This window comes from Astyanax mexicanus, chromosome 23 (genome assembly GCF_023375975.1).
Source record: "Astyanax mexicanus isolate ESR-SI-001 chromosome 23, AstMex3_surface, whole genome shotgun sequence".
Taxonomy (NCBI): domain Eukaryota; kingdom Metazoa; phylum Chordata; class Actinopteri; order Characiformes; family Acestrorhamphidae; genus Astyanax; species Astyanax mexicanus.
Window position 1 is genome coordinate 19,510,835 of NC_064430.1, and position 509,797 is coordinate 20,020,631.

General features: G+C 40.0%; 19 protein-coding genes and 1 long non-coding RNA gene across 42 annotated transcripts; 11 read left to right on the forward strand and 9 right to left on the reverse strand.

The window, feature by feature from the left end:
- The first annotated feature begins 5,041 nt into the window (after positions 1-5,041).
- cacna1ab (calcium channel, voltage-dependent, P/Q type, alpha 1A subunit, b) lies at positions 5,042-100,421 on the forward strand. 9 transcript variants are annotated; one of them, XM_049471055.1, is made up of 47 exons: positions 5,042-5,888; positions 6,119-6,258; positions 17,836-17,936; positions 18,029-18,181; positions 18,732-18,916; positions 19,545-19,648; positions 19,749-19,864; positions 20,625-20,663; positions 20,877-20,963; positions 21,148-21,345; positions 22,163-22,275; positions 22,408-22,520; positions 23,485-23,616; positions 23,785-23,857; positions 25,065-25,182; positions 26,794-26,861; positions 27,717-27,823; positions 29,338-29,467; positions 29,577-29,953; positions 30,370-30,650; positions 32,344-32,479; positions 33,000-33,129; positions 33,269-33,328; positions 34,460-34,566; positions 41,681-41,780; positions 42,946-43,106; positions 43,492-43,632; positions 43,840-44,041; positions 45,512-45,676; positions 46,171-46,281; positions 47,159-47,242; positions 52,522-52,638; positions 53,064-53,129; positions 53,231-53,325; positions 54,231-54,381; positions 54,712-54,839; positions 58,454-58,550; positions 68,809-68,914; positions 69,141-69,248; positions 72,599-72,702; positions 76,701-76,807; positions 77,888-78,026; positions 80,456-80,575; positions 83,457-83,492; positions 86,950-87,160; positions 88,928-89,172; positions 90,598-100,421. In XM_049471055.1, the coding sequence occupies exons 1-47, from the start codon at positions 5,796-5,798 to the stop codon at positions 91,216-91,218; spliced, it is 6,576 nt and encodes a 2,191-aa protein (XP_049327012.1). In that variant the 5' UTR covers positions 5,042-5,795; the 3' UTR covers positions 91,219-100,421. The 9 variants fall into 9 exon arrangements, with proteins under 9 accessions (XP_049327012.1, XP_049327016.1, XP_049327013.1 ...); XM_049471059.1 differs by having other exon boundaries at positions 76,725-76,807; XM_049471056.1 differs by lacking the exon at positions 58,454-58,550 and adding an exon at positions 61,331-61,427.
- Positions 100,422-101,967: 1,546 nt separating this feature from the next.
- Positions 101,968-107,168, forward strand: LOC103033841 (syntaxin-10). Its single transcript, XM_007229997.3, has 8 exons — positions 101,968-102,075; positions 103,910-104,079; positions 104,296-104,390; positions 105,023-105,085; positions 105,243-105,344; positions 105,420-105,526; positions 105,715-105,809; positions 106,509-107,168. Exons 1-8 carry the CDS (start codon positions 102,041-102,043, stop codon positions 106,583-106,585), a joined length of 744 nt encoding a protein of 247 aa, XP_007230059.1. The 5' UTR covers positions 101,968-102,040; the 3' UTR covers positions 106,586-107,168.
- A 3,948-nt stretch (positions 107,169-111,116) lies between these two features.
- Positions 111,117-126,559, reverse strand: nacc1b (nucleus accumbens associated 1, BEN and BTB (POZ) domain containing b). The gene is made up of 7 exons (XM_049471350.1): positions 126,432-126,559; positions 119,880-120,029; positions 118,851-119,757; positions 117,792-118,077; positions 117,017-117,114; positions 116,588-116,891; positions 111,117-112,061 (listed from the first exon to the last, which is right to left on the reverse strand). The coding sequence occupies exons 2-7, from the start codon at positions 120,003-120,005 to the stop codon at positions 112,052-112,054; spliced, it is 1,731 nt and encodes a 576-aa protein (XP_049327307.1). The 5' UTR covers positions 120,006-120,029; positions 126,432-126,559; the 3' UTR covers positions 111,117-112,051.
- A 3,767-nt stretch (positions 126,560-130,326) lies between these two features.
- Positions 130,327-140,329, forward strand: trmt1 (tRNA methyltransferase 1). The gene is made up of 16 exons (XM_007229994.4): positions 130,327-130,485; positions 131,252-131,630; positions 132,397-132,604; positions 132,731-132,918; positions 133,556-133,671; positions 134,399-134,511; positions 134,650-134,798; positions 134,962-135,045; positions 135,234-135,303; positions 135,720-135,854; positions 135,987-136,072; positions 137,034-137,142; positions 137,953-138,029; positions 138,189-138,308; positions 138,657-138,771; positions 139,940-140,329. Exons 2-16 carry the CDS (start codon positions 131,278-131,280, stop codon positions 140,018-140,020), a joined length of 2,004 nt encoding a protein of 667 aa, XP_007230056.3. The 5' UTR covers positions 130,327-130,485; positions 131,252-131,277; the 3' UTR covers positions 140,021-140,329.
- A 95-nt stretch (positions 140,330-140,424) lies between these two features.
- On the reverse strand, positions 140,425-158,943 carry man2b1 (mannosidase, alpha, class 2B, member 1). Its single transcript, XM_007229995.4, has 23 exons — positions 158,803-158,943; positions 157,324-157,426; positions 155,763-155,936; positions 154,634-154,827; positions 153,790-153,922; positions 153,186-153,331; positions 152,803-153,002; positions 151,998-152,118; positions 151,815-151,893; positions 151,608-151,717; positions 150,115-150,222; positions 149,767-149,883; positions 149,493-149,675; positions 148,444-148,541; positions 146,928-147,045; positions 146,414-146,532; positions 146,224-146,325; positions 145,284-145,371; positions 145,099-145,179; positions 144,689-144,904; positions 144,333-144,482; positions 144,139-144,235; positions 140,425-143,084 (listed from the first exon to the last, which is right to left on the reverse strand). The coding sequence occupies exons 1-23, from the start codon at positions 158,920-158,922 to the stop codon at positions 142,975-142,977; spliced, it is 2,967 nt and encodes a 988-aa protein (XP_007230057.3). The 5' UTR covers positions 158,923-158,943; the 3' UTR covers positions 140,425-142,974.
- A 2,623-nt stretch (positions 158,944-161,566) lies between these two features.
- On the reverse strand, positions 161,567-173,000 carry slc22a7a (solute carrier family 22 member 7a). The gene is made up of 10 exons (XM_049471166.1): positions 172,097-173,000; positions 170,575-170,678; positions 168,079-168,233; positions 167,265-167,433; positions 165,330-165,444; positions 165,096-165,205; positions 164,438-164,652; positions 164,236-164,344; positions 163,540-163,746; positions 161,567-162,703 (listed from the first exon to the last, which is right to left on the reverse strand). The coding sequence occupies exons 1-10, from the start codon at positions 172,451-172,453 to the stop codon at positions 162,631-162,633; spliced, it is 1,614 nt and encodes a 537-aa protein (XP_049327123.1). The 5' UTR covers positions 172,454-173,000; the 3' UTR covers positions 161,567-162,630.
- Positions 173,001-173,152: 152 nt separating this feature from the next.
- ttbk1a (tau tubulin kinase 1a) lies at positions 173,153-220,717 on the reverse strand. 3 transcript variants are annotated; one of them, XM_049471163.1, is made up of 16 exons: positions 220,417-220,717; positions 206,578-206,730; positions 205,885-205,935; positions 205,247-205,394; positions 204,046-204,119; positions 203,292-203,432; positions 203,024-203,128; positions 198,617-198,682; positions 198,369-198,461; positions 197,884-198,009; positions 197,583-197,731; positions 195,194-195,389; positions 194,975-195,072; positions 194,284-194,815; positions 179,366-180,927; positions 173,153-178,416 (listed from the first exon to the last, which is right to left on the reverse strand). In XM_049471163.1, exons 2-16 carry the CDS (start codon positions 206,644-206,646, stop codon positions 178,008-178,010), a joined length of 3,819 nt encoding a protein of 1,272 aa, XP_049327120.1. In that variant the 5' UTR covers positions 206,647-206,730; positions 220,417-220,717; the 3' UTR covers positions 173,153-178,007. The 3 variants fall into 3 exon arrangements, with proteins under 3 accessions (XP_049327120.1, XP_049327121.1, XP_049327122.1); XM_049471164.1 differs by lacking the exon at positions 205,885-205,935 and having other exon boundaries at positions 220,417-220,715; XM_049471165.1 differs by lacking the exons at positions 203,292-203,432; positions 204,046-204,119; positions 205,247-205,394; ... (1 more) ...; positions 206,578-206,730; positions 220,417-220,717 and adding an exon at positions 198,955-199,026.
- Positions 220,718-222,858: 2,141 nt separating this feature from the next.
- On the reverse strand, positions 222,859-238,372 carry tpcn3 (two pore segment channel 3). Of its 2 annotated transcripts, XM_049471356.1 has the most exons (20): positions 237,990-238,372; positions 235,747-235,829; positions 235,537-235,651; positions 234,383-234,511; positions 231,949-232,065; positions 231,698-231,816; positions 230,533-230,634; positions 230,321-230,447; positions 229,976-230,219; positions 229,708-229,852; positions 229,307-229,492; positions 229,109-229,173; positions 227,427-227,600; positions 226,974-227,061; positions 226,797-226,866; positions 226,474-226,693; positions 224,713-224,803; positions 224,502-224,615; positions 223,886-223,998; positions 222,859-223,416 (listed from the first exon to the last, which is right to left on the reverse strand). In XM_049471356.1, exons 1-20 carry the CDS (start codon positions 238,107-238,109, stop codon positions 223,292-223,294), a joined length of 2,547 nt encoding a protein of 848 aa, XP_049327313.1. In that variant the 5' UTR covers positions 238,110-238,372; the 3' UTR covers positions 222,859-223,291. The 2 variants fall into 2 exon arrangements, with proteins under 2 accessions (XP_049327313.1, XP_007230049.3); XM_007229987.4 differs by lacking the exon at positions 227,427-227,600 and having other exon boundaries at positions 237,990-238,369.
- Positions 238,373-239,376: 1,004 nt separating this feature from the next.
- pgap4 (post-GPI attachment to proteins GalNAc transferase 4) lies at positions 239,377-245,825 on the reverse strand. Its single transcript, XM_007229986.4, has 2 exons — positions 245,754-245,825; positions 239,377-244,231 (listed from the first exon to the last, which is right to left on the reverse strand). Exon 2 carries the CDS (start codon positions 244,138-244,140, stop codon positions 242,890-242,892), a length of 1,251 nt encoding a protein of 416 aa, XP_007230048.3. The 5' UTR covers positions 244,141-244,231; positions 245,754-245,825; the 3' UTR covers positions 239,377-242,889.
- A 2,939-nt stretch (positions 245,826-248,764) lies between these two features.
- Positions 248,765-252,788, forward strand: mala.2 (mal, T cell differentiation protein a, tandem duplicate 2). The gene is made up of 4 exons (XM_007229985.4): positions 248,765-248,936; positions 250,374-250,541; positions 250,964-251,083; positions 252,133-252,788. The coding sequence occupies exons 1-4, from the start codon at positions 248,853-248,855 to the stop codon at positions 252,205-252,207; spliced, it is 447 nt and encodes a 148-aa protein (XP_007230047.3). The 5' UTR covers positions 248,765-248,852; the 3' UTR covers positions 252,208-252,788.
- A 2,290-nt stretch (positions 252,789-255,078) lies between these two features.
- slc8a1a (solute carrier family 8 member 1a) lies at positions 255,079-282,082 on the forward strand. Of its 6 annotated transcripts, none has more exons than XM_022668135.2 (12): positions 255,161-255,254; positions 259,631-259,815; positions 260,178-262,023; positions 271,633-271,739; positions 272,967-272,987; positions 273,416-273,433; positions 273,535-273,549; positions 278,142-278,210; positions 278,719-278,837; positions 278,977-279,076; positions 279,892-280,164; positions 280,671-282,082. In XM_022668135.2, exons 2-12 carry the CDS (start codon positions 259,785-259,787, stop codon positions 281,045-281,047), a joined length of 2,976 nt encoding a protein of 991 aa, XP_022523856.2. In that variant the 5' UTR covers positions 255,161-255,254; positions 259,631-259,784; the 3' UTR covers positions 281,048-282,082. The 6 variants fall into 6 exon arrangements, with proteins under 6 accessions (XP_049326979.1, XP_049326981.1, XP_007230046.3 ...); XM_022668136.2 differs by having other exon boundaries at positions 259,631-259,803; XM_049471022.1 differs by lacking the exon at positions 259,631-259,815 and having other exon boundaries at positions 255,079-255,254; positions 278,722-278,837.
- A 2,527-nt stretch (positions 282,083-284,609) lies between these two features.
- tmem178a (transmembrane protein 178a) lies at positions 284,610-297,885 on the reverse strand. 2 transcript variants are annotated; one of them, XM_007229981.4, is made up of 4 exons: positions 296,743-297,885; positions 287,727-287,840; positions 287,048-287,181; positions 284,610-286,144 (listed from the first exon to the last, which is right to left on the reverse strand). In XM_007229981.4, exons 1-4 carry the CDS (start codon positions 297,167-297,169, stop codon positions 285,995-285,997), a joined length of 825 nt encoding a protein of 274 aa, XP_007230043.3. In that variant the 5' UTR covers positions 297,170-297,885; the 3' UTR covers positions 284,610-285,994. The 2 variants fall into 2 exon arrangements, with proteins under 2 accessions (XP_007230043.3, XP_007230042.1); XM_007229980.4 differs by having other exon boundaries at positions 287,044-287,181; positions 296,743-297,878.
- A 10,441-nt stretch (positions 297,886-308,326) lies between these two features.
- On the forward strand, positions 308,327-356,893 carry map4k3a (mitogen-activated protein kinase kinase kinase kinase 3a). Of its 3 annotated transcripts, none has more exons than XM_007229977.4 (34): positions 308,327-308,592; positions 318,179-318,236; positions 331,314-331,404; positions 332,828-332,892; positions 334,157-334,212; positions 334,303-334,350; positions 334,889-334,931; positions 335,098-335,170; positions 335,410-335,541; positions 335,631-335,693; positions 336,752-336,833; positions 337,030-337,146; positions 339,063-339,141; positions 339,507-339,565; positions 341,111-341,173; positions 342,868-342,926; positions 344,904-344,942; positions 345,194-345,238; positions 346,752-346,803; positions 346,895-347,180; positions 347,919-348,028; positions 348,462-348,503; positions 348,621-348,705; positions 349,319-349,398; positions 349,622-349,682; positions 349,774-349,885; positions 350,290-350,348; positions 350,730-350,833; positions 351,800-351,971; positions 353,180-353,248; positions 353,337-353,429; positions 353,533-353,603; positions 354,738-354,793; positions 355,712-356,893. In XM_007229977.4, the coding sequence occupies exons 1-34, from the start codon at positions 308,497-308,499 to the stop codon at positions 355,797-355,799; spliced, it is 2,808 nt and encodes a 935-aa protein (XP_007230039.3). In that variant the 5' UTR covers positions 308,327-308,496; the 3' UTR covers positions 355,800-356,893. The 3 variants fall into 3 exon arrangements, with proteins under 3 accessions (XP_007230039.3, XP_007230041.3, XP_007230040.3); XM_007229979.4 differs by having other exon boundaries at positions 346,895-347,048; XM_007229978.4 differs by lacking the exon at positions 341,111-341,173.
- A 2,683-nt stretch (positions 356,894-359,576) lies between these two features.
- pecr (peroxisomal trans-2-enoyl-CoA reductase) lies at positions 359,577-364,355 on the forward strand. Its single transcript, XM_022668166.2, has 8 exons — positions 359,577-359,776; positions 360,885-361,021; positions 361,459-361,624; positions 361,875-361,956; positions 362,558-362,654; positions 362,866-362,976; positions 363,120-363,231; positions 363,371-364,355. The coding sequence occupies exons 1-8, from the start codon at positions 359,665-359,667 to the stop codon at positions 363,454-363,456; spliced, it is 903 nt and encodes a 300-aa protein (XP_022523887.1). The 5' UTR covers positions 359,577-359,664; the 3' UTR covers positions 363,457-364,355.
- A 2,374-nt stretch (positions 364,356-366,729) lies between these two features.
- tmem169a (transmembrane protein 169a) lies at positions 366,730-375,238 on the forward strand. 2 transcript variants are annotated; one of them, XM_049471054.1, is made up of 3 exons: positions 366,730-366,915; positions 370,571-370,800; positions 372,000-375,238. In XM_049471054.1, exons 1-3 carry the CDS (start codon positions 366,815-366,817, stop codon positions 372,617-372,619), a joined length of 951 nt encoding a protein of 316 aa, XP_049327011.1. In that variant the 5' UTR covers positions 366,730-366,814; the 3' UTR covers positions 372,620-375,238. The 2 variants fall into 2 exon arrangements, with proteins under 2 accessions (XP_049327011.1, XP_015461379.2); XM_015605893.3 differs by having other exon boundaries at positions 366,732-366,915; positions 370,568-370,800.
- Positions 375,239-376,879: 1,641 nt separating this feature from the next.
- On the forward strand, positions 376,880-387,676 carry cflara (CASP8 and FADD-like apoptosis regulator a). The gene is made up of 10 exons (XM_022668234.2): positions 376,880-377,663; positions 377,750-378,144; positions 378,754-378,859; positions 380,539-380,671; positions 380,743-380,798; positions 380,907-380,958; positions 381,040-381,101; positions 383,127-383,205; positions 383,427-383,937; positions 385,391-387,676. The coding sequence occupies exons 2-10, from the start codon at positions 377,819-377,821 to the stop codon at positions 385,515-385,517; spliced, it is 1,452 nt and encodes a 483-aa protein (XP_022523955.2). The 5' UTR covers positions 376,880-377,663; positions 377,750-377,818; the 3' UTR covers positions 385,518-387,676.
- Positions 387,677-387,793: 117 nt separating this feature from the next.
- Positions 387,794-407,910, reverse strand: LOC103027829 (UDP-glucuronosyltransferase 1A1). Of its 3 annotated transcripts, none has more exons than XM_022668232.2 (5): positions 406,840-407,910; positions 391,829-391,960; positions 390,595-390,682; positions 389,572-389,791; positions 387,794-388,406 (listed from the first exon to the last, which is right to left on the reverse strand). In XM_022668232.2, the coding sequence occupies exons 1-5, from the start codon at positions 407,869-407,871 to the stop codon at positions 388,127-388,129; spliced, it is 1,752 nt and encodes a 583-aa protein (XP_022523953.2). In that variant the 5' UTR covers positions 407,872-407,910; the 3' UTR covers positions 387,794-388,126. The 3 variants fall into 3 exon arrangements, with proteins under 3 accessions (XP_022523953.2, XP_022523954.2, XP_007230037.3); XM_022668233.2 differs by lacking the exon at positions 406,840-407,910 and adding an exon at positions 404,877-405,921; XM_007229975.4 differs by lacking the exon at positions 406,840-407,910 and adding an exon at positions 397,094-398,003.
- On the forward strand, positions 401,716-423,519 carry LOC111191963 (uncharacterized). Its single transcript, XR_007429125.1, has 10 exons — positions 401,716-401,816; positions 403,207-403,299; positions 403,935-404,004; positions 416,745-416,794; positions 417,691-417,780; positions 419,951-419,987; positions 420,091-420,165; positions 420,406-420,471; positions 420,716-420,865; positions 422,412-423,519. It is a non-coding gene; the product is annotated as an uncharacterized LOC111191963 (long non-coding RNA).
- A 39,010-nt stretch (positions 423,520-462,529) lies between these two features.
- On the forward strand, positions 462,530-463,203 carry LOC125787289 (hatching enzyme 1.2-like). The gene is made up of 2 exons (XM_049471311.1): positions 462,530-462,743; positions 462,870-463,203. Exons 1-2 carry the CDS (start codon positions 462,610-462,612, stop codon positions 463,186-463,188), a joined length of 453 nt encoding a protein of 150 aa, XP_049327268.1. The 5' UTR covers positions 462,530-462,609; the 3' UTR covers positions 463,189-463,203.
- A 20,930-nt stretch (positions 463,204-484,133) lies between these two features.
- LOC103032717 (ADP-ribosylation factor-like protein 4C) lies at positions 484,134-488,000 on the reverse strand. The gene is made up of 2 exons (XM_007238295.4): positions 487,591-488,000; positions 484,134-485,486 (listed from the first exon to the last, which is right to left on the reverse strand). Exon 2 carries the CDS (start codon positions 485,451-485,453, stop codon positions 484,884-484,886), a length of 570 nt encoding a protein of 189 aa, XP_007238357.1. The 5' UTR covers positions 485,454-485,486; positions 487,591-488,000; the 3' UTR covers positions 484,134-484,883.
- Between the last annotated feature and the right edge of the window lie 21,797 nt (positions 488,001-509,797).

A 509,797-nucleotide genomic window follows, 5' to 3' on the forward strand; every position in this document is an offset into this window, starting at 1 on the left:
GGGTAGTGGTAAAATTATAGGGTAATAGCACAGTTAGGGTAATGTGGAGAATGTGGAGCAATGGCTGGAGGTGGAGTGTAAGGTAAAAGATAGAGCTGTAGTACAGGGTTATAGGTGGAGGTACAGTGTAGATAATGGCTGGAGGTGTAGTGTGGGGTAAAGGGTGGAGGTGCAGCATGGAATTATGATGTATGCAGTACGAATTATGCAGTATTAAGTAATTGGCATAGGTATAATGGGTGGAGGTGCTATGTGAAGTAATGGGTAAAATGTTTCTGTGAGATAATGGATGGCGGTGCAGTATGGATTAATGGGCGTAGGTAAAGTGTGAAGTAATGTGTGGATGTGCAATAAGAAGTAACAGGCAGGCATATAGCATGGGTAATGGGTGAAGGTGCAGTGTGGAGTAATGCGTGGATGTGTAATAAGAAGTAACAGGCAAGCGTATACCATGGATAATTAATAGAGGTGCTGTTTATAGTAAAAGGTGTAGTTATTGTATAGGTAAAGGGTGGAGAAGTGTGAAGTAATGGGTGGGTAAAGGGTGTATAGGTAAAGGGTGGAGAAGTGTGAAGTAATGGGTGGGGTTGTGGTGTGGGATAAAGGGTAGATGTGTTGTTTGGATTAATGAGCAGAGCTATAGTGTGGGTAATGAATGGGGACACAGTGTGGAGTAATGGGTATAGGTATACTGTGAGCAGGGGTGTAGCATGGTTAATGAGTAGAGGTGCAGTATAGGTGGAGGTATAGTGGGTGGAAGTGCAATGTGTAGTAATGAGTGGAGGTGTGTTGTGAATTAATAATAAGTAATGGGTGCATGTGCAAAGTAAAGTAATGGGTGCAGGTGTGATTATGGGTTCTAGGTGGTGTTAGAGTGTGAGTAATAAGTGGAGGTGCAGTACAGAGTTATTGGCATGGGTATAGCATGGGTTATGAGTGAAGGTGCACTATAGGGTTGTGATTGGAGGCGTAGTGTACAGTAATGGGTGGAGTAGTGTTGTGGGGCACAGGGTGGAGGTGTTGTGTGAAGTAACCAGTGGAGGTGTGATGTGGGGTACTCTGCGAGTAATGATTGAAGCTGTGGTTTGTGGGGTAATACGTGGAGGTGCAGTATTGAGTAATGAGTGGTGTGAAGATTCAGTGTGAAGACATGTGGGGGGTGTGGTGTGGGGCATTAGGTGGATAGTGTATAGCTATAGGATAGGTATAGTGTAAGTAGTGCATTATTATGGAGTAATGGGTGGGGTAAAGGTGGAGGTGCAGTGTAGGTTCAGTTTCAGTGCTGAAGTTTCACATGCTCGGAGCAGAGCTCATGGGGTTGCCATGGTTACCTCATTAAGCCTCACAGTGTGCTAACCAAGCACTAACGGAGTGATACTACCCTCACCGCACAAGAGCATTGTGTGTGTGTGCATGTGTGTGTGTGTGTGTGTGTGTGTGTGTGCATGCCTGTGTTTGTTTTAGTATTTTACAAACATGTTGAATTTTAAGAACTAGCAAGTTTTGTTTGGGATGGACACAAATTATTGTTATAGTGAATAGTGATTATCATGTACAGTAATGATTGTTATGTTCAGTAGTGACTGTTATGTTAACTAGTCTTTGAGATATTCACTAGTGAGTGTTATCCTGTGTTTGGGATAGCCACAAGTGATTGTTATGTTCACTACTGAGGGGAATAGTCACTAGTGATTGTTATGTTCACTACTGAGTGGGATAGTCACTAAGGATTGTTATGTTCACTACTGAGTGGGATAGTCACTAGTGATTGTTATGTTCACTACTGAGTGGGATAGTCACTAAGGATTGTTATGTTCACTACTGAGTGGGATAGTCACTAGTGATTGTTATGTTCACTAGAGTTTAGGGTACTTACTAGTGATTGTTATGTTTACTAGAGTTTAGGGTACTTACTAGTGATGTTTACTTGTGTTTGGGTTAGCTACTAGTAATTAGTAATTAGTTCATTAGTGAGTTAAATAGTCACTAGGGATTGTTATGCTCACTAGTGTTTAGCATAGTTACTAGTAATTGTAATATTTACAAGAGTTTGGGATTACCACTGGCGATTGTTATATTCACTAGTGAGTGGCATAGTCACTAGTGATTGTTAAGTTTACTAGTGTTTTTAATAATAGTCACTAGTGATTGCTCTGTTTAATAGCGTTTGGGATTGTCACCAACAGTCATGTCTAATTGTAATTATTGTGTTCAAGAGTGACTATTTGGCAGTTGTTATGTTCTCTAATGATTAGAATAGAGTTTGGAATAGTCATTACTAATTGTTATGTCCAATACTGATATTGTTCACTAGCATTTGGGATTATGTTATGTAATTGTTAAGTTCAAATGTTTAGTGATTATTTTGTGCAGATGTGATTATGTTCACTAGTGATTAGGATAGTAACTAGTAATTGTTATGTTCAATAGTTCAATATGTTTAATAGTGATTATTATATGTAACAGGGGTTGCTATGTCAGTAATGTTTGGGATAGTCACTAGTGATCATTACTGGTGTGTTTTTGATTACTAATAGAGATGTTTTGTATGTTTACTAGTGTTTGGGATAATCACTCGTGATTGTTATGTTCACTAGAGTTTGGAATAGTCACTATTAATTGTTATGTCCAATACTAATTTTGTTCACTAGCATTTGGGATTGAGTTTGGAATAGTTACATAATGGTTATATTTAAATGTTCATATTTCTAGTGACTATTGTCTGAAATTGTGATTTCTAAGTAAGCTTGTGATTGGAATAGTCATTAGTATTTGTCATGTTTAATATCATTTTGTTTAATAGTGATTTTTATGATCAGTAGTGATTGTTACGATTAGTGATGTTAGGGATTTTTATCTTCATATAGAGTTTAAGATGTATATAGACAGAGGTTATGTTCAATTGTAATTATTGTGCGCAATAGTGATGATTATGTTTAAGAGTTATGTTCAATAGAGTTTAGTAGGAGAGTGTGTTTGCGAGAGAGAAAGAGAGTGTGTGTGTGTGTTTGTGTGAGACGTGGGTGTGTATGTGTGTGTGTGAGAGAGAGAGAGACACTGTGTGTGTGTGTGTAAAACCACAGCAGCTCCTGCTTGGATATAGGATGACAGCAGTAGTGATGGACACCATGAGTATGTCAAAACACATGACAGATCAAGTGTGTGAATGTGTGTGAGAGTGTGTGAGTGTGTGTGTGTGTTTGTAAGGGAGTAGCCGTTGGTAAACAGGCGTGCTCTAAAAGGATAACGAGCGCTCTATTATAGCGACTGAATCTGTCTACAACTATCAGCTCAACATAGCCCTGCAGGTCTGTGTGTGTGTGTGTGTGTGAGTGTGTTAGTGTTAATAGGAACATAGTGCTGCATCCACACATTACTCACATGTCTTTCCATGCTATGAGTGTGTGTGTATCCTCCTAAGGAGATAAAATGCTTTAAATGTATTAAATTGTTTCTTTAGGGTTTTGTTTATTGTTGTTATTACAGTGTTATTGCTGACTGAGTTACTGCTGCAGCTTTACAGCCTCTCACTAGCCCAAGAGTGGTCACAAGGAATCACTTTTATAAAGAATTTTGCCTGTGCACTTTTCTATTTTACAGCAAATTGTGCTGTATAGTGAGATAGAGTAGATGGTGGATGAGAATTGATGATTGTGTGGGGCAGACAGTGAGATGTTCAAATCTTTTTGAGGATATTTTGTGTTGATCATTATATTAGTGTTCAGAATATTTTGTGTTCCTGATGTTCACTACTATATAGTTTGGGATGTTTCATAGATAATAATAATTTTACTTATATTAATTTACTTGTATTCATTGTTCGTATTTGTGCTGTCCGCAAGTGTTTAGAATGTTTACGCGTTTAAAGTGTGCGCTTTTCACTATTGTTTACTATGTTACTGTTTACTATGAATGTTTTGTGTTTTTGATGCTCACTACCGTTTGAAATGTTTTATATTGGCTGTGGTGTTCACTTGTGTTTCAGTACCATATTATTTGTGATGTGCACAAGTGTAAAGTGTCATAGTGCTCAAAGTGTCATGTTCACTGTTGTTGTTTTTTTTTTAAGACATTTAGTGTTTGTGTTCTCCATAGTGTCTTTTTTGAGTTTCTAATGTTCACTACTGTTTGAAATGCTCAGTATTGGCTGTGCTGTTCCTTAGTGTTTAAAATGTTCATGTGTTAAGAACGTTTTATAATGTTTGTGATGTTTACTTGTGTCTATGATGTTTAAAGTTTGATCTTTTCACTACTGTTTATTATATTCATCAGGATGTTTTTTGTTTCTGACGCTCACTACTGTTTGCAATGTTTTATGTTGTTTGGAGTTCAGTGTTTGTGTTATACATTAGTGTCTAGGATGTATAGTGGTTGTCTTATTCACTAGTGTTTAGCATTTGAAGTGTTTTGTATTATCCACTAGTGCCTAGGATGTTTAGTCTTTGTGTTATCCATTAGTGTCTAGGATGTTTAGTCTATGTACTGTGTGTGCTTTTCACTTGTGTGTAAGATGTACACTAGGGTTTAGAATGTTTAGTAGTGTTTGTTCTGGTCACTAGTGTTTAGGATGCTCTTCAGAGTTTAAATTGTTTTCTTGTCTTTGTGATGTTCAGTGTTTAGATTGTTGCCGACATTTTGTTCACTAGTAACTAGGATGTTTTTGCAGTGTTTGTGATGTTTAATAGTGTTTAGGATGTTTACTAGGAGTGTGTGTGCAATAGTATTTAATATTTGTCCATGTTATAGTTATGTTATGTGATATTCACTAATGTTCTCTGAAGATTAACTGATGATAAAATGTTTCCTAGTGTTTTATTGGTTCCTTGAGTTTTGTAGGCTGTTTTAAATAATCTGTGCTATTCATTAGTGTTTGTGATGTTCACTAGTTTTTAAAATGTTTACTGGTATGTAGGAAGTTTAGAGTTGGATGTTAAGTGTTAAGTGTTAGGATGTTTCATGAAGATGTATTTTTTTACTAGTTTAGGATGTTTACCGTTTTTTTTGTTTAGGTTATTTTATTGCAGAGATGAAACCAGGACAGATAAAATGAAGAGGCTTTATTAGAAAAGTACAATAAAATAGTGTGGTCAGAAAACAAGCATGGTCAAAACCAAAATAATAAAAAACATAAAGTAACAAACATACCAATGGGAGTGAGACAGTCCACGTCAAAACACGACAAGGCAGTATCATAGGGCATAGAAGTCAGAAAGCATAGAAAGGTAATAAAAATAGCCATACACAGAAACATACAAACAAAACACTGGTTAGAGAACTGCTTTATATGGACGGAACCAATCATATACTTGGCAGTGAGTGAGTGAGTGACTGAGTGAAGTGCACGGGTATATATAGTGAGGTGAACAGGTGAAATCAAAACTCAGGTGATTGTGTTCTGGGAGGTGTTATATGATCAGTCGTGTAAGGAAGTGAATGAGTTATATCAGAGTGTGGTGCATTCTGGGAATTGGAGTTCAGAGATCACTGTTAGACACAGGTGCACAGGTGTGACAGTGATGTTCACTATTTTTCACAATGTTTACCAGCCTTTGGGATTGCTTTTAATGTGTGCTGCATGGTTTTGCCACGTTGATGTGTTTGAAATGTTGCATACAGATTTGAATAATCAGAAGTGTTCGTGATGTCCTGTAGTGTATGAAATACTCACTAGGTCGTTGGAAATGATTGGGAGAAAGGGAGTGTGATTTGTTCAAAGTGAGAAAGTGTGCATGACTGACTTGTGATATAGTGAATTTGATTTGACCTTAACTGTGTTCCTCACTCCGTTTGAGTGGATGATTTTAACCACCATCATCGCCAACTGCATCGTTTTGGCCCTCGAGCAGCATCTACCAGATGGGGACAAAACACCACTTTCAGAGCGACTGGTGAGAACACACACACACTCAAACAAATACACACAAACACACACACACAAGCACAAAGAATTGCACATAAAATCTGTGCATCCACATCAATCAACAAAATGCTCTCATCATTTCCTAGGAAGCTACAAAGCTGTAAATGAGAAGTGTTAGTCCAGATGAAGAGCAGAACTGATCATGATGTACAACCCTCACTCTCTGTCACTCTTTCTCTTTCTCTCTCTCTTTTTTAGGAGGACACTGAGCCGTATTTTATAGCGATATTCTGTTTCGAGTCTGGGATTAAAATTCTCGCTCTGGGATTCGCCTTACACAAAGACTCGTATCTGCGCAATGGCTGGAACGTCATGGACTTTGTGGTGGTTCTCACAGGGTAAGGAGCTCCACCCATTCAGCCTACCACAGTTTCGCTCCACGCGTTTAGCCTAGAGAGGTTTAACTCCACCCTTTTATCGTACAGGAGTCTATTTTAGACTCACCCATTCATTCAGCCTACAGCAGCTTAGACTCACCCATTCATTCAGTCTACAGCAGTTTAGACTCACCCATTCATTCAGTCTACAGCAGTTTAGACTCACCCATTCATTCAGTCTACAGCAGTTTAGACTCACCCATTCAGCCTACATCAGTTTAGACTCACCCATTCTTCAGTCTACAGCAGCTTAGACTCACCCATTCAGTCTACAGCAGTTTAGACTCCCCCATTCATTCATCCTACAGCAGTTTAGACTCACCCATTCAGTCTAAAGCACTTTAGACTCACTTATGCAGCAAACAGCAGATTAGCCCAACCTGATTTAACATAACTCATCGAAATATAATGGTTTTAACAATAAAGTGTGTGTGTGTGTGCGCACGAGACCCTGTGTTTTATGCCATTTCACTCCTGCACCAATACACTACTGATCTCTTAACCAATCAATACTCACTAAAAAGACACTCTAAATGTAAGTGTGTGTGTGCGTGTGAGAGAGAGTGTGTGTGCACGCATGTGTGTAGGTCTGGGTCTGTGTGCCATACAGGAGTACGCAGTAGGGGTCCAGTTTCAAACAGCTCCCTCCTTGCCCTAATGAAACACACACACACACACACACACACACACACACACTGGGTCGAACACAGCTTAGATCACAACAGCACTGTAGGGGGCAGCGGTGAGGAAAATGTCAGATAGAGAAAAACAGAGAGAGGTATATAAAGAAAGAGTGAGAGAGAAAGAGCATATAGAAAGAAGTGTTACTTTGAATATTAATAACACTCTAAATGTAGGTATTGTGATATACACTGAGGGAGGCAGAGCTACAGTCTATTATTAGGGTGAATATATATTTACAGCTCTGGAAAAAATTAAGAGACCACTTCAGTTTCTGAATCAGTTTCTCTGATTTTGCTATTTATAGGTATATGTTTGAATAAAAAGAACATTGTTGTTTTATTCTAAAAAACTACGGACATTTTTTCCAAAATTCCAAATTAAAATATTGGGATTTAAAGCATTTATTTGCAGAAAGTTTGAAATTCCAGAAATATCAAAATACATGCAGAGCTTTCAGACCTCAAATAATGCAAAGAAAACAAGTTCATATTCATAAAGTTTTGAGAGTTCAGAAATCAATATTTGGTGGAATAACCCCGTTTTTTAATCCCAGTTTTCATGCATCTTGGAATGTTCTCCTCCACCAGTCTTACACACTGCTTTTGGATAACTTTATGCCTTTACTCCTGGTGAAAAATACAATCAGTTCAGCTTGGTTTGATGGCTTGTGATCATCTATCTTCCTCTTGATTATATTCCAGAGGTTTTCAATTTGGTAAAATCAAGGAAACTTATCATTTTTAAGTTGTTTTTTATTTTTTTCTAGAGCTGTATGTTAATAATTCTCTAAATGTAGGTATTGTGATATACATTACGGGAGGTGATGCTACAGTCTCTCATTAGGGTAAATATAGTGTATATATTAACTCTATAAATGTAGGTATTGTGATATATACACCGAGGGAGGCGGAGCTACAGTCTCTTATTACAGTTAATATTACCGTACAGTAGCTGTAGGAGAACATGCTAGATCTACAAGTGTGTGGAGTCTACACACTTCTCCTGGTACTAAAGAGAAGAAGTAAAGATAGATCCTCACTTGAGAGAAGTAGAAAGAGAGAGAGGGGTGAAAGCTGGAAACAGGAAGATGATGACTGAGTAGCTGAGTGAAGGGGGATGGGAAAAGAGCAAATGAGAGCAAGTGTGTGTGTGTATGTGTGTGTGTGTGTGTGTGTGTGTGTGTGTGTGTGTGTGTGTGTGTGTGTATTTGTGTGTGAGCTGCTGCAGTAACCTGGATTTCACTGCTGCAGATTATCAATCTCTTACCAGTGACTCAACACACACTGTGTGTCCCAGTTAACAACAGCTATTTGCATGGACTTGCATGGAGTTAAAGATTAAATGTATTTTTCAATGTTAGTTTTATTTTATACAATTAGTACAAAAGCAAAAGTATGGGGACCCTTGGAGATTTAGGCACTCAGATAAATTTAACTGAGGTCTCAGACCTTAATTAGCCTGTTATTTGGGTTATTACTGATTCACAATCATTGTTAGGAAAGGCAAGGGGATGTGAATTTCAAAGCTTTATAAGTACCCAGACTCCTCTAACAGCAGCCACGGTTTCTTCTAAGCAGCTGCCTATGGTTAAGGCCCACAAAGCAGAAGAAGGCTGTAAGAAGAGAAAAAAGTGTTTGCAGGTTGCCATTTCCTTAGTTTAAAATGTATTTGGAAAACCAATAGAAGTTTCAGAGGCAGCGGCTCATAGGATTCCAAGAAAGGCAAACAACAATTGAAAGACCCTTGGATGGCCACAAAAAGCCTTTACAAAATGCAATACTCATTATAGACTGATACCCTGTTCACATCAGCATAGACTGATTACCTCTAACTGGTATCAGTTCAGTACTCAGTATAGAATGATACCCTGTTTAGATATTAGATCAGTACTCAGTATAGACCGATACTTTGTTCCCATATCAGATCAGTAGTCAGTATAGACTGATACTCGTTTAGATATCCGATCAGTAATCAGTACAGACTGATACCTTGTTCAGATATCAGATCAGTACTCAGTATAGACTGATACTCTGTTCACATATCTGATCAGTACTCAGTACAGACTGATTCCCTGTTTCGATATCAGATCAGTACTCAGTATAGACTAATACCCTGTTCACATATCAGATCAGTACTCAGTGTAGACTAATACCCTGTTAAAATATCAGTTCAGTATTTGAGATAGACTGATACTCTGTTCACATATCAGATCAGTACTCAGTATAGACTGATACCCTGTTCAGATATCAGATCAGTACTCATCATAGACTGATACCCTGTTCAGATATCAGATCAGTACTCATTATAGACTGATATATCAGATCTGTACTTATATTAAACTGGTACCCTGTTCAGATATCAGATCAGTGCTCAGTATAGACTGATACTTTGTTCACATATCAGATCAGTATTCGGTATAGACTGATACTCTGTTCACATATCAGATCAGTACTCATCATAGACTGATACGCTGTTCAAATATCAGATCGGTACTCATTATAGACTGATATATCAGATCAGTACTTATATTAAACTGGTACCCTGTTCAGGTATCATCAGATCAGTACTGGTTTTGAACTGATACTCTGTTTAGATGTCAGATCAGTACTTTGATTAGTACTCTGAAACACTCAATACTGATATAATTCCATTAGTTTGTATATTGAGAGACCATAAGGGGACAGTCTCAAATCTTAAGGTGTGTGTGTGTGTGTGTGTGTGTCTGGCAGCTCTTTGAGTCGTGACTGTTCCAGCCGGACTTACTTCACTGTTGGCACAGAGCAAGAAAGAGAGAGAGATACAGAGAAAGAAAGAGAGGCAGAGAGAGAGAGAGGCAAAGAGGGAGAGAGAGAGAGAGAGGCATAGAGGGAGAGAGGGAGAGAGAGAGCAGAAGGAGCAGGAGAGGGAGATTACAGGTATTTGAGTGAAGTCAGTTATATAAGTTCAGCTCTATAAAGAGAGAAATCTATCCTTCTCATTTCAGACGCACGACACACCCCTACACACACACACACACACACACTCGCACACATACACACGCACACTCGCACACATACACACGCACACACACACACACCTCAATACGGCCATGCTTTCCTGTTTCCATAGCAATGTTATGTAATGACAGAGAAAGCGGTGCTGAAGCCCAGACAAGACACTGCTGTTTGTTGCACACACACACACACACACACATCCTTGCGGTGGTGGTACAGCAGACTTCCAGTTACTGCAGCTGTATTAGTGCATACTGGGTTAAAAGCATAGTACACTCCTTGAGTGTGTGTGTGTGTGTGTGTTTCTCTAAATGACTGCGACGCTCCAGCAGCAATATTGGTAATGGATGTGATGGCAGTGATACAATATTCACACAGGTACAACCCCTACACACTCACACACACACACTGTGACGTCTTTGCTGTAATTTGATTGGCTGTGAGCAGCGTATGTGTAACAACAGGGCGATGATCACCATTACAGCAGCAGCTGTGTGAAACAGTGTCTGCTTGTGGCTACAGCAGGAACTACAGTTGCTGACCATGCAGACATTAAAGGGCTCCTACTCTAGAAATTCACAGTTTTAGAGCAGAAAAACATTCATGGTACTGCTTTTGACCGCTGATTGGTTGGATTTCTAACTGATTTACTAATTGGTGAACGGCTGGCAATCTAGATAAAGAGTGCTGATAAGCTGGATTTGTGGCTACCTAGTTCTTATTGGTTAAAATTGTGCCTACTTAGGCTGGCATAATGGGTAATGAGTGCTGACAGAGAGCTGATTGGATGCCAATGGCTACTGACTGACTTTACAGATTTGTATCTTCTGTGTATTGATTGGCTGGCACTGTGGCTTCTGAGGGGTGATTGGCTGGCAATTTGGATAATGTCTGGTAATAAGTGCTAATTGGTTGGCATTGTGGCTACTTATTAATTGTGGCAACTGATGATTTGCTGGCATTCTGGCTAATGAGTGCCGATATTTTGAATTTGTGGCTTATTAGTGCTGATTGGCTGGAATTTAGTTACTGGCAGCTGATTGGTTGGTTTTCTGTCTACTAATTTATGATGCATTGCCATTCTGGCTATTGAGTATTGTAACAAGTAGTAATAGGCTAGCATTCTGGCTAACAAGTGCTGATAGGCTAGCATTCTGGCTAATGTGTGCTGACAGGCTGGATTTGTTGCTGCTAAATACCGATTGGCTGAAATTCTATTTACTGACTGCCGATTAGTTGGCATTTTGGCTACTACTTTTTGATTGGTTGCCATTCTGGCAATTGAGTACTGATAAACTAGCATTCATAACCCACTAGTTACTGATTGCTGATTGGTTGGCATTCTGGCTACTTATTTGTGACTAGTTGCCATTCTGGCTATTGAGTATTGATAAGCTAGCATTGTGGCTAACAAGTGCTGATATGCTAATATTCTGGCTAATGGGTGCTAATAGGCTAGAATTCTGGCTAATAAGTGCTGATAGGCTAGCATTCTGGCTAATGGATGCTAATAGGTTAGCATTCTGGCTAATGGGTGCTGATTAGGCCAGCATTCTGGCTAATAAATGCTGATCGGCTAGCATTCTGGCTAACAAGTGCTGATAGGCCAGCATTCTGGCTTTTAAGTACTGATAAACTAGCAGTCTAGGCTAATACATGCTAATAGGCTAGCATTTTGGCTAATAAATGCTGATAGGCTAGCGTTCTCACTAACAAGTGCTGATAGGCTAGCGTTCTGGCTACTGACTGCTGATGAGCTAGCATTATGGCTACTGAGGGCTGATTGGAGGGTTCTCTGGCCATTCTGGTTAATGTGTTCTAATAAGATGGATTTATGCTGGTTGGCTGGCATTCTGGCGGTTTAGAGTTGATTGGCTGGATATGTGGCCACCGAATGCTGACAGGCTGTCATTCTGGCTACAGTATGCTGATTTGCTTGTATTCTGGCAACTGAATGCTGATTGCTGGAATAGAGAGTGCTGATTGGCTGGCATTGTCTGTCTGTGAATATGTGTTTGATGTTGGCAATTGTTGAAAAGGCATTGAGAATTCAGGTGTTCACACTGAGACAGCACATGCTACACACAAACACAAACATATTGCTAACATTTTACAAAAAGGCTTGTAACTTAGGTGATAAGTGCTGTGCCAGCATAGCAACCAGTATGTGCACGTGGTATAAAGTGTCTCTGTGGTGTTCAGTATTGTTGTGGTTTCATTGTTTCTGTAGTTTCAGTGTTTATGTGGTATCCAGTGTTGTTGTGATATCTCATGTTTCTGTGGTATCTGTGTTTCTGTAGTATCAGTGTTTATGTGTTATCCAGTGTTGTGATATATCATGTATCTGTGGTATCTGTGTTTCTGTAGTATCAGTGTTTATGTGGTATCCAGTGTTGTTGTGATATCTCATGTTTCTGTGGTATCTGTGTTTCTGTAGTATCAGTGTTTATGTGGTATACATATGTGGTATCCAATAAGGGTAGGAATCACAGGGTATCTCACAATACATTGCCCACAATAATGATAATATCACCATATTGTGATTCTACAATACTTTATTTATCACAAGATAATTCTCTATGATACTTTGCAGCATCTGTGTTGTGGAAGAGGGAAAAAAAACTTGTAAATAAGCAAATACCATGAATTATGGATTTATTGGTATTCTATTGGTATTCTTCACCATAGGTTTACCCTGTTCACTTGATTAGTGCCACCATATGGAGTAATGAAGCAATCTTGGGGAGTTCAGGACACCTAAGTTTCCAATGGAAATATTGATATTTGACATCATGTAGTGATAATATATCGCAAACGAAAATTATACAGTATATTGTGATATCGATTTTTTGTCCCACCCCTATAATCCAGTATGTCTGTGGTATCCAGCATTTTTGCGGTATCCTATATTTTGTTGCTAACTGTGTGTCATGCCTTCTGCGTCTTATATAGATTATAGTATACAGCTCTGGAGAAAATTAAGAGACCACTTCAGTTTCTGAATCAGTTTGTCTGATTTTCTATTTATAGGTTTATGTTTGAGTAAAATTAACACTGTTGTTTTATTCTATAAACTACGGACAACATTTCTCCAAAATTCCAAATAAAAATATTGTCATTTAGAGCATTTATTTGCAGAAAATGAGAAATGGCTAAAATAACTAAAATGATGCAGAACTTTCAGACCTCAAATAATGTAAAGAAAACAAGTATTTGAAAATCAGTATTTGGTGGATTAAACCTGTTTTTTTTATCACAGTTTTCATGCATATTGGTATGTTCTCCTCCACCAGTCTTACACACTGCTTTTGAATAATTTTATGTCTGTCCTAAAATTCTCAGTTTCCCACCTGTAAATACATCACTAAATACAACAACATTGTAAAAAGTATTTGTTGACACAGAATAAAGGGAACTTGCTCTTACATCCTACAACACTGAAGCGTGACAGCTACTCTATATATAAAGACAAATGCACACTTAAAAGAAGGTTGCTTTGGGGGAGATGGCAACACACTGATGGTGAAATCTCAGTGCATGCAAAGTTTATTAAAAGTTAAAACCCCCTGTTTTGTTTGTTCAACAATCTTTTTAAGTTTTCTCGAGAGGAAGTTCCTTGAACTAATTTTATTGAGTTGTTCAATCTGTTAGATGTACTCAGAACACAGAATGACTTTTTAGAGTGTGATTTACAAGTGTCGAAACAGTTGTTTCTAGTTTATATTACTTAATTGGTTATAATTCCTGATGCTTACTAACCAATTAACTAAGATGTTAGTAATGGGTAATAAATCATCTTTTAAATAAAAGATTTACAGCATGATGAATAATTACTTTAGACTAAACACACACACACACATACACTTACACAAACACACATATACATACACCAGGGGCCTAAGACGTGTGCATGATATGTGTGTGAATCTGTATGCAGAGGTGTGTTCATCATATAAGAAAGGAAACCCTCCCTCTCTCTCTCTCTCTCTCTCTCTCTCTCTCTCTCTCCCTCTCTTTCTGTCCTGGCCTGGTTGCCGCGGAGATTCCATCAATGACAGAGGGCTTGTTGCTGTGGCAACGGTTATGAATGAGAGGAGGTCGGTAACCGTGGAGACTTTGCGAAAAAGAGGAATCGCCCGTTGCCATGGTGACACGCTGAACGGGGAGAGACCTGGTGGAGAGACTCCCACCTTCATCATCCTCACCTTCATCATCATCGTTATTTTACTCAGCCTCATCCTCATATTATCTCTATCATCATCCTCAATTTCATCATCACCCTCACTTTCATCATCATCGTTATAATATTCAACCTCATCCTCATAACTTAATTATACCATCATCCTCAAATTCATCATCATCTTTACCTTCATCATCATCATCGTTATAATATTTAGCCTCATCCTCATATTATCTCTATCATCATCCTCACCTTCATCATCATCGTTATTTTATTCAGCCTCATCCTCATTATCTTTATCATCATCCTCAAATTCATCATCACCCTCACCTTCATCATCATCGTTATTTTACTCAGCCTCATCCTCATATTATCTCTATCATCATCCTCAAATTCATCATCACCCTCACCTTTATCATCATCGTTATTTTACTCAGCCTCATCCTCATATTATCTCTATCATCATCCTCAAATTCATCACCCTCACCTTCATCATCATCGTTATAATATTCAGCCTCATCCTCATATTATCTCTATCATCATCCTCACCTTCATCATCATCGTTATTATACTCAGCCTCATCTTTGTATTATCTCCATCATCACCCTTAAATTCATCACCCTCACCTTCATCATTATTATAATATTTAACCTCATCCTCATATTATCTCTATCATTATCCTCACCTTCATCAACATCGTTATTATACTCAGCCTCATCCTCATATTATTTCTATCATCATCCTCAAATTCATCATCATCCTCACCTTTATCATCATCGTTATAATATTCAACCTCATCCTCATAACTTATTTTTACCATCATCCTCAAATTCATCATCTTTTCCTTCATCATCATCATCGTTATAATATTCAGCCTCATCCTCATATTATCTCTATCATCATCATCCTCAAATTCATCATCGTTATTATACTCAGCCTCATCCTCATATTATCTCTATCATCATTCTCAAATTCATCATCTTTACCTTCATCATCATCATCATCATCATCGTTATAATATTCAGCCTCATCCTCATATTATCTCTATCATCATCCTCAAATTCATAATCATCTTTACCTTCATCATCATCATCATCATCATCATCGTCATCGTCATCATCGTTATTATACTCAGCCTCATCCTAATAGTATCTCTATCATCCCCCTTAAATTCATCATCATCCTTACCGTCATCATCATCATTAATATACTCAGCTTTATTTTATTTATATCATTAACATCAGTTTCATCATCATCACCTTCAACATTGCTATCATACTTGTCCTCATATTATTTCTATCATCATCGTCAATTTAATCATCACACTCACCTTACTCATTATTATCATACTCAGTCTGAATTATATATACCATCAAAATTAGTTTCATCATTATCATCATTCATCATACTCAACCCTTATCCTCATATTATCTCTTTCATCATTCTAATCTTCAACACCATCACCTTCATCATCATCATTATTATCCTCAGCCTCATCATCAAACGATCTCTATCATCATCCGCACCTTCATGATCATCCTACCTTTCATCATCATCATCATCATCATCATCATCATCATCATCGTTATTATACTCATCCTCAAATTATCTCTATCATCATCCTCACCTTCATCATCATCATCCTCACTTTCATCCTCATCATCCTCACTTTCATCCTCATCATTATTATACTCAACCTCATCCGCATATTATCTCTACCATCCTAACTTCAACTCCATCACCATCATCATCATCATACTCAGCCTCATCTTTAAATTATCTCTATCATCATCCGCACCCTTATCATCATCATCCTTGTTATTATACTCAACCTTATCCCCATATAAAGTCTACCATCTTCCTCAGTTGTATCATCCTCACCTTTATTATTCTTATATGACCTTCATGACCTTTACCCTTAAAATCTCACCTCCCTCATGTTGTTTTTCATCATCCTTATTTTCATCTTTTTCATTATGTTGACCCTCACCATTTTCATGATATTCTATTTTGAAAAAATGTTAAATAGCAGAAAAATGGCTTTTAAATACTGAGGTTAAGGTTAGGTTTAGGGTAAGGTTATGGTGTAGCATTACTCGGCTACCTTAGTCTGAACCAATGGCAGGCCTCACAAATATAGTAAAACCAATATGTGTGTGTGCTGTTAGTGATTGTCAGGTGTTTCCCCGGCAGACTGAAGCCTGTTCCACACCTTCTCCCTCTGTTAATCCCTCGTTCTCTCCCTCTGTCTCACACTGTCATTCTCTTCTCCCTGGATATAAACCTCCCGAGTCTCCCTCTCTCTGTTTTCTGTTGCTCTGTCGTTCTCAAGGCTAACTGCCTCTGTCAGTGTGAGCTGTGCGGAATCACAGAGCTTTCCCTTCTCAGGGAGCTCCAGTTCTGACCGGTCACTGACCACTCACTGATCAGATTTGCTTACATTTGTGAAAATAAAAAAAATCTGTCCAATCAGCATTATTCTCTCAGTTGTATCAGGGCAGTTTACACTAAAGCTGCTCAGCCATTGGTCGGGACTTCACTGGTAGAACTGAAGACTGTCAGATACACAGATTGAGCAGAAGTTTAAGCAGAATGAAAACCTCTCTATTCCTTCTGGAGGTTCTAGATAGGCTGTATATGTGAGTAGTAATGTGACTGGTAAAAGCATCCGTCCAGTCCTTTTGGACGTACCACATAGGCTCTTAATGTGAGTCATATTGTGAGCGGTAAAAGCATCACTCCAGTCTTTCTGGAGGATCTAGATAGGCTTTTAATGTGTGAGCGGTAAAAGCATTACTCCAGCTCTTCTGGAGGTTCTAGATGGGCTGTAAATGTGAGTGGTATTGAGAGCAGTAAAAGCATCACTCTAATCCTTTTAGGGGTTCTAGATAGACTGTAAATGTGAGTGGTGTTATGAGCAGTAAAAACATCACAGTAGATGTGAGTGGTATTGTAAGTAATAAAACATCACTCAAGTCTTTTTTGGAGGTTCTAGATAGGTTGTAAATGTAAGTGTATTGTGAGCGGCACAATCTTCACTTCAGACCCTCTGGAGGTTCTAGATAGACTGTAAATGTGGGTGGTATTGTGAGAGTTAAAAGCATCACTCCAGTCCTTCTGGAGGTTCTAGACAGGCTCTAAATATGTGCGGTGAGTGGTAAAAGAATCACTCTAGTCCTTTTTGAGGTTCTAGATAAACTGTAAATGTGAGTGGTATTGTTATCAGAAAAGTGTCACTCTTCCTTTTGGAGGTTCTAGATAAACACTTTTTGCCATGCATCACTCTAGTTTTTCTGATGGTTCTAGATAGGCTGCAAATGTGAGTGGTAAACGCATCACTCTAGTCCTTCTGGAGGTTCTAGATAGGCTGTAAATGTGAGTGGTATCATGAGCAGTAAAAGCTGGAGGATGGATTTCACCAATGCTTTTTAAAGTAGTCTATTTGACAACTGCTTTAAAAACATAGCAGCCTATTACCATCATATTATTTACTGTATTGTTATTATTGCTGTGATGTGATAAAAATGACAAGTGTACTGTATTTTACTATAACTTTTTCATATTGTATCACAATAATTCTTTAAGTTGTCATTATTATACATAAACCCATTTTCTTTCCAAAGAAAAACATTGAAAAACATACCATCTCTCTCTCTCTCTCTCTCTCTCTCTCTCTCTCAGTATTTTATCCACTATACCCAACCTTGGTCCTGAACTTGATTTCCGGACATTGCGAGCTGTCAGAGTGCTGCGGCCGCTCAAACTGGTCTCAGGAATTCCAAGTAAGTGCATTAGTGTGAGTATGAATATATTTGTGGGTGTGTCTGTGTGCGCGAGTGTGTTTGACTCATTGTGGTTGGTGTTACTCCTCCAGGCCTTCAGGTGGTGCTGAAGTCTATAATGAAGGCCATGATTCCGCTGCTGCAGATTGGAGTGCTGCTCTTTGTGGCCATTCTTATGTTCGCCATTATCGGTCTCGAGTTCTACTCTGGAAAGTTCCACAGAACCTGCGTCACTAACTCTACAGGTAAGCCCAATCTTTGCCACTCACCAGTTAAACTCCACAAAAATGATGGATGATCATGACCATCTTGACCATGATAGTTGCTTTCCATGGCTAGCTCATCTGAGCTGTTTCATCACTATGACCAACTTGACCAAGATGATGAATCACCGAATCCAGCTTGACTAACCTAAGTTGATCAACCATTATGACCAATTTGACTGAGCTGATAAACCACAATAGGCAATTTTCTGGGAATGGAGCTGAGCCACATTGAGCAAAAAATCATATTTGAGTCACTTTAGCCTGGTAATGTGAACGTAGTCTGTGACCAACTTGACCAAGCTGTTTGCTCCCCATGTTAAGCTTGACTGGACTGATTGATCACCATGATGTTTGCAAGAGCTGTTTTTACCACCATTACCACCATTGCTCATCCAATGAATGAAAGTGTCCTGAAGATGTCTTGAACACAATCAGTACTGGCACAGTAATGTTCCTGTAGCTTGTAATCAAAGTATGTGTACTTAGACACCTGTGTGTGTGTGTGTTTGTGTGTGTGTGTGTGTTTTAGGTGAAATTGATGAACAGCTGTGCGGTGAGGACTTACCAGCTCGTGTATGTCCTGAAGGGTCATACTGTAATGACAATTGGATTGGCCCCAACTACGGTATCACTCAGTTTGACAACATCCTGTTTGCCGTCCTTACCGTCTTCCAGTGTATCACCATGGAGGGCTGGACAGATATGCTGTACGATGTGAGAAACGAACACTCTCTCTTTCTTGCACACAAACGTACAAACACAAATATAGGATTAGTGTGTGATATAATGTCAGTATAGAAATGGAAATAGAGTCAGAATTTTATTGCATGTGAAATCAGCTGGTTGACCACCATGACAAACGTGACTATGGTAGTTGACCACCATGACAAACGTGACTATGGTAGTTGACCACCATGACCAATTTTATTAAGCTAGTTGACCACCATGACCAATTTAACTGAGCTAGTTGACCACCATGACCAACTTAACTGAGATAGTTGACCACCATGACCAATTTTATTGACCTAGTTAACCACCATGACCAACTTTATTGAGCTAGTTGATCACCATGACCAACATTATTGAGCTAGTTGACCACCATGACCAACTTAACTGAGATAGTTGACCACCATGACCAATTTTATTGACCTAGTTAACCACCATGACCAACTTAATTAAGCTAGTTGACCACCATGACCAAATTAACTGAGCTACTTGACCACCATGACCAACTTAACTGAGCTAGTTGACCACCATGACCAAATGTATTGATCTAGTTGACCACCATGACCAACTGATCACCATGCATGATCAACATATGTGTGTGTGTGTGTGTTTGCAGAGTAATAAAGCATTAGGCAGTGCGTGGAACTGGCTGTACTACGTCCCCCTCATCATCATCGGCTCCTTCTTCATGCTCAACCTGGTGTTGGGTGTACTCTCTGGGTAAGTGTGTGTGTATTTGTGAGGTGTGTTTGTGCAATGGACATAGTGGGTATCTTGCCGTTTCACTGTCTTGTGTGTGTGTGTGTTTTTTCCTCCACAGTGAGTTTGCGAAGGAAAGAGAGAAAGTGGAGAACCGTAACGAGTTTCTGAAGCTGAGACGGCAGCAGCAGATCGAGAGGGAACTCAATGGATATTTGGAGTGGATCTGTAAAGCCGGTACACACACATACACCACACACTCACACACACACACTCGCAGACACTTTTCTCTTCACTAATTTGCACGTCCATTTCTGGGTCTGATCATGAATGCTGTGCTTCCATAAAATACCCACCGTTGGTTTGTGATTGTTAATTTTAACATGTGTATTATTGGGTTTAATTAGTAGGATAATTGTTTCATCATCGTTGCAATGGGACCACATGAGATCCTAGCAACCATTATATAATATAAAAAAAATGAGCAGATCCCTACTAACCATCAAAAAAAACATATGGGGCATAATAATACCTGCATAGCAGCCACCTAACAACCACAGCAACCTATTTGAAACTGCACAGCAACAACATAGAGTTTATTTGATTTTACCAAATTGAAAATCTCTGAAATATAATCAAGAGGAAGATGGATGACCACAAGCCATCAAACCAAGATAAACTGCTTGAATTTTTGCACCAGGAGTAAAGGCATAAAGTTATCCAAAAACAGTGTGTAAGACTGGTGGAGGAGAACATGCCAAGATGCATGAAAACTGTGATTAAAACCAGGGTTATTCCACCAAATATTGATTTCTGAACTCTTAACACTTTATGAATATGAACTTGTTTTATTTTCTTTGCATTACTTGAGATCTGAAAGCTCTGCATCTTTTTTGTTATTTCAGCCATTTCTTATTTATGTATATATGTATATATACATATGTATATATTCTATCTTTTTTCTTTTCTCACTCTCTCTCTCTCTCTCTATGTGCAGAAGAAGTCATTCTGGCTGAAGATGACAACACTGGTGACCGTAAGAATTGTTTTTTTTATTTAATTTATTTTATTGAATAGACAGAAAACAAATAGGTACATGTATTTGGTATGTTAAAAATCACAACTAACAGAAAAAAACAATATCAAACTTGTCTGTTACATTAGTTCCTGTGATATATATATATATATATCTTTTTACATTATCTATTGATAATACAACTACTAATAATAGTAATAATAATTTGTTCAGGCTCCCGCCGCAGACCCACTATTAAGAAGAATAAGACAGATCTTTTGAATCCTGAAGAAGGAGAGGACCATGTAGGGGACGCTGTGGGTAAGAGAACCAAACAAAAATCACCAAATTATTTGTTTTCCAAATTCATGAAGTAGTCAAAAGAAGTTATGAGGGACAAAACTTTGGTGACGACCCCTTAAGTGAAAAAAAAAAAAAAAAAAAAAAAGAAAGAATGATGGCTTTTTTAATTTGACTGGTATGTGTGTATATTGTATTTCCTCAGGTTCTCCTTTCGCTCGTGGAAGCATTAAAGGTGATAACTCCAGCTTCAGTAAAAAGGAGCGGAGGTTCCGGATCCTGGTGCGGAAGATGGTGAAGACTCAAGCGTTCTATTGGACGGTTCTCAGTCTGGTGGGACTGAACACACTTTGCGTGGCGGTGGTTCACTATGATCAGCCGGAAATGCTCTCTGACTTTCTCTGTGAGAACGTTACCAGCTCATTTGTGTGCGTGTGTGTGTGTGTGTGTGTGTGTGTGTGTGTGAAACCAGAGAGATATTTAAGGAGCTGTCAAACTAAAATGTTCTATAGGCATCCAACAAGAACATTTTTAGAGTCTTTATCACTGGAAAATATAGATTTTATTAATTAACTGTACATTTCTAAGATAATTAAAAGGTCATGAGTTTAATCATTGATTATTGTTTATCAGGATTTATTAGTGTGCTTAAGTATTGACCTTAAACCTTGATTATTAACATTAATTATTGAGATTGATCAGTGAGCTTAATAACTGATATTGGGTTAGCGTCGTAAGTTACCTATTAGTTTTTCTTGCGTTTTTATATATATACTTTTAATAGTATGGTTAACCATTGATTACTAATTATCATTAAGCTCATTTATTGATTCTTGTGTTGTATTATTTTGGTAAAAAATTACTGTAGAGTTTTAATTATTGATTGTTGGGTTTTATAAGTTGTGTTATTGTTTGATTTGTCATTTAGCTTAATTATGCATTCTTGATTTGAAAAAAAGTTGATATTTGATTGTTGAGTTTGATAACAAAGCTTAATGATTGATTACTGGGTGGTGAATCTTAAGTATACTTGTTGTTAATTGGGTTTGATTAGTAAGGTAATTATTAATTTTTGAGTTTGTTTTTTTTAAGCTTAATTATTGATGATTCATAATTATTATACATAATTATTGTTTAGTTGTTTTGCTTATTGTTATTGTAATATTAGTTATTAATATTCTAATATTAGTTCTAATTATGATGTTTGTCTCCACCCACAGTCTATGCGGAGTTCATTTTCCTGGGCCTGTTTATGTGTGAGATGTTAATAAAGATGTACGGATTGGGCACCCAGCCTTACTTCCACTCCTCCTTCAACTGCTTCGACTGTGCGGTTAGTGCCCTACTTTCTTTTTCTTTTTCTCTTTCTTCGTCTGACCTTCACAGGTCTTTGGCCTACATTAGACTTTGGACACTTCTTTAGAGTGTTCTGTTGTTTTGGGATTTAAATATGTGTGTGTTTCAGGTCATCGTTGGCAGCATATTTGAGGTAGTCTGGGCTGTGATTAAACCAGGAACTTCCTTTGGGATCAGTGTACTGCGAGCTCTCCGACTGCTCCGGATCTTCAAAGTTACTAAGTGAGTTTCCTGCAGGTTTTTCTGGCAGTGATCCCACTGAAGGACCCAGTCTTAACTTGCTTATTGGATTCCTGTGAGGTTTACTGGGTTCTACAAAAGTCCTGTAAGGTTGACTAGGTTAAACAAAAGTCCTCTGGGGTTTACTGGGTTACACAGAAGTCTTGTGGGGTTTACTGGGCTCAACAAAGGGGTTGTGGGGTTGACTGGGTTCAATAAAAGTCCTGTGGACTTGACTAAGTGTTACAGAAGACACTTGGGGTTGACTAGGCTCAACAAATGTCATGTGGGGTATACTGGGTTCCACAAAAGTCCTCAGGGATTAACTGAGTTCTACAAAAGTCATTTGGGTTTTTCTTGGGTTTAATAAAAATCCCTTGGGGTTAACTGGGTTTCACAAAAGTCCCTTGGAGTTGAATGGGTTCAACAAAAGTCTTGTGGGGTTGGCTGGGTCCATAAAAGTCCTGTTGGGTTGACCGGGTTCTACAAAAGTCCTGTGGGGTTAACTGGGTTCTACAAAAATCCTGTAGATTTGACTAGGTTCAACAAAATTCTTGTAGAGTTGACTGGGTTGAACAAAAGTCCTGTAGAGTTGACTGGGCTGAACAAAAGTCTTGTAATTTTAACTGGGTTCAACAAAATTCCTGTAGAGTTGACTGGGTTGAACAAATGTCCTGTAGATTTGACTTGGTTTAACAAAATTCATGGGGGGTTCATTGGGTTCCACAGAAGTCCTGTAGAGTTGACTGGGTTTCACAGAAGTCCCTTGAGGTTAACTGGGTTCCAAAAAAGTCCTGTAGAGTTGACTGGGCTGAACAAAAGTCCTGTAGATTAGACATAGTTCAACCCAAGTCCTGAGGGGGTTGATTGGGTTCAACAAAAGTCATATAGACTCTGGGATTAACCGAGTTCCACAGAACACTCCCTCCCAGTTGAATTTGAGATTGGTTCTCTCTTTCTCTTTCAGGTACTGGGCGTCTTTGCGGAACCTGGTGGTGTCTCTGTTGAACTCCATGAAGTCCATCATCAGCTTGCTGTTTCTCCTCTTCCTCTTCATCGTGGTCTTCGCTCTGCTCGGGATGCAGCTTTTTGGGGGACAGTCAGTATTCACCACAGCAGCTTATATTAAAGATAGTTAGATAATTCAGCAAAAATAACAAACTGTTCAGTTGGGAGGTAAAGAAGATTACCCCAAACTGTCCACAGTGAAACAATGATCTGACTGTTGCTGATGATGTTGTTGCTGTTGTTTTGTCGTTGTTGTCAGGTTTAATTTTGAGACGGGAACTCCTCCTACAAACTTCGACACATTTCCTGCAGCAATCATGACTGTTTTCCAGGTGAGCTGTTAATCCCACCTGATCACTTCCTTGATTTTATGTATTAGTAATATTAATAGGATAGGTTTCTCAGGGGAACCTGGGGTAATTTTCTCTTTTATTGGGGTCCTCTGTGATTTTTTTTCCCCATCCAGAATGACCATGTATGTGTTTTCTCAGATGTCTGTCCTCTGAGACAATAACAGGCTAAATTACCTATTGTTTTTCGCTGAACTCCAGGGTTCTAAGGTTTGTGCCAGGTATTCCTGCCTGGATTCACATCTCTGAGATTAGTCACCTCGCGTTCCTACGCACCGTAATTACGCTTTCCAAGTAGATCCACGTAAACACAACAGCGAGTGGAAATGGAGGAGCTACTGAATGCGATGTCATGTGACCGAGAAAGTAAAAATCTCACTGATCCTCCTGTTTTTTCAGTTGCAGTCCAGATGCAAGAGTTTTAAGAAACTAATCCTGTGATATTTTCACATTTAACTTAAACAGAAAATAATGCACCAGAAAATATTGAATAAAATGGAATTAAACAAAATGGGCCCTATTTTAGCGATCTTTAGCGCGCCAATCAATTGCGGATCACACAGCTTGATTAAGGGCGTGTCAGTGTTTCTTTGGTATTGTGAGGGTGCAAAAGGGGCAAAGAAGGCAGGGTACTAATTCTCCTAATTAATAGTTTTGTGTGTAACATAAAATAAACCAATCATAAACCAACCGCATTTACAATGCACATAAAGTCAAATCAAATGCATTTAAGCTTAAATGCCGCCCAATAGTGCAAGACTGAGGAACCCTTAGTGTTCCGGTAAGCCAGGGCACTATCATCTAGCGGTTCGTCTCACATAGCTTGTTTTAACACAGCAAACAGCAAATACTCTGAATGGCGAAAGAGCTAGCCTTACGATTAGCAGCTAATGCTAATGCTGCTGCACCCAGCCTTAGTGCTGGAGTAACTTCATTAAAAACTCACCTTTGTATCAGTGTACTTCAGCAGAGTGGATTTACCTCTCCTTAAAGCTGACTGGTAAAATTCATACCAAAGGTGCAGATGATTGTCAATGTTTTGGAAAATTAAAGGATTTTAAGTGCGCCTTATAGTCAAAAAATACAGTACACATACCACTACATCTTTATAATTCTATGTATCAGAAAAAATGTACCGAAGTGTATTCTGTTTTTTTTTTTTGTGTGTGTGTGCTTCTGTGTGTGTTAGATCCTGACAGGTGAAGACTGGAATGCTGTGATGTACGATGGGATTAAATCTCTGGGAGGAGTTAAAAGGGGGATGATCTCTTCTGTGTTTTTCATCGTCCTCACACTGTTTGGCAACTGTATCCTTTATTGACTTAGTCCTAGTACTAGTATAAGCATTAATATTAGTATTAGAACAGTTTTGATACAATAGACCGCACTGTTCTCCTAGAAAGATTAAAGAACATGGTCACAGAAATAACCCTGTTGTGGTTCATGACAAAGCAAACTAAACGTTATCAGATTGTGAACATAAATGTTAAACCTCCCAGTCATACAAAAGTGAGATGGCGACTCCATTAATTAGCAAAGAATTAGCATTAAACAAGTCAACTGTTTTCTTCACAGACTCAGCGGTAGAACTGGTGTTAGCATTACTTTCAGTATCACTATTTGTATTAGTGTTAGCAATATTTAGTATTTTTTTTAGAACTGGCATAAAACAACCACATTCTTCACTAACTCAGTACTAACACTAGTATTAGTGTAAATGTTAGTATCTGTATTACTATCACTATTAGTATTAGTATTAGTGTTCGTGTTAGCATTAGCATCAGTATCAATATCACAACTAATATTAATAAAAGTATTTGCATTGGAATTACCGACTAAGTATTAGTCATCGTAATATTACTTTTAGCATCATGTCAGTATTACTATAAACTTTAGCATTAGAATAATTATTACTATTAGCTTTAGCAGTAGTATCAGTATTACTATTAGCTTTAGCATTAGTATCAGTATTACTATTAGCTTTAGTATTAGAGCTTTACCATTAGTATCACTATTACTATTAGCTTTAGCATAAGTATAAGTATTACATTTAGATTTAGCATTAGTGTCAGTATTACTATTAGCTTTAGCATCAGTTTCAGTATTACTATTAGCTTTAGCATTAGTATCAGTATTACTGTTTGCTTTAGTATTAGTATAAGTATTCCTATGCAGTTAAGAATTAAAATGATTATTACTATTAGCTTTAGCTTTAAATAAGCCGTATTCTTCACAAACTCAGTGCTGGAACTGGTAATAGCATTACTATCAGTATCAGTTTTATTATTAGTATTAGTGATAGCTATAGCAAGAGTATTAATATCATAAATAGTTTTGGTATTTGTAGGAGTATTTGTGTTAGAATTGGCATCAAACATGCATTAGCATCACTAGTATTCCGCTAGCATTAGCATTGGTATCAGTATCTAGTATTAGTAAAATAGTTTGGATTAGAATTATAATTAGACTCAGTATTAGTTAGTGTACTATTACTGTTAGCATTAGTATCAGGGTTACTATTAGCATTAGTATTAGTATGTACATTAGAATTAGCATTAGACTCAGTATTAGTCAGTGTAGTATTACTGTTAGCATTAGTATCAGTATTACTATTAGCTTTAGCATTAGTGTTAGTATTTGCATTAGAATTAGACTCAGTATTAGTCAGTGTAGTATTACTGTTAGTATTAGTATTACTATTAGCTTTAGCATTAGTATTAGTATTTGCATTAGACTTAGCATTAAACAAGTATTCCTTAGACTTAGTACTAGAACTACTTTTAGTAATAATACTAGTAATACTTTGTTCCATCTTGAATGAACCAGCAAACTAGCATCATTCTAGCAACACCATTGCTTCCACCCAATAAAACACACTCACTGTTTGTGATTAGAGCTCTTTGACCCTCTGGTTTTAGACACACTGCTTAATGTATTCTTGGCCATCGCTGTGGATAACCTGGCCAATGCTCAGGAACTCACTAAGGTAAATGTTATTTAAAAATATATTGTATTTACTGTGTTTTAACTGTTATATTGTAAATTTAAATCTATGAAAGTGTCAGGATTTCATGTGAAAAACTGCCAAACTTAATCTAATCATGTCTGATTCAAATACTTTAAAAAATACGTTTCCTTTTTGCTTTAACTACATTTTGAAATGGGTACTTGTATTCTTTTACTTAAGTAAAAAAAGACAGCTTTTTAATATACCATGAGATTTGGGTACTTCTGCCACCTTCATTGAACACAGCAAGTCCACAGCTGACAAATAGCGCCTCCTGGTGGTCTCTACCAAGAGCTCAAATATAGGTACACTAACATATAAAATCATGGCACAGCAGTATTTAATTGCTCATTAAGTGTTACTTCATGGGATGGCTTGGGAATGCCCAGAAGGCATTTCAGGCATCAGATATTAAGGTATTGTACTGAGTTTAAACACTGGCAGCTCTTTTCAGCGAAGGCTTTTTTTGTAATCTGTGTGGGTTGTGGCCTCCAAATCTGCTCACCCTCAATCCTCCAGTCCCATTCTATTTGTCTGCTGAACAGGTAATCACTGAGATTCAGTAAGGTTGCTAACTATATTTATCACCACCATTAGTATACTGGAGACGGACATTCTGTGTGTCAATCTGGCAACCTGTGTGAGCTTCGCATCTGGGGAAAAGTGTGTGGGGCAGAAAAATATCTTTATAAAGTCTTTGGAAATTGGACTGCTGTAGCCATTATACAAATTTGCGCACATTTTACATAGTGCACGTGTCGTGTGTACCAGTATTACAGCACAGAAAGCATCACCGTGTGTGTGTGTGTGTGTGTGTGTGTGTGTGTGTTTAAGGATGAGCAAGAGGAGGAAGCGGCAACCTCACAGAAACTAGCTTTGCAGAAAGCCAAAGAGGTTGCAGAGGTCAGCCCACTTTCTGCCACCAACCTGTCCATTGCTGCGTAAGTCTTTCTCTCTCTCTCTCTCTCTCTCTCTCTCTCTCTCTCTCACAAACACACACAGACTTTAAATACTTATTTAGGTCTTCAATTTAAAATACACATTTAATAGACCTGAATCTTGTCAAATGCATAACTTATCACACACACACACACTTACAGAAACAGGTGCGCACAGAAACCACAGAGTGAAAGTGCTTGAATATTCATTAGCAGAAGTGAATGGACATGCTCACTTACAAGACACCTCTGACACCCAGGTCTTCATGAATATGCGTTCATATGCAAATGAGCCCCCACCTAATAGCAGAAGGTAGAAGAATGGTTTATCCAAATGATCTAACACTGCCAGCACTAGTTTGCACTGGTTTTTAGAGGGTGGGGCACGATTCCCAGTTCGATCTGAAGCAAGAGTAAGTTAGATTAATGCATTAAGCTCAGTTTAGTATTGGGCGTGAGCATGTAGGTAAAATCCAAATAGAGATGCCTCTGGTGTGATTGATGTGGCGCAGTGGATAACACCACTGCATGCCAGTGAGCTACCGCATCATGTGGAAGAATGGGGTTCAATTCAGTGATATAACAGTGGATCAACACCAGCAGATGACACTTCTCTCCAAACTATCACTGATTGTGGAAACTTCACACTAGACCTCAAGCAGCTTGGACTGTGTGTCTCTCCACTCTTCCTCCAGACTCTGCTCCCTTGATTTACTAATTAAATGCAAAATTTACTGATGATCAGTGATGGTTTGGAGAGACATGTCATCTGCTGGTGTTGATCCACTGTGTTTTATCAAGTCTAAAGTCAGGGCAGTGTTTTCCCAGAAAATCTTACAGCACTTCATATTTCCGTCTGCTGACAACTTTTGTGGAGGTGCGGATTTTATTTTCCAGCAGGACTTGGCACAATGCTCTCACTGCCAAAAGTACCAATTTGTCTTGTATAATATTTAAATTTCTGAGATACTGTTTTTTTTAATAAGCTGTAAGTCATCAACAATAAAAGAAATAAACACTTAAAATAGATTACTCTGTGTGAAATACATCCATATAATAGATGAGTTTCACATTGTGAACTGAATTTAACAGTTTAATATCACTTTTCAGTGATATTCGAACTTTTGGGATGCACTAGTATATGCAGATTTATTTTTCAAATGAACATTTTAATGTAACATTATAGCTTTTGCAAAAATGTGTTCTGAGAAGGGGGTGTAGAGCACTATAGTCCCCTAAGGTGCTTTTTAAGATTTTGTCCTGAATAGTATTACTTCTCCTTACATTACTTTAACTTGTATACTTATAGTAGATTGAAACCAGCACTTTCATACTTTTACTTGAGTAAAAAGCTTGAGTTATACTTCAACTTCTACAGAAGCATTTTAAACCCTAGTATCTATACTTCTACCTGATTAATGAATGTGAATACATTTCACAGCTATACCTGTGTGAGTTGTGATATATACACTCCTTCTCTTTCTCTTATTCTCCTTCTATCATCTTCTCTCTTTCAGTAAGGAACAGCAGAAAAATTCAAAGGCCCCAAAGTCTGTATGGGAGCAGCGCACCAGTGAGATTCGCCGCCAGAACCTGATGACCAGCAGAGAGGCGCTGTACAATGAGCTGGATACAGAAGACTGGAAGGTTAGCGAGATGGAGGTTTTAGTCAACCTTCTTCAATCAGAGAAGATTTACGTATAGCTTTACAGTAAAACAGTTGTGCAACAATAACTGTGACTCTCTGTTTTCTCAGCAAACAAACTTCCGCAACCGTCCAGATGTGAAAACCCACCTAGATCGCCCCCTGGTGGTCAACCCACAGGAGAACCGCAACAACAACACCAATAAACCCCGTCCGGGTGAGCCTGAGGACCTGCCGCCTGACCCGCCCCGGTACCAGCCGCCCTACTCTAGTCGGCAGTGCATGCACCAGTCTGACCCTCGGGACCCCCGGCACCACTCACACACTCACCGGCGGAGGGAAGAAGGGGCCCGGAGACACCGGGGCAGAGGAGCAGAAACTGGAGGCGACTCAGAGGAGCCAGAAAGGAGGCAAAGGAGGCATCGCCACGGCAACCATGGAGACGGGGAGGGGAGGAGGGAACGGACCTGCCCACATCGCTCAAAAAGGTAGGTTTTTTTAATGTGCGAATAAATAAAGGGCTAAACTGCTGGGGGTTGTATGCTGAATGGGTGGGGCTAAACTGCTATTGGCTGAATAGGTGGACCTTAACTGCTGTTATCTTGAATGGGTGGGGCTTAGGTTCTGTAAGGTTGAATGAGTGGAGCTTAACTGTTAAAATATCAGTGGGAGGTATAAACTGCTGTAGGCTGAATGGGTGGGGCTAAACTGCTGCATGCTGAATGGGTGGGGCTAAAAGTCTGTAGGCTGAATGGGTGAGTCTTAACTGCTGTAGACTAAATGGGTGAGTCTAAACTGCTGTAGACTGAATGGGTGGGGCTAAACTGCTACCCAGTATAATTCATAGTGTAAAGTACTGAGCAGTCAAGTCTCATCTCTCTCTTTCTCTCTCCCTGTTTCACAGAGAGGGCGTCATGTCCGCCCGCCCAATGCACAGTCTTGTGTGTGACGAGAGTGTGTACAGTGAGGATCTAGATAACCTGCGGAACAGCAGGCTGGCTCTACACGACCCCGATACATGCTGTGACGTGGAACAGGCCAACAACCTGCTGAACCTGCAGGGGCCAGAGCCTCAGGACTGCGCCATCCTCATCCTCACACAGCCCACACACACCCCCACCAAGACTGACCACACCGAAATAGACATGCCTCCCATATACCCCTCCCTCCATGCCCAGCTGCAGGGTAAGTTTTCTCATCGAGGCCAGATGTTACAGTCTATTTAGAATACACACTCACTGGAACTTTCCCAAGATTTCCCAACCTTTTCTGTAACTCAGTGTGTTTGGTGTGAAATTGTGCTTCATTGTAGATAAATATTCCAACTCTGATTTCTTTACATGGTGGTTAATGGAAGCAGGTATTAGAAAAATATTAGAACCTGAAAATATTTTATATATGTGTGTATATATATATATATATATATATATATATATATATCCCAATACATGAGTTACTATTCAATATTTTGTAAGATTTTAAGGTGAGGGTTGTGGTAACCTGCCGTAGTATCAATGGTGGTGTCAATAAAAAAAAAAAGTTTATCAGATTAATCACAACAATATTCTGTGATTAATTGCACTTGTTCTTCTTAAGATGCAAGTTTTTAGAGTGGATATTTAAAATATATAATTATACCACAGTTAGTTCCGACCCTGAAATGTGATTGGCTGGGAGACATTCTGTGAGTGCCATTGTCACCTGGTAATGCACTGTAACCGAAGCTCTCCATGTATTACTCCGCCACATACAGGTAACCTAGCAACGATGCAGCGCTTACAAGCCAAACAGCACAGCTTCAAACAGATCAGCAATGGAACTATTTTAACTCGCCGAGTTTTTATAACCAAACAATCAAATTTTTTGTCATCTTTTTTAACTTAAAATCTTTCAATAAACAGCGATAATTGAACTGTGGTATAATTCCAATAATTCACTCGAGGTTCGGGCTATAACGTGTAATATTGGCACTGCTGTGCTGTTCTATGACCGCAGCACAGCAGTGCCAGTATTACACATTATAGCACCAACCTCAAGTGTATTATTGCTTAAATGAAAGCACAATTATTAGTGGTGTCAATTAAAATACTGGTATATACTTTTAGGAGAGATAAAACCAACGTGGGGTGCTGGACACATTGGATAGTTTATATTTATATTTAAAAAATCTAAATAAAAAACTTTACTGTATATACAGTATCAAAAGCACAAAAAACAGCACTGCCCTCAAGTGGTCAGACGTTTTTACACTACAAAAAAACAACCACTGTGTGCCACCAGTCATTACCTTGTAAACTTTTCCAAAACTGATTCAGTTCAGATAGCAGCAACTATTGTTCAGCACCTCCAGGAACTCCTCACCTTCAAGAAGCTGAGAAAACTATTTCAGGTGACTCAGGTACCCCTTGAAGAGATTGAGATTTAAATACCAAGTGCAGAGTGTGCAGATCTGTCTTCAAAGATAAACATGCTACTTTGAAGAAGAAAGATATTCTGGTTTGTTTATCACTTTTTGTTTACAGAATAATTCCATGTGTTCCTGTATAGCTTTATTAGTCTTCAGTATTAAATTTTCAACGTGAAAAAAATCATAAAAAGAAAGGAAAAAACACTGAATGAGAAGAGGTGTGTCCAAACTTTTGACTGGTACTGTATTCATCCACATTTTTAATGATATGTGGTTTTAAATACGGCTTTCAGGCCAAGTATCTTTTCAGAGCTTTGGTTGAACAGTGTCTCAGCTATCAGGCAGTGTGTTTATAATCATTTGGTGTAATAATTTTCTGTAAGGGTTTTTTTTATAGCTTCCATTCACATCTACTGTGAACAGTTTTGGGGATGTGAGTAAGATTTTTCTATCTCTTTGTTCGTACTGCAGTGAACAAGAATGCTAACACTGAACCAGCTAAAGAGGGGGAGAAGAAAGAGGAAGAAGAGAACGGCGGTGATGATGAAGACGGACCTAAACCCATCCCTCCATTCAGCTCCTGCTTCATAATGTCTCCAACCAACCCGTGAGTGCCCAACAATACATAATTCCATTCAACACCATTCAACAACAGTTGATTCAGTTCAGCACTGAAATTGTTCAATTCAGCTCTGATGTGATTCAGCACTGAAATCAGTCAGTTCAGCAATCATATGATTCAGTTCAGCAATGAAATTCAACTCGGAGCCAAAATGATTCATTTCAGTCCCAAACTGATTCAGCACTGAAATTGTTCAGTTTAGCTCTGATATGATTCAGTTCTGCAATGAAATTCAGCTTAGAGCCAAAATTATTCCGTTCACTGAAACTGTTCAGTTCAGCTCTGATATGATTTAGCACTGAAATCATATGATTTAGTTCTTTAATAAGATTCAGCTTAGAGCCAAAATGATTTCAGTTCAGTCCCAAACTGATTCAGTCCAGCATAAAAAGGATTCACCTCAGCATTTAAATGATACAGTTCAGAAGTGCCCAACAAATACAGTTTGCACATGTTTATTAAATACAGCATTCACATGTAAGTATGTGTGTGTGTTCTTTTGCAGGTTTCGTAAGTGCTGCCACTACATCCTGACTCTGCGATATTTTGAGATGTGTATTCTGTCTGTAATCGCCATGAGCAGCATCGCCCTGGCAGCAGAGGACCCAGTGTGGCCTGAATCCCCCCAGAACAATGTGAGAGGACACAAACACACACACACACACACACACACACTAGTAAACACTTCTACACACAGTTTTGTCTGTTGATCTATGTAAACACTTTTGGACTGGAAGAGTTCATCATGTTTGTGTGTGTGTCGCTGTCTTACAGGTTCTTCGCTACTTTGATTATGTCTTTACTGGAGTGTTCACGTTTGAGATGCTTATCAAGGTAAACCCTTCCAATATAATGATGTGTGTGTGTGTTTGTATCCTTATTATTGAGGTCCTGTTTCCAACTTGACCACCTAATCACTCTGTTCAGGTCTATGGGTTAACATTTCTCCTGAACAGAGCTCAGCTCAAGACATCTGGTTCTCTGGTACACCAGAAAGGTTCTAATGAATAATGTAATGAGGAGTGTGCTGAAGGGTGTGTAGAGAAGTGTGGTGGAGAGTGCAGAGGAATGCTGAAGACTATAAAGAGTTTGATGAAGAGTGCAATAAAGATTATAAAGAGTGGAATAAAGAGTTTGATGAGAAGTTTGAGTAAAACGTGTTACAGAGTACAGAGGAATCCTAAATAATATCCTGAAGTGTGATGAAGAGTGTAAGGAACATTTTAAAGAGTGTGATGAACATTACAAAAAGTGTGAAAAAGATTATAAAGAGTGTAATGAAGAGTGTGATGAACATTACAAAGAATGTTATGAATATTATGAAGAGTGTGATGAAAATTAAAGAGCGTGATGAGAAGGATAGAGTGCTAAAGAGTGCGAAGGAATTATAAAGAGTAATGAAGATTATCAAGAGTGTGATGAATGTTCTAAAGAGTGTGATGAGTCTAATAACGATAATAAAAAGTGTGATGAAGAGTGTGCTAAGTGTTCTAAAAAGTGTATAATGAAGATCAAAACGAGTGTGATGAATGTTCTAAAGAGTGTGATGAGTGTAATGAAGATTATAAAGAGTGTAATGAAGGTTATAAAGAGTGTGATGAGTATTCTAGAAAGTGTGATGAGTGTTTTAAGATTGGTAAAGAGTGATGAGGTGTATGGAAAGAGTGGACTAAAGAGTGTGATGAGAAGTGTGGTATAGAGTGCTAAAGAGTGCAGAGAAATGAAGAGAGTGTAATGAAGATTATAAAGAGTGTGATGAGTGTTCTAAAGAGTGGAATAAAGATTGTGATGGAGAGTGTGCTGGAAAGAAGTGTGATAAGTGTGCTGAGGAATGTTCTGAAAAGAGTGTTTAAAGAGTATAAAAAGAGTGTGGAAAAGTGTGTGTGGTGTGAAGTGTGATGAGGAGTGTGCTGTAGAGTGTGATAAGGAGTGTGCAGTGGTAACAGTTTGCTGTGTGTGCTTCAGATGGTGGTTCTGGGTTTGGTTCTTCATGAAGGTTCGTATTTCCGGGACCTGTGGAACTTTCTGGACTTTATAGTGGTTAGTGGTGCCCTGGTGGCCTTCGCCTTCACGTAAGTGCCCCTTTACCCCTAAATCACCCCACCACGCCGCCCGCCACTACCACATCTACTCACTCACTTGACCACCCCCTACTGACCCCCCTGCTTACACCTCTCTCTCTCTCTCTCTCTGTATCTCTCTCTTTATATCTATATTTTATTTGTATTTTTTTATTTTTTCTTCTTGCTTCATGCTATTTTCCCCTTTCACTCCATCCTTTAATTTCATTCAATTCTCTTTCTGTTTTTGTGTATCACCCTCATGCTCACCCTTCCTTCCCGTTCACACTCCATCCTCTCGCTCTCTCTGTCTCTCTCTGTACGTCTGCCTGTCTTTCTTAATTTCTTACTCTCTGTATATCTATCCTTCTGTCTGTCTTTTGTGTCTCTCATGTTTTGAGCATTATACAGCGCCCCCTATGCTTCCTGTAACATATAACAGTTTGTCAGAATGAGCGTGTAGATCATACGAACATTATAAAGAATCATAGAGCGCCTCCTATGCTTCCTGTAGTGTATTACAGTCTGTCACAACGAGCATGTGGATTATTTGAATATTAAAAAGCACAATAGGGCACTTCCTACACATTCTGTAGTGTTTAACAGTCAATAGTAATAAGTGTGTGGATAATTAAACATTACAGAGCATTACAGAACTTTATAGAGCGCCCCCTATGCTTCCTGCAGTGTATTGCAGTCAATAGGAATGAACGTGTGGATCATTTAAACATTACAGAGCATTAAAAAGCTTAATAGAGCACCCCCTATGCTTCCTGTAGTGTATTACAGTCTGTCACAACGAGCATATTGATGATTTGAATATTAAAAAGCGCAATAATGCACCTTATACACATTCTTTAGTGTATAACAGTCAATAAAAATAAGTGTGCGGATCATTTAAACATTACAAAACATTAAAAAGCTTAATCGAGTGCCCACCATGCTTCCTGTAGTGTATTACAGTCTGTCACAACGAGCATGTCAATTTTTTTTTTATATTAAAAAGCGCAATAGGGCGTCTCCTACACATTCTGTAGTTTATTGCAGTCAATAGGAATGAGTGTGTAAATCACTTGACCATTAGAGTGTATTTCAGAGCTTAATAGAGCACCCCCTATGCTTCCTGTAGCATATTGCAGTCTGTCACAATGAGCATGTGGATCATGTGAACACTGTAGAACATCATAAAGTGAATAAATGACAATAAAACAGCATCATTCTGTTCAAATATGAGTGATTATTGTCAACACAAGTTAATTACTATTAATAATAATTATTACAATTATTATTAATTATGGCCGAAGAGGAGGCTCTTCTTCCTCCATCTTCATCAGCACCTCCTTCACCTCCGCTCCATCTCTTACCCCCTCCCCTGAACTCCTTATGGATTGAATCACCTGATCCCCCAGAGGGTGGGGTCTTGTGGGGGGTGGGGCCTCCAGGCACCTGTAGCCCTTTAGTGCCCAGGTGTGTTCCGTGTGGAGCGGCCAGAGCCCCGCCCTGCTGCAGGTACCGCTGTCTCTTTCTCTGCACGTCAGTGTGGGGTGGAGGGGTGGGGGCTGGGTGATAAAATAATAACATCAGTTAATAATGATCTGTATAGGCTTGAACTTTGACAGCACACACTGTCAGCTATTTTCATGTATATTCTTTTGAATTCAAGTTTTGTGAATGTAGATTTAAATTCCATGTGGGTGTTTTGGTTAAGATTAGTGCTAGGTTTAGATTAAGTGGATTTAAACAAGTATTTGTTCAAATGATTATAGGCCCTAAATTATTTAATTATGAATTCATTCGTATGTAAATCATAAAAAATATAGAACTTAACACACACACATACACATGCACCCCAAAAATTAGAATATTATTGAAAAGATATTTTATTTCAGCAATTCAGGTTAAAATGTGAAATTCATATATTATGTAGATGTATTACACACAGAGTGATGTATGCTGTAAGATTTTCTGGGGAAAACACAGCACTGATTTTTGGCTTGATATAAAACACAGTGGATCTACACCAGCAGATGACATGTCTCTCCAAACCATTATTGATCATCAGTAAATTTTGCATTTCATTTGGAAATCAAGGGACCTGTCAATCAGAGTCTGGAGGAAGAGTGGAGAGACACACAGTCCAAGCTGCTTGAGGTCTAGTGTGAAGTTTTTACAATCAGTGATGGTTTGGAGAGACATGTCATCTGCTGGTGTTGATCCACTGTGTTATGTCAAGTCTAAAGTCAGTGCAGTTTTGTTTTCCCACAAAATCTTACAGCACGTCATGCTTCTCTTTTCGGAACTTTTATGTAGTTCCGGATTTCATTTTCCAGCAGGACTTGGCACACTGCCCACACTTCCCAAAGTACCAATTGGTCTTATATAATATTCTACTTTTCTGAGAAACTGATTTTTGGGGTTTCATTGGCTGTAAGCCATAATCATCAACAAAAAAAGAAATAAACAATTAAAATAGATCAATCTGTGTTTAATACATCTTTATAATATATAAGATTCACATTTTGAATTGAATTAAAATAAAGTAACTTTATATATAGTCATCATAGCACACACTGTAACAGTTACAGGCACAGTACTGCCAGTCCCACTCCATTACTGAAACACACTGCTACCTGCTGGCTGTAGTGTGATATGAATAAATTGCAGACGATAAAAAATGTCCAGCACTAATTAGGAATGCTGTGTGTGTGTGTGTGTGTGTGTGTGTGTGTGTGTGTGTGTGTGTGTGTGTGTGTGTGTGAGGGAGCACTGGGGCTGTCCCAATCCATCGTCCTGGAAGGGAAAGCCCTGCAGTATTGATTGGAATGGATCCTAGTACACACACACACACACACACACACACATTTTTGGCTCCTGCTAAAGCGGGTTGGATTCATTTCTTAAAATTAAGTAGAGAGCAGTGCATTTAGGTGTGTGTGTGTGTGTGTACCTAAATGCAGTTCATTAGGCAGGAATCTGTATTACTGCTGATTCCAGTTTGGATTAATCATGCTAAAACTTGTATAATATAACTCTTTAATTAATAAATATCGAGGGCCTTATCTTGCACCCTGCACAAGGCGCATTGCGATGCTCATTGCTATCTTACACCCTGTAAACAGGCCAGTCAGTTTCCTCTGCTGAGAAACTCTGCGCCATTCAAATACCAATCCACCAATGTCTGAGCACACCTGACTCTTAAAGAAAATGGCAAGTGACATGCTGATTGGTTTATAACATGTCACGCCCAAAGCACATCCATTATTAGTTTATACTATTTGGGAAAGCCTCTTGCATTCATTTGGAGCCTCTCAATGCATACTTTTCCTGTCATTACGATAGCAAAGACACACTGACACGCCCTAGATCACTAAAATAGGGCCCTGAGATTTTTACTTCTAATACATACTAATACTAATATAAAGCATGTTCTACATTACTTTTACCTAATAAAACAAAGTTGAACCAAGTCCAACAACAAATAAATATGACTGCAGCTCATCACTCTCATCTCATTATGAGACTTGTAGACTTAGAGATATATAGAAAGATTTGTGGAGAAGTGTGGAGAGATGTTGGTATATTAATGTGAGGATAAACACTCCTACTATTAAATCTATATTAAATGCTTTAAATGCACCTCAGAGGACTCAAAAAACTGAATAAAAGAGAAAAGTGTTGGAATTGAAAGGCATAGGCTGTTGTGTTACTGCGCCCCCTGCTGGACAGACTGTTTCAGGACTGCATGAACTGCTCTTCTCTTTTCTGTCTGTCTCTCATATCGATGTTTCTCAGAAGCTTCTCCTTCTCCTGTCTTGCTGCTCTGTCTCTCTGTTGTCTTTTCTCTTTTTCTCTTTTCTATGTGTGTGTGTGTGTGTTTGTTTGTGTGTATGTATGTGTGTGTATGTGTGTGTGTGCATGTCTGACCCTCTCTCCTGTCTCTGCTGTGGTCCTGAACAGGAGCCTCGATGGGTAAAGTTTCGCTTCTTCCTGTCGCACGGCAACCGTCTCTCTCACCTGACGATGGCTTCTCTCTCTTTCTTTCTTTTTCCTCCTTCCATCCAACCCTCTTCCCCTTCCTCTTCCTCCTGTCTGTCCTCCCACTTTCTCACACACTCATTAATCCCTGTCCTGCCTGCCGGATATCATCCCTCCGTCTGGGCTTTTCCACAGTCCGGAATGTGCTCTGCAGATCCGATCGGAGCGATACAGGGGTTTCTATATATAGTATCTGTTTCTTATATTGATTATGACGGAATGACTGCAGAAATTCTGGTGTTGCAGGCAGGAGAAAAAAAATCGAGCAGTTTCTCAGAGCAGTGTGTCACAATTCTCTTTTATTCCATTTTCATTTTGACTTTAGGAGTCAAAATAGCAATTTTTACAAGATTTTGGCTTATTGAAATAGTGACTTATTTTCTCGAGATTTTAAAGCATATACAATTAATTATTTATTATCTTATAATATTTATAATAGTGTTTATTCATTGGATACATTTATTTTTTAATTTAATATATTTATTATATTGGAATGTTGAAAAAAAATAATATTTATATTTATTAGATTAAGATTTTGAGGTTTTATTTATTTAAAATATTAATATTTAAATATTTAAAACATTGGCAATTTGACTAATAGAAATATATACAGCTCTGGAAAAAATTAAGAGACCTATTCAGTTTCTAAATCAGTTTTTCTGATTTAACTATTTATAGATATATGTTTAAATAAAATGAAAATTGTTGTTTTATTCTATAAACTACAGACACAGTTTCTCGCGAATTCCAAAAACATATTGTCATTTAGAGCATTTATTTGCAGAAAATGAGAAATGGCTGAAATAACAAAAAAGATGCAGAGCTTTCAGACCTTAAATAATGCAAATATAGCAAGTTCATATTCATAAAGTTTTAAGAGTTCAGAAATCAGTATTTGGTGGAATAACCATCTTGGCATGTTCTCCTCCACCAGTCTTACACACTGCTTTTGGATAACTTTATGATACTCACTCCTGGTGCAAAAATTCAAGCAGTTCAGCTTGGTTTGATGGCTTGTGATAATATATCTTCCTCTTGATTAAATTTTTAGGTGGTCTCTTTTTTCCCAGAGCAGTATTATCAAAAGTGTGACTTGTGTCAGTTTTATTTAGGATGAAAATAATTAAGTCTCTTCGATTAAGAATCTCTAGAAAGTAAGCATTCATTTCGAGATGATAAGTCAAAATATTGATGCACTGCTGCCAGAAACAGGATACTGGATTTTTTTTTGCTCGTCTCCCTGACAGACAGGGTCTTCAATATAGAGCATCAGTCAGAGTCAGAGCTGGCTTTACTCACAGCACCTCCTGCAGGCTCACCATAGAGCAGTGTTTGATGACGTATGAAAGCCTCCAGGTGTGACGGAGCACCTCCATCTCCATCAGTATCAATCGGTTCTTCAACCTGCCGTTAAGCCCTGGTTTGTCCGGGACCCTCCTGTACACCCCCAGCCGCATCATCTTAACACACCCCCTGTTAACACCCCCAGCCCCCATACTTCAGACCCCCAGACCACCCTTCCCTGACACTCTAACAGAAAAGAAAGAAAGAAAGAAAGAAAGAGGGTTGGCTGGGCATTGCACCAGGAATGCCTGACAGTTTTAATGATGGTCTGAATGTGCCATGCGTTTTAATGCCCACCAGTGCTAGGGAATGAGCGAATGATGTGGGCGTGGCTTTGAAAATCTTAAAGGAATATTTTGGTGAAAAATCTGATTTACGCAACTTTCCTCACTCGGTCCATCAGCCTGAGCGTGCTTTAGCCGTCTGGAATGCCCTTCCTCAGTTTTTCACTGGAGCTTTGAAGCTTATGTGGTTAACAGACCAGTATATCACACTGTATTGTATCCTAAATCCTGAAGTTTGTCCTACTTTGATTGCATTCAGCCTTAAACTCATCTAAAAGGTATTGAATGGAGATCCAGTACTCTGGAGAACACAGTAGAAGGACTGTTGGGATTCTTATGGACGTGCAGGGACCTGTCGTACACTAGAGCTTAGATCAGGCCTAAGAAATCCAGCCTTGTTGTAACTCTTCCAAATTAAACTTATTTTCTTATTTATCTTTTTTTCATGACTCAGACAGCTTTACTTAAATTAAAAACATCTTACAAAGCAAGTCCACAAGACAGACAGCAGGAGATGTCCTTATTTTTGCCTGGGTTCATCGCCATAGAACAAGGCTCTGGAGAGCGTGTCACTCCAGGTGTGAACCCAGGCAAACTTCGCCAGAGAGCGGTTTGTTTGGATTTTAGCATAGCTATGCTAGCTAACTCTCCTGCTGTCCTTCTTTCTTGCTCTTCTCCAACTGTTGGTAGTAGGCGGTCCATCACAAACCCTGGAGATATCGGCCAATAGCATTTGCTGAGGGAGGTCACCCTGACCCCGCCCTCAAAATGTCAAAACCACCCATTTTAACACTCTAGCACAAAAGCTTCACTCAAGCAAAAAGAGCCGCTGCAGGCAATTCGCATAGTGTGCAAGGACAACTGTGAATTTGAGAGGAAAAAAACACCCGAGAGTGAGAAAAATGAAGCTTGAAAGCGATATTTTGTACAGCGCACACACAATTCCCTTTTTTTTGCTTGCGAGTTTCATATTTTCGCATTGGTGCACGGCTTCCCATGGCACTGGGTCACTGTTGTTAATTGATAATGTGACCAAAGACAATGCAGAAGCAGAAGGATATATTACTGGTGATAAGTATCAAAGCAATTTTGGCCTTAGGGTTAGTGAGGCTCTCATGACATTGAGAGTAGGAATTCCAGCATCTAAGTATAGGCTTCCACTACTTGTTAGCTACATTAGCTTTGTTGCTCCAGTACTAAAACCGAGGAGGCTAACACTGCATCGCTGTGACCGATTACACTAGAGCTAAATTGAAGGGAAAATTGTGTAAACTGTGGAGTTTTTCAGCTGAAGTATCGCTTTAAGGCCTGTAGTGTTTTAAAGAACAAGTGAAATAAAAAAGAAACAGATCAGATTACACAAGAGGTCCGGGGTAAGTGTGGTGTAGAAGTTCAATGCATTCTGCTGTGGACAAGCGTTCTTCAGAAGCACAAAGCTGATGCTGTGTTATTTGTCCCTGTAGGGGGACCGGCAAGGGGAAAGACATCAGTGTCATCAAGTCTCTGAGAGTACTTCGAGTCCTGCGACCTCTCAAGACCATCAAGCGTCTGCCTAAACTGAAGGTAAACTTGCACACAGTTTCACATTAAATGTAGCATAAAAAAATAAGAACTTCGCTTCTACTTGTATTGCTTATCTATACTTCTTTACAACGTGAATATCGCTGACATTAAATAATTATTCGCTTGGACCTCCTCACATTTAACATAAAATGTTGTGTAGCCTTGTTAAATTTCCTTGTTATTTAAATAAAAGTTTAAGAAGATTTTTGTATTTGTACAGTAGTTTGTACTATCCATTGCATTTTCATTCAATTTCTGTTAAAATATCTTTTTAGTTGATGAAAGGTAATTGGTAACAGTTACCTATCAGTCAAATGCTTAAGTAGTGGGTGAGACCAGGGCTCTGTGTGTAATAGCAGAGCAAGATAATGATAGAGAGAGAGAGAGCACAAAACATGTCCAAAATTTGTCTAACGGACAATTAAAACACCTGTGTGACACCCTGTTATTGGACAGTGTTTCTGCAGAGCCTAACAAGCTGCACAGAACTAGAGCTGCTGACAAGGGAGCTGTGTCTGACTCTAAAATAGTCATTAAATTAAATCACTTTTGTAGGTAAGATTAGGTGTTTAAAACTGGTTGAAAATACTCCAGAATGCAGGAAATGGCATCTAATACTTCTATGCGTATATGTTGGCATAGATGTTATGCAATACCTGTGATAGAGGACAGGTTAAAAAAAGACTTAAGTCTTGCTTTTGTGGGCAAGATCAGTGGTTTAATGTCACGCTTCACACATTCAGAAGGCTTGTTGTTATGGTGAGGGTCAAGGTGGTCTTCATTACAGGCACCCCATACCACAAAATCTGCAGGAACTATAAGAATATTCAAGCTGCATGGAATGGATTATCACAAGACACTATTACGAACCTCTACAACTCCTTGCTGAGATCTCTGGCATGTTGCATTACTCATTCGTTACACACTATTCCTGTGTGTGTAGGTCAATACATACAACCATATGACCCATATCAGTTATACAAGATAAGGCTCATAGACTCATCACCTATTGATCACATAAAAAAAAAAAATGAAAAGCTAAAAGTTTATGTTCCTTCTAACCTGTATTTTTTTACTTTTTTTATTGAGTGTAATTTTTCTGTCTCTCTCTCTCTCTCTGTTTCCCTCTCTCTCTCTCTCTTTCGCTCTCTCTCTTCTTTCTCAGGCTGTATTTGACTGTGTAGTAAACTCGCTGAAGAACGTCTTGAACATCCTCATTGTCTATTTGCTCTTCATGTTCATCTTTGCCGTTGTGGCCGTGCAGCTCTTTAAGGGTCGCTTCTTCTTCTGCTCGGACGAGTCCAAAGAGTTTGCTCGGGACTGCAGGTGCGAGTATTCCCCACTATTATTGACAATTATGTTCCCTTAAGGTGGGACTATTCACCTGTATACACTTTTAAAGTGAGAATATTTACAAGTGCATGCCCTGTTGCTGGGATTATTCACATTTATATGCCCTTGAAATGGGATTATTCACTTGTATGTGTCGCAAAGGTGAGGTCATCCACTTGTAACATAGGTTGAATTTGTTACCTGTATATGTCATGTACGGGGGATTATTCATGTTGTATGCCCTTGAAATAGGATTATTCACATTTGTATGCCCTTCATTTGGGATCATTTTTTGCAAACAATTTTATGTTTTCCTGGTGTTTAGGTGGTTTTATAGATGTTTTCTGAGATTTCTGCTGTGTGTGTGTGTGTGTGTTAGGGGTGAGTACCTGGTGTATGAGCGCGATAGTGATGTGAAAGCAGAACCGCGGGAGTGGAAGAAGTACGATTTTCACTACGACAACGTGCTTTGGGCCCTGTTAACTCTCTTCACTGTGTCCACTGGAGAGGGGTGGCCAGAGTGAGTACCAGTGCACTACTGCACTTACCTCACCTTTATTTTGCTAGATCTTGCTCCTAAAACAAAGAGTCAAGAGTTAAATAACAAAGATAAATGCAGTTTCCTCTCTCTCTCTCTCTCTTTCTCTCTCTCTCTCTCTCTCTCTCTCTCTCTTTCTTTCTTTCTCTATTTTTTCTCTATCTTTCTTTGTCTCTCTAACTCTTTCAGTGTGTTGAAACACTCAGTGGATTCCACCCATGAGGATCAGGGCCCTAGCCCGGGTTATCGAATGGAAACATCCATCTTTTACGTGGTGTATTTCGTTGTCTTCCCCTTCTTCTTCGTCAACATCTTCGTAGCTTTGATTATCATCACCTTCCAGGAGCAAGGAGACAAGATGATGGAGGATTACAGCCTGGAAAAGAATGAGGTTTGAAACTTTAAGCCACACCCATTCAGCCATTTGCAGTTAAGCTCCACCCATTCAGCCTACAGCAGTTTAGCCCTGCATACTCAACCTACAATAGTTTAGCACCAGCTATTTAGACAATACTATTTTAAGTGTTTGTTTATTTTATTGTTGATGATTATGGCTTCCAGCCAATAAAAACCCAAAAATCAGTGTCTCATAAAAAATTACAATATTATATAAGATCGATTGGTACTTCTGGCAGTGTGGGCAGTGTGCCAATCCCTGCTGGAAAATGAAATCTGTATCTCCATAAAAGTTGTCAGTAGCAGAGGGAAGCATGAAGTGCTGTAAGATTTTCTGGGAAAAGACTGCACTGATTTTAGACTTGATAAAACAGTGGATCAACCAAACCATCACTGATCATCAGTAAATTTAGCATTTCATTTGTAAATCAAGGGAGCAGAGTCTGGAGGAAGAGTGGAGAGACACACAGTCCAAACTGCTTGAGGTCTTGTGTGAAGTTTCCACAATCAGTGATGGTTTGGAGAGACGTGTCTTCTGCTGTCTTCATCCATTTAGCCTACAGCGATTTAGTCGCAGCCACTTAAAGCCAATTTACGTGTAGTCATGGGTTTAACTCCCTAAAAATGGAGCAAGTCTACACATTTGTTCATTTGTAGTTAAAATGCACAGCAACAGTGAGGGCTAAATCCAGTGCTTGGTGACCTCCGGCCATCAGAGGGGGGCAGTGGGTGGTTTCTGGTGGCAATCAAGCCTTTAAAAGAGGAAGAAACAGAGTGTGGACATCCAGTGGCTGTTATCTCTTCTATCTCCGAGTCCTCTGTTTGAGTTTTCTGGAACACCCTTTTTCTTTGTTTTCTCTCTCTCAAAAACAAGGACAAAAAACTTTTAACTCTGGAAGGAAGGCTGTGCTTTCCTGTCCTCTCTTTCTGTTTCCTCTTTTGAGTTTGTTTCAGAGTCGTTTTTGTTTAGTTTGTTCATTTTCCCTATCTTCTTTCCACCTGCTTTCTGGACCCACCCCAAGTTTTAAACACACCTGCTTTGCCATTTGAGTGTTAGAGCACTTTTCTAGCAATAAGGCAACCTAGGATCTAATCCCAAGTTACCCAAGTTTAATTTAAGGTATGACTCAATCTGCTCTCAGTCTTGAGTCCTATTGACTACTACTACCAGGTAGCTCACCCAGATAGATGGCTGTTCTGTGAACAGTAGGTCCGGGGTTTAATTCCCTCTCTGGGTGGGCCTTTACAGCGACACTGACACACAAATGCATTAGTATAAACACACACAACAGCGTAGTATAAACCAGTCTTAGCTTATGGCAGTTTAGCTCCACCCACACAGAATACAGCAGTTAGGGTCCACCCATTTACTCTAAAGTTAGAAGTGTAACAAACCAGACTGCTTTTATGATGAGACACAGCCTTGTCACTCATTTACATACATGCATACACGTGTGTTTTGCAGAGAGCCTGTATAGACTTTGCTATAAACGCTAAGCCCCTGACTCGCCACATGCCAGAGGACAAGCTGAGCTTTCAGTACCGGATGTGGCAGTTTGTGGTTTCTACACCATTTGAGTACAGCATTATGTCTCTCATCGCGCTCAACACCATCGTCCTCATGATGAAGGTACACCCTTATCTTCCTCACACACAATGCACTGTCCTTATTAAAGCGTTAATTTGGAATATGCATAGTTTTAACTTTGTTTCAAATAGAAACATGTTTGTCATAATGTGTATAGTGTAGTACCACTAGAGCCCAGTCTGAGGCAAGACCAAGACTTTTTTAAGACTATGTTCACATTACAAGTTTACATTACAAGTTTAAATCAGATTTTTTGCTCAGATCAGATTCGGCTATCTTCACTGTTCACATTCACAAATGTAATCTGTATCTGTGTGTAATCTAAACGAATCTGTCCCTGAAATGCCTCACATGTGCACATTGATACGTACATGAACTTCTTCACCAACTACAGAAAACATCATATTTGAGCGACGACTCGTAGCTTTACAGCTTTCTAGCTTACTTGTTAGCTATAGTAGCTTTGAAGGCGTGTATAAGTGTATAATGTTTGTACGTGTGTGTCTGTGTGCTTGTGTGTGATTGTGTGTTTTCAGTATCATGGTGCTTCAGAATTGTACGACAAAGTGCTGAAGAACTTGAACATTGTCTTCACCATTCTCTTCTTCATGGAGTGTATCCTGAAAATGATGGCTTTTGGTATCCGGGTGCGTCTAACTGCACACACACAACACACAACACACACACTGTCACATATATTGTTTATAGGTAAAAGACTGTAGGAAGTTAGGAGAAATATAGACAGAAATATAGATAGATAGATTGATAGACAGACAGATTTACAGACTTGATTTTTATATTATATGTACTCCTAACAGTACAGTAACTCACTAACCTATATTAAAGCCCAGTCATGCAAAAAATAATAATCAAATATATATATAAGAATATCGTGATATACCGTGAAACCGTCAGAATCTTAAAAAATACTGTTATATGCATTTTTGGCTATACTGCCCAGCACTACGTTCTGGTAATGTTGCTGCAACATTGCTTGTGTCAATGCTTTAGTTTTTAGTTTTGGGAATGTTACTTTTAACGTTTTTATAATGTTATAATTCATCTATCTGGGAATGTATGTGAGAAACATTATAATAACTTTGTGGTGCCAGCCATTATTATTTCACATGTTAGTTTTAGTACGTTCCTAAAACGTTTTATCTGTATTGTCACAGGATAACCTTCCTGGAACCTTTTTTAAAACAACATGTTCTACATGTTATTTTTGCCATAATTGTCTCTGTTTGCTGGGTAGACAGACAGACAGATAGACAGACCAACAGGGTGACATAGTGATTAGTATTAGTCCATCACTGATTATTTATAATTGTTCATTATTTAGAAGAGAGATGTTTGTGTTTTCCTCTTCTGACCTCTTTAGAAAGATCCATAAATACCCTCTCCCCACTGCAGCTGGTCTGTCTCCATGGTGACAGGCCCAGGATTGGCTGGGCTGCTGAGTGTCTGAATCCTTAATGCAGGGTGTGATTGGTTAACGTGCTTCCTCCTCTCTTCTCCCTGCAGAATTATTTCCGAGATGCGTGGAATATTTTTGATTTCGTCTCCATTCTCGGAAGCATCACAGATATTTTAGTAACGGAGCTGGGGGTAAGTGTTCTGCTCCATGTCTGGACCCATCTCACTGGAGTCGCGTCACCTTTATTGATCTGTCTGCTCATGTAAAATATGCACGAAGAGAATTCATCCACCTAAAAATACACAATATAAAATAAATACACACACTGAACAAGCTGCTGAGTCATGGTTTTCCCACCAGGAATTAAAAATTATACAGGAAACATGAACAAAAATGTATATTTACTATAGAAATATTATAATATAGAAAAATGATAATTACAGTTGTCAATACTTGTTAAAATAACTTAAATATGATTTGACCATTATTATGTGTCACATCTGGCACAGAAGGCGCACCTGTTTCTGCTACGCTCAGTTCTACCTGCGATCTCCAGCCTCTGAACTACAATACCCAGAATGCACCTCACTCTGACATCACATGATACAGCACACAACACTTCCAGGAAGCAAATTACCAGAATATTGATTTTACCTGTGCGCCTCAATATATATATACATCTTCACTACACACACACATTGCTAAATATTCATTTATAATATCTTGACCGGACAGTGCTCAGACTCAAAGAGTCTCAAAGAGTAGTCATAGCGAGCAGGGTCAATACCAGTAATTAGGAGCCATAGAGACGTAAGCAATAACGCAGGGCAGGCAAACATTTTAAAGTTAAGAAAACAGAAATAAAATTGTAACCAATCGAGGGCAAGGAAAATAACATGTTGTAAAGCAGGATTAACTGAGCAATACTCAGCAACCTGCGTTTGTAGTGAAGGTGTATACAGTATATACTGAGGTGCACAGGTGAAATCAATATTCCGAACATTTTCTTCCTGGAAGTTCTGTGTGCAGTGTCAGGTGATCATGCAAGTGTGCGATGTCAGAGTGAGGTGCATTCTTGGTATCGTAGTTCAGAGGCTGGCGATTGCAGGTAGAGCTAAATGTGTAGGAGAAACATGTGTGCCTCCAGCGCTAGGTGTGACATAATAACTGTTACTAATAATGTTGCTACTGTCAAGAAAAACCTTGTATCTCCAAGTAACAGAAACTTTAAAGACAGAGAAAAGAAATCTTCCTACTTTTTAGTGGACATCAATGAAAAAGAAAACATTTAAAGCAATTTTTAAGCTTTTTTATTGGTCTACTAGAATATAAACAGCCAAACTGCCATATTCGCATTATGGTGCTGTATTTCTCGTGGTGTCGGGATCAACTACAACTGAAAATGTTTGATATTTATTAAATTGTTGATTAAAGCAGTCAGTGAAGAGACATATGGTCATCTCGTTCCTCACAGTACCAGTCGTTCCGTATTATATATGTGTTTTTAATTAAAAGTTTATGTTCTTCAATAGCAAAATGTGGAAAAACAACAAAAAAATAAAGATACAAGGTTTTTGCATGAAAGCAGCAATTTAATGCTTTAATGTTGTAGTTGGTAACCGAGTGAAAATTAGTAGGATGATGATTTTTTTTTTTGAGGAGTGTGTTCATACATTTGTCTGTGTTGTGTTTGTACGTATTCACTGGTGTGTGTGGATTTTTTGTGTGTTAGTTTACGCCTGTGTAGTATATGGTAACATATGCATGCATGAATGTATGATTAGATATGTTCTCTATGAAATACATTTGAAGTGTTATTTAGTCGGCTGCTCCAGGGGCTCCTGGTCACGCTTATTTATTCATTTATTTATATTTTTTAAAATTCTTCATTTAAAAAAAAAATATCATATACCGTTAATATTAGTGCTGACAGGTCATTTAAAAAAAATAAATTAGAGACTAATGTTAATGCTGCTGCACCCAGCCTTAGTGCTGGATAAACTTTACTGAAAACTCACCCTTAGACAAAATATTGTAAATCAAGGCTTACTAAGCCTTAGTAAGCAGAAGCGCTTTACTCACCCAAATAAACAGTTTTCAAGAGAGAAATCTGTGTAGATTAACATCCGGAGCTCGTTTGATTTAAAATATTTATTTTTTTTAATAATTACAGTTTTGTTTACTGAGGCGTTTGTTTAATTACTTTCCATTAAAAGGAAAACATGGCGACACCCTTGATCACTTTGATGCATCCTTACTGTTGTCTTTTTTAAAATGCGCCTTATGTATGAAAATAAACCAGAAAAGTGCACCTTATAATCTGGTGCGCCTTATAGTCCGAAAAATACTTTGTTACATTTTTAATCATATTGTCTTATATCTTTTGTCACCATTTCTCTTAAACATAGATCATTATACACAATTAAAATGATTGGCACACTGGCAAATGTTGGCTTTAATTTTTTTTTAAGCATTTTTTTGTATTTTGTGTCCCGGGTCCCTGGAACAGCCCACAGATTCAATCACATTAACTGTGTGTGATAAAGCAGCCTGTCAACTGTATCCGTAACCACTGTTGTTCCTGTTCTTTTTACATGCTTTCTTTAATCTTCTGCTTTGTTGGCGTCTCTACTCTGATAAACCCATCCAATCCAAAACAAACAAAACAAACAAACAAACAAAAAAATGCACTATGACCCTCCCTCACTGCCCCTCCATGTGTGATCATACCAAACCAATCGCTGTTCTCACTGTCAAACACACCCATTCATCTGAACCTACATGTAGCTTACGGTTGGTTTGTAATTTTCTCTCTGCTTCTCAATGCATCCATTACAATTCCCACAATGCCCTGCCTCAACCCTCAGCTTCCTCCCTGCATGAGCTTTCCTGGATGGTGAGCGCAGAAGCCTGGAGCGCCCGGTGATGATAAGATTGCATCTTCACGCTTAAATGGGTTTAAACAGTTGATGGTGAAATACAACAAAACATATACCAACACTGTAGCTGTAGTATTCAGGTTTAGGCTCAGATTAAAGACCTAATCTAAGCTTTCTGTATTTTCTCAGGAAAAAAAACAATAAAGCTCTTAGACGTTGAGTTCAACTTTAAGTCGAGTTTAGGGTTGTGATATATCGTATCGTGCACGATAATATCGCCAACATTTTAAAATATCGTGAACGATATTTAACTGTAAAATATCGTGCCATTTCACCCACCCCTAATTATTAAATCAGGGTAATACTTTTTTCTGTTTTTAGCAAAAAGGAAAATTCACACTCTTCTCATTTCCCAATATTTTTTTTTTTATTCAGTGTTTTGTCGTATCGCTAAGTATCGTTATCGCAAAAATACCATGAAATATCTTGATACTATTTTAGGGCCATATCGCCCACCCCTAGTCAAGTTAACCTTGACTTAAAGTTCATCAAAATGTTCAGTTTCACTCTTTGTTGCATTAAGGGCCTAATTGTACACCTTGCACAATGTGCGTTGTAATGCTCATTGCTATCTTACACTCGGCCAACAGTTTATTTTCACAACTCGCGTCCACACCGATACCCTAAATCGAGTTGCGCCATGCGGAATTGACTGGTGCGCTAAGATCGCTAAAATAGGGCCCTAAGGGTCTTAAAAATCTTGCGCCCAACGCAAAGTGTGTTGCAATGTGCGTTGCCATCTTACACCCAGCCATTGCACCTACCTCGTTCAAATAGCCTAAGACCATTGAGAGAGTGTTGGTCTTGGTCTGGCCCAAACAAAACTACCTACCTCAAGCTGACCCAACTATTAGATTACTAATAAATATCTCCAAGTCTGAGCTAAATGGCTCTGCAGGTGCAAATTTGCACAGAACTACATGGAAATATGCATTAGTATGGAATACAAACCAAAAAAACACAGAGTACTACTATGTATTTACGACAGGTCTGACCAGTGTAGTTTGTTGCAATGCAATTTTTTTTTGGTGAAATTGGTTTTTAGTTTTTTGTGGAAAACGTTCCAGTTTTTCTGCAATGCAATGCTGTGAAAATGCAATTTCATTCCATGTTAGACAAGAGCATTGGTCAAATCAAGACACTGGATGATCCCAACTCACCTCCCAAAACACCCAAAAGTTTTCAAACTCATTAACAGGTGTATTAGGGCCTTACCCTCACAAGTAAGACCAGGTATAACCATGTCATTGCCTGAATGCCATGCACTTTACGAAAGTTGCATGATGGCTATCTCTCCCTCTTCTTCTTTCTTTCTTGCACTCTCACCCTCCCCCTCAGCTGCCTCCACCTTGCTGCAGGGAGGCGCTGTGGCACACTCAGTAAAGGATGTGAATGCTGAAGTGAAAAGCTGCTCAGTAGTGTTAAGAGATACAAACATAGAACATGTTAAATAAATTGATTTGTTAATTGACTTAATTTGTATGGTTTAGACTTTGATTAGCATCTATGTATGTGACAAAAACCCTTTGACTTTGACAGTATGCAAATAATACATAACACATAATTACATCATTGTAAATAAAAACATATATGGGCCGTTCCACTGAATGGGTGCCATTTGCTTATTTTTTATATTGTTTATATGGAAAATGGGATATTGGGTCATATATATATATATATATATATATATATATATATATATATATATATATATATATATATATATATATATATGAACACATATATTTAATTATTCAAAACATGTACAGGTCAAACTCAGTGACCTTACATGGTAAAGTTTATTGCTAGAGAGTCGGGATAGGTAACTTCTGTTCTAAGTAGTTTTTATTTATGTTTTTAAATACATATTTTACTTTTTCAATTAGGTCAATGTACCCTATGCTTTAAAGTTATTTTGTGTGCACATTTATAACACATTTTGTGTGCACATTTATTTCCTGGGGACAGAAATGGTACCGATTTGATAGTATGGCCCACATCATACACAATATAAATGTATTTCTTCAGTTTATACAAAATAAACAACATATGTCCACATATGTAACATATATCCACTGTATGGATGAAGTCATTTAAAATTTACTGAGCCTCACAGTCCAGCTCAGCCTTCTTCTCCTCCACTGTGTGTCTGAGTTTGCATTTGCTGAGTGTGAAGTGTGTGTTTTCTCGCTCTGGCTTGCTTGTCCCAGAAGATCAGTGCATTTGATAGATTCTGCTTATAAATATGATTGTGATGACTTTTTGTTTTAAAATATGATTGATTTTAATTTTGTCCATCCTGTTTTTATTTTTGCTTTTTAAAATAAATGAGTTTATCCCACTTTGATTTAATTTACATTTTTTAAAAAGTCCCTTTAAAAGTATTTAGTTTTGTGCAATTATTTTTTTTCCTGTCCCCTGTCTTCTCTCTTTTCTTACATTTATCTTTACTCTTTATTCTACTTCTGTCTCCCTTTCTCTCTCTCTCTCTTTCTCTCTCTGTCTGTTTATGTCTATCTCTCCTATTTTAGAATAACATAATTAACGTGAGGTTTCTGCGTCTGTTCCGAGCTGCTCGTCTCATTAAGCTGCTGAGACAGGGAGAGACCATCCGCATCCTATTGTGGACGTTTGTACAATCATTTAAGGTACACACACACACACACACAAGCTTACCTTATGTATGTACTGTATACACCTACATGAGAATTTGTCCCCACAAAACATTTTGTCCTTATGAGCATGGTGTGTAAACAAGATCATGTCCCCATAAATAGATTAAGACAAACACTCAGACTGTTGAAGATAAGGACAGTTAATGAATACAGCCCTACTCTATAAGGCAGGAAGGGCAAACACACACTGGCTTACACTGTTTCTTACATACATTCTACTGAATTTATTGGTCTCCACTATGTAATGTGTGGCAAGTAAATAAAAAAACTACACTTTCACCTCAACACACACGCACACATATGCACATACAAAGTCACAGATATTTGTCCCCATAATGTATTTGGTCCCAACAAGGCAGGTGTGTAAACATGAAAGTGTCCTGTGTGTTTCTCTGCAGGCTTTGCCGTATGTCTGTCTTTTGATTGCCATTCTCTTCTTCATCTATGCCATCATCGGCATGCAGGTAAAACATGCAAACACATACATACACACAAAATGTATGCATCAAGATATTCTGATAGTTAATTATTTTGAGTGTGTGTGTGTGTGTTTGTGTGTGTATAGCTGTTTGGGAACCTGGCGTTAACTGATGATGAAGCCGCGATTAACGAACACAACAACTTCAGAACTTTCATAATGGCATTGATGCTGCTGTTCAGGTAGAAGATACATCTCTGTTTTATCCAATATTTTTATCTCTACATATGTAAAGGTCAGTCTACACATGTAAAGATTGTTCAGTATCATTTATTAATGATACAATTAACTTTAGAGCATTTATCATAAAATAAATAAATAAATCACTTAAGGAACAATTTAAGAGCACAAGCAATAAAAAAAGCGTTTGTGTCTTTTAGTTCTGCTCTGTCAGTCCACACCAAACTGGTCTAGCATACGCAAGGATTGGACATACAGCTCTGGAAAACATAAGAGACAATTTTAGCTAATTGAAAAGCTCTGGAATATAATCAAGAGGAAGATGGATGATCACAAGCCATCAAACCAAACTGAACTGCTTGAATTTTTGCACCAGGAGTGCAGGCATAAAGTTATCCAAAAGCAGTGTGTAAGTCTGGTGGCGGAGAACATGCTAAGATGCATGAAAACTGTGATTAAAAACCAGGGTTATTCCACCAAATATTGTTTTCTGAACTCTCAGTACTTTTTAATAATCTTAATTATTTTCTTAATAATGTTCTGCAAATAAATGCTCTAAATGACAATATTTGTATGTGGAATTTGGGAGAAATGTCCGTAGTTTATAGAATAAAACAACAATGTTCATTTTATCCAAACAAATACCTATAAATATCAAAATCAGAGAAACTGTTTTAGAAACTGAAGTGGTCTCTTAATTTTTTCTGGCAACAGTGAGATAATGGATCCTAGGTCTTGCATTTAAAATCAAATAGTTAATGTGAGCATCCCAGGATACATCAGACGAGATCTGAACTCCAAACTATTTGAAAGTAGGTGAAGAGATGGTGAAGAGGGAATGTTGTCCTGACTTCATTCAGTATTAGATTGTATTCTGACCCTGTTTGTGTGTTTATGTGTGTAACAGGAGTGCAACAGGTGAAGCTTGGCATGAAATAATGTTGGCGTGTTTGGGCGAAAAGCCTTGTGACCCCAGCTCTTCAAGTACTAAAGATGAGTGTGGGAGTAACTTTGCCTATGCGTACTTTGTCTCCTTCATCTTCCTTTGTTCCTTCCTGGTGAGATTGTCTTTTCTTTCGTTCTCTGTTTATTATCACGGTTATCCTGGTCCCCTCTTCAACACAAATGTGTTAATGTATCTGTATCTACAAACTACATTAAAGATGACTTTACTTATAAATATTATAAATATTATTTTTACTTAAATATCTATAACACACTATAAACGTAGATATTGTGATGATATACACTGAGGGAGATGGAGCTAAGCTACAGTCTCTCATTAGGGTGGATATACAGTATATTAATAACACTGTAAATGTAGGTATTGTAATGATGTACACTAAGGTATATCTACAGTGTGTGTATATGTTTATGTGTGTGTTTAGATGCTGAATCTCTTTGTTGCTGTTATAATGGATAATTTTGAGTACTTGACTCGGGACTCCTCCATTCTGGGTCCCCATCACCTGGATGAGTATGTGAGGATTTGGGCAGAGTATGACCCGGCAGCCTGGTGAGCAAAAACACACAAACACACAACCAAAAAAAAAAAAAAAAAGCAGCACATATGAACACAGATACTCTAATGTACACATACACTATACAACTATGTTACACATGTTAAACTGCAAACATGCACAAAACAAATCATGTGACAACATGATATATAACATGTATTACACATTGTGTTACGCCGTTAATGCCCTATTAATCTGGCTCTTGATGTCTGAAGTTCTCTTCTCTTTAGTTTGGGCTCAGATGGGACTGTCTCTTTAATTTTAAATGTTAACTAATGTCCTGTGACTTCTTACACACGTAATCTCTCATTCAGATACAGTGATAGATAGATACAAGTCTCACACTGTCTCTCCTTCCACTAACGCAGTAACACACACTCCCTGTTGTTTGTACTGCCAGCGTTTGTTCTGCAGTTGCATTCTCTTCCAGCATCACTCCACATTAACAAAATTCATGCTGGATCATCTGACCCTCCTCCTTTCAGCCTGGACTACTTATTTAATTAGAGGTTGTAGGACCTGCCAAATAGTGAAAACCGGCATCACCACACCTATACTCATCCTCTTTTTAATCACACACCTTTAATTAACCTAATATAATATGGTTTACGTATAGTAAATAAGAGTATCTATTTTGTTAAAACTATTATGTTATATATACATATATGATTTTTATAAACAATTTGGTAACACTTTACAATAAAGGTAAATTGTTCAGTAGTAATTAGTAGATAGATAGATAGATAGATAGATAGATAGATAGATAGATAGATAGATAGATAGATAGATAGATAGATAGATAGATAGATAGATAAACACACTAGAAACAAAAAAAGGAGGGAAAAAATAAATTAAAAAAACAATACACAAGAATCTAAAGAGTCCAGCAGGAGAGGTATGTTTATTACTGCAGTAATAAACATTGTTTTTTTCCATAATATTTTTTTATTTGGAAATGCAAAACAGTACAAAGTTTTTATTTTACATTTATAACCATAAACCCCACTTCCACATTATTATACTCCACCCACCTTCAATCAAACACAAAGTACAAAGAGTGAGGAAAGAGAAAATAAAATAAATAATAAAAATTAAAATGTTAGTAGACTATTCAGTGTCAGTTATAGACTTAATGTTATGTATATCTATAAAAATATATATATGGTCCCCAAATAGTTATAAAATTGTTCCCTGAAAAAATGATGTAGTAAACTAAAAGTCATCAAAAATGGACATACCTGCTTTTCATTGGACGGCAATAAAAGACTGTTCATTAATAATAAATCTGGATGTTACCTATGTTACTAATAATTAGTTTACACATAATGTTGTACGTACTGGTAATTAATGTGTCCTTATTGTAAAGTGTTACCTTTTTTATTATGCTATGCTTCATTATTTGGCTTTAAAGTAAATTGCTATATATTTTTTACAATAATAGCAGTAATAATTAAAAGAAGAAGAACGTATTATTTTAAATTATTAACGTCCAGGAATTTTGAATGTAAGATTGGTGACCCCCAAGTTTTGCAGAAAGAAAATGTTTCAGAATGTTATACTTGTGTCATTGGAAAGTTGTATTGCAAACAATTAAACAAACAAAATTACATTCAGACTAACTAATTAAAGCAAAAAAGAAGCCCAACAAAATGCAATATTTCAAACACATCTCTATTGCAGAAAGCAAACACTGTCCATGCCTGGCTGTCTTTTTTTAAACAGGACTTTTATTTTACCTTTTTTTTGTAGCACTGCTTTTCCCAACAGTGTTTAGCCTTCTTTCCAAATAAAGCAGGAAAAAGTTTAGAAAACAAATTTAACCCTTAGAAGTCTCATTTACCAAATGATTGTTTTATATATTTAAAAAAAGAAAAACTAAATTTGACTCACAACAGTAGAATAATAAAACATGACAAGTGCAAGTGCAGCATTGAATTAAAAGCCTTGTTTTTGTTTTAATAAGCTAATAAAGGAACCTGAACCCAGCCAGAAGTGTAGCTAGCTTCTGAGGGTTAAATCAACCAAGCAAAAAAAGATCTAAAATCAAAAACACACACCCCTAAAAGAGCCGAACATCAAGGGCATAAAGAAAACCCTGTGCATGGCAAACATCAGACCTGACAATGACTTAATTCTGCAGTTGTTGGGCTCAGGTGTGCATGGCTCCACAGGCTATAGCTCTGGCTTCAGTCCTGTCCCCCTACTGCATACACACCTCCACAAAATACACCTCCTGTATTTTGACGGGTTAAAATGCCTCCAGATGTTGCTGTATGCAGTCTTTAAATTAAGTCATTGGCCTTGCCTAGTTGAGAGGTGTTTTCTTGTGCACGGTGATTATTGCTCCAGTGCCTGCGGTCTCTCTCTCTCTCTACAGCTCTGAAGATCATCTGAAGGACAGTTCGTCCCGTTTTTACAGTTTAAACCCCAACATGTAACTGCTGTCAGAGGGTGTGGTGGTAGCAGTACTGGAGGGTCCTCTGATTTTAGGTCCTCCTAGGGTGAGGTTTAGGTTAGTCATAGTCAGTTAAGCTTAGTTAATTGGTAGATCGGTTAGACAGTTGGTTAGTCAGTTGGTTGGTTAGTTAGTTGGTTAGTCGGCTGGTTAGTTAGTTAGTTGGTTGGTTATTCGGTCGGTTAATTGGTTGGTTAGTCAGTTGGTTAGTTAGTTAGTAGGTTGGTTAGACAGATGATTGGTTAGTCAGTTAGTCACTTGGTCAATTGGTTGGTTAGTCCTTTGGTCGGTTATTCAGTTAGTAAGTTGGTTAGTTAGTTGGTAGGTCAGTTAGTCAGTTGGTTATTTGCTTGGTCAGTTAGTCAGTTGGTAAGTTGGTTAGTTAGATGTTAGGTCGGTTAGACAGTTGGTTATTTGGTTGGTTAAGCGGTCGTCGGTTAGAAGATTGGTCGGTTAGTCAGTTGGTTAGTTGGTTGGTAGGTCGGTTAGACAGTTGGTTAGTCGCTTGGTCAGTCAGTTGGTTGGTTATTCGTTCACCAGTTAGTCGATCTGTCGGTTATACAGTTGGTAAGTTGGTTAGTGAGTTGGTAGGTCAGTTAGACAGTTGGTTAGTCGCTTGGTCAGTTAGTCAGTTGGTTAGTTGGTTGGTTAGTCGTTCGCCGGTTAGTCGATTCGTCAGTTATTCAGTTGGTAAGTTGGTTAGTTAGTTGGTGAACTCATCAGAATATTTGTGAATTTGCTTTAACAGTTAACTCACTAAGTAAATGTTATTATTTTCTACACAGCCAATTTGTTCAATGTTTCAAGGTTTGGTCTCGAACTAGGTAGTATCTGCAACAGTGGGCCATGTCCTACTGTCCTCTCTGCAGTGAGTAAAGGGTATGGGGTGAAAAACAGGCTTGAACCGTCCTTTAAATAATCTCCATCATTTGACTGGGTGGAGGCAGGGAATCAGACCAGCTGTAGGAGAATCACTGGGGTTTGGTGTCTGATTTCTCAACGGATGTGTGTGCTTTTCTATTCTTCTTCTTCTTTTGTTTCTTTTTATTTCATTTTCTTCTCTGCTCTCTCTCTATCTCTCTCCTTCTCTCTCTCTTTTTCTTTTTTCTATCTTTATACCCCTCCCCCTCTAACCTCCCTGTGTTTTTCTTGCAGCGGGCGCATTCATTATAAGGATATGTACAGTTTATTGCGGGTTATCGACCCCCCACTGGGCTTAGGCAAGAAATGTCCTCATAGGGTGGCCTGCAAGGTTTGGACCCTCTAAACCAAAAACCCTCAGCACCTGCTCGCAGTGGAGACTGGAATGAATGTCGCTTTTCTTTTTTTTCCTCTTTTCTTTTCAGTTTGTTTCACTTCTCCACGGTTCTTATTTTCTCTTATGGTTCCTTTCTTCTTAGTTTTTTTTTTGGTTGTTTTCCCACATCATCTTCACATTATGTGCATTCTGATATGAAAACGAGAATGTGCGGGACAATGCAGAGACCGCAAGGGAAAGCATGACATGCACTTGCCACAGAACGCTCGGTTTGCTCCGACTTACACACACACACCCATATATATATGTATATGTATATTCACACATAGACACATATTTATATACATACATATCTATACACAAAGCTAATACATGTTTAAATATATTACAAACTATTTTATGGAGCTTAAATCATGGCATTAGAAATTTAAATTTGAATTAGAAACCTTAATTTGAATTTTACACAGGAATTTGTAACAATCTGAATAGAAAATTGGATTCTGAAGTGGTATTTTTGAACTGAAATTGATTTGTAAATCAATTTTTTCTTTTACATTTGTAAAAGAAAAATCTAAACCAAATTTGAAGTTTAAAATAAAATGAGCAAATAATCCATTTCTAAAACTAGTTTAGATTCATTATTTATTTTTATCTTTAGATTGCGCATAATCAGCATTAACATGTTAATACAGAATCTATATTATAAAATTAGTTGAGTTTAAGAAATCGCTAATCTTAAGAATTCTGAAATGTTATTACAAGAAATGAGTCATTTCATTACAATGATGAGATTAAATAACATCAGATCAGGAGGCAATGTCTTCTGTTGTGTTCTTTTGTAAAATGTGTTTTTTAAACACTTTCAGACCTGAATTATCGTCAGTTATGGAAAAACATGTAAGAATGCTGTTTTCTGTCTGTGGTTCTACTATAAAATCTACATATCAAATAAACCAATTAAATAAAATCTTAAATAGATTTTTTTATTTCCATTGCATTGGAAGCCTGTGTGCAAATAAAATATTTTATATCTCTTATTGATCTTTTTATTTTAAAAACCTTCCCTAAACAGTTAAAAAAGTGTTCTAAATCACATTAAATTAGTAAAAAAATGAGCTGTTACTACTCTAGTACTACTGTTTCCAGTCCAGTGGGTGGGGCTAAGTTACTGTTTCATTGGTTTATAAACTTGTTTATTATCTGGTTCATGGTTTATTCTGAAGAACAACAACTCTCAAATAGTCTTATGTGCAACAAAACATGTAAAAATAAAGAAAATACATGATATCCTAAATGCATGTTTAAAAATTAATAACAATGTTTAAATCTGTCTTTTACACAGTGCCAAATTCAAATTTCAGTTCAAAGTTGTATCTCATGTCAAGGTTCAAAATATTTCAGACAAAATTTTAGATTGAAATTTGGAATGATAATATTTTGCCTTCAAATTGGGTTTTCTATTGGCATGATTTTAACTCCATACAAACTAGCTAAACAATAACACATAAAAAACACATAAAAAGCAGCATCTCTGTGGTTTGATTCCTGCTTGCTGTTGAACGATGCCTGGGGGTAAAAGCAGCGTGCATTTTTCTGGTTCATCCAGAAGGGCGGGAGGGCAGGAGGGTGGTTTGGGGGGCAGGAACTGCATTGACGTGACTGCCATCCTACATGAATCAGAGCAGTGGGGCTTTTCCTGCTTGTCTGAAGCCTCACTGCTGGTTCTATGCGACCGCTCACCGATCTCATAGAATATGTTTTTTTTTATTATTATGATTATTATTATTATTATTATTATTATTATTGTTATTATTTTTTCATTTTGTTTTGAACTAGGAGAAAATCGGAGTGATGCACTGAAGAAAGATTTTTGGCCGAAACTGAAATCAATACTTAAGACATATTGGGATAAAATGTTATTACTACTATTATGTATTATTGTTTCAAAAAATATATACATAAGAAGATTTATTATTGTAGGACAACCTGGCAAAGTACAAATATATTTTTATTACCGCTGACAGTCATTTAAAGCTCTGTAAATTAAGTTTTATCATGACTGGTGTGTTACTACCTGTCAGAATTAGCTTGTGGATCATGAGAACATTATAGAGCATGATAGAGCACCCCCTACCATGTATTGGCTGTATTACAGTCAATCAGAAGGAGCATGTGAATAATTTGAACACTAAACTGCATTGTAGAGTGCCCCCTACACTTCCTGTAGTGTATTACAGTCTGTCAGAATGAGAATGTGGATCATATTAATATTATAGAGCATTTTAGAGCACCCCCTATGCTTCCTGTAGTGTATTACAGTTTGTCAGAATGAGTGTGGGTCATAACAATATTATAGAACATTATAGAGTGCCCCCTATGCTTTCTGTAGGGCATAACAGTCTTTATATAAAGATATTAGATTGCTAAAAAATGAAAATGCTTTCAAATCAAAAGTGTTGTTTTCGGTCATTTTCGGCCAAAACTTCGGTGCATCCGTACTTTAAATCCCAGCACCCCCTTTTCCCCAGTTAACCTAACCCACAGACCTCAGCCAATACGGAGCATTCACCAATCTCTCCAAACCCCCCATCCACCTACACCCCTCTCCTTGTGACCAAACCAATAACCTCTGTGTCTTTTCTTTTTCTTTTCCTTTATTTTACGTCCACACTCCCCCCCTCCCCTCGATTTGACCCATCTGTGTCCTGCCCCATCCCGTTTTGCGTTTGTGTCCGTCTGTTGTTGTTCTTCCGTTTGTCTTTGGGGGTCTGCAGCGGCAGGATCAGTTTCAGTGATATGTATGAGATGCTGCGGCTCATGTGCCCGCCGCTGGGCCTGGGAAAACGCTGCCCGGCGCGGGTGGCATACAAGGTTAGAGGGCAGCTGGGCATCTGGGCATCCCTCCCCTCGTGCCCGCCGGAGCTGTCCGTTGTTCTCTGTTAGTGTTGGTGTTGGTGAGCTCTGGTGATTTTTGTGAAAGTTGGTGAAAGTGAAGTGTTAGCCAGCTCATGTACGTACATATTCACTCACACACACACACATCCACTGGAGCGGGAGAACAGAGGAAGTCTTGTCAGTCCTTCTGCACCGTATGCACTTTAACATACACAGATTTCGACACACTTAATGACACACATATACACAACAGAAAGCAGTCGGTTCCTTGACCCTTAGAAGTCTTTTAACATTACTTTAATGTCAGTTTTAAATGTAATTACATTAATATGTTCTGGTATATAGTAATGCACATTTACACTTTGTTTATAAGCGTTAAAATTTCCTCAGATTTCATTAGACCATTTTTTTTCTTTTAGTTTTATCTATAAAAGTAACAAAAATATAGGGATGTATTTAACGATTTTAGCCCTTTAAAGCCTAAATCATTTAGTAATTTTCAGAAAATTCTTCAAAGTAACAATCCCACCCGCTCCTCCCTAGACGTGTAGCTCACATTGGTTGCCAGATTGACACACAGTGGCAAGCGAGGAATATATATGTTACAGTGTCCAAAATGACCTGTGGTTAGCAACCTTACTGAAGCTTAGTGATTTCCTGTTCAGCAGAAAAATAGCCAGCTTGCCCTTTGCCATGGCTGCAGCACACTGTTTTTGTGCTGTTCTCTATACCTGGCAACCCTGAGTGTGGAGAGGAGACTTTTAATTTGACGTTTCTTTATATTAAATAAATAAATAAAAAAAATAGGTGAGTGCATGTGTGTAAATGGCAAATGGCTACACCACTGTAATTGCAAAAACACAATCTCGATAGCATACTGCTGAGTTTAACAGATAACAAAGTGCTTACTCAGTGAAAATTAGTAATATGACTTTGATGATTTTAGATAATTTTTAACAAATCTTAATTTTATTGCTTGCTAATTTTGTAAAATAAACTAAAACAAAGAAAATAAAAAGGAAAAGCAATCAAATATAATCCTATTGGCTTTAAAGGGTTAGAAACAAGCTTTTAACACAATCTGTACTAACTGTGACTTTTAAGGGTCAGTTTTGTGGATTTTAAACCAAAAACGCTGCTGAAATGCTCAGAGTAACAGATAGCTACCAGCTGAAGCACTGAAGGTGGTGTGTGTGCGTGTACAGAAGGACTGGGAAGGACGATGTGTGTTTCGTGCTCTACGTCTCTCTCTCCTGTGGATGCCCAGCCAGCGTCCAGACACACTCCAAGCTCTGGACACACTCAAAACATCGAGTGTGAAAACATAATCTTACTGACGGTCAGGGTGATTATCTTCATCTGTAGCAGAGAGGAAGAGATGATATCTAGAACCTCAGAACTCAGATCAGAGCCATTGTTTCATACACTGTTTTCCTCCACCGCTGTTCTCACTGCGCTTCTTCCATCTGTTCCGTTCCGTCAGTGCAGTTATAACCCCTCCCTCTCTTACTCTGTCTTTCCTATTATCTCTCTCTCTCTCTTCTGCTGTCTGTCTCTGTCTCTCTCTTTCTCTCGTTCCATTCAGTTCTTACTTCTCTTTTCTCACCCACTACATGGCCAAACCCCTTTTCTGTGTGTAGCCCCTCCCCTGTCCCTAAAACCCAATGGACCAAAACTTCTCCTGTAACGTCATTCTCCCCCCATTCTCCTCTCTCCATTTCTTTAATCTGTATCTCTATCTCTCTCACTCATTTCCCATCTAACAATTCCACTGTACAGATAGGGCCTGCTGGGTCATGTGACGGATTTCCGTAAAAGAAAAGTCTTCAAAAATGAACTTGACACAATCCATATTCCTGTAAGTAAAGAAAAATGGCTTTTACTAAACAGGTTTGTAAAAAAAAGAATAATTTGATTCAATACAGTAGTAAATAAGTATCTCTATTCAAAATATTTGTAATAGTATACTTTAAAATGTTCATTTATTTATTTATTTATTTTAAATACATAATAATCCAATAATTTTAATACTATTATTGGCAAAAACTGCACCAAGGAGTAGTTGTTGGAATTAAAACAAATCTTTATTTGTGTCAATCAAATGATTTACATAAGTGATTACAAAATCAAAGTGAAAGTTTTAAGTTTTTTGGGGAAAACTGTACAATTTAAAAAGAGTTTTGTAATAAATTTTAGGGTTATTTATTACTCTATTGAGCTCCTCTAGCCTAGACACAAGATACAATTAGATACGTTTGAGCATTGAGGCAAAAGATTTCGCATATATATCATCCTGTGGCACAGATGTTGCAGCTGGGCCTGTAGATCCTGTGCACTTGTAGCTAGGTTGCCAAGGATGGACCCATAAATACTTAATCTGTAATAAATCTGTAATAAAGTCAGTGTTGCAATCTGGCAGAGACATGCCTGGGAAGCCCTTGCTGTGTGTGGATGAGCATTATCCTACTTAAAATGTCCTGCACAAAAGTGTCCAGCGGGCTAAAGCGCTACCACTATGATCAAAATATCGCCCTGAGGGAGCACAATTGGCCTTGTTATCTCTGGGTGGGTAGATGGCACTCTTTCCCCTCATTACTCCAAAGGGTGATGTCGATCAGCACAAGGCGTCTGTGAGCTGATGTGTCGGAACCAAGTCACTGCACTTTCCTCTGAGCATGCTGACTACTTGGTAATGCTACATCAGCAGCAGTTCGAAAAGAGGCGGTGGCTGTACGGAGGAGGCACGTGCTAGTCTGCACCCTCCTTGTGTTGTGACATCAAAACTGATTGGGAATATACAACGGATTAGCAGCTGAATGGGTAGGACAATTTGCCCAGCTTGTCCCAAATTTTGTATTCACAACACGATTTATCGAAACGAACATTCTGCTTCCAATAGTCCAATGATTTGATTTCTCTAAGTCTCTAAACAATCTTTCACCAAGAGGTTCACTACCCAAAAGTAGCCATGGGGAGCCTTTTAATAGGGCAGCATGGGAAAAAAACACATTCAACATTCCAGCTGTACACTAACACTGTACAATAAGCTACATACAATAAGTTTTCAGTTTGATTTCTGTGGAAATCCCTGACACGACTCTCACGCTGACATTAGATGAGATTTAACCCTTTTCCTAATTTCCTATTTTGAGATTGATTTCAGAATGTTTGACAATCTACCTTTTATCTAATAAAAATGGTAAACCAGGTACAAATAGGGTCTAAAAATAAGTGAAATCATCTTCGAATATTCTTTTAACAATCTGAAAATAAGAAATATAGATATCTAGGCTACACTAGATTTAAGATGGTCTCATTGCTCATATGTATTGTGTTTTTGTAGTTTAGGACTTTTGCTATGATTAAAGATCACCAACTGCAACCACTTTTCGTCAGGGAAGCTCAGACCAACACAACTGCCTTTGGGAAATGCTAACGTTCATACCCCAAAACATATATTATGCAGTGATTTTCTTGTGGAAATTTCCAAAATGTTTAGAATAATATTTAATAGGGTAAGGTTTATATTTATGATGTATGCTTAGGCTTTGGGTAAAACTTTAACATATTGTGTAATATTTAATGTAATTTTCAGTTTTATGCAATAGATATTTAATTGAAAATGAGTTAAAGACAGTGTATGAGGTCTACAGAGGATCCTAATTTTTCTGATTAGCAAATATATGTAAAATGATTTACACCTTTTTAATCATTATTTAATGGCCTGTAGTTTATCACAGTGATTCTCATCCCAGGTTCTTAGGGCCCACTGCCCTGCACTTTATGGTGCTCACCCTGCTTCCAACCAACCATCACACCTTATTCAACTAAACAGCTCATTAACAGCCCATTATGGAGTTAAATTGGATGTGTTTAAGGTGTTTAATAGCACTAAGGCCCAATCCCATATCTAATTTGTACTCCTAACCCTTGTTTTCATGTGTAGACCTTCCCTTCCCTTCCCTCAGAGTGATAAAGTTCAGCAACCTAGCTGCTGCTGCTGCTTAACTAGTAAACTTCAGGGCATTGAATGTCTTTAAAAAGGGGGCCAGTGGTGCATACATTCATTATTACTGTCCATTTATGATGCAGCCTCTGCCCTCTGTTACACCATTTAAGGTGGAACGGGAAAGTTAGCTAGCTAGTTAGTTAAAACTTTGAAACTACACTATGGTAATATAGTTGTTATCATCATTTTTTTAATAAAATGAAAAAATGTAAATTTGTGGGGTTTTTTTTGGTAACTTGAGCCGCCACCTTGCCAGTAATTCTCAGACCCCTTTGTTTTGAGTGTGCCTCTAAAAAAATCTCAGTTTGAAGGGTCGTGTAGCCCCTAAATTTCTCCTTACCTCTCCAGCCTACAAGAATCAGAGATTAGTGGTATGGCCAAGGGGTGAAATGGGATTATGGGATTGGACCTAAACGTGCCAGTCCTGTTGGCCTTCAGGACATTGGTTTATCTGGTCATATGCTCATTTCCAGTCTAGTCAGGTCTCAGCAAATATGGGGTTCCTGCTGTATTGTTTAGGAGGTCTCTGCTTGAAACATCTACACCACATCTGTAATCTGTTCGATTTGCTGTGGATCTGTGGGCCTGGTCGGCCTTCCTGCACATCGTTCTCCTCTCTTTCCCCTCCCCCCACCCACTCTCTTATTTCTTTTGTTTGTCTCGAGAAAAAACATCCATCTCTCGCTCTTTCCTCACCATTCTATTTGTCCGTTTTCGCCAAGCGTGCACCAACTCATGACCTCTTTCTTTGTTTGTTTTATTTTTGTGTTTTTTTATCTGTGGAAACATCTCATGGCCTTCCAGTCTGGAGTGAACTAACCCGTGCTCCGACCCTACACCCAGCCGGTGTCTAACCCAGCCCCACGTCCTCTCCTCACTCTAACTCCGTAACTCTGCAACTCCGCAGGGAATGCCACTCTAGACTGAACGTAGACCGACTGACTGCACCCGTCCTGCATTGAGGGTCAGAAAACCAAAAAAATCTGGAATAAAACCATTCGAAAAAAAACAATCAGTGACTCGCTGAACGAACGAACAGCCCAACCAGCAAAGAAAACACAACCAACCCCAACCCCACCCCCAAAAACAGTGATCAGTGCAATGAAAGAGAAAACGTGAAGTGATAAATGGTCCTCTCTGTGCGCGGCTGCTCGTGCTGTGGGGGGGCGGGGGGGGTGCACGTTTCGCATGCCGCATGCAGGGTTGTATGAGGAGGTCAGGGATCACTGCATGAGTAGTTGCATGTTAACTGTTGGAGCTGCAGCTTTTCTGCTTGTTCTGGAATGGCAGAGAAAGAACGTTGGAGAAGCCATGCATACAACACGCACACCGGCTCTCACGCTCACTAACGCCCGCCGTGTCATGTGCTTTGTGAACCGATGGCCGACGCTCATTGTTCAAAGGTAACGGAGTGAAATGAGTGAAAACGGGAGTCTGAAGAACAGCAGCCGGCAAGTGGAGCTGTTCTTAGACGCCGATTCGTTCATTTATTCACTACTGTCGGGAATGTAATTGATGCCTCCAGCAGGTAGGGGGAGCTCTGAGCCTCCTTTAGGGATGGACAGGGATTTTAGCCGTTATTAGTGAAGAGGATCATTAAAAAGGATCATAAAGAAATAACCAGGACATATTACGATATGTGGTTATCGTGATCTGTGAGAGCTCCCAGTTATGACCCTAATGGTTGCCTTTACAGTACCAGTCAAATATTTGAACACACCAACTAATAATAAGAGGATTTTAAGAAAATCATCTGATTTTAGGAAACACAACAAAACACAAACTTAAAACTCCAAAATGACTGCTTTATAGGAGACGCTAAGAAGCAAAGTGTTCTTATCTTTCAGTTGAAGTCAAAGTAAAAAGTTATTTTTAAGTCAGTTTGTGAGCACTTCAACATAGAATTCTAGTGCAATTTAAAGGACAACAGGGGTTCAGAAATAGAGAAAATCTGTTTTTTGTGTGACTGTGATGACAAACAAAAATATATAGGGTCCTATCTTACACCCTGCACAAGACGTGTCCCCATGCTCATTGCTATCTTACACCCCACCAGCAGTCTGTTTTTACGCCTTGCGACTGTGTTGTTTAAATGGCAATGGCACTTGTTAATATACTGAGTACAACCTTAATAACAGTCAACCATCCGTTCATTGTGATCTTGGCAATGGAGATACTCAACATGTGTACAACACTATTCATTACACACATAAAAGGACATGCAGCAATGCACAAACCCAACTTTTATCAACAATAAACACACAGCGTAAAAGAGCAAGTCAGTTTCCTCTACACCAGTCCGCCAAAGTCAGAGCGCACCTGGCTTTTAAATGGAACGGCTAATGACACAAAGATTGGTTTTTATTCACTTTACGCCCTAAACACACCCATGATTAATTAAGAGAATAAATACATGGTTTTTGTGCGTTTCAAGACGTGCAAGGTGTACTTTTCCCATTGTTACGATAGCAAAGACACACTGATTCTTTAACCAAAATAGGGCCAAAAGTGTGCAAACCAGCAGATTGCACACCAATCCAAATGTTCCTCTATTTTAGGTTTAAATAGTAACCATAGCAGTTTCACATGTGTGGAGGACTAAAATAAACTTCCAAAATAAAAGGAAAATTAAATTCATTAATAAAAGCAGAAATGTGCAGAATAAAAACACAAATTGATCAATTTCTTTATTTATTTGTGTTTTTAATAAATAATACATTTACAAATCAGTGTACAAATAAAAAAGTATTTGTATTTTCAATCACTTTATTCTTTTCATTTTTAACATTTATATATTCCTCTATCAATTTATTCCTGTGTTATTTACTATTGTCATTAATGTCTATATTAATTTATAAAAATTATATGTAAATTTTTTTTTTAATAAATCTATTTTCAAAGCAAAAAACTGAAGCACATCTTCAAAAAGGTGGGTCCAAACTTTTGACTGGGACTTCATATAAACTGTAACATGCTGAAGTAATCAATTATAGATTCCTGAAATGAGCAGCATCTTGTGGTCATCGCTCTCACAGATACCTTCAAGGAATTTCTGGGACTTCATGGACTTGATAGATGGATTTCCCCTACAGGTATTAAAGTAGGACATTCAGACGTTCAGATCTTTTAAATTAAGTTCTAAACAAGTATCCAAGTAAGAACTAAGTTAGAAAGGAGTGGTTCCACACAAATGCAGATATAGGGCCTGTCAGTCATGTTTCGGCCACCACCCACTGAGCTCCCTCCACCTTTTATCTGCCCAGCAAAGGTTCTGATTGGAGGTTTGAATGGCATACCCTCTTAAGTCACACCCACGCACTCTAAACCTCACTGATTGACTCTCCACAGAGACTGCTGCGTATGGACTTGCCTGTTGCCGATGACAACACAGTGCATTTCAACTCCACCCTGATGGCCTTAATTCGCACTGCACTTGACATCAAGATTGCTAAGGGTATGGAACATCAGACTGTGGCGATCTATAATCTGGCTTTATCTTTCTTAGTTTAGGTCTGTAAATTAGGGGTTTACCTCAGTTATGATGCTTGAGGAAAGTTGACAAAATATTTGGGAATTTCTATTATCGATATTTAGATATTCAGAGCATTGTGAAGTCTTCCATTTCCACACTGTTTGATTTGAGATGTTTGTGTCTGTATCTTGACGTTGTGTGTTCTCAGGAGGGGCAGACAAGCATCAAATGGATGCAGAGCTGAGAAAGGAGATGATGGCGATATGGCCAAATCTGTCACAGAAGAACTTGGACCTGCTGGTCACGCCACATAAGTGTAAGTTGTAGAGGGGTTTGTACCAACTGTATCAGTAAATCAGATCACCAGTCTCATCAGAGGAGCTTCTCTCACTCACTGCTCAGCACCCTCTGATCAGGCAATGTCTCCCCACACTCCCCTCCATCCGCCAACCTTCAGATTTTTCCTCTGACCTTCCATCTCACCATTCCTCTAGAACCTTCCCTGAACTTTCATGAAACCTTCCTGTAACTTCCAAAAGCTTCCCTTGACTTCCAGAAGCTTGCCTTAACTTCTACTTTACTTTCTCTCATCCTCTTACTTACCCTCCTTTCAATGTTCTTAACCTTTCCTCAACTACCAGCTAATATCCCTCAACTTCTACCGCATCACCCATCAACCTCCAGAGTTTACACTTAACTTCCGTCTCACATTCCTTCAGCCACCAGCTCTCTTTCCCTCAAACTCCAAACTCCTGCTGAACCCTCTAGCTTACCTTCCTTCAACCTTCCATACCACCTTCCCTCAACCTCCAGAACCTACCTTCACCTTCTAGGTCACCTTCCTTCAACCTATTGTACCACCTTCCGTCAATCTCCAGAACCTTTTCCTAAACTTCTTGGTTGCCTTCTTTCAACTTCCCGTACCTTCACTAAACGTCTATGTCATCTTTCTTTAACCTATCTTACCATCTTCCATCAACTTCCAGTACTTCCCTAAACTTCTAGGTCATCTTCCCTCAACCTCCAGAACTTTTCCCTTAACTTCTAAGTCACCTTCCTTCAACTTCCCGTACCTTCACTTAACTTCTATGTCATCTTTCTTCAACCTATCTTTCCATCAACCTTCAGTACCTTCCATAAACTTCTAGATCACTTTCCTTCAACCTTCCGTACCACATTCTGACAACCTCCAGAACCTTCCCTCAACTTCTAGGTCACCTTCCTTCAACCTCTAGCTAACCTTTACCGTAATGTGCTAAACCTTCTCTCAACTTCCAGCACATATCCCTCACTTTCTACCTCATCATCAACCTGAAGATTTTATACTCAACTTCTATCTTACATTCCTTTAACTTCCAGAACTGTGCTTGGAACCTTTAGCTCACATTTCTTCAATCTTCCGTACAACAACGTCTAGCTCACCTTCCCTCAACTTGCAGAACCCTCCCTCCCAAACTATATCTTATATTTTTCAACCTCCAGAACCTTTGTACAAATTCGAATTCACGTCCGTTCAACGTCCAAAAACTTCCCTTAACCTCCAGCTCATCTTCTTCAACCTTAAACCCACCTTCCCTCAAACTGCTGGCAACTTTCCCTCATCCTCCAGCTCAACATCCTTCATCTTCTAGTTCACCTTCCTGCAGCCTCTAGCTCACCTTACCCCCAACCTATAGACCCTTCCAGCGCACCTTCTCTTAAACTGCTGGCCACTTTCCCTCATCCTCCAGCTCAACATCCTTCATCTTCTAGTTCACCTTCCTGCAGCCTCTAGCTTCTCCTTCCCCCGAACCTCCAGAACCTTCCCACAAGTTCCAGCGCACCTTCCCTCATCCTTAAGCTTAACACTCCTAAAACCTCTGACTCACCTTCCTTCATCTCTCCTACTCCTCGTGCCTGTTATCAGAGGGTGCCTTACTATAGATGGGTCCTCTATAGAAGTCTTTTCACTCCAGTCATTAAATGGAAGAGATACTCTTTATTAGCCCAGTTCTACATCAGGATCAGCTTTATCTGCTTACAGATGCAATGTATAAAATATGATATATAAGATTAGAGAAGTGATATACATGCACTGAGAAGGAATATTTGTACAGTCACCAGTTGTCAACCACCGTTTCTAGTGGTAAGATGTATGATCTCTTTAGTTTTTGCATGTTAGTTTCTTTTTCAGTTCTGGTAGAATGTTTACTGAAGCACTCTGGGACCTCAGGGGCCATTTTTTACTCTGGCCTTCAAATTTTGCAAAGCAGTGAGTTTTATGACTTCATTATACTTGATGCATTGCAAGGGTCAAACAGAACCTAACTATTGATAGGAAAGAACATGGATGGCACAAAACAAAACAGGAACCTTTGAAGGGAGGGCTGAAATGCAGATATATAGACCTCGTTCTGGAAAAGAGTCCACAAAACCTTTCCATTTATATACCTTTACCACTTATTATTTATCCTTTAAGATAACCACCTTCAGAACATGAAAAATAGCTATACAGTGCCAGTCAACAGTTAGGAAACACCTTAAATTCAGTGTTTTTTCTTTAGATCCAAATCAAAACTATGAAAAAAACAAGAAATTATTTTGTAAACAATAAAAGTTAAGCCATAATATGATTTTAAAAATACAATCAGAAATGACAGTCAGTCAATCCAAAACAATTCAAGAACTTTTCAAGTATCCACGACTGCAGTTGCAAAGACAGTCAAAAAGTTATGATGAAACTGGCTCTCATCAGGGCCACCCCAGAAAAGAAAGACCAAGAGTTAAGGTTTAATTCCCATTTACCCAATCACTGACAACAATTCACTTTACCAGCACAGGTAGCACTGTGGGATAGAAGGAACCCTAACTAGTGTGTAGAAAACTGGAACTTCATAGATGCACCATGCCCCATCTACAGTATGTCCTTTCATGACCCTTTGTGCTGATAGTTTAATCCAGTCTTTACATCAAAGGCTCTCAGTTTGTAAATGTCTCCTGAGTCCCTGTAGAAACATGAAGTACAGTAGATGTACAGTAGTTCTGTGAGGTGCTGGGACTATTAAATCAATACAAAGGTATCTGCCTGTGAAAAGACGATTGGCTCTGTTACTTACTTCACTTGTTCAGTGTCTCTAATGTGTTGTGCCATGTTTGTTGGTGTATTAACAGTGCCAGAATGGATTGTGTAATTTGTATTGTGTCGCTGTGAGCCAGTTTCCTGTATCCACATACTGGTGCTTTTTTTGCGTGGTGCCTTTAAAAAAAACACGTATTGAACTGTGTGAAGATTCTTTACCAGTTTAGAAAATCATTCTGAAGCACATACGTACAGGTTTTTTGCAACCCTATTCAAGCCGTGACACTACCACCACCATGTTTGACTTACAGATAATTCTATAAATAATTATATGTTTTAGATTATGAGTAGGTTGTGTTTTTCTTCACCATTTACATTTTCTAGACCTCATATTTGTAGTTTAATTTGGAAATTTCTAAACGTCCAGTTTAATCCAGATGTAGGAGGCTGGCTCTGTGTTTTTGTGTTGTTGTTGTTGTTTTGTTGTTGTTGTTGTTTTGTTGTTGTTGTTGTTGTTGTGTACTGTCTCCCACTCCCATTCCCCTCTTGGCTCAGGGTCCCATTCCAGCCCGGTCTAATTGTGCAGGGTAACTTTTGCGTCCTCTCAGCAGCCACAGACCTGACGGTGGGCAAGATCTACGCTGCCATGATGATCATGGAGTACTACCGGCAGAGCAAGGCCAAAAAGCTGCAGGCACTTCGGGAGGAGCAGGTACCAGTTCACCAAATCCAGACTTTCCTCTTTTCTTTCCCTTCAGCAAACCCCTCCTGCAACCCCCCCACCTCCAACCCCAGCCAGGTTAAACGCATGTTAATCCAGCTCTGAGCTAGCCATGATAGATTAGCCTTGAAGAAGAAAATTAGTAAAATTTCTCTGCATATCCATAGTTCTAGACTGGGAAGGTTAACATTGGTATAAAACATCTTTCACCACTGACTGTACCCTGCCTGAAATCCCTGATGATCCTCCTTCTCCACATTCTTCTGAGCCTTTAGCTGAATGTATCTGACCTGCTGTAACTTCTTGCTTCCTTTTCACCTGAAACACTTTATGTAAACAGGTTTGAACAGATATTTAAAGAATTTTATCATTCACTCAAAATAAAAAACTAAAGAAAAAAAACTCTATTTCAGGTTTTTTTGCTGACAACTGCTTTAAATGAGAGTACGGTAGGAGGTTTGACATTTTTTGGTGAAAAGGAAACATGAACCAAAAAAGGCTCAGGGCTCATCTCACAGACACAGATTTAACCTGGTCTTTTGCTGCAGTTATTAGGAAAATCAGATATTTGTGAACTCGTGAGAGTGTTAAAAGAATATTTACTGTATTTTATGGACTATAAGGTGCACTGTGTTATAAAGCGCAGTATCAATGAGCATCTATTTTCTGGTCTATTTTCATACATAAGCGCACTGGATTATAAGGCTCATTTTAAGTAACACTATTAAGGAACAAAAGTGTCGTCATGTTTTCATGTTTCACCATGTTGCCAAATAAAATGATTGTAAATCTAGTTTTTTACTAGTAATACTAGTGTTACATTCTCTTCCAGAAGGTCTAGAAGGTTCTGTCCTAAATTAGCCTTAATCCTCATCTATTGGATTTATTAGTCATATTACCAGGAATTGCATCATATCATCAAAGGTAAATTGGTCTTCACTCCAGCATAGTGAAGGACATTGGCTTAATCTGAGTCTGTGAATCAGCCCTGAGGTGAAACCAGTGTGCTTTGTTTTGTAAGCATTTAAGATGAAATACAGAGAACTGTTCTGCAGATATGAACACAATATGACTGTGATGATTAATGATACAACATGGCCGATTGTGAGTGTGAGAGTGTTTCCTCCCTCCCTCCCCACTACACAGAGTGTCCATACCTTCTTCCAGACCCACCACAGAAGTAAAAATAAAGATATTAAATGAACTACAAACAAGAAGAGGATATATATATATCCTATATATATATGATCAGTCGTAACAATTAACCAGCAATGTACTTCTAATGTACTTCTGTGGAAAACCCGCAAATAAGTTGCTTTATTTCAGTAATTTAGTTCAAAATATGAATATATATTATATAGATGTTTTACACACACAGAGTGAAGATTATGGCTTAGAACCAATCAAAACCAAAAGTCAGTGTAGAATATTATATAAGACCAATTAGTACTTTTGGCAGTGTGGGCAGTGTGCCAAGTCCTGCTGGAAAATGAAATCAGCATCTCCATAAAGTTGTCAGCAGAGGGAAGCATGAAGTGCTGTAAGATATTCTGGGAAAACACTGAACTTTGGACTTGATAATAAAACACAGTGAATCAACACCAGCAGATGACATGACTCTCCAAACCATCACTGATCATCAGTAAATTTTACATTTCATTTGGAAACCAAGGAACCAGAGTCTGGAGGAAGAGTGGAGAGACACACAGTCCCGGAAAATCTTATAGCACTTTGTGCTTTCCTCTGCTGACAATTTTTACGGAGATGCAGATTTCATTTTCCAGCAGGACTTGGCACACTGCCCACACTGCTAAAAGTACCAATCGGTTTTATATAATATTAAAATTTTCTGAGATACTGATTTTTGGGGGTTTTCATTGGCTGTAAGCCATAATCATCTATCATAAAAAATAAACACTTAAAATAGATCACTCTGTGTTTAATACATCTATATAATATATGAGTTTCACATTTTTAACTGAATTACTGAAATAAAGTAACTTTTCAATGAAATTCAATTTTTTTGAGATGCACCTGTAACTTATGTTTTAAAGATGTTCTGAACATCTCAGTTGGTTCTTCTTAAAGTGTCTCAGATGCTAGTCTTGGCAAACACTGTAAGAACTGGCTGAATTTTTGGGCTCTAAATTCAGCTGAAGAAGTATGGACACTCTCACACCTTAATGTTTGAGTGTGTGTGAATGTGTGTGTGTGTGTGTGTTTGTGTGTTTTGCCTTTCCTGCACCTGCATATATCAGAATGACCCCTTGTGCCTGTTCCTGTATCTCCACACAAGCCGCTCAACATCACTGTGCTCTGCTCACCTGACTGTCTCACTGCCTTACTGTCTCAGTATTCTTCAATTCTTACTGCTTCACTGTCTCTGTCTTTTTTACTCTCACTGTTTTACTCTCACTGTTGTTCCATCTTACTGCCTCCTTAGTGTCTCATGATTTTACGGTCTCATAGTCTCACCGTCGCATCACATTTTAGTGAAACCCTGCCTCAATGTCTCACTACCTAACAGTCTCAGTACTTCACTGTTCCACTGCCTCAGCACTCTCCAAGTCTCACTGCTTCACTGTCTCTGTCTCACTGCCTTAAAGTTTTTTTTTTTTTTGGCTGCATCATTACCTCACTGTCCTTCTGTATTTCTGTTTCAATGTCCCCCCCATCTTACTTCCTCATTTATCTGTCTCAGTGTCTCATAATTTCACTCTCTTACTGTCTCACTGCATTTTAGTGTGACACTGACTCAGTTTCATGCTTGCACTGGCGCATTGTTTTACTGTCTTACTGTCTCTGTTTTAATGTCTCATGGCCTTACTGTCTCACTATCTCATTGTTTTACTGCCTCAACACTCAAGTCAAGTCTCACTGCTTCACTGTCTCTGTCTCACTGCCTTAATGTTTTCTTTTTTTGGCTGCTTTTTGACATTATCTCACTGTCCTTCTGTCTTTCTGTTTCAATGTCCTACCTACTCAATATCTGTCTCAGTATCTCATACTGTTTACTGTCTTACTGTCTAACTGCATTTCAATGCAACACTGCTTCACACTCTTACTGCGGTATTATTTTACTGTCTCACTGCCTCCTTTTGTCATTACTTACTGCCTCACTGTCTCATTGTCCCATTGTCTCAGTCTGTCTTTTTTAATTAATTTAACGCTCTCTCTTCCTGTTTGCTTTTGTCTCTTTCTCTATATCTATTCCTCATTTCATCATATCATTCTCCTTTTCCTGTAGTTAGTTCTGTTTTTTATTTGTTCCTTGTTATATTTTGTTATTTCATAGTTGTCTGTCAGTTTTGTCTGATCAATTGATTGATTGATTGATTTAATTGTGTCTACTTGATGTTTCTAACACTTAATCTTCTCTCCTGACTGTGTGTTCATTACCAGTTTGTTGGTTGTTGTTGGGAGGTTCTCAGTGTAACCTCCAGCTGTCACAGACTCCGAGTCTCAGGGCCTGGTCTCGTGATCCTGATCAATCAGGTGTTTTTGGCCTCTTTATCTATTGGAACTCAATATATATTGAACAAAAAAACAATAAGAAATGTGGTCACTCCATTGTTTAGCAAAAGGGCAGCAGAAGCTTCTTTGCCTGCATTGTTTTTAGTAACAGCAGAATATCTTAATCAGCTCCACATCTGTACTGTGTCTTCTTATCACCTTATCTTCTTATAAAGGTTAATAAACATTCTTAAGATGAGCCAGTGCTCTGAGACTCAAGCGGTCTTGGCAGAAGTAATGGTCATGACCCCTCATTTGCGATGGACAGGAGAGACAAGCCTCAACTCCAACCAGGTTGTATGAGGGCACCTGGAGGGGACTCCATTTCCCACAATGCCCTGCAGCTAGCTAGCTGCAACTGGCTGGGGCCCCATCAGTGTATTGCAAGGTGGCTTGTGTGTATGTATGTCTGTGACCCCGTGTTCCCATGAGTGTGTGTGTGACCCCGGCTGCCGGCCATGTCGTATCTCACACAGAACCGAACGCCATTAATGTTTCAGCGCATGGAGCCGTCCCCCAATCAGGATGGGGGTCCCGGGGTCAACGGATTGACCAACTTACAGCAGGACACAGTCAACAACGTGTGAGTACTAGTCTTATTCTCACTCACTTTCTCTCTCTTTTAGCTTAGCACTGTTCATTGTTCTGTTTTTCACTGATGGTGAATGGTCAAAATGAAAAGGCCAAATTGTGCCCAAAGTGTCAATATTTTGTGTGGCCACCATTATTTTCCAGCACTGCCTTAACTCTCTTGGGCATGGAGCTCACTAGAGTTTTACAGTTTGCCACTGGAATCCTGTTTTACTCCTCTATGACGACATCATGAAGCTGGTGGATGTTAGAGACCTTGCGCTTCATCCTCCACCTTCCATTTGAGGATGCCCCACAGATGCTCAATACGGTTTTGGTCTGGCTAGACCTAATGCTTTGCCACTTCATCACCTTTATCTTTAGCTGTGTGTGTGTTTGAGGTCGTTATCATGTTGAAAAACAAGCTATGCCCCCCAGTTTCTGAAGGGATGGGATCATGCCCTGCTTTAGGATGTCACAATACATGTTCAGAAATTCAGATCCCCAGTGCCAGAAGAGCTCATACAGACCCAGACCATGAAGCCACCACCACCATGATTGACTGTGGACAAAAGCAAGTCAAAAGAAGTGTATCTTAATCTCTTTACTCCATGCTCTTGGACTGCTTGTATTCAGCAAGCTGTTTGCAAGCTTTTTTGTATATCAGCTTTAGAAGAGGCTATCTTCTAGGACAGTTTTATGCAAACACAGTTGATGCAGTGTTCCATATGACATGTACAGGCATACAGGTTCCATATGACATCCTACGGCACATTTGCCCACATATTGGGCCTGAAGGTCCTGCACACTCAAAAAAAACGCTTGCCATGTGTAGGTAAGCATTATCCTCCTGAAAATTGTTAGTTAAAAGTTCTGCGATGATAGAGATGTAGATAAACATGTAGCCACAAAATGTGCTTGCTGAGCTCAAACCCAATCATTGTCACATTTCAAACAGAATCTGGATTCATCACAAAATGTACCATTCCAGTCTGTAGAGTCCTCTCCATGTTCAGCCTTGTGGGTCCTCCAGTCATTCCACCCCTCAGCTACTCTGTGTTTCTTCATCCACTGACTCATGTGTTTGCTTCAGGCCTGTGGACAATTCTCTGATGGACAGTCAGACGTGGGTCACTCCTCAAACTCAGGAGATGATCCACAAATCTGCTCACGACAACTGGAACTCCGATAGACCCTACGATGATCACCATGACAACCGCCACAACCCACAGGTAAAGCTAGCTGCAGGCAACACTGCTCCATTACTTTCAGAGACAACGGGGGTGAGGGTGGGGGGTGGCAGGCAGACGCTCACACATAAAAACAGTAGCTGCTCTTCTTCATTTCATTTGTTGTTGTGTTTTAGACCCTTTTTGCTTCAGCCAACAACAACCTTCATTTGTTGGTGTCTTTTTTTAGTGATGCACCAAAATCAAAAACAATGTTCGAAACACGACTTTATGATTTTCTTATGAACTTTATGATTTTTTATGAACATCACATAACTGTGTTAGCAGACACATTAGCATCTGTTGAAGAGCTACAGTGGACCAGAAGTCTCAAAATACAAAATACACGACACATATTCAACAGAAAATAAAAAAAACATCTCTATATAACATAAAAGTAAAGTAATGCAGATATACAGGGAGTCTTAGAGGTTCACGTAACCGTCTCTTATCTGGAAAAATAAACATGCTTGAGAACATTCTGGATGGCAGGTGGAAGATGGTGAGTTCTTTACAGCAACTCTAAACAGCCTCCCTTGCTATCAAGGCTGCAACTAATGACTTTTTGTAGTCGACTAATCTTCCAATTATTACACTTAGCCAGCTAACATTAGCGGAAACCTCACTGGCCAACACAGCATGCTCAGGATTTGTCACTCTCTTACTATTTGTGTGTTGCCATTTTTTTCTCTCGCGTGCACTCTCTCTCTCTCTTATTCACTCCATCCACATTTAGACAATTATTTTTAAGGAGACGTCGATTACGCAGACTAATCGTGGCAGCCCAACTCACTATTGAGCACTCTTGTGGAGGAGGGGAATTAAAGAGAGCTAAAGTAGACAGGGAGTGGAGAAAAAGAAAGAGTGTAAATATGTGACAGTCATGGAGTTTCTGGCCTTGTTTAAAGAGCATAGGTAAAAAAAAAAAGCATATGCCTTGTATTAAAAGTTCCACCATGTTGAAAATCGCATCCTATTTTGGTCCAAAAAATGAACCTTGAAAAGACTGGAAAAACTGTTACGTTAGTGCTATTTTCTTACCTTCTTACATTTTCAACGCTGTGGAGGTAAATCTTAATCGGTTTTGGTGACTAAAATTTTGGTGCATTTTCATCTTCATCCCTGCATCCATCTCTCTCTTCCTCTGTCTCCCTTTCTCTCTCTGTCTCTTTTTCTCCCTCTCTTTCAATTGGTCTGTTTCTGGTATCCCTTCTCTGTTGGTGGTTGATGGTTCTCTTGCCCCACACAGTTTCTAACAATCAGTACCTGGCCTGGTTGTTTCTTCTGCTTGACTGTTCAACTGTTTGCTTCCGCAAGCACACACTCATCTCTCCATGCATGTCCTCTAGTACTGCTCTGCTAGCCTCTAAAGGTGTTACTGCACCTGTTACAAAAAGCATTAGTTGCCCTGCCCTCTCTAAAGGTGTTACTGCACCTGTTACAACAAACATTACTCACTACTGCCCTCTCTTAAGATGTTACTGCACCTGTTACAACAAGCATAACTTACTACTGCCCTATCTAAAGGTGTTACTGTACCAGTTACAAGAAACATTACCCACTTCTGCCCTCTCTAAACATGTGCCTGCACTTGTTACAACAATCATTACTCACTGCCCCTTTCTAAAGGTGTTACTGCACCTGTTACAACAAACATTACTCACTACTGCCCTCTCTAAAGGTGTTACTGCACCTGTTAGAACAAACAGTATTCACTACCACCCTCTCTAGAGGTGTTACTGCACCTGTTACAACAAACATTACTCACTACTGCCCTCTCTAAAGGAGTTACTGCACCTGTTACAACAAACATTACTCACTACTGCCCTCTCTAAAGTTGTTATTTAACCTGTTATAACAAATATTACTCACTACTGCCCTCTCTAAAGGTGTTACTGCACCTGTTAGGAAAAACATTACGTACTATTGCCCTCTCTAAAGGTGTTACTTTACCTGTTATAACAAACATTACTCACTACTGCCCACTCTAAAGTTGTTATTGAACCTGTTATAACAAATATTACTCACTACTGCCCTCTCTAAAGGTGTTACTGCACCTGTTAGGAAAAACATTACTTACAATTGCCCTCTCTAAAGGTGTTACTGAACCTGTTACAACAAACATTACTCACTACTGCCCTCTCTACAGTTGTTATTGAACCAGTTATAACAAATATTACTCACTACCACACTCTAAAGGTGTTACTGCACCTGGTAGAACAAACATTACTCACTATTGCCCTCTAGAGGTGTGACTGTTGTTGTTAACAGAAATGTATGAAATTAAGAAAATGTATCCCCAACCTCAAGCTACACCCCCTCAGGGCTGAATCACATGGTTTAAAGGGAAGCTGAACACTATGCTGACCTGGTCAAGAGATTACAAAGTTGGAGTTGCAGGCTGGCCCACACCCTCTCCTTCTGTTTTGCAGACAGTAGAAATGAGAGAGATGGGGCCTGTTGGAGGTGGTTACTCCGACAATGAGACTTATCACCCAATGGAAGGGCATGGAAGGACCATTTCCATGCCCCGCCTCTCAGCAGACAACCAAGTGAGCACCTTCATCCTACCATCAACTCTCCTTTCCTGCCCTGCACCCATCCCTCCATCCATGCATATATCCACCACACCTCCATCTTTTATCTGTATACCTTAATTTATTCACTTCAGGTTGGTCCAGATCAGGTCCTGGAGATTCAGAAGTCCAGCATATCTTGCTATACTTGCTTATTAACTTTCACACCTAGTTTTGACAGCAGGTGTTAGGAGTGTATTGATTCTTTTAAATTCAAGGGTATTTGGTTTGAATCCCGGTCATGCAGTTTGCCATCAGCTGCCGGAGCCCTGACAGAGCGCAATTGGGCTTGCGCTCTCTGGGTGGGTAGATAGTGCTCTTTCCCCTTGATCAACACAAGGCATCTGTGACCTGATGCATGAAAAACTAGTCGCTGCGCTTTCCTCCTTTCTGCTCCAGAGAGTCCCATTCTATTAGCAGTACCTGTCTTTTGCAGGGACTTGTCAAGCTGTGTGTGCATTTGCACATCTGTTTCAGCAAAATACTTTCATTAGGGGGTGTCCAAAACATATGGGTGTAGTTTAGTCTTTAATCTCCACAGAGCTGATTGGTGGAGTAACCATTTCAAAGTTGCTGTAAAATTAGCCTAGCCTAGCATCTCCTGTTGTAAACTAAAGAAACACACGTCAGATGCTAAGCACATCTTGACTGATCGACAGAATCTGAGGTCAGTCTTGATACTTGTATGATTATACGATTATGCTGGACTCCAGGACCTAAGCGGGACTTTTCTGGTCTAGTTCAGCTATATGGCTAACTAGTAGTTCCTGTCTTGGCTTCAGCCAAGGCAGTGAAAGGCTAATTCCAATCTCTAGATATTGGTTTGATATGTTTACATGCTAATATGCTTACATGCTAACGTTCAGGCAAATGCTAGCATGTCGTTTGTAAGGGCAGACTGATTTCTATTGTCATGCTGTGACAGATTGCGTGTGAGTGTGTGTGTGCGTATGTGTGTGTGTGTGTTAGCATTAGCATTTCTTTCACTGCCATCCCACTATCTTACACCAAACACAGCCTTGGTTTGTCCTGTCTGTATTGTAGCCTGAGGTTGAATGGGTTAGGGATACTAAGAATACTATGAACTGCTGGACTGAAGCCCTTGGTCGCACTACAACACTTACTGGTATTCTCTGCTTCAGAATGACACACACATAAACACACAAAGAGAGAGAAAAATATGCACACTCACTTGGATAAGTAAGTTCAGTGTAATTCCTGACTGACCAGACTATCTCTAAACCTTCAAACAGACTGTGCACAAAAGTTCAGGTCTGTATCTTCATTTGAGTTCTGAGATATCCAGCTTTTTTCTTAACAACAAATATGTTGTGTTAGATTGTATATGAGGATTTGGGCCTTTTTCTTTCAGACCAATGGTGGGTTAATGCGATTAAGGGGGTGCAGTCTTGTTCACCATGTGCAAGACTACAATCAATTCAATTCAAGGTTTGCATAGAATGCACCATTCTAAATTCCAGTTATCCAAATTTTACCCCAACACTCAATGGTCGGTGTGATAGGTGTTAAATTTCTCCCTACAATTGTCCACTCTTGCAGAGGTTATGTTTCTATTACTGAGATCATGTCTAAGGTTTTGAAGGTAATAGATATTTGTCCATAGTAGGTAATCAGCTCATTCTTTGCAGCTGTAACAAATTCAACTCCTCTGGGAAGGCTTTCCACACGGTTTAGGGCTGTGTTTATGGTAATGTTTGACAAAATATTCTTATAAAAGCGCATTTGTGAAGTCACACGTTGATGTTGATCGAGAAGGTCTGGCTCACACTCTTCGCACTAATTTATCCAAAATGTGTTCTCTTGTGTTCCAAGTTAGGACATGTTCTCTCACACCTCACAAACTCACTTATCCATATCTTTATGGACTTTGCTTTGGAATCATGAAATACTGATACATTATAGTTGTGTTTGATCAAGGCCAAATTATCTCACCGTAGACAAAAATCTCCGGGCCAAGACTACCTTTCTGTTGGTCCACATCTTAGTGCCGTTTATGTGTGAACCTGCCCACATGAATTGGTGACAAGGAACAGAAGTCAGATTTAGCCAGATTAAAAAGTGCAGGTGAAAATGCCCTGATGTTAAGGTAAAAATACCTAATTTTATGGTACAAATTATACTAAAACCCACTTTTACACATCTCTAAGTCTCAGAATTGAATGAAGGTACAGATTTTCACTTCATTTCCTGCCAATATTCAGTAAATCTGTTGGAAGAGCCAGGATTGAACTTGATTAGAATTTTTGGGGGGGTGCATTTAGAGGGAAAGTGCATGTGTGAGTGCGTGTGTTTCTGTTTCTGTCCAACACTGTTTTTTATGGAACAGACTGAAAGACTGAAGTCTATTAGCATAAATGTTAGAATAAAGGGATGAAGGAGGTTTGTGTGTGTGTGTATGTGTGTATAGCTGTGGTGCAGGCCTGTCTATTCTCGTTGGTGTGTCTAACGCTGCTCTGTCCTGCAGAGTGTTTCCTGTACTGTGGTAAGTCTGTCACTGCAACGCCTCCATTTTACCCCACACTCTCGTTTTCTCTCTTTCTCTCCTTCTATTTAAAACCTTCTTTGCTCTTTCTATTTATTTTACATCCGTTGGAAACAGGATGCACTCTCTGCTTCCATGTTTCCTTCCTTGTTCTATTCCCTCTCCTCCATAAACCAGCCCTCTTCTACCGCAGTGTGTTCTGGGCTATTCCCAACAATACACTTCCATTCCATCCCTGTCCTCTAATAATCTCCCTCTCTTTCTCTCTTCTTCTACTTTCTCTCTCTCTCTCTCTTTCTTTCTCTGTGCTATGTTTTCCCTGTGCTTCGTGTCTTTGCTCTGCGTGTTCTCAAGCGTCGGAGAAACAGACCACGAGGAAATAACCTCAGTGTATGTACCTCTGTATGTCTGCCTGTCTCTCTTCTTCGCTCCCTCTCTCCCTCTCTTACTATCTGTTTCTCTCCTCCCTTCCATCATTTTCTTGCTCTTTTTGTTTGTTCCCAGGAGTCTGTGTCTTGCTCTATAAGTCTTGGTGATCCTTATTCCATTGCACTTCTAAGTGCCTTTCGATGTCCTCGCTCACCCTTGTCAATCTATCTATCCAGTCTATCAGTCTATTGATTAATCTATCTATCTATTTATCTATGTATCTATGCATCTATATCCCTGTCCCTCAGTAGGGTGACCTGGTGTTCCACGCTGTGCAGAACATTCTACTCCCCTCTATTCCCATCTTGACATCTTGTGTTCTTAGGCTTTAGTATAACTGGAGCTTCATGACTGGAAATTCTAGCATTAAAAATACATCCTTGTATTCTAATGAAACCTCAAACGAGGAGAAGGTCCTAAAAAAATCTTCAAAAAACACTTGCGGGGCTGTACATAAAATATGTGTATGATACATATGTGTAAAATATGTGTAACTACTAAATCAGGTGCTATTGGTGCTAGAAGTATTCAAAATATTGTGGAACTGAGGAAAAAAAAACTAAAAAAAGAAGAGAAATAGTTTTTAAATGTAAATTGTATTCTTTCTTTTGTGAATATATACAGATATATAGGTACTTTTTATCATAATAGTTCCCCAGAAAGTAGAGGTCTCAGCCCTCTAGCAGCATTTTAGTGCATCATTGAGGTGTCCTTGAAATGGCTTCAAACATTGTCTTAATTTCTAGGCTCTTTACAAAAAGGACTTACATTTGGAACAGACTTCTCTCATGTAGTAACTGAGAAATGCAGCTAAGGCTTTGGGACTCAGCTAAAGGCAGAAGTTTCCAAAAAGCATCTTAGCGTTAAGAACATCGTAACATGGAGAAAGTCTTCAGTGGGAATCTCGCTTGACCATCAAAGGGACAAAAAGGTTTAACTAGAGACCAAACAATGCTTCCCATATTAGTGAAACTCTTCGTCCTAAAAAATCCTTGTCATGGGCCTGAAACTCAGGAGGAACTCTCTCTAAGCCAATACTTCATTCAAATACGCAAAGTATCTTTTTAATAACCAAACATGTTAGTTGGTTCTACAGTTTTCAAATAACCAGAGGGACTACAACTAGTATAACACCCCTTTACCAATGTCACCCATGGACTAGGGCTGCACGATATATCGTTTAAGCATCGTCATCGCAATGTGCGCATGCGCAATTGTCACACCGCAGAACGTGCAATGTCAAACATGTCATGTTGCAATGTTTTGATTCTTGACACAAGAAGTAGATACACAGCGCTGTCTCTGTGTCTGTGTAAGTGACAGGCTGCTGCTGCCTGAGGAGCGCGATGGGGGGGCAGGTGTAAACATGAGGTAATCACATGGCCTCAATCCACATGGTTGGCCACGTGCTTGTAAATGCACGTGTTGATAGCTGTGCACCTCAGTCCAGCACAGTTTTGCGCAGATATTTCCAGTTACAGCTGAATTCACACTTTTAATCACAGAAAAACCCTCTTATTTACCTTTTGAAAAGCCGTTTAGACGCCTGATGAAAGGGCCGATTACTGTTGTGTAGCTGTTTTGCTTGGGTTTTGAGTGCTCGGCGCTGACTTAGCTCTTGATCGATCTGGACGCGAGACAGCGTGTGGGTGGGGGCGGGGCTGCTGACATCATGTACCCTGCATTGTTTAATATTGCGATATATATCGTTGACCAAAGAACATTTGCAATGTAAAATGTTTCCAATATCGTGCATCCCTACCATGGACTGTTCAGTATTGCACATGTACAGTATTTGTTCATGTTTTTTCTTCTCTTAGAACATGGAACACTGTCGCACTGTGCAGCCCTGCTTGCTGTAGGTCATAGTTGTTCTCAAGCAATGTCTTTATAATGAAACAGATTGGAATCATTATTAAAAAGGCATTATGAAAACGCTCCTGCTTTTTTAATTAGTGAACCGGGTCAGCCTACTATACAACTGTCACCATACAAACCCTACTGCAGCCCCAAAAACCTTTGTGAGTGTATGTGTGTGTGCGTGCGTGTGTGCGCGTATATCTGTGTGCCTTCCTGTGTGCCTCAGGTATGAGTCTCAGGTATGAGCATGTGCTAAAACAGCCAATCGTAGCATGCTGCTGCATGGCATCAAGCAATTGATAAAGAAAAAAGAAAGAAGTTTGTGCTTTTATTCTAGTGTGTGTGTGTGTGTGTGTGTGTGTAGATGGAAGGTTGGGTGTTGGGTGTAGGACTGACTGTGTAAGATGTCGGTGTGATGTTTTGATGTCGCTTTAAGACTTCTACTGTAGGTGCTGCAGTGCTGCTCTTAGAGACATAAGTTTTTGCCTACATAATGAGCTCCATCCTGCAATTGCTTAAGATATTCACTATACCCTATTTCCTACCTTACTGTCCCCTACTCCCTACCCTAGTTTCCTCTACTCCCTATATCACTGTCCTCTACTACCTACCCAACTAACTTCTACTCCCTACCCGACTTATTTTTATTCTCTACTCCGTATCAGACTGATTTCTTCTCCCTACTCGACTGACTTCTACTTCCTACTCGACTGACTTCTACTCCCTACTCGACTGACTTCTACTTCCTACTCGACTGACTTCTACTCCCTACTCGACTGACTTCTACTCCCTACCCGACTGATTTCTTCTCCCTACTCGACTGACTTCTACTTCCTACTCGACTGACTTCTACTCACTACCCAACTGTCTTCTACTCACTACCCGACTGACTTCTACTCCCTACCTTACTGTCCTTTAAACCCTACCTTAATGTTCTCTACTCCCTACTCTACTGTCCTCCTGTCTACCTTCCTTTAATTCCCTAAACCTCCTAACCTATGTTTTTCCTTAAATCTTCCTAATGGTTTCCTTCACACAAAGCTGTAATGTAATGTTCTGTGGTGGAGCTGTATTATAATGGTTGCTGGTTGGTGGAGTGTGCTGGTGTAGTGTGTAGTATGCATAGTGTGTTGGTGTAGGCTGAGCAGAGGAAGTACCAGGCTTGCTGTGCTGATATGGCGAGCTTTGAAATGCATGCCAGGCATTAAGGCATGCTGTGCATTTTCTCTCTGTCTTTCTCAATTTCTATTTTACTGCCTCTGGCTCTTTCTGTCTCTTTTCTCCGCTCTGTCTCTTTTTCTGTCCTCTTTCTCCTGTTCTTGGATGCATGCCAGTTTAAATGTGTAGGTATATGGATGAGATAGGGCAGGCATGGATGTGACCTAAAACCCAAACATACAGATATACACAGGCAGTCCGTTGCCAACCTGACTTTAGTCAAACTTCACACTTCAAAACTTCACACCAAAACAGCTACATTTGACCTTATTTCTTCCTCTTTCTCTCCATTCTCCTTGTTTTCTATCTCTCTTTCTCTATATCGTTCTTTTTTATACAGACCATCACAGACATGAGTCCGATGCGACGGTCTACGTCCTCGTTGGTGCATGGGCGCTCAGGTCGAGGCGTTCGTCTGGATGACTACTCACTGGAGCGGGTTGTATCGGAGGAAGGCCAAAGACATGGGAGGCGAAGACGAGACAGAGAGAGGGAGCGGAGTCACCGAACCTCTGAGAGATCACTCACTCGATACACTGATGCAGATACAGGTTAAAATACTTTAAAAATTACTTTCACCAAAAATGAATACCTTATTTGATCGGATTCTAGGTGTATTAGGTGGTTCCCCTTTTTTTGCAGTCTGGCATGTGTAAACTGCTTTGACCAGACCTTTATGTGGAGTGGTATCCACAGGTTTATTCCTCTCTGCTTTATTATTGTAGGCCCTCTTCTTGTTCAAAATGTACTGCACTTTGTCTTAGACTAACTGGTACCCATTCTTTACTGTGGGATCTTTTTTTAACACAAGGGACCTGGACTTATTCACTTATTCACTTAAATGACATTCTGCCCATCAATCCAGTACCTCTGAATCCAGTGACTCAGTGGTCACTATTCAGTTGTGTGTACCAGATCTTATTTTTATTCATATTCATGGCTACAATAAACAATAAGACAGTATGACTTCTCCATACTTTTCCATTCTGATGTTATTTCTCCTATTTGGACTCTGTTGTCCACTGGCAATTGCACATCTTCCTATTCTTGTTCCTATTTCTCCAGGATAATCTCTGGTTTACCTTCACTGCTCTATTGGACCTATAGGACAATCCGAACAGATTCTTCTCCCCAGGTCTTGTTTCACAAAGGTGTTAGCCACTCAGATATGAATAGCATATAAGTAAATCTGCCCAATTTTCTACCCTCCTATTTTCACCAGCCTTAACTGCAGCTCGTTTCTAAAGCTTTGGTCTTACCTTGACTCCATGACTTCGAACACCTATAGTATAAAGTTTTGGTTTGAGTTGTAGTGGATTTAATTTAATTTGTGGGTGTTTCGTTTGCTGCTCAAGTTCCTGGGGAGTCCTGGTCATAATCTCAGAAAAAAACTCATACAAACCCTCACTTTGCACAACCTCTCCAGTTTCTCACAGACATGCTTAAATCATTCCACATCTCTGTGGAGGTAAGAGTGCTTGCCAGGGCTTTTCATAGCCCAGTCAGAAATGGTATGAGGTGGTGGACTGGTGTAAGTATCGGTAATTGAAAAAAAATTAAATTGATATATGGGAGATTTTACACCTACCTTGTTTGGTCCAGACTTTCAGACTTTACAGTTGGATCGAAACGAAAGTAGCAGGTGTAAAATGGGCTTCGAACCACAGTCCTGAAAAAAGGTGCAGAGTTTGGTCTAACCGAAAGAGGTGGTCTTGGTCCAGACATACAGAACCATAGTCTGGTTCATCTGCAGTGTGAAGCACATTTCTAGATGGTTTGGACCTTTTGACCAATTAGAAGAAGCTAAGGCAGTATTTAAACAAAACAGAGGAAAAAAGAGAATTGGTATTGTCCTGAAGTCCATTCGCCATGGCGTGCAGGTGCATCATACAGCAGTATGGACACAAATGCTTAGACTGGGAGTTTATTTATTTACTGTAACAGTAGATTAACCCTTATTTATAGATATAATTTTGCTGCGGGACGTGTAGGTACATAATTGGGAGTTGGATTCTGACAGAGATATAGCTATAATTTGGCACAACACCTGGCAAAGCAACTTAAAGCCAAACTCATAACTAACATTCTACAAACCAGTAAATGTGAAGTATGAAGAGACTCCACTCACAAAGCTGAGGATGAAAGGATGTAGTAAAGTTGTTTAGTCTGCTTAATAAACTGCAGTGTGAAACCGAAACTAACCAGACCAAATGTTCCATATACAGTGTACTGCGTTGCGGACTGTGGTCCAGACTTTCATGTGTGAAAACGCCCTTGAAGATCTATCTGATTCTCCTTCTCCTCTGTGTTCAACAAAGTAGGTCTGGGCACAGATCTCAGCACAACAACACAGTCAGGTGACCTTCCTCCCAAAGAGAGGGAGAGAGAGAGAGGCAGAGCCAAAGATCGGCGGCACCATCACCATCATCATCACCATCACAGCTCAGTGGACAAAGACTACTATGGCCATGAGAGAGAATATCATCATCATTCTCACAACAGGCCGGAACGCCACTGGTCCCGTTCCCCCAGCGAGGGCAGAGATGGCAGGGGACTCAGACAGGTGGGACAAACATGCAATTGTTTGTTTTGATACCTTGTCAGGGCATGTTTATCACATACACTAATGGACAAAATGTTGGGACACCTGCTTATTCATTGTTTTTTATAAAGTCAGGGTATTACCATGTTAAGATCAAAGCAAATTTGCTTATATAGCGTTTTTACAAATGTTGTTGCAAAGTAACTTTACAGAAATGTAGTAGCATCACAGAGAACCAGGTAAACCATTGAACCCCCAGTGAGCGACAGAGTCAAGGAAAAACATTTCTTGTACTATGTACTATCAAGGCTAATATATAAGGGGGACCCATTCTCCTCTGGTCAGACAACTTGTTAAAACAAAAAAATAGCATAACTGAATGTAAAAAAAAGTCATTATACATCCACATAGGTCTAATATATTTAGGTGAATAGCTACACCAGGGATGGAAGCAGTTAGAATATTCCTAATATAGCTCACGTAAACTGTGATGAAATCGGTAGATTATACTACTTTTGTCTACTGTCCAGTACTAGGAATTTACTGGGGATTTATACCCAGCAATTCAGTGGCTAATACTAGGAATGCTTCCAATTGGTTCTTGTTTATCTGTTCCGGAGAGGCCTATTTTATTGGCAGTACATCTCTGCAGTGACTAGACAAGCTGTATGTGTATATTTGCATATATATGTGTCAGCAATGGGTGCAACTTAAAAAAAAAAGAAAATAAAATGATTTAATTTAAAGGAGTGTCCACAGACATTTGGACATTTAGTGTTTGTTGATTCTGTCAGAACAAACCTTGTATCTCCAAAATGGTCACAAGAAAAATATTATTTTATCAGAGGTTAATGTGGTAAAATTCTTGTACTTCTGGACAAATCAAATTTAAAAATAGTGGAGAGACCAAGTGGAGATACAAAGCATTGATCTGATGATAAGTTACTATCTGTATATAACAGAACTGTCTACCCCAACCCTAACCCTAATCCCAGGAACCCCAATACCAGTTTTTGACCTATGCAGTTAAACAAAAACATTTTTGTTTGAAAATGTTTTAAACATAACCAAATGTCTCTGTGAAAATAACAATCAGTTCTTTTGTAATGTGTTATGTGAACACCCTGCCTGTTCCTCCTTACTGAACCAAGTCTCTCTTCCCTGTGTTATTCTGTTATTACTTTTCTTTATTTGTGGCCTATGTTGTTTCTGTGTGGTTGTGGCTTCTATGTGCCTGCCGCTTTGCTCGCATGATGTATGATTTTTTTAAATCTCATTTTCTTGCTCTCTCACTGGCTTTACCTTTCTCCCTTTCTGCCTGTCCACTCTTTTTTCTGGTTCTTCTTGCCGGCATATGTGCTTTAAATTTTTGTTTTGCACTCAATGTTCCTTTTGTGCTTGCTTTTTTATTTTTTTGTTGTGTTTTTTGTTTCCATTTTCGTTTAGGGCAGTAGTTCAGTAAGCGGAAGTCCTGTCCCTTCGACGTCGGGCACCAGCACGCCCCGCCGCGGGCGTCGCCAACTGCCCCAGACGCCCTCTACCCCTCGCCCCAAGGTCACCTACTCGCCTGCCGTCCGGAAACCACCCTATGCGCACTCCCCAGGTCAGGGCCGTCTCCGTTCGCCCTCGCCAGGTCAAGAGGATCACTACCACCATCGCTCGTCTTCTCGCCCACCTTCTCGCCCACCCTCACGTCCGCCGTCTCGCCCACAGTCACGTCAGGCCTCACCTCGCTCGCCCAGAAACCCCCGCTGGTGCGCCCCAGTGGACAGTCTAGAAGGTGAACCACCGTTTTACGAGCGGGACTACGAGTACGAACGCCAGCATGAGCCGCCTGCATACGAGCAGAGCATGGCCCAGGGCAACCCTCACCCGCATTCCCGCTCGCCCAGGACTGCACGCCATGGCGGATTTTCACATCCGCGTCGTGTCCCCAATGGCTTTCGCTCGCCCTCCCCTCCATCCCCACACCACCGCGGACACACGCACCGCGGGACACACCCGCGAGGGCCGAGAAAAGGCCTCCATGAACCCTACAGCGAGACAGATGAGGATGACTGGTGCTAGCACTAGCATGCATCGTCCACAAGGGGTGCCAAACCATGCTGCAAATAATTGAAATACACAGAAATATGATATTAATTGATATGCAGATCCGGGAGGAGAGAGAGAGGAAGGAGTGGGGTGTGATGTGACAGTAAGTCTGTGAGAGACTCTTAGGAGCAGTACTCACACATAACAGAAAAACATGAGAGTCATGAAAGGCCTTACTATCGCTCCTGTTCTCTCTCTCCCTCTCTCTCTCCCTCTCTTTACCGCCTATTCCCTCGCTCATTTCTGGACAACATTACCCAGAAACGTCAGCAGGGAGAGGCTGGGGTGTCTTCCGGGTGCTTCCCGGGTGTGGCTGTCTCAATAAAGAGATCAGATGCAGGTGTGAGCAGGACATTCTGCTGGACTCTGAGAGCCGGAATGTTCCCAGCTTGACTGTGAAAAAGCCACGAGGTTAAATGCCCTTTCATTTGGAAGGTGAAAAAACAACACAGGTTTTTCAAAAAAATCCATCAAACTATGCCTCTTGAGACTCCTCAGAGAAAACAACATAAAACATGAAGACAAACATATAAATAAAGAAACAAGAGTGAGAGCTCTTGTACATGAGAGCTAGCAAGCTCTGTCTACTGCAAAACTCCCCAATGGCATCACGGGCTGATACTGATGAGTTTTATCATCTGCGTTTACTCTATGCTGAGTTGACCTCATCGCCTGGGGTGGTGGGGGATAACCAGAGGGTTAGGAGAGCCCACAAAGTTCCTGCCCACGCAAAAGGCAAAAGGTCCTTGGTGTACCAGTGGCCAGAGCAAGAGAAGACAAGAGCAAGAGAAGAAAAGAGCAGGAGGCATGAAGGGATGAAAGACTAGTTCTTCTTCAGTATGTCTTCAATTAATTAATTCCTTCTTCTTCTTCTTGGACATTTGGAGCTTGGTTATTCTGTTGCATTCGCTTTGCTTTCTTTGATCTTTTTGGACTCAAATCTGAAGGAAACTTGCATGATTGACGAAAAAAAAAAAACCTGACAAACAACTAACTGTGGGAGGGGAGGGTTGGGGTGATGACTCTCTTTTTATTTTGCTATGTTCAAAGAAGTTCTCTCCTTTTCTCTCCTGGTTGCTCTTCAAAACTGTGGTCTACGCAGCAGATAGATACAACATGCAGATATTCTGAGCTGTTAGGTGGAAGTGTTTTATTTCAAGCTGCACTTTTGATCACCACCTTTGATTGCACTAAAAAAAAAAGAGAAGAAAACGATAAAAGCGATAAAACTCTCTGGATCTACTGGAGCAACTTTACTAACGAGAGAAGCAACAAAGGAAAGAATTTCTCTTTTACTAAAACTTAATTTACTGTCATTAATAAGAATAGTCTCATACAATAATGAAGAATATGTTTAATGCAATTGACGATGATGGCAGTGGTGGTGGTGATAGAGGTTGTAATGTGACTTTGTTGTCTTGTTTTTTGGAGTTTAAGCTGCCATCTTGTTTCTCATTTTGGTTGACTCTGTTGCGTTATGAAAACCAATGGTGTGACCTTCTGCACCCAATGGCTTACCGTGCATATTTATGACCTCAGAGAACAGAAAGGCCCTAATCTGCAGGGAGAGGTGAGTTTGGGATGCAGCCCAGCTGAAGGAGACAGAAGGAGGACTGAGCTCTTCACTTGTTACTAAGTGCACTCCAGGACTGTAGCGGCCAGGTTTTTTTCGCCCTCAGATATTTTCTACCCTGGGAGTTTTAAGAGGTCAGTTTTTGTGTCTGAAAAAAAAAAAACGTTTTTTCGAACTGTTGTAACCTGAAATCAAACCGACGCCAAAGGTGTCATTCAGGGTTCATCCACCTTTCTTTGCCTGCAGTTTAAGAAGGAAATTTAATAGCGAGATTTGGATACGTTTTATAAACTGATGGGTAAGTTTTTACCCCCCGCCTCCCCAAACTGAATAGAGAGTTTTCCAGCTCAGCGTAACCGTAGGTGCAGATGACCATTTTTAGGGAAGAATTTTGTCATTGTTTACCTTTTACCCACATGGTAGTGGAGTTCAGGCTCCACAGTGGGAAGCATTTGTTCCCAGTGGTTGTTTAAGGGCGCTGTTGCATTGTCCCTGTGGAGAGCCCTTGTGCTCTTTGTTTTTACCAGAGGGAATGTTTCTGGTTTGGGAAGAGTTTGGGGGTTCCATGCTGGATTTCATTGCCCAGTTGGAAAGTACCTGGAGATCCACCCAGAAGGTCCACCCTGTCTGGCTGCCTGTCTCCCTAACACCCCGAACCCAACACCCTCCTGCTCAGGATACAACACACAGACAGGCCGAGATATCCTCCTGCCTTTTTCTGACCATCATACCCCATCCAATCATCACTGCCAGAACATCCTTACACCTCATACTACTCATAATGCTCGTCCTGCCCTTAGCTGGTGATCTCAGCACTCATGTTAGCACTCTTAGTTCTTCGATCAGGCTCTCTAACAGCTTGTTTTATGATCCCAGCGACAGACAACATCTACACATGTTTCTTGCTATAGGTGATATAAACAGATTCTTTATGCCTATGCAGATAGCAATCACTTTCTTCATTTCAAGATGCATGAATGTGTGCGTGTGTGTGTGCTGTTGTGTATCATATTTCCTACCACAATATCATGAGTTAATTTGGTATGGTTTAGTCCAGTCTGGTCTGGCTCGATGACCCTCAGGCCCCTCTCATATTCCTTTCATTCACTCTTCTCTTCCCAGCTGCTTTATAACACAATGATAAGGGCCTGCAATGGGCTTGTTCTGGGCCTAGTCTAATCCTTTTTGACGTTCCACCAATAGAGGCTAGATTTGTTTATTGCTAATGCTAACTAGCACAATGTTTGTTTATTAGCTAAAGCTAGTTAGCTGTTTAATTCAGAAACATTGTATTTTAAGAGATAATAATGGAAAGTGACCCAAAGCGACCAAACAGCAAAATGCTAGCTTGTTTATTATATTGTGATTAGATATTCTTTTTCATTTTAATTTGTTGTGGAACAAAAAAATATGACCTCTAGGCTACTGGTGAAACTCGCTTAATCCTGAGCCTCATTAAGCAGCTGGGTTGATGATGATGATGACAATGATGATGACGAAACTTACAGGCAGATGAATCTACAGAGCCACAGTGCCTTCTGTGTCACATACCATCCCCTCCATTCCTCTCTGTGTATCTCTCTCTCCCTCTTCCTCTCTCCCTCTCTCTCTCTTTCACTCTCTCATGATGGAATCAATCACAAAACGCCTTAACTACTGGGAGGCGCAGTAACGCAGTGGGACGGGTCGCGGGTCTACTGTTTTTTTGAGAGCGTATGGGAATTTTCTGTTTCTCAGGTTACCAGAAGAAGGTTCCTGCTGGACTGTTGCCAGCTCCTGCATGGGTTTAAATGCTGTACCCCGTTTACACTTCTCTTGGTCCTGCACGCTAATAAAAAACAAAACAACTGAAACCCTGAAATGTGGGCAAAGCTGAAAAGCCCCATTCTGGCCTAGCTTTACCCATTCGAAACCGGAGCCATCGTTGCCAGGTCTAGGAATGTCAGCATTTTAACATTTTGGCACACAAAAGTGAAAAAGCTTTATTAGCCAACTTTCAGATTTAGATTAATTATAGTATAAAAAACAGAGCAATACCTTGGCAACCACCATCATCATACCAACAACCTAGCAACCATCATAGCAACAACTTAGCAGCCAACATGGGAGGGGGGTTTTTGTGATTAAACAGTAGACCTGGCAACCCTGACTCTAGAAATTACAACTTTCTTAAGCCACTTCATTGTTGCGCTAAGTCTGCTACTCTATTCCACTAAATTTGCTAGTTTTTTCAGTTCGTTTTTCAGGGCGGTCATCCAGAATCCTCCTCTTGCTTCGCCTGGTTCAGAACCATGCTAGTGCTTCCGGTTCTCATCGTGAAACATTTCTCTCGATTTCTTCTCTCATTCTGTCCATCATGCTAATGCTAATGCTATTGCCGCTAATAGTGAAAGAGAGGAAACAACCAGTAGTTAGGAAATTTATAAGTACTGTTTTTACTGGTGGCTACCAGCTTCCAGTCACCGTAAGTTAGCATGTGCGGTTATGCCAGCGGTTATGCTAACTTGTTCCTTTAAGGTTCAGGGTTCACACTGGGTCACAGCAGCCTGTGGGTTGGGGGTCACCAAGCATTCACACACACTCCACTGACGTGATGTTGTTGAGTTTGTTTGTTTGTATTTGTGTTGAACACAAATAAGGGCTCTCCTTCTACTGTCTGATTTTTACCAGTGCTGCCAAATCCAGTCTCCTGTAATGTAGCTCCGCCACGGCCGTGGTCTCCCTCTGTACAGATCAGCACTGCAGTGTGTGTGTGTATGCGTGTGTGTGTGTGTGTGTGTGTGCATGCTAATGTTGGAGGGGTAGAAGAGGGAGAAATACTGGGTGTTGTAGTGTTTTATTCTTGTGTGTATGATCGAGAGATCCAGAGGCACAGCTGTGGCAGCGTAAATGCCAAAAATAAAAAAAAGACAAAAACATAAAAACAACAACGCAATTTGGTCCCGTAGTGGTTCAACCACAACAGGGACCGGCAACTATTACCGCACTCTTAGAACCGATGCATTCGTCTGGTTAGGCTCATCGCAAATAGGGAAATTTGCTTATTGCGTATTTGCTACGTATTTGCTAGTCAGTTAACATAACGACCGCTCGCTTGCAGCTAATGTTACAAGACAGCTAGCTAGCATTTTATTAGGACTGTTTTAGCCATCTGATTAAACTAGTTTAAACTATAAGGAAAGCAGTTTTTCTTAGTACTTTAATTAGTTCTAAGTACTAGATTTAACTGACTCGTAACACAGTTACCTTAAATTTGTATTGTTCAAACTTAACGATAAAACATTGTTACATTTTAGTGCAGTTAAATGCACTGCAGTGCACAAGTCCTGCTGTTACACTGTCTGTGTACAAGATACGCTCTTTTGGGGATTCAAATCTGATATTTTGACACCAAAAAATGAATTAATGATTGCATCAGTGTAATTAATGAATGCATCAGTTTTGAGAGTACGGCTCCACAGTCTTGTGTTCATCATTCATTACCCATAATGCCTCAGGGGCACCACCTACACAGCTGTACCACCCACAAAGACGTTTGAGGGATGGGATCGCGGCAGTAACAGTGTGTGTGTGTGTGTGTGTGCGCATGTTCTAATTGGCCTACTGGGTGTAAACCTGATGGTTTATGCTCTCTTGAGTGTTTCTTAAATGCGAACACTTTCACTACTTCTCCAGTAAGAACTTTCTCCTCAGCTCCAGTTTAGACAGTATCATGTATCTCGTGATTCTTTTCTCTGGGTTTACATTGATTGTGTTCTGTTGGTTCAGCTCTGGCACCAAAAAGTTCAGAAGATCAGAATCAAACAAACAGTTCCTGTTCGAATTCTTGAATTCTCCACTGTGGTTCTTAAGAAGAATCCAGCACTCAGGCAACTCAGACCTCATTTTTTTATCCTTAACTCCATTTCTTTTTGTTTGTTTGTTTCTTTGAGCTCCAATGCAGTCTTCATTTCATTGCAATAACATTGTTACTTTTACTGCCCCCTCCTTACAGGGGTTGATGTAACTGCAGGCTGGTTTCAGTGCCTTATGATGTGTTTCAGAGCATCACTGTCTTCACACTGCTCATCTTCTGTCATTTCTTACTGTATAATACATTACTGTACACACTCGCAATCTCTGTGCTCTCTCTCTCTCTCTCTCACTCTCTCTCTCTTTCAGGGTTGCCAGTCTTAATTTGTCTAAAAATCTTTAAATCTTCGTAATTCTCTAAAATTTACAAAATCTAGAATTCAGCACTGATACAATATTGTAGTGTTTTGATCTGAGGTACTTCACAATACATGAAACTGGTAGGCATAAAATGTGCCTTTATTGAATGTGTTGTTAAAGTATAATATTAACATTAAATTTATGCTTAATAACATCCCAAACTGGTACTCTAGCTGCAAGCTACCAGGTTAGTTTCAGGCTAATAAAAGTACACCAATACAGATATACCAGTAGTACAAAGATATGATACAGACCACCTTTTATCTCAAAATTATTTAATGATAATTGATATATAACAATAACTGTGAATACATGTGATTATTTAACTTTAACTCTTAACTATACTCTATTATTTTAACTTGTGCTGTAGTGTATTTTATAGAAATATAATAAAATTTACAAATTTTCACACCCAACACTTTCGTGACCTATGTCAGTAATATAGCGGAAAACATCGGCTTGCCAAAAATGTCATCAAATATTTTAGTATCTAGTATTCTATGAGTTTCTAAACTCTTACGACACTGTATGATATACTTTAGCTACAAAAACATAGACTTTAGATATATTCTTCAAACAATATGCTGTAAAAATCTATTAATTTGTTTATTTTTGGATTTAAATTACATCATGTCTTTATAATCAAAGTTATAATCAGAATCATTCATTTAACAAGCAAAACAATAAAAACTCTCTTTCCAGGAATCTGAGTGCTGGCCTGTTACAATTATAAATTATTAAGCTTTAATAATAATTGATGGACAACAATTACTGTTAATCACTGTTAATTCATTTTATCCTATCATTGTTAGTGTTACATCACAAAAACATACATAAAAAAATATATATTAATATATTATTAACCAAGTACTCTTACATCACTTTTCCAGGCCTTGCCCACTAATGTGCTCTCTTCTGCAATTTTAACAGCTAACAGAGCTGCAGTAAAAACCTATATTTTAAGAATGGCAACCCTCTCTCTGTCTCTCTTTTTCTCTCTCACACACACAATCATTCCCTCGCTCTTTGTTTTCTCTGTTCTTTGTTTGGGCTGTTGTGTTGAGCCTAAAATAGCTCAAAAGTGGTGCTATGCTTTAAAATCTGGTCCAAATGATAAAGCCTAAAAACTTTATAACACAGCTTTAGCAAACCTAGACAACCTAAGTTATCTCAGTTAACTAGCTTAGTGTTATAGTAATTAATAGATAAGAGCAGTCACAATTCATATGAAGCAACTTAGGTTTCTAAACATTTATAGGCTCTTATAAACACTTAGCTTAAACCTGTGTCTAAAAATGTCTGGCTAGTTCCTGCGACAGGCCATGAACAACATTCAGAAGGTTCATTTTACTTCATCACATCTGTAATGATTGTATATATCATTTATAAACTGTATATATCATCATCAGTGTGTGTCCATGTCCATTCTTTCCTCTCTCACTGTCTTTATTGCCCTCTCTCTCTCTCTCTCTTACTCTTTCTTTCTCTGCTCACAAACACATTAGCCAAATAGCTAACATGCTAACCAAGCGTAGCCACTTCAGCCAGCTAGCTAAGGTAGGTAGATAAGGTAGGTAGCTAGCTAACATTAGTTTAAACTTTCTTGGTTCGAAACAATTTTTGTTAACAAGAGTGTTAGTCCCGCTAATATGGTTAGGAGCGTTATTGCTAGCCCTTATTTAGAAGATTAAGTGATCACTAGGTTAGCTAGTGAGGTAAATATGGTTTTCAAAATAAGGGTCCCTATCATAATATGGTTTTCATAATAAATTAGATAGCTGGCTAACATTAGGTTAAATTTTCTTGGTTCCTTACATTGTCAGGTGTGTGTTAGGCAGGTAGCTAAGCTAATATGGTTGGGAGTTGAGCTAATGTTATTGCTAGCCCTTTTATTTTGAAGGGGAAGATTTAGAGTATACTCACACTAAGCATGGTTTGGATGAATCATGCTGGAGCACGGTTCTGCCCTCTCCCCGCTCCCCCACCAGCCTGCACTCATACTGTGTTTAAACAATCCGTGTATGCTTACGTCATTACTCACTGCTCAGTGGGCTAGCCGGTGTTGTGCCGAATTCAACACCGCCGCCATGAAAAGCAGTCAAATGATAGCTAGCTAGCTCATGCGGCTCTGGAGGTAAACCAGCTGACATAAATTATGCTGTTCATTTTGTCATTTTTTGTTAATCATTTATCATTTTAGATTTATTTTTTTTTTTACATTTTTGCATTTTTCAATGTATTTTATTTAGAAACTGAGGAAAATAAAATGTTCATAATAGGGGTCGTTTCAAACATGCATGTTAGGGCCCCAAATCCTATTAAACTAATATTACAAATATATTTTAGTTTTAGTTATTATGGATGGAGTGTGTGTGTGTGTGTGTGTGTGTGTGTGTGTGTGTGTGTGTGTGTGTGTGTGTGTGTGTGTGTGTGTGTGTGTGTTTGTATGTGTGTGTTGTGTGACTAAAACCTATTCATTTAAAGCTATCAATTAACTGTTACTGTGACAAACCAGCCCCCCCACAGTCTTTCCCATTAACCAATCACTCCGCTCCATGATGACATCATCATCATCCGTACCCATTCAGAAGCAAGAGCGGAAGATTTAAAAGGGGGGAAACAGATACCATGCTGACAAGGAAGAGGAGGAGTGTGTATTCATGACTTGCATGTGCGATGTGCATGCCACTACGTGGGATATCAGATCAACTTCAGGAATTAAAGATATATTTAAAAAAGAGAGAATTTAAAGAAAAGAGTTTAAATCTGTATAAATAGATCAGTCTAGATGTTTTTAAGAGCAACGTGTTCCTTTCCTTCTATTTTTAAAAACAAAACGTCAAAAAAGGACAAAAAAAGAAGCACCAAAAGACAAAAGATCACAAAAACCATGATGATAATGATGACGATGATAATGATGATGACGATATAAAGGATGTTTGTTTATTTGTTTGATTGTTTTTATTGCTGAATGATCTCTGAAATCTGCAGGTGAGGCAAATCAAAGCGCTGTTCAAAACTTAAAGATACTTTTAAAAAGAATAATTATAATAATAATGAAAGAAATAATAATAATAAAGATGAATATTAAATAAAAACAGAAGTGTCCTGGCACCCCCCAGAGTGTGTGTGGGGGGGCTTTATTTTAAACATCCTGTTTGCTGATGTTTCGCTATGAAAGCAGAGGCTGTGAATGTGATGTTGCCCCTTTATTCTGACTGTGAGAAAAATCCCCCCCCAAACCCCATATTCCCCATATCTTTCTCTCACTCTTTTTCTCTCTTTCTCTCTATGCCTCTCTCTATCTCCTCTGTTTCTACAGTGCATTTTGTAATTGAAGAAATCTTTACCCAAAGGCCCGAAATAAAACCCAGAGAGAATGCATTCTGTACCCAACATGTCTGAACATTCCTCCTGACTCAGAAAGTGTGTGTGGGACGGAATGGATGTGTGTGTGTGGGTTGGTGTGCGAACGCACAGTGTTTACAAATTTAGTAATAATGAAAATATTAAAATATATATTAAAATAGAAAACCGTAGATATTACATTATTAAATTTAGCACTAAATCATTTCATTTTCCTAAAAATCGTCAGTGCGCCTTATAATCCGGTGCACCTTATGTATGAATTCTACCAGAAAAGCTTTGGCATTAGCCGCTAACAGCTAGCTCTTTCACCCATCAGAAGTGAGTATTATCAGCCTTTAGCACTGCTGGAGCAGTATTAGCATTAGTCACTAACCACGCTAAGTATTAGCTCTTTTGCCATTTAGTGGTGAGTATATCGGACTGTAGCCTACACATTTACCAGGTTAAAACAAGCTACATGGGACTAATGGCTAGCTAATTTTGCCCTGGTTTACCAGAACACTCAAGAGTTTCTTAGTGGCTAACTGCTGCTAGCTGCTGCACCTAGCCTTAGTGGAAATCTGGAAATCTAAGATTACTGTATACAGAAGCACTTTACTCACACAAATAAACAGTTTTCAGAAGAGAAATCTGTGTAGATCAACATCCAGTGCACGTTTGACTTTAAAAGATTTTTTTTTTAAGAATTACAGTTTTGTTAATTAGCCTAGCTTTACTTTATTTAACCACCCCTGCCCCCCACTCCACCCAGTATTTAAAACATAAGCAGAGAAATGTATTTTGTTGATATGTAAAAAACAAACAAACAAAATATATGTATATATATATATATATATATATATATATATATATACATATGTATAAATATTTAGAGATATGGGCATTTACAGAATTAATCATACTAATGGCTTAAATACATACATTTGTTTCTGTGTATTTTGTATCAATATCTATGTTTATATTTTTGAAATATAAATTGTCCAATAATGATTGGATTACGGTGGCCGAGAAAGCGCAGCGCAGTGCAAATTGAAAAGCGCTGCAAAAGCACAAAACACATCCGAGAAAATTTGCAGCGCGTTTTTCTATTTGCAGCGCGTTTTTCTAGTTGCAGCGCGTTTTTCTAGTTGCTGCGCCTGTGTTGTAATTTTGATGGATGTGTTTTGTGCTTTTGCAGCGCTTTTCAATTTGCACTGCGTTGGGCTTTCTCGGCCACCGTATTGGATGACCAAGGCACACTGCTGCTCAGCCAATCAGCTCTCCCTTGTGCCCCGCCCCTAAACCTATTATATCACAAATTTGAGCTGAGGGTGGAGTCAGCAAAAATTAGGGGACTTAGTGCCGCTTTAAAAATACAAACCTACCAACAGCACAACAGCGAGTGGTTGTACATTTGCGAGGGAGCTGTATTTTCATTTTTAAAAATCTATTCATTTTAAATATTTTTTGGAGTTAGACATTTTAGCTTAACACAGACAAATACAAATTTATGCTTTCACTTTTAGAGAGGATTGAGCTCCTGTTCTGAGTACAGTGGGGCTCTTATTGTAAAATATTGGGTATGAATAGGGACTTTTATTGTGAAATGCGGAGCGGCGTGTAAACAGCGGTGCGGCTGCTTCACTGCTGCTGAGAGGAGCCATGTCGATGGAGGACCCGTTCTTCGTGGTTAAAGGGTGAGGAACTCTTTTATCTCTATTTTATCACTCTTATCCTCCGCTCACTCCGCTCTCAGAGCACTCCGCGGGGTGTCGGGGAGTGAGCGAGGCGGTGTGAGAGCTGCTGAACCCGTATAAAGGGCTGTAAGGGGCTGGTCAGGGAGAAGGGGTAAGAAAGGGGTAAAACAGGGTGTTGGTGGACTCAGAGGGGTTATAAGGTGTGTGATGGGGGTTGTAGGGGTGTGTTAATGTAAACACACTCTTTATCTCACTCTCTAGGTTATGTGATTTGTGGCACGTTCTTGGTGGATGTGGCAACTCCATGACCACCCCCTCAGTCCCCTGTGCTTCCTTATTTCTTCTTATTTATTTACTTTCTGTTTATATATCTATATTTCTCATCTTTATAACATTATATTTTTGTGAGTAAGTGATTTTTAAAGTCTTAAATAACGTTTTGCACAACATTGGTCTTGATCAGAGATATCGTTGTGTTTATAACATCTTATAAACCCAAATAAAACATTAAATTAATCCTTAAAAGTAAACAAAAAAATAAAGAATTATATTCAGGCCACCCATCAAGCAAAAGGTACCTGTTTATTAAGCTGTAAGTTGCATGTAAACACACACTGTACTTAATGTACTTCACTCACAGGGTTGCCAGATTGGAGACAGTAATTAACCCATCCTAGTTTAAAGTGCACATAAACTGAAGTAAATACACTCATGCATTCATTATAACATTTTTTTTATTTATTTATGTAGAACATCTGAATATTCCTAATAATTGAAATTTCATTGCTCTTTCAAAGTTACAATTCTCGTCAAACTTTGGGTACTTTAAATTCAGTGGTTTCTTTTCACTATTTTAAAATAAAAAATAAATAATAATAATAAAAGAACTAAATTCATCCAAACTATAAAGAAAGTTTTATATTTTATGAGGTAGAACCTGGAATGGCTTTCAGTTAACAGCTGTGCTGAAATTGTCAAAAGGTATTTTCTTAAATGTCTTGCCTCTTAATGTGTTTGAGCTCTATATGTATAATGTTTTAATCAATAATATGACAAGAATTACTCACTTAAGTAAAGAAAAATTAGTTTAAGAAATGAAGGTCCGTCGATCCGAAACATTTCATTAACTTTGAAAGTATCCTCAATTGCAGTTGCAACAACATGTTCCTTCATAGTCTGGATGACTATGCAAATGAAAATTAATGTAAAGATGTGTCAAAATTTTTGTAAAAGTCCCCATGTGTTTAAACATGAATTTCTGCCCATACTTTGCCACCCATAATGGTGGGTGGCAAAGATTAACGCTGGTCACCACAGCAGTGTTTAAAGCAGAAAAGTCTCTGGTTGGATCTTTTCTGCTCTATCTTATTACCTTCTGCCTTTCACACCCTTAATGTGTAATTTTTTATGAGGGATTTTGTAGAAAGGGCAAAGACACAATGATACGGTGGGTGAATCTGCTCGAAATCCTCAAATTCTAATACCATAAGCTTAGTACACCCTCCTGTATATACACCCTACAATGCCGATCTATAGTGTGATAAATTATTACAGGTTAAATTAAAATTCTGTGAGCTTGAGTGTAGGATTGGGTAGTAACATGTAATGCTGGTATGAAGTCAGGATAGGAAAACATAGCAATTGTAACCATTACAGTAAAAACATAAGTAATTGGATTATATCCTAAACAGATTATCATTATGCTTACCATTTTGTGTTTTTAATCGAGTGATTATATTTACAGTGTAAAATGCTTTAGTAAAGGAGTGCATTTTTAAATGATTTCTCCCAAACCTGCTTGTGGGCTTATTATTTGTGTTTGTTTGTGTTTCAGGGAGGTGCAGAAGGCCCTCTCCAGAGCACGGGGGCTATTCCAGAGGTGGGAGGAGCTCCTGCAGGAGGACACGCCTATCAGTCGAGATGAACTAGACTGGAGCACCAATGAACTGAGGAACTGCCTGAGGGCCATCGACTGGGACCTGGAGGACCTGCATGAGACCATCAGTATCCAACCATGTGTGTGTGTGTGTGTGTGTGTGTGTGTGTGTGTGTGTGTGTGTGTGAGAGAGATAGATATTGCTTCAGATTGTTTACACTGTTTCTTTAATTCCGAAATGACTTCTTCTGTGGTGCAGTAAAACATGCTGTGTGTGTTTAAGTGTGTGTGTATATTTGCATGGGTGTGTGTATAAGTGTGTTCATGAACCTTAACTGTGTAAGGCATTGTGGAGTCTAACCCTGGGAAGTTCCGTCTGGGGGAGAATGAGCTGCAGGAGAGGCGTGATTTTGTGGAGAGGACGCGGAAGGCTGTTCAGGTTAGCAAAAACACATACACAGTATTCTGAGTTCCTGCCCTGATGTGATGCAAATCTAATGATTTTAGAGCAGTGTGAACACTAATCTGTCACATCCACTTACATATTCACTCCTAGATCAGGCAAGTGTCCAAATCAGACCATGTGGTGTTTAGGTGCTGAATGTAATCAGGGGTTGGGTTGAATTAGTATTGGTAGTTGAAAGGAGTAGTTTCAGAGCAGTCTGTTTACACTTAGGACTGATGTGTCGTTCAGAGCACAAACAAGGCTTATCTGACTTATATAGTCCTAAAACGCAGACACTACCTTCAGAAGCACAAGAAATGGGATATCCACACTAAAGGAACTATTAATATTAGGGCCAGGCTATCTAGATAAAAACTAGTTTCTTGATGTTGTATTTTTCTCTGAATGGCGAGATACGATATATATCTCTCTGTTTTTTTAATCCCATAAGGTAATAACAAAAAGGCCCTTCTGAGTCAAAGCTACATGTTTTGTATTTTACTGTATATGGAAGGTCAGATTTGGGATTTGGCCTTTAACGTGCTGTGTGAACATGTTACATATGGGTAAGGATGCTTTTCTGCTCTGTACTGAAGTACATTTGTTTTAATATCATGTGTGTTTAGGAGATGAAGGAGCAGCTTTCCAGTCCCTCTGCTGTAGCGCAGGCAGAGAAAAAGAACAGACAGGTTTGTCCAACGTTACCATTTTTTTATCCTACACTGTAAACTGTTTTCGCTCGTGTTTTTTTTTTGTCTAATAAACACACAGTTTATGTTACTGTACCTTTAAAACGGATATATGTATATCACCTCCGTTCTGATTGGCTATGTACATTGTGTGTAGGCACTGATGAGTGGTCCATCACAGCCACGGCATGCAGGTCTGGAGCCTCACCTGGTATCTGCCAACTCCAGATACATCCAGGAGCAGCAGGAGCAGCAGCAGGTACGCTCGTTGTTGGTGTTGTTGAATGATTGTATTGTACAGTAATGATGTAACAGTGCCCCCTGCTGTATGCAGCTGATCATGCAGGAGCAGGACGAGCATTTGGAGCTGGTGACAGGCAGCATCCGCGTTTTAAAGGACATGTCCAACAGGATAGGAGACGAGCTGGACGAGCAGTCTGTGTGAGTCACCTGCAGGCTGTTAACTTTCATTACTACAGTCCAGCACTAAACAAGTTACTGCCTACAGCACCCCCTAGTGGAAGTGTTGGTGAACTCTATACACAATAGAGTGCTATTAGAATTTAATTCTGGATATTAATGTTATAAGAATTTTCATTTTGGATGTGTGTTTGTGTGTGTGTGTGTAGGATGTTGGGGGAGTTCAGTGAGGAGATGGAGCAGACCAGTTCCAGGATGGATTCGGTGTTAAAGAAATTGGAGAAAGTGTCGCACATGACCAGCAGTAAGTGTGTGTCTGTGTGTGCTTGCGCTCAGTGTGTGGCAGCAAGGAGAAAAAGTAAGAAGTGATGGTATATTTACATTTGAGAGGGAGCTGCATTTTCATTAATAAAATTCTGTTTTGAGGAGATTGCTGGTTCGAATCCCATTCATGTAGCTTGCCGTCAGTTGCCGGAGCCCTGAGAGAGCACATGTAGCCATGCTCTCTCTTGGTGGGTAGATGGCACTCTTTCCCCACAATAGTCCAAGAGTGATGTCAGTCAGCACTAGGCGTCTGTGAGCTGATGTATCGGAACCGTGTTGCTGCGCTTTCCTCCGAGCGCGCTGTGATGCTACTTGCTGCATCAGCAGTAGTTTGAAAAGAGGCGGTGGCTGACTTCACATGTGTCGGAGGAGGCATGTTCTAGTCTTTACCCTCCTGGTGTTGGGGCAGCGCTAGTGATAGGGGGAGTGCTAATGAGTAAGTTGGGTAATTGGCCTTGTAAATTGGGGAGAAAATGTTTTTAGCTTATTTGAGACAAACTTCTGTTTAAACAGTCAAACAAAAACACAACTTTATGCTTTCACTTTTACGAGGTGCTTGAGCCAACCACATACTCACTTACTAATCGGAACCCCTACAGTTTCTATAAGGTTACTGCAGTAGATGTAAAGTGGTAAGGCTGTAATGATGTGTAATGACTGTATTTACACTGTGTTGCAGGTAGGAGGCAGTGGTGTGCTATTGGCGCTCTGGTCATCATCCTGATTGTGGTCCTCATTCTGTTTTTCGCGCTTTGAGCGTCCCCTGCTGGACCTGCCTGGCTTTTTCACATTCTGCCTGTATACTCCCTGCCCCCATACACTGCCCTGTGCTGCTTGGGGGGGCTTCAGAGACAGGAGGAAGCTCCTTATAACCCCTCCTCCGTCCTCCATCACCCAGCGCTATTAGGGCTAAAGTCTTTAACAATCTGTACTTCTTACTATTTTTTTCTCTTTCTTTCTTTCTTTCTGTCTATCTGTCTCTCTCTAATGCTGAATTGACTCCTGTATGCTAATCCGATGGAGTTGATTGGTTGGCGGTTATTTTATTATTATTATTAATCATTTTTATAGTGCAATTCCATTGTTGTATCTATGGGTGGGAGGGTTGCAGGGAGGTAATGCTGCCTTATTGTATTTTTATACTGGTGTGGTTCACAATGCTGTACGCAAATGACGTAAAATAGCAGTTTGAGCACAGATATGAGCAGCAGTGAATCGTGCAGACTTTTATTGTGTAAATGTTTTGATTAATAAGCAAGCTCACTAACCCGTGGTATTAGTCCTAGTATTAGGACTTTGGTACGGCTTTGTATGTGTATTAAAACACAGCCAAACACTGCCCCCTTCTGATTGTGCTGTGTTATTACCATGACTGAATGTGTGACGCTGTAGGTCTGGGGGGCAGGGTTATGTTTGTAGACTGACCTTTGCATTATGTTGGTTTATATTCGCTCTGAGGCAGATGGGTCTGGATGTAGCTTTTGTAGCGCCCTCTGCTGGATGCTCTACATGTTTTCAGCAGGCTGACGCGCATCTGTGTCCTCACTCTGGGTTAAAGTAATTGTCTCTGCATTAAAGGAGCATTTCAGTCTTTTCAGATGTTTTCAGATCATGTCTTTGAAGGTGTAAAAATAGCCAAATACAAGCTAATGCAAAATATGCTCGCTGTACATGCTGAAAACGCTGAAAAATGCCGTTGTGTTTCTTTTTAAATGCATGATGGAACTGTGTGCCTATTTAAAGCACTTCCTTCAAAGGAAAAGTATAAAAAAGACAGTTTTAAGGAACCGTAAAACTCAAAGGCCTTAAGCTACTCTGCAGAATGGAGTACATGTTATGTTATTTTATTTTACTACATCATATCATCAGTAACTGTATAAAAGGATGGTCAGCACAACATCTCTCAAAAATAATGCCCACCACAGGTCTAGTGATTCTGCTGGCTGGTTGCAGTATAATGTTTAGCTCCACCCATCCCGGATATGTTTTAATGACAAAATAGCAAATTTTTCCATTGCATTTTTTTTTTTACTCCTCTACACTGTCGTTGCCTCTGTACTGATGGGATGGTTCTTGTATATGAATTTAAGGTGGAATTAAGGTTGTCTGAACAGGGAGCAGAATCCAATGTTTTGAACGGATTGTAAGAATCAGCTCATCTGAGTTTCCGCCCTATTGAGACTCTAAGGGTGTACTCACACTAGGCAGTCCGCGCCGTGCCCCGGCACGCTTACCTCCCAAAGCACGGCTTAATTGACTAGTGTGATCTCTCCAAACCGAGCCCTGGTCCATTTGAAGAGGTGAGCTAGGGCACTGTTTACTTGGACTCAAGTGCGGTCCGCATGTAAACGAAAATTCCGGTGTTGTGCCGAATTCAGCACCACAGTCAGGAAAACCCCCCTCTCTCCCATCTCTGGCACGTATTTCTAATTAAGTAAGTAACTGTGCCTAGTGTTAGTACACCCTAAATGTAAAAGTGTATATTAATATGTATGCGCGAGTGTGTGTGTGAGTGAATGCACGTGTGTTGGTGTGGATCAACACAGAAAAATTATGAAAAATATTATTCTATTAAAATAAATTCTTTTAACCAAAAAAATTTGTGTTTTCATTTGATTTACTCCCAGGTCTGGTTTATAGTAGAGTATGCCCAGCCGAATGTAGGCCAAGTCGAGCTAAGACTTCCCACCCCTTTCCATAAGCTCTTTTGGGTTGGGCTCATGAAAATGTTCTGTAACCAAGGCCTATGTTTTTTTAATACCAATTTTTATTTTTATATAAAGCTATGGTGTGATAATCAGAATATAGCAAAGTAACAAATCACACTGTGATCGTAAGAAAAGTTGCACAAGTTAGAATGTTATATTATATATTAATTTTATAAGCACTGGCCCAAGTGAGCTCCTCCTCCAACACAACCGAACTGCAAAATACCTCATATTTCATGAAAAATAAAGCACTGCAACCAAAACTACATATAGCATGATTATATCACAATCAAATCAGTGATCACCTTTCAGTCTATGTTTTCCAGAAGTTTACTCTGGGTGTAAACAGAACTCTGACATTCAGATGAATCAAATGGCTGGAAATACCCTGAGCACGGTGTCTTTGGCCAAGTTGTATTCAGAAACGCAATGACTTAGTCTTGGAAAGGTTATAAAGCTGTTTCTAACGTTTTGGGACTCCAGCAAACCACAGTGAGAGCCATTATCCATAAATGAAAAAAAAAAAACAAGGAATAGTGGTGATTTCTAGTGAGTTTTAGTTCATTTGGTTTCTTTAAAGACTGGCAGTGTACATAATTTCTGAAAACTTTTGTACACTGGACTTTTTTCATTTCCAGGTACTGACTCAACCTAAAGAGCTTAAATGACTAACTAACCAAAGTTAGTTATAAATAATAAATAAATAAATAAAAATGGGGGTGTTCTACAACTTTTGTAGTGTATATAACTTAGAGTATAAGTACTTAGTACGCAATTGATATGCAAACACAGTCTGCACAGCTTCTCTGGTCAACAACCTTAAGCTTCTGGCTTCTAAATAAATAAAATATATAACATTATTTACTTCTAAGGTACATCATGAAACTAGGTCTAACAATGTCTATAAATCTAGTCTTAAACCACTAAATGGACAAAAGTGTTAGGGCATTTGAGATTGTCCAGTGTATGATTTATGATTGTTTAAAAGATAAAAAATTGTCACAATTTCAATTATTCTTAATAGTCTTAAAAGGTACAAAAACCTAAAAATGTAAAATGTTGCAAATATAAGTGTATCTTGAAAGTGTGTATTCTAATGTTAATAAAAACACAATATTCTGTAGTCAAAAAGCTTTTTTATTAAGATTCATATTCCAATGTTTCATACAGCAGTTCATGTGCAATTTTCTTCCACATCGGGTCACAGTAAAGGAGCTCACAAAGGTATTGGCACTTGGAAACACAGATGTAATCAGGGGTCTTGGGGTCACAGAGGGAGTCATCAGTAAACAATTACTGCATCAGCGGTTTCTGAGGGGTTAATACTTCATGCTGTGAACGCACAACTAACAATCAGTCTTTAGTGTTGGGTCTGTATAATTTACAGTGTGTCTGTGTGTGTATACTGTATTTATATATTTATATATATATATATTTATAGAGGAGAAATAAAAAGACCTGCAGGAAGACCCGAAACCTCACCTGAGACACACCCTCTCTCCACACTGTAACAAAGGAAGATCGAAAGATAAGAGTCATTTTGGTCACTGATCAGATTCAGTTGATGCTTCTTTAGTTTATATTGGGAGATGCTAGGCTAACATTCCTAAACAAGCATTTAGGCCCAATCCTGTTTCACCCCTTGCCCCCACACCTATTCACTCCAAACAGAGGAGTAAAGTTCCCTCCAAACAATGGAGGTGCAAATGTTAAAAATTACAATTAAAGTTTAAAATATAGTTCTATAACAAGCATAAAAAATTGTAAAAGTGGTTAAATCTCTATTGCTGCCTTCACATTCACCTTTGAATATTTTTTTTATAACTTTGGAATTCATAAATATGATGTGATTACTGTTTAAAGTTCTGATCAGACACAAGACAAAAAAGCGAAAAAGCAAATCATCTGATTGTTGTTAAATACTGGTAAATACAACTTTGTGGTCGAGTTCATCTGCCCTCATTTCGTAAATATATTTCTGAAGTGACCTGAAGTCAGTTTATACAACTATGCTATGCTGATTATTCACCCACAAGATATGGGAGTACTACCCAATTATTACTATTACTATTACTAGTAATGCCCCAACACCAGGAGGGTGGGGACTAACCAGCTCTCTCAGAGCTAAAGCAGCCAATGGCAAGCTGCATGACTGGGATTCGAACCAAATATCTCCTGATCATAGTCTGCAGGACCACCCGGAGCCCCCGTGCCCGGATTTTAATGGATACTGTATAATTTATCTGTACAAAATGTGTTTTGTGGGACGAATCACACACTTTATGCCAATATTTCAAGAAATATGAATGTGAAATTTGAGATTTAGGCTGTGTCCCATTTGTGTTTGTTAGCAATGTTAGTTTAGCATTTTCTGTTGTGAACTAAAGAAGCACTTCATTCACCCAACTAACCTGGCCTCTCAATCTACACAGTGAATTAATCAGGGAATGTTCAGAAGGCCAAAGGCTCTAACATTTATTCACTCATTGACAAAAAAAATTACTAAGCAGGGGTTGTTGGAATCAACTAAACTTTATATGTGTAAAAATAATGAATAATATTGTAATCACTTGCATATATCAAGTGAACGTATAGGTTTATTGGGAAAAACTGTACAACTGAACGGAGACTGTAGTACCCTGTGGGTCACATCAAGTGTGAATACAAGATAAGATAAGATATGGTTGAACATGGAGACATACAGGTTCTGTACAGATTGTAGGTTGCCACCAGCTTGTCCTATGAATGCTTGACTGGTGATTATTCTGGTCAGTGGGCAGGACAAGTAGGTGTTGCAATCTGGTGGAGACATGGCACCTTACTGTTAGTGTTATCACTACTAGGGGTGACAGACTGTCATATGGGATGGTTCCGTAGATCATTACACCAGCATCGGCCTCCATGCATTTTTTTTTTTGTCAATGAGTGTATTACTTCAAGTTGGCCTGACTTATTTTTTTTTACAGTGCATCACCATGCTAATAATCCTCCAGCTCTACTTTGAGGTAATAATCTACCATATTCATAATTCTATATTCTGGCCCCAAAGTCTTATTTGTACAACACTGGCTGCTCTGTTTCTTATAATGAACGTCTTCTTGCCAGCTTAAATTGAAGAGTTACAGTCGGTCTCCTAAAGCTGCATCAAAAACATTCCATTCCATCTTAAAAATGGCAACACTCAGGAAATGTCTAATATTCTGTTAACCAAAGTAACTAAATATCACTGCTGCACTATTTAAAGTGGAACGGAAAATTTGAATAAGGAGCAGACTCATCTATTTTGAAAACATCAGGGGGAATTCTCTGCTGGATGCTGACCTGCTGTCTGGATCTGCAGGGCTGGAGGGGCGTGGCTGAGGCCGGAGGAGGGAGGTAGATACACACACCCTCCACCTGGGAGTGTCTCTGAGTGTGTGAGTGTGTCTCCAGTGGGCAGGGCACTGATAGAGCTGAGTGTAGAATAGGTTTTAGAGCTGAGAGTAGAGCTGTAGTGTTGTGACCCCTGAAGGGCCTAGAGGTCGCTGTTGAGCGCAGAAAAGCAGAAACACACACCATCAACAAACAGGTAAATCCTTCTCCATTCTATTCCTATCTCTCTCTCTCTCTCTCTCTCTCTTTCTCTCGATTAGAGAGACACATAAAGCATCTCTTAGCCCCTCCCACTCACCACCCTGGGTGGCATGGAGGGGCCTTAGCAATGCCTAATATAAAAATAAAAAAGGTGGAAATAATAAAACTAAGTAAACAAACTAACAAGTAAATAGTAGAAATAACAAAACCATTAAAGCGATAGTATGATCGAATCACAATAACCCCCTTCCTCCAGTCGATCAGGCACGCCCTGTTCTCATGACTTCTTTAGAAGACTTAGGTTGCTAACAAGAAACCCAATCATCACAGTCACCCACCAATCAGCATCATGTTCTATATAACAGTCTGGTTATTCACATACATAGAGTGTTAGAAGAAACATAAGCAAGTCTGTTAGAGATTACTGAACACTTCAATGTGCTTTGAGGGGAGGAGTCTGAGGTAGGATTTTAACTTTAAATCCACCTTTTATTCCACCTTAAATAATAAAGCAGTTTCAAAAATCTTGATTGGCCCCAGGCTATAGAATGTAACTGCAAGATTTAAGATGAAATGGACATTCCAAGTTGGATCCTAAAATGTAAGTGCAACATTTACGATTGAATGAGCCATTCTAATTGGTCCCAGGCTTCAGAATATGACTGCTAAATTTAAGGTGGAATGCAAAATGGTAACTGACTTTAAATTAAGAGCAAACATTATGTTGGAATGGAAAACTGTTATTGGCCCACCTATATAATAGAACTGCAAGATTTAAGGTGGAATGGACATTTTTTTCTGGAGTTAGACTCCAGAATGTAACTGGAACATTAAACATTATAATTGACCTCAATAATCAGAATATAACTGCAAGATTTAAGATTTAAGGTGGACTGGACAATTCAAATATGTTTCAGGTTCTAGAATATGTAACATTTTAAGTGGAATTTAAAATTGGAATAGGAAATGACATAAACATGCAGGTCACACCATGCTAATTGGTGGGATATACCCTTCAATTATTTGTTAGCAACATTAGCCATGAATCTTCAGTGCTAAACTAAAAAATCCACATTTTATACATTACCTGATCACCATTATTGTTGTGAGAGGTGGGGAAATGAGTTTTTCACCAAACTATCGCTTTAAAATGTAACAGATCAGATCCACTGTCCACTATCCACAGTCGTCACTTACAGTGAGAGTGTGTGAGAGGGAGTTGAAGGGCGGCTCACAGAGCCAAACACACACCAGCAAAGGTGCTTTCTGTTCAAGCATTACAATTATTATACTCACCATCTCTCTCACTCTCTCACCAGGCAGTCTTATAAACACATATCCCATCATTTCCCTTATCAGCACCTGAGCATTCTCTAACAGTCCACTTAAAAAAAAAACGTACCAAATGCAGCACTAAAAGTGTCTAACACAGAGAGACTGTCTCCATTAAGGCCAGAAATCAAAAACTCCAGTTTTTACACTCAGATTTAGTCGCAGCTGTGCAGTAATATTGCTTTGGGTCACGTTTCATTTGATTACACTGACCTCAGTACACATGCAAAATTTGCATTTAAAATATATATAAAAAAGCAACAATAATAATACAAAGTAAAAAAAACAGCATAACATTTCATTATAATTCAAGTTTACAAGTTGGCAGTATTTGTAACACTCAGAATCATCATTTAGAGGGAGTTTAGTTTGTTTAGGTCAGCTGGAGTCAGTTATTAGAAAATAATGGAAAACGAATCTTTAATATTTACGCTTAATTTACTGGGAAATCGGGATGCTGCACTTTTTGTCACATTGCTGCCCCCGTGTGGCTATAAATAAAATTGTCTGCTACTGTCACCCATTTGTCTCTCTCTCTGTCTCTCTGTCTCTCTCTGTCTCTCTCTCTCTCTCTGTCTCTCTCTCTCTCTCTGTGGCAGTAACAAGGCTCAGCTCTCAAAAAGCATCATCGCTTTCACCCACGGCAACATAGAGGCAGCATCAGTACCGACTTCAGTGAGCTGAGCATCAATACATTCTTCCTTCTTAATTACAGAACAGCCTCACTCATCTACTCAATCATTTCCTCATCCATCCCTCCATCTGTGTATCTCTGCATCATCTCATCCTTTCATCCTCTAATTTGTCTATCAATTCCTTTCTTTATTCCTTTTTCCATATATCTGTTTATCCACATTCATTCCTTTATCAATTATCCATACACTCATTGATCCCTTCATAAATTTTTCCATTAATTCTTCCATCCATCCAGTCATCATGTATCCCTTCATCCATCCATCCCTCAATGTTCTGTTTATCCCTCCACCCATCAATCTATTCATTTATTTCTCCATCCTTCCATTTATCCCACATCCCTTTATCTCTCCCAGTCTATCTTAATTTGTGTTAGTATCAGCCTATCACTAATCCGTAAAGAAAGGATCTATATATACAGACAGTAAAATAAAATGCACTAAATAAGAGATGAAAATATGAGATACAGTACCTCCCTGTGTTGTATGTTTGTGTAGATGAAAGGATGAGATGCGTGTGTCAGAGAGCAGCTTGTATTCTAATCTCCTTTCATCTGTACTCCTTTAATATATAAACATTCTTAGGGTTCTCTGAGTTCTGCAGGAGCTGCTTTATTAGCCTCCAGAACCACAGCGTCAGTGTCATCAGTACATACATCAAAGGGCACACACTGTCCAATCACTGCACTGAATCTCTCTCTCTCTTTCTCTCTCTCTCTCTCTCTTTTCTTTTTCTCTCTCTGAATCATGAAGCCTTGGTCACGCCTCAGTTCTATTATGATTCTTTAGGAAATGATTCAGTGATTCATTATATATCTTGGTCCCATCAACATACACACACACACACACACACACACAAAAAAGCAGAAATACACCCTCCACATTCAGAACAACCACACACAAGCACACACACACTTGTGCAAAGCCCTTCCCTTGAACACACACACAAACAGACAGATTAACATGCATAGAAAATATCCCACTGCAGTACACACACACACACACACAGAAAAAGGACACATACACATACACGCATGCCTTCACACCAATTTACCCAGCCATTCACTCCCTCTCTCTGCCCTATACTCTCTCTGTGTTTCTCTCTTTCTCTCTCTCTCTCTGGGAATATTATGACTGTTCTAAAAAAAGGGGGGTCTAAAATTAGTCCCGAATCAATAAAACTCTTTGGTTGCTCTTTAAAAAGTGTAAACTCCAACCAAATAAACCACATATGTGAAGTGATTATTACAGTGCAGTTAGAATTGAATAGAATACTTACAGTTAGAACTGTTCACAGTGGTGGTGAATGGAATCAGACGTCTGATTAAGCTCTTAAAGCTTCCCAGAAATTGTTATGCACTGCCTGATACAGAGCAGATTTGTAGCAGATTTCGGGTCTAAAACTTGTTTTCTAAAATTCATTAAAATGATGGTGGGATACACACTGCAGGGCATTCTGCAGCAAAAAAATAGTAAATGATAAATTTGGATACTAAAAATGGCTTTAATATACTGACCTTACCTTAGGTGGCAGCTTAGGAACAGCCATGTCTGTGAGTGAGGTGATCTCTTGAACGAAAGGTTAAAAAGTATGTCCTGCAATCCTGGATAGCGGGTGCCAGAAGGATGAGACACTCCATTTCTCATGTTAAGTAGGTATTTAACATTCCTCAATCCATAGGGTCTATTGTGTACTGGGAATACGTCACAGTGGACAGTCGGTGGTAATAACTGTGGTCAGTGGTGTCTGGCTAGAATTGTCTCTGGCTAAAAATCATACCCATATCATATTCAGGTGGCCCCACACACATATCCCACTGGTGAGTAGAGTGTTCTGTAGCTTTCATTGGACATGTAAAAAGTCATGTAACATAACACTACTTCCTATTCCATGACTTTTGCATGGTGTACTTGCATGGTGTATTTAGTGTACTTTTGCACGACCCCTTTTCACATTTACCACCACTGTGAAGAAAATATAGAACAAGATGTACTAATTCCTGGGACTTTTACTTTACTATTTGAATAAATTTCCCTAAATCCAGCAAACTGACAGAACATTCCATACCAATACAATCATGATGAAATCAGACAGTGTCAATAGACCAATAAAGTGCTTTCGTTCTCAACGGCCCCGCCCTAACAAGCCCCTCCCCTTTATAATAGCCCCACTTCTTTAACATCATAATCCCTTTTTCCTCTGAACCCATGAATTAAAATATCTCCATTGGTGTATGATTGGCTGGTGTTAAAAAAAACATGGTTAAAAAGCCAAAAAAAAGAAGAAAAAAAAACACTATAAAAAACTACCTTTTATACCAGTAAGCCACACCTCTGAACTTCTTTTTATTTCTCTCTTTCTCACTCTCTCTCTCTCTTTCTTTCCAGTCTATCTGCATCTCAGGAAAAAGAAAAAGGGCAACGCCCACCATCACATTGGCAACCGTACTCACTAAAACAAACTTCCACTGTCTCCGCCTACCCCCTGCTGCAAAGCCTCAGACGACTGGGTGCCCTCAGAGCATGGCCCACTCTCCATAATGGTCGTGTCAAACGCAGGCTCCGCCCCCAGGGCATCGGCCTCCGGCTTGTTAGCGTCGGGGAAAAGAGTAGCGTAGGCGTCGCTCTCGGCCATCAGCAGCTTCAGCTTTGGGATCCAGCTCTTCCTGACCACGCGCCGGGCGTTAGTGCACATGTCTGCCGCTATCGCATTCATCTCACTCTCCTTAAAGCTCGGAGCAAAGTTCTGACAGTAAACTGTGAACAAAATTAGATAATTGAGTAGTTGATTAATTGATTACCAATAAAATAGCACAGATTTTTTTTGTCTCTAACAAGAAAGAAAAGAGCTGTTTGAACAAGTGTGTGTTGGATTTACTCACACTTGACTGCATGTAGAACTCGGTTGTCCAAAGGTTTGCGGTTGGGGTCGTTGGTGGACGAGCGAATCCCTGTCCCACAGCTGTTTGCTAAAGTACTCCTAGAGAGAGAGAGAGAGAAAGAAAGACTTTAATTAGACATTAATGTTCTTCATGAACAACATATTCAAAGATATGCTCTAAAAGTGGCTTGTGTGTTACATTGATGATACTCATATCTATACAAAATCTCTCACTGAGCATGTCAGGGAGGTTCCAACGTGCCTTTGTGAACACAGTCTGTTTTTTATACTCCACAAGTGTAAATTTCATAAAATTAAGATTTCTCAGGTACATTCTCAGGGACAAACAAAGTTTTTGCATTAACTCAATGGTCTCAATCCAAAACTGTTGGAACCACAGAGATTCCTAGGTGTTATGAACTAGGAAGGTAGGTATATAGTATATAGGGTATAGTGGCTCTTCTCAATAATAGGCCTAAAACACTGAAACACAGAAGCCACCTCCTCTTTTAGTTCAGCAGAAAATAAATACTCCAGTTGCTGCTATTTAACGAGGAAATGTGTAATCTGTTAAGTTTGGGCACTTTTGGAGATGCAGGCCCAGTTGAGTGTTACCCTTTCCCCACTGTGTTTCTGTCCCCAGTATTTTGTGTAGTGCTACAAATTAACAATTATTTGACATTTTTTTATAATCAACATTGTTAATTATATTAACTAAACATTGCATCCCTGGTTATCCCTAGTTATATCCCTAGTTATTACTTAAATTGTCATACCGGTCAAAGAAGGCAGCCAGCAGGCGGCGCAGTAGAACCTTGTGTCGTGTTCCGGCGCTAACATGGCAGTTCATAAGCTGAGCGCGGGAGATAAAGACACTGGTTCCAGTCACCAGCTCCAGTTTCTCTGACGGTTCCCCCTCCTCGTACAGTCGGGTATGGCAGCGGTTCCCGATCTGGGCTATGAGCTCCGTTGGCAAAGAGGCAAGTTCTGGACGCACCCGGACCCCTCTACCCCTGGACTCTACAGTCAGGTGTTCTGGCAGGGAGTCTACCCGCTCTCCAGCTAAAATACAGAGAAGAACATTACTTAAGAAACATAAAAGGCATCACTACAGAACACGAAGGCAGACACTAATTAGTGAAAAACAAGACAATAATGAGTGCAGGGTAAAGGAAAAGTAGTGCTATAAACCGGATAACAGAACAGAACTTTACTAGAGCACAGAATAACAACCCAAAACAAACATGGTTCAAAAATATGTTAACTATTTTAATTAATTTAATTATTTAACTTAATGTAACACAAATAAATAATAATACACAAGTCTTATAAAAATCTATACACCTATGGGCTGTCAAACAAATACATCTAAAACTTGTGAATAATCCTTTCAGGCAAGCCTTGAGTAATGTGTTGTCATGCAGGGCTTCTATAATGTGCAATGTGTCTCTCCCAAATTAAAAAATAATAATAAACATTATTTTTTGGAAATATCAACATCAAAACTCAGTGAATTCCCATTGAGAATTGAACAGTTGATCTTGGAGTGAAAACACAACCAAAAGGGCTGCTTATGCTTGATTATTATGTTGCTGTTTTAATAGTTACTAACTCTACAGGCTAATAGGTGCACTCTCAAAAGGGGTATTCAGTTAGTGTTAAAGGTCTTTACACTTTTTCCTCCATGAGACACGATAGTTTGACTCAAAATGGAAATGTAATATTAAGTGCTATAGGAATCATCACTGACTGAAAATTGTAACAGTGACAAGTTTCTGAATATTAAACATGAAAAGGGTATACATGCTGGATGGGCTGTAGACATGTGCATTTACCTGTGGCCCCCACATTCATCATGCTGTACATTTGGTACATGTTGCAGATCTGCCTGTACTGCTCTTCGGCCGTCTCGTCTGTCAGCTCCTCCTCTTCCTCGTCATCGTGGTAGGAGACAGGCGAGTCACTGGTGTACATGCTCAGAGTGCCTGGGCTAGTGCCCTCTGGAGTGCCCCCACCGCTGCCCCCACCACCAGCACCACTGCAGCTGCTGTTGTTGTTATTGTTGTTGTTGTTGCCATTTGCAGTTGATCCCCCACCCAACATCGCTGCACCCTGAGAAGGTATGGCATTGAGCCCTCGTGCTGGTTCCTGTGAAAAACGTGGGGTCTTCCTCATCCCTGCTCCTCCACCTCCTCCTCCCGCTGCCCCCCCACCCCCTTCTCGACTGCCCCCCTCCCAAAGCCGTTTTGCAACTGGTGTGCAGACCACCGAATACGGGGAAGTTTCCTGATGCTGCTGATGCTGAGGTTGCAGTTGTGGTTGTGGCTGTTCTGTCTTCACCCTCGACACCAGTGAGAGCGGTGTGAGGCAGGAGGCTGGGCGCCCCGCTGCTGTGGCGACTATACCCCCACCCATAACTCCACCAACAGGGCTCTGGGGTTCAGAGGGTGGTGCCTCCTCAGTGTGCAGACCCTGCGAGTCACAGCTGGGTGAGCTGACCTTCAGGAAGAACTCGGTACCCTTCTCCATGATCTGCTGGATCTGCAGGAAGCCGGCGGTGTACATGAGCAGGAACTGATCACCCACATTCATGCTGAGCCGCCCTGTGTAGCAGAAGGCAAGGATCTGCTGGAAGCTTTGCGGCTGCACAGCAGGTGGCAGCTCCACCACTGAGCTTTTTGTACCGGAGTTGAAGAGGTCACGGAAGTACGAACTGCTTGCAGCCAGGACAGAGCGATGTGCCTAGGAGGGAAGAGAGGACGAAGTGGAGAAAAGTACCATATCTGTCTCACACTCAGAAAAGAGCACTGTGATGTAACAATATCATGATATAGATAACAGATCGTCATATCGCCCACCCCTACCTTAAATGTGTGCCCCTTGACCACTACAGAGATGTCGCAGTAGAGCCCCTGCAGCCGCTGCTCATTTAGGCACTCCAGGACATTGTTGCCAAAGTTGGGGATCGCCATCTGCAGCGTCTGAGCCATATCAGCACCTCAGGACATCCGGCCCTGAGGACACAAAGTGTACAACCAATCACACCCTGTACAGTATAAAACCTAAATAACTGCAGCAGTATACGTAATTGTCCAAAAAAGCAGAAATAGCAGTAGTATTAAAAGCATAGTAACACCTACAGGGGTTGGACAATGAAACAATAAAAGTTTGGGAGGTTTCATGGCTAAATTGGAGCAGCCTGGTGGCCAATCTTCATTAATTGCACATTACACCAGTAAGAGCAGGGTGTGATGGTTTAATTAGCAGGGTAAGAGCACAGTTCTGCTCAAAATATTGCAATGCACACAACATTATGGGTGACATACCAGAGTTCAAAAGAGGACAAATTGTTGGTGCACGTCTTGCTGGCGCATCTGTGACCAAGACAGCAAGTCTTTGTGATGTATCAAGAGCCACGGTATCCAGGGTAATGTCAGCATACCACCCAGAAGGACCAACCACATCCAACAGGATTAACTGTGGACGCTGTAAGAGAAAGCTGTCTGAAAAGGATGTTCGGGTGCTAACCCGGATCGTATCCAAAAAACATAAAACCACTGCTGCCCAAATCGCGGCAGAATTCAATGTGCACCTCAACTCTCCTGTTTCCACCAGAACTGTCTGTCGGGACAATAAATTATTGTGGTCTGTTTCAGTTTTATTGTACAACCCCTGTAGAATCACACTGAAACCTCTTAGTCCATACTGCATTCATCAGCACATGGAACCACAAGGCTTATACTGACTTCTTTCTTAAAGTCAGTATATAAGGGTGTACATGTTTCACTGGTTGCTATGGTATCCCTGGTGACTGCCAGGGTGCTGCTTAAGTTTTACTATGTCATCAACACCCTATCTTTTTTTGTGAAACAATTATATTCCAAGCTAGAGGATTGCTATGATGCCTCAAGTGGTTGCTGTAGTACCCCAGACAGTTGCTAGATTGTAGCTAGGCAATTACTTTAACACACTAGGTGGTTGCTATGGTTTTATTATGTGCTCAGCACCCTACCTGGTTTCTAGACGGCAGGATTCTAGCTTGAATCCAGTACTTGTGTTCATATTCAGTTGTCAGCGTCCAGCTGGGTTTTCTAGACAGTATATTTTTGAGATAGGTAAAGTAATTCAGAATAGTGCTGGCTAACGCAGTCATGCTACAACAAGCTAATATAAACTGTTATCAGTCACAGCTTAGGAGTAGATGGGCTTTCATTTGTCAAGGCAAACATTCTTATACATGTAGGTTTAGTGTCCTCAATGTCCTCAACCTAACAACCCAAATGAGATTTACTACTGAGGAGGAGGGGGTGAGAAAGATAACCCTCTCCAGTCTTTTGAAATTAGACTGCTGTACTTGCTTTCATTTTGTTCATCTTTTCATCTTTTGTTCATCTTTAAAAACAGCCTGCTGTATTAAGACAGAGATGTGGGTGCTTTTTTCTGACCACTAGCTGGGTGAGCAGAGCTGAGCTTTACTGCATCAACCCTTTCTGAAGACGCTGCAGTTTGACCCACTTTTGAGCCTATTCTGAGCTCAGTCACACAAACACATCATGATTATCCAAACCACTTCTGAACCAGAGCAGTTCATCTGCTCATCTGAACCTTTACTAATCCATCATAAGGCTTCAGCCTAAATCTGCTCTTTAACCTCACCAACCTGAAATTAACCCAACCCAAAAAAACATGGAGAGAACTCCAACTCAAGGCTCCAAGAATCCAAGTGAGAACTGCTATAAGACCTAACAAAAAAAAACACTGAGAGAAACCAAGATGAAAGAAAAAAGGAATGACCAATAAGACGAATAACAACACAAAAGGAGGACCTCCAAAAAACATAAAGAAGTGCCACTGGAAATAACCAAGATTTCAAAAAACAACTGCAAAAAATGTGAGGAGGGACAGAAGAACTGAAACCCAAAATGAGAACCTCCCTAAGAGAACAAAAAAAGCCACTAATAAGAACCAACACTCAAAACGAGAACCTTCTTCAAAACACAAGGAAATCTTAAACATTGAACCTACTTAGTGGAAATGGTCAAAGGTGTTCCAACTACATCAATAACTTGCCTTTACATGTAGAAGAACTGTACATTTACATGATTCATTTATAAACAATAATAAAACCCCATCCTCAACAATAATAAAAACACATCCTCAAAAACTTAGTCCTAACTCAGTTTTAATCTTCATGGTGATTCCTTAAAACTACCCAAAAACCTCTAGCTAACCTCATAAAAATGTCAATTTAAGAACATTTAGAAACACAAAATGACATAACCTCATTATTTTATAATTTCTAACTAAATACACATCCCAAACAATCCACAAAGCATTGTGAGAACACTCCACTCTCACAATAATTTAAACTTCCAAATTCCTAATTTCTTATCTAATTATTACCTTACACTAGTTAAGACATTATTAATCATTACAAATTTATTATGACTTAATAATTAAGCAGTACATTTATTCATTTCTTTATTTTTTAACCACTTAACAACATGTATTACTTACTTACTTTATTTGTGACCCTTATTGTAAAGTATTAAAAATATTAAAAACAATTTATCTTTAAAATTAGTTTCCCAAAATTGCCAAATGAAAGCTATTAATAAACAGGTCACTAATTCACGTATTCCACTTACATACAGTTTTTTTCATGAAGTCACATGACATAAAAATAAGTTAATGTTTTTAGAATTTTAAGGTTTCCAGGTAAATATTTTCCAGGTAAAATTATTAATTAGGTTTTATCTAAGTATACATCCCATACAATCCACAAAGCATCATAAAAACACTCCACTGTCACAACAATAAATAATTATAAAATTTCTTATATAATTATTAACAAACACTAACAAAAGCTAATCATGACAAATCTATTACAACTTAAATTAAGCATTACATTTCTTAACTTGTGTTAATTTAAATTGTGTTACTTAACCATTTAACAACGTTTATTACTTACCTACTTTCTTATTCGTGACCCTTATTGTAAAGTATTAAAAATATACAGCTCTAAACAAAACTTACAACTTACAAATTATGAGTTTCTTTTGATTTTAACAAATTGAAGACTTCTGGAATTTAATCAAGAGGAAGATGGATGATCACAAGCCATCAAACCAAGCTGAACTGCTTGAATTGTTGCACCACGAGTGGAATAAAGTTATCCAAAAGCAGTGTGTAAGACTGGTAAAGGAGAACATATCAAAATGCATTAAAACTGTGATTAAAAACCAGGTTTATTCCACCAAATATTGATTTCTGAACTCTTAAAACTTTATGAATATGAACTTGTTTTCTTTTTCCATTATTTGAGGTCTGAAAGCTCTGCATCTTTTTGTTATCTTTGTTATGTTATTTTTTATTTTCTTCAAATAAGTGCTCTTAACAACAATATTTTATTTGTAATTTGAAAAGGATGTTGTCCATAGTTTATAGAACAAAACAGCAATGTTCATTTTACTCAAACATATACAGTGCCCTCCATAATTATTGGCACCCCTGGTTAAGATGTGTTCTTTAGCTTCTCATAAATTGAGTTTTGTTCAAAATAATATAGGACCACGATGGAAAAAAAGACTAAAATACAACCTTTAACTCAAGTGAATTTATTCAGTGGGAAAAAAATCCCACATTAAGAAATAATTATTTAACATCAAATCATGTGTGCCACAATTATTAGCACCCCTGATGTTAATACTTTGTACAACCCCCTTTTGCCAACAAAACAGCACCTAATCTTCTCCTGTAATGTTTCACAAGATGGGAGAATACAGAAAGAGGGATCTTTGACCATTCCTCTTTGCACATTCTCTCTAAATCATCCAGCGACCTGGGTCCTCTCCTCTGCACTCTCCTCTTCAGCTCACCCCACAGGTTTTCAATGGGGTTGAGGTCTGGGGACTGAGATGGCCATGGGAGGAGCTTGATTCTGTGTGCGGTGAACCATTTCTGTGTAGATTTGGCCACATGTTTAGGGTCATTATCTTGCTGAAAGACCCAGTGACGACCCATCTTCAGCTTTCGGGCAGAAGCCACCAGATTTTGTTTTAAAATGTCCTGGTATTTTAGAGCATTCATGATGCCATGCACCCTAACAAGGTTCCCAGGGCCTTTAGAAGAGAAACAGGCCCACAGCATCACTGATCCCCCGCCGTATTTCACAGTGGGCATGAGGTGCTTTTCTGCATACTCAGCTCTTGTGTTACGCCAGACCCACTTACAGCATTTGTTGCCAAAAAGCTCTATCTTTGTTTCATCTGACCAAAGCACACGGTCCCAGTTGAAGTCATAGTACCGCTTAGCAAACTCCAAATGTTTGCGTTTATGATTGTGAGTGAGAAATGGTTTCTTCCGTGCATGCCTCCCAAACAGCTTGTTGGCATGTAGATAGCGCCTAATGGTTGTTTTGGAGACTTTGTGACCCCAAGAAGCTACCATTTGTTGCAATTCTGTAACAGTGAGCTTTGGAGAACTTTTTATTTCTCTTATCATCCTCCTCACTGTGCGTGGTGGCAAAATAAACTTGCGTCCTCGTCCAGGCTTGTTTACCACTGTTCCAGTTGTTTTAAACTTCTTAATAATTCCTCTGACAGTAGATATGGACAGGTGTAGGCGAGTAGCGATTTTCTTGTAGCCATTGTCTGACTTGTGAAGGTCAATACACATCTGCCTCACTTGAATGGTATGTTCCTTTGTCTTTCCCATGTTGAAGATAAATGGCCTCTGTGTCACGTCATATTTATACCCCAGGGAAACAGGAAGTTGTGAATTACTAATTAAATGTTCCTACATACTCTGATCAACTTCGTAAACTACTGTAGAAGTGACAGAAATACTTTTATTAAATTTATTTCCTAAGAATTGTTAGGGGTGCCAATAATTGTGGAACAGGTGATTTTATGCAGAATAATTATTTCTTAGTCAGGGATTTTCTTTCCCCCTTAAAATTTACTTGAGTTAAAGGTTGGACTTTACTTTTTTTTCCCATCGTGGTCCTATATTATTTTGAACAAAACTCAATTTATGAGAAGCTAAAGAACACATCTTAACCAGGGGTGCCAATAATTATGGAGGGCACTGTACCTATAAATATCAAAATCAGAGAAACTGATTCAGAAACTGAACTGGTCTCTTAATTTTTTTCAGAGTTGTATATGTAAAGAATTTTACCTCAGCATTAGTTTTCAAAAATTGCCAATTGAAAGCTATTAACAAGGTCGCTAATTTACCTATTCCACTTACATACAGCATTTTTTTCGTCAAGTCACATGACACATTTAAACATCAGGTTAATGTTTTTTTTTTATCATTTTAAGGTTTCCATCTAAACATTTTACAGGTAAAACCCTGTAAATTTACAGCGGAAAGTATTTATTGCAGCGCAGAAACGAGACCAGGAGCGCGCGCTCAATCTGACTGCTGGAGCGGATTTAGACGTCGATTTAGGACGATTTTAGCCTCGCGCGTGCACGTTCCACCTCACCCGGCGCGCGCTCTCCAGCATCTCTCTCTTCCACACCCCCCAAAAAAATTACAAAGTAGCGTTAAATTTTGCGCGCGCTTGGTTCTTAAACATGCACTGACTCTCCTCTCTGTACCTGGTAATGTGTAAATACTGTATTTAGTGCGCGTGCGGTGAAAAGAAGAAAACACCCCCTCCCTAAATACCGTATCTGCAGATGCTGCTCTTCCTTCGATTCACAGGGTGCACCAAAATAGTGCTTGCACTAAATTATTTAGCCCCACATCCGTGACGATGCGACGCGCGCGCTCCAGTTGCCCTGCAGATGGATGGAGGGGTGTGTGCGCGTGCGATATTTGGGAGCATTTTACAGGCTCCTCATCTTTCATGCATAATACCCTCTCTAATGTGCACGCGCGCACAGAGAAATATATTTTGCAAACACGTACGCGCATGCAAGCTATTAACGCTATACTGTCCAAGTATGCATGCACGTCCACTTTTTTAACGCTATTTTTGTAAATATGCATGCATGCACACGCATATGCATGCGAGCCGCTGGCTAATGCGTGGCTCGTGCACGTGCCGTTATTTTGCACGCTGAATCAGATAGAATCAACATCACATTGCAATTCTGCCCGGGCTTTAGGAATTTCAGGACCCTTCAACAGGTCATCCCAGGACAAACGCAGCAACCAGGAGGGAGGGGTGGGCAGACTGCACCCGGAGGGGAGGGGCAACGAGCCAGGCAGGCGCAAGACATGCAAGCACGCGCGCGCACGCTCGCAAGCACAGACGCTCTAATAACTTTGATCTCTGCAGATGTTATTACAGATAACCCTTCCGCGTGCAGCTACAGCACACCTTCACTAAGCTTACCCCCCTCCCCACATACACACCCACGCCACGCGCCCCAGTGCAGCCAGTAACCCTCCAGACTCACCCCCAGCCTGTCCTCCGCGACCCCGGGCTAAACACCGCTGGAGAAAGCGCGCGCGCCCGTGTGTGTGTGCGCGCGTGTGTTTGCAATGCAGCAGCTCTCGCTATGTGTGTGTCTCCTGCCGGGCGGCCATTCGCGGAGCATGCAGGCGCGCGAGCCGAGCGCAGAGAACACGAGATCAAAAAGAAGGAGCACAGAGCTACTGATTATAATCTGATATCATACTGTCCATAAACAGCTGTATAATAATCTATTTTATACTCTGCATGCTCTGGAGTGGCAGTGATCACTTAACAATAAGGCATCTGAGCAGTGAGCTGAGGAGAATGGAACCGTGGAAGTATGGAATAACGGTCTATCCAATACTTCGGGGAGGAGCAGGATTTTTATCTAACCTCACTGCCTAGCATGGATGACAAATCTCCAGCTATTACCCCTGATTTCAGATAATATGCTGAATAAGCAGGTGTCCACATACTTTTGTCCACGTGTCCCAAAATGTTTGAATAGAGAGTTTCAAGATTGAAATGAGCTGCACCAAGCAACTGCTTAGCAACAGCTACTTTTATCTTGTGATTGAGGTTTAACACTGGTCAGCATGCTCTTCATGGTGAGGTAACATAAATTATCATAAGTTCTAGAAAAGCCTGACAGTGGGTGCAAACACTATCATTCCATTTCTGAAATTTATTGTGCAAGCATTTTACATTTCTCGATGTAGCAGGTGCAGTAGGTAGTAATGATCGTGATCGATGGCCTCTGGCTAGAACTGTCCATGCAAATGTCTCTGGAAAAAAGTCTCTGGAAGGAATCACACTCACAATCTTTAGCTTCTATTGGAAATGGCAAAAGTCATGGGACATAATGCTAGTGCCTGTCTCATGATATCTGGCATCTCAGTGTATATCAACCACCTTGAGACCACTTAACCAGTGGCACCCACCTTGTCTCATCCAATACTGTGGAAAGTACTAAGGACCAATTTATCAACATAATAGCAAACAGCTGGGATATCATAGCAGCCAAACACCTAGCAACGTCATATCAACCACGTAGAAACACCATAGCTACGACCTGCCCAAAGTAATTTTCTTATTTTATCTTGCTGTTTATGGTTGGTGGCTTTATTTTAAAATTTAAAAAGTGCAGTAATAATTACTTGGTCAGGAGATAACACTGTGATAACACTGTGTGTGCTGCTAGCAGAGTTTGTTTCTTTTGCAAAACTAGGTTAGTAATATGTAGATTGCTTCTCATGTTTTTGTCCATAGCAAAGTAAGACAAACTCAGGTTGCATTCCACTTATGTAATTTATGTCAGAGCTGGAATTTATTTGCGGGTGAACTTGAATTGTCTATGCTTTCTGACTGGGCAGATTGTAGCAGTGTGTTTATAAATATAAAATATATAATATTTGTCACCTTCCTAAAATAATTGCATATGTCATTTTTTGGTAAAAATTTACTTTTTGTCTAAATCATCTCCTCATTATTCTTGCCAACTGTGGTAAAATTGCCTACACACTCGTTGATCAGATCATTTATTTATATCCCTTTATAAAAATGGATTACATCAGCAGTGTGACTTAAGCTAGTTTATTTTAGCTAATTCAAAATAAAATATGACAACAACATTCCAAATTGTTTCTGGTTGGTTCTACTGCTAAACTATTGTCTTAAACTGGTGTTATTTTTTTTAATAGTGTTGTAAAAAGAAAATGAAAGATGGGTTTCCCCCCACCCCTCATCCGGGGTACAACTCCCCTGCGTGTTCGTTTTGATGGAGAGAGTCGCAGACAGGTGGAGTGAAGTTGAAAGCAAATCAAGTATTTATTACAAAATACTGAATTCAGGACTCCATGTTTATACCCCAAATTATGTGAAACCTGCTGATGAGGCGTTGCTAATGATTAGCTCATGTTAATATGCATAATTTTACGTGTTAGTACTCAAGTTTCACATGTCTGGCCGGACCACTAGTGTTTGGCCTTGACTGTGTCCAGACAGACAGTGTGGCATTGTTTCAGGAAATCGGACAGTACTGCCCTCTCTATGTGCGCGTGTCCTCCTCCCGCTTTGATAGCCACGCACAGAGAGAAAGGCCGCCCTGTTCATCCCGAAGTCTCCTTTGTATCAAAGTTCGTACAGAGTGCACCAGTCGATGATTGATGGCCGTTGGTTAGGATCATGCAGTGACCAAAATGCCTTAAGCGTGAGCTAAACAAGTCACACAATAGATTTCATATGTTATATGCTAATATGTCAGTAACACGTGGTTAGTACGCCATACAATAGATCCTATGTGTTAGTTAAATGTATCATGTGGGTTAGTTTGTCATATAATAGAGTCTGTGTTAGTTACATGCCTGATCAAGCAATGTTTAACTATATGTGTAAAGAATATATATTGTGAGTATTGGTTAATCTTCTATATAAATGTGTATAAAATACAATGTGAGTATTGGTTAATCTTCTATATAAATGCATATAAAATACAAGGTTTCACACAATGATTATGTGATTGTAGATGCTAAAGTTAAGTAATCATTATTGAAGGATATTTGTCAACACACCCAAGGTATAATAAACGGTTAACTCTTCAATAGCCATAACAACTATTATATATTTTTTGTGTTTCCTGAAAAACCTCAGGCGATTATATTAGAAAGTTGTCAATATTTAATATAACAATTTGTATTTTTGATTCCCACTATAATGTATTTATCCCCAAGAGAATCAGACACAGTAGTGCTGCTGGAGTTTTTATGGAGAGCCTGTCCACTTTATATTTTTCCTATTAAAACAGAACAGGAATGCATACTGCTTGAGGGGTTCCTTAATGGATGAGGGTGAATGGAGCTAAACAACTTTGGTAAAACAGTGTCTATGTACCGAATTGTCCATGAGTCCTTTAATCTTGAAAAGTATAGTGAAGTATTTTGCTAAAAAGTCAAAGAAATATAGGCAAAAATATATTTCCATTTTTCTATAGCAAACAGGTTTTGTGCACTAGAGACACTAGCATTATTGCTAATGAGCACGGACTGGTCGGTGAGCCGATTCTGGAATTACAGACAGAGCACAATTGTCTGTATATTTCTCGTGTATATTTCTCAGCATAAACATGATCAAATGTACAGTACCAGTCAAAACTTTGGATACAATTTGTCATTAAAAAAGTCATCCAAAGAAAAACATACTGAATTATTTAGTGAACAAAGAAGTGTTAAACAAAGCAGAATGTTTTTTTAATATAGATTTTAGATTCTTTGAAGTAGCAGCTTGACATTTGCTCAGTCAGCTTTATGAGGTAGAATCACCTGGATTAGCTTTCAGTTAACAGCTGTGATGAACTTATCAAGAGTAATTACTTGAATTGCTTACTCAAAACATAAAAAGTTAGTGCCAGGAACAGGAGTGATTTTTTTCCCCTAAAAACAATAATTTGAATTTCTTGAGAGAAAATAATTCTTGAGAGAAAATCAAAGACATTTTGTGGATTAAGCAAAGCTGCCTGAGTTTAACCAGTACATATTTTGAATAGTTAAATATATGTGTTATTTGATTTAAATTTAATTTTAGTTCGGAAGAGTTACAAGTAAATGGCACCCCTTTAGTGGAACGGCTCTCAATATGAACCTATTCATTTTGGACTCTGGAGCGCTCTCTGGTGTCAACTATACCCCTAAGGATATTCTCAAGTTCCAATTCTCTAGTCCCATATTCTTATCGACATTTATTTATTTATTAACATTTAGCTATCTTCTCATTTATAGGGTATGTACTGTAATGTATCTTAAAATGCACGTATATTGCTAGTTTTACTTGGGTATAATGCGTTGTTTTCATCGATGAAATCAATTTATTTTGTTTCACAAACGCGTTTCGCCTTGGTCTTCCGGGGCTTCCGTAGCGGTGGGAAGCAGCGTGTACATGTGATAGGAGAAACACACGCTCGCGCTGTCTCTCATACACTGTTAATGAGACTAAACTCTGCCGGTTTTACTGGAATACCTGGCGTGTCTATAGGTCACTGGGCAGCTACACCAGTCTGAGTGGTAAGAAGACTTTTTATAGGTTGTTTAGTTATTAAACTATCAGTTCCACCTTAAATAGTACAGCCTCGGATACCTCTGACTTAACTGGTTCACTATTTAAGGTGGAACGGACAGTTCAATAAAGGAGTGTGTTTACGCTTTTTAAGACCAACAGACTAATACATTTACTGGAAATATATCCTAGATTATTGTATGTTATATTGGATTACTGTACAGTAACTTATGCTTGAGGTCAGTCCGTTTAAAACCAATATCTAAGCTAAACAACCTAAACACGTAAAACAGACAAACAAAAATACAGCAATTATTTTCTATTGTTGAATAGGTATAGTAGGAATTTAGGTAATGATACACCGCAATATCAGTACAATCCATCATCGTGCAAACATATCAATATGTTTTCTCTGTCGAATAAACGTATTTTCATTATATGTATATATTTTTTCAATTCATACAATGCAAATAATAATGGACTGTTGAAGTGAATATAAATATAAGATGCTTAAATATGAGATGCTTAAATTAAAAGATTTGAATTGCCATACATCTAGTTCTCAAATGTTTCTAGGAAAAAGTGTTAAAATACATGTTTTGTTACATCAGGATTTTAATCTTAAAATATTTTCACTGGTGCCTACAGTATAAAACAGATCAGTAATGAACTGCTCATCGAATGTATCTAATTGATCTGATTTGTCATAGCTGGTTCCCTCTAATGCAAAATGTTACAGATCATGTAATAAGTTCTCACTCTATGTTCCATCAGGAAAAGCGAAGTCCCTTCCTGGGTCTATGCGACTGATTGCGGTTCTCTGCTTGGCTAAGACTGCGTTCAGGATCTCGCCTCGAACGCTTAAGGCTGAATCATTGGCTCTCAGAATCTGCTGGCCAGGACATCACACACACTTCAGCACTATGGACACTAACAAGGACCCTCATGACCCTAAGCACACTCTTAATTCTTCTGAAAGAGATGACGCTGCTGCAGAACTCACAGCAGAACCAGACAGCAGTATGGACACTCCAGAGGAACCGGGGCTAATGCCGGGGGAAACAGTTGTCAAAGAGGGGAAAGCGGCTATTCTGTTTCCCAGTGCTAACGAGGTGTTCTACAACCCTGTTCAGGAGTTCAACCGTGACCTCACGTAAGAACACTACCTGGCAAATCCCTGCTATGTAACTACACCCGAAGTGTAGAGTAGTTTTAAAGTTCTTGGCCAAAGCAAGGGAATATTTGTAAAAAGTTCATGGCCACAGTAAGGGACGTTTTGTACAGTCCAGTGCTACAGTAAGGGGAGGTTTGTAAAGTTCTTGGCCACAGTAATGGGAGGTTTGTAAAGTTCTTGGTTACAGTAAGAGGAGATTGTAAAGGATGGTGCCACATTAATGGAATGTTGTAAAGTTTGGTGCCACAGTAATAGAATATTGTAAAGTTCTGGGTAACAGTAAGGGGAAGTTGTAAAGTCCAGTGCTACAGTAATGGAATATTGTAAAGTTTTGGGCTGCAGTGATGGGGAGGTGGAAACATTCTGGGTTACAGGAAGAGCATGTTGTAAAATCCAGTGCTAGAATTTTGGAAGACTGTAAAGTTCTGGATTACAGCAAGTGGAGGTATTACAATTCTTGGCTTCAGTAATGGGAGGTTGGGACATTCTGTTTTACAGTAGGGGGAGATTGTAAAGTTCTGGCCTACTATAATGGGAGGTTGTAAAGGTTAGCACCACAGTAATGGAAGATTGTAAAGTTCTGGACTAAAGAGATTGTAAAGTTGTAATAGAGATTGTAAAGTTGAGGGTTAAAGTAAAGTTGGGTTATAGAATACTGAGCTGCATTGACAGCAGATTATAAAGTTTTGGGCACCTTTACCTATTTTGTAAACACTGTATATTTGTGTGTTTCTGACACCTGCAGGTGTGCGGTGATAACTGAGTTTGCACGAGAGACTCTTGCTTCCCGGGGCGTCCGCATCGCTGTTCCTGGAGAGAAGGAGAGAGTGGTCGTCAGTCTTTCTGATGAGATGAATGGAGAAGAGAGGGATGGAAGGACAGAACAGGAACAAGGGAAGGAGAGACAAGAGGCGAAGGAGTTTAGAACTACATCTGTGGGGGAGTGCTGTGAGGTGTGAGGCTAATGTAACTATAAGCTAAAAGCCTATATTCCTCTAATTAGCACTGGAGCTAACATAGCTTAGTCTATGTACCTGCACTCACCTTAAACCTTTGTCTGTGTGTGTCTTTGTGTTCAGGATGGTCTCCGTGTGTTAGAGGGGTTGGCTGCCTCTGGACTGCGCTCCGTCCGATTTGCTCTGGAAGTTCCAGGGCTGAAGAGTGTGACAGCTAATGACTGCTCTGCAAAAGCTGCTGCGCTAATCGCCCGGAATGCCAAATACAACAACGTCGCACACCTGCTGCATGCCAGCCAGAAAGATGCCAGGTCAGACTGCATCTCATACACAATAAATACACACTAGCTAGGCAATGGACAGCTTTCAAACATGGTGGAGGAAGTTTTACAAACTGATGCAGCTTACAGAGAGAGCCAGCCAGTATAAACTACAGCTTCCAAACATGGTGCAGGTAGTTTTACTACCTTTATTCTACCTCCATAATTGAAAGCTGATGTACTTGTAAAGTTGATATACTTATGCCCAAATAAGTATGAAAGCTGATATACTTGTAAAGTTATGCCCAAATACTCTGCTCATGTCCGGGCATAGTGCCGCATGTGCCAAAACCCAGGCACTGAATATAATATGGGAATTCACTACTTTTACCTACTCTAGTTGCTGAGTATAAACCACAAATTCAATTGCCCAAATTCACATGGCCTATGACAGTCTTAGGGGATAATGCTATATGTCAGGCTAAAAAACAGGCTGTTTTTTCATACTACTAAGTAGGAAATGTTAATCATTTTTATCTGTCCGTGTCATTAAATCAGTTGCAGTACACACAACACTGTCCAATGTCTATAGAATGTTTTCATGGTGTTTTTATGAATAAAATACAGTTTAAGCTGATATAGATGATTCTGTAATAGAAAACATAGCTGGTGCTGTTTTTTTGTTTAGTATGCTGATGTACGAGATGAGAGGGAAGAAAGAGCGCTATGATGTCATCGACCTGGACCCGTATGGAAGCCCCTCCCCTTTCCTGGATGCTGCGGTGCAGGCTGTCAGTGAAGGAGGTGAGTTCAGGCCTTGTCCCTTTTCATCAGTTTTCACATCTTTTGGACTATACTGCTCTTAAGATTTAGGGCCCTGTTCGAGGTGTGCTACAGTCATCAGTCTTGGCTACGGAGGAGTGCTACATGTGCCCAATGCGTGTACATCCCCATTTGCTACACAAACTAAGATGCTCCACAGTGCACAGACCCAACTTTTAAACCAACAATAAACAGTATATAAAATACAATAACTTTGCTGTTTCCATAAATGACCTGGTCACACACCTTCTGCTGAGAAGTGCAGAAGTGCTGCGCCGTTAAAATACCAATCCGTTAAAGTCAGAGTTAATCTTAAAGGAAATGGATTGGTTTATATCATGTCACACCCAAAACATACCCATTATAAATTAATAGAATTAGTACATGCCTTTTGTGCATTTTTAATGCCACGCAGGGTGTATTTTTTATGTTGTTACGATAACAAACACACACTGACACTCCTTTAATCAATCTGTGTCGTGCGTGGTTGACTGCTCGCCTATAGATCGCTAAAATATGGCCTGAAATGTGTCACCTGTGATATTTTGACTTTTTGGAACAATCCCATACTCCCATCCCATATGTTCACTATATGACATTTGTGACCCTTGTTATACCACACACGGACATGTGGTCTTTTGATTTCTGTAACACCTTTGTGTTCTTTTTAATCCTCTTCGAAAACTGTGACCTGTGTTTCCCCCTCCAGGGCTGCTGTGTATTACGTGTACAGACATGGCAGTGATGGCGGGGAACAGCGGGGAGACCTGCTACAGTAAATACGGCTCTGTCTCCCTCAAATCCAAATACTGCCACGAACTGGTGAGATGCACATCTGCATTCCTGAGTGTGTGTTTGTACTAATGTGTACAGACATACTAGTTGAAGGTGTTTTTGAGAAGAATCTGTATGTGATCTTAAACTGTGCTCATATTATGAACTGTGTGTGTATGCGCAAAGGCTTTGAGGATCATTCTGCACTCGCTGGATCAGAGGGCGAATGTTTATCAGCGCTACATTGAGCCCTTGATCAGCGTCAGTGTCGATTTCTACATCAGAGTGTTCGTCAGAGTCCGAACAGGACAGGCCACTGTTAAACACTCTGCCAGGTAACACACACCACACACACTAGCCTACAACAGTTTAACCACTCCATTTCAGCTTACAGCAGTTTAGCCCTGCCCATTCATACTGCAGTTCTGAAGTGTTTTTCTGAGTTGTTTTCAAATGTGTGTGTGTATGTGTGTGTGTGTGTGTGTGTGTGTGTTGCAGTAAGCAGGCTCTGGTGTATAACTGTGTGGGCTGTGGGGCATTTCACATCCAAAGGATGGGGAAAAGGATTTTACAGGGTAAACAGTAAGTAACCCTGCTTCTTGTTCTGGATCACCTGCACAAAATTAGCTCCACCTGTGGGAAGTACTTTTTGCATTTTTTTTAGCAGAAAATATTTAAGAAGCATGTTTAAAATAGTTAAATGTATCTTGATATTATCACAAAAAAATCAAGTATATACTACTGCAACCAAATGTGTTTGTATGTTCCAGTATGAAGTTCTCTGCTGCCACAGGGCCTCCCGTAGGAATGAACTGTGATCACTGTGGTCAGAGACACCAGGTATGAGCAGTTACCATTTTACTGTCTTTCATCAGGATTTACTCCTTTATTATTCTCTTAGCAACTCTTAAACATGGTGGAGGTAGTTTCACACACTGTCAGCTGCTAGAAACTTTGTGAGGGTAGTGTTACACACCAATACAACTTACAGTGAGAGCTAGTTAGACTAAAGTGCAGCCTTCAAACATGGTGGAGGTAGTTTCACACACAGTTAATAAAACTAAGACACTCAGTCTAAGCAGTTAGCCCCCCCTCCCTTCATATACATCAACGGTTGATGTTTTGAATGCAGGTATATCAGAAACACAAAAACACATTCAGACACAGAATTAAAAAGCATGGCATGTTACCCAGGAGCCAATTTTACCATTCATGTATTAACCCACCTGTCTAATCCCATGTATCTCCTCATTAAGCTTGGAGGACCCGTCTGGGCAGAACCCATTCACAACCTGGAGTTTGTGCAGAAGGTTTTGGCAGCTGTTTCAGGCAACCCCTCTCGCTTTGGGACGTCCAAGCGCATTGAGGGTGTTCTCAGCATGGTCACCGAGGTCAGTGTGAGATCTTTTTGTTTACTGAATGTGAATTATTCCTGATTATTCCTGTCTGTTTTATTAATTAAGCAGTCAGTGCAGAGAATTGGGTGAATGGCGGGAGTTTAATCTACAGATGTTCTTCTACAGGAGCTGCAAGATATTCCTCTTTATTATGTCCTGGACCAGCTTAGCAGCACAGTTCACTGCAATACACCAGCCATGCTGCAGTTCAGGTAACACACTGAACCCACAACAGGAACAAAACAAAACTTCATTTATGTTTCCTAATACCATGCTAGTTCTGTATATTTCTCTAAATTACGTGTATGTTTGTATGTATGTTTCTGTTATTTTATACGTTTATTTATATATATTATGTATATTTAGTATATTCTGTTTTATTTATATACAGTACCAGTCAGTAACAAGTTTGGACACACCTAAATTTATTGGTCATCCAAAAGTCATCCAAACTATGAAGGAAAACGTGGAATTATTTAATAAACAAAAACGTGTTAAACAAGCCAGTATATGTTGTATATTTTAGAATTTCCAAAGTAGCTCCTCTTGCTTTTGTGACAGCTTTGCACATCTTGGCTGGATTTTCTCAAGTCAGCTTTATGAAGCTTTTATGAAGATTACTTGAATTTCTTGGCTTTAATGTGTTTGAGAGTATCAGTTGTAAAGTTGTGAAGAGGTAGAGTTGGTATACAGTGAATAGCTCTATTTGAGTAATATTATAATCCATATTATGGCAAGAAATACTTAATTAATTAAATGTATTTTTTAAGAAATTAAGGTCAGTCAATCTGAAACATTTCAAGATTTTTGAAAGTATCGTCAAGTGCAGTCGCAAAGACCATCAAAAAGGTTCTTATGTAACTGACTCTCATCAGGACTCTCAAGGATAAGTTACCAGCCTCAGAAACTGCCAGTTAATTAACAGCACCCTAGATAAGAGCCACCTAAATGCTTCTCAGAGTATCTTGGTTTGTTTAACACTTTTAAGTTACTACTTATTTATGTGTATTTACTACGTTTATTTATAGTCTGGATGACTTCAGTATTCATTTAAAGTCTGGAAAAAATGTGAGCCTTACCATAAGCATTTCAATGCACATATGTATCGGATGGGTTGTGCAAATGACCAATAGTCAGTGAAACTTGATGAAGTTCTCTCTGCTGTTTTTTTAGGTCAGCTCTGCTTCATGCAGGTTACAAAGTGTCGTTCTCTCATGCTTGTAAGAATGCGGTAAAGACAGACGCACCGGCTGGAGTGCTGTGGGACATCATGCGCTGCTGGGTGAGCTGCATATAATCACCTTTTAAATTCTGTTACTTAGATTTTCAAAAAAATAAAATAATAGTAATATAAAATTATAATTGGGGTGCCGAGTTGTCCAGCGAGCCAAAGCGTAGCCACTACTATCATCGGGAGAATCCCGGTCATGTAGCTTGCCATTAGCTGCCAGAGTCCTGAGAGAGCACAATTGGCCTTGCTCTGTCTGGGTGGGTGGATGGTCCTCTTTCCCCTCATCACTCCAAAGGTTGATGTTGATCAGCACAAGGTATCTGTGAGCTGATGTATCAGAACCGAGACGCTGTGCTTTCCTCTGAGCATGCTGGCTACTCAGCAATGCTGCATCAGCAGCAGTTCAAGTTCTTCAGACTTCAGACTTCACCCTCCTTGTGTTTTGGCGTCACTAGGGGATATATAGCTGAGTTAAATGGGTGGGACAATTGGCCTTGCTAAATTAGGGAGAAAAAAAAAATACATTTGCATTACATGCATTTATTTGAAGAAAATGAGAAATGGCTAAAATAACAAAATATATGCAGAGCTTTCAGACCTCAAATAATACAAAGAAAGCAAGTTCATATTCATACAGTTTTAAGAGTTCAGACATCAATATTTGGTGGAATAACCCTGGTTTTTAATCAGTTTTCATGCATCTTGGCATGTTCTCCTCCGCTAGTCTTACATACTGCTTTTGGATAACTTTTTGCTGCACCTGGTGCCACAATTCAAGCAGTTCAGCTTGGTTTGATGGCTTGTGATCATCCATTATTATTATTAGTTAAATAATGTTGTGTGTGTGTGTGTGTCATGCAGGAGAAGAGCAACCCGGTTAAGAGAGAGAGATTATCAGAGACCAGTCCGGCTTTCCGGATCCTCTCTACAGAGCCTACGTAAGCTCCACCCCTCACCCATTACTGTACCCATTACACACAAGCACACAGCTTTCATGCTATACTATAGATCACACAGCTAGTTATTGGTTGTTAATGTGGTGGTGTCCTTTGAGGCTCCCTCTCTGGTTCTGACTGAGGTTCTGTACTGTGTTTCAGTCTGCAGGCATGCTTCGACATCCGCGAGGACGCTAACCCTCAGTCCCGCAAACGCCACCTCACACGCTTCCAGGAGAACCCTCAGGCCAACTGGGGACCTAAAGCTCGCGCCAAAGCCGGGTGAGTACAGAACTGCTGTGTCTGATCCTCTAATCGTACCAGCAGAACACACACTAACACGCAAACCACCACATGCAGTGTCCAGTGTCACTGCAGTGCTGAGAATGATATACTAAAAAAATAGCTGCTCTGTGGGGGTTCTGTGGGGTCCTGACCAATAAAAAAAAAGAGTAAAAGGAGAAAGATAAAGTATTTATAGTAATTATAGAACTACAAAGTGTTCCTATATGATCATTGGAGCTGATAAAATGTACAGTAAGTGAAAAAATACCCAGAATCCTCTAAATGAAAGTGCAGCTGTCAGTTTTTGTACGTTTTGTTTTAGTTGATGTGTTGGTGTGTGTTCAGTGGTGGAATCTCTTCCGAGCTGGAAGACAAGAGGAAACAGTTCCAGGGCAAACGGAAGAACCAGATCACAGACTCCTCTCAGCTAAAGAACTTCCCATGCAAAAAATTCCGTAAGGTACAAAACCGCAACATCGTCACCCAACTGTGTTCAGTTACATTTACAGACACACAACACTGACAGACGTAAAATCTGGTATAAATTTGCACACAAAACTGATCCTGGCCTCCTTTGGTAGAGATGTTCATTTCTGGTTTGCTTTCACACACCAGGGGCCTCATTTCTAATTGTGTTGTTGAATAATAATAATATTATTAATAATAATAATAGTAATAATAAAAGTGACAAACTACAGAAACTACAGAGTGAATTAAACTAGTGTAAAAATAATAATTTAAATAAAGTAGAAAAAAAATGCAAGCATTACTCTTTATTTTAATTTATTTTACTAAACATGCAGAACATGAGTGTTCACCATAGGGATGGTTTAATCAGTTCTCTCCCCCCCCCACGAAATTCACTACTTTTACCACATAGGGCCACTAATGACTGTTCTCTCTGCAGTGTTTTGCGTGTATGCGTGGCTTAAACCATGCTTAAAATGTACACTTGATTTTTATACACACACAAGCATTTTTTTTTTATAAATCCCAGTTTCTGCATGAAATGGTGCGCACACATAAAAGAGTTCCCAAAACTCTTTTATGTGCATGTAGAATCACAAACCTATCTTTTTGTTCTACCAGGTGTTTCATAACATACCCTGGAGCACCACTACTCCCAGCACACCTATTAACAAAACCTTTCTGAGGTGAACAAATAAAAAAAAGCCCATCATAAGCTATAAAATCTTTTTTTTTGTATAAAATATAATAAGAAATAAATAAGATAACTAAATTTGTATTTAATAAAAATATAAAGACTATAAAGATTTCTTAGTTGATTAAGGCAAGTTTCTTTAGAACTCTGTTGGAAATCCTTTAAGGCTTCCTTGGTGGGCGTTGTGCTGGTAATTTCTGTGTGGCATGTGGGTGTGTGATCTGCTCGAAATATGTGTCTCTTGTCAAATGCGTGATGCTATAGAGCCCTGCAATTACACATAAGTAATGTTTTTGTTTGATAATTTAATTCTGTGAATTATTCAGACATCAGAATTGAAACAAAACACTATTGATATTCAAGTGGTTTTTACTAACTTTGTTAAATATGTGACCGGATGCGTCATTAGTGTGAGCATCCACACTGGAGTTAAGGCAGGACTGAGTATTTATTTTTTTTGTTTCAGGGCACCTGCACTCACGGGGAAAAGTGCTGCTACTCCCACGATCCCGAGCAGTTGCCCAGCCAAACAAACGAGACCCAGTGACCAGTTCACTGAAACACACCTGTTCCTTCTGACCAATCAGAGTCACCTTCACCAGTTGTGAGAGGGGAAAGAACTGGGTGTGTTTCCTGTTTATCATATATTAGATTATATTAAATGTAATGACATCTCAGCACCAGAAACTGCAGGACTGAGAGTATCTTCAGTAACTCATTTGGGTTTGGACTGTAAAGATAAAGGTTCTTAATGGCTGCATGAAGAGCCAAACCATATGGAGAGTGAACAGACAGGTTCTTCATTTTTATTGTTAATGTTTTATTTTTGCTGACCAATAAACTCTCCATGAATGCCCATCTCACTCTCATGTCTTCCATAGTCCAATGTGTGTCTTCCATGCAATATGTGTGTGTTTTTGTGTTGTGTGTGCGAGACAGAGAGGAAGAAACTGAGAGAATAAAGAAGTGTTTATTCTGAGCTGCTCATTCATAAACTCACAATTTAAATCAATAAAAAAATCATTTGTAAAAAATACACACCATCACTGTGAAGTTAAAATAAGTTTGGCTGAATAGTGGACTTGGGGGGCAAGGACAATAAATCTATAAAAGAAATAATCATCTGTAGGACAAAAAAAGGACACCAAGTTTAGCCAATTTTTCTTGCTCAATTTGGAAGGCCAATAACAGTCAATTCCTCTTAAATTACCCCACAGAGGACAAGGCCAACGGTGATTTCTCAGACTCTGGCCACTGATGCCAAGCAGCATGATCCGAGTTTCGAACCAGCGATCCTCAGATCATAGTGAAAGCCCCTTTAGTCTACAGGATGAATCCGAGCAAGTTTACTCTTTAAAAAAAAAATTAAATCCCAAAAATCCTCTCAGTCAAAATTGTGCACCATTCTATGTTAAGAGGAGTGCAGATTGCATCTGAAGAGGGAGGTGCAACACTAATTGGCCACAGCAATATACTTATGTAAGTGAATTAACCAGAATCACCTTTAATTTAATACTTTAGATTATCAGAATCTCACAAAAATCTTGTGACTATTTTTTTGTTTTGGTTTTCATGTTTTGCATCTGGAAGCTGTTTAGTTTATTTCACAGTTTTATGAGCAATGGACCAATCGAAATGCTCCAAAATCTTTTTCTGAAAAAATCCTGCTTCAGTAAAGTTGCTGTTATGAAGATACAAGGCTTTTGTTGGACAGTGATGTCAATCATTACTTGGGAGTGTTTTCTGATATTCTATAATAATTCTGAAGTAAAAATGCATGCACCAGGGCATATTAGGAGCTGGAGCTGTCTCATTCTGTGGTAAACACATGTTCTCCATACATTTAGTACTGAATGCATCCCTCCCAAAAGTGTTTCTGAATTCTGGAACTACCAGATTCCTAAAGTGCACAAATTATACACCCAGCTTCACTCATAGGAGCAGTTTTCACAGACTAACCCTAGTCTTAGACTGAACAGCATTTTAAATCGAGATTTTACTTTAAAAGCAAAAATATAGTCTAGGGCTAAATCTAATTACAGTCTTGAAAACAATCCCGGTTTATTCTTTAAAATTAAACATACTGGACCTTTAACACTGACATGTAAATCAGCTGCATTTCGATTGGCTGTATCTTATTAAAAAAAAAAACTCCTTATAACTGCAATATGAGTGAGTGGGGCTAGGTAAAAAGATTAATTACAGTGTACCAGTCAAAAGTTAACACATTCTCAGTAATATTTGTTATTTATCTATATTATTTACTGCACTGTAGATTATTATTAAAAGCCATATTAAAAACTATGAAGGAACACACATGCAGTTAGGTAGTAAACCTTAAAAAAAAAAAAGTGTCTGGCCTTCACAAACACCCGACATAAAAACCCAACACAGCTGAGTTGGATCTCAGTGAAGGTGAAAAGTGAAGAAAAATCAGTTAACAAGAGCTCAGCACCTTTATAGGAACACCTTTAAAAAGTTTAAGAAATATTCCAGGTTCTACCTTATAAAACCAACAGAAAATAATGCAAAGAGTGCAGAATCTTGAGTATTAAACATATTGTGGCTTGTTCAACACTTTGGTTTTTGCTTACTACATAATTGCATACATGTTCCTTTCTTATTTTTATGTCTTCAATATAAATCTACAATGTAGTATTAAAAAATAAAGAAAAAAAAAAACAACAACAAATGAGTAGGTGTGTGTCCAAACTTTTGACTGGGACTGTACACAGACATGACAAAAGTCATAAGACAGCAGTATTTATTTTTATTGTGATCAAATTGTGTTATCTTAGGGGAAGGCTTGGCTTGGGGATGCTCACACTTGTTGTGAGGTGTTTTCTTGTGAGAGTAAACACTGGCCAATGTGCTCATGGCAAGACTATGTGAATAATCATAGTCTAAGCGTCAAAAAAAAAAAAAAAAAATCGAATATAGAAGGCATTATCACCTACAGTGGACGCCGCAGTGGGTGTTAATGATAATGACTGGGGGTCTCTGTCTAAAAACCACATCCACATTCAAATCAGAAGATTCTACATGCATATCCCACAAGTCAGTGCTGTGTTCTTTATTTTCTATGGAACATGATACTAGCTCCTGTACACTGACACACAGCTTGTCAGTGTACAGTGTATAATCTTTAGTTTTTCATTATGTGATCTTTCTATATATGAACGAGATCAGAATATCCTGAAACCAGTACTCATGTCTGCTGGTCTGTTTGGTGAACTGTTTCATATGTTGGCTCCTTGATGAAGTTATATTTCAAAGGATTTAAAGACACTTTTGGAGAAATTAAGGCAAGAATAAAAACATCATTTGAGGAACTATTTAGTTTAACAGAGGGTGATAAACAAAATTCAGCTAATAAATCAGAAAGTTTAAAAACTGTAAAGCCATTTAAAGTGTGATCAGTGTTCAAAGACAGTGATGCTGTTTTACAATATGGCACCATGTGATCTTCACTCTCCCTCAGCTGCATTGTGTAAACACTGGCTATCTCAGCTGTACATTCAGCAGGAAAGTGCGGATTTCCATCGGGTTCAGAGTGATCTCCCAGGGAGTGGGGTCTCCCTGCTCTGCCTGCAGGGGTTTCAATATCTCACCTGTAAGGAAAAACAACACTCTAAAGTAGGTATTGTGGTGTACATTAAGGCACAGCTACAAAGAGTAATAACATTTTAAATGTAGGTATTTTGATGTACACAGAGACACAGCTACAGTCTCTCATTAGGATGACTATACAGTATAATAATAACAATACCATGATAAACACTCAGGCACTAGAAACTACAGTCTCTCATTAGGGTGAACATAAATTAATGACAATCTAAATGTAGGTATTACATTTTTTCACACTTTAAGGTGCACTTAAAGTCCTTTAATTTTGTATCACCTTGAACCTTATGTATCAACTTTACCAGTCAGGTTGTAAGGAGCACTAAAGACACTCCACTGAAGTGCAGCATTATACAGGAGTTTCAGTTTAGTTCTCCAGCATCAAGGCTGAAGCGTATTAGCATTATCCGCTAACCACACTAAACGCTAGCTCTTTCGCTGTTCAGAGGCAAGTATAGCAAATTGTGGCCTGCTGCCAACCCCGGCTAGCACTGCTGGAGCAGTATTAGCATTATCCGCTAACCGCACTAAGCGATAGCTTGTTGATGTTCAAAGGCAAGTATATTAGACTGTAGCCAAAACAAGCTCTTGGTACAAACCACTAGCTAATATCAACCAGGTTTCTCAGTGTAGCGCTGTTGGGCAGCGGTTAGCTGCTAAAACTAATGCTGCTGCACACAGCCTTAGTGGAAATCTTGAAATTTAAGCTTACTGTAAATAAACAGAAGCACTTTTACTTTTACTCACCTAAATAAACAGTTTTCAGGAGAGAAATCTGTGTAGATTAACATCCAGCATTCGTATTACTTTAAACAAAACCTGTAATTCTTTAAAAAGATATTTTACTGCGCTTAGCTTTACTTAAGTTAGTTACCCCCACCACCATCCAGCGGCAAGATCTGCTGAATTAGAAGGAAAACATTGCAGTACCCCTGTTCCTTATAAGGTGCACTATATAGTGCAATGATATCAACTGAGGGGAAGCTACAGAGGAAGTGGAGCTTGTATGGCTGGAGCATGTATAAATGTGTGCGTCATTACCGGTGTTCCATTGGAGACGGGTCATGTTCGCCTTCCACTGATTGGCACCCAGACTCATCTCCGACGCTCCCACCACCTTCAGGGTGGAAAACATCTTCTGCGAACGCACAGACAAATATGCACAGGTCATATTAAATTTCATAGTAGGTTGTGAACATGCTGTGATTCTGTATGGATTTATGTGTGTCTATTACCTGTAAATTAACAGTAACTGGTTTGGAGTAGGTTTTACTCTCTGAGCTCTCGTACTGGTGCTCTAGTCTCAGCAGAACCGAGTCTTTGTCCCACTGGGACAGTGTCAGCAGGTGAACAGCAGGGGGCAGCGATGCCTGTAGTGCTGAAAACTAACCAAAGAGACACAGGGCAGGGGGGGAGTGGGGGTCGATTCTTTAGAAACTGAGCATTCAGATACAACACCTCACCCACAAACAGACTCTGCTAACAGGGCCGCAGAACACTGGAATGGGATAAAGCTGCTAAAGGCTGAATGGAAGGAGCTGAACAGACCACTGACTGTCAGGATTGTAAACAGGTGGAGCTTTTTACTCACCTCCACTATGGCAGAAGGAGTCCCATCCTGGAAAGACAGCAGAGGCTGCAGGACCATCCCCTGGGCAAGCGGGCGGTGGGCATCCGCCGCTGTTTCAGGGGGTGTGAGGGTCAGCAAGAGACGCCCGCGTACAACCAGACCATCACCAAATTCACCAGGCTCAGACAGGGGTTCACCCACCCCCCGGTAATCATCATACAACAGCCGTCTGTGAAGCTAAGAGAGAGAGAGAGAGTAAGAGTGTGAGAGAGATAGATAAAGAGAGAGAGAGGTTTGAAAGCAATAGTGTTTATTACATTATTATTAAAAGAGCCCAGTGTGAATGGGTGGAGTTAAACGGATGTAGGTTGAATGGGTGGGGCTTAAACATGTCTAGGCTAAATGGGTTGTTGGCCAAATATAAATCTTACCATGATCTCCAGAGAGCCGTTGTTGAGGCTGCTGACCCCCTGAGAGCGGTCAGTCACCACAGTCAACTGAGACCCTTTATCCTAAACACACAAAACAACCAGACACAATATATAAAGCTATATATTTATACATATAAAACAAAACTGAAGAATCTCGGCTCTCTGTTTGAATGAGAGCTACATACCTTAATAAAAGCACGAGAGTTCATTGGGTAATAATTCCCAGCAACTGGCTCGGTCTGTTTCAGATCCCATGTGGGTCGATAGTCTTTCCTGATCAGGAAGAAGATAATAAAAATATATTTAAGGTTCAAGCACTTATTTTGCTATAAGACACAAAACTTGGTAGGAAGATGTAGAATTAGTGCATATCAGAGGACACCAAAGACAACAATGATTGGTCATTGGGGGAACCAATTAACATAATAGCTGTAACTTGGCAGTATTTGTTTGAATCATTTTACAATGTTAATCAGTTCTGTAGAAGATCACTCTGATAAAGACAGCAGATTTCCATCCACATTAGCCTTGAGTGGGCACAACAGCTTTACAAAACATCTACAATGGTTACAATTCTAATTGCAATCATATTATGCAGTCTACAAACAACTGATGTCAAAAGATCAATCTGGAGGAAAAAAACAAATTGTGAATATTCTGATGAAAGGCTTCTGATCAACAACCATAACATGTGGACACCTTTTGACAAATTCTAACTTACCTAATGAATAATCTAAAATCCTTAATAGATTTGTTTATGTGAATTTAAGCACAGACCATGTTTAAAGTCATCTGTTCTGCAATTATATGAGGTGAAAGCCATCTGATAATCTCGAAAGAATATGACAGTGTCTAAAATTGTATTAGACCTTCTTCCACATCACCAACCTATGCTTTAGTAGGCACAGTCTGTGCTTGAACCTGCAGATTGCCGGCTTATTGAAAAGAAGGTTACTCAGAAGAACTAACCAGAAAGGGGTTTTAAATTTCATTAAATGGAAAGAATTTTGTCTGGCATTGGCAATAATTCACAACAATCACATTTAATATTTTATAGCAGCAACTATAATAATAATACAAATAAAAATATTATTAATGACTAGAAGGTGATGTGAGCTGTCTCACCGTCTCTGTAGAACTTCTCTGCCGTTGGAATCGGTGTAGAAATATTCAGCTGAGCTGATACTGCTGTCCAACCGAGTGATCACCTCCTTCCCCAAACCATCACTGCAAAACATACAGACAGTATTTATATATGTAAGCCCCTATACAATATATTATTTACCTCAGCTTTAAGTATCAGTAGTGTAATTACTCCACAGGTACGGGTCCGATGGTCCACTCCAGCTCCAGCTCTCTGCTGCCCTCGTACAGACGAACCACCTGAGACACCCACGGGCTGAACTGCTGCCTCACCTCCTGCACCACAGAGTTCTGACACACACACACGCACATATGCACGCATGCACAATTACAGTTACAGTTGCACATGACATATGCTAAATAATGCTTTTAAGCCTTACAATTTGTAAATTCTCGCTATAGGATATATGGGTGGCAGTAAACTGCTTTAGGCTGAATATGTGATGGTTTTATAGTTTTAATTGTATTTATAGCTAATCTATTTAAAAAACAGAGATTAATGTGGTGTAATAAACATTATTATAATTTCCAAATAAGCATTCAAGCCACCACAGTTTGTTCTGTAAAGGCTACAAAAGCTACAGAAAATTGAGGTACTGTACTGTTTACATATAGAAATATTACAACTGAATAGAATGTATTTGTGTGTGTGTGTGTGTGTGTGTGTGTGTGTGTGTGTGTGTTACCTGCAGGGTTGACACAACAGGTTTTGAGCTGATTGTGTAGGGTGTTGAGGAGTTTGGTCTGAAGATGTAAGCTCCTGACGTCTGTCGGCTCTCATCGTTTCCGTTGCTGGCGTTGTACCTGTGGATTTTTTTTAGATATTAATATTTATACTTTTACTGATTAAGATTGTAACAGTATGAGGATTTCATGGTTTGATAACTGTATCAGACAAAATTACGACATCACAGTTTGACTACCATAGCAAAACATTACCACAATAATAATTAGTAATTAGGAATAAGCCAATCTCCCTATTGTGCCAATTAGTTAATCGTGCACAATGTAATCAGGAACGACCATTCACTCGGAGGACAGCTTGGGCATTGAGGAGTTGACCCACCACAGAGTGCCAATCCACATCTGGGCATAAAGTCACACACACATTCACACACCATTTTTTTTATTTATTTTTGTGTAAACAGAACACAGCAACAGCTACAATATAAATGTTCGTGGTTCATTGCCTCAATTGCCAAGTACTCAGAACATTTCCTTCAGCCAAATTTTATCGAAATCCAATTCCAAATTCAGACAGCAATCTTGTGGTTGACTTGTGGCAGACTTGTGCCTACCTACCCCAAGCATCTACCTCTGCCACACAGGCTATTTTACCTTAGCCACCATATTGCATATTGCAGCCTAAGAATATTGTAACAATAGAGGTAGTGTGCTGAGAACCGTTGTGAAGGAGCTGTCTGAGGTAGCCGAAATTTCCTGTCAATGGTTGTGGCTTCTGTGTCAATGGTTGTGGCTTGATGTCAACAAGCATAGGGCTAGACCTACTGGTAAGTAAGTCATGGTGTTTGCTATGATATGTGCATTACATTAAAGCTGCGTTATGAGCATACAACAGTGAGTTAGCCATGGTGCTAACAGCATTAGCAGAGTTAAATGTACAAAGCGAACAGACGCAGCAGCCGGCCTCAGCACAGTGAAAGTGGGCCTTAACAGGCTTTGAGCTAGTTAGATGGTGTTTCCAGTGTCAGTGCACCCATCATGGTCAATTTAGGGATTATTCAGAGTAATCCCACACTAATGATTTCAACTTTATTGTTTATGGGGGATGGAGGACTGCCTCTTTCTTTGTTTTGTTTTTTTTGTGGATGTTCTCCATGGGTTTAGCACCAGTTGCTAAAATTAAGGGCCAGGGGTGGTTCCAGTTCCACCACTCCTGGTAATAAGCAAGCTTTACGATATGATAATCATGCATTTTTATACCATGATATACACATACACATGAAACATTTCACCACTGCAACCCTATGCACTTTTACTGATGCACTGTTAATGCATTTTCCACTCAGCAGCTGCTGTTAAGAGTTCAGTCTTCACACATACAGCTTATCTGTGTCCTGATCTCAGACCTCACCGCCACAATAGGCCATTCACACTGCTGCCCACACAGCAGTTCACAACCACTTCACCATCAGTCACACATCTGACTGTGTATGTGTGCGTTTTTATGTTTATGTATACCAGTAGAAGTTCTGTGAGAGCTGGATGCTCTGCTGTGTTTCCAGGTTGGTCAGTCCACTCAGAAGGCCAGTAGTTGGGTCGAAAGTCGCTTTCAGGTACTAAAAAACAAAAAGACACCATAGTGGATCAGCGGTCTGATGTGGGTGAGCCATGTGCTATTCTCCACAGTGCTGCAGTGTTGTGAAGTAGTACTGGCCCCCATTTATAGTTCCACTCAGTTACAGCAAGGCACTGAAGTAGTGATGCAGCAAACTTCTTACTACCACCACCATGCTTAACACTTTCTTACTAAAAAGCACATCTTGGGAATCTTTTTATACATTAATCTTTGGGCTCCTTTCAGCAGTTGCACGATAGATATGAGTTACCTAGCTTTAATGTGTTTTTTGGGGGGCTTATGTTACAAAACATGTTTCTGTTCAGGATATGTTTCTGTTGAGGCTTTCCTAAAAAAATCTTTGATGCATGTCCTAAAGTGGAGGGATACTGGATAGAGGTAATATCCACAATTTTGAATGTGAAATTAGATCCTGATCCAAAATTAATAATCATGGGCTGTTCTAACACACTGAATCGTTTGCACTTAACTCTTCTGCAAGGGGAAGAGAGAGAGTCCCCATCAGTTAATAGATTGTTATGGAAAGTGACTAATATGCTGGCCTGTGAGAGGCTTATGTTAAAATGTCAACTTTAAAAAAAAAAAAAAAATTCTCAACAAACAAATTAAGCACAAAAAATACGTCTTGTGGTCAAATGAAGTCCACAGAACTTTAGATGTAAAGGGTTAATCTGGTTGTTTCTAAGCAAACCTAGGAGAAGTGTTTCTTTAAAATGTGGCACAACTCCGGGCTGTCTGTTAACCTAAAACTTTATTAAACTCAGAAAACTTCAGACAAGGGAAAAAAAAAAAAAAATTCACAGCACTGTAAATCTGAGCAAAGTTAGTGTTAGCTAATCCTAGTTGCTCAATGTACCGACTGAAACAAAGCCATAAGGAGTGAAGTGCTCAGGTATTATAAGGCATACAGAGCAGGTGTTGTGGGTCTTACCTTGTTCTGCATGGAGACAGGGGCGGCTCTTTTAGGTTCATCGGGAGCTCCGGCACGTCCCAGCAGAATGATGGAGTAAGTGCTGAAACCGAGGGGTGGAGCCTGCACCTGGAACACCAGCTCATTCTTAGCATAACCCCGCCCCCTCCGCAGGTTCTGAGTGGCCTTAGAGACAGGGATGACCTGTAGAACAGGGCAGAAAGAGTTAATAATAATAATAAAAAAACAACTAAAAAAAATATGTATTACTTCTTTAATCATTTTAAAATCACACCTGACTGTTCACTGCCATCCCATTGGAGTCTTGGACACTGTAGGATGAGCCATTGACAGGCAGGTGAACTGACCAGCTTATTGGACGAGCCAGAGGATTATAAACATTCATAGAGAACTGAGAGAGAAACAAGGGAGAAATCAAAGAATTACAGTTACAGTTAATATAAATTAGTTACAGCTTTAATAAAGCTTCACTGTGCATTAACACTTAATATTCAACACACACACATACACAAAACACTGCAGCATAAGTGAGATCTCTGGTTATACTGTGAATAACTGCATGAGTGAGTGGGTGTGCAAGACTGTGTAAGTGAGTGTGTCTGTATATGAATGTGTTCATTACCCTTTTGCTGCCTTCGGTGAGAGGACACACGCTGATGTTGAGATTCTCACAGAAAACACGCGGAACATTAGACCCACTTAGAGCAGCCAGAGAGTTACTGACCAACACCTAGAGACAGAGAGCGAGAGGGAGAGAGAAAAAAACAAAAAAACAATATAGCCTGTAACATTTTTAAAAAATATCTGCTTACTTACTATTGTAAATCAAATTTGCAACCGTTTTGTATGTACAGGAATTAAAGGAATTAAAAAGCAACTAAAAAAAAGAAACACGTGGTATAAGATGCTTTAATAATAAATTTCACTTAATGTCTACATGCAAAACGCTATTTGGTGGAAAGGTAGGCGTGACCCTGAATGCACCACCCCCACTGTAAAACATGGTGGTGGCAGTATCATGCTCTGGGGATGCTTTTTTCAGCAGGGACATAGAAGCTGGTCAAAGTTGATGGGAAGGTGGATGTAGCCAAATACAGGGCAATCCTGAAAGAAAACCTGTTGGAGGCTGCAGAAGGTTTGAGACTGGGAAGGAGATTTACCTTCCAGCAAGACAATGACCCTAAACTTACAGGCAGAGCTACAGTGGAATGGATTAAAAAATATTTATGTGTTAGAATGTCCCAGTCAAAGTCCTGACCTAAATCACATTGAGCATCTGTGGCATGACTTGAAAACTGCTGTTTCTAGAAAGTATTGACGCCATACTTTCCATGTTCTTATTTAGTGAAACAATTTTGACTTTACAATTACTTGCAACTTTGTGTTGGTCTATCACATAAAATCCCAATAAAATACATTTAAGTTTGTGACTACAAAGTTACAAAAAGGAGGAAAACTTTAAGGGGTATGAATACTTTTTAAATATTTCTTGGAATTGTGCTTAGCCTCTCATCCTGCCCACTGCCCATTCCCCAGTCAGCTTGAGTTGCCACGTATGGAACACAATAGCGGGCAAACAACAGTGGAAAAGAGCTAAAAAGCTTTAGCATTCTTCTTTAGATTTCTATAAGAGATCAGAGTAAAACGCTAGTATATAATGCACTTTACATGCATTTGATAGTTGGATACAGCTTAGGGCCTAAAGGATGAGTCAGAACAAGAAGGATGCTCAACTGGCTTATTGACCTGTGAACAGGTAAGCTCTGTGAGCTACATTATCTTTTTAACTGAGTAGTGTGTTATCAGGATCTGTAAACTCTGGTAATTCTAGCTTAGTGTGCATTCACATCAACTGGTATATAATATGCAAATAATAAAAAAAACATTGCTGTGCATGTGTTTCCAGATTGCAATCTTTAGAAGTTCTCAAAAATCAACTTGTGCTCGTTTGTTTAGATTCAGTGTTCTTAACCTGGAAACCTATGTAAGATATGTTTGGAAGAGAGGGCGGTAGAGAAGACAATTCTCTCCTGTTATTTAGTAATTACAGTATTGTTTCTTTAATAGGTAGATGGGAGGGGGGTTACTATAAGCTGATTGGTCGATGTGTTCTACCTGGCAGTGATCCCAGCCAATCCCCAGCCGTTTGGCGTAGTCGTTGGCAACGTGCTGCTTCTCTGTTCCTGAGACTGCATCGTGGTGTTGTGCTACGGCCATCGCCCGTCCTGATTGGTTAGAAAGCAGATCAGTCGTGGACAGCAAGAAAACACAGCTGAAAGTAAGAATCAAGCAGACATGTGACCAAAATTAACCTGAACCTACTCATGGTTTCACTGTCTCCTTTCCCAAAGGGGCCGTCCCTGGACTGAGATCCACCCAGAACCTCCAGCTGATTGCAGGTCTGAGAGCAGAATTGAAGAGAGAGAAGAAAGAAAGAAGAAAGAAAACTTTAGTAGAGAGGTAATATGCCTAATATAGTAAGTGTGTGTATGTTTGTTTGCTTACCTGCAGTAAGCTGTTACTCAGTCTTTCGTAGCGTTTCAGAGCTGGACGACTGGTAAAGTAACCAGTCCAGAAATCATGAGCATCATCAGCATACGGGAAGAAATCATCTGTTTTTATAGGCCTGAGAGAGGAAGAGAGATAGATAAATAAAGATAGAGAGATTGTAGTTTTAGTGTACAGTCAGCAATGCCACTCTTCCATAAAGGCCAAATTTGTGGAGTGCACAGCTTCTAGCTGTCCTGTGAACAGATTCGCCGACCTGAGCTGAGGATTTCTGCAGCTCCTCCAGAGTGACCATGGGCCTCTTGGCTGCTTCTCTGATCAGTATTCTCCTTGTTTGATCTGTCCGTTTGGTTGGACGGCCATGTCTTTGTATGTTTGCAGTTGTAACATAGTTTTTCCATTTTTGGATGATGGATTAAAGAGCGCTATTTGGGATGCTCAGAGCTTGGGATTTGTTTTTATAACCTAAGTCTGCTTTAAATTTCTCCACAACTTTATCTCTGACCTGTCTGCTGAGTTATTTACCTGTTTTTATATTTATACTGAGTAATTTACACACAGCTGGACTATATTAATAAATTAAATGACTTTTGAAGACAGTTGATTGCACTGGATTGTATTTAGGGGTTTTAGATTTTATTTGATTAACATTTTGAAAACCATACATCATTTTCATTTCACTTCACAATTATGTGATACTTTGTGTGGGTTTATCATTTAAAATCTTAATAAAATACTTTTAGGTTTGTTCAAAGGGTATGAATACATTTGTGTGGTACGGTGGGTATGTGGTGTATCTCACCAGATTTGCTTGGCTAGGTTGAGCTCCTGCAGGTAGCAGGAGGGTGTGGAGTACAGCACGTTGACCGCGCTGCCGTTCTTCTGACGAGCGTTAACATAGTGGATCAGCTTGTCCATGTTCTTATACCAAGGAATAGCATTCTCATACTGAAAATCAGAACCCATCGTCATGATGATGTGGTTGGTCTTATAGACGTCAGCCTGGAGAAATGAACACAGATACGCGCACCATCATTTAAACAGAAATATTGTGGATGAATTAAAGTTTCATTCTATAGAAAACACAATTTAAGCACAGCAATACAATAAAAAAACACAGGTCTACTGAATTAGATCTAATGCACATCAGTGACATACTTTCTGAACACAAACTCATACACTGACCTGAGCTTTTGAGATGCTTATGAACTTGTTGACCAAATCATCCACGTTATAGTCCTCCAGCTCTGGGTCATCCTGGACCGGGTCATCCGAGCAGGACTGGTCCCAGCAGAATCCCGCGGGTGGGTTATATCCATTAGGCAAAACACCTGCATAACACACAGTCTCTGCATGAGTACACTACAGAACACGCTCTCCAAAAACATGATAATTTAAAAGCTGCATCATGACATACCCACCATAGAAGGACTTTCATCTTACATGAGCATGAAAAGCTTGCAAGAAACCCCCAGTAACCATTCAGCAGACTTTACCATTCAGTAAGACTTTCCTGCGCTCTGATTGGTCACTTCAAAACACCCCCCTCCCGGTACAAATAAGAACTGTGTCAGGTCTATTAAAGTAACTGCAAACAACCTGCAGTTTTAAAGACTGATGAATATCAATGTTTATTGCTAATTTAAAATCTGGACGTTGGGTTTAAAAATGGCTCATTGTTCCAACCAACGTATAAAGATTTCTAAACAAAAATATAAAACTATTCTAATTTCATCTAATTAAAAGCAACACCGATACTCAGAGGAAATGCTGACATATTAGCACTGACCAGTGAAAAGGTCAGCAGTGGGGGGCTTCAGACTTTCACTAGCTCTCCACACCATCTCCATCTCCTTCATCTTCATCCTTCTGCCTTTATCCTGATAGTCCAATCGACCAAAAAAGAACCCATCATAACCCATCTAGAAAACACAAAAACACACACAATTAATAATAATAATAATAATAATAATAATAAAAATAATATGGAAATGATTTGTCATTATTTTATTTGTTAATTATTGTTATGGCATTGGTTTTCCTAAATCTAAAGTTGTACTACTGTTTGTAGCTACTGCAATCAAAAATGGGTCTGAGATGTGGTTATAATAAAGGCCTGCAGTTCCAACACTTTTTTTTTTTTTTTGCTGTTGTACGTAAACCACAGTAAGCACATTATACACCACCTCTCCGAATAATATGCAAGTTGTGCATGAAGTGCATTCACTGGTGTAGGGTGTGAAATACACAAGCCTGGGGTGCAGGCTAGGACTATTCTGGGCAATAGGCATCCTGAGTTCTTCACAAAGAGTTTAACAGCAAACTCTGGGTGTTAGTTTATTAGTGTGGTTCAATTAAGATGTTGAGATGGAAATGATGCAACAAAACACTGCACCTAGACTGTCACCAACATCACAATTTGCAAAAATGCTTATTTATTACTATTTAATGTATTGTATTCATAAAAACAAACAAGTAGCTCCATAAAGAAACACAGTAACACAGTTTCAGTCCTGTAAAGCTTTTCTAACTATAAAGGAACATGTTAGTTGGTGGAGCGTGGAGAGAGGGGTTACTGTGAGATATAAATAAGACGGTATAAGGCAGGTCTGAACGGTGGAGGTATTTCTGACCTGGGCGAATATGGAGGCATGCTCTCGGGCATGTCCAAACGGGTCAATGTGCCAGGCGACCCGCGGCCGACCGCATTCACCAAACGTATCGTTCAAAAAACGCAGACCGAGCGTCATCTGATCAATAACTGCACTGTAGTGTGTGGAGGCTTCATCACTCATACACCACCCTCCATTTACGAACTCCAAACGACCTGCAGAGAGAGAGAGAGAGAGAGAGAGAGAGAGAGAGAGAGAGAGAGAGAGAGAGAGAGAGAGAGAGAGAGAGAGAGAGAGAGAGAGAGAGAGAGAAGCAGAGGGAGAGAAAGGCAGAGGCAGACCCAGAGGCAGGGACAGAAAGAGGCAGGCAGGGACAGAGAGAGAAAGAGAGGCAAGGAGAGAAAGAGAGGCAAGGAGAGAAAGAGGAAAGAGAGAGGCAGAGAGAGCGGTGAAGAATAAGGAAGCAGTCAAAAAAAACACAGAACAATGGTGACGAAAACAACATAGAGCTGTTTAAATGTTTAACTTCCTGATAACAGAGCCATCTTCAGTGTCCAGTATGATGCATTCAGTATCCACTATGAATTATTCAGTATCTAATACAAATTATTCAGTATCTAATATGAATTATTCAGTATCTAACATTTATTATTCAGTATCTAACATGAATTATTCAGTAACCACTATCAATTATTTAGTATCCACTATGAATTATTCAGTATCTAATACAAATTATTCAGTATCTAATATGAATTATTCAGTAACCACTATCAATTATTTAGTACCCACTATGAATTATTCAGTATCCCAATATGAATTATTCAGAAAAACATTATAAATTATTTAAAAATCAACAAATTCGATTAATAATTCAGTATTTCATATAAATTATTATATCTCCAGAATGAATCAGTATCTTTATAAAGAATATAATATCTACTATGAATATTTTGTACCCACTGTGAATTCTTTATTATACATTTTGAATTATTCTGCTAGTCTACTACTACAATTCATTCATTCATAATAAGTCAATATACACTGGATTTTTCAGTATCCTCTATGAAATTACAGAAGTGTTTACAGGTGTGCTGAGTGTTGCACAGTGTGTTAGGATTCTGTACATCAGCATTAGCATCAGCTTGCTCACCCTCCTGTACGAGCTGAGTGACGATGTTGCGTGTTTTGGCGCTCTGCTCACTCCACCAGCGGTGGAAAAACGCTGTCTCCACGTAGATGAACCTGCGGGCCGGATCCTTCTGCAGCTCCGACACCACAGAGTCCAGGATGTACTGCACACCCGCATGCTGGATATAATTACGGCCTGAAACACACAAACGATTCCGGTTTCCATTTCTTCAACTTGTGTCGTTTTCACTGAGCTTGTGGTTAACACTAGCAGTGCTGACTGGAAGAGTGCAGTAGTGCTGGTTGTGGTGAAGATGCAAGCTTAGCCATTAATCTATCTATCTATTCATCTTAAAATTAAATAATACACTGAATTAATTTGATAAATTTGAGGTATGGTGGTAATATTATACTGCCTTTCTTTTTAATGAAATAGATAATCCTTACAAGCAAACTCTGTGCAGGTAGTTTCACACACTGTTACAGCTCACAGTGAAGAAACAGCCAGCTCCACAAAAGTTTTTGTTCTATAAATTTGGTTATAAAACCCTTTAAATTGCCTTTGTGTGTGTCTCACAGATGTCCCAGACTAATAAACACACTCTGCTGAGTAAGCACAGCTCTCTGTCTGTCACACCTGATCTTCATAAAGATCTTATGATCAGCATCACTTTTATCACCTGTTAGATCAGTTATCTGACTGTAAAATCCAGATTCTATAGTCTAATAGGTGTTGATAGCATTTTACTAGAACACTATAGTACATGTGACTTTAGAAATCACAGCACTAAAGTTCGATATGTTCACTACAGTGAACCTCCCCAGATCTGCACAACAGGATGCTTGTAGAAGACTACAAACAACTGCAAAATTAACATACTAAACTGTCTTTAACATTGAACTTACGTGTCTGATTAGCTTACATTTTTCATAATTGAAAGTATTTTAATGATTAAGTACAATCCGCTTACATTTATTGAACATCTTAAATTATTAAGCACAGTTTGCATGCAGCCATTAAACGTTTTAATGTGTTACATTCATAAATCCTTTTTAACATGTTAGCATAATTAGATTGAATCTATTAAACATTTTAAATTATTTTTCATAATTAGCTTACATATTTTAACTTTTTTTATTTACCACATTAAGTTTACATTTAATAAACACTCTTAATGATTTAACAAAACTGAGTTAAAATTATTTACATTTCAACTTTTCTAATGATTTCGCCATCAGCATAAATCTTTTTAAATTAGTTAGCACAATTAACTGACATCTATTACATGATTTTACATGATATTACAATTAGCTTACTTCATTATTATTATTATTATTTTTAAATGATTTAGTACAATTAGCAAATATCTTTAAAAAGTTTAAATAGTTTAGTGCTTTTATGTTGTTGCAAGTTTGGAGTTGGGCAGGAGGAATATGTTTGAGACTGCAGAGCAGAGTATAAATAAAATCACTGAGTCACTAAAAGTCTATTATAAACCAGAAGGAACAGAAACAAAAGAAACTGGAGAGGCTGAAAGGTTATCATGTTTATCACCATAAATCACTTTAGGATGGTTCCTCACCTCCATAGTAGTACTGGTCCACAGTCTTCAGCCAGCCAACGTCATCATGTGTGTGGGGAACCAGATGGACATTAAGCATAGATGGCTTTGTGGCTGGACATGACTACACACACACACACACACTTTTAATATCACATAAAAGCCACTGTCTGTGGTGTACTTAATTACACACAGAGAGCTTTAAAATATTCTGAGAGTATTTTGACAAGCAGACAATTTCAACATCAGCAACCTCACACATCAAATTAAACAGGATTTTCTACTCTCTCTTAACATATATCTAGTCTAGTGTATTGTTTCTATCACGTGTGATTTAATACATGCAGTGGTTCTATAGAGAACTACAATAACTCAAAGAAGCATCTGTGTGATTAAATGGTTCTTCACATAGTTAGCTTAAAAGGTTACTCAAGAGTTTCTTTTTAGAAAATGCAATGATTATAGTACTACAGCACCATGTTAACTTAAAGAACCACTTGGTTTCAAACATTTAAGATTTCCAAGGTTCGTTATCTGGTAAAAGGGTTCTTCACATTGGTTGGGTAAACTCTGCAGATGGATGTAGATCATCAAAACTGGTAACCATCACTACATGTCAAATTACCTGTTTTCAGTACAATGTTTTGGGGGAGGGGTTTTGTTGTTTTTTTTGTTTAAAGTGTACAGTACCAGTCAAAAGTTTGAACATGCCCTTCTCATTCAATGTTTTTAACTTATTCCAAAAATATTATAGATTAATATTAAGAATATAAAAACTATTTTAGACAGATATGCAATTACATAGCAAACAATTATAAGGTGTTTGTCCTCCACAAGCCCCTGACCTAAACCTGATCAACATGCAGCTTCACAGCATGAAGGAAAGGCAGCAACTATTGTTCAGCACCTCCAGGAAGTTCTTACCTTCAAAAAGCTACTTAAAAAAATTTAGGTATGAAATGTTCTGTTTTGTTTAAGACTTTTTGTTTACAAAAAATTCCACGTGTTCCTGTGTAACCTTAATGTAGTCTATAATATTACACTTACAATGTTAAAAAAACATACAAATAAATAAAACTGACACTGAATGAGAAAAAAAACTTTGACTGGTACTCTATATGATGTTATATAAATTATAGCAATAGTTAGAACTGCTCTTATTTTCTCTTTCTGATTTGAGAATAAATCTTCCTTATCAGCTGTTTCATGTGGGGCGCATCTCAAATCTGCCCTGCTGAGCTCCCTGCATAGGGCACTAAATAAATACGACTTTTGTGCTTCTCTACTATAAGAAAGAAAGGAAATGTATGAGCAGCACAGATTAGGGTCGTGTCCTGATCTGGCACATCTCTTTACCTGCCCCGTGTTGGAAAAATGATTATGTTGACACACAGGTAGTGCACTAGGTAGGGAGCATGGATCTATTTGAAACAGATCCCAGTCTTCTACAGAAAGAGAAGTGGTAGAAAAACCAGCACACACACACGCTCTGTGACTCACCTGGTAGCCGCACTGATCCGATGTGTGTCGGGCTGTGTGCACAGGTAAAGCGCGCGCCGTGGAAGCCGCTGTGAGCAGCAGCGTGAGCGCGCACAGCAGCAGCCTGCTCTCCGCCATCATGCAGCAACAACACAGTCATATGACCGCGGGGCGGGCTTTAATATCACACGTGACCTGTGCAAAGGATGCGGTGACATCACTGCCTGAGTGGGCGTGGTCAGGAGGGTCTTGTAACTTTTGACATATTATAATACACAATAATATGTAATATAATATGTAAATAAAAAAATACAAATAATCAAAAAAAGTAATTATGTTTACACTGAACAAAAATATAAACGCAAAACTTTAAGTTTTGCTCCCCTTTTTAATGAACTGAACTCAAAGATCTAGGACTTTTCTTATGTACACAAAATGTTTTTTTTTCTCAAACTGTGTTCCTATTGGATTTTAATCTGTGTTAGTGAGCACTTCCTTTGGTGACATAAACCATCCATCCGTCACAGGTTTGGCACATGAAGATGCTGATTAGCATACCTGTCAAGTTTTGGACTTAAAAATAAGTGATTTTTTCAGCCGCCCCACAAGCAAAACGAGGTTCAGTATACCTTACATTTTAAGACAGGTTTACTGAACTATACTAAAAATAACCACCTGTGAACTGCTTACAGGCTACAATTAGACTATCAAAATCTGATAGTCTACCTTTGTTGACACTGAAATGTTGTGGACATTTCTACATATGTAATTATTTTAATACAGCCCAATTAAAAACTTGAAGGGTGCACAAATTTACAAAAAGGACATGGACCAGATATATTCCATAAGAAAATAATAGTCCTAAGGGCCTACACAATTAATAATCTTTCATAAATACTTCTTTCTATCGATCAGTCCACTCCTGATCAGTTCAGTTAATTTCAGCCCTCTCCACATTTTCTCTCTCTCTCCAGCTCAACCATCTCTTCTACCCCTTCTAAATAATAAATTACACCACAATACTTGAGATTTGAACAAATTCTAACAAATCCTAAAACTAGCCCTTAACTGATAAAATAGAGTTTGAAAATGATATAGTTATTGGCTGATCAGGCATATCAGGGCAGGGCATTATATATATAGATTTTTCTCAAACCCTGAATATCTATCTAGCTAATTCTAAAGTTAAGCTAACTGAGTCACAAGCTGTATTTTATTAAACACACAGTGAGTTTAATTTATGTTTTGATTCAGAGAAGAGTCTTTTTAACCAGCTATCAGAAACAATCTCAGTTTACATGGTTAATTACCTTTCTTTTAGAAAAATCTCCATATATCCAGATCTGTTTTAACATCAGCTGCTCCGACTCTGCTGCCTGAACTCGCTTCAAAGGAAGGGGCGGGACTTCCCCACACTAAACTGCGCTCTGCAACACTAGCAAGCTGATTGGCTGTTTCTCCTGAAAGGCGGGACTTTCTCCTTGAACCGGCACCATGATTGGTTAGGAGACACGGTCAGTGCCCTGTCGCCTGTGGCCTACATTGTTTTAAATGTAATATAATACGGGAAATTTACGGGAAAATACTAATACGGGAGGACGGCGGGAAAGAGGAGTAAAATACGGTAGTTTCCCGGCCAAAACGGGAGACTTGACAGGTATGCTGATTAGACACAATGATTATTACACAGGTGAACCTGTGTACCTTTTTTTCAGGTCAGAAAGTTCTTTACCAATAACCCCACCAGACCACATCTAACCCTAACCAAAAATGTTGGCACAGGTCTTTCGATACATTCCTTTAGTTTCCAGGTTTATATTTATATATATATTTATGTTAACTCAATTCAACATGCCTTTTGCAATCATTAACTCCCCCGTGGGCAATGCTAAAATCACTATTACAAACTGTGCAGCGAGGGGCTCCAAGTGGTCCAGAGAGCTAAGCGCTGTCACTATGATCAGGAGATCACCAGATCGAATCCTGTTCATGTAGCTTGCCATCGGCTACCGGAGCCCAGCTTGCCATTGGCTACTGGAGCCATGAGAGAACACAATTGGCCTTGCTCTCTCTGGGTGGGTAGATGGCGCTCTCTCCCCTCATCACTCCAAAGGGTGATGTTAATCAGCACAAGATGTCTGTAAGCTGATGTATTAGAACAGAGTCGCTGCGCTTTCCTCCGAGCACGCTGTGATGCTACTGTGCAATGCTGCAACAGCAGCAGTTCGAAAAGAGGCAGTGGCTGACTTCACATATGTCAGAGGAGTTGGGGCATTACAAGTGACTGGGGGAGTCCTAATGAGTGGGGTGGCTAATTGGCCATGTAAATTGGGGAAAAATGGGAAAAAAAACTTTAGAGTAGTCAGAGTTGAAATTGATTTTGATGGGATCCATGATGCTCCTTCTCTCACTCACTAAATCCCATCCAGGAGGGGAAATAAAACACTGCCTGCCTACACTTATCACTGATTGGCTGACTCTTTGCAGAGAACATGTCAATCAGAACCCTCTCTGTTTTGCATGTGCTTCATGAATATGCACAGAAGGGGAGCACCTTTCTCTCCCTCTCTTACCCTCTTTTTTGGGTAAAAAGAGAAGGCTTCCCAAAAACCTTCTGGGAGACTTGGGATTTCTGTCATAATAATGAAGAATTAGTTTATATTGAAGATGTTCATTTTAATTGTAAATAATAATATTAATAATGTTATCATGATTAATATAATTATTGATGTGCTCATTTTAACCAGAGATAACCGAAAATTAGATCACAAACTGACGGCTTAGGTTTTTGAATCAGTTTATGTTTATTTTTTATTTATTAATTCACGGATGAAAATCATTCCACACAAGTCACTCACAGAGATGTATGCTGGTATCCAATATAAAACAGATAAAAATAAGCACAGAATTCATTGTTAATAAACTTACAGATTAGTCAGAGTGTGACTGCAGGTAATGGTAAAATACTACAAATATTATCAAAAAAGTTTTCAGTAAGAGCACCAGATAAACAGCCTTTTAATCACCGTAAATCAGTCAGTCTGAATCAGTCAGTCTGTTTGTGCACTGTAAACATGTAAACTACCCCTTGGTTAATGAATATATTAAACCTGCTGTAAACTTGGCCTGACCTGGAACAGCATGAGCTTCTGTTGAGTTAAAAAATAACCAGGCATCAAAACTCTGGAGTGGGGAAGCTGTTTAAGTGCAGGCGCAGCCAGATGTTTGGTATCTTTGGTAACCCTAGTGCAATGGGGTCTAGGTGGTTGCTTAGGTGTTGCTGAGTGATGCTTACAAGGGGATGTCTACAATGTGTGGTTGCTATGGTAATGGAGGTGGTTTGTAGGGTGTTGTTAGCTTGGTATCGTTGCGGGCAGTGGGGGCTCACTGCCTAGAGGACTGGGCTATTAACCTTTCAATGTCCACACCAAGAAAAAACAATTCAATACTTTTATTTTTGCATTTATTTTAGTTTAGTGTTTTTAGTTTGGTTTTTTATACACCTCCATGTTGTATAAAAATGGTTTTAAGGTCAGCTACGTGGTTCATATGCTGTTTAAAGTGATTGCAAGGGTATGTCTAAACTATGTAGCTATGCTTCCACTGAAGCTGGTCTCTCTGTAGTGCTGTTAAGTGGTTGATATGCTATATTATATCATTGTTGTTATGTGGTTGCTTTTGGGCTAGAGGTGACCGCCTAGTTATTGCTAGGTGGTCTGTAACTGCACTTCAGAAACTCCAGAATAATTCCAAAAAGGGGGTTATATGGATAAGATGAAACGTGAGCTTTGGAATTCTTCACTGTAGCCCCACAGAAACAGCATCACATCCTATTATTTTACAGATGGGTTAATTTTCCTCCTCTCTGGACACTAGAAGGTTTGGGTTCATCTCGCTCATCTCCACCTCTGCCATTGTGTGTCTGAAGGAGAACATACACAGCACACACCAGTGAACACTCTCATAACACTAATTAAACAGGTTTGATTAAAAATAGTCAGATGAATATAAACAATATTGTGTGATTATTCAAGATTAATCACACTTGTTTTTTTTCAGTGTGTGTGTAAATGGTTGTGTTGTCTATAATATTAAAGGTTGTTAAGGCAGTCCGGGGATAACTTGGTTGATGTTATGAATTACTCTGCTAGGGTTGCAAACCATCCACCAAATGTATTCAATGTATTTTTTAAAAGTTACTGCTATAAGAGTGTGCTGACCCTACATCACCCTGAACAGATCAAGGTGACAGGGTCCAGATCCATTAATCACATTAATATAAAAAATATAAATATATAAATAAATAATCAACACCTAAGAAGTACCAGTAGTTACATGTATGTCTTTTTCTATGTATGTTAAGATTTTAGTGTGAGCACTCGCACAGAAAGTTTTACACATGGAATGCCCCAAAAAGACACTTGTAATCCAAAATTACACTTGGAGATGCCCAATAGCACATTTGTAACATCCAATGGACACTTGGAGACACCAAAATCTTAAGTCGAATCCTAAAGGGACACGTGGAGATCCTTAACAGGAAACTTGGAAATCCTTAAATGGAAGAGGGGAGTACATGGAGATGCCCAAAGGAATACTTGAAGATCCCCAAATGGACACATGGAGATGCCCAAAAGATCATTTGGAGATACCCGAAATGATGGAAAAAGGGACACTTGGAGACAACAAAAGGACACACGCTAGTTACTCTGTATTATTTATTGCGTGATGTGCGTGTGTGCATGAATTTAAACCCACCTTCCTTCCTCCACATCCTGGATGGTTTCGGGGAGTCGAACCCGGAGTGTTTCAGGCAGCAGGAATGCTACGCACCCGCTAATAACAGCGGCGATAGAGAACACCAGACTGGGGGCGGAGATCCATACATCATCCAGCATTATGAGCAATGGGGCCAAGGAGCCACCCAGACGACCCATGAAGGAGGTGTAGCCCAAACCACACTGTCTGAAACACATAAACACATTTTACAAGTACTGTGCAACATGAGATACTTCCAGTATTGTTAACATAGGTCTAGATGGTTGCTCTGGTATTTTAGTAAGTTGTTTTAGGTTGGTAGGTACTATGACATTTCCAGATTGTTGCTGGTACTGGTATTTTAGGTAGGTCCCGGAGTGCTGTTAAGTGGTTTCCTATAATATCCCTGGTGGTTGCCTTGGATTTGCTAGAAGGCATCTAAAGTATTTCATATGGTTGCTAAGGTGTGACTAGGCAGTTGCCATGTTGTGAACAGTGGTTGTTAAGGTGTTGCTAAGCATTTTATATGCTACTTAAGGTGATTGAAGGGTGTGTCTACAGTGTGTGGCTGCTAAGGCATTAGAGGTGGTCTTTATGGTGCTGTAATTTGGTTTGGTGTTTGGTACTTTGGTATACTATATATTGCATTATAACCTCTCTCTCCCTCTGTGTGTGTGTGTGTGTATGTGTTTGTACCGGATTACAGTAGGGAATAGCTCTGCAGTGTAAAGGAAGGCGATGGTGAACGCAGCTTCAGAAAATCCCTTCCCGCATACAGCGACACCTGTCCGCACACCAGAATAGCCTACAAACACACACACACATACACACGGCATGGAAAAAAGCTTTACACCACGCTCTGTTTCTTTTTATCATATGGGTGAGCAGAGAAGAGTACCGCTTGGTATGGCAGTGTTGGCCCCGATCAACATCCCACACAGGATCAGTGACCACGCCTGACCATTTCGCCGGCCAATACGGTCCAGCAGGAAGTATGTGCCCACTTTGGCGGGAACTTCAATGGCGCCATAGATGAACTGTGTGAGGTAGGCATTCAGGCCAAAACCGCTGATGTTGAAACTGATGCCGTAATATGTGAACGCAACAGCAAACCTGACCAATGAGGAAACAGATACACTCAAATAATAAACACTTACACCATTCTGACAGACTGTATTAAGCTACAAGAAGTGTATGGGGACACTCTTTGATATAGTGTAATGTTCATATGAACTACAGCCTCATTCTGACAGATTGTAATATACTAGAAGATGTTCTATAAAGTGTATATATTATTTATATAATGTACACACTTATTGCAACCAACTAAAATAGATTACAGGAAGCATAGGGGACTCTATAATGTTTATATAATCCACACACTCATTCAGACAGACTCTAATACACTACAGAAAACTCTCTAATGCTCTATAATGTTTATATGATCCACACTCTCATTCTGACAGACAGTAATAGGGGGCACGCTATAATGCTCTATATACCAGTAGTAGTTAGAAAATAAATGGGTGATAATAATGCCTGAGGTATAAATGTACCAGACAATTCCTGAGCAGAGGGAAATCTTTCTTAGTTTGGGCGTCTTCACCAGGTCAAGGTAGGAGTGATCTTTACTTGGCTCCTCATTTATGGTGACTTTGAGCAATGTCTGCCAGCAAATACAGACAACAATCAGTTTAATACAATTTAAAACAGTTATCAAAACACCACTCCCCCACACCCAACCTTGTTTTGTGTTGGATTGCTCTTTTAGCATGTGTTAGACCTGCTACCTCTTTGTCCAGCTTAGAAGTCTTGCCGTTCATCTTGGCGCACTGCTGCAGGACCCGCTGAGCCTCCTCCACTCTCCCATTCACAAGCAGCCACCTGGCTGACTCAGGAACCCACCTAGGCAGGTGCACAGATTTATTTTACAGTTTCTAGTATATAACAGCTTTTGGTATTAAATTGATTATGGTAAACTTTACATAGATCATATCTCCAACAGCCTGGGGTAAGATTTTTTTCCCCTGAAGTATCTACTCTGTTTCAAAACTGACCTCTAGGTGGGGATAGATATATGTTTTGTATTATATTTCACCACCAGGTGGCGATAGAGCTCTGTTCTGTGTTATATAACTCACCACCAGGTGGCGATAGAACTCTGTGCTGTATTATATCTCACCACCAGGTGGAGATAGAGCTCTGTGCTGTATTAAATAACTCACCACCAGGTGGAGATAGAGCTTTGTGCTGTATTATATCTCACCACCAGGTGGAGATAGAGCTCTGTGTTGTAATATAAATCACCACCAGGTGGAGATAGAGCTCTGTGTTGTAATATATCTCACCACCAGGTGGAGATAGAGCTCTGTGCTGTATTATATAACTCACCACCAGGTGGAGATAGAGCTCTGTGCTGTATTATATAACTCACCACCAGGTGGCGATAGAGCTCTGTGCTGTATTATATATCTCACCACCAGATGGCGATAGAGCTCTGTGCTGTATTATATCTCACCACCAGGTGGAGATAGAGCTCTGTGCTGTATTATATAACTCACCACCAGGTGGAGATAGAGCTCTGTGTTGTAATATAAATCACCACCAGGTGGAGATAGAGCTCTGTGTTGTAATATAAATCACCACCAGGTGGAGATAGAGCTCTGTGTTGTAATATATCTCACCACCAGGTGGAGATAGAGCTCTGTGCTGTATTATATAACTCACCACCAGGTGGAGATAGAGCTTTGTGTTGTATTATATATCTCACCACCAGGTGGAGATAGAGCTCTGTTCTGTATAGTAACTCACCACCAGGTGGCGATAGAGCTCTGTGCTGTATTATATCTCACCACCAGGTGGCGATAGAGCTCTGTGCTGTATTATATCTCACCACCAGGTGGAGATAGAGCTCTGTGTTGTATTATATCTCACCACCAGGTGGAGATAGAGCACTGTGTTGTATTGTATCTCACCACCAGGTGGCGATAGAGCTCTGTGTTGTATTATATCTCACCACCAGGTGGAGATAGAGCACTGTGTTGTATTGTATCTCACCACCAGGTGGTGATAGAGCTCTGTTCTGTATTATATATCTCACCACCAGGTGGAGATAGAGCTCTGTTCTGTATTATATCTCACCACCAGGTGGAGATAGAGCACTGTGTTGTATTGTATCTCACCACCAGGTGGTGATAGAGCTCTGTTCTGTATTATATATCTCACCACCAGGTGGAGATAGAGCTCTGTTCTGTATTATATCTCACCACCAGGTGGCGATAGAGCTCTGTGCTGTATTATATCTCACCACCAGGTGGCGATAGAGCTCTGTGCTGTATTATATCTCACCACCAGGTGGAGATAGAGCTCTGTGTTGTATTATATCTCACCACCAGGTGGAGATAGAGCACTGTGTTGTATTGTATCTCACCACCAGGTGGCGATAGAGCTCTGTGTTGTATTATATCTCACCACCAGGTGGAGATAGAGCTCTGTTCTGTGTTATATAACTCACCACCAGGTGGTGATAGAGCTCTGTTCTGTATTATATATCTCACCACCAGGTGGAGATAGAGCTCTGTTCTGTATTATATCTCACCACCAGGTGGAGATAGAGCACTGTGTTGTATTGTATCTCACCACCAGGTGGTGATAGAGCTCTGTTCTGTATTATATATCTCACCACCAGGTGGAGATAGAGATTTATGTTGTATTATATATCTCACCACCAGGTGGCGATGGCGAGTATGCAGGGTGCGGTCACTGCCAGCATGAGGTGTCTCCAGTCTCTGAGGAGGTAGGCGAGGAGGGCGAGCAGCATGTTGCCCACACTCCATCCCAGACTCAGGATCGTCCCACTGAATGTCCGGTGCTTTATACCCGTCCACTCAATACCTACACACACAGAGACACACACAGAGTTTTTTTCTATGTTCCGTATTTCTATAATCAATTTTTATAGAGGGTGTGTGTTTGTAAGTTAAAGAGTAGGCACCTCTGGTTGTTAAATAACAACTTTACATATATAAAAGTAAAAATAAAAGACCACTTAAAAACCTCTGGAATATAATCAAGAGGAACATGGATGATCACAGGCCATCAAACCAAGCTGAACTGCTTGACGTTTTGAAGTTATCCAAAAGCAGGGTGTAAGACTGGTGGAGGAGAACATGCCAAGATACCTGAAAACTGTGATTAAAAACCAGTTTTATTCCACCAAATCTTGATTTAATTGAGTTTTCCCTGACCATCTGAAGGCCCGTTGAGTCGAGTGAGAGCTTCACAAAAGGACCAAAAACCTTTATTTATTATATATTTATTTATTATTATTATTATTATTATTATTATTATTTTTATTATTATTATTATATAATGTGTGTTATATGGAGTTAGGTGTGTGTTACAGAGGAGGTTGTGTTATGGCAGAGGTGTACATGTCATGGGTGTATGTAAGTGTTGTGGAGGGCGTATGTATGTGTGTGTGTGTTACAGAGGGGGTTGTGTTATGGAAGGGTATGTGTGTTACAGAGCATATAATACTCAGGGCGAGAGTGGTGATGCTCATCCCCGTCAGTGCGACTCCGCTCAGCGTTCTGCAGATGGCGAACATCAGGAAGGAGGAGGAGAATGCTATGGCCACACCCAAAACACAACTGCTCACAAATGACACCAACAACATTGGCTTACGACCGAACCTGCAAACAAACACAAATACGTCCCAGTATGCAGCTATGAGGGTTAATGAAGTTAATAAGTGATGACAACATATATCCCCCCATAGTATCACTGGTGCCACAATAATAATATCGCTAACAATAAAGGAAAGGTATACCATACCTGTCAAGTTTTAGATTTAAAAATAAGGGATATTTTCCTATGTACGCTTAAAGCCACCCCACCAGCCCAAGGAAGGTTCAGTATCCCTTACATTTTAAGACAGTTTTACAAAAAATCTAAAATAACGTGATGAGAACCACTTACACACTACAATTAGATTATCAGAATCTGAAATGTTGTGGACATTCCTACATATGTCATTCTTTTAATACAGCCAAATTAAAAACCCTTTTCTATATATTTTTTTAAAAAGTTAAGATTTCATGTCTTTTTTTGGCATAAATGCACTCTTTTATATGATATATTTTTTATTTATTTAATGGATTTAAAATTGAACAAAGGGTGCACAAATTCTGCAAAATGACTGTTGGTGACCTAAAAATAGCATTATGAGCTTTTACTAAAAGGACATGGACCAGATATATTCCATCAGTAAAAATTAGTCCTAAGTGGCCTACACAATTAATAATTTTTAATTAATACTTCTTTCTTTTGATCACTCCACCCCTGTTCAGTTCAGTTAATGTCGGTCCTCTCCACATTTCTAGTTAAACCGAGTCACAAGCTGAATTTTTTTATTTTAAAAGGTTTAATCTGTGTGTTTTATTTTGGAGACGAGTATTTTTAAGCAGCTATCAGAAAAATCTCATCACAGTTTTGCATGATTAGCCTACCGTTACCTTTCTTTTAGAAAAATCGCTGTATATCCAGATATGTTTTAACATCAGCAGCTCCTACTAGCTGCCTGAACTCACCGCGACGGGGGGGCTTCCCCACACTGACCCTCCTTTGCAAGCTGATTGGCTGTTTCTCCTGAAAGGCGGGACTTTCTCCTTGAACCGGCTCCACGATTGGTTAAGAGACACAGAGCAGTCAGTGCCCTGTCTCCTCAATAATATATATGTTTTTTTTTATCTTAATATAATACGGGAAATTTACGGGAAAATACTAATACGGGAAGACGGCGGGAAAGAGGAGTAAAATACGGTAGTATGAGGTATACCCCAATAATTAGCACTGGAGCTACAGTGCTAACGTAGCAAATACGATTAGTGAACGTATACCACAATGATTAGTACTGGAGTCACAAGGCTAATGTCGCTAATACTGGAAAAAAGTGTGTATACCCCACTAATTAGCACTGGAGCTACAAGATTAATGTAGCTAACAAGTATTGGAAGCATATACACCACAAATTACTACTGGATCTACAAGGCTAATAATGCTAATGCAAACAGGAAGAATATATTCCAACAATTAACACTGGAGCTACAAGGATAATGTAGCTAACAAGTAAAGGAAGTGTATACCCTAACTTTTAGCACTGGAGCTACAAGGCTTATGTAGCTAATACAGAACAAAAGCGTATGTACCCGACTAATTAGCACTGGAGCTACAAGACTAATGTAGCTAACAAGTAATGGAAGCGTATACCCCACAAATGAGTACTGGAGATGCAAGGAAAATGTAGCTAACCAGTATAGGAAGTCTATACCCCAACAGTTAGCACTGGAGCTACAAGGCCAAAATAGCTAACAAATACATGAAACTTGTACCCCAACAATTAGCACTGGAGCTACGAAGCTATTGTAGCTAACAAGAATTGGAAGCGTATACCCCACAAATTAGTACAGGAGCTACAAGGCTAATGTCTCTAAAATATAAAGGAAGCATATACCCCAACAATTAGCACTGGAGCTACAAGGAAAATGTAGCTAACAAGTAAAGGAAAAGTACACTCCAGTTTTTTCACTGGAGCTACAAGGCTAATGTAGCTAATATGTACAGGAAAGTGTATACCCCAACAATTAGCACTGGAGCTACACGGTTATTGTAGCTAATGAGTGAGTTTATTCCTGTTTGTGTAAGATATTACACAAGGTATTAGAGGAGCAGTAGAGAGTGTTGTTATTCATGGTTGGGGGTGTGTAATCTCTCCACGTGTCATATCACCCCCCTCCCAAATACACTCAGATGCAGGCAGACGCACACACACAAACAGAACATCACATGCTCTCCTCACACTGAGAATCACATGCAGGAATGACAATGAAACTTTAGGATTGCAGCTGGAGTAATATTCTGATTCCTACCAACCAAAGAAAAAGATTCACATTCCATCTAGATTTCTATAAATATACAAATATATTGGGGCAGGGTATATAAAATAATATATAAAGTAAAAAAATTACACTCTACCTGTCGGCCAGGTAACCAAACAGCACTGCTCCCATCATCACACCCATGAAGAAAAAGGTGGCCAGGGCCTGGTTCAGGTGTTTACTGTCACACACCAAATCCCACTGCAGACAAACGGAAAGGAAAACACCCTGATTCATTCAAACACCCTAAACTAATCCAACACCCTGAACTAATCAAACTTCCTGATACAAACTCCTTGAACTAATTAAACTCCCTAAACTAATTATCTCCCTGATACAAACACCCTGAACTAATCCAACTCCCTAAGATAATTAAACTCCCTGATACAAACACCGTGAACTAATCCAACTCCCTGAGCTAATCAAACTCCCTGAGCTAATCAAACTCCCTGATTTAACCAAACTCATTGAACTAATCAAACTTCCTGAACTAACAAAATGCCCTGAACTAATCAAACTTCCTAACCTTATCAAACTCCCTGATTTAACCAAACACACCGAATTCAATACATATTAAATATTAAATTACAGATAACGTGTATATCAATACTGTGATTCAGATTTACAACTTTTATCAACAGTTTATTTTCTGCCACACTGTTAGTCCTTGATATTTTTAATCGAATAAATTTTGTGTTCTATAGCAAAGAATCGCAGTTTCACTGCTGTACATTTCCCTTTGTTTTAGATTGAATTAATGCAATAAAGAACATTATTGTTTCAAGATGTGTATTTATTAAACTTGTTTGTAATAAAAATAACACTGCACAATAAGACAAAGTAGTGCAAAATAAAATAACTTTAAATATGATGACATTAAAGTGTTTACCTGTGTTTAAAATACTGTACATATAAGTCATATTAACCGCAAACCGTAAAATATTCTTCCCTTGCGGCTTTCTGTAGTGCTCCTATTGGCTGTTGGCTATTGACATTGTTCAAGTCACTGCTTGCATGAGCAAAGTCTCAAGACTTACGATAATATTAAACACCGTTGATTTTATAGGAATGCCAGTACGCGAACCCGACTGACTAAAACTTTCAATCTTAACCACCTTAAACTGAACGATACAGATGACGAGACTGCAACTCGATTGCAGCTCGACTCTCAAGACTCTCGTGATATTATACCAACTCTGGAACTTTTTCAAAATACTCTGAACTAATCAATTATCCTGTACTGATTAAACATGTAACCAAACACCCTGAACTAATCAAACACCATGAACTGATCAAAACACCCTGATCAAAACACCCTTAAATAATCAAACACCATGAACTGATCAAAACACCCTGCTCCAAACTCCCTTAAATAATCAAACACTATGAACTCATCAAAACACCTTTAAATAATCAAACACCATGAACTGATCAAACATTTTGAGAACATTAAACACTCTGAACTGATTGCATGCCCTGATCCAAACAACCTGATCTAATCAAACACCCTGAGAACACCAAGCAGTGAGATCCCATCTAATATCATAAAGTTCAGCCTAGTTTTCTGTTTAAAGCTCAGCTTGTTTGATGTGTCTGTTTTTGTGTTTGATGTGTCTGACCTCTGTGGCGGTGGTGGAGTTGAAGATCCTTCGGTCGTAGGTCCAGCCATACTGACAGGGCACTGATCCATTAGAACCGGTTCCACTGGAGTTGAAGTTCTCCAGCTCAGGGAACTGCCTGCATGAGCTGAGGGCACCGTCTGGGTCGTGGGGAAGGAGCTGGGGTTGCGGCGTGTGGTCAGCATACCTGTCATCCAGGTGAGGCAGGGCGCAGTGGTGTGGCGGAACAGCAGAGATGAAGTTGTGCAGGAGGAAGTTGAGGGGCAGAATGACCCTCGGGATACTCAGAATGTGCAGAATAACAAACTGGAACCTGTGGAACCCACCAACCTCGTCTAGAACTTCCTCAAAACGCATTGCAGCACAAAAACATGCAAACTTATCTCGCTGCTTCTCTCTCTCCTTCTCTCTTTTACAGCTATTTTCTCTTACACTCTTTCTCTTCCTCTTCTTGCTTCACCCTCTCTTCTTCTCTCTCACACACTCCCTCTCTCTTTTTCTCTGAGTTTGTGAGGCTGGTCTGTACAGTGAGTAAAACGACAGTGTTATAAATGATGAAGCTCATACTGCTATTCGATGCATTTCATAACATTATCTGCAGTCACACACACACACACACCACTGTTATGTGTGTGTGTGTGAGAGAGAGAGAGAGAGAGAGAGAGAGAAAGAAAGAGAGAGAGAGAGACCCATTGTTTCTACATTAGGCTTTACAGTAATGGATTAGAACTCAGATTATAAAGCTGCTGAACTTTACACTTGGTCACTTTTAACAACACTGTATTAAAAGTAAGACTGGAGTTTATACTAGGCTGTCAAAATCACATGTTCATTACATGCAAATCATCTTCATAGTGAATTAATGAAGATCTACTTTAAATTAAAATTGGCACACGTCTACAAATAATGTTCAATATCTACCGTTCTTTGAACTCGCTGTTCAAACCTGTAAAGCTGCAAGAGAGGTACAGGCTGTTCCATTTAATACAAGTCTCTCTGCAGTTTACTTAGAACACACACACACACATACTCACAAATTGTGACGTAACAGCGAAGATTCTGGACATAGTTTAATTCAGAATACACAAGCAATAACAGTCCAACGGTCCAAGGTCAGAAAACACTGGCAGGCAGGCAACAGGTAAGGCGAAGAAACAAGGTCCAAAACAAACCAGTTGTGGTCAAAAAGCATAAAGCAGCGAGAGAGAGGAACATCTCAGTGGTCAGGAACCACAAACAACTGGCAGAGCGAACAGAAAGTTTAAAATTATCCACAAAGAACCGGTGTGGCTGCAGATTTTCACTGTAAACTGATGACATGCTTCTGTTTGGGTGGAATGAAAACCCATAGCAGGGCCTTTGTTAAATAGATTGGACAACCTTGGTTTTGAAAGGTAGAGCTGTTGAGCATCAGGTGTAAGAGAAATAGCCAAAAGGGATGGGACAGTGAATAGTAGGCACCACCTACCCAGGGTACAGCCCCTTGGTTATGGTTCTGGGTGGTCAGGATAAGAATGCTACTGGCTGAGACCTGACACTGTACCAAAAAGGTCCAAAACGTTTTTTCCAAAAGACCACTCATTCTCCACATAGAATCTAATGGAAGGTGCAACTGCAATGTTAAATAGGGAAAGAGTAGAATCAGAGGGGACCACCTCATAGCAAAGGGACCAGAGAACCCCTGCTTATGATGTGAAACATAGTAAGTGGAAGACAATTGCAAGTTGTACATGAATGGATTTGTTCTTTTTAAAAGGGAGTTCATCTGAGTGAGGTGAAACTTGAGGTCTTTTCGTAAAGATCCTCACTGTTAGTTGGTAGATTGTCTGGCACTGCAATGCAACAGCTTGGACATTTTGATGTTCCTAAGCCTGATCTACGCATTCAGGAATCACTCATACACGGTGGCAACCTCCCTTGACCTCGTGTGGAAAGTCAAGCACGCTTTAATGGAGGGGTAACATATAGGGTTTTGGGCATAAGGGAGCAAACAGGTCCAGTAGTGATGTTGGTTTTTAACAGTATCTCTGAATAAACTGCCCAAACTCCTGGTTAGTCCACTGTACTTTATTGTTCAATAGATTGCTGGCTATAGCTCGGAGTGAGGCAGTCTATTCTTAGTCAATGCTGGTGGCATACCCTGGGCTGGTGGCCTTTGCCATTGTTAACGTTTACACTTGTGCACTGGTGTGTCTGCATCACTTTGCAGTTTGTTAAGGAGGGAATTTGATGCTCAGTGGACCAATCATAGTTGTTGCTGTCTGTTTTGCTACAATGTGTAGTTACTTTTCTGGGGTTTCTGAATTTCTGGTAGCCTATATTGTAAAGTAAGGCATAAGCTATGGTGTATATTTGATGCTAAAGCATAAATTGGCTTTCAGTCTGCCCATAATGGTTTTTCGCACCCTAGAAGTGAACTGAGACCCATGTAAAACAATGTCCACTGGATGGCCAAATGTGCCTAAACCATGTATCTGCAACCTGAATGGATCTGAAAGTCTGTCTAAAGTTGATGGTTTTAAACTTCTTCTCAAAATACCCAGAAAATATTTTAGAGGTAAAAGTTTTTAAATGAAACCCTGTTTTAGAACCTAACCAACATACTCATCAATGGCTTTGATTTCTGCTGGTGACAGTGGTTACACATTAGGTCCTGGGGCAATGGCTCTTGCTATGAGGTTGATGGCACAATCACCAAGAGAGTGTGGAGACTTTTTTTACTAAAAGCCTTTTAACAAATTCTGGTTTGAAGGACGTTCCTCTACCAGGTGGCACTTAATAAATATGGAGGCCTAGATTAGTTTTATACAGGAGGTGAAGCAATGAAATAGAGAAATTTAACTAAGCGATAACAGATTTAGAAAATATGTGTTCAAAATATATTGGTCCAGGACTGTTTTAAGGTGATGGTCATGGTCAAAATGTGCAAACATCAACTGTGTAACCATTTTGAGAACTTCATAGGAGGCTTCATGCAGTTGTGTTTTACCATTAAACTGCTGCAACTGTGATTGTTGTTTTGTGGTTGGCAGGACCCTTTATTGGTGGACAGAGATAATGAAACATTTTATCCTGTTTTTTGTATAGTGTGAACTTGAGTGTTTATTTGTCATCATGCTGTTAGATGAACCATTTATTTTACACAAAATGTGAGATATCAGCGATGGATGCACTAGTGTAATAAAAATAAAAAACCTCAGGGGCACTGTAAAGTATTCAAAACCATATCTGTAAAACATGGTGATGCTAGTATCATAGCAAACGCTAATGTCTGCAAATGCTATTACTTAATATAGGTTTATTGAAGTATATTAATGAGGACCTTATCCTTAGTTCCATTTTAGACACAATTATGCTTAATACTCTTTATTTGTGTTTGAGTGAATTTCTATTCATTATTTCCAATGCAGTTCTAAATATTACTCAATACTTAAGTAGCTTTCTGAATTGCTACTTTTGTACTTTTTGCCGTGTACACTATTTCAAAGCTCTCATCAAGGAAACCCTGTGTCTACACTTAGTGTACATAATTATTCAATCCTTCACACCACACACACACACTAAATACCATACACACTCATTGCACTAGAATAAAACTTCATTTCATGCTTCATTGTTGCAGTGAACACACTCCACATCTCACCAGTAAACATAATATGCACTGGTTGGGCTTATGAGTCGTCATAATGATATCTCCTTAGCTTAACAGGAATGAAAATGACTTTCTTTTTCTTCTTTCAGATAAAAATAAAGAAATCTATAAAGAGAAATACTGTAGACAAACAAGCTGTGTCCATTAACACAGGAGATACAAACAGGGCAATTCATGCCGGAATGTTCCTTCAGCCACGGAACCTGTGCTGTTTCAGCAGATATCAAAATGCTATGCTAACATACAAATGTCTTGAATAAATAAAGCTAATGATACTTCACAGTATGTTTATACTGAATTATTATGAGTATATACTAAAATACATCACTTTAAAGCGATAGTTTGACCAAACAACTCCCAGTGTACCCAACAAACCCAGTGTACCCTCTAGCTGTTAGTTTCTTTCGTTTTAAACTTGAGCTGCAAAGCTAATGTAGCTAGCAAGTTATTGAACTGTATACTTCACCGATAAACTCTGGAGCTATGAGGCTAATGTAGCCTACAACTGATTAACGCTAATAAAAGCCACAAATAAACATGTAAACATGACGTTAATGGTGAGTCTTTTAATCACACCTCAAATGGCGATTGAATGTGTCGTAGCCGGATCAGAGTAAAGCTTGTCTGTGTCATTTAATTGTGGTGGCCAATCAGAGTGTAGCAGTTCAGAAGTTCAGAAGAGTGTAAAAAAGCTTGATTTGTAGATAATTAACATATAAATGCTTAACGTAAGCTTATATCAATTGTTAGCTGTATTAGCCTTTTGGCTCTTGTGCTAATGGGTGGGCAATACGCTTCTATTACTTGTTAGCTGCATTAGCTTCATAGCACCAGTGCTAACTCGTTGGGTATAAGCTAAGCTTCCAGTTCAACACCAAACGTGTCTCAAACTAATGAGATTTCTCAAACTATCCCTTTAATGAGAAAGAGACAGCGCTATCGTTTTAATGAATGCAAGACAGCACTGTAACTTTCATGAGTGTGAGACAGCACTGTCACTCTAATGAGAGTGAGACAGCACTGCGTGAAATGCAGCATTTAGATGTGAGGATTACTGGTGTGTAACTGATCAGACTAATATCTCACAGTTCTCTATCTCTCTACCCCTCTCTCCTCTTAATAAACGAGTGTAACAGACTAGCAGCACAATGTAGCATAACGTACATCTGTTTTCTGAACAGCACCTCAGTTTTCTGCTGTGGAAACAAGTGAGGAGGAAACCACAAGTGTGACAAGAGTGTCTGACAGAAGAAAGCTGCCGTTCAGTAAAGAGATTGTCACGTTATCTTTTGAGACAGCAGTTTTATATTCTCCAGTTAGAAAATCATCCTTTTATGATTTTAGATTGATTACAGTCTGGCAGAAGCTGGATATCGTCGCTGTCAGAACAAAACCATGTATCTGTATTTAGGGAAGTTTTATATGTGAAATAATTAAAAAGCACTGGCTGCTCTTAAAATGGACCAGTAGAAAATCTTAAAAATGGCTGGAGTAAAATCTTTACACTGATTCCATTGAAGGTTTGCCCTTAAGAGAGCACAACAACATCAGGGGGAGCTAGATTCTACAGTAGTACATAACACTACATTAACAGGAATTCTCTTTATTTCTCTGATATGTCATCTTAACAGACATCTTCAAGAGTTTTTTATCAGGAGATTTTGGCCAGTGGAACTTTTTTCTTCACTTATCACTGGATTTTAAATTAATATAAAATCTGTATCAAATATTGTGGCGACAATCTAACGTACCAAAATCATCTTGCGCAAAATGTAAATCATGCCCCCATTGATTTGCAAATGGAATTAGTGTCTTGGCCTACAAAGGTATTTATAAGCAACCTATTTGTTCTGACAGCGACGTTGTTCATCATATCTAACAATCTTTTTTTTTTTTCTCAAGACCAAATAAATATGCACAAAATTACAAACACAGCAGATAGCACCATGTTGCTTTACAGGACATAAACTCTAGGTTACTGGAAGCTCGCGTTTGAAGTCCCATCTGGTACGATAATGTACAAAAGAAATACATTGCATTTTACACACAAAAGTAAAACGGTGTTTTGGTTCAGTTAACATTTACAATGTGAAGCAAGCCATTCTTAAACATGGAAGCTCAGTTATAGATTAATGAAGGGATTGTTTTCCTGATTGTTGTTTTATTTATTTATTTATTTTTTTTTGTTGAGGCAACACCTTCCCGAGTCTTTCAAAGTCAGAAGCAAATTGGTCTGAAAGAACAGGAAGTCAGAGTGTATTATCTGGCTGTGGGTGTAACATCAGTTGTGCTTTTTTTCACCTTTGTGGTGGTTTTAGCAGAGGCTGGGGCTTTGGTTCGGTTCCTGCTCTGTGGAACAGGGTGCTCCTGTGAGGCCATAGTAGTCCTGGACCGCACAGAAAGCTGCGGAGCGGCGCAGACGGCAAGCTGGACTCTACGCGGCTCAATTGCCGTGGTCCGGAGTGATGGACGCTGGGGCGAAGGGCTGGTGGTCCGGGCAGACGTGAAAGTGCATTGGTTGGTGCTTAAGCTGCGGCGGGAAGTGGTAAAAATGCAGCGCAGTGGCATGCGAGGACTCCCGCCAGGCTGGGTGGAGTGGGAGAGGGTGGATTTAGATCTGCCGTGAGGACCGGTAGTGACTCTTGTTCCTGTCTGCAGCACCTTTGGCCTGAAATGAAGGGAATTAAACATTACAAAATAAATATGGCAAAGTGAGTAATAAGCTTGTTGATTGATCTATGACTGTTAGTTTTTTTTTTTATCCCATTTTCTCCCGAATTTACAAGGCCAATTACCCAACCCACTCATTAGGACCCCCCTCTATCACTAGAGCTTATGCCTCCTCCGAGGAAAGCACAGCGACTCACAGTTCCGATACATCAGCACACAGATGCCATGTGCTGATCACCAATTGGAGTGATGTGGGGAGAGAGCGCCATCTACCCCCCTAGAGAAAGCATGGCCAATTGTGCTCTCACAGGGCTCCGGTAGCTGATGGCAAGCTACATGAACAGGATTCGAACTGGCGATCTCCCAGTCATATTGGCAGCACTAAGCTAAGTCCCAGTCATAGTGGCAGCGCTAAGGAGTTAAAGAATGGATCTAATGCACAATGTTTATTCTCCAAGATGGGAATCACTCCCCTGCAAGAAGCCTAACAGGCCAATATTTTTTTAAAACTGTACTATTCATTTATGATTAATATACCATTTATTATGAATAATTTATCAAAATTGCACTGACTGCCAAATAGACTTGATTGCTTTTTAATATCCCTAAGCTTAAAATTAAAGTCCTTATAATTATTATCTCACCCTTAGACAAAACTGAAACTGAGTCTTAATTCCATTTCTTATTTGTATCCCTACCTCTTGGTACCCTTCCCCTTGTTACTCTGTCCCAATGTTTAAATAATAACTTTAAGGATTGGGACAAGCCTTAAACAAACTGATACATTTTCAATTTACAATAGATAAATTATAAAAACATTTTAAAATAACACAGTGTAGATAGTCATGTAACCCTAAGGGCTAAGTGGGAGAGGCAAAAGGTGAAATGGTATTGGGCCTAAATCAAGTCAAACACCACTAGAACCTTAGGAATATAAAGTGACCCACCCATTGCTAGCAGTTTGCACAGGTTTTGCTGTGCTAGTTCCTGGCAAGGTTAATGGGGAAGGAACAACTGCTAATAGAGTAGGAGAAGGTCTCCTGACTGGGGTAACAGGTCGAGGGATCCTGCTGCGCCAACCATCTCGGCTTTGCTCCCCCGCTTCCTTTTTGATTTTGTTGAGGGAGTCATCTGACTGGTGGGTATCCTCCTCTGAGCCAGTGGTTGACAGAGTCTCTGAGGCTCTCCTGGGCTCATCCCCAGAGGACAGCGAAGAAGAGTTCCTAGAGTTTAGCCTCATCCAGCGACCCTGTCTCTGCCTCTCAACAACCAACCTGGCCAGGTTCTGCTGCTTGGTCTTTTTCCACATCCTTTCCCGAGAGGAAAGTGACTGTTCTACACCAGTTTCCTCCTCTGACACTAGGATGGGAATGCGACTCCTGCTCCTTGTCCGGGGAGTCATGGAATGTTTTCCAACTTTTGTCTCTGTATCATCTTCTGATGTTCCTGGCTGGGCCTTGTCTTTGGGCTGCTGTGGTAAAGCGTCCTGTCTGTCTTTGATTGATGGGTCTCTCTGGATGGGCTCAGGTGTTTCTACAACATCAGGAGGGACAGGTACTTCTTCTGTCGTGCAAATCTGGCTGGTTACTGTCCCAGCAAGGACAGTCAGTACTTGAGGTTCCTCTGTAGGAGTCTGAGAGGAGATTTCAGATTGGTTGCCTGCTGGTCCCTCTGGTTCTGAGGGAGTGATGACCCTGTTCCTATTCTTCTGGGGTTCACCTTCACATGCTATTTCTTCCCCAGCGGTTGATACCTCAAAGACACCCTCTTGGATCTGCTGACCATTGGAAGACATAACATTTAGATGTGTTGTCTCAGCAATGTGGATAAATGTACGCTCCACTTTGGTGAACGGAGGAGATGCAGCAGAAGCAGTTGCAACTGGTAAGGCAACTGGTGGGTTATACTTCTGCTTGAACAAAATTGGTACCCCCTGATCAGATGTTTTATAGTGGCTTTCTGTAGGTTCTTCTGAGGGTATTGCTTGTCTTTTCTCCAGAGGCTGATCATCAACAGCAGCTTTCTCAACAGCTTTCTCGGTCTGGGAAGCTTCAGTTGTGACTGCTGCCTGGTACGTCTCAGCCATCTCCCCAGAGTTTGGAGACTTCCTCATATCTCCCGGAGAGAACAGAACAAGTGTTTTGGAGATATCCTCTTGATCAGGGTCGACATCAGCCACTGAACCAGGTTCTTTGGGTCCTTTCTGAGTATCATCAGCCAGTAAAGTGGAAGGAGCTCCATCCTGGCTTCGTTCTGTGCTCTTCTCACTGGCCCCACTGTCAGATTCACTCTTGGTCACGTCATCATCCCTTGGTCCTTCATCATGAGTGTCTGGTGGAGTCGCAATAAAGGCACGACGCTGATGAAGACTCCCTGTCAACATGACTGTGAGAAAGTCAGCACGCTTGGCCTGCAGCTTGGGAAGGATGTGAAACATCTCTTTCTCTGAGAATGGGGCTTTGGTCCGGTAGTCAGTCGGAGAGAGTAGAGGCTCACATGGGACTGATGCCTAAAACACACAGTGATAAGAAAATATATGTCTTTTAGAGTGTTTTATCAGTTAACAAGTTTGTTAGAATGGAGACATATCTCTCTTTATTTGGTTTGGAAAATTGCAATTGCAACAAAATGTGGCACAACAAACCATTGTCTTTACTTATTGGTCAGACCTGTCTGGTGTGGGAACAAGAAATCTGGTCAATAAATCAAGTTAAACTGCACCTGAACAGCTGTTTAGATCACACATAAGGAGCACAATTTATATTTCGGTTGGATTGAGGTCAGATTAAGTTGTATTTATTACTGTATTTAAACATGAAACAAACTGCACCAAGGATGAAAATGAACCAGAGTCCCTTTTAACTTTATATGAAAATCCCCTAGGCTTCTTTTGGCAGTGTTTTGAAATTCAATTCAGAGCAACTTTACATCAAATTGTGTTTGAACTCTTTTGAGTGAGATAATAGCGACAGCGTCAGGAAAAAAGCTCCCTCGAGAGTGAGAGGAGGAAACCTTGAAGGGAACCCAGAGTTCAAAAGGAACCCATCCTCCTTTTAGAGAAAGTAAGATTGAGAGGGAATAGTAATGAGTACAGGCTCAATGTTTCTATAGAGAGAGGGGATAAAACTGGTGAGAAGTGAGTGTAGGACAGCCAGGCCTATTTAAAGCCCTTAAAAGCTTCCACAAGCTCAAAATGCTCTTGTAAATTCCACAAGTATAGAGGCGGTTTCAGCTCACCAAACAGGCTTTTGCGTGAATTATTAATATTATAATGCATTCACTGACGTTCATTTCCATATTGTCTTGTTATTGATGACGTACAGGACAGTAATACACTTCAGACCAACACTAGTCCTTTGTCAGAGTTCATTATAGGATATAAATCGAAGCACTGCTGGTGCAGAGTACGGCAGTGCCAAATATTTTGGTGTATTAGTTTTAACTTACAATACTTCATGAATGCATAATACAAAAAAAAAAAAAAAATGAAAGCTATTTTTACTTGACTATAAAAAAATGGTCTAACCAGAGAAGGTGGGTATGGTCCTGATCAACGGAACCTTGGTCTGGTTCATTTTAAGAGTGAAAGCACTTTTTTGGTTGTTTTGGATTTTCTGAACAATTAAAGGACATTAAGGCAGGCTTTCTTCCCCTATTAAACAGTAAAAGAGGAAAAAGAACCGGTGTTATGCTATTTATTTGTGCTTGTTATTTTATGTCATTGTGCTGTCTGGGTCGACCAGAGGAGGATGGGTTCCGCTTACTAAGTCCTCCCAAGGTTTTACCCCTTTAATTTAAGGGAGTTTTTTTTCTTACTGTAGTGCTTACTCAAGAGGCTTGGACCTGCATCTCTCTAAAGCTGCTTTGTGACAACATTTGTTGGAAAAAGCAATATACAGTTAGGTCCATAAATATTTGGAGAGTCATACAATCTTCAGGATTTGGGTCTGCATGCCATCACACTATGAGATATAATGAGATATAACTAAGACTTTCAGATTTAATTCGAGGGGTTGAAGAAAAATATTCTATAAACCATTTAGGAATTGCAACCATCTATCTACAAAGCTTCCTCATTTCAGGTGCTCAAAAATTAATTGAAACAATTTTTTTAAAAGCGATTTAATAGTCTCCATTGGCTATTCCCTTGTTAATCCATCATCAGTTAAGCAGGTAAAAAGTCTAGACTTGATTTCAGGTGTGGCATTGCATTTGGAAGCTGTTGATCTGAACCCACAACATGTGGTTTAAGGGAAGAGAAACAGATCATTAGCCGGAAAAAAGAATAAATGCATCATAGAGATTACTTTTCTTTTTTTTTGTTTTAACATTGTTCTTAAACTATTTTATTAAATTACAATTACTCTTTTTCATGTTTTTAATTTGACTTATCTTTGTTTTAAACATGTTGTATCCATGCTTCATTCTTAATCTATTCTTTTATTTCCATTTTTATTGTTACATGTAGTTGTAATTTGACTTCTCTTTGTATTTTCTATTTTGTAAAGCACTTTGAATGACCATGGTGTATGGAAGGTGCTATATAAATAAACTTGCCTTGCCTTGCCTTTCAACAAGTGTGAAAACTTTCAAGACCTATCTAATGACAAATTTATACCCCAAGAAGTTAAGTTAATATCCCCAAAATGTACAATAATTATTTTTACCTAATCCTTTAATGCCATCAATCTGTACTGTAGAATGAAAGAAGAAAACACACAATATATCCACTTCCTCAACCACTTTAATGTTGTTTTGGTTGTACACAAGCTCCTTAGGATTGTCGAGATTACATACATAGAAAAGGCACGAAAAAGCACTGCAGTTTTCCCCTTGACTTTAGACAGTCTTGTGTTTTTTTCAAGTGTGTCCCAACATACAGGTTTACTATACAGACTATATCCAAACCGATTACATGCTTTTATCTATATGAGGTTTATTCCATATTTCATGTATATATTTTATATATATTTCACATATAGATACATATACTGATTAGAAAAGTTTAAAACACATGCTTTATCTGTATACAAGCATCCTGTACAGTAATGTGATAAAAAAGAAAGGTGTATATAGTACATAGTTATCATACATACCCAAAAGTAGACAGAGTAAAGCAAATGCCAACCACAGATTTACAGATTTATCTCAATAAAGCGTATTAATTTAAATGAACCTCCCGAATTTTAATAGAAGACTCAGCTCTAATTAACCATAGCTATGAAGAATATAGAGAAAACAAATGTTCATATATTTATGGTATTTGGTGCTTCCATTGTGTTGTGTAAGACTCATTTGGTAAGTTGTTTTAGCTTCTTCTTTTTTACAGTCTCTTAATATCAGAATTTTGTAACAATACAAATATCTATATATTCTGACATGTAAAAATTAAACTCTAATGTTAAATTAGTTTTGAATTTTACTAGTAAGAGTAAAACTCACTAAAATTTTGAAAGAAAAAGTAATTATCAAAGTGATATTTAACTTATTACATATTTAAATAGCTTTTCTATGGGTGAAAACTGAACTATAGTATTTACAATGATAAAAATTACATTTTTACATGCACAAACTAAATTGTAATGTACAAAATGTTTACATGTCAAATGTCTAGTGTTTTTCTTGTCTTTGCTTGCACTAATTTCTAATTTCTGATATTAAAAGTTGTGACTTTCAGCTAAAACAGCTTACCAGATGCTTGTTGCCATTGTAACGTAACATTACAATATTGTGGTTAGGTTTTGTGTACAGTACAGTACATACAGAAGCAGCATTTACGCCCACAGGAGTCAATCCTGAAGCTTTTAATCATCTTTATCAAACAGTAAACAAACGATAAATGATCCCCTTCATGAAACTCTGCATTACCCTGCAATCCACAAACAGTAGCCCATCATTCATCATGCATCTTACAGATATTTACATTACTGTAGGTTATTATAACAAAGGCATTGTGTGGATGTGAACATAATGTAGACAAGAAATACATTTATCTGTTTATTTGTAACTTTTCATAATAACCACAAAACATTGTAAACCTTTAAGAAGCAGCTCTGACTGAGTAGAGCTAATACAGAGGCATTAGATTTACACCAGTGTTCACTAACACTGGGAGGGGAGGAATATGATGAACACTGGTAGGAACATTGGCAGCAGGGTTGCCTATTATCCCCTGTTGTGTTTGTCCTTCTACCTTCGAAGCTTAATTTATAATAGAGGAAAATGGGAGGACAGGGGAGAATTGGGAAATGCAGGGCCTAAAGAGCTAAAGGGGAGAGTCAATTTACTGTAATGTAAAGCTTCTTTAATGTTTTATCTGATAAGCAGATGAAATATCTAAAGAATCAGTAATGCAGTACCATACAACTGTTAAGTGCCAAACTTTGAGGTTCCTGTGTGTTAAAACATTCGAGACATAGTTGTGACAGACATGTAATATACAACCCCAAATCCAATGATGTTGCTACGTTGTGTAAAACATTAATAACAACAGAATACATACGATGATTTGCAAATCCTTTTTAACTTATATAAAATGTATAAATAAAAAACTCACTACAGAAACAAGATATTTAATGTTCAAACAGATAAACTTTATTGTTTTTTGCAAATATTCACTCATTTTGAATTTGATGCCTGCAACACGTTCAATTTTAAAATGAATGAATATTTGCAAAAACTAATAAAACTAATGTATTCAATTGAATATAGGTTGAAAAGGATTTGCAAATCATCGTATTCTGTTTTTGCTTATTTTGTACACAATGTCACAACAATATCGAATTTCACTTTGATATTGTTGGGTCCTACTCAAATCGCTGTTGGGTAGTCTGTAAAATGTATTTATTTATTATCCAGGACTTCACCCTTCGAAAACCAGTTATACTTGCTACTATTTAAAACCTTTGTCAAGTCATATTTTCTTCAATAAGCGAGTGCATTTACATCATGCAGCCGAGGCTAATTAAAGAAATGTAGTGTTGTGCAGTATTGCTATGGCAAGCAGACATGAACAGATAAGACGTACAGTAACAGTGTTGTGCCTCGGTGTACATTTTAGAAAAGCATTACTAGAAACATTCCTCTAAAGTCCTAGAAATGTTGCTATGAATCTGAAATAAAAGCATGTGCAAAATAAGTGCACGAGTTAGCAGCCTGTTAAGAGTTAGCGAACAGCCACTACATTCATGTGGGAAAGCCATGACTGTGCTATTAGCAGAAGCTACACAGCTAGAACCACTGGAACAGTCAAAGTTCCTTCACCATTAAGGAGAAGGCTTATACATCTGCACTGGTTTCTTCACAGACGAACATCCCAACAGACTGGCTTCTGCCTTTCATGAAACGAGAAGACTTTTTTTTTTTGCATTTAGAAGATAAAGCATGCCTGCAGTGCTGGACGTTTGCTTCTGGAGTGTGCAGATACAGATCAATACTCTATCGCCAGCTAAGCGAAAAAACAAATACACTCTGTAGCCCTTCACATGCGTACAGTCAGCAGAAGCTCTGGTCAGAAACTGCTCTCCTTTTCCACAACCCCATAATACACATATCACATTTCACATCCAGTAACGATGTATTGCACTATAAAAGTGGAAGAACATTTCCTTTCCTGGATATCAAATGATGCTACTACACACATAACGCATCTAAAATGCACAGTATCTGCATTCTTCTGTGGAAGTAATGGACACCAAGCATAATGCTCTGACTAGGGCTGCAAAATTTAGTCCAAAACTTTAAATACATTTATATTGTTGATTTGTCTTAGTAAAAATAAATGTAACTGTATAATGCTTTGCAATGTTCATATGATCCACACACTCATTCTGACAGACTGTAATACACTACAAGAAGTGCAGAGGGCACTCTACAATGCCCTGTACTGTTCATATGGTCCACACACTCTTTCTGACAGACTGTAATACACTACAGGAAGTGTAGGGGGCGCTCCATAATGATAATAATGTTCATATATTCCACTGTCTCATTCTGACAGACTGTAATACACTACAGTAAGCATAGAGGGCGCTCCATAATGCACCATAATGTTCATATGGTCCACACACTCTTTCTGACAGACTGTAAAATACTATAGGAAGTGTAGGGGACGCTCCATAATGGTTAGTAATGTTCATAATTCCTCTGTCTCATTCTGACAGACTGTAATACACTACAGGAAGTGTAGGGGGCGCTCCATAATGCTCCGTAATGTTATTATGGTCCACACACTCATTCTGACAGACTGTGATACACTATAGGAAGTGTAGGGGTGCTCCATAATGTTCATATGGTCTACATACTCATTCTGACAGACTGTAATACACTACAGGAAGTGTAGGGGGCGCTCCATAATGCTCCGTAATGTTCATATGGTCCACATACTCATTCTGACAGACTGTAATACACAATAGGAAGTCTAGGGGGCGCTCCATAATGCTCAGTAATGTTCATATGATCTACACACTCATTCTATAATGAATCTAGAATAAATTGCAGCCCTAGTTCAGACACATACTGGGTAATCTGATATGAGAATATGACGAAAGCTACACCATCAGCATTAAGCCAGTTCTACATCTTCGCTCGCTCCTTATTGCATCGGTTTACTTCTCCGGCCCCAGAAGGATTATGGCTCAAGTTGGCCGTCCTTTATAAAGTGCAGGAGTTAAGTACAGTACTAAAGGACACCACAGTGACCCGCAACAAAGACCTGAACCTCGACAACGAAAGAGTCGCCTCACCCAATCCTCACATAACTGGATAGACAGAAATATTCCACACTAACAAATTTACCGCCCAGCTTCTCTCTGCGCTCCATAGCTACAGAAAAAAAGGTCTTTCATGAAGATCTTTATCATCATATTAAGTATTACTGCCTGCAGGCCAAACGCACAAAGATTCTGACCTGTTATAAAAGAGGTCAGTTAACATGACTACTGCATTTCTATCCTCCTCAAAACTCAACTGGAACTTTTCCTCCAAATTCACCAATTTCAGGAGTTTGATGAAGATTATGATAACAGTAGTGAAGAGTTGGAGGTTAGGTGGCATTGTGACCCCTTGAGAATAAAGCTCCAGCCTACAGCTTCACACCACATCAACACTTTCCTTATTGACTTATTCTTAATGGAATGAAGCACCTTTAGATGAGAACGCTGCAGCAGCAGTAGAGGTCAGTGAGGGCGGCTCAGACACAGCGGGGTGAGGGTTAAAGACAGGCTCTGTAGAATTCCCATTAAAACATTCCAAGAAAAACTAAGCGACAAAGAACCACAGCATTTTTCTCCACACCTGTCGAACGACTATAGAGGTCAGTAAATGTTGACAGAGATACACAAAAATGATACTGAGGCCGTTAAGATGAAGCAGTGCAAAACAACAGGTGAAAGCTCCACCCACCATGTGCCAATCATACGGAAGACAGCATTGCATAAAAGAACCCAACACCCGGAAAAAGCTCCACTCATTTTTCAATTAAACATCTCAGCGCTTTTTATATATATTTCCCTTTTTTTATCATTGCATAAATTATATCAGTGTCATCTACTGTATGTGTGAGTGAAACTTTATCATACTGAAGTTACAGTGGTGTGCAAACATTTGTGCACCCCTGTTCAAACTCCACATGTTGATGATCTAAGTGTAAATGAGTAATTCGAAATGTAAATCTAAATTAAATACTATTCAAATACTAAAATCTACAATGAAATGAAATCTGACATTTTTTGAATATTTTAGACACAATTTCTATCCATTTAATAAACTTTGCAGATCAGAAAGAAATTGTAATATAGCATAAAAAATGTGCTGTAATACCTTTTTAACATTTTTCTGCACACCAGTTTCATTCTGTAAAAAAAGAAACAAAGTGTGCCCAGTGTGCATTGTAAAAATCTTTCACCAACATAGCTTTAAATAATATTAAAAGTGTAATATAATAATAAAAATTGTTATTGTGATTTGCAGCCAAATGAAAACAGACCCAGCTAGGTTTGAATTCAGTCAATTAATGTATTTATAAATGTAGTTATAAACAGTAAGGTTTGAGATTGTTTTGGTGTTTTTTATGCTTTTAAAGCAATACTAGGTTATTGTGTTAATATTTTTGATATGTTAGTGATCAGTGATGTTGGTGAGTAATAACTGAACACACTGTTTTACACTTCAAGATCAACTACAGATGGACTCTGACCAGGAGTGCCTGAACCTCAGCGAACAATTTTACAGCCAGTTCATTTTTACCAACTGCAAATCTCTTTTCTCTTCATTTGTTGTTTTTGCGCAGCTGGAATTTTAGCGCATCTGTAATTCGGTTGTCTCTGAGCACTCAGAGTGCAGTACAAGGCCAAATAAGCTGAGTGTGCAAAAGACAAACGATCCTCTTCACCTCCCCGAGAGCCCACAGCAGAGCCCAGAGTTTATTGCATCAGAGGGAACCCTCCCACACCTTTCCCACAGGTGTCTGAGTCCTAACAGGGTGGTGCAGGCTCTGCTTTCTCAGCTGTTTTTGTTCATCAGCTTGGCGAGGATCTGTTGTATCTGCGTCCGAGAGGCGTTGAGGACGGAGTGGCGGCTACGGGGGCTGCCGGGAGGCTGCAGGGGAGCATGGCGGCGGCTGCCACCGGGCCGCATGTTGCCGTGGGCTGGGCTGCTCTCAGCTGAGCGGCTGCGCTGGATGATGGAGGAGTGAGGGTACTGCTCAGTCTCTAGGGTGGACGAGGAGAAGACGTAGGAGGCCAGGCGGCGGAGCTGGTTAGGACGGGGCGAGGGTGGCCGGTCATCATCCACCTGAAATGTGGAGAAGACAGAGAGAGAGAGAAGTGGTGGTGAAGACTGAGTAAGAAAGTGGACACAGTTGTATGTCAATAAAATACACATGCACACACATACACACACACACACACACACACACACACACACACAATCATCATCATTTCCCAGAAAGCATGCAGTACAGCAGTGTTTTCCAGCCATGTTCCCAGAGAACCCCCACCTGCTCAATTTAGTATTGCCCTCAACCGAAACACACTTTATTAATTGCAGCTAAAAATGTAAAAAGTTTACTGGTCATGGAGAGAAATAAGCATTTACTACAAACATACTACAAGCATTTATTACATAAATTCAGTAGGATGTGGGACCAAATTTCGAGGTAGTTTAACATTTACTCTTGTGGTTAGCTTGAAAAGCTAAAGTTAGCTGAAGTATAACTGAGCTCAAACTAGCTGCTGAAGTCATCCACATGAAAACATAATATTTACTGGTAAAACCACCCATTTAAACCAGGTGACCAGCTTAGATAGAGACCAGCATGCAGGAAAACTCTGTCAATATTGTTTTTTGACTAGCTAAATATTTAGCTGTAGCATTAAGCTGTATATACATATAACAAAGCTATTAGCCTCTACCCAGGCTAGCTAGCAGGCTGAGATAATGCTAGCTAATGTTTATTATATTTCCTAAGGGTGATGTGTATGTGTTAAAATGTTTTTTTCCTACCCTGTTTTTTTCTACTATTTTTTCTAAATATAGCTAGCTAGGGATGAACTACACACATTTTTACTTGTGTCAGCTGCAGGCTAAGGTAGGGTTAGCTTGCCATGCTAATGACTGTCAACACATTTGGAAAGTCTGTCTTTTACCTTAAAGAGATTTTTTGACTGAATAATGTATGTGTGTGTATTTGTCTGTGTGTGTGCTGGAATAAGTCAAATGGCTAGCATGCAAACAAGGTGATTTACTGAAATGGTTAATTAGCGCTAAAGCGTGCATGGTGGGGGGACTTGGGGGGCAGGGGCTGTAGGACAGAGAAACACTGCAGTCAGGAGAGACAAACACTTTTAAAAAGGAACACCAAAGTTTAATTATCTATCAGATATATAAAATAACTTGCCTATAAACCAGCTTTAACATTAGACCAGCTAAAAGACAAGCTAACAGACGCTCAGTCACATCACAGATCCAACAGCAGGCTTGTGGACGCTCTGCATGTTCACACACAAGACACTGAGGATTCTGGAGGTTCTGTAAAGAAGCTTCCTTTCTGTATAGTTTTCCTAATCACTAGCATCTGAGAACCGACAATGAAACTACAAAATCAGGCACACGGATACAAACACATGGGAATAAAGATGGGAAAAACAAAGACGGAAAATTAAAGAATAGTAACGGAAATAAAACTATAGATATGAAGTGAACTATGAAACAGAGAAAAAGGGACCATCCTGAACTGTGCTTACCCCAAACACCTCTTTCCCTCTTCGTTTGCTGATCCGACGGCACCCTGGTACTTTCTCCTCGGGTGAAAATACACGAGTCATACTTTAGAGCGGAAAAGTCGAGCAAAGAAAGCGCTTACGGAAAAGAGGCGAAAAGAGACTGCTGGGAAAAATGGAAATAGAAGATCTGACTCCGGAGCAAAGACTCAAGAGTTTTCTGGCTGGTGGTTTAGGAAGATTTTACAAAATATGTGCCCAACACCTGCCCAACCTTCGACTCACAGAACAACTGAAGGCTGGGTTCTTGTTCAGCGGGCATGAAGAACAACTTCAGTATTAATCATGAACGTGAGTGTATGGAGATGTGTGTTAATTGTTTAGAGTTGAGAAACCTGATGTTCTTAAAAACACATTTTCATAATTTTCTCAGGTTTCTCAAAAATAAACCTGTTAAAACAGCTGTGCAAGAACATTTCCAAACACACAAACAATGAATCTAGAAAAGTGTTTTATTAGAGATATTTTTTTTTTTTTTCTCGACATGTACAGTAACCCAGAACCTTTCCGGACTTAACGCAGAGGAGGAAGTGTATGTGTGAATGTAAATATTCAGATAATATCCAAAGTGTACACAGGTGCCACACCTAGTCTACAATACATTAAACAAATAAAAAAAACCTCTATGTGTGCATTACATGTGTGAAAGAGCAGGTACAGGTAATGTCAGTATATATATATATATATATATATATATATATATATATATATATATATATATATATATATATATATATACTAAGCTGACATGCCTAATGTCCTGGAACATAAACTAGTGAGGGAAAAATAATGCAGCCAGATTGTTGCCAAACCTTGCACTAAAGTTATTCTTTGGGCAAATATATAAATGACTACAGGTTTAGTCTGATTAAACACTAGGTCTTGCCTACTGTTGCTACTTTTGGGCAGTATACCTCTGGGTGAGAGGTCATTGAATGCTAGATATGCATCATTTGCCCAGTTTGACTTTAGTAGCGAACACAGCTTCAACCAACAAAATTTAAATATGAAATTCTACTGCCTTTGCTGTGGTGCAACGTACAGCTGTGTGTGGTTCCTCAGCTTCTGGTGTGATGATCTGGGAAGCCATTGCATTGAACAGTTGGAAACCCCAGTGGTGATATGAGGGGTAATAACTGGTTCAGTAAAATGTGCAGGACATCCTGGGGCCACAGCAAGTGTTTCACATGATGTTTCTGCCACACTGCAAAGCCTCCTTGGCCAAATTTATCGCCAAGTATTTTTATTTTTGAGAACCAGCTTCAGCAATCTTATGAGTGTGTATGAGTGTGTATGATCTATGTGCCCATTTAAATTTTATCTTGTTTCGTGTTTTCCTCAACACTCTAATTTTCACTCTAATTTTGTCATCACTTCCATATATTGTATTTACATTCACAACAACTACTTTTTGTAAGTGTACCTTATTTGTCAAAAATCAGCTGTCAGAAAAGAGGTCAATATTTCCTGGGTAAACATACTGACTTGTTCATACACACTCAGAAAACAATGACCTTCACTGACCTTTGACAAATGTTAGCATGTGTTTTTCTTAAAAATTGAAAAAGAAAAAACATATCTTCTCCTTCTCGTTAGACAGTGAGAGGAACCCTGAAGTTTTAAATCTGAAGTAATTCATTAGTGGACAACTGCAGGAGACGTTCTTACACACAACCAGATCTGGAATGTTTGAAGGTCATGTGAATGGTGTGACCGCAGCAGAACGTGTTAAAGACTCTACTTCTGAAACGTTGCTTTGTTGTGGATGCAGATGATCTTCTCCAGGGAGCAGTAATGAAGTGTGAACTTGTCCTGGTCTGACTCGAGCTCACTGTGCTCACATGCCTTCACTGTCTGAGTGAGGGGCTACGTCCTGGGGGGCGAGGGTTAACATAGCCTCTAAAGTGTTTTACTGTTCATTTTAAAATAATTATTAAATTCTTATAAATGAACACAAAAAAATATGTGAGATCTAAACGCAGAGGAAGGCTGCTTTTAACACAGAAAATTATTTTAGTAGAATTATGTAATCTAAAATACATATAAATAGCTATAGGTTTGATTACAGTTTTAATTCAGATCAGTGAGACTGTTTAAAACAGTCAGTATAGACAAAATGAATCACCCCAGCCAGTTCACTCATGTGGGGCTCACATGGATGAAACTGTTATTGGAACCCAGCTAGGTATACCAAATACATATACATACATACGTATACATAATGGGGCCAACATTTTTTTTAATGTTTTAAAGGCCAACTGTTTTGAACCAGTGGACAAAACTGTCTGGGCATGTTATCAGGGACAGTTAGCTAGAACATTATTTTCAGTGTTGGGCGGGTTTATTGATTAACTCTGAATCTAAATCTGAATCTATATCTAAACTTAAATCTGAAACTGAATTTATGAACTCAAGTCAAAGAAAGGAGACAGAAACAGTGAAAACATCATTCAGCCACACGAAGAGACGAGTCTGAGTGAGGGTGGAGCCAAAACACTGACAAATGCACACTCTGCCATTTCCATCATGTTCTAAATCACACTCGCCCTCGCCTGCAGGTCACCAGAGATACTTGAATAAAAAAGATGTGAACCAAATGCTGATGGTCAAAAAAGAACCAATGAGAGATGAGTCTGGCACACAGAAAAGACAGAGAGAGAGAAAAAGAGACACTGACCACTAGCATCATCTAAACTATCACCCTGGGTTTGGTGTGAAATGCCCTGTTCTGGAGAAACCCAGTCAGTGGTGGTAAATGGAAGCAGACATCTGAAGCTCAAAAAGTTCAGATTTTTTCATATAAACATGAATTGGGTAATAAATAAATGTAAACTCTAAATTGGAGAAAATAAAAGTAAACTGCATTTGTTCAGATTTATAAATACTGTACCATCACTATTATTCTGCATAGATTTTACAAGATAACTGGTGTGTTTGAATAGTGAATAAATAAGTAGTAAATAAAATAGCTGTATTTTTGTTGAAGTTATGGAGACTTAGAACTGAGTCCATTCACCACTACTGTAAATTAATCAAGCACAGTATACACGTACACAGATAATTTAGTAAAAAACTATGAAATTTCTTTTTTAAAAAGAGTTGACTGTTATTGTGCATTATAATTTCTGTTTCATCCCTATATAATCTGAACAAACCCTTGGACTCAATATACCACACACATACACACACATACATCACACAAACACACACACACTCAGAACACAGCTGTATACACATGTACGTTTTGTGTTTGTTTGGAGAGTTTGTCCTAAACGACTTAATACTAGTGTAATACTACACCACATTACAGTCAAACGCATACAAATGCTCTCCCACACCCAGCCGGTTCTGTCTTTAAAAAGCCCATATCCTCCTCCATTTCCTCTTTAAGCTCCACCTACAGCATCTGTGTGAGCTTATCACCCAAAAACATTCAATATGCATAGTATGGACTGTAGGACTGTATGACAGGGGACGAGTAGGGTGTGTTTTCAAACATCAGGAAATCATAGAAAATGGCTTTTCAGGATATGGGCTCTTTAAATTCTGCAGTCCTGCTCCAGCACAGGTGAGTGACTTTCTCATACCTGTCGTTGAGGTCCCACGGTTTCTGACTCTCGTTTTCTCGCTCGGCCAGAGGGTAGAGAATGGCATGGCGACTGAGCTGGGCTGTCAGCTGATGTGGTTTGGCCCCGCCCACTTCTCCTGGAGACCTCCCCCTCATTTAGTCGCATGGTCCGGTCACCTTGAGTGAGCTTGGGTCGGACTGCTTGGTCCCCAGCCCGGTGTCTCCTCCGCTCCTCGCCCTCCTCCAGAGGCCGTAATTCCTCTGGTTCCTCATCTGTGGTACCAGAAGTGGTAGGCTCCGCCCCTGGGCGGAGCTGGAAGTCCCGAAGCTCCATCTCCTTGTCAATGATGACCCACTCTTTGCTGTCAAAGTCCTCCTCCTCAGCCAGAGGTACAGAGCGGATGAAGGCGTTGCTGTGGGCTTCTGGGTCCACTGATGCCGAAGCCTCGTTGCGGCAACGGTCACCACGGCAGCCATCAATAGACAGCATCTGGGCAGGCTGGGAGGAGTAGAGGTGACGAGATGGAGAGCCGAGAATGTCCATCCTGGACCTAAAGGAGAAACATCTAGATATGTTTCTACATCCAAATAGAAATACACTGTTACAATTCACACTGGTAGCTAAAGGGAAGCCATGTTTCACTAAAATGGTGCAGCAGTTACAATTACCCTCCTTTAAGACTGTTAGGACAATCCTATTAACTTCTTACCTGAGAGAGCGCACCTGTACACTGGGGGACTCTGCCCCTGCCCCACCCCTCTGCGGTGACACAGGGCACACTCCACGGTTAGCTTCCTCCTCCTGACCCTAAAAATGAAGAAATTCTAGAGCATTCATTTTTCATATTTAAATTTAAGCAGGTAACACAATCAATGCAATGCGGTGTAAAGGTGTATGTAAATGAGCAAAGATTTATGTAAATGTGCACCTTGCTCAGGCTAATTCTGAGTTTGTTGCGGTTGAAGTCGGTGTCCTCCCAGCCTTCTCCATCAAGCTGCGCTGGGGTACTCTCTGGCCGGCCAGCAGGGGGAGCATTCTCCTGGTCACTCAGGTGCTCATCCTGCAGAACATCATCAGTGTTCTCCCTCTGAAGGTCACCTGGAACAGGGGTCACGTTTACCCCCCTGTGGAGCGAGGCAGCAGAGCAAGAAAGAAAAAACAAAAAATAAAGAAAAACATTTTTACAAACAGTATTTTTTCATGTCTATCCCACAATGTAATGTGTATCCACTATTGCACACCTACAGCTCTGACAGCAACACAGCAACCAAAAGTCATTAATTTACAATGAGATTTAACGATACTCATCAGTGTTCACCAGCTAGAGCTTTAATTGAGCAAAATGGAGAAATTCCACTTTAAAATCACTTTAAGTTCTGCTCAACTTTAAACAAACAAAGAGTAACACATGGCGGGACTAAACCTGAAACACTGCCTTAAACACTGTGAAACTGTGGTTCTTACTGAAGATTTATTCTAATAGAGGGAATAGCATGTATTCTTTATACTATAGCTGGTAAAGCAAAGTGAAATAATTTACAGGACGATTTCACTGTAACAATCCTGAAGGAAACGCAGGAAGGTTACCCAGCTAAAATGTCTTCCACGGCTTGCTATGGTATTCCAGTTAATGGTATGATGTCACTAAGTGGTGGCTATGGTGTTGCTAAGTGGATGGTAGGTGGTTGCCAAGGTGTTGCTAGGTGGATGCAAAGGTGTTATGGTATCGGTGCTGGTTGCTGTGGCATTGCTAAGTGGTTGGTAGGTGGTTGCTAAGGTGTTGCTATAGCATCTGCGATGTTGCCATGATGTTGCTAGGTGGTTGCTAAGGTGTTGCTATGCTATTCATGGTGGCTGCTATGATGTTGCTAAGTGGTTGCTAAGGTTTTGCTTCATAGTGGAATGTGCATAAGAATAATATGAAATGTTATATCAGGGTTGTTAGTCTTCATTAAACAAATAAAGCCTATATTTTCTCTGTTTGTTTATTCAGGTTTGCTCAACAATATTATTTTATCCAGCGTGCCGCCTGCCTGCTTTCTGTCAAACACGCCGGCCAGCGATTCATTGACTGCTGCATGGGTGACAACAAGGTGGGCACACAAGATCAGAAAATAAGATAAGAAAATAAGATAAGAAAAATCCAGGTCTACAAAGTACAGCCCACCTCATTATTTAGTTTGCCTGGAGGGTTCTGCTGCAGTTCATATATACACAGACCTATCCAGGCAGATGGAACATAATCCTGGGGCAGATTTTGAGTTTCTGGATGTGGATTTGCTCCCTATAGAGTTTACTATCTGCATGAATACACACTCCTCAATCTGCCCAGCTGTCATCCCACACACTCTGCAGCAGTAACGAAGCCCTGAGAGAGTCTGCAGCACACAATATTACACTGGGCTGTGGAAGTGTGTGTGAGTGTGTGTGTATCTTGGAGGGGGTGCCCCTACAGTTTAAACACTGAGCTGTGTGAATTGGCTAAAACAGTCTAAAACAGAATGCTCTGGGATTTCCAATCTGTGTTCCTACCAAATGGCAATTGTTTTAAGTAACTTTATATGAAAAATCCGCCTCTGTTTACCACCAGCATTCCAAAATACAAAGCTATTATCTGATGCTCCCAACAGGCTTACAATACTAGCGATAGGGGCATAGCATTTCCCATGCAAAAGAAATCACTATTTTTACTCCATTAACAAGCTCAAAGTGGAAATGCATGAATTCCATCTGTTTCTTAAAATAGCTTTAGAATATTCTTACATTTCCACGTCATTCATTTGACAATGTGTTCCACTATCATACCTATTCGTTCGTCCCTGTTAGTCATGACTTCAAGATTCGTGGCACCCAGTGAACTATCTGAAGATACTGTGCGTATAAACAGTGTTTTGTAATAAACTACCTATGCACTTTTAAAGTTACAAACTCTCAGAGCCTCGCTTTAAATGTCAGAGCCCATGGAATTCTACCAGTGAAGTATGAAGCTACTTTGAACTTGTTAATGGTGTAAAAATAGTAATTTCTTTGCACTGGAAAGCCTGTAGGGAGCATCAGCTAAAGGCTGGGTGTGGGCTATTCTAAAGAGGGGTGGGCTATTCGACAAGAGTTTGTACTCCTCATCATGTTTGACTACAAACCCCATTTGGCATGGCATTTCATATGGGATTTCTCCTATAGAAATGCATCCTATAACTCAAATTCATAATCCAAAATTGAAATAATTATTCATAACGAAAGAATTCCCTCCACCAATTCCTTATCTTACGTTAATGGTTCTCACCACGTCTAACCTGAGTCAGTCAACAAGATCTTACCCCACCATCGCTGCAGTCGGTCGGGTGTGCTGCTGCGTAGCGCTGTTGGACGTTAGCATGGTGTCCGTTCCGGTTTTCTCCCAATCATAGAGCTCATTCTCTGTGATGATCCGCTCCTTCATACTGTTCTCAAACACTGACATCAGCAGCTGCATGCAAACACACACACACACACACACACACAGAGGGTCAGATACAGATCATACAGATTTGAGGTTTACAATGATGTCGTACTTGATGACATTTATAATGGTGTATTTGATGATAAAGCTACATGATGGCATATATGATATATATATACCTGATAGTCTGGCTTGGTGTAGTAGTCCAGAGCTAGAACATGGTCTAAGAAGACGTGGAACTCTGAGGGCATGTGCTTTAGCAGCATCCGGTGGTCATAACGCTCTTTAACCTGACCAACCTGCTCCTGAACACACACACACACACACACATAATAGTATTAACAGTAACAGCCTATAAAGATACTGTATACAAAGATGCTATCACCTAGTCAACATTAGAATAGTGGAACAGTGTATCAAAATCCCTCTTCCTTTCACCTCTAGGATATATTTAAGGGGTTAGGCTGCAAAGACTTGTAACAACAGTGGAACCTACACTGATACTACAACCTTGAGTTTTACCTTGAAGACCTTGTATTTGAAAAACGCTTTCAAATATTCAAAATGTTTTTGAGAACCTCTTTAGAATGCTTCCATCTCTCCCAGTATTTCCACAGTATTCCCTCAGTATTCCCAAGTATTTCCAGTATCAGAGTTTGAGTACCTTGTCTTTGATTTTTCTCCAGGGCAGCTGACCCACAGCGAACTCCACCAGCATATAGAAAAGTGACCACAGGTCATCATGGCGACCCATTTCCTAACCAGGGGAACATCAAATGTTACTCACTCCACAGTGTAAACCTGACCTCACACCAATGGCTTGTGTGTGTGTGTGCATGTGTGTGTGTGTGTGTGTATGTGTGTGTGTGTGTTTGTGTGTGTGTGTGTGTGTGTGTGTGTGTGTGTGGTCACCTTATTTTTGTGGGCGTTAACAGATGCATACCGAACAGTCCCGCGAAACCCAGCTACAGTTCTGGGCTGAAACACATACACATGCCAGGTCAAAATCAAGGATAGCACACACTAACTGCACCCCAATTGTACAATCATGCACTCTCTCTCTCTCTCTCTCTCTCTCTCTCTCTCTCTCTCTCTCTCTCTCTCTCTCTCTCTCTCTCTCACACACACACACACTCACACACAGTGATACTTACACAATGCTATTGTATATTTGTGGGGGAAGCATAAATAAATCATGTGCTCAGAACAAAAGAACGTAAGTAAACAGAACGTAAGCAGAGGACACTCACTATGACCCTCTGCCCATACAGTAGAGGGCAGTGTTTGCGGAGGCAGGTGGACATGCAGGCCTGAAATTAAAACTGCAAAAAAAATTAAAAATACTGAAACACAAAACATAATCAAACTAAAACAACAGAAAATATACCATGAAATAATAATAGTAATAATAATAATAATATCAAGATGAAACTGAACCCAAAGGCATGCAGTGTAGAAGCAGCTGTAAATCAAAAGACAAGAACAAACATATTTTGCAGAAATAATAGATGCATGTTTTATACAGCTATAAAAAATACTCAATGTAAATGTAATAAATAAACATATTGAATAAATAATATTTACCTCTCTTATTGACAAAAAATAACAAAACCCAGAGTATAATCAAAAAAAGTTTGGCTATACACTGGGTCTCTACAAGACAGCATAAATATGCTTTCCCCCGCTGCTCTATAAAAAGGCTCTCAGAGGCTACTTTTGGAAGGTGTACCTATTGGTTAGAGATTGTCGACAACTAGACACAAACTGAAAAACACTGAAAGACATTGTGAACAGTTGACAGACTCTAACATAGGGCACATCATTGGACTGAGAGAAGCAGAATGGTCGGTTTGACTAATTGCCTGTCATCTGGGCCATTCATCAGCCAGGACCCATTGCCTTCGTTTGCAGCGGTGTCATGAACATATCGTCTTTAGCAACATTCAGGATGTTTTAGGTAAGAGTAGGAAGGCCTTGTGGTGAGCTTTTGAATCATGCCTTTGCTGTGAAACGACACACTGGCCCAACTGCTGGTGTGATGTTCTGGGAAACAATTGCATACAAGAGTTTGTCACTCCTAGTAGTACCATTAGGGACACTAACAGCTCAGTGATATGTGCTGGACATCCTGCTGCCACATGTGTTGTCTCTAATGGCAGGGCTTCCAGCTTCTGTTTCAGCAGGATAATGCTATGCACATACAGCAATGGTTCCTAGCAATATTTCTTCCAGATTGTGAAACTTCCTTGTTCTGGCCAATCGGATTGCGTTTGGTGGACCAACTGGGATGCCAGCTTTGTAAATTTACAAGTGAGCAGAATTAACAAGCACAACTACAACATCCATGGGCAAATATGCCAAAGGAACCTGTGTGCTTTCATGTCCAACCATAACTCATCTTGTATCCAGGCTAGAGGCAGCCTAACAGGGCACTAGAACCTTTTGTACAGTTTTCTCCAAATTTGTATTTTACTTTAGTATTGTAATCAGACAAATATCATTACATTCACTAAGATAACGTTTAATTGAATTCCAACAACTCCTTCTTGGTGTGTTATTGCTTGTGTTTTGTGATTTTTGTTCCTCCAGACAGTTACTAAAACCCTTTAGTGGGGAAATACAGTATATATAACATCTTGGCGCAGAAGAGATCACAGAGAACACCTTCACAGATCCTAAAAGGGAGAGCAGTTGGGCAGGTGGTTATAATGTTCTGGCTTGTCTAGGTGTGGACTAATCTGTGGAGGTCAGTCCGAAACCTTCTCTGAGGTCTAGAGAACTGAGCAGTCCAGAACCACTGTGCACAGCATAACACACACATCTGATCTACTGCAATAATACTGCAATATGGTAAGAGAGAGAGAGAGAGAGAGAGAGAGAGAGAGAGATGCATTCTGTCTTGCTGAGCTGGTAGAGGATAGAGGGTGTTGTGCACTGACGCACACACATTAAATATTCACACAACTGCATTCTACACACACACACACACACTAAAAACACAGGAGAGAGAAAAAGAAAGGGAGTGATTAAGATAAAGAGAAGAAGGAGAGGCAGAAAGAGAGAGGGAGGAGGGTGAGAGAGGTGTGGTTAAAGTATGAATGAGTGTGTATGAGGAGTGCAGTGTGGAAGAGCTAAGGTTCTGCTGACACAGTGGAACAGACAGCACTGATCATTCCGTCTCTGTTCCATAGACTCAATATAGCCTGTTAACAACAGAGCTAAACGAAGAGCTAACAGCAGTGTTAATCGCATAAATGATGGCAGAGTTAATAGCAAAGGTAATGGCAAAGCTAACCTCAAAGCAAAAAGCTGAGCTAAAAACTGAGCAAATTTAACCTCAGAGCTAACCACAGAGATAATCCATGTGGTAATGGCAGTGCAAATTGTAGAAATAATGGCAGAGCTAAAAGCTGTGCTAAAAGCAGGGCTAATGGCAGAGCTAACAACAGAGCTAACCTTAAAACTAAAAACTGAGCTAGGAGCAAACCTAAAGCTAAAGGCTAACAGAAATTGAAATTGAAGCTAACAACAGAGCTAAGAGCAGAGCTAATGGCAGTGCAAACCACAGAGCTAAGCAAAGCTGAAAGAAAAATTAACAGCACAACTAAAGACACAACTAATGCCACAGCCAATGGAAGCTGAAAGCAAAGCTAAAGCTAATGGCAGAACTAAATATAAAAGCAGAGCTAACGACAGAGCTAACCTTAGAGCTAAATGCAGAGGTAACGGCAAAGCTAAATGCAAACTTAACCTCAAAGCTAACCACAGAGATAATTGATGCGATGACGGCAGTGCTAATCGCAAAAAATAGTGGCACAGCTAAATGAAAAGCTGATGGCAGCTAGAAGTAATAGAAGAGCTAACAACAGTGCTAACCTCAATGCTAAAAGGAGAGGCAAGGGCAGAGCTAAAAAAGGAGCTAAATGTAAACTTAACCTCAGAGCTAACCACAGAGATAATCGATGAGGTAACTGAAGTGCTAATCGCAGAAATAATGACAGAGCTACAATCAGAGCTAATAGCAGAGCTAACCTCAGAGCTAAAAGCAGAGGTAACAGCAGAGCTAAAACAGAGCTAAATGCAAACTTAACCTCAGAGCTAACCACAGAGATGTAACGGCAGTGCTAATTGTAGAATTGATGTCAGAGATAACAGTAGTTACTATTTTTATTTAGAGCTTTTCGCCGTTTAACTCCATTCACCCCTATTCATGGAGGATTCACTCGCTGGCTCCCTCTAGTTGTTTGCAGTCATTTTCTGATATAATGGGGAAACAGGACGTCGGTAGGCTCTCCATCTGGCTCTCGACAGAGTGAAAAGCAGAGGTAACCACAGAGCTAAAAGCAAAATTAACATTGGAACTTAAATCAGCGTTAATGGCAGAGCTAACAGCAGCAGATCACAGATTTAACAGAAGTGCTAAAAGCAGAGGTAACCACAGAGCTAAAAGCAGAGCTAATGGCAGAGACAAAAGCAGAGCTAATAGAAGGTTCTTAAACCAGACCTAACAGCAGAGCTAAAAACTGAGCTAGAAGCAAACATAAAGCTAAAAGCATACAATAAAAACAGAGCTTACAGAAATTGAAAACAAAGCCAACAACAGACCTAAAAGCAGAGCTAATGGCAGTGTAAACCGCAGAACTAACAGCAGAGCTAAAAACATAGCTGACGACAGAACTAAATCTAAAAGCAGAGCTAAAGTCAGAGCTAACAGCAAACTAAAATCAGAGCTAACGACAGATATAAACCACATAACTAACGACTGAGCTAAAAGCAGAGCTAAAAACAGAATTAAAAGCAGAGCTATAAACAAAGCTAAAGCTAAAACCACATTTTAACTGGCAGAATTAAAAACTGAGCTAACTGTATTTTTTAACAGCAGAGATACAGCAGAGGCAACAGCAGGGCTAAAAGAAGATTTAACAGCAGAAATAACTACAGAACTAACTGCAGAGCTAATGGCACAGCTCATTGCAGAGCTAAAAGCAGAGTTAACAAAGGAGGTAATGGCAGAGCTAACAGCAGAATGTGAAAGCAAAATGTATATGCACACAAATTATATATTTACCAAAAATACAAAAAGGTCATCTCTAATAGCCTTGTGTGTTTTCTGACTCACTGTTATCTCACTGCTCACTGATTGTAACATTAACTGAAGAACAGAGCAGAGCTGAACACAGCCTGATGTTAATCCATGTTTGAGATAACAGTGTGTAATGGCCAGTATCTTATTTTAGAGCCAGCCTGAAGAGAGTTTCTGATCTGTTTCAAGGTGGGCAGTGCTATTTAGACTACCAAGAGAAGAATAGAGTGACATACCGGTCGGACCTCTCCATTAGTGTTGGTGTATTGTCGCGCCAGCCCAAAATCCAGCATATAGCACTTCCTGACAGTGGAGGGTAGCCGGCCCATAGCGAAGTTAGACTGAAACACATTCAGATTCTTATTCAGACTCAATGCTGTTAACAAAAACTTACTGAACACACAAAAAGGTAGGTAATATTTTAGTTTTCAACGCATTTAGCTGCTTTTACTCACTTTTTCTATATTTCTAATTTTTTTACAGAACAGGTGTGTGTGCAGGTACCGGTTTGATGTCTCGGTGGAGGAAGCCCACTGAGTGTATGGCTTCAATGGCCTCCAGGATCTGCTTGCCGAGTCTCAGGGTGGTGCTCATGGTGAAGGTTCCGCGTGGTTGACTGCGCCTCAGATCTGCCAGGTTACGGCCCTGTCACACACACACACACACACAAATAATAGGTAATCAGTATAAATGAAAAAAACATCTCAGAAAATAAACTGTTTTTCAATAAAATAAAACTGAATTGTGAATTGATAAATTAAGAACTGTGTTATCTGAGAAGCACAGAAACGTATATGATGACAGCACTATATTTAGGTGACTTTCTAAAGTAATAGATATATATAGTTTAAGATATTATGTTTGGTTTTCATGCTCTACTGTAAAATAGCCCTGCAAGGCAGACTAGAACTAAACTCTTTTATTTACCTTCTGAGAACTCTCCTCAGTGCTGCTAACTGTGCAATATTATCTATTAATGGCACATTGATAACATTAGATGGTGTTCTTAACACTGTAAAGATTTATAAAATCTTCTTATCTTTGGGGTCAGTTTGACCCCATTCAATGTTAAAGTCTCAAAAAATGGTTGAAATTAGTTTTGTGATTCATATTTATTGTGAGTAATAACTAAAACATTAAGTGTAAATTAGCATTAGCAACAATAAATAAGCAGATGAGATACTGGTGGGTAATAATATTCCCCATAATGACTCCAATGGTTCATAAGTTGATTAAGTGAGGAAGTGAGGAACTATACCTGCAGCTGCATCACCACATAGTTGAATTTATCGTTCCTTCCACAGCCGATGAACTTGCACACATGGTTTTTGCCTAAAAAGGCACAGTAACACACATTCAAGCCACTGTAATCATGCATGACATTTAATTCAGTCCCTCACTGAATCATGCTCATTTCCCTAACGAGCATGAGCTGTGTATGTGTGTACTGTGTTTGTGTGTGTGTGTGTATGTGTGTGTGCGTGCGTGCGTGTGTAATTTCATCTCATGAGCATGGTCATGTCTGCCACATTACTGATGCTTCATGCTGAATGTGTCGTTACATCAGAACTCCACGTGCCTCACTGTCCTCACTACCACTCTAGCTAAAGAGTTTAGCACTGTTTCTAAAGTGTGGAAAAACCTGTGCACCAATGCCATTCCGTATCTTCATCAACTTCAACCACCATCACTTTTCAAACAGAGGAGTTTTACAATTTACTTACAGCAACCATCTAGCAGCATGCTAGCAATTAGGGTTGAGCTTATCAAAAATGTATTTAGATTACTGACTACCTGTTAGAAAATACTGTAAATCTGTAAAACTGTTTCCTTTGGTACACTTGTCTTTACAAAAGAAAAAACAAATACGAAACCTCTCATGTCCACATCAAACAATCTTGTGTAATCATTACACTTTCCCACTATCTACGGCATATATACCATCACTGCTGGAAAAAAAACCTTCTAAACTTTCTGAAGCTCTTATTTTTAAAATGGGAACTATACAGGAGAAGGAAGATTTTAAAAGTAGATTGCATAGGCATATTAGGTAAATAAAAACTTTTAAATATTCCAAATAAATGTGTAAATATAGTACATGTAAATACTTGAATGCAAAATCTTAAATAGTCTGTAAACAAATCTGTAAATGTGCTGTAAATAAATTAGTAAAGAGTCTACACAAATATATAAACACTCTATAAACAAACCTGTAAACACCAAATACATCTGTAAAGATTTTATGAATAAATGTGTAAATGCTCTGTAAATAAACCTACAAATACTCTTTAAATAAATCTGCAAATAGTCTGTCAGTAACCTGTGAATACTCTAAATAAGTGATTCTCACACTGGGGGCCGTGGTGGAGGGGTAGTTGTGGGTGCAATAGGTCCCTAGGGGGCAACAGAAATATTTGTACTCTCAAATGTAGAATGCATTGGCCGTGTTTATTCTCTACCTTGCAGTTTTTTCAGCACAGCCACCTCCATCTTCAGCACCTGTTTGGGCTGCTGGGCTGACTCCACCTTCAGCGCCACGTTCTCTCGGGTCAGCAGGTCCACCGCCTCGTAAATCTCCCCAAAACCCCCACCACCGATCTTCTTCAGCTGTACATCAAAACATTATTTACACTCTTATCTTCCAGTTTTACTGATGAGATCAAACTAAACCCAATCAAATCATTTATATGAATTAATTAATCTAGGTAGTAGTGTGTGTTTATGCAAATAACCTTTAATTAAGGTTCTGTTATCTGCCTTTAGCACAGAGATGTGTATGGTGACATCATAGAGGCAGTGACTATCTCTATTCTCCAGCGGCAGAACCTTAAAATGTGTTTTGGTACTCTGGGTTTGCTGCGATTATAGCACAGCCAGTAAAGATGCGTGCGTACACACACAGACACACAGACACAGACACACACACACATACACACAAAGTAAGTGCTCCGTGGATGGATCAGCTGTATGTGGAGTACTGTTCTGATGGGCTGGTCTCTGAGATCTCGACCAAACAAGCTTCAACTGCTCTCTTACACAACCGGCTCAGCACTATGGCTCACTGAATGTCACATACACACACAACCACACAGCTGACCTCTCTCTCAGATGGGGGAGGAGCACTTCTCTTCGCTGTTGTGGTTTTTAACTGCAAACATAATTACTTACATTACTTACTTACATTAATTATCCTGCATACTGTATCCCACCTACTCTGATACTCACACTTGTGTAAGGTGTGTTAAAGCTGGGTGAAAGGTAAATCAATCAATAGAAATGAATGGGGTGACATTTTAAGTATTATAAATAGACTAGTAACACCCAACCAACCACCTAGGCTACCACAGCAACCACTTGACCCCCATTTAAGAAAAAATAGCAACTTGCATCTTGGATACCATTGCTACTGCCTAGCAACAACCTATCAACCACTAAACAAAACAATGAATTATGATTATCTAACAAACAATTATTGTTATTGATTGTAACATCTTGCAACAGTGTATCAATCACCTAGCAACACTTTTTGCATTGCAGCCCATTGTGCATTGGATAGCAGAGCAACCAGCTAGCAGCAGTGGGAACCACTGAAGCTGGTCAAACATTCTGCATTTTAGGAAATGCATTTTTCTAGTCATTGCTGTTATTACATAATGGTATGTTTACAGTTAAAGCAGCAGCAAAAACTGAGAGCATGTTTCCATGCTTCCTTTTCTTCACACATCATCCCCCTAAAGGTCCCTCTGGACAGTGTGTTGGTGTGTGTATGTGTGTGTTTGTGTGGACTCACCACTTTCCATCGGTCCTTCACCATGCAGTTTGGGGGCAGGATGTCCTGCTGCTCCGAGCTGCCGTTCATGTTGCCGTTGTCCTGCAGCACTGGAGCTAGACACTGCCAACTCGACAGCACCCGGGCCGCCCCCAGCTTAAACGACCCATTTATCTGTAGGGAACCACACACACACATAAACACACACACACAGCATACACATTAGCCTCGACATGGTAAACTGTGGGTGTGTGTTTGTGTGGAGAGAGTTCTTCTGGGTAACACATTCTCAGTATTTACACATATTTACTTTTTATATATTTACATTTGATCAGCAGTGAGGGTTTCATTATGGTGTATTAATAAGCTCATGTGCCTGTTGGCTTTATTAGCCACTAATTAGCACTAAGCTGAGCAGAGGTCTGATCTACATTCTGATCCATTTATGTAGTTGGAACACAATGGGGTGGATTATTACGTTCTGGACCTGAATTTGGCACCTTGACATATTTCTGTTAATCCCTAATCTCTAATACAGGAGGAGTTTAGCTCTCCACAGTACTACCTGTGCACCTGAAGGAAGTCCTGGTGTTAGCTGACCCACATACCAGCTGACCCGAATCCTTGCATGAAGGAACAAACAGTCGGACACAGGTACCTGACTGGAAACCGAGTGAAGGAGGTGGCGAAATTTCCAACAATTCTTCAATCTCCTTAGTCAGAGTATTTCAAATATAGTAACTATGGGATGGGTTTCCAGACAGATTAAAAAGTAAATCCTAGACAAAAACGAATGTGTATTGATAATTTGCAGTCATCACAAGACTTGAAAATCTAGCAACTACTTCGAATCAGTGTGCATTTATGATTATCAGATCAGATTTAAATTTGTTGGACTGTATGGAAGGCCACTGGATTACAATCTAATCACTCAAATTATGCTGAGGGTTCAAATCGCATAAAGATGGACATTCGGTGTCAAATGTGGGGGACTGACTGATGTCCTGTCTCTGTAACACCGGATACAAGTTCGTTCCCACTTGTCCTTTAAAAAAAAAAGGATCTGAGCATTTATAGCGTTTGTGTAAACATTTATCCAGACTGAATTACAGTACATCTGAATCATTATACACAAATGGGACAACAAAGGCCTTATTTACACTTGGTCACTTCATGTGACCAGAATGTGTATTGTCTCCTTTACACAAGTTAGTCAAGTACGTACGGGGTTAGTCCAAAGGATCAAAAAAAGGTGATTGCGGTCAGAATGAACTGAACCACATAGGCAATAGCTATGACAGTCAATGCTCACAAGGAATTAGTAGTGACTTACTGCATTGGCAGGAGCTTCAGTTTTATTAGTACTGGGACTAGTTTTTCTTGTCTAAAGCATATTTTTACACCCTGAAAGGTTGAGGTGTTCATTAAATTGTACACATTTTGTCCAGTTAACTTAGGTTTCACCTTCAATTAAGCAAGTACAGTAAAGAATTTGCTACTTCCAGTTGTCATCTCCTAGGTGGGCTGCGTCTCTCTATGTTCAACACTGATTGTTTTGTAAAAGGTTGTCAGTTGTGCAAGGATTCATCAGCATAATACGCACTGTACCCATAAAGCAGCATGACGTGAGCGCACGAGAAGGGAAATCAGGTTTCGGGTACAATTAAACAATAGAAGAATAAAAAGAACCAGTGTTCTGCCAGAAAACTGACTTCACACAAATGAATCCTGTATCTACTGTAACTGTAGATGTTTAAGTGGGATCTGGTGTAAATAGGGTCTTGCTTTTTTGTGGCTTGGCTTTACCCAGATTACTTATCTTGATACTCAGATGAAGGCAAATGAAGCGACCAGGGGGAAACTGGGTCAACGTGTTTAAGAATAGTGGTGGCTAAAGTGGTAGAAATCTGGGTTATTGATCACAGTGCAGTGGGTTTAATTCCTAGGTTCACTAAGATGCCACTGTTTGAACCTTGAGAAAGACCCTCTTTCTGCTCCAGGGGTGTTTTTTAGCATTGCTGACCGAATGCTCTGGGATATGAGAAAAGATTAGTTTTAATGCAGAAGTATAATAATGACTATAGAAACTTTCTTCTTCCTTTTACTGGTGTAGTGTGTGGACCTTCCTCTACCAGGAAATCAAACCGGTTCTAGCCAAGTTCCTCCATCACTGTGGACTTTAAAGGACATCAGCTTTTCTGAAGATTGTGTGCGTTGGTTCTGAACCTTCTTACCTTCAAAGCCCTGCACAAAGCAGAAACTTACCTGTCCTCTGCTAGCAACTCAGAAAGGAACCTACAAGCTCTAGATAGCTTAATCAACCCAGCTCTTCCTCAGAAGCTTCTTACATTACATTCAGACCAATCAGTGTGCCAGTTTTGGACCCAAACCCATGCTCTGCTGCATGCAGTGCCAACGCCTCAGAGGCGGCATGCAGAAAATTAGCCTAGCATTAGCACTAGCCAACGCATGCCAGTCCAGTGGAGCTCTACAAGCTCTGTCGCAGCAGTTACAGTCATTTACAGGGAACAAAGCACCAACATGTGGAGGAGTTCCCTGAAGCCCAGGTGGGGGATACTGCAGCCAGGTTGCCAACTCATGTGTTCTTTCAGTGTGCGAAGGAGAACCATGCAAGGTTCTTCCATGAGTGCCTGTGAGGTGTGAGGGAGGTGGACCAAGCACAGGAGAGGGATCTTCACAGGAGAGGAGAGTCATGTGAATAAAGCTAAACCTGCCTCAAGTCCACATGAGTTGGCAACAGTGTGCATCAACTTATCTATTTTTAATCAATCAATCTATTAATTAATCAATAAAGCAACCCTTAGTTTCACTCAGAAACTGCAATTGCTGTGAATTTACAGTAGACACAGACTGAAAGAGAAAACAATCTTGATAACAGAAGAGTTAGAGTATATATATGACAGCATAAACAAAATAAACATTAATTAGCCAGTAAAGAAAAAAACTAATTCCATTCATTAAAATGATTTATTGTTAAAACAGTAACAGAATTATTATAAATAATGCAATGAATGTAAAAAAAAAAAAAATGCAGTGCAAAGTCATCTAGTCATCCTGGAGATGGAACTGCTCAGACCAATGACTGTAGAAAACATCACTCTGTTTCCTATTTTCTATAGAAATTAAACCATAATCGTGCACCATGCTGTGATATGTTTACAGCACAAATGTGGATTTTTTTCACTGGATACCCAGTTTGTCCAGTAATCCTGCGTTCACACTGGTGTGACAAAGTCTCTTTCGTCTCTTGTGGGTGTATTTAAGAATGCTTGGACTGTCACATGTGAGTGTGCATCGTTGTGGCCAGTTAGCACGCTGGCTAATCTAGCAAGCTACCTATCCAGCCATCCGTTGCATTCTTACACACTTTCATTTTCTCCAGATTGCCCATGTGTTTGTGCAAAGATGCACCATATAAAACAGGAAAATATACATGTGTTTTGAGGCTGATTATAATTATTGATCGTCTTTTAGCTCAATTGTTTGGTCGCCAATATTGGGTGGAGCTAAATGCCACATTAATGCCATATATATTCTAGGCAATACGATACCAATAGATAGCCGATAATTCCCTTTCTAGTAGGAAACAAATGCTCAAAGGGAAGAAGTTGGGGACCTCGAATCCCTGATCCTGGCTCGGTTGGTTGCTCTGTCATCATGTCACATGCCGCTTGTCGACGAATTACGGCTACAAATCATGTCCTTTTCAATAAGAAAATGACTGGTCGCTTGCTGCTCTGTCATCTTGCAGTGTGAACACAGGGTAAGTGTAATGTTTTAACAGTAAAAGTTGAAAGAGTTGGATGGTTTCCACGACAACTCAACTACTTTATTTTATCAGTGGAAAGAGCACCATGTATGTCCTGCTGATTACTGGTCTCTTCTGGCAAAGGCTGTCCATCAACTCATTCCTAAGTGTAATCTTGCCTTCTTATTATATAACAGAATAAGGAAAAGTAATATTTAAAAGTTTAAGTTGAAGCAACTATTTAAAAGTTGCAGGTGCAAGGCAAAAAATAAACGAGTTGGCAAGGTTTAAAATAGCAATGAACTTTGCGCCTTGCACAGGGTGTAAGATAGGGCCCCAGGTTTTCTACAAGTTCCATGTTTTCTACAGTAATTGGTTCAAAGACTAATGCACAGAACAGGAATTACTCTGTGTACTGATTAAAAAATATTGAAAATTTTGAATCTGATATTGTTTTGTAGCAGAGGTGTGGACAGGTGCTGAGATATCTGCATGTGGAAACATTAGCTTCTCATCTGCGGCTATCCACCTTTTTGTTAACCCTGCAAGTGCCGCTAATTTTAACTGCCTCCGCTCTCCAGAGTCAGTCGGAATACAGTTGCCATAGCAAAGAAGTGAAGTCTGTAGCAGCAGAGAAAAGCAGACGAGGCCCACCGCCACATTCCCAAATGATCCAATCTTATCCTGAAAGCTAACAGGCTAACCATCCTGCTGTCAGCGGCAAGCACGCAGTGGAGGGGGTAGGGTTTTGGGGGGTAGCTGGGTGGGAGGTGGGGTCATTCGGGGTCCCTGGATCAACCCAGCGGAGTAACTCCTACAGGAGAGGGAAGCTGCAGCCATTCTGTGCTGAAGTGAGGAGTGCAGTCGCTATGCTAATGAACTCTCACCATATTTATTAACCTCCGCAAACCCTTACAGCTCACAAACACCAACAGTTACACCAGTACGCCTTCCTGCGACAGCCTATGAGCCAAAACACACAACACAGGGCATCAGTACAGCTCCTCAGGTCACCACAGCGGGGAGTGGGGGTTCACTAACACGCTAATGAAGTGTTCATTAGGCAGTTACTAATGTGCACTCACCCCAGCTCTGATTCTGGTTATTTATAAGAAATTCCTTAGTGATATCATCGCTATCCAATAGAAACATTTGTTAAAATGAAAGCAACAGATTTGGTGTGTTGCTATTGGTCTGTTTATTGTGAATATTAATTACAGTGTAAAGAGAAACTGATTAGATCATATTATATAATATTGGCTGTTTTAATACTGCAGGAGCAAAGGGTTACTGTATTTTTCGCACTAAAGTGCACAATCAAAAAACATCCTTTTTTGATGTATTTTATACTTAAGGCATTTTGGATTATAAGGCGCATTATATATTATAACACTTATAACACTAGTAAGGAACAGGGATGTCGCCAGTTATTTTTTCTGGGTGATCGCGGGGTAAACAAAAGTAAACAAAACTGTAATTCTTAAAAGAAAAATCTTTTAAAGTCAAACAAGTGCTGGATGTTAATCTACACAGATTTCTCTCCTGAAAACTGTTTATTTGGATTAGTAAAGCACTTCCATTTATTTACAGTAACCTAAGATTTTCGGATTTCCACTAAGGCTGGGTGCAGCAGCATTAGCATTAGTGGCTAACCGGTAGCGCTACCAGGATGTAAATGCTGCCCGACAGGATGTAAATGCTGCCCGCTACTCTGAGAAACCGTGAGTGTTCCGGTAAGCCAGGGTGATATTAGCTTGCGGTCTGTCCAAAGTACTTTGTTTTAATATGATTAACATGCAGGGTACAGTCCGGTAATGCTCACGTCTGAACAGCAAAAAAACTAGCGGTTAGCACGTATAATGCTACTGCTGTTCCAGCAGTGCTAGCTGGTGTGAGCAGCAGGCTACATGCCGATAATACTCATCTCTGAATGGCGTAAAAGTTAGTGCTTAGCGTGGTTAGCGGCTAATTCTAATACTGCTCCAGCATCAATGGTACAGAACTAAACTAAAACTTCAGAGGAGTGGCTTTACTGCTCCTTACAACCTGACTGGTAGAATTCATACATATAGCACTAATAATCTTTGGGAAAATTAAAGAATTTTAAGTGTAACCAGTTCCGAAAACAGTTTCACACTAGCGGGACCCTGCGTCGCTGTGCGGTTTAAAACAGTTTTAAAAAAGGCGAGAATGTGCGGGCGGGAACATGAGCCTTAATAGATCAATCACAGTTGCTGCTGTCCATGTCTTGCAATGTGTAGTTACATTTATTTAGAGGTGCGTGTTAGACTACCGGTGTAGTTAAGGTACATGGCAAAAGGGAAGATATGTGTAGGCTATGGCGTAGATTCAACAAAAAAAGTATAAATTGCCCTTAAGGCTGTGCCATGCTGTTTCACGCTAGTATGGAAATGTTACAGTTTCTTTTTCCATGTGTGTGTTGCTAAATCAGGACCAGAAAGTGTATGGTTTCTTGTAATAATTATGCAACAGTTCTGTCATTGTGTATGTGTCTGTTTTTACATTCCTGCCACGATTTCACAGAGTTAGCATGTTAGCATGCTAAAATTGCAATGGAGAACTGTGGCACAATTGGGACACAAATGTAATTTAGCTTACTGCACTGCTCAGAACCACTTTGCGCAGTAGAAAACCGGCCAATTAATTCTAATAAAGTTGTTATTAAGCTGCATTCTCTCTGTATCAGTTCATCACTGCTTGATTTGTCACTCATAACCTCATAATTTGATGTAATAATACATAATAAACCTTTTATCAATCCTTGTCATACTAAATAAAGTCATAAAGTGAATAAACATATAAATCATAGTGGAGTTATGTCAACATCTGATATTTTACATACCTACAAATCATTTTATTAGAATTACACCTTCATATTGTGGTACATTTCAAACTTCCCTGTTAGTGAATTAAAAACATGGTGTCTTCATGATTACAACAAACATATAGCAATTCTGTTAACTATCAGAACGCACCAGTGAACACACTTGTGTCTGTATTTTATATCGAATTTTGATATCTACACAAACATATTTTCTTTTGGGACAATTTTTTGCTGCACAGTGCCCTCAAACCATTTTTAAAATATGCCATTTTTAGAGGTCAAATTGCAGGATCTCAGTTCTTAGGCACTGTATTCATAATCATTTGGTGTGATAACTTTGGGTGAACGAGCTTTTAGAGGTTCAAATGTCTGCATTTTTTCACCACCACTGTAAACTAGTTTACAGCATGTCTCTCTCTCTGTTCACATCTCAGGGTTTAATTATATTATATAGAGCAGAGGTTCCCAACCTTTTGTAACTCACCGCCTGCTTATCCCACTGCAACACTTTCCACGGCCCCCATGAAAAATTAATGGACCATTAGAAATACACAAGAAATACAGCGCAATAATCCATGTAGGCTATTAAATGAATTTATAGGCTTTCAATGTGAGAGTCTATTCTTCAAAACTCTATTCTATAATGAGATGGAAATGTTCTTAATCCACCAGTTAGCTTTGTTGGTCATGTGTCTATACTTTGGCAGTTTAATCAATGAACATGCATGGCAATAAATTAGGCATGCACGATGATTTCAGAATAATATCAATATCAATGTCACAGTTTTTTCAGGCCGATGCCTAGATTTGTCCGATATGCCAAAGGACCAAGCACTTCTGGCCTCAGTACTACAATTGACCAACACTGGCTGTGCTACTTTAAGAGTATTTTAACACCAGCAGTATTTAGTCTGGTTAAAACGGACTCTGGTGGTCTCAAACCAGTTCCAAATGCACACTGGTGCGGTTCGTTTGCGTTGAAAATGTGATCCAGTCTTAATACGATCCTACTATCAAATATACTATTTCAATTCTAGCTAAACTGCATATTATTATTTGTGTGCAGCGTTTACTGCTCATGGCTACGCCACACATTTTTGTGTTCAGCTTCACACTGCACAAATATACGCACTGGTCTGGAACACAGACAGGCGTAAAAAGCAAATTTTTAGTTATTAGTTTCGATAGTTTTATTTAACCTGTCAATAAAAAGAGGCTCTTTAAGCTAATGCTGTGAGAGTCTATGTAAGTGCCAGTTAACTGAATTTATCAGAAGACACATTTAGTTAAAGGTTAAACATAAGGCAAATAAATGTTATATTTGTTTCTAAAGTTATACCGCAGCGTTGAGTCTAGTCTGTAGAGTCTAGTTATAACTATGTTTATATCTGCATCATCCCAGAATTCCCACATTGGTGCAATACGTTTACAGTAAAGTTTTTGTATTTTTTTCAATTCTCAAATTGCATTTGTTAAAATATCTATATTCATTAAAATGATTCTTTTTTCCACCAGTGGTCCAGTAGGGCACAGCCCAGCATACATAATTTTTTTTAAATATCTACAAGTTTCCGATGTTGACAGACCTACAGTAAAGAGATTCAAGTTTGAATGACTGTTTAATGCCAAAATAATTAAATTAATCACAACTAATAATACAACCATTTGTACAGTTATTAACACATCATTAATATACAGGTGCAAAGTCTATGCTGCTTCTACCAGGAGATTTTACAGCACTTCCAGCGCTTTACAGCTCTTCCCTCTATGGACAACTTTAATGGAGATGCAAATTTTATTTTCCAGCAGGGCACACTACCCACACTGTTAAAAATACCAATTTGTCTTATACAATATTCTAATGAGACACTAATTTTTGGGTTTCCATAATCATCAACAATAAAAGAAATAAACGCTTAAAATAGATCACTCTGTGCGTAATACATCTATATAATATATAAGTTTCCCAAACTGAATTTATTACTGAAATAAAGTAACTTTCCAACAATATTCTAATTTTGAGATGTACCCGTAGTTACTGATATTGTATATTAGACCTGCAGTGATGCTCTGATACAGGACACAAAGGATTACAGTTAATTACACAATCAGAGCTGACCTGAGTGACCATCCTCTGCCCTTACACACACACACACACACACACACTTACACACACACACAGCCTGTAAAGGTGAAAAGCACAGAGGTCATTTAGCACACAGATACACATAGATACACAGATACACAAACACACATGCAGTATACAGCAGGAGTGCAGCAAGAATTGGGGGCAGTGCAGCTGGACAAAACAGAAATGAGGTCACCAATACATCATCAGTGTAAAATAAAATTAAAAAACACACACAATAAACACAGTGCAGACACAAGCAGACACACACACAGATGTAAAAACTGCTTGCTTTACTGCTGCAAACAGGTTGCAGAGGTATCCCCCTCCCTAACAACACTAACCCCTGATGACCTTATCAGTGACCTCCCCGTCCTCCCCTTACAACACTGACCTGACTGACCTCTCCTGTCCTCTTAGGCCGAAGGTGGTGAATCCAGAGCCTACCTGAGATCCCTGGGCACCATCCATCACAGGGCACCACACACACTCACACTTTTACACATTTACACATTCACTCCTAAGGGGCAATTTTTTAGAACATTAAGCAGAGTACTGAATTTCCATTTTTTTACTTTGCCTGCCTGCTGCTAAGCATTTTAATCTTACAACATAAACATAAAACTAGATCAGAAATCATGTAATGATCTGTAATGATCTTCTGATGTTATATCCTACAACCTCACCATGCATTAATGGGTGGGACCAAATACACTCATCGTAAAAAGAAAAAAAAGTGTCACCCAGAAGGAAGTGTCAGATTGCAGTGCTATTTAGAAGGAAGTCGAAGTCACCAGAAACAATAAGTGTTCAGATATGTAGACGGATATGAACAATATATATTAAGTTACAGTGTTGTAGAGAGCTGAGGAGGTTCATAATGGTGGGGATGAAGTGTTGACCACATGCATGACAGTAAATTAGGGATGCACAATGATATTGGAACTAAATCGGTATAGATAGATGGATAGATAGATAGATTCATAGATCATCGTAATGATCTGCATGCAGCCGTCTGCCAATTGTGCTGGCACTAATAACCTAAGTCGTAGATAGCAACTCTGCTTGCTAGATGTTTGCAGTTGTAGCCTTAACACTAAACCTAGCCATAAGATACGTCCGCTTTCAACCTCTTCCAATTGCTTACGGCAACTGGACAACCTTAAATAGTCAGTCTGTCCTTGCTTAAGTCAAAGGAAAATTTGCTATGAAACTTATCTCACTATGTAAAATCTACACGCTAAGTTTAATTCCCAACAGCTGATTCCTTCTGGGTGCAACTCTTTTTTGACAATGAGTGTAATACAAACCAGATGTACTGTATTTAACCTCTCAAGTTCATAAAACCTCTTATTTGATTATCCATCCCAGCAGTGTTAATATAGAAACTTCTGAAAGCTCCTGCACAAAAAGTTATTACATCAAATTGTTATTTTTTTAGGCACAAAATTGGTATTTGTTCAATTGTCCAAATGACATCATTCTGTACAAAACACATGTAAGTTCACTGGTGGGTTTGGATTGACAGTAAATTAACTATTAACATCTGGTTCCATTCACCTTCAGAGTTTCTTTACAGTGAAGCACAAATTCACACCAAACTATCACTGTGACTGTATTCAGTTATACAGAGAAATTTAAGAAACTAAAGGAATTCCTCTTTAAGTGCACCCAAAGCAGGAAGCTGCTACAGGAAACACTCTCTTCTCCGCAGCTTCGTCAACCAGAAAGAGGATCCTCATCACCGCCTTTTATTAAAGTGAGGATCTGCTGGCTCTGCACTGTAGCATTCCGGTACCCACCTGCCATCCGTCTTCATCTCCGCCAGGGCTGAGCAGCAGCTCTGCTTGTGCTCCAGCAGCGATCCTGACTTAACATCACTTAAAGAGCTCCAGGGACTCACCGGGGAGCATTCCGAAGGCTTCCCCACCCAGATAGGATGACTAACACACTACTAATGGAATACCGGCACCAGAAACACTGAACCAAACATCCTCACAATTACTTCGCACTCAGGATTTACCCATGCACTGACCAATTACATTGCACATTACAATTCAACATACAGAACCTCTGATTCTATCTATTAACAATGCACACATTCCTAAACACATCACAAAACACGTATGTCTAATTACTAATTACTAGTTCCTGATTTTATATATATATATTCTAAAGGCACATATCTTAAAACACACACCGACAATGACTTATATTATACATTAGTATTAGTTGACTAATATTCAATATTCCCTAATGGTCCTAATGCACATATTCCTAATTGCACTTAAATCTGATTACATAAAACATTCAAAAGTCCAAAAGTCCAAAAAGTCCTACATTTCCACATACCGGTACTCCTGATGCCACATATATTCGTAAAACTCACATCCATATTACTTCTACGCCTAAATCCAAATGGTAATAATATACATATCCACATAATCCTAAAACAGATATCTGAAATTCCACATATTCCTAAAATGCCCAAATGCCCTTTTTTTAAAACATGCATCCAAAAGTGCACATATTTCTAAACATACATGGCCAATAATGTATATATCCCTTATTGCATATAAACCTGATTCAATATATTCCCAAAACAGGCATCCAAAAATTCCCATATTCCTTATTCCGCTTGGTCCTAATGAAAAAATTCCAAAGGCACATATCCAAAACCCTTATTCCTGATGCTTCTCTGCAGGTCCTGTTCCTCTCTGGTGATACTGATATTGATGAATTATCAAGATACTGAGAGTCTAAATAATCTGAAACTCCCGGAATAGCTGACAGAAGCGAGGCTGCTGCAGAGTGTGGATAGTCTGATGCTCAGAGTGCGAGTGAGATGCAGATGCAGCGTGTAGAGATTCCTGCCCAGGCGGAGGTGTATGATGTCCCACAATTCACCACACTGCTTCAGTCCCGCACTGCAGCCCACAGAGCACAGCAGGAGCTGTCCAACAGGGGGCACTCACAAATACAAACATACAGTATTAGACTCTGTATGGTTTACTACAACATACTCACTACACCAGTACTACAGGACACTACACCAGTATTATAGAATGATGCAGTGTACTACAGGACACTACCCCAGTATTATAGAATGCTATAGTTTACTACAGGACACTACACCAGTATTATAGAATGATGCAGTGTACTACAGGACACTACACCAGTATTATAGAATGCTATAGTTTACTACAGGACACTACACCAGTATTATAGAATGCTATAGTTTACTACAGGACACTACACCAGTATTATAGAATGCTACAGTGTACTACAGGACACTACACCAGTATTATAGAATGCTATAGTTTACTACAGGACACTACACCAGTATTATAGAATGCTATAGTTTACTACAGGACACTACACCAGTATTATAGAATGCTACAGTTTATTACAGGACACTACACCAGTATTATAGAATGCTATAGTTTACAACAGGATACTACAACAGTATCATAGAATGCTACAGTTTATTACAAGACACTACACCAGTATTATAGAATGCTACAGTTTATTACAGGACACTACACCAGTATTATAGAATGCTACAGTTTACTACAGGATACTACAACAGTTTTATAGAATGCTACAGTTTACTACAGGGCACTACACCAGTATTATGGAATGCTATAGTTTACTACAGGACACAACACCAGTATTATAGAATGCTACAGTTTCCCACAGGACACTACACCAGTATTATGAAATACTACAGTTTACTACAGGACACTACACCAGTACTATGGAATGCTACAGTTACAAAATGTTGTAGTTTACTGCAAGACACTACACCAGTATTATAGATGGCTACAGTTTACTACAGGATGCTACACCAGTATTATAGAATGCTGTGGTTTACTACAGGACGCTACAAATTACTATACATTGCTATAATTTAATACACACATTACTATAGTTTATTACAGCACAATCCCCCAGTATCATATAAAACTATAGTTTAGATGACTATTGACAGTATACTGCAGGACACTACACCAGTATTACAGATTACTATTGACAGTATACTACAGGACACCAGTACTATAGATTACTATATGTAACCAGTTTAACACAGGACACTACACCCGTATTACATATTACTATATATAACCAGTTTAATACAGGACACTACACCAGTATTACAGATTACTATTGACAGTATACTACAGGACACTACACCAGTATTACTGATTCCAATTGACAGTTTACTACAGGACACTACACCAGTATTACAGATTAATATTGACAGATTACTACAGGACACTAGGGTTATAGATTACTATAAATAACCAGTTTAATACAGGACACTCCACCAGGTTTGCTGACTCTCAATAAATCAGAGCAGTGTGTTATATCAGTGTGTTTATATAATTATTTAGGTTGTCTTTGTGTATGAGAAAGAGAGATAGATAAGAAAGAGATAAAGAGAGAAAAACAGAGAGAGAGTGAGAGAGAGAGAGAGAGAGACAGAAAAATAGAGAGATAGAGAGAGTAAGTAAGAGATAACAGAAATAAGGGAGAGAGAGATAAAGAGACATGGGGAAAAGCGAGTGACAGAAAGAGATAGAGATATAGACAAATAGATTGAGCGAGATTAAGAGAGAGATAGATAGATAGATAGATAGATAGATAGATAGATAGATAGATAGAGAGTGAAATAAGAGATAGATCGAGAGAGATAAATGGACAGTGAGATAGAGAGAAAGAGATAAGAGAGATAAAAGGAGAGAGAGATAGAGGGAGAGAGAGAGGGAGAAGGAGAGGAAGAGAGCCCTCTGCTGGAAATCCAAACACTGACAGGCCAGAGCCCACAGTCACGTGCCCACCACACCGATATAAATGCGACAAAACCCTTTTTCTGTATTTTTCTTCTGCGAGCGATTTTAACACGGCGGTATGACGTCATTACACCAACACGCAGGTTACGGTAGCCGTTCAAATCGTTACTGCGCGCGATCACAGTGACGCTGTGTAGGAATCTCAGCTAAGCTCGTAGCTTTATGCTAACATGGTCACATCACACAGCATCACTCAGCAGACCCCCACAGAGACCCCCAGCAGACCCTCAGTCACTGCAGACCCTCAGAACCCAGCTGTCCGTACCTGCTCTTTATCAGCTCCTCATCCTCATATCGGCCTCCTCTGTCTCGCTCTTCTGCTCCATGGAGGCGAGCGCTGCTCCTCGCGAGCATCAGCATCAGCACCACACACCTCCCTCCACACACACACACTCACTCAAACACACGCACACAAAGCTGTGCAGCGATGCTACATCCTGGCCCAGAGAGTAATAATCCGCCCCAGGATTTTGTTCCAGCTGCCCAGGTTGCAACTATATGTAGCGCAGCATCTCACTGATCTGTCGAACCAGCTGGAACAAAATCCCGGAGTGGTTTTTTACTTTCCGGGGTTTCTGGATTTACCACCCATTGCACAGTTCTCATTGTAGCGCAGATCTGGCGCCCCCTGGAGGATAGATGCATCGTTGCACCACATTCAGCCCCACAGAAACAGAGACAGTAAAGTCAGAGAGGAGATTTGTTGTCGGGCCTCCAGAGGGCGCTCCCGAATAAGACCAAATTGGAACAATTAAGAAAAATCATTATTTATAAATATTCATATTAATAGTAATATAATTTTTAAATGATATTACATTAAAATATATATTTTTAAATAAAAATAGCTACATTAAAATCTAAACATATACAGTTCTGGAAAAAATTGCGACCAATTCAAAATAATCTATGTCTATAGGTATATGTTTGAGTATAATAATAACCATTGTGGTTTTATTCTATAAACTACTGCCAACATTTCTCCCAAATAAAAATATTGTACTTTAGAGCATTTATTTGCAGAAAATGAGAAATTGACAAATTAACGAGCTTTCAGACCTCAAATAATGCAAAGAAAACAAGTTCATATTAATTTAGAACCAATACTAACGTTTTATCTAAGGAAGACTTCAGAATCAATAATTGGTAAAATAACCCAGAATTTAATGTATGCTTTCCACCAGTCAAGAAAAAAATCAGGATTTTTCATGGGCCGCTCTCCCTACTCACGCCCATGTGGAGTACTACAGACAAGCAGCTCTCCAGCCCAGAAGGTTGATGAACAAACTTGCAGAACAGTAGATCTCAAAGCAAGATAAAAGGAGAAACACACAGCCCAAGTGGGTTCAAAAATGAGTGGGAAACGAAAACGGGTGCGGAGAATAAAAACGGGCGGAAAACGAAAACGGGCGGAAGATGAAAACGGGCGGAGCACGAAAACGGGCGGAAAATGAAAACGGGCGGAAAACGCAAACGGGCGGGAAATGAAAACGGGTAGAAGACTAAAACGGGCGGGAAATGAAAACGAGCGGAAAACGAAAACGGGCGGAAACAGAGATCACGCAAAGCATAAGCGAGGAAGACAACAGGCAGGGTAAACAAAGGCTATCCTGGGAAGCGAGACAAACACACTGGAGAGAAGCACGAGGGAGGAGGAGCCAGGGAGAGAGGAGCAGAGGCGTAGCAGCAAATTCTGGGCCCTGTACACTGTCCATGTCAGTGGGCCCCTATCTATGCCACTACACAAGGAACATGAGAGAAAAAAATCAGGATTTTCATGGGTAGTTAGGTCCACTCCCCCCAAATTGAGTATTGTCCTGCTGGGAAATACAGTCCTTAGAGTTAGGGAACATTGCCAGAGCAGAAGTAAGCAAGTTTTCTTCCAGGATAATCTTGTATGGGGCTTGATTCGTGCGTCATTCGCAAAGACCAAACTGCCCAATGAAACATCTCCAGATCATCACTAATCCTCCATCAAATATAACGGTGGGTGCAAGTACATCCATACCTCCATCTAAACATTTCATGGCCAGGTGTTGAGCAAAGCTAAAAAAAATTGAACCCATCAGAAAAGATGATCTTACTCCAGTCTTCTTATGATATTTTGCAAACTTCAGCCTGGCTCTTATTTGCTTCTCATTGAAGGTCCTTTTTCTAGGTTGAGTCCTGCTTCTGAGAGATTGTTTTGAACTGTTCTTTTCACGTACTTCACCCCAGCTATCATTTGCCATTCTTTTTATAGGTTACTTGATGTCTTCCTGCGTTTGCTGACTGACATTCAAATAAATCTTTAAACATTAGCATTGCTGTTTCTAAATGAATATGAACTTGTTCTCTTTGCATTATTTAAGGTTTGAAAGCACCAAACCTTTTTCATTATTTTAACTATTTCTTATTTTCTGCAAATAAATGCTCTAAATGACAATATTTGTAATTATATTCCGGGACAAAAATGTTGTCAGTACTTTATAGAATAAAATCACAATGTTATTTTACACAAATACATACCTATAAAAAGTTAAATCAGAGAAACTGATAATTCTGAAGTGGTCTCTTATTTTTTTTCCAGAGCTGTAATTAGAAGTGTGGTTTTGAAAAAAAAAAAAAATACAGTGTTTGTATGACATTTAAACAACTATGCTTTAAACACAAAAGGCACGGTATATTGTTAATCATCTACATGTTGCCCTGAAAGAGATCAGAGAGTTCCTTCAGTTTCAGTCTCTTTATTACAGCTTTAAACACTTTGTACACAAATTCCCTTCTGCTCCCATTCCCAAATCATAACGTGCTGGAGGATTCTTTGGTCTCAGATAAAAAAACCTGTCTAGCAGCAGGCTAAAGTGGCAGTCAGGTTCTCCTCAGTTTTAAGGCTTTCGGTGCTTCAAAAGTAATATTAGATAATATAATGTTCCACAGGGTTCTGAGCATAGTATACTTTATCTAGAACATGATGTTGTGCAGATCTTGCAGCGTTCTACATCATACTTCCTGTGGTTTCGATCCCACAGGTTAAACCTCCACAGTCCCTGCTGGTCTATAAACACATCCCTGATCTTTAGTTATACAAAAATATATATATAACAATACTGCAGTATGCATTTACACATATACATATATGTATAGTGTGTGTATGTGTGTGTTTATGCAGGGTTGAAGGATGGGTTGGAAAAGTTCATGTCTTCTGCGTCTTCGTTCATGTCGTCTGCACTGAGGTCTGTCTCAGTTTCAAACATTCTCTGCAGCAGAGCATCCATCGTGCGATACCCTGTAAACAAAACCAAACAAACAACAAACACTGTTACATCATATCCCACAACTTTTGCCATATCCAATAAAAGCTAAAGAAATCGGCATGATCCTGTGTGTGTGTAAGTGAATTCTGTCCAGATGTCACAATCCAGCATGGCCAGTGTGTACTATAAAACTACTTTTATGATGTGTGGAAACTCAGCTTTAACCTGGCTAGCTCTCAGACTGAGCAGTAACAGTGTAAAACTACCTCCACCATGTTTGAAAGCTGTACTTTAGCTTGGCTAGCTCTCAGACTGAGCTGTAACAGTGTAAGACCACCACCACCATGTTTGGAAGCTGTACATTAGCCTGGTTAGCTTTTTTTCTGTGAGTTGTTAATCTGCTTCAAAACAGTGCTCTAATATGCCACGAAGAAAAGAGAATTACACTTCTAATAAACCTAAACAGAACGAAAAAAATTAGAAGGTGGAAGAATGAGTTACTTTTGGAACTAATTTTGAACATCAGTGTGGGTCTGGTCTTCGCTCCCTCAGAGGAACCCATATCATTTTCCTGAGTCTCCATCGCCTCCACCAGGTTTCCATTCATCTGCTCCCTGAACAAACACACACAAATCAATCTATCATATTTAATCAATAAATCAGTACAGTATATCAGCTGAAATGACCAATAAGAGAATCAAAGGTGTGAGCAGCACAGCTCTGCGTTTATACTATCCTGCAGGACACGTTAAAGTGTGATTTACCACCAGTAGGCCTATTAAAACCTCGGGTTTACTCAGACTGAGAGGTTTCTGTGTTCTAAAACACCCTAAAAAAATGTATTCTGAATGCAAAATGGGATGTTGTGTTACATTACATATTTTACAGACATTTCTAATTTTATCCTATTTTTCCCCAATGTGGAAAGTCAATTACCCCACCCACGAGGGGTGTAAGAAAATATCTTTATTTCAGTACAGTTGCTAGGCAATTGCTATGGTATTCCAAATGGTTGCTAGGATGTTGATACATGGTTACTAGGTGGTTCCTATTGGTGCAGCTAGGCTGTTGGTATGGTATCCCAGGTGGTTGCAAAGGTGTTGCTAGGCTAACTTACTGCTCCACACACAGGTTCAGCTCCTCAATTTTCTTCTCTAGTGATGTATGCAGGTCCGTTTTTTCCACCATGTACTCAATGAAAAATGCCTCCAGGATGAAAGCCACGAAAATGCTGCCAGTAAGAACAGGAGAGGTCAGTTTCTGCTGCTCTTCTACAGAAATTAGATACTGAATAGAACACACAGAAATTAAAAATCTGTCTTTCTTACTTAATGATGATGATCACCACCACAATATGGAAGAGAACGAAGAATATTCTGGCTGCATTATGAGTGACTGCGGTAAATCCACCAGTCAGCAGTAAGATAAAGTCAAGGAAAGTTACTTTATTAACTAGATTTAAACTCTGAACATTAACATACACTGCCTGGCCAAAAAAAGGTCGCCACCAGAAAAAAAAGGTCATACACTCTAATATTTCGTTGGATCGCCGAGTCTGACCACTGCACAAAGTCTTCTCCAGCACATCCCAGAGATTCTCAATGAGGTTAAGGTCTGGACTCTTTCACAATTCCAGCCCCATGAATCCTGACATTGTCATCTTGGAATATGTTCATGCCATCAGGGAAAAAAAATCCATTGATGGAATAACCTGGTCCATATTTAGTATATTCAGGTAGTCAGCTGACCTCATTCTTTCAGCACATACTGTTGCTGAACCTAGACCTGACCAACTGCAACAACTCCAGATTATTTTTTGCTCAGGAAGTGTTCTATTGTTGGTATAAAAACTAAGCAACTTCAGGTTTCCACCTTATTTTGTACAGCGGGAAAAAAATATTTGATACACTGCTGATTTTGCAATTTGTCTCACCTAGAATGAAGAGGTCTGGCATTTTTATCTTAGGTCCAATTAAACCGTAAAAGACAGAATATAAAAAAAACAAGAAAATCACATTTAATTATTTTGAAATAATGAATTTGCATTTTTTTGCATGAAATAAACATCTGTTTTTAACAGACCTGTTAGTTTTTCTTTAAGAAGCTTTCCTATTCTGCACTCATTACCTGTACTAACAGCAACTGGTTACCTGTATGAAAGTAAAAGAAACCTGTCCACACACTCAATCAATCACACTCCAGCCTCTCCACCATGGCCAAGACCAAAGAGCTGTCTTAGAACACCCAAGAAATAACTCTGGACCTGCACAAGGCTGGGATGGGCTACAGGACAATAGGCAAACAGCTTGGTGAGAAGGCAACAGCAATTATTAGAAAGTGGAAGAAACAAGCTGAATGCATGATAGCTGACTGTTTGAGTGACTTGGAGTTTACTTGATTATCCTCTGCTTGTAAGGTAGGCTGGCTTTAAGATACTTTTAGCTTAATTCTGTTAGAACTATTTTGGTATTCTTGTGCTTGTTGGGATTTGTTGGCACTTGTTGATTTAGGGAGTTGATTCAGGTGTGGTTTTTGGCTATGGGAGTGGAAACATCAAACTTTGGGGTGATTTTACTGCAATAGGGAGAAGACGACTGCACCGCATTAAAGGGAGGATGGATGGGGTCATGTATTGCAGGTGTTGCATTTTGGCCACCAACCTCCTTACCTCAGTAAGAGCATTAAAGATGGGTCCTGGCTGGGTCTTCCAGCATGACAATGACCTGAAACACACAGCCAGGGCAACTAAGAAATGGCTCTGTAAGAAGCATTTCATGGTCCTGTAGTGGCCTAGCCAGTCTCCAGCGATAGACTCAAAATCGGAAAGACCTGGAGAAGATCTGTATGGAGGAGTGGGCCAAAATCCTGCTGCAGTGTGTGCAAACTTGGTAAAGAACAAAGGTTTCTGTACCAAATATTACTTTCTGTTTGTCTACTGTATAAAATATGTATTTCATGCAATAATGGCACTAACTAATTATTTAAAAATATTTAAAAATACAATTGATGAGCTAAAACATGTGTGGGTTTAAGCACTGGAACTATGAAACTTCTGCATCCTTAAACTAGGTAAAGTTGGTGAAGGATATCATGCCACTGGTTGACCACGGTGAGCTCCAGCAGCAGAATGAACGAGGACACCACGTCATTGAAGTTGTTTTTGCAGTAGTTGTTCCGAGCAAAAGCAGAGTCCTTCAGCAGGGGATTACCACAGTATTCCCGTGCAGGGTCTGTGGAGTTTGCTGCAAAAACCTGAATCTTTCCTTTAAAAAGCTCCATCCCCACCATCGCAAAGATGTAATACACCACCTCGGAGAAGCACAGTACAGAAAGTACACTCAAACTCATACATGTTTCAATTGACATTTACAGAAAATGCTAAAGATCCACCGTGAACAAGGATAGCACTAACCAGGATCAGCTGACCAAAGGTGAGCATGGGTGGGCCTATCCTTGTTAGAGTATCGATGATGGCACGGAAACTGCCGGAAGTAAAATAGACTTTCTGAAACAGCCTATCATATGTCATACAGGACTGATAAAAAACATACTATCATATACACACTCACACAGACTCATACATACATACCTGGGAATTGTGTCCACCACCCGGATGAGCCGTAGCACCCTCAAGATAAAAACAATGTCCAGGATTTGACGGCTGGTGTAGCCTCCCGCTAAGAATATACAGAGCATCATTCAACAACCAACCAGTACTCGAAAGGGGCTGCATGTTCATCTCAGAACTTTACTTCAGACAGATTTCCCTGTTTACAGTCCTCTAGTCCTCCCCTAGAACTGTTCTCAACATTGACTTAGGACCACCGCCCACAGTGGTATGTACAGGGGTTGGACAATGAAACTAAAACACCTGTTATTTTAGTGTGGGAGGATTCATGGCTAAATTGGACCAGCCTGGTGGCCAATCTTCATTAGTTGCACATTGCACCAGTAAGAGCAGAGTGTGAAGGTCCAATTAGCAGGGTAAGAGCACAGTTTTGCTCAAAATATTGCAATGCACACAACATTATGTGTGACATACCAGAGTTCAAAAGTGGACAAATTGTTGGTGCATGTCTTGCTGGTGCATCTGTGACCAAGACAGCAAGTTTTTGTGATGTATCAAGAGCCACGGTATCCAGGGTAATGTCAGCATACCGCCAAGAAAGCCGAACCACATCCAACAGGATTAACTGTGGACCCAAGAGGAAGCTGTCTGAAAGGAAAAAAAAATGTAAGCAGAATTCAATCTGCACCTCAACTCTACTGTTTCCACCAGAACTGTCCGTCAGGACAACAATTTTTTTTGGTCTAAAACCAGGTGTTTTAGTTTAATTTGTCCAACCCCTGTATTATACACTATGTGCCAAATTAAAGATTTATGACCCATAATTTATAATCATACCAAGTATAAGTTCTATCTTCTACAAGTTTGAGTACTGTGCAGTGCAATTAAATAAAATTCAAATGTATTGCATTATAATGATACTGGGTTATCAGTTGTGCAATATAAGACACAAGGCACATAATCACGGAGTATCATATACAGCAGACAATAAATATAATAAATACATGTGTATACATAGTGCAGCTATTACCAACTGTAGACAATAAATAGTACAGTGATATAATTGGTTGATGTAAATATAGTAAATAGTTCAGTGTTGAGGTATAGTGTGTAGAGGTAGACCAATGTTGCACCAATGTGGAATGATCATCTCAGTCCCTAGACCTAAATATTATTGAAAATCTGTGGTGTGATTTAAAGAGGCCTGTCCATGCTCAAAAACCATCAAAGATGTTTTGTAAAGAACCAGAAGCCAGACTCTCATTGGAAGCTATAGGAAGCGTTTAGTGGCTGTTATTTCTGCATAAGGAGGATCTACTAAATATTGATGTAATTTTTTTGTTGGAGTGCCCAAATGTATGCTCCTGCCTAATTTTGTTTAAATGATTATTGCACACTTTTTGTAAATCCTGTAAACTTCATTTCACTTCTTAAATATCACTGTGTTCTTCTGCTATATGATATATTTAACCAAAATTGCTGACCGGAACAACCAATGATTTATAAAGGAAGATCATGAAAATTATCAGGCATGCCTGAATCACATACCACTGTACACAGTGTGGTCTGATGTCTGACGAACACACTAATAAGCTCTCATTCCCTTTAATTTTAACTTGTAGGAGGATGCTGCGAACAATACACATAGTTGACAGACAAGAAGATAAAACCTTTAGTTGTCACGGTCTTAAAGAGTAAGTGAAGTGAGTGATTGTGAATACCATATTGGTAATCTGTCAAAACGGTCTCTATTACAACCCTGAGTGATCGTAAATTTAAAAAATATAAATGTTTGCATTTAGAGCCAGAGTCACTGTAAAACTCCAAGACGTGTCAAGCAGACAGAATTTTTACTGGTACGATCATAAATCAAGGGTTTAAATCATTCTGTATAATATGTATAACACATAACACTCCCCACATTTGCCCTTGACAATCGCCTCACGGATTTCCCCACACAATGCCTTGCCAATTCCCTCGCATTTACCCTGTTCAGTCCCTTTGGCCAGTCCCCACGATTTCTATAGACAATGCCCAACAATTACTCTCTGGTCGCTTGAGAGAAATATCATGCATTCACCCTATGTACTCAGAGTTCAATTGGTGTTAAGTCTGGTTTCAGTGAGAGTTAGTTAAGTCTAGGTAGACGTGCTTACAAGACTTCAGCGCTGCATTTATTATTGTAGCCAGAAGAGCAGAGAGGATGATGATCGTATCAAACCTGTGAAGATGGACAGGAAACAAAGAAAATTAGAGGAAATTAAAGATCTCAGAACTTAATGTCATTGTAATCATACCTATAGAGTACACCATCTGTACAGCATCCCAACCATCTCCAATAAACACATCCTCACCAGTTCCAAAATTGATGCCTGGCAAAAAACGCTCGTGGCTCAAAGGTGTAGAGCTTAAGGAGGATCTCCAGCAGGTAGAGCGTGAGGAATGCCCACTCAGCATTAGACACCAGGGGGTCCTCCTCATCCAGGCCAATGAAGACTGCATTCACCAGGATTACAGCATCATACACAAACACAAACACCCTGAAACACACACACACACATAAATATATATCTTAGAAACTTAGAAAGCTTAGAATGCTTTTTAGATTCATATTTTTTAGTATTTTATATGTTCTTGTGTGTTTAATATATATGAAGGGTTGTTTTATTTTATTTTATTTTATTATCTTAATCCCTCACTGATCAACTCTGCTGTTGGGATTCTATACATTGTAAAGAAGAAAAGCAGTGTTTACCTGTGCTTAACAATGCGGTGGATGATTCTGCTGACAGTGGAATTGTACAGAGCTGGCATCCACAACTGAAATGGGTGTGGGCGGGACTTCAGGGTTATGACCTGGATATTCAGCAAATCAGCAATTTGCAAAAATGCCTGCTTCCCTTCAGGAAACACAAACAATCCCACAGAAAACAGAACCACAATTAAATGTTTTTTTTTTCATTTATTGTGAGAAACACAGACAGACAGATAGCTTGCGTGTAATGATGTCTCTGAGTCCTGACCTATATGGCCTTTGTTATTGTGATCTAGAACGCTCCAGAGGAGCTCCCTGTGGGCGGTGCTGATGTTGGGTTGAACTTGCTTCACCAGCTCTGTCCATCTGCTCTGACTGACCACTGGATTCGTCCCGATCTCTCCGGTCCCTCCAGTTCCTTCATTTCCTACAGTTCCTACATTCTCCTTTAGAAGACAAAATGCTCGACGTAGCTTCTGCCTTTTAGTTTTCACCAGCTGTCGCACTTCCTCCTACAGTGAAAGAGAAATAAAAAAAATCGTTTTATATATTACCACTAACCACAATCACAGGTGGAAACTAGGATAATCTCAGAACTGAAATCTCTGTATACCTTTAAGTGTTTTTTGTAGTTGTTGTAGACCACAGCCAAGAAGACAGACATGAAGGTGTAGGTGTTGATGACGATGTACAGGATGAAGAAAATGGCAAAGTAGGAGCTGTAGTTGTAGGCTGGCATCCTTTTAGGATAAATATCAGTCAGCACAAACTCATGAACAGATGACTACTCTGACTTCAACTCCAGAGAGCATCTTTAATACTCACATGACATCAGGGCTGTTAGCCGTGGTCAATAAAACATATAGTTCAAATACACTCTCCAGGTAGTTTGTGAAGTAAGATGTTCCATCAATGGTTTTCAGGTTCCTAAAGAAGACAAACAAGGGAGGACCATCAGAACCCTATATTTATTAATGCAGCTTAGTTATAGATCTCTCCTTGTCCGCACAAAGGAGATCAATAAAGCTCCATCTCTCCTAGTAATCCAAAAGGAGTTTAGCCAACTAATTTCAATGATGCTCAACAGAGCTACATCTTTTTAGCTCATTCTAAAGTACTTCATTGGAGATCCATCAATCCAACTTATTCCAAAGTAGCTTCATCAACTCTACTAATTTCAAAAGGTGTTCAGTGGGGCTTAGTTGCCCTGAGCTCAGTAGGGCTTCAAAGTTTCAATTCATCACAAAAGTGTTCAGCAGGGTATCATTACAATAGAGCTCTATCACTTCAAGCTAATTCCTATGGATTTCATTAGAGCCCCTTCATTACAACTCATCCTAAAGAAATGAAGGTAAGCTTGCTCCCTCAAACACATTCCAATGGAGTTGCTAGTGGAGTGCTATCACCTTAAAATACTTTTAAAAAAAGTGGAGCTTGATACTTCCTGAAATCCCCTAAAAATCCCCCAAAAATGTTTAAAATACCTCCATCACTCCAACTTATTCCAAAGGTGTTTTCTCTAACTCAAACCAAATGAGTTCAGTGTAGCTCCATTACTCTAAAGGCCCATTTATACTTCTGTGACGAACGTACGCTGTAACCTGTGTCGATGTGTACCCTATGCCGTAGCTTGACGTGGACAGCCGTAGCTGTGATTGGTCCGCAGGGCCTCGCATTCTCGCCTTTGCAGTTAAAACTGGAGAGCGATGCAGAGCTGCTGACATATGCACACAGAAGTATAAACACGCTCTAACACGCTCGCTGGAGATGCGTAGGCTACGGTGTAGGTTTGATGCAGAAATATAAACTGGGCTTAACTCATTCCAACACTGTTTAACGCCTGAAGTGTCTGGTTGTGAAGAAAGTTGCGTGTGTCTGGATGTGGAGTAAAGTGTGTGAGATTTTTAGAGTTGTAAGCAGGTGTGTGTGAGATATCTGGAGGTGGAGAAGGGGTTCGTAAATGTAATGATGTAGGAGGTAGGAAGTTTACCGTTTGCCCAGCAACTTCAGAGCCATGAGGGAGAAAATCAGCAGACTAAAGATAAAGAGGCAGAAAACCACCAGGATCTGTGGCAGAGCATTCCTGATACTTCTAAATGCCCTGCGGAGCTACACACACACAGACACACACAGACACAAACACACACAAACATAAACATGGATAAATCTGGAAAAAGCTGTTAAGAAGGGGCACAGCTACACTGCTAAAGACTCTCAAAACTATGGATTTTAGTTTCCTACCTGTTGTCCCTCCGTGACGTTGACCAGCAGTAAAGGGCGCAACACACGGGACCAGCGCACTGAGGAGTGTCCACTTGCATACAGAGCTCCATATATGATCATGTCAATCAAAAACAGCTGGAAAAACAAGACACAATGGCAACATTACATTATCAACTCACATTACTCACAACACATGATAAAACTGGGTTCTGTTTGAAACAGTTCCTCTTTAAATAGTGTTGCAGTTATATTCAGGCACCTCATATATTGCCTTAGAAAAATGTGAGATCCTTTAGACAGGCACCATGCTAATAGGTGTACAAAAGCTCTTGTTACTTGTTACCTCCATTAGCTTTGTAGCTCCAGTGCTAATTGGTGTACATAAGCTGTACATAAGTTGTTAGTTAGCCACATTTGCTTTAAAGTGCTAAATGGTCTACAGGGGTTGGACAATGAAGCTGAAACATCTGGTTTTAGACCACAATAATTTTATGTCCCGACGGACAGTTCTGATAGAAACAGGAGAGTTGAGGTGCACAGCTACTAAATCATAGTTAGCACAATGATAATTGCTAACCTCATAAGCCTCATAAGCAAAGTTGTCAAAAATAAAAGTTCAAATACTCTCAATATTTTACCATATACTAACATTTTTGCACCATACTAAAACATGCTGAGTTGTCTGCAGAAAGGACAGGAGTGTTTCCTGGCGATTCTCTAACAGAAGTGCTGATGTAGTAAAAGGGGAGTGTAAAGTTCACTCTAGAGCAGTGTGACACATGATCACTCACTTCCTTTCCTCACTGGAGTGTCATTAGAAATCTAGAGGATCTGATTTATGCTTACCAATCAAATAAATATTACATAAACAAGTCCTTTTTTACCCACATTACACATTTATTCTAAAATCAGAAAACCCTGATTTATTGTGCCGTTACACCTTCTGACAGGAACACAGTGTGTGGAGTGATACCACTCTGTGCTAAGGTGAAAGTGGCTCTGGTTCCTCCAGCGTTCAACTCTGTATAGAGTTATAGAGTAAAATAAGTCAGATTGTGTTTTAAACCAAATCCATACAGCAAACTAATAGGGCCTGTTTACACCTGGCAATAAAATGCTCGGATTTCGGACTAATTTTGTCCTCTGGGTTGTTTAAAGATTGTCTCAACTTTCTGTAATTGGTCTGAAAATTTGAATAATCTAGAAAAGTGTTTTCACACTGCAGATGAAACGGAACATGGTTCAGTAGATCCGAACCAGGGCGGACTCTTTTGGTCGGACGAAACTGTACCTTACATTGTGTCAAAATTTCCTGACAAATAGATAAATATTCTCCAAAAAAATATATATATATTATAATACTTTTGCTGCCTATCTAGAAGAGGCAGATTATATTTACATAATATTAGGGGTGCCCCAAATATCTGGCAACCAAAATAAGGTAAAAGGACCAAATAATTTATACCAAACAATGGCATTTATTTTGAGGAGCAAAAAAAAATATTTAGGCAAATTCATTTACACAATGGTGAAAATGGTAGCAAAAATAATTAAGTAAATGAAAACCAGAAAAAATATATTTGTGTTTTTTTTGTTTGGTTTACGCCAACTTTAATGCATACAAAATTTCATTTCATTTCATGCTGGAGCACTGTCTTCTGATGAAATTTGATGAACTATGGTAAACATTCTTGTATTTTTTTAATACTGCAATACAAACCACAAAAGAAAATGCAATGCAATGCTGAAAAAAGTTCAGTCTAATTTTGGTCTGCCAGCCTTATCTATCTTTCTCACAACAGTACAGAACTACAAGCATTGTTTAAAAATCATAAATTTAGTAAGGATCAATCACAGAATTGTTGTTGCGACAAAAAACAGTGAAAATCTCCATTTGTTCTTTCTTTTTTTTTACTGCATTGCGAAATTATCTTGTTGTGACTCGGTATTGGCAGATACTCTAAATCAAATGACGTAGAAGCAAAAAAAAATTATTGGGACATTCCTAATAACAGTAGCAGGCTGGAAATTGTTCCTTGCTTGGGTGCCATACAGGTTGATTAATTTCCTCAAAAAGTAATAAAATAAACACATGAAAATCATCAGTGTTAACATGGCCAGAACCAGTTTTGCATCACTTCCTGTGTGCTACGTTTTTAACACACAGGAAAAAATATTTCTTTTTAAAAACACAATTGCAAAGTGAGAAATAAAAAAAAAATAGGTTTATACTGACAATTATATAATACCAGGTGTAAACAGGCCTATAAAGATCTGGAAAGATCAGAGAGATCGTTTTATGGGAGGTGTCTGCAGCGACGAGATTGGTTACAGCATAAGTACAGTATTTATTAGCATTGTTAGCCTAGTATCTCCTGTATGATACTCTGATTTAACACTTACTTTAAATAAGGAGGTGAATTAAGGCAGCAGTCAAAGAGATTGCAGTTACCGTGATTATGACGATGATGCAGAGGTTTTTAGGATCTCTGAAGAATATTCTGCGGGGGATGACTTTAGAATAATGTATAACCCGAAGAGTGATGGCCAAGAGACACACCAGCTCCATCGCTGAGGTAGCCTGAAAATGAATAACACACAATAACAGACTCACAGAATTACTGTGTATGTGTAAGACTGCAGTGTGTGTTGTTTGTATTTAATAGATATTGCAGGGTAATTAATTCACCACAGCATAACTTAGATAAAACTCAGATGTGACAACACACAGTCCTGCTAAATGACTCACAATCTCAGAACATGAAAAAATGACCCATGAGTCAAAGTTTAGAATGGTGAGAGAGAGAGAGAGAGAGAGAGAGAGAGAGAGAATGAAACCCCTAAGCTAACACAGACCTCATCCAAGCAGTTGTACCTTTTTGCAAATCACATGTACATCAATGGATCCAAAAGGATCCAATGCAGTTAGATGGAATCCAACAATATGACTACATCAGCAGTGTCCAGATAACAACACATACCAGTTTTATACATTTCATAGAAACAAAAAATATATACTTAACAGTAACTTACCAAGACTTTTGTATAAAATAATAATGTAACAAAATAAAATAAAGTTACATAAAGGTAATGTGATGTAATAAAAAAATACAGAATATTTAGTGGATGCATAAAAACTAGAAACATTGTAAGTAGTTTGAACACAAAATACAATGCTTTCAAGACAGAATAACATTATCACATTATGGATTTTTATCCTGTAAATAAATAATGACTACATTATTGTGTAAAATACAATAAGACGCACCCTTAGTTGTGACTGTGGTGTAAGACTGCAGTATGTGTTGTAAACATGGTGTGCAGTGTGCACCTGTAGTGTTTTGAAAATGAGGTGTATGGCAGTAGTATGTGTTGTAAATGTAAAGAATAGCTGGAGGAAGTGATAGGAGGGTGGAGTATGACTGCAGTTTTTATTGTGAGCATGGCTTACAGCTGCAGTGAGTGTTGTGTTGTGAGGAGGGTGTGCTGCTGACGTGGGTGCTGTGTTGTGAGGATAATGTACCGCTGCAGTGAGTGTTGTGTTGTGAGGAGGATGTACTGCTAATTTGGGTGTTGCATTGTGAGTGTGGCGTGCGTTATACTGACCCACAGCGGCAGGCTCACCACAGCTGGTTCTTCAAACAGTGCCAGAGCGAGATCCACCATAATGAAGACGTACACCAACACATGCAGGAGACCATGATTATACAGCAAGTACAGCCTGTCACACACACATATACACACACACAGAGAGTAACACAATAGAACAGCTGAACTGTATCAGGATTAGGCCAGTATGATGGTGTGAATTTGTACCTGACAGCCTGAGGCGAGGGGTCAAAGGGGATGTTCCGGTTGTACTGCGCATCAGACACGTACACCCCAGCCAGATCAAACTTCTACACCAACACAAACAACACACGCAGCAGTTAAGCCACGCCCACCCAGCCTACACCCTGCTTAGGCCCCACCCAACCAACCTACACACCGCCCACGCAGCCTACACCCCGCTTAGGCCCCAGCCACACAGCCTACAATAGTATAACACACTTCTTTATGCTTACAGAAATTCAGCATTTATCCAAACCCACTCAGTCTACAGCAGTTAAGCCACACCCACTCAGTCTACAGCAGATAAGCCACACCCATTCAGCTGCTAGACGTTTAGCCCCGCCAATTCAGCATTAATTTCAAAGCATACAGAAGCTTAAGAGTCCAAATTCAGTTTATCTTTTACAGAGAACATTAACATCTTCTTAAGTGAAAGTGCACTCAGTAAACGTTTCAATGGTAAGAACAGGAAAAACCTATGAATGTCTGATTACAGACAGCAAAATCTGAGCAAAATCACAATATATTTTTTTAAATCATAATGGAGGATATCATCAGTACTTAAAGAATACTGACACGAATGTATATCGTCCCTGTCCTATGAAAAACACTTATCTTATTTCTTGATGAAAATAAACTCTTTTTACATTGACTTCCATTGAAGGTTTACAAGGTTTTTTTTCTCTCCTGTAAAGTTTCACTGGACAGCGACGATATTTAATTATAATAAGCATAATTCATCACGTTTAACTGGATGAACTGCAGCTAATGCTCTTCCATGTTGGGCAGCACACTGGTGTAAGGAGAAATAGAATGCTAGTAGGAACTAAATGTTTAGAGAGCAGAAGCTGGGAACCTTGGTCCAGTATGTGTATGCATCATAATTTAGTTGCATAAAGTTAAGAAACTCTCAAATCAATTTGTCATTCATCCCAATATTGCAGCTACTAATCTTGTATTCATTCATCATAGGTGTGTGATTGATTGCAACGCAGTGTTCTTAGCAGCTTTCAGTCCCTATCATAACAGAGTTTCACCTCTTAAGCTTCTATACGGTTTGTTTATTTTTAGGACAGAGATAAATATGCATTATATTGTGATACTGACATATTTGTACAGATATATTAATATACTGACAGCACATGCAGCATGGTTAACAATGTTAACAATGCTAGGGAAGCTAGGGATGTCCAGACCTGATCCCGTGATCAGGATTTTTGCCTAAGGAGAGTTCTCATAAGGTAAATAAAGGGTTTAATTAAATACTGCAGTTTTGAGCCTTTTTACAGTGTAACAAGAAAATTTAAAACGTACACAAAAATCTGAAACTGTTACACACAATCATAAAAGCACTTAGTTTTTTTTAACAAATCTAAACTTAAGAAATCAGTCATTACATATTTTTTGTATTAAGTATTAATCAGTATTACATCTTATTTAAACTGTGGGGCTAAATTATTTATACAAAAATTGGCTCGGAATCGGCTGATACACAGCCTTAGCTAAGAGACTGAGTTTGGATTATTATTAGCTACTTTTTCAAGATTAGCTACTTTTCAAAGATATGAAAATAGGGGTATGATCTGGCTGTCTCTGTATATAACATACTGTCTGTAATTATCCAAGGGGCAAAAATGCAGTAAAAAAATTCAACACAATTCAACAAATGCCATGCAATTGTGATTATGAATAGAATATCTCTGGAAAAAATTAAGAGACCACTTCAGTTTCTGAATTAGTTTCTCTGATTTAGCTATTTATAGCTATATGTTTGAGTAAAATGAACATTGTTTTAGTCTATTCCAAATTTCAAATAAAATATTGTCATTTACAGCATTTATTTGCAAAAAATGAGAAATGGCTAAAATAACAAAAAAGATGCAGAGCTTTTAGACCTCAACTAATGCAAAGAAATATGATTATATATAAACCTGGTGTGATGTTTCTAACCCACACACTGCTTTAACTTAGCATACTTTAGCCATCAGCTCCGCCAATTTCAAAAGCTGAACTTTCCAAGTCCACCTTAAATTGTGCAGCTGTTGCCTTAATGCACCCGATGCTCCGGAATGCAACAGCTGCACCATTTAAGGTGGACTGGAGAATTTTAAAGCCAGTTATAGGCTCCCAGCTCTTGTTGTGATAGATGTTGGGATGTTCTAAGCACGGTTCAATGGGTTCTAAATGTTCTCTAAGCAGCCATGTGGACGCTAAACGGTTTAACCTACCTCTTTGCTGAGGTTCTCCTTGTTTTCTCCTCCATCATCTGCTCTTCTGCTCCACTTTTTCTCCTCTACCTTAGACATGTTTCCCCCTGCTCCGCTCTCCTCCGCCTCCCTGCGCTCCATTCTGCTCCTGTCGTGCAGGAAATCCTCCTCGGTGCGCGCGCACACACACACACACACACACACACACACTCACACACACTGCAGGAAAAGTTTTCTAAACTGTGAGCAGAAGTTTTGTTTGTCTCAGTGCTGTTGCATGTCTCTCTCTCTCCCGGTCTCTCTCTCAGTGTTGTGGCATGTCTCTCTACCACAGTTTCTCGCTCAGCTGAATCAGTGTCATGTGACTGAGCAGCGGAAAACTCGCCATTCCCACCCGCATTCCGACAGAGCGCGCGCACCCCCCCCCCCCTCGCTGATTGGTTGGTACAGTCTCTTCTCCAGTGCTGTGATTGGTTAGAGCTTACATTTTGCCCTGTAATTAGTTAGTAGTATTTCATCTTTTTTGCTGTGATTGGTCAGTAGTGTCCGATCTCCTTCGCTGTGATTGATAAGTAGTGTCCAATCTCCTTCGCTGTGATTGATAAGTAGTGTCCGATCTCTTTCGCTGTGAGTGGTCAGTAGTGTCAGATCTTTTTCTTATTGCCAGTAACTTAATTTTTTATATTCCACACTATGACTGACTTGCCCTGTCTGATCTCTCCCTTGCTGTGATTGGCTATATTTTAGGCTATGATTGACTTGCTGTGTCTCATCTCTTTTGCTGTGATTGGTCAGTAGTGTCCGATCTCCTTTGCTGTGATTTGTCAGTAGTATCTCACCTTTTTTGTCTTTAAATTGCCAGTAACTAATTTTTTTAATATTCTACACTATGACTGACTTGCCCTGTCTGATCTCTCCCTTGCTGTCATTGGCTATATTTTAGGCTATGATTGACTTGCTGTGTCTAATCTCTTTTGCTGTGATTGGTCAGCAGGGCTGGTCTCCTTCGCTATGACTGGCCAGTAACTTAACTATTACATATTCTACACTATGATTAACTGGCTGTGTCTGATCTCCTTCACTGTGATTGGCCAGTAACTTGGCTATTTTATATTCTAGGCTTTGACTGACTTGATGTGCCTGCTCTCCTTTGCTGTGACTCGTCAGCAGTGTTTGATCTTCTTCGCTGTGATTGGTCAGTGTTCCATAAGCTTGGCTATGATTGACTTTCTGTGTATTTCATTTGGTGTAATGATATAAACAAAAGAGATCAAACATTACTGATCAAATTAAGCCAAGAAGACCAATTACTTGTTAGTATGGAAAGCTGATTATTATTGTAGGCTACTGTTAAAGCTACTGGTTGTTTTGATTTTTAGGCAAAGCAAAAAAAACAAACAAACTCAGATTTCAGTAAATTTTACAGTTTTATTTGTTATGTAAACTTTACAGCTGTGGATCTATGCTGACCTAATTACATTCAGAATTATATAAATATATACAGCTCTGGAAAAAAAGAAATAAAACATTATGAGTTTCTTTGATTTTCCCAAATTGAAAACCTCTGGAATATCATAAAGAGGAAGATAGATGATCACAGGCAATCAAACCAAGCTGTGAGTTTTTGCACCAGGAGTGGCATATCCAAAAGCAGTGTGTAAGACTGGTGGAGTAGAACATGCCACGATATGATTGGCATGATCACTATGATTACAAACCAGGGGTGTTCCACCAAATATTGATTTCTGAACTCCTAACACATTATGAATATGAATTAGTTTTCTTTGAATTATTTGAGGTCTGAAAGCTCTGCATCTTTTTTGTTATTTTAGCCATTTCTTTCATACAAATGCTTTAAATGACAATATTTCTATTTGGAATTTGGGACAAATGTTGTCCGTGATTTATAGAATAATATAACAATGTTCATTTTACTTAACCATATACCTATAAATAGTAAAATCAGATAAACTGATTCAGAAACTGAAGTGGTCTTTTAATTTTTTCCAGAGCTGTATATATCAAAAAAGAGTCACTGATCAAAAATTACTATCAGGAAAATATAATTATCAGGAAAATAACAGCAGCTGATGTCATGAAGCTTATAATTATCATATAATTATGTTCCTCATTTTTTTTTCAAAACAAATAAATCAATAACATGCTGTGGAGTTTTAGCACAAATATTGGAAGTTCTGAAGAACTGATCCAACCCACATAAGAGTCAGCAACTCACAATTATACATTCCCTTTTAATCTTTAATTAAGTTTAAATAAGGCCACAGTCTTAGCCTGCATCATAAACCACCAGGGGGCCTTAAGTTAGGCTGATTTTATTGATTGATCATGTTTCACTTTAAATAACTAGAAATGTAACTCATGCTACAACTACTACATCAACAACAAAAAAGTAATGATAAGAATATAAGAATGAGGATTGTATTCTGCAAAAAATTAAAGGTACATGTAAATATACCGGTAATTAATTAAGTGCATTTGCTTTGGCAGAAAGTCGGCTGACATTTTCTCTCCAAGGTGATTGGTCAGTAAGCACTGACCAAGGAAAGACACTCTGTGGTTTATCAGACAGGTAAATTACAGTTTCATCCAGTTATGTGAATCACAAAAAAACAAAACAAAAAAATAAACAAAGAGATGTGAATACACAAGGCCCAAAACCACCAGTGTGTAATCATTACAGAAAGAATAACAGAAACAAACCCTTTAAAACCATAAAATCACATTCCTTAAGGAAATTACAGAAACTAAAAGGCAAAGGTCAAACCAAAAACCTGACTAAAGGCGTGTCTATTACTCCAAAACACACTTTACACACACTTCACATAGCAGTATTCTATATTTAAACTTGTAGTTTGGTAATCTTCTCAGGTCCCACTAGTTACATCACTTAATGAATCAGGCACATTTTTGCCTCCTAAAGACTGATTATCTTGTTTTTTAAAGGTGAGTATGTATGATGCCAGATTGTATGTCTCTTGGTAGTGAATGAGAGCAATGGATAATGTTTTAAGCAGATCAACAGCTCATTAAGAGCTCATCAAGCTGTACAAGTACAGCTGACAAACATGGTGGAGGTAGTTTTACACACTGTTCCAGATAAGTGTCAGTGGGTCACCTCTTCAGAGATTAGAGTGCATGTTTGGTATAAAACAAGTTTAAACCTTATAAATTCCCATAACTATTATGCAACAGTGTCTTAGGCATCAGGCAGTGTATTTATAATAATATGGAACAATGCTTGTCTGTTAGAGCGCTTTTAGAGGTTCAGATATCTCCTTCCATTCACCACCACTGTGAACAATTCTGACTTAATAGGTTTCTCCAGAATGGAGTGTATCACCAAACCCAATCTGATTGACATGGTTCACATCTTTATTAGGTTTCTCTGTGTGCCACTTGATGTTGCTGTTTTAGGAACTCAATTAGTAAAAGTAGGAATACTGAAACTGCAATGAAGGACAGATCTCTTGAGCTGGGTTTTGGGAGCAGGTAATGAAAACTGATGGATGCCACAGAGGGCGAAGCTCTAATTGCTCACAGAGACAGGAGGAACCTTACTGAAAGGTACCCAAGCATGGGAACATGCGTTAAGGTGGAGGACTACTGCCCGTTTATTTATTTTTTTTTTACACTGGTTTCACACCTTGCCCAACTGCTGTTGCACCCCATCACAGTTTTTTTGGATTGGTTAAAAAACACATTTCTGTTTATTGATTAGTCAGACATTTGGTGGGAACAAAATCAACCATTTTCATCATACATCAGTTTAATACAACTGCTGAATTCTATTCAATCCCTTACTGGTCCTAAAAGAAGAAGAAAAAAAACAAGATTCTAGAAAATTCTAGCAAATTGAACCTTTGCATGGAGAAATGTATTTTTGGTGAAGCTCCCAAGCATTTCTATACATATAGTGTATATAGTGTATGAGTATAAAACTAATAAACATCTATATGTCAGTGCTGATTGGCCATAGGTTTATCTTGACAACCTACTTCAAGGACAGGACTCATTTCACATCTTTCTGCTTTCATAATAGCTGCGTTCCAAAGTGTAGCCTGCATGCTAGGTGGGCTGTATTTTTTCAGTCGCTACATCACTGAAGGCTGTTTCAAAATGAAGGATTCTTTGTTGCAGCGGAGAAATGTAGCCAATGTTCACAAAACTTTGAAGGATCCGATTGATCTTTAGACATTTTTATAAGAAAAGTCCTATCAAGGATGCAGTCATACCGAGGATTTATCTAGGGATGTCCCAGATCCGTTCACGTGATTGGAATTCACATTATTTTCAAACGATCTGAATCACTGATGTATTGGGTGGAAAAGATTCTGATATTATGATATTTTCTCCAGTACAGCTTACAGTTAAATTCAGTAACTTCTGAGAACTTGTACACTATTATTATGAATCATGAATCAAGATTTTAATATTGTGGTGATTACTAGACTATTTTAATTTTAAGTTATTGACGCCACTAATATAACTTAATTTTAGCTTAAAAAGCTGGTAGGTCACATTGTTTACACATAAGTGTACCTTTTGATATTTGCACCGGTGATTTTAATGTTCGTGTTTATTTCAAGTTAATAAAAAAAAATAATACATTGTTTCCATAAATATATTTAGTAAGCAATAATTATATAATTATATAAGACTTTTAAAATCAAATTCTGTGATTAAATGTATGTTTTGATACCCTTTTAATGGTAATACAAATTTCATTTAAAAAAAAAACTTAGAGTACAACTTGGATGTGTATTTTTTTGAGATTGGTACTTTACTAGACTTGTCCTGCCACTACTGCAGCCTAAACTTTGAAACGCAGCTATGAGTAGATGATTAAGCCCTTTTATTGAGTAAACTCAGGTGTGCTGCAGGTGTCCAGGCAGTTGTGGAGTCAGAGCAGTTGTGGATGGATTGGGTTAGCCCTGACGGAAGAAAACGCTCCAATGTGTGTGATGAGGTTCGGCTCCAGACTGTGTGCTCTCTCTCCTGGGGTGTTCCTGGCAATCTGGTACAGCGCCATGTCTTTGGCATAGCCCTTGACGCACTGGGCTCTGTCCAGCAAGGCAGCGACGCGTGTGGATGCATTGCCAGGAAAGAGCATAGCTGGGGTGCAGCATTCTGTCGCAGGGGAAATGGAATAAAGTTGCGGGGAAAAGCGCCGGAGCTCCAATAGGTAGTGGCGGCCCCCGAGCTCAGCCACAGCCATTACATATAATACCAGGAACAGCAGGACTGGGCGAGAGAGAGGTGGAGCCCAGGGGCCGCACAGAGCCACACCCAACAGCAGAAATGTTGTGGCCCCCACAAAACCAAGCCCCACCCACTCCAGGATTCGGTATGGCTCCGGGTTCCAGTAGCGCTGCAGACGCTCAGGGTGGTACAGCTTTACATACAGGGAGTTTAGCGCAAAGCGGCGGGCCAGGAGGTTCTGAATAACAGGGAAAAAGTCCATTGTGGGCAGGGCATCATCTTCCAGCACCACCATGTTCTTGGGTTTCAGTAACTCCCAGCCTTTCTGAAGGCAGTACACATAATCCCTCTTTTCCTTCTCAAACATGTTTAGGTATCCAGATATCTTCTGCTTCTCTTCCAGATTACGCCGGACCACCCAGAACCGCTTTTCTAGAAGCACGGCGTCCTCATTCGGAGTTGGACCGCTTTCAACATCACACACCAGAACCTGAGCACACGGCTTGGAACTGCTGCACATGTGGAGCAGGAGCTCCAGACGCTGCATCACCTGGAGCAGGTAATGGAAGTCTCTGCCGTCAGTCCTGCGGGCAGTCACCACAGTCACCAAGAGCTCTGGTTCCTTAACAACCGCTGCTCCAGGAGCCTTCAGAGATTTAGCAGTTGCTAGGCTCTGCCAGTAGCTCAGCGCCTGCTGTCCTTGCTCAAGGCTCTCCTGCAGTGCCACGTCGCTCATCCAGTTCAGGTACATCGAGCGCAGGAAGTAGTAGGAGTAGAGGCAGCGATGGCAGCACAGCGGAAGAAGCACCCCAAATGTCAGCAAACACAGAGCCGCAGCCCGAGCCACCGGACTCGACCACCGCACATGTTGCAGCACCACATTCCTCCATCGAGGCTTCTGTATGGAGCAGCAGGAGCGAGGCTGGATTACTGCACCCCCTGTCCCCCCCATCAGCAGATCACCACAGCTCGTAACAGTCGCTCACTGTCACTCCTCCTCTAATGAGTTCACCATCCAGCTTCTGCTCTCCATCGAACAGCACCTGCATCAACAAAACCACACACACAATTTATACTCACTCTTACTTAAGCCTTTAAACCATAGCAATGTAATAATTCAAAGTGCATACTGAATAATTCAAACCAGACACTAATTAATTTAATAGTTTATACTGGATAATTTATAATGGACATTGAATAGTCTACAGTAGACTCTATTATACATTTTTTTGTTACCACCAGGTCCTAAAATAATATCACTATATTCTTGCCGCTTGATACAAAGCAATGTTTTTTTTATTATTCCTTTCAAGAACATATTACTCCAACAAAATAAACATTAAGGTTTCATTAGTATAATTAATGTCTAAAATATGTATACATTCAGTAGAAACAAAAAAAAAACTATAAGCATTTACTAAACAGGGAATCGCTATAATAATTTTGTAAAAAAAAAAAAATAACAGTGTAACAAAATAAACAATTTAACGTAAACCCCCTGATTTTAGCTGACTATAATTCATAGTAAATATGGCATAATTCATAGTGGACACTCAATAGATCATAGTGAATATAGAATAAATCATAATGGACACTATAATTCATAGTAAATATAAAAAAAATCATAATGGATGCTCTATTATTAATAGTAAATTTAGAATAATTCATGATGGTTACTATAATTCATAGTAAATGTAAAATATTTTATAGTGGCTGCTCTATAATTAATAGCAAATATAAAATAATTCATAGTGGATAGTCAATAATTCATAGTAAATATAAAATAATTTTTAGTGAACACTCAATAATTGATAGTAAATATAGAATAATTCATAGTGGACATCCTACAATTTAAAGTAAATACAAAATAATTCATAGTGGTTACTTAATATGTCATAGTAAATACAGAATAATTCATAATGGACACTATATTTCATAGTAAATATAAAATAATTCATACTGGTTGCTCTTTATTTAATAGTTAATAAAGTATAATGCATAGTAGACACTAAGTCTTTTTTATGGTTAAAACAATAATTCATAGTAAATAGAGAATAATTCGTAGTGGACACTATAGTTCATAAAATACACTATATATAAGAGTGGATACTGAGTGTTTGTAAAGGACACTGGGTAGTTTATAGTGGATATTAACTAACACACAGCATAGCCTAAGTACTGTAGTTAATGTACAGTGTGTTTATACTGTTTATATTGTTTTAATCTGCTCCACCGCCTCCTGTCTGTTTAAAGTTGAACTGCAGGTAAAACCTACCACAAGTATCCGATACTTCAGAGTAAAGAACAGGTCGAATAATCGTTTATTAAACGTGCTAGCAGTGTTAATGTGAACATAAACACTCGTTAATTAAATAAAGACACATTAACGTGTTTCTAACACAAATAAACCGCTCGGCTTCCTTCTCCACAGCCGCTTATTCCAATTATTCCGCTTTGAGATTTAAGGAGAGCCGGTATAACTAGAGATTAGGAGTCAGAGGCCTTAACTCGCTACACGAGCTGCTGCTGCTGCTGCTGCTGCGGGTTTACCGCTGTGAGTCTCACCGTGCCCGCTGTGCTCCTGCTCCGCCATGTCTGCCTTCCTGTAGATAGATAACGGAGACTAGGCCACGCCCCTCTAAAGAGTACATGGGCTGAGTTTCGGCCACGCCCCCAGCAGGCAGCAGGTGGCGCTGTTGGACCGTGTACACGCTGAGGATCATTTAGAGACCTGAAGCTGCGCTCCCTATAAATACTGTATTAATTAATGTACAGCATATTTAGTTTATTTACTTCTTTATTTAAAACAGTGTAATCGTTTCTGATGGATATTTAATCATTTGAAGTAGGTACTAAAAATGTAACTGTTTAGTCCAATTTTTCATTTATTTTGTCCTTTAATTTATTTTATCTTCTGTTTTAACTTTTTATTTATTTTATTTATTTTGACCTTTTTTATTTTCTGTTTTACATTTTAATTTACCTCTACTGTTCACTTTCTTTAGTTTTTTGTTTTTAGCTACTCACTTTTTACTCGTCTATTATTTTGTATTTGTTTTTTTATTATTCTAATAATTTATTTCTTAATTAATTTAAAGACTACTTTAAAGTTTAGCCTGTTCACTAATCTTTTATTCTGATTTATTTAATTTCTTTTTAATTAAAAATTTAATTTAGTTCCTTATTTTAGCTAAAGCTTATTTTTTTCAGTTGTAAATGCTCGGCTGCACTGAAAATGAGGGTTGCCCTCAGTGTACTCCAGAGTGAAAAATAAACACTGATTGACTGACTGATTGATTGATTGATTGACTGACTGACTGACTGACTGATTGATTGACTGATTGATTGATTGACTGATTGATTGACAGATTGATTGACAGATTGATTGATTGATTGACAGATTGATTGACTGATTGATTGATTAATATATGATGGATATTCACTAATTAAATTCAAACTAGGTAATGATAATTCCAAGATGATACTGAATAATTTAAAGTTAATAGTGGGGAATTAATTAGTGCATAGTGTATACTGGAATGGATACTAAATAATTTAATGTAGATACTAAATAATTCAGAGTAGGTACTACATAATTTATTATGTAAACTGTACTGGAATTGAAAAAAAAATCATAATTGCTGATTTATAATACATTATGTACACTGTATTCTAAATCATTCTTATTGGTTACTGTTTAGCACTTAAAAGAAATTGCATAATCCATAGTGGATACTAAATAATTCACAGTAGGTAGTGGGTAAAGGTGTGTAAAGCATTGAGCAGAGTGACAGGGAGTTTTAATACACTAGAATGAACTGTTTTATAATATAGAATAGAAGTTTTTGAGGTGTATTCATATTTCTTTATTGTTCTGCCCAAAAAAAATATTTTAGAATGTTTTTTATTAACTTCCAATATATGTAAATGTAAAACAATGTAGAATATAAAAAAAAAAACAAGCAGGGTTTACATTCTTTTGGAAAGTTAAAACTGGAGATATGTGTTTTTTTCATGATAGTGTTGACATACTGATATTGCATAACTCCAGCTAGCATGATGCTAAAAACTCTCAATCTGTTCTGTAAGATTTAGCTTGTTTGTTCAACTTAATGCCTTCACACGCACATACACTCCTGTATCCTCAACATGTCACTCCACACTGGTTACCTGCACAGATGCCACATGCCTCTACGATGCGTCAGTGCTGTAATGCCTTTATACACACCCTGCAGTGTGTGTGAGTGACACTGTGTTCATAAAGCTCAACTGTTACGCCCATTTCATGCATTCATACATCTATTCATCCACCCACCCACTCACCTGTCCATCACTCTCATTCATCTCACTCATGATCTACCCATTTATCCACCCAACTACCTATTAATCCATTTTTTCACTATCCAGCTCTTTATTTGTTTATCTATCATTCCACCTGCCCCTCTACTTATTGACCTATCCATTTATCCATCCACCCACCCATCCACCAGTTCATCTTACCATCTACCTATATATCCATCCATCCATCCATCCATCCAACCAACCATCAAATGATCCATCCACCAACTCATCCATTCACCATCCATGTATCTAACACATCTACATACTAATTCAAATATTCATTAATCTATTTACCTGTCAATTTATCCAGCGATCTACCAATTGATTAATTTGTTCATGAAACCATCAACCATCAAATTAATCAACACACTCACCATTCCATCTATCTATCAATTTACCTTTTCAGACAGCAATGTAGTAATGGATCAATCTACATGGTCAGTCACTGACGCACCCATCCAGCAAGCCGCCACTCATTAATCAACCAATTCATCATGCCAGGGTCTCCATTTACTCACCAACCTTCAATCTATCTATCCAGCCATCCATCAGTCCATCTTTCTATCCACCTACTATTCAGTCATCCATCCATCAAACCCCCCATTCATCCATCTACCCACTCATCCAGCAATCTATCAATCTATCCCCCATCAATCCACCAGTCCATCATCTTACAAATTCTTTATTCATCAATCAACGTAGAGATCTATCTATTCATCCACCCATATATTCATCCATCCACCTATGGTGGACTCCAACCATTCATCCAGCAATCTATCAATCCATCCACCCGTAAGTTCATCAGTCCTGCAATCTCTTCATTTATCAATAAACCCATTAATCCATCTATTCATCCATTCACTCTGTCATCCATGCACCTCACACAGTATACACACATAAAACACTCTGTTCCCTCAGTACAGTATAAATAGATAACATACATCTCCGCCTATTCATTCTGCAAGTCTTCAGCACTCCTTCATTTGTGCAAAATATGAATAAATGACTGAATCTGTTTAATCAAAATACAGTATGAACAGATTTTTTATTTAGTTCGCTCAGAGCACAGTATGAACAGATAACAAGTGACTGATTTGGCTTACAGCATTTAAACTCCGCCCATTCATATTTTAAGTCTTTAGCATTCCTTCACATGTGTGTGCAGTGGTGGTAAATCTGGTTTTTCAGGACCCTAGTTACTGTAGTTACTGTATGCCTTAAATAGACATTCACATGCTAATTCTCACTTCATTCCCACCAGTTTGGAAGGTCACACACACAGCCGCTCACAACCATTCACAACCACTCACACACTCTCTGATCATGGACACTGGACGCATTGGCCGGCTGCCCTCTGGACTGGGCATGTGCTGCTCCATCCCTGATATGCTGTTTCTGCCTGAGCTGGTGAGAAATCTATTTGATTAATTATTATTCATTAGTAGTCCTTTACTATTGAAAATAATCAGATGTTCTTTGGTAGATGGGATCGGGGTGTGTTTCTTCTGCAGTGGAGTTGTGTAATTACTATGCGTATGTGGCTTATTATTAATATTAATAACATACAGGAGTATGTTATTAAACTAATTGTTTTAATTGAGTAATGATTACAATATGACTACGAATATTATTATTATTATAAATAGTTAAAACAGCAGTAAAGAATCCACATGACATCTTCTGTCTAAAGTCTAAAGTAAGAGAAGGCTCTTTATTGGAACTTTTAGTTTTTATTCTAAATATCGTAGATACTTTGGTGCCTGCTAAAACATTTAAGATGGATCTTTAAAATAAAGTTCCAATAAGCAAATTGCAATTAAGGTCTAATTGTGATCTTATCTTACTCCAGAATTTGTCAAGATATTATCTCTATTCCAGTTTGAAGGCAGCTGCCTTTTTAGTCATCGCCTTCAAAAGCAACTCTCCCTTTCAGCAGCATTTTAACTGATAAGGAACCTTGTGCTGCAACACATTTAGGACACACTTTGAAGTCAGCATATGTTGTCACGTCTAGCATGTTGAGCCTGTAAGCCTTGGTTGCATAAAACAAAAAATATAACATGCTTCTTAAATTTATCTTATTTATTTGCAAATAAAGATGTGACATTTACTTTCCCATACTCACTAGTTTAGATGTGATAATACAAAAAGCATAGTAACAATAAAAAGACAACAAGCAAAAAGAATATTGTTAAGAGAAAAACTTTATTAAATTTTAATGAAAGTAAATAAAAGGAGCTAATGCTGCCTCCAGATACTCTAAACAGAGCTCATCTCTCCCTTTATAAGAGCCTCTTCCTCTGCCCGATAATCGCCTCTCACCTGGTCAGGTCTTACTTTAAACAAAGTACAGGCAACAACAACACTGGAAAACAACTTAAAACAGCGTAAAATGCACTAGTTTGATAAATACAGGCAGCAGTGAGTGGACATACAAAATTAAATTTCTGTACTTACATTTATACAAAAACTTCCCCACAGTGCTGACTCCGCCCCCCATGTTTTTAAATCTGAGTGCTGGAACTCTGGGGATACACCTTACCCTGCTTTTAGAATCATAATAAAATAAGGATGCTGCCCATGAAGGATCATATGCTGCCTTCAGAATAGGATAGTCCTTTCACAGGAGCATGCACATGCTGCATAAAAATGCTGCCCAGCTGGGCAGCGGCCTTCAGAATGGAACGCATCTATTATGTTTACTTTTTCATGTTATTCTTGTTGCCTTTAAGCTCAAGCCAAACCAGTTTGACACATTCCTAACGCTTAATGCAACAACTAAGTGACATTTAATGCAACAATGATGGTGTGTGTTTGTGTGTGTGTGTGTGCGTGTGTATGCAGGTTTGCGGTGGACTGGTGTGGATTCTGGTGGCCTGCACCTACATTATACCGTATAATCCTCAGGCCTATGTCATGGCCGTGTCTGTGCTCTGCTTCATCATCACCTTCATTTGGATGATGGTCTTTGCCTGTGGATCTCACCATAACCGTCCGTTCTGGGCTACTGCGGTGGGTCTCTCCCTCACACTCTTCACCCATTCAGACAACAGCAGTTTTGCTCCACCCATTTACGCTTAAGCAGCTTAGACCCACCCATTCAGACAACAGCACTTTAGCTCCGCCCATTTATGCAACAGAAGTTTACCTCCCCCGATTCAGCCTACAACAGTTTAGCATCATCCATTTCACCAACATCAGTTTAGCTCTGCTTATTTAGGCTAAAGTAGTTTAGCATCATCCATTCAACTCACAGCTGTTAAGCCCCACCCATTCAGCCTACAGCAGTTTAACCCCACTCATTTTGGCTAAAACTCCTTTTCCAAAACCTCACCTGCAAACAATTACACTCATCCTCTCAGTGTTCAGGGCATGGGCCATGTGTGTATTGTATGTGTGTGTAAGTGTGTTTGTGTTCTGCTGGTGTTTGTTAGGATGTGGCGTATCATTTCATGGCGTCTGTGCTGTACCTGAGTGCTTCTGTTCTGCTGGCCTTCAGCACCCTCTACCTCACCGTCTCTGACTTCCACTACAAAATGGACATCGCTGCAGTGGTAAACACCTCACCATTCCCTGATCATCACCTGATCACTGCAACTAGCCAGATTGGAGTTAGCCAGACTCACACTTAATTAGAGTTAGACTGGGCTAGTCTAAGTTAAACCTGTAAGTCCTGTAAGTTAAACAATCTATTGGAGAGACAGCAACTGTGCAGTGTGCAGCTTGATTTATTGTCAGTGTGTCTTTGCTATTGTGAGGACGCAAAAAAACACGCCTTGTGCGGCTCGAAACACGCAAAAAGCGTGTACTAATTATCTGTGTTATAATAAACCAATCAATGTGTCACTTGCCATTTACTTTAAGAGTCAGGTGTGCTCAAACATTAGCACATTCGCCAAGATAGGAATGGATGTTTGGCAGTTGACTTTTGTCAAAGTTTGTATCAGTCAGTGGTGCAACTGTGTTTTCTGTTGCCAAGATAACAACAAGCCAGAAATTTACTTGGACACATCTAATTTTCAGATTTTAACAGGGCCGGCACAAGGCATGAAAATAGATTGTTTGCGGGTTGTAAGATAGCAATCAGCATTGCCACACGAATCATGCTTCAACAATAAATCACAGCTAATTGTACACCCTAACAGTTGGGCTAACACAGTAACAACTAATACAGGCTAACCCTAACTAGTAGACTTTACTCAGGCTAACTCTAGTTAAATGTTTAACTTTGCCAAAATCTATTAAACATTTTGACTTTTTGTAGCAGGTTTAACCAGGCTAGTACAGGGTAACAGGTTAACGTACAGCTACACTAGCTCACAGTTCAACTCAAGCTACCCTAGCATGCAGATTTAGCTGAGGATAACCCAATTTAATAGGGCTAATACTAGATTATAATGGGGAGTGATATGTGGGTGGGGACATGGGGGTTTGTCAGACTGCAAGTTATTTTTTTTTTACATAAACTATCCAAATTTGTCAAATTCTGATACATTTTAGAAAAAAGATTGGGGTGGAAAAAATCCAGGTCCAGAAAAAACCTAATTTCATATGTTACCAAATTTTGAAATCTCTCTGTTTTTCTTTCCGTCTCTTTCTCCAGGTAATGTCCTATGTGACGACAGTGATGTACATCATTCACACCCTTTTCTCTGCCATCCGGTGGAAAACATTTTAAGTCAGTTTGTATAAATGTGTGTGTGTGTAAATGGGTATAAATGGGTTCTAAATGCTCTGTTTGCTTTGAATGTGTGTTATAAACACAGTATGAACAGCATACAGAGGCTTTTCCAGTGGTGAGTAGAGACCAGATCAGACTGGATTAGATTTAAACTGCTTTAATTGTGCATAGGGGGTGTTTACACTTGCAGTGTAAAGTGGATCATCTCTACAGAGATGTAATCCTGGGGACCAGTATATCAATCCAGTTGTAAACAGAGCCTGAGTGTGAGTGTGTGTTTGTGTATGTTTGAGTGTTTTAACATTAAAATCTGTGACATTATATCTGTAACACGTGTTTAAATAGGAGTGATATATCTGTTAAATTATAGATCCTTAGGGGTGATACACCTGTACGAGTTGTAATGTATCGTTGGGAGTAATATTTATGTGTGGGAGTGATATATCTGTAAAAGGTCTGTATCAATGGGAGTGATATATATATATAACTGCAGTGGTTAAATGTGTCAAAGTTATTTATGTGAATATGTAAATAAAGGAATGGAGAAACGCAGTGTTTCAATAAAGATAACAAAGAGAGTATGTTGTCATTAACAGTTTTATTAATCAGGAGTGTGCCAGTGTCTGTCTGTCTGTCTGTGGTTCTTTTGTTCAAAGCCGGTTTGTCCTGTGTGCAACTGTAAGCTTTTGGTATGTGGAATGTCGCAATGGGTGGAGTCGTTGACCTTTTCCTATACTTTGTCTGTCTCTCACACCTTTAAAAAAGTTATCATTAAGACCCCACCCACTCAGCAAGACCCTCCGCCTTCTTTTAAATGTTGCATTCATTTGTTTGAGATGTGGGCTGTTGAAAGCCTTGAAACACATACACACACACACACACACACACACACACACACACACACACACATTCTGTGATCTTTAATATCACGTGGTCAAAGTGCCACTGAAATGTGTGTGTGCATGTGTGTGTGTGTTTGCCTGTGATATCTACACTTGACCTTTTTGACCTCATGGTCTAAAATAGCGGCTCTCCAGCAATTCAGGAGATAAGATTGAAGACGTGTGTGTGAGAGCTTTCAGACACTGACACAGACACAGACACACACACACACACAATCAGTATAGGAATGTCCTTCAGTAAATTCAGCAGCAGATTACGTACTGTGCTCTCACAACTGTACATACTCTATACATACACCTGTATATACCCCACAAACACACTCTATATACTTTACATACACATTCCATTCACTGTACATAAACACTCCATATACCCTATGTACTTTCTATTTTTCCTGCATATACAGTATCTCACAAAAGTGAGACTCCCTTGGGGCACATATAGGAAAAAAGCCCCTATGCCTATACAGTCTCCACAATGGAAAGGAAAAGCAGCAGCTATTGTTCAGCACCTCCAGGAACTCCTTCCAGATGCAGAAAAAAAACTATTTCAGGTGACTCTACCTCATGAAGATACTGAGATTACAATACCAAGAGTGCGCAGATCTGCCCTCAAAGATAAATGTGGCTCCTTCTAATATATAAAACATATTCTGGTTTGTTTAGCACTTTTTGTTTACAAAATAATTCCACATGTTTCTGTGAAGCTTTAATATAGTCTGTAATATTAAATTTACAATGTAAAAATCATAAAAAGAAAGAAAATACATTGAATAATCAGAGATACGTCCAAACTTTTGACTGGTATTGTATACTGTATACAAACTACATACACACAACCAATCAACCAATCAACATACAGTACATACTCAATATATGCTATGTACTCTCTAAATACTCAACATATACACTCTATATATCCAACAAACAAGCCCCATATACCATATATACCTTATATTGACCTTACACACTTTATTTTCAATCTACATCCAAACTCAATTCACCATACATATGCAGTACATATGCCCTCTATACACCTTATATAGCCTACTTACACACCACACTCCGTATACTGTTCATATACTTTCCATATATATATATATACATACATACCATACCCACAATCTATATACCCAATATACTGTCAAAATACCCTACACACACTCTATATGCCCTAAATACTCTATATTTCCTACATATACTCTGTATATCCTATATACTGTCAAAATACCCTATATCCTATATATACATATTCTGTATACCCTTCAAACACTATATATTCTCTATTACCCTTGATACACACTCCAAATAGTCTATACATACTGCATATACCCTACATACACACTATACTCTATAATTCCTACACATACTCTGTATATCCCATATACTGTCAAAATACCATACACTCCCCTTATACACATTCTGTATACCCTGCATACATTATATATTCTCAATAACCACTGATACACAGTCCAGATAGCCTATACATATTGCATATACCCTACATACACAAGTCATATATGCTGTGTACAGGTATATGCAGGTATATAAGGTATATAGACACTATATATTTTTTACACCCCATATACTCTAAATGCACATTACAGTAAATATGCCCTACATACACACCGCACAAACATACACACCCTGTATACCCTATATACACCATACATAGTCTACATACACCTTTATCCTCTCTATATACCCTCATACATACACTTACTGTGCTTAACACATTCTCACACACTTACTCTCTCTCCTGCGCATCCCCACATGGTGGAGCGAGCTGAGAGGCAATGCTTTATCTGCGTGTGTGTATGTGTGTGTGTGTGTGTATGAGTGTGTATGTGTGTTTAAGTGTATGTGAGTGTATGAGGGACAGTGTGTGCTGAGGGATCACAGCCTTGTAAGGAAGTGCAGTCGGGATGAGGACGATAAGCAGAACACACACACACACACACACACACACACACTCACACGCACACACACACTAAGATGCTGCCCATGTTTAGAGCGGGTGGTCCAGCCCCAGCCTGCCACAAACAATGCCTGCTCCTGCTTCTGCTAGAGCCAGTCCACTGCTGTCCAGCGCTGCTCTCCACACACACACACACACACACCACTGCTCCCCACCCTCCACAGGTGAGTCCCCCTGAGCTCCAAACCTGTTGCTTTAATGCTTTATTTGAGTGCACTGCAGATTCTGTGAGTGTAGGGTTGGTCTGGTCGGGTGGTCTGGGGATCCGGGTGTTTAGATTATAGATTCAGTTGTTATGGTGATGTTGGGCTGATGTTACAGTGTGTGTGTGTGTGTGTGTGTACTGTTGGCCTAAACTGAAGGAGATACTGAGATACTCCTTGATGCTGCTCTGACCTTCAACAAGATATGAGTTCACTGAGACTGCTGATAAAATAAAATCCAGCTGCAGCTGTGGAGATCAACGGGTTAGAAGTGGGTTTAAGTGTTGAAGGTTACAGTTAAGTCAAAGTGTGAGGAGGCTGTGTTAGGGTTTAAGTAGTTAAATGTGATGTTTAAGTGTTAAAAGCTGAAGTTAAAGTAATACAACTTAAAGTTTAAGTGATTAAAGTTTTAATGGTTGAAGTTCTGTTTGAGTGAATAAAGTTGGATTTTATGTGGATTAAGTTTAATTTGTTACATTTGGGATTTAAGTGGATTAAGTTTCATTACTTTAAGTTCAGTTTAAGAGACAAAGTTAGAGATGAAGTTTAAGTAGTTAAATTGTGGTTTAAGTGAAAATTTAAACAGTTTATTTTAAGGGCTTAAAAAAGTTAGTAGTTTGACTTGAGGTGTTAAGTGCTTACGTTTGAGATTTTAAAGGGGGTAAAGTTTTAGTGGTTAAAGTTTCAGTGTAAGTGATGTTAAAGTGGTTGAAGTTGGGGTTTAAGTGGTTTAGGTTAAATTTTTTAGAACTGAGATTAAAGTCTTAGTTTAAGGTTAAGAGGTTGAAGTTGGGGTTTAAGTGGTTTAGGTTTAAATTGTAAGAATTGGGATTAAAGTCTTAGTTTAAGGTTAAGTGGTTAAAGTTGGAGTTAAAGTGGTTTAGGTTTAAATTTTTAGAACTGAGAGAACTAAGTGCTTACATTTGAGAATTTAAAGGGAGTAAAGTTTTAGTGGTTTAAATTTCAGTTTAAGTGATGTTAAAGTGGTTGAAGTTGGGTTTAGGCGGTTTAGAGTTAAATTATTAGAACTGGGATTAAAGTCCTAGTTTAAGGTAAAGTGGTTAAAGTTGGGGTTTAAGTGGTTTAGATTTAAATTGTTAGAATTGGGATTAAAGTCTTAGTTTAAGGTTAAGTGGTTGAAGTTGGGTTTAGGCGGTTTAGAGTTAAATTATTAGAACTGGGATTAAAGTCTTAGTTTAAGGTTAAGTGGTTGAAGTTGGGGTTTAAGTGGTTTAGGTTTAAATTGTTAGAATTGAGTTCTAACTAAACGCACGCAAGAACTAGCGATGCCAAGACAAATAATCTCTAGATAGGAGAATGCCCACTTGAAGAGAGAACAAAATGTATAGAACATATGAAGCAACTGAGTAAAATAAGAGTTTATAAAATATGTATTTATGTCCTGAACATTTGTATATATGTTGTCAAATGTTTTAGTACCGCAGACATAATTTATAAAGGTTTCAAACTCCAGTTATAAGCCTTTTAAACTCTAGCCTGTAATTCCAGCATCACCTAACCAGCATTTACTCATCATTTACTGCCTAAAAGTGTGTACTGTAGAAAAAAAGGAAAAATACAGGTATGCTTTTTTGCTTTTTTAGTAAAAAACATAATTCTACTTTCTAGAATTCAAGAAATTCGCAGATCAAGTAGTTTTTTTTTAGCTTTTAGCTGCATTCACTCCCATTCATAGAAGTAGAATGAAGGCTCTATTCACCCCCATTGGCTGTAGGTACTTACTGCTCTTGGCTCACAGTGGCCGACTGGATCAGATATTTAGATATTTAGCATACCAGATATATGTTGGGCGTCTGTGACTTATCAACGATCACTTTGTGACAGCTTATTAGTGCCTTTCAGTATTTCACACTACACAACTTTGTGAACGATGAGAGGTCCCGCATTTGATCCCAGAACAGAAACATTTTTGCCAGTGATTTACAAAAAACTGTCGACAACTTGAAAACTGGGCTAAAATTTCCACCATAGTTTAGTTACTAATCAACCATAATTTGATCTTAAAGACATGGTGGAAGGGGATTAACATACAGATGATGGAAAAGCAGCTTAAATGCAACCACGTATAGTACATTAAGCTCTCATGTTCCACTGTAAAACAGTTCTAGACTGTTTTGTCATTTTCTACTAAAAAACAGCTGATCGTAATTTATCAATCCTGACTGGATCATTCCAGATCCACTGAATCAGAATAGGATCATAGAGTAATAAGGGGCCCTAAACTCTAAACCACATTTGGTCATTAATAGCTGAAATGTGTTCCTCTGAAGTAATGAAACACACAAACTAATAAAAATTTAAATACATTTTTTGTACCTTTAAAAATGCCTTTATTATGTTTTATTTCCACCTTTGCAGTGCCCTCACAGGTTCAACTGTTCTATAGGCGAGGATGATGTATGTTTCCATGTACACTCACAATATGCAAATCGGTCAATCAATAATACCAATCCGCTAAGACCAATCAACTCTCCCTTCTGTCCCGCCCCTAAACCCATACATCACTCAGTGCCCCTCACATTTTTTAGCATTTTTCAAATTTCCAAAAATGATTGGTTTAGTTTAGTCACCCTTTAAGGTTAACTAAGTACACAAATGTGCTGAGAATAACGCTCTCTGTGTAATTTTTTACTCACTTGGCTGCAGACCTGGATTGGGGTGCATGCAGTGCCGAACTGAGGGTGGGTTTGGAGGGGTTGAGTGTCGGGTCAGGCTCGGCCGGGGGGGGGGGCGGAGTGGAGACGGGTGTATGAGTCAGCGATGATGTCATCATCTTTCACTGCCTCTCCTCTGTCCCCCGGCCGAGTGCTGAAGTTATATGAGGAGAAAGCTGCCTTAACACACACTCACACACACTCAGTCAGAGAGAGAGATGGACAGAGACAGAGAATTTAATGTGTTGCTCATTTCACCACTTTAGATGTTCTTTTTGTTTTTGGAAAACGCAGCCAAGTTTGGCTAAGCAGGGTTTTTGGATGTTGAAGGTTTTTGGACTCCCCAAACCATTGTATTTCCAGAATCCAGACCCTTGCTTTGATTGAATCACAATAATTTCATATGCAAATAAAAGGATCACTGCAAAGTGATTAAAATGAATCATATAGAAAAAATAGGATAGTTGCAGTGTGAATTTGAATTAAATGTAATAAATAGATTCACTGCAGAGTACAGAGTATATAACAAGAAGAATCACTGTATAGGGGATTAAATAAATTATATATAACAAATTATGATCACTTTAGAGTGAACCATAAAAAATTATATTCCAAAAAATTAGGATCACTGCAGAGTGAATCATTAGAATCATATCTAAAAAGGATCACTGCAGATGGAATCATATGAATGTTTGACAAAAAATATGATCACTGTAGAGGAAATCACATCTGAATCACATCTAAAATCACATCTGAATCACATCTAAAAAATAGAATTACTGCAAAGGCAATCACATGAATCATATACAAAAATAGGATTACTGCATAGGGAATCATATGAATCACATCTAAAAAAAATGGATTACTGTTAAGTAAATAATTTAAATCATATATTAAAAAGGATAACTGCAAAATAAATCATATGAATCTAAAAAATTCACATCTAAAAAATTAAGATAATTCTAGAGTGAATCATATGAATCTTATATAAGAAATTATGATCACTGCAGAGTAACTAATTTGAATCATATAAAAAATAGAATCACTGCAAAGGGAATCATATGAATCATATATAAGAAAATAATCACTGTAAAGGGAATCATATGAATCACATATAAAAAATATGATTACTGCAGAGTCAATTACATGAATCATATCTAACAAAATTAGGATCACTGTAAAATGAATCATATAATTCATATATTAAAAAAGTAGGATCATTGTTCAGTGAATCATATGAATCAAATATTAAAAGGATGGATTAATATCAATGGATGTCATTTTTACTGTTCATGTAAACAGAGTGTATGTCTGTGTCTGTGTCTGTGCTGTAGGTTTCATTTGCTGATGAATCATCAGCTTTATGATGCTTAGGCTCCGGATCACACAGCGCATAAACACGCACACAGACATAGCAGCCTGTGGGGAAAGACACTAATCTAAACACCGTCGGAGTGTGTGCGTGTGTTTCGTAAGACAGAATTCGTTGGTCTTATCCTGTTTTGTGTGTTCACATTATGCATCTACTATTTTATTTGTATTTTTTTTAGCCTTGTTATTATTACTAAATTAAACATCATCAATCAAATGCCATTCAAACTTAGAATCAGTCCCTCAGAGATTCTGCATGTTCAATTAGTCCCTCCCCTCCTCCTCCTCCAGAGAGTTTATCCCCACGCTGCTCGCGGTGTAGCAGTGCTGAGGCTGGAGGAGGCAGAGGAGCAGTTTGTGAGGAGGATGATGATAAGGATGAAGAGGAGAGTTTTCTTTTCTGGCTTGAAGGCGGATATCCCTCAGGAGAGGTGCTTTAGAACCCATGGTCGCTCAGTTTTCAGGTATTTTAGAGGGTCAGTACTGCTGATACTTTACGAGAGTCTTAAAAGTTTATCTGATTAAATGTTCTATGTTTACAGATGTTGGAGGTTCTAAAAATTTGCAGCTTTAGATTTAACTCAGTATGTCAATTCTGTATAGATTTTTGTGTAAAACCATAACCGCTCAAATAACTAATTGCATTTCTTTGTTTGATTAAAGGATTCTTCAACGGCTCTACAATGGAATGTAAATTATTCTATATAGCAATACAAATATTGTTCCAATATTGTTGAGTCTTAGAACCCTTTTGTTTAAGTGCTGGATCTTTATAAAGCTTCTTGGTGACAAATTTTTAAAGTTGCTACACTAACAAATCTAACCTTTGTTTCCACAGAGACAAATAACAAGATGGAGTACAGCATCAGGAAGATGAGCACATCAGACACCTCAAGCTTCCTTCCTTCTTTCAGGCTAAAACTCGTTGTCCTCTTCATTGTTTTTTCCCATGAGCTTCATCAGGCTGATGCTGGGGGCTCCAAGGTAGATGAAGAATCCTCTTCAGCCAATGAATCTGGAACATGCTCTGGCAGCTACGAGTGCAAGGAGGGAGTGATTCTGCCTTTATGGACTCCAGAAAACCCCTCATTCCCAGACAAGCTAGCTAGAGCCACAATCTACTTTGTTGGATTGTTCTACATGTTTCTAGGTGTCTCCATTATTGCAGATCGCTTCATGGCATCTATTGAGGTCATCACATCCCAAGAAAAAGAAATCACCATCAAGAAGCCCAATGGGGAAACCACGACCACAACCGTCCGCATTTGGAATGAAACCGTGTCCAATCTGACACTCATGGCTCTTGGATCCTCTGCTCCTGAGATTTTGCTATCTGTGGTTGAAGTTTGCGGACACAACTTTGACGCAGGTGAGCTGGGGCCAAATACCATTGTTGGCAGTGCGGCGTTCAACATGTTCGTCATCATCGGCCTATGCGTTTCTGTAATCCCAGATGGTGACCATCGCAAAGTGAAGCACTTGAGAGTGTTCTTTGTCACCGCAGCTTGGAGCATCTTTGCATACACCTGGCTGTACCTGATCTTGGCTGTTATCTCTCCAGGTGTGGTGGAGGTGTGGGAGGGGCTCCTCACGCTCTTCTTCTTCCCTATATGTGTGGTGTTTGCATGGGTTGCTGACCGCAGACTTCTGTTTTATAAGTACGTGAACAAGCGATACAGAGTCGGAAAGCAGCGGGGGATGATCATCGAGACCGAAGGTGAGCCTGAGCTCCAATCAAAAGCAGATATTGAAATGGATGGCCAGATGCTCAACTCGCACGGAGAGGACTTCCTGGATGGAGCTGTGAATACAGACATAAAAGAGATGGACGAGGAAGAAGCCAGGAGGGAGATGGCCAGGATTTTAAAGGACCTGAAACAGAAGCATCCGGAAAAAGAGATGGAGCAGCTGATTGAGCTTGCCAACTACCAGGTCCTGAGCCAACAACAGAAGAGTCGCGCTTTCTACCGTTGCCAAGCCACCAGGCTCATGACTGGTGCAGGGAACATCCTGAAGAAGCATGCTGCAGATCAGGCAAGGAAAGCAATCTGCACCCACGAACTTCGCACAGAAGTTTCCGATAACGATTTCTCCTCAAAGATCTTCTTTGACCCAGGCACGTACCAGTGTCTGGAAAACTGCGGGTCAGTTGCCCTGAATGTTGTGCGCCGTGGAGGCGACCTTACCAGTACCATTTCCGTCAGCTACCGTACCGAAGATGGCACTGCTAATGCAGGATCAGATTATGAATTTAGCGAGGGTGTCATTGTCTTTAACCCGGGCGAGGCCGAGAAAGAAATTCGCATTGAGATAATAGACGATGACATCTTTGAGGAGGACGAGCACTTTCTGGTCCACCTTAGCAATATACAAGTGCTGTCTGAAAGCCGAAACAATGGGAGCCCAGTTTTGAATCACGTGGACAGTCTGGCTGGCTTGGGGCTCCCATCCACAGCTACAGTGACCATTTTCGATGATGACCATGCTGGAATCTTTGCATTCGAGGAGCAGATGATGCATGTGAGCGAAAGCATTGGCATCATGGAGGTGAAGGTGGTGCGGACGTCCGGAGCCAGAGGGGCTGTGGTGGTGCCTTACAAGACAATTGAAGGGACGGCCAAAGGCGGAGGAGAGGACTTTGAGGACACCCATGGTGTCTTGGAGTTCCAAAACGATGAGATCTCGTAAGTTGATCTCTTTATCCATTTTAAACACATTGATATCCAGTTGATATCAGCTATGTCTAGGCAAGCCAAACCATTACTAACCCTAATATTTCTTATTTTGCCATTGTTGCAAGAACATTATGAAACCATGTGTCTAATTTATAGTTGTTTTGCATCCCTACAGTTTCAGAAGCAATCCTAAAATGAAACTATATGATATGTAGACTAACTGTAAGATGATTTTTGTTGCTCATGTAAAATCTGAACTAGAGTGTCCCCCTTAACCCATTTCATCTCAGTGTTCATTTCTACCTTTGTTCCTCAGTTTCTGGGCCTTGTTCTTGCTTGTTCTGTGAGCCTCTCCCTCCTCTAAACTCTGCTTGGAGTCTCCTATCTTTACCATTTTCCTCACATAAAGTTCAAAAGTTTGCTTTGTAGCCCTTGCCAGACCTTTACAAACCACTGATTCCTCTGGGCGTCATGTGGTGGAGTACACAACCAACAATCAGCAGAATTGATCTTTTTATGGTGCTGACAGTGATAAAGATCATTATCGTAGAGCAAAGCTGCACTCAGTATCAGGATTGCGATCAGGCTCTGCTATGGAAAGCATTATTAGGGAGGGAACTCTGACCACCAAGGACATGAAAAGAAGTACTCCGACTCGACAATCCAACTACGGAAGTGCGGTCAAGCAGACAGTTGGATTCTTTTTAGACCTCGCATGCTAATTAGTTTCTTGTGCATCTCCCAAACGAGGCAGGGTGTGAGTCAAGCTTCTGTCATACATTTTATGCTGCAGTGAATGCGCCAGCCGAGCGTGGCATCAGAAGTCAGTCACAGCAGGGGTGAGGCTCTTGCTGAAATGAGTCAAAATCTGGCCAAAACAGAGAAGAGTTCCAGAGGACAGAGTAAAGGAAAGCTGGACGTCAGTGAGTTATAAGATTAGAGTCGGAACTGACCTTACATGACTCAACTTGACCCAACCCGACCTGACCAACTTTGACTTGCCTCAATTAGACTAGACTCAAGCTGAACTGACTTGACCTGATTCAACATCACCCAATTTGACCTGAACTGCCCCTGTTACCGTTGGCCTATACCTTTTGTAATTGAGTTACTAAGGAAAGGGCCATAAGATTTTAATACGTTGTCAAAACACTGCTTAAGTATCAGGCTACTAGCTGAGCTTTGTAGGTGACCTTGCCAGTCTGTTATGATTGTAGAAGAGCGGTAGCTAAAGTTTGACAACCTCACAATGTGAGAACGTTGTACCTCTTCTAATGGAGGGTGGTGAGGCAGTCTGCGATAAGTCCGAAGAATTTTATCACCCTTTAGGTTTAGAATGACATTTCACTGCGCCATAATTCATTCCCATAATTTTAAGAATATTTCAACTCATCACTTTTGTCGCTTGCCAAATCACAGGAACAAATCCATTCTTAACATAGGAAATTAATTATCACTTTTCCCTTTGTTGCTTGGCAGCGTGTATTAACGCAAGATAACACTTCACACTACCTCTCTATCCCTTCAGGAATTAGGACACACTACCCCTAGGCGTGAAAACACAAAGTGCAAATGTTAAGTGGCCTTAATTTAAGTAGTAGAGGCAAAGAGTGCAATGGGACTGGCCCAAAATTTGGCTATTTTAGCTGAAGCTCATGGTGTTTATTCAGAGGAATAGGAAAGTTTGTAGTTGTAGCTTGTGGTGTATTTGTTTGGGGGGTGTTGAAGGATGTGTAGCAGTAATATTGGGTGTATTGGTGAGTTGTGTGTTTCTGAGTGACCTCATTGTTACTGCTCCCTTCACTCAGTCAGCTGGAGGTTTGATGCTGAGCAGTGTTCTGTGCTGCCAGGCTTTTGCTCCGTCTCCTCTTATGGAACGCACTGTCGCATCGTTTATCAGCACCATCACGTGATGTGGCGACCCAGAGTGCAGACATTTTCCATGCAGAGGGTAGGTGGGGGGGTGGGCAGGACAGTGGGGGGCACTGGGAAGAGAGGACAGATTTAACTTGCTGAAGATAAACATCGGAGAGCAGTTCGAGATTTCAAACGGCTTGAAATGGAAAAGGAGGTGACTGGATCTTCTTCAGCACTGACGGATGGAGCGGCGCTCTGGTGTTTACACACAGGCCGCTTTGAAGTGGTGATCCGAACGGCTCCTCCACCTCTGACGCTGCAGGACCTTATACAGTCAGGAGATCGGAACGCTCAAAGCGGGGCGTTTGGACTAACTTTAGAGACAGTGTGGTTGTGGGACCGAGTGCAGGATGACATAAATCACACACACATACACACTTATAAACTGCAGTCCTTACACCTAAATCAGCTCTTGATTGCTTTTTGCATGTGTGGGTGTGTGTTTGCGGTTTGAGGAAACAGCAGCAGGTGCAGAGCGCTGTGAAAATTTGAGATTCATCTTCTAAACATACATTTTACACCCCACTCATTCTGTGTGAGGTGATACATCCCAACTGAAATGTCTAAGGGTTTCCTCACAGATAGTTGTTTATTCAGTTTGAGTAGTAAATCTGGGAAGTCAAGATCCTTCACATCCTTCACATTTTTCTGATGCTTTTCATTTAACATACTTTCCACAAGCTTCTGTCTGAAAGATGAACACACCAATTCCTTCCTGCGCTATCACACACTGTACTGCATCAGCTAAGTACTCAGATTACTAGTCCTTAGTTCATTTTAGATATTCAGAACTCATATTACCAGTCCTCTGATTATCACTTCTCAGGTTAACATTAGTAAGATTATTTTAGATGATCAATACTAGTACTATTTTAGATGAGCAGGTCTTAGGTTACCGGTGCTTAGATTATTTTAGATTGTCAGAGCTCATACTACCAGACATCAGATTATTACCACTTAGGTTAACATTACTCAGATTATTTCAGATACATACTCAGATTCCTTCAGATGATAAAGTCTTAGATTATCAGTGCTAATATTACTAATCCTCAGATTAGCATTGGTCAGATTATTCCAAGTTATCAGTCCTCAGGTTATTTTAGATTAGCAGTAATCACATTACTAATCCCCAGATTATCATTTGTCAGATTATTTGTCAGGTTATCAACAGTGTTGGGCACGTTACTTTGAAAAAGTAATTAGTTATAGTTACTCGTTACTTCTCCAAAAAAGTAACTGAGTTACTAACGGAGTTACTCCACTATAAAAGTAATTAGTTACCAGTAAAAGTAACTATCGCGTTACTTTTTATTATTCGCCCGTCAAAAAAAGAAAATCAATTATGCATTTACTATTATTATTAGAAAAATAACAAACGAAAATAAACCCAAAATGTTGACAAAAATATAGTCTAACGAATTTCAAAAAAACAAAACGAAATTCTCCACAGAACCAAAGAAAATTACTAAAACTTGTAATACTGAAAAACATGAAAAACGCGTCTGGGGATGAAATTAAACAAACCAAGCCACACTCAAAGGAAATATGTATATATAAACAAAACAAAATAATGGACAAAAACAACAATCTAATGACCGTTAAAATGGTATTAATATAACAGCTTCACCAAAAGGGAATAGAGCTTAGATCGGGCGCAAAAAATCCGACCCGACCCAGCCGGAGCCCGTGCACGTTCTGCCCGAGCCTGAACCATGAACTGTCATTATGAGCCGGACCCGATCCGCCCCATAAACTGTCTGTTTTCGGGCTGATTGAATGAGCGAAATATGATCAGAATTATGTTAATTTACACTGTAACATAAAAGCATAGAACTATTATTTAATTGAAATGTTTTTTTAAGAACAGCTACACACAATGCTGCAAGTCAAACGCGGAGGCGTTCACGTGCGCCCAGAGCTACGTGATTACATTTTTCATTATTATTATTGTTTAATTTGATTTTGTTTTTATTTTTTCTGTTCAGTAAGTTTTTAGGGTGGGCTTGCTAGCGCGAGCGCTTTACACAAGAACTAAAGGACCACGAGGTGCCGCGCGCGCGGCACAACACCCCGCTGTACAACTCCGCTGTACAACAGTTCGAGATAGTTATGTTTTTTCCTTTTAATTACCTTTTTTATTAGATTCAGTTAACACAAATGTTTTTTTCACTTTCAGTTTTCGCTATTTCGTTCGCTGTAGTGAACAATAATAATTGGTTACTTAGCAACATTGTGATTATCACATCAGAGCTTTATATAAAATAAAAAATAGGAGCTAATAGGAGCCTTCTCTAAAAGAGGAAGCAGCAGCACCACAAAAACCGGAGCAGCTAAAAAGAGTTTAACGTCCTTAATTCGGAACTTGGGCTGTCCACGGCAATCACTGAATTAATTAGAGCACGCAAATCGTCACAATTGTGCCTCACTTCACCACGCCAAACCACCTAAACCTACAGGCACAGCGGCCAGAAGCTCAAGTTCACCGGACAGAGGATCGGTTAACCAGGGCAAAGCGAAGTAAAAAAAAGTGCGGCCAAAGTAACGTGCAGTAACGGGGTGTCGGAAATGGTAACGGCGTTATAGTTACAGTCAGAGTAATTAGTTAGATTACTCGTTACTGAAAAAAGTAACGGCGTTAGTAACGCCGTTAGTTTTAACGCCGTTACTCCCAACACAGGTTATCAATACTCAGTGCTCAAAAATAATCCAGATGATAATTTTCTGATTATCAGTACTCAGATTACCAATGCTCCGATTATTTCTGGTTATCTGTACTTACATTACTAATCCTCAGAGTATCATTGTTTAGATAATTTTAGAATATCATTAAACAGATAATCGCTGCTCTAATTATTTAAGATGATCAGTATTATTAATCTCTTTCTTCATATTATCAGTTCTTAGATTACCAGTGCTCAGATTATTTTAGTTGATGAGTACTCAGATTCTATGTGCTTACATTTTCAGCACTCAGTTTATTAATAAACAGATTATTTCCAATTTGTCGTACACAGACTTTCAGAATCCTAGCACGTGTAGGGTTAATCAGATTATATGCCCAGAGTTGATCAGTATTTGAGTTCTTGATGAGCGAACTTTGCTTTCATTTGGACATGGTTTTGGGTCTCTGGTCTAGAGCGTGTGATTGCTGTGCAGCACCATTTGAGACTCACATTTTCTGTGAAAAAGTGATTTGGTTTGACACATGTCGACTTCTCTCAGTAAGAGAGGGACGAGTGGAGAGTTTAGCTAATGGTGTTAGCGCAGCCCAGGAAATGGAGAAATAATCTCCAGCAGTAATCACATTTCTGAACCCGTGTCCGTCTGTCCCAGAGGAGAGCAGGGAAAACGACTGAGTGATGATGTGGTGGTGACAACTCTGAGGGTTTAAAATACCCAACACTGCTTACATCCCATAATTTAGTCTGATTTTCTCAATCAGAGAACTGCAGGGAGGAGTGAAAAACACTCTGGGCCAGACAGAGTTAAAGTGGTAAATTCACAAACATCATTTCAATCAATATGTTTGGAAATTCATACATGTCCAGCTGCATCAAGGTTGCTTTTGATTACACTGAGTTTAGCTGTTTTAAGGAATTCCAGCAATGTGGTATAATCTCCACTAAAGTGCAAGATTACTAAAATAGGGTGCTCTGGAGCAGCCATGATAGCTTGACCTGTGCCTAGTGATAAGCAGGGCTAGAGGGGTATGAAGACCCCCAGCACTGGGCTGTGGAATTCTCTGGAATAATGTAGCAACTTCCAATACTTTTGGAATGACATGCTCAACACTGAAAATAGCAATAGTAGCTAAATAATGACTAAAAATATCTCGACTGACTGAAGACAGTCAGCAGACACTACTGACTAATAATAGCTAATGGTAACAAATACTGTTGATTAAAAAAATCGCACTATAAGGTGCATTTAAAATCCTTTAATTATCTCAAAAGTCGTCAGTTCACCTTTATGGAGCGCTTTATGTCTAAATTTTAGTAGCCTAGTCAGATTGTAAGGAGCAATAAACCCACTCTACTGAAGTGCAGCGTTATACAGGGGTTTCAGTTCTCCAGCACTGAGGCTGGAGCAGTATTAGCATTTGCCGCTAAGCGCTAGCTCTTTTGCCATTCAGAGGTGAATAATATTGGCCTGTAGCCTGCTGCTAACTCCAGCTAGCACTGTTGGAGCAGCATTAGCATTAACCACTAAGCGCTAACTCTTTCACCGTTCAGAGGCAAGTATATCGGACTATAGCCTGCGCGTTTACCATATTAAAAACAAGCTATATGAGATCAAACGCTAGCTAATATCACCCTGGCTTACCGGAACACTCATGGTTCCTCAGTGTAGCACTGTTAGACAGCATTTACTAGCACTGAGCACAGCTAGCACCAATTGCTAATGCTGGTGCACCCAGCCGTAGTAAAATCTAAGCTTTTTCTGAAGAGAATTCTGTGTATATTAACATCGAGCGCTTGTTTTAATTAGCTTAACTTAACTTAGTTACCTCCTAGAAGGAAAACATGGCGACATCCTTGTTCCTTACTAGTGTTGCATGATGCGCCTTATAATCCGGTGCACCTTATGTATATAAAAATAGACCAGAAAATAGACGCTCATTGATAGTGCCCCTTGTAAACCGTTGTAACGGTGGTTTTACATGTATTGTACTACTGCGCATGTGCGCCAGAGCTGTGTTCTCTCTATGAAGACGGTGAGCTAGCTGTAGTATGGCCTCCGGTCTAATGTACCTACTCTAAGCTATCTGGACAGTAATGGGGAGATGTGTTGGTGCTTATGTACTATTAAACCCGTCTTCTACCCCGCATGGAGTGTGTCCTGTGTGTGTGTGCCTCGAGGGAAGTCAGGATTAAGTGTATTTTCTCTGCTAGCTCCTCCACCACACGCGTTTTCACTAGGCCTGGACAATAATTCGATATCGGTATTTATCGCGATAAGAAATGTTTCAATAACGGTGATATCAGTTTTGTGGTATATCGATATGTATTAGAATCACGGACAGGCGTTTTTTACTGGCGTCAGCTCGCCGCAGAGCTCAACACATTCAGCCTCCGTAGCTGGGCTACGTCAGTACGTGATGACGTACCCACACAGGCACGTAGCCAAATAGGCTAGGCTAGGCAAGGCTAGGTTAAAATGGCTAGGCTCGGGTCCGCTTCGCTACGCAGCAAAAATGTCTCGCGCTGGTTCGGTCAGCCCCGGATCCTCGAGGCCGGCCGCGGGTCCGCTCGCTCGGCCGCGGGTCCTCGAGGCCGGCCGCGGGTCCTCGAGGCCGGCCGCAGGTCCGCTCGCTCGGCCGAGGGTCCTCGAGGCCGGCCGCGGGTCCGCTCCCTTGCCGCTTTGCTGCAAATTGTGCCGGAGAGTGCAGCTGACCAGCAGCGGTAATGTTAATACATCTAAACTGTTCCACCACTTCAAGCAACTCCACTACATACAATATTTTTCTTATACTGACTGAAGCACTTTTATAGCTTATGTTGTAACTAAGTTATTCATAGTTGATAAAGCCTGTAGGTTTGTTTATTTGACGGGAAAATCTTGTTGCTTTTACGTATATAAAGGCTTATTGTATTCTATATCCTAGTGGAAACACTTTTGTTTTAATCTGTTAAATTTGTTCACAAAGAATAAGAAGCTCTGCCTCTGTTGTAATTTAAAGTTATTTTTATTGGTAATAGTTATATAGGCTTATGTTTGACAGGGATGTCATGTTATTATTTTGCTATATGCAAATAATATTGAGCATTGATTTATTTTGACTACTTTTATTTCTAAAGTATTAAAGTTTTTGTGAAAGGAGGTTTCAAAGCTTAAATTAAATTTTCAGACAGTAGTAGGTACAGATTTCCATTAGATAGATAGATAGGTAGATAGGTAGGTAGATAGATAGATAGATAGATAGATAGATAGATAGATAGATAGATAGATAGATAGATAGATAGATAGATAGATAGATGTGCATATAATGAGGGTATCTGATGCCAACCATACAAAAAGTGCAAATACACAGTTATATAATAATTTAAATTCGCAGTGCTGCAGGGATTGCAGGGCTTCTTAGCAGTTTTCTGAGGCCTTCAAAGTATTTATATCGATATCGAAATTATATCGTATCGACCGAAATTTAAGGAATATATCGTGATATAAATTTTGGCCATATCGTCCAGCACTAGTTTTCACCCATTACACCGTATAGGACGGAAAAAAGGGTAACTGTACTAAACAATATATACTGCTAGTTAACTCAACTGATTAAAAATTTGTAATGGTAGATAATTCTACTGAGCGAAAATATTTAATGTTAACTACTGGCTTAAACTTTTGAGAATTTAGCTGTGACAACGGGGGTCTATATTGGGGGTGGGGGGGTTAAGGTGTAGTTGTATAGTTGTAGCTCGGGGTGTATTTATGAGCTCTGAAAGGGCATGTAGCAATAGCATCATGTATTAGCGTGGTAGAACAAATTGTCCAACATCAGTCCCTGAGCTCACTGATGCACTTGCTCTTATGGCTGAATGCAATCAAATCTTCCTGACAGCAATTTTCCAATATAGTCTAAAGTTTTCTCAAAAGAGTTTAGGCTGCTATGGTCCTTGGGAGGTCCTAAATCGGGGCCTTGCATTGTTATGGTGCTGCACAGTCAGCTGTGAAACCAGAAGATGAGGCAAATAAACTGAGTCAAGAAAATAAACTTTCAATCTGAGCAACTGCATGGGCAGCACTGCAGGTTGGATTTGATTGGATTTTTATTTTCCTACCCTGGAATGGTACCATTGAGAACCAGTGTTTTAAACAGCTGCACTGTCTGTTGAGGTTTTGTGTGTGCATGTGTGTGTGGGTGGGTGTGTGTGTGTGTAAAGCTGCTCAGGGTGCAGATTAGGGTGTGTTTGAGTGTGTGACCCACGGAGTGTGTGGGATTAGGAGTGTTTTGAAATCAGCCATCTGCGCTGAGGCTTCTGGAGAACACGCCGGAGAACATCTGCAGAATAGCCAGGTCACATGACCACCTGACAGACCCCTCACCTACAGCCTAGAACATATCCCCTTACTACAGCTTATACAACGCACACATGCCAACTACAGAACGAGAAAGAAGGAGAGACTGTTACTCACTCTGAGATTCTCTTTAGTCTAACCTGAGTCTCCTGGTCTGTTTGGCTGGGTTGTGTTGAAGTCATGGTGATGAGATGCTGAGTTAAGTAGAGACACTGTGATGGTTTATAAACAGCTTCCTTGTTTGCATTCCGGAATTTTCTTGGAACGTCCACGGTCAAGCGTACACTGTAGCCGTAGTACATCTCACACACTGTGTACAGAACTCAGAGCCCTGCCCATCACCTTTCAGCATGACCTCTGACTCCTGAGCATCACCTTAGAGCACCGCCCACCAACTTAGTTTCACCACAGAACCCAATCCGCCCCCCCCAGCATCATCTCTGAGCCCTGTCCATCGAGCCATCAGTCCAATCACCTTTAGAGCTACTATATCCTATTTTCTACTAATTAGCATGGTGCTAACTGCCTGTTGCATGCTGTCCCCTATTTAGCCTTGCCCACATTAACTACTGTTATTTCCTCACGCCTCTCTCCACTCTGCAACTGTTTCTCTCTCACTCTCTTTTTCTTTCTGCCCTTTTCTTTTTTCTTCTCTCTTTCTATCTCTCTCTCTCGATCTTCCAGTAAAACCCTTCAGATCAATATTATTGATGATGAGGAATACGAAAAGAACAAGAACTTCTTCATGGAGCTTGGAGAGCCACGAATGATGGAGATGAGCGAGAGGAAAGGTGGGCTCCACCCCTGACCCCCAACTTCTGGCCTGTGGCAATCACCTGCAGGACTGCCAATTCTACACTGTTTTTCTGAGTTTCATGCTGATCTGACCTAATGACCTTTTAAATTACAGAGAAAGTTTGATGGAAGAACAGAGTTATGAAATAGAATGTAGACAATCAGCCAAACATTGGTTTAGCATGGAAGCTATGAGGTTAATATTGCTAACAAGCTATAGAAGTTCTTATCAATAAAGCTAAAGTTAACTGCTGTAAATGTGAAAAATTAGTTAGCACCATGCTAACTGGTGCTGTATAGGCTTCCTGTCCTACTTAGCTACTTGTTAGTAACATCAGCCTTGGAGCTTCAGTGCTAAATCAGCAAAAAGGCCAGGGCTAATATACTTAATTTGTGTAAAGTCCGTGATAATAAAACCCTCAGATGTGCCTCTGTGTCCCCCCTCGCACCACAGGAAGACCATAAAGGTAAAGATTGTCGACCATGATGAGTACGACAAGCAGGCCAGCTTCTACCTGCAGCTGCAGGAGCCAGAGTGGAGGAGGAGGGGCTGGACAGGTGAAGGAGAGCAAAATGTACCTGAAAAAACATCTGTCCTTCTGCAGCTCCTTTTGCTTCAGCACATTCTCTTCCTCCTGTGCTCCTCCTCTTCCTCACTCAGCTCTGTCAGCTCTATTTGCTACCACCTCTGCTCTGTTGACACTAGCTAGCCCCCACTATTCAGCCTACAGCAGTTTAATTCCCTATTCAGCTTATGGCAGGGTATATAGCTCCACCCATTCATTTTACAGCAAACTAGCCCCACCTACTTCCCTGTCCTAGAGCAGCAGTTTTGCTCCACCTATTCAGCTTACAGCAGTATGGCTGCATTGAATGCATGTGATTGGTTAGACGGTTAATTTGCATATTACAGTCCTACCATTGATTAATACACACAGACAAGGCAGGTACTGATAAAGTTCTGCTTCTGACCCTAAAGGACTTTGAAAACCCCACCCCACCCTGTGATTGGATTAAATGAAGAACAGAAAGATAGATTAATTTAATTCTTTTTTATCATTTTTGTACTACAAGAAGAAACACAAACACACACAAACACATTTGTTTACAGCAGTCTGTTAGGTTGGTTTTTATTTGTCCACACTCATTTCTGTTTTTCTTTCTTTTGTTCCACCTGTCTGTTTATCTGTTTATCTGTCTGTCTGTCTGTCTGTCTGGGTCAGCTGTGCTACTGCATGAGTGTGGTAAGCTCCTCTCTTTACTTGGCCCTTTATTCCGCCTCAGCCAGCAAGCTTGTGTTTCATCACTGGCCACTTTATTAGAAACACCTCTCTTGAGTCTCCTCTCATTGGTTAATTTCTTAGGAACACCTAATACTGTGCTTCATCACTGGCCACTTTATTAGAAACACATACTCTTGTGCTTCCTTTTACTGGCCACATTATTGAAACACCCGTTGCTTCATCTCTGGCCACTTAATTAGAAACACCTAATATTGTGCTTTATCACTGGCCACTTTATAGGGAAAACCCTACTTTAAACTTCCATTCACTGGCCACTTTATTATTTGCACCTTCCCCTCCCTTATGTTTTATATATTTCATAACTGGCTTTATTAAAAACAGCAAGTATTACAGAATGTGTTTTAATATTCTGGTATTTGTGGTTGTAGGTGGCTTCGTGAAGACAGGTACAGTTCATTTTACTGGAAAAGCTGTAATACACCTCATTAGCACTGAAGCTAACTGGTTTTGCTAACTGGCTCTGGTGTTCTCTGTGTTGCTTTGATAGATAAGCAGCTTTTTGGTAAGAAATTATATTTGAGTTTTCACTAAAGCTGGAAGCTGAATTTTACTGTGTGTGTGATTAATACCTGCACTACAAACAGCAGAGGTGGCAAATCCAGGGCCAGAAAACAACAGTTTCTCCTCCGCAGCTGCAGCAGAGCGCCTCAGGCAGTTGGAGCAAAATCTTTAAAATCTTAGGGTGGAGATTATTTTTTTCTGGACCTGGATTGTCCCTCTGTTGGGTAACTCTAACCATCCTTTCCTGTAGCGTTACCCTCAGCTCAGCAGATAAACACCCAGGACTAATGTTATGCTGCCTTTCATTTTCCTCAGAAGTTGCACACATTTAATCACATTAGCATGCATGCTAACTCAGAAACAGTGTGTAATTTTATACCTACAGTTCTAAAACTCTTTGTGCAAATATGAGCAACCACACCAACACATTCAGAGCACTGCTAACAGAGGTCGCTCGCTAGCCAGTTGCCAAGCTGAGGCTTTGTTTACACATCGCACACTCAATCTGCAGATATTATACACAGACTGGCCACTTTATTAACACCACCTTCTTGTCTCTACACTTACTGTCTATTTTATCAGTTCCACTTATCATATAGGAGTACTCTGCAGTTCTATGATTAATGCAGGAGCAGAATGTTCTGTTCACTTCAGTGTGATTTAAACAATAAAATAGTTTAAGATTATGGGCTAAATATAACTTGTTCATTGTGAAATACAATAGGTCTTTCTGAGTTGTATATGCATGCTGCAAATGAAAAAGTTTTTCCTCCATTGTCTGCAGTAGCTAAAAAAAGAAATAATCAGAAAAACGAGTCGATCAGAGAGATGTTTGGAGTCTGCGTCAACCCCACAGACAGAGCTGAACTCGGGCTTACAGCTGTTTTTTCACCAGCTAGTTAACATTAGCTATTTTGTGTAAGTAACTATAGGTTTAAATTGGATCCCTGCTGGATTCCACATTTACAGAGACTTGACATATGCACTTTAATATAACTTTATCTAGCACTCACTGCTATATCTTTACAACTAAGGCTGTATATCTGAAAACATTTTGTCCTTTGAGTTTTAGAGCTGTAAAATTGACTGTGTGGGGGGGTAAATTCTGTCGGTTGTGTTCTCCTCTGCAGTGCTGCTAGCCAATCAGAGGCGATATGTTTGCATGTATGAATATTCATGAGCTAGAGCCGAAATCCTGTTTTTCTTCAGAGATACACTAATTCAGTGAAATAAAGGAGGGCTAAATAAAAACCGGCTCACATGGCATTCTTTCATACAAGTGACCACAACTAGTAGCTATTGGCTGGATATTTTTAATTGGCAAACTATTCTTAGTCCAGCAGTTACACTGAGGTGTTTAAAAACTCCAGCAGCACTGCTGTGTCTGATACACTCAGAGTAGCACAACACACACACAAACACAACACCACCATATTAGTGTGAATGACTCTGCACCACATCAATGCTCACCTGCTCTGTGGGAGTCCTGCGGGGTCCTGACCATTGAAACACGGAGAAATGGCAGCGATGCATCTGGACAAAAGGACTACAGTCTATAATTGTAGAACTACAAATTGCTCCTATATTGTCAATGGTAATGGACAGTGAGGGTAGAAACAAGCAGATGGTCATAATGTTCTGATATTATGAATATGGATTTAAAGAAACACACAGGATGCTAGATTTCTGACTGTTATTTGAAGTAATTGCCTCGTGTTGTTATCTCACGTGTGTGTGCTGGAGTTGTTGTTCTGCTGAGACTCACTGTGTTTGTGCATGCAGTGTGTGTGTGCTGGAGTGACCTCAGTGTGCTGAAGTGTGTGCTGGAGTGACCCCAGCCGGACACTGCGGTCCTCTATTGACCCCAGGCTAATGGTACTGAACAAATCTGTCTGTCTTGGAGTGTGTGTATGTGTGTGTGTGTGTGTTGATTCTGCTTTTTTCACTTGTGTAACACTTGTGTGACACTGGGTGTGTGTGTATGTTTGAGGGGTGTGTTCAAACTCCAGAGAACAGAATTAAAGGTTGTTTACCTCAGAAACGTTGATGTCATATAAAACCACTGGCCTAAGGCCAGTACATTCTGGATTTAAGAATTTGTCGTAGTTGTGATGTCACACCCATGAACACATTCACATATGAGCTGTGTCCAAAACTCTGCCCTATTCAATAATATCTCTATGTGAACATCTATATCACTATATTGAGCGGTATTACATACCTGTCAAGTCTCCCGTTTTGGCCGGGAAACTACCGTATTTTACTCCTCTTTCCCGCCGTCCTCCCGTATTAGTATTTTCCCGTAAATGTCCCGTTTTATATTAAGATTTAAAAATATATATTATTGAGGAGACAGGGCACTGACCGCTCTGTGTTTCTTAACCAATCGTGGAGCCGGTTCAAGGAGAAAGTCCCGCCTTTCAGGAGAAACATCCAGTCAGCTTGCTAAGGAGGGTCAGTGTGGGGAAGCCCCCCCCCTCCCCCCCCGTCGCTGTGAGTTCAGGCAGCAAGTCGGAGCTGCTGATGTTAAAACATATCTGGATATACAGCGATTTTTCTTAAAGAAAGGTAACGGTAGGCTAATCATGTAAACTGTGATGAGATTTTTCTTATAGCGGCTTAAAAATAAACCGAAATAAACACACAGATTAAACCTTTTAAAATAAAACAATTACAGCTTGTGACTGAGTTTAACTAGAAATGTGGAGAGGACCGAAATTAACTGAACTGATCAGGAGTGATCAAAAGAAAGAAGTATTAATTAAAAAATATTAATTGTGTAGGCCACTTAGGATTAATTTTTTGATGGATTATATGTGGTCCATGTCCTTTTAGTAAAAGCTCATAATGCTATTTTTAGGTCACCTACAGTCATTTTGCAGAATTTGTGCACCCTTTGTTAAATTTTAAATCTATTAAATAAATAATTATATAATATAAAAGAGTGCATTATGGCAAAAAAAGACATGAAATCTTAACTTTTTTTAATATCTAGAAAAGGATTTTTAATTTGGCTGTATTAAAAGAATGACATATGTAGGAATGTCCACAACATTTCAGATTCTGATAATCTAATTGTAGTGTGTAAGTGGTTCACATGTGGTTATTTTAGATTTTTTGTAAACCTGTCTTAAAATGTAAGGGATACTGAACCTTCGTTGGGCTGATGGGACGGCTTTAAGCGGACAGAGGAAAATATCCCTTATTTTTAAATCTAAAACTTGACAGGTATGGTATTATAGATCACTATAATGCATCGCAATGTAAAGCCCTATATTTTACAATGCATTTTTAAAGTAAATTCTTCTGTTTTTGTGTGTAGTCATATAATCCCAATCTCTCAAAACTGTGCAAATGAAGCTAAAATATTCTTATACTTGTGCAGCATAGTGGCAGCTAAAGTGCTGCCACTATGACATCGCGGGTTTGAATCCTGGTCTTGTAGCTTGCCATCAGCTGCTGGAGCCCCAGCTCTCTCTGGGGTGGGTAGATGGTGCTCTTTCTTTTATTACTTCTAGGTTGATGTTGATCAGCACAAAGCGTCTGTGAGCTAATGGTTTGGAACCGAGTCGCTGCGCTTTCCTTCGAGCGCACTGGCTACTCGGCAATGCTGCATCAACATTGGTTGATTTCACTTGTGTCGGAGGAGGCATGTGCTAGTCTTCACCCTCCTTGTGTTGTGGCATCACCAGTGATTGGGATATAATTGGGACAATTGGCCTAGCTAAATTTGGGACAAAATGGGAGAAAAATAAAAATAAAAATAATAAGAAATATATATACAGCTCTGGTAAAAATTTAAAAGATCACTTCAGTTTCTGAATCAGTTTCTCTGATTTTGCTATTTATACATGTTTGAGTAAAATGTAAACTTCAGGACATTTCTTCTAAATTCTAAATAATAATATTATCATTTGGAGCATTTATTTGCAGAAAATGAGAAATGTCTGAAAAAAAAAAGATGCGGAGCCCGGGAGGGGCCATCGATTTAAAAAAATTAGAACCGAGAAGAGTGAACAATATAGCAGTTTGTGCTCACGTTTTCTTTAATTCGAGTGAAAGATTTGCAATTTGTGCTCACGATTTCTTTGGTTCCTGCTCACGGTTTCTGTAATTCAAGCAAACAATTTCTGTAATTCAAGCGAATGATTTCTGTAATTCGAGCTAATTATTTTTATGCGCACTAATTGCAAATTGTTCACTTAAATTAAAGAAAATGTGAGCACGAACTGCTATATCGTTCACTCTAATAATTTTTTTTTTTATCCATGGCCCATCCCGGGCACCGTAGTGCTCTATATAGTGATCTAGTTTTCACATGTAAAGGAAAGTGAATAGGGCATCATTTCAGACAAAGCTTACAACAGCAATCTTACATTATTTGTATACTACGTATTTGTGTCAATGGTGCATTGTGGGATTGTACCCCAAAATTAGTATACTATATAGTGAATAGGGCCTTTCGGACACAGCTATAATTGTCCATTCAGCCAGCATGGGCTCCACCTCTTGATCCTCAGTTCTGTGAGTCCTGAAATGTACCAGCATGTGTATATATGTGTGTGTGTGTGTGTGCCCATGTTCGTTAATCAGGGAGAGATGTGTACCGGAAAGTTCAGGGCAGAGATAACCCTGTCCCCTCTACCATCATCAACCTTGCAGGTATCTCTCCACCTTCCATCATCTGTTTATGTGTTCACACACCTTCTTTCTCTGATCTTTCATTCTGTCTATCATCATCGTTATGTTAATTTAACCATTTTTATTTCAGTTAAGTGCAGCAATATGATACAAAAATATTAGGATATCTGTTCATTTACTGTCAAACCAAATAATTGCTTTTGTTGGAGTAACTGTCTTTGCTGTCCAGGGAAGGCGTTCTACTAGATTTTGGAACATTATTGTCAGGATTCAATTGTATTCAGTGAAAAAAGCATTAATGTGGTCAAGATTCTGGGTGATCACCAACTTACCTCATCATCCCCAACTCCTCAACTCATTCCAGGAGTGTTGAACAGAGCACAATCATTCCAGAAAGAGAAACAGTTCTCAAACGCTGCTTAAGGAAAGATGTGATAGAGTAGGAGCTAATGCATTTGACTTCATTTTCTCTGTCTCTCTATGTCTCTTTGTCTCTCTCTCTCTCTCTCTCTCTCTCTCTCTCTCTCAGAAGACATCTCTCTCTCACAGAAAGAGCAGGAAGAGCGTAGGATTGCCGAAATGGGACGCCCCACACTGGGAGACAACACCAGGCTGGAAGTTGTCATAGAGGAGTCGTACGAGTTCAAGGTATTTCTCTTTCTCCTTCCTCAACCTCCTCCTCCTCAGAGCTCCAGCTGAAGTCTCCTCCAGGTTTTAAGAAAGTATTGAGTGTGTTGACCCTCTTGATCATCATCTCGTGGTTCAAACTCTTGTCTTGTTTTCTCAGAGTACAGTTGATAAACTGATCAAGAAAACCAACCTGGCCCTGCTGGTGGGAACCAACAGTTGGAGAGAGCAGTTTGTGGAGGCCATCACAGTAAACTCAGGTAAATCACCCCAAAACTAGGGAAAAAAACAGTCTGTACTGGTAACAGTAATGTAACAGTACGCTAGTGTAACAATTAGACTGTATGATGGTGTAATGACATGACAGTGTACCAGTATGACAGATTATGTAACTCTCAGTGTGTTGGTGTGACAGTGTAACAGTATAAGAGTTAAACAATATAATAATATGACAGTATATCCACATGAAAGTGTGCTGGTATGTCAATGTATAAGAGTGTAACAGTATAAGAGTGTAACAATGTGATGGTATGATACTGTAACAGTATGATAATATGATATGGAACAGTATATTATGACAATGAAAGTGTAACAATATCACAAACTGACAGTGTAAAGTCATGAAAGTATAACAGTATGATATCGGTATAGAATGACAATATGATAGTGTGACATTATATACAGTGTAACTGTAACTGGGCAGTGGTAGATCTGGTAGGGCTATCAAGTCAGGGTGTGGGTTCCATACTTGGGATTGGCGATCCACACTGTTGTGCACTTGAGCATGGTTTCCCATCGCTCTAGGGGCATGTTCTGTGTGTGTCTTCAAAATATATACACATTAGGGTCTATGTTTGTTTTCACTGCAAAGCACAAGTATGGTGTATATGGGTGTCTTGTCTTGTCTTGTCTTGTATATAAGAGTTTAACCATACAACAGTGTGTCGGTATAAAAGTCCAACTGTCTAACAGTGCAAGAACTTGACAGAGTGGCTGTGTAAGAGTATGACAGTGAAGCAGTGTGATGCTATGGCAGTGTAACAGATCTCACTCTTCTCTCTGTTTTACTGCTCAGGGGGGGATGATGACGAGGAGTGTAGCGAGGAGAAGCTGCCATCCTGTTTTGATTACGTGATGCACTTCTTGACGGTGTTCTGGAAGATTCTGTTTGCCTTTGTCCCTCCTACGGACTACTGGAATGGCTGGGCTTGCTTCGTCGTTTCCATCTCCATGATCGGCCTCCTCACAGCAGTTATCGGTGACCTGGCCTCACACTTTGGCTGCACCGTTGGCCTGAAGGACTCGGTCACTGCTGTGGTGTTTGTCGCTCTGGGAACATCTGTCCCAGGTAATGACAACAAGTACATTAAATATCACTGAATACCTTCAGAAGAGACTAGGATCAATTTGGCTTGTTACTGGAAATAAAGCAGTGGTGAGGGTTAGGGCTGGGCGATATATCGAGATTTACAAAATATTGATATTTTTCATATGCGATATAAGATGAGACAGTATCGTTTATATCGATATAGACTATGCTTCGTTACAGTGAGCTCTGTCAGTTCTCCCGCTGTGAAACACTGATCTTTAGAGCAGACACAATCACTCAAACCTGAACTGACCAATCAGCTCCTTCACATGGGTATGAGAATAGACCTAACACCATTTCAGCCCAGATTTACAGAATTTTTTTTTTTTATATTACCTTACGGGATGAAAAAAATATTGAGATATATATCGTATATAGCAATTCAGAAAAAAATATAGAGATATCGTTTTTGATCCATATCGCCCAGTCCTAGTGAGGGTTGTAATTCTCTTCCTCACTCTCTGTATTTTCTCTCTCTATCTCAGACACATTTGCCAGTAAAGTAGCCGCTATCCAGGACCAGTATGCTGATGCCTGCATCGGTAATGTGACAGGCAGCAATGCAGTCAACGTTTTTCTGGGGATCGGTGTGGCGTGGTCCATTGCTGCCATTTACCACCAGTGGAATGGGCAGTACTTCCGCGTTCAGCCCGGAACGCTGGCCTTCTCCGTCACGCTCTTCACCATCTTCGCATTCGTCTGTATTGCCGTGCTGATGTACCGCCGCAGGCCAGAGATTGGTGGGGAACTTGGGGGCCCACGGACCGCCAAAAGAATAACCAGCAGCCTGTTCTTCAGCCTTTGGCTCCTATACATTGTTCTTTCCTCTCTGGAGGCATATTGCATCATCAAAGGCTTCTAAACTGATCCAGAGGAGCCTGGTGGAGAACCTTGTTCAAGACAGGAGCGAGGGGGTAGCATCTGGTACTGCTGTTGTTGATTGCGTGTCGTGTTGATTTGTCCTTGTCTCAGCACCCGTGCACAAAACCATTCCCGTCAGTCAGTGTTGGTGAAAGCTGGAGGTCAAGAGTGGTGTTGAGACGTGAAAGGGGACTTCGATTGCAAACTGAAATTAGAACTGTTATAACGTTAAAAACCAAAGATTCGTTGAAGATAAAGGTGAAGAAGTGCACCAGAGCTAAAAGAACACACTGCATTTTAATCTGTCAGAAAGAGAAGACTGACAGTCGTACAAGTTCTGTGTGTTCTGCTCGTAGGTTAAGGCAACTAGATTTACGCTTTCTTTTTCAACTTCACAAAACTCCTTCAGAAATCAGAACGTGTTCAAGATTATACCACCAATGTCCAGCTGTAGACTTACTGCTACAATTTAATACCACGATTAGTGACAATCACACAGTTTGTAAAGTTTTTTTGATTTGTCACATAAACGTCTGACACTGTTGTATTTTGAGGTTTGGGAATGACTTAGGGCTTCTACCCCTCCAGCACAGCAGGTGGCGCTGTCCTTCTGTCCTCCTCTCTCTGTTCAAACACCTGAGCACATGGCACCTCCCATACCAGCACTGAAAAAAGAATATCACAGAAACAGCAGGTTGGAGTGAATTAGATTATATTAGATTAGATGATTCTCTTTAGAGCTGTTTGCAACAAACTGAGGAAAATAAATGAATACTCGAATCAGAGATCTAAACCCTGACCTTTAGCACTGCTCATAATTAATCGTTATCTTGTTTAGCAGTAATAATTCAGAAATCTGGGAGACCAGCCACCCAATCAACCACCCCATCTGCACCCTCACCTCCCGTCTTTTTGAATATGAACTTCATTAAAGTTGTTTTATTTTTGTTGGAATTGATCAAATTATTGTGTGGAATGAATGCTTGGATTGAACTTTTGGATTTTACTCCTACAAATTAAATTACGTTCAAAACTGCTTGGACTGAACAGAATCAGGAAATCATAAATCATATTACAAAACATATGAAACTGAAATTTGATCTGTGTAATCTGTCTTTTTTGGTTTGTATTGTCAGTTTAAGCGTTATGATAAACTGTATCCTTCTGAAAGGTGTTTGTAACCAGTCTAATCTATTGGGAACGGGAGTTGGGGCAGGTTTTCTAATTTAACAGGTGCGAGGGCCCAACCGTGCTGCCAGTGGTCAGAAGTCGTCATCTGTAATAAAGTTTTAGGAAACCTCAGAAAACCTTAAGAAATTCCTCAGAGTTTAGCACTAGACACTAGAGGGTAATCCCAAGTGAGTCCAAAATGAATACTTTATTATCTTACTTAGGTCAAAAATTGGGTTATGTATACTTTATTGGTGTGTGTGTGTTGGGGGGAGGGAGAGTTGGGGGTAGTGCACGACAGGCTCCTGTAGCGCTGCCTAAGCTTTTGTACTTAATGGCGTTTTTGCCCTTACATTACTATTTTAGCACTTTCATACTAAAAAATGCTTAAACGTAAAACATAACAATGTCAAATGTTTCGACATTACAGACATATTGTAAAGCATCTCAGCTACAGTTATAACTCTTTTAAATGTGCTAAAATCCCACAGTGCACCATGATTTATAGTACACATCGCTGCATGTTACATGAGCTAAATGTTTTCGAAAATGCATTGCGAGTCTCGCTACTAAGCAACAGACAGCCAAACAAACATTTCCATCCGCAGGACTAGCTCTATCTCTGCAAGGTTAGCACTCAATCTGGCGACATTATGATACGCTAAACGCTGTTTCTCCATGTATTTAATTAATGTGAGGATTATGTTTCTAAACAGCGTAAATGTAACAGTCAGAGAGGTTACTCCATGATCAGCTCAGAGCTTCACTAACTTTAATTCAGAGCTCAGATCGGGTGTTTATGAAGTTTAAACACAGTTTAGTTATTCACTTGTTTATGTTTAAGCAACCAGAATGGGCACATGTTTATAATGATAGAGTGTCTGAATGTATATGTGTATAACTGAAATATACAGGTAAGTTGTCTTTGCTTTTCTGGTAAAATATATCATTCTATTTTCTAAAATGAAAATAATATCTTGGACACATACTTACACACTTTTAGCCGTTTTTAGCTGTTAGCTTCTTTCACCTCTGATACAGAGAACATATATGTTAAAAGGGCCTTTTTCTACCGGTTTTGTCAGACACTAAAGGGCGCTCCTGAGTTTAAAATGAATAGGAATAGGAACAAAATCATGAATTAAATATGCTTAGTAGTTTTAATACTGAAAAACAAATACACAGATATTTATTCTTTATTGTTTAGCGAAATACTTCATTATACTTTCTAAAATTAAAGGAACATCAATTAGTTAGACAATATTTTGTTAACCTCTATTCACCATTTATTCAGGGCTCACTCTTTGGCTCCCTCTAGCGGGAGGTAGGAGGTGACCGCGACTCTGAAAGCCTCTATGAGCTTCATGCTAAAGAGTTATAGGAGTGGGACTGTGGCGCCCTCTACTGCCCCACCTCATACATCCACTAAAATCACACTCTAATATTAAAAAAATAAAAACAATAAATCCGAGGGGGCGTGTCCCCTTCACATTTTATAATTATTAGTTTGGACCCCCACAATACATTTAACATTAAATATTATGTAGCCCTGGTGAATTCCCATGTTATTTAAATAAAGTTTAGGAGTAGAGGAAATTCTAAAAAAGTTTTTATTTAGCCTGAGGGCACGACTAGGAGCTGCGTTGAGAGCATTTAAGACATTATTCGTTTGATCATGTGTAAAAACAATTGTGTGCGGATCAAAACAAATGCAACGAGACCAGCTAGTGAAGGTAATCTCGGTCCGCCCCTGTTGTTGTCTCATCTAATACCTCAGCTAAATCACACCTTAAAATAACACTTAGTAATAATAAAAATAACAATAATAATACAATATTATTATTAAATAGTATATATATATATATATATATATATATATATATATATATATATATATATATATATATATATATATATATATATATATGTCATAATTAAATAACATGTTCTATATAAATCTCCAATACTTTGTGAACTGGTGTCCTGGGTCCATATCATCACCATCGTCTTCAATTCTCTCATAAATAAATTCTGTGAAAGAATACATTCAGAGAAATCCTTTTAGACAATGGTAGTAAAATGGCTGTATGTGGGTGTAAACAGCTCAGATTTTGAATAAATTACAGGAAGTTCAGGCAGGTTATCCTTACCCATTAAACATGGGTTTAGATAAACACTTTGATAATCATTCTTGCTTCAACTCAGAACTGAGGCCTTTTACAAACCTGTATCTCAGACTGATGAGGATCTGATCTCACACTGTCCTCCTCCTCCACTGATACACAGAGAAGCTAAGGAGTCGGTCAGTGACTGGAAACACAACCATATAAACTTATTAAAGGTTCTTGTTTGTACAGAAGAGAATAAGGAACACTGTTTAATGAACACACAGATCCGTTCTCATACTGAACTTTATTTACACTGTCAGGAACAGCATAGGAACTCAAGCCCGCAGTCGGATAACACTTCAGAACGTCTCGCTGGGTTCTGTGCAGAACTCCAGAGAAGTGAAAGTTCCACAGGAGTGAAAGTGTGGCCGAGTGAAGCGGTGTTCATTTAGAATTCCTCAAAATCAGATTAATATCAACACTGCAGATCGTCTACGTGGCGTTAACGTGTACATTAATACTGTAACATTATTAACTCTGTATGTGTTTATTCTGTGCAAAACAAAAGAGTAATAACTGACCATCATCGCTTCATTATCTTCACATTACCATCACCTCGTTATCATTGCCTTTTTATCACTTCATTATCTTCTTCTAATCATCTCCTCAATACCATTACATTATTATCAATATACCTATACCATCTCCTCATTATGATCATACGATTATCATAAACTCATGACCATCTCCTAGTTATCAATATAACATCATTACCATATTCTTGTTGTGTCACTTCATTATCATCAACATTACCATTACCTTATTAAATCATTATTGTAAGCTCATTTTCATCATCTCACATTGTTACCTAAATTCCATCACGTTATCACAAACTCAATACATTAGCTCATCATTATAAACTCATTTCCATCTTCTCATTACATCTCATTATCGTGAACTCATTAAAAATCACCTCATTCTAAATTACTATCCCATCATTGCCATAACGTCATCCTCTTAATAGCAAATCTTAATATATTTTCTTATTAGAATCTCATTATGAACACATTATTCATCACCTTGCTACACTTCATCATAATCTCATTATAATAATCTCATATTTGTTCTGAAATAAAGCATCACATTTACAGAACACTGGGTCAGAAAGTTCAGTTCCATCTGACCACAGAAATCAGTGAGGAGTTCAGCACAGTAAAGTCCAACTTTTTGTTTTGGTTGGTGTGTGTATGTATGTGTGTGTGTGTGTTTGTGTGTGAGAGAGAGAGAAAAATCTCAAATCACAGAATCACGACAAATGACCCACAAACGACAAACTACAGAACTGTCCCATCTCACAACCCATATTCACACCTACTCTGTGTCTGTGTCTTTGTGTTTTTATCTGTGTGTGTGTGTCTATGAGGAGTTGGCTGAACCCCTTCTGAACACTAGGTGGCAAACTCGCACGCCTTCACACAGGGGTGTTTGAGAGTACAGTGGGGACTGAAGTCCAGTGAAGTGTCCGGCACAGCTCTGACCAAAACTGTGGCTCCTCCGGTCCTGCGGGGGCGCTGTGACTCACACGGCAGACTCGCGTGCAGTTTTGGAGCGAAGGGATTTGCTGCGGCTCAGGAAGGGGTAGGTGGTGCAGAAGCAGCCGGATGCCACTGTCAGGCCCAGACTGACCCAAGCACTGTAGATGGACCAGCCATACCCGTGATCCACGTCCTCTGGAAGCCCATAAATAAACGGAGGGTTTCGGGCCAGGTCATACGATATACTCGCCGCATACGTACAGAGAGAAATAGTGCAGAAAATACCTGAAACATACACATTACCACCACCTCATTATCATCACTTTATTATCATAAAATTATTCTCATATAACATTCATCTTATCATTATAAGCTTATTGCCATAGCTTTATTATCATTATCTCAATACAACACTTCATTAGCAGAAACTCATTACCATTACCTTATTTTCATCTCATTATTATCAACTCATTATTATAAATATATTAGCATTGCCTTATTAACATCAGTTCATCATATCATGTTATTACTTTGTGACCTTCTTCTCGTTACCATCACTTCATTATTATTAGCTCATTACATAAAACTCATCAAATTAATTACCATCACCTCATTACTCATTATCATAAACTCATTTTCACAGCCTTAGAAACATCACCTTTATCATCACATCATTGTCACTTTATTTCCATCACCTTATTATCATAAACTCATTACCATCACCATGTCTTAGTATTTTTTAAAGTCACCGAATTACAGCCTATCATATCATTATTTCTTTACCTTCCTCTCATTACTGTCGCCTGATCACATCATTATCGTCACATCAAGTTCAACATATCACTATCATCACTTCACTATCGTAACCTCAGTACCATCACCTTAATTATTATGATCCAAATACCACCATCTCAATACCACCACCACATTATCAAAAACTCATTATCATAGGCTTAAAAACATTGGCTTATTACACAACATCTTTACTTCATTCCCTTCTTCTCATTACCATCCCCTCATTATCATCACCTCATTACATAAGCTCTTATCATAACCTCATTACCATTACCTTATTTACATAAATTCAATACCATCACCATATAATCATAAACACCGTAACTTTACTTTTAGAGAGAGATAGAGTGCATGGAAGAGAGATATAGATGTATACAGGGATGGTGTACCTGCCATTAGGAAGAGCAGGCCGGACACATGTTGGGTCAGACTTTCCTCCCAGAAAAATCCGACTGCAGCCACGATGGATCCACACAGCAGCACCGCCGCCGCCATGCCCAGGAACCCAGCCGTGATCCGCCGCAGATCTAAACACACACACACACACACACATACACACAGATATACACACCGTCTCCATGACTACCACCCACACGGCCTACAACTCTCACCAGAGCGCAGTGCTAACACACTATTTCCAGCACTGCTGATGGAGCTGCATAATTAGCGCTGAAGGCGGAACAAAGACATACGGCACAAAACATCAACCCATAACACATGCACACAGCACGAGCTGCTGCAGCGGTGTTTGTGTGTGTTACTCTTTGATCAGCTGCAGTTCAGATTTAACACACATATACACACACAACCTAGTTATTAAAGGGCCCATGTCATGGAAACACCCTATCAGCCTACAGCTGTTTAGCCAATCAGAGTAGAGCTTATTTTAATAAACTGATATGTATTTAGTCATTAATACTGATTGAGTGCTAGTAAGGTATAATCCTCCAGTATTTGTTAGCTAAAGAGCTAACAAAGCTGCTCCATTGCTAACACTGAAGAAAACTTGACAGGAGTTAAGGGAAAGTATTGCTTTAATTCCTGCAGGTGTGTATAGAAGAAGCATGCTTACGTAAAAGGTGCCACTCATCCTGCTGGATGGTCCGGGTTAGGTTGAGTGGAATGTTCCGGAGCCGGATGGGCTGAGAGAAATGGTATTTGACAGAAGTGCAGCGGTCGGCAATACCTGCGGTTAGATCAGAGTGGTCAGCAGCTGGAAACACAGCAGCACTGCAGAGACAAAACTGCTGATACTGCTGATACTTCTCTCTCTCACACGCTCTTTCACACACACACATACACACACACACACACTAGACATTACATAACCACTAATTATTATTTCCTGACTAGTTTCATTCCTTGTCTCACTCCCCAACTGATCCCCCCTAACTACTGCACACTAACTGATGCCCCCTAACTATTGTAATATAACTGCTGCCCCATAACTTCTACTCTACTCACTGCTGCACGCCTAACTACTGCACAGTAATTGCTGCACGCCTAACTACTGCACACTAACCGGTGCTCCCTAACTACTGCACACTAACTGGTGCTCCCTAACTACTGCACACTAACTGGTGCTCCCTAACTACTGCACACTAACTGGTGCTCCCCAACTACTGCACACTAACCGGTGCTCCCTAACTACTGCACACTAACCGGTGCTCCCTAACTACTGCACACTAACTGGTGCTCCCTAACTGCTACACACTAACTGATGCCCACTAACCATTTTAATACAACTGCTGCCCCATAGCTACTACCCTACTAAATGCTGGCCCCCTAACTATTGTAATTTAACTACTGCTCCATAACTACTACCCTACTAACTGCTGGTCTTTACCTACTCTAATATAACTGCTGCACCATAACTACTTTAACATAACTGCTGCACCATAACTACTCTAACATAACTGCTGCACCGTAACGTCTCTAATATAACTGCTGCACCATAACTTCTCTAATATAACTGCTGCACTATAACTTCTCTAATATAACTGCTGCACCATAACAGTTGCCCCCTAACTACTGCACACTGTCTAATCTGTAAGCTACTATCATAAAACTACTACATTATATTAATTCACTAATAAATATATTACTTGACTGTTGGATTTTAGCAGATTGATGGTTACATTAGTCAGAAAGAAGACTATACTAGGTACTAATAGTGGCTATTAACAGACTAGACTAGACTATCCGGACTGGCATATACGCTTTCTGACTGGTGGATATATTCGCTAACTGATAGTTACATAGCAGAGGACTATATTAAGTGACCAGTGGCTGTTAACTGTCTGGTGGTTATAAGTACCTGACTGAAGGTCATATTACATCACTGGTGGCTTAATTATCTGATTAGAAAACTATAATGGGTGACTAGTTGATTTATTGTTTTACTAGTTGCTACTAGTTTATTAGTTGACTAAAAGCTATGTTAGCTGACTAGTAGCTGCGCTAAATGACTAGTGGCTATATTACCTAACTATTGGCTATGTTAGCTAACTAGTGGCTATGCTAACTGATTAGTGACTATGTTAGCTAACTAGTGGCTATGCTAATTGACTAGTGGTTATATTACCTAACTAGTGGCTATGCTGATTAGTGGCTATGTTAGCTGACTAGTGGCTATGCTAACTGATTAGTGACTATGTTAGCTAACTAGTGGCTATGCTAATTGACTAGTGGTTATATTACCTAACTAGTGGCTATGCTGATTAGTGGCTATGTTAGCTGACTAGTGGTTATGCTAAATGACTAGTAGCCGTGTTAGCTGACTAATGGCCATGTTAGCTGACTAGAAGATATCCTAAATGACTAGTGGCTATGCTAACTGACTAGTAGCTATGCTAAATGACTAGTAGACATGTTAGCTGACTAGTGGTTATGCTAAATGACTAGTGGCTATATTACCTAAATATTGGCTATGTTAGCTGACTAGTGGCTATGCTAACTGATTAGTGACTATGTTAGCTGACTAATGGCTATGCTAATTGACTGGTGGTTATACTACCTAACTAGTGGCTATGTTTGCTAACTAGTGGCTATGCTGATTAGTGGCTATGTTAGCTGACTAGTAGCTATGCAAAATGACTAGTAGCTATGTTAGCTGACTAATGGCCATGTTAGCTGACTATTGGCTATGCTAACTGACTAGAAGATATCCTAAATGACTAGTGGTTATGTTAGTTGACTAGTAGCTATGCTATCTGACTTGTAGATATGTTAAATGCTCTTGTAAAGTGTTGGGTATGTTCTTTTCTTTGTGATGGTTTAACCCTTTCTGGCACGCAGAGAATTTCAGAATGTAAGACTTTTTGATGTGGATAAATTCCAAACCCTTAAACTAAACGAGAGATCCTTAAGTGAACTCCATGCCTCAAACAGTTTATTGTTCTATACGAATGATCAACAAACCTAAGCAATGTGTAACTAAGCTGTTTGACCGGCACAACCAAGCAGTTCCGACTAGCATGAGCATGAGGACCACATTTGTCAACCAGCATGACCATAATCAAATGCAACCTAAACTATGCTTGTCAAGAGTTAAATAACCAGCTAGTTCCTGGAAAAAAATAGCTATTTTAACTGCCTTGACCATCAAAGACCAATTTAGACCATCTGAATCCGTCACATTTATATAGAACTCCAAAAACACACACACAAAATTAAATGAATTTCAACAAATATAAAAAATACCCACATATCTCTCTCTAATACGTTTAATTCCTTCTTTAAATCTGCATTATTGTTTTGTTGTTATGATGATATATTTGCATTATTGTTGTTCTTTTGATGTTCTAAAGTTCTATACGATTGTTGTACTGTTGTGATGTATCTGTTTTTATTGTTGTTTTGTTTTCTGCATTGTGGTGTATCTTTGCTGTTGTGATGTATCTTTACTCCTGTGATGTATCAATACTATTGTTGTTGCATCTGAATTGCTGAGTGTTTTTGTATGTTTTGTTGTTATTGTTGTCTGTATTATTGTTTTTTGTATCTGTATCTATTATTGTTGTGATGTTGTATATGTACTGATTTGTTGTATCTGTTTTGTTATTGTTGTCTTGTTTTATCTGTATTGTTTTGTTGTCTCTGTACAGTTGTTACTGTTTTGTTGTATCTGTATTGTTGTTCTCATATTAAATCTGTATTGTTGTTATGTTGAAACTGTATAATTGCTATTGTTGTGTTTTATCTGTTTGGTTGTTATTGTTCTCATATTGTATCTGTATTGTTTTTTTGTGTGTTTGTTGTTGTTTTGTGTCAGTGGTGTTCCTGATACTCTTTCCTGCAGGCCTCACAGCTGCCCCCCGCTGGCAGACCTTCTGCTGTTGTTTCTTCCTGGGCTCAGATTTGGCTGCCATAAAGCTCTGCAGCTTTGCTCCAAACTCTCACACACACACATAGCAGTGGGGTGGGCACACAAACACATCCTGCATGAAAGAAGGCGTGGCCAGCTGGCAAACACTGTCTACTTGTCCTTCAGCGTCAGAAGCAAACGCCTCGTCATGGCCCAGAGAGTGACAATAGCAGAAAATGCAGAGTTAAGACCCATTCAGCTCACAAACCTGAAGCTGATCATGTATGTTACCATATATTAACATACACTGCCATGGTAACATTGCTTTTGCAATTGCAAATATCAATATTTGGCACTATGTATACGATATATCGCACTATCGATATATTGTTCCACCCCTGTTGTCCCAGTACCATATACTCCCTGATATAATCGAGCAAAGGTAGTTTTTATAAAATACCTGTTTTAAGGTGTTGAGGTGACCATCAGACTTCTGCTCACTGAATGGTTCTCTGATCTGATCTGAGAGCAGGAGATTGCTCAGACCCAGCACTTAAAGGTGAAATCTGAAGGTCGGACGACTCTCAGCGGTCAGCTCTCATCCCCTACACAGCTGTCACCCCCTAATCTCCATCGACCGCCAATCAGATCCAATTCCCTCACCTGCTTCACCTTCACACACTCATCTTTTCATCTGCAGCTTCAAAGCAGAGCAGGAGCAAAGGAGGAAGAGGAGCTGCAGAGTGTTACGTGCTGAAAACCGAGAACATAAACACTCTAACACTCCTACTGCAGCACCAGTTATGCAGCCCTATAGTAACAATGCCAGCACCATCATACAGCACTGTAGCAGCACTATCAAAACTGTCAACCAGCCCTACAGTAACAATGAACTAGGGGTGTGACAATATATCGATTTTGTGATATACTGTATTGTTTTGATTATATTCTATCGATATTTGTTGTCAAATATTGATACTTTTATAGAAACATGGGTTACACTACCAACTTCACACTGCCAACATTGTCATCAGCCCTACAGTAACACTATACACTATTACCATCTGCTCACCCTGCTCAACAGTGATTTTATTGTAGTCAGATGTGCACCTCACCAAAAATGTGTTAGGGCAATGCAGACCACAGAAACTATGATTGGTCGACTGAATAACGCTTTCCTGCCTACCTTGCACTGTCCCAGATCACTACAGTAACACCATGCCAATCCCATCACATAGCTCTACAGTACCACACTGCCAATACCGTCACACAGCCCTACAGTAACACTCTGCCAATACCATCACACAGCCCTACAGTAACACTCTGCCAATACTATCACAAAGCCGTACAGTAACACACTGCCAATACCATCACACAGCCCTACAAAAACACACTGCCAATACTATCACACAGTCCTACAGTAACACTCTGCCAATACTATCACACAGCAGTACAGTAACACACTGCCAATACCGTCACACAGCCCTACAATAACACACTGCCAATACCGTCACACAGCCCTACAATAACACACTGCCAATACAGTCACACAGCCCTATAAAAACACACTGCCAATACCATCACACAGCCCTACAAAAACACACTGCCAATACTATCACACAGTCCTACAGTAACACTCTGCCAATACTATCACACAGCAGTACAGTAACACACTGCCAATACCGTCACACAGCCCTACAATAACACACTGCCAATACCGTCACACAGCCCTACAATAACACACTGCCAATACAGTCACACAGCCCTATAGTACCACACTGCCAATACCATCACACAGCCCTACAATAACACACTGCCAATATCATCACACAGCCCTACAAAAACACACTGCCAATACTGTCAAACAGCCCTATAGTACCACACTGCCAATATCATCACACAGCCCTACAAAAACACACTGCCAATACTGTCAAACAGCCCTATAGTACCACACTGCCAATATCATCACACAGCCCTACAATAACACACTGCCAATACCGTCAAACAGCCCTATAGTACCACACTGCCAATATCATCACACAGCCCTACAATAACACACTGCCAATACCGTCAAACAGCCCTATAGTACCACACTGCCAATATCATCACACAGCCCTACAATAACACACTGCCAATACCATCACACAGCCCTACAATAATACACTGCCAATACCGTCAAACAGCCCTATAGTACCACACTGCCAATATCATCACACAGCCCTACAATAACACACTGCCAATACCATCAGACAGCCCTAAAGTACCCTGCTCACCCTCACTCTCCACTCACACAGCCAAAAGTAACACTCTGCCAATGCCACCACAAAGCCCAATAGTGTTCTGTAATTTGTTTGTTATTTGTTTGTACTGAGCGGGTCACCCCGAGTAGGCTGGGTTCTTCTGACTTAGTCTTGGTTCCTTCCAAGGTTTCTTCCTCTTAAAAAGAATTTTTCCTTGCCACTGTGTCACCATAAAAATTTGCATATCTGTGGCGCTGCTCATAAGAGACCTGTTTTTCTCTATATACTTTTGTTGTAAAAAGCACTATATAAATAAAATAAATTGAAAACAAAAAATTGAATATAGTACCACACTACCAATGCCATCACACAGCCCTACAGTAACACCATGCCTATGCCACCACACAGCCCTATAGTACCACACTGCCAATACCATCTCACAGACAGCCCTATGGTACCACACTGCCAATACCATCATACAGCCCTACAGTAACACACTGCCAATACCATCACACAGCCCTACAGTAACACACTGCCAGTACCATCACACAGCCCTACAGTAACACCATGCCAATACCACTACACAGACCAACAGTAACACTACTCACCCTCACCCTCCACTCACACAGCCCAACAGTATCACTACTCCCCCCCTCACTCACACAGCCCAACAGTAACACTACTCACCCTCCACTCACACAGCCCAACAGCAACACCACACACCCTCTATTCACACAGCCCAACAGTAACACTACTCACCCTCCACTCAAACACTCCAACAGTAACACTACTCACCCTCCACTCACACAGCCCAAGAGTAACACTACTCACCCTCCACTCACACAGCCCAAGAGTAACACTTCTTCACCTCCACTCACACAGCCCTACAAAAACACACTGCCAATACCATCACACAGCCCTAAAAAAAACACTATGCCAACACAGTCATACAGCCCTACAGTACCACACTGCCAATGCCATCACACAGCCCTACAGTAACACACTGCCAAAACCATCACACAGCCCTACAGTAACACCATGCCAATACCATCACTCAGCCCTCACCCTCCACTAACACAGCCCTACAGTAACACCATGCCAATACCATCACTCAGCCCTCACCCTCCACTAACACAGCCCAACAGTAACACTGCTCACCCTACACTCACAAACTCCAACAGCAACATTACTCAACCTCACCCTCCACTCACACAGCCCAAGAGTAACATTACTCCAGCTCCACTCACACAGCCCTACAGTAACACACTACCAACACAGTCATACAGCCCTACAGTACCACACTGCCATCACACAGTAACACTACTCACCCTCACATCACTCAGCCCAACAGTAACACTGCTCACCCTCACCCTCAATCACACAGCCAAACAGTAACACAGCTCATCCTGTGAACACACAGCTATCTTACTCTCAGCTCAGTTATTCTTGTTATCCTGATATTTGTTGTTTTACTATTTGTATACTAACACACTTCCAACACCATTAAACAGCACTACAGTAACAAAGCCCTACAGTAACACATTTCACACCTTTACCCTCCACTAACACATCTTGACAAATACACTGCTCAACAACACCTCTTAACACAATGCCAAACAGTAACACTGCAAACGCTTCAGTTGCATTGCACTCCCTCACCATGCACTGCCCTAAGGAAACTATGTACACCCCTAACCTCAACTCCCTACAGTAAAACATCTTTGTTCCTTGTGAAGCCCTACCCGAATGGGATAAGTTTTTCAGGGGGTCCTCTGGTAATTTTCTCTGTTATGGGGGGTTCTCTGTGATTTTATTCCCATCTGGAATGACCATGTATGTGTTTTCTCAGATGTTTTCTCAAAAATACAAAAATACAGATTGAATTACCTACTGTTTTTCGCTAAATTCTGTGGTCCTACAGTATTTTAAATCCCGTCTGGTGTCACATCTCTGAGTTTTGTCACCTCACGTTTAAAGAATTAGCTATTTGTCCATTGCCACCACAATTAAACATTAGGCACACTTTTCCACTGAGATTCATGTCATGTGACTGAGAAAGCCTAAAAATTCACTGGTCCTTCTGTTTTTTTAATTGCTGTCCAGATGCAAGAGTTTTATCACTGAGTAAAAGTGTGAAATATTTTTCACAGACATCCCCCTGAGAAACAAATACTGTCCAAATAGGGCTTTAGATACAATCCTCATAAAGCCCTTGTTTTTCCTTCCTTTTTGTTTTCTCCCTTTTACATGTACATGTAATAAGTTGCCTGTGTTGATTTCATGAATGCTGGTTGCTGCCAATAACCATATAAAATAATTCCATTTAAAACCTTCAGAATCCGAGTCAGCAATGTTAGAATTTTAATTAATTTAATTAATAACTTTATAAAAACAATTGTATTTTTAATATTAATTAAAACTACAATATTTGTAAGGTGCAAGTAATTTTATGAGACTGATTACTTAATGAGATTTATGCCACCAGCACCTACAAACAATAACTCACATTCTCATAATACCCCTTAGCCACAGCTATCTTACTCTCAGCTCAGTTATTCTTGTTATCCTGATATTTGTTGTTTTACTATTTGTATCTGCTGTGCTATCTGGTGACAGCAAGAGGAGGATGGGTTCCACACAAGGTTTCCATTGGAATATCTTCACCTACTTTATCTTTGTATCATTTGCATTACATCCACCCCTACATTCAGTAATTAGTAGTAAATAGCCTGTCTCCAAATGTTATCCTTTTTATTTAAATCTCCATCCATTTTTCCTTTTAGTAATTAGCATGGCATCACCTGTTATCTTTATTAATTAGCATATCTACACCAACCTTTTCTTTCTATTATTTGCATAACCCCACCCCTACATTCAGTAGCATGGACCCCACCTGTTAATTTTATTAATAAGCACACCTCCATCCACTTTTATTCTGGTCATTAGCATTAACCCCATCAACTTTTTCCTTTCAGTAATTAGCATGGCTCCACTAGTTGTCTTTATTAATTGTAATATAATTAATTATAATATAACCGTGCATTAAGCAGTTAGCACTATTTAGCAGACCTCACCAATTATCTTTATTAATTAGCACACCCGTATCTACCTTTCTTTTGGTCATTAGCATAAAATCCCCAACTCTTTTCTTTCAGTAATTAGCATGGCTCTATTCTAACCTCATCCACCTTTCTTCTGATCATTAGCATAAAATCCTTAACACATTCCTTTTAATAATTAGCATGGCTCTATTCTAACCTCATCCAACTTTCTTCTGGTCATAAGCATAAAATCCCCAACTCTTATCTTTCAGTAATTAGCATAGCCCCACTTATCTTTATTAATTATAATATCTAATCCCACCTTTGCTTTTTAATATTTGCATAGCCGCACCCCTAAATTAGCAATTAGCAGTAATTAGCAGCCTCACCTGTTATCTTCAGTAATTAGCACCCTTGTATCTACCTTTCTTCCGGTCATTAGCATAACCCCTCCCATACTTCCCTACCTACCCAGTCATTTGCATATCCCCGCCCCCTCACCTTTGTTAATTAGGGTGTCTATGTCTTGGTCCCGCCCCCGGAAGTAGCACTTCCTCCACAGGCCTGAGTGGGTGGGGAACAGCGGTCTCCCACACTCCGTCTCCAGTATTCCCAATCCTGCGATCGCGCGCCAGTTCTCCAGCAGCTCCTCCTCAGTGCTACCCACGTGGATGGGCCTCGCGAGCGCCCCCCCGCGCCGCGTGCTCCCCACCACTGCCCCCGCCGTCCCTCCCTCCACCAGGGGCAGGTGGTAGATGGGCATGTCGCGGTTCTTCTGGTCGTTGGAGTCCGAGCCCTTCCGGTCACAGTTCCGCTTGTGGTTGCGCGTGTCCGTCTCGTACCAGTGGTCCGAGCAGAGCGCAAGGAGGAGGAGGAGCAGCGAGAGCGCGCTCACACACACCGAGAGCGCGGGAACGCACCGCTCCATCACTCCGCCGCTCTGTCGGTCTAACGCAGTGTCTCTCTACCGCCCTGTTTCTCTCTCTCTCTCTGCTTCACACACGCGCACAGGGCGGAGACGCGCGAGAGAGCGAGCGTCCATCACTCACACTTACACACTCACATTATCTACCTTGCACATACATACATACACACACACATGCATACACACTCTTCTTTCTATAGAGCTACAGCCATTCTGCTACACCCAACCTGAGCGCGAACACCTCTCCTCTCCTCCTCTGATCTCCTCGCGAGCTCTCTCACCTTTCTCTCTCTCCCTGCCCACCCCCCTCACGTGCACACACAGCCCCCCCACACCCCTCCTTAGCAGTGTGTCCTCTGTGTCCGAGAAGAAGGTGAACCCACTGATGATGATGGTGAACGTCTTGATGATGATGAAGATGATGATGGAGAAGAAGATGGTGATGAAAGTGATGATGAGGAAAATGTGGAAAATGAATAAGATCCAGTGTTAAGCTTGCTCGTGCGCTCAGACCCCTCTCCCTGTGCAGACAGCTCGGTGTGAGTGTGTGTGTGTGAGTGAGTGTGTGTGAAGGTTCCTGAGCAGAGCCAACAATAGCGGTGAGGAGGATGGGGCGGGTCCAGCAGGCGCGAGGCGCACACACATACACACACACACTCACTCAGAGAACGCGACTAACCCTACTGATGAAGATGATGATGGTAAAGAGACCGGTGTCCTCGTGCACAAATGAAAGCAAAAAAATAACATCAGAACACAAGCTCCACCCAGTGTGTCTAAACAGCCAATAGAGGATGGAGCACCAAAAACACAAGCAAAACATGCATCCACACTCATATCAGTTTAGTATTGATTAGTGTGTCATTTTTTCTGATAAGTGTTTTTTTAACCATACTTATGTAACAGAGTTAAAAAGAACTGCATAAAATTATATGAATTCTCACAAAATTATTATTATATTAACCTTTAGTAAACAAAAGGGATTCTTGTTATATTTTTTTTTACTCCTGTTGGAGGCTGGTTAATGTGTTTTAACAGTAAAAAGGTGGTTATTTTTCTGTGCTTTTATTTTGAACGACAAATCCCTGCACCAGCAAGGCAACTGCATGTTTTTTTTTTTATTAATTATCCCCCTGCGCCCCCCGTAGCTCCAGAGGAGCTTGCAAGCAGCGCAGGAGGTAAGCAGAGCTGAGAAGCTCCGTAAAAAGTGCTGTTTTAAGCAGATATAAATATTTTTAAGACAAATTACCGGCAAAATTAGGTTTTATGTCAGTTCTGGTAACACTTCTATACATTTGTATTGAGTATTGAAGCATATTTTGCCTTATATTTACTTATTTCTGCCCCAGTTGGGTTTTCAGTTCTGAGTTACAGCCGTTTTGGCGCCAAAGCACTACATGTGCCTGAAAATGTATGCTCATGTGCTGTGTTTTCCTTTGTTTCGTATTTTATAGATATACATGCAGTTGCAGTCACTAAATAATCGGCTGGGATTATTTGTTTGTTTGTATGTGCAGGTATGTTGTGATTCTGTTCATTTAATTAGTGTAAATGTTCTGTTCTGTTATATATATATATATATATATATATATATATATATATATATATATATAAAGAGAAAAAAAAAACTATACGATCACATGTAACAGATTAAGCTGCTTATTTTATTTTCTTTTCTTATTTTATTTTCTTAATTTTTTGTGCAGCTATATGTGTATTCAGTTCTTTTTCATACTGTTTGTGTATGTAAAGGGCTCCAGAGGAGCTTGCAAGCAGCGCAGGAGATATACATGCAGTTGCAGTCACTAAATAATCGGCTGGGATTATTTGTTTGTTTGTATGTGCAGAGTAATAAAGACCAGAGGAGAGAAAGAGACAGCCTGCCTCCCCGCGTCTTTCTAACTTCCCACCAAAGGGTCTAACAAGTGCTATAGGGCAGCAGGAGAGCCGCCACATTGGTGCCGTGACCTTTTCATTTGGATCATCAGGATCAGCTCAACGCAGATCGCCGAGGGAGCTGCCAAGCATCATTAACGGTGGTCAGAAATAATTTAGTGCCAGTTAATTTTTTTTTTTATTTAATGAGAAGCTGATTGTTATTGTATTATGTTAATAATTTGATTTGTTTTGTCACTACATAATTTGTTCAGCGTAGAAAAAAAAAATGGCTCAGAAAATGAGTAAAAGTGAAACAAATGAGTATTCAAGACCTAATTTGGGCAGAGGCAGAGGATTTAGCCATAGCCCAAGTTGGTCTCCTATGGGGCAGTACTTGAGAGACAGTCCACACACTTCAACTCCTGTGTGTGACAGTGCTAGTCTTGAGCACTTAGCCGATATTGTAGGTCAGTTAGGCATACAAATAGGTGACTCAATAGCAACTAGGCTAATGACAGCAGGGCTTTTTGACAAAGATGCTGACAAGAAAAAAACAATGGATAATACAGTATCATGCTCAAGCAGACAAGACACACCACAAGTAACTGTACATGTTAAAACTGAACACGAGCCTAAAGTGTTCAGAGGTGACAGTTCTGACAAATTCTCAGTACAAGAGTGGGTCGACATGACTAAGACATGTCTAAAAAAACAAAACTGTGCATTGACTGATCAAGCGGAAGAGATCTTAAGCAGACTAATGGGCAAAGCCAGAGATGTAGTGAAGATCGCTCTAAGGAGCAACGAATCACTAGACGTGACACAGAATCCAGAGCTCATCTATGACATTGTCATACGCTACTTTAGTGAGTCCTCCTCATGTCTCCCTCTTGAAGACTTCTATACCACGTTGCCCAAGCCTCAGGAAAGCCCTGTTGATTACTGGATCAGGCTTAATAAAGCTGCAGACACAGCAGATGAAGGACTACGACGGCAAGGACGGAAAATGGAAAATATTAGTGGAGAAGTAGCTCGCATGTTTGTCAAACACTGCTCTGATCCAGAACTTTCATGTGTTTTTAAATGTAAACCAATTGGTGACTGGACATCAAGGGATATTCAAGCAAGAATTGATGAATATCAGAGAGAATTGAGGGCTTCGGTTAAACCTAACAGCCACAGCTACTTTAAGAGTCACCCTGTTTCAGTTATTGATGCTGAGTCACATCAAACAGCATATGTCACTCCTCCGGCTGGCATGGATATTAAGCCTATGTCTCCATGTCCTTCTTATGTTCCTGCCATGCCATACGCTGCTAATACCTGTCCAGTTCCAGCTTGCTTTCAGGCTCATGATCAGCACATCCAGTCACCTTCTCCTTCAAAAAGTGCGCATCAGTCAGATGGAATTGTACTTGGACGCATGATGAATATGTTGGAGCAAGTTCTGTTGAAAGTGGAACAACGCAATAGTGCCTCTCGAGCTCAGCAGCAAAGATTTCGTCCTGGCTTAAACTCTACCCCATGCAAGGTCTGTAAAGATGGGAGTCACACCACACTGTCCCATTGCAAGTCTGATCGTCTCTGCTTTAGCTGTCTAGCCCCTGGTCATTCCAAACAGCAATGCCCAGATAGACCTACAACAAGTTCAAGACTACCTCAGGGAAACTAGGCGACCTGTATTCAGTGGGGGAAAGTACAGGTCATAATGTAAACTCCCATTCAGACAAAATAGATGTTGAAGATTTTCTACAAACTACTGACTCTGTTTGTACAGATGGAAATGTAGACATTGTGTTTCAGAACACACAAATTGTTGGCCAGAGTGACAGTTTATTCTATACACCTGTGAAAATTAGCAACAAAGTGACACTGGGTGCGATGTTGGATAGTGGCTCAATGGCATGCACGATGAATGAATTCGCTGAGCGCACTCTACTTGACGCAGGTGCTGTAACTGAGCTTGACAGGTTTTCATGTGATGTCACATTAGTAGGCGTTGGAGGTCGACGTGTGAGTCCAAAATCAGCCTTTAGTGTTGAAATGGAAGTGTATGGTTGCAAAATGATTGTGCCTACTTTAGTAGTAGAAGGGCAGCACGATGAGTTAATTCTGGGAACCAATGTGATAAAACACATTTTAAGAGAATCCAAGAAATGTGACAGTTATTGGAGAGCCGTTTCCAAGCCACGTTGCCCAGACCCTGAAACAGAGCAGTTCTTGTCCATGTTGGCCGGTTTAAACCGCTGGAGTGGTAAAAACGTACCAGACAAAATAGGTACGGTGAAGTGTAATTCTGCCACCTACCTTGAACCTGGTCAAGAATATCTTGTATGGGGAAAGTTGCCGAAGACCACTTCAGTTTCACCAGGCAGTGCAGTCATGACTGAATGCACGTCATCTCATTCAGTTCCAAGAGGCATTATGGTAGCCAGAGTTATAACTCCTTTGTGGGGTGACAGATGGGTTCCTTTGAGGATCATGAACATTTCTGACAAACCTGTTTTACTGAGACGCAACGCAAAGCTTGCAGATGTCTTCCCCTGTGTCGCAGTAGAAGATTTTGAACTGACAAGCTGCCCTCAGAGCATTCCACCCAGCCATGCAGCACCTAATCAAGCGAAGGGTAGAGTATCCTCTGAAGAGAAGCTAGCATCTCTTGGTCTTGACAAAGTGGACCTAAGTCTATGTGATGTATCAGAGGAGTGTAGAACTGAGCTATCTGACCTAATTGTCCAGTATGAAGACATATTTTCACGCCATCATCTGGACTGTGGAAAAGCAGAAGGATTTGTCCATAGGATCCATCTCACTGATCAAAAACCATTCAGACTACCTTACCGGAGAGTTCCACCAAGCCAGTACCAAAAACTGAGACAGGTTTTAAATGAAATGGAGGAGAAAGAAATCATAGAGAAATCCACCAGCGAGTATGCATCACCTCTGGTACTCGTATGGAAGAAAAACGGGGAATTGCGGTTGTGTACAGATTTTCGTTGGCTGAATAAGAGAACTCTTAAGGACGCACACCCATTGCCTCACCAGGCCGACTGTCTGGCTGCACTTGGCGGAAATTCTTTATTCAGTACAATGGACTTGACTTCTGGCTTTTATAATATGCCATTACACGAAGATGACAGAAAATACTCAGCCTTTACCACCCCAATGGGCCTATATCAGTACTGCCGCCTTCCTCAAGGCCTTTCAAACAGCCCAGGAAGCTTCATGCGCATGATGACTGCTATTTTTGGTGACCAAAATTTCCTAAGTCTGTTATGTTACCTCGATGATTTGCTGATTTTCGCTCCTGATGAAAGAACAGCACTAGAACGCTTGGAAATGGTGTTCAACAGGCTCCGTGGGCATAATCTAAAATTGGCTCCCAAGAAGTGCCACTTTTTAAGAAAGTCTGTAAAATTCCTTGGGCACATTATAGACAAACGGGGTGTGTCTACTGACCCAAGCAAAGTAGATAGTGTCTCAAATATGTCCAAGGCAGATTTAATGGAAGCTGATGGTGTAACTCCTTCTGAGAAGCGCATTCGTTCGTTCCTAGGAATGCTAAATTACTATCAGCATTTCATCCCAAATTACTCATCTCTCGCTAAACCCCTCTTTTCATTGTTGACTGGCCAAAAGAGGAAGGTGAAAGGCCGTAAAGTATACAAGAGTGCTGTAACCAGCCGAAAACTGAGCTCATGTGACTGGACTTCTGATCATGACCGTTCTGTTGATGAACTTAAAGCAGCCCTTGTCAACTCTGTTGTGTTAGCTCATCCAGATTTTAGTCGCCCTTTTCTACTCTCTACTGATGCTTCTTTGGATGGACTTGGTGCTGTCTTATCACAGGTTCAGGAAGGGGAGACAAGAGCTAGGCCGATAGCGTTTGCAAGTAAGACACTAACCCGCTCTCAGAGGAACTACCCAGCTCACAGACTGGAGTTTCTTGCTCTCAAATGGTCAGTGTGTGACAAATTTAGCCATTGGTTAAAGGGGCACGAATTCACAGTTTGGACAGATAATAATCCGCTCACCCATATAATGACAAAGCCAAAACTCGATTGTTGTGAACAGCGCTGGGTGTCTAAGTTGGCTTGCTACACTTTCGATATCAAATATGTGCCAGGTCCACAGAATGTTGTAGCAGATGCCCTAAGTCGTGTCCCCTTCATCAAGTCACGTGTGAGCTACAGATTGTTACACGAACCATTTGAAACGCTGCTCAGTGAGGTCAGAGGAATGTCAGACTCCTTGGTTGAAGAAACATTCAGGTCTTCGAATGAAAGTACAAGTCAAGCATGTTCGCGTAATAATCAAAAGATCACTTCTGTACACCAGGCCCAGTCAGTATTCAATCTGTCTCAGTCAGTTTCAGCACAGGAAGTTTCCGCCATTTTTGACTCTCACAATGAATGGGAATTGGGAGCGAGAACTCGTGGAGTAGATATGGTACACCACCTGCCCCAACTTGTCCCTGATGGAATGGACAACTTGCCTGTTTTCTCAGCAAGAGAACTGCGTGATGCCCAGTGCCAAGACAGAACCCTTTCTCGTGTGTTGTTCTACGTAGAAAGAAACCGCAGACCTTCAAGGAGAGAGCGGTCAAAGGAGACAGTCCCAGTTTTGAGAATTCTGAAACACTGGGAAAAGCTCGTTTTACACAATGGTATCCTGTATAGGATCTCTCGTGATCAGATGTCAAAGGTGAGACGACATCAGTATGTGGTTCCTGAGTCTCTAAAAGACAAAGTTTTGAAAGGAGTTCATGAAAGTGCTGGTCACCAGGGCCAGTCTAGAACCCTCAGTATTGCCAGGCAGAGATTTTTTTGGCTGCACATGGACAGAGATGTTCGTGACCACGTCCGCCACTGTCAACGCTGTATTGTGAGCAAAGTGCTAGAGCCTGATGGAAGAGCACCCCTGGAAAGTATTGTCACCTCTAGGCCATTGGAACTTGTGTGTATTGACTTTTGGTCAGCTGAGGACTTGCACAATAAGTCTGTAGATGTTTTAGTTATAACTGACCATTTCACCAGACTGTCCCAAGCTTTTGTCTGCAAAGACCAGTCTGCCAAGCAGGTGGCAAAAGTCCTCTGGGATAGGTATTTTTGCATCTATGGATTCCCAGAGAGGATCCACAGTGATCAAGGGCCAAGCTTCGAGAGCGAGTTGATTGTTGAGCTCTTAAAATTGTCTGGCATCAGAAAATCACACACTACTCCCTATCATCCGATGGGAAACGGCTCCGTAGAACGCTTTAATAGAACACTTGGCAACATGATCAGAGCCCTGACACCTGAGGCAAAACTGAATTGGCCTAGACACTTACAGACGCTGACATTCATGTACAATTGTACAATTAATGAAACGACAGGTTATGCTCCATTTTTTCTCATGTATGGCAGAATTCCACGTCTTCCGGTAGACATTCTATTCAAGAATGTCTTGAATGATCCAGACATAAGCAGCTATGACAGATATGTAGCAGGACTTGCTGAGGATTTGAAGAAAGCTATGCTGATTGCACAGGAACATGCAAACAAAGAACAAAACAGACAAGCCAGACTGTACAACAGACGAGTTAAGGGTGCCACAATTGAAGTTGGTGACCGTGTGCTTGTAGCCAACAGAAGAGAAAGAGGCAAGAGAAAAGTGGCTGATCGCTGGGAATCAACAGTTTACACTGTCACTGACAAGAATGCTGGAACACACACATATAAAATACGAAACACACTTACTGGTCTTGAAAGAATAGTGCATCGAAATCTTCTCATGTTGGTAAACTTCTTACCTGTTCAGGATGTGCCTGCAGCCTCAAGTCCTGCATCTTTTGTTTCCTCTGAACACCCGTCCATCTCCGATGATTGCACAGTGATGCCACATGATCACTCACATGCTGAGCTAGAAAATTGCTCATCTGTAAGCAGTGATAGAACTGAAGTTGATCATGTTCAAGATGAACACACAGACTCTGACAGATCCGTGCAAACGATGGATGTATCTACTGTTCAAGACAGAGCAGATATCAATGCCTCACCTGTCCCTGCCCAGTCTGACCCAGAAGCAAGAACAAGAGAGTGGATCACACAGCTTCCCATCAATGGACAGCCCACAAATGCTTGTGACAGTAGCACAGTTAGTCCATTAACTGGTCTGACAAACCAAGCACCACCTAATAGTGAGATTGACAATTCTGATTCTGTCCCTTTCAGTCCTAGATATGACTGTGAGACAACTCAGGACTGTACAAGCTTATCTGGACCAGAGTGTCCTCCTGTAGCATCAGCTCAGTCTGTCAGCTGTAGAGACTCACAGCACACAAATGTGTCAATTTCTAATGATCAGATACAGCATTCTGACACAATTAATCAGTTAAGAACTCGGTTGGGACGTGTCATTAGGCCTGTAAACAAACTTCTTTACACAATGTCAAGACAGAAAGTCATTAATAATCTTTGGTAGAATGTTCAAACAGTTTATAAAAATATGTGGTTGAGACTATAAAAGGCTAAAATGAGTTTCAAAACAAAGTTATGTTTTTTTTTTCTGTCTCTTTTGTTTCCCTGTTGCTGTACTTTTTTTTTGTTTTTTTTTTGTTTTTTTTTGTATCTACTGTAATTATCTGCACTCTGTCACACTGAGAAACATACACAGTACATAGGCATTTATTGTTTAAAATTTATGGGTTAGTGTGGGATGTTTAAGGCATCCTACAACTGGTAGCTGGTTGGAGAACTTGACGTCATTCTCTTTCCACTTCATCCTTGATGGATACTTTAAAGTCAGTTTATATATATATATTTTTATATATTGAAACCCAAACTGTGTTTTTTTATGTATTGCAATTCCTGGTGTGTGGACAATTTTGTCAGAATTCAGTGGGGGAGGGTGTAACAGAGTTAAAAAGAACTGCATAAAATTATATGAATTCTCACAAAATTATTATTATATTAACCTTTAGTAAACAAAAGGGATTCTTGTTATATTTTTTTTTACTCCTGTTGGAGGCTGGTTAATGTGTTTTAACAGTAAAAAGGTGGTTATTTTTCTGTGCTTTTATTTTGAACGACAAATCCCTGCACCAGCAAGGCAACTGCATGTTTTTTTTTTTATTAATTATCCCCCTGCGCCCCCCGTAGCTCCAGAGGAGCTTGCAAGCAGCGCAGGAGGTAAGCAGAGCTGAGAAGCTCCGTAAAAAGTGCTGTTTTAAGCAGATATAAATATTTTTAAGACAAATTACCGGCAAAATTAGGTTTTATGTCAGTTCTGGTAACACTTCTATACATTTGTATTGAGTATTGAAGCATATTTTGCCTTATATTTACTTATTTCTGCCCCAGTTGGGTTTTCAGTTCTGAGTTACAGCCGTTTTGGCGCCAAAGCACTACATGTGCCTGAAAATGTATGCTCATGTGCTGTGTTTTCCTTTGTTTCGTATTTTATAGATATACATGCAGTTGCAGTCACTAAATAATCGGCTGGGATTATTTGTTTGTTTGTATGTGCAGGTATGTTGTGATTCTGTTCATTTAATTAGTGTAAATGTTCTGTTCTGTTATATATATATATATATATATATATATATATATATATATATATATATATAAAGAGAAAAAAAAAAACTATACGATCACATGTAACAGATTAAGCTGCTTATTTTATTTTCTTTTCTTATTTTATTTTCTTAATTTTTTGTGCAGCTATATGTGTATTCAGTTCTTTTTCATACTGTTTGTGTATGTAAAGGGCTCCAGAGGAGCTTGCAAGCAGCGCAGGAGATATACATGCAGTTGCAGTCACTAAATAATCGGCTGGGATTATTTGTTTGTTTGTATGTGCAGAGTAATAAAGACCAGAGGAGAGAAAGAGACAGCCTGCCTCCCCGCGTCTTTCTAACTTCCCACCAAAGGGTCTAACAAGTGCTATAGGGCAGCAGGAGAGCCGCCACACTTAGATACCCAGGGTCGTAGTCTTGGTGCATGGCCCAAGAGATACAGATCAGTGACAGATGTTTTGTCAATTTGCTTATATAATTCAGAATGCATTGTTCCATCAGTGATGGCAAGTCTTCCTGGCCCATGATGGAGTAAAACCGATGACCAAACAATGATGCTACCACCGTGTTTCACAGTTTTTCCTTTTTCCAAACATAACTCTTTTCGATTAATAAAAAAAACAATTTTGGTGTAAATTGGGAGAGCAGACCCTTTCTCCTTGCAACTCTGTCAAGCACACTGTGTTGTTCAATGTTGTCCTAATGGTGGACTCATGATCATTAATATTAGCTAATGGGAAAAAGTTAATTTGGGTTCCTCTGTGACACTGCAGACTATTACACACCTTGTGTGTTGTTTGACCACTCCTGGGAAGAATTATAATGATGCATTTAAGTTTAAATTAAATCTGTCTGGCTGTGAATTAGTGGAGTATAAACTCTTTAAAGATGGTTTTGTAAAGATGGCTTTTTTAGTCTGATGAGTTCCTCAGTAATCTCAGTACTGCAAAAAATCTAATAATATATAATAATATAATATAATATATAAAAAATCTAAAATACTGGGTAGTGCAAACTATAACAATCATTAATACTGATGAAGTGTCCTGTAGTTAACTAGAATCTGTAATATTTGTGTGGTGTTCTGTGGTAAAGTATAATTATTCATAATATTGGTGCAGTGTCCTGTAGTAAACTATATTAATACATAATAAACAATAATAGTGCCCTGTAGTTTCTATAATGTCGATTTAAGATCCTGGAGTTAACTATAACCTGTACCACTGGTGCAGTGTCCTATAATGTGATATAGATACTATGGATAAAGTGTCCTGTAGCTAACTATAATCTGTAATCTTGCAGTGTTTTGTAGTAAATCATAGTAATTCATATTACTGGTGTCCTGTTGTAAACTATGGTGATAAATAATACTTAATAATGGTGTCCTGTTGTAAACTATAGTGATAAATTATAATGTTTTATAGAAAAGTATAGTAATAAATTATAATAGTGTCTTGTAGTGAACTGTAGTAATAAATAATAATAATCCTGTTGTATTTATAATGTTGGTTTATTGTTCTGTAGTATAGTAATTAATAATAATAGAGTAGTCCTGTAAGTCTATAATATAATATAATATAATATAATATAATATAATATAATTACACTCTAGCTGTATCATTACACCTGATGAACACACTACTTAGGCGCCCTTCCTAGTGCGCTTTTCCCAGCCGAGGTTTGGGACTGTGCCCGTTCTCCCGCTGAATGGAGCAGCTGGCTCGCGCGCATGCGCGGTGAGGTCAGAGGAAGCCATGTTAAAGTAAAGTAGTGAAGTGAGCAGAGATTTGTGTTGTTGTTGTTGTTTTGTGTGTTTACAGTTGGGTCCGCTGATGTTTAATAGAGAGTGTGTTTGAGTGTGTGAGTGAGTGTCTGTGCTGTGAGCAGCTGGGTCAGGATGAGCTCCAGCTGTGACCTGTCCAGGCGGAACCCTCAGGAGGACTTCGAGCTGATCCAGAGGATTGGCAGCGGAACCTACGGAGATGTGTACAAGGTAGACGGAGCCGGAGACCGGGGGGTGGGATGGACCGGGAGCCGGGCTGGGAGTCCGGAGGTCGTGGGTGAATGTCGGGGTGGGGATGGTGCTGGTGCTGTTCAGGGGAACCCAAACACAGAGCTGGTCGAGCTGGGTGAGCTGTAGCTCCAGGACCTCAGTGTGGCCTGTTTACTCTTGGAGAGTGTGTGTTTCTGTGTGTTACACTAAGAGTGTGTAGCTGTAGAGTCTGTGAGATGCTGTATATTAGCTAGCTAGGTAATTTATCATGTTTATTGGGGTGAGTTGGAGGTGTACAGTGTATATAAAGTGTGTAGTGTGGTATTTGTGTGCTTTATAAGAGTGTTAATTGTGTCTGGAAGAGTATGTCAGATCCTAGGGATGCATGCTGGGATTGGAGTGTGTGTCTGTGTGTATATACAGCTCTGGAAAAAAATAAAAGACCTCCTAAAAAGGATGAGTTTCTTTGATTTTACCAAATTGAAAATCCCTGGAATATAATCAAGAGGAAAATGGATGATCATGAATTTTATGAATATAAACTTGTTTTCTTTGCATTATTTGAGGTCTGAAAGCTCTGCATCTTTTTTTTATTGAAGACATTTCTCATTTTCTGCAAATAAATGCTCTTAAATGACAATATTTTGGTATTTGGAAGAAATGTTGTCAGTGGTTTATAGAATAAAACAACATTGTTAATTTAAATCAAACGTATAACTGTAAATAGCAAAATCAGAGAAACTGACTCAGAAACTGAAGTGTTCTTTTATTTTTTTTCCAGAGCTGTATATGTATATCTTTAAAAGTGTGTTTTTGGTTCTTGGAACTCTTAGCCAGGTTGTTAATGAGTTGCTGGTGCTAAAACACAATATTCCAGAGTCAGGGCTGGGATTCAGTAGGTTATCTAGATCTTGGTCTCCCTAATCTGCGGTTGATCTCTGTGGAGCTATGTGTTGCTGGAGCTAAAACACAGCAGAGGTTCTCCAGGGCTGAGATTCAGTAGGTTGTCTAGATCTTGGACTCCCTAATCTGCTGATGATCTCTGTGTTTGTAAACAAGGAACCTGTTAAAGCCAAAGCTCTGCGATACGGAGCTTCACTGCTGGATTAAGATCAGTATCTGTTTAATCTCCTTCAGCCTTCAACCTTTAGGCCTGTGCAATATTTTTGTTTATACTATAAAATTCTGATATCAGTATGACCAATAAGAAAAGTCCACAAGGGACGAAAAGCGAGTAGCAACTAACACTGCAAATAATTAATGTTTAATTAAAAAGTCAGATTATTTTTTGTGGGATTGTCCCTCCTAATTGTTTGAACGAGCAGTGCTGCATTACCAGAAATCATGCTTTAATTATTCTGCTAATAATTACCAATAATGTTGCTGATAGTCACTGGTAATGCTTCTAATAATCATGCAGAATTTATTTTTTTATATTTTTTTATTTCAATTCCTAATGACTTCTTCTGAAGCTGTTTCCAATTTGCCAGCTGTTTCTGAAAACCACAGAAACCTCTAAAAAACAGGTTCACCTTAGTTGTAAGTTTAGCAATGTGGTCTGTTCAAATTAAGGGATGCATAATGAATATATTGGTATATATTGGTACTAGTATAATTTGTTTTTTTAGAAACATTGGCATTGGCCAATATGGCCAATATTTTAAACTCATACTTGCTTGCATATTTATTGTATGTCTTAAAAGGACCAAGTGACTCTGGCCACACTACTACAGTTGGCTGACACTGGCCCTGCTACTTTAAAATTCATTGTTTTAAAGTAGTTTTTATTTATTTTAATTAGTTTTAAAGTTAAACTGTAACGTTATAACATGGTGTCTAGTTTGTGTGTGTAAGTTTGAAGCTTACCTTCTGAACTTGCATGATTTGAGCCTCATTTAGCTGGAACATGGTCTGTGTTGTTAGCTGTTTGCCTGTTTGCTAATGTTATCTAGCAACATACTGAGACTTTCACTCTCTCAGGTTAGTTACTCAAAAACCGCTGTATTGCTAGGGCGCCGGTTGGTCCAGCGGTCTAAAGTGCTGCCACTATGAGCGGGAGGTCGCAGGTGCAGTATGTTGCCATCAAGCTGCCAGCAGTCAGAGGGAGCAAAATCGGCCCTGCTCCCTCCGGGTGGGTAGATGGCGCTCTCTCCACACATCACTCCTAGGTGTGATGTGCAGCACAGGGCGTCTGTGAGCCTCTGTATCGGAGCCAATATACCTGGCTACTTGGCAATGCTGCATCAGCAGCTGCTCGAAAAGAGGCAGTGGTTGACTTCACATGTATCGGAGGAGGCATGTGCTAGTCTTCACCCTCCTGGTGTGTTGGGGCATTACTAGTGATAGGGGGAGTCCTAATGAGTGGGTTGGGTAATTGGCTATGTAAATTGAGGAGAAAATGGGGAAAACATTATACAAAAAAAAACAGCTGTATTGCTGACTCTAGAGGCTAGCTAAGCCAGTGAGCTACAGAACCCAACACCATTGAAAAAAACCCCATACAGTTTTCTGTCCATCCAGCCACTCTCGTCGAAATGTTTATAAATGGAGTTTCATTCAGGCCAAACTAGCTCATGTATTTATGTGCATTTAAATGGCCACATGGTTGAGGGGCAGTTGTGAAGATTTATCTTCTGAACTTAATTAAACTCTATTAAAACACAGTCTGTGCTGTGTTGTTGGAAGTTAGCCTGTTAGCTAATGTTATCTAGCTAATTAATTAAGACTTTCTCTCGCAGACATTATTATCTCAGTTTTTATCATCAGTACTCAGGTTTGTTAGTCAAAAACAGCTGTACTAAGATGTCTAATAACAAGCTTGGCAAGTAAGCTACAGGTCCCAATACCATGGGGGAAAAACATTTATTTCTGCGTTTTGTCTGTCCAGCCATTTTATAATTATTTTAAATGTTTATAAGTGGGGTTTCAGTCAGACAGACTTGGGTGTGTTCTGTGGTAAACATGTTTTTAGCTATCATGCTAGCTAAGTGAAGTCTTCTAATCAGCTAAGCTAAACATTTTTTAAACGTCAGACTGATGGTTTATCATTTACTGAATGACTGGCTAAAACATGTCTGTTTTTAGTAAAAAAAACTTTATTTTAAGTAAGGCTGCGCGGTTTGACCAAAAGTGACCATTAAAAGAGGTTAATAGAGTTTAATATCAAAATTACTTATTATAGGCATTAAAGTTTTTAAATGGCTGTTTATCAGTCACAGTACCCTTAGTATTCAGTTTAGTGTGCGTTAATATTATCAATATTATAATATACATATTATTATTAATATGTTCAAAAGAGCTACTGCTCTTGAAGTTTTTTCACCTTATATCCAGTGTTTTAGGGAGTTTTATTACTTGTGCTGAACCCAGGACCCAGGACTGATTCTGGGCTCGTCTGGGTGGAAGAGAGGTACTTTTTTCTGAGCTGTGGATTGGTTGCCTAATTTCATTCCTCTCTTTTTGGAGGTTGGAGGCTTTTTGGGTTTGGTCGTTTGCCGTTGTTTTTCTTTTTTTCTGTTTTTCTCATACACTCATACAGTGGTGAACAGTAGTAGGAGCTCCTCTGATAAAGTGCTGTTTTTTATGTCACCTAATGTGTCTCCAGGTGGGAAAGAGCGAGACGAGCGTTTGACTCGCTTGTGTTTGCTTGTTATGCTAACTGGTTAGCGTTAGCTAGCTGTACCAGTATGGTTCTTTGGCGGTGCTGTTTTACGCTCCATAGCATCTCTAGCAGTATGCATCGAAATATGCATATATGAGGGGCTGTATACCTGATGAACCAAAATACTGCTCAGCATTTTTTGAAGCTACGAAAACACAGGACTTGTGCAGCTTACATAAATTCTTGTATACTGCGGCAATGTAATTTGTACATAGTATGACGATATGAAAAAGTGGATACCGCCTAACACTAGTCTTCTGTTGGCTGAATGGGTGGAGCTGGACTGTAAAAGGCTTTGTACACCTATACAAATATGCCATTTTTCATTTATGCAAATAAATGCTTTAAATGACAATATTTTTATTTGGAATTCGGGAGAAATGTTGTCCGTAGTTTATAGAATAAAACAACAATGTTAATTTTGCTCAAACATTTACCTATAAATAGCAAAATCAGAGAAACTGATTCAGAAACTGAAGTGGTCTCTAAATTTTTTTCAGAGCGGTATAGTCCAGATGCAGATGCAGGTAAACCTCACACAGTAGTTCTATAATTACAGACTGTAGTCCTGTTTCTATTTCTCTGCATACTTTTTATCCTCCTTTTCACCCTCTTCTTCAATGGTCAGAACCCCACAGGACCACAAAAGAGCGGGTCTTATTTGCGTGGTGGTGGGTTAGTCATTCTCAGCACTGCAGTGACACACCGATGTGGTGAATGAGGTGTTAGTGTGTGTTGTGCTGCTACAAGTGGATCAGACACAGCAGTGCTGCTGGAGTTTTTAAACACTGTCTCACTCACTGTCCAGTATATTACTCCTACCTTGCAGATGCATCATGTAGATGTAAAGTCAGAGACAAAAGCTCTGAATCTGTTGCTGCACAGTTTGTGTTAATTATCCTTCAGTCGTTCACCAATGTCTACAGAATGAAAGCACTGCTGTCTTATCCACACACCACATCCACACCATATTACTGACACTGTGTTGCTGAAAATAACCCACCACCCAAATAATAACTGCTTTGTGGTGGTTCTATGGGTTCGTGACCATTGAAGAATGTTGGGTGAAAGGTCGATAATAAAGCATTCAGAGATACTGAAAGACTTTACAGTCAGGAATTATATAACTACTCAAATATCACTAATGTCAAAACAATGAGGTGGTCATAATGTAATGCTTCATCAGTGTGATTTAGAGTAGTTTAGCAGTATTTCTCTGTTCTGACTGATTGGCTGTTCTCCTTCTAATGAAACTAGATCCATTTCCTGACTTTCGCAACAAACTCTGAGTAAATATGTGAATGGAATGTTCCATCCAGTCCAGGCCTGACCCCAAACCCTGCTCTTGGTGCCGTTGGGCTGCTCATTACACTCACCATCCCATCACTTTAATCATCTAAATGGTTTAAAACAGCGTGATTGTGTTTACATTTACGTTTACATTTAGCCTAAGGGGCTGGTATATCAGATTCCAACAACACCCCCATCCCAAATTTACAGTTCGAGGCTTCATATAGAACTATAATGACTCAGCATTCTGTACATTGGTAAAAATTCTAGGGTGGTGCGGGGGTTTCACTGTTATCCATTCTTTTTCAGTACTACGTACATCCTTTATTGTTGGCAGTTAGTGAGAAAATGTTATGTATTTTAATTTTTTAGCTTTTTTTCTTTTTTGTTTAAAATTTCACCCAATTTTCATCCTAATTTATTTACCAAAACCCACCTTAATAAACTCTATTAGCTGCAATTCTCCCTATGAACGTTTTTTCAAACCAAGGCCATATTAGTTACTAAGGGGGTTTTCACACCTGAAAGTCTGAACCAGAGACTACACCAAGGTCATTTCTTTGTTACATACAGTAACATGCCTTTGTTGCATTGTATATGGGACATTTGTTCCGGATAGTTTTGGTTTCACACTGCAGTTTAGTCTCCAGAATAAAAAAAATTACTACATCTTGTCCTCATCATGAGATACACAATGGCATCTCCCTGAACTTCATATTACTCTGTTTGTAGAATGTTAGTTATGAGTTCGGCGTGTTGCTATCGCTAACTTCCCTTCGAGTACACTGCAGCAGAATGAGTTTAAAAGATTATCTTTCTTTAAATTCCTTGTATTTCTTTTTATAAATAAGGGTTAATCTACTGTTACAGTACATAAATTAATTCCCAGTATAAGTGTTTGTGTCCATACTGCTGAGTGACAGGCACTCCAAGGGGGTCGGATTTTTTGCATGAAGACGACATCCTACATACTACATGACTCTTAGGCTACATTAACATTACCAGGCTGAAATGACGTTTTTTTGCTCGATGTGGCTCAGATCAGATTTTTTCACGACTGTGTGAACATGCCAAATCTATTTTTTTTTTTTTCAAATCAGATTTGAGTCACTTTCATATGTGGTCCTAAATTGAATAGTTATCCGATCCATGAACATGCAGCATGAATGAGAACGGTCAAATCGGAATTCATGCGTTTTTTTCGCTGTTACTCACACTCACACTCACACTCACTCACACACACAGTCCCAACTTTCCAAGTTGGAATATGCAATTTTGTTTTACAATATTCTATTTGCAAATGCATTAAAAATTATTGGATCGGGACTGAAGCAAAATGACTAAAAATGAACAGGATCAAATGACTTGGTGTCAAAAATGTGATCAAGACATCTCTAAAAATGGCGCGTACTATCTAAATGTGAAATGATGAACTGTAGGTTTCCACGATGGCTACCAGCCTCAACCCACATTGCTACAGAGGAGTTAGCAGACAAGTTATGGGCCTCCACCCACCTCACTACTGTGGCTTAAGAATTAGCACACTAGCCACTGGCCTTATTCCACATCACTACTGCTGCCTTGTTAAACATTGCTACTATGGCATGGCACAGCCCAGCTAACCATAGAGTGATGCCTCTGGTATTGCATGCGTAGCTTTAACAGTTACATTCACAACGCAGTCGTGTGACCAAACAGCCAGTATATCTGAAGGACTAAGAGAGTAAATGCAGTGTACTGGTAAATGATTGGACGATTAGAGGGATGTTTATTTTCAGGGTGTGATACATGTTAGTCTTGGACAGTGGATCTGAGAATGTACACACCTGTGTGTGAGAGTGAGAGGGAGTGTGTGTGTGAGAGAGAGAGTGTGAAGGTTGGAATGGAGGGGGTGGGCGAGTTCAGGCGTGTGGGCTAAAACACAAAGCATGTACACACACACACACACACACACACACACACAAAATATGCTGCTGTAGGTTTAGCTGCTGAACAGCATACATAATGAATCAGGCTGAATGTCCAGTAAGAGCAGTGTGTTTAGCAGTGTGCTGTACACTGTTGAAGTGTGTATGGGTTTTGTTAGCGTGCTGAGGTGTGTTTGTTGTTTGGGTGTGTTTTTTATCGGTGTGTTGTTTATTACAGGTCAGTGTTGTTCTAATCATAGAATTTGCAGCTTTAGCGGAAAAAACACTGACCTACTTTCTACTGGATCAGAGCCAAAACCTCTCTCTCAGTAGTTATTAAAATACTGAGTTTGCAGAGCGTCCTGCACCTGTGCAGGTGGGGATCAGGCCTGTTGGAGGCGCTGTAGAACCTGTGTTAAATTTGAATAAAACTGTTTACGTTAGCACCGACTTCCCCAAGATCGAACTAGACTCTTGAGTCTGATCTTGGGTTTAAATCCATTGTTCTGACTGATTCTGATAGTGTTTTTGAGTTTTTTGATGCTCTTTCAGACTTTGACTGACTGTTTTTACTGTTTTTGACGTTGACTTTAATTTTGATTATTTATCAACGCATCCATTTTTCTTGGTAAAGCTGCGAGTCGTCGTCTCTCAAATATGACGTTTTTTGTTGGTGGTGAAAAAGGGAACGTTAATACACGTATCATTGTGCACATGAGAGGTGTTTCAGGGACAGATTTGTTCACATTACTCACAAACACAGGTTACGTATATTTGTGAATGTGAACCATCAAGATAGCCAAATCCAATCTGAGCACAAAATGGGATTTCAGCATCGTGGCTGGTAATGTGAATGTAGCCATGAGTAAGCCTGATTCTGACTTTGTTTTTTACTTAGCTTCAGACTGTTTTTGACTCTGTTTCTGACTTTTAGATTCTGACCATTTTCGATTCTGACTATTTTAAATTCTGACTGTTTTTGATTCTGACCGTTTTTGATTCGATTTAGATTCTGACTCTGACCCTTTTTCTATTTCTGGATATGTTCCTCAGATCGTTACTCTGACTGGTTGTAACTCTGTTTCTCTGATCTTTCGGTTTCTGACTCTTATTTCTGACTTCGATTCTGACTCTGACTCTGCTGGTTTTGCTGACTGGCAGGTATTGATCAAGCTGCTGGCTGTTGTTGATGTTATTGATTAGAGCTAAGCTGATTGGCGGAGCTGTAGAGGCTGATCTCCCACTCTGGAATGACTCAGCTCGTTCTGCTTTAGGTGTAATTAAAGCTGTTTGGGTGACCAGCGGGGAACGCTGCATGTGCTAATTAGTTTTTTGTTTTTTTGTTAGTTTGGTGACAAACTGCAGAGACGTGTACACAAACAGCGGTCTTTATAGTGTTTGTGCGTGCATTCACATGCCTTGTGCAGGATGGAAATGTGAATGTGTTGCCTGGGCTGATATTCCGGCTCCTCGGATGTGGTGACAGCTCTGCGGAAAAGATCCAGGACATGATTTCCTTCAAAGCCCGTCTCAGGATGAGTCGGAATGTGCTGTGAAGGTTCTGCTCCCTCTGGATTTTTGTGCTCAGAACCGTTCCTCGTTCAGACAGCAGGTTCTGACAGCTCTCGGAGCAGACCGTCCAGAACAGAATTGCTTCTGACATCCTTCCGCTTGGCATTCTGGGTCAGCCCTGTTTATGGCATTTCTTTGGGAAGATCAGGACCGTGTTCCCTTGCTCCTGCCCACATTCCCTCTCTCCTGCCCACGTTCCCTCTTTCACTGCAGATCAGAGGAAACGGAACATGTTATAAAAATAGACTGCAGAAACCTGCCTGATAAACAGAAAAGTTTTGGATGCTCAAAGCCCAGCATTAACAATCCAGAACCTTCTCTCTGTCTGTCTCTATCAAACACACATGTACTCACACACAAATACACTCACACTCATAGAGACAGGCTTAAAGGTGCTAAATATAGCAGCAAACAACTCATTTCTATGTAAAGATGTAGAGCAGTAAAGGCAACCTGAGCAGAGAATGAAGTCACTCACGCTCTGTAATGTAATGATTTATGTAATGAGTTTTTGCACAATAATTAGATTAACTGTACTGCATTCCGGTTACAAATTTAAAAACCTGTAACTGACTGTAAAATTTTTAGTCAACATTTTTTCCGTTATCCTAGTTTATGTGAAAGCAGCTCTGGAGAGACAAGGTTGCATCCCCATATGTTCTAGAGGAGATTCCTGCAGGATCAAAACCTGAACTTCTGACTTCCCTGCTGTTCAGTCTTCTAACAACTGGGCTATCCCACAGTAAGAAATCCGGTAGACATGCAGAGATGCAAGAGGGACTCGGAGTTTTTAAGGTAGGAGGAGGTGACTGGGGGGTTTCTTTCTGCTTCATCTGCCCATCTGCACTCCTCCTCTTCTGCTGCTGCCTCCGCTGAGCTATCTGGCGTTACGCTGTTGCCACGACAACAAAGAGAAATCGGCCGCCGATTTCTTAATTGAATCTGCTCTATTCTGGTCCTCTGTGCTTGTCAGTGTTTGATTGAACACGGTCATGAAGAATCCAATAAGCGATTCATTTCACTTCATTAGATTATTGATAACTCTGATCAGCTCTGAGATGGAGGATTGTGTGTGTGTGTGTGTGTGTGTGTGTTTGTGTGTTTATTCTAAATGTATAAATGTGTGTGTTTTTTTTTTTTTTTTTTTTTCTTTCAGGCCCGGAATGTCAGTACTGGAGAACTGGCTGCAATCAAAGTCATCAAGCTTGAGCCTGGTGAGTTCCCACACAGCGCCATGTACCTGCTGAACAATGCATTACACTTACTATGCACAGCACCACAGACAAAATTATTTTACAATATATACAAAAACAAATAGATTTAATTTTCATTTCCACTGGTGCATATTTGTAAGCCTTGTTTAAGTTCAGCTGCTTCCCATTCTGAAGTATGGCAGGTTTGCTGTTGCTGTAACTGAGATTTGGACTCTAATAATAATGCTTCTCGCTTCCAATCATAAGAAACATTGTTTTTATTCGCTGGTGCAGCAGATCCGTGTTTGTGTTTGTGTTTGTGTGTGTGTGTGTGTGTGTGTGTGTGCGCGCGCGTGTGTGTGCGCGCACGCGTGCACGCATGCGCTGCAGAATGAGAAAGCAGGGGGCTGATCAAGGCAACCCATCATCAGCCCTGTCAGCACAGCTGAGGCACAGGGCTTTACATTCAGGACCATACACTCATACAGACACACACATATACACACACAAAAACACACACACACACACACACACACACACTCAGGCTCTCTCTGCTTCACACAATGTCTTTTACAGAAACTTGGAGCATGCAGAGTAATAAGGTGTTGTTTTTTGACTTGGTGAAGCACTGCCTTAGCATAATATAGCATAAACGTGTGTGTGTGTGCTGTAGTATAACATGTAGGTGTGCACCGAATATTTGGCAAATAAAATTATTATGTCGAAAATGTCAAAAAAATGATCGTTCATCTGGATAAGTGAAAAGACAAATCATTAATCTAGGGAGAAATGCACCAATCCCCTCCTCCCCAGCCCATGATGCCCTGCACATCAGAGCGCTGCTATATACATGGCAGGGAGTGAGGGAGAGAGCTGGCAAAAAGAGAGAGAAGGCAGGTTCAAGTTCTTTTTTTATGCTCTACAGGCATAATAAACCACACTGCTCTATTATTATCTCCCTCCCAAACACATGGAAAATACCAGCATTTTAAAAAATACTAAATCATGATTTTATTTATGATTAATTATAGAATACTGTGATGATTAATATGATTATTTTTTTAAAGAAGGACAGTTCTAATAAAAATTAGTGCAAATAAAATAATTTTACACAACTTTTACATAAAGAGAGTGCACCCGACTCTTAAAGGGAATGGCAACACGCTCAAAACACACACTGACACGCCCTAAATCAGGTTATTGATGCCTGTAGATTGTTAAAATATGTCCATGCCTTAGTATCTGATTGTTTACCAAAGTCTGGTATGGCTCCCCACCACCCAGTGTTTTTTAAACTGGTCAATTTGTTCATAATGTTTTTACTGATTTTTGAAGTATTGTGGCACCTACATAACCACTGAATCAGAATGGAAATATCTACATCTCATCTAGACATGCACATTTCTCTGACCGCTGTATTCTGAGGAACTTAAATATGGTGGTCCTTTATGTGTGTGTGCGCACGCACACACATACTTGGGGGGGTACACAGTGTAACTACACTAATGACCCTCCAGCTCTGTTCTTTTGCAGCTCAGTATGGGGTCTGAATAAACAGAGGAAACTGAATATAAATGATCTGCTCTTTTTTTTTCTCTGCAGGCCTTTAATGAGCCACCGTTAACAACTAAACACACCCCACTAACACGCCCACCCACACACACACACTTTACTAATCACAAACCTTCACCCCAATAACACACACACACTCACACTTACTTTACTAATCACAAATCTTTACCTCGCTAAAACATATGCTTTACTAATCACAAACCTTCATCCCAATAACACACACACACACACACACACACTTTCTTTACTAATCACAAACCTTTACCTCGCTAAAATACACATTCACTTTAGTAATCACAAACCTTTACCTAACTTCAATACACAAACTTTGCTTATTTCAAACCTTTACCATTAAAAACACACACACACACACTTTACTAATCACCAATCTTCACCCCATAACACACACATACATCTACTTTAATAATCATAAACATTTATCCCGCTAAAATATACACACACTTTACTAATCACAATCTTCACCCCATAACACACATACATCTACTTTAATCACAAACATTTATTCCACTAAAATATACACACACATTACTAAACACTAATCTTTACCCTGCTAAAAACACACACACTTTACTAATCACAAACCTTTACCCCGTTAAAATATACACACACTTTACTAATCACAAACCTTTACCCCGTTAAAATATACACACACTTTACTAATCAAAACATTTACCCCATAACACACACACAGACTTTACTAATCACAAACATTTATCCCACTAAAATATACACACACTTTAGTAATCACCAACTTTCACCACTAAAAAGACAAGCACACACACTTTACTAATCACAAACCTTCTCCATTAAAAAAAAAAAAAAAAAACTTGACCCTAGTATAACACCCTTGGGCTGCAACAACTGTTGCCTTTGGAGTGATGGAGAGAAAGCAGAGAGTAAGCCAGGGTTTGCAGCACAAGCGTCTGTTAGCTGATATATAATAGCTGGGTCTCAGCGCTTTCCTCCAATCATGTGCTAGCCTTCAGTGCTGATGGCCACACTAGTGATAGTGATAGTCCTAATGAGTGTAATTGGTCTTCCAAATTGAAGAAAACATGAAATAAAAAATTGACACATACACACAATTTACTAATCACAAACACTCACCCTGCAAACACACACACACACACAAACACTCGATTAATGACACATCTTCACCCCTCAACAGACACACACACAGACTCTTTGCTAATTATAACCAGTCACCCCTCAAATACACACACACACACACACTCTTTACTAATCACAAAATATCACCCTGCTAACACACACTTGATACTTTGTCTGCTTTCTTGTACATGTGTGATTGTGTGTTTATGTACTTAGGTAATTTCTTCGTTTCCATCTCATTTTTGTAGTTGGTTCTCTCTCTGTATCTCTCTCTCTCTCTCTCTCTCTCTCTCTCTCTCTCTCTCCGTGTGATTATGGAACTGCAGCCTGGTAGGGGTCTGCGCAGGCGGAGTGATAAAACTGTTCAGAGAAAGAGAGAGAGAGGGAGAGCTATAGAGTGTGTATGTATGTAAGAGAGAGATAGAGGGAGAAGGCTGTATCTGGTTTTAGTCTTGGTGTGGGGTGTGTGGGTGTGAGTGTTTGAGTTTGTCTCATTAAACTCCATCTGCCAACGGGGGGTCGTATGGAAGAGACCCCGCAAATGTGTTTGTGCACAAAGGGAAAGCAGTGTGTGTGTGTGTGTGTGTGTGTTTGTGTAAGTTGACTGAAAAAGTTTAGTAAAGCTGTTTCCGGGGCTCAGTCTGACAGTGTTTTCACTGCTCAAATGATTACAGGGCTAGGCCTGGGCATAGCCGTGTGAGAAGAGGTGTGTAAAATTAGTATATAGAGAAAATTGATGTCTGTCCCTAAATGTGCTGAATGTGTCATGGGTGTCTTGATGAGGTATCTATGAATGGGGTGGAGATTCCATGGAAAGTGTTATCTGTTCAAGGGTGTGTTCAGAAACTATATGTGCTAAAATGGGCATTTATTAAATCTGCAGAAAATTGCCTGGAAGGGGTATCTGTGGAAAGTAGTACTTGTTAAACAGATTGTCTGGAAAAAGCTGTCTGTAAAAGGGCACGTGGAATAAGGTGTCTGTGGAAAGTCTTGTCTGTGGAATGGGGTATCTGGGGAAAAGGGTGTGAGAAACTGGTGTCTTGTGTGTGATTGTTGTGTGTCTTTGTTTGGTGGTGTCTGTGGAAAATTGTCTTTTTAATGTTGTTTCTGGGAATGGTATCTGAAAAAAGTGTCTTTGAAAAGTGGTGTATTTTGAACAGGATGTGCAAAGGAGTGTCTGTGGACAAGGATCCCTTTTAAACAGGTGTCTTTTAAAGTGGTTACTGAAAATGGCTGTCTATAGAAAAGGGTGTCTGGTAAAGGATGTCTTTGAATACATCTATAAAAAGGGTGTCTGTGGAAAAGGATGTGGAAAGGGGTGTCTGTGGAATAGGATGTGAAATCGGTGTCTGTGAAAAGGATGAGGAAAGGGGTGTCTGTGGAAAAGGATGTGGAAAGGGGTGTCTGTGGAAAAGGATGTGAAATCGGTGTCTGTGAAAAAGGATGTGGAATTGGTGTCTGTGAAAAGGATGTGGAAAGGGGTGTCTGTGGAAAAGGATGAGGAAAGGGGTGTCTGTGGAAAATAATGTGGAAAGGGGTGTCTGTGGAAAAGGATGTGGAAAGGGGTGTCTGTGAAAAGGATGTGGAAAGGAGTGTCTGTGGAAAAAGATGTCTGTGGAAAGGGCTGTCTGTAAAAATCACATGGAAAGGTGTGTGTGTGTGTTTGTGTGTGGAAGAGGTGTCTACGTTAGCATATGTCTGTGGAAAGGGGTGTGTAGGATAGTGCGTATCGGAAAAGTGGTATTTTGGAGATTTTTTTTTTACCCCTGCTTTTGTTTGTGCTTAGATGTGTGTGTGGGTGTGTGTGTGTGTGTGTGGATTAAAGGTTTGCTGTTCTTGTAGCTTCATGTAAAATGAATGAAGCTTTTATACCGGCCCAGGGAAGCGGGAACAGGCCACTCTGAAATAGATCTTTACAGGGAATCAATTCTGGAAATCCTTTTACATCTTATTTGTGTGTGTGTTATCAGGTTGTGCTCCTGAGGTGTGTGTTTAACCACTGATTATCTGCACATGGAGAAAGTTTAGTTTAATTAATTAGGATTAGTGTCAGATGATTAGCAGTAGATTAGTGTGGCTATAGTAACCAAACCTGTGTGTGTGTATGTCTGAATTACTTGGGTGCTTTGCAGGTGAAAGGGTGAGCAGTTTTGGGGTGGCTGGGTGCCTGATGGATGTGTGTGCAGCAGTGGGTGTTACAACCCTTTCTGTGTATGTGTGTGTGTGTGCACTGCTGCAGTGAGCTCATATATAATGTATGTGTTTGGAGGTCGCTCTCAGAAATGTCACCAGCTGTACTGTCAGCATCCGCCTGGGTGCCATCAGAGTAAACTGTGTGTGTGTGTGTGTGTGTGTGTGCTCGCTTAGAAGCACTAAAGTAGCCCCGTTGAGTGGTCACTCATGCAGTCACGCAGAGAGTGTAATCCTAGACGTGAGTCTGAGCAGATATAAAGCTGCTACTGTAACTAAGTTTAAATAAACAGCCCAGTTCAGATTTCCTGATCCCGCAGATCCGGCTGAACATAACAGATATTAAAAAAACATACAGCCAGAATTAGCCAAACTGTTGGAGATTAATCTGATTGTAAACACTTGCACACAAATGACAAAGAAAAAAATGTGTGTGTGTGAGAGAGAGAGATAGAGAGCTCACACTCAAGCAGTTCTGTCATATTTTCATATTATCAGCAGCTCTTTCTATCACGGATATATTTACCCTTACACACATTCTGTCACCTACACTCTGAACACGCACACTCTTAACACCCAGAGGACCCTGCTGTGGTGACAATGACACACACACACACACACACACACACACACACACACACACTCGGCATACTGTGTTTGCAAGTGCTTTTGTTCCTGTCTGGAGTTAGATCACTGGCAGGCCAGAAAATCTGTTTCTGTTCAGGTTTTAAGAAACATCCAAATAATAATAATAATCCAACCAGAATGAATAATTAGTATTCTAGATCTGTTTTTAGAATAAATGGCTGTCATGTGCTCCAGATTAAAGATGAAAAAGAGGTTCCAGACTGTTATCAGCAAAAAGTCTAAAAGCCAGGTTTCTGATGCAGCATTAATGTAGAAATTCTGTCTTCAAGACCACATCTTTTCCAAAGATATTCATGCATTTTCCAACATTTTCCATTGTAAAAGCATGTGCTGCACATATCACAAAGTATGGCTGTGAAGAAGAGGGTACAAGAGGATGCTGGACTGGCCAGCTTGCACTTCTGACGTGTCCCAGATATAAATTTATAATTTGAAAAGAAAGAATGTAAAGACAACCCCCTACCTTTGCACATTTTAAGGCATGTTTGCAGAAAGAATGGGACAAAATAACTAAATTAAAACACTTCATTGCTTGGTATCCTCTGTGCTTTTACAACTTTAAGTGTTATACAAAAGCTGTAAAATGTTGTAGCGTGTCCTTTTTTTAAAATGATTTTCAGGCCTGAAATAAAGAAATGGAAAATGTATATTAAAAATTCTAATGTTGCATAGACACAACAGGAAATATATTGGCTTCATACTAGGGGTGGGGGGATTTCAATTTCTTGATTTCGGACATGGGCAATTCTGAATCTATTCCCTAATGCTAAAAATCGATACCCTGCCATTTTGCATAATTGGAACACATTTTGACCTAGTATATACATAGATACAATTTCATATTCTAAATTACAGTACAGGCCAAAAGTTTGGACACACCTTCTCATTCAATGCGTTTTCTTTATTTCATGACTATTTACATTGTAGATTCTCACTGAATATATATATATATATATATATATATATATATATATATATATATATATATATATATATATTTAGCTATTTCACCTTTTTTGTTAAGTACAAAACTCCATATGTGTTCATTCATAGTTTTGATGCCTTCTGCATCATTTGTTGCGCTGTTCGTGTTTAGCAAGGACACTAATCCAGCAAGCTACCATAGCATACCAACTTTTCTCTGCTTTATTTTCCTCCAAACTGTTGGCACACCATTGCTGTGCTAGGGATACTCATAGTCTCTTTCTCTCACTTTACACACACACACACGCACACACCAACACACTCGCACACATGCAAACACACAGCTGATGGCACATTTCCTCTTTCATAAGGTAGTTAGAATATGCAGCTACTTAGTTTATTTCTTAGCTCTTTGTTAAACTCAGTACTTCAGCATGTTATAATATTCATATTTAAAAAGTATCAAAACCCTAATATATATTTTCCATAATACTGTATTCATACGCAGATCAAACACATATTAGCCACAACAATAGAACCATCTTTATATACACATTACACTGGGCAGACAAAACATTATAATCACATTTTTGTTTCTGCTTTTCCTTTCCTTCCAAGCTTATTTTAATACTGTGGCTGAAGCTTGTCTAATCATTACCATAATCCAGTATTTTTATATTAATCATTTGATTAATTGAAATAACTTAGCTTTTTCCAGTAAATAGAAAAATGTAAAAAAGCCAATTAAATAACAGGATTCATTATGATTATTACAGATACTTTACTTTTAAGAGTACCCAGTAGTCATGCAGTGAGGAAAAAGATGCATCAAGATGCCTTGATAATCGTTTTATAATTGCATTGCAGAGATTCTCACCCCTAGTTCATACTGTCTGCCATTAAACAAAAGCAAATCCCCAAATCGCAAAGCAAATGGGAGAAACATTGCATTTTTTCCTATACCGTATTTTTCGCACTATAAGGTGCTCCGCATTATAAGGCGCACTATCAATGTTTGTCTATTTTTTGGGCTGTTTTCATACATAAGGTGCACTGGATTATAAGGTGCATTTTAAGAGAAACTTCTAATTTAGCAGGTCTTGCCACTTTGTGTTGGTGGGTGGTAGCTAACAAAGGTAAGTAAAGCTAAGCTAAGTAAATAAAACTGTAATATTATTTTTTGCTTTTAAAGTCGAATGAGCGCTAGGTGTTAATCTACACAGAATTTTCCTGAAATTTAGGTTTTATTTGGGTGAGTAAAGTGCTTCAGTTTATTTACAGTAAGCTTAGATTCCCGAATTTCTTGCTCACTAAGGCTGCAGCATTAGAATTAGCAATTAGCTGCTAATGTCGCCCGGCAGCTTTACACTGAGGAACCCGGCAAGCCAGAGTGATATTAGCCAGTGGTTTGTCCCACATAGCTTGTTTTATTATGGTAAACTGGCAGGCTAAAGTCCGAAATACTCACCTCTTAACAACGAAAAATCTAGCTTGGTTAGCGGCTGATGCTAATGCTTCTCCAGCAGTGCTATCCAGGGTTAGCAAAAGGCTACATGCTGATAATACTCACCTCTGAACGGGGAAATAGCAGTTAGTGGCTAATGTTAATGCTACTCCAGCCCTGGTGCTGGAGAAGTAAACTGGAACTCCTGAATAAAGCTGTACCTCAGCAACTTACAACCTGATTGGTAAATTTCAGACATAAGGCGCACTGGTGATTTTTGGGAAAAGTAAAGTATTTTAAATGCACCTTATAGTAAGAAAAATATGGTATTTACATTTTCCCTTTTGTCACATTTTTTTTTCTGATTTGGGGTTGTACTTCAAAATACCTGTGTGTCACATGTCTCACTAATTAGGCTTCACATTAGTTAATTTTAACTACACGCTCTCTTTGTTTAACTTGTCTGATATCCGACTGCAGCGTTTCTCAGTGTTTATCTGTCGGCAGCGGAATGTTGAGTATTTGTTTCCATGTACAGTAATGGAATTTGCTTTGGCTCGAAGAGAAACTCAGCAGATTCCTGCAGCACTTTAGCCCCACTTAGTCCAGACTCAAACCGCAAGTGATAATATCGCTCTTGTAAGTCTTAGAGGTTCACTGCAGATCAGACTGTATGAGTCAAATGTCAATAACAATGATTGTCAGTGAATGTGTCAATTCAAATTGTGATTTTACTGTTTGCGTTAGAATGTGCTGCACTCAAGACTGTAAAATAATGATTATTTTTAATTGACCTCAAATTACGGACAAAAACCACATCCGTAGTTTGTAGTTTGAGTTGTGTGCTTGTGAAGGATTTTAGCTACAGATGTACCGGTCAGTGTTTTTGGGGCTAAATGTTGATCACCTTTTAGCTTATTTGACTGATTGCTGATTTTTATCAATGGTGCTCTTTCAGAAAAACTTGGTAAAGCATCTTTGTGCAGATCAAGTTTACTTTACTATGCTAAAATACTGTGAAACTTTAAGCACCACCTAAGAGAGTCTGTGAAATCCTGTGCAGAACATTGCTGTGAAGCTCAAAGTAGGAAAACAATTGAAAGTGCTGCTTATTCAGTGCTAAGAACTCAACTTTTGTGTTTAGCCTGACTGTGTTGAACTCTCAGAGAATTTGCTGGCTGTTTTAAGCTTTGAAAAGAATTTTCCATGCTCTGTTGCTTTCTGAGGAAATTTGCCTGGCTTTGTTGACCTCTAAGTGGATTTAACCAGCTGTGTTGAGTTTGAAGGTAAGTTTCCATGCTGTGTTGAGTTGTGAGGATATTTGCAGGGCATTGGGATTGGAGGAGATTTACCACTCTGTGATGAGTTTGAAGGGGCTCTGTTAGGTTGTGCTGAGTTTGGAGGTGATTTGCTAGGCTTTGTTGAGTTTTGAGGGAAAGCACTGCACTGTATTGAGTTCAGAGATTCCATTCACATGGAAGGAGTTTGTCTAACTTTGTTGATCTGCCATGGTGTGTATAACTCTGAGGAGAATTGCCCAAAAGTTCTGAAGGGAATATGCCAGGCAGTATTGAGTTTGGAGGTGATTTGCTGCTGGGCTTTATTGAGTTTAGCGGAAAAGCACAGGACTTTATTGAGTTTGGAGATTTGCCTGGCTGTGATTAACATGGAGGGAATTTGTCTGACTTTGTTGATTTGCCTCTGTTTAACTCTGAGGGGACTTGCCCATAGTTCGGAAGGGAATTTGCTAGACCATGTTGAGTTTGGAGGGGATCGAGGGGAAGGTTAAGTCAAATACAGCTATGTTTGCCTTTGTTAAACTGTGAGAAAAATGCCAGGCTGAATTTGGAGGGTATTTGCCTGCATTTCTTGACCTCTAATGCGATTGAACCAGCTATGTTGAGTTTAAAGGGGAGTTTGCCCAACTGTGTAGAACTCTGAAGAAAATTGCCAGGATATGTTGAGTTTTGAGGGGTTTTGCCCAGCTATGTTCCCCTCTAATGGGATAGGCCCAACTATGTTGAGTTCTGAGGGAAATTTGGCTAACTGTGTTGAACTCTGAGGAAAATGGCAGGCTAAATTAGTAGGGTATTTGCCTGAATATGTTGAGATCTAATGTGATTGGACCAGCTATGTTGAGGGAATTTGCCCAACTGTGTTGAACTCTGAGGTAGGCCTGTCACGATAAGAATTTTTTGAGAACAATATCTTAACCCAGAAATTATTGCGATAAAGCATATTATTGGCAAAGAAATTGCACCAATAAACTTAATAATATATATATTATGAACCTAAAAGACACTAAAGTTAAGCGACTAGAGCTGCACTGGGCCATTACGATGTTTCTTTAAGTTTGTTTTGGGTTTTAATGGAGAGCATTTGACTTAGTAAAGGTACATTTTGGATCATGATAGCCACGCCCTCAGTCACAATATATGTAAGTGCATTTTGTACGTGCAAACACAATGGACAATGTCACGATTATTAAAATGATTGAGGTCATGTTCATTTATGGAATAAGTTGATAATGTAGTTATTGTGATAGGTCTACTATGAGGAAAATAGCCAGGCTGAATTTGGAGGGTATTTGCTCGGATGTGTTGGCTGTGTTTAGTATTTCTCTGTGCTGTATTTTGACAGCCCTTTTTACTGATCAGCTTCAGCAGCTATCAGGGGAATAGATGTAATCAGAGACACTGTAATTCTGCTTTTGTTTGAGTTTGCATCTTTGTGGCTCTTTTCTCATTTGGATATGGGTTTCACTTCCTATTTCACAGTTTTAAACCTGTATAAGACTTATATAAGCTTTGGTATCTTTGCTATGTGTGGATCATTCTACATTGCTTAATTTGGAAAAGTATGTGAAAGTTTGTGTTGAATAGGTGTGTGTTTTCCTGCTCTAACACTCTGATACAGCTTTAGAAGGATTTGATCAATAGTGACAATGGGACTCTAACTCAAAGGTGAGGTAGAGCAGCAGTAGATCAGCACGGCAGCCGGGAATTGCCGCAGTAACTGAGAGTAATCGGAACATCAGTCCATACAGCTCTCTCTCTTTCATTCTCTCTCACTCTCTTTCCCTCACTCATTCTCTCTCACCTCTTTCGTGGAGAATGTCACTGTGTCACCTGAGAGCGAGGCTGAACGGAAGTGCAGGCCACATGTCCCCGCCACAGTGACCTGACCCCAGCCTGTTCCCTGGAGGACGCCGTCCACTGGTTGTCAGCGATTTGGCTCGTCTCTTTATGCAGTGTTATGGAGAAAATGATCCACTTATCTCTGAAGAGCTAAACACAACTATCATCACTTTGTAGAGCATATTTACACAGTCAGGCAAAAGGCAGTCAATTAGCTAGGACTTGTTTAGTGCTTCTCAAAGGACCAGTCCCATTTCTCATTTGTAGCACTACTTTTTGTTTTCAAGTGTTTTTTTTTTAAAGTCGTCCTATTTCTTAAGGGGAGGATTTAAAATTTCAACCACTTCCTCTTGCAAAGATCCAAAGGAAAGTGGTTTAAATTCTTCCCATAAGAAATGAACACGATACATTTCTAATTTAACAAATAAAAAAGAGCACTCTTCATTATCAGTCTTACTAATGATGTTTGTTGTAATAGCAGAAAAGCTGTGGAAAAAGTTTGGCAACCTTAAGTTTTTGGCGTAATTTTTATTAAGTCCACATCTGACTTTTGGTGAAAAGGAGCGAAACTTTGCTCTAGGTTTTTCCCTGTTTCCGTGTCCGTAGGTGGATTCTTCCATGTTTCAAATCTATACAGCTGTATGGATTTTACAAATTGACAGTGATAACAGTTGTTATCAGTTTTCTTACCAAATTAAATACTTGTGGGTTTTCTTTGTTTGCCTGTGATCTCGTGTATCCCTATATTTGGATGTCCATGTAGCTCTATCACTTCACTCCACCCCTCTATCTCAATAGGAATCAGGACATAGGGCTTAGTGGTAGTGGCTTAGTAGTAGTGGCCATAGGTGAAATGGGATTGGTCTTGTTTGGTGCTTCTCTAGCTTCTTTTAGCACTTCTCAGACACTTTGAGAATGTGCCTCAAGTTCTGAGTGTGTGCACCAAACTCTCAGTTCTGCTGCACCATTTAAGGTAGAACGGTACATAAAAAAAAAATAAGCCACCATCACTTTTGTTGAGGCGTCTATGTGTTGACTCATGCAGGCATGCAGTTAACTTATTGCTTATTAGTGGAGTAAAAGCTTCCATCAGTGTTTAGCTATGTGTGCCAATCATTATTGTAATGCGCATAGTTTTCATGTTTTTGTTTAAGCTCACAACTGCATTAGCCTGCTCCGGTCAGGAGCTCCGTCAGTGCGCTGGTGTGAAAGCGCTGCAGAAGCTGGCTGGACTGAAACCTGAACACTGCTACAGAGTGCAACGTGTGTGTGTGTGTGTGTGTGTGTGTGTGTTTGAAGGTCAAGTGTGTGTGTGAGCAGCTGAAGGACAGTGTGAGAGACAGATTTATTCACCCGGACAAGTGTGACAGAGTGTGAACAGTGGGACGGGTGCTGTGCAGAGTTTGCGGTTTAATGAGGAATTGCGTAAGATTATTTATCGTTCGCCTGGAAGAAAAACCTTTTACTGAAAAATCAGCTTCTAACGAGCTGCAGCTTCGATCATTAAACACAACCTACAAAGTCACTTTGTTCTCTGTGTCATCTAAGCTCACACACACATAGACACACACACACACACACACACAAACACACACACGTCGAGCCCTAACAGATGTGTGGGACAGGAGTTACAAATGAAGGTTGCTGTTCTGGTGCTGTTTGGCCCAAAAGCGTAGTTTAGGACACACACACTCCTTCCCTCTCTGCACCCCTCGCTCTCTCTCTCTCTCTCTCTCTCTCTCTCTTACTCACTCTTGCTCGCGCTCTCTTTCTGTTCTCCTCTGTAGGATCTCCAGGAAAGGGGTCGATATCTTGACCCAGAAAAAAATGCTGACTAGACGAGAAAGGTAGAGAGAGACATAAATAGTGAAGAGGGAGAAAGAGAGGGAGGAGAAACTGAGAACAGGGAATGCATTAAGAACTAGGGGAGAACATTAAACATGTCCCCTTAGGATATGACTGTGTCCCCTTATTGTGTCCCCTGAGCTCTAAGATTGTCCCCAAGGTTCTCAGAATGTTCCCTAACTGTCTCCGTCTCTGTTTTTCCTGCAGGAGAGGACTTTGCAGTGGTTCAGCAGGAGATCACCATGATGAAGGACTGCAAACACTCGAACATTGTGGCTTATTTCGGCAGTTATTTAAGGTACCGTGGCAAAACTAATATTCTGTCTCCTCCCTTTTAATCAGTTTTTTTTGTGTTTGGTTTTTTTTTTACGTTATGAAAGTGTACCCTAAAACCTTTCTAAAATGTCATAAGACATAAGACCATAAACATAACAGGGATGTATCTTGTGTTTGTGTATGTTTTATTTTGTGTGTGGGGGAGTGATATGGCAAAAAATATTAAGGCCCAATCCCATTTCTCTTTTGTGTCACTACGCCTTGTTTTTGAGTGTAACCCATTCCTCTTATAACAAAGTTACAAGGGGAAGGGATTAAATTCTCCCTCTAAAAAGGAATCATATACAGATATATAGATAGCTGTGCAGCGCTAAAGTTCAGTAAGCTACCTGCTGGTTAACAATTTTTTACTGCATCTCATGTCTTTAGAAATGGCGCAGGTGGTACAATACCATTTAAGGTAAAACAGGATAGTAAACTACTAGCATTTGTTTAATGCTTATGCTTTTTAGACAGAAAATGGTGATTTAACATTAATACTACACATTGAACTATGGTAGTGTAGCAGTTATCCTACTTTTTAACAAAGAAAATTCTTACATTTATGGGTTTATTTTGGTAATTTGTGCCACCATCTTGCCAGTGATTTTCATAGCTGTCCGTTTAGCGCGTGCCTCTGAAACATTTCAAGGTTCATGTAGCCTTAACACTTCCTCCTCCCCTTTCAGCTTAACAAGAATCGGAACACCCTACCCCTAGGCATGCATATACAAAATTGAGGGATAGGGCTAAGTAGAAGGGCCAAGGGGTGAAATAGGATTGGGCCTAAATCATGACATCATCACAAGACATGTGTTGCTGTTTGTCTATATAAAATAATATATTTTTTTTTGGTAGAGTGAGGAAGAGGTCCACAGTGAACACACACACACACACAAAGCTACTTCCCAGCCTAGAAAAAAATAGTATAGCTGAGCAAAGTGCCAAAGAAAAAACGATATCCATTAACAATGTTGCACATCACATTTTTGTCTAAATTGTTCACCCCCTAATACATATCACATATCAATATCTATAATATTATTCTAACTTTGTTAATGCTGGAAAAACAGCTTGTACAGTACCTTTAAAGGCACATTTACATAAAATAACACCCTGACAATTGTTTTGAACCCTGTACTGCAGTGATTCCAGGTAAACTGCACTGGTAAACTGGCTAATTCTCTCCATAATGAAATGTGCAGATGGCATTCGTCCCAGCTTAACTCCTGGTGTCCAAGATTTCCATAAGAGCACAGTGTGAAGAAATGTATTACAAAAGTGATAAAATATGGCTATAATGCCCACCCTAACCCTGGCGTCTACACACCCCCATCTCCATCTGGACTGCAGGCTGAGCATCCTCTTACAGGCAATTTTTTTTTTCTTTTTTTTTCTCTTTTTAGGAGAGACAAGCTGTGGATATGTATGGAGTATTGTGGAGGAGGCTCCCTACAGGACATTTATCATGGTAACTCCCATGTGATTGTGTCATATGTCTTTCTGTGTCTTCACTTTTTTGCAGAGATGGTTCAGAGACTTTTTGTAGTGAGTTAGACACAGCATGGCCTTGAGGCGACAGCTCTGAACTTCTAACCCCATCACACGTCACCAGTGTAGACACATCTACCCCAAGGCCCCCACCCTCAGCACTCCTACCTCCTATAGTCCATAAATAAGTCCCCACCATTGGCTCTCCTCCATCTATACCCTAGCCCCAGTACCCCATCTATAGTGCCTCGCGCCCACACCCTTAATGCCCCATCTTCAACAGCCCACCACCAGTGTCTCCAATCTTAGTGCCTTGAGCACCAACACCCCATCCCAATTGTCCCCAATTTCAGCATTAGTACCCCACCTTCAGCACTTATACTTCATATACCCCTTCCCCAGTTAGCACTCCTCCCCCTTTACCATATTCCCAGTGCCCTTTTTTGTGCCCTGTTTCCAACAGCCCATCCCACGTGTCCCCGTTCTTAGTCCCCCAGCTTTAACACCCCTTTCATCTTCCCAAAAAGCCTATCTCCAGTACCCTCTTACTCAGCACTCCTCCCTCTACACCACATTCCCAGTAACCCCCACCCTTAGCACTCCTCACCCTCTACGCCCTGCTCTCTTCCATCTATACCCCAGCCTCAGGGCTTCATCCTTGGCACTCCTCCCTCTTTACCCCATTCCCAGTTCTCCCATCCTCAGCACTCCTCACCATCTATCCCTTTTCTTGTGCCCCATTCATAGTGCCCACACCTTCAACCCTCCTCCACCTATACCCCAGCTCCACTGTCTCTTACCTAGTGCCTAGCTACCACACCCTGTCCTTGGTGCCCAATCCACAACAGCCCACCCCCAGTGTTTATAGTCTATATATAGTCTATAGTTTATAGTGCCCCAAAAAACCCATCCTTAGTGCCCCATGCTTAGTGCTCCATCCCCTTTGTCCCCACTCTCAGGACTCTTCGCCTTTTACCCGACACCCCTTCTTAGGTCCCCTTTAGGTCTTATTAATGGATCTTATCCCCAGCCTACAGCAGTGAGAAGCATTCTTTGAAGGGAACAAAACAGTTGCATTGTGGAACTGTTGTACACTGGAAAATGTCAATTTAAAACCTGGATCAGGACATTAAATAAAAAAGGACTAAACAATGTAATACAGCTGTAAACACCAACAGTTAAAGACTCTTCATAGTTGAAGTTTGAGTGTGATGCCTTTGTGTGTGTTTCTTGTGTGAGTATAGTAACTGGTCCTCTGATGGAGTCGCAGATCGCATACGTGTGCAGAGAAACCCTACAGGTAACAGCAGTGACTTTTTCTGTTAAAAAAAAAAAAAAAAAAAATTCAAAGCAGATCCATCTGTGCTAAATGTACTGGTGTGTGTTGCAGGGTCTGTACTACCTCCACAGTAAAGGGAAGATGCATCGAGATATAAAGGTAAAGTCTGCTTTGATCTTCCTGTGTTTTTAAATCAGCTCTGATCCAGCTCCTGATTAACACACACACACACACACACACACATACTCATGTACACACACACACACACACACACACTCCTTCTGCCTAGAGCTCATTATATAAATGGCTGTTACTGCATGGCTCCACATTAACCTGCAGAAGTTTTGTGTGTGTGTGTGTGTGTGTGTGTATCAGTGTGTGTGTTCACGAGCAGTTCCTGTCACTGATTTACTCCTGTAGCTCAGATCACAGATGAAAGGACACTGAGAGGCTCTTTAAAGTGAAGAGATGAAAGAAATTATTAATTTATTTATTTTTTAATCTGTTTTTACTGAAGAAACCGAAGCTGAGTGTGAAACACCTCATTTGCTCCCGCACTCATCCTCGACCTCGTATCCATCCTTATTTCTGCTTGTGTCCCCGCCCTCGCCCCTGTTCTTTCCCTGCTCTCATCTAACCTTCATCCCTCCACTTGTCCATGTCCCCATCCTTACATATTTTCTCTTTTTTTGAACAGGGTGCCAACATTTTACTGACCGACAATGGCTACGTCAAACTGGGTAACACACTCTTTTTACACACCCGTACCACAATCACATACATAAACACACGTTCACACACACTAATATTGAACACACTCCATATAAACACAACTCTGTCTCAAACAAACACACACACAGACACACAGAGTAAATGTTGCTGTGTTTCTGAATGTGTTTATGGCAGCTGATTTCGGAGTTTCGGCTCAGATCACAGCAACTCTGGCCAAAAGGAAGTCCTTCATTGGAACTCCATACTGGTAAGTTCCCATAAAACCCACCCTCTGATATATCTCTGTTTACTTTTCAGCCAGATTTTCCCTTCCACCTTAAAAGACAGTTTAATGTAAATGCTGCACCACTTAAACTGATCATCATCCTGGTCTTATTTCTGACTCACTGACTTATTTCTAAAACATGAGCTGAAAACAGAGCAGAGCATAGAAGATGTAAGCTTTTCAGTGATGATCCTGATTGTGGTGCTGTGTTTGTGTGTTAGGATGGCTCCAGAGGTGGCAGCGGTGGAGCGCAAAGGGGGGTATAATCACCTGTGTGATATCTGGGCTGTCGGCATTACCGCCATCGAACTGGCTGAGCTCCAACCTCCCATGTTCGAACTACACCCGATGAGGTTAATCTCACACACCACGCACACACCACACACACACACAGTGTGTAAAGACGTGAGTATTGAGTTAAACAATGTCCATCTCTTCTCAGAGCCCTGTTCCTGATGACCAAGAGCAGCTTTCAGCCACCCAAACTAAAGGACAAAGTCAGATGGTGAGATTAAACATTTACCTTCTTTTGTGATATAGTGTATTGTGATTGACAGTGATGTGACTGACATTATTGTGATTGATATTATTGTAACTTACAGGATTGAAATTCAGTGTCGTGATTGGCTGTACTGTGATTGACAGTGATGTTACTGACATTATTGTGATTGATATTGATGTATTGTATTGATTGATGTAACTTAAAGGGTTGTAATTTATAGTGTTGTGATTGGCTGTACTGATGCAGTTGTGAATCACAGGATTGTAATTCAATTGACAGCGTTGTGACTGACAATACACTGATACACTGTGATACCACTGATAGTATTGTGATTGACTGTTCTGATTGGCTGTGTTGAGCTTTACAATGTTGTGATTGGCTGTACTGTTATTGACCATATACTGGTTTGTTGCGATAGCACTGATAGTGTTGTGATTGACAGGGCTCTGATTAGCTGTATTTAAAATTCACAGAGTTATGATTGCCTGCAATCCTGTAATGTGGTAATGTGATTGATAACATTGGGACTGACTACTGATTTGTGGAGATAGCACTGATGGTGTTGTATTTGACAGTGTTCTGATTGGCTGTATTGAAATTCACAATGTTGTGATTGGCTGTACTGTGATTGACAGCATTGTGACTGACTATATATATTGGTTTATTGTGATACCAGTGATCATGTTGTGATTGGTGGCATTGTGACTGACAGCATTGTGATTGGCTGTATTGTCAGTACCTGTGTTATGATTGACAGTGTTGTGGTTGGCTGTGTTGTGATTGATGATTGACACTATTGTGGCTGACTGTACTGTGATTGTTTTCTAATCTATTTCTTTTCATCTAACAAAGTGTTGTGGTTTACGGTGTTAACTAGCTATTGTGATTGCAGATATGCATGTGATATGATTGACAGTGTTGTGATTGATGTTATGAGTCCCAGTGTTGTGGTTGACAGTGCCATATGACTGATACTGTTGTGCATTTTTCGGTTAGATTGAGCTTAATGTATGAATTTAAATGATGAACACTGTACTAATCTCCTGCTCTGTGTTTTTAAGGTCCAACAACTTTCATAATTTCGTGAAACTGTCATTGACAAAAAACCCGAAGAAGCGCCCTTCGGCTGAGAAGCTGCTGCAGGTGATTGTGGGGGAGATAAGGGGAACACTGAGAAAATAAACTCAAATTTTCAAATTCTAATTTATGGAAATTTATTAATGAAGCAGTTTTACAGACCTGGATTACAGCTGAGCGTTGACTCACTGGGAATTGTAATTGTGGAAGGAACAACTGTGATTAAAATGAAAGTGTGTGTGTGTGTGTTTTTTCTGCTTAGCATCCATTCGTGTCTCAGCCTCTAAACCGGACGCTGGCGATTGAGCTGCTGGATAAGGCCAGTAACCCTGACCAAACCCACTACAGCGAGTTTGATGATGATGAACCCGAGTCTGAGGTCAGGATTTATAAAGAAGCATTAGATCATAGAACACATTAGGCACAACACACCGCTCTGCTCCATAATTTGGTTCATGATCCACATCGGTGTTCTTCAATCTTGGTCCAACCCAATCTTTCACCAACCCATTCATTCACCCCCACATTCACCAACCCATTCCTCCACACATTTTTCCCTTGACTCATTCACCCACCTGTCAACCAACAATTCACTTCCCATTCATTCTCCCAATCATCCAGCCACCTGTTCATTCACCCATTCACCCTCCACGGTAACCCATTTATTTACCCACCCAACCATCACCCATTCCTCCACCCAAGCATCACCCACACAGTTACCCATTCGTTCACCCACCCATCCATTAACTATCTAGTTACCCTCTCATTCCCTCACCTATCCATTCTTCCACACATTTATTCCTCCACACATCATCCTACCAACAATCCACCAACCTGTTTACATACACAACCATCCATCCATCCACACACACATGTACCATGTAGAACCCCTGTCTGTTTCACACAAATAAAGAAGTGGGAATAGCTATGACTTACACTCATATTGATTCTGTTGATTCTGTTGCTGTGTTTGTCTGTCTGTATGTGCGTATGTGTGTAGTTCAAATTTAGAGCTTTGTTTTCAGCTTTTTCTTTCTCATGTAGAGTTCTTCACTTCGCTGCAGTGTGTAGAAAGGTACCAGGGCAGAACTGTGTGTGTGTATGTGTGTGTGTTTGAGGAGTTACACTACGGTTACATCATCTGGGCATGATTTGATTAATAAGAGATTTGACTTTATTAAGCATTTATGCATGCATGTGTGTGTGTGTGTGTGTATATATGTGTCCTGAACATCCTGCCTGTGTGTGCGAAGTGTCAGTTCCTACAGTCCATGAAGGAGATTAGTCAGATATTTAGAGCTGTAAATGGGTGAATGTTTATAACACTTTAAATGTAGGTATTGTGATATATACACTGAGGCAGAGCTACGTTTATTTCATTAGGTGAGTATACAGTATATTAATAACACTCTACATGTAAGTATTGTGTTATATGCTGAGGAGGCGGAGCTACAGTCTCATTAGGGTGAATATACAGTATATTTATAACACTCTAAATGTAGGTATAGTGAAATACAATGAGGTGGAGCTAAAGTCTCCCATTAAGGTAAATATACTGTATATTTAAAACACTCTAAATGTACGTATTGTGATATACAATGAGGTGGAGCCAGAGTCTCATTAGAGTAAATATACTGTATATATTAATAACACTAAATGTAGATATTGTGATATAAACAGGCAAAATTACAGGCTCTCATTAGGGTGAATATACTGTATATATTAATAACACGCTAAATGTATGTATTGTGGGGATATACACTGAGGGACAGCTACAGTCTCTCATTAGGGTGAATATATAATATAAATTAATAACTCTCTAAATGTATTGTGATGATATACACTGAGGCAGAGCTACAGTCTCTTATTATGGTGAATGTACAGTATATATTAATAACTCTCTAAATGTATGTATTGTGGTGATATACACTGAGGCAGAGCTACAGTCTTTTATTATGGTGAATGTACAGTATATATTAATAACACTCTAAATGTAGGTATTGTGATATAAACTAAGGCAGAGCTACAGTCTCTCATTAGGGTATATGTATATTAATAACATTGTAGCTATAGGTATTGCAATATGCACTGAGGCAGAGCTAAAATGCTTTTTTTGTTAGAGTACTGTAAGGTTTGTGTGAGAGAGCATGTTAGTGGGCAGAACCTTGGGAAGAGCTGGTATGTAAATCTTATTGGTGGTGGTTGTTGGTGGTGAGTTTTGACACTAATCCTGGGTTGCTGTTTTAAACTTTATCTTTTCTCTCTTGTAATTAAAATTTCTGTTTTCTGTTTTAGCCGTCTGTCGATGTTCCGCACCGCATTCCCTCCAGAAGCCGAAACGCAAGGGAAGGGAAGACCCTGTCCGAGATTAACTGTGAGTATTTGCACAGCACATCCTCACACTCATTTGCTTAAGCATGCTTTACATGCACCACATAATGTAAGCTTCCCTCATTTTACACACCCCTCACTCAGCTCACATCTCACTCAACACAATTCTCACTTTACTCACCTTAATTTTGCCTTTCTGTCTCACATTTCACACTATCCTCAATTCACGCACCTTTATCTCACTTAGCCCTAACTACACTCATCTCTTAACTCACTAATGGAGTGATCAGGTATGTTTTCCGAACCTGCACCTTCACCATGGAAAACAGGGAATATGTCTGCTTGTTCAGAATTGTGCTTGTGTATGTGTACATAATAAATGTATAATAAATGTCTTTACTCTCTCAGTTGACCAGGTGAAGTTTGACCCTCCTTTAAGAAAAGAGACGGAACCTCATCATGAGCCGGTGAGCACTTTAATCCAGCCAATCAGCAAACCAGTCAATCACATTTCTCCTGCCTGTTACCTCCACCAATCATATCCCTCCTGCCTGTCACCTCCACCAATCATATGATATGCCTCCTGCTTGTCATCTCCTCCAGTCACAGAATTGAGAACATTTCATCTCCTGCTGAAAAAAAATCATACCTACAATCGATTTCATCTGTCCTTTCCTTTTTCTCTCTTATTCGTTCTCACTCTCATGTCTTCCTTATTTACTCACTCTCTCTCACTTTGATCACCTTACGTAATAACTTGCTTGTTTATCCCACTACAGATGTGTGTGTGTAACGCACCCTGGTGTGTTTTAGGTAAAAGTGACTCATTTAAACACAGATTAATCACAATGAGTGACTGTCCGAGTGGCACTCTGAGTGGCAGTCCCAAGTAACAGTCTGAGTGAAAATATGACTGATAAACTCGATTGTCTGGGGACAGTCTGAATGACAGCCTGAGCCTTGACTGACACTAAATTGCAGTGACTGTTTGACTGATAGTCTGAGAGACACTATGACTAATAGTCTGAGTGACAGTAGAATTGACAGTCTGAGTAACCGTAGGATTGACAGTAGGATTGACAGTCTGAGTGACAATATGACTGACAGCCTCATTGATGGCTAGCATGACAGTCTGAGTGACAGCATAACTGACACTGAATAACAGTTGAATGGACCGTTTAACTGATAGTCTGAGAGACACTATGACTAATAGTCTGAGTGGCAGTAGGATTGACTGGGAGCCTCATTGATGGTCTGAGTGACAGTCTTGAGTGCCAGCATGACTGACAGTCCGAGTCACAGTCCGAGTTCCAGCATGACTGACGCATTCACTGACACTTTGAGTGACACTGAATAACAGTTGAAGTGACCGTTTGACTGACAGCCTGAAAGACACTATGGCTGACAGTCTGAGTGTCAGTCTGAGAGACACCGTGACTAATAGTCTGAGTGACAGTTTGATAGACAGTGTGACTAATAGTCTCAGTGACAGTTTGAGAGACACTGTGACTGATAGTCTGAGTGACAGTCTGAGAGACACTAGGATTGACAGACTGAGTGACAATATGACTGACAGCCACATTGATGGTCCGAGTGCCAGCATTACTGGCACTCTGACTGACACTCTGACTGACACTGAATAACAGTTGCAGAGATCATTTGACTGACAGCCTGAGTGACAGTTTAAGAGACACTATGACTAATAGTCTGAGTGGCAGTCTGAGTGACAGTATGACTGACCGACAGTTTTTACTGTCAGTTTGAGTGACCGTATGACTGACAGTATGACAGATTGTATGACTGGCAGTCTGAGTGACCATGATGATTGCACATGTCTGTCATTAGGCTGAAATAAGGTGGAAGTCCTCCAGAAGAAGAATCATACACACTTACATGGCCCTTTACACACACACACACACCCCAACCCAACCCATCCATTACCCATAATCCCTTACCCATAAGCCCGGCCGCTGTGTGTTTAACTGGAGTGTTTTGGTGTGTTTACTGAACAGCTGGACACTGAGGATTTTTCAGACTGTGCCGAAGAACTTTACTTCACAGCGAGATCTAACCTGGTACTGAATCACTCTCCCTGTGTGAGAGACTATGTGTGTGTGTTTGTGTGTGAGATAGCTGCTCATTTAACATCGCTGCAGTTTCATCATCATCATCGCTGATTCTTCATCATTGTCTTTGTGTGTGTGTGTCCTCTGCAGGTCATGTGTGAGTGAGGAACACTGTCTCAGAGAGTGCTGACACTTTCAAAAACACACACACTCCATCTTTGTCACTGTAGATCTTCCTCAGAGTGATGGGGTCTAAAGCTTAACCCCTCAGAGCCTTTGGCTGCACAGAGCTTTACACACACACATACTTTCTCTTACAAACACACACACACAAACACACATTGCTGCATCAGCAGTTTTTAAGTTGAGGGGGAATGAGTTTGATTCAGGAGTAATCTCTGCACTCTGCTCCAGGTCACGCAGTGTGTAAGTGTGTGTTTGTGTAAGTGTGGGTCACAAGTGTGCGTGACTTGTGTAGTTTAATTACAGTGTTGCTAGTTTGTTATTTGTTGATATACACTTACTGACAAAAAAAAGCACACCAAGAAGGAAGTGTTGGAATGGAGTGAAACTTGAGGTAATGATATAGAGCTCTGGAAAAAAATAAGACACCACTTTACAATTATTAGTTTCTCTGATTTTATTATTTATAGGTATATATTTGAGTAAAATGAACATTGTGGTTTTATTCTATAACCGACAGACAACATTTCTCCTAAATTTATTTCTCCATTTAGAGCATTTATTGCATAAAATAAAGAGTTCAGAAATCAATATTTGGTGGAATAATCCTGTTTTTTATCATAGTTTTCATGCATCTTGGCATGTTCTCCTCCACCAGTCTTATACACTGCTTTTGGATAACTTAATGCCACTCTTGGTGCAAAGATTCAAGCTGTTCATCTCGGTTTGATGGCTTGTGATCATTCATCTTCCTCTTGATTATAATCCAGAGGTTTTCAATTTTGGTAAAATCAGAGAAACTCATCATTTTTTCCCAGAGCTGTACATACAATATTAGATAGATAAGATTAAGGCTAGGATAAGGATAAGGTTATTGGGAATATGTTAGGATACAAATGAAAGAAGGCTCTATTATCCTGTGGAGCTGCCGGACAGCTGGACAAAATGTTTTCATATACATCATTGAGGCATGTCTAGCAGTCACTAATCTTTTACCAATTTTATGCCTGCTCTTGTGCAAGACTCTGTGTTTCAGATCTGACGCCTGTGATGTCGGTTTTTTTCCGCACAGCAGTACAGGGTGTTTTATTTTTTCTGTCAGTGAGTGTACAGTATTGTTACATTTTGTGGTTTTGATTAGAGTGTTATTAGGTTATGTTCTGCTTCAGTGTTGACAAACATAGCTGTGCACACCACACCGAACACCACACCGAACACCACACCGAACACCACACCGAACACCACACCGAACACCACACCGAACACCACACCGAACACCACACCGAACACCACACCGAACAGCTTTCCCTGAGCTAACTCTGCTGTGAGTGAGAGTAAGACAGATGTTATACCTGTTATTTAATATGCTTGTTAGTAAAGACGGCTGTGTCTCTGTGTAACAGCACTAACACTGTAGCAACTCGCCGACCCCCCTGTGCTGTTCTCTCAAAACCCGGAACCTCCCTTCAGGCTGACCATGGGTGATGTGTTGACCTTTCACCCTTTTTCTGTTTTTTCAGGAGCTGCAGATGGACTTTGGGACGGACTCTCCAACTGGCTCCCTGCTTGGGGGGGACAAGTAAGTTCACCTGTACCTGTAGGACCTTGCTCATTAGTTTTCACCACCCTGTGATTTAGGTGAGTCTGTCTTTAAGGATCAGGGTTTGAGTCATCACCCATTACACTCAGCCCCACCCTTACCCCGCCCTCAACACTCCCTCCACCTCTCCAATTATCCCCCACCCCACTGGTATTCAGTAAACGCAAGACTCGTTTACCCACAATACTCCATCCCCCCTATAACACTCCCCAAACACTCCATCCACCCACAACACTCCATCCCCCTCCAACACTCCCCAGACACTCCATCCACCCGCAACACTCCATCCACCCGCAACACTCCATCCACCCGCAACACTCCATCCACCCGCAACACTCCATCCACCCACAACACTCCATCTCACCTCTAGCACTCCTTCACCCACAAACCTCCATCACCCCTCCAACATTTCCACAAACACACAACACTCCATCTCTCCTCCAGCACTCCTTCACCCACAAACCTCCATCACCCCTCCAACACTCCATCTCCCCTCCAACACTTCCCCAAATCCACAACACTCCTTCACCCATAACACTCTATTGCCCCTCCAACACTCCCCAAACCCACAACACTCCATCGCCCTGCAACCCTCCTTCACCCTATAACACTCCATCTCTCCTTCATCACTCCTTCACCCACAACACTCCGTTGCCCCTCCAACACTTCCCAAAACCCACAACCCTCGATCACCCTACAACACTTCCCCAAACCCACAACACTCCATCTCTCCTCCAGCACTCCTTTACCCACAGCACCCACTTCACTTACAAAATTACAACATCCTTCCAATCTTCCCTGTCCATCCAAAATTTCCTCAACACTCCATCACCCACAACACTTCATCACCCTTTCAATACTCTGGCACTCTTACAACTCTGTCCTACCCCTTTAATGCTCCCTCACCCCACAACACTCCTTCATCCCAATGTTCAGTCAACCTGATAAACACTCCTGCGCCCCTCTGATGCTCTATTAGCCTTCCAGAACTCCCTTGCCCCCCCTCACAGTCCTCTGCCCACAACACTGGCCAGTGGTGTGTTTTGGAGTGAGTGGTCGCAGTTCTGTATGATCACACAAACAGTGCTACTGTGGACTGGCTGTGCAGTATGTGATGAACAGAAGGTTGAAAGAGACAGATGGAGTACTGTGATAGAGAGTGAGTGTGTGTGTGTGCATGTGTGTTTAGGTGTCGTTACCAGCACACAGATGGCCTTGAGCGACACACATACACCCATTCTTGTGGTGTTTCTCCTCTCTTTCTCTCCATCTTCTTTTTCTTTACCTGTCTATTTTCTCTCTCTCATTATCCTATTCTCTCTCCATGCACACCCCATACAAAGAAACACTAAAACTGTGTGTGTGTGTGTCTGTGGTTGTAACAGTAAATCTGGTCACACCTGCAACTGAGTCACTCTGTGAATGAATCACTCTCTGCTTGAATCTCTGTAAAAAATATTTCTGGGACTGAATTACTGCTTTTGAATCACTGTGACTGAATCACAGTAACTCAATCACTCTGCAATGGTATTAGTTAGTCTGTGTCCGAATCACTCTGTGTCCGAATCACAGTGTCTGAATCACTGCAATCAGTTCAACAGGATCAATGTGACTGAATCAGTTTGTGTCTAAATCACTATGACTGTATCAGTGTGTGACTGAATCACTGTGGATGAATCACTCTTTAATGCAACTGAATCACTTTGCAACCAAATCACTCACACTACGACTGAATCAGTGTGACCCAATCACTACAGCTGAATCACTCTACTCCTAAGACTTTTCTCAGTCAACTTAAAAACTCAATGAACTGAGTCACTGAATGACTGAATACCTCTGTGTCTAAATCACTGCAACTGAATCACTCTGCAACTGAATCACTGCATATTTATTTTATTTTTAGAACTGCATCTAACTGCTAAGTTGTGATTTTACAAGACTGTTTTTGTTTTTTAGGAGTCTGCTGAAATCTGTGGAAGAAGAGCTGCACCAGAGGTCTCACTCTCTCTTTCTCTCTCTCTCTCTCTCTCTCTCTCTTTCTCTCTCTCTCTCTTTCTCTCTCTCCTCTGAATGTCCTTCACTCTCTCCTGCACTTCCATCTCTATCTCTCCACCTCTCTTTCGCTCTCTCTAAATAAATAATTGATGAGCTCTAACCTCGCTCCTGCTTCCTGGCTGGGGCACGGGGCTCAGAGTGTGTATGGGAATGTGTGTGTGTGTTACATCACTGCATCTCTCTTTCTCCAGGGGTCATGAGGCTCATTTGGAGGATGATGATGGGGAAAGACAGCGGTAAGTTTTTGGACTCTGTTCAGTTTGGTCTGGGATTTTATACATTTTATACATTAAAAATCACCACCTCAACCCCACCCAAACAAATTAAATTTCAAATTTAATTACATAGCGCTTGTTTACAACAGATGTTGTCACAAAGCAGCTTAACCGAGATCCAGATGCGAGCCTTTTTTTTTTTGAGGCAAAGGGTGGCTCTTTGCTTGACTTGGACTCTAGCCTAATGACTCATTACTTGACTTTGACATGACTTGAATGTGTAATTTGTAAACATCTCTTTGTATGTATGTGGTCTGATTAGATTCTGGGTCCTTCCACAACAGCGTATAAAATATATTGCCCCACTGCCTTACAAAATGACTTTGCTGAGAGTCTACCATTAGTAGTGTTTCTCTTGATGAGAGATTAACTGCTAGATATGCCTCCACATTGCACTCATAGACATTTGCCTAGTTGACAGACTTTGACAGGGCACATAATTGGACTGAGAATAAAGTTGGGTGGTCATTTTGATTAATTGCCTGCCATCTTGACCATCTGTTAGCCAATATGTTTGTAATATTCTGGGAAGTGATAAGGATAAAGGATTTAAGATTATTGTTGAATACATGATGATCCTGGCTTCAGTCCACTTACAAATAATCTGCCCACTTGTATAATGACCATGCTGAATCCGTGTTGAGGTAAGCCACCTGGATAATGCAACACAGGCACCTGCAAAAGAATGATATGGAAATAAAGATAGAATTATCTTAAAAGTTGATACCTTAAGGGACAGTACAAATTTAAAATGAAAGATTATAGAGAAATCCCTAGTAACCAGCAATGAGACAGCTAGTGAGTACGACTTCATTGGAAGGTCTTATTCAACCTCCACACTCAACCAGTCACATTCCAATCCCATTCAACCTCCGTACTTAACCAGTAACCTCTTAATCCCATTTAACCTTCATACTCAACCAATCACCTCTCAATCCCGTTCAACCTCCATACTTAAACAGTCGCTTCTCAATCCCATTCAACCTCCATTCTCAACCAGTCACCTCCCAATACCTTTCAACCTCACTCCATACTCAACCACTTACCTCCCTCAACCAGTCACCTCCTAATCCTGTTCAACCTCCATACTCAATTAGTAATCTCCCAGTTCCATTCAACCTCCCTCCATTCTCAACCAGTCACCTCCCAATCCCATTTAACCTCCCTCCATACTTACTGGTCACCCCCCAATCCCATTCAACCTCCATACTCAACCAGTCACCTTCCAGTCCGATTCAACCTCCATACTCAACCGGTCACCTCCCAGTTCCATTCAACCTCCCTCCATTCTCAACCAGTCACCCCCCTATCCCATTCAACCTCCATACTCAACCGGTCACCTTCCAATCCCATTCAACCTCCATACTCAACCCCACTAATTACGTCACCTCAGTCCAATCTAGTATCAACAGAACTAGCTTTAGCACAGTCTTGTTTGCTAATGAATGGGTTTTTGTGTCCTCTTGTGTTTCAGCATGAAGAGCTCCACCATGAGGCCGAATTTCCCACCTCCACCACCGCCCAAGGTAAGTCACCAACAAATACAAAATCTCCTCTAGTCTGATCATTGATAGACATTTCGATAATGCTTTCACTGATCGACAATCTCTTTCACAGCCCAGGCTGCCTGCCGACCCACCTGCTGACCATGCCAACCACCAGGGCACCATAATGCGGAGCCCGGAGAGCGAGGGTCCAACAATATCAGCTGCTAACGCACCTCCAAGACCCCCACCCCCTCAACTGTCCCAAGACGACACCTGCAGCCTAGGTAACGAAGCTAATCAGGAAGGGCTCGGCTCCTGGGATGCCCAGGGGGATGATGGGAATTGTAGTCAGTTCGGAGAGTCCTTGCAATTTGAAGATGAGGATGATGAGGAAGAGCGAGATGAGCAGGGAGACAGTAAGACTCCATATATAGTAGCATCTTCCCAGCCCCCTTATCACCCTCATGCCCATATAACCCCTCACACCCTTAACACCCTTAAACTGCCATTATTTTCTGTTACACTTACTTTAGCACCTCACCATACGCCCTTGTTATTCCTAACACTTCCATTATTTCGACTTACACTGTCATCACCCCTTATACTCCCCTTATCACACCTCTCACACTCTGTCGAAAGCTTCAATTTTCCCAGACCCCATTAACATCCCCATCACACCTAGTAACACGCTTTATTCAATACCGCCACATCAGCAGCCAGTGTTCTTTCATGCCTTCAGCGTCACCTTTGCATGCCGCCATCCTAGAACCCCTGTAGGACGGTTCAGCTGCAGCAGGTCAGAAACAGCAGTGAACACAATTCCTACTAACTAGAGTTATTATACAAGGAAAGAGGTCAAAAAGCACTTCTTACCTGTTTTTATTTATTTTTATTTATTTATCAGTAAAGTAATTTACCCACTGAACTCCAGGTGGCACTGCAGGTCCTGACCAACTGTGTTTTTCTGTCTTTAACAGAATTAAGCCGAGCTAACCCTTAGATAAATAGTTTAATGAGTGACTTAAAGCCTGTTTTAACATCACAGTCATTGGTTTTCAATCATGTGTTTTGTGTGGAACTGTAGAGCTGGACTGTTGGCTTTACTGTTCTTGAATGAGCTTATACAAAGCCTCCTGTTTCTGCTCATCTTGCAGGTAATGGAGTGAGTGTGTGTGACGTGACTGTGAGTTTATGTGAGGAAGATGAAGCGTCCAGTCAGAATTCTACAACAACTGCCCTGCGCAAAGACAAAAAGGACATTCCGGTAAACAGCACTGACGTTGGTTAACTCTGAACCAGTGCTGGGCGATTTTCACGATTAATTGTAAATGTAAATTACAGTTTAAATGCGATTTTTAATATTTTGCACATTTTCTAACCATTCCGCTGAATACTGAGCTCGTACCAATAAAAAGCTTCAGCACTGTTCCAGCACATTCGACACAAACATCCAGTGGGATAAAGCATTTATTTAGCTAGAAGTAAATTCTACTGTTTCTAAAAACTGCAGCGTCATCGCTCTCCGATAAGGAGTGAGGATCCGTGATTAATTGTGTAAAACAATAACAATCTCTCCGTCAAAGTCCTTTTTTAGGCCATAATCGCCCAGCACTACCTCTTTGTACAGTGTACAGTGTCCAGTGTGTGTGTGTATCCTCTGTTTGACTGTGTGTGTTGGTGTTTTTTTTTTTTTTTAGAAGCCACTGAGTAACGGTCTGCCTCCAACACCGAAGGTTCATGTAAGTCATGATCAGCTCACCTGAAACACAAGTGACCTTTCTATAAACACTGTTCGGATCTGAATGTGTAAATACACTTTTTGACTTGGTGTGTGTGTTTGGCCATGGTTTAAACAGATGGGGGCATGTTTCTCCAAAGTGTTCAATGGCTGCCCTTTGAAGATCCACTGCGCCACATCCTGGATAAACCCAGACACACGAGGTACTGAATCATTCTTATAAATCTGAACCCTGTACCCTGTTCTTTAAACACCAAACCCTAAACCCTTTATCGTGAATCCGGAACCCTATAGCTAACCCAGTAACCCTGAAACACTATACCCTGAACCCTGTACCCTAAACCTCATACCCAAAGAACTGAATTGAAAAATAATACATTGAATCTTAAACTGTAAATCTGTGTCTCAATACCCTAAACCGTCTACCCAAAATCACATACCCTAAACCCTGTAGCTAAACTTAAATTAGTCCACTTAACCTGATGCACTAAACATGTTTGCATTATCCTAAACCCAGTACTTTAAACTTCATACCCCAAACCGTGTACCTAAACTTATTACATTGAACTTTTTAACCTTATTCTGTATTTTAGAATAAACCTCACACCCTATTCCATGTCATATAAACTTCATACCCCAAATATAATCTAAACCTTATACTCTAAACCTTATGCTCTAAACCTTATGCTCTTAAACCCGCAAACCAAACTTAAAAAACGAAATCTTTAAAATCAGTGAGAGTTCTGGTCGGTATTTGAGAGTTCTACTAATTGGAATGTGAGTGTGGGGTTTATCTTTGCTGTGTTGATGTTTCAGATCAGTATCTGATCTTCGGAGCGGAGGAGGGGATTTACACTTTAAACCTTAATGAACTCCATGAGACGTCTATGGAGCAGGTGGGAATCCGAAATTTCAGAACCATTCTGTCTTATTTTGTGTTGAATCCTGTTTAAAATGATTTATATGTAATGTATTCTAATAATCTGTTCTCTTTTAATCTCAAACCTGAATTTCTCTTTTTTTAAAACAATTTGCTTTCGTACAAATTCACACACTATTACACACTTGGATTGTGTGAAGGTGTGCTTCTAAATATAACAGTAGTGCATGTTTGTGTAGTTATTTCCGAGGAGATGTTCTTGGCTGTACGTGATGAACAACACTCTACTCTCCATCTCAGGTAAGTTTGAACCTTGTGAGTGTGAAAGATATATGAGAAAATGTGTGTATATTAGTTGTTATAGGGAGTTTGTGTGTGTGTGTTTCTACAGGTAAAGCGAGTCAGTTGTACTCGCACAGCCTGACGGGATTATTTGAACATGCCAGACAGAGACACAAACTTCCAGTGTCTATACCAACCCTGCCCGACAGAATGATTCCCAGGTGTGTGTGAGAGTGTGTGAGAGTGTGTGAGAGTGTGTGAGAGTGTGTGAGAGTGTGTGAGAGTGTGTGAGAGTGTGTGAGGGTGTGTGAGGGTGTGTGAGAGTGTGTGAGGGTGTGTGAGGGTGTGTGAGAGTGTGTGAGAGTGTGTGAGAGTGTGTGAGAGTGTGTGAGAGTGTGTGAGGGTGTGTGAGATTGTGTGAGGGTGTGTGAGAGTGTGTGAGGGTGTGTGAGGGTGTGTGAGAGTGTGTGAGAGTGTGTGAGAGTGTGTGAGAGTGTGTGAGAGTGTGTGAGGGTGTGTGAGGGTGTGTGAGGGTGTGTGAGGGTGTGTGAGGGTGTGTGAGGGTGTGTGAGGGTGTGTGAGGGTGTGTAAAATCACTCCTGACTGTTTGTCTTTTTCTGTTTAGGAAGTTTTCTGTGTCTTCTAAGATTGCTGACACTAAAGGCTGTCAGAGGTGCTGTGTAGGTGAGCACTATTTCACCCCTCTTTTTATTCTCTTTATTATGTAATTCTATCTACTCACTCTGTACTCTGCATTTACTCTGTATTCACTCACTCTATTCACTTTCTATTTTCACTCAGTTTTTTTTCTGGAAAAAAATTAAGAGACCACTTCAGTGTCGGAATCAGTTTCACTGATTTTGCTATTCATAGATATATGTTTGTGTAAAATGAACTTTGTTGTTTTATTCTATAAAGTACAGACATTTCTCCCAAATTGCAAGTAAAATATTGTCATTTAGAGCATTTATTTGCAGAAAATTTTCTTATTATTTTCCAGAGCTGTATATTCTCTGTATTCTGTATTTTTGTCACAGATTAATGGAATTGTAAACTGTGTTTCAGTGAGGAATCCATATACTGGCCATAATTACCTGTGTGGGGCACTACAGGGCAGTGTGGTGTTGTTGGAGTGGGTGGAGCCCATGCAAAAATTCATGCTGGTTAAAGTAAGTTTACTGCAATAATATAGAAAATTGATTGTGTATAGAAAATATGTATGGGTTAGCAAATGGGAGGGTGTGGTTAGAAATGGCTTTGAGTTTAAGTTTGGGTTTGAGTTACAACATTGTTTATTAGATAATTTGAGTTGGGTTTGGTGTTGCGTTTGAAATCAGGATGGGTTTGTGGCTAGGTTTGTGGTTAATTTATAGATTAAAAAATGGGCTTAAAGTGGCATTTTGGTTAGGTTTGGTTTGAGATAGGTTAGAAAATGGGTTTGGGTTAGTGGTTGGGTTTAAGAATGTGGGTCAGAAAAGGGATTGGGGTTAGTGGTTAGGGTTGGGTTGGAGTTGGTTTTAGGGTTGGGTTTTTGGGTTGAGTTAGAAAGGGGTCTTAGGAATATGTTTGGGTTTAGGGTCAGAAAATGGGTTTGGAGGATGAATTAGAAAATGGGTTTGTCGTTTGGGTTTGCAGTTTGGGTTTGTGGGTTTGAGTTTGTGGGTTTGGAGTTGTGGTTAGAAAATGGGTTTAAGCTTGGGTCTGCGGTTGGGATTGGGCTTTGGCTCAAATGGTTTCAGCTTTGGTTGAGTTAAAAAAAAAGAAGGTCCATGGTTGGATTTGGGTTTGGAATTGATGGGTTTTGGGTTAGACCTGGAATTGTTTGGGTATGGGTTTGGTGCTTGTTGGGTTTTGAGATCTCAGCATGGTGTATTGAGTTTGTCAAAAATGTGGGTCAGTGATAAAGACAATGTAGGCACACAAATCTAGCTAATTTTGATCATACTTAGAAGAAAACCCAGATTCTTGACTTGATATCAGGACCATCAGAAATGGCCGGCAGTTGAGAGAACGGGTGAAGCAGGTGGTTATTCTGTTTGTATTTTATTGAATGTCAGCAGTTATAATACAGTGTAATGTAATGGAAGAGGTTTCTGATATTGAATGTGTGTGTTTGTATCTGTGTGTGTGTTTAGACACTGGACCTCTCCCTACCAGTCCCTCTGCAGATTTTTGAGATGCTGGTGGTCCCGGAACATCTGTACCCTCTGATCTGCATAGCAGTCAGCAGAGGCTCTGAAGTCAACCAGATCGTCCAGTTCCACACACTCGACCCGAACTCCAGTTCTACCTGGTCCACACAGTCTGGTACAGAAACACAAATTGCACTGCTTACACTCCAAACACACACTCATTAACATTGACAAGACCCTTTCTGAACCATCCAGCTCTAGACCAGCTTCTTCTGGTGACTGGTTTCAGAGGATTCTAAACTGTTTTCTCATGTTCAGAATGTTTAAAGGTCTCCTTGCGCCAAGTGAAATACTATAGGTCTCTCTGAGTTGTATATGTATGCTGCACATAAAACTGTTCCTCAACCTCCACTGTCTGCAGTAGCAAAGAAAAGAAAATACTCAGAATAACGAATCGATCAAGAAAAGCACCTTGTCGACGTCAACTCGTGAGATCTTGGCCTCGCCCACCTTGGCTCGGGACCCCCCAAAGACAGAGATAAACCCAGGCTGCAGCAGAGCCGACATTGTCTCTTCAGCTAAAGACCTATAAGCTCTGTTTATACAGCTAGTTAGCGTTAGCTATCTTGTGGAAGTAACTATAGGTTTAAATCGGATCTCCGGTTGATTCTGCGTTTTACCGTGACCTTAAATATACACTAGGGAACAACTCGACAAAACATCGGTCAAAGCAGGCGATGTTTGTGTCAGATTTTTTTATGATATAGTGCGTCTCTGGGGCTTCGGCGTGGTGAAATAGCCCAAGCACTAAATTTAATAAGTCTGAGGTAAGAGTTTAGTAGTGTTAATTCAGCTGAAAAAATGTTATCCAAGTAGGTCTCATTCTCTGCTGCAGTGCTGTTAGCCAATCAGAGGCGATATGTTTGCATGTATGAATATACATAAGCAAGAACCAAAGTCATGTCTTACTTCAGACATCACTAATTCACTAAAATAAAGCAGGGCTATACAGAAACACCAGAGCACTTTTTTCACAAAAAATGTATTACATGGCATTCATTAATATTAGAGACCACAGCTAGACATTTTAAAATTTATGAAAAAACAATGGAATGTGACCTTTAAAAAGCTGCTCATCCAGATGCAAACATACTCCATACTGGTACCAGGCTGGTCATACTGGCACCAGGCTGGTCATACTGGCTGGCTTGCTTGGTTAAGTTACTTGGTTAAAATTAATTTTTTATTTTTTTTAGAGAGAGGGTATGTAGATGTAAAAGACACACATTTACACAGTTGAGAGCATCAGATACACTGAAAACATCTATACTGGTTTGCTTTACATTAATGTGTCTTCACATGTGTGTGTTTGTTTTTTCTCAGATGTACCTCAGAGTAGTGTGGTCCACCTAACTCAGCTGGAGCGAGACACAATCCTTGTCTGCCTTGACCGTGAGTTTCACACACCTCGCTTTTTCCAGTGAACTCCTGCAGGGGGTGGAGCAGCACTTAAACTGTCTGTGTTTGTGTGTGTCTGCAGGTTGTATTAAGGTTGTGAACCTGCAAGGTCGTTTAAAGTCCAGCAGAAAACTCTCAACAGAGCTGACCTTCAACTTTCACATCGAGTCCACAGGTAACACACACTTTCACACATTCTCTCTTCCTCTCTCTCTCTCAGACACACATACACAGGGTTCTTTTTGTTGCACTTTAATAAACTGATTTTTCTCTCTCAGTATGTTTGCAGGACAGTGTTTTGGCGTTTTGGAGGCATGGGATGCAGGGGCGGAGTTTTAGATCTAATGAGGCAAGTCTCATTAATTGTCAAACTCACCCTTCAAAATAATACTCAAAACTTAAAACCCACACTTACACTCACACTCACTTTACTCTCACAAAACAAACTCCAATCTCACTCAGATCTCAATCTCCAAACACATCTCAAACCTACACCCTACTCACACATCAAACTCATATAAATCCCACTTAAATCTCACTCCAAACTCACTCTCCAAAACCATCTCAAACTCACACCCCACTCACACATCAAACTCATATAAATCCCACTTAAATCTCACTCCAAACTCACTCTCCAAAACCATCTCAAACTCACACCCCACTCACACATCAAACTCATATAAATCCCACTTAAATCTCACTCCAAACTCACTCTCCAAACACATCTCAAACTCACACCCCACTCACACATCAAACTCATACCAATCTCACTCAGATCTCACTCTCCAAAAACATCTCAAACTCGCACCCCATTCACACATCAAACTCACACTCCAATCTCACTCAAATCTCACACTCTAAACTCACTCTCCAAAAAACATTTCAAACCTACACCCTACTCACACATCAAACTCACACCAATCTCACTCAGATCTCACACTCTAAACTCACTCTGTAAACACATCTCAAACCTTCACCCCACTCACACATTAAACTTATACCAATCTCACTCAAATCTCACACTCCAAACTCACTTTCCAATCACATTAAAAACGTAGTTGAATATGCGTATTTGCACCCAAAATTTTAACACACATCAAGCTCATCTTAATTTCAACTTGACCTAATCTCCAATCTCACACATCAAACTTATATTACTTAAACTACAACTTCACACTCCAAACTCATATTCCCAACTCACAATGTGATCTCACACTTCAAAATCACACCTTATTCACTCCAAACTCACACTCACACATCAAACTCGCACCCAGTCTCACTCAAACCTCACACTCAGCTGGCCTTTGTTCAAACCTACTAGTTGTTATCAGAGGTGTTTGGAGGTCTACGCTGTGCGGGGTTAAAGTTTAATACATTACAGTGTTGTCACAGCGACAGTATACCACAGTAGTAAATGATGAACATAGATCAGTGTGACCCATAAACCTGGAGTTTAACATTACTCATTAATGTTTTTTTACAGGTAACGCAGGAGATCTCTGACAGTACCCGGATATTCAGGCTGCTGGGCTCAGACAGGTAAAACACACACACACACACATACTTATTACACATTGTAGTAAAAAAAAACAGGCGAAATAAAAGTGAAAAACAGTTTAGTTTATTAATAGTAGTAGTGTTAGTAGTAACGATAAAAGAATCAATGTTTTTGTGTCTGTTTTCGATTACCAACTGAGCTGAAAGTTGAGGTGTGATTATCCAGTACCAATCAAGGGTGGGCCTAATGCCACTTTACCCTTTCCAGGCAAAGCAGTTCATATGTAATTGTGCATAGTTTTCAAAATGTACAGTGTATTTATAACTGACTGAGATTAACCTGACCCACAGAACCCAGTTCACAAATAAACCCGGCTTTAAAGCTGATGTCTGTAGGGTTTGGGATTAGGGGATTTAGGGCCCTCTCTGTTGAGAATGGGTAATTGCACAGAGCATGCGGAAGAATCATTTTTAAATGGGCGGGTGTGATGCGGTCTCCTTTCAGAGCGGATGAATCCGATTCCAGGTTATGTTCAGTCAGAGAGAGAAAGAGAGTGAGAGCGTGCTCAGTTAGAAACTTCACTCTTTTTTTTGTTTTGATTTTTTTTTTTTTTTAACTGTGAGTGAATGAGCTACTGAGCTCTCAGTTTCCCCTTCATTACTCTACCAGCTGCTCGCATTCAGTAAAACTGAGCCGGATCCTCTTTTAGAGGCTGTACGTGTGATGTAAGTATGTTAAGACGTGTGACCTGGGCAGAAAAACTCCCGCAAAAAGCAGTTTTTAGAATATAATAATTAATATATTAGGCTAAGCAGGGATGGTCGTTCCAGCACACTGGTACCATTTAACTCAATATTTTATCCCTTCTCTACTCCAAAATATTTCGGCTTTCAGTTTAGAAACAAAATAACACAGGCTGCCACTTTACGTGTGTGTGTGTGGTGTGTGTTTTTTTTCAGGGTGGTGGTTCTAGAAAGCCGTCCGACAGAGAACCCCACAGCCCACAGTAACCTGTACATCCTTGCTGGCCACGAGAACAGTTACTGAGCTATCTGGCATGCTGGGAAAAGCAGGAGTGCTCAGGCTGGACCACTGGGAGACCAATCATTAAAACCTGAACTCTACAGGGTTACCATTTCAATTTAACTTACACTCTCACTACAGATACTCTCCACTTCTGCCTGTGCGCACAACTGCTCCTGCAGGAACGTTAGAACATCTAATCCAGACGTGTTCAGCTGCAGGATGAACAATGTTACTTGGTTTGAGTCTCCTGGCTTCCTTAGTGCTGAAGCTCCTCCCGCTACAGGAAGCTCCTCCCACTACAGGACTGTTACTAATTGCTAATGACTGATTAATCGGCTGCTCTGAGTTTAATGGGTTCTGAGAGAGGAGGAACCTGAGGACTGGTTCTGTGGACGCGGATTAAATGTAGTCTCAGACTAATTCAACACACACATGCACGCACACACTACTTTGTCTTACACGGACACTTTCGAAGGGCTTATTAACTGCCCTCTCCAGGCTCCTCCCAGTAATGTGTTCTTTCCTAGCTTCTGGTGCTCGGTTGGACAATCTCCTTTTAGTGGGTGGAGCCTGTAGGAGGAGTGGTACTGATGTTCTGATTCAGGGTTAAAGGAGCGGTAAAACACTAGTAGTAAAAAACAAACACATACACACACGTTCTTTTCAAACCACATGCACACACAAACAAAATTGTTACACTTATACACACCTCACATAAGTGCTGTACAGGAAAATGTGTAGATGGGTGTTAATTATGTACAGGTCAAGTCTGCTGAGGCAGATATAAAGACTGTATATTTGTTTGTTTATTTGTTTAGAGGTACGGCTCTGAAGGGCTTTTCTGCAGAATGAATTTTATGGACTCTTAAAGAATCGTGTTTCTGTGCTCAGTTCGCGCTGTCTTATCTTTATATTGCTTTATTTTTAGTGTCCTGTTTTTATATTGAATCAGATGCTGTTTTTACTGAATGCCTTTAATGTGTTCGTCTCTGTTTGTCTGTATGTTTGTTTGTCCGTTTGTTTTTGTTTGTCTGTCTGTTTTTTAAGGTGAAGGTTTAAACACTCTGTAAATCTGCTTCTGAGAGTAATTGAATATTAAACCTGCTCTAGTCACACACCTCGCTGTGTTTATTTAAGGGTGAAAAATAACTGTAGCTGTGTCCCAAATAAAAATCTAGACTCTTTCCATAGTGAAAGACCCTTTTTAATTTTAAAGACGCAACTGATGTATCCTTCCCAGCCCTTGGTTACCCACAATTCTTTGCACATGGGCTACAAAGGGAAAAAAATAGAAACACAAACATTGTAAAAAATGTCAGAAAACTGGACTTTTATCATTATAATTTATTTGCAGGAAGAAGTTAAAAACCCACATGAGTGGACATTATTGACCAACAGTGACTGGAAGTTCTTGTAATGCTCGACCCAACGTTCGCTCAGCCCTTCAACTGCCCTAAAGAGCCAATCAGTTTGCTTCTTACACTGTGAGTGGAGGAGAGTCAGCATGCCACTGGTGGTGCCCCTCTTCGATGTGGAGATTTGAGCAATTGTAGTTCCTGTAAAAAGCAGAAAAAATCAAGTGTGTTTTTTTTTTTTTTTTTTTTTTTCTTTACATTATGGAACCAAATGCTTCAAACTGTTCATGAGATTTTTTTGGTCTTGTATGAGCAGATACATAGTTACCTGATGGCATTTCAAAGATGGCCACAAGTGAACTGACTTGCTTCTAAAGACTTTCTCACAAAGCCCACATTTTTGTTGGACTGGTTCCTTATTGTGACTGAAAAGGAGTCTTCACAGGGTGGGCGAGTGAGTTGTGAAAGAGTGGGTGCATCTCTACTCAAGAACTAGCACAAATTAAATCTGCTATTCAGCTAGCCATTTAAACTTTGAAGAACTGTGTAAAATATTTGGACAGAGCGTAAATCCGGTAAAATCTGTTGTCTGCCTGTTAGCTTAGCTTTAAAACTGCTGAATCATCTTGATTTTTATTAGCACTGGAGGGAGCACTTCTATATAGCGGTCATGTAAAATAAGCAGTTGTTTCTACCCAATGTCTGTATGTAAGCATGGTTAGTATATATAAGATGTTTTTTTCTCCAGTGTCTTGATTCCAACAGTTAGCTCTGCCTAGGCTAATATTTGCACATTGAACTGCTGTAGGTTCAGCTTAGCTCTGGACCTGTAATTTGATGGAAATGTAAATATCTTGGAATAAAATTACATGGACTATAATTTACTGTTGAAACAATACACATTCTAGACAAACTGGATATCCAGATAAAAAAAAAAACACTGTTTCAGTACCAAAGACATCATTTGTTTAAGGTTTTAAACTGCATTTATAAATCTTTTAAACATGCTCTGGCTGTATTTTTAGCATCACCCACCAACCAGTCAGCTCATAAAAGTAGTAATGCTACTGTAGGGTAGGTTTTCTTTCTTTTTTTGTGAAAACACTATATTCTACTTTCCAAAACAAACAAAAATATCCTGGACAAATAGTTAATTACTATTTTATCTCCCCTTAGCGGTTTACAGTTATTGATGTTGATATAACTATGCTAGTCATGCTACCTTGTCAAACCGTGCTACCTTAGTGTATATTTAACTGTAAAAGTGCAAAAGAAGCACCATGTTAGAGATGTTACCAATGGATGTAGCTAGCTAGTATATTTGGATCGCATAAATCACTGCATCATAGTAAATTTATGGCAACAAGAGATCATTCCAAACTGATTTAGTATTTTTACTAAATTATAAAAAAAAATACAATAATAATTATTGTATTCATTCTTATTAATTTCCATTTACACTTTTGTGCAATGACAGTAAGTCCAGGTTTTTGGTAATGCACAAACAATAGATTTAATAATTAGAAAAAACACGAGAAAGAATGAAAAGGTGTCGGTCAGCGCATGCGCAGTGCCTTTAAGAAGCACATAGCGATGGGTAGCATAACTCGACAGAACACCGGCTCTGGTTTCAGAAATTCAGAAAAAGCTAGTAGCCTCCCGCTTTCTGACTGACTGTTTAGCGTTCCCAGCCTTTTAATCTCTCTTAATGCACCAGCTTTCTGGATAAAGTAGAAAATAAAGTGGTAATTCACTTTTCAAGAAACACTGTAGCAGTGCAGAAGTAAGTGGGTGTTTCAGGTAATATGAAGTTGAAAAGTGTTCTTTTATGCGTGAAAAGCGCTTTTATGGAGAGATGGAGCTTTTTACGCACGGGCCGGACATTTTACGCACCAAATGCGCTTTTACGCACCAAATGCGCTTTTACGCACAGAGCGTGCTTTTACGCACTGAATGTGTTTTTTTTTTCGCACTACGCGCGTCTTTACGCTCTGCGCGCGCTTTTTTGCGCGGAATGCGCTTTTACGCACGGCGCGTGCCTTTTTTGTACCAAATGCGCTTTTACGCACGGAATGCGCTTTTACGCACGGCGCGCGCTTTTACGCAGGACGCACGCTTTTGAGCTAAGTTGCACATAAACAAAAAAGTAAAAAAAAAAAAAAAAAAGCTACACCCAAACTCCCTAAAGAAACTTGGAGATTCCCAAAAGAACACTTGGAGACGCCCCCAAAAATAAAAAAATAAAATTGAAGCCTTTTATGTGCCAAAATATGTACGAAACAAAGATTGCGTTTTTTTTTTTATTGTTTTAACGATTTTATTTTATTAAATTTATTTATTCATGGTTTTGTTTGAGAAGGATACCCCTTGAAAGTTGTTTTCAGTGTGTATGTGAGAGAGTGTGAAGCTGACTGAAGGACTTTTATTGTGAAAGTAGATTTACAACCAGGCTGTTATTTTTCTCATGTGTTTATGTTTCTCTTCCTCTCAGTCTCTCTCTCTAAGTCTCTCTCTCTCTGTCCGGGGCCGGTATGGCGGTTCGGAGCGTGTTCAGGTCTGATCTGTTCAGCCGGAAAGTGGCGATCGTTACCGGGGGTGGAAGTGGGATCGGTAAAGCGATCTCAGCGGAGCTCCTGCAGCTAGGTCACACTTTACACTTTATTTATATAATATACAATATTACACTCTTACAGAGAATCACTTATAAACACTTGGCTTTAAGCTTTACTACTGGAATTATCCATTCCACCTTAAATAGTGCTGCTGCCTAAGGTACCTTAATGTAACTTTTGCACCATTGAAGGTGGAACGGAGAATTCCAGTAACTAATTCAGTTTCACCTTACCCTTAAACTCTTACACTCACAGATTAAAAAACAACACTTTAATGTCTCCTTTAGAGAATTCTAGATTTTTTTCTATTAACAGTGTACACTCAAACCAGACAGTCTAAGAAGCAAACCAGGACTTTTGTTGCAGCGTTTCAAAATAAAAGTCCAAGGTCAAACTAGTGATCACTGATCCTCTATTTAATGATTACTTCACCTATAGCCCCAAAACAGGCCTTATCAGTTATTGGAGCATGTGTCATTAAACACACACGCACACACACAATGAATAAAAAGTGACTGCAGCTAAGGGTTAAAGTGCATGTTGCTCAAATCTCTTTAAAGTTATTTTACTTTAAACAATTTTCAACAAGCAAAATTGAATTGATTTAGAGTGACTATATAAAGAGATATTACAAAAGCCATTCGTCTGAAACAGTTCCAAATGAAAAGTTCAATAAATTAAACAACCTCAAGATTCTTCACTTTATTCTGCGAGTTACAACAGTTTGGTTGTTCTGCTAGTAAGTTTGTGAGATCAATGGCCAAGTCCCCAGAACCCTTCAGCATTGTCATCGCAATGGGGGCATATGCAAAAGTCACACCACAGGGCGTGCAATATCATTTTTTTCTATTATTTTTTTCTGTTTTATTTCCAAGACATATCTACCAGAGGCAGAATATATCTATAGATGCATTGAATACTCAGCAACGGATGTTACGTAAAAAGACCAAATAAGTTTTACAAAATTATGTTTTCTTTGAGAAGGAAGACCAAAATTAGTAGTAGTAGTATTAATAAATATAAAAAAGCCAGTGTGGTCATTATATAATATATATTTATATTATATTATATTATATTTAATATATATATGTGTTTGTTTAGAGTGCAGTGTGTTCATTAAAGTGTGTGGGTGTGTTTAGGGTGCAATGTGGTCATTGCGTCCCGAAAGTTGGAGCGTCTGGAGGCTGCGGCCACAGAGTTGAAGCGCAATATCCCAGAATCCTCTGTTCCTGCCCAGGTCACGCCCATCCGCTGTAACATCCGTGATGAAGAAGAGGTGCCTTGATCACTCACACACACACACACACACACACACATATACATATATATATATATATATATATATATATATATATATATATATATATATATATATATATATATATATATATATATAGCTCCAAAACACACCAGCATACACACACTGCTGAAACAAGAGTTTCTGTAACAGTAGATAAAGTAGATATAAATACTTAATATTAATGAGTTATACATTGAAATATGAACTCTGAGTATTGCTGACCTCACCAACCTTTGGCTGACTGTTTTTCTTTTTTTTAGCTGCAGTTTTTACAGTAGATCCTTTAAACTGCTGAGAACTTGCAGTAAAGCCAGTGGTGACATCAGCGCAACTTCACTGCACAATTTCTGCTGCTTCTGATTTCCTTATTTTGATTGACAGGGTCTGGTTAACCCATCACTTTTGATTGACAGGTGAGGAATCTGGTAGCGTCCACTCTAAAGCTGCACGGCCGGATCGATTTCCTGGTAAATAACGGTGGTGGTCAGTTTAGCAGCCCGGCGGCTGGGATGAGCCTGAAGGGCTGGAACGCAGTTATCGATACCAACCTGACTGGAACCTTCCTCTGCTGCAGGGAGGGTCAGTATCACCCCCCCCCAGTGCATCTTTTCTGATCACGTTTTACAACACTACAGAGAATATTTATCAATACACACACGTCTGAGTGCTTCTACACTGCAGTGCCTCTTCAGATGCATTAACCCAAAACACAGTAAGAATAGAATTTTTAAAATTATCATTGTAACATTTCCCTTGTAATACAAAACCAAACATAATCCAGAATGACTGTCCTGCATTGAAGTTGTTGACATTTCCCCTTTAACTGTAGTGTACAATTCGTGGATGCGGGACCATGGTGGGGCCATCGTTAACATCATTGCTGACATGTGGAAGGGTTTTCCTGGCATGGCGTGAGTACAGCAATCCCACACACACTCTTTATACACACTTTCATACACGCCGAGTGGTCCAGCAGTCAAAAGCGCTGCCACTTTGATCAGGAGTTTGCCGGTTCAAATCCTGTTTATGTAGCTTGCCATTAGCTACTGGAGCCCTGAGAGAGCACAATTAGCCTTTCTCTCTCTGGGTGGGTAGATGGTGCTCTCTCCCATATCACTCCTAGGGTGATGTTCATCAGCACTAGGCATCTGTGAGCTGATGTATCAGAACTGAGTTGCTGCACTTTCCTCCAATGCTACTCTGCAATGAAATGCAGTTTGAAAAGGGGAGGTGGCTGACTTCACATGTATTGGAGGAGGCATGTGCTAGTCTTCACCCTCCTGCTGTTTGAGGCATCACTAGTGATAGAGGGAGTCCTAATGAGTGGGTTGGATAATTGGTTGGTAAATTGGGTAGAAAATGGGATAAAATTAGAAATATTTTTTATACAGACTTTTAAACGACTAAAACACAGATAGAGCTAAGAAAGTTAGATTCGAGTCTTAGGGTCTTGCATGCTATACTGAAACTGTTTAGCTCTAAACCAGTCTGAGTTCTGATTGGATGTTCCAGGCACACAGGTGCAGCCCGGTCTGCAGTGGACAACCTTACCAAGAGCCTGGCCATCGAGTGGGCCGACAGCGGAGTCAGAATTAACTCTGTTGCTCCAGTAAGACAAACCTAAACTTTTAATAAATAAAACTTCTCCTAAACTTAACGTTGACCAACAAACTTCAATTTAACTTTTGAATTCATAAACATTGTAGAAAAATATACTGACACTTATTATATAATGTAAATCATGATATATTTCACCCATTTTTACTGTGTGTGTGTGTGCGCGTGCATGCGCGTGTGCTGCATTTTTTCGCTGAATAAAGGGGACGATCTTCTCTAAAACTGCGATGGAAAACTATAAGGAAATCGGACCTGTGCTTTTTCAGAAAGCTGTTCCCTGCATTCCTGCAAAAAGACTTGGCTTTCCAGAGGAGGTATGTATGTGTGTCAGTATCTGTTGGTGTGTGTGTGTGTTTGGTGTGTTGGTGTTAACCTGCTGTTTGATCCAGATTATGATTCTGAAAATTCTGATTCTTTTTTTTGGTGTGTGTGTGTGTGTGTGTGTGTGTGTGGTCAGATTTCTCCAGCTGTGTGTTTCCTCCTCTCTCCGGCTGCCTCATTTATCTCCGGAGCAACGCTGAAGGTGGACGCAGGACAGAGCCTCTATAACGCAGTGTGGGAAATACCTGGTAATCATGACAACCTGCTCTGTTATCTCTCACTCACACACACACACACACACACACACACACACACACACACAAAATCTATAGACGAACAATTATACAATTAACTGGGTAATCCTCTCTCTCTCTATCTTTATCTCAGAACACACAGCGTGGCCGGAGGCTCCAGAGGGAGAGAACACACAGGCTCTGAGGGAAATTGTAAAGGATTTTAAGTCTAAACTGTGATTCTAAGATCTGCCTGTAGGTGTCGCCACTGTTCAGTGTTTAATTGTCAGGAGTTTTTTTTAGAGTGCCTTTAAACCTTTCTGATCTGATCAGAGCTATTAATCTGATGCTAATCTGATATTAAATTGATATGCGTCATTATGATAATTTTGGTAGTGAAAGGTTTGAGAAGTACTCGGAGTGAGGGATGATCAGTTGGAGCTCTGTAATGAGAAAATTAGGTATATCATTACTGACCTGCAAAAACCTTGTGTCTCTAAAACATTATTTTTAGAGTGGAAGGAATAAACAATTCTCATCTTTCAATGAAAGATGAGTAAAACGTTTCTTCCAAATGCCTCTTAGCGATATTTTGTAATTTTATAAAAATATATTATTTATAATTAAGGTGTAAATATGTGAAGTGACTTATGAGACGATTAGCCAGCAAACACAGTTATGTCGCAACAACCAACTGTAGTAGGTTTCACACGACACTTGAACACACAATGTTGAAATGCAGTGTGTTCTAAATGATGTGTATATGATGTGTTCTATTGTCTGATAATGGATAATGGAACATAATTGAGATCTTGGAAAGTTGCCATCTAAAGTAGTCTGATGACTGAGAAGCAATATTATCTATTAATGAGGTTGTGAGAAAGTTGTCAATAAAACATAAACAGTGCAACCTTTAGACAGTGTTGGACAACGATGTAGCCACATTGTAAGAAAGTGTAGAACGTGGTGACAACGTTGTGTCAACGGTGTGTTTGCTGGTAAAGGTGTGCTGCTTTCATTGATTGTATTGAAAATAAATGCATTATCTGTGAATTCTATATTTACTGTTTAATTCATTCATGTCAGGAGTGGTGAGTTTCTGTAATCAATGACTAATAAAATAAACTAATAAAAAACAACTGTGTTCATTACTCATTAAGAGAGTTAGAGAGTGAAGAAGAGGGAGGACACGGGGAGGATAGGAAGGTTGTGTGTGCTCCTGTTTTTTTTTTTAAATATTGTTTTGCTTGAGTTTATTAAACCCTGAGATAAAAATACCAAGAGTGTGGCCCTAGCTGAAATCTGATTGGGCCTCTGAATGGCCCCATGTCCATATAAATAAGAATGTCCAGCGTGATTAAAGTTTATGTAGAATATATTGTTTTTATGTTTTGAACTACAGAGAAAAAGTAAAAAGATTTTGAAAATGAATAAAATGCTGGATTTTCAGCATCTGGTGTTTCAGATGTGGTAAATGACTATTCTAGCTGCAAATGTCTGGTTTTGGTGCAATATCTACATAGGTGTATAGAGGCCCATTTCCAGCAACTATCACTCCAGTGTTCTAATGGTACAATGTGTTTGCTCATTGGCTCAGAAGGCTAATTGATGATTAGAAAACCCTTGTGCAATCATGTTCACACACCTGAAAACAGTCTAGCTCATTACTGAAGCTACAAAACTGACCTTCCTTTGAGCAGATTGAGTTTCTGGAGCATCACATTTGTGGGGTCAATTAAACGCTCAAAATGGCCAGAAAAAGAGAACTTTCATCTGAAACTCGACAGTCTATTCTTGTTCTTAGAAATGAAGGCTATTCCATGCGAGAAATTGCTAAGAAATTGAAGATTTCCTACAACAGTGTGTACTACTCCCTTCAGAGGACAGCACAAACAGGCTCTAACCAGAGTAGAAAAAGAAGTGGGAGGCCGCGTTGCACAACTAAGCAAGAAGATAAGTACATTAGAGTCTCTAGTTTGAGAAACGGACGCCTCACAGGTCCCCAACTGGCATCTTCATTAAATAGTACCCACAAAACACCAGTGTCAACATCTACAGTGAAGAGGCGGCAGCGGGAATTTGGGCTTCAGGGCAGAGTGGCAAAGAAAAAGCCATATCTGAGACTGGCTAATAAAAGAAAAAGATTAAGATGGGCAAAAGAACACAGACATTGGACAGAGGAAGACTGGAAAAAAGTGTTGTGGATGGATGAATCCAAGTTTGAGGTGTTTGGATCACAAAGAAGAACGTTTGTGAGACGCAGAACAAATGAAAAGATGCTGGAAGAATGCCTGACGCCATCTGTTAAGCATGGTGGAGGTAATGTGATGGTCTGGGGTTGCTTTGGTGCTGGTAAGGTGGGAGATTTGTACAGGGTAAAAGGGATTCTGAATAAGGAAGGCTATCACTCCATTTTGCAACGTCATGCCATACCCAGTGGACAGCGCCTGATCGGAGCCAATTTCGTCCTACAACAGGACAATGACCCTAAACACACCTCCAAATTGTGCAAGAACTATTTACAGCAGAAGCAGGCAGCTGGTATTCTATTGGTAATGGAGTGGCCAGCGCAGTCACCAGATCTGAACCCCATTGAGCTGTTGTGGGAGCAGCTTGATCGTATGGTACGCCAGAAGTGCCCATCCAACCAATCCAACTTGTGGGAGCTGCTTCTAGAAGCGTGGGGTGCAATTTCTCCAGCGTACCCCAAAAAATTAACAGCTAGAATGCAAAAGGTGCAATGCTGTAATTGCTGCAAATGGAGGATTCTTTGATGAAAGCAAAGTTTGATGTAAAAACAATGTTATTTCAAATACAAATCATTATTTCTAACCTTGTCAATGTCTTAACTCCATTTTCTATTCATTTCACAACGTATGGTGGTGAATAAGTGTGACTTTTCATGGAAAACACAACATTGTTTGAGTGACCCCAAACTTTTGAACGGTAGTGTATGTATATACGAAGAAAATACCTTTAATGAGAAGAGGTATGTCCAAACTTTTGACTGGTAGTGTATTTATATATTTGTTTGTTGTTTGATTATTACTGTTATTACTCATCCACGTGCACCTATTTCTTGTCCATTATTATGGGGACTTTTATTTTGTAGTATCATACGAACGCGCCGGTTGCCGGGCAGAAAATCCTGAACACGCTTTCAACTGGATACTATTATTACTGTTATTGATAATAATAATAATCTGCACCATTATAATAATAACACGACCATAACTACTCAATATAGTATTGGTATATTTTAGTATTAAATCGAAATATTCAGTTTACCGAATCGGTTCTTTCCTCTGTTTAAATCAGTGGTGTGTTTTTTTTATTCCTGGGTGTGACAGTGTGTTGGTTAACCTGCTGAATATAACGTTAAGTGAATTTTAATGTGTCATAATCTGTAAAAATCATAATTTTATACAGAAATAAATGATTAATCACACTATAGAGATATATAATATAATGTATTGATAACAGTTTTAATACAGTGTTTCAGTACAGATATTTACAGTGTAACTGTATTGTAGTAAAATGTAAAGAATATGAATTCAGTTATAATCCGCCAGACTGATCCGAACAGCGTGTTTGACTCATGAATCAGTTCAGCTGGTATAAGCGAGAAGAACTGATCGTAAAGAATCGATTCGTTCCCGAGTCGGACATCGCTGCAGCACGCGGAGGGACTCGGTTTTGGTGAGTGAGATCAATGCAATTATCTATCAGTTATCTGATCTGATCGGTATCAGCTGTAATATCGGTGTGATGGGGTTTGATCCGTTGGTGTGAACACTCCGCCCCGCTTGTGTGTTCACTCCTCACACTGCTCACTCTCCCACATCACCCTCTGAAACACACCGGGGGTGTGTTAGTGGAGCAGCACTGCAGAGAGTAGCAGCATCAGCAGCATCACTCTCAACACATCTGGGGCGTGTGTGTGTGTGTGTGTGTGTGTGTGTACTGTTTGCGGTTTCTACTGAAGATGAAGCTCAAATCGTCGTTTTTGTAAATTTCTAGTCCACCTTAAACGCTGCAATTAAAGCATTTCTCTAATTGCACCATTTAAGATGGACCTTTTAGAAATTAAAATAAGGTACGCCCACCACAGCTCCTCTGGGCTATAATCACACCCCCATACACATACATATATAAACAGCGCTGGAAAAAAAACAAGAGACCACTTAATAATTATTAATTTCTTTGATTTTATCAAGTTAAAAACCTCTGGAATAAATGTAATTAAGAGGAAGATGATTGATCACCAAGCTAAACTGCTTAAATGGTTGCAGCAGGAGTGGCATAAAGCTATCCAAAAGCAGTGTGCAATACTAGTGGAGGAGAACATGCCACGATGCATGACAACTGTGATTAAAAACCAGGGTTATTCCACCAAATATTGATTTTTGAACTCTTAAAACTGTATGAATATGAACTTGTTTTCTTTGCGTTATTTGAAGTCTGAAAGCTCTGCATCTTTTTTATTATTTTAGCCATTTCTCATTTCCTGCAAATAAATGCTCTAAATGACAATATTTTTATTTAGAATTTGGGAGAAATGTTGTCCGTAGTTTATAGAATAAAACCACAATGTTCATTTTACTCAAACATTTACCTATAAATAGCAAAATCAGAGAAACTGAATTAGAAACTGAGATGGTCTCTTATTCTTCTTCTGAGCAAAAGTATTGGAACTTGTGACTGTGTGTTTTGTTGCCCAGATGTGTCCTGATACATTAATTATTCAAACAATTAACAGCGCTAAATGTCTACAATCTGTTTCAGATTTGGCTTTTATCTGTGCAGACTGTGCATTTATAGTTAGAGAAATAACTAACATGAAAACCAGAGAGCTGACTATAGGTGTGAAGCTGAAAGAAGGTGGAAAATCAATTAGAGCCATTACTCAAGTATTAATTATAGCCAAGAACTGGTGTGCTAAATAACAGGTGATGAACAGGTAGACCAATTAAACCCGCAGCAGTTGATGACAGGAACATTATGAGTGCAGGAGTGAAGATATCACAATGTACTGCTCACAGAAGACTTCATGAACAAAAGTACAGAGGTTTAAACAGAAACCAGTGTTACCAGGTGCATAGGAAGACCAGAGTACAGAGACACACCTATGGACTGATTATGGACTGCTTATGTCTGTGAATTTAAAGAAAGATGAAACCAAATTGATTGGGAGATCATTGCAAAAAGATAATGACCCAAAACACACTGTCTGGAAAAACATCACAGAATAAGAATGCAGAAGTTTAGGGATGTCAGTGAGTCACAGACATGATGCAGTTACTGCAAGCAAAGGATTGGCAACTAAATATAAATTATTATATTCAGATAGAATGTGCTATCTATATCTATATTAAAAGTTTATGAATGTATATACTAGTTTATGTAAAATGACAGATCAGGGTCAGCAGATGTTGAGGTTCACTCTCTACAGAATCAATTGCTACAGACCTTCCCAATATAAACACAAACAAACTTCTCTACAGAGCTAAATGGTGAAGGAACCAGACATACTTTCTGCTCAGCACATCACTGTGTGTTATCACTCTGCGCACTCCAGTCTACTCCAGTCTAAAAGTAGAACAGCACTATAAAGTGTGTTGTCGTGAGGATAAAAAAGGTAGTGCCAGTTTTAGATTAAACATGTCAATTCAGTTCACAGTGCTTTAATAAATCCCTGTTTGTAGGCGAATAAATAAAATATTTTTGCCATGTGTTTATGGAGTTTCACAACACTCTAAGTCCAGTGTTTAATCTGAGTGTGTGTAAGTAGTAGGGGTGTCACGATTCTCTAAATCCTCGATTCGATTTCATTTTCGATTTGAGGGTCACGATTCGATTCGATTCTCGATTTTCTTGTTTTTTTTTTCTTATTATTTTATGCCTCATAAAATTTAAATAATATATTTATTATTATTATTATAAATATTATAAATATCATTATTATTATTATTTATTAAGATATATATGGTAATGCCATCTAGTGACTTTTTTTGGTAGCAACAGTGTGCACTATTAAAACAAGCAGTTTATCAGAGCTGTGTGTGGATGGCTGGCTCACTTACATGAAGCTGCAGTTCTTCATCAAACCACTAGTCGGAGCTGCAGCAGCACAAGCCCCGCTCTCTTCACTCAGTCACTACTTCAGTACAGCCCAGCCACGGGCTACAGGGCTCAGCCAGTCCGTTTTTACTGTTTCTGTAAACAAATAAAGGTTTTAACCCCACTAACCGGATAATACAGCTCACTACAGTTCATCTTTCAGCCCAAGCAGCTAACAGCAGCAGGTTAGAACAGCCGACACGGAGTCACTGCTCGGATTACATTATAAACAGGTCAGTTAGCGCGCTGCTAACCTCAGGATGTTTATAACTACGGAGTTTAGTGGACACACCACGGCCGCCAGGTAAGTCTTTTAAAGGCTACTGAAGACTATTAAAGGCTATTAGAGGTTATTGAAAGCATTATTGGGGGGCAGAAATCAGTACAGGCTGGTTAGATAAGTGATGTGGTGAAACTGTGACTAGCGCTGTCACAGTGATGTTTATTAACGTCATTAAAACAGATTTTGTCAGGTATTGTCTTATAAATATTTACACATAACTTATATCTCTCCTGAAAAGCTTTTATTTTAGTCAGAAACACGCTTGTGTTTACTTTATATGAGAGAAAGATGTTTTTTTATTTCAATGGAAAGCAACAGGTGTAGTCAATTATAAGTTTAAGATTTTTAATCCACCTCACTGTGATCTATAGTCAGTGTTCTCAAGTCACACTGACACACGCATTTCAGCGAGTTCACACGCTCTCACACCTGCGCGCACCCACCCCTCCGTTAGATACAGATACAAAACCTGCGCGCACCCACCCCTCCGTTAGATACACATACAAAACCTGCGCGCACCCACCCCTCCGTTAGATACAGATACAAAACCTGCGCGCCCAACCCCCGCCCCCCCTCCCCCGTTGGACAGATAAAAAACAGTGATCACACTCCCGCCGACATTCAAAACTTGAGAGCCCTGTCTATATTTCTATAAATCCGTTTTCAGTTTCTCCTCCGTGGTTGAAAGGCAGCTGTCTCTCACACAGCAGAACTGAGGGCGGGGCTGCGCTCATGCAGCGGCTCTCTATTCAAATGAATAGGATGCGCTGTGTTGGTGCCGCGCCATTTGCGTAGCGCGCTGCGCTATTTGCGTAGCGCGCGCGGGAGGGATCGTCGATCCTCTTTTTGACTTCGATACTCGAGACCATGACCTCATTTCGATTCGATTTCGATAAAATATCGAGATCGTGACACCCCTAGTAAGTAGGTGTGTGTTTTATGTCCCAGCAGGGTGTGTGTGATGGAGGGGGAATCAGAGGTGGTGACCCCAGTGACCCCTGCACTGCGCAGGCCAGAGGATAATGAGGGGACCAGAACCCGCAAAAAGAAAAAGAAGAAAAAGGAAATAATCTACCGTTCTGAAGCGGAGGATCAGGAGGAGGGAGAAGGGTCAGAGGGCGCCGGTGAAGGGGACAGGTCAGAAGTCGTGGATGGTGGGTCCGGTACTCCTCCGGAGGAAGGTTGGTCACAGTGTGGTTATTCTCACATTTACAGGGTTAGACTAATGTTATAGCATTTTGATAGTATTAGGATTGTAACAGGAGAATGCATGCTTTTTCTTTAGTATCTGGGGTTGAATGTCCAGTGTTAAATATTTGTTAATGAGTGTTTGGGGTTGAGTATCCAGTGTTGGGTATTGGAGTTGTGTTTTGAGCATCCAGTGTTGGGTTTTGTGTATTGGATAATAAGTACTGGTGTTAAGTGATGGGGTTTAGTGTCAGAGTGCTGGGTGTAGGCTGTTAAATGATGGGAATTTATTGTCTGGTGTTGAGTGATGGGTGTCGAACGTTGAGTTTTAAGTGATGAGTATTGTCGGATGTTGAAAAATGGGTGTTGTGTATTGGTATTAAGCATTGATGTTGAGTGTCAAATGTTGGGTACTGATTTTCTGGTGTTTGGTGATTGATATTGATTGCCGGATGTTGAATGTTGGGTTTTGTGTCTTAGGTGTTAAGTTTTAGGTGTTGAGTGGTTGTCGTGTGTTGAAAGATGGGTGTTATGTATTTGTTTTAAGTTGTAATTATGTTGAGTGTCAAGGGTTGAGTGATGGGTATTGATTGTGTGGTATAAAGTGATGTTAAAGGGTTGGTTTTTGTGTCTTGGGTGTTAAGTGTTGAGAGCTGTGTACTGATTGACTGGTATTGAGTAATGGTGTAGAGTATTGGGTTTTGTGCCTTTGGTGTTGAGTGATGATATTGATTGTCTGATGTTGAATGTTGGGTTTTTTAAAGTTTTGGATGTGAGTGCTAAGTGTTGAGTGATTGTCGGGTGTTGAATCATGGGTGTTTTGTATTTGTATTGGTGTTGAATTTTGATTATCTGGTGTGGAGTGATGGGAAATGACTGTTGGGTTTTGTGTCTTGATTGTTGAGTGTCAAGAGTAAAGGTTATTGAATGTCAGGTGTTGCGTGATGGATCATGGGTAGGGTATTGAGTGTTGGTGTTGATTGTTTAGTGTTGAGTGATATTACTGATTGTCAGGTGTTGAGTGATGGGCTGTGTGTTGAGTGCTGAGTGTATTGGTTGTTGGAGTTAAGTGTGAAATGTTGAGTGATGGTATTGATTGTTGGATGTTTAGTGTAGAGTAAAGAATATTTTTTGTTATGTGTTGAATGATCGGTTCTAAATAACGGACACTGATTGTTGGGTCTTGTTTTAGGAGAGTTGGACGGAGCGACGGACGGACGGTTTTTGACGCTGGCTGGGACGATCACTCGGGGGAAGCGGAAGGGTGAGATGGTGGAAATTCGTCTGACCCTGACGGAGCGAGAGCTGAGGGACATGGCTCGTTCTAAAGAGCGCCTGGACGCAGAGTTCGATGAGCCGGGGCCCAGAAATGCCGTGTGCCAGCTGGAAGCGGGACGTGGTCCACATGTGCTGCTCTGGACCCTGTCCTGCTCACCATTTGTCTTCCTTGTGGCCTTCGTCACTTCGTTCTACTATGGCACCCTGACCTGGTACAACATCTTCCTTGTTTACAACGAGGAGCGCAGTTTCATGCACAAGGTGCTAGTGTGCCCTCTGCTGGTTCTGTGCTACCCGCTGCTGATGGTGCTGCTGTGCGTGGGTGTGGCAGCATACGCAGCAGCCACTCAGCTGTCCTGGAGCATTGCTGCATGGTGGCAAGCTGTGGCTGACTTGGAGAAGGGTGTGTGTGGCTGGGCTTGTGGGAAACTAGGGCTGGAGGACTGCGCCCCCTACAGTGTGGTGGAGTTGCTGGACTCAGACACACTGTCTGGAACACTGCAGAGCAGACGAGAAGAGACATCGTCTGTGTGAAAATTTCTGGGAGGTGCTTTACCCACAGTGCCCCTCTCAACTCTTGATTCTTTGTGCTCCTGTTTTCTCTTAAGGTGCTAAAAACGTCATTTTTAATGATGTTGCTGAAATTTTACGTACGTGTTTGTTGGTTTGTTGCTTGTTTATTGGTTTGTTGTATGCAGACTCTCAAGCTCCTGTAGCTCTTCAGGACATCGCTGGTCAGCGCTAGGCAGTGCAATTCAGAATCTTGTGTAATGTTTAAATTAGGGATCTACAGAAATGAACATGTTTGGACAAAAACAATGCCTTTCAAAAAAAAAATCGTAATTTTGCCACTTTTTCATAATTTATTAAATGACATAGTCAAAATGTATTTATTAATATTTATTGAATCATTTTAAAAAATCCCCAGCACACAAATTAACAAAGCACAATACATTAAACATAGCAGTGCTATTCTAATCAATAATTAACTCCAGCAGTGCTCCTCTATTTACACACTTTAGTCATATACATACCTCAAAAGTGTTATTTTTAAAAGATATGTACCTCAGCAGTGCTAAACAAGTCAAATGTCATTGAAATTTATACAGAGAAAATCAGCCAGATTTGTTTGGTAAACAAACAAATGCTAAGACTAAGGTACCTCAGCTAGTGTTACTATCCTTGCACTGTTGAGCAGTGAAGTGGTCTTTACCAGTATGTAAAAAGGTAGGAAACAGATGCCAAGTGTGAGAAGTGATGCTGAATACTTATTTCTTTTAATTACAGTGTTAGAGTGTGGGCCTGCCACTGCTACTGAAAACATATAACTTAAAATAAATATGAAAACATAGTCATTATTTGGTATAAACTCATTTAATAATTTTGGTTGTCGAATATTCGGTGCATCCCTAGTTTAAGGAACTCTGCTGAAGGTGCGAAGGGGGTTCAGGTTGGTTGTTTGAACTAGTATTGTTTGATCTAGTATTTCTGGTGCTTTTTTCTGGTGCTTTTCTTCTGCAGTGTAACTCTGGGTGTTTTGAAGAAGAAATCGACTCACTGTTAGAAATAAAAACAGAAACAGTGTGTCTGTGTATATCGGTATGTAAAACTGACTGATTTAGTTTGAAGTCCTTTCAGTGCAGTTTAAGTGCTTTTTAAGTTTTTGATGTCATTTTTAAAGCTGTTTTTTATGATTGATTCAGTGAACAATATTGTGCAGATTTTCAGATCTGACTGTTATTTATAATGTTAGAATTTAGAATGTTTGAATGTAAATACAACTAGATTTCAGTTTTTATTATTTTATTTAAGGAGGATTCAACTCCTGTGTCCAAATGTCCCTGTACACACTAAAAAAAAACAACTCAATCTGCTGCTTCCTGAGGAATGGCACTGGTTGAAGAGTCTCCTATTGAAGCCAGCAGGCTGAGGGATGGCTGAATGTGACTGTACTCATTTTGATGTGTAACACACACATCGGCAATAGCACAAATGTGAAACGATGCCACTGCACTTCAACACGTCACCATTATCTGTTACTCTTTTTCTAATGTTTTTGCAGGTGTGAGTAGCTCGTCCTTTTTTGTGCATTGTGGGATAACAGCCATCCTAACTCCACCCAGAAAATGGGCCGGTTTTAAGTATGTACTTTATCTTGAATATTTAGATATACTTAACTTTGACACTCATGTATACTACATACTTCAACTCTAAAAACTATTAAGTATTAGTACGCAATTAAAATGCAGCCTTAGACTAACCTAGAGTCCGCTTTCATCACAAGTGACAGTCAATTAACAGCCAGTTTAGCTACTTTGTTCTCGTCTAATGAATGTGTTCTGAATGTTCTTTTTGTGTTCTGTATTGGATTCAGTGTTCTGTGTGTTCCGCTGATGGTGTTTATGAACTTGAGCATAACAGGAACTAATTCAAATTCAGTCCCTTTAATAACATTCTAATAAAACACAAATATACCAGAGTCTCGACAGCCAGGAGGAACATGTTCTGCCTTCTTAATCGCTCAGAACTCTTATTTTTGGGTTTCTTCGAAAACAACACAAACTGATGGTCCAGAGGAACAGTGTAGATTGAAGAGTATTCCTTTGAAGCTGGCAGGCTGAGGAATGGCTGAATATGACTGTACTTCTCCCCATGATTGAGATCACCCTGCTCCAACTCACCCTTATATAATCTTCTAGCATTCAGCACCCAGCTTGTAATACTCTGCCTAAAGTTGCTGAGGAACAAATACGAAATTGTAACTTTTCAGTGGAGTAAAAAAAAAAACTTGCAATAACAATGAAAAATAAGGCTTTTATTGCTTCTGGTTGCTTGTAAAGCGATTTTAACTGGATGAACTTTCACACATGAATTAACACCCAGTGTTGCTACCTAAAGGTGTTAGCACCCTGTGTGTATGTATATTTGTGTGTGTAGTCCTGATGCCAATTAATATTCTTATTAATAGACATAAAAACAACACACTTTTCAATAAAGATCTAAACACTCTGAAATACTGTTTCAGAACATTCTGGAATTCTGCACAGTGCTACTTAGAGGCCCTGTGGTTTAGGAAACTGCTAGTCTGATGCTAACATAACATTCCTGAGGGGAGAGTGTAGAGGGAAATAATAAACATAAATATAAAACTGTGTTGATGTGTTCTTTAATTTTTTTATCACCTGTTTTAACTTAAGGATTGTCATGGAACAGATTTTATGGCTCGATACTGTTGCTAAAATCAATTAATATACAAATTATTAGTTATAGTAAGTTGATTTAGTTGAGTGCATTAAAAGAGGTGCATTTAGGCGGGTGACAATATGTAAAGATTTTACAAAAAAAGAGTGAGTGTAGAAGAACCACTAATGTATTAAATAATAAAATAGAAATAACAGAAAAAAAAAAAAAAAAAATATATATATATATATATATATATATATATATATATATATATATATATATATATATATATATAACCTTATATACATATAGGTTAAACTGGCAGTAAAAGCAACATAAAACACACAGGACTTAAATACAACCTTACCTTTGCTCAGGACCGAGACTAAAATGTTTAAAATAAGAAGGTAAACAGCTCCCTCTATTGACGTTCAGGTTTTAGAGTACACGGAGTTGAGTATAAAACGAATGAGTTCAAAATATTAAACAAAATCAAGAGTTTTATAAAGGTTTAATCACACTAAAAATATATACTTATTTCCTCAACACAGAATAATATTAAATGCTTCAGCACCGCAGATATAATTATTTAAAGCTTTTAAACTCCAGTTATAAACCGTTTTAACACCATGTTTCATTCTACGTTCTTAAATTAAAGAAATATTCTGGACAAGTAGTACTATTTTAATTAGAGTGTTTAGCTCCATTCACCTCCTTTCGGCTCGTGCAGCTCAAAAAAAAGCAACCGCAAGAACTGCCTGTAAGGACTGCAGCCCCCTCGCACTCGCGGGATTATAACGGTGAATGTAATCATCACCTGGTAAAAGTTCAGACTCAAGTGGGACAAGAAAAACTGACCAACATGCACCGAACCAAGGCAGGCGCTGATCGATCTGCGCTGCGTGAAGTCGAGAGCTGCGCGAGCTGAGAGACAGCTTGATGAGGACAGCTTAATCCCCATTGGTTAAAAACCTCCCTTACACACCTGTGATGCTGTTTCTGTTTATCCTAAAATATTAACATATAATATAAATCTCTGCTCAACTAATTAATTCACATTATAATGATACTGTGAGAATCCTTATGTAATTTGTCATTTTATTACTCTTAAGCACTGAAATTCCTTTAGTATTTTCTACTCAACATTTTCTCTGTAAATTCTTTGTAAAACTGTTGCTTTGTTGTTTTAAAAACTGCAAACAGGAAAACTTATTTCACAGCAATTACTGTTATTATTATTATTATTATTATTATTATTATTATTATTATTATTAGCAGTAGTAGTAGTAGTAGTAGTAGTGTTGTTGTTGTTGGTGGGGGTGGTGTTGTTATAAAAGGGGAAATTGCAGACCTAAATTAATATAGATTAACATTTATACTACCATTAGGTAGGCCAGGTAGGTTTTTAAAAAGGTGTTGAATATTTTTGATATAGTAATTCCCTCTCATTTAAATAATACACAGTACTCAGTGCTTATAATTTAGAATATCTTTTAACAGTTTTATCTTCAACACGCCTATTGATTCAAAGTAAATCTCGAGGGCGGTACTGAACTCGGGATTCTCGCGAGATTTGTAGTTTCTGCAGCTCAGTCTGAGAGTGAGTAAAACAACTGAAACTAAAAACCATTATTAAACTTTCAGAACCGGATTTAAAGCTCTGCGACCGTCCTGTCAAAACTAACGCCGAGTCTTTACACTTACAAAAAATAATAATAACAAACATAACATCAGTGACCGGACTGTAATAGTTTAATAGGAATATATATTGAGCAAATTTGTGCGCATGCGCACATGCTTTGTTTACACACGGCTATGAGGGATCTCTGGACAAAAACTACAGAAGATATGTAGAAATAATCAACTCTGGAACTGTTAGATTTCGCCATTGCACCTTAAATAAGTAAAGGGGATCAAACTGGACTTTAACAGGACTTAAGCAGGATTTAAAATGGACTTTAACAGGAATTAAACTGGAGGTTGACTGGATTTTAACTGGACTTTAACAGGAATTAGGCTGAAGTTAAACAGGAATTTAAACTGGAGTTTAACCGGATTTAAACTGGAGTTTAACAGGATTTAAACTGGAGTTTAACAGGATTTAAACTGGAGTTTAATATGATTTAAGATGGAGTTTAATGAGGAATAGAATTTCAGGTTTTAAAGTCCAAAACGGAAAGAGAAAGCAAAAAAAGACCTCGGAATTTCCCCTACATTCCCCTTCTCCCTCTCCCGCTCCCTCTCTCTCCTCGCCTCTTCTTCCTTTCTCTTTCTGTTTGTGTCTCTCTTTCACCTTTTTTGTAGCTATCTGTATTTTAGGGGCTTTTATAAAGACTCATCGTTGAGCACCTCAAACCCACAGTGTGTTGGTGTTATACTAAAGCTTGGTATAAAGGTACGTTAATGTTTGTGTGTGTTTGTGTGTCCGTGTGTGCCTGGTTTCTCTATAAGTAACTAAGCTGGATTTTTCTTTGTCTGCAGATGTCCTGGTCTGATGCTCTCATAAGAGTGTGTGGGATTTCTTGTGAATCTAGCAGTCAGTGAGTGTATATGTGTGTCTATGTGATGGAGCAGGAGCTCTGTGTGCTGGTGAACAGAGTGGTAGAATGTCTAAACACAGAAGAATGTAAGAAGCTGAGGTACCTGTGTTCGGACCGTCTCACGGCAGAGTATGTGGAGGACTGCAGAGGAGCCCTAATCACACTGATCACACAACCAGACGGACACTTGGGCCAAACCCCACCTGGCGACACCCTGCTGAAAGAAATCCTGTTCAGATTGAAACGCTTTGACATCCTGAAAAAGATCTTGGGAACCAGCAGGCAGGATGTGGAGCAAATGCTGAGGAAGAGTGGGCGTGTGCTTTCAGACTACAGGTGATTCCCTTTAACACATTTTTTTACAGACCATTCAGGATACAGGTAAACTGGTGTGCCAAAGTATTGCACCTTCTGCTAAGATTTAAGCTCTCAAATCTTAATTGGCTTTTTAGATCTCTTGGCCGAAGAAATACAGTGACAGAGAGTTTTGACAGAACATCTAAGCAAGCCTGACACATTACAGAAAAATGCTGAATGCTGAATGTCAAACAGAATCATTAATTCTACTATTAAATAGAATTAATGGTGCAAAACTTCATGAGAAGAACACATTTCCAACTGTTAAGCATGGTGGTGGATGGATTATGGTTTTGCTTGCGTTGCAGCCAGTGACACAAGGAACACTTCACTGGTAGAAGGAAGAATTAATTTAATTAAATGCCACCAAATTCAAACAGCAAACCTCAAATGTCACGCCACCTGTAAGAAAAAGATGAAGATAAAAAGAGAACTATAGCTATAGTTTCTATAGCCATTCATCTTGTGATGTGAATACGTCTCAAAAGCTGCATTGCAATACTAAAATGAGCATGCGGGATGTTTTTAAATTTCCCTCAAACAATCTCCAGATTAGGTGGGTAAAAGCAGCTTTATGTGTTTGTGAAGGGTTCTGATGGTGGAGCTTGATGAGAATTTGGAGGCAGAAGATTTACGCTCCCTCATCTTCCTCCTGAGCAGCACTGTGTCCAAAGGCCTGCTGGACAGAGTTACGGTACTCAGTACTCTTTTATACACTGTATGCTACATACACTGCTCGGCCAAAAAAGGTCACCCACTCTAATATTTTGTTGAACCACCTTTAGCTTTGATTACAGCATGCATTCCCTTATGCTATAATTTTCACTATCCTCTGCAATGTCACAACACTTATTTCTGTCCAGAGTTGCATGATGGAAGATTTGGACAACTGTGCACAACTGTGTCTTTCCAGCACATTCCAAAGATTCTCAATGGGGTTCAGGTCTGGACATGTGCGAAAGGTCTGAACACATGTGTGAAAATGATAATCTCATGCTCCCTGAACCCTGCACTTTTTTACAGTTTGAGCCCAAAGAATTCTGGCAATGTCATCTTGGAATATGCCTGTGCCTTTAAGGAATAAAAATCCATTGATAGAATAACCTGGTCATTCAGTATATTCAGGTAGTCAGCTGACTTCATTATTTGGGCATTGCTAAATCTGTTGGACAGTTCTTAATCTGATTTTAGTAGTTTTAGAAATCTACTGTTATCTCTGCTTATTGCATATCAGTAATTTGACACTTTTGAAACAGATTAACATTTTTTTTCCCAACCAAAGTATGTGTATTTGTGTCACATTTTTTTCCATATGAGACACTACTCACTCCATTGGTTATATACATGTTCAATAACATGTTTCCAGATGAAACATTATCACTCATGCATTAATCTTCCAATGAGAGGCTCTTACCTGTTTGCTCAGGTAAATTCAGACGGTGACCTTTTTTTGGCTAGGCAGTTTTATTAATTTTTTTTACCTGCAAGTATTCTATATGCCCTGAGTGATTGTATATACACTATTTTTTGCACTATGAGGCGCACTGTATTATAAGGTGCACTATCAATGTGCGTCTATTTTCTGATCTATTTTTATACACAAGGTGTACCAGATTAAAATGTGCATTATGCGACACTTGTAAGGAACAGGGGTGGCCGTGTTCCGTGTTTCGCTTCTAATTTAGCATGTCTCACCGCTGGGTGGTGGTGGGGGGAAGCTAAGCTAAGTAAAACAAAACTAATTCTTTAAAAAAAACATTTTCTTTTAAAGTCAAGTGAGTGCTGGAGGTTAATCTACACAGATTTCTCTCCTGAGAAGTGAGTGAGTAAAGCACTTCTGTTTATTTGCAGTAAGCTTAGATTTCCAGATTTCCACTAAGGTGCAGCAGCATTAGCATTAGCAGCTAATGCCACCCGACAGTGCTACACAGAGGGACACCCTGAGTGTTCCGGTAAGCCAGGGTGATATTAGTCAGCGGTTTGTCCTATTTAGCTTGTTTTAACATGGTAACACAGAGAATACAGTCCGATATACTCACCTCTAAATGGCTAATGCTAATACTAATGCTAATACAGTCTCGGTGCTTGAGAAATAAACTAAAACTCCTGTATAGTGCTGCACTTTAGTGGAGTGACTTTACTGCTTCTTACAACCTCACTGGCAGAATTCATACAAAAGGCGCACCGGATTATAAGGTGCATGAGGAAAATTTAAGGATTTTAAGTGCGCCTTATAGTGCGAAAAATACGGTACCCTACATAGCGTGTGTACCCTGCATGTACCCTGCATACCCTGCATATCCTATATACCCTGCATACATATGCTGTACAGTACAGTTTGAGTGTAAAATACTGTACTCTTATTCTCTGCAGAGCTTCCTGGATGTTGTTTTGGAACTGGAGAAGATGGATAAAGTGTCGAGTGAGAATGTGAAAGTGGTGGAGGAGTGTCTGAGGAATATCGGGAGGTTGGACTTGGCCAGACGGATTCAGGCATATCAGAGAGGTAAAAACTGACCCTCACTTAAAACATCAGCGTGAAACAGACTGATCAATAATAACTGCTGTATCCTTCAGGTCAGAACAACTCGGAGAGACACGTGTCCCAGAGTACAGCACACCACTGTGCACAGGTAACAAACAAACAAACACACAGAGAAATGAGGGAGATAATGATGATGATGAGGGTGGAGATGGAGATGATGATTAAGGTCAGGTTTGGTCTCTTTGTGTTGTTGCAGTTTGGTATCAGTTCTCAATCTCCAGAGAGAAGACTGCAGAGACAGACTACAGGTATTTAGACTTTCTGATAAAACAAATGTATTAAATATCTGAGTTAATTTATTAATTAGATTCTGATTCTGATTCCTGCAGATCTCCAGACTCTGAAGCTTTCAGTACCTGAGAGTAGAGCTCAACAAGCTCAACATGCACAGGTATTCACCGTCTCCTTTACTATAACTCCTTCTTTAATATATATATACTATATATATATATATATATATATATATATATATATATATATATATATATATATATATATATAGTAATCTAGTCTGTACTAGATGTTAATAGATGTCAGTAGATGTTAACAGATTAATATTATGAAACGTTAATAGATGTTAACTTATGTCATTAGCAACATTGAAAGCAGCCATCATTGAGATTTTGTCTTTAAAATTTAAAGCAGAAGCAAATATTATAGTAAATGGCGTTAATGTGCTTCTGCTCTTATTCTTGCAAAATTGCAGATGTCTGGTAGGTCATGGGACCTATTTCTGGCTATGACAGCACTGGTTGCTGGTTTCTGGTTATGTAAGCAACTAAGGTCCAGCTAATCGTTGCTAAAATTACCACTCTGAAAAGAGACCACATCACAATGCATGTTTTATAAGTACTTTTGTTTTATCATGCTCAGTGCTTTTACACATTCTCACCAAAAACATGCAGACTGTCACTTTAACAATTAGCAGTATGGGTGTTACATTTTAACACAAACTAAAACTGCATAATACATTCTAACAGTTGTATTGATTTAACAGTGACAAATTTGCTGTATAGATGAAAACCGATGTCAGTAGGTGTCAGTATTTGTAGTAGTACAAATGTTATTAGCTGTTTATATGTGATAGTAGATATTAGTAAGTGTCAGTAGATGATGGGTGCTATTAATAGGTGCTAGTAGGTATTGATAGACAGCAGTAGAGGTTAATAGGTGAAAGTAGATATTTGTAGATGTTAGTAGATATTGATAAATGTCAGTAATGTTAGGAGATATTGATAGATGTTAGTAGATGTTAATAGATGTAAGTAGATGTTATTAGTTGATAATGTGTTATTAGATATTAGTAGATGTTAATAGATATCAGTAGATATTAATAGCTGTCAGTAGATGTTAGATATTGATAGGAATTAGATGAGAATAGATGCTAGTAAATGTTAGATGTAGACAAGAATTAGTAGATGTTAATTAGATGTCAGTGGATGTTTATATGTGTTAATAGATATTGGTAGATACCAGTAGATGTTAGTAGATATAGGCAGATGTTAGTAGATGTTATTACATGTTATTAGATGTCAGTAGATGTTAATAGGTGTTATTAGATATTGATAGATGCCAGTAGATGTCAGTAGATGTTAGTAGATGTTAGTAGATGTTAATAGATGTTAATAGACGTTACTAGATATTAATATATATTATTAGATATTGATAGATGTCAGTTGATGTAATTAGATATTGGTCGTTGTCAGTAGCTATTAATATATGTCAGTAGATATTAAAAGCTGTTATTAGATATTGATAGATGTCAGTAGATGTTATTAGATATTCGTTGATGTCAGTAGATGTTAATAGCTGTCAATGGATGTTAGATGTTGATAAGAATTAGTAGATGTTAATTAGATGTCAGTAGGTGTTAAAATGTGTTTATAGATATTGATAGATGTCAGTTGATGTTATTAGATATTGGTTGATATCAGTAGATGTTAATAAGAATTAGTAGATTTTAATAGATGTCAGTAGATGTTAATAGCTGTCAATAGATGTAAGATGTTGATAAGAATTAGTAGATGTTAAAAGGTTTATAGATATTGATAGATGTCAGTAGATGTTATTAGATGTTGATAGATTCCAGTAGGTGTTGGATGTTGATACGGGTTGTTACATGTTAATAGATATTAGTAATGATGTTAATAGATACTGTTATAAGATATTGATAGATGTCAGTAGATGTACTAGATGTTAATAGATGTCAGTAGATGTTAATAGGTGCTAGTAGATATAAATACATGTCAGTAAATGCTAATAGATGATAGTAGATGTTAATAGATATCAGTAGATGTTAGGGTATTTTGATAAATATTAGTCAATGGTAATTAATGTCAGTAGGTGTATATAGACCTTTGCTATATGGCTATATATGTATATATGCAATGTAATTATTCTCCTCTGTGTGCACCAGGCTGCTGTGGATGAGTATTACATCAATCATGAGTTCAGAGGCATGTGTGTGATCATAGACTGCATTGGCTGTGATGGAGGTGAGTTGATGGAAGCCAGTTTGACTGGTCACTGATTTGATGGTGATCACTGGTAGATGGGGGTTCTGTTATCAGCCATTTCTGTTCCCTCCTCTTCACCTCTTTAGATTTGAGCTGCAGTAAATAACGGGCTAAAATAAAATAGACATTTTCATTCATTTTCTTTTCTGGTTAAATATTCTGTTTATGTTTGTGTGATTTTGGTTCCTCTTGTTTATCAGAGATGCTGAAGGAAACGTTTGTGCAGCTCGGTTTCCGGGTGGACCTGCACACCCTGCTGGGAACGGGGGAAATGTACTCATTGCTGCAGTCAGTCAGTCAGCAGGGAGCACTGCATCGGTTCTCCACATTGTGCTGCTGCCTGATCAGCCGTGGCTCAGACACACGAATACTGGCCACCGATGCGGAGGGCCCTGGGCTAGCGTTGGACGACCTTCAGCAGCTGTTCAGCCCTGTGCGCTGCCCCCTGCTGGCCGGAAAACCCAAACTGTTCTTCGCGCAGAGTTACACAGAGGGGCCGTCCACTTCTGAGCAGATTGACCAGCATCTTGAGACAGATGGAGTGCCGTCCCACACTTCCAACAGATCGATATGGTGCCCAGAGACACTTCCGGCTGCTGCAGACGTACTGTGCAGTTTGGGCAGGACGGAAGCGCAGCTACTGGAGAGACGGGGCCATCGCTCAGTTTACCTGCAAGCACTAAGCTCTGCCCTTCTCAGGGCGCAGCAAAGGTACAGCAGCATCACATCGAATCAAATTTATTTGTACAGCGCTTTTTACTTCTGCTATTTTTGCAAAGCAGCTGTAGAGAAATCTAGAAATAAAAATTACAGACCATCAAAACTAGGGGTAGGAATCACAGGCTACAATCAGTGGCGCAAAAAGGGGGTATGCAGCGTATGCTATAAATCCAAGCCCCAAATAAATTTGCATAGCGCGATGGGAAAGTAATTTTTAATGTGTGACTGTTCATGACATTGGCAGACTTTCCAAGTATCCTGGAAGACACAGGAGTCAGATAACATTTCCCGGAATCTAGAACAACTTTTTTTTTCCCTAGTTGCATGTGGGAGAGGGAGAGAAAGGCACTTCCCTCCTGTGCATGTTCATGAAGTGCATGCAAAACAGAGAGGGTTCTGATTGACCTGTTCACTGCAGAGTCTGTGAGTTAGCCAATCAGCTTTTAGTGGGCGGGTAGTGTTTTTCCCTCCTGGATAGGATGCGTTTAAATGATTGCAAAAGGCATGTTGACATGAGTTAATGTAATTTGGGCAGGGGATTGGAAAGCGGTCCTAGTCCAGGTCCATGGGTACCTCCCTGAAATTTATTTTTGCAGCTTGGAATGTCTGAATTAGTGTCACAGAATTTGACAACAAACATTCTTCACCACGGGTTTACGCTTTTCATTTTTCTTAGTGCCATCACGTAGAGTAATGAAGCAGTAACTTTAGTTTAGAGTGCATGTGTTTAAAAAAAAACACATTTTTTTAAAATAAATATTTGAATCAAAACCACAAAAAAGTAATCTTTCTCACCATACCATCACTAGGTTTGTTGATATTGTACCAGTAGTGATGGTAAGAATAGTAAAAGTAATGGTGAAAATGAATTATTATAATAATAAAAAATATAATAAGAATTGCAGCAATAAAAGATAAATAGAGTCCATATGATCTTTAATGTAATTAGTAATGGAGGATGGGCAATTGATCAGAGCCAGGTAACATTAGCTGTAACAGGTAGGAACTGAACAACTAATTAATATTTCAAGTTATTACATTACATTACATTACATTACATTATATAACATTACATTACATTATAATTATGTTACCTAACAGGATTATTTCTGTTTAGATTTATGGAGTAAGAGAAATTAAACATTGCCGTAGTTTGGAAAGCAACTCCAGCAGATCAATGTATAACAACCTAACTGAAAGGAGAGTGCCAAATGGTAACACAAACACAAAGGCACCCTGAAACCCCAGCATCCATCCCCTCCACTGTCCCCAAACCTCATAAGTCATTGTGTAAACGGCATGTGGAGTGTGGGTGTGGTGTGTATGGTGGGGCTTGGTGTGTGTGTGTGAGGTGTGTGAATGATCTTGGATATAAATGGCTGTTTAATAAAGTGTTTTAGTAGTTTTAATAGGCGTGTGTTTGTGTGTGTGTGTGTTTTTTTAGGAGGATTGCTCTCCTGGATGCTCTGCTAAACGTTAACAGAGACGTGTTTGAGCACAACCGGAGGAACCCAGACAGAGTCTACCACCTCTCACTCCGTCACACCCTGCGCAGGAGTGTGTTCCTGTAACACTCCACTGTTACTGCAGATAAGCTAATTCACTGCCACAGTTTATACAGTATATTTGTGCATATCTTTATATTAGGCAGCTAACTGAGCTATATATTTTTTTTTGTTATAAATGAAGGAAAATTACAAAACATAATTATTAATCAATATTTATTTATGTTTGTATTAATAAATTATACTATTTTAGTAGTATAATTATTATTGTTTGACTATTTAATTTGTGATATTTTACTAATAATTACATATTTATTCATGTTATTTACTCTGCTTTTGGTACAGTTCTGAAACTTCAGTCATGGTAGCTAATAGAAAAAAATTAAAATTATGAATGTAATTGTTTATTTAAACTCCGTCCACACATATCCACCTGCTCTCATAGGTGCAGCTTTTTTCTTCGAGATTCAGCTGCTCGTCCACAATATAAGACCACAAATGCTCTCCAGATCAGAGGTTTTAACAGCACCTTCCAGTGTCAAGGTGTTCAGGAATGCTCTACATAGTGGAGTAGATAAGGAATGCTCTTTGGATTGGAGACGTTGGAGAATCTGCTGCATTTTGTGCAGACAGGGGAAACCGTGTTTTTAGAAACAGTGATACTACACATTTAACCTTCCTATAGCTTTAATGTGAAATGGAATGTTGTGTGGAATATTGTAATGTGGATTAGAATGAATATTGAAGTGTGTCAGGGAATTCTGTGTGTAAAATTGTGGTGTGGAAAGGAATGCTGTGTGAAGTAGCAGTGGGCATTATTTTATCATATTGTGCTGCATTTTGTTACCATAAAACATTATAACAAAACACTGTTCTGTGCATGTTGGGTATATTTAATATCATTAGTAGAACACTAACCATGTTTTAAAAAGAGTGCAGCATATGTTGAAAGTAGGTTAGAGTGAGTATTTAAGCAGCTATCAAGAATCTGATTCTCAAGCTGATTCCAATACAAATATTGTTTAAGTATTGCAATAAATAAATAATACATATGTATTTAAATACTGTAATATTTCATTTCTAACTTATCGTTGAGTGATATTCTGTGTAGAATAGAATTCTGTGTGAAATATTGTGCTGTGGTTCGGAAAGCAATGTGACATACTGTGGTGTAGAACGGAATGCTGTGTGGAATTTTGAGCCATGGAATACTGTGTGGAATATTGTGGTGTGGAATGGAATGCTGCATGGAATATTATGGTGTGGAATGGAATGCTGCATGGAATATTGTGGTGTGGAATGGAATGCTGCGTGGAATGTTGTGGTGTGGAACGGAATGCTGCATGGAATATTGTGGTGTGAAATGGAATGCTGTGTGGAATATTGTGGTGTGGAATGGAATGCTGCATGGAATATTGTGGTGTGAAATGGAATGCTGTGTGGAATATTGTGGTGTGGAATGGAATGCTGCATGGAATATTATGGTGTGGAATGGAATGCTGTAAGGAATTTTGATCCATGGAATGGAATGTAAAATATTGTGGTGAGGAATGAAATGCTGTGTAGAATAGAATGCTGCATGGAAAATTGTGGTGTGAAATGGAATGCTGTGTGGAATATTGTGTAGGATGAAATGCTGTGTGGAGTATTGTGGTGTGAAATGGAATGCTGTGTGGAATATTGTGGTGTGGAATGCAGTTCTATGTTATATATTATGGTGTGGAGTAGAATGCTGTGGAATATTGTGGTGTAGAGTGGAATGCTCTGTTGAATGGAATGCTGTGTGAAATATTGGGGTGTGGATTAGAATGATGGAATATGGGGGAATGGAATGTTGTGTGGAATTTTATGCCATGCAATGGAATTCTGCGCGAAATCAAATACTGTGGTGTAGGACGGAATGCTGTGTGGAATATTATGCCATGGAATGGAATGTTGTTGAATATGGTGGTGTATAATGGAATGCTGTTTGGAATACTGTGTTGTGGAATGGGAAGCTGTATGGAATATTGTGTGGAATTGAACACTGTGCTGAATATTGTGGTGAGGAATGGAATGTTGTTTGGAGTACTGCATTGTGGAATGGAATGCTGTGTAGAACATAGTGACATATGAATATTGTAGAATATTCAAATATATACATTTGTGATGTAATATTGAATGTAGATTAGAATGTTATATTAATAACATATTTATATTAATAAATATTACAGTGTGGAGTAGAATGCTGTGTTTTTGTGGCTTTTTATTAATGAATTAGTTTATTCCTAAAGAATGCAGCACCAATCACAGCCCATCTGTTAATCCTGATCTCCAGGGTGAAATTAGTAAAAGACTTCCAGTTTTGAGAAAATGTGTTTATTGATTAAATTGACAGTTGACATCACTTTATAGTAAAATAGAGAAACACAGATCTGATATAAGAAAAACTCAAATAAATTCTAAAATAGTTTGATCTGATATTTAAAATAACATTTAAAACTTCAGCCTGCGTAAATCAGTGCAGTGAGAACCGGTTGAGGAAAAAATCATATCATTCTGTGTAGATTCTCACTATCAGACAGAAGGGAGGATTAAAATTAAGATTATGATTAGTATTGTATTTTATAAATCCTAGTTTTAACGGAATTTCTCCAGAAGACTTGGAAAATGTTTCTGGTATTCCTCCTCTGGACTTAGTCCTCCTTCCGCTTCTGCAGTTTCCTTCCGCATCGTCGTAAACAAAACACGCAGCACCTAATCAGCACCATGACTACAATCACCATGACAACAAGCAGGAAGCCAATCACATCCAGACTGTGATACTGGAACCAGTTTAGGTCGTGAGCAGCTGGTCGCAGGTGTCCCGCTCCTTTGTTTCTCATTACAAATTCTGTCCAAAAGACAGCCAGATCCAGTGGCTCTATGGGTCGGTCGTTATGAATAGCTGAGAGCTTCACCATCCTTTCCTTATAACTGGGGGTTAGAGAGAGAGAGAGAGAGAGAGAGAGAGTAGAAATTGAAAGAAATTGTTGGGGGGTTAGAGAGTACTGCACTTCCTCTGTCATGCCTAAAATTCAACATGATCAGATAAATTTTACCCAAATATTTAAGAATATCCACAGTTTTATCAATTACAAATTTTCCTCAGCAAAGGTAACTACCTACCTACCTGTTAAACCCCAACCATTATGTGGCATATAATTAGTGACACCTTTACCACACCAGTCCCCATAAAACTACAGTAAATATTTTTATTATATGGTTAATCATTATAATCATTAACTGCAATATATAAAATATTACTGCAATATATAAGTGTAAGCTGTGCCAGTAGAGCAAATAGCTTTATGATTTTCTTACATGCATTATTTCTTATACTGCATTATTTTGCAAACAAAAATGATCAGGTATAAAGTTCAGTTTAAACACCATCAGTTTTCAGCAGAAAGCTGAAACTGACAATAGAAAAGTGAACAACATTAGAAAACATTCAGAAAATAATAACAAATGTGGTCTGTTGTACACTGCTTGGCCAAAAAAAGATCTACCTGAATGTACTGAATATAGACCAGGTTATTCCATCAATGGATTTGTTCTTCCCTGATGACACGGGCATATTCCAAGATAACAATGCCAGGGTTCATGGGGCTGGAATTGTGAAAGAGTTCAGGGTTCAGGGAGCATGAGATCACCTATTTTACACATGGATTGAGAGAGTTCACCACAGAGTCCAGATCTTAACCTCATTGAGAAATTTTTGGGATGTGCTGGATGGTGAAGAGCTGCTTTGTGCAGTGGTCAGACTCTACCATCATCAATGCTGCTGCAAGATCTTGGTGAAAAATTAATGCAACACTGGATTAAAATAAATCTTGTGACATTGCAGAAGCTTATGGAAACAATGCCACAGTGAATGTGTGCTTCAATCAAAGCTAAAGCTACGGTCCAACTAGATATTAAAGTGTGTGACCTTTTCTTTTTTTGGTGGCAACCTTTTTCTTTTTGTCCAGGCAGTGTATATAAGGTGGTATATTTAAGGTGGAGTGCTTTAAAGGATGGAATTGTCATGGGCAGTGTGGTGCTGGTGGGCAGTTTCTGTGTGGTTCTTCTGTTTTCTGAATGTTAAATTAATGATTACCTGCTCTCGTTGATGACCGTGTTGAGGGCATCAATCAGCATCTCTGGAGTGATGTCATGGATGTTCAGGACAACGCCCACTCCTCGACTTGCTACCCGGTGCACGTTGTCTCCCTGGTCACCGAAGAGTGGCAACATCACCATAGGAACGCCATGGCAGATGCCCTCATAGATACCATGAGTTCCACCGTGAGTAATGAAGGCACGGGCTTTCGGGTGACCTTAAGTCATAAAGAACATTCATCATTAAACATGTCTTCTATGAGAACTGTAAGAGACTAGGAACACAAGTCTACTGGATCATTGGGCTGTGGTTTGGGTTAAAACTAAACCAACTTTGCTAGTTTATTTCTATTTAAGCTGATGTTGAGGTGTGAACAGATTGCAGTGTAGGGAGCAATTCTGAAGATCTGAACTGTTGGTCCAAACCAAAATAGTAGGTTCCAAAAGTTGGTCCGACCAAAAGGGTAGTTTGAGTCCTGATCTACTGAACCATAGTACGGTTTTTGTTTGTGGTGTAGGAACATTTAAATAAATGGTTCAGACTTTCAAACCCCCTAAAAGGAAGTTATGGCAGGTATCAACACCCACTAAACAATAAAGAAAGAAAAAGAACTGGTGTTGTGCCAAAACAAGCACACACAGGTGCAGTAAGGACACAATAGATGATTATGCTTTTGTTTCCTGTATTAACTATAACTGTAGATGAACCTCTATTTATAAACAAATAATTTAAGGGTCATCTGTTATGTTCATTGTGCTATGTGGAGTGCATGCACAAGAAGGGCGTCAAGGCTGAATAGACACAACACCTATAAAACGCATCTTGGCAAATTGACAGCATTGTACAAACCAATCTATGCAAAATATGGCAGGTGATGACAAAAAGAGTTGCAAAGCTGTAGTGTAACACCAAAACTAACACAATGTAACCAAACCTGAACATTGGTTCGTGCTCTGGTCCACATATTTAGCTTTACAGAACATAACTTCTGTTTTAAATGAGTGACAGTGAGATACTCACCTAACAGGTCGTTCTGAGGAAGCCACTTCATTAGCTTCACATTTTCAGGAACGTGATCTGGAAGTTCTCCTGTGTAACGCCAAAGAACCTACACACACACAAACACTCAATCTTACACTAGCAATATGCTTTTAAATAGAAAATGATTTACTTTAAGGTCTATAGTTATACACGTCAGTAGTAATACCACTTTTGGAGGTAAACAATGCTTCATTAACCCACTGAATATGCATATGGGGCTTTCTGCCTTGAATGCGGTTAAGTTAAGAGTCACTTCTTTGTTTGCATGGACAATTCTAGCCAAAAGTCGCAGGTCACAACTAATACTACTCACAGCACTATTCACTGTGAGTGGTAGTGACTTCTGTGATGTGTTCCTAGTGTAAACATAACACTGTGGGTTTCCTTCTACTGTCCCACACATGGTTCCCCCACAACCTTAGAGTTAAAGATCCAGCCTTAGCCTGGTTTGTGCTTTGGCATAAAGTTAATGCATTGTCTACGGCATAGCCTCTGCGTCAGGCACTCTCGCGCACTACACTAGACCAGGGGTGTCCAAACTACGGCCCGCGGGCCATTTGCAGCCCGTTTCTTTTTTTGGAGCGGCCCGCGAGGTATTTTAGAAATAAAATGAAAGTTGGCCCGCTGTTAAGCAGGTTTTTATAAAGTGAGATTCAAAATTTGAACGCTAGGTGTCAGAAACGGGCCAAAGAGTCTAAAAGTGGAGCGGGTGCGCATTACTATCGCAGAAAAACGGGGCAAAAGAGTGTAAAAGCGGTGAGGGTGCGCATTTCTAGCGCAGAAAAACGGGGCAAAGAGTCTAAAAGCGGAGAGGGTGCTCATTTCTAGCGCAGAAAAACAGAGTCTAAAAGTTGCTGTTATTAAGGAGTTTAATATTAAGAGACCTCATAAAAATTAAACATAAATTTGAAAAATCATAGTTTACACAACACTGCCAAATATAAAGATAGTAAGTCAAGTAAAATGGTGTATACATGAAATAATCAGGAAAAAAAAGTATTATTTAAATTTATTATTAAAATTTCATTATTTGTTTTATTACAGGGTGTGGCCTGTGATTTCAAGTATATTTCTCCTTCAGGCCCCCAACAAAAAAAGTTTGGACACCCCTGCTGTAGACAATGCACCGACTCAATACAGAAGTATAAATTGGCCTTAAGAGAGTTGAGGAAACAGAACTGCTGTTAGTTTGAGAGGGTTAATCTGTTCTTACTCTTTGAGGGATTTGGCTGAAGGCCTGGAAGAAGACGGAGGCCTTTTCTGCTGGCATTGATTGTACCAGAGACCCGAGCGTAAAAACCACAATGCCGTGTTCTCCGGATCCTTCCACAAACTCCTCCACTTCCTGCAATAGAAAAACAATTATCAGCTCTGTAAAACAGTTCCTCAACACCACATGGTGGTAAAGGAACAGCACAAATATCAGGATTATGGAACCGTTTAACACATTTAACACAATACAGAACAGAGTTTCTGATGTTAATAGTTCCCCCACCTGCTGCAGGACTGGTCATGTAATCATGAAGTTCCTTAATTTACCTGAACTTGAATCTAAAAAGATCTGTGTGATTAATTAATTACTAAATACTACAATACTAAAAAAAACAGTCATGATAGGTCCAGGGACAGCAGTCAGAACACTCAGAACTGGAGCAGGTTAATTGCTATGCTAACCTCTAGCCTCTGCAGGGTTAGAGGTGAGATGATATCAAACACTGCAGCCAGGTTGTCAGGTTTGGGACGGTTTAGCTGCAGTGCTAACAGCTGGTCTAAGAAGGATGAGGGGTGTTTTAGACACGATGCTCACGGCAGAGTTCTGCTGGGTTAGAGCCGCAATACAGCAAAACAGACACAGCAAATGGACTAAGCAAAGTTGTAGCTAGTTAGTCACAATACTAAGATCCGGCTTCTGCAGGGTTTAAGCAACAATGCTAACATACATGAGCTGCATACCAATGCTTAGGCATTGGACATTCAACCAACATTCTGTGTGATTTAAAAAACACAGCAGATGTATCTGTTACAGCTCCATTACCCAGAACTTACTACTTTAGTCAAAGACAAAGTGGAAATTTTAAAACTGCACCATACAAATTATATAAAACAAGGACTCTGGTGCACATTTAGTTTATATTTTTGCAATTATTTATAAATTACTGTACTTCTGTGAGGAGACCACTTAAAAATGACGAGTTTCTTTGATTTTACCAAATTGGAATATAACCCGAATCTCTGGAATATAATCAAGAGGAAGATGGATGATCACAAGCCATCAAACCAAACTGAACTGCTTGAATTTTTGCACCAAGCATGCCATAGTGTTATCCAAAAGCAGTGTGTAAGACTGGTGGAGGATAACATGCCAAGATGCATGAAAACTGTGATTAAAAACCAGGGTTATTCCACCAAATACTGATTTCTGAACTCTTAAAACTTTATGAATTTGAACTTGTTTTCTTTGCATTATTTGAGGTCTGAAAGCACCATCTTTTTTGTTACATCTTTTTTCAGACATTTCTCATATACTGCAAATAATTGCTTTAAATGCCAATATTTTTATTTGGAATTTGGGAGAAACATTGTCCGTAGTTTATAGAATAAACAATCATGTTCATTTTACTCAAACATATACAATGCCCTTCATAATTACTGGCACCCCTGTTTAAGATGGGTTCTTTTGTTTGTAATAAATTTAGTTTTTTTCTAAATAATATAGGACCACGATGAGAAAAAAACTGATTTTAAGGGGAAAATAAAATCGCTGACTTAGAAATAATTATTCTTCATAAGATCACCTGTTCCACAATTATTGGCACCCCTAACAATTTTTAGGAAATAAATGTAATTCAAGTATTTCTGTCACTTCTACAGTAGTTTACGAAGTTGTTCAGAGTATGTAGGAACATTTAATTAGTAATTCACAACTTCCTGTTTCCCTGGGGTATTAATATCATGTGACACAGAGGCCATTTCTCTCCAACATGGGAAAGAAAAAGGAACATACCATTCAAGTATGGCAGATGTGTGTTGACCTTCACAAGTCAGGCAATGGCTACAAGAAAATGGCCACTCATCCACACCTGTCCATATCTACTGTCAGTGGAATTATTAAGAAGTTTAAAACAACTGGAACAGTGGTAAACAAGCCTGGACGAGGACGCAAGTTTCTCTTGCCACCACGCACAGTGAGGAGGATGATAACAGAAATAAATGGGACTTCAGCTGGGACCGTGTGCTTTGGTCAGGTGAAACAAAGATAGAGCTTTTCAGCAACAAATGCTCTAAGTGGGTCTGGTGTAACACAAAAGCTGAGTATGCAGAAAAGCACCTCATGCCCACTGTGAAATACGGCGGGGGATCAGTGATGCTGTGGGCCTGTTTCTCTTCCAAAGGCCCTGGAAACCTTGTTGGGTGCTTGGCATCATGAATGCTATGAAATACCAGGACATTTTAAAACAAAATCTGGTGGCTTCTTCCCGAAAGCTGAAGATGGGTCGTCACTAGGTCTTTCAGCAAGATAATGACCCTAAACATTTGGCCAAGTCTACACAGAAATGGTTCACCGCACACATGGGCGTGGTAGTGGGGGGAAAAGTGGACCTGACTACCCAGGGCCCGAGTAGGGAGAGGGGCCCATGAAAATCCTGATTTTTTTTTCGCTCACTTTCCTTTGTTTACTGGCATGGATAGGGGCCCATTAACATAGAGGGTGTACAGGGCCCAGAATTTGCTGCTACGCCCCTGACCGCACACAGAATCAAGCTCCTCCCATGGCCATCTCAGTCCCCAGACCTCAACCCCATTGAAAACCTGTGGGGTGGGCTGAAGAGGAGAGGACCCAGGTCGCTGGATGATTTAGAGAGATTGTGCAAAGAGGAATGGTCAAAGATCCCTCTTCCTGTATTCTCCCATCTTGTGAAACATTATAGGAGAAGATTTGGTGCTATTTTGTTGGCAAAAGGAGATTGTACAAAGTATTAACATCAGTGGTGTTAATAATTGTGGCACACATGATTTGATGTTAAACAATTATTTCTTTTTTTCCTACTGAATAAATGCGTTAAAGTTTGGATTTTACTCTTTTTTTTCATTGTGGTCCTATATTATTTAGAAAAAACTCAATTTATTAGAAGCTAAAAAACACATCTTAACCAGGGGTGCCAATAATTATGGAGGGCAATGTGCCTATAAATAGCAAAATCAGAGAAACTGATTCATAAACTGAAATGGTCTCTTAATTATTTCTGGAGCTGTATTTGACCAATAGGCTACTGAGAAAGAGTCTTCATACGACAGTCCTACCGAAAACTTGTCCTACCTCAAATGCAGCCTACACTTTGGAACGCAGCTAGAGTAGCCAGGCTTGGCAAGGTTGAAATGGACAAATGGAGGGAGGCATGGCTGAATACAAATGCAATTTTATGCAACCCATTAGGGCGAGTTATCCAAAAGCTCCATACCACCAAATACACCAAAACTACCCTGCTGTGTTTGTTACTTATAAAGTACTACTTAAGGTCTGGGGAGGGGAATACCAACAATACCAACATTCCATCTCTACCTTCAGTTTCCATGATACATGTTTAGCTCTTAGAGTTCTTCTCTCATCTCTTGCCTCTAAGGAGAATCAATAGCTCAGGATTTGATTGGCCAAATAACGCAGGAGAGGAGACCTTGTTTCATAGATTCCTCAGGAAACTGTTTACTTCGTAGATACCTTTTTGTAAAGTCATTCATTATTTAGTAAGACTGAATGTTTCAGGAAAACTCTGGCCTGATCAATAGTACTCCATATTCAAGTATCTGTTTTAGCCTGAAGCCACACATTGGATGAAGTGTTAAATAAGGAAATTGTTTTAAAGGCATCAATCCCATCATTGTCTTGAACGATTACTTCACTGTGAGAGCACACGGAAGGTTTACTCAAACAAAACCTGCTGGAGCTGCCAAGAGGAAGAGCAGGAAGCCAGGGGGTGGATAAACCTACACACACACACATGGTTTCCCCAGTAACAGCCCCAGACGAGGAGTCAGATTACTGTGGGTTGTTTTGGTTGTACATTAATGGCAGGAAAAAGAACAATGCTGAGTTCGAGTGAGGAAACTCTGGTTATGCAGACCTGAAGAAACAAAGCGATAGAGTTGTCCAAACACACAAACTCAACTTTAAATCAACTTTATCCATAAAAGACGTGTTAAAAATTACATTTCCCAACACTTGCTTTCCCAACATAGACTACTAAAGAATAGAACAAAGGAAATAAAGCAAACATGAGCAAACCAAAACTGAGTGTCTGATTACTGCAGGAGATCAGAGTTTTTCTGTAATCTGATCAGTGCGTTTACATAAACTTGGGTAATTAGATAATAGGAAACATCTGAGTTTACATGAATTAGGTAATAATCAATTGTTTGCTTTGCAACCAGCCCACAAACTCACAGAACAAGATGCAAGACACAACAACATAAAAACCTCTAACACGTAACACATTGAGACACAATCTGAACAAACATCATTTAAATCAGGTTTAGCACTGCTCTGATTGTGTTTTATTGCCAACTTGCTGGTGCTGCTCTGTTAAACACTGCTTGCTTATTTCCTGTACCGTGGTCTGTTTTCACGCATACACAGACTAAAACATTGGAGAATTTTGGATTTTTCACACGTACTGTTAAATTTAGCTAATTCAGAGGTAAAATCTAGCACTCTGCGGATTTCTTAAAAATATATATATTTTTAACATTTTTATCCCATTTTCTCCCCAATTTACAAGGACAATTACCCTACCCACTGATTAGGACTCCTCCTATCACTATGCCCCAACACCAGGAGGGTGAAGACTAACACATGCCTCCTTCGACACATGCGAAGTCAGCCGCCATCTCTGATGCAGCATTGCCGAGTAATCAGCGCACTCGGAGGAAACCGCAGTGGCTCGGTTCTAATACATCAGCTAACAGATGCCTTGTGCTGATTGACATCACCCTTTGGAGCGATGTGGGGAGAGAGCGCCATCTACCCACCCAGAGAGGGCAAAGCCAACTGTGCTTCCTCAGGGCTCCGGTAGCCGATGACGAGCTTCACGAACAGGATTCGAACCGGCAGTTCCCCGATTCATAGTGGCAGCGCTGGACCACTCGGAGCGCGCTCTCTGCAATTTTCTAAGTCTGATTTGCTGTTTACATAAATACTTGAATATTCATATCAAATTATGGGACTTTTTTTGTGCACGTAACCACATTTAGTGTTGAGTTATTGTAAATACGTTATTTAAAATACAATTCATTACAATTCGTATTTTAACTTTTTTTATCTTGCAGAACTGTTCTGCAGAACTCCTATGGTATCATTAGCAACGATCTTCTGTTATGCTCTGGAGGTAATTTGTTAAGTAACCATCCTGAATTAGTTTCCAGGGTAACTTGAGTTACCTTCCTGCAGACTTGAGTCGTCCTGCAGAACTAAAAGTTTACTTACTTCTTTCAGGCCGGAACTTTTTTGGCAGTTTATCCCCCCAATGTAGACCATGTTCGGCATGGTGGGTTTGGGGTATTCAAATGTAAAGTCGTAGCGCAGCAGCCAGATGGCGCCATGGCCCAGCAGGTCGTGGTAGGTCACAGCTTTGTTCAGGTAGCGCGCGGCTAGCTCGTCGAAACTGCGGTACATGACTCGACACAGCAGCAGCTCAACGACACCCATCAAGGTGTTCTGCAGACGCTGAGGAAAATTCATGCGGTCAGTCGCGCCCATGCCAAATCTGGGCACGTAGGAGACTGGGGCGGGGCACTGAGCAGCAAGAAGATCCAAACCACAAGGTAACCCCCGCAGGAAGTAGACGGATGGGAGGCTCAGGGCGTCAGCCAAGATGGATCCGCATGGCAAGAATGGATCGGTCAGCAGCAGGTTAAAGTCTTCACGCTTCAGTTGTTCCATTAGCGTTTGGTTATACAGCAGGGCCTCACAGCCTATGACCTGCATGTCCGTGAAGCTTAGCAACCTTTGAACGTTCAACAGCAGATCAGTCAGTGGAGGGGAGCGTTGAAACACATCCTTCTGAAACCCCGTCAAACTGGAGGAGAGTTCTTCTCGGCTATATGGGACGGGGAACCTTTGGATGCGCATCAGTTCGGACCCTTCAATCAGAACGCTGGTTTCTGGAATCAGCAGCAAAACGTGGTGCCCCCTCCTGGCCAACTCTGACACCAGCAGTTTCATACTCAGCCAGTGACTCCCATCCACCGGCATCACCAACAGCCGCTCACCCAACGCCGGACACACACATGCCCACAGCAAGAGCCCCGGGGCCCACCGGCAAACCGGCCACCCCATAACTCAGCTTACACTAAACTGATCCAAAACACAGAGAGAGTGAGAGTCTCATAGTGAGAGCTGGGAGGGGCTGAGGGAGGGAGGGAGCTTCAGAGAGTTTGTGTGTGTAAGAATAAAAGTGAGAGAGCGAGAGAGAGAGAGAGAGAGAGAGAGAGAGAGAGAGAGAGAGAGAGAAGTGTGGGAGAGAAGCAAGAGAGTGAGAGAGAGAGAAAGAGAGACAGCATAATCATTCAAGTAATTTCACATATGTTAATCTCATGAAGTCATTTTTCAAATAGTTGTTAATATTATTATTATTAATAATAATAATAGTAGTGGTGTTAGTAGTTGTAATACATAGTGTAAATAACTCTAAGGCCCATCCTCAGGTCTACACTTACTCCACCCCCATCTACACTTTGTCCCACCCCCAGTCTCTTGGTCCCACTTGCGTGAGAAGACACCCGCCTCTCCCTCCTGTTTGCCCACACTGCGGTCATAATAACCTACAACACAGCCTTCAGGCACGTACAGCTCTCTCTCTCTCACACACACTCACACACACACACTGCTCTAGGAAATGACCAGATATTTGATCTGAGACTGGGCAGGAGGTGAACAGGACGTTTACGTCGTAAACTGCCGTGAATCCCATTCTGGAATTTCCCACCAGCCATAAATCTGTAAGCTTGGATTCTTTATGTTCGACCACTTGAATCTTTTTTTTTACTTCAGAGACAGAAGCAAAACAAAGCAAAAAAAAAACAAAGAAAAGCTTCACTGTGTTCCACTAAACAAAATATAGAAATGGTCAATACCCCCTCAGTCAAACCAGATTCAGAAGTCATGGTTTATGTACGTGCATGTGCTATTTAAGAAGTCCAAACATTCGAGTCCAGAGTGAAGTACAGAACCTTCAGGTGAAAGCAACCATCCCCAAATGATCTTTCACCAAAAAAATAACTACCAACATTTTAGGAATCAAATAATCAAACAATACTGTGTGTTGAAACAATACACTATTCAAAGTTTGGAGGTCTGGAGGACTGAACTGTGTGATGCTACCAGTGGCAAAAACTAGGATCTGTCGTAGTTTATCCATGATGCGAATGGCTAGGTAACAGACACAGCATTCAGGCTAAGCAAGGTTGGAGCAGAAGGAGGGAGGTGTGGCTGAATGAGAAGCCAATTGATCAAGCTGAGCTAAACTTTAATTTTAGCTTGGAGCAGGTTTGTTTCAATATTGCTTTACTGACAGATCAAAGCTTAGATTTAGCTTTTTTTTTTTTAATAAACTCTATCCTGCTTTTCTCCCCAACTGCACCTTCTGTTGACCAGCTTTAACGTGTAAGTGATGTGAGGAGAGAGCTCCATCCACCCACCCAGAGAGAGCAGGGCTAATTGTGCTCTCCCAGACTCTGGCTGCTGATGGTGAGCTGCATGACCAGGATTTGAACCAGTGATCTCCTGATTATAGTGGCAGTGCTGCTGGACCACTTGAACCACGACCTCATTTTCAAAAGTGAAAAAGGAAAATATCATTGTCAATTATAAATATTCTCTTCACTTCAAAAGATTTCTAAAGGTTAGAAAATCAGCATTAAACCCATTTAGACTATAGGCATCATTTGACTGCCAATCATGGTGTTGTCTGCACTTACCTTTCTATTTAAATGTGTGCTTCTGTGTAATATTTTACTTTTAATAGTAATAATCACAATAAATTGTAAACTAAATCTTATATTATCTCACTGATCTCAAACACTCCATTATGATATTTTTGTATGTAATCTGAAGAAAAAAAAACAATTTTTTGCTCTATTTTACCAGGGAAAAACAATACATAATCAGAAATCTGTACTGGATTACATTTTTAAATAACTCTCCTAAACACAAACTAATCAGGGAGTAAATACGAACAAAACAGTAAAAAAGTAACTACAAATGCATATATTAAACAGAGAAGGAACACAAAATAATTAAAGTATTAAACGCGTGTAAACGTAATGTCTATGCACTGATGATTTGTGACTCATTTCTGCCCTCTAGTGGGCAAACTTAGATACTGTAGATGCAGATGGACAAATCCAGTTCAGTTATCTATGGACAGTCAAAAACGAATTTAGATGCTTATATATTTATTCAGATTACTGTATGTTTATAAAAGTTTGATGTTATCTAGTCTGAATAGTTGCTTTCCAAGATTACAGTATTTTTCACTGGATTATAAGGTCCACTATCAATAAACGTCTATTTTCTGGTCTGTTTTCATACACAAGACGCATTAGATTATAAGGTGCATTATACAACTCTAGTAAGGAACAGGGGTGTCGCCATGTTTTCCTTCTGATTCAGTCGGCTAAGTAAACAAAACTGTATTTAACAATATATATATATTCTTTTAAAATCAAACCAGCGCTGGATGTTATTCTACACAGATTTTCTTTCCTAAAAAACTGTTTATTTATGTGATTAACACACATTCATTTCTTAATTCCAAGCCTGCAACCAATTTCAATATTTTTTGGGACACAGGCAGATTGTGAATGTTGCTGCTGTTGGGTTTACGTGTGGAGGAGCGTAAGGACTGGAAGGTGGGCTCCACCAACAAGAGAGAGGCGAACACATCCGAAGTAAGTGCAAAATCCCAAGTGATTTTATTTTAGTTCACAGCACGCAGAACAAATGTTAAAGAGAAACTGTACAAAAAAATGAAAAGAAAAGAGTTTTAAAAGTAATAAGGGCTATCTGACTTTTCATCAGCTAGTAAAGGGTCACAGCTGGCTTGCTGCACAAACACCCTACCTCCCCCTAACAACGCCATTTTCAAATACAAAGAGGAGCCCAAAGTTTAGTCACGCCTGTCACTCCCCGATCTGTACCCCCTGCCCGATTTGTGCCGCGCATGCGCACTGCACACTGAGCAGGGGGCGCAGATCGGGCAGCCACGGCTGTCAACAGTTGTCGGCGCTGTGAGATCGCTGATCAAGCTTAACTTCCGTTTTCTGAATTCTAGATAGACAGATAGGTGTTTAAAATAATTAAAAATCGAAAATAATCTGTTAAAATGTGTGAGCCTGCGGTGTTTTTATTTATTTTTTGATACATATACCAAGTCTGTAAATTACTTCACATTTAAAAATTATTTTTATTCTTAAAATACACAGCAAATTATTATAAATAACAGGTACAACACATTCATCAAAATATCAGTTTATTTTACTCTCAGAAAAAGCATGAGAGCGAACCCATATCTCTCTCAACACACACACACACACACACACACGCACACACACACACACTTTCCTTGCCCATTCCTTCGTTGGAGGATGGCGTGAATGCTGAATTTAACGAAAATGTACTCTGCACAGCTCTGTAAAACTTAAAATCCTTAATTTTGACACCACAGTGTACGAGCTGTTTGCGACAGTGTGGGCGGAAGTACACCTTGGCATTACCTACCCGATCTGTGCCCCTGCTCATCTCGCTCAGTTTGCAGTGCGCATGGGTGCGCATGCGCGGCACAAATCGGGCAGGGGGTACAGATCGGGGCGTGACAACGCCTCCCCTTTTAAAGCTGTAGCCCCACCCACCAAACAATTGGCCGCTACCATTACTAGGGGGTGACTAAAACATACATATATATACATACAGAAACAACATTAATTTGTACACACTACTGATATCAGTTATTTACAGACATGTTTTAACCCCAAAATAATACACTTTACCAGTAAGTATTTACACAACATATTATTAATAACATTTCCCTTTTTCCCCCACAGGTTTTACGGAGCAGCAGTCTCACCCCCCTCCCCACTAGTAATTGAGGGCCCTTCGATCACTCAGGAGAAAGCTGGCAGACCACGAGTCCCCTAAGGAAAGTTATCAGGTAAGTATTACAGGTTACAATAAATTATTAATACAGTGTTATAGAAAGTGCTGGTGATGGGTCTAGCCTATTGACATCATCACACAGATTAAGGTTAGAAATTAGGTTTAAAAAAAATAAATATTGATGTGACTTCAAACAGTTATTGTACTCATGATTTGGTATCACAGCAGCATAATTGGAAGGCAGAGCTTTTGAAGAACTCAGATTAATAAAAAAAAGTTCATTAATAATCAGTGTTTTTTTTCTAATTTTATCCCACTTTCTCTACAATTTACAAGGCCAATTACCCAATGCTCTATCTTTCTCTCTCTGTCCGTCTGACTGACTAAGACATTTCATTAGGACTCTACATACTTTAGAAACTGTTTTGAACACTACAGGGGGTGAAGGAAGGGGTAAGAGGGGGTATCATTTTTGGGGTCTTCAGATGGTCATCACCTTAGTTGGGATTTCAAATTATCATATAAACGACTTGTAAACAAAGCAAGCAATATTGACTTTCTGTAAAGACGGATTACCATCAACTCTCTTCTGCAATGTTATCAGTGTAAAGAGGAATAGGGGGAGATTTTGAGACAGTTAAAAAAATCTCTCACACTGAACACCAGAGGTTCTTTTTTATCACCAGTTGTCCAGAAATGCATGAGAAAAATAATGAAATTTTCAAAAACATATGATTGCAAGTAAAAAAAGAATTTGCATATTTCTCCCTTCACAGTGCATAATCTCAACAAGTAATTGACAGATTAATAGGTTGGCAGAATAATTGGAATGATTATTGCCATTTATTTGCTACTTTTGGATAGTCGGCATTGGTCGATACACACTCTAACAAGGCTGATTATTAATAATGCCTAATAATGTTAATGAAATTCAAAAGGTTTATTGTCATTTTCACAGTATGCCACGCTCCTCACCAAGTATGCCACATAAAGAGAAAAGTAGAAAATACAATAAAGCAAGAAAAAAACCTAACTAAATATATAAATATTAAACTTGTGTTAAATTACATTAAGAATTGCAATATGTACATTATTACAGTAATATGTGATATGGGTATTATTTACAAGTAAGAACACCGTTTTCTACAGCAGTGAGATGTGTAAAAAAGTGCAAGTGCATTTATAAAAAATGTTGCAGTAAAGTGAACATCAGAGAAATGTCAGTTGTATGTAAACATGTACAGAGTTATATCTGAGGTAGGTTTAAAAGTCCAATGGCAGAGGGCAGGAGGACATCTTTAATCTAATGGTAGAGCTCCCCCTAGTGTCCATTTTGTCCACTTTTTTGGGCAGGTATCATTAAACGCTGAAATGCAGTATTTGGCCCTTTCTCAATTTGTGTTCTTGTATGTACTTGTATTTTTGTTAACTTTGTAAACTTCCAGGATGCAGGGAAGGTGACTTGTGTGGACTTCTTACAGCTCGATATCCCACAATGCACCTTGCACCAGTATCGGTGGAGAAGGAAGTACATACATGTAAGTTATACGTTTTTAAAAACAGTACTGCTGTGTGATAAAATAAAGTTTGAAGTTATTTCCAGGCAAGAATATAGGGGTTGAGACTTTAGATGTGTAATTTATTTGTTAAGGAAGCCATTATGTAAAAATGTGCTTAATGTTTTTGGAACAAACGCTCCTTTGAGAGGGTGATGTCTGTAAGCACGCAGCTGTTTCAATTACAGAATAAAAGTCCCACGTTAGTCCCAACTTAACTTTTGAACTTACCAAGACTGTACTGGCCAAGTACGAGAGTCCAAACTTAAGTAACGTTACTCCATATTGAGAAATGGCCACTGTCTATATTATACACTGGACACACTAAACACAAGAGGTTGTTTTTTTGTGAAATATACACTACTCTAGACAGAAGCTTGGCACTGGTTGTTCTTTTACTGTTTTTTTTATCATGTTTTTGAACAGTCTCCAGCATGATTATTGTTTTTATTTTTTTTTGTAGTGTATTAGTGCAATTGACATTTTATATCCCCAAAATCCCGTACTGCGAACGTTAGAAGTGGTTAAAAATCAGGGGTCTTTTCTATTATTAACCTTCTCAGCCTGTTAATCAAGCTCCTGGCCTCACCTAACAAAAGTTAAACTTCCCCTTCTAGCGTTAGTGTCCTCGGTTAGTTTCTGAGCGCCTGGCCTCCTGCTAAGCTAAACATGGATTCTCTTTAAGCGGTAAGTTGTTTTGTTTTTACAACATATAAGTTAACAGTAAATTAATCTTATTGGTCAAGGTTTGTACATGTGGACTTGTAAAGGACTGTTAAACAAATGTTTATGTTTTTGTTTTGTTCACAGCTCAGAGTTTAGGCCAGTTTTAATTAATGTAATGCAAAAACAGCATAAAAAAAGCTAATGTACGCACAGCGGATATTAATGTTGAAACGAATTAAATGTTGAAAGGAGCATTTTGAGATGTAGGAGGCGAGTTTTCATGTAATGTTTTAAACTAAACTTTAAACTGTGTGCGGTAAAATAAAATTGTTTAATTTTAACTTTTGACTAAAATAATTCTGTATGATCTTTCTAATTATTATAATCCACCAGGGCGCTGAAACGCTGTATCAGAATTTATTGTCTTATTAATGTAACTCTTGTAATACTTATTTATATAATTAAATTATATTTTATTAAATCATGAATTATCTCTGTATATTTCTTATTCATTGTTAATTACTTGTCACAAAAAAGCTGTATTTACAAATAGTGGCTTAAACTATGATTGCATCAAACTGTTGTTGCCATGGTGCTGCCATGTTTACTCTGTCTCTGGTAAGGCTAGGGTTGTGTTTTGGAGTGTGTTCAGTTCGGGGTTGTATAATGTATGAGTTGTTTATTGTGCAATGAACTTTTTTTTATTTATTCCCCATTAAAATTAGGGAAAGTCAGTGAGAAAGTGTGATATCTCGTATTGTGTATCTAAGGCTTGAGTGGGGCTTTAGTTTCGCTTCTATTGTGGAACCAAAATTAACCCAGTTTGTCTCAAAAAAGCCTGCCATATTGAGTTACTTACTTTGTAGAACACACCCTTTGTCTGTAGTACTTACCGGCTTAAGGGGACTTGTGATGGCACAGTTAAGTCCACCAATCAGCACCATGTTGGGCATTAATGGTTTGGGGAACTCCGCTGTGAAGTCGTACCTCAGGAGCCACACAGCTCCAGAGCTCAGGATTTCCACCATGCTGACGGGTCTGTTCATTACACGGGATGCCAAATCCTCAAATGACCCATAGAGAACTTTACACAGCGAAGACTCCAATATACTCACTAACACGTTCAGCACCCGCTCTCCCCAACTCATTCGGTCAGAGTTTTTAGTGAAAAAGCGAGGGACATAAGAGGGAGGATCAGGACAAGCTGTGGCTTTAGAGTCCAGACCGCAGGGCATGCCCCGGAGCATGTAGACTGCAGGAAGAGACAGATTATAAGCCAGAATGGCTCCGGCGGGCATGGCAGGGTCTGTCAGGACAGCATCGAATTTCTGCTCCATCAGAAAACCCATCAGCTCCTGATTGAAGAAAAGACTTTCACTTGTGGAGATCATGAGATACGTCACAAAGTACATCTGATTCCATAACTCCGAGACTTGCTCCAGTAGACTCATGAAGCCAGTTATATGCTGAGATGTTTGTGCCGTCATTTGGTCTATCAAGTCTTGTCCATATGGTACCGGGAAAGTTTTAGTCACATAGTGTTTACCAGCACCCAAGCGCATACTGACCTCTGGGATCACTACCACCACCTTGTGGCCTCTGCGGCCCAACTCTTCTGCCACAGCTTTTAACCCCGTCCAGTGGCTCCCATCCATCGGCACCACCAGCAGTTTTCCAGTCCAGTCTGTTCCTTCATTTCCAACTGTTCCTGCTTTTTTAGGTGCTTCAGGTACCTCTCTTTTTTCAGTTCCTGCAGTTCCCTTTGTTTTTTCAGAGCCACGAGTAGATCCAGTTCCCTCAGTTTTTTTAGTTCCCACAAGACCAGTTTTCTTTCCCAGAGCAGAAAAGAGCAGCACACTGAGACCTAAACACAACACAGATGTCCTCATGATTCCCCAGCACCGAAAACATCTACCTATGTGTGTGTGTGTGTGTGTGTGTGTGAGAGAGAGAGGGAGAGAGAGACCAACAGTCACAGCAACTTTTCAAATAAAGCAAATAAAGGCTTTACCTCTAGTCATGATTGGCTGCTTTATAGAGGAGGTGCTTTTGTCCTCTTATCAGGAAAAAAAATAATTTAATTTGTACTACAGTAAATCTATAATTCTGGATGTAATTCTGTAGTCTGCAATTTTGCAATTCTGTTAGAATGTACTTCTCAATCAAAGATATTTCAAACTTACCTTGGTTACACTTATATTTTACGTCAACTAACTACCTGTTTTTTTGTGCAAATGTTTTTGCAGCCCTTTTAGTAGTAAAAAGCTAGTAAAACACTTGCAAGCATGAGATATCAAAAACAAGTAGCAACATTCTAGCAAACACCAAAAATATATACAATAGCAACCACCTTGAATAGCGTACCAACCACCAACTCCAACCATCAGGCATGGCATAGTCATTATTAAGCAGTGCCCTACAAACCCTCCATCAATCTTTTAGCAACATCTATGCAACCAGCTGGGATACATAGCACATGCTACATGGACATAATAAACTACTGTGCCAAAAAAACAAATGGGACAACATTTGTTCCCATTCTCAAGTTGTGGCTCACATGGGTGGAACATGGTGTAGGTGGGTTTTATATGATCTTCAAATTGGCTTTGAGTGGGTTTTTGTACACGTGTTGTTACTGGACCCAGGTGGGCTTCCCAAATGGTCCCATCATTGCAGTACACCTTAAGCTCAGATTGATTTCAACTAGGCCCCCTAGGCAGTACCATCCAGATCTGGCCCATGTTTAACCCCTCCTGCTCCCATCACTGACCTTAGAACCTCTTCTGTACATTTTTACTTTTTCAGACCTCAGATGTTGTAAATATATTAAACTGAAAGATATTTAGAACCACTCACCGGATTAAGTGGCCTCTTGATGGCGCAGTTGAGTCCACCAATCAGCACCATGTTGGGCATTAGTGGTTTAGGGAACTCCAATGTGAAGTCGTACCTCAGCAGCCACACTGCTCCAGATCTTAGGATTTCCAGCATGCTGATGGGTCTGTTCATTACAAGGGATGCCAAATCCTCGAAGGACCAGTACAGAAACTTACACAGCAAAGGCTCCAACATACTCATTATCACGTTCAGCACCCGCTCTCTCCAATTCATCCGATCAGAGTTTTTAGTGAAAAAGCGAGGGACATAGGAGGGAGGGTTAGGACAAGCTGTGGCTTTAGAGTCCAGACCGCAGGGCATGCCCCGGAGCATGTAGACTGCAGGAAGAGACAGATTATAAGCCAGAATGGCTCCGGTGGGCACTGCTGGACTGGTCAGGACAGCATCGAATTTCTGCTCCCTCAGAAAACTCATCAGCTCCTCGTTGAACAGAAGCCCCTCACTGGTGGCTTTTTGGAATGCTGCAAACTTTCTCAAGTTGTTGATTCTGGTGTTGATTCTCTCCAGTAGGGGCAGTGGTGTGCTCTGCATCACCTCTGCGTTACGTGCCTGTAGTTCGTCTAGTACTTCTCGCCCATATGATACTGGGAATGTCTTAGTTACATAGTGTTTGCTGGAATCCAACCTAATACTGATTTCTGGCATCACCACCACCACCTTGTGGCCTCTGCGGCCCAGTTCTTCTGCCACCGCCTTTATCCCTGTCCAGTGGCTCCCATCCATAGGCACCACCAACAGTTTTCCAGTCCAGCCTTTTTCTGCATTTTCCTCTGTTATTGCAGTTCCCCAAGTCGCTTCAGTGATCCTAGTTTCTGGATTCCCATGAGTTTCTTCAGTTACTGTAGATCCAACCACTCCAGTCAAACCATTTCCATTCCACTCTCCCAGAGCAGAACACAGGAGCATTCCGAATGCCAAACATGCTGAAGAAGTCCAGGTCATTTTAGAATATGTGGAATGTTCTCCTCTGGCTTTATTGAACACTTGCATACCAGTTATACTCCTTGCAGGCCAAGAATCAGGTCAAAGCTCAGTGCAGGATTAGAGTAACTAAGGGGCTGGGCACAGAGTATTTGAGGGGGTTGGCTGGTGCCGGGTGAGGGTGGGGGTGGGGGGTTTGTTTGACGAGATCTGTGTTGACAGTGGGTGTGAGTGTGATTGAAGTCCAGAGACTGACCTACTACTGTGTGTAAGAGAGAGAGAGAGAGAGAGAGAGAGAGAGAGAGAGAGAGAGAGATAGAGTGAACTATCTATAAGTATAACTTCACCACTTTGGTTTACATGTTGTCTTTAATGCAGAGTCACCCTTTGCTCTAGAAAAGGAGAAAATATGTCATGTATTAAATCAGTAAAAGTTCAGTGCAATAAAACACTCTAGGATCTGATTGTAAACATGAGAGGAATCTCATCCTGAATCAGCACTTCTTCTGTGAGAGGATTAATGAGTTGAGGGCCTGTTCCCATTCTCATTCAGTGATTCCAATTAAAGGAAGCTGCAAATCTGCTTATACAATCCCAAATAAGAAAAGGTTTAGGCAGTAGAATAAAATGCAATAAAAATCTCCTAAGTTTCTGTTGATTTTATTTCATTGCATACAGTGTGAAATGAAAGCGCAGCGAAAGTTCTACTAAAGACTCCAATGCTACGTCACCTAATTACCTATCCAATCAGCTGTTCCCTCTGCCTTTAAATAAGATCACTCATTCAGTACCTTTGCTGCCTTTCAGACGCTGATGGTCGTTCTTACTGACGTTGTCCGCAGTTCTCTCGCTTATGTCCCGTTCTCGCTTCTGGTGTGTCCGACCGGCGTCTCGTGTTGGCCTCCTGTTGCTAACCTCCTACTGCTGGCCGCTTTGTCGTCGAACGCCTCCCGCTCCTACTGACGGCTGCTGATCCCCACGTCCGGTCGGCTGTGCACGGACGACGCAATCTGCTTGCCACGCGCCGCGCCGTTGGCTGGCGGCCCGCTACTCTACCCCCTCCTGCTCTGTCCCGCCGCCGCCCCAGCCCACTGTCGGCGATAAGCCCCAGCTGTCCCGGTCCTTCAGGCGGTCGCTGTCTCGGCGTGGAGTTCGGACTCTGGTTTGGTCGCTGTCGAAGGGCGCTGTGGATCTGCTTCCGGGTTGCCTCTCCCTGTAACGCAGGGTTCTGTCGTATTGTGCAACCCGTCGTGATGTGCTTCTCGACGCCAGTGCCCATGCGCGGGGCCTTTGTTTGTTTTCTTATTTCGTGGTTTTCTGTTACGTTGTGGTCTCCCCTCCTTACTCTTAACTGTCCTCCGATATTTTGTTTCGGCTTTATTGTATTCCTGCTGAAGCATGTTTGAATATGGGGCTTTTTCTAGCGTTTTTACTTTATTTGTGTACTAGAGTAGCACGGTTCGAGAGGGTGGCAAGTTGTAACTGAGCACCGGTTCACCCGGCCCCTCTGCCTTCGCTCCGCCTCCCCTGGCCTCTGCTGCTGCTGCGGCTGGCGCGGACCTGCCCGTATCTTTCTCCTTCTGGCGCGCTCTCCCTGGAACTTTGACTTTTGCTGAGCTGACTGGCGCACTCCTGCCTGGATCTTCTAATGTTGCTGTGCTGCCTAGCGCGCTCCTGGTTCGTTCGCCGCTACTGCGCTGCTGGTGCGCTTCTGTCGGATCTGCTGCTGCTGCTACTGCGCTGCTGGTGCGCTTCTATCGGATCTGCTGCTGTTGCTGCTCCTGCGCTGCTGGTGCCCTTCTGCCGGTTCTGCTGCTGCTGCCCTGCCTGGCGCTTCTGTCGGATCTGCCGCTGCTGCTGCTGCTGCTACTGCCCTACCTGGCGCTTCTGCCGGATCTGCTGCTGCTGCTGCTGCTACTGCCCTACCTGGCGTTTCTGCCGGATCTGCTGCTGCTGCTGCTGCTGCTGCTACTGCCCTACCTGGCGCTTCTGCCAGCTCTGCTGCTGCTGCTGCTGCTGCTGCTGCCCTACCTGGCGCTTCTGCTGGATCTGCTGCTGCGCTGCCACGTGTGTTTCTGCCTGGGTCCTCTGCTGCATGGCCTCTTCCTCCTCCTGTTTAGCTACTGCCGTGCCTGGCCCGGCTTTTGGTAGGCCGTTTGTTTCTGCTGATGCTGCTATGGTTTTCCCCGCGCTTGCGTGCTGTCATCCTACAAGGTAAGGTTCTTCTTTTGCCTTCCTTCCGAAGCCCGTTTGCCCCCGGCGCGTGGATGGTCCGCTTCGCGGTCTTTTGACCTTATGGCTGGCCGCTCTTCTACCTCTTTTCTTTTTTCTTTTTTCTGTTCTGTCTTCTGTTCGCTGTTCTGTTGATTTTTCCGGACTTTTGACTACATTCTAACATTCTACTGCTCACTGCTTCATTCTTCCGCCGTCTCTTCCCCGACCTCGCCTCCCTTGCTGTCACGTACAGTTACTCATGATTGGGTTTTCACGTATTCGCTTCTTCGACATATTTTGTATCATATGCATGTTTGTGTTTCTCAGTGCTTTCAGTCTCTTGCGTTCCATGTCATTGCTCCTTGCACTTTGCTCCGTAAATTGTTCGATGGCAGTTGGCAACATCTACTGCTCTGCCTAGTTTACGGTAATCATAATGGAATAATATTAATAGTACTAATAGTGATAATGGTAGTAATATTAGTACTAATAATAGTGATAATGATAATAATGATGCCGATGTTACTCTTTATTTTGTAGCACCTTCATACATTACAATGCAGCTCATCGTGTGCTGTACATTGAATAAGCACGAAAAATAAATTTGTGATGGTTAATAATATTGCTAGTGGTGCTAGTACTAATTAGAAATAATGCTAGAATACGAACTGATGTACAATAAATTGTCCAACTGTAGTATATTATTTATAAGTATATTTATTTTATAAAACATACATAATGATGATAATAATAATAATAATAATAATAATGGTACTGCTGATACTCTTACGAATTATTGTACCTGTGAAATGCATTAGTTGTTAAAGCTTAGTTTAAAGGAATATGTCTTACTCTGCGTTTTAAAACTGTTTGCTGCTGACCTGCTTCCCGGCTTATCATCTTATTACCTTTTCTTTTCTATTTAATCTTCTTATATCTTTTCTGTTCTTCTGTGTTTTGATCCGTATATAGTGTGTTTCTTTATTCTTACTGTTCTTTATTTCTTATGAATCGTGCTGTTGCTGCTGGATGTCTACATTTCCTTAGGGCTATTTAATATCTATGTATCTGTATCATTATCTGTCTCTGGGTTCGCGATTTCGCTTGGGTGCTTTTGTGTCTTCTGTTTGCTGTGTCGTTCGTGGCTTTTCTAGTCTCGCTTTCTTGGTTGTGGTCCGGTATTTCTCATTGTTCTCCTCGGCGCCGTTTCTTCGGCTGCGCTCGGTGCGAGCGCCGCTCTGTTTGTCGGTTTTGGGTATTTATTTCCAAGCGCGATAGTTTGCCGACTGTTGGCTATTAATTTTGACCCTCGCCCCTGGATCTGCCTCTCAGTTCTGTACGAAATGATCGGTGATGATCGCGCGCGTTTCATTACTTTTTATTTTCTCTGAAATCATTAATAAAATACGTTGTGACCGCGAAGCTGTGATCACGATCCTCATTTAAGTTGTTCTTACTGCACTCCGATTATGTCATTGCTCAATTTAATTACCTGGGACTCAGTAATTATAAATTAATTTCATAATTGGTAAACTTTCTATCTACAAAATTATTGATGCCAATTAATAAGGAACGTCGTAAGAGTCAGATTATCCGAGTTCGTTTTCTAATCCAGCTATATGCTTACTCCTCAAAGGCATTGCAAAAATCCTCTTCCTCAATTTAATATAGCTTGCCATTTACAGAAATAAATCTAATTTACAAGTTATATATATTCTCCCTATGTTTCAACTGCATACGGCAGCTTTTATGGATTTAAGCGCACAGGCAATTCACGAGCGCGCGCCGACAATATTTATTTGATCAGTTCAATGCCTCACGCTGTCTGATTTAAGCTCTACTCCTTCCTTCATTACTGTTTGCGCGAAACATTCTGTTGCAGATAACAGGGCCCTGTTTTACAATTAAAATGCTAAAAGTGCACTCCTATTTCTGTCTTTACATTTCTGGGGCAGCTATCTGCTTTCACGCTCTTCTAAACTTTATGCGCCTCTGTTTGGTTTCACCTAATAGCTACCCTATGGCGAAACAGTGGTCAGATTTCACCTGTCAAATGTCAATTAGGAAACGCTGACCATCTCCATCCTGCTACGCTGGTCGCTCTCTTTAGGAACGACGCAGCCACATCCTCAGCGAAGCTGACGTCACCATTTTGCTACTTGAAGAAGACGGGTAATTTCAGCACACCTGTCACACACTTAGACCAGAACTGGACCTACTGCTGAACGCTCAGCAAGCTCATTCAACACTGTCTAAGTAAGTATTATTTATAAGCAAACACTGGAGGCGGTGGAAGTACTACATACTTTAGAGTATGTTAATTTGTGCATCAATCCGGCGATTTAAATGATCTATTATACATCAACATTTGCTTTTGTTTCAATGCTTCACTAACAGTATTAACCAGTATTAAAACGATCTGTGATACTCTCCCAACACTGCTGATTATCACATGTCTATACCTATAGCTTAATGCATTATGGCCCGTGGTCATTTACATCAACACATGCCAGGAGACAATCTCCTCTTTATCTTGGGCTCACAGCCCAGACGACATGACATGAGGATTATTGCATGTTACTAACAGCATGTTTTTTCAGGGGTCGAACCCCGCGCTCAGCGTTTTACAGGGCGCGCAGCCCGTTACTAACAGCAACGCATGCTTTGGGGGCGGTCCCCGCGCATGATGGGCTCGATGCCCAACCTAGATGCATGTTTTGGCATGGCCCTCACTAACAGCAACGCATGCTTTGATTGGGCTCGACGCCCTCGTGTATGAATGTAGGGCCCGCGGCCCGTATGTTTGGGGGCGCACCCCTCGCCTAATACCATTTTCTTCTTGCTAACGTCTCTTCCTTCTTCCCCTTCTTCACTCCTCTGTCACACAACTTCCCTTTGATCTCCTTTAGGCCCTGTATTAACTTTTTCTACCTTCTATTATTTCTGAACTTTACTATTTAAGTCGCTTTAGACAAAAGCGTCTGCAAAATGTTATGTATTGATCGGATGAATGCAGAATTAATTAAAGAATGAAAGAAATGAATGTTTGAATGTAGGCACATGGCCTGTATGTTTGGGGGCGCACCCCTCGCCTAACACCATTTTCTTCTTGCTAACGTCTCTTCCTTCTTCCCCTTCTTCACTCCTCTGTCACACAACTTCCCTTTGATCTCCTTTAGGTCCTGTATTAAGTTTTTTCTGCCTTCTATTATTTCTGAACTTTACTATTTAAGGCGCTTTAGACAAAAGCGTCTGCAAAATGTTATGTATTGATCGGATGGATGCAGAATTAATTAAAGAATGAAAGAAATGAATGTTTGAATGTAGGCACATGGCCTGTATGTTTGGGGGCATTCCCCGCGCATGCTCTGATGAATAGATAACTGAATGAATATGTAATGATCTAATGAATAAATGAGTGAAGGGCTCGCCGCCCGAACGCTTCGGGGGTGCACCCCGCTTGGGCTCGTAGCAAGCGTACGTATGAAATGAAGGGCTCGCCACCCGTACGCTTCGGGGGCGCACCCCGCTTGGGCTCGTAGCAAGCGAATGTATGAGTGAAGGGCTCGTGCCCGTACGCTTCGGGGGCGCACCCCGCTTAGGCTCGTAGCAAGCGTATGTATGAGTGAAGGGCATCGGCCCATACTAACAGCATGGAAAGTTGGCGCAATGCAAGCGCATCACTGGACACTACACTCACGTTAACTCTGCTTGTTACTGCACAGGTCACCCACATTTAGTTACATCAAGCATGTGCTCACTTAACACAATCCACGAGTTAAATGCTAATAAACTCACTCATGCATGGGGATATCCAAGGTATAAAAGGAAATGCTTCACTGTCCACAGTCACCGGTGCTAAAGAGCTATCGTTCAAAAGTACGGTATCGTTTATTATTATGCTGATTATTAATCAAACGTTTCATTTATTACAGGATGTAGGATAAAGTAAAGATCTACCGGTGGGTATATATATATATATATATATATATATATATATATATATTAATTCTTTCACTTTGGGGTTGGCTCCGCCCCTGTCTCCAATGTACGACAGGATCTGCAGAGCCCAGATGTATCAAGTCCTGGGCCGATGACGGGGCCTACGCCAAAGACTCTACTAGAAGACTGTTTCATTATAACCTCTTCATATATGTATCTTTGTTTTGCTAAATATGTTAAAACATTAAATCGTGCAACTGACAACATTTCTTCCGGAGTCGTAATAGTAGAAATGAAAGCGCAGCGAAAGTTCTACTAAAGACTCCAATGCTACGTCACCTAATTACCTATCCAATCAGCTGTTCCCTCTGCCTTTAAATAAGATCACTCATTCAGTACCTTTGCTGCCTTTCAGACGCTGATGGTCGTTCTTACCCTCCTCCTTCCCCACCGCCTCCAGGTTGGTCCCGTTTGGTTGCCCGGTGGTTGGCTCCGCCCCTGTCTCCAATGTACGACAGGATCTGCAGAGCCCAGATGTATCAAGTCCTGGGCCGATGACGGGGCCTACGCCAAAGACTCTACTAGAAGACTGTTTCATTATAACCTCTTCATATATGTATCTTTGTTTTGCTAAATATGTTAAAACATTAAATCGTGCAACTGACAACATTTCTTCCGGAGTCGTAATAGTAGAACTAAAGATATTTTATGTTTAATCTGGTCAACACTTATGCCTTTTGTTGTACCAAGTAGACCAAAAGATACTTAAAAGCTAAACATCAAATAAGAAAGAAAATAATTGAGATCTATCAGTCAGGAAAAGGTAATAAAGCCATTTCTAATGTTTCTGGACTCCAGTGAACCACAGTCAGAGCCATTATAGACAAATGGCAAAAACTTGGAACAGTGGTGAACCTTCCCTGGAGTGGCCAGCCAACAAAAAATTACCCCAAAAGGGCAGTCACGACTCATCCAAGAGGTCACAAAAAAACCCACAGCAACATCCAAAGAACTGCAGGCCTTACTTGCCTCAGTTAAGGTCAGCGTTCATGGCTACACCAAAAATGTCCTTTATGGCAAAGTGTGAAGACAAAAACTACTACTAAGCAAAAAGAATATTTAAGCCTTGTCTCAATTTTGCCAGAAATCATGTTGATGATCACAATACTTTTGAGGAAATACTCTGTGGACTGATGAGACAAAAGTGGCCCAGATGCTGTGGCATGACTTTGAAAGTGACACACATGCAAAAAAATAAGTATCATTAGTGGGCAAACACTTTTACACCACTGTAAATAATTCAGAACTTAAGGAGCAGTGTGTATGGAAAATAAGTAAAAAACTGTACAATGGACTGCAGCTTCAGTCTACCATGTGTACCATATTTTTTTTGCAATTTTCCCAAAAATAGTCAGTGCACCTTATAATCCAATGTGCCTTATGTATGAATTTTACCAGTCAGGTTGTAAGGAGCAGTTAAGCCACTCTGCTGAAATGCAGCATTATACAGGAGTTTCATTTTAGCCTGAGGCACTGAGGCTGGAGCAGTATTAGCATTAGCTGCTAACTGTGCTAAGCACTAGCTCTTCCGCTGTTCAGAAGTGAGTATTATCGGCCTGTAGCCTGCTGCTAACCCTGGGTAGCACTGCTGGAGCAACATAAGCTGCTAAGCTCTAGCTCTTTCGCCATTCAGAGATAAGTATTATCAGCCTGTACCCTGCTGCTAACCCTAGCTAGCACTGCTGGAGCAGTATTAGCATTAACCATTTACCGCGCTAGATTTTTCGCATTTCGGAGGCGAGTATATTGCACTGTAGCCTGCTGCTAACCCTGGCTAGCACTGCTGGAGCAGCAACATTAACCATTAACCGCACTAAGCGCTAGCTCTTTTGCAGTGCAGAGGTGAGTATATCAGACTTTAGCCTGTACGTTTACACCGTTAAAATAAGCTACTTAGGACAAACCGCTAGCTCGTACTGGCTTACAGGAACACTACAGGAAATCTATGCTTACTATAAATAAATGTGTAATGCAGGGACAGATAGGAGTGATGCTTGCCAAGTAAAAAGTAATGATAGTTTTATTTAGAGGATGTATAACAGGAATAAACAACCAGATAGCTTGAAAAACAAAACTCTCACCGAATACAGAAACCATAGCAGTGAATACAGTCAAGGATCTAATGCCAGAAAGACAGTCCAACGATACAACAAATCCGACAAGGGCAGATAATAATTTACTTAACTTAGTTAGCTACCCCCATCAACCCCCCAGTGGCGAGACCTGCTGAAGTAGAAGGAAAACACGATGACACCCATGTTCCTTGCTAGTGTTGCATATTGCATATTTATAATCTGGTGTGCCAGATGAAAATAGACCAGAAAATAGATTTTATTGACTTCATAATCCGGTGCAAAAATATGGTAACTCAAAATGGTCGGAAACATCAGAGATGAACTGAAAAGCATGACAGGATATTGATAATAAAATGTAACCAAAATGTTCCTAAACTTAATCTCATAAAACCATAACACCAGTTAAACCAGTTGACACAACTTACTGGAAGCGAGCCTAAAAGTTACTAAGCCAATCCATGGAAGCTTTCAGTCAGTCTAAAAGTCACTGCTAAAACACAGCTATAATTTAATAGCAGCCCTTTATGACGTGCTACCTTGGTTGGTGTTAATTTTACCTGAGAGCAAAGACAAAATTGAAAAAACCTCTCTCTCTCTCTCTCTTTCTCTTTCTCTCTTTCTCTGTCATATACACTCAATCTGTTAATACAGACTACACTGTGAACCAAGCTCAACTGCTGTGAGAGACCTTTACACAAAATGTAAGTAGTAATAAATATTTTCTTAACCATATCATAATCATTTTCAAGTAATATATGAATAAATTTTATCTATGTAATTGGGTCAGGAGCTCGTGTTATGTTGTCAATATTAAAACTGTCTCCTTTCCAAGTCCTTCATTTTCAAAATAATAATTTCAAGACAATAATTCCAGGGAAGATCAGAAAAAAACATCTACCTACTTGTGTTTAATGGTCCACGAGTCATACAGTCACACCTTTTTAGCTAGTTGACTAATGTGTAACAGAGTTATACATGTGTGATATTAATTTACCCTGAATAGAAAAAACAGATTAATTAGAATATAGGAGGCGAAGAAAAACAGGCAAGTCTAGTTTGCGGGACTGTCATAAGCTGCATAGAATCATCAAATCTGTTTAAACAATGAAGATACTCTTTATTTTTAAAAATATGTTTTTGCATTAAGTATGTTATGTTGTTTTTACCATTAAATGTAACCCTTCCTGGTAAAAGTCATGTTGTCAAAGTATAAATATATGTGGCTTATACATTTCCATGTTTTTAGACATGAAGGGCTCTGATGAATGTAGATCGCAGGCGACGGGTCGTACGTCGTCCCCTGTTTGTCTTTTGTGGCTGCGTTCACAGCTACTTGAGATTTCACCCATGTGAAACGTGTATAGATGTGACTGGTAAGCACAGAGGCTACCTATGAAACCAGCTGCTACTTTATTCCACACCAGTATTTGTGTAAAACAGAAAAGGAATCATCAGTGACTTTAATCCTCTCTGTCGTATCAGGGAATCAAGAGATCACAGAGCAGAGGGAGGGGACTTCAGTACCCTGTGCCTGTAATTGTCCATATTTAATTCACATACTTTCCAGTAAAATTTCCTTTAATCTGTTCTTTTCTAGATGTTTAAGAGCTGTGTCTGCAGGGTGATGCTGCCATGTTTTCCAGAACTTCAGGAAATGTGACAGCAGCAGTGATCCTCATCCTGGCAGGTAAACTTTTACATTTGATTAAATTACAGATTTAATTTCAGCTAGAAATTTAATTCTAGGGAATTTAGCTTCCCTTCACAATTTACCAGGCATGGATAGGAAACTTCTGGATGGGATCAGAGCTATTTACCACTATAATTATAAGTACTTTGAAGTTTTTTAAATTACAGACTGTAATCCTCCTTTCACCCTGTTCTTCAATAGTCTAGACTCCACAGGACCCCCACAGAGCAGTTGTTCATTCTCTAAGCTAGTTCTTCCTTCCTTCTCTGGGGCCCTAAGCTAAATTCTGATAAGAGGCCTGCATATCTGAACTCGGTAAACTTTTAATGTGACATTCTTTTAAATATTTTTTTATATCATTATCTGAACAATTTATTGTAATCATTTATTAAGATATGTGCTTTTTAATAACAGTTCAAATTTACTTGAAATCTGTTCCTGCAGTTTGTTTAATGTTCTGCTTTATATGGGAAATGAGAAAGACAGGGGCCCTTGTTAATTTGTGGGGCCCCGTGCAGTGTGTTTAGTGCACGTATAGTCATTCTGGTCATTCTCAGCACTGCAGTGACACTGGCATAGTGGTGATTAGTGTGTTACTGTGTGTTTTATTGTAAGAGTGGATTAGACACAGCAGTGGAATTTTGCTGGAGTTTTTTTTAAACACGGCGACACTTACTGTTTACTCTATTAGTTACTCCTACCTAGACCTGCTACACCATGTAGATGTAATGTCAGAGACAAAAGTTTCAGGCAAGATTCCTTGTTTCAAAGAAAAGCAAAAAAAAAAAAACAATTATTCTAAAAAGAATAATTGAAAAAGAACAAGCACGACAGTAATTAATTTCTTGTTTGGTTCTGTTTCTCTCAAGACAGAGTTCATTTGATTTATATCCCCAAAGCTTTTTGCTCTTTGATCGGGTCATCACAATACATAGACTGTTACTATACCTTCCCAGATAATCAAAATATCACTAAAACAGTGTGGTTCATTAAAGATCAGATTGATGCTGAACCTGTGAATCTGAGAGAGAATGAGGAGTATCAGGGACGAGTGCAGAACAGACAGATCTCGCAGAATGACTGTAGTATGATAATCAATATATCAAAATATCATACATCTGTATCTCAGCATGTTTCTGGAGACTCGATCATACTGGCGTGTCAGTGACTCCAACCCTACCAGCTCTTACACCTGGTACTATATGACAGGAAGTGGCATCATACCTATCATACATCATAGGTGAGAATCTAAAACCATATTTACAATATTACACACATAAGCCACCGTATATATGTCAGTATGCTGACTCGTCGTACTTGCTGATGAGGCATGGCCTTCCACTGAAACTGACAGACATAGCAAGGTGAGCACTGGTCAGTTAAGCAGACAAGAGACCCATGGTCACTCTGGAGGAGCTGCAGAAATCCACAGCTCAGGTGGGAGAATCTGTCAACAGCACAATACAGAGCACTCCTCAAATATGGCCTTTATGGAAGAGTGGCAAGAAAAAAACTATTATTGAAAAAAAGACATAAGAAGTGCCGTTTGCAGTTTACCACAAAGCCATTTAGAGGACACAGTAAACATGCGGAAGAAGAAGATGTGGTCAGATGAAACCAAAGTTTAGATCAAAGAATATTCATGTGATAGAATTGCCCATCATTAAAATCTCAATAAAATACAGTTAAGCTTGCATTTTTAAGGTGACAAAATGTTAAAGCCAGTGTGTTTATATATACACTTTTAAGACATTCTGGCACTGCGTATACCAAACTATGAACTGATTAAGGTGTGATTTTTGTCAACTTGCACAGTATAAGAAGTGTTTGAAGGAAGAATGTGACAAAAATCACAACTAAAACGCTTAAACAGTTTGTTCCCTTAATGCCTAAACATCTTGTTAGAGAGAACTACAACATTAAAAGTGGAGTGTGCTGCAGGCCAGAAAGGAATGTATGTTTAGTAACAAAAACAATAAGGTGAACTATAGAAAACCTGTAATAATTTGGGCTCACACTGTCTGCAATCCAATAAAAGTCAAAAGTAAATGTGAATGTTTTTGATCATTTGCATTTTCTTGTATAGGGTTGCTAATATGGATCCCACTGCCAATTCAATGTGCTAATCTAGGCTAACCCTAACTTTTAATATTTAATCTGTGATCAGGAGGAAGAGAGGAGCAGAGAGAGACACACATATTCAGGTACTGAGAGATGATTTCCCTTTCTTTCTCTTTCCTTCCTCCTATAAAACTGCTACTGAATAAAAATTGAAAAAGTTGCGTTCTTCTTATCTCTCTTCAAAAGAGTCTAAATCCTGCAGATGATACTTACACAGCTCTGAACCTCACCACCATCAGCTCAGACTATGATACTCTGCAGGTACGTCTAGTTGTGTGTGTGTGTGTGTGTGTGTGTGTGTGTGTGTGTGTGTTTCTCCTGGTAAAGTATAATTAGTTATACAAATATTTTTTTATGTGTGTTTGTGTGTGTGTGTGTTTGTGTATGTCATTCCTCCTGGTAAGTATAATTAGTTATACACATACTTTAATATGTGTGTTTGTGTGTGTATGTGTGTTTTTCTCCTGGTGACTTTAGTTATAAAATTATTTTGTTTTCCAGCATGTCAGAGACTCTGCCAGTGACACTAACCCCACCACCATCAGCTCAGACTATGATACCCTACAGGTACAGGTTGTGTGTGTATGTGTTTGTTTTATATATTAAATGTGTTTAATGAACTTATATACATGTTTTTAATGTTCTTTTTTACAACATGTAAAAGACTCTTCCAGTGACACGAACACAACCTTAAACCCTGCAACCATGTCCTCAGATTATGAGTCTGCAGTGCTACACTGAGTGTGTGTGTGTGTGCTTGTTTGTGTGTGTGTTTCAGTGTTTTAATATTGTTCTCTGGTGTGTTTTTTAGAGTGTGAGGATTTAAGTCCAGCAGAGAAGAGCTTCAGCAGCAGATTTTTAAAAGTACAGAGACTTTTCAAATATAAACGACAGAAAGTTTCATACACAACTCTGCGACACGGTTTCCCAGACAATTAAAGGAAAAATAGTCTACGGTTAGGTAGGGCTGAACGATTTTGGAAAATAATCTAATTGCAATTTTTTATCTATAAATTGCGATTGCGATTTAAAATGCGATTTTTTTGTCTTCTCAAGTATTTTTCAACAACAGAAGCAATAAATCAATCTGTTTAATAATAAACAATGTCAGATTTATTTAAAGCACAGATAACAATAAAGCAAAAAAAATCTATGCTTTTCCTTTTCACCATTTGTTTTTTTTATAGAAAAATAAATACATAAATAGCTTTTCCTTTTCACCATTTTTTTAATTAGGAAAAACAATAGATATACAAAATTTAACTTACTGCTCTCCAGCTAGTAACATCATGAAAAATTAAAGTGCAAAAAACATAAAGAGAATCTGCTTTAACCAACTCGTTATTTTCTGTATTTGAAGATGCAGCACTGGTCGTTGGCATTTTAGCCTTGCAAATACCACACGAGGCTTTGTGGTGTTTTTTTAAATGCTGAAAAAGGTTTGTAGTGTTACCTCGCGTCGTAGCAACAGTAGCAAGGCACGTTTAGCACAGTACCTGACGTTGAGCAGTATCTTCTTTTTTAAAGCCAAAGTAATTCTACACAACTGATGTGTTCTGTCGAGCCTGAAGCCATTGTGCAACAAGGGCGTTTTCACACCTGTAGTTCGTTTCTAATGAGTTTGTTTACTTGGAGCGTTTTCTCGCTCTGTTCGGTCTGGTTTCACATAGGCATAAATGTAAACGCACCAAAATGCGCATCAATAAACCACGCGAGCAGCCTGTGTCCTCTGATTGGTCAGAGCTGTCTGACACGGGAGTACATTAAATATAAATATACGAAAAAAGTAAATACAGCGAGAAGATTTTGTGTTCCAGCGCAAATATCTGTGCTTTAACACTGAACGCTGAAACACTGCACTTTCAAACACAGTGTTTCTGCGCGCGGCGCAGATTTATACATAATAAACAGAGTCACGCGGCTGTGAGCTATGAATGCAGCGCAAATTTATACATAATATACAGAGCAGTGAATGCAGCGCGTGCCTGGACACAGTGTTTGTTCACAGCTGTGGTAATTAGCGTTATCTGGCTAATATATTAGTTTAAACTATGCTTGCTTTATCAGCAGTTTAGCTCAAATAAATGGCTTATATTTAATAGGTGGATCCGATCGAGACCGGATCACGTTCTCACCACAAGCGAACCGCTCCAGAGTTCGTTTGGTACCTAGAGGAGGAGGTCTCGGTCCGGTTCTTTTGATCCGCACCCGAGTGCGATTACTGTTTTTACACCTGCTCAATCGAACCGCACTAAAGTTACAAACGGACCAGAGTTCGTTTTAACCGGACCAAATAGTGCTGGTGTGAAAACGCCCTAAAGTGCGCTGTGTTGACTTCACTTCTCCACCTCCCTGCCTTCTGCTCGGGTATGCTCCGCTCGTCCTCGGCTTGGCTCGCTCCCAAGTCACGTGACCAGTCAAATCGCAGCCAGTGCGGTTAGAGAATCGCGTTTTAAAATATCGCAAAATTATCGCAAATGCAATTAATCGTTCAGCCCTACGGTTAGGCTTAATCCCTGTTCCTGTGTCAGTTAACATCTCTCTTTCGTTCTCTCTTACACACTGAATAATCACACATCAGTTCTATTTTGAGTTTTAGCTGTTCATTATGAGTTTTTTCTAATCATGTGATCTTAATCCTCCTCAAAGATCTGAACAAGAATTAAACTGCAGCATCAATCTCACATGAAAGAACTCAGAGAAAGTGTTTTAATCAGGATTTTAGCGAATCATCTTCTTCTGCTTGTTTTGTGTTTATTATGTTATACTCTTAATTTAAAGAGCATTCCAAACACGTATTTGTAAACAACTAATGTACCTGTATTTGCACAGAGAATTGCACAGATTAAGGTGATATTGGTCCACATCTTTAACTGTACAAAAGTGTGGAGTTCTCATAGTTGGGTTTTTCATTTAAATCTCCACACGTTCTCTATTGGGGACCAGTCAGGTCTGCATTCAGACCAGCTTAGAACCTGTAACTACAGTTTCACACCCTGCTTTTGAAAAGTGCAGCATGTGGTTTTATTTTGTCCTGTTTAAAATGCATGGACACCCCTGGGAAAGATGTGGTTCTAAAATCTTAATGTACATACTTTACTGCATTAGTGTTAAGCTACACAAGTGTACTGACACACCCTCATACCGTCCCAGACCCTGTCTTTGGTCTGGCTGTCAGAAGCAAACAGTCCATTTTTATCACAAAAATATAATAAATGCAATACTACTTTATTTAATCACTGTACAGTCCAAAAACATGGAGATCAGGTAAAATTGGATACTCTAAATTGTCCAGAAAAATCCAGAATACTCTAAATTGATCTGGTGTGTATGTGTGTAAAGTGTGTGATATATATGTACGTTTGTGTTTGTGTAAATGTGTGTGTATGACTGTGCCCAGATATGGATTGGCACTCTGTCCTGGGTAATTGCTGTAGTGCCTGATGTAGTCCTCCAGGTGGACGGTTGTTTCCGGTTGAGAGAACGCTGTGCGCTATTGGCTGCCGCTTCTCACAGGTGTGTGGATGAGTGTTGATGTGTAATGTGCTTGTGTGTAAGACGTGTTAATCGTAAAGCGTCCTTGGGTTTCTAGAAAGGCGCTATATAAGTTGAAATTTATTCCCGTTTGAGGGTCCAGAGTCCGGAAAAGTTGACGCCAGTTCTACATGTGTTATTCTGTTAACAGAATAAGGCTTCTGTTTTGCAAAGTAATGTTTTAAGTGGTATTTGTTAATGTAATTTCCTATTGGATTGCCTGACCAAAAAATATTAACAATTGCCAAATTAATCCTGTGTCCATGTGGTTCTGTCAGCTGTTGTTAAATGTTTTTGATTCAGAGCTGTTAGATTTTAAATGTTTGTGAACGTAAAAAGAAAGCTTAGCTTAACAATTTTAATAAATGTCCAACTTTGGTATATTTGCTTGTTAAAAAGATCCTGTAATCATTTAGAGTGTAAGATGAAGTGTGAGTGTGAGCAAGTAGCCTACAGGGAGCCAGCTAAAACCGCAGCACCTACAGCTGGCTATATACACACACACAGCATGGGTCAAAAATGAATCTTTGCCTGCAAGCAGAGCAGCTTTGAATTGTTACTCAAAGGCTCAGCGTATCAGATAATATTTTTTTTGTCACAACATGTTTCAGTACTTTAATTTATTTGTTATAAACTGGAGATAATCTGCCCATTTTTGCCCACGTCTCAGCTTTTTATGGATGCTGCTTTTGTACCATTTCTTTTATTTCTGTCATGGTCAGAACAGAATAGCAGACAAGCGCAGATACTGATAAAAACAAAGTATGTTTATTATAATAATAAACAGATGTAATCAGGGTCGATACAGAAATAAGGGTAATCACCAGTAGACAGAGCAATGAAGTCAAAACCATGGGGCGCCGAGTGGTCCAGCGGTCTAAAGCGCTGCCACTATGAGCAGGAGGTCGCCGGTTCGAACCCCAGCTCATGCAGCTTTGCCATCAAGCTGCCGGCGTCAGAGGGAGCAAAATTGGCCCTGCTCCCTCTGGGTGGGTAGATGGCGCTCTCTCCCCACATCACTCCTACGGGGATGTCTGCAGCACAGGGCGTCTGTGAGCTGATGTACTGGAGCCGAGCCGCTGCGCTTTCCTCCAAGCGCGCTGGCTGCTCGGTAATGCTGCATCAGCAGCAGCTCGAAAAGAAGCGGTGGCTGACTTCACATGTATCGGAGGAAGCATGTGCTAGTCTTCACCCTCCTGGTGTGTTGAGGTATCACTAGTGATAGGGGGAGTCCTAATGAATGGGTTGGGTAATTGGCCGTGTAAATTGGGGAGAAAATGGGAAAAAAATTTGAAATAAAATTATAAAAAAAAAAAAAAAAAAAAAAAAAAAGAAGTCAAAACCATACCATAAACGAGAGACAGTCCAGAGTTCATACACAAACAATCCAGTATCAGAGATAATCCAAGAGGCGGTGGTGAAAGTACAGTCCAGGTCATACACAAACAATCCAATATCAAAGGCAGAGGCAAGAATCGGCGTCGAGAAACAAAAAACAAGGTCATACACAAAGTAAACTGAGACAAGAGATAAGTAACGCTTTGTACGAGGATAACCTACAATACGCGGCGTGGTAGTCTGTTTGGCGTGCACCTTTATAGTGCCAGTAATCAGTATTCGGGACTTCCAGGAGGAAGCAGGTGAGGTGTCACGTGATCAGGTGAGTGCGTGATGTCAGCGGGTGGTGCATTCTGGGTAGTGTAGTTGTTAACCTGAGAACCTCCGTTAGAGCTTGGTGTGGAAGGGACAGAGGAGCTAACAGCACCAGACGTGACAATTTCATTACCAGCCCTAAATTTCCCCCATCAAAACTTTTTTTGGTATGTGTTGCGGGCCTGATCAGACAATTTTTTCTTACCATTACAATCTCATCTGATTTGGGGTTGTATATTATTATATTCATGCTCATTTTGCTTGCTATTGTATATGAAAGAACTTAAATTTTATAATTTGTTTAGGAATAAGAGCTCACTCTATGTTGCGTAATGTGTTTTTCTGTTTCCATAATTAGTGCTAGGTATTTCTATTAATAAAGGCTAATATTCTTTTATTTATTATTTATTTAGCTCTTGCCTACATAGTTAAGTGGTTGTAAGTAAAATCATACAGAGTGGTTAAGTATGAAATGCTCTTAATATGCCACATTATTGTTCATTATTTTCAAGATGCTAAAAACCGAAATGGACTATAACTACTCAATTTCAGAGCTGTGTAGACAGAGAGTCACATCAACTCTGTTTACTCTAATAGTACATTTTTGTTGACAGCAGTGGCATCAAGTGAAGCCTCTCAATAGTTCCCGGTAGTTAACGGTTAATTCTTGCAGCCCCACAGAGCTGCAGCAGAGTAAAGCATTAATCAAATGAACATATGCATTAAATCATGATAGTGGATTATCCCCCACTAAATTACCATCCTTAAGAAAGTTAATATCTGTGACTATCTGAGATTCTCCAGGCTATCAGCTGCTATATTATGTTGTGGCTGATTTTATATTTATAGCAAATAAAGAAGAAAGTTATACGAGGCTAAAAAAGGAAACCATTCGTTTTTAAAGACAGATAATACTAGAATAAATAGAATAAATATTTTTACTGCTTAACCAGATAACCTATCTAGATAAGTATGTAAGTCTCTAGCTATATTATTTTACTGTTCTGTTATTTTGTGTTTGTTATTCTTAATTAATTAATTTATTGGTGTATATTAGTAAAAATGTCACTGTATATTAGTAATTTACTGCATTAACCCTGGCTATTCTTTCTTTGTTCTTTACTGTTAATAAACCAAACTATAAACTTCTTTGTAGAGTCTTTATTTGTGAAAAGTACAAATCCAGTGTTTTACCTCAAATATACACCGTCTGGCTAAAAAAGTTAACCGTCTGGATTTAACTAAGCCAATGGGTAAAGCTTCCCATTGGATGATTACTGTATCAGTGATTATGTTTCAACTGGCAAAAGTTGTTTAACCCTAACTGATGCAGTGAGTAGATCAGAATTCTCACTGGTCCATAAAAAGTCTTAAAATGTCTTAAATTAAAATCTGTGTAATTAAGGTCTTAAATTGTCTTAAATTTACTGTAACTTTGCTGTAGGTTACATTTTCAGTTGACATGTTTAATTCTGGTGGGAAAACACAGTGGCCAACTGTAAACATCTAATCCTGGAGAGAACTAGTAATAGTTTAGTAATAGTTTAGTAATTTACTTATCCCCTTTCCAACAGAAGTGAGAGAAAGAGACAGACTCTGAAAAACAGAGAAAAAGGGTAAAAAAAGCATTTTTTAGAAGAGAGTTGATTTTTTTGAATGATTAATAATAATTTATCAATTATTTCTTTGAAGAAAAAAAAACACACCATGCCACACAGCCAACACACACACCAGCACACAACAGTGCGAGCGCAGTGCCTCAAACACACCCACAAGAGACAAACTTGTGGCAGTGTAAGGAACTTGTCGTCTGCCAGTATGAACGCAGGGTTAGGGGTTATGTAGAACCATGAAGAAACAGTCATAAATACCTGAAGGATCTATTCAGTGATTGTGGATAAAAAGGTTGGTTGTGGAAGGGCAGTGTGTGATTAATGTGTAGTTGTGACATGGTGTTTTTTTTGGATATGTTTTTTTTTTTTTTTTTTAGTGAAGTTGATCTGGTGGCACTAAGCATGCATCAACAAGGCTGATGTGACAAGGAGGACCTTAGTACCCAGTGATACCAGTCTGGACACCAGGTGTCACTGCTGGGTCTTCTTGAGGTGTCATGAGCTGAATTCAATAAAACACTGATGAAGGGGATGAAGGGTGGGGCCTATCTGATGACCCCGTGAGGAGCTGGTGATGTAGTGGTTGATTAGACTGAGGAATTGGACTCTGCCCTGTGTGAAACCCCAATTCTTAGGTTCAGTATTGTGACATATTTTACTGTATTCATTCACATAAATAAATAAATAAACAAACAAATACATGATTAAATAGTTCAGAACTAAAGAAACAGTGTGTATGGATTATAGGGAAACTCTGTAAAATGGACTGCAGCTCTAGTCTACCATGTCGATCTCAAAATTATCTGAAACATCAGAAATGAACTGTATAGCACAACAGGATATTTAAAATAAAAATTAACCAAATACTTTCCCTAACTTAACCTCATAAAACCAAACTTAACGCCAGTAACTTCATGAGTTAAAGTGAGAAACTTATGAGAAAGTGCTGTAAGGAACTTTACACAGACATTTGGGTTCATAGATTCACTTATTTTATTGTTTTATTTTGGTTATATTATTGAGTTTCTTTCTGACCTGTTCCGGCTTTAACACTAGCTATATCTTTCCCACTGTGAGACTAAACAGATGATCTGATCTTAATGAGTGAGTTCTGTATCAGTTCTGTGTTTTAGTGCACTGCTCAGTTAAACACCCCATCAGCTCATGAAATAACATCTCTGCATGGAGGAGATCTGTGGGACACACGTTATCTTGTTTTTTGCGACGTCAAAGGAGAAATCTCTCTCTATCTCTCTCTCTCTCTCTCTCTCTCACTCTCACTCTCACCAGAGCGGAGCTGGTTACCTCTGGAGGGATAGTGGAGGGGAATTCAGTGACTCTGAGCTGCAGCAGTGATGCAAACCCTCCTGTTCACTCCTACTCCTGGTTTAATCAGAGAAAACCTGCAGACACACCACTGACTACAGACCAGAATTACAGCATCACCAGCATCAGCTCACAGCACATCGGATTCTACTACTGCACTGCTCACAACCAGCTCGGACATCACAGCTCAAAACCCATTCATCTGAATGTGTTATGTAAGTCTATCCTCATGGACCCAATTTCAATTACTGTTGCATTTACCTTAATCATCTGACCTGTTTTTTTTTTGGGACCTGAGACCGCATAATGAGGAGAAATACAACTTGAGAACGACCTTTTAAGTTTTAAAGACACTAGAGGGCACTCTCAAGCAAATCCAATATCAATGGTTTTATATGGAGCATTTCGGCAAAATAATTTATTCAGCTTTTTAATAATATATTTTGTAAACAATTTACACAGGTTCTGTACTGTGTGTAATAAACTTGAATTTTCCCAGTTTCTGAATACTTAATTCTTATTTTACAATTGTTTGCTGTACCATGCTCGGGTACAGTATGTAGTACTTCTACCTTAAAAGTCTTTTTTTTTAAAGCTGAGAGAATATTTACCGCTGGAAAGGCTTTATACTGCTGAATGGACATTTAGTTACTTCCACACTGAGGAACATAAAAACTGTAACTCAGTGTGTAAATATTAATTTATCATGCAGTTTAGCAGATTAAACCTATTCCTAGACTATATTTAACTTTTAATTGTTTCTCTTCCTCTTTATTGAAAATGATGTGTAATCTAGTTCTGGGGTTAATTCCTGTTTGGGAAACTTCCTTATGACTTCCAGGAAGAAAAAAAAATCATGCTGGTTTTAGGGGTGTCCCACACATCTCAAAAATAAGGATTGTTTTGTCCCACCTCCAGCTGAAATAGAAGTTTTTGATTGGTTGTCCAGAACTGTTTAAATAAATTGGATTTCTTATTATATGCAGCTTAAATCAATGAAAAGGCCACTGATGATTACATGGATTCTGAATTTATTTGGAGGGCCCATAGACTGTGTATAGCTGGACAGAGCATCGTCTCTTAAAAGTGAAGCCACCACAGGTTGGGCGCCCCCTGCTGTTCGGCTGCAGAAAGCTGTGTAACTCCACCCATCCCCATAGGTTTCAATGGCAAAACAGACAACTTTCAATCACGTTTTTTTCTAATATACTGTAATTCTACCTCCTTTATTTAAATGCAACAGCTAGTGTAACCTCTGCTTATATTGTCAATTTTTTATATCCCCACAGAATTTGGTTTTTAAAACTTTATTCGGCTCTATTCAAAAAAGGTGTGGTTATGGTAAAAGGGCTGCTTATGGGCGGGACCAATAACAGACCGTCAGCTCCGCTCTGTGACTGCGAGGCAGCCCTCAGGGGCGGGGTTATTCAAATGAGTAGGCGTCTCTCCACAGCCTTTCTCCCTCCTCTGGTCTCTACTGCGCAGACTCTGGTCTCTGAATCGCCAAAATGGCGGAAGATTTTGGCTTCATTTTCATTGAATGAATGGGAACGGCGACACGGCGTCCATCTTTATATACAGTCTATGGGAGGGCCAGATTAGAAGCTTTACCTGGCCGTATGTATGACACCCCTGCTGGAATTTAATTCTTGCTAATTAAAATGTACATGAAACTTATTAATTGTAAATATTTACAGTCACAGATTTTTTACATTCTGATTACATAGCACTGTTGTATGTATGTTACTACCCAACCCTGTTTACAGAGGTTTTTTTAATACCTTCATTTTTGCTTTATTTCTCTGCATAGATACAGATAACTCAGTAATGAAATACGCAGTTTCTGGAGTTGCTGTGGTTCTGCTTCTTATGATCATTGCTGGCTTTCTGTGGATGAGGTGAGAATCTGAAACAGCGTTTAAGATATTACACATCTTATGGATGCTTTATTCAGCTATTTAGTATAGGTTTTGTCTTTGGTGTCTATATGATTAACATACGGTAAAACAGTAATATAATTAGAAATAACACAAATGTTAACACAAACCTAATGATATTCCTTTGTAAACTCCAACAGGAAACGATCTGGAGCTTCCAGCAGCAGAAGAGAAGAGAACAGAAGAACTGTGAGTATTATTGAGTCTACAGATCAAACGGGAGTCTCCTTTCGGACTCCAATTTGACATGCCTACAGATAGACCCCAGGAACTATTAAGCTTTTTTCCAATTTGCCTTCAGGCAGTAGGAACAGTGGTGGTTCAGCAGTTAGAGCGGGTATTGATTACAGGATTTTGGGTTCAATACCCAAGTTTGACAAGCCACCACTGTTGGGCCAAGATACCCCATTAAGCAAGGTCCTTATCCCTTACCTCTCCCCACAGAAGTCATGCATCTTTCTGTACCAGTGAATCTACTTTTGATTTATTATCTCCTGTTAACAGCACTGATAAATACGACCTGATTACAACAAGCTGAAATGCTATTTCTGCTGCACCCAGCCTCATAACTTAAATATTACAGATATTATCTTATTTACAGCACAAGTGTTTACAAATGTCAACACTTGTGAAACTAGGCTTTAAAACCCTTAGACTTTTATTTCATGAGTTCAGTACCATTTCCTTTTCAGCTGAAGCTTTAAAACACAGTCTGAATGTCTTAGCAGTAAAGCTAAGCTGCTGTAATTGAGAAAATGTATACTTTATTTGGCTGTGCTAATTTTGTACTGGTGATGTTCAGTTAGTCAAACTACTTTAGTTAAAATTTACTAGCAACACATTAATTTTGTGTTCCTAATTGTATGTGTTAAAACAATACTTTAAAAGGTTACTTTAGTTGTGTGTAGGTAAAAGAAAGTTAACCGCTAATGCTTGCAATGAGCAAATAAAGAAATGTGATCGTCAGTCCCGTCACTGTCTGTCTGCCTGCCACGGACTACTCCAGAAACAAACTCCATTTCCCATAATACACCTGTACTGCACTTTCTGGACACGCTGGATCACATGACTTAACGGTGTTCCATTTCGCCATCCTACTAATTGTACACACCTGGACTCAGCACTATAAATAGCTCTCTCCCTCTCAGTATACTCAGTATAAATTTAGTGCAAATTTGTATAATTTTAATTACAAACAAGTAGTAATTAAGTACAAATTAAGTATATATATATATATATATATATATATATATATATATATATATATATATATATATATATATTTTACAAGGGTTTGACCACTGTTTTCATCTCTCCTCTCTCGGTTTCTTGTAGCATGCTTCCACTCCTGTGTATGAGACCGTCTCAGACCTGGCCACAACCTCCACCCTGAGAACAACAGCAGCCTCAGATGATCAGGACGGGGTTCAATACTGCAGTGTTCAGTTCAAACGCTCTCACGCGGAGGAAGCTGCTCTGTACTCTACTGTCCAACACGGAAAAGCTCCTAAGCAGGAAGACGAGGTCGTGTACAGCAGAGTGAAATCTGTTAAACCCTGAGCTCTAGACAAAACACTGCATTCATGAGATTATGCTGGTGTGGGTTAACGCTGGTTTTAAACAGGCACAAACATTTTAGTGATAATTGCACCCCCTTGCTTTAGCGCAGTGTATAAATTCATTTTCTTAAAACCAAAAATAAGACCTTTTTGTGTCAGTGTAAAACTGGGAATGTTTATGTTACAAGTTAACCGAGGGCAGCAGTGAGAGGAAGTTCACTCAGGCAGGTTTTCAAGAGGGAGTGTCCCGTGCAGCATTTATTTTACTTTTTTTGTTCTTTTTTTTTTTTTTTTTTTTTAGAAATGCAATATTTACAATGCATAAAAAAAAAATAAAATAAAATAAACAAAACTTCAAAATATAGAAAGAAAAAATGTCTTTATAGGCCTGCTAGAGAAACAAGCTAAACATCAGTGCCTCCTGCTTCTACCAGCCTCTAGGTTGCAAAAACAAAACCAAAAAAACTGAACTGGCACTAGGACAGGGGTGTCCAAACTTTTTTTTGTTGGGGGCCAGAAGGAGAAATATATTTCAAGTCGCGGGCCACAGACTCTGTAATAATACAAATAATGAACTATACCAATTAGACCAAATAGAAATGCGCACTCTCTCTGCTTTTATACTCTTTGGCCCATTTTTCTGCGCTAGAAATGCGCACTCTCTCCACTTTTAGACTCTTTTGCCCGTTTTTCTGCTAGGAATGCTCACTCTTTCTGCTTATAGACTTTTTGCCCTGTTTTTCTGCACTATAAATGCGCACCCTCTCCGCTTTTAGACTCTTTGGCCCGTTTCTGACACCTAGCGTTCAAACTTTGAATCTCACATTATAAAAACCTGCTTAACAGCGGGCCAACTTTCATTCTATTTCTAAAATACCTCGCGGGCCGCTCCATAAAAGGAAACAGGCCGCAAATAGCCCGGGGGCTGTAGTTTGGACACCCCTACTCTAGGAGCTTTCCTCTTTATTAAGCATTAGCCCCTCCGTCTAGGTCAGTCTAACTAAACAAGACCAATTAACTCAATTCTAAATTATAATCAATTTGTATATATCAATATAGAAGCCCTGACACACATTATACATATTAAAGCATAAACAAACCTAACAAAATCATTGCAGAATCAAACAAGACACCACTACAATAGCCCCCTGCCCTAACTTTAAGAAAGGTAGGTCCCACTCCAAAGGTGGGAAGCTCTGACACACATAAGTCTTTACAATGCTCAGCTTTTTTCAAGTGAAAGCTAAATAAATGCTCATTTTGTAACTTTTCTGTGAGTAGTGTTTCAATTTACAGGAGGTTAACATATAATTAAGCTAAAATAGAGCATGTGTTGGGTAAGGAAAAAAGGTTCTAACAACATTTAACAAACTAATTCAGGTATTGCAAAAGGAAAGAGCATTTAACAGACAAGATGTTTCTGACGGCATATCTGTGCTCAGAATTCCCCTTTTACCCACTATACATATAATTTTGATATATAGCATTTTATACAGTGTTTTCAAAGACTTTTAAATACTTTCTCTGAGCACATGAAATAACAATTTTTAAAAATTAGTAAATAGTTTTAATCACACTTAAAGGATTATATTTTCTGTAGTAAGTCCTTACATGATCAGGATGTATCATCAGGTATGGAAACATGTTGAGTTTAAGCATTGAGTGTCAGCAGAATACCTATATTAAAATACGTAATGTTCAAAGCTGTTCTTAATATCAGTAAAACTTCTTTTTTTTTTACTTCTGTAGAAATATTTGCTCTTTAACTTAGAATTACTTATTTGGGGAATTTCATTACTATATTTAATGAATGATTTTGATTATTTTAAGTCAATCTGTGTTTTATTAATATTTTAGCTTACAAAATAATTTATATAAATATTTTGCTCATTCTATTTTTTTCTATTCTATCCCTTTCATAAATGTAAATTCCATCTAGTATTATATTGTGATGACTTAGATCATATAGCTTAATAAAAGCATTTTCTCTGTGTTGATTCTGTAATTCTGTAATTTTTATTTTTTGAAAAAAAAAAAAAAATCAATGAACTTTGTATCTAATGATCTGTTATTAAAACATTTTCAATGAGTTTAAAACTCTGTATCTTTAAGTATGTCTTTTATAAACAATTAAGTGCAGTCATTTTTTTTTATATTTTCATATTTCTGTATTTCATCATATCTTTTACTTAATGCTGTGATGTTACATAATGTTATTTTCTGTGAATTGATTTGAATATATTTTTTAAAAATCCTGACTTTATACTGAAGATTTATTATACATACATACATCTGTTACCCACAACAGCTTTAGTGGCATTTGAATTAAATTAAATAGAGAAATACTGATTTAATGAAACTGGATATTAAAGAATACATGAGTTTAGAAGATGTCACTTATATAGTGACCTTTTTCCATGTGTTTAAAACTCAGCTTGTAATAATGTGTTACTCCAATGCTTGGATGACAAATAATGATTCATTTTGTTTAAAATTTTGATTGTTTAGTGTTAGTTGCGTTAAATGTGTTTTATGAAGTTTTTATACTTACAAAATAATTAATTGTATTATTTAGCTTATTTTATTTTCTATGATTTGAAACTTCATCCTGTCATAAATGAATATTACATCTAGTGTTATATTTTACTGTACTTGGATACTATTATTATTATAATATGTTATTATTTGGAAAAACACCTATAAACATTTGTAAAATAAACATCTCTTATTAAAAACATTTTGAATGCATTAAAGACTGTATGTTTCATACATTTCACTGTATGGTTGAATTTAATTACTCAAGATTGGCCTCTCAGTTTGGGCGAATTTCACTGTATGGTTTATTTTATATTATTTTTTATTTATTTTACATAATACTTTAAATGGAAATTGTGAACTTTGAACGTGAACTGTTCACTTTGAGCATGTATGAACTGAACTTGAACTAGTTCAGAAAAGCTGTGAAATGGCACAACACTGGGATGAAGCATGGTTTGGATGGATGGATTAGGATGAAGTATGGTTTGGATGGATGGATGGGGATAAAGTCTGGTTTGGGTTGATGGGCATGGAGTATGGTTTGGATGATGGATGGATGAATGGATGAGGATGGATAAATGGATGAAGGAAGGTATTGGATGCATGAAGGAATGTAGTGGATAGATGGTTTATCTTAAAATACACAAAAATATAAAGCTCAGTAAAACAATAGAAACAGAGCAACAAATGAGCTACAAACCAAGTGAGAAAACAATAGAAACAATCAAACAAAGGGACAAATTAACATAAACAGATAAATAGATTAAAAAAAAAACCGTACATAAACACACATCCAAAAAGGTACAAATCCTCAGACCATGCCAAACAGAAAAAATAAAAATGGCCGACAGTGACCTTTTAAACTCTAATCCCCACCTTATCCTGCTGCAAAGGATTATGGTCTTTGTAGTTTTTTTTTTTTTTTTTTTTTTACTTTCTTCCAGGAAATTTCCAACAGCTTTGTTTGTACATGGGATTTTGTACCAGAATATCACACTCCAGTGCAAATTCGACTTTCCAGTAGTAGTTTCAGTTGCCAAACATCCATTAATTACTACTTAAAACCCAAATGTGCAATTTCTTAAAGGTTAAAGCCACTAGAAATAACAACAAGCTCTGATACATTTGATGTACTGCATTTAACAGTTAAACAAACATCACTGAAAAGCCTGTTAGTGCTTAGTGATGGGCCAATGGATGCTTTAATGCTTTTGAATATTTCCTTTTGCCCTTTCTTTCCAGCACTTTCTCCAATTTATCATTAAGGTCTATTCCAGTTCTCGCCCACTAGCCAACACTCCCTTATTATACAATTCTACCAGCTCTGAGAGGCCAAAAAGAGAGCAAGACCAATTATTGCCCCTTCAACTTCCACCCACAAATGACTATGGTACTGCCAAGGATCAAATCCAAGGCTCAGACCAGGGGTCACCTGTCTTATCCACCTTCTTATGTGGTATGGCTTGGGGCTCCCAGTTGCCTTGAATCATTACCAGCTTATAGCCCCTTAAAACTTTCAATTTTACGAACAAAGCATGTTTAAACAGCCTAAAAGTAAGTTTAAAAAATTTGCAGCAAGTTGAGGTATGTGACGAGATGGATCAGAATCTCCGTGGCCAATGGCAATGATGACAACAGTGGCACAAACCCGTAATGAGAAAAGGTCAACGTGGGCGTTATTATTTAAGAACTGAGAGAATGATTTTTTAAATCTGAAATAAAGGCAAAGGCAAAATTGTGAATGTGAAAGAGAGAATACAAAACATAGAACCGGTCACACATTAGCCTGTGTCTGTCCTGTATTTTTCCCTCTTCTGGTTTTCTGTGCTCCTGCCTTCTGTTTTCCTGTCTTGTGTTCCCAACCATGTTCTTTTTTGAGCACATGGCCCCGCCCTAGCCATACCCTAGCCAATAGTGTTATCACCTTGTGTCTTGTTTGTAACCCCGCCCCTTCATTACCGGTCTTCACCCTCCTTGTGTATAAATAGCCCAGAGTAGGGGTGTTCTGTTTCGTCTCTCTGGGTGTGCTTTCTCTGTGTTTTCTGGTTTCTCTGGGTGTGCTTTCTCTGTGTTTTCTGGTTTCTCTGGGTGTGCTTTTCTGTGTTTTCTGGTTTCTCTGGGTGTGCTTTCTCTGTGTTCTCTGTTTTCTCTGGGTGTGCTTTCTGTTTGTTCTCTGCGTGTGCTTTCTGTGTTATTCTCTGGGTGTGCTTTCTGTGTTATTCTCTGGGTGTGCTTTCTGTGTGTTCTCTGGGTGTGCTTTCTGTGTTATTCTCTGGGTGTGCTTTCTGTGTTATTCTCTGGGTGTGCTTTCTGTGTGTTCTCTGGGTGTGCTTTCTGTGTGTTCTCTGGGTGTGCTTTCTGTGTTTTCTCTGGGTGTGCTTTCTGTGTGTTCTCTGGGTGTGCTTTCTGTGTGTTCTCTGGGTGTGCTTTCTGTGTGTTCTCTGGGTGTGCTTTCTGTGTGTTCTCTGGGTGTGCTTTCTGTGTGTTTTCTGGGTGTACTTTCTGTGTGTGCTTTCTGTGTGTTCTCTGGGTGTGCTTTCTGTGTGTTCTCTGTTTTCTCTGGGTGTGCTTTCTGTGTGTTTTCTGGGTGTACTTTCTGTGTGTGCTTTCTGTGTGTTCTCTGTTTTCTCTGGGTGTGCTTTCTGAGTGTTCTCTGGGTGTGTTTTCTGTGTGTGCTTTCTGTGTGTGCTTTCTGTGTGTTCTCTGGGTGTGCTTTCTGTGTGTTCTCTGGGTGTGCTTTCTGTGTGTTCTGTTTTCTCTGGGTGTGCTTTCTGTGTGTTCTCTGGGTGTGCTTTCTGTGTTATTCTCTGGGTGTGCTTTCTGTGTGTTCTCTGGGTGTGCTTTCTGTGTGTTCTCTGTTTTCTCTGTGTGTGCTTTCTGTGTGTTCTCTGGGTGTGCTTTCTGGGTGTTCTCTGGGTGTGCTTTCTGTGTTATTCTCTGGGTGTGCTTTCTGTGTTATTCTCTGGGTGTGCTTTCTGTGTTATTCTCTGGGTGTGCTTTCTGTGTTATTCTCTGGGTGTGCTTTCTGTGTGTTCACTGTTTTCTCTGGGTGTGCTTTCTGTGTCTTCTCTGGGTGTGCTTTCTGTGTGTTCTCTGTTTTCTCTGTGTGTGCTTTCTGCGTGTTCACTGGGTGTGCTTTCTGTGTGTGCTTTCTGTGTGTTCTCTGGGTGTGCTTTCTGTGTGTTCTCTGGGTGTGCTTTCTGTGTGTTCTCTGGGTGTGCTTTCTGTGTGTTCTCTGGGTGTGCTTTCTGTGTGTTCTCTGGGTGTGCTTTCTGTGTGTTCTCTGGGTGTGCTTTCTGTGTCTTCTCTGGGTGTGCTTTCTGTGTTATTCTCTGGGTGTGCTTTCTGTGTGTTCTCTGGGTGTGCTTTCTGTGTGTTCTCTGCGTGTGCTTTCTGTGTTTTCTCTGCGTGTGCTTTCTGTGTGTTCTGGGTGTGCTTTCTGTGTGTTATCTGTGTTCTCTGGGTGTGTTTTCTGTGTGTTTTCTGGGTGTGCTTTCTGTGTGTTCTCTGGGTGTGCTTTCTGTGTGTTCTCTGGGTGTGCTTTCTGTGTGTTCTCTGCGTGTGCTTTCTGTGTTTTCTCTGCGTGTGCTTTCTGTGTGTTCTGGGTGTGCTTTCTGTGTGTTATCTGTGTTCTCTGGGTGTGTTTTCTGTGTGTTCTCTGGGTGTGCTTTCTGTGTTTTCTCTGCGTGTGCTTTCTGTGTGTTCTCTGTTTTCTCTGGGTGTGCTTTCTGTGTTTTCTCTGGGTGTGCTTTCTGTGTGTTCTCTGCGTGTGCTTTCTGTGTGTTCTCTGCGTGTGCTTTCTGTGTGTTCTCTGCGTGTGCTTTCTGTGTGTTCTCTGGGTGTGCTTTCTGTGTGTTCTCTGGGTGTGCTTTCTGTGTGTTCTCTGGGTGTGCTTTCTGTGTGTTCTCTGGGTGTGCTTTCTGTGTGTTCTCTGGGTGTGCTTTCTGTGTGTTCTCTGGGTGTGCTTTCTGTGTGTTCTCTGGGTGTGCTTTCTGTGTGTTCTCTGGGTGTGCTTTCTCTGTGTTCTCTGGGTGTGCTTTCTGTTTTCTCTGCGTGTGCTTTCTGTGTGTTCTCTGCGTGTGCTTTCTGTGTGTTCTCTGCGTGTGCTTTCTGTGTGTTCTCTGCGTGTGCTTTCTGTGTGTTCTCTGCGTGTGCTTTCTGTGTGTTCTGTGCGTGTGCTTTCTGTGTGTTCTCTGGGTGTGCTTTCTGTGTGTTCTCTGGGTGTGCTTTCCGTGTGTTCTCTGGGTGTGCTTTCTGTGTGTTCTCTGGGTGTGCTTTCTGTGTGTTCTCTGGGTGTGCTTTCTCTGTGTTCTCTGGGTGTGCTTTCTGTTTTCTCTGCGTGTGCTTTCTGTGTGTTCTCTGCGTGTGCTTTCTGTGTGTTCTCTGCGTGTGCTTTCTGTGTGTTCTCTGCGTGTGCTTTCTGTGTGTTCTCTGCGTGTGCTTTCTGTGTGTTCTGTGCGTGTGCTTTCTGTGTGTTCTCTGGGTGTGCTTTCTGTGTGTTCTCTGGGTGTGCTTTCCGTGTGTTCTCTGGGTGTGCTTTCTGTGTGTTCTCTGGGTGTGCTTTCTGTGTGTTCTCTGGGTGTGCTTTCTGTGTGTTCTCTGGGTGTGCTTTCTGTGTGTTCTCTGGGTGTGCTTTCTGTGTGTTCTCTGGGTGTGCTTTCTGTGTGTTCTCTGCGTGTGCTTTCTGTGTGTTCTCTGCGTGTGCTTTCTGTGTGTTCTCTGCGTGTGCTTTCTGTGTGTTCTCTGGGTGTGCTTTCTGTGTGTTCTCTGGGTGTGCTTTCTGTGTGTTCTCTGGGTGTGCTTTCTGTGTGTTCTCTGGGTGTGCTTTCTGTGTGTTCTCTGGGTGTGCTTTCTGTGTGTTCTCTGGGTGTGCTTTCTGTGTGTTCTCTGGGTGTGCTTTCTGTGTGTTCTCTGGGTGTGCTTTCTGTGTGTTCTCTGCGTGTGCTTTCTGTGTGTTCTCTGCGTGTGCTTTCTGTGTGTTCTCTGCGTGTGCTTTCTGTGTGTTCTCTGGGTGTGCTTTCTGTGTGTTCTCTGGGTGTGCTTTCTGTGTGTTCTCTGCGTGTGCTTTCTGTGTGTTCTCTGCGTGTGCTTTCTGTGTGTTCTGTTTTCTCTGCGTGTGCTTTCTCTGTGTTCTCTGGGTGTGCTTTCTCTGTGTTCTCTGGGTGTGCTTTCTGTTTTCTCTGCGTGTGCTTTCTGTGTGTTCTCTGCGTGTGCTTTCTGTGTGTTCTCTGGGTGTGCTTTCTGTGTGTTCTCTGGGTGTGCTTTCTGTGTGTTCTCTGGGTGTGCTTTCTGTGTTCTCTGGGTGTGCTTTCTGTGTTCTCTGGGTGTGCTTTGTGTGTTCTCTGGGTGTGCTTTCTGTGTGTTTTCTGGGTGTGCTTTCTGTGTTCTCTGGGTGTGCTTTCTGTGTGTTCTCTGGGTGTGCTTTCTGTGTGTTCTCTGTTTTCTCTGGGTGTGCTTTCTGTGTGTTCTCTGGGTGTCCTTTCTGTGTTCTCTGGGTGTGCTTTCTGTGTGTTATCTGGGTGTGCTTTCTGTGTGTTCTCTGGGTGTCCTTTCTGTGTTCTCTGGGTGTGCTTTCTGTGTGTTATCTGGGTGTGCTTTCTGTGTGTTATCTGGGTGTGCTTTCTGTGTTCTCTGGGTGTGCTTTCTGTGTGTTATCTGGGTGTGCTTTCTGTGTGTTATCTGGGTGTGCTTTCTGTGTGTTCTCTGGGTGTGCTTTCTGTGTGTTCTCTGGGTGTGCTTTCTGTGTGTTCTCTGGGTGTGCTTTCTGTGTGTTCTCTGGGTGTGCTTTCTGTGTGTTCTCTGGGTGTGCTTTCTGTGTGTTTTCTGGGTGTGCTTTCTGTGTGTTTTCTGCGTGTGCTTTCTGTGTGTTTTCTGCGTGTGCTTTCTGTGTGTTCTGTTTTCTCTGGGTGTGCTTTCTGTGTGTTCTGTTTTCTCTGGGTGTGCTTTCTGTGTGCTTTCTGTGTGTTCTCTGGGTGTGCTTTCTGTGTGCTTTCTGTGTGTTCTCTGGGTGTGCTTTCTGTGTGTTTTCTGGGTGTGCTTTCTGTGTGTTCTCTGGGTGTGCTTTCTGTGTTTTCTCTGGGTGTGCTTTTTGTGTGTTTTCTGTGTGTGCTTTCTGTGTGTTCTCTGGGTGTGCTTTCTGTGTGTTCTCTGCGTGTGCTTTCTCTGTGTTCTCTGCGTGTGCTTTCTCTGTGTTCTCAGCGTGTGCTTTCTGTGTGTTCTCTGGGTGTGCTTTCTGTGTGTTCTCTGGGTGTGCTTTCTGTGTTATTCTCTGGGTGTGCTTTCTGTGTGTGCTTTCTGTGTGTTCTCTGGGTGTGCTTTCTGTGTGTTCTGTGTTATTCTCTGGGTGTGCTTTCTGTGTGTGCTTTCTGTGTGTTCTCTGGGTGTGCTTTCTCTGTTTTCTCTGGGTGTGCTTTCTGTGTGTTTTCTGGGTGTGCTTTCTGTGTGTTCTCTACGTGTGCTTTCTGTGTGTTCTCTGCGTGTGCTTTCTCTGTGTTCTCTGGGTGTGCTTTCTCTCTGTGTTCTCTGGGTGTGCTTTCTGGGTGTGCTTTCTCTGTGTTCTTTGGGTGTGCTTTCTCTCTGTGTTCTCTGGGTGTGCTTTCTGGGTGTGCTTTCTGTGTGTTCTCTGGGTGTGCTTTCTGTGTGTTCTCTGGGTGTGCTTTCTGTGTGTTCTCTGCGTGTGATTTCTGTGTGTTCTCTGCGTGTGCTTTCTCTGTGTTCTCTGGGTGTGCTTTCTGTGTGTTCTCTGGGTGTGCTTTCTGGGTGTGCTTTCTGTGTGTTCTCTGCGTGTGCTTTCTGGGTGTGCTTTCTGTGTGTTCTCTGGGTGTGCTTTCTGTGTGTTCTCTGGGTGTGCTTTCTGTGTGTTCTCTGGGTGTGCTTTCTCTGTGTTCTCTGGGTGTGCTTTCTCTGTGTTCTCTGGGTGTGCTTTCTCTGTGTTCTCTGGGTGTGCTTTCTCTGTGTTCTCTGGGTGTGCTTTCTCTGTGTTCTCTGGGTGTGCTTTCTGTGTGCTTTCTGTGTGTGCTTTCTGTGTGTGCTTTCTGTGTGTGCTTTCTGTGTTTTCTCTGGGTGTGCTTTCTGTGTGTTCTCTGGGTGTGCTTTCTGGGTGTGCTTTCTGTGTGTTCTCTGCGTGTGCTTTCTCTGTGTTCTCTGCGTGTGCTTTCTCTGTGTTCTCTGCGTGTGCTTTCTGTGTTTTCTCTGGGTTGCTTTCTGGGTGTGCTTTCTGTGTGTTCTCTGGGTGTGCTTTCTGTGTGTTTTCTGGGTGTGCTTTCTGTGTGTTTTCTGGGTGTGCTTTCTGTGTGTTCTCTGTCTTCCGTGGGTGTGCTTTCTGTGTGTTCTCTGGGTGTGCTTTCTGTGTGTTCTCTGGGTGTGCTTTCTGGGTGTTTTCTGTGTGTGCTTTCTGTGTGTTTTCTGGGTGTGCTTTCTGTGTGTTCTCTGTCTTCCGTGGGTGTGCTTTCTGTGTGTTCTCTGGGTGTGCTTTCTGTGTGTTCTCTGGGTGTGCTTTCTGTTTGTTCTCTGGGTGTGCTTTCTGTGTGCTCTGTTTTCTCTGGGTGTGCTTTCTGTGTTATTCTCTGGGTGTGCTTTCTCTGTGTTCTCTGGGTGGGCTTTCTCTGTGTTCTCTGGGTGTGCTTTTCGTTGTGTTTTCTGGGTGTGCTTTCTGTGTGTTCTCTGGGTGTGCTTTCTGTGTGTTCTCTGCGTGTGCTTTCTGTGTGTTCTCTGCGTGTGCTTTCTGTGTGTTCTCTGTGTTCTCTGGGTGTGCTTTCTGTGTTTTCTCTGGGTGTGCTTTCTGTGTGTTCTGTGTTCTCTGGGTGTGCTTTCTGTGTGTTCTCTGGGTGTGCTTTCTGTGTGTTCTCTGGGTGTGCTTTCTGTGTGTTCGCTGTTTTCTCTGGGTGTGCTTTCTGTGTGTTCTGTGTTCTCTGGGTGTGCTTTCTGTGTGTTCTCTGGGTGTGCTTTCTGTGTGTTCTCTGGGTGTGCTTTCTGTGTTTTCTCTGGGTGTGCTTTCTGTGTGTTCTCTGGGTGTGCTTTCTGTGTGTTCTGTGTTCTCTGGGTGTGCTTTCTGTGTGTTATCTGGGTTTGCTTTCTGTGTGTTCTGTGTTCTCTGGGCGTGCTTTCTGTGTGTTCTCTGGGCGTGCTTTCTGTGTGTTCTCTGGGCGTGCTTTCTGTGTGTTCTCTGCGTGTGCTTTCTGTGTGTTCTCTGCGTGTGCTTTCTGTGTGTTCTCTGCGTGTGCTTTCTGTGTGTTCTCTGCGTGTGCTTTCTGTGTGTTCTCTGGGTGTGCTTTCTGTGTGTTCTCTGGGTGTGCTTTCTGTGTGTTCTCTGGGTGTGCTTTCTGTGTGTTTTCTGGGTGTGCTTTCTGTGTGTTCTGTGTTCTCTGGGCGTGCTTTCTGTGTGTTCTGTGTTCTCTGGGTGTGCTTTCTGTGTGTTTTCTGGGTGTGCTTTCTGTGTGTTCTGTGTTCTCTGGGCGTGCTTTCTGTGTGTTCTGTTTTCTCTGGGTGTGCTTTCTGTGTGTTCTCTGGGTGTGCTTTCTGTGTGTTCTCTGGGTGTGCTTTCTGTGTGTTCTCTGGGTGTGCTTTCTGTGTGTTTTCTGTGTGTTCTCTGGGTGTGCTTTCTGTGTGTTTTCTGTGTGTTCTCTGGGTGTGCTTTCTGTGTGTTCTCTGTTTTCTCTGGGTGTGCTTTCTGTGTGTTTTCTGTGTGTTCTCTGGGTGTGCTTTCTGTGTGTTCTCTGTTTTCTCTGGGTGTGCTTCCTGTGTGTTCTCTGGGTGTGCTTTCTGTGTGTTTTCTGGGTGTGCTTTCTGTGTTTTCTCTGCGTGTGCTTTCTGTGTGTTCTCTGGGTGTGCTTTCTGTGTTCTCTGGGTGTGCTTTCTGTGTGTTCTCTGCGTGTGCTTTCTGTGTGTTCTCTGGGTGTGCTTTCTGTGTGTTCTCTGGGTGTGTGTTCTCTGGGTGTGCTTTCTGTGTGTTCTCTGGGTGTGCTTTCTGTGTGTTCTCTGGGTGTGCTTTCTGGGTGTTCTGTTGGTGTTCTTTCTGTGTGTTCTCTGGGTGTGCTTTCTGTGTGTTCTCTGGGTGTGCTTTCTGTGTGTTCTCTGGGTGTGCTTTCTGTGTGTTCTCTGGGTGTGCTTTCTGTGTGTTCTCTGGGTGTGCTTTCTGTGTGTTCTCTGGGTGTGCTTTGTGTGTTCTCTGGGTGTGCTTTGTGTGTTTTCTGGGTTTGCTCTGTGTGTTCTCTGCGTGTGCTTTCTGTGTGTTCTCTGCGTGTGCTTTGTGTGTTCTCTGCGTGTGCTTTCTGTGTGTTCTCTGCGTGTGCTTTCTGTGTGTTCTCTGCGTGTGCTTTCTGTGTGTTCTCTGCGTGTGCTTTGTGTGTTCTCTGCGTGTGCTTTCTGTGTGTTCTCTGCGTGTGCTTTCTGTGTGTTCTCTGCGTGTGCTTTCTGTGTGTTCTCTGCGTTCTCTGGGTGTGCTTTCTGTGTGTTCTCTGGGTGTGCTTTCTGGGTGTTCTGTTGGTGTTCTTTCTGTGTGTTCTCTGGGTGTGCTTTCTGTGTGTTCTCTGGGTGTGCTTTCTGTGTGTTCTCTGGGTGTGCTTTCTGTGTGCTTTCTGTGTGTTCTCTGGGTGTGCTGTCTGTGTGTTCTCTGTTTTCTCTGGGTGTGCTTTCTGTGTGTTCTCTGGGTGTGCTTTCTGTGTGTTCTCTGGGTGTGCTTTCTGTGTGTTCTTTGGGTGTGCTTTCTGTGTGTTCTCTGGGTGTGCTTTCTGTGTGTTCTCTGGGTGTGCTTTCTGTGTGTTCTCTGGGTGTGCTTTCTGTGTGTTCTCTGGGTGTGCTTTCTGTGTGTTCTCTGGGTGTGCTTTCTGTGTGTTCTCTGCGTGTGCTTTCTGTGTGTTCTCTGCGTGTGCTTTCTGTGTGTTCTCTGGGTGTGCTTTCTGTGTGTTCTCTGGGTGTGCTTTCTGTGTGTTTTCTGGGTGTGCTTTCTGTGTGTTCTCTGCGTGTGCTTTCTGTGTGTTCTCTGGGTGTGCTTTCTGTGTGTTTTCTGGGTGTGCTTTCTGTGTGTTCTCTGCGTGTGCTTTCTGTGTGTTCTCTGGGTGTGCTTTCTGTGTGTTCTCTGGGTGTGCTTTCTGTGTGTTCTCTGTTTTCTCTGGGTGTGCGTTCTGTGTGTTCTCTGCATGTGCTTTCTGTGTGTTCTCTGGGTGTGCTTTCTGTGTGTTCTCTGGGTGTGCTTTCTGGGTGTTCTGTTGGTGTTCTTTCTGTGTGTTCTCTGGGTGTGCTTTCTGGGTGTTCTGTTGGTGTTCTTTCTGTGTGTTCTCTGGGTGTGCTTTCTGGGTGTTCTGTTGGTGTTCTTTCTGTGTGTTCTCTGGGTGTGCTTTCTGTGTGTTCTCTGGGTGTGCTTTCTGTGTGTTCTCTGGGTGTGCTTTCTGTGTGTTCTCTGGGTGTGCTTTCTGTGTTATTCTCTGGGTGTGCTTTCTGTGTTATTCTCTGGGTGTGCTTTCTTTGTGTACTCTGGGTGTGCTTTCTTTGTGTACTCTGGGTGTGCTTTCTCTGTGTTCTCTGGGTGTGCTTTTCTGTGTGTTCTCTGTGTTCTCTGCGTGTGCTTTCTGTGTGTTCTCTGGGTGTGCTTTCTGTGTGTTCTCTGGGTGTGCTTTCTGTGTGTTCTCTGGGTGTGCTTTCTGTGTGTTCTCTGGGTGTGCTTTCTGTGTGTTCTCTGGGTGTGCTTTCTCTGTGTTCTCTGGGTGTGCTTTCTGTGTTCTCTGGGTGTGCTTTCTGTGTTCTCTGGGTGTGCTTTCTGTGTTCTCTGGGTGTGCTTTCTGTGTTCTCTGGGTGTGCTTTATGTTTGTTCTCTGGGTGTGCTTTATGTTTGTTCTCTGGGTGTGCTTTCTGTTTGTTCTCTGGGTGTGCTTTCTGTTTGTTCTCTGGGTGTGCTTTCTCTGTGTTCTCTGGGTTTGCTTTCTGTGTTTTCTCTGCGTGTGCTTTCTGTGTGTTCTCTGGGTGTACTTTCTCTGTGTTCTCTGGGTGTGCTTTCTCTGTGTTCTCTGGGTGTGCTTTCTGTGTTTTCTGGGTGTGCTTTCTGTGTGTGCTTTCTGTGTGTTCTCTGGGTGTGCTTTCTCTGTGTTCTCTGGGTGTGCTTTCTCTGTGTTCTCTGGGTGTGCTTTCTGTGTTTTCTGGGTGTGCTTTCTGTGTGTGCTTTCTGTGTGTTCTCTGGGTGTGCTTTCTGTGTGTTCTCTGGGTGTGCTTTCTGTGTTCTCTGGGTGTGCTTTCTGTGTGTTCTCTGGGTGTGCTTTCTGTGTGTTCTCTGGGTGTGCTTTCTGTGTGTTCTCTGGGTGTGCTTTTCTGTGTGTTCTCTGGGTGTGCTTTCTGTGTGTTCTCTGGGTGTGCTTTCTGTGTGTTCTCTGGGTGTGCTTTCTGTGTGTTCTCTGGGTGTCCTTTCTGTGTGTTCTCTCTGTGTGTTCTTTGGGTGTGCTTTCTGTGTGTTCTTTGGGTGTGCTTTCTGTGTTATTCTCTGGGTGTGTTCTCTGGGTGTGCTTTCTGTGTGTTCTCTGTGTGTGCTTTCTTTGTGTACTCTGGGTGTGCTTTCTGTGTTTTCTGGGTGTGCTTTTCTGTGTGTTCTCTGGGTGTCCTTTCTGTGTTCTCTGGGTGTCCTTTCTGTGTGTTCTCTGCGTGTGCTTTCTGTGTGTTCTCTGGGTGTGCTTTCTGTTTGTTCTCTGGGTGTGCTTTCTCTGTGTTCTCTGGGTGTGCTTTCTGTGTTTTCTCTGCGTGTGCTTTCTCTGTGTTCTCTGCGTGTGCTTTCTCTGTGTTCTCTGCGTGTGCTTTCTGTGTGTTCTCTGGGTGTGCTTTCTGTGTGTTCTCTGGGTGTGCTTTCTGTGTTTTCTCTGGCTGTGCTTTCTGTGTGTTCTCTGTTTTCTCTAGGTGTGCTTTCTGTGTGTTCTCTGGGTGTGCTTTCTGTTTGTTCTCTGGGTGTGCTTTCTCTGTGTTCTCTGGGTGTGCTTTCTGTGTTTTCTCTGCGTGTGCTTTCTCTGTGTTCTCTGCGTGTGCTTTCTCTGTGTTCTCTGCGTGTGCTTTCTCTGTGTTCTCTGGGTGTGCTTTCTGTGTGTTCTCTGGGTGTGCTTTCTGTGTGTTCTCTGGGTGTGCTTTCTGTGTGTTCTCTGGGTGTGCTTTCTGTGTGCTTTCTGTGTGTTCTCTGTTTTCTCTAGGTGTGCTTTCTGTGTGTTCTCTGGGTGTACTTTCTGTGTGTTCTCTGGGTGTACTTTCTGTGTGTTCTCTGGGTGTGCTTTCTGTGTGTTCTCTGGGTGTGCTTTCTGTGTGTTCCCTGTTTTCTCTGGGTGTGCTTTCTGTGTTTTCTCTGGGTGTGCTTTCTGGGTGTTCTCTGGGTGTGCTTTCTGTGTTTTCTCTGGGTGTGCTTTCTGTGTTTTCTCTGGGTGTGCTTTCTGTGTGTTCTCTGGGTGTGCTTTCTGTGTGTTCTCTGGGTGTGCTTTCTGTGTGTTCTCTGGGTGTGCTCTCTGTGTGTTCTCTGGGTGTGCTTTCTGTGTGTTCTCTGGGTGTGCTTTCTGTGTTATTCTCTGGGTGTGCTTTCTTTGTGTACTCTGGGTGTGCTTTCTTTGTGTACTCTGGGTGTGCTTTCTCTGTGTTCTCTGCGTGTGCTTTCTGTGTGTTCTCTGCGTGTGCTTTCTGTGTGTTTTCTGGGTGTGCTTTCTGTTTGTTCTCTGGGTGTGCTTTCTCTGTGTTCTCTGGGTGTGCTTTCTGTGTTTTCTCTGCGTGTGCTTTCTCTGTGTTCTCTGCGTGTGCTTTCTCTGTGTTCTCTGGGTGTCCTTTCTGTGTTCTCTGGGTGTGCTTTCTGTGTTTTCTCTGGGTGTGCTTTCTGTGTGTTCTCTGGGTGTGCTTTCTGTGTGTTTTCTGGGTGTGCTTTCTGTGTGTCCTCTGGGTGTGCTTTCTGTGTGTCCTCTGGGTGTGCTTTCTGTGTGTCCTCTGGGTGTGCTTTCTGTTTGTTCTCTGGGTGTGCTTTCTGTGTTTTCTCTGGGTGTGCTTTCTGTTTGTTCTCTGGGTGTGCTTTCTGTTTGTTCTCTGGGTGTGCTTTCTGTTTGTTCTCTGGGTGTGCTTTCTGTGTTTTCTCTGGGTGTGCTTTCTGTGTGTTCTCTGGGTGTGCTTTCTGTTTGTTCTCTGGGTGTGCTTTCTGTTTGTTCTCTGGGTGTGCTTTCTGTGTTTTCTCTGGGTGTGCTTTCTGTTTGTTCTCTGGGTGTGCTTTCTGTTTGTTCTCTGGGTGTGCTTTCTCTGTGTTCTCTGGGTGTGCTTTCTGTGTTTTCTCTGCGTGTGCTTTCTCTGTGTTCTCTGGGTGTGCTTTCTCTGTGTTCTCTGGGTGTGCTCTCTGTGTTTTCTCTGCGTGTGCTTTCTGGGTGTTATCTGGGTGTGCTTTCTGTGTGTTATCTGGGTGTGCTTTCTGTGTGTTATCTGGGTGTGCTTTCTGTGTGTTTTCTGGGTGTGCTTTCTGTGTGCTTTCTGTTTGTTCTCTGGGTGTGCTTTCTGTGTGTTCTCTGGGTGTGCTTTCTGTGTGTTCTCTGGGTGTGCTTTCTGTGTTATTCTCTGGGTGTGCTTTCTGTGTGTTCTCTGGGTGTGCTTTCTGTGTTATTCTCTGGGTGTGCTTTCTGTGTTATTCTCTGGGTGTGTTCTCTGGGTGTGCTTTCTGTGTGTTCTCTGGGTGTGCTTTCTTTGTGTACTCTGGGTGTGCTTTCTCTGTGTTCTCTGCGTGTGCTTTCTGTGTGTTCTCTGGGTGTGCTTTCTCTGTGTTCTCTGCGTGTGCTTTCTGTGTGTTCTCTGGGTGTGCTTTCTGTGTGTTCTCTGGGTGTCCTTTCTGTGTGTTTGGGTGTGCTTTCTGTGTGTTCTCTGGGTGTGCTTTCAGTGTGTTCTCTGGGTGTGCTTTCAGTGTGTTCTCTGGGTGTGCTTTCTGTGTGTTCTCTGGGTGTGCTTTCTGTGTGTGCTTTCTGTGTGTTCTCTGGGTGTGCTTTCTGTGTGTGCTTTCTGTGTGTTCTCTGCGTGTGCTTTCTGTGTGTTCTCTGGGTGTGCTTTCTGTGTGTTCTCTGGGTGTGCTTTATGTGTGTGCTTTCTGTGTGTTCTCTGCGTGTGCTTTCTGTGTGTTCTCTGGGTGTGCTTTCTGTGTGTTCTCTGGGTGTGCTTTCTGTGTGTGCTTTCTGTGTGTGCTTTCTGTGTGTTCTCTGGGTGTGCTTTCTGGGTGTGCTTTCTGTGTGTTCTCTGGGTGTGCTTTCTGTGTGTGCTTTCTGTGTGTGCTTTCTGTGTGTTCTCTGGGTGTGCTTTCTGTGTGTGCTTTCTGTGTGTTCTCTGGGTGTGCTTTCTGTGTGTGCTTTCTGTGTGTTCTCTGCGTGTGCTTTCTGTGTGTTCTCTGGGTGTGCTTTCTGTGTGTTCTCTGCGTGTGCTTTCTGTGTGTTCTCTGCGTGTGCTTTCTGTGTGTTCTCTGGGTGTGCTTTCTGTGTGTTCTCTGGGTGTGCTTTCTGTGTGTTCTCTGGGTGTGCTTTCTTTGTGTACTCTGGGTGTGCTTTCTGTGTTTTCTCTGGGTGTGCTTTCTGTTTGTTCTCTGGGTGTGCTTTCTCTGTGTTCTCTGCGTGTGCTTTCTGTGTTTTCTCTGCGTGTGCTTTCTCTGTGTTCTCTGCGTGTGCTTTCTCTGTGTTCTCTGGGTGTGCTTTCTGTGTGTTCTCTGGGTGTGCTTTCTGTGTGTTCTCTGGGTGTGCTTTCTGTGTGTTCTCTGGGTGTGCTTTCTGTGTGCTTTCTGTGTGTTCTCTGTTTTCTCTAGGTGTGCTTTCTGTGTGTTCTCTGGGTGTACTTTCTGTGTGTTCTCTGGGTGTACTTTCTGTGTGTTCTCTGGGTGTGCTTTCTGTGTGTTCTCTGGGTGTGCTTTCTGTGTGTTCTCTGGGTGTGCTTTCTGTGTGTTCTCTGGGTGTGCTTTCTGTGTGTTCTCTGGGTGTGCTTTCTGTGTGTTCTCTGGGTGTGCTTTCTGTGTGCTTTCTGTGTGTTCTCTGTTTTCTCTAGGTGTGCTTTCTGTGTGTTCTCTGGGTGTACTTTCTGTGTGTTCTCTGGGTGTACTTTCTGTGTGTTCTCTGGGTGTGCTTTCTGTGTGTTCTCTGGGTGTGCTTTCTGTGTGTTCCCTGTTTTCTCTGGGTGTGCTTTCTGTGTGTTCTCTGGGTGTGCTTTCTGTGTGTTCCCTGTTTTCTCTGGGTGTGCTTTCTGTGTTTTCTCTGGGTGTGCTTTCTGGGTGTTCTCTGGGTGTGCTTTCTGTGTTTTCTCTGGGTGTGCTTTCTGTGTTTTCTCTGGGTGTGCTTTCTGTGTGTTCTCTGGGTGTGCTTTCTGTGTTTTCTCTGGGTGTGCTTTCTGTGTGTTCTCTGGGTGTGCTTTCTGTGTGTTCTCTGGGTGTGCTTTCTGTGTTATTCTCTGGGTGTGCTTTCTGTGTTATTCTCTGGGTGTGCTTTCTTTGTGTACTCTGGGTGTGCTTTCTTTGTGTACTCTGGGTGTGCTTTCTCTGTGTTCTCTGGGTGTGCTTTTCTGTGTGTTCTCTGTGTTCTCTGCGTGTGCTTTCTGTGTGTTCTCTGGGTGTGCTTTCTGTGTGTTCTCTGGGTGTGCTTTCTCTGTGTTCTCTGCGTGTGCTTTCTCTGTGTTCTCTGGGTGTCCTTTCTGTGTTCTCTGGGTGTGCTTTCTGTGTGTTCTCTGGGTGTGCTTTCTGTGTGTTTTCTGGGTGTGCTTTCTGTGTGTCCTCTGGGTGTGCTTTCTGTGTGTCCTCTGGGTGTGCTTTCTGTGTGTCCTCTGGGTGTGCTTTCTGTTTGTTCTCTGGGTGTGCTTTCTGTTTGTTCTCTGGGTGTGTTTTCTGTGTTTTCTCTGCGTGTGCTTTCTCTGTGTTCTCTGGGTGTGCTTTCTCTGTGTTCTCTGGGTGTGTTTTCTGTGTTTTCTCTGCGTGTGCTTTCTCTGTGTTCTCTGGGTGTGCTTTCTCTGTGTTCTCTGGGTGTGCTTTCTGTTTGTTCTCTGGGTGTGCTTTCTGTGTTTTCTCTGCGTGTGCTTTCTGGGTGTTATCTGGGTGTGCTTTCTGTGTGTTATCTGGGTGTGCTTTCTGTGTGTTATCTGGGTGTGCTTTCTGTGTGTTTTCTGGGTGTGCTTTCTGTGTGCTTTCTGTTTGTTCTCTGGGTGTGCTTTCTGTGTTATTCTCTGGGTGTGCTTTCTGTGTGTTCTCTGGGTGTGCTTTCTGTGTGTTCTCTGGGTGTGCTTTCTGTGTGTTCTCTGGGTGTGCTTTCTGTGTTATTCTCTGGGTGTGCTTTCTGTGTGTTCTCTGGGTGTGCTTTCTGTGTGTTCTCTGGGTGTGCTTTCTGTGTTATTCTCTGGGTGTGTTCTCTGGGTGTGCTTTCTGTGTGTTCTCTGGGTGTGCTTTCTCTGTGTTCTCTGCGTGTGCTTTCTGTGTGTTCTCTGGGTGTGCTTTCTCTGTGTTCTCTGCGTGTGCTTTCTGTGTGTTCTCTGGGTGTGCTTTCTGTGTGTTCTCTGGGTGTGCTTTCTGTGTGTTTGGGTGTGCTTTCTGTGTGTTCTCTGGGTGTGCTTTCTGTGTGTTCTCTGGGTGTGCTTTCAGTGTGTTCTCTGGGTGTGCTTTCAGTGTGTTCTCTGGGTGTGCTTTCTGTGTGTTCTCTGGGTGTGCTTTCTGTGTGTTCTCTGGGTGTGCTTTCTGGGTGTGCTTTCTGTGTGTTCTCTGGGTGTGCTTTCTGTGTGTGCTTTCTGTGTGTGCTTTCTGTGTGTTCTCTGGGTGTGCTTTCTGGGTGTGCTTTCTGTGTGTTCTCTGGGTGTGCTTTCTGTGTGTGCTTTCTGTGTGTTCTCTGGGTGTGCTTTCTGTGTGTTCTCTGCGTGTGCTTTCTGTGTGTTCTCTGGGTGTGCTTTCTGTGTGTTCTCTGGGTGTGCTTTATGTGTGTGCTTTCTGTGTGTTCTCTGCGTGTGCTTTCTGTGTGTTCTCTGGGTGTGCTTTCTGTGTGTTCTCTGGGTGTGCTTTCTGTGTGTGCTTTCTGTGTGTGCTTTCTGTGTGTTCTCTGGGTGTGCTTTCTGGGTGTGCTTTCTGTGTGTTCTCTGGGTGTGCTTTCTGTGTGTGCTTTCTGTGTGTTCTCTGGGTGTGCTTTCTGTGTGTGCTTTCTGTGTGTTCTCTGGGTGTGCTTTCTGTGTGTGCTTTGTGTGTGTTCTCTGCGTGTGCTTTCTGTGTGTTCTCTGGGTGTGCTTTCTGTGTTATTCTCTGGGTGTGCTTTCTGTGTGTTCTCTGCGTGTGCTTTGTGTGTGTTCTCTGCGTGTGCTTTCTGTGTGTTCTCTGGGTGTGCTTTCTGTGTGTTCTCTGGGTGTGCTTTCTGTGTGTTCTCTGGGTGTGCTTTCTGTGTGTTCTCTGGGTGTCCTTTCTGTGTTCTCTGGGTGTGCTTTCTGTGTGTTCTCTGCGTGTGCTTTCTGTTTGTTCTCTGGGTGTGCTTTCTCTGTGTTCTCTGGGTGTGCTTTCTGTGTTTTCTCTGCGTGTGCTTTCTCTGTGTTCTCTGCGTGTGCTTTCTCTGTGTTCTCTGGGTGTCCTTTCTGTGTTCTCTGCGTGTGCTTTCTGTGTGTTCTCTGGGTGTGCTTTCTGTGTGTTCTCTGGGTGTGCTTTCTGTGTTTTCTCTGGGTGTGCTTTCTGTTTGTTCTCTGGGTGTGCTTTCTCTGTGTTCTCTGGGTGTGCTTTCTGTGTTTTCTCTGCGTGTGCTTTCTCTGTGTTCTCTGCGTGTGCTTTCTCTGTGTTCTCTGGGTGTGCTTTCTGTGTGTTCTCTGGGTGTGCTTTCTGTGTGTTCTCTGTTTTCTCTAGGTGTGCTTTCTGTGTGTTCTCTGGGTGTACTTTCTGTGTGTTCTCTGGGTGTGCTTTCTGTGTGTTCTCTGGGTGTACTTTCTGTGTGTTCTCTGGGTGTGCTTTCTGTGTGTTCTCTGGGTGTGCTTTCTGTGTGTTCTCTGGGTGTGCTTTCTGTGTGTTCTCTGGGTGTGCTTTCTGTGTGTTCTCTGGGTGTGCTTTCTGTGTGCTTTCTGTGTGTTCTCTGTTTTCTCTAGGTGTGCTTTCTGTGTGTTCTCTGGGTGTACTTTCTGTGTGTTCTCTGGGTGTGCTTTCTGTGTGTTCTCTGGGTGTGCTTTCTGTGTGTTCCCTGTTTTCTCTGGGTGTGCTTTCTGTGTGTTCTCTGGGTGTGCTTTCTGTGTGTTCTCTGGGTGTGCTTTCTGTGTGTTCCCTGTTTTCTCTGGGTGTGCTTTCTGTGTGTTCTCTGGGTGTGCTTTCTGTGTGTTCCCTGTTTTCTCTGGGTGTGCTTTCTGTGTTTTCTCTGGGTGTGCTTTCTGGGTGTTCTCTGGGTGTGCTTTCTGTGTGTTCTCTGGGTGTGCTTTCTGTGTTTTCTCTGGGTGTGCTTTCTGTGTGTTCTCTGGGTGTGCTTTCTGTGTGTTCTCTGGGTGTGCTTTCTGTGTGTTCTGGGTGTGCTTTCTGTGTTATTCTCTGGGTGTGCTTTCTTTGTGTACTCTGGGTGTGCTTTCTTTGTGTACTCTGGGTGTGCTTTCTCTGTGTTCTCTGGGTGTGCTTTTCTGTGTGTTCTCTGTGTTCTCTGGGTGTGCTTTCTGTGTTTTCTCTGCGTGTGCTTTCTCTGTGTTCTCTGCGTGTGCTTTCTCTGTGTTCTCTGGGTGTCCTTTCTGTGTTCTCTGGGTGTGCTTTCTCTGTGTTCTCTGGGTGTGCTTTCTGTGTGTTTTCTGGGTGTGCTTTCTGTGTGTCCTCTGGGTGTGCTTTCTGTGTGTCCTCTGGGTGTGCTTTCTGTGTGTCCTCTGGGTGTGCTTTCTGTTTGTTCTCTGGGTGTGCTTTCTGTGTTTTCTCTGGGTGTGCTTTCTGTTTGTTCTCTGGGTGTGCTTTCTGTTTGTTCTCTGGGTGTGCTTTCTGTTTGTTCTCTGGGTGTGCTTTCTGTGTTTTCTCTGGGTGTGCTTTCTGTTTGTTCTCTGGGTGTGCTTTCTGTTTGTTCTCTGGGTGTGTTTTCTGTGTTTTCTCTGCGTGTGCTTTCTCTGTGTTCTCTGGGTGTGCTTTCTCTGTGTTCTCTGGGTGTGCTTTCTGTTTGTTCTCTGGGTGTGCTTTCTGTTTGTTCTCTGCGTGTGCTTTCTGGGTGTTATCTGGGTGTGCTTTCTGTGTGTTATCTGGGTGTGCTTTCTGTGTGTTATCTGGGTGTGCTTTCTGTGTGTTTTCTGGGTGTGCTTTCTGTGTGCTTTCTGTTTGTTCTCTGGGTGTGCTTTCTGTGTTATTCTCTGGGTGTGCTTTCTGTGTGTTCTCTGGGTGTGCTTTCTGTGTGTTCTCTGGGTGTGCTTTCTGTGTGTTCTCTGGGTGTGCTTTCTGTGTTATTCTCTGGGTGTGCTTTCTGTGTGTTCTCTGGGTGTGCTTTCTGTGTGTTCTCTGGGTGTGCTTTCTGTGTTATTCTCTGGGTGTGTTCTCTGGGTGTGCTTTCTGTGTGTTCTCTGGGTGTGCTTTCTCTGTGTTCTCTGCGTGTGCTTTCTGTGTGTTCTCTGGGTGTGCTTTCTCTGTGTTCTCTGCGTGTGCTTTCTGTGTGTTCTCTGGGTGTGCTTTCTGTGTGTTCTCTGGGTGTGCTTTCTGTGTGTTCTCTGGGTGTGCTTTCTGTGTGTTCTCTGGGTGTGCTTTCTGTGTGTTTGGGTGTGCTTTCTGTGTGTTCTCTGGGTGTGCTTTCTGTGTGTTCTCTGGGTGTGCTTTCAGTGTGTTCTCTGGGTGTGCTTTCTGTGTGTTCTCTGCGTGTGCTTTCTGTTTGTTCTCTGGGTGTGCTTTCTCTGTGTTCTCTGGGTGTGCTTTCTGTGTTTTCTCTGCGTGTGCTTTCTCTGTGTTCTCTGCGTGTGCTTTCTCTGTGTTCTCTGGGTGTCCTTTCTGTGTTCTCTAGGTGTGCTTTCTGTGTGTTCTCTGGGTGTGCTTTCTGTGTTCTCTGGGTGTGCTTTCTGTGTGTTCTCTGTGTTCTCTGGGTGTGCTTTCTGTGTGTTCTCTGGGTGTGCTTTCTGTGTGTTCTCTGGGTGTGCTTTCTGTGTGTTCTCTGTGTTCTCTGGGTGTGCTTTCTGTGTGTTCTCTGGGTGTGCTTTCTGTGTGTTCTCTGGGTGTGCTTTCTGTGTGTTCTCTGGGTGTGCTTTCTGTGTGTTCTCTGGGTGTGCTTTCTGTGTGTTCTCTGGGTGTGCTTTCTGTGTCTTCTCTGGGTGTGCTTTCTGTGTCTTCTCTGGGTGTGCTTTCTGTGTGTTCTCTGGGTGTGCTTTCTGTGTCTTCTCTGGGTGTGCTTTCTGTGTGTTCTCTGGGTGTGCTTTCTGTGTGTTCTCTGGGTGTGCTTTCTGTGTTATTCTCTGGGTGTGCTTTCTGTGTGTTCTCTGGGTGTGCTTTCTGTGTGTTCTCTGGGTGTGCTTTCTGTGTGTTCTCTGGGTGTGCTTTCTGTGTTATTCTCTGGGTGTGCTTTCTGTGTGTTCTCTGGGTGTGCTTTCTGTGTGTTCTCTGGGTGTGCTTTCTGTGTTATTCTCTGGGTGTGTTCTCTGGGTGTGCTTTCTGTGTGTTCTCTGGGTGTGCTTTCTCTGTGTTCTCTGCGTGTGCTTTCTGTGTGTTCTCTGGGTGTGCTTTCTCTGTGTTCTCTGCGTGTGCTTTCTGTGTGTTCTCTGGGTGTGCTTTCTGTGTGTTCTCTGGGTGTGCTTTCTGTGTGTTCTCTGGGTGTGCTTTCTGTGTGTTTGGGTGTGCTTTCTGTGTGTTCTCTGGGTGTGCTTTCAGTGTGTTCTCTGGGTGTGCTTTCTGTGTGTTCTCTGCGTGTGCTTTCTGTTTGTTCTCTGGGTGTGCTTTCTCTGTGTTCTCTGGGTGTGCTTTCTGTGTTTTCTCTGCGTGTGCTTTCTCTGTGTTCTCTGCGTGTGCTTTCTCTGTGTTCTCTGGGTGTCCTTTCTGTGTTCTCTAGGTGTGCTTTCTGTGTGTTCTCTGGGTGTGCTTTCTGTGTTCTCTGGGTGTGCTTTCTGTGTGTTCTCTGTGTTCTCTGGGTGTGCTTTCTGTGTGTTCTCTGGGTGTGCTTTCTGTGTGTTCTCTGGGTGTGCTTTCTGTGTGTTCTCTGTGTTCTCTGGGTGTGCTTTCTGTGTGTTCTCTGGGTGTGCTTTCTGTGTGTTCTCTGGGTGTGCTTTCTGTGTGTTCTCTGGGTGTGCTTTCTGTGTGTTCTCTGGGTGTGCTTTCTGTGTGTTCTCTGGGTGTGCTTTCTGTGTCTTCTCTGGGTGTGCTTTCTGTGTCTTCTCTGGGTGTGCTTTCTGTGTGTTCTCTGGGTGTGCTTTCTGTGTCTTCTCTGGGTGTGCTTTCTGTGTGTTCTCTGGGTGTGCTTTCTGTGTTTTCTCTGGGTGTGCTTTCCGTGTGTTCTCTGGGTGTGCTTTCCGTGTCTTCTCTGGGTGTGCTTTCCGTGTCTTCTCTGGGTGTGCTTTCCGTGTCTTCTCTGGGTGTGCTTTCCGTGTCTTCTCTGGGTGTGCTTTCCGTGTCTTCTCTGGGTGTGCTTTCCGTGTCTTCTCTGGGTGTGCTTTCCGTGTCTTCTCTGGGTGTGCTTTCCGTGTCTTCTCTGGGTGTGCTTTCCGTGTCTTCTCTGGGTGTGCTTTCCGTGTCTTCTCTGGGTGTGCTTTCCGTGTCTTCTCTGGGTGTGCTTTCCGTGTCTTCTCTGGGTGTGCTTTCCGTGTCTTCTCTGGGTGTGCTTTCCGTGTCTTCTCTGGGTGTGCTTTCCGTGTCTTCTCTGGGTGTGCTTTCCGTGTCTTCTCTGGGTGTGCTTTCCGTGTCTTCTCTGGGTGTGCTTTCCGTGTCTTCTCTGGGTGTGCTTTCCGTGTCTTCTCTGGGTGTGCTTTCCGTGTCTTCTCTGGGTGTGCTTTCCGTGTCTTCTCTGGGTGTGCTTTCCGTGTCTTCTCTGGGTGTGCTTTCCGTGTCTTCTCTGGGTGTGCTTTCCGTGTCTTCTCTGGGTGTGCTTTCCGTGTCTTCTCTGGGTGTGCTTTCTGTGTCTTCTCTGGGTGTATTTTCTGTGTGTTCTGTGTTTTCTCTGTGTGTGCTTTCTGTGTTCTCTGGGTGTGCTTTCTGTGTTTTCTCTGGGTGTGCTTTCTGTGTGTTCTCTGGGTGTGCTTTCCGTGTTTTCTCTGGGTGTGCTTTCCGTGTGTTATCTGGGTGTGCTTTCCGTGTTTTCTCTGGGTGTGCTTTCCGTGTTTTCTCTGGGTGTGCTTTCCGTGTTTTCTCTGGGTGTGCTTTCCGTGTTTTCTGGGTGTGCTTTCTGTGTGTTCTCTGGGTGTGCTTTCTGTGTGTTCTCTGGGTGTGCTTTCTGTGTGTTCTCTGGGTGTGCTTTCTGTGTGTGCTTTCTGTGTGTGCTTTCTGTGTGTTCTCTGGGTGTGCTTTCTGGGTGTGCTTTCTGTGTGTTCTCTGGGTGTGCTTTCTGTGTGTGCTTTCTGTGTGTTCTCTGGGTGTGCTTTCTGTGTGTGCTTTCTGTGTGTTCTCTGCGTGTGCTTTCTGTGTGTTCTCTGGGTGTGCTTTCTGTGTTATTCTCTGGGTGTGCTTTCTGTGTGTTCTCTGGGTGTGCTTTATGTGTGTGCTTTCTGTGTGTTCTCTGCGTGTGCTTTCTGTGTGTTCTCTGGGTGTGCTTTCTGTGTGTTCTCTGGGTGTGCTTTCTTTGTGTTCTCTGGGTGTGCTTTCTTTGTGTACTCTGGGTGTGCTTTCTCTGTGTTCTCTGCGTGTGCTTTCTGTGTGTTCTCTGGGTGTCCTTTCTGTGTTCTCTGGGTGTGCTTTCTGTGTGTTCTCTCCGTGTGCTTTCTGTTTGTTCTCTGGGTGTGCTTTCTCTGTGTTCTCTGGGTGTGCTTTCTGTGTTTTCTCTGCGTGTGCTTTCTCTGTGTTCTCTGCGTGTGCTTTCTCTGTGTTCTCTGGGTGTCCTTTCTGTGTTCTCTAGGTGTGCTTTCTGTGTGTTCTCTGGGTGTGCTTTCTGTGTTCTCTGGGTGTGCTTTCTGTGTGTTCTCTGTGTTCTCTGGGTGTGCTTTCTGTGTGTTCTCTGGGTGTGCTTTCTGTGTGTTCTCTGGGTGTGCTTTCTGTGTGTTCTCTGGGTGTGCTTTCTGTGTCTTCTCTGGGTGTGCTTTCTGTGTCTTCTCTGGGTGTGCTTTCTGTGTCTTCTCTGGGTGTGCTTTCTGTGTGTTCTCTGGGTGTGCTTTCTGTGTTTTCTCTGGGTGTGCTTTCTGTGTTTTCTCTGGGTGTGCTTTCCGTGTGTTATCTGGGTGTGCTTTCCGTGTTTTCTCTGGGTGTGCTTTCCGTGTGTTATCTGGGTGTGCTTTCCGTGTTTTCTCTGGGTGTGCTTTCCGTGTTTTCTCTGGGTGTGCTTTCCGTGTTTTCTCTGGGTGTGCTTTCCGTGTTTTCTGGGTGTGCTTTCTGTGTGTTCTCTGGGTGTGCTTTCTGTGTGTTCTCTGGGTGTGCTTTCTGTGTCTTCTCTGGGTGTGCTTTCTGTGTCTTCTCTGGGTGTGCTTTCTGTGTCTTCTCTGGGTGTGCTTTCTGTGTCTTCTCTGGGTGTGCTTTCTGTGTCTTCTCTGGGTGTGCTTTCCGTGTTTTCTCTGGGTGTGCTTTCCGTGTGTTCTCTGGGTGTGCTTTCCGTGTTTTCTCTGGGTGTGCTTTCCGTGTTTTCTTTGGGTGTGCTTTCCGTGTTTTCTCTGGGTGTGCTTTCCGTGTTTTCTCTGGGTGTGCTTTCCGTGTTTTCTCTGGGTGTGCTTTCCGTGTGTTATCTGGGTGTGCTTTCCGTGTTTTCTCTGGGTGTTTTCTCTGGGTGTGCTTTCCGTGTTTTCTCTGGGTGTGCTTTCCGTGTTTTCTCTGGGTGTGCTTTCCGTGTTTTCTCTGGGTGTGCTTTCCGTGTGTTTTCTGGGTGTGCTTTCTGTGTGTTTTCTGGGTGTGCTTTCTGTGTGTTCTCTGGGTGTGCTTTCTGTGTGTTTTCTGGGTGTGCTTTCTGTGTTTTCTCTGGGTGTGCTTTCTGTGTGCTTTCTGGGTGTGCTTTCTGTGTGTTCTCTGGGTGTGCTTTCTGTGTCTTCTCTGGGTGTGCTTTCTGGGTGTGCTTTCTGTGTGTTCTCTGGGTGTGCTTTCTGTGTGTTCGCTGTTTTCTCTGGGTGTGCTTTCTGTGTTTTCTCTAGGTGTGCTTTCTGTGTTTTCTCTGGGTGTGCTTTCTGTGTTTTCACTGGGTGTGCTTTCTGTGTGTTCTCTGGGTGTGCTTTCTGTGTGTTCTCTGGGTGTGCTTTCTGTGTTTTCTCTGGGTGTGCTTTCTGTGTTCTCTGGGTGTGCTTTCTGTGTGCTTTCTGTGTGTTCTCTGGCTGTGCTTTTCTGTGTGTTCTGTGTTCTCTGCGTGTGCTTTCTGTGTGTTCTCTGGCTGTGCTTTCTGTGTGTTCTCTGGGTGTGCTTTCTGTGTGTTTGGGTGTGCTTTCTGTGTGTTCTCTGGGTGTGCTTTCTGTGTGTTCTCTGGGTGTGCTTTCTGTTTGTTCTCTGGGTGTGCTTTCTCTGTGTTCTCTGGGTGTGCTTTCTCTGTGTTCTCTGGGTGTGCTTTCTGTGTTTTCTCTGCGTGTGCTTTCTGTGTGTTCTCTGGGTGTGCTTTCTGTTTGTTCTCTGGGTGTGCTTTCTCTGTGTTCTCTGGGTGTGCTTTCTGTGTGTTCTCTGGGTGTGCTTTCTGTGTGTTCTCTGGGTGTGCTTTCTGTGTGTCCTCTGTTTTCTCTGGGTGTGCTTTCTGTGTGTTCTCTGTTTTCTCTGGGTGTGCTTTCTGTGTGTTCTCTGGGTGTGCTTTCTGTGTGTTCTCTGTTTTCTCTGGGTGTGCTTTCTGTGTGTTCTCTGGGTGTGCTTTCTGTGTGTTCTCTGGGTGTGCTTTCTGTGTGTTCTCTGGGTGTGCTTTCTGTGTGTTCTCTGGGTGTGCTTTCTGTTTGTTCTCTGGGTGTGCTTTCTGTGTGTTCTCTGGGTGTGCTTTCTGTGTGTTCTCTGGGTGTGCTTTCTGTGTGTTCTGTTGGTTTTCTTTCAGTGTGTTCTCTGGGTGTGCTTTCTGTTTGTTCTCTGGGAGTGCTTTCTGTGTTTTCTCTGGGTGTGCTTTCTGTGTGTTCTCTGGGTGTGCTTTCTGTGTGTTCTGTTGGTTTTCTTTCAGTGTGTTCTCTGGGTGTGCTTTCTGTGTTTTCTCTGGGTGTGCTTTCTGTTTGTTCTCTGGGTGTGCTTTCTGTGTGTTCTCTGGGTGTGCTTTCTGTGTGTTCTCTGGGTGTGCTTTCTGTGTGTTCTCTGGGTGTGCTTTCTGTGTTTTCTCTGGGTGTGCTTTGTGTGTTCTCTGGGTGTGCTTTCTGTGTGTTCTCTGGGTGTGCTTTCTGTGTCTTCTCTGGGTGTGCTTTCTGTGTCTTCTCTGGGTGTGCTTTCTGTGTCTTCTCTGGGTGTGCTTTCTGTGTCTTCTCTGGGTGTGCTTTCTGTGTCTTCTCTGGGTGTGCTTTCTGTGTCTTCTCTGGGTGTGCTTTCTGTGTCTTCTCTGGGTGTGCTTTCTGTGTCTTCTCTGGGTGTGCTTTCTGTGTCTTCTCTGGGTGTGCTTTCTGTGTTTTCTCTGGGTGTGCTTTCTGTGTGTTCTCTGGGTGTGCTTTCCGTGTGTTCTCTGGGTGTGCTTTCCGTGTGTTCTCTGGGTGTGCTTTCCGTGTGTTCTCTGGGTGTGCTTTCCGTGTGTTCTCTGGGTGTGCTTTCCGTGTGCTCTCTGGGTGTGCTTTCCGTGTGCTCTCTGGGTGTGCTTTCCGTGTGCTCTCTGGGTGTGCTTTCCGTGTGCTCTCTGGGTGTGCTTTCCGTGTGCTCTCTGGGTGTGCTTTCCGTGTCTTCTCTGGGTGTGCTTTCCGTGTCTTCTCTGGGTGTGCTTTCCGTGTCTTCTCTGGGTGTGCTTTCCGTGTCTTCTCTGGGTGTGCTTTCCGTGTCTTCTCTGGGTGTGCTTTCCGTGTCTTCTCTGGGTGTGCTTTCCGTGTCTTCTCTGGGTGTGCTTTCCGTGTCTTCTCTGGGTGTGCTTTCCGTGTCTTCTCTGGGTGTGCTTTCCGTGTCTTCTCTGGGTGTGCTTTCCGTGTCTTCTCTGGGTGTGCTTTCCGTGTCTTCTCTGGGTGTGCTTTCCGTGTCTTCTCTGGGTGTGCTTTCCGTGTCTTCTCTGGGTTTGCTTTCCGTGTCTTCTCTGGGTGTGCTTTCCGTGTCTTCTCTGGGTGTGCTTTCCGTGTGTTCTCTGGGTGTGCTTTCCGTGTGTTCTCTGGGTGTGCTTTCCGTGTGTTCTCTGGGTGTGCTTTCCGTGTGTTCTCTGGGTGTGCTTTCCGTGTGTTCTCTGGGTGTGCTTTCCGTGTGCTCTCTGGGTGTGCTTTCCGTGTGCTCTCTGGGTGTGCTTTCCGTGTCTTCTCTGGGTGTGCTTTCCGTGTCTTCTCTGGGTGTGCTTTCCGTGTCTTCTCTGGGTGTGCTTTCCGTGTCTTCTCTGGGTGTGCTTTCCGTGTCTTCTCTGGGTGTGCTTTCCGTGTCTTCTCTGGGTGTGCTTTCCGTGTCTTCTCTGGGTGTGCTTTCCGTGTCTTCTCTGGGTGTGCTTTCCGTGTCTTCTCTGGGTGTGCTTTCCGTGTCTTCTCTGGGTGTGCTTTCCGTGTCTTCTCTGGGTGTGCTTTCCGTGTCTTCTCTGGGTGTGCTTTCCGTGTCTTCTCTGGGTGTGCTTTCCGTGTCTTCTCTGGGTGTGCTTTCCGTGTCTTCTCTGGGTGTGCTTTCCGTGTCTTCTCTGGGTGTGCTTTCTGTGTGTTCTCTGGGTGTGCTTTCTGTGTTTTCTCTGGGTGTGCTTTCTGTGTGTTCTCTGGGTGTGCTTTCTGTGTGTTCTCTGGGTGTGCTTTCTGTGTGTTCTCTGGGTGTGCTTTCTGTGTGTTCTCTGTTTTCTCTGGGTGTGCTTTCCGTGTGTTCTCTGGGTGTGCTTTCCGTGTGTTCTCTGGGTGTGCTTTCCGTGTGTTCTCTGGGTGTGCTCTCCGTGTGTTCTCTGGGTGTGCTTTCCGTGTGTTCTCTGGGTGTGCTCTCCGTGTGTTCTCTGGGTGTGCTTTCCGTGTGTTCTCTGGGTGTGCTTTCCGTGTGTTCTCTGGGTGTGCGTTCCGTGTGTTCTCTGGGTGTGCTTTCCGTGTGTTCTCTGGGTGTGCTTTCCGTGTGTTCTCTGGGTGTGCTTTCCGTGTGTTCTCTGGGTGTGCTTTCCGTGTGTTCTCTGGGTGTGCTTTCCGTGTGTTCTCTGGGTGTGCTTTCCGTGTGTTCTCTGGGTGTGCTTTCCGTGTGTTCTCTGGGTGTGCTTTCCGTGTGTTCTCTGGGTGTGCTTTCCGTGTGTTCTCTGGGTGTGCTTTCCGTGTGTTCTCTGGGTGTGCTTTCCGTGTGTTCTCTGGGTGTGCTTTCCGTGTGTTCTCTGGGTGTGCTTTCCGTGTGTTCTCTGGGTGTGCTTTCTGTGTGTTCTCTGGGTGTGCTTTCTGTGTGTTCTCTGGGTGTGCTTTCTGTGTGTTCTCTGGGTGTGCTTTCTGTGTGTTCTCTGGGTGTGCTTTCTGTGTGTTCTCTGGGTGTGCTTTCTGTGTGTTCTCTGGGTGTGCTTTCTGTGTGTTCTCTGGGTGTGCTTTCTGTGTGTTCTCTGGGTGTGCTTTCTGTGTGTTCTCTGGGTGTGCTTTCTGTGTGTTCTCTGGGTGTGCTTTCTGTGTGTTCTCTGGGTGTGCTTTCTGTGTGTTCTCTGGGTGTGCTTTCTGTGTGTTCTCTGGGTGTGCTTTCTGTGTGTTCTCTGGGTGTGCTTTCTGTGTGTTCTCGGGTGTGCTTTCTGTGTGTTCTCTGGGTGTGCTTTCTGTGTGTTCTCTGGGTGTGCTTTCTGTGTGTTCTCTGGGTGTGCTTTCTGTTTGTTCTCTGGGTGTGCTTTCTGTGTGTTCTCTGGGTGTGCTTTCTGTGTGTTCTCTGGGTGTGCTTTCTGTGTGTTCTCTGGGTGTGCTTTCTGTGTGTTCTCGGGTGTGCTTTCTGTGTGTTCTCTGGGTGTGCTTTCTGTGTGTTCTCTGTTTTCTCTGGGTGTGCTTTCTGTGTGTTCTCTGTTTTCTCTGGGTGTGCTTTGTGTGTGTTCTCTGGGTATGCTCTGTGTGTGCTTTGTGTGTGTTCTCTGGGTATGCTCTGTGTGTTCTCTGGGTGTGCTTTCTGTTTGTTCTCTGGCTGTGCTTTCTGTGTGTTCGCTGTTTTCTCTGGGTGTGCTTTCTGTGTGTTCTCTGGGTGTGCTTTCTGTGTGTTCTCTGGGTGTGCTTTCTGTGTGTTCTCTGGGTGTGCTTTCTGTGTGTTCTCTGGGTGTGCTTTCTGTGTGTTCTCTGGTGTGCTTTCTGTGTGTTCTCGGGTGTGCTTTCTGTGTGTTCTCGGGTGTGCTTTCTCGGTTTTCTCGGGTGTGCTTTCTCTGTTTTCTCTGGGTGTGCTTTCTGTGTGTTCTCTGGGTGTGCTTTCTGTGTTTTCTCTGGGTGTGTTCACTCTTTCCAGTTCTCATCATCTTATTGATTAGAGAGGCTATGATCTGATTATTGATTGGTGAAGCTTTGATGGTTTTCTTTACAGCATCCACTGACAGGGCTGTGATTGCCGGGGCCATGGCCACCTTCCACAGCAAGACCTGCCTTCGCTTTGTTTCCAGAAGCACTGAAATCGACTACCTCAGCATTGAGAACAGAGATGGGTGAGAGCAGCTGAAGTATTTAAAGGAGCTTTTAAGAGGTTCTTCCACTTGTGTTCCTCCTGTTTGAAGAGCACTGTCCATAGCTTTACTTCAGTCAATTGAACAGTCTTCTCTCTCTCCTCTCAGGTGCTACTCTTCATTGGGCAGAACAGGTGGGAAGCAGGTGGTCTCCCTCAGCACGAGGGGCTGCGTGTACCTGAACCACGCTCTGGGCTTCTACCACGAGCACACCAGAAGTGACCGCAACCGCTACGTGACCAACTGGCAGAACATCAACACTGCAATGCAGTACAACTTCAACAAGGAGAACACCAACAACCTCAACACACCGTACGACTACTCCTCCCTGATGCACTATGGGAAAACGGCCTTCACCATCAACGGGCTGAACACCATCACTCCACAAGTACATAATGAAATCTTACTTATTTACAAGGATATTTAGTCAATAATAATAATAATAATAATATTAACAATAATATATATTTTTTTATGGCTGATCTGTCTTGTTGCTTCATGTTTTGACCAGATCTACTAGAGTAAGGATCTTTCTATTAATGTTACTATTTGTATAATTGAAAAAATATCTTTAGCTTCCCACAATATCTTCTGCATATATGATTCTGACCACTAGGTGGCTGTGGAGTTTAACATTTTCCTTACCAGCACTGGAAGTTTTAGTAAGATATCATAATTATTGTTAATAAAACCAAACAGTGCTCATGATTATGGCAGTTTATGCAAATGCAAAGCAAGGAGAAAATTGTATAATTTTCTAAATTTCACTATAATAAAAATATAATAAAAATGATCTATATTGTAGTATTAAAATCCAGCTTCATTCAGCATATATATTTATTTTCTGGCACTTAGACTTAATTGTTTGTTATATGACTTATTGTAACACAAAACACAGTAGTATTTTGAGATTCTAACGTATTGTTTGAAAATAAAATACTATGTTAAAATAACAACTTAGACAAGTAAGCAATCATAATAGTATTATAATATAATATAATATAATATAATATAATATAATAATAATAATAATAATAATAATAATAATAATAATAATAATAATAATATTATACCAAGTGAACAATTCAAGAAAATAAGCATTATTTCAGTATTCAACGATGTACTTATTAGAATATTGTCTGCTTGTCTCTATACTTTATATTAATTACTAGGTGTTGTGATGAATTCTAGCTCTTTGTCAGAATCCGACTCGCAGCAGCAATCTACTTTTACAGTAAATAAATGAGTTTTCAGTTCATGTGTTCATTGTTTTTGTCCTATCATATAATACGCTATAAAAACACATATATAATGCATACATTCACATAATCACTTAAATGTATTGATATTTAGGATATTTTTATTTTATTTATGATGTTGGAATAAACCCTGTAATATTGTTGATATGCTGAACATTAGCTGTTTTGTTTTTGTGTGTTTTTCTCCCTGCATTTTGGCAGATTTAAAACACATTTTACCCAGTGACTTGGTTTTACCTGAATCTCAATGTAACAATCTGGCAACCCTGATGGCTTGCCGTCTGCCCCGTTTGTTAGGCTGTCTGTTGCTCTGCAGTGAGATTCATGACACATTTTGGGACTCATTTAGCTCATGTAGAAAGCAGCGATGTTTACTATAAATCATGATGCATTATGGGAGTTTTCACGTTCCAATTCCGCTTTATGATTTTAACATTAACCCTTGTGTGGTGTTCGGGTCTGTGGGACCTGTTTTCATTTTTCATCAAATGATACTAAAACATATTTTTTCTAACTCAAACTCATTGGCATTGGCTCATTTTTTGTGAAAAACATATATCAAAACACATTTTCGATAAACACACACTGTACACCCCCCCCCCTCATTTGTAAATTTGAAGCTAAACAAATGTTCTACTCATATCTTGAGTTTAATTCATTTTCTTTTACATTTTATTTAAAAACTAATAAAAAAAAGAGTAGCACTTTTTGAAAGAAATGTAACATAAGAAAGGTAAAGGGCAAATATTAACCATGTAAGCTGTTTACATTGCTTGCAATTTAGGTGAAGCAAGCATGTGTAAAGCATTTTAATGTAAAATTGCTGAATTTTGCTGAATGAAATACAAGTAACAAAGTAAACGAGTAACAAAAATATGAACACCACACAAGGGTTAAGAAAATTATCCAATGTGTACAATACTGCCCTAAATAGAGATCATTTCAGTCACAGCCTATGTTTTAGTTCTGTATATTTAAAAACAGCACTAGCACCACCGACAGCGCTGTCCTGAAGCCTGCTGTTGATTTAATTTTACTGGTTTAATTTGGGCTTCTGAGTAGAACAGGATTAAACGGCTGTAACTATGTTACCAGCAAGTTTAGCACATTCTTCCACTGGTGCTGTTTTTAACAGGCCACCCAGAACTCCCTCCCTCACCCAGAGACCCAATTACTGCTGCAGACTCCAGAGCTTTAGCCCGGAACACAGAGACTGGTGAGCTGCGCAAAGAGAGAGAGAGAGAGAGAGAGAGAGGAAGAATGAATTCTTTTTGCCATCTGTTCCCCTATCCTACCTATTCATTTATGCTCCTTAGCCAACTTAACGTGACTTACTATTGCATCTCAAAAATTATAATAATATTGAAAAGTTACTTCATTTCAGTAATTTAGTTAAAAATGTAGAGACCACTTAAAAATGATGTGTTCCTTTCTTTACCAAATTAAGAACCTTTGAAATATAATCAAGAGTATTATGGATTATCACAGCCATCAAACCAAACTGAACTGCTTGAATTTTTGCACCAGGAGTAAAGGCATAAAGTTATCCAAAATCAGTGTGTAAGACTGGTGGAGGAGAACCTGCCAACATGCATGAAAAACTGTGATTAAAATCCAGGGTTATTCCACCAAATACTGATTTCTGAACTCTTAAAACCTTTATATAAATAAACTTATTTGCATTATTTGAGGTCTCAAAGCTCTGCATCTTTTTTTTGTTTCAGCCTTTTCTCATTTTCTGCAAATGCTTTAAATGACAATATTTTTTTGGAATTTGTGAGATGTCCCTAGTTTATAGAATAAAACAATGTTCATTTTACTCAAACATAAACCTATAAATAGCAAAATCAGAGAAACTGATTCAGAAACTGTAGTAGTCTCTTCTTTCATCCTGAGCTGTAGATGTATTACTCACAAAGTGATCTATTTTAAGTGTTTATTTATTTTATTATTGTTGAAAAAAAAATCAGTGTTTCAGAACATTAGAATATTGGTACTTTGCGAAGTGTGCCAAGTCCTGCTGGAAAATGAAATCCGCATCGTCAGCAGAGGGAAGCATGAAGTGCTGTAAGATTTTGTGCGAAAACACTGCACTGACTTTAGACTTGATAAAACACAGTGGATCAACAGCAGCAGATGACATGTCTCTCCAAACCATCACTGATTGGTGGAAACTTCACACTAGACCTCAAGCAGCTTGAACTGTGTCTCTCTCCACTCTTCCTCCAGACTCTCCATTCTTCCTCCATTCTCTTGTTGTGTATTTTTGTGTAGTCTGAAGTCTTATAAATATAATAAATATTAAAAAAAAAATACAAACCTAAAGTGGACACAATTCCTGATCGCCTTTGAGCTTCCATAGCTTCAGCATTCCGGTTAATCATGCAGGAAGTATTCTCACATTCCCCCATGCTGTTTAACTCATCCGTCTCATGCAGACTTTATTTCCTGCCTGTCTGATTCTGTTTAATCACAAACAGCAGCTTAGCCCTGCAGTTAGCTTCAAGCTAATTGGTGAACATAATATTTCACAATGGCGGAGTCGAGCTGTTTGAACAAAAAAAGAGGGAACCTACTGCACAACATTCGGCCTGTACATTCTAGAGAGGTGTAGCTAGAACTAAAAACACAAATTAAACGCACCCAGTCTGGTACTCATTACACAGACATTTCAAGTTACAAAAATTAATTTTAGGGAGGTACCCCTGGACACCACCCCCAATCTCATGTACAAAAAATATATAATATACATACAGCTTTGGAAAAAATCAAGAGACCACTTCTGAATCAGTTTCTCTGATTTTGCTATTTACAGGTTTATGTAAAATGAACATTGTTTTATTCTATAAACTACGGACAACTTTGCTCCCAAATTCCAAATACAAATATTGTAATTTAGAGCATTTATTTGCAGAAAATGAGAAATGTCTAAAATAACAAAAAAGGTACAGAGCTTTAATGCAAATAATGCAAAGAAAACAAGTTCTTATTCATAAAGATTTAAGAGTTCAGAAATCAATATTTGGTGGAATAACCCTGGTTTTTAATCACAGTTTTCATGCATCTTGGCATGTTCTCCTCCACCAGTCTTACACACTGCTTTTGGATAACTTTATGCCTTTACTCCTGGTGAAAAATTCAAGCAGTTCAGTTTGGTTTCATGGCTTGTGATCATCCTTCTTCCTCTTGATTATATTGCAGAGGTTTTCAATTTTGTAACAACAAAGAAATGAGGGACCTAGCAATTTAGCAACTGCCTGTAAGTGGGATCCACCATTCTTCATTTTGTTTAGAAAATGATTTGTTACTTTGTAATTTTGTTGTTACAGTGGCTTGCAAAAGTATTCATTCCCCCTGAAAGTTTTCTCATTTTGTCATCTTACACCCAACACACTTTTTTTGAGATTTTAAGTGATAGACCAACTCAAACAGCACATAATTGTGAGGTGGAACGAGAATTGTTAAATGGTTTTTAAAATTTTAATCAAATTAAAATCTGAAAAGTGCGCACATGCAAAAGTTGTAGCTCCTAAATAGAATACGCTGCAATTACAGCTGCAAGCTTTTTGCGGTATGTCTCTCCCAGCTTTGAGCCACCCGAAACTAAGATTTTTCCTCATTCTCATTTGCAAAATATCTCAAGCTCAGCCAGGTTGGATGAAGAGCGTCTGTGAACAGCATTTTTTATGTTCTGCCACAGAAGCTCAGTGTGATTTAGGTCAGAACCAACTTTGATATAAACCATTACACTGTAGCTTTGGCTAGAAAGGACAAAGTTTAACTTTGGTCTCATCTGACCACAGCACCTTCTTCCACATACATGTTCTCTACATGGCTTGTGTTAAACTGCAAACAGCGCTTCTTATGTCTTTGTTTTAACAATAGTATTTTTTTTTTTGGCAGTGCATGGCTTAAAGTTGTTCTGTGGACAGAGTCTTCTGCCTGAACTGTGTATTCTGCAGCTCCTCCAGAGTGACCATGGGCCTTTAAGGGGTTTCAGACTATAGGTGCTAAATACTTTGTCACACTTTTCAGATTTTTATTTGATTCCACTTTTACAAATGTGCTTTTTTATGTGGGTCTATCACGTTAGATCTCAATAACATTATTGCTCAATAATTGCTAATTAAAAGCAGATATTGCAGGAAAAATATATGACTTTTGTTTAGCTGAAGCAATTTTCCACATTTGGTGTGAGTGAGCACTGTGTAAACATTTGATTGAAGGATACAATGTTAAAAATCGCTTTAAAAGCATTAGAGCAGAAGAAGTGCTAAAGTGAAGTCACTACAGCATGAATCCTCACAGCAAACAGCAGTACCGGACTTACTGTAATTAAGAGAGTGTGTGGTGTAGTTTGCTTGTGTGTGTGTCTGTGTGTGTGAGGCCCCCTGCAGTGTATGATCAGAGAAAAGTCCGGACCCCTACAGAGATCACACATAATTTAATACCCAGCACAGCCAGACATCTCCCTACGGGCACTGGAGGATTAGCTAAACACACACACACACACACACACACACACAAACAAACAAAGTGTTGAAATATTTAACTGGAATTTTGACTTTTTTTTTTTTATTTTTTATGTGCAACAGTCAGGAACAGTGCATTCTTCAGGCTGACCACATGAGGCCGCTGTTGCTGCACGTTCCCCCTAGTCTGAACTGATTACCCGAACACTCCTATTATTGCTCCATTAGGATTCATATACAGAGAAAGGTAGAGCTCCTCAGGTTCTTCAGACTATATCTGAGAATAGATATCATTACTCAGTAACACTGTTATGCAGATGGATACTTTATTTTAAGGAATGATATTTCATTTTTATAATGTAATAAAAACAATATTACCTTTAATTCAGCTCTCGTCTTTCACTTCCTACCTACCGAGGTACCAAGAACTCACAGTCTAGGTCCACCACAACACTCTTAAGTCTGTATGAAGACCTATGTATATGTATATGTGTGTGTATATGTATATGTATATGTGTGTGTATATGTATGTGTATATGTATGTACAGTTGTGGTCAAAAGTTTACATACACTTGTAAAAAAACATAATGTTATGGCTGTCTTGAGTTTTCAATAAGTTCTACAACTCTTATTTTTCTGTGATAGAGTGATCGGAACACATACATGTTTGTCACAAAAAACAGTCATAAAATTTGGTTCTTTCATAAATTTATTATGGGTCTGCTGAAAATGTCACCAAATCTGCTGGGTCAAAAATATACATACAGCAACATTAGTATTTGGTTACATGTCCCTTGGCCATTTTCACAGCAACTAGGCGCTTTTGGTAGCCATCCACAAGCTCCTGGCAAGCTTCAGGTCGAATGTTTGACCACTCTTCTTGACAGAATTGGTGCAGTTCAGCTAAATGTGATGGTTTTCTTGCATGAACCCGTTTCTTTAGCACTGTCCACATGTTCTCAATGGGGTTTAAGTCAGGACTTTGGGAAGGCCATTCTAAAACCTTAATTCTAGCCTGGTTTAGCCATTCCTTTACCACTTTTAATGTGTGTTTTGGGTCATTGTCTTGTTGGAACACCCAACTGCGCCCAAGACCCAACCTTCGGGCTGATGGTTTTAAGTTTTCCTGCAGAATTTGGAGGTAATCCTCCTTCTTCATTATCCCATTTACTTTCTGCAAAGAACCAGTTCCACTGGCAGCAAAACATCCCCAGAGCATAATACTACCACCACCATGCTTGACAGTAGGCATGGTGTTCCTGGGATTAAAGGCCTCACCTTTTCTCCTCCAAACATATTGCTGGGTGTTGTGGCCAAACAGCTCAATTTTTGTTTCGTCTGACCAGAGAACTTTCCTCCAGAAGGTTTTATCTTTGTCCATGTGATCAGCAGCAAACTTCAGCCGAGTCTTAAGGTGCCTTTTCTGGAGCAAGGGCTTCTTTCTTGCACGGCAGCCTCTCAGTCCATGGCGATGTAAAACACGCTTGACTGTGGAGACTGACACCTGTGTTCCATCAGCTTCCAAATCCTTGCAGACCTGCTTCTTGGTGATTCTTGGTTGACTCTTGACCATCCTGACCAATCTCCTCTCGGCAGCATGTGATAGCTTGCGTTTTCTTCCTGATCGTGGCAGTGACACAACTGTTCCATGCACTTTATACTTACGTATAATTGTCTGCACAGTTGCTCTTGGGACCTGTAGCTGCTTTGAAATGGCTCCAAGTGACTTCCCTGACTTGTTCAAGTCAATAATTCGCTTTTTCAGATCCACACTGAGTTCCTTTGACTTTCCCATTGTAGCTTTTGTAGCTGAGTCTAATCACTGGGTCAAATGAGCCCTATTTAAATGGGCTCATGAGAAGTCAACAGCTGTAGTCAATCAGAATCACTTACAAGAAGTGAAGAGGCCATGACATGAAGCTAATTTGATTGACACAACTCGCTACATCACCAAAATTGACAAATTTTGTTGCTGTATGTATATTTTTGACCCAGCAGATTTGGTGACATTTTCAGCAGACCCATAATAAATTTATGAAAGAACCAAATTTTATGACTGTTTTTTGTGACAAACATGTATGTGTTCCGATCACTCTATCACAGAAAAATAAGAGTTGTAGAACTTATTGAAAACTCAAGACAGCCATAACATTATGTTTTTTTACAAGTGTATGTAAACTTTTGACCACAACTGTATATATATATATATATATATATATATATATATATATATATATATATATATATATATATATATATATATATATATATATATATATATACGTGTATAAACTTCGCACTATAGGACAACCCAGAATTTTAGGCTCACAATCAATAAACATCTATTTTCTGGTCTATTCAAATACATAAGGTGCATTATACAACACTAGAAATGAACAGGGGTGTCGCCGTGTTTTCCTTCATTCATTCAGTTCAGCAGGTCTCTCCTTGCTGGCCGTAAATCTAAGCTAAGTAAACAAAACTGCAATTCATAAAAAAAAAGTTTCAAGTCAAATGAGTACTGCATGTTAGTCTACACAAAATTCTCTCCTAAAACTGTTTATTTGGGTGAGTAAAGCACATCCGTTTGATTACAGTAAGCTTACATTTCCAGATTTCTACTAAGGCTAGCCGCAGTTATCAGCTAATGCCACCCGACAGCGCTACACTGAGGAATCCTGAGTGTTCTGATAAGCCAGTTTGATATTAGCCAGAGGTTTGTTCCACGTAGCTTGTTTTAAAACGGTAAAGAGGCAGCCTACATGCCAATAACAGTCGCCTCTGAACGGTAAAAAAAATCTAGTGCTTAACGCTGTTAGCGGATAATGCTGTTGATGCTCCAGCAGTGCTAGCGGGGGCTAGCAGCAGCCTACAGGCTGATAATCTGATAATACTCACCTCTGAATGGCAAAAGAGTGCTTAGTGCGGCTAGTGGCTAATGCTAATACTGCTCCAGTCATCTCGGTGCTGGAGAACTAAACTGAAACTCTTGTATAATGCTGCACTTCAGCAGAGTTTTTTTTAATTCTCCCTACAACCACTGTGTGTGTGTGTGTGTTTGTCTGTGTGTGTGTGTGTGTGTGTGTGTGTGTGTTTGTTTGGCTAGCACTAGGAGTATGCATATCTGGAGAAGAATTTGCAAATGTTGTAACACCCTGTATGAACTGTGTCATTATGATTGGACAATTTTCTGAAATATTTTGTTTCCTTATTGCTCCTTATATTGTATATTGGAAACAAAATAAAGTCTAAAATGTCTGTTACCTGACATGCACGCCTTCCATCTACATACCTACCACCTGAAATTCCACAGCACACACACATAGGAAGATCACAGAAACCAACTGGGAGACCATCCTCTAGCAACCGTTTAGCAATGTCAAAGCAACCACCTAGCAATACCATAGCAACAATGTAGCATCACCAAACCGGTCACCTGGTAAAATACAACAACTGCCAAGCAATACCACATCGACTACCTGGTAATCAGTTAAAAAGCTGTAGCAGTCAGCTGATTAAAATACAGCAACTTCCAATAAACACCACATCAACTGTCTGGTAATCACTTAGAAATACCATAGCAACCAGCTGGTAAAATACAGCAACTAACAATTAACACCACAACCACCAAACCTGTCTGAACTGGAGATGTTTTGTAAAGAAGAATAATCCAAAATACCTTCAACCAAAAGCCAGACTCTCATCGGAAGCTATAGGAAAAGTTTAGAGGCTGTTATTTCTGCAAAAGAAGGATTTAAAAAATTATTGGAGGTGCCCAAAAATGTTATACCACTGTGTTAAGCAGCAAGTGACCAGTCAGTTCTTCAGGTTGATGAGTTAAAAGCAGAAGCATAAGAATGTGAGACTCTTTGACAAGAACCAAACTGTGATATCTAGATGACTGAAGAGTCAAAACATCTATAAAACCTCATGCAGGTCTTGTGGTTTGTCCCTGGAACACAGTGGGCAATACCAACCGAAAGTGCTCCAAGAAAGACTCAAGGCTTAATAATGTTTATGGAAGTCCCTCCTCACAACCTACAGGACTTACAGGATCTGCAGTTAACTTCTGAAGGTGTCCAGATACCACAGAATCATTCAATGCATTTTACACCAGACTATTATCCCACTGCTGGTCTCTTTACTGATGCTTTATCTATAGTTTACACTCCGAGGGATGATGGGACCAAATAAGGTGAAGATCCAGATGTGTGTATAGATGAGGGGTGGAGGGCGGCTCAACCTAAAACCTGATGTAACCCCCCCCCCACCCCCCCCACCCTATGCTCTCTTCTGTTCTTTTTGCTTTAAAGAAACATCTGTTTTCAATCACATCTTTATATATCATATATTCCCTCTTTCTTCTCCCACTACTTTCATCTCCTTCCAGTCAGTCCTCCTTACACTCTTTAACCTATTTCTCTCTACTCTCTAAAGTGCGGACTGAAAGGGTGGGGTTAAAGTGCTGTAGGAAGAATGGGGGGCTAAACTGCTGTAGTCTGAATGGGTGAGTCTAAACTGCTGTAGGCTGAATGGGTGAGTCTAAACTGCAGTAGACTGAATGAATGGGTGAGTCTAAACTGCAGTAGACTGAATGAATGGGTGAGTCTAAACTGTTGTAGGCTGAATTTGGTGAGTCTAAACTGCTGTAGACTGAATGAATGAGTGAGTCTAAACTGCTGTAGACTGAATGAATGAGTGAGTCTAAACTGCTGTAGACTGAATGAATGAGTGGGGCTAAACTGCTGTAGACTGAATGAATGGGTGAGTCTAAACTGCTGTAGACTGAATGGGTGAGTCTAAACTCCTGTAGGCTGAATGGGTGAGTCTAAACTCCTGTAGGCTGAATGGGTGAGTCTAAACTGCTGTAGGCTGAATGGGTGAGTCTAAACTGCTGTAGGCTGAATGAATGGGTGAGTCTAAACTGCTGTAGACTGAATGAATGGGTGAGTCTAAACTGCTGTAGACTGAATGAATGGGTGAGTCTAAACTGCTGTAGACTGAATGAATGGGTGAGTCTAAACTGATGTAGGCTGAATGGGTGAGTCTAAACTGCTGTAGGCTGAATGGGTGAGTCTAAACTGCTGTAGGTTAAATAGGTTAAGTAAATAGGCCTGTTTAACTGCTGTTAGATTATTTAATTGATAAATGTATCATATCTGTTTTTGGTTTGATTTCTGTGTTAGAAATTTTTTGTCTTTTGTGTGAATCTAGGTCAAAGAAAGAAAGTGAATGTGTGTGTGTGTGTGTGGCCTCTGCTTGTTCTGCAAGTTTGATTTCAAGTGTGTTAGGCAGTATGTTAGGTTTAGAGAGAGTTACACACACATTTACACACACTATACATACATATTCATACACATGTACAGCAGGATGGGGAGCCATTGGCTCCTGTGACTGGTCAGGCACAGTTGCTTAGCAACCAGGTGGCTCTGTGACTGAGGACTGTCAGGATCAAGCTCTTTCTATCTATCTACAGTGTGTATGTGTGTGTGCGTGTGTACTAGTATTCATCCATCCACCACTTTGAAAGCTTATTTGAAATCAAAAGAGCATTAGCATTAGCACATTAGCACTATGCATGATGTGCCTGTACTTTTTTTTTATAATCCCAATTCCAATAAATAAGACGTTGTGTAAAACATAAATAAAAACAACCAGAAACACCGCCAGGAAGAACCAAGAGAGAAAACGCTCCAAGTAAACAAACTCATCAACTGATCCAGACCAAAGAAACAACCTTTGATACTCAGCAAATGAAATTCTAATTCAGAAATCCTTATAAACCAAGCTGAGATCTTTACAACAAATTTAAAAAGTTTCCTCTATCAAATTTATCAAGCGTTCTTCATTCCAGCGCCACACATTGGCTTTATCTCCCCTCAAACATATAAGTACATTCTGCTATTTTAATGAACACCACTAATATAAATATAATTACATTTTACCTTTCTTACTTTCTTTTTTTTTATTTACATTTGAATATCCACTCTAAAAAACTTGCATCTTAAGAAAAACAAGTGTGATTAATCGCAGTTAATCACAGGATATTGTGATTGATGAGAGTACATTTTTAATCTATTGACACCACTAGTAATAATACAAATTTTATTGTTCTGTAACAGTACTTGTCATACTGTTATGTAACAAGAGTAGTTATGGTGTTCTGTAATATTATTAAGTAACAACTAAATATACAGTATATTGTTCTGTAGCACTATGAGATATTGTGCTATAGCACACAAAGTAGGCAGGCTGTTCATATTTATATGATCTAATCCCTGAACATTTGTGATCCACCTGGTCTTGTCCACACACACACACACACACACACATGCACGCATACACAGTTATAAATCATGAAATTAAGAGATTTCCATCTATCTGTCAGGTATGACTTTTTCCCTTGATCCACTGTGTGTGTGTGCGTGCCTGCCTGCCTGCCTGCCTGCCTCAGGTTCTGGTTAACCTCTCTTGGAGGCAGAAGTGAATCTAGGGCAGCATCTACTAACTTGTCTCTTACTCCAGCAAGCATAAGGTTGGTGTTTCTAATAAAGTGGCCATAAAGCACCATCACCAGGCAGAGGTGCTCATTTAGTGGCAGTCCTGCTTCATGGACAGACTCTGGAGGTCTTTTGTCCCTCTGGCCATAAGACTGATCAACTCCTTTCAGCACAGCAAACTAAAGACTCTGAAACTTTCCAGCAACTCAGCATGTAGCTGCCCTATTATAATATTTTTATAGTATTGCTCCATTCTGCACTAATAATTTATTTAGTTTATTGTCCACTGTTTACATTGTTACAATTTGCACTGCTAAATTATTATATAACTGCACACTTGCACATCCTGTAGAGCTGACATCACTCGTCCTTTTAAAATTCACAGCAGTAAGTGTTCATTGTTGTTTAACTGTGTGTACATGCACTACCTCCGTTACATACACTAAAAAACTTTTTTAAATTTATTTTTACTGTATTTTTATCTATATTATCCTTATCCTTTTTTGTAACATTTGTAACTTACTGTCTATACCTGCTGCTACTGGAGGTCCAGAATATTTCCCTCTGGGATCATTAAAGTATCTATCTATTTAAAGTGGCCAGAGATGAAGCACAGGATTATGCATAGTACCAGTCAAAGATTTGGGGACACCTTCTCCTTTTTTTGTTTTTTATTTATTTGTTTTTTTATTTATTTGTTAAGTTGTCTTAATCCAGGCTAGAAACACACAATGAATCATGGGTACCACTTTAAAATGAGTCTACCTTTTAAAAAGGGTTTATGAATGATTTACAATTAGTTTATTAATGGCTACTAATTATGTTGTAAATGCCTTAAAACACGGTAATAATCAGTTATAACACATAGGTAGAAAGGGTAATGATGATCTGTTGTTTGCCAAATAGTGAACCCACAGCCATCTATATTGTTTCCTTTTCTAATTGTGTTATAACTGATTATTAATTATTTTTAAGGCATTTACAACCTAATTAGTAACCATTAATAAACTTATTGTAAACCGTTTATAAACCCTGTATAAAGGTAGTATTATTTTAAAATGGTACCAAATCATGTACTAAACCAAAGTACTCTGTTAAGCATTTAGGTGCTCTTATCTAGGGTGTTGTTAACTTGCAAGATTCTGAGGCTGGTAACTCTGATGAACTTATCCTGTGCAACAGAGGAAACTCTTGGTCTTCCTTTCTTGGGGTAGTCCTGATGAGAGCCAGTTTCATCATAACGTTTTTGATGGTCATTGTGAACTTGTGAACTCTAAACTTGAGGACATTTTAGATCGACTGACCTTCATTTCTTTAAATCAATTTTTTTTTATTAGTTCTTGTTATAATATTAAAACGTTACTCAAATAGAGCTATTTACTGTTTACCTGTAACTCTACCTCTTCACAACTTTACAACTGATGCTCTCCAACACATTAAGAGGCAAGAAATTCAAGTAATTAACTCTTAACAAATTCAGCACAGCTGTTAACTGAAAGCCTGAATTCCAGGTGACTTTACTTCATAAAGCTGACTGAGACTGTACTTTGAAGAGTCTTTTTATGTTTAATATAATTCTACAATATAGAACATTTTAAAAATAATGTACAACCACTGAATTTAAGGTGTGTTCAAACTTTTGACTGGTACTGCAGGTGTTTCTAATAAAGTGTCCAGTAATAATGTAATAAAAAAGGTAGGTGCTTCCAATACAGTGGCCAGTTAGTCTTCTAGTCTCAGCATTCTCTCTCTTCTTTTTTTTTGTCTATGTCCTACTTTTCTAGCTCGTCTTCACTCATCTTCTCCTGTCTGAATGTTCTTGTTTCGCTCCCAGATTAGCCTAGCGTTCTTTCAGCAGATCCGTCTCCAGCGAGCTCTTCTATCATTCTGTTTCTTCCCCCTTTCCTCCCCCAGTCCTGACGTGGGTGTTCTTCATCTTGGGTGAAATAATCCACTTTTTCTCTCTGGATTAAACCCCAGTGTGGAGACAGACGCATGGTTCTCCTGTGCTGAAGGGAAATTGTGTGCGTTTGTTTATTTATGTGTGCGGAGCTCACTGGGGATTTATTTTTTTGTTTATGAGCCGTATATCTGCACTGTTAGCTCAAGTCTTTTTGGTCCCTGCTTGGGGAGATATAGTCTGAGTTCAGGAATTAATCTTTGCTAGAAAAGTGTGTTTCTTTAGCTCCCAACTGGAGGTGCTAGGCTAATGTTGTGAGCTAACAAATAGAGCAGGGGTCGGTAGTAGGCAGATGTGGCCTGCAAGCATGAAACGTCTGGCCTGTGAGGTGGTTTAAACAAACAAAAAAAAAGATAATAAAATGCTTCTTTGGTGAGCTTTTGCTTACATTGCTTGGCATGACTTTAGTTTCCGCCCGTTCTTGGGCTCCTTGTCTCCTTATAAGGGCGTTTTCCCCAGCTGGGGCAGCAATAGTGTATTGGACCGTGGCCCTGACGCACAGATTTGTCCCCTGTGAGGAGTGGTGCGTTTATTTATTTTATTTTATTTTATTTTTTTATTTCTTCTTGGGTTTACCTGCTTTGAGATCAACTTTTCTGCAGTTGGGTTCAACAACCCTCTGGGCTGGAGAGCTACTAGTCTGTAGCACTCCATCCCATTACACTTCATTTTCCAAAACAGATTTTTTTTTGTGGCCCACCACGTAATGGCTTGGAAAATATCTGGCCCGCGGCCAAACTTAATTGCCGACCTCTGAAAAAGAAATCCTCCTACATTGATTTTCCAAAGTAGCAAAAGACGGATGCTGGTGCCCGGAGATTTACGTACGCTATAGCATGTAAACAGAGGCTTTTAATAAACTTCTTGTGCAGTTTTAAAGTTCTAAATGCCTTGTTTAAAATGTCAGGGCTCTCTGGATTCTACCAATGAAGTGTGAAGCTACTGGATAATGGTGGAAAATGTATCATCCATTCTAAAAGCCTGTTTGGGCAAAGTGCACAAATTTCTGGATCTCAGAAAGCTGTGGGAAAGCTGAGGTGTGATATTCATCAAAAGTACAGGGATTGGACAGTGAAACTGAAACACCTGGTTTTAGACAACAATAATTTATTGTTCTGACGGACAGTTCTGGTGGAAACAGAACTGTCCGTCAGAATTCTGTCGTGATTTGATCAGCCGTGGTTTTTCTTTTTTGAATACAATCCGGGTTAGCACCCGAACATCCCTTTCAGACAGACTTCCTCTTGCGTCCACAGTTAATCCTGTTGGATGTGGTTGGTCCTTCTTGGTGGTATGCTGGCATTACGCTGGATACTGTGGCTCTTGATACTTCACAAAGACTTGCTGTCTTGGTTACGGATGCGCCAGCAAGATGTGCACCAACAATTTGTCCTCTTTTGAACTCTGGTATGTCACCCATAATGTTGTGTGTATTGCAATATTTTGAGCAGAACTGTGCTCTTACCCTGCTAATTGAACTGCTCCAATTTAGCCATGAAACCTCCCACTCTAAAATGACAGGTGTTTTAGTTTTATTGTCCAACCCCTGTAAGTACTTTTTATCAGGTTTTAATACACCAAAAGTACATTTCACACTGGAGTTCTCCTTAAACCGGTTACACCAACAATTTTGTCTGTGTGTAGGTGATTATTACATGCTGTAACTGTAAGACTTGCTGTTATTGAGAACATGAACCAAACTGATATTTAGTCCTATTTAGAAAATTCAGTTTAGGAGTGTTTTGTTGAAATGACTTGTTTTGCTATTTGTATCAGATCCTAAAATAGAGGCCTGTTGTTTACTGAGTAAGTTCTGAAAACTGTTACCTTGGCAACTACAAGTTAGGGACATACCCTTGTTTCTGCAAATAACTGGGTTATGTGTGTGTAAGTGTGTGTGTGTGTGTGTGGGTGTATTCACTATTAACTGTGCTATGATGGACATAGCAATACAGGGGTAACTTGGGTGCTTTCTTGGTGATTGCTGTAGTATTCCATGATCTGTTGCTATATGTGGTTGCTACGTGGTTCATATGGTATTCCAAATGTTTACAAGAGTGCCTTTAACTGGTTTACATGCCAGCCTTGTCAGCTGATAGGTACTATAGATAGAGGTTACCATTGCATTGTGGGTGGTTGATGTAGTATTCCCAGAGTATAAAAGGATTTTGATCATTGTTTCTATTGTGTTCTCTGTGGATGCTAGGTTGATGGTAAGCAGCTGCTAACATCTCAGGTGGTTCTTATGGTAACTTGGGTGAATGACGTGACATTTTGGGTGGTTGCTAAGTGGTTTATTTAGTAATCCTGAAGTTTGAAATGATTCTGTGGTATTGGTGGTATTCTAGTTATTTTTGAAATACTATAGGTCTCTCTGAGTTGAATGTACAGTATGTAACCTTACCTCGAACCTTCTCTCACTGAGTGAAAACCAGGCTAACATCCCGCTAACAGCTCACGCTTGGCCTCGCGCTGACGATGAGCTCCTGAACTATTCGTGATCATTAGTCTTTCTGTCCTTCTTCTTTCAGAAAGAGCCCATTTCTCTTCCTTCCCTCTCTCAGGACTTCAGGACGGGTGCCGTATTAATTATTGATAACTATATATAGATTCTCATTACCTGCAGTACTAAAATTAACCATCTGGGTCAAAGCATTTGAAGGAAAGTATGAAAGACTGAGGTATTAAAAGGCTATTTTAGCAATGTATAGCACACTGATCAGTTGTGTATCATGCAGCTTTATTTAGGGCGTGTTGCTGTGTGTCTTTGGTTTTGTTGGTGCACCAAAAATAAGCTTTGCGTGGCTTGAAATGTGCAAAAGGGATGTGTCCCAACATCAGCTGCCTCAGCCTATTTTTGGAGTCAGCTTACTGCTTAAAACAGCTTATTTACTGTTAATATATAGATAATAGTACAATATTTTAATAAGAACAACAGTAACGTTAATCTAACGCTCCACCTAGAGCTTAGATTGAGCAAAAAAATCCAGCCTTTTAATGCTGTTAATAAAACGTACAGCACGGAAAAAGCCTATTTTCTTTTACAAAACTGTGACAGCACTAGTCACAGTTTCACCGCAGCAAAGGACGAGGATATAAATCACTTATCTAACCAGCCTTTACTGATTTCTGTCCCCAATAACCCTTTCAATAACCTCCAATAGCCTTTAATAGTCTTCAGTAGCCTTCAACAGTCTAACCTGAAGGCCGTGACTAAACTGCGTAGTTATAATTCTGAGGTGAGCAGCGCACTAACTGACCTGTTTATAATGTAAGTGACTCTGTGACGGCTGCTCTAAACTGCTGCTGTTAGCTGGTCGTGCTAAAAGATGAACTGTAGAGAGCTGTATTATCCAGTTAGTAGGGTTAAAATCTTTATTTTCTTTTCACTACTTGGCAGAGTGATCCTACACAGATGAACTTTAGAAACAGTTAAAACGCTTCAGACAGGATGAGCCTGTAGCCAGTGGCTGGGTAGTAGCACTGAATGAGGGCTTGTGCTGCTGCTGCAGCTCTGACTAGTGGTTGGATGAGGAACTGCAGCTTCTTGTAAGTGAGCAATTTCACCGGCCATTCACTCACAGCACTGCTTAACTGCTTAACCCTAAACTCCAGAATCAGATCAGCTAAAATCAGAGGAATACCGGCCGATCGCCGATACCGTATTTTGGCTGAAAATCGGGCGATACCGATACACTGCCGATCGATTGTCCCATCTCTATTTAAAAGTAACTTAAAAGTAACTTAGTTACTTTTAAAATTAAGTAATCTATAAAGTAACTAAGTTACTTTTTAAAGAGGTAATCAGTAATCAGATTACTTTTTCAATGTCTCAGTCAATGCTGCAATACATTAGCCGAGCCCGGGACGATTCTTCATTATATCTGGGCTAAGACTTGGGCACTGAGCTCACAGTCAAAACAGCGTGTTAAGGCTATTTAAGCCTAATAGCCCTACTGAATCAAAAACTGGAACTGTGTCAGATTGTGTTCACCAGTGTGTAGAAGTGTGTGGTGCCCTGGATTCTGTCTTGGGGCCCCTCGGTTGGAGGGCTTCCTTCTGCTCAAGGTGCCTCTTCTAATTACACAACGGTTGAGAGCAGATATTAATATCCATTTTTCAATCTAGGTGAACATTAGTAGCACATTACACAGCCTCCCTCAGGTCCACACTGAAACTGAATCAAACCAACCACGAACATGATATTCAGAGAACACCAGCCTTATCAGAAGAAATTATACGTGGTTTATAGCTAATAGCAAGAAAACACAGACTGACAGTAAACAGAACTCTTAAACGTGGCTGGATTTTGTCAGTAAGCTTTATAAGGTGGAGTCACCTTAACGTCCTTTAAGTTAACAGCTGTGCTGAACTTGTTAAGAGTTAATAATGCTTTGATTTTTTTCTCTCTTAATTTAGGTGTTTGAGAGCATCAGTTGTAAAGTTGTGAAGAGGTAAAGTTGGTGAATACATGAATAGCCCTATTTGAGTAATGTTCCAAGCCATATTATGGCAAGAACTGCAGACCTAAGTAAAGAAAAATGACTAAGAAATGAAGGTCAGTCAATCCAAAACATTTCAAGACCTTTAAAAGTATCCTTAAGATCGAAAAGACCTTCAAAATGTAATAATGATGAAACTGGCACTCATCAGGACAGCCCCAGGAAAATGAAGATAAAAAACAAAACATTAACCAACATCTTTACCGAACTAAGCTTTTATATCCTAAACTTAACAACTTTTATGTGATTATATTTAACCAAGACCAAAAATTTAGCTGCACTTTTGCTTAGGGACTGTATGAAAAATACGGTTCAACATGAATAATGAATAAGTTAAACACTGATAAACACTGATATCCTGTGCAACAGTGCAACCCTTGGTCTTCTTCTGGGGTGGTCCTGATGAAAGCCAGTTCCTTCCTAACTTTTAAAAGATCTTTGGGACTGCAATTGAGTATCCCTTTAAAGTCCTTAAAATCAATTTATATTGTCATTTTCAATTAAGTTTATGGTAAATAGATTTATTAATTAAATTTTCTTTTGTCCAGTATTTTCCCTACAGTCCCTAAAGTGCCTCAATCTTGATCAAGTATGATGATATAAAAATTAAGTTTAGTAAAATTAAAACAAACTTCACTTCACGATTGTCAAATGTTGTCTACGAAAGGGATCACACAGTGAAAAAAAAGGTTAAAAAAAAAGAACTCCTAATCAAGAACCATAACCCTTTTTTTTATTGCTGTGATGGCACCAATATCGGCCGGCCCAGAAGATCATCATCAATATCAAGATCATCATCATCATCATCATTACTAACTCATATACACCATAAACATATGATTCCACATCCATACACATCCGTCTCACTGAAGATCTGGCATCCACTGGGCTTCATACACAATCCTTCACCCAAACAGACAGTCAGTTTACAGTATTTGTTTCAGAAAGCTTTAATAATAATAATAGTGAATAGAACTGGATCAGCACTTTCTGTATTTAATTCTTCCCCCTGCTGCTGCCAGTAGCATTTCTTAAAATAGAGGTGCTTTAATACGACACAAACAAAATCTAAATCTTATCCATGTATTTAGTCTCTGCTGTGGTTTTGCTTCTGGGTGTTTTATATAATGCTGCTACATATCACACTGCTACATTTATTACAACAGCTACAGTATGGACAATTCTCGCTATTTGGGTGAATGAGTCTATAGTTACTTGCATGTGCATTGTCTTGTATAAAGTTTGGGGGCGTGGCAGTAGATGTTCTGTTGCACCAGGATGCCATTTCCTTAAAGAAAATCCCTCCTAGAATCAAACTTTAAGAAGTGTCAGAAAGGTTTATTTTTTATTTTTATTTATTTATTTATTTTTACTGTTCTTTTGTGGTTGTAAAGACCCCACACGTTTAAAAATGGTAAATTATGTAAATTTGCGATTAAAGAAAGTTAAACCTCTGAACTATAGTATGCTGAAAATGACAGTACCAGTCAAAAGTTGGATACACCTTTACATTCTTCACATTTTTTCTACATTCTAAAAGAATAGTCATTCAGACTATGAATAAACACATAAGGACTCTTGTTCTTACTTTTTTCGGGCAGTCATGATGAGCGTCCGTTTCATCATAACGTTTTGGATTTTCTATGCAACTGCGCGTGAGGATAGTACCTAATTTTTTTCTAAAAGTCTTTTTTTTTATTTAGAGGAGTTCTTTGCATAATATGAATTAGAACATTACTCAAATATGGCTATTCACTGTTTACCTGTAACTCTACCTCTTCACAACTTTACAAATGATGCTCTCAAACACATTAAGAGACCAGAAATTCAAGCTGTGGGACCTACCTGTGTCACAAAAACATTCTTTGAGCAACACTTTAAAATAACCATATTTGTAAATGTGTCTGTGATTGCTCAAAAATCTCCCTTGGCAACACCAAAAAGGGGGGTTTTACTGACAAACTGGCAACCTGATGCATTGGAACATCTACTGTCTTGTGAAACTGGGTCATAAAGTGTTCTTTAGTTTAGGCAACAGTTCTGTACAGAACCATGACAACTTAAGGAAACCTTAAGGAACCCTTAAACTGGTTCTTTCTGTAGTATACACTAAAAAATATCATTTTTTATCATTTTACTCATTTAACATTACCTAGATATACCTAGTGCACTATCCTTCAAGGAGCTGTGGACCTACCAGGTCAAACATTCTTTGACCAATGCTTTAAAAGAACCATATTTGTAAATGTGCATGTGATTGTTCAAAGAACCCCCCTGGGAACACCAAAAGGAGGGGGGGGGTCTACTGGCAAACTGGAACCTGAAGCATTGGAACATCTACTGTCTTGTAAAAACTGGGTCATAAAGTGTTCTTTAGTTTAGGCAACAGTTCTGTACAGAGCCATGACAACTTAAGGAAACCTTAAGGAACACTTCAACTGATTCTTCTCCTTGTCAAATGGTTTATAATGGGCTCTGTAGTATACACTAAAAAATACAATTTTTTATCATTTGACTCATTTAACATTACATAGATATACCTAGTGCACTATCCGTTAAAGGAGCTGGAGACCTACCAGGGTCACACAAACATTCTTTGACCAATGCTTTAAAAGAACCATATTTGTAAATGTGTATGTGATTGTTTAAACCCCCCCTGGAAACACCAAAAGGGGGGGGGGGGTCTACTAACAAACTGGCAACCTGGAGCATTGGAACATGTACTGTCCTATAAAAACTGGATCATCAAGAGTTCGTTAGTTCAGGAACCAAGGGTTCTGTATAGAACCATAACAACTTAAAGAACCACTGGACCCTTGGTTCTTCACTTTGTTAAATTGTTTATAATGGGCTCTTTATGTTGAAAAACCTGTAGTATACTCAAACTATGTCTCATTTTTATAATTTGACTCTAACATTACCTAGATATACCTAGTGCACTAACCTTCTAAGGAGCTGGGGACCTACCACTGTCACACAAACATTATTTGACCAATGATTCTTTGACCAAGAACCATATTTGTAAATGTGTATGTGATTGCTCAAATATATCCCTTTGGCAACACCAAAGAGGGGTGTTCTACTGACAAACTGGCAACCGGTAGCACTGGAAAATCTACCGTCCTATAAAAACTGGGCCATCAAGAGTTCTTATTTCAGGCAACAGTTCTGTATATAACCATGACAACTTAAGGAACCCTTGAACTGGTTCTTCTCCTTGTTAAATGGTTTAAAATTGGTTCTCTATGGAAAACTTGTAGTATACACTGAACAAGGTCTCGTTTTCATCATTTGGTTGGGAAAAGTGGAAAAAAATTCAAGTTCAACTCAAGAACATCATTAAACATTCAGAGGTTTTAGCATAATTCATTGGATCCTTTTCCCCGAAAACATTCACTCTTCCAAAAGCAGTGGTTTCTTATCATCTTATCACCGCCTCTTCTTCTGCTTCAAGCTTTTTCTGCGCTTGACGATCATTTCACACAGTTTATCCATGCCCTCCTGCAGTCCCTCTCCGATGATGGCGCAGGCTGGCTGGACGTGGTAAGCAGCTCCTGGGCTGATATCCTGCAGGTCGAGCCTCCGCTCCACCTCAGCGGCGGACAGCGAGCCGGGCAGATCCTGCTTGTTGGCGAGGATGAGCAGTGGCGCCCCCTGGTGCTCGGAGAAGCGAGCCACCCGGTGCAGCTCCGCCCTGGCCTCGTCTAGTCGCTCCACGTCCACAGAGTCCACCACGTAGACGATGCCATCCGTGCGACGGCTGTAGGGCCTCCACAGGGCCCGGAGCTTTTCGTGGCCACCAGCATCCCACAGGTGGCAGGTCACCCCACGCCCGGCCAGACGCACGCGCTCTGCGTTGAATCCTATGGTGGGGACCGTGTTTACAAACTCGTTGAACTTGAGCCTGTACAGAACCGTGGTCTTGCCTGCAGAGTCCAGCCCCAGGATCACCACGTGCAGAGGCTGGAAGGCTGTGATGGCGGACAAGCTGTTTCCCATGTCGACAGCGAGCTTATGAAGTCAGGAGTGGCCCTGCAAGAAGAAGGTAGGATTTACAAACAATTAAATGTAAGATATTCTTTGTAAAGGAAATGATTCTCAATCTTCTCAAAGAATATTTGAATAAACTGGTGAGCAGGTTCTTCACATTGTTGGTGCTATATAAATGCTCTATAAAGAACAATCTAAAAGAAGTCATTCCTCCATATGATGACTATGGAGTGAATTTGGTGCCAAAAGTTTAACACAAAAAATAATTTCTGTAATCAAAATTGTAAGAATCAAAAGGAAAAATTGTATGTTGCAAATTCAAAAGAGAAAAATTAAATAGCAAATATATATTTTTAAATATACTTGGTTACTTTATTATCCTTTGCATTTATTTAAAAATTATTACTGTTTGAATTTTTGCCAGTCTTCGCTTTTTTTGTAAATTTTCTGTGGATTTTTTTTTATTTTTCTGCTAAAGACTTTTGCTTCTGGAATCTCTCGTTTGCTTCTGCTTCAGTTTTTTGCTTCTAAATGTTGGCAGAGTTTTCACGGGTGGGCGAGGCTTAGAAGAAGGCGTTTCCCTTGAATCTCCATTGGCCAGCTGGTTTTGGACTGACAGGTTTCCTTAACCCTTATCTGAGACTGACCACACCCACTCCGCCCAGCCAGCTTCAAGCATTATTCCAAACACGGGGAGAGAGAACAGCTTCCAGTGCACAACAGCAGCAGCAGATACTTTTTCCAGTTAAACTTCATACAAACATTATGTTTAATGTTTTATTTATTCTCTAAGCAAGTGTTTCATTCCAGTAAAAAGCTCACGTTAGCGAGGTGTGCTAAATATTCATGTGCAAAGTAACTAACTAACTCACTAGGTCACTGACTAGGTAACACTAGCTCTTTAATGGAGTGGAACAGTTCTGTTCTGGCCCCACAATCTTGCTGGTCTGGAACCAGAGTGGTGTTGGACGATCACTACCCTACCCCATCTTAATCAACTCCCTTAACTCAAAACTTGTTGATAGAACACCACCATTTAAGTGAAAATGGTGACTAGGCATGCTGGCTGTAAGCATTTGAACATCAGTTTGAGCAGTACATCCAACTTATTAAGGGAGCTGAATGGATGCTGAACTCATAAGAAGAGGTGAAGGTCTAGAAAAAATTGTTTAACGTATTTCTTCAGTATGAAACATCTTCAGCTTGCCCTAATTTGTGTTTTATTAACATATAACCACCCCCTACAACAACAAAAGCTTTAACAAAATTGCAATATTATGTTTCAATGTTATGTAAAACTACTGTGTTTTATATGTTGGTCTTTTGAAAGTAATAAACTAGTTTGAACATGTATTTTTTTTTTTTATGAAAAACAAATTAATTATCTTAATTCAACCATTATAAGAGGTAAGGAACACTACACACTAAGAAAAGGAAGTACAGATTTGTACTTAAAAGAGTGAAAAGCTTGTCGCTGGGGCTGTACCTTATATTGAAGTACAAAAAAGTATCTTTCAGTGAAAGTCCTTTTTTGTACCCATGTTTTTTTGTGCCAGTAAAGAATATAAAGATTATAAACATTATCATCAACTAAATATGGCTCAAAAACTTGATGATCCAAAATTGTCTGGCTTTCAAATAAAAAATGTGCAATTAAAATATATATTGTTTATCAGTACTCTTTATGATCTTTTGGCCGGTTAAATGGTACAAATTTTTACTTATTGCTGCTTATTCATTTTGTACTCATATCATACCTTTTTTATCATACATTTTTTAGAGTGTGTGCGCTAAATATTGATAGAATAATTAGTAATTGAGTTAGCAATGAAATATTCACACTGCTTTTTAGGATTTTTTTTTTTTTGGTTTCAGATATCTCTTGGATAACCAGATCAAATTGACCCAGGAACATCAGTGCTGTTCCTGACAAATGAACATAACAGGAGGGTTAAAGGAGCAGCATGATGATTGCGATGAAGATTTCAACATCTCGAAAAAACAATCCATTGATGTTTCCTGAGAAAAATAGCATGCAAATCATATTATATCGCCATTTATTATGTCCATGAACCTCAGCTCTGACAGGGCTATCCCTTATTCCTTACGCTCTGTTCTATTCTTAGCATGCAGGTGAGATTTTTACCGGCTGAAATGCAGTTGGAGAGCCTGGGAGAGTCTGGGGGCAGTGCATGGTCCTCTATGTTGTTCTGCATAGCTCCTGAAGATAGAAAGATGAAAGAATGATGGTCAGGATGAAGATGCTCCTCTTGTGAGATCTCCCCTGTTAAGATCTTGAGCCCAATATCGTCCCACGTGAGGAAGCACAGGCGTCTTGCATCTCCCCGTTTCAGGTAGATGAGAGGAGTGAGGGGTTCTGAGGGAAGAAGAAAGGCTTATAGAACCTTTTATACCTTTGCATATATCTAGAAATCCATATTAAGACCCCTGCAGACCCCTTATATAGCCCTTTCAGTCTTGTTCGTCTTGTACTTCGGTTGCTGCTGCTCCTTCCTCTACTGCTGCACGCTCACACTGCGCTAGACAGATGCAAGCCACTCCATGTATGTGTGTGTGTGTGTGTGTGCACACTCCTCCCACAGCTGAGAGATGTGAAAGCGCATGCACACACACACACACACTGCTTTAATCACATTACAGCTGTGGTACTCAGAGCCCCCTGCTCGACTCGCTCTAGTTCTAGTGCATTAGACTGATGTTCAGGTTCATCAGTGTCGACCCAAACTCCATTACATTACATTCCACTGCAGTCCATCACGGTACAGTACATTACATTATCTGTAACTGATCCCCCCAGCATCACACCATGATACTTGTGCTGAAAGGTTGATGCAAGAAATGATACAGATATAAAATCTGATCTGGGTCTGATAAAGCTGAGATTGTCTGCGTTCTTCGCCACATTCAGAAGCCGACATTTTTTTTCAGAGTGAGTTTGAACTCATTTGGCTCTTATGACACCTGCTGTTCAACAGTGGCGCTGCACTTTCCTGATCACGAAGCATTGTGATCAGATTTATTCAACCCCTTATTGCAATTTAGCCATCAGTGCATTGATCAGATAGATCAGATACAGCACAGCAGTGCTGCTGGAGTTTTTAAACACTGTGTTCTCTCACTGACCCCCACTCTATTACACACTCTTACCAATTTTCTTCTTATCTTCGCTGTCCTATGAAAAACACATCTCTATTTTTGCCGATTTTTAGTTTACTACATAATTTGAACAGACAAACTGTCCCTTACACTGTGCCAAAATTTCTTGATGAACGGAGCAACAGAAACTCTTCAAAATGACCAGAAATAAAATCTTTGTACATTAGTTTTATCTCTCTCCTGTAAAGTTGCATAATATAATATGCATACTATACAGATAAAAGTATTGGGAGACTTGTTTCTTTTTCCCCAATAAGGTGATTACCACATGTTAGCACAGTGTTATCTTGTGCCAAATGGCAAAACACAAACAAGCAAGTTCATGCTTAACTCCAATAAAAAGTATTTACAGCTCCCTCACCTGCTAACCTGCCACGAACAGTAGGTACAGATCCCTCCCTCAGACAAAGTCTTCTGGCTAACCCTGAACCTGACTGACTTAAACTGATTTATTGAGAGGAACTCTGCTGGGGTTTGAGTGGTGAGGGGTGGTGCCAGGGTGTTGGTTATATGCAGGTTTCCTTATTGTGATATCACAGTGAAGGAGCCATGCAAACGGATCATAGAAGCGTATGATTCCCGACTCTTTCAACTGATGCACAGAAAACAGTCAATAAAAAAAACATGCAATAAAGTGAGTTTTGCATAATATTTCCCCTTTAATAAAAATATTTTAGCCTTTATTTGTTGAGTAATTGTCTCTAACATCCAGGAAAGGCTCCCTACAAGATTTTGGAGATTGCTGTGAGGATTTGATTATGTTCACTGAGCTTTAGTGAGGAAAAAAGTCAGTGTTAATGATTCAATAATAAGAAACAGACTGGTCGAAAATGGTATCTGCAGTTGCAATTACATTGTAATATGTGTTAATAATATGTACTAGGGGATTTAGAGGCCTACATTAAGCATTAAACAAGATTTTTTATTTTTTATTTTATGATTTAAAAATAGAGATAAAATGTCTCAATATATTATTTCTCAAGGTGTACCATTGACATTAGTCCACCAGATGGCAGAATTGAGTTAAATTACTGAATTACAGTGCTGGACATGTGCAAACCACTCTTCATGAAGATACTGATTTATTAAGTTTCTGAGCTCGTTTGTTTTGATCAAAATTATGTATGTGAGGGTTTGTATGAGTGAATGTACCACTCTGAAAGACACGCATCTTTTAGTAACAGGAGTTTCAGTCTGCTTAAACTGGATTTGTGGTCACTCTTGATGTGGATTGTTTGAGCAGATGTGAACACAGTAATCTCATTTGGATGCAGATCAAAACAAGTGCATTAAGACCTGCGAGAGGAGATGGTCTCGGTTAAGTCTGAGACAAGCACTGGAGCAGTTCCCTTATAGTGAGAACGTGATTTAAACTTAATCCAACCCTAACTATCAGATGTACTTGGCAGGTTAGAGCTAAATTGCTGTTCAGGTGCAGTTTAACCTGCTTTATTACCCGGGTAATTACTACAGCTATAAACAAACTCTGTCTCTGCTGTTCCTACATGTAAAATAACCACCACCTTGCTTTACTTCAGGCAGATCTGACCAATCACAGGACAGAACATGTTCACATAGTTTGTTGTGACTCATTTTGAAGCGCTCAGGTTTTTCCATGTGTGAAAACAAACCAAAGTAAGAGCACAGAACTCAAATTTACAGACGTGTTAACTGATTCAGACCACAGTGAGAAAATTATAGGGTTAAAAATTCCCCTGTTCACCAGCTGCTGAACCTTAGATGGCAAATCCAAGCTTATTATGTTGCCCCAGAGCATCTGGCCGGGCCGGGGCTTGACTGGGGCGAAAGGGAGGGACGGCACTGAACGAGTAAACAAAAGCCAGGGTTCCTGCCATTCTGCCACTTTTAAAGCTGGAAGGAAACAGGAAGGAAGGTGTTTGTGTACGCGTGTGTGTGTGTGTGTGTGTATGCGAGTCAAGAATGCTTTATTGCTCTGAAACAATTCAATACGGATCAAAGTGTGCTTTAGTCTAAAGCAGCGAGGCTGTGAGAATGGAAGGAATGTGTTTATCCTGGATAAATACAGCCTGGTTTCTGCATGCCTGTTGTTATGAAAGGCATACCATAAATAATAAGCCAAAAAATATATTAGTAAGTGAAAGTCTTTAGGTTACTACAGTATTTAAACAGACAAATTGTTCCTTCAATGGTTGCACAGTTTCTTGATGAACGGACTAATAGAAATCGTCCACAATGACCTGAAATAAACTCTTTTTACATTGACCTCCAATGAAAATGAAGAAGGTTTTATCACTCTCCTGTAAAGTTGCTGTTTGGGAGATACATGCTCATACCTGTAAAGTCTCTCATTTTGGCTGGAAACTGCAGAAATTTTCCCCTCTTTTCCGCCATCCTCATGTATTTGTATTTTCCCGTAAATGTCCTGCAGTGGCTTGCACAGACATTTAGGGGGGCAAGTGCCTGCCGGAGGTGGCGGGGATGGGTGGTTGATGTTGGTACGCGCAGTTCTTATTCAGTTGTTGACTGAATAATAACATTTTTTTTAAACAAGAAGTTTCAAAAGGGCACTTTGGTTGATAAAGGGCAGAGTTGGTGGTGCTTTAGCACCACCTGATGTCTATGTCTGCACGCCACTGATGTTCTGTATTATATTATGATTTAAAAAAAACATTCCTGTTCTCTCAAAACTGAAATGTCACTAACCTTGCAATAACTGCCACCACAGGAACAAAGTTGGAACACCAAATCAGAGAGATGGATGGATGCAAGGAGAGAAAGGGCATAAAAAACTTAAGACATAATGTAAATATATAGAAAATTGGGACATGGAATTTATCTTTCTAAAAAGAAGCAGGATAGGGCAGAGTTATGCATTCTTTAAGGTTTGTACCTGCAATTTTAATGTCTCTAATTATTAGAGTCTCTGGTTATTTTAGATTTCTTGTAAACCTGTCTTAAAATGTAAGGGATACTGAACCTCGGTTGGGCTGGTGGGAGAGCTTGAAGTGAGCACCGGAAAAGTTGCCTTATTTTTAAGTCCAAAACTTGACAGGTATGCATACTTTTCATTGGACAGCAACAATATGCAACATGGGCAACTGCATTATGTTATGGATACTGTCTTTTTTCTCTTATCTTCTAAAATTAGGGGTATTAAAAAAAGCTTATCTTGCTTAAACTTTTTTTTAAGTAACTGTCTTAAAATGTATCTTCTTGCAATGTTGAAGATCAATTAAACACTAAATGTAGCCAATTAGTCAAGACTACCAGCTACCAGCTTCAGCAGTGCTAGCCGGAGTTAGGAGCAGAGTACAGGCCGATAATACTCTCCTTTAAATGGGAAAATAGTGATTAGCGGCTAATGCTAATGCTACCCCAGCTCCGCTAAACTGAACTAAACTGAAACTCCTGAATAACACTGCAGTTTGGTGGGGTGGCTTTACTGCTCCTTACAACCTGACTGGTAAAATTCATACACAAGGCGCACTGAATTAAAAGGCACACTGTCGATTTTTGGGAAATTAAAGGATTTTAAGTGCACCTTATAGTGCGAAAAGTATGGTACATATTTTTAGTCGAACTCTAACTAGGAAAGTGCTATATATATATATAAGTTATATATATATATATATATATATATATATATATATATATATATATATATAACTTGATTTGATTTAATATTCTCAAAGCGCCTCTGAGAAGCACTTAAGCACACTTGAGCTCAACACGTTGGAAGGAGTACACTAACTGCTATTTCTGGTATGTCAGTTAATAGACTCTTTTGCTGGGTGACTTGGGAAAAGATAGAGTCATCCTACCAAGCTGGGATGAGTACCCACAGTCACTTATGGATGGCTGTGGCATCACTAAAGACTGGACTTCTTGAAGGAGTGAACTATCTCCCCTAAAGGGCTAAAAATAACCATAGCACTTTTAGCAAAACTGTGTTTTTCTAACACTTCCACTGGAAAATATACAGAACTGAATATGACCGCGCCAGTGAATAGCAAAGCAGGACAATAGCAGGACTGCCGTCAATGCATGTTTGGATTCCAGTGGTGGAAATACTGTATGTTCACTGGTTAACACTGACTGAGAAGAGGGTGTGTGGGAATCAGATCTAAAACAATGTGAAGGGTCTCTAAAACTGTATAGGAGGATTAATGCACTAATTTAAATGGAGGAAAAGAAAACATAAAAAAAACAAGTACAAGTACAGAGTGTGAGATGATCAGTAACGTACAGAACAGAACCCCGCTCTGGACAGTACTGAGTCCTCTAGACTGTGTGTGACAGCTGTAATGCAGCTCAGCAGCAGTGGCACCTGGTGATCAGGAGGAAGTGCTCTTCTCAGTAAACACACAACCCCCTCCAGGGTCTTTCATCACCATGGAGAACAAACTGACCATTTACATACAGCTCTAGTGGCCAGCCTGAATGCTTCTAAATGAATCCCTCAGGGATGTCACCCTCAAGCCACAGGAAACAGGACTGCTCATCTCCAAACCCTGTTCAGACCCTGTTCAGACCCTGCTGGTCCTCAAACCTGATCCCTAAAAAACCCTACTTATTCTTTAAACTGGTGATTTACCAAGATGTGTTCTGCAAGTCCTGGTGATTCCCCAAAATGTGGTCTCCAAAACCAGAGGAATTAAAAAAGAAATGTGAGCCAGCAAACAATGGACATCACCCAAATGTGATCCTTAAAAATCTAGTGATTCCCAAAAAAGTGTAAACCACCAATCCCTGGAGATTACCCACAATGTGATTCCTAAACCCAGATTATCCTAAGAATGTAATTTCCAAATCCTAATGAGACCCCCAAAAATGAGTGCCTCCAAACCCTACTGGTTTTCCATGCTCTGGAGATCACCCAAAAGGGATCCACCAAAACCTGGCGATTACTCAATGTGATTCACAAAATGTGGTCTCCAAACCCTAATGATCCTTCAGAATATAATCCCGAAACTCAAGTCATTCTATAAATGGTAATTCACCAATTCATGATGATCCCCCCCCCCCCCCCCCCCAAAAAAAAAACGTTTTTCCCAAACCCTACTGTTTCTTCAAATCCTGATGATCTGTCTAAAGGCAATCCCAAAACCCTACCAATTTCCCCACATGTGATCTTTAAATGCTCTAGATTCCCCAAACCCTGATGACCCCCCAAAATGATCCTCAAAACATGAAATCTTCAAACTTTGTAAATCTCCCAAAATTTTCCCCACAATGCTACTAGTGGTTCAAAAACTGATGATTCTTTAAAATTGCCCGCAAACCCAACTTATTCCCCCAAACCCTGGTGATCTACCAAAATGTTGTTCCCCATACCATGCTGATCTTTAATGTGATTTCCAAACCATGATTATTAATCAAAATGTAATCTCCAAATCCTTCCAGATGCCCAAATGTGATCTGTAAACCATAGTGATTCCCCCAATCCCCCAAAATATAGTTCCCCTAATCTTTGTGATACCCCCCGAGCAAACCCTACTGATTCCCCAAACCCTGATGGTGCCCCAAAATGTGATCTCCAAACACTACTGATTCCCCAAACCCTGGTGGTGCCCCAAACCCTAATAATCCCTCAAAACATGATCACTAACCGTAACAGTTTCCCAAATGTGATCCACAAACACTACTGATTCCCCAAACCCTAAAAATCTTCAAAATGTGATTTTAAACCCCTAATGATTCCTCAAAACATGATCTCTAAACCTTACCAATTCCCGAAGTGACCCGAAAACACTGGTGATCTTCAAACCCTGATCCGAGATCCAGAAATGTTAACAGTTTGTGCAAACGCCCTTCAGACTGGGTGACACGGCGTAATTTGCCCTGATAAATCGCTTTTTACTCAGTTATCCAGCATCAAAGTAGCTCCAAACCTCCTTGGTAGAATCCGGAGAGCCCTGACATTAAAAAAAAAGGCATTAATAACTTAAGTGCACAAGAAGCTTATTAAAGACTGCTGTTTACATCCTATAACGCTAGCTTCAGCTCTGTGTGCCATTATTGGGGCAAATTATGCCCCATGTCACCCAGTCTGAAGGGTGTTTGGACAAATTGTTAACGCTGTTGGAGAGCAGAGGTGTGCTATTGATCAAAGGTATGTACTTTTTATCATGTTTTACTACACCAAAAGTCCATTTTACACCAGAGTTCTCCTTTAATTACCCAAACCCTAGTGATTCCCAAACTACTAAACAAAAATTTTCTCCCAAATCCTACTGATTTTCCAATTCCTGATGATCCCTACAGCATTATGCCCAACCCAAACTAATTCCCTACAGATCAACTCAGATTAATTACTTATTAATTACTATGTAGTTTAATTGAGAGTGAACAATTCATAAAAACTACTGATAAATCCATAATGGAAACTGAATAATTCCTACTGGATATTGAACAAATTATATTAGTTATTTAATTTACAGTAGACTGGATACTGAACAATTTATAAAAGGTAATGAAAAATGCATGATGCAAACAGAACCACATCCAACAGGATTAACTGTGACTGTGATTAACTCAAATCACGGCAGAATTCAATGTGCACCTCAACTCACCTGTTTCCACCAGAACTGTCCGTCACCACAATTAATTATTGTGATCTAAAACCAGGTGTTTCAGTTTCATTGTCCAACCCCTGTATGTTTATAATGTATACATATAGGTTTTAAAATGCTGTAAGTTGTTATAATGCAGGTGTGTGTTTGGCGCTGGGGCGGAGGGTAGTGGTTGGGAGGGGGGCAGCATTAAAATGCTGTGGGAAACAGCAGTATTGTGGCCTAATTGTGTCGTGTTCCTGTGGGCTGCATTGATTTAGTCAGTAACGCTGCTGTGGGATCAATAAGGCGGATCGCCAGTGTCTCAAATCAGCACACACACACACACACACGCACACCATCTCTGTCCTTTATCTTCCCTGTCTCACTCTCTTGCTTTCTCTCTCTCTCGCCCACTCGTCCTCTATGGTCCACTCAGGTTCTCTTTCCTCTTGCCCTTACACTCTTGCTTTGTTTGTTCCTCAGGCACTGCATTCTCTCTTTAGACCCCCCCCCCCCACACACACACACACACACACACTCCTGTGTTCATCCAACCTTATACCCAGCTTCATATCTAACCTCTTCTTCGCCCTCAGCCCTAACTTTAACCTCTAAAGTCACTGAAAGGTCAGATTTGGCTTCTTTTACTTTTTTTTTTAATAAACGCTGCATTTTAAAGGTTTTCATCTCTCTTTTTTCTCTCTCTCACTCTCTCTCTCTCTCTCTCTCTCTCTCACACACACACACAATGCGGTTCTTGCTGAGGTGTAACGTGGCCCCGGTGTCACTTGAGAGTCCTACCTGTGGGGCCTCATGTATTTTTCAGCAGCTGCAGGCTTACAATGGGCACATTGAGTCCTCCTCCGTCTGCTCCCAACTCCCTCCATTCATCCTGATCCTCATCACTTTCATTCTGAGACAGATCTGACTCCTCAATTATCCTACAATCGTTTAGCTCTTAATCATAATTACTCAGTTATTACAAATAAAGAAGCCTTTTATTATTTTTATTATTACTATTATTATTATTCAATATCCAGTATCTATTTCAAATTATTCTGTATCAACTGTGAATTATTCAGTATAAACTATGTATTATTTAGTATCCACTATGGATTATTCAGTTTCTACTGAGAATAAAATCACTAATTTTCTTTTGTAGATGGCTATTATTTATTAATCAATATTAATTATGAATAATTTAATATACACTATGAATTGTTCGGTTGTTAATACGAATAGTTTAGTATCCAGTGGGAATTATTCCGTTTCCATTAAGAATTTGTCATTACTATAGATTATTCGTATCCACATCGCATGGGATATTCAATATCTGCTGGCAATTAAATCACTAATTTGCATTTTTAGATGGCTATTATTTTTATTCAGTATCCACTAAGAATAATTTAGTGTAAACTATTGTTTTTCAGTTTTCCGTATGAATAGTTCTGTATCCAGTAGGAATTGTTCCATTTTCATTAAGAATTTGTCAGTCACTACTATGGCTTATTTGTGTCCACTATGGATTATTCAGCATCTACTGGGAATTAAATCACGAATTTGCCTTTGTAGATGGCTATTATTTATTATTCAGTATTCACTATGAATAATTTAATATACACTATTAATTGTTCAGTTTCTTCTATGAATAGCTTAGTATCCAGTAGGAATTATTCTGTTTCCATCAAAAATATGTAAGATATTACTATATATTAATCAGTCTCCAGTATGGATTATTCAGTATCTACTGGAAATTAAATCACTAATTAGCATTTTTAGATAGCTATTATGTATCATTTAGTATCCTCTATGAATAATTGTATATCCACTATGAACTGTTCCGTCTCTAGTATGAATAGTTCAGTACCCACTCTGGATTAGTCTGTGTCTACTCTAAATTTAATAAGTAACATAAATTGTTCAGTATCCAGTAGGCATTGTTTAGTTTAGTAGTTCACTATTATTTATGGATTAATTAATATAGTAAAAAAAAAGTGATTAATATAAATTGATGAGTGTCTAGTATGAATTGTTTTGTATACACTATGCATTAATAGGTATCTTATGTGATGTTTTCATTATACACAAAGAACTATTCAGTATCAACTAAGATGTATTGTATCTAATATGAATTGTTGAGTATTTCTGTGAATCAAGTAAACAATGTGCATTATTCTATAGCTGTTCTGTATTAATTGCAAATCATTGTGAATTATGCAGTATCAAATATAGTTAATAATTAAATGTCCACAGTAATTGAATTATAAACTCAGTTTTGGACGAGTACGAATGCTTATTAATGATAAGGAAGTTTTTTCGTCTCCTGTGAAGTTAATCTTAATAATAAAATGATTGATTTACTTTTTAAATGTAAAAAAGAGATAAGAAAGAAACTGTTAAGCTACAGATCTGCGTCTGTCAGTTTCAGACGTCAGTTCAGCAGTTTCAGGAAGTACTGAGTGACTGTTTGTGGAGTTCTGGTCCAGAAGTACTTAGCACTAATGATCTGGCTGGTGTGCAGCGTCCAGACACCCACTGATTAACAATCTCTATAGAAGTGAAATTCTGCTCGGTCAAGGATTAAAGGTAGAAGCCAAGACAACAAAGCTAAACAACGTGCCAGATAAATCACAGGGTTATTGGCAGGGAAACCATCAACGTCAGCAGCTTTCCCTGCGGACTGCAGCAGAGCTTCGTGTTGCCTTGTTGCTCTGTGCTGAGTCACAACCCTAACAGTCACTAAACACTCTGACAAATCCATACAAACACTATTAATTCAATATAACTCAATACCGCATGAAGCAGATCAGATCTCCTACATCAAAACCATCAGAACATCTGCATCCAAAATACTGTATCAGTCAGGTTTCAACACACCTTTTGATTTAACGTTTTAATTTTATTTCTTTATGTTTTTACATTGTAAATGAATACTGACGTCATCTATGAGACTTTAAAGGAACATGTAAAGAATTATATAGTAACTTAAGTGTTAAACAAACCAAAGCATTTAGGTGGATCTTATCTGGGTTGCTGTTAGTTAACTTGTGGTTTCTGAGGCTGGTAACTCTAAAGATCGTATCCATGTGCAACAGAGGTAACTCTTGCTCTTCCTTTCCTGAAGTGGTCCTGATGAGAGCCAGTGTCATCATAGCGTTTTTGATTGTCTTTTTTGAATGCAATTGAGGATACTTTCAAAGTCCTTGAAATGTTTCAGATTGACTAGCCTTCATTTCTTAAGTGAGTATTTTTTATTTATTTTATTTATTTATTTACTTATTTAAGTACTGTATTTTTCACACTGTATTATAAGGCGCACTGTCAATGAAAGTCTATTTTCTGGTCCGTTTTCATACAAAAAGTGCACTGTATTATAAGACGCATTTTAAGAGACATTAATAAGGGGCTTCTAATTCAGCAGGTCTCACCATTGGGGTGGTGGTGGGGGGTAGCTAACTAAGTTAAGTAAAGCTAAACTTAGTAAACAAAACTGTAATAAAAAAGACTTCCTTTTAAAGAAAGATGGATGTTGATCTACACAGATTTCTCTTCTAAAAACTGTTTATTTGGGAGAGTAAAGTGCTTTAGTTTATTTACAGTAATTTCTCCAGCACTAAGGCTGGAGCATTAGCATTAGCGGCTAACCGCCAGCGCTACACTGAGAAACCTTGAGTTTTCCGGTAAGCCAGGGCGATATTAGCTAGGGGTTCATCCCCCGTAGCTTTTTTTAATACGGTTAACTGAAACTCCTGTATAACGCTGTACTTCAGCTGAGTGGCTTTACTGCTCCTTACAACCTGACTGGTAAAAACATTCATACAAAAGATGCATTAAAGGATTTTAAATGCACATTAAAGTTTGAAAAATACGGTAGTTCTTGTCATAATATTGATTAGAACGTTACTCAAACAGGGCTATTCACTGTATACTAACTCTACCTTTTCTACTTTTTTGGGGGGATATTTTTCCACATTCAAGTCACAAATGGTTCTTTTAATAACCTAGTTTTCCTGCAATCTAGAGCTTAGATTGGGCCCAAAATATCCAGCCCAAACCAGTGACCAAACCCCATAAACTGTCATTATGAGCCAGAGCCTGATTTAAACCCCAAATTTTTTTTAGTAAGTAGTGCACATTGGGGGTCTTATAGTTATAGTTATAGTAACAGTGAGTGAAACTCCCTCCACCATGTTTGGAAGCTAAAACAATGTGTAAAACATGAAACGTGAATAGTTAACGCCTTTTACAATTTTTTTGACAGTAATTCCTTGAAGTGAATGTTTAAATTCTGAACCACAAGAGCTGTAGAGCGCCCCTATGGGTGTTTTGGGCTGACAGGGGTTCAGTGGAAACACGTTTAATCAGAAGACCTGAAACCTGCAGCTTTGAAGCACATTGTGTGACTTGTGTGAGTGTGTGCGTGTGTGTGTGTCCAAAGAGAGAGAGAGAGTGATTGTGTGTTATTTGCTGTTTACATATAAGACCTTCAAAGATGTTCAATCTTTGATTTTTTTTTTCTTTTTCAAGCAAAATTTCTGTGTGTGCGTTTGTGTGAGTGATTTTCCCCTGCCCTACCTTTCCCCACTGAAGCATGACAGTCATTTGAGAAGAGAAGGGACAGGAAATTGAGTGTGAGTTAAAACGATGTTGTGTGTATGTGTGTGTGTGTGTGTGTGTGTGTGTGTGTAAAAAGAGAGAAATCAAATGACTGAGTGCTCCCAGTACTGGCGATTTTAGAAGTAAGGCCACAGAACTGTTCCACTCAGTCTGATCTTAATATTAACCCAAAAACAAATAAAACCCAACACAAAAAATAAACATATAAATAAAAAACAAGCACATCTTTGTCCCTACATTCAGTCAATCAGCCAAAACATGATCTGATATCTGACATAGGCTTCTTTAGTTATGTTTTTTTTTTGTTTTTTAAAAACACACACTGGACTGTAGCAATCCCACTCTGTAGACACGCCCCCATAAACTGTGGCCCATTATTTAGAACTCCTCCTGATCTTTATAAAAGAACCCAACAAAATCAGACCCACCACCCCAAAAATCTGTAAATGAAATTGAGGAGACCCCCAGTGTCATATTAGAAAAAAATAGAGTAATTTAGATAAAAATCAGACACACAAACTAGTATGCACAGGTGACAGGTGTGTTACTTTCATTTTAAACACTTTTTTTTAGCAGACAAGCACATTTTTCAGTCAGCTTTATGAGGTAGAGTCACCTGGAATTCAGGCTTTCAGTTAACAGCTGTGCTGAACTTGTTAAGAGTTAATTACTTTAATTTCTTGCCTCTTAATGTGTTCTAGAGCATCAGTTGTAAAGTTGTAAAGAGGTAGAGTTGGTATTCAGTGAATAGCTCTATTTGTGTAATGTTCTAAAACATATTACAGCAACTTATTATTACTTAACTAAGTGAAGAAAAAACAACTTTAATAAATAAAGATGGAAACTTTCAAGAACTTAAAAAGTAGCCTTGAGTTTAATCGTAAAGACCATCAAAAACCTTATGATGAACCTTTGGTGTTTATGATAAAGAGGCCATTAATAAGGCACAATGTGGCCATTTCTAATAAAGTGTCCAGTAACAAATCACATGGTGGGGGTTTCTAATAAAGTGGCCTGCGGGTGTGTGTATTTCCGTAGTGTCGTGTGAAAGCGGTGAATGCCGTGTTTGGTATTTTTCTGGTGTTAATATTCTAGCGTTCAGCTCATGAAGGGCTTTATAATTAGAGCCTTTAATCAGGCTTATTATTGCTGGGAAAAACCCATAATGCACGGCGCCGAGGTTCCCCAGGACTAATACGGAGAACAGCTGTCGCGCTGTAATTAGTCAGACGCTATCCAGGCGCTCTGTAATTAATTTTAGCAGCGTCCCTCATTCCTGACTGAGCGATGCCATCGATTTCTGTGAAAGCTGCTGCAGATTGTGTGTGAAGATCAATAGAGCGGTGAGATAAGTATCAGACTCTGTAAGTTTTCTCACTGTAAGAACTGTTGAATTCTGTATATGTGAATATTTTTAGCTGCTGTAAATATATTTTTGTATACACTGATCATTAATCTTCTTGTTTCCTCACCACCCCATTATAATTTTTGTGGTCTACTGATTATAAAAGAGCAGTTTGCAACTTTAGTCCTGTAGTATCTGTTTCTCTGAATACTTTATTATCCTCCCGGGCTGGATTTTTACTTTCTGGACCTGGACTACCCACCTCTGTGTAAGTAACTAGGTTTACATAGGATCTCCGGTGGATTTGGCATTTTACAGAGAGACTCTAAGACTAGGTCAGTGGCTGAACTGCACTTAGCAGGGCATATGACATTGCAAAGACTGTTATTAGTGTAAAAATGTCTTTATTGTAACTATTTCTAACCTTTTGCTGCCTCGCAGTGGTGTTAGCCAGTCAGAGGTGATATATTTGCATTTATGAATATTTATAAGCAAGTGCTGAAATCCTATCGTTTCTCCCCACCCACTCCTCCACCCCACTAAATCAGCGTTATACCGGACCACCAAAGCACTTTTTTCGCAAAAAACATCTCACAAGGCATTCATTCATAATAGAGACCACAACCAACTAAATATTTTAAAATGAAAGAATAAAACAATCCAGATACAGGACTACAATCTGTAATTATAGAACTACAAAGTGCTCCTATATGATTAGTGGGGCCCAGAAAAAAGATAATGGATATAGAATATTGACCGGTAGGTATTTATCCATCTGTCTCTCTGTCTGCTTGTCTATCTATCTACTATGGCAGGAAGAAGACTGTGGAGCTGTAGAGTTCTCCCCAGTTCAGGCTGGGTGGCACTCTCCCTTGATTACAGACAGCTGCAGCTCATTAAGGAACTGTAATAAAAGCAGAGGGACTTTTAAGTAATAGAATAGGATCTATTGACATTGACGTAAGTTAATTGTGGCGCAGTGTTTGTTGGTTATGTTTGCTGCTCTATGTGAACAAACACAGGTTGGTTAATTCGAGTCCTGTCGGTAGCTACTGTAGTCCAGTCACAACCAATCCAGGACTTTGACTTTCCCCAGATTAAGATCACAAGTAGTAGAGAATGCGGGCCAGGCAGCTTCTAGTGGCCTGTGGCCCCACTTCTCAGTGGACCTTTTTAGACTATTTGGTCTGGTTAAATCAGACTCTGGTTCATTTGTACCCTTAATATGGTTTGATAAACAGGTGTAAAAACAGTAATCGCATTTGGGTGCCGATCAAAACAACCTGACCGATCTGGAATTGATCCGACCCAGCTATCAAATACAACTCTGAAAAATTTAAGAGACCACTTCAGTTTCTAAATCAGTTTCTCTGATTTTGCTATTTACAGTAGTAAACATTGTTGAAAAAAAAAGATGCAGAGCTTTCAGGTCTCAAATAATGCAAAGAAATCAAGCTCATATTTATAAAGTTTTAAGAGTTCAGAAGTCAATATTTGGTGGAATGAACCTGATTTTAATCAGAGTTTTCATGCATCTTGGCATGTTCTCCTTCACCAGTCTTACACACTGCTTTTGGATAACTTCATGCCACTCCTGGTGCAAAAATTCAAGCAGTTCAGCTTGGTTTGATGGCTTGTCATCATCTATCTTATCATCATCTATGATTATATTCCAGGGGTTTTCAATTTGGTAACATCAAAGAAGCTCATAATTTTTAAGTGGTCTCTTTTTTTCAGAGCTGTATATTCCTTTTATTTTAGCTAAACTACTAAAAAGATGCAGTTTAATCTGATATATTAGCCAAAAAACGCTAGTTATCACAGCTATAAACAAACACTGTCTTTGTTCCATGATGTTTACACATGCAGTATGTGCAGCATTCACTTATTACCCATACATCTGCACATATGCACTGGAACACAGAAACTTCTTGCTACATTTACTTTCTTGCTCCTGCACCAGACAGCTTCGACCAATCAGAGGAGACAACATCCTCTTGTGGTTTATTGGTGCATATTTTGGTGCATTCAGGTTTGTGCCTGTGTGAAACCAAACCAAACAAAGGAAGAATGTTCCAAATGAACAAACATATTGATTAATCCAGACCAGTGATTATGAACTACAGGTGTGAAAACATTGTTAGAGACACATCTGACATCTCATTTTTTGAGAGGTCTAAAAAAGGAGATAACCAGGAGCATAGAGCCAGCAATGCAGGCTACTCTTGCCATCTGAGTTAGTGTGGTGCATGAGGTTCCTAAAAAAAGGCACCATGCAGAGGACTGACAACATAAAGCACGGGTATTGTTGCTGTTTTGTTTGGCCTGTGGAGGATGGTGCCATTGCATCTGGTTGATCATCCACCTCACGCCAAATGGATTGAGCCAGTGGAAGGCACAGTATAATATCCTCACATTTTGTCACACTCACACTCGCTGTGCTGCCATCTTACACTCTTTCCTTCCTCCCTATTGCCACAATTCCTGGCCCTCCTTCCTCTCTCTTTGCATCTGAGGCACTGTTGGACGCACAACAGAGTTGGTGAACTGCACTAGCTGCTGAATGTCCTACCAGAAACTCCTTCCTGCATTTTGACTAACTGTATCTTACTTAAAAAAACAAGAGATTCACAGTAGATTCAGATTTTTTTTAGCGTTTATTATGCTTTAAATTTTAGTATATACAAGTATTCATAGTAGATACAGAACAAAGCCCAGTAAAACTAAATTTATATTGGAAACTTGCTACCAAAAAAGGTTATAGAAGACACAAAATAAGTCAATGGTCTTCAATGGACAATGCACAATTCCCAAGTCTTGACAGTCAAGTTTCAAGTCTTGACACTCAGGTTCCAAGTCCGGTGCCAAGTCTTGACACTCAAGTCCAGAGTCAAGTCCCAAGTCTTGATATTCAGGTTCCAAGTCAGGTGCCAAGTTTTGACACTCAAGTCTTAAGTCAAGTCTCAAGTCTTGAAACTCAAGTTCCAAGTCGAATCCCAAAACTTGACACTCAGGTTCCAAGTCAGATGCCAAGTCTTGATACTCAAGTCCAGAGTCAAGTCCCAAGTCTTGATATTCAGGTTCCAAGTCAGGTGCCAAGTTTTGACACTCAAGTCTTGAGTCAAGTGCCAAGTATTGACACTAAAGTCTTAAGTCAAGTCTCAAGTCTTATCATTCAAGTTCCAAGCAAATCCCAAGTCTTAAAACCCAAGTTCCAAGTCAAATCCCAAGTCTTGAAACTCAAGTTCCAAGTCAAATCCCAAGTCTTGACACTCAGGTTCCAAGTCTTGTCACTAGAGTCTTAAGTCAAGTCTCAAGTCTTATCATTCAAGTTCCAGGTCAAGTCCCAGGTTTTGACACTCAGTTTTCCTAGTGCCCCCGACCCCAGTCTGGATTCTCATGGGTGGGATAGTGCCTTGGGTTGTGGGTAGAGACAGTGGAAGCAGAGGACTTCCTGTGGTCGGCACAACAAGCCTCAACAGCACCACTGAGTGTCTCGGAGGGCACACTGCAGCCACCACTTTACGGTGCTACTCATGACCTTGATGAACCTGAAAGATGGTGCTATAGGCTCTGGACAGAGCTGATGTTTGTCCTGGAGAGCACACCACAGCAGCAACCTGCCTCGTCAGCACCGCTGCATGTCCTGGAGGGCACAGTGGAGGTGGCACAAGCTGCTGCATGTGCCAGAGGGCACGTCACAGCTGCTTCTTGCTTTGTCAGCAGCACTGCATGTCCTGTAAGGCATGCCAGAGGTGCAGCTTTCTTAAACAGAGTAGCTGAGGGCCAAATGATAACTCGCTACAGCCACTGCTGACCATATAAGTGCATCTGCATGTCTATCTCCAAGATTCTCAAAGGATTTCGAAGCCTGTACTTTGTATGTTTGGTAACTGGTAGGTGTGGCAGAAGCAACTGAACTGATCTCTTCTCTCAGATCTTCACTTCACTTGATTGGAAGGTGGCGCTATGGGGTCGGCAAGAGAATAGACAACACAAAGGGTGAGGTTTATAATCTAGAAGGAGTTTCTAATAAAGTGGTCAGTGACAAAGAACAAGCTTGGTGTTTCCAATAAAGTGGCCAGTGAGCTGAACAGAGGGAACTATATAAATTGGATTTTTTTTCAGAGGCTGATGTTGATTTAAATCAGATCTCATGTGCAGGATAGATTGTTACGTCTCGCTCTCCAGATGAAATTGCGCTGGGTTGCCAGGTGCACGTCTTTTTGGAGATGCAATTATGCAGATGGGCTCGGGTGGCTCAGTACACACACATGCGCACACGCACACACACACACACACAGACAAAGATCCCAGCTCCAGCAAGACACACTGTGAAATTGGTAAGCTTTCCCCATAACCACAGATCCAGCCTCCATGGCAACCCAAATTCAAAAGGACGTACACAGACGCCGGCCCAGGGGAACACACACTTTCCTCCTGGCATCTCAACACACACTTACGTTAATTCAATTTTTATTTTTTAAAGGCATTAATTATACTTCGATAGTGTCTAAGTCTATGGTTGCATATAAATGAGGCTATAATTTGTTCTGCATTATATGTTAATTCATTTTCTAATTATTTGAAAAAGCATTAACTTCATCTTAAGTCCCTGGCGGCCTACCAGAAACTCCTACTTGCATTTTGACTAATGATCTCTTATTCACAAAAGCAAAAGGAAAATAATTAGACAGTATAATATTTCACAGTAGATTCTGATATTTTAGCATTTAGCATGCTTAAAGTTGTTAGTATACACAATTAAAGTTGAAAATTGGAAAGTAGACACCAAAAAAGTTTATAGAAGACACTGAATAAGTCAGTAGTTTTTAACAGACAATGACAAGTCCCAAGTCTTGACACTCAGGTCTCAAGTCTAGACCCTCAAGTCCCAAGTCTAGACACTCAAGTTCCAAGTCAAGTCCCAAGTCTTGACACTCAAGTCCCGAGTCAAGTCCCAGATCATTGACACTCAAGTTTGGAGTCAAGTCCCACATCTTGACACTCAAGTCCTGAGTCAAGACCCAAGTCTTGACATTCAAGTTGACACTTGACACTTAAGCTCTTAGTCCAGTCTCTACAGTAGTCTTGATACTCAAGTCTGGTGTTAAGCCCAAGTCCTGACACTGAATTTTCAAGTCAAGTCCCAAGTCTTAACACTCAAGTCCATAGTCAAGTCCCACGTTTTTTGTCACTCAAGTTTCAAATCAAGTTCCAAGTCTTGTTTTTAAAAATACATAGAAATTGGCATGTGCTTTGGGTAATACCTGTCATCTGTGCAGTGGATTACAGTGAAATTAAACACATTTTAAGAAGTGTTTTCCAGATGAGTTCAGTTGATAGATACCTGTGAGATCCACCTACCTAATTGTTCTACCAGGTGTTTAATTACATCCTCTGGAGCCCCACTACTCCCAGCACACCTGTGCCAATTAACAATCCTCAAGCCCAATTTTGCCTACACATCTTTGTAAAGTTTGTGGTAAAAGAAAAATAAACTTGCATATTTGATTATATCAGTTACGCCATCTTTTTGAGTATTAAAGCCCAAGTCAGATTCCAAGACATGGAAAATGTAACGTCTGAATTGAGTTATAAAATTTGTCACTTTTCAGGAAAAGATTCATGACAGCCCATCTGGAGCTTGCCAAAGGCAACTGAAGGGCTCTCAGACTGTCAGAAACAAAGATCAAACTCTTTGGCCTCATTGCCAAGCGTTATGTCTGGAGGAAACCAGGTACCACTCATCACCCAGCCAATACCCTACATAGACTGGTGTGAAAAATAATGTGTCCTCTACAAATTAATTTTGTATTAGCTTGTTTGTAATACTGAACATTTTCAAATTATCATAAAACATAAATATCAGACAAAGATGAACTTAGTAAAAATAATAAGCACATTTTAAATGATAATTTTATTTATTAGAAAAAAAACAACTGCAATCCAGCTTTAACAGAACGGTTTAATTCTGCTGACTGTTCGCTCTGGGCATGGCTTCATGGCCGTTAGCTGGACACACACCAGCAAGAAGGCAACTTGAGGCAACACACACACACACACACACACACACACACACACACACACACACACACACACACACACACTTGTACACACACACATATCCATACACTCACTGGCTCCCTCGGAAGGCCATTTTTTCAGCCCCATGTTCAGCACCTGCACTCAGAGCCCTGCGTCACAGCGCTTCACTAATGGAGGCTTTATTTACACTCCACTGCCTCCATTCACCACCACTAATACACCACTCTCTACCAGAGAGAGAGACAGACAGAAAGAAAGAGAGAGAGAGAGACAGAGAGAGAGAGAAAGAAAGAAAGACAGAGAGAGAAAGAGAGACAGACAGACAGAGAGAGAGAGAGAGAGAGAGAGAGAGACAGAGAGAGAGAGAGATGGTGTAGAAACGTTGCCTTGGAGGTATATGTATATCATCACTGCTGTAGTATATGCATTAGCATGATTGGCAGTAATACACACATAAAAGTGTGTTTTACTGCAATTGTATGGTGATGTGATGTCTGACGAGCTACTGAACAACTCCACACACAGTCCTAGATCTGACATCAAACCAAACTGAACTGCTTGAATGTTTGCACCAGGAGTAAAGGCATAAAGTTATACAAAAGCAGTGTGTAAGACTGGTGGAGGAGAACATGCCAAGATGCATAAAAACAATGATTAAAAATCAGGGTTATTCAACCAAATATTGATTTCTAAACTCTTAAAATTTTATGAATATGAATTGGTTTACTTTGCATTATTTGAGGTCTGAAAGCTCTGCTTCTTTTTTTGTAATTTCAGCCATTTCTGTTCATTTTTCTGCAAATAAATGCTCTAAATGAAAATATTTTTATTTAAAATTTGGGAGAAATGTTGTCCGTAGTTTATAGAATAAAACAACAATGTTCATTTTACCAAAACGTATAACTATTAATCGCAAAATCAGAGAAACTGGTTCAAAATCTGAAGTGGTGTCTTAAATTTTTTTTTCCAGTATTTGGACATATAGCATGGGATCGTCTATACAGAATAAGAGCTGGTGTTCTTTTTTTGTTTCTTTTTTATCGCTGCATGTAACTGTCAGTCATTTCCTTCTCTGACGTAGGTCTTGGCGACCCTCCTCCTGACCTCTCAACGGCGACCATTCAGAGGCCAGCATTCACCGTATCCTGGCAACCACAGTGTGTGTGCGTGTGTGTGTGTGTCCATGTGTGTGTGGGGGGCCCATCCTCAGGGTGGGCCTAGGTGCCATGGTTACGGACACGGCAACACAATCCACATGCGGCCCATTGGGATGCGTAAGCAATTACAGGAAGTTTTAATCATCCGTATTACGGAACGGACAAACAATGGTCATCAAAATGATCTACGCTCAGAGGAACGCTGGCTTTTGTCTCGTAAGCGGTGAAGCTGTCTGGAGGAGCCTGATGAAGTGGCCTGTAGAATAAACCGATAAGAAGGAATAAAGGGGCAGTTTGGGTTCCGTTTTTTTATCTGCAGGAAAGAAAAACAGCAGAGAAGGCCGCAGTGACCTGGCAGAGCTTCTCAGCATTATCAGGATGTTTTTCTTACGCACGTACGTATGTACTTTACAGCCTCAACGGAACGCTCTGTCTGTCCATCTGTATCCGAAGGAGGAGGTCGGATCACAGGGCACGACGTGCCAAGGGGTCTGGAGATTAACTTCGCCGCGAACAAGCTCTAAATTAGAGAACTCATTACACCCAATTTCCTCAGCCGCTGAGGAGAGGACGTGTCCAGGCCAACCCCCAAAACCCCGTCTCTCTGCCGCCTTTGAAGATCAACATGAAATACTTTGGCGCTCTGATGTCATAAAAAGAGATGCTTCTGATCTAGTCTAGTTCAAGTTCTACAAGTTGTAGTTTTCTGAGGTTTCTAGGAATACACACACAGTGGTGGATTAAGGTGGTCTTTTAGAGGCCCCTAGGCTAGACTTTGAATGTTCCTCCCCATCCCAAACACTTCTACAGACACAAATACCAAAAAATACTATATTTATATTTATCTTTCAATCCCATAAAAATATTACTTTTATAACGATATGAATCTCAACAAAATTCAAAAAGTGAGTGTGCTGGGTGGGTGGGATTCTTCCTGACGCAGTTGGCCCTTTTCCCGCGTCTGGAGATGTAAATGTCCGTGGTAACTTCCTGGATTAACGTTATTGTTAACCGGGCATGTGATAAACAGTGCGACAGCACGAGCGGCCACAAGCACACTCACAAAGACAAACTTCCATCATTACCGTCATTAACAAGGTCTCTGACTCAAGCGCAAAGCTAGGCGAGGCAGGTGGATAAGAAGCAACTTAATTGCAAAAATAAAGAGGAAAAATGGGAGTGTTCTAAAACTTTTGACCAGTAGTGTAGATGCTGTATGCTCTAGATTGTTGTAAGCACCTTTTTAAGGTACCTAAGGACACTGCACAATAGAGCAGTGCTACTTAAAAGCACAAAAATGTCAACAATAACACAAATAAGATTAAATAAAACGTAAAAACTATAAAACTTTTATTACAAATAAAATAAAAAAGGTCTAGGTTTAGCAACAGTATGTGCTAAAAGAATGAGGTCAGCTGACTACCTGAATATTCTGATTATAGACCAGTTTATTCCCTCAATGGATTTTTTGGT

Coding starts and splice junctions, on each gene's coding strand:
- LOC103032717 (XM_007238295.4), bottom strand. CDS start 485,453: ATGGGAAACAGCTTGTCCGCCATCACAGCCTTCCAGCCTCTGCACGTG.
- tmem169a (XM_015605893.3), top strand. CDS start 366,815: ATGAATCAGTTCAGCTGGTATAAGCGAGAAGAACTGATCGTAAAGAAT. Junction 366,916..370,567: donor CGCGGAGGGACTCGGTTTTG/GTGAGTGAGATC, acceptor TTTATGTCCCAG/CAGGGTGTGTGTGATGGAGG. Junction 370,801..371,999: donor CGGTACTCCTCCGGAGGAAG/GTTGGTCACAGT, acceptor GTCTTGTTTTAG/GAGAGTTGGACGGAGCGACG.
- mala.2 (XM_007229985.4), top strand. CDS start 248,853: ATGGACACTGGACGCATTGGCCGGCTGCCCTCTGGACTGGGCATGTGC. Junction 248,937..250,373: donor TGCTGTTTCTGCCTGAGCTG/GTGAGAAATCTA, acceptor GTGTGTATGCAG/GTTTGCGGTGGACTGGTGTG. Junction 250,542..250,963: donor GTCCGTTCTGGGCTACTGCG/GTGGGTCTCTCC, acceptor GGTGTTTGTTAG/GATGTGGCGTATCATTTCAT.
- pgap4 (XM_007229986.4), bottom strand. CDS start 244,140: ATGGGGGGGACAGGGGGTGCAGTAATCCAGCCTCGCTCCTGCTGCTCC.
- slc8a1a (XM_007229984.4), top strand. CDS start 255,158: ATGCCTGCTCCTGCTTCTGCTAGAGCCAGTCCACTGCTGTCCAGCGCT. Junction 271,740..272,966: donor GGAGATGAGCGAGAGGAAAG/GTGGGCTCCACC, acceptor TGTCTGGGTCAG/CTGTGCTACTGCATGAGTGT. Junction 278,211..278,718: donor TACCATCATCAACCTTGCAG/GTATCTCTCCAC, acceptor TCTCTCTCTCAG/AAGACATCTCTCTCTCACAG.
- cflara (XM_022668234.2), top strand. CDS start 377,819: ATGTGTGTCTATGTGATGGAGCAGGAGCTCTGTGTGCTGGTGAACAGA. Junction 380,799..380,906: donor CAGCACACCACTGTGCACAG/GTAACAAACAAA, acceptor GTGTTGTTGCAG/TTTGGTATCAGTTCTCAATC. Junction 381,102..383,126: donor AACAAGCTCAACATGCACAG/GTATTCACCGTC, acceptor TGTGTGCACCAG/GCTGCTGTGGATGAGTATTA.
- nacc1b (XM_049471350.1), bottom strand. CDS start 120,005: ATGGCTCAGACGCTGCAGATGGCGATCCCCAACTTTGGCAACAATGTC. Junction 119,758..119,879: donor TCAAGGGGCACACATTTAAG/GTAGGGGTGGGC, acceptor CTTCCCTCCTAG/GCACATCGCTCTGTCCTGGC. Junction 118,078..118,850: donor GATGAATGTGGGGGCCACAG/GTAAATGCACAT, acceptor TCTGTATTTTAG/CTGGAGAGCGGGTAGACTCC.
- LOC103033841 (XM_007229997.3), top strand. CDS start 102,041: ATGTCGATGGAGGACCCGTTCTTCGTGGTTAAAGG. Junction 104,080..104,295: donor GGACCTGCATGAGACCATCA/GTATCCAACCAT, acceptor TAACTGTGTAAG/GCATTGTGGAGTCTAACCCT. Junction 105,086..105,242: donor CAGAGAAAAAGAACAGACAG/GTTTGTCCAACG, acceptor CATTGTGTGTAG/GCACTGATGAGTGGTCCATC.
- LOC125787289 (XM_049471311.1), top strand. CDS start 462,610: ATGGTTTTCTTTACAGCATCCACTGACAGGGCTGTGATTGCCGGGGCC. Junction 462,744..462,869: donor AGCATTGAGAACAGAGATGG/GTGAGAGCAGCT, acceptor CTCTCCTCTCAG/GTGCTACTCTTCATTGGGCA.
- cacna1ab (XM_049471055.1), top strand. CDS start 5,796: ATGATTTTAACCACCATCATCGCCAACTGCATCGTTTTGGCCCTCGAG. Junction 26,862..27,716: donor ATGCTCAGGAACTCACTAAG/GTAAATGTTATT, acceptor TGTGTGTTTAAG/GATGAGCAAGAGGAGGAAGC. Junction 78,027..80,455: donor ACAACCGCCACAACCCACAG/GTAAAGCTAGCT, acceptor TCTGTTTTGCAG/ACAGTAGAAATGAGAGAGAT.
- tmem178a (XM_007229980.4), bottom strand. CDS start 297,169: ATGGAGCGGTGCGTTCCCGCGCTCTCGGTGTGTGTGAGCGCGCTCTCG. Junction 287,841..296,742: donor AGACACCCTAATTAACAAAG/GTGAGGGGGCGG, acceptor ATCTAACCGCAG/GTATTGCCGACCGCTGCACT. Junction 287,182..287,726: donor GGATGAGTGGCACCTTTTAC/GTAAGCATGCTT, acceptor GTGTGTGTTTAG/ATCTGCGGCGGATCACGGCT.
- man2b1 (XM_007229995.4), bottom strand. CDS start 158,922: ATGATGGCGGAGAGCAGGCTGCTGCTGTGCGCGCTCACGCTGCTGCTC. Junction 146,533..146,927: donor CTGTTGTGTCAACCCTGCAG/GTAACACACACA, acceptor TGTGTGTGTCAG/AACTCTGTGGTGCAGGAGGT. Junction 146,326..146,413: donor ATCGGACCCGTACCTGTGGA/GTAATTACACTA, acceptor TATGTTTTGCAG/TGATGGTTTGGGGAAGGAGG.
- tpcn3 (XM_049471356.1), bottom strand. CDS start 238,109: ATGGAGCGCAGGGAGGCGGAGGAGAGCGGAGCAGGGGGAAACATGTCT. Junction 227,601..229,108: donor AAATGCAGCGCTGAAGTCTT/GTAAGCACGTCT, acceptor TTTTCCTTTCAG/ACAGCTTCCTCTTGGGTCCA. Junction 223,417..223,885: donor GTTCAAAATTAGTTCCAAAA/GTAACTCATTCT, acceptor TTTTGTTTACAG/GGTATCGCACGATGGATGCT.
- map4k3a (XM_007229977.4), top strand. CDS start 308,497: ATGAGCTCCAGCTGTGACCTGTCCAGGCGGAACCCTCAGGAGGACTTC. Junction 349,683..349,773: donor CACTCTACTCTCCATCTCAG/GTAAGTTTGAAC, acceptor GTGTTTCTACAG/GTAAAGCGAGTCAGTTGTAC. Junction 350,349..350,729: donor CTGTCAGAGGTGCTGTGTAG/GTGAGCACTATT, acceptor ACTGTGTTTCAG/TGAGGAATCCATATACTGGC.
- trmt1 (XM_007229994.4), top strand. CDS start 131,278: ATGCGACTGATTGCGGTTCTCTGCTTGGCTAAGACTGCGTTCAGGATC. Junction 135,304..135,719: donor ACTGTGGTCAGAGACACCAG/GTATGAGCAGTT, acceptor CTCCTCATTAAG/CTTGGAGGACCCGTCTGGGC. Junction 138,309..138,656: donor AAAGCTCGCGCCAAAGCCGG/GTGAGTACAGAA, acceptor GTGTGTGTTCAG/TGGTGGAATCTCTTCCGAGC.
- ttbk1a (XM_049471163.1), bottom strand. CDS start 206,646: ATGAACGGCAGCTCGGAGCAGCAGGACATCCTGCCCCCAAACTGCATG. Junction 194,816..194,974: donor GTACAGGTGCGCTCTCTCAG/GTAAGAAGTTAA, acceptor TTTCTCCTTTAG/GTCCAGGATGGACATTCTCG. Junction 180,928..194,283: donor CCGTGGGACCTCAACGACAG/GTATGAGAAAGT, acceptor TGTGTGTTTTAG/GCATCAGTCCCATGTGAGCC.
- LOC103027829 (XM_022668232.2), bottom strand. CDS start 407,871: ATGCAAGTGTTCAATAAAGCCAGAGGAGAACATTCCACATATTCTAAA. Junction 389,792..390,594: donor TCCTCAGAACGACCTGTTAG/GTGAGTATCTCA, acceptor TTATGACTTAAG/GTCACCCGAAAGCCCGTGCC. Junction 388,407..389,571: donor ACGGTCATCAACGAGAGCAG/GTAATCATTAAT, acceptor TCTAACCCCCAG/TTATAAGGAAAGGATGGTGA.
- slc22a7a (XM_049471166.1), bottom strand. CDS start 172,453: ATGCGTTTTGAGGAAGTTCTAGACGAGGTTGGTGGGTTCCACAGGTTC. Junction 170,679..172,096: donor ACTCCACCACCGCCACAGAG/GTCAGACACATC, acceptor GTTTGTCTGCAG/TGGGATTTGGTGTGTGACAG. Junction 165,445..167,264: donor CTCGCCATCGCCACCTGGTG/GTGAGATATATA, acceptor GCACCTGCCTAG/GTGGGTTCCTGAGTCAGCCA.
- pecr (XM_022668166.2), top strand. CDS start 359,665: ATGGCGGTTCGGAGCGTGTTCAGGTCTGATCTGTTCAGCCGGAAAGTG. Junction 359,777..360,884: donor AGCGGAGCTCCTGCAGCTAG/GTCACACTTTAC, acceptor GGGTGTGTTTAG/GGTGCAATGTGGTCATTGCG. Junction 362,655..362,865: donor GAATTAACTCTGTTGCTCCA/GTAAGACAAACC, acceptor CGCTGAATAAAG/GGGACGATCTTCTCTAAAAC.